The sequence below is a fragment of the Cavia porcellus genome, unplaced genomic scaffold, assembly GCF_034190915.1.
Source record: "Cavia porcellus strain 051 isolate PalLab524CR breed Dunkin Hartley unplaced genomic scaffold, mCavPor4.1 scaffold_17, whole genome shotgun sequence".
Classification (NCBI taxonomy): Eukaryota; Metazoa; Chordata; class Mammalia; order Rodentia; family Caviidae; genus Cavia; species Cavia porcellus.
Genome location: NW_026947500.1, coordinates 26,402,332 through 26,942,430, shown reverse-complemented (window position 1 = coordinate 26,942,430; position 540,099 = coordinate 26,402,332). Strand labels below are relative to the sequence as shown.

Genomic DNA, 540,099 nt, shown 5'->3' with positions numbered 1-540,099 from the left:
GTGAGAAAGAGGCGGTCAGCGGTATTGATCTGTGTCACCAGCTCGTGTGGGCCTGCCCGGGCCGTCCTGCCTCAGTGGTCCCTCCTGTTTTGGGCCCCCCATGCCCCCTTCGCCTGACCTTGCCATCTGCACATGTGTATTGGTGTGTCCATGGTTCCTCCTCTGCTCCCTGCACAGCTGGGCTGACAGCGGCGAGGGCGCACATACCCATTTGTTTGGGGTTTCGTTTTATGGTGCTAAGGATGAAACTGAGGGCCCCATGAATGCCTGGCATTCTCTTGACCGCTCAGCTGCCTGCCAGCTGTTTTACTTGCTAATGTCTACCCAGCAGCAACTCCTCACCAGGCATGTGCAGCTCTCTGAGTGAATGAACTTCCCCTCAAGATCCCCAAGTCCAGGCAGCTGGGAGCCAGTGAGGCTAGACGTGGTGAGGGCAGATTGGCTCCTTCAGTGAAGTGCAGCTGTCAGTGCAATCCGGGGCACTCACAGGTGGGGTACTCCCTTGTGAGCTAGTAGTGGCCCAGGAGTCTTGCAGAAGACAAAGTCCTATGTGCCTAGGGCCAGACCTGGCTCTGGAAGCACCCAGTGTGTAATTTGCACCATGAGGCAGCAGGGCTTGGTGATCAGCAAAAGGGCCACCCTCCCCATTGGCATGTGGCTCCAGGGGACCCAGCGGTCAGCACAGCAGCTGCTCCACAGCATTTGCTTTTGGCATCTGCGTGCCCCAGGCCTCTGGCTCCTGAGCCACCTACCTGCAGTGGCCCATAGCTAAGTGAGCACACTTGGAAGGCTGGGTGCCCTTTGACCCAGCCCCTGGCCACATGCCTTGTCCCATGACAGCCCAGTAGGGCCGACGCCCCGTTCCCAGCACAGAAACGGGTTGGTGCAGAAGCCTAGGCTGCCTAGTGTTCCAAGAAGACACGCCTGGGTTCCCTCTCTTCCCTCTCTCCTCTTACCCTGGCTGCAGGAGGACATGGAGGCCCTGGACCCTGGCCAGTGCTGAGAACCCAGATGTGATGTATAGAGGAAGGTGTGAGAGGCCTGCCCTGCACCAGGCAGCTTATAATCATCAGGCTGGCAGCGCCATATCAGATTGCCTGTGGAAATGATCTCTGAGGTGCAAAGATCATTTCCTCAGGGGTTTAAGGTGGAATGACAGCTTGGGATGCCTGGCATACCAAGGCAGAAGCAGTGGGGGGCCTGGGCCCAGGGGCTTAGCGCCTGAGCAGGGAGGCTGTGCACTGTGGGGCTTTCTCCATCCCCCCAGGTTCCCAGTAAAGCTTGCCAAGTGTGTCCTGGGCTCGGGACCTGGACCGGGACAGCAAACTCCCACAAATGCTATCTGTTCTGTTCTAGATACGGAAAGATTGTACCATGGAGAGGTGCCAGCCCAGCTCAGTGGCACTGTGGCTGCACTTTGGAACCCTCTGACATGCCTGTCAGGGTCAGGCACACCAGCTACCACAGCAAACAAATCCAACTCCCTAGGCGCAGGTTAGGGAATTGTTTGTCCCTGGCTCCTGGCACAGAACTCCTGAAACCCATGGGATTTCCTAAGGAGTGTGTTTCGTTTTCCATCATGAGTCCCTTTTGACCACACCTGGGTTTATGCTGATGGGACAGCCTTGCCCCCAGACACCCTGAGCAATGGGCCCTGACACCAGAAAGATCAGGTGATCAGAAGCCTGGGACTTTTGGTCCCACTCACTGACCTCGGGGAAGGACAGGGCTGGAGACAGAGCTCTAGGGAACACTAGAGAAACTCTTGTACAGCCGGATATGAGGAGCCCCAGGAGGTCAAGGCCACAGAGGTCCTGGATCTGGCAGCCCAAGATGCTCTGGGCATGACTTGGCTGTTCCCAAGTTGTCTGCTTTGCAATAAATGGAAACATAAGTGAAATCCTGCCCTGAGTTCTGTGAGCCTCTGGAGCAAATGATCTAACCTCAAGAGAGCCGTGCACGCTTTAGTGTGTAGTGATGGGTCAGGAATACTGAGGACCAAACTGCCCACTAGCACCTGCAGTGGGGCGGTCCCATGGGCCTGTGTGAGGCCAGGGGCCTGGTGTGCCTAGCTAAACCACGGTGCACCTGCTGGGGTTGGGGACTGCTAGGCCTGGAACCCCAGACACCCAGGGTCCGCATATGTAAAGGAACACAGTGATTGCTCAGCCTTGAGATTTGCTTGCATGGCCTGGCTCATGGACTTGTGAGGTTTGGGAAGAAAAAGATAAAAGAGTAGGGAACTTTGACTCCTGGGTGGCACGTAGTCACCCTGTGTGCACAACAACTACGCTGATGCCACTGCTGAAGGTGAGAGTCATCGGTGGGAGCGAGGACAGCGCAGGCTCCTGGGCAGGGCACATGAGAAGTGCAAAGTGGTAGTCAGGTGTGGCGACACAGCACTGCAGTCCCACCTATTAGGAAGATGGAGGCAGGAGCTTGCAGATCGCAAGTTCGAAGCCAGCCTGGGAAACTTAGCAAGGCCCTGTCTCAAACCTAAAAAACCAAAAAGTTATGGCTCAGTGACTCAGCTCTTGCCTCTCATGCATGTGACCCTGGGTTCCATATTCAGCACAAGAAGGAGAAGAAGAGAAAGAAGGGAGGGAGGGAAGAGGAAGAGGAAGGAAAAAAGGAATCAAAAGCATCTTGTCCTTTGGTTACCATTGCCTGGAATAACTGAAATAAAAGTAAAGGACACCACTGGGCCCAGCCTTGGTACTAGACCAAGCTCTAATGTCCAGTCACCAGGCAGGTGGCCTTGCAGGGAAAACTGAGGAAACAGAGGCACGGGGCAGGGGGAGTCATTTCATTCTGGACACTGCTAGCATCCTGAGACTCCTTTATTAAGACCAGCCGTAGCTGGGGCGTAGCTCAGTGCTACAGTGTGTGCTAGCAGGCAGTCCCCACAAAATGGCACTGCTGGGTGGCAGCGGGAGATGAGGGAGGTGCAGGACCCGCAGCTTACTCTGGACAATCCTGGTTGTCCCCAGGGAAGTGTCCTGCCCCATGAGCTGGACAGACGCCATGCAGCATGCATTATCCCCTTACAAGGCACTGTCCCTTGCCACCTCAACACCAAGACAAGTACTGGTTTCCCACACTAGCCGTGCAGGCCGGGTTGCATGGTGCCACAGGGCATCCCCAGGGCTGAACAGCCTGTTACCTAGGCCACGGTGGGCCTTGTGGTTGTGGACTCCTTTGCAGGGGCTCCCATGTGAATTCACTACTGCAGAGTCAAACAACAGTCAAAAAGCCTCATCATAATGACAAAGCACAAGGGGAAAAAAAAAAAAGCCTCATCAAACTGGGGATTTTGCTCAGCGGCATAAACACCTGTCTTGGAAGTGCACAGTCATGAATTGGATCCCTGGTACTGATAAAACAAAACAAAAAGAAAGCCTCATCAAATTCACTCTGTGCTTTCCCTCATGAGTGACACCAAAACAATACAAACAGCCAGGTGTGGTGGTGCACACCTGTAATTCTGGGAGGCCGAGGCAGGAGGATCAAAAGCATAAGCCCAACCTTGGACAACTTAGAGACTTGATGAGACCTCATCTAAGAAATAAAAAAATAGGCGGACAGGGATGTATCACAAGTGCCTGCCTGGCAAGTGTGAGGTCGTGAGTTTGAACACGACCAATAAATAAATAAATAAATGAACAAAATGGGACAGGGAGATAGTTCAGTGCAAAGGTCATGGGTCCAAACCCCAATACCACAAAAATTAATGAATGAATCACTGAATGAATAAAAAAGTCACTGACAAGGGAATGGGCAAAGCTAGAGGGGAGAGTCCAAGGACATTTGGAAATAAAGTGAATAAAGAAAGTATTGTTGGGGGTGGTTCTGGGGACACGACAGGGGAATCCTGGGACTCCCCCAAGTAGGGCAACTGTCTTTCATTGTTGGTGGAGTTCACGTCCAGTATAGTCTATCCAGGCTACTTGCCCTTAGGCCGGTAGCACCCACACCCAGGGAGGGCCTTCCACTGTCCACTCCCAGAACTATGTCAGACAAATCAATGGACTAATTTAGTAATCACACACCCTTGACGACAGCATATCACACTTAATCCCAGCATCACATGCGCTAGAGCATGTGAAGAGCAGTCAGCTCTTAAAGAAAAAACACCTATGACTGCATAAGGCTTTGGGGGACTTCTAGACACAAGCCATAACACATCTCTAATCCTACACTCTGGAAGGCTGAGGCAGGAGGATCTAAAGTTCAAACCTAGCCTGGGCAAAAAATTTTAAAGGCTGGGGATATAATTCAGTGTAAAGGCCCTCAGTTTAATTTCCAGTATCATGGGAGAAAAGAAAAAAGAAAAGAAAACTCTTTGACTACATATGAAACCAAAATTCCTGAGCAGGATCCCAGCTCCATCTCTCACGAAGCAGACAGCCTACCGCTGGGACATCCCCTCTAGAGACTGCACCAACAGCCAGAGGTGCTCGTGCTGGGGATACATACCAAACCCAGGGACACTCCAGCACAGAGCTGCCCTTTCACCCCTTTTCACTTTGAAACAGTCACACCAAGCTGCCAGGATGGCCTCAGGCTGTGATCCTCCTGCCTCAGCCTCCCGAGGAACTGAGATAGGGATTACAGGTACTGAAGCAGGAGACTGCACGGAGTCTCCGACAGAACCAACAAGACCTAGAGCCAGCATTCCTCGGTGACCAGTGTCCATCTGAGAGCCCAGAACAAAGCCCTGTTCCCACTTTTCTATTGTCTCTATCCTAGGGAGACATTTTTCACTGAAAGTCAGCATGAAGCAAATTGACAGAAGCAAAAGCAATGGTTAAAAGGACATGGCCAGTGAGGTGGTGCACGCCTGTAATCCCAGCACTTGGGAGGCTGAGGCAGGAGAATCATTGCAGCCTGGGTTACAAAGTGAGTTTAAAGCCAGCATGAACTGCATAACGAAATCCTATCTCAAAAGAGACCAAAAACAATAATAATAATAATAACAACAACAACAACAACAAATAAGGACAGGAACAGTGGTTCCAGAGGCAAGAACTTCAGATGGGCTTTCCAAGCCTGCTGTGCCCCACTGATGTTGGCCGGGGTCAAAAGCATCATCTCCTCAGGGAGCCCCAGGGAGCTCAGTGCCCAAAGCAGCTCCCCTGTGCAGCTGACCCACAGCTTCACCCCAGGAAGGGGGTTCCTTCTCTCAGGACCACAACCAGTACCAAAACAAAACCAACCAAACAAACAAATCAGTTTTTGTGGAAAGAATCAGAGGAAGCGACTGTCATAGCCAGCAAGCCTTGTGATGAGGCTTTGACAAATTATTGCAAAAATCGGGGAGAACATGGCGGACAGATAGCAGCAGCCTTGGAGGCTCTCTGAAAGACCCAGCTTAGAATTCAGGAATGGTGCAGAGTAAGGAAACATAAGCAAGTGGAGATATGCCCTGCTGACCCAAGAACGAACTGAGCTGAGAGAAACCAACTGGGAACACAGTCCTGGTGCTATAACAGGAACAGAAAAGCCTCAGTGTGAAAGCTGGAGCCTGCGCCATTGGAAGCCGCGATTTGGGTTTCCCGCCGCTGCTGCTGCATCTACATGTGCTCGGCAGGGAGAGAGACGAGTGAAAGCTCTGAGAATGGGAATCAGTGAACGGAGTTGGAAGCAGGACGAGCGGGGAGCTGTGCATTGACCTGCGGTGAGTGAGAGAAACTGAGACTCTTCCACGGTTGAGACTCCAACAGAAGACATTCTGGGACTGGGCAGACTTGCGGGAACAGGGCGCTGCAGTGACTTCAGTCACATATCCCCCTCTCAAGCGGGATTGATGAGCAGTGCCTAGCCTACGTGACCCTGCTGGCTGAGATCCAGTAAGCTAGCACAACCCAGGTCCCAGCGCATGAAGGTAGATTGACCTGGAAAGGTAGGCCCACATAGGCTGCCTGGTCTGCAACTTCCTGGTGCGCTGCGGTGGGCAGGAACACCTAGCCGGCACAATTCAATCAGACTGTGGCTGACAGGGAAGGAAGCTGGGCCACCTATATATGCTTGCATATATAAGGAACAAGGAATATGGGAAGAGGCAGCAACAAGTAAGGGTCCTCGGCCCCCAATCCTGAGAAAGAGGCAATAGCAGACACAGCACCAGTAGATATAAAGCGCTATCTCCAGAGCCTCATAGACAAGTTCAGGAATGAAGTTATTAATGTCCTGAAGCTAGATATAAGCAGAATAGTTAGAGAAATGCTAAGCACCACCCAAGAAAAAACAGATGGTGGAATGGAAGAACAGAAAAAAAGGGGAGAATTGTTTGATGGAGAAAATAGGGAAAGCATGGAATACGTGAAGCAGGTTCAAAGAGATTACCAGGAAACTAAAAACTCTATCGAAAACTGGCATAACAGCTTGAAAGAAACTAAGGACAGATTATCTGAACTGGAGGGCAGATTTGTAATATGGGAGCATGAAATGAAAAACTTCTTAAAAATAACAAAGAAACAAACAGCAATAATACAAAGACTAAAAAATGATAAGAGGATCTATAACTTAAGAATTAAGAACATAAAAGAAGTAGGGACACAAACAAATGAACTACAAAAGCTACTCACGAAATAATCCAGGAGAATTTTCCTAATTTAGCAAAAGGGAAAGATACTCAGTTGTATGAAGCATACAGGACCCCAGCCACCTACAACCCAAACAGAGCTACACCCAGGCATATAATAATTAAAATTCCAGAAATCCAATACAAGAACAGAATATTAAAAGCCGTCAGAGACAAGAAACAGATCACTTACAAGGGAACACCCATCAGAATTACAGCAGACTTCTCAGCACAAACCATCAAATCATGAAGAGCGTGGGGGAAAATAATTCAAGCTTTGAAAGATAATAATCTCCAGCCAAGATTGATATATCCTGCACAACTATCCCTGGAAATTGATGGAAAAACAAGGTGCTTCCAGGATAAAGAGGAACTAGGGGAATATGCAACCACCAATTCAACTCTACAGAGAATACTGCAGGATATTCTAAAAAAGAAAAATACGAAGAATCCAGAAATAGTGGCAGAAAGGCCACAATGAATGGAGCAGAAAACAAAATGAAGAAGACAAACTGACAACTAATGACAGAAAAAGAGCTCAACAGAAATGAGGCAGAGAAGGTTGGATGATAGGAACAGCTATTTTGGAGAAAATGACGTCTTAATAGGCAATACTGATTTAGTATCATCTTTTTTTTAAGTCTCATCAAGCTTTTGTTCTTCTGTCTCGATTGGTCTAAACAGGTTGTTATCTTATTGGATTTTATTATGTATGATAGTATAAGCAAAAACTTTTATAGATAAGGAGATTATACAGAAACCATTGTTCATTTTCTGTTAGTTGATTCTAAATACCCTGTAATACTGTCATTCTCTTAAATGGTTTTACATTGTTCTGATATATTTGATGCTACAGTATACGAAGTTATACTCAAAGATTTCAAGGAAAGAGACAATATGGTAACTACTTTTATGTCAGGATTATCTTGTGGTGAAACACTATTCTGCTTAACTGGTTATGTTTTGATCTGCGCTGTTTTGCTGTTATGCCCTCTTTTATCTCAATCTCCATTTTATTATTTACTTTTTTATTTTTATCCTTTTAATCAAGGGAAAAATAAATAAAAAATAGCAGGATATATTATAGTAACCCACTTTGACTTTCCATTATCTTGATTTAAAGCCCTGTATTGCTCTCACCATCTTGTTTTTGACTGATGTTCCTCTGTTCTGTTTTGCTTGATAGTATCAGGTTCGAAAGTTTAGGCAACAGCTGTGAAGATAGTGAAATTCATTATGACACCCATTCTGGTTGACTATTATCTACTTTTGAAGACCTATAATGTCTCCAATGTTTTGGTTTTGCCTGTTTTGTTCTTTACTGCTTTGTTCAATTTTATTATAACTGGTGATATAGGCAATTCTATTAGAGATAGCAAGAGGCATTATGGTAACCATTGTTGATCACCTTGTATTATGCTTTTACGTAATCTATTATGTCCACCCTTTTGATTTGATTGACTCTGTTCTGTTATGTCACATTTGGTTTTACTCCCTTCCAAAAAAGTAATAAGAACTGTGGGAGCAACAAAACCCAAAATGGGTAATTGTCATTGTACAAAAGAGAGGAAAAGAAAGTGCTCTAAACGATATAACTGCATGTATATTTAAGTGTATAAGATAGATAATGATATTACTGAGTTTTGTTGGATCATTGAACAGAACTGTTTGCAGTCTCACTGTTGGAATGTCCACTTTATAAGCTTTAATTTTGTAACCTGAACAATTATTTCTAAGATGACAATATGTAATCCATTAACTAGTGATTTCCTCCTGTTTATTTTTTTCTGTAAATCTGTATAACTTGTAACTTTTCTCTGCTTTTTTTCTTTTTCTCCTTAAATAAAATTAAAAAAACATATCAATTAAAAATCTAAACATTCCTAAACTTTGGTCCAGGAATATCAGTTCTTGGACTTTCTCTAAAGGAAATAAAGAGATAGATGGAGAAATATTGATGTGTGAATATCCCCATCCTAACTGGATCAAGAAATGGCAAAAGCCAGGCATGATGGCACCTGCCTATAACCCCAGCACTCAGGAGGCTGAGGCAGGAGGGTAAGTTCAAAACCAGCTAGGGTTGCACAATGAGACCTTTTCTCCACACGCACGTGCATGTGCATAAGTGCACAAGCACACATGTGCAAACACAGGACAGCAAACACCAGCACAAGCAGAGGCCCAGGGGAGGAAAAGGAGAGGGCAGGAGAGCTTGTGCTCTGGGTGAATTTGGGGTGACAACGTGTAATGTATGTGCCATGGTTGCCCCTGACTGATATGCTTTGAAATCTTATTATAGTTTTTTTCTCCTTCTGTTTTTCTTTCTTTCTATGTCTGAAAATAATGGATTTGGAAAAACAAAAGTAAAGGGCATGAGAACGCCTGGGCTTGGTGGAGACGCTCACTGTGCTGACTGTGGTGAGGGACCCACAGGTGTGCACAGAGGTCGAAACTTACCAGTAAATACGTTTACTTCATTGTATGTTAACTATACTCCCTAAAGGTTTTTTTTAAAACCAAGTAGCAGGCTGGGGTACAGCTCGGTGGTAGAGCATCTGCTTCAAATATGCGAGACCTCTAATAGAATTGCCTATATCATCAGTTATAATAAAATTGAACAAAACAGTAAAGAACAAAACAGTAAAGAACAAAACAGGCAAAACCAAATATGCAAGATTTATAGCTCAGAGGCATCAGCACCTGCCTTGCAAGCAGGCAGTCGTGAGTTCGATCCCTGGTACCGATAAAAAAGGAAAAAGACAAACAAAAACAAATATGCGCGACCCCAGGTTCTATCTCTAGCACCACAAGGCAATCAAACAAAAATGCACAGCAAACAAAAATGCACACGTCAAAAATATTTAATAAAGCAGCAGGTGGTATTATTTCAATCCCATAAAATGAAAGCAGAGAGGAATATTATTACACAGCCTTCTAGGGGACCCATTTAGCAATTCTCAGAAGTATTGGAGGCGGCCTTCCCCTCAGGCCTGCAGGTCTCCTGTCTGCATTCTCTCACATCGGGGCACCAGCTGCCCTGCAGGCCACAAAACCCAGAACAATCCAGAGTCCACAGTTATCTCCAAGGCCTCTCATGACCTGGTTACGTTTCGGAACCATCCCAGTCCTCTGTGCCTCCAGCTGCTGTAGCCATGCCGGTCACTATGGTTTGGGGATGGTTTGAGAGGGTCCCTAAAGGTCCTGTGTTGGACGCTTGGTTCCCGCTGCTGTGATGTAAGAGGCAGTGGAACCTTTAACGGGTGAGGTCTAAAGGGAGGTGGCGAAGTCTCTGGGGCCATTGCCCTTAGGAGATGTCCTACCTGGGGGGAGGGTTATAAAGCACGGCCATCCCACAAGCTTGCTCCTTCCTCTTATTTTCAGGTACTGAGGACCAAACCCTGGCCTTGTGCATGCCAGATAAACCTGCACCACTAAGAAACACCCAGCTGCACCCCTTTCTTACACAGTTGTTCCCCTGCCTGCTTCTGCACCATGTTGGAATACAGCCCAGGGGGTGTCTCTAGAGGGTTAACAGATGAGGCAGCCTGATCTTGGGGTTTCAGCTCCAAAACTGTGAGCTGAATTAACCGCTTCTCTTTATAAAACACCCCGCCTCAAGTATTTTGTTACAGCAATTGAAAATGGACTGATAAGTGGTGTTCTTGCTGTTCTAGGAACCAGCCACGCCTCTTGGCCTCTGGATTTGGGCACCTGCAGTTCTCCTTGTCTACGGTCTGTAACAGTCTTGTGTGCTCTGTTCCTTCATTTGTTCCAGTCTCTGTGCAAACGTCACCTCCTCACACTGGGTTTCCTGAGGCTCTGATCAAAATCAATCCCTCCTCCTACCCTGAGTACCAGACATATGTGATACAGGTTTTGGAAAAGAGAAGTTGATACATAATCCATATCATATGCTAGAGTGAAACTCAAGTGTATCCAACTTTTAAATATAAGATCGGAAGGCACAGAAGTTCTAGAAGAAAAAAGCAGGGCTGGGAAAGTAGCTCAGTGGTCAGCACTTGCCTAGCACGGGTAAGGCCTTGCTGGGTTCTGTCTCCACAGACAGAGACAGAGAGACAGAGGATGTCACAGAGACAGAGAGACACAGAGACTGAGAGACAGGAGTAAGCTAGGAGGATCACTTGAGCCCAGGAGTTCAAAACAGCCTGACCACCATGGTGAGGCTCCATATCTTAAAAAAATAAAGTCAAGGGAAAACTGGTTAGTCACCAGGAAATATTTGTTCACGAAAAGCTTGTGCTTAAATGTGTAGAGCCACATTGTTTGCTTTAAGGACATACTGGTAATTTTTTTGAGCTTAATCCATAAAAAAAAAAATTAACAGCCTAACAGAAAAAGTAGGCCCAGTAAATGAGCAGTTTGCTAAAAAGGAAATTCAAGTGGGCCTCAACCTTACAAGAAGATGCTCAGCCTTACTTATAATGGAAAGACACTCAAATTAAAACTGTCCTGAAATGCCTAATTTTCCACTTCTCAGACTCGGCAAAAGCCAACATTTTGGCACACACTGTTTTTGTTGGTTTGTTTGTTTCCAGGGCTGGGCGTGGGACCCAGGGCTTTGCAGACTGCAGGAGCACCCTACCTCCGAGGTGAGCCCTGCCCTGGTACCCCCTCTAGATCCCCTTTGCGGGTGTAAGGGTTAATGTCAGCAGCAGCTGACCAGGCTGCCTGGTGCACAGATACTTGGGCCAACACTATTCAGAGTGTGTCTGTAGGGTATTTCTGCTGAGATTAACATGTAAATCAATAAAACAAGTAAAGCCCATGCTCATCTCTTACATCTTTGGGATTCACACAATCAGCTGAAGGTCTCAATAGAACACGCTGGCCGCTCCCCAGGCTTTGGATGGAGCTGAAGCATCTGACCGCACCGCCTCTCCCTCTGCCAACCTTCAGACCCTGCAGTATCAGACTGCTGCAGACCGCAGACCTTGGGACTTGGCAGCCTCCACAAATTCCTTAAGACATTTCTCTCTCTCTCTCTCTCTCTCTCTCTCTGTCTCTGTCTCTCTCTCTCTCTCGGTCTCTCTCTCTGTGTTTCTGTCTCTCTCTCTGTCTCTGTCTCAGTCTCTCTCTCTCTCTCTCTCTCTCTCTCTCTCTCTGTTTCTCTTTCTCTGTCTCTCAGTCTCTCTGTCTTTCTCTGTCTCTGTCTCTCTCTCTGTCTCAGTCTCTCTCTCTGTGTGTCTCTCTGTCTCAGTTTCTGTCTCTCTGTATGTCTCTTTCTCTCTGTCTCTCTCTCTCTCTCTCTGTGTGTCTCAGTCTGTCTCTGTCTCTGTCTCTGTCTCTGTCTCTCTCCTCCTGGTCCATTTCTCCAGGGCTCCTAATCAATACAGATGTCAGCTCAGTAATAAACTGCACATGGCACCGACCCGAGCCAGCAGTCACAACCCCCAGAATCCACCCTATAGAGGGGCAGGGTGGAGCAGCTGACCTTTGTACAGTTATTCACCAGTGTTTACTGGAACAAAACACTGGAAACATCCACCTGTCCTTGGGGATAAATTCATTACAACAAAATAAAGCCATAAGTCAGAACACACTCCTTTAAGCTACATATAAAGTCAAATGACCAGGAAGCTGTCTAGTGACTAACAGGGAAATAGCTCCAAGATAAATAGATAAATCTGAGAAGTCAAGGACAAAGCAGGGAGCTCAGACATACTTCCTTCTATATGAGAAAGGAGAAAAAAGATACACATTTTCAAAAAGCAAATTCTGTAATGGTGCTTGCCTGTAAACCCAGGACTCAGCGGGAGGCTAAGGCAGGAGGATTGCCATGAGATAAAGGCCTAGACTGCATAGCAAGTTCAGGGCCAGCCTGGACTACATAGGAAGAAGGAGGGGGGAAAGTAGATTTTGAAAGGATGTACAAGAGCCTCTGTCAGACGGGAGAAAGGTACAAGTAAGACTTTGCTCTGATAATTTTGGAGGGAGAGGCAGATGGTATTGGAGATTGAACCCAAGGCCTCATGCATGCTAGACAAGCGCTCTTCCACTGAGCTACAACCACAGCCCTTTTTATTTATTAATGTATTTATTTTAGACACGATCTTCCTGAATTCCTAAGTTGCCAGGCTGGACTTGAACTTGTGGTCCTCCTCCTGCCTCAGCCTCCCAGGTGTGATTACAGGTGTGCACCACTACGCTCGGCATCTGGACCCTTTTTTGAAAGATTTGATGTTTGAACCTATTAATGATCCAAACCTATTAATGACCCAAACACTCAAAAAAGTAAAACGCCCCTCTTCAATCACCTTCAATGTACTCAACGCTAATGCCACGAAATTACATGTGTCATTTCAGCTATCCTTATTTTGTGTGTTCAGGGAGTTTTTGTCCATTTCTTCATTCAAGTTTTTTGACTTTTTGAGGCAGTCTTGCTATGTAATTGAGGCTGGTTTTTTACTCACTGCAAGCCCAGGCTGGCCTCAAACTCGCTCTGATCCTCCTGCCTCAGCCTCCTGAGTTCTAGGGTTACAGGTGGATGCCTCAGTTGGCTTGAATTATCCTTTCAATGATTTTGTGAGTTTTTGTTTTTTGTGAGAAAGAAAGGAATACCAGAGTTGGGTCCCAAGCAACTAATGGTGAATTTTGTCACCCTAAGAGATTAGAGCACTCACGTCCCCTACCCCCACTCACTCCTGCTGTGTGTGCTCAATTTATCATCCCTGAGATCAGGGTCTGGAACCTCAAAAGTCAGGAATAACCTCAATTCGTTAAATTGGTTGCGTGGGGAGAAATGGAGCAGTAGAGGCCTTGAGAAAGTGGGCGACACCAGGCTCTCTAAAGGGCAGCGGTGACTGACACTGGCTGACCTGCACCTTGGGGATGTTGGCTCAGCACTGGCAGGCGATGGGGGCCTGGAGGCTGTAAACACCTTGGGGTCTAGGCTGGAGCTCAACTGTAGGAGCTTTTCGCTGCATGCTCTAGGCTGGGCTTCCATCTCCAGCGCTGGGAAAAAAATGCTAAAAGTTGAAAAAGAATCTTCTTGCTTATTTATATCTCACGTGCTTTCTGTTTTGTAAATACATACAAAAGGAGAGTTAGAAGTGTGGCGCACATCTGTAATCCCAGCATTCAGAAGGCTGAGGCAGGAGGACCTTTGTGAGTTTGAGAGCAGCCTGGGCTACAAATCGAGCCCCAGGCCAGCCTGAACTGCATAGTGAAACTGTTTCCAAAAAAAGGCTATTTTAAGAAGCACGGGCCAAAAAAAAGGAAATACAGTAGAATGTTAATCAGATAAGGAGAGTTCAGGCAATTTTAAAAACCTTTTTCTGCTTTATGGTCTCGTGTTTCTTGTTTTTCCATGAGAAGAACATGCTCACTTTGTAATAAAGGGCAGCCAGCCAGCCGGCCCTGGAGCCCGGCGAGTCTGCAGGGCCGGGCCGTCCGGTGCGGTGCCGGGCCGCAGTGCAGACCGCGAGCCGCGCACGATGCAAGGCGCGCAGGGCGCTCGGGACCCGGCTGTCCCGCGCTCCGGAGGCGATCCACGCCGCCCCGCGCCGCCGGTCCTTCCCGGGTACTGCGCCGCCGCGCGCGGCCTCGCCTGACCCCGCGGCCCGGGGCGCGCCCGGCCGCCTGTCCCCGGCTGACCCCGCGCTGGGCGGCTGGGACGCCCGCCGCGCGCCTGCAGGGGCCGCCCTCCGCCCCCACCCCGCCTCCCGGTCGCGCCACGTGCTACACCGCAGCGGAAGCGGGGCGGGGAAGTGGGGGTGCCGCCCGCCACCCCCTCCTCGGGAGGGATCTGCGGCTGCGCGGAGCCACCGGCCCCCAGAGAGGGCGCCGAGCTGCAATTTTGTCCACGCACACGTTCCGGGGACTTCGTTTTGTTGTTTTGTTTTTTAGACGGGGGTCTTATTATGTATCCAGGCGGGCTTTGAACTCATTATGTAGCCCAGACTGGCCTCGAACTCACAGCGATCCTCCTGCCTCAACTTGCCCAAGTGCTGGGTTTGTAGGCGTGCGCTCCCAGGCCGGGTGAAGGACCGATTTGTTTTGTTTTTGTTTTGAACCTCACCCTGTGTGGGGACTGGCCGCTCCTGCCCACCTCCTTCATGCCGGGGGCCCACTCCTCTACTCCTGACCCCCGAAACCCTCGACTCCTCCCTCCTCACGGCAAAGGTCGCTGTCCTCAGGTGCACAATTAGCTTATCTAGGGGCTGATTATCCCCCAATCATTGCCCTCTTCCCATTCCACAGATCCTGGCCGGCGGAAGCGCCCAGGAACTAAGGAATGACTCAGAAGAGGGTGAGGAAGAGAGTAGAGGCCTAGGGAAGGCAGTGTCCTGCAGACACAGGGACGAGAGGGATTATTGTTAATGTAGCTGAGATAATCTGGGGAGGCTCCCTGGAGCAGGTGGATTCTTGAGCTGGACCTTGGGTGCCGTGAGATGATTTCCTAGGTCTGGAAGGGGACAGCCACTGGTCATGGTCAAGATGGGAAGTGGGTGTGCACACACACAACACAAGTAAGTTGGGAGCCGAGGGCGGATGCCCATCAACTGAAGAATGGAAAAACAAGATGTGCTACATCCATACACGTGGACTATTATTTAGCCATGAAAAATATTACAGCCATCTATATCTAACTGTTGCCCCAAAACCTCTTGCGCTCATAGATGGGGCCTTGGGAAGTGATTAGAACATGGGGGTGTTTGACACTCATCAGTAGTAATCTAGTCCACTGAGGAGTTTATAGCTAAATGTGATATGGAAGGGGTGGAATCTGGTGGAGGACGGTCACTGGAACCGTGGCCTGGCAGGGTCAGTCTCCTTCCTTCCACTGATCTTACTGTGCTTCCTGTGATGTGTGTTTTTCTGCCATGCTATCTGCCTTGGAGCCGGTCAACTACAGACCTATGAGCTGTGAGCTGAAATAACCCTTTCCTCCTCAGGACTGTGGGTGTCAGCGAGCAAAGTTACTAAGACAGAAAAAGAATGAAGCACTGATACTTCAGTGAGGACCCTTGAAACTGTCTCCTCTACGGGCATGGTGGTACTCACCAGTAATCCTAGTATTTTGGGAGGCTGAGGCAGGAGAATCGCAAGTTCAAGTCCAGCCTGGGCAACTGAGAGATTCAATGAGAACTTGTTTCAAAGTTTATAAAAGGCTGGGGCTGGGAGGTAGCTCAAGGTGAAGGCCCTGGGTTCAACCCCAAGTACCACAAAAGAAAGAAAAGAACGGGGCCTACTCAGCGAGAGAAGCCGATGACATGTAGGGTCCTATTTATTTGAAAATGTGCAGAACAGACAAACCAAGGCTTTGGATTTGGTGAAACAGGAGAGGGGCTGCACGGAAAGAAGGACTGCTGCTGAGTCTTTCTGGGGAGAAGGTTGAGGACAGCGTTCTGGGACCCCATCATGGCGATGCTCACACAGCCGTGGACATACTGGAAAAGCTCCTGATTGGTGCGCTTTTTTTTTTGAAAGTGTCTCCCTCTGAGGTACAAGCTGACCTTGAACTCACTGTATAGTCCAGGCTGGCCTCAAACCTACAACAGTCTCCTGCCTCAGCTTCTAGGATGCTGGGATTATGACCTGTTGAATATCCACTTAAAATAATGACTTTTATAATGTGAGTCATATCACAGTACTTTGTTTTGTTTTGTTTTGTTTTTAAAGCTGAGCAGTACTGGGGTGCGCTGGCCACGGCTGGTCTTACTGTGGCTCCATGCTGTATCAGAGCAGACCCATCCCCTGAGGCCTTACTGGGTGCCGGGTCAGAATCCGTGAGCTATCTGAGTACATCCTCTCTGCCCAGCCAGGACGGGGTCTGGTTCGCACCCACCTCCGCTCCTGACATCTGGCCCAAGGTGATGCACACAGACAGGAAGAGACAAATCGGAAGACACTTAGGGTGGGGGAGCAGAAACAAGAGATGCCCCGAGGCTGGAAGTTGACTCAAGTGGCGGCAGTGCAGAGCTCAAGGCTGGTAAGCACCAGCCGGAGCCAGGAGTGGTGGTTCCCACCTGGGATCAGGCACTCTGGGAGGCCGAGGCAGGAGGATACAAAGCTCAAACCCAGATGGGGCAAATTGCTAGACCGTGTCTCAAAATAAAAATAAAAGGGCTGGGGATGCAGCTCAGCATGAAGGCTCTGGGTTCAGTCCCCAGTACTGAGGGAAAGGGATTTCTGGAGAAGAGCTTAGAGGTGCTTTGTGCTTGCAGGAGTCAGGGTAAGAGCCTGGGACAGAAACACCAGACAGCAGGCAGCAAAGCCATCCATGCACCCACCTATCCATCCACCTATCCCCCACCCACCTGCCCATCCATTGGCCAGTCACTCAGTTAACATTTCTGAGGCTTTACAGGATACCAGGTCCTGCTTTGGGGCGCTCCTGTTGTTAGGAGCTTCTGGTATCGTGAATATAGAAACTGTCCTTTGTAGCCCCCGTGCCCACCCACGCTCTGTCCCTTTCCCTGATTTGTATTTCTCCTTTGACCTTTTCACAGGAGTCCATTTATGCTGTGCCTGGATTTCTACTGCATCGTGGGCTTCTGAGGATGGCTCTGGTCAGTTTGTTGTTTGTTGAGACAGGTCTCGCTATGTAGTACAGGCTGGCCTTGAAGTCACTATGTAGCCCAGGCTGGCCTCAAACTCTTTGTGATTCTCCTGTCTCAGCCTTCCAAGTGCTAGGATGACAGATGTGACCCACTATATCTGGCTCACAATGGCTCTGGTCTGATGTTCTGTTTCCTGTAAGTTCCAGTTTCTAGGACAGTATGGGCATAACCAGAGATGCTTAAGACATATTTGCTGAATGACTGAGTGAGAGTAAAACCAAGGCTGGATTCAGATCTTCCTAGACTCACATGTTATAAGGGCTACAGCAGCTTCTCCATTGTAATAGGAAAGATGCGAACTAAACAGCAAAAGGAGTACAGGAGATACCATCAGTGCCTGTAATCCCAAATACTCAGGAGGCTGAGGCAGTCCTAGGCCTGGGGCTGGAGATACATCTCAGTGGCATAAACAACTGCCTGGTAAGTGCAGAGTTGTGAGTTCAATTCCCATTAACCTCAAAAAAAAAAAAAAAAAAAAAAAAAAGATGTCCTAGGCCAGCTTGAGCAATTTAGTGAGACCTTGATTTGAAATTACATAAATAAGGGCTGGGGTTATAGCTCAGTGGAAAAGTGTCTCTGGGATTAATCACCAGTATCAGGCAAAAGAAGAAAAAAATAGCTGGATGTGGTGGTGCATGCCTGCAATTTCAGCACTTTGGGAGGCCAAGGCAGGAGGATCACAAATTCGAGCCCAGCCTGGGCTAAGTGACTTAGAGAGGTCTTGTTTAAAAAAAAATTTTTTTTTAAGGGCTGGGGATGGCAGTTCAGTGCAAAGGTCCTGGGTTCAATTCCAAGTACTGAGAGTGTTTGTGTGTGTGTGTGTGTGTGTGTGTGAGAGAGAGAGAGAGAGAGACTACCAAAGTTCTGATTTTCCCTAACCGTCACTTGCTGTTTTTAAACACACACACACACACACACACACACACACACACACACACACACACGCACGCACACGCACACATACACGCAGATCCACTTCTTTGCAGTTCTGCTTGCTGGGAGAAGCAATGGGATGGCGACACTTCCCCGGGCGCTGGGCTATCCTCGCCAAGCTGAGGAAGATGGGTTTGGAGCCATCAGCGGGGCAGGCAGAGGCAGCACAAGGCCGGCACTCAGGCCTCTAGGGTCTGGTCAGGCAGGGGCAGATGAGGGGCACTGGGAAGCGTCCTGGGAGCAGGTCCAGGACAGACGAAAAGGACAGCAGTGACTCCCAGGGCACAGCCGTGACTAAGTGCGGCAGGGAGTTCCAACAGGACGGCCCTCGGGAAGGCCAGAGGTGCCAGGAGTCAGCCTGGGGACTCAGGGTCGGAGTGAAGTTGGAGGACAGTGATGGAGACGGCAGAGCCCGGCCAGAACATAGCGGGCATCCTACGAAGACTTAAGCTAAGAGGAGAGGTCAGGGTGCAGCCTTTCAAGTGTTTGCAACGTACAACAGACAGGATTGGGGCTGGTTCTTGAACCCAGGGCCTTGCCCATGCTAGGCAAGCACTCTACTTCTGAGCTGTGGTCCTATCTCTTTTTGTTAATTTTTTCCCAAATAATATTTTATTGTAGAAAAAACATCCCTCATCTTGGCATGGTGGCGCACGCCTATGATCCCAGCATTTGGAAGCTGAGACAAGAAAATTAACGCAAGTTAGGCAAGTTAGAGGTTAGTCTGGGCTACACAGTGAGTTCGGGGCCAGTCTGAACTACACACCAGACCCTGCATCGAAATAAACAAATGAATAAAAGATACAACACAGACGTAGAATTGCTCAGGTTGGCCTCCAGCTTGCCATTGGCTGGCCTGGGCCTCCGGGGTAGCTGAGATTCTAGGTGGGTGCCACCAACAGCGGGCAGGAAGGGAGTCAGGTGTTGGCACTCTGGTAGGCTGAGGGAGGAGGATTGCAAGTTCTTCTCAGCCTGGTCGACTGATTATGTTTCAAAATAAAAATAAAAGAGCTGAGAGGTTGCTCAGTGCAAAGGCCCTGGGTTCAATCTCTACAAAGTTAAAAAAAAATAATAATAAAGTTTGGGGAAGGAATTTTGGCTGATGTAGAACTTCTTAGCAAAACAAGAGGAAAATTGCGACTTAAAACGTCTACCCTTGGGAGAAAGCACCCTCCCCATGCATTCATTGATTTGACCCTGCACAGCTCTCCCTTTATAAACAAGGAGGGCCCACCACGGCCAGCAGGGAGGGTGAGAGAAGCAGAACTCCGAGCCCTCGACTCCCAGCTGGCAGCAGTGGGCACCTGGGAACGTGGAAAGCAGTATTCACGCTGGATCTCGAGGCCAGGACCCAGGTGCTTCCTGCTTGGGGTTAGGATGAAAGAGAATTGTGGTCATTCTGGGTCTTTCTCAGCCCTTGATATTTCTAGGTGCCACATATTTGTTTGAAGGAAAAGGTAAATACTCAAATGCATGTCAAATCTAAGGACCACAGCTTTTGCAAACGGAAAGGCATTGTGCAAACTATGTATCTCATGAAACACCGGCCCCTGGTCCCCAGAATGACCTGTGGTATCCTGGGAGCTTGTGGAACCCCCCCCCCCCATACTTTGCTTTCACAGCTCCTCCTTGCCAGGTGTGCTGCAGAAATGCCAGGCTGCCCCGGACCCAGAGACCAGTTCAGTCCTCCTGAGTCCCCTGTGACCTGGGAAACAAGCTGACTTTTAAGATAAAGCCCGGGATTTCCAAGTCACTTCCAAGATCCTTCCTCTCTTAATCTCAGGCCTCTATACTTGCAGATGTTCCATTATTTTAGACAGCTAAATTAGGTAGAAATAAGACACCTCTGAGGAAGATTAACGTCTCATACTTCCCTAAGGAATGAGTGGAGATTTGGGATTATTCCTATCACCCTCTTCAGATTATCTCATTAGGGGTGGGCCATCCTGTCCCACCCACTAAGACTAAAACCACCCAGACTAAGACTAAAGACAAAACTAACTCTATAAACAATCAACCAAAGTTAATGATGTCACCCATGTGCCCTTGCTATTGATCAATATTACCTTAGCAACCATTATACTTGTAATCTTACTGTTTGATCGTAATGTTGACCCATGTTGTACCCGACTCATGATTTTCCTTTGAAGGTGGGCTCATTGACAACCCACTCAGGACCCCTCCTGTCTCAGGAGCTCTTCCTACTCCTGATTCCCCATCCCTAGTCCGCATTCCTGTTCCCCAAAACGTTTTCCTGCTTTTAACCTCCTACTCATTGCTCTGACCTTTCTCATTCTTAGACCTTGGGGAATATGAACTCGGAGTACCTGAAACCTAGCATTTCCCCTATATCACTACCACGCTCAGCTCTAGAAAGGATTACGAAGAGGTGTGGTGCTGTACACTGATAATCCCAGCTATTTGGGAAGTGGAGGCAGGAATTACAAATTCAAGGCTGGCCTGAAATCTCCCAATGCCTTGTCTCACAGCTCCTCCTTCCCAGGTCTGCTGCAGACATGCTGGGAACAGAGCTCTCTGGGTGCCGTCTTCAGCCCTGCACACCTCTGTCCGCACTCACCGACACCCACACACAAGGGTTACCTCCTCTCATGCACGGCAATGCCCCAAACCTGATTTTTTTTTTTTCTATTTTGTGGTACTGAAAATTAAACTGAGGACCACACACATCCAAGCAGGCAACCTACCACAAGGCACATCCCTACACCCTTTTAAAATGTTATTTTAAGACAGGGGCTTGCTACATACCCAGGCTGGCCTTTAGTTTGCCATCCTCTTGCCTCAGCCCTCCGAGTCACTAGGATCACAGGCGTGGGCCACCACTTGGCTCCCTAATATGGTTTTCAGCAAGGTAAAAATATTCATTACTTAAACCGTGCGGGCGTGGTGTGCACATCAGTAATCCCAGCACTCAGGAGGCTGAGGCAGGAGAATTGTTGTGAGTAGACCAGCCTGGGCTACAAAGCAAGCCCGAGACCAGCCTGAACTGCATGGGGAGACCCTGTCTCTAAAAGACAAAAAAAAAAAAAATGTTCCTCAACATGAATGCATATCAAAGGTTTTACTTTGATGGGGCACAACAGGAGGCAACGCAGGTCAAAGTAAGTGTCTAGAAGCTTCGAAGGAGGGGAAGCTGGGAGAAATCGGCTTGGGAGCTGCCTTCGCCCAAAGGGCAGTGAAACCATGACCCTGGGGATGAGCACCAAACCCTTGATGTTTCTGTTGGGCTAGAGTCTGCCAGTTCCCATGTCACCTCTGGGTTCTGCCCAAAGACACACTTGCCTAGAAAAGAGCGAATCCTTGGATGGGCCTGTGAGCCAGTGTGACTCTGAAAGGACATTCAGACAGCCTTTTGCCTTGTTTCCAAATTCTAGACAATTTTTCTTAACCTGTGTGGGGCAAGAGTCTACAAACGGATTTGGGAGGCCTGGGCCTGAACTCGACACCCTTGGTGTGTGTGTGTGCCTGTTCAGGGGGAGGGGACTCAGAGCTGTCACAAGGCTGTCAGGGCTCAGTGACCCCTCCCTGTATAACTCAAGGTGTCACCTTCTTTCCCATCTCCTGCAGCGGGACAGGCTGGCTTCCTGACACCACAAACTGACTGATATAAATCCTCCTCCCCTCCCAGTCCTGACGTCCCTATGACCAGGCACTGGCAGTACAGACAGAAATAAGGCTGGCCTGACCTGGCTTTGAGCAAGGCAGGATGCCAACTTCTCTTTCTGTTTTTTTGAGACAAGGCTTTTCTGTGTAGCTCAGGCTGGCCTTGAACTCACCATGTAGCTCAGACTTGCCTCGAAGTTACTGGAATTCTCCCGCCTCAGCCTCCCAAGTGCTGGATTACAGATGCTCAGCAAGATGGCTTTCTAATAGGATCCACTAAGTCATTTCCTGCTGTGCTCTGCCCACCGTAAGAGGAAAGTAGGGAGCTCAAGGCCTAACCTGAACAAGCACTCCCCAGTGGGCTGTGCCAGCGGAGGGCCTCAACGTGGTTTGGGGTTCGAAGTGACCTTTGAGTTATTGAGACCAATTTAAAAAACCCTCATATGCTGGGAGGCTGAGGCGGAAGAATTGCAAGTTAGAGTCCACCTGAGTAACTTGATTTACAGAGACCCTGTCTCAAAAAAGGGGGGGTGGGGTTGGTATATACTCAGCGTGAAGGCTCTGGGTTTGGTCCCCAGAAGTCAATCAATCCATCAGTCAATCAGTCAAGCAAATGCATAAAATTTAAAAGCATCAAAGAGATCTCATACATATCCGAAATTGACTGGTACAAATCAAAATGTCCAATGTTTTTGCCCTTGGCTGGTGAGACATCACGTGGTAGCAGTCACCATACTTGTCACCATTTTGAACCTCCTGATGATAACAATTGTGCCATGTTGCTGATTAATAAGCAATGAAATGAGTTAGTTGCCACTAATTGAACTGGTTACAGTTAGAAGTGTTTTGGTTTTGTGTGTGTGTATTACTGGAGATCGAACGCAGAGCCTTTTGCACCAAGATGTGTCCACACTTCTTTTATTTTTTGAGACAAGATCTCAGTAGGTTGCTAAGTTGCCCATGCTGGGCTCGAACCTACAACCCTCCTGCCTCAGTCTCTCAGAGTACTTGAAGATAGACAGAAATCTTTAAAATGTGGACTCATAGAGGAAATACAATTGCAGCTGGTGCCTGTATGGCACCTGCACTGTACCTGAGGGATGCCTGGCTCTCCTCCTAGCACTTTCCATGTACCGTTCTCCAGGATTACTTCTGCTTTCTCATTTTACAGATGAGGAAGCCGGGCATGCAGAGGTCTCCCATTTGCTCTGATAGGAGGTGGCAGAGTCAGAACTGAACTCAGGCCGAGTGGCTCTGGAGTTCCGCCTCCCAAGACTGCTTCTCCAAATACACAGATGAAGTAAAAGAAAAAGGAAATGACGAAGAAAAGGCTGCTTGCTTGTCCTTGCAGTGTTCCCTGATTTATTGTTTTCTTTTTTCCTTCCTTCTTCCTTTCAATCCTCCTGCCTGAGTCACTCAGTGTACTACGATTACAGGTGTGCACCACCATGCCCAGCATCCAGGCAGCCACTCCAGGCTTCTGCACCATGGCGGCCCCTGGAAGGCATCCTCCAGTGACCTCCTTGTAGTCCGGGCCCTGGGAGAGCAGAGGGAACAGCTCAGTCCTCGCCTGGACAGACTGAGGAAAGGCTGGCCAGGGACATGTGCTCTGATGCCCCTTGGGTGTAAACCCAGCGTTCACAGGTTACCGGGTCACAGGGCAAGCCGGCTGGATTACGCACACAGCTTGTTCTGAGAGCCTTTCCCCCGTTTGCTATCCTTGCATTAGTTACCTCTTTGTCCTAGTCCTCACCCTCGATGATGCTGGCTGGGCAAACATCACCTCTGCTATTTACTCAGAATTCTTCAGGGGACTCCAGGCTGTGGGCAGGTGGGAGGAAGCGCAGGGCTCTGAGATTACGACACTGTTTTCTACAGGAGTGGGAGCTGAATTCCAATAGATCTTACATGCTTTGGATCAGAGCCTTCTGGGCGCAGCTGGACAGAGGCAGCTGGGGGGACGGCAGGGCTCAGCTGTCATCCTCCCGGCAGGCCACTGGCTTTCCAGACTCTGTGCTGTCTATTCAGGTAGAACAATGGCGTTTTGGCTTTTTTTCCTTTCCTTTTCTTAAAATTAAAAAAAAATTTTTTGGGGGGTCTTAGTTCTTAGTTTCTCCTCTTGCTCTTCCTGCTTTATTTTTTTCTTGCAGTTTATGTTGCCTTATTTTTTTTTTTAAAGAATACTTGCAGCTGAGGATATGCTCTACCTCACGGGTAGAGCATTTCCCTAGCATGTACAGGGCCAGGGTTCCATCCGCATCACTGTCAAACAAACAAACAAAAAACCAAAAAAACACCTGCAAAAAGAAAGCAAATACCTTCCCTCAAAAACCAAAACAACTAACCTCCACTACACACCAATAGATGTACATGCACACAAAATTTATCTTTTAGCTGGGCATGGTGGCTCATGCCTGTAATCGCAGCACTCGGGAGGCTGAGGTGGGAGGATCATTGTGAGTTCGAGACCAGCCTGGGCTACAAAGTGAGCTCAAAGCCAGCCTAAACTGCATAGTGAGACCCATCTCAAAAAGACGAGAAAAAAAAAAAAACTTATCTTTTAGAGCTCTGTACTCAAGAATTGGTAGATCTAAGCGAGGCACATGGAACCCACCTCTAAACCTAGCTACTCAGAAATCTGAGGCTGGGGGAGTCAGAAGTTTAAGGCCAGGCAGGGCAATTTAGCCAGATCCTGTTTCAAAATTTAAAGGGTCAGGGAGGAGCTTGGTGATAGAGTGGTTGCCTAGCATTGGCAAGGCCCTGGGCCCATTCCCCAAGGCAAATGAAAGAATTGTGAGACAAAGCAGACAAAGACAGGACTCTGGAATTTACTTTACAGTAGTTCCCACGAGGCTAGGCATGATGTGGTTCAGGTGCTGTGCACCTGAGGTCTTGGGTACTTGCAAAGCTGAGGTAGGAGATTCTCCTCAGTCTAGGAGTTCAAGGCCCACCTAGGAAACATGGTGAGTTCTTGTGTCAAATAATAAATAAATACACACAATCAAAATAAAACAATCTGGGCTCAGTGATACACATCTGTCATTCCAGCTACTTGGGAGGCTGAGGCAGGAAGTCTACAAATTTGAGTATCTTAGTAATACAGCAAGACTCTATTCCCTTCCCTCAAAAAAAGTGGTGGTGGGTGCTTGGGATATAGTTCAGTGTGAAGGCCTTGGGTCCAATCCCCAGTACTACCCCAAAAAATTAAATAAAAATTTAGAAATATAAAAAGTGCTGGGGATATAGCTCAGTTGAGGTCCTTGGTTGACTCTCAGGGCCACAGAATATAAATAAAATAATCAGTTGCAGTGGAGGAAGAGTGGTCCTGGCCCTGCCTTTATAATTGCTGAGTTCGAGTTTAGGTTGTAGGTATTGTCATGTTTTCCTAATCTCATTAACTGGGGTTGAGGATTTAGCTCAGCGGCATAAGCGCCTGACTTGCAAACAGGCAGTCCTGAGTTCGATCCCCTGTCCTGATAAAAAGAAAAAGCCTAATCTCATTAACTTTTTAAAGGTTTAAATTTCTCACTAAAAGGTGTTTTTAGAATTAAAAAAAAAATCTTGTCGGAGATGGTGGCACACACCTATAATCCTAGGAGTCTGGAGGCTGAGACAGGAAGATCACTGTGAGTTCAAGGCTAGCCTAGATTATGTAGTGAGTTCAAGGCCAGCCTGAACTATACAGCAGAGACCCTGTCTCAAAAAAAGAAAAAGTAATACCCCTCCAAATCTGTGATAAAAACATGACATGCATTTTTCAAAGTTTTCTTATTCTTGAAAAGGTCTCTGCAGTAAGCAGCTGCCTCATATTTTATTAAAACTGGGAAAGGAAAAAAATCTGGGAAAGAATTTGAAGAATAAAAATCAAACAGCTTGAGAAAGAGTATCCTAGTTTCTGAGTTGGATTCTGGGCTATTTTTGGCCCCAGGGAATTTTAAATCGGGCTCGGAGTTCCCCAGGGGCCTGGCTCTCGCCTTTTATTAATAGTCACTCCTGGGAGCTACAGTTCTTGATGCAGAAGCGCGGTGTAGACCCGACGCGAGACGCTGGCGGGCGGGCGTGGGCGCCTCAGCGCCTGGCACCTGGGAGGCGCAGAGGAGCGAGCGAGGCGCTGACGCTCTTGGGTTCCCGCCCCGCCCCGCCTGCAGGTGGCACGCAGGTGGCGCGCAGGGAGCGGCGCGCGGTCAAGGCCACCCAGCTTGGCAACAGACAAGACGCAGGGCCAATCCGAGCTGGGCGCACAACAGGGCACTGATTAAACAAGGAAGTGACCTTGGGGCGGGGACCTGCCAGCTCTGGGGGTTCCAGGGAGAGCTGGGAAGGGCTTCTGAGGTGAGCGTGACAGTCCAGCCTCCGCGACGCAAGCCGGGAAGGCTCACGAGTAGGGGCAGGCGGGAAGACGGTGCGCGAGTGGCCAGGGCAGGTGCAGGCAGCCCTGGTGTCTTGGTCCACGCCACCTACCTCCCAGGGCACGAATGGGCGGGGCCAGGCAACAGCTAGTGTAGGGTGAGACCTCCAATTCAAGGGCTGTGAAACCGAGGAGAGGTTCTTCCTGTCCCTCCCCGCTTTCAGGATTGACAAAGATTTAAAGAATCGACCCGAGGCGAAGCCCACGCGTGGGGAGGGGGAGGATCTTCGCGGCATTTCCGTATGGCAGCTTGGCAGATGGCACCAAAAAGCCACGTGCCTGACTGCTTGACTTCTAGGATCAGTTTTGCAGAGGTAGGCTCTCGGGGAAGGTGTCCACGGCCACCGCCCTCTTTATTATACCTGCCCTGGTGCAAAGCGAGCCCCTAATGTCCTGTGAGGAGGGTTGAAATCGCAGCAGATCGTCTAAGATGCTGGGGTTCCTGTGTCCCCCCCCCCCCCCGGAGAACAACGCTCACGCCATAAGCAAGAGTGACAAACAGGTGTCGCCCTTCTTCACTTGAGACCATGGGGTAACCCAGCAACGTTTGACTGCCCTGGTGGCCCAGGGTGAGAGAGATCGACGGAGAACTTTCATTTTCTCTTCTAAAGTCTTCTTCTGGAATAATCAAATAAATGGGAAAAGATGGAGGCAAGCAGGAGTGCTGGACCGCTAAGGGTGCCTGGTCTTGTCCACCGAATTAGTGCAACCTCTGTGCGCTGCCAGGAGCTTGGGAGTAAAAAAAGCTGGCGGGTAAAGGCAGAGGAGGCGGCTTCCCCCGGGGTTGACCTATGCGCGCTCTCTCTATCCTTGTACTCCTCTCGCACTGGGCTACAGTCCCCATTCTTAGCACCTTTTATATTCTTGATGCCGCTGGAATCTTTTTTTTTTTTTTTTTCAGTTTTAGGGATCGAACCCAGAGCCTCTTGCACGCCAAATGTGCGTTCTACCACGGAGCTACAGTCCAGCCCCTTACTATTTTACCAGATCCCCCCAAAGCTCCTCAAAGAAGGCATTCCAGTTAGATGAGAAGAGCCCCCTTAGCATATTAGCCCCGCCAGCCACTCCGATTACAACAGCTGTCACTCGGGGGGACAAGATCCGAGTTGGGGCGTAGGCTCACTTACCCTTCTTAGCTGTGCGATATTAGCAAGTTAGTCATGCTTTCCCCCACGGGGTTCCTCGTTTTGTAAAGGGAGAGTGGAGCATAAGTAGCATCAGCCTGGTCTATAAACGCAGCATAAATCAGGTACAGTGCCAATACGTTGGCACATTTTACAGATGGAGAAATAGAAGTTCCCAAGAAGACAGGAATCCCGCCCTAGATCCCATGTCCCCCAAGATGCATTGCTAAGCTCGCTGGCGAGCCTCAGTTTCCTCACCTAACCCCGCCCCATACAGGCCCCGCCCCGCCCAGGCCCCGCCCCATCCAGCGCTCACTCAGAGTCGCCTGCCAGCTCGCTCCGCAGACCGGCGAGACTCAGCCAATCGGCTGCGACCGGCGTCGGTGCGCTCCAGCCTCGCCCGCGGTCCTCCCGCCCCTGGCGCTCTCCCGCAGCTCGCTCACTCCGCCGCCGCCGAACTGCAGTCCGCCGACTCGGTAAGGCCCGTCCACGGCCGCGCGTGGGGAAGACGATCTGCGGGCCGGGCGGGGACCGCGAGGCTTCTGAAACCCAGGAAGGGGTTCCGAGTTTGTGACCACCCAGTCGGGCTTAGAGGACCCAAGCGCTACCTTCGCGCGGCGGAACTCGCAGGGAGCCCTAGCTCCGCAGGGATGGGACCTGGGATCCGCGGAAGGATGCTTGGTGTTTTTACTTGGCCGGACGCCTCCCTTCCCCGCTTCACACGGGGGAAACCAGTAGGGCGCGGGCTCCGATCTCCGGTCGGGGTCCCTCCAGCCCGCCGTGAGTGGGCTGGGCTTGGGGGTCCTTCTGGGGCTGTCTGTCGGTGGGGAGGGGCAAGGCTTGAGCCGCAGCTGGAGGGATGCTCTGTCTTCGGGCCCTGGCAGGACTTCTCTGCTCCGAGCCTGTAGGAACGATTCCTTGCTCCACCCAGTGAACCCCAACCCACCTCCCGTCAGCGAGTGCATTGGGTCTGGGGCCACCCGAGTGTCATCGGCACACGGACAGGTACTGTACAGTCGCGGGAAAGATGCTGTGCTTCTTAGACGTGGTCGGTCGCCGTCCCTGAAGCCCCCTCCTCAGTCTGCCCCCGCAGTGCAGCTGCGGGTCACGCCCTTGGCGCAGAGCAGCGGTAGGGGGTTCGGTGGAGGTGGGTTTCGGGCCCCTGCGTGTAAACGCCCCCCCCCTCCGCTGCGTGACGCGGGGTCAAGGACAGTGGAGGGTGCGGAGAGGCTGTCCAAGGTCGCACCTGGCAGGCTCTGCAGGGGGGGGGGCGCTCACGTGAGCAAGCCTCGGCGAACTTGGCCCGCGAGCCCGAAGGTGCGGTCGAACCTGGGTACAGCCCGGATTCCGCGCCGCCACCAGCAACCGCTTCCCTTGGCTTTGTTCAGGAAGGCAGTAGATCAGCGTCTTTCTAAAGGAAATCGGCGTCTGCCTTTCGTCAAAACTGGAGGAAGGGAGGCTGATCCCACTTATTTTTTTTTTTAACTTCAAGAATTAAAAGTTAGGATTACCAGGTTATATACAAAACAAATCCAATATTTCCACTTCTAGGGCAGACTTTCGGTTTCTCTTTGCTTCATACAGTAAACTATTCTGGAGCAGATTTTAGTACGAAACTGGTAATTTTTAAGTTACTGAATGAAGCAAATCAGTTTAATCTTTGGAAACAAGTATTTTGTTACACCATTTTCTTGAACAGGCATCTGGTTTCTCGTCATTCCAGATATTCAAGCATGCTGTTTATTTCTGCCAAAACCACAAACCAAAGGATTAAAAGAGGGTCGAAGCACTGGCCTTTTATTCTAGCTAGCAAGCACCTCCTCCCCCCTCCGAAGTATTTAAGGTGACACTGAGTTAACATGCTGAGGAAGCCACAGACACGTGGGCATTAGTGCACGGGAAGATGCTGTAGTCCAGGCGAGTAGCTAGTTTGAAATTGACTGAATTGGTTCTTTGGGCGGGTTTTGCCTCGGTACCCCGAGGCAGTGGCTCTTATGTAAATTACTAGTTTACTTTGCGTGAAGCACTGGTGGACTTGACCTTGCACTTGAAATCCTTCTCACAGTGGCTGGTCCCAGACGAGGTCAGGTGTAGGAGTGCTCATAACTTCTGTGCCACAATCTGGGATCACGCACAGGCCAACCCGTACTACTAGAAACAAGCTGGAGATGGAATTAAACTGTCGTCACTGCCTCCGACACTGCCCGGGAACAGTGAATGACCTCACAGTCCTCGGGTCCAGGTCTCGGGGGAGTCTTGGGGCACCGGCCTGTACTTGCCCAATTTTAGGCCCGCATGCCCATTCATAAAAACACTTAATCTTTACTTGGTCTTCGCAATGAACTGCTTTCAGTCCCGCCCTGGGCTCGCGTGGACGCAGTCCCAGGCTGCCGGTTACATGCAGCGTCTGTCATTGGGCAAACTGAGCTTGTAACTGTCCCCAAGATTGAGCACCGCAGGGCTTGTCTTTCCTTCCTACGGAGAGGCGCACTGCATTTCTTCCGCAGTTGCAGGAGTGGCAGCGGCGCTGCGCGCCAGCTCGCTCCGGAAAGTCTCTGTGGACGCCGCCAGTGGAACAGGATCTGAGCTCCGGGGACCAGCCAGCCAGGAGGCGGGGCTCCCTGTAACCTTTCCCCTACTTTTCTCAGCCGTCACGTGATGCCCGCCCGCGGCTGGGGGAAGGGGCGGGGCGCGGAAGCTGCAGTTGTGGTTCCAGGACGCGCTCCAAGCGCGCGGTTGAAAGGGCTGCCCTGGGTCGTAAGGGCGACGAGAGGGTGGCGACCGGCGTTGAGAAGTGGAAAAAGTGGAAACGGCTCAGCCCAAGGCTGCTTCTGCACTTTGTCGTTTGCATTTTTGGAGGAGGAAGAACTGTTTGCACTTTTAGAGGGAGGGTAGAACTGTTTAGTCACAGCTGTTATTATTAGCAGGCCGGAGTGCTGCGGCTGGTGGAAGACCAAAGTTGAATTCCTGAATTGGTGCTTTAAGAATAAGGTAGTGGTTCACGATGGGAATATTCAAAGTCTGTTTAAGAGCTTTTTAGCTGCCTGTTGTCCCAGTCACTTGAGAGGCTCTGGCGGGAGGTTCGCAAGAACCTCGGGGTTCAGGGCCAGCCTGCAGGGTACTGCACTGCAAGACCCCGCCAACCCGCCTACTCCTGAAAACGGGAGGGGCTGGGTGTAGTTAAGTAGTCGAGTGCGTGCTTAGCATGCTCAAGACTAAAAAAATAGGTTATCTCACCCTTAAATGGAAGCCTCGGTTGTCTTAGGATCATGTGTGCCAGTCTTGAGCTTTACTTGGAAGGACTTCTTTGTGTTGAAAATTAGCAGTGCAGGCACACAGTGCAAAGTTCAAAAGGTGTAAATGGAAACAGTGTCCCAGCCTCCCTCCACCACCCTTCTGTGGAGGCCACCGCTGTTAACAGTTTCTTGGACTTTTAAGTCGCTGAAACTGCAGGGATTTTTTTAAACAAATTTCTGGGTGCTGAGGACATTGATTTTTTTTCTTCTTCTTCTTTTTTTTTTTCCGGTACTGGGAATTGAACTCACGACCATGTGCTTGCAAGGCAGGCGCTTTTGCCGCTGAGCTAAGTCCCCAGCCCTTGGACATTGATTTTTTAAAAAATCCATTAACCCACGTGATGAATACTTTCTGTGTGTTGATTTCAACTGGTGTTTTCAACTGTTCGTTGTTTTTTGTGACGTTCAACTTTTTTTTTTTACCTTCAACTTTCACCGCATGCAAATATTGAGTGGACATTGGGTCCCCACAGGGCCTGGCTGAGGCCGTGTTGCCCTGATTGGGTAACAGGTGGCAGCATCAGTTCTGAGAAATGTCCACCTTTGTCTTTCTTTTTGTGTGGGTTCTGAAGTCCATGAATGTTTTCGAAAGTTAATAATGAAAGAAATTATGTTGCTGGGTGAGGCTGCCCGCCCAGGGTAATCTTTACCTTAGAAAGTTGAAAGAGGAGCGCTAATTCTCTGTTCCCTGAAGATCACCAGCTCATCAGGGGCCAAAGAGCTTTATAGGTGGAAAGGAAAGGAAGGTGGTTTGTAGCACTTGTCTCAGGGACCTGAGGGTCTTCTGGATTTTTCCTGTCCCCTAACGTCACCATGCATAGTAGGGTTGGGGCTAAGTCTTGTTCTTTCTACTTCCCGAGCTGCTTGGTAACCTGGAGGTCCTCACTGTCTCCATAACCCCAGCAGGCATGCGGATTGTTTGTTAGAGGAAGGACAGTGTATTAAGACTCCCTGTCTCCCTTGGGTTGCTGCAGCCTCCTGACATGGTGAGGCCCTTTGAGGGGCATGGTTTGAGGAAGTCCACAGAGGGAAGCAGGGAGCAGAGGAGCCCAGTGGCTCCCTCCTCTCAGGGCATGGCCTTCATGCCATACGGCAGTCAGGACTCTGGGCCCCACACTGTGCCTTCCCCCACACCACAGTCCTTGGCTTCCTGCAGTGAGCTCCTCTTTGCCCACTGGTGTGGTACTGTCTTCCTCTGAGGTTTGTGGCTCTTGGCCATGTCATACTCCTGTGCTGGGGAGTAAATGGCAAAGACCAGGGACATTGGTAATTCTTTCTCTTTGGACTCTGTCTCTTCCCCCCAGATTAAGCGGGTAATGCATTTTATATTAACATGAAGTTGCCTTTCTTTTAAGAAGTTATCATATGCTGTAACCCAAAGTTGGCTTTTAATAAGATGATTCTTCAACCCTAATTCTGCAAGGGTCAGCATCTTTTAGCGCCCTGAAAGTATTTTACTAACCAGAGGTTGGGGTCTTTGTGTCGTGTCAGAGTTTTGCCGGCAAGAAATGAACAGATTGTTGAAAGTTAAGTGTCAAAGTTAGAAGAGGGGCCAAAGTACTAAATGCTGGCATTTCGATCTTGCATGGGAGGCTAAGCAGAGCAGGGACATAACACCTATGCTCCTGGAGAACTCATGCTGGCAGGACGTGGCTCCAGCTGGAGAAGGACAGTGTGTGTTCATGCATTAAAGACCTAAGGTACTGCAGCGGGGTTGTCCTTCAGCTCCTCTCACTGTATGAAAACAAGTGACCTTTGTACTAGGTCTGATGTATGAGTAAGTGACAGAGCTGGAGTCTGAACACAGATCTGAGCTATCTCTGATTTCTAGGCTGCTTGGATTTCTGGACAGCTAGAGAGCCTGTGTTTTGTGGTACACACACACACATCACTTTCACTCTGACTCAAAAGGGATGCACTGCTGAATGGGATGTGAGCATTTCTGGGTTTTCATTTCCTCATCTATAGGATGGTGGCTCTGATACCTGCCGTTTTATGCCCCATAAAAAGTTAGCTGTGAAAAAAGTTTTGAGCTGCAAGATATAGATGGTCCCGGGCTTACCACTACCCTGCTTTAAGATGCAGTGAACCCACCCAAACACATTTAGGAGGGAGTGCTCTTCAGATGTTGAGTTTGGCTCTTTCCCCTGACTAGTGTTAAGTGGTGCGATCCTCTTGATGCTGGGCTGTAGCCACAGCTTCCAGCGAGCCACGGTTCGGGGGAAGAGCCGATGCTCTACAGCAAGCTGCGGGGTTTGGTGGGGCAGGAGAATGCAGTCTGTTTTCAGCCTTGTCCTTCGGATATGATCTCTCTTCTCCCCACCAGAAATTGAAGCATCTGAAAATATAGATTCTGGCAGTCAAGGTCGGGGTGACAGGCGGATTTCATTGATATCACCTGTTCTTCAATCCCCAAATTGCATCTTGTGGTGGGACAAGCTCAGTTAAGCTCTGGGAGCAAAGATGAACAGCAAAGGAGATCCCCAAGCTTGCTTCCTCCATGGATTGTGGATAGGCTGGGGGCAGGTCAGGCCCTAGGCAGTGAAGGTCAGCTCTTTAACTCGGGGCGAGCCTCAGAGTAGGATAGATAATCCTATCCTATTCTGTCCTATTCTGACAGATAATTGGGCCTGTCAACGCATTAGATACTTTCTCTATGGAAGATCCAGCCAGACGTGGTACATGCCTGCCATCCCAGCTATTCAGGTGGCCGAGGCAGGAGGATCACAGGTTCAAGGCCAGCCTGGGAAATTTGGCAAGAGCCTGTGTCAGAATAAAAGCGTGGTGTTCTGGCAGTGTGGCACTCAGTGTAGAGTGCTTGCTTACCCCATGACAGGTCCAGTAGTACCACACACACAGGGATCCTCAGTGGCTTTCCCTGCTTCTTTACTGTTAAGATTGCATCTCTGCATTTATCTGATTGACTATTTCCTATTGATGTTGTGCAATATCACCCCTAGTCCTTCTTTATGTCTTATTCTAGGCAAGGTCTCACGAAGTTGCTAAATAGCCTAGGCTTGCAACTTGGGATCTTCCTGCCTCAGTATCCAAAGTGCTAGGATTTCAACTGTGAGCCATCCTGCTCGGCAAATTTGAATTTGCTGTAATTTCATAGTGCCAAGATAGGTAGAATCTATTGTTTTTGAGAGCTGTAAAGAAAAGATGTGTAGCAGTTCAACATTTCTTTTCTAACCTGACCTAACCCATCATATTGACCCCTGCGGGAAGTCTACTGTGTGGCCAGTTTAAATAGGGCAGCTGTTGACTGCTCTTTCGTGAATTCAGGCTTCACCTTTCGTGCTGAAAGTTCCTTGGTATGGTTTGGATGCGGTTTGTCCCTGCCAAAACTCAGTGAAATTTGGTCATCAGTGTGATAGCATTGGGAGATGGAGCCTTCTGAGCAGGGTGATGTCACCTCACTGTCTTGCACATCGGGGCCAGGGCCACTCTTGCACACACACACTTAGACCCTGTGATGCCATGATATAGCCTGAGGCCCTTGCCAGAGAGGCCACCTCATCTTGGACCGGCTGCCTTTAGAACCATGGGCCAAATCTCTTTATAAATTAATCGCATTGCAAGAGTTCTGTTACAGCAACAGCGAACAGGCTGAAATAGATTTGCACCTTTTTTTTGTACCTGAGATCCACTCAAAAACGTAAGTGGAGTTTGAGATCTCATATTGCTTGCTGCAATTACCCGTTGCCTCTGTCTTCCTCTCCCCTCTGCTCCCCTCCCCTCCCCACCCCTCTCCCCCTCCCACCTTCTTCCCTCCATACCTTCTCAGGGGCTCATGTGTGCTGGGCAAATGCTCCATTAGTGATCTGTCCCAGAGTCCTTTTTAAATTTTGAGACAGGGTGTCACTAAGTTGCCCAAGCTGGCCTGTAACTTTTTTTTTCTTTTTCATTTTTATCGGCACCAGGGATCGAACTCACAACCGCTTGCTTGCAAGGCAGGTGCTTATGTCGCTGAGCTAAATCCCCAGCCCCTGGCCTGTAACTTTTGATCCCCTGCCTCAGCCTCCCAAGGAGCTGGGATCACAGGTGTGTACCACCTGGCCTGTGCCATTCTTGTTTCTAAGGTGCTCCCAGCAGCTTCTAGAAATCATACATATATTTATATATGTACTTGTTTACTGAAAAGGCACACTGTTAGAGGGAAAGCTGGGGGTGAATGCTGACATGCTTAAGAATGCAGTATCTGGGTGCCTGCACACGTCAGTTGCAACGGGACTACTGTTTATTTTTTTTTTCCTTATTGCCAGTTTTTACCTGCATCTGCCTTTAGAAGACTCGTGGCCTTTGCTGCACGTGTGTGCCAATTCTAGGGAAACCTCTGGACTGGTGCTGCCCCTCTGGAACCTTCCTGGGACTTTGCATGAAGGGTTTTGAGTGGCATTGAAGAGGCCAGCCTGAGTCACCAAGCATGGAAGTCATGTGATTTTCCTGAGCTGGGGCTGTGCTGGGGGCCAGAGCCAGCCTTGTCTAGCAGATCAGACCCCGCCCCCCCAGCAGAAGAATGTGCCATGGCTGACTGCTTGCCTTTCAGCAGAGACCCCACCTGCTGTGTCTCCTAGAAGCCTTGGAGCAGGGCCCAGGTGTCTTTCAGCCTCCCGAGAGAGGGACACTGGCTGTGTTCCTGGAGCCCCTGCCTGGTTTCACACTGAGCTAGGCTGTCACTTCCTGCAGGTAACCTTTCCCCAGAGGCTTTATAACACACTTGTTTACTGCTAGTGGAGATGAGTGACAGAATTTTAATAGAAGGCAGAAGTTGCTCCCATGAATTATGCAATTGCAGCGGGGGAGACTGGAGCCTGTGAGTAGAGTTGGCATTGATGGTGTGTATAGTTACTGTAACTTATTGCTGGCTGGGATCATGTCATTTTGGTTACAGCAATGATCTTAATCTGCATGTGTCATCACTTCAGGAATCTTAAGTGGGTCATTCTGTGTAGTATTCCAGGTAGTAAGGGTGAGCCCTTGGATTTGGACCTGGGGTGGAGTCCCCATTCCATGGTTCGCTGGCTGTCACCTTGAGCAGGCTTCGCACATCGGTGTCTTGGGTTTTTGCATGTTAGTGGGGACAGCATGGTATTCATTTCCTAGAGGTCAGATACATTAACAAGGGCATACTTGTAATACTAGCACTTGGAAGGCTGGGGCAGAAGGATCATTGAGTTTGAGATCAGCCTGAGCTACAAAGTGAACTCAAGGCCAGCCTCAACCACATAGTGAGACTCTGTTTCAAAAAGACCAAAATAAAAACAAACAACAAAACAAACAAACAAAAAAACATATATATGGCATTGTCCACTAAGGCAAGTAGCTGGGTAAAAGGAATATTCTGTATTTCATTGTAAAAAGCACAAAATATTGAATCTGTGTGCCATATATAAGTACACACACACACACACACACACACACACACGTACGTGTCCATCTCTGTCTCTTTATCTGGTTGAGACACATTCTGTCATCACCACATTTATTTATGTACGTAACTCTAGCTTTCGTACAGACCCATTTTCTCAGAAGCCCATCGTCACACAGCACATTTTACTGTTTAATTTATGTGACGGAGCCGGCTTCCACATCTCTGTTTCCTGGGGCATGTTTTGAATTCTGGCAGTATACTCTGTCTCATGCCGACCTTTGTCCTGATTTCCTAATCAGCTGTCTGGCTCAACCCGGGGACCTTCAAGGAAGGCAGGAGGCTGCTCCGAGAGCACCAGGACTTTTGGAGGGATGCCCGTGCCGGGGCTGTGTGACAACTTGTCTAGTGATAGGATTTGTGGGCCGCTGATCTCCAAGGTGAAAAAATTTGGGTGTGAAGCAATTGATTATAGAGAAAGGGAACCAAGTGGACTCTTTCCAGTGACAAAGTACAGAGCAATTTATTGGCCAAGAATTTGGTGGAGCCTTGAGCAAAATTACTAAAGCAAAGCAATTTTAGCTGGGTTCAGTGAAACACACCTGTAATTCCAGCACTTGGAAGCCGAGACAGGAGGATTGATAAAAGTTCCAGGCCAGTCTGGGCTACAAGGTCAGTTTAAGGCCAGCCTGAACCATATAGTGAAGAAAAGAAAAAAAAAAGCAAAATCTAATTTTGCTCAAAAAGATCAAAATAAAAACAAAACAAGATTATATATATATGACATTGTCCACATAAGGCAAGTAGTTGGGTAAAAGGATTTTACTAAAATTTAATAAGATACAGTCTGCAGAGTTCTCATTACTTAGTTTTCAGAATTAAGCAAGGATCCATGTTCTTGAGATGCTTCTATGGTATAATTTTGAGACAGGGTCTTACTATGTAGTTGAGGCTGGCCTGAAACTCACTGTGTAGCCCAGGCTGGCCTAGAATATGTAGTAGTCCTTATGCCTCAGCCTCCTGAGGGCCAAAGTTACAGGTGTGCACCACCACACCTGGTGCTTATAATATATTTTGGGAGATTACATAATTTAGAAGTGAATCTTGGCCAGGAAGACCAAGTAAGATCACTAAGTATGCGCTGAAGATTCCTGTGCTTTGAAAATGTGTATTTTAGGGTTCAGGAGTCAACCAGAGAAGGTGCCAGAGAGAGGGGGACTCCTAGCTAAGTGTGAGGCAACAGGAGATGGACAGGAGCAGGTGGCCCAGTGGTGGCATGTGGCCCGCAGGCCTGGCCAAAGTGGGGAGCTGGAGGAGCTGATTGGGAACGTGTAGGGAGCACTGTGGAAAGTGAACTGTAGACTGATGGTGGGAATTTTTAAAACTGCGATAAATAGGGCGCATTTCTCAGCTTGGGCGCCTTAGTCTGTACGCGGTGGTGTTCTCAGAGCGGATTAGCATAAGGTGCTTAAGCACCATGAGTGCCTCTCCCATAGCAGCGTTGCTGTAACTCATAAAGAGTCCCTTGCATGATGTCTCCATTTCTCTGCTCAGCCCGGGGCTGAGCAGGTACCTGGAGTAGGTTCCAGGCAGGGGTTTCCCCACAGGCTCCTGCCAGGTTGCACTCTAGGTAGGTGATCGTCACACACATAACCACTCAGGATTGGCATCTGTCCCGGGCAGAGGTGAGGGCCAGGCCCAGACTTCAGAAATGAATACTACCCATGAAAATAAATGTGTCTGCAATCCCACGATGATGGTGGACCATACGGACAGAGGGTTTTCCATCTCCACAGTGCTGGGTATGTTTCTGGACATCTCTCAAAACAGCTGGTGGGTCAAAGCTCCTTCTGGATTTGTCCTCCGCCAGCCCGAGGGCCCAGGGGAAGTGGCCTCGCGTCAGGAAGACTCCTTGAGTGGTCACCCCTGTGCCACCTGGCTAGACCTGCTTTCTGGGAGGAGCAGCCAGCCTGTTTGCCTAGAGGGTGTGATCACCATTACTCTGCTCCTCTGGTGTGGGGTTGTAGTTCAAAGGCTCGAGTAATGCTTGCCTGGTTGCCCAGTGAGTGTGAGGGAGGGAGGGAATGGCAGAGGGAAGGTTAAGCTGCTTCTCACCATCTATTTCTCAGCATCTCCGCCCTTTTCTCTTTCCTGCTTTCTCCCACAGCCACCTATGAACAGGTGCACACTCTGCCATACTTTTGGATCCTTGTGGTCATGATGTGTAGAGCTTGTCCCCAGGGACACTACTGCTCTCCACCCGCCGCTGTGTTGTGTCAGAACCAAAAGGGCCACAAATAGGCCACCCCCCGGGTGACCCAGACTAGCAGAGCTTAGCAGGGCTCTTGGGTGGGGAGTCTGGAGGGGTGGTGGAGGCCCAGAGGTGCCCAGGTGGGGTGAGCGGGGGCGGGGGGGTGAGCAACCCCCGCACGCGGTGCCTTTGCCTAAATTGCGCACAGATTAGGGGAGACGAGTCGGGGCAGGTCGAGTCCTCTCATGCCCCAGCAAGGTAGGCAGCGGCCTTGGGCCAAGTAGGAGAAAAGGTGGGGGGGAGGACATGGTCATGTTTGGGAAGGTGGGAGAGTAATTTTCATTGCGAGGAGTTTGGGAGCAGTGAAGACAAGGGTCACACACATGGGTGGAAGTTAGGACCCCACCAGTGCAGAAGCCAGGTGCCAGGGTAAGGGGCCACAGACAAATTGGAAGGCCATATTTGCGCAGCTGGTGACCTTTGGAAGAAGCAGGAATAGGCAGTGGAGCTGGTCCACGGAAACCAGCGGTTTAGTGATTACTATTGGGGGTTATGGCAGGGGCTTCTGTTGGTGGCTCTTTGCTGTAGCTTGGAGAAGTGTAGTGGTATAAGGAAGAGGTGCCTGGTATAGGTAGCCTGCATCTGGACACCAGGCTTGACGGGGACCCAGATGTATACTGGCCAGTCCCAGCATGGGGGTCTGGGAGGGACAGGGCCCTGTGGACAGACACAGGGGCATCTCCAGGGCAGAAGCAAGCTGTGGGAAGGCTCAAGAGTGTGGCATTTGTAGGTCTCACATGTGCGTGTGTGCACACATTCATATACACAGGGTGGCACAGTTCAGAGATACCTGAACGTGGATGGAAAAGGCAAATCTCACATTTTGAGGAAAGTGTGCAGTGTCAGGTCTAATGTTTCTTTTATTTCTTTAAAAAGCATTGATGGTAGCGTACACCTGCAATCCCAGTTCTCAGGAGGCTGAGGCAGGGAGGATCACCATGAGTTTGAGGCCAGCCTGGGCTACAAAGTGAGTTCACAGGCCAGCCTGAACTGCATAGTAAAAACTCTCCCCTGCACTCCAGAAAAAAAGACAAATAAACAAATGGAGTTGATGCACCCCTCCCCCACGAGTATCGGAGAATATTCACTCCATTTCCGGAAGAAGGGTTAACATAGGTGCAGCTCTGAGCTCCCGTATGTTTGCAGCGTCTCTTGTTGAAGAACCCAGTCAAGTTCCCAGAGGGACCTGGGCAGCTCTTCTGCTGTCCTTGGATTTATTAATGACTTGCTGCCTTCCACTGGACGCCCTCACCCCGCCCTTCGCCCCACACATTGAGTTCTGTATCGTGGCTGGTCTGCCCCATCCCCTCGATACCTCCCTGGTGAGGTATGTGTGCATACCAGGATGGCTCTCCCGCCTGAAGCCTGGGCTCATAAGCCAGTGGCCTGGTTTGGAGGATCTGATTTGCTTTGGGGCTGCTGGTTCATTTGTGTTAAGAAGATTACAGAGCGCCACTCCAGGGCACAGGTTGGCTTTCTTTTGGCAGAGATGCACCAGACAGGGAACAGGGTGACTGTCATTCTTACGGTTGGCTTTCAGATGCTGGTCTGGGAACGCTCTGCCCTTCTTGGCTTGGGAAGTGAGGGCGATGGCTGGTTTTATGTTAGCTTTCCTGCATTTGTGTAATTCCCTTAGCTTTAGTGACTCTGGCGAACCCCTGGCTCAGGGTCAGGAATGAAGGCCTTGCCCTCCTGCCCCACCCTGGGGTCACTTTGACTCCGCAGAGCCCTGATGGCTGTGTCATCAGTCACTGTGACTGCTGTTCTGAGTGACCCGAGGTGGCAGAGGCTTTTGAGCTGCACCCACACCTATTGAGGTGAAAGGTAGGAACTTAAGGTGCAGGTGGAAGTCCCTGCCGGGGAAGGGATGTAGCTTTCGGGCCAGGACCTTTTTTGTTGTTTTGATAGTAGACGAGAGTGGGGCCAGTAGCTGGTGACTGGCCACTGGTTGTGAATGGTCAGGTGATTCCATGCTGTGGGCTGTGTGGACTCCATGCGGTGGGTGGGCGGGGGGCTTGGGTGTAGACAAATGCCCCTCCTCCACTCATCCTGGTCTCCTTGATTTGAGTTTTCTTGTTTCTGGCTGTGTCGTTGGGCTCCCTTGGGGCTGCCCCTATGGAGCGGTGGTTAGGTGGATGCCTGTGCCTGCCTTAGGGACACAGGCAGCATCTAGGACCACTTAGAACCATCCTGGGGCAAAGCTCTGAAAAGCATTCTCTGTGGCCATTCCACTGTGAGTGTGCCCCCAAAAGCCTTCTCTGCACTTCAGGGATCTGGCACCTCCGGTGGCAGACAGGTGCTGAAGCACCGTTAGACAGACTGGATCGCCATGTGGCCATTGGTCATCCAGTGTCTTAGTTCTTTTTTTTTTTTTTTTTTGGCTTTTTTTTTCGTTTTTATCAGTACCAGGGATCAAACTCACGACTGCCTGCTTTCAAGGCAGGTGCTTATGCCGCTGAGCTAAATCCCCAGCCCCTAGTGTCTTAGTTCTTACAGAAATCTCTGCCTCACCCACCTCACATCAAATCCCAGGCACAATAAAACTGCATTGCAAATATCTTCCCAAGTATTACTGACAAGTAAGAGATCTTTTTTTTTTTTTTTTATCAGTACCGGGGATCAAACTCACGACTCATAAGCAAGGCAGGTGCTTATGAGGCTGAGCTAAATCCTCAGCCCCAAGTAAGACGTCTTCTAGAAAAAATCACATCATAGTATACCTAAACAAATATTGGCTTACTTCTTTATTGATATGAAGTAACAATTGTTTTGAATGAATCCTTCACGTGAAGAGAGCGCTGTGTTCAGATTAGGGAGAAAAGAGCAGCAGCTCACTGTCCTGCCCCGAATCTTTTAGTGAAAGGGCTGTTCATTGCTGGGCCAGCTCAAATACTTTATAATTATCCTAAAACTGTCAAATAAGGAGACCCGCTGGCCGTGGAGGTGCATACCTGTAATCCAAGCACTGTCAGAGGTTGGGGCAGGAAGGTTGTAAAATTCAAGGCCAGCCTGGGAAATTTAGCCAAGATCCTGACTTAAAATAAAAAGGTCTGAGGTTGTACGTAGCGGTGGAAGTCTTTTTTTTTTTTTTTTTTTTTTTGTCTTTTTCATTTTTATTGGTACCAGGGATTGAACTCACGACTGTCTGCTTGCAAGGCGAGGTGCTTATGCCCCTGAGCTAAATCTCCAACTCCGCAGTGGAAGTCTTGTCTAGTGTATGTAAGGCCTGGCTGGGTTCAGTTCCCAGCACCTTAAAAAACAAAACCCACAACTCTTCCTTAAATTGAAGTACTTTTGCCAAAGACATTTTACCCCGGAAAGGACACTAAATATTCTCTACCTAGAACTCCTGGTGACATTTCACCTTACATGTGGGAGTCCAGACTTAAACTTCAGCTCCTGGTCCCAGCTTGACCCCCAGGCCACACCCAGACTCTTTCCCCATCAGGAAACGGCCCTGCCAAACAGATGGCTCCAAACAGGAAATGGCACCAAGCAGATGGTTCCAGCCAGGGACCCGAAGGTCCATTTCCTTGGCTTACTCAGCACAGGTGCCTGTGAAACACCTGTGGCAGGGCAGGGAGGGACTGAAGCCATCAGATGTTACCTGGTAGGAGGCGCACTGGCTCCCCAGTGGGATTTGCTAGCTGTCTCTGGTGCAATGCAAGAGTCGAGGGAGGTTTCCCAGATCAGCCCGCAGCATAGCAGCAGAGGCACTGAGAGCCTGCAGGAAGATGCAGACGCTCAGGGTTTCTTCTGTGTGGCCCTCTGATGTCTGGCGGTGAGAAAGAGAATCCCCACTTCAGTGGTGGTCCCTCAGCAGACGCCAGCTCCCTGTACCTGCTGGGTGGGCTTGGGGTACTGGCTGGGGGTGTGGCTTGGGGGAATTGGTCACGGCACAAGGGCCTGGGGACACTGGGCTTCCATGGAATTGGCTTCTGCAACCACCCCAGCCCTTTAAAGAGGGGTCATGACTGTCTGTGTGTGCAGGACAGGAGTATGAATGAGAGGACAAACTTCGATATGTGCGTGAACACAGAAAATGTGTTCAGCAAGGAGGAACTGCATCTATACAGGAGAATCTGCAGTGCGAGGAAGGATTTTCCTGGGAGACTGACCCACTGCCTTCTGGTTCCCCATCTCCTAGGTAACCGCGTGAGATGGCAGAAGCTCACCAAGCTGTGGCCTTTCAGTTCACCGTCACTCCAGACGGGATCGATCTCCAGCTGAGCCATGAAGCCCTGAAACAGATCTGTCTCTCTGGCCTGCACTCCTGGAAAAAGAAGTTCATCCGATTCAAGGTTCTCCCAAATTTGTCTTAATCTCTGCAGCGTTCACTTGGCCATCTAAGAAGGGCTTTCTTGATGCCACTGAGGAGTTAGTGTTTATTAGAAGCAGCATAGAATTTATGTTTCCATGGTACTGGAGGCTCATGGGCACCTTCAGACATACCCTGGCTATTGAGTTCTGGAAGGTTCCAAAAGGCAGGTAGAGCACATTGACTCATTGTAAAACAGCGTGGAAGCCATGGCTCCAGGGCAGGTGACCTAGTTAGCAAGAGGTGTCATCAAAAGCAGAACACATGTCCATTCTGCACTTTGTTGAAAAAGATTGTCTCCGAATTTGAGCGAGGATGTCTAATAACTGCCTCACTGGGACAGAGGGTGTAGCCCAGTGGTAGACTGAAGCCTGAGCCTGAGGCGTGATGAGCTATATCCTCTGGCCCAATTTTAGTTTCTTCAAAAAAATAAAGACCCCCGCAGGATTCAAGGGGTGCTTGAAAACATTCAGACTGTTTTATTGATTCAGGAGGCACCTGCCCCAGCCCACTGCATGCCAGTGTCACTGTGGAGAATGGCGGTGGCCCAGGAAGGCAGTTGGAAAGGCCCCTGGGCTAAAGAAGGTGGTGGTGGTTGAGTCCTCAGAGCGAGCTTCCTGCTCAGGTGTCCTGGGGCTCACCTGGTGGCTTCCTAAGCCCAGGTTACCAGCTGCTGTTATGTTCATCATTGTGGGGAGTAAAAGGAGGGCGCCCCCTATAGGGTAGAAACTGTTCAACCCACTAGAATCTTGCCCAGAGCTGGAGGCAAGGCTCTTAGAATAAACAGTGTGGCCATGCCTCATTAGGGGACAGTGCCATGGCCTGTAGGAGGAGAGGCCTCCAGGCTGCCAGAGCTGCTGCAGGGCACAGGCTTTGGTGTGGATTTGAGGCCAGGGAAGACTTGGCAATTACAGGTGTGTTTTATTTTTTAAAATTTAATTACACTAAACTGATTTATTGTTAAAAAGTTTATTTCAGAGCATAGGGGGCAGACTTGTAGAGGTGAGAATACCTGCTAAGAGAAATCTGGCAAAGCTTTGATGGCTTTGTTGTCTGTTCTTTGGTAAACCAGTCCTGGGGTGACAGGTGTGTGCCATTGCGCCCTTCACACTAGTGTCTTACTGTTTTCCCTCCTGATTTTAACAGTGACCCACATTTTGCCAGTTTTGCTTTTTATAGGGCTCCTTCTTTTTTCTCCTCCTGGAGTATTTCCCAGCAAATTCTCACATGGACCATGGAACCTGTAAATACAGAGGACCTCCAAAGCATCTTGATTTGGGGGACCCTACAGGACCAGTACTGCAGTGTCAGGTCTTAGGTGTCCTGGGCAGTAGCAAGTTTGGGGTAGGACTTCTGGTGGCCCAGGGATACCCTTCATCAGCAGCCGTTAGGAGTCTGTACAGTGAACTGGTACCTGGGTAATCTTCATGTGCCAGGGTTGCACTTGAAGGATGCCAATCTCATGGTAGGGTTTGTTGGGAAGGGAGCAGGTTGTACATAATGGAGACCCAGCTGGTGGGGGTGGTATGGTCACCTGCCCATACCTTCGCTCCACTGCCTCACATATGCCAGGGTCCACGCGGTACAGCCTCAGGCAGCACATGGTTCACAGTCCACATGTCTTTGTCTAGAATGGGATCATCACTGGCGTGTTCCCGGCCAGTCCTTCCAGCTGGTTCATCGTGGTGGTGGGTGTGATGTCATCCATGTACACCAAGGTGGACCCTTCCTTGGGGATGATCGCGAGGATCAGCCGGGCCCTTGACAACACGTGAGTAGTCCTGTCCTGACGTCTCCTGCTGTCCAGGCATTTGCTGATATTCTAACTGCCAGTGTTGTGTCTCTTCAAGTACTGTGACTGTCACTGTTCTAGGTTTTCTTTGAGGCTATTTCTGTCCCCGTGCGGGCTTTCCTCCCATCCCCAGGCTGGTGTCAAGGTCCCATGGGAGTTTGTAAGCCAGATGAGAAGAAGGTTAGGGACCTGGGGCGCCCACCAGAAGGTGTCCCTGTGCCTCTGACCCAGCAGTGGCAGTGCATGGAGCTCACAGTGGTCTGCCGGGCATTTCTCCTGGAAGGCTGGTTACCAGTGTGACTGCTTCTTTACCCTGGAGTTGGTGCACCCCAGAACTCTGAGCCCCTTGAACTGACTTGCTAGGGATCCGAGGTCTGGGGTTGTGTCCACCTTGAGTTCTCTTCAGAGTGGTTTGGACCCTCTGGGGATCTCCTAGCACTCCTGTGCCTGCACTTCTAGATTTTTCCACATCCAGTACTGCAAATAAATAAATGGAGGGAGAGAGAAAGAAAGAGGCAAATGTGTAGTACAGAGTCTACTCATAGCTAATAGCTATATTTGGCTCTGATGGCTCAAGTAATGAAGTAGATTTAACTGAATGAATGGATATTCGAGTAGGAGGGGTGGCCCTGACTCCTGGACTTTTTCAGGGATGGGGTGGTATCCTCCACACCCTGGCCCCTAAACAGGATGTTTAAGTGTGAAGGAGAGGCCAGGCCAACCCAACAGTAGTGGCCCTGGCTTTTATAAGCACCTCCTGCCAGTGTTCTTGTCTTCCTGCGAGTGGGGACAGTGTGGCAAACACTGCTGTCATTTCTGTCAGTGCAGCTGGCAGGCCTGGCCACTTGGCCTAGGCTGCCTCTTTTCTACCTAAGGTCTTGAGAGCCTCAAGCTGTTCCTGGGGACAGTATTTCCCTGTACTTTTTATTTTATTTTATTTATTGAGACAGGGTCTCACTGTGCACTTCAGACTGGTCTGGAGCTCACTTTGTAGTCCAGGCTGGTCTCTAATTTGCAGTGTTCTTCCTGCCTCAGCTTCCCGAGTACTGGGATTACAGGCATGTACCACCACACCCGGCTTTCCCTGTACATTATTCCTTTTTTTTTTCTCTTGTGATGATGGAGTTAGAACCCAGGCACCTTGCTTTAAACTGTATCCTCTATTCTTTTTCAGAAAATTTTATTTTCACACAGAGTGTTGCTAAATTTCCCAGGCTGGGCCTGAGTTTTTTTAATCCTTCTGCCTCAGCCTTCTGGAAGGTGTGCACTGCCACACCAGCCACATTTTCCATGTTGAGTTGGGTTTGTGTCCTTTTGGGGGCAGCTTAAACTCCATAAATTTTGTTTCAAGGCAGAATCTTGCTAAGTTCTCTCAGCAAGCCTCAAATTCCTGCTTCAGCCTCTTGAATTTAAATGCAGACTTGTGATTCACTCTCTAACCCTCGGCTGTCACTGAAAACTGGATTCTCTTCAGACAGGTTGGCTATTTAAAGCCTTTTGTAATCTGGGTGTTTATAAGATTTGTTTCCTTGTCACTCTGAACCTATTTTGGTAAACGGGGCCATCTGGGGCCCATATTTAGAAAGGTCAGGTTAAGGCTCAGTGTCTTCCAGGCTCAGGGCCTCTGGTACCTTCTCCTGGGGAGGAAGGTGCTCCAATTTCCTGGGCTCCTGGACTGTAGAGGGTTTAGTTTAGTTTTGTTTTAGTACTTGGAATAGAGCCCAGGGCCTCAGGAATATGAGACTAGTGCTGTCACACTGAGCTTCCCGCTAACCCTAGGCATAGGTTGCTGCTGTCAGGGTGGCCCTTCGTGGGTCCCTTTCTGCTTCTGACCATCCCTGCAGCTTCGGAAGGAGCATGTTCTTGTTTTGTTCTGTTTTGAGACAGGGTCTCACTCTGTAGCCCAGGCTGGCCTTGAACCACTACTGTCTGCCTGCCTCAGCGTCCTGAGTGCTGAGATTACAGGCATGGGCCCCCACATCCAGAAGGAGGACGTTCTTTTTAAAAGAGACCTCCTAGCCATCTAGGTGCTTTTGTATATGTTATAAAAGCCTTATAGCTGGGCACGGTGGTGCACACCTGTAATCCCAGCACTCAGGAGACTGAAGCAGATGGGTTGTAGTGAGTTAGAGGCCAGCCTGGGCTACATAGTGAACTCAAATCCAGCCTGAACTACACAGGGAGACCCTGTTTCAAAAAATAAATGAATGAATAAAGCCCCAAGTGTGTCATTTATTTGTCTGATTTTTTTTTTTTTTTTTGGCTACTGGATGATCAAATTCATGGCCCTATGCTTGCCAGGTAGGTGCTTATGCCACTGAGCTAAATCTCTGGCCGTATTTGTCTGATTTTGTGAGTTACATTGTACTGTAGTGTTAGAGTACTTAGAAATCTAAAATGTAGATTATCCTAATAATAACTTCTTCAGACCCTAAATCCAAGTTTGCTTGCAGGTTAGATTTTTTTTTTTTTTTTGAGACATGATCTCGCTGTGCAGTTCAGGCTGGCCTTGAGTTCACTGTAGCCTAGGCTGGCCTTAGACTCAAAACAATCCTCCTGCCTCAGCCTCCTGAGTGCTGGGATTACAGGTGTGCACCACCATTTCCAGCTCATTGCTTTCAGGTTAGATTGTCAGGAGAGATCACTAACCCTAATCCTAGAGGCAACGTTTCAGCACTAGAGTTAACATGTTATAAAAAATACTAGTTTTGGGGGATAGGGATTTAGCTCAGTGGCATAAGTGCCTACCTTGCAAGCACGTGATTGTGAGTTCAATCCTGGGTACAAAAAAAAAAAGTTTTGAAGCTAAACTAGTTTTCTTTAATTTGTTTCCATGTTAGTTAAGTATCATGAGATGGTAAATGGATGGTTTCTAAAACTGTTTGTTGTGTTAACCATTTGAAGGACACTAAAATAGTTTTTAATTTTAAAATACTTTGCAGTTTCCAAAAGAGCTGAAACCCCAAACCAGAAAAATGACTGCATTTTGCCTCATTTTATACTTTCTTAATGTGTCATAATCTATGATTTTGTCTTTGTCTTAAACCTTATGGTCACATAATTTACAGGGTTATATAGATTTATGTAGGTGACTAAGGTCCTTGAGCTTAATCCTATAATGAGCCAGTGAGGTCTTATTTTTACATATTCATATTTTGTCATAAAATATCCTACTTCCAAGTCACAAGGCCTTTCTAATAAAGTAGATCAGGCTGGCCTTGAACCTGTGATCCTTCTGCTTGGCCTCCTGAGTGCTTCAGTGATTATTTTATGTGAGCAGACTGTTCATTCATAGTAAGTATTCTTGTCTAGATCACAAACTCTTTTAATATAAAGTAGTTCAGGTAATAAATGTGACATCCAGAAGTAGATTTGAGATGGACGAATTCAGCAAGAGCAGAAGGGAATGACCCCGAATCCCAGTGAGCACCAGGCAGGGTGGTCCCCACCACCAGGGCCTGGGCATCTCTGCAAGCAGGTCTCCACCTAATGATAGCCTCTCACCAAGCTTCATTGGACCCTGGAGATCGTTGTGTATTTTTCCCACGAAAGCATATTGGCTGGTTCATTCTGTTTTTCTTTTTTTTTTTTGAGACAGGGTCTCACTATGTAGCTCAGGCTGGCCTCTCCCTTCCAAGTGCTAGGATTACAGATGGGCACCATGATGCCTGGCTCCATTTCTTTATTGATTTTTAAAGATAGTCTCGCTGTGTTGCTCAGGCTGGACCCCAGAGATCCTCCTGCCCCAGCATCCTAAGGGACTGCAGGCATTCCTGAGTGTCTGCTGTGGCCAGTTCTGCTTTGGGACGGGAGGGCCTTCTCTCCTTTGGGTTCCTCAAAGGCGATTTGTCCTGTATGTAGCATGCCGGGTTGGGTGTTACCCACAGCCTTCTTCCCATGCCTGTGCATTTGTAACTCGTCTTGATTTGTCCCACAGCGGCTACATGTCCACCCAGACGAAGGATGTGGTCAGCTGCTTCCTGTTCGGCACGGGCCTGTGGGTGGCGCTCATCTTCACTATGCGCTACTCCTTGAGGGTGCTTCTGTCCTACCACGGCTGGCTGTTTGAGGAACACGGCAAGATGAGCCGCAGCACCAAGATCTGGATGGTAACCAAGCGCCACTCGCAGTGGGGGATGGTCTTTGGTGTTCAAGGACAGGTCCTCCTAGACCATTTCTCCTTGGACATATGGCAGGCAGCTCGGTCTCACCCTCTGGTTGTTACAAAGACCGGATTTGCCTTGACCCATGGATATGGACCAGAGGGCATTTTCTTTGAGGATGTTGGTGACCTTTGTGACATTCAGTCTTGCGCCTGCTCAGACCATTGATCAGACAAATGTGCCACCACCCCACCCCCAGGTCTTTGTAGCTTTTATGGGAACCTTGCACACGGCCATTCAGTGGCCATGCTGGCTGATCCAGCGGCTAGATGGCATGACCAGTGCCTTCCCACACACTCTGTCTGCTTGCTGTGGCCCTGAGCCCAAGATTCCTATGTGAAACGGAGGGTCTGATGTCCGACTCACAGTAAATCTTTGCTTTAATGAGCTCCTGTTTCCTGAAACACCAGCCTGTCCAAAGTGAGGATCTTCCCGGCTCTTGAGGCCTCTGCCATCAGGGCTGGGCCCTGTGAGCACTACTGGCCTCTGGCCTCAGTGTCCCGTTTACCCCTGCCCACCTGTCCTTGCTGCCTTCCACTCTTGTTGGCTCTTTTTTTTTTTTTTTTTTTTTTTTTTTTTTATTTAAGAGGAAAAAGAGAAAAACACAAAACAAGACAAAGCAGTGTAAGGTTACACATAATACAGAACTACAAAAAAAAAATAAACATAACAGTAAGAAAGATCTTGTTGGCTCTTTGGAGCTGGATGTTTAAGAAATAACAGCTTTGTTAACTTGTATTTTATGGAGTGGCCTAGTGATCTTTATGAACCTGGTCCTGGGGAGATTTTCCTTAAAATCCTTTTCCCCACCAACCTGGGCTCACTTGGTTTTATTAGTGTTCGTGAAGCAATGTGGTAGCTTTGGTGCCCTTGTCTGAACCTGAGGTTGAGCCCCTGTGCTCAGTGACCACATGGGTACCTCAGCTGTGGGCTGGCCTGCTGCCCCAGGCCTCCTGAGAGTCTCCTAGGTGCTACCACACATCTCAGGGCTCTGCTGTCTCCCAGACCATCCACTGCTGTAGTCACATTGGTGTTTTCATTTCTACAGAAGCAGTTTGACACCTAGATGACTAGGAGAAGGTTCCCATGGAAAACACCTCTGTGACATAGCCTAGGGTGTCTCTGTCCCAGGGCCCATAGAGTGCATTTGTCCAGGCAGCAAGGATGATTAGTTACTGAAGCAGGTCTAGGTCAGCCAGCCTGCACCCAGGGCCCGAGGGGATGACTGTGCCTTCCACAGGCCCGACCTGACCCAGGGACATTGTGCTCCAGGACCAGGCACCTGGGCTGACTTTGCTTCATCCCCAGAGCCTTGAACCAGTTCCAAAACCAAGGGCCTCATACAAAACCCCCCAGGTGAAGGCTGTGTCAGGCAGCAACGTCACAGGCCCCAGAACTTAAGGCCAGGAATGAATCAGGGTAGCAGCATCTCAGAGCATCTGTGAGATGCAGCTTTTATGCAGCCTGGTTTTCTTCCCCCCCGCCCCGGTACCGGGCATCGAACTCACAACTGCATTCTTGCAAGACTGGCACTTATGCAACTGAGCTAAATCCCCGGCAGACTGGTTTTCTTTGGTGTGCCTGTGTGTGTGTGTGCATGCGTGTGCATGTACACATGCATGCAAGTATGCTAAGTCCCATAAGTATGGGGGCAGAGAATGAGTCCTCAGGAAAATAACTTGGCAGAGGTGATCTAGTAAGTAGCTGTCAAGTGGGCCCAGTGGAGAACTGGCTTTGGGTCTTGAACTTAGCCTCATCTTTGAAACTGTGACCTTTTTTTCCAGGCCATGGTCAGGATCTTTTCAGGTCGGAAACCCATGCTGTACAGCTTCCAGACCTCCCTGCCCCGCCTGCCTGTGCCAGCGGTCAAAGACACCGTGAACAGGGTAAGTGTGTGTGCTCCCTGTATTTGGGGATGCCAGGAGGCTTTCAGATTAAGGTTGGTGCCCAGTTATGACTGTAAGTTAATTTTCTGTCTGTCCGTCACTCTCTTTATTCTTTCTTTCTTTTTTTTTTTTTGAGTTCAGGCTGACCTCAAACTCACAGCATTTCTGCCTAGGTCCCCCAAGTGCTGGAAATATAGGCCTGTGCCACTGGCTGTCATTTGCTTTTATTGGCTCAGCAGTGTACCTTGTAGGGTTTTTGTGATTTTTTTTCTAATGTTATCATTGCATTTTAGGGTGTTTGTGTGATGATGTTTTTTTTTTTTTAAGATAATCTTGCTCTGTTCAGGCTGGCCTTCAACTCACTTATGTAGCCGGGGCTGGCCTTGAACATGTGATCCTCCTGTCTGCCTTCCAGGTACTGGGATCATAGGTGTGCACCACCAAACCCTGGTTTGAGCATAATGATTTTAAGGCTCACTTCCCCGAACCTGCATGTACTTCTGCCTTTTTTCTGACTGGAAAGACCCCTGTGCATTTATCCATCCTCTGATGGCCATTGAGCTGTTACCAACTTTCGGTCATTTTGAGTCATGCTGCTGTGAATATTCATGCACAGGTTTTTTTTTGTTTGTTTGTTTGATTTTTGGTACCAGGGATCAAACTCACCATCTCTCACTTGCTAGGCAGATGCTGTGCTGCTGAGTTACATCTTCATCCCATGCACAGGTTTTTGTTCAAACAACTGTTGGCCCTCATTTGGGGCATGTGTCTAGGAGTGGGTTGTTGCACCATGAGAGATAATAATGCTTTTCACTTGCTGAAGAACCAGCAGACTCTGAAACAACTGCACTGTTCTGCATTTTAACCAGCGATGTATGTGGGTTCCAGTCTTTTGCCCATTTTTGGAAACTCTAAGCAGAACACTTCTAGGTTTCAGGACTTGAATCTAGTCTCAGTGGTTTAGTCCCTATTCCCTTGGCAAGTTCCTCCTCATCTCCAAGAGGGTGGCACAAGGGTGACCCTGAGGCCAGCGTTCACTGAGCACCACCCACCTGTGTAACTTGTGACAGTGAGTGCAGCGCGTGGGGGTTTTTCTATTTCAGGGGTGCACATTTTACCGTGAATAAGCCCCAGAAAGCACTGCAGCTGGCGCTGGCCAGGGAGCAGGGTCCTACCCTTCACGTTGCAGGGCTGACCACAGAGATTACTGCTGCCCCAAAGCTGTTTTTCCAGCAAATAACTTGTGGGAATAAAATGTTTCATGATGAATCCAGAGGTGGCAGCAGTTGTATTTGTCGTAAACTCTCTCTTAGGAGTAGGGCAAAAGCTCTCACATGTCCCACGTGTGAACTGCTCTCTGCAGGTTTTGACTGCCCAAGCCCGGTTGTCTAGCGTGGGTTGCTGTCCTGTGTTCTTTTGTCACTGACGTGTCCCCCCCTCCTCCACTACTGCTCCCCAACACCCATAGCTTAAAGGAGGAGAGGTTTATTTTGGCTCAGTTTTGGAAGTCTCAGTCGTTGCATGGTTGGTGACCTGGTGGAAAGACCTCAGGGGAAGAGCCTGAGGAAGATGCCACCTTCCTAGCCCACGGATCTGCCTCTTGTGACCAGCGCCCCACTCACCCCTATTATCACTTTTATCCATAGCATCCCATAATCTCATCACCTTTCAAGAGCCCCACCTTTGAGTGCATGAGGCTTTGGGGGGACGTCCAGATATAAACCCCAACAAGGTCATAATGTTTAATTATCAATCTGCAGTGTCTTTTAGCATTGGTGTGAACTAACCTGGCTACAGACTGGCAAGACCAGCTTGGGCAGGTTTCATCTTCTCAGTGTGGAATGACCACTCTGAGGCCCAGGGCAGGGAGCCTCGGCTGCAGCCCATGTGTTTATGGCACTTGATGTGTTTTCACTCACCCCAGTATCTGGAATCAGTGAAGCCGCTCATGAAGGAGGAGGAATTTAAGCGGATGACAGTGCTTGCCCAGGATTTTGCTGTTACTCTTGGACCAAGACTTCAGTGGTATTTGAAGTTAAAGTCCTGGTGGGCCACAAATTATGTAAGTATTGATAGATATAATCTTTTTTTGTGGTATTGAGGGTTAAACCCAGCTCCTCCCCCCCCCTTTGGTACTGGGGATCGAACTCATGACTGCGCACTTGCAAGGCAGGCGCTTATGCCGCTGAGCTAAATCCCCAGGTCCCCCCACTTTTTTTTTGTACTGGGGGTTGAACTTGTAACCTTGCTCTTGTAGGGCAGGCACTTACACCACTGAGCTAAACTCCTGGCCCTCCAGCTCTTTTAATTTTTTGAGTCTCACTAAGTTGCCCAGGCAGGATTCGAACTTGCAACCCTCCTGCCTTGGCCTCCCTTAGTGCTGGGATGACAAGTGTGCACCACAATGCCTGGCTGCATAACTTTCCTTGATGCAGTTTTACTGTATGAAATTAAACAGAGGACAGGCATAACAGAGCTGGAACTGGAGTTGAGATCAAACACCATCACCTGTGAGTCCCCATGTGCAGACTGGTGATCAGTGATGGGTTTCCCCAGGCAGGAAGGAGCGTTTGCACCCTGCCCTGGCTGAAGCTGCTCTTCTGTGTGAATCTTGTCTTCAGGCTGGAAGGTAGTTGTGCTCTTACTCCTGCCAGCAGTCATGAGTGTGCCATCTTTGCCTCCTGTTCTGTCCACTAGTTTGGATCGTTTGGGCTCCAAGAGCATTGTTTTGAGTCCTCTGGTCAGAGAGGCACCTGCAGCCCAGGGCTGATCACCTCCAGGGCTGCTCTGGCCCAGGGTCACCTCAGCATCAGCTCCAGTGCATGTTGGGTTGGGACCAGAGACAGCACTCGGGGCCGCACAGTGTGGGGAGAGTCTTGACTTTCGGGGCACAGCTCATGTGGAAGAAGAGGTTAAGGACGACTGGCAGAGGCAGTGCTTGGTGCTTGATTGAGATGGTGCTGCCTCTGTGGTGTTAGGGATGCTGCTGTGGAGTGTGACTTGGCACACGCTGGCCCCTGTGTTAGTGCCACAGCTCTAACATGGAATGGGGCTGAGACTGGCTTTTTCAGGACCTGGGAAATAGAAAAAGGAGACAGTCTGTGAGGTACTTCTGGATCAATTTTTTGTTGCAGAGAATTTGAGTCCAAGGCCTCCAACAGTACCCTGGCACTGAGCTACCAACCAGCCCTGGGTGTTGGTTATTGAAACATGTTAACAACCATTCGTCATTTTTATTTTATTTTTTTCAGTGCTGTGGATCTCAGCCAGCGCCTTTGCCCTGAGCTACATCCCTAGCCTTTAAAAATATTTTTCCGTTTTGAGACATGACTTTGCCGAGTTGCTGAGTTGCCCAGGCTGGGCTCAAACTTGCAATGCTTCTGCCTCAGCCTCCCTAGAGTGCTAGGGTTATAGATGTGCACCATCACGCCTGGCCACTTAAGGTTTTGTTTTGTTTTGTTTTGTTTTACCACCTATGTGATGAACATACCTTCCAGCTATGTCTCACCGTAAAACACTTTATATTTACCGCTTTCTCAATTGTGTGTGCTCAGGGCCACCAGTTCTAGAGAGGCCCCATCCTTCGCTGGTGTCTGCCCAGAGCACATGCGCAGTCTCCCTGCCCGCCCCCGGCAGAGTGACCTGCACATGCTCACAGTCTGCTTGGCTCCTGGTGAGTCTAACCCTCTGGCTTGTCTCCTGTTTCCTTCCACTAGGTGAGCGACTGGTGGGAGGAGTACATCTACCTCCGGGGCCGCGGGCCACTGATGGTAAACAGCAACTACTATGCTATGGTGAGTCCCTGGGCTGGGCCGGCTGTCTGGGGCGGAGGCCCTGTTCTGCGCTGGTGACATCTTCAGGACTGCAGACAGCGCAGGGGCTTGATCACCGGACCTGTGCTCCTGTTTCCTCTTATCCAAGGCTTTGGGTCAGGAGGGCGCTGGCCCAGGCCTGCATTCCTCACCAGAGGCCCAAATGCGTGTCCTTTTATGTTTGTATAGGGGCACAGGGGCACCATACCAGAATGTGAATTGGGAAACCACCCTGTGGCACACTCAGCCTGAGGTCTGGAAACCTCCATTGCTGTCGCCCTTGTTCTGTGCTGTGTTCCCACCAGCTGTGTCCTAAGGGCTCCTGTGCCCTCCCAGCCTGGAGAGGGGCTGCATGTGGCGCCACTTCCCTGCCCATCATTGGCCTTTCTTTGTCTTTTGAAACATTGACATTGATCAGAAGTCCCCAGTTTTGTTGTCAGCAACTGACAACAGCAGACTAGTTAGGCTTCTCCTGTCCCTTCCTTCTTCTCTGCCTTGATTTCCTCCTCTTTATCATTTGCTTTTTTCTCTTTTTCTTGTTTCAAAAAAAGGTTTTTTTTCTACTCTTGGCTGAAACTGTCTCAGCCTGAGAAAAAAAGTTGTCAGTGTAGTACGTGGAGCTGCTTTTGCTGCATGATGCGACAGTGGCCACCTCTGTCCTTTCCCCTGGAGCACCCACGTGCATCTCCTACAGACAGAAGGGCTTTTCTTGTGCAGCCAGAATGTGCTCTGTACTTTGAACTTTCCAGGATGCTCAGATCTGTGTTGTTGCTGGTCTTTTTCCAGCCGTGGAACAGGAGGCTTTTACAAGTGTATATGACAACTTCGTTGCAGGCAGAAGTCTATATGAATGGTTGTTTTAGGTTGTTTTGGGTTACTTCTCATTTAGAAAATTTTCTTTACCTAATTTCCTGTGCATTCTAGGAGGCTATCTGGAAAGGAATATGGTTATCTTTTAGTAGTGCAGGAATACCTGGGGACTTGTGTTCTGCATTAACAGTGAAAGTGACCAAAATAAAAAAAAAAATTATAGTTTGTTTTGTAACACGTCAGAGTCCACCCCCTCAGGCAGGGATATAGCTCAGTGGCATAAACACCTGCCTGACAAGTAGAAGATTCTGAGTCGGAGTCCCAGTACAATGTATAAATATATATTTGAACACACTCAGCTCATCATTGTTATTTTTTATAGCTCTTCATTCTTGTAACTTTCTGACGTGGCTTTAGAAGCCTTTTCTGAGTGTCTTTGGTTGCACCATTGTGCCTGCCTTGGTGTCCTGAATTGCTGCAGAATGTGGTCATCTTGACTTCAGGACAGAAGTCACATGGTGCCAGACGTGAACGAGTGGTGGAGGGCACGGTGCTGCTTCTGGGAGCTGCCCTGCCCTGGTGGCACACAGTAGCGGCGTTCACCTTATTTCTCATCACGCGTTTTGTAAAGATACCCACAAAAAAGAATTTCCGGAACTGTTTCAGAAAGTGGCAGGAATGATGGGATAAGTGCCTTCAAAACAAAGGGGAGGATTTTGAGGGGGATTGATGGCAGTGTGCCTTTTACTATAATTTTTTAACTTAAAATATTTGCCGTGTATTTCAGCCAGACCTTGGACATTCGAATGCATAAGTAGACAGAGCTTTACAGTGGGGTCAGGCTTTACAATGTGTTCGAGTCAGTGCCCTCTCCCATGCACACTCTCTCTGATGTCAAACCCTCTCTTTCCAGGAGCTGCTGTATGTCACCCCGACTCCCATCCAGGCCGCAAGAGCAGGCAACACCATCCACTCCATCATGCTGTACAGACGCAAGCTGGACCGGGAGGAAATTCAGCCGGTACGCAAACACCAAGCTTTCACCAGATTCCTGCACAATAGCTTTACGGAGGGAAATTGACACTGCACATGCTAAAAGTGCAAGATCTGATGTGGTTCACCACCATGATCAGGGTACTGCATCTGTCACCCTAAAAGTCCTTCTGCTTCTTCACAATCTCTCCCTCTAAGATAACCCCTGATCTACTGTCATCCTGCTTAGTTTGTCATGAGAAAACCTCTGTGTAAGTGGTATGTATCTACCCAGTATTATTTTGAGACTTTATATTCTAAAGGGATATATGTTTGGTTAATTGCATTGAATTCTAGAATTTTCTCTTGGAAAAAAATATATTTTTGTTTTTGTTTTGTTTGGTGATTCTGGGAATCAAACCCAGGGGCACTTTACCCCTGAGCCCTCCCCACTGACCCTTTTATTTTTTATGGTGAGAGAGTGTCACTAACTTTCCCAGCCCAGCCTTGAACTTACAGTCTTCCTGCCTCAGCCTGGCTGAGTAGCTGGGATTACAGCACATGTCACTCTGGCTGGCTCATTTCTCTCTTAAATTCTCCCTTTGGTTTACGTGTCAGATTGTAAAAAATGGATTCAAGTGCTTTATTCTGGAGGTAACTGCCGGACGGCGAATGCTGCCATGGTTCAGCCAGGTCCCCCGTGAACCATCCCAGGGTGCAGCTAGAGAACCCGGAGTCCAGCACAGGGAACAGGCTGTGATGTGTCGTCTTCATTTCCTCCTTTTTATTGTCCTGTGGAGCTGCAAAAGCAGATTGTCCATCTGAAACACATTTTTATTACAGACCCGTCTTGCTTCTACGATTCCCCTCTGCTCGGCGCAGTGGGAGCGGCTGTTTAACACCTGCCGGATCCCGGGGGAGGAGACAGGTGAGTGGCCTCCTCCAGGCCCCTTGGGCAACCAGCGCTTTCCATCTTCCAGCTCTTAGTGAGTGGGGTCAGCCAAGGGGACCACGCTGATTTTGGGGTCTTTCCTGAGAGTGTGGGGTCATGAGCACGCCTGTTGGATTTCCTTTGTCTTTATTAGGCCTGGACAGCGGGCCTATTTCCACATTTCAATTTCTCTTCAGTGTTTTTCCCATGTCTGCTGAAACATTTCTGTTACTTCCTCTGGGTTCCCAGGGCATTTCTCTCTGGCCCTTAAGTAAGGTTGATTGTAAAATGCAAAATGGATTGTACTGGAGAAGCCCGATCGTGGGCCAGCTGTTGGCTTGTAGCTGCCAGGTGACCACATAGTCTGTCTGTTTAAGACATCCTAGAGAATGGCAGGGAGGGACAGCCTCTGTCTGCTGGGATGGCACAGGGCCCCAGAGATGTCTGTGCAGGTAGAAACACGGAGACGCTTGATTGGCCAGCAGAGTCTGTCTGAGACCGCGTCCTAGGCTCTTGGAGCCCATGGCTGCTTTGCAGTGCCCAGGGAAGGTGCCCTGCCCGTCCAGCCTCTAGTGCTTAGCCGCAGCTGAGCTTTCCTGCAGAGGTTTCATGGTCCCTCTGTCCCTGCCCCGAAGCTGTCACACTTGCATGGGTTTTCCCCTGGGCTGTGTAAATATCTGGAGATGATTTAGCATGCAACGGAGCACATGCAGAGGGAATTGTAAATTGGCAAGGTTTTTAATTAGGCAATTTGAAAATCTGGGATTTTGGGGCCAGTCCTTCAATAACAAGGCCAAACTGTCTAAACTTAGTGCTTTTTCCTTTTCTTTTTCTTTTTTAATACTAAGGATTTAATCTAGAACTTTTACACTGAGCTACATCACCAGCTTTTCTTTCTTTTTTTCTTTTCCTTTAATTTTGAGATGGGCTCTTGCTATAATGCTTAGGCTAAGATTCAAACTTGCAGTCCTCCTGCCTCAGCCTCCCAGAGTGCTGGGATTATAATCACTCCCAGCGGTCACTGTCTCATGGTAACCTTTTTCCATTCAGTGACTTTGATTTGATCAGGCATGGTGGCACACACCTGTAATCTCAGCACTGGGGAGGCTGAAGCAGCAGGATCACAGCGAGTTCAAGATCATCTCGGGCTACAAAGTGAGCGCTAGACCAACCTGAATTGTATCGAGAGACCTTGTCTCAAACAAACAAGCAAAAAAAAAAAACCCAATAAATTTTATTTAGTGGAATTACTACTGAAATTGAGAAGATTTAGACAGAAGATAAAATACTAATGTATTTTAGTACTCTAGTATAGTCATTGTCTGCATTTTTGGTGTACTTTGATATATAGTATCATCACAATTCCAGTGTGCCATTTCTGGCTCGTCTCTTTACCTTTATAAGGGGTGCCACAGTGACCATCTTGGACCTCTCCTATGTCGTAGATTAGCCAGTTTATGTGGTTAACTTGCTGGGCCTTACCGTGGACATTTTCAACTTGATTGACACTGACAAATTGCTCTCAGCAATTTTAGCAGCGTGACCCCACCGGTCTGTAAGTGTCATAGTTCCCCTTCTCATGGCTGAGACAAAGTACCCAACAGCCACAGTAAAGAAGGAAAGGTTTACTTTGCCCACAGTTTGTAGAGATTTCAATTCATAGTTCGCTGGCTCCAAGGTAGGGTGGCCTGGCAGTGAAGCATCACAAAGAAGAAACAGCTCTCGGCGGGCAGAAGACAGCAAGCCAGTAAGGAAGCCAAGCAGCAAGCAGTGACCCTCTTCCTGTCCCTTACAGTCCATTCCAGTCCACTGGGTAGCACTCGCATCAGGATGATGCCAAGCCAGTCAGCGGACCGATTTAGTAATTAGTAATTACACACCCTCGATCCCAGCCTCACACACTCCAGATCTAGCTACCTCTGAAAAGCCCCACCTGTGACTGCATGAGGCTTTGGGGGGACATCTAGACATAAACCACAACAGTAAGGGACCTTTAGTCCTTCCATTGCTAACACTGGGCTCGCCAAGGAAAGCAAATTCTTCAGTGTTAGTTGGACATTTTGGGTTTCTTACACCGAGAACTTCCCTTCTTGTATCTCGGGCCCTTTTGAAAAGAGGGTGATGCTGCTTTCTCTTAGCACTTTGTGGCGAATCTCTGTGCATCCTGGATGCTCAGCCTTTAGCAGCTCCTCGGGTTTGTGGACCCAGTGCACCAGATGTCTGAGTTCTTCCTGTTGCTCTTCTGTCTCAGTCTTTAATGGTAATGGGCATCAATAGTAAAACTTGGGGGTAACATCCAATTTATCCATTGCTTTGTATGCTTTTTTTTTTTTTTTTTTTTGTCTTTTTGAGACAGGTTCTCTCTGTGCAGTTCAGGCTGGCCTTGAGCTCGCTTTGTAGCCTAGGCTGGTCTCAAACTCACAACAATCCTCCTGTCTCAGCCTCCTGAGTGCTGGGATTACAGGTGTGAGCCACAATGCCCGGCTTCTTGTGCATGTTTACATCTTGTTTGAGAAATTCTTTTCTCTTTAACAGCATCTAATTACTTCTTTGTTTATGGATCTTCGGTCTGCCTGGAGTTGGTTTTTACATTTAGTGTTACAGATTGGCCTCGTACTTTGCGCATGGATGGCCCCTGTCTGGCCCCAGGAAAACAGCAGCAGTTTGCCCTGCTCCGCTGATGCACACAGGTTCCAGGCCCTGTGGGGCTGCCTTCAGGCTCTTTTCTATCCCAGGGGCTTTCTTTTTTCCCTTCCCTTAGTTGAGTGGTCAAGTTATAAACTATAAGTTCTGGGAGAACTCGCGGTGTTTGCTAAGGGAGGCCTCTCTTGTAAGACCTGTTATGGCTCTGCACTTCCTCGTGTGCTTTGGGATCTGCATCGGGTCCATCAGATTCCTGCTGGAAATGCAGAGACCAGGAGAACCCGGACTGTTCTCTCAGGGTTGAGCCCAGCAAATAGCCCAGCCTAAGAAATCAACGGCAGGGATTTTCTTAGCATCCTGGAGGCTGCAAGTCGAGATTCAGGTGTCACAGGTGGTCCCTGCTCCCGCCTCTGTCTTTGGCCTGCAGAGAGCATCTTCTCCCTGGCCTCTGTGTCCTTACCTGGTTGTCAGTGCATGAGTCGTGTCCTCACTGTAGGGACACCAATGATACAGGCGGATAGCCCACCGTAGTGACCTTGTTTAATCTTAATGACCTCTTTATAAACCTGTCTCTGAATCAGGCCACCTTCTTAGATATTGAAGGTTATGACTTCAGCCACTAGTGGGGTACGCGGTGTGCACAATTCTACCGCACACTGGGTAAACAATTATTTATCATTGAGTTTACACTTATGTGTACTCGTGCTTATTTACGGAAGCTTTTTTTCAAGTTGTTGTTGTTGGTTTTTGTTTTTCTTTTGCCAAGATTTGAACTCAGGACCTTGTGTTTTGCCAGACAGGCACTGGTGCTGCTGAGCTATATCCCTAGCGTGCTTGCTAATTTAAACTATAGATTTTCTTGGCTGTGCCATGACTAATCCTAGCTGCACAAGCCAGCTCCTATATTCCCCATGCATCTCCTTTATCTTTGGTTTCTTTCTTTGTTTTAGTACCAGGAATTGAACTCACAATCTTGTACTTGCCAGGCAAGGGGTGTGCCACTGAGCTATATCCCTGGCCCTAGTTTAGCTTTTTTTGTTTTTTGGGTTTTTTATGCCCCAGCCAGGGCTTCGGGATAAGTGACCACACCCATGTTCTTTTGTTATCTCTGGCTTTCAAGTGAAAGTGTCAAATGTGTGTTCCTGATAGCAGCCTTCAGCAGGTGAAGAAGGCTCTCCTCCATCCTGGGGTGCTGGAAGTAGCTTTTAAATGATATCTAGTGTGGATGGGGTAAAGCTGGGCTTTATCCGACTAGGTCCTTAAATGTCACATCCCTTATGGTGGTGGCAGGGTCGTCTCATCCCCAAGTCAGGCTGGACCACTGTCACCTGCTTTTTATCCCCTTGTAGCACTTGCCTTTCCCATTTGGCTATCTGTCTGTCTGTCTACCGATTTATCTGTAGTGCTAGAGTTTGAAGCCTGGGAGTGCCGAACTACAGCCTCAACCTCTTGTACATTTTTGTTTTTTAAATCATGAGAGAGTTTTGCTAAGTTGCCTAGGCTGGGCTTAAACTTGAAATACTCCTGCCTCAGCCTTCCAGAGTGCTGGGATTACAGGTGTGCACCACCTTCCTCAGCCCTGGCTTCATTTTACCTTTGAGAAAATTGAGGCTTGGAGAGGGTAGTGCCCTGCCCTAATTACTGACTCATCGAGTGGCCAAGGTGTGCTTGGAAACCAGTCCCGTCTCATTCCAGGGCTCTTGAATCTCTTCTGTTTCTTTCAGAATCGTGGGCTCATTAAACTGAACAGACTGGCACAGGGTTAGGAACTGTGTCATTTGGAGGGGGGTGCGGTCCTCTCACTCTCTAACCTTGTCCCTCTGGATTTTGTGTCCCCACTGCACGTCCACCTCAGACACCATCCAGCACCTCAAGGACAGCCGGCACATCGTGGTGTACCACAGGGGCCGCTTCTTCAAGGTTTGGCTCTATCACAATGGGCGGCTCCTGAAGCCCCGCGAGCTGGAGCAGCAGATACAGTGGATCCTGGATCACCCGTCGGAGCCTCAGCCCGGGGAGGCCAAGCTGGCCGCCCTCACCGCCGGAGACAGGTGCGTGGCCCCTGGGCAGCACTGTCACAGCACCTTCCAGCCCTGCAGTCGTCCCTGTGGGACCCCAAGTGGGTCCCAGCCACTGTTGCTCTGTGTTCTATGAAAGCAAGGCCATTGCATAAATAGTTGGCTTTGGTGCAGTCCCATGGTCACCTCTGCACATGACAGGCAAATGGAGACACAGCATGTAGAGCATGTGACTGAGAGGACAGGACAGGGAGCAGGCTTACTCACAGGGCTACGGGCTTGTTTATTAATGTGGAAACAGAATTAACTTAAACCAAGGCCCTGGTGTAAGTTTTCAGGATACAGGAAAAGAACAAGTTCAGTTGGACCTTCTGCTGACAGCACAGGTATTTTCTGTGGTCCCCAAAGGTGTGGAGGTGGTGATTCTCCACACCAGCAAATGAACAGCCCTGCAGTGGACCCCAGCGAGGCCACCTCTTGGTCACTTCTGGAGGTAGTGTCAGTTCCCAATGGGTTGTGAACTGAGTCCCCAAGACTATCTCTCTTCACACCCAGGGGCAAAGCTGAGCCTCTAGAACTTCTGACTGATCGGTCACACATTCCCGCAATGTTCTCTGTAGGCTCCATTGATTTGTTAGGGAGCTGGACATGATGGTACTCTCGTGTATTCCAGACACTCTGGGAAGCTGAGGCAGGCAGGAGGGTCGAGAGTTTGAGCCCAGCTAGGGCACCTCAGAAACTTAGTAAGAGCCTATCTCAAAAAACAAAAAAAGGACTGGGAACATGGCTCAGTGCAGAGGCCCTGGGTTTACCTGCAAAGATAGTAAGCAGTGAGGGGAAGTGATGCACAGAACAAGGTGTGCAAGAGTCCCAAATACAGGATCTGAACTTCATTTCTCTCAGGCACACGTGCTCGTGTCTCCTCCACACACGTGTGGTCACGTGGAGGGATGGCAAAGGTACCTCCCAGAATTCAGTGGAGTCAGGGTGTGCTACCTGTTGTCTTTGGGGTTTTTATTTATTTTAAAAACTTTTTTTGGAGACAGGATCTCACTGTGTAATGCAGGCTGTCCTCAAACTCATGGCAATCCTCTGGCCTCAGCGTCCGGAGTGCTGAGATGACAGGTACACCACCATGCCCAACTCCTTTTGGGGTTTTAGGTAGAGTCCCTTGCATGGGGATGTCCGAAGCATGGACAAGTGTGTCGAAATTGTACTGGACGAAAAGGGTGTGCTCTGATGCTAGCAGGCCTCTCTGTTCACGCTCTTCTTGTCCTGTCTGGGCAGCGGCTATGGGGCCATTGTCATTGGTTGTGTCTAGCACACCAAGTAGCTCAGAGAACTTCCAGCTCCAAGACAAACATGCGGAGAATTAGAGTATCTGACGCCTCTTGGGTAGAAAAGTTGCAGACAGATAAAGATCCATAAACAAAGCAAACGTGAAGTACTTTTAAAGAAAAATTTTGTTTCTGTCCAGCTCAGGGAAGTAGGAGAAGTTAGAGAGCCTGCGTTCCAAGGCTGAAAAGAAGGACTGCTTTCCCCGCCATTGCCCTTGAGCTATCCCGTCTGCTACAGCAGCTAAAGACAAGTGGGCCAAAATACTGTAAGACATGCTTGGTGCCCTAGGCGTGAGGAAATAACATGAACGGGGAGTCAGAAGCCAGGAACCATGGAACAAGGGCATTGTCCAAGGGCAGAACCACTCTGAGGCCCGCAGGGCACCTAGCCTTGGCTCTGTGTATACCAGCCCTGGCTGGGTGTCCGTGAGCTGTGCAGTGTGGGCTGGTGAGCAGCACCCCTGCCCCGTCCCTGCTGGATGCCAGTGGCCCCCTTGTTGTGACAACCATGGTGATCTCGAGATGTCCCCGTGCTGCTGGGAGAGCTTCAGAGTCAGGCTGGAGTGGGAGCCAGGCCACTGTCTGCAGACACTCGAGGGCTTAGCACTGGGCGTCCGGGCCGGCAGCTGGCTGAGTCTTACAGACGGTGGCAGTGGGCTAGGAGGACCATGAGTGTCCAGAGTGGGCCAGGGCAGGCAGATTGCGCCACCAGGCTGAAGAGCTGTGACAGTGACAGCTGCTTTTGGCTTTGCTGCTGCCAGCTGTCATTACATGGACCAGTTCCGGCATGGGTGACACAAGTAGATAGCTTTTCTGTGGTTGAGGAGGGAGGGGGCCTTTAGAGATGGGGTCCAGGGAAGCAGGGGGAACAGTTCAGCGGTCAGAGCAGTTAGGACCAGAGAGAGGACCGTGTGGGAAGGGTTGAAGGGCTGAGTTAGAAGAAGCCGGGGTTGCTCGGCATCTGCGATGGTGGAGGACAGGGCAGTGTTAGGAAGGATTTGTTCCTTTGCTTTTTTTCTTTTTTTTTTTTGAGACAGTGTCGCTATGCAGTTCAGGCTGGCCTTGAATTTGCAGGGATCCTCCTGCCTCAGCCTCCTGAGTGCTGGGGTTACAGGTGTGCGTCACCATACCTGGCTCATTTTGGATGTGCTCATCTGAAGGACTGGAAACTCCTGACAGCAGGCCTGGGAGATGGCACAGCTAGGGGACCAGGATCTCCTTCTCCCAAGCCCCATGATTGATAGGTGCCCTAAGATGCACCAGCTCCTCTCGGAATGGGCCAGAGCCAGTGTTCCCCGAGCCTTACAACTGAGGGCTGCATTCGTGTCAGCCCTTTTGTTGTGGCCTTTGTCCTCTGGGCGGGGGCCTGTGTTGGGGACCATGGAGGGTATAGACTTGTGGGCACCATGAGTGAGCACTGAGCCAGAGAAGAGGTGGGTGACAAGAGGCCTGGCAGGCCTGATCAGGAAGGGTGCGTGGGGGCAGTCCGGGTTACAGCAGGAGGTGGCAGGGTGGGAACTGCATTCCTCTGAGTGTGGAGAGTACAGAGGACCTGGTCCCAGAGGTGTTCTGCCATTCCTGTACCCTGGACATGAGAGCCAGGTGGCTGAGGGTTGAATCCGTCCCTGCCTCAGTAGAGCTGCAACCTCCTGTCCCTGTGCCTCAGTATCCTCACTTGAAAGATGCGTGTGGGGCGGGGAGATGATCAGAGAGTCGCACGAGGAGAAGGCCATGAGCAGATCCTGGCTTGAGGGCAGAGGTCTCTGTGCTGGCTGTGACTTCTGCTATCAGAAGTGGTCTAGGCTGCCTCCCGGGAGGACAGGGAGGGCAAGGAAGGGGTGTGCACCTTCTCTGTGTCGTTGCTGCTCCCCGGCAGCTGTGCCCATGGGGCCAGCCTGCATTGGCTGTGGTTCAGTGAAAATAAGGTGCTATGCCATGTGCCCTGCTTGAGGAACAGCAGGGTGAGTGGATGAGAGGCCCATTTGGGCAAATGATGCAAAACGGCAGGTGGACAGATAAACATAACATGTTTCCCTTCAGAAATCTGCCAGAGGAGGATGGGTGCGAGTTCAAGGCTAACCTTAGCTACGCAGTGAGACCCTGTCTGCAAAACACAGAACAAAACAAAAAATATAATTACAGCATGTTAGGGTTACGGATTCCCACTTCCTTGTCTTGCAGATTTCAAATTTTAACCCGTTAAGTGAATTTATGGACAAAATTTTAAAGAACCTTTTTGAGTAGCTGGTTCTTACATTAGGTGTTTGAACAAACTCAGAAAATGCTTGATTGCTGGCAGTGTTTTAATGTTTATCAAACAACAGCATTTCCTATAGAAGGATAAAACTTAGTGTATTGCAGCTCGTGCAAAGTTGTGTGATAGATTTGCTTCCAAGTTTTGGGTTGGAGTGACAGGAGGGGATTCAGAGCCTGACAGAATTAGGAGCTTTGCTGTGACATAATCAGAGGGTGCGGGGCAAGGGTCACTTCTACATTTGTGTCCCTTTTGCTCTGTTGTGTAGTGTTCACGATTAAACCGATCAACACAATTTGTAGAAGTGGAACTTTGAAATGCATGTGCTAGATTTACGCTGAAATGATTCAGTTCTCACGTTAGTAACAATTCAGGTGTTTTTGTTTCTTAATTTAAATATAGGGTTAGGGTAATATTACAAAGGCAATCTAGTGGTTAGATTTTCCATTTGTATTTTATTTTGTGAAGTATGTTTTTCACAGTTTAAGATTTGACAATCATTGCACTTTGGTAATAATAATAATAAATGTATTTTATTTTTTTTGTTGTTTTTTTTTTTTTTTTTTTTTTTTTTGTCTTTTTCATTTTTACCGGTACCGGGGATCGAACTCATGACCGCCTGCTTGCAAGGCAGGTGCTTATGCCGCTGAGCTAAACCTCCAGCCCCAATAAATGTATTTTATAATGCTAAAAAAAAATGCCTGCCAGCCGCAGTAGTGCTAAATAGTCAGAAGGCTAAGGCAGGAGGGTGGCAAGTTTGAGGCCAGCCTGAGCAACTTAGAGAGACCTTGTTTCAAAATCAGAACAGCTGGGGATGGAGCTCAGTGGTAGAGCACTTACCTGGCATGCCTCAGGCCCTGGGTTCAGTTCCTAGTATCAAAAACAATTTTTATCTCCTGAAAATTCGTAAAGGGATATATTGTGTCATTTCAGACAGGTGCCGTGAGCCCTCACAAAGCTGGTATGGGTGCCACTGTGTTTAACTGTCTGTGCTCCTTACCACAGAATACCCTGGGCCAAATGTCGCAAGACCTACTTTGCACGTGGAAAAAATAAGCAGTCTCTAGATGCCGTGGAAAAAGCAGCATTCTTCGTGACACTAGACGAAACCGAGCAGGGATACAGAACGGAAGACCCAGAAGCGTCCTTGGACAGCTATGCCAAGTCCCTCCTGCACGGCCAGTGTTACGACAGGTACTGCCCTCTCCTTTCCAAAGGAAGGAGTTTCCTGCCTGAGGCTGATGCCTACCCCCAGGTATTTTTGCAGTTGAGGAACAAACTTAGTGTGAAAATAACTTCTCGCTTTCTTCCCTCCATCCAAACTGTCACACATACAACTGGAGCCAGGCATCTCTGAGATTCGTCCCTTTGCTGTGCCCAATCACCTCTGCTTGGAGATGCTCAGATGCAGTGGTCTCTGGGTACCTGGTCCCAGATGGAAGGGGGAGACAGGGCTGAGCATGGGTTAGGCCCAGGAGTCAGCTTTGGCCTTGCTCATGCCCACAGGGATGGTGCTTGGTGGGATCTCCCTTTGGTCACTGTAAGGTGAGGGCTCCCCTGCAGGCCGGGGACCATGGCTGCGTGGGGCTGCAAGGGTGGTTGTGCCCATGGGGACAGCTTCTGTTCTCCCCGGCCGCCTTGCGCTCCAGTGACCTGTCCTGCTCTAGTTCCCAGGACACACGTGCTCATCTTCACTTCTGGCACAGGAAGGAATGAATGACTCTGTGACCAGTTTCTGGCCAGTTGTGAGGGGTGGGCAGCAGAGCGTCAGGCCCTTCCAGAAGGAGGCAGATGGCTTCAGGCCATGTATGTTAGTTGGACAGCAAAGCTCCATGATCACATGTGTTTCTCTCAGGTGGTTTGACAAGTCCCTCACGTATATCGTCTTCAAGAACGGCAAGATAGGGATGAATGCAGAGCACTCCTGGGCAGACGCCCCCATCGTGGCCCACCTGTGGGAGGTAAGTGTCCTGCTATTGTTCAGGGTGGACACTGTTTTCAAAGGCTGACACCCCGGACTGCCTTTGACTTGGTGTTGGTCCTAGAATGTGACTTTTTTTTTTGTCTTTTTGAGACAGGGTTTTGCTAAGCAGTTCAGGCTGGCCTTGAGCTCACTTTGTAGCCCAGGCTGGTCTTGAACTTGCTGCAGTCCTCCTGCCTCAGCCTCCCAAGTGCTGGGATTATAACATGCACCACCACACACAATTAGAATATGACTTTTTAACACATGCGCTGTTATGTATAAAGTTATATCACTAAGGAAGGGCACCCACGGGTTCCTTTCCTGTCTCTTAGGACCCTGAAGGAGCGGGCACATACACTGCCACCTCCTTTCGGAGGCTGCCATCACCAAGTGGCTGTCAGCTCTTACGTAGCAGCTTTAGGGCAAAAGTGAACACAGCTTACTCTGAAAGAATTGCCTGATTGCTGGATTTCATAAGTTTTTTTCTTTTCTGCCTACCTGGTCTTAGACAAAATATAATCAAGCTTGTTAAAATCCTGGTTCATAAAAAGCCAGTATATCTTTTACTGAAAACATTAATTCTTAAAATTAACAAGTTATTTAAAAAGCCTGAAACCTCTGTTACTTTTTTTTTTTTTTTTTGCCTTTGCAGTAAATGAGACTGAACGCAGGATCTCACACACACTAGGCAATCACTCTGCCCCTGAGCTATCCCTTCAGCCCAATTTTTAATCTTATTTTGAGACAGTCTCCCTAAATTGCCCAGGCCAACCTTACCTTTTGATGCTCCTGCCCCAGCAGAGGGTACCACCAACACCTATCCCCTTTTCCCAACCCAGCATTTAAATACACAAGGTGGGCCGTGGCACAGCTCAGTAGTAGAGACCCCGCCGAGACTGAGTCCCCAGCACTGGAAAGAAAGGAGAAAAAACCTACAACGCTGCAGAGCTACTGCTGCCACCATGTTTTATTTGCCTACTCTCTTGAACTGTTTGACTTGATTCATGTTGGGCATGAAAGGCATGAAAAGCTGAATGAAGGTTTTGCTTTCTTAACTTACCTGTTAGGTTCTTGTTGTCGCCAAAACTCAGAGCTCATAGCAGTGGACCCGGCACAGAAAGTTCTGTCTTCACTCACTTAGATGAGACTTGGTAGTTATTTTGAAAGCACCAAACCCCTTGAGATTCGTGTTGAATACAAAACTACATTTTTGCCGTTTTTATTTCCCTGCTGCTCTAAGAAAGGAAGCAGAGTAAAATGACCTTAAAGTCTGAGCCTGGGAGGGAGTCAGAGTCAGGGCGCTGCGGGGAGGATCCCCTCACCTCCACATAGCCCCAGTGTGCAGAGCCCAGTGTGTATCTGGAATTCCCACAGTAAACTTTTTTTTTTATTTTATTTAAGGAGAAAAAAAAAAAGCAGAGAAAGGGTACAAGTTATACAGATTTACAGAAAAAAATAAACAGTAGGAAATCACTAGTTAATGGATTACATATTGTCATCTTAGAAATAATTGTTCAGGTCACAGAATTAAAGCTTGTAAAGTGGACATTCCAACAGTGAGACTGCAAACAGTTCTGTTCAATGAACCAATAAAACTCAGTGATATCATTTTCTAATCTTATACACTTAAATATACATGCAGTTATATTGTTTAGAGAACTTTCTTTTCCTCTCTTTTGTACAATGACAGTTACCCATTTTGGGTTTTGTTGCTCCCACAGTTCTTATTACTTTTTTGGAAGGGAGTAAAACCAAATGTGACCTAACAGAACAGAGTCAATCAAATCAAAAGGGTGGACATAATAGATAATGTAAAAGCATAGTATAAGGTGATCAATAATGGTTACCATTCCCACAGTAAACTTGTGAGGAGTCTGAGGACACAGTAGGATGAATGTCCTTTCTCTAATATGTTCGAGATCAGACTTAAATTTGGGAACGTTTGTATATACTTTACTGGTTGAACACAATATCTGAACTCTGAAAAGCTCAGAAATCTGACGCTCTTTACCAACATGATGCTCTAAAAATTTCAGATTTTAGAGCATTATGAATTTTAGATTTTCAGATTAGGGATACTCTTATCTTACTGTTTTTTCTGCAGACACCTGTGAAGGCTTTGAATTTGGGGATTCTTTTTTTCTTAAAGACATGGCCTTGCTGTGCAGCTCAGGCTGACCTTGGACTCACTGCAGCCTAGACAAGCCTTGAATTCATGCCATCCTCCTGCCTCAGCCTTCTGAATGGTGGGATTATAGGCATGGACCACCACACCCAGCTCAGTACTTTTTTTTATAATATTGTATCAATCTATTTTATTCTGTAGAGCAGGGCCCTGTCTGTCAGGATCCCACACAAGTCATCCTCTGCCTGGAGGGGAGGGGAGTTCTATGGATCCCAGCGGAACCATCTGCTCTGGTCTGACCCTCTCCCAAGTGAGGGGAGGAGCTCCTGTCTCGACTCCTCCACATCTCATTTCTGGTGGGGGCTTGGCGAAGCCCCAGTAGCTGCTGTTTTTGGTAGAGGAAGAAAACACGAAGCTCTCTAGGTTTTAAGAACTCGATGTGGCCCTGAGCAGTGAGGGCCACATGGATTCCTTTACTGATGTAGGCAGTCTTTAGCAAGCGAGCATTTCAGCTCCGCACCCAGCAGAGGTCAAGCTCGGGTGTGTCTGGACAGCAGCAGGTATAGGCACAAGCTAGGCACATACTGTTCTGAGGACATTCTGGGTAACACATGCCCAAGGGCTTTCCGGTAAAAGACTCTGAATCCCACGCTGGGTATATTTATCAGAGAGAAATCTAGGGCTATGTGCAGGGTCAGGCTGATTTTTTAAAAAGTAATTTGGATAAGGATAAGGGGATTTTTTTCTTAAATGAAGGTGACTGATGAGAAGCTGTGTTAGGTGTTAACCGTCTGGCTGACTGGCGCCCTGGCACTCCAGAGACATAGAGTGGAGCCCAGGACCTGTGCGTGTTGGTGGGGACTGATCTGATGTCCCCTCCTGGGGCCTCGTATGCACTGAATGGCACGGGGTGGGATGCCAGCCAGAAGCAGGTCTGATTGAGGCGCCAGCCTGAGAGTCCTCAATGTGTTGTTTCTGTTTTTTGAGACAGTCTCACCATGCAGCTCAGACTGGTCTCAGACTCACAGCTGTGCTCTCCAGTGCTGGGGTTACAGGTGTGCACCACCGCACCTGGCTCCCAGAAGTGTTAGCCATGCTGAGATCTGGAGGTCCCAGTGTGTTCCCCATGTTTGGGGGGTGTTGGGACCGCGCATACCTTTGCTTCATCCTTCAGTTGTGTTGGTCCACGAGCCCAGTGCCTTTTCCTTTTAGGCATGTTGGGCCTGGGAGCCCTGTTGTGTTCCCCATGTTCAGGCATGTTGGGGTGCGGAAGTCCCCTTGTATTTTCCATGTTCAGGTGTTCTGGATCCAAGCATCCTGACTCCATGCAGCCATGACTGAGCAAGCTGGCCCTGCTCCCTGGGGACTGCAGGCCAAGCCTGAATGACTTTTCCCTCCCTCTGCCTGAAGGTGTCAGCCTGAGCTGGGGCTGGGCCAGAGACCCTGAGGAGGAGTCTCCCTGTCATTGTGTTTCAGAGCTGATACACTGCACTAGTGTGACGCCCACCCTGTTAAGGTTACCACAGGTCTATGGTTCCTGGTATATTCACCAGGTGTTTGTGCTGTGATCTCCACCGTACAGTTCTAGACATTTTTATCACCTCTCCCTGCCCCTGAGAACTGCTGACCTACCTTCTGCCTCAGTGGATGTTCTAGATGTTTCAGAGATGAAATCAGGCAGTCTGAGGCCTCTCGCGTCTGACTTTCCCACAGCATAATGATTTTGAGGTCCAGGCAGGTCGGAGCATGTTCCAGGGCTTCGCCTTTTCATAGCCATGGAACCTTCTGTTGTGTGGCCGGAGCACTTTCTGTCTGTGTGTTCATCAGTTTGGGTCTTGGGTTGCTGGTACTTTCTGGCTGTCAGGAATAATGCTGCAGTGGACTTTCGAGTGCCAGCTTGTGTGTGGGTACACTTCGCCTCGTGGAGTGCACATGTCCTGTGGCCGTTCCATTCCTTGAGGAAGGGCGGACACCCCTGTCCCTGTGTGTGTTGACAGAAAGCAACATTCACATTGCACAGTCCTAGCCTGCTGTGCCCATGCTGCTGTGTTGGCCATAGCGGGCTCATGGTGCATCCCAGGAGGACGTGGACTTGGGTGAAGGCCTCGCCTCACTTGGGTGCAGTCTTCCCCTTTGCACACATGGGTTGGTGGTTGGTACCTCCAGGCTGGACACAAGCAGTCCAGTGACGGCGGCATCTAGAGCCCAGGCCTAGAAGTAGGCCCCGTGCACCTTGCAGCGGGCATCAGAGCAAAGCCTGGCTCTGCTCCTGACCCGTTGTGTGACCTTGAGAGAGCTTCTGACCTCGACTGCCTCCTTTCCCACCTCTGGGATGGAAAATGGCACACTGACCAGGTCTGTGAGAACACCAGGTACCAAACATAGTATAAGCAACTCAGCAAGTAGGTGGCAGTGGTCTGATCTTGACATAGCTCTGAAAAGAACATGGCTTTGTCCACCTTGGAGGCCACACATTTTGTGTGACACTACTGGATGCATTCTCTGCCTCATATGTTTGATTTTTGTCCTTGTTCCCTGGCACACAACTTCTAAAAACCCTCAGAATCCTCTAGATGATAATGTCTTTTTGGGGGCGCTGGAGCCCCCCAGGTGGCTTTAGATCGGGGCTGGTGACAATAAGGCAGGACTAGAGGGTTCTGACTGACAGTCCCAATCCCAGCCTCCAGGGAGGGCTGAGGTTGGGTTGGTCATCAGTGGCCAGTGACATGATCAGTAGCGCTTCCACCATGATGTTGCCATAGGAAACAAAAGGACAGGGTCTGGGGGAGCTCCCAGACCCCTGAATTGAGAGAGGCATCTGGAGGGTGGGATACTTGGGGACCATACTTCTCACCCTGTACCTCTCTATCCCTTGGGATAAACTGTGTAATAAAAGAAAAATGTAAGCTGGTGCTTACATTTAGAGTTCTTTTATGAGATGCTTTAGGAAATATAATCAGGCCCTAGGAGAGAGTTAAGGAAACCCCAATTTTTGGCAGTTGGTCAGTAGCATGGGTCACACCTGCTACTGAAGGTGCTTGTGCCTGACACCAGAAGTGAGGGGTGGCATTGTGGAAGGGGTCAGCTGTGGTATGTGCAGTGTGTCCTTGCCTGGTGTGTGGAGACCCCCTTGTTCAGCCCAGTGGCATTCTGTGCAGAGAGGACAGTAAGAAGCCAAATTTGGGTTTTCCATTCAATCCACATCCTCCTGTTTTCCACAGTATATCATGGCCACGGACTGGTTTCAGCTGGGCTACGAGGAGGACGGCCACTGTAAAGGGAGCACCAACCCCAGCCTCCCCTGCCCCACCAGGCTGCAGTGGGACATCCCAGAAGCAGTAAGTCCCAGTGACCCAGTGATTGTCACTGTCTCATTTTCTGATTACTGAGATCAATACTGGACACCCAAAACTTGACTTAGCGGAGGGTTTATTTGGAGTAAGAGTTTCTAGAGAATTTTCTTACTGATTGACTGGCTCCAAGGCAGGAAGTGTCGTGGTGACCAGAAATCAGAGAAGAGGGAGGAGCAGGGGAGGGACATACACTCTAGCAGGTCACCCCCAGCAGTGCACTTCTGACCAGGCGCCTTCATCTAGCAGCGCATTCAGCTCTGAGCCTGTGATTCCACCAACTTACCAAAGTCTTATCTCTGAAGTTTTAGAGGTATTCCAGATGTAAACCCAGATATTGACTTAGCCCTGTGGGAGGCAAGTTTGAACTCTCAGCACCCAGATCCTCCAGTGGTACTTCTGAGTGTCCCCAGGCTCTGCTGCTGTCCATAGAGTCTGCAGCCTGTTTGCCCAGGGCTGCTGCTGTGCCCCCCTAGTCACTCCTCCTGCACTTGAAGCTTTTGGCCAAGGCGACAGTGTTCCAGCTCAGAAATAACTGGGTAGCTGTAAACTTCACAGTGGAGAAGAAAAACCCAAATCTCAAAGGGTCCAAATACTCCAGGTGGCTACTTTATAATCTCTGCAACATAATGTATCTTTGTTCCTTTAAAGATTCTCAGGCACTACCCACTCAGCAGAAGCCTTTTGGGGAAGGAAACATCAGGCCCAGCTCATTGGATGAGGCTGGAGCCCCTGGGCTTCAGAAGTCATTTTCATGGCGTGCTGCAGGTCCAGGGCCGGCTCGGAGTTTGCAGACAGGCTGAGCTCTGGCAGTGTGCCCTCAGGGGCACAGGGTCCTAGGATTCCACCAGGGTACTCAACATTTTTCCAAAGAGACTTTACTTTTTGTCTTAATAATCACTGCAATAAATTACTATTTATTTATTTGTGGTACTGGGGATGGAACCTAGGACCTCGTGCATGCTAGGCAAGCACTGTACCTCTGAGCTACATCCCCAGCCCCGAGACTTTACTTTTTGGAGCGGTCAGTTTCACAGCAGAATTGAGGAAGGTGCAGGGATTTCCCTGATGCCTTTTCCGTTCACCGTCACTCCAGCGATGTACCCCACTACCTGTGATCTCTACCAGAGTGGCACATTGTGACACCTTTGAGACATCTCCAAGATGGCGCCTTATGTATTACACTGGTGGGGTATACGTCCCACTGTCAGCATCACCTGGAGTAGCTTCCCCAGAAGCTGTACAGTGGGGGATCGTGGGAACCTTTTCTGACAGCTTCTTTCAAATCAGCAGTGTGCCTGTTAGCTCCTCCATGTCTTCATGGCTTGATCGTGGGTTTTTTTAGTGTTAAATAGTATTCCATGGGTTGACTATCTTTTACTTTCTAAAGCTTATTCCTCACAGCCACTGTGTATCAAGAGTGGGCGTCATAGCACAAACCCTGGACTGTTTGGAATGCCCTTAGGGACCTCACTGGGAACCAGGACCCCTCCTGTGCTCCTGCTGCTTGGGTCCCATACTCCTCTGGGGTGCTCAAGAGCCACCATGGCGCTGACTTTCTGGGCCTCCTAGGGGATGTTTTCTTCTGGAGAGTCCACCCTTTCTCGTGCTGAGGAGCATCTTTCTCTCCTCTCCAGTGCCAGGAGGTGATACAGGCCTCCCTGAACACTGCGACCCTTCTGGCAGACAATGTGGACATGAACTCTTTCCCCTTCCACACCTTCGGGAAAGGACTCATCAAGAAGTGCCGCACCAGCCCAGATGCGTTCATCCAGCTCGCCCTGCAACTGGCCCACTACAAGGTAGGGCCCGAGAACCAGGGTCCTGTTGGGGTACTTGGGAGGTGCCACACATGTGCCAAGACTGTGTGGGGTTGAGGAGGCCCAAAGCCTGGCACAGGAGAGGAGCTGTCAGCAAGGGAAGCTCAGCCTTCTAAAGATGGAGGGTTCAGCTTGTAAAGTTCCTGCCAGGTACCAAGTGCAGGTTCAGTGGTGTCCCAGAGGGACAGCATATGTGTTCCTGTGTGGGAGAGAGAGTTTGAGGGGTGGGGCGAGTGAGATCTTATTACTCTGCTAAGGGGAGAGGTACACCCTATCACAAGCCCAGATCCTGGAATGCGGGAGAGAAGATGCAGTCATGGCAGATTGCTTCACGCCTCTGATCTTCCTCCAAAGGGCAGGATTCCTGGGTACATGCAGGATGCCTGACATTTCCACTTCCTTCCCCCCAGCACCTGCCCGTGTGTCAGCTTGCACACAGCAGCCCCCGTCACAAAAGTGGCCTGTGGAAGGATGGGACAGGGGCTCCTTGTCCTGTGGCAGAGGTATCCACCCCAAGGTTGCCTTGACAGCAGGATATTATAAATCATGGCTTCAGCCCAAGCTGTACTTTTCTTCCCGCCCCCATGGTGTTGAGGATTGAACCCCCGGCCTTTGCACTGCCCTGCATCCTCACCCCATTTTTTATTTTGTGAGAACACGGTCTTGCTGAGTTGCCCGGGCTGGGCTCAAACCTGCTGTCCTCCTGCACGAGCCTCCTAGAATGCTGGGATTACAGGTGTGTGTCACCACACCCAGCTGTGTGCCCTGTTTGTTTTCATTTTATGTTTTTGGGTTTTTGAGACAGGGTCTCAGGCTGGTTTTGGAGTTATTGTGTAGCCCAGGCTGGCCTTGGACTCATGGCAATCCTGCCTCAGCCTCCCAAGTGCTGGGATTATAGGCACATTCCACCATGGCTGACAGTGCCCTGATTTTTCTTTTTCTTTAGGGGCTTCTTTGAGGGGAGGGTGGTTTTTTTTCTTTTCTTTTTTGGTCCCAGGAATCAAACTCAAGGCCTCATGCTTGCCAGGCAGGCACTGCACCACTGAGCTACATTCCCGCCCAACAGTGCCCTGTGTTTAACTGGCATCTTCCACTGTAAAGTGTGAGGGCTGTGTCCATGTTGGGAGGGGGACAGTGATGCCACTGCATCTGGCTGGGGTCTGAGCTTCACACCCTTCATGCTTTGTGGGCTCCCAGCAGGGGGCACTTCTGTTCTTCAGCTTCACAGGTGAGGGACCTGAGGTGAGAGGGGTCAGATGACTTGGTAAGGCGACACTGCACAGCAGGGAAGAAGCTAAGTGGCAGATCTGGACTTTGAGCTTGGTTGCTTGACTTCTTGCAGTAGTAAAGAAAATGAGCAAATGCAGGAAAATAAAAGAAACCTCAGACACCAGAGGGTCAGAACTGATGACCACTGAGCACATCATGGCAGTCATGAAGGGACCGTCTGTGGGCACCCACCTGCCTACTGGCTGTACTTCCTGCCCTCCCGCTGAGGGACCCCCCCACCATTCTGTCCCTTGCCCTTTCTCACTTCCTGTGCACTTCCTTATGCCCCTGGGTCCCTTCTGGCTGTCATAGGCAAATCTTTTGCATGGTGTCCCTCCCCTAAATTGAAACTGGAAGGTCAGCACAGAGAGAGCTCAGTCAAGGTTATGTGTGACACTTTGTCAGCTGCTTGGTGGGGGGTATTAGGTTCGAACTCATAATCTTGTATATGCCAGGCAGGCGCCATGCCACTGCTGCATCTCAAAATGCACCAGAAACCTGGGTTGCCCAGACACTGATCCCATTTCCCCCCAGCCCTTCCTGAAGCCAGTAACAACCCTGCTGTCGCCAGCTGCCCACACGGAGGGCCCCTGTCTCCCTGTAGACCCACTGTGCCAGTTGCTTGTGGTCCCCTCGCTGTACCCTCTGCACTTCTAAGATGCATTCTCTTCCCCAGGATATGGGCAAGTTCTGCCTCACATACGAGGCCTCCATGACGCGACTCTTCCGAGAGGGGAGGACCGAGACTGTGCGCTCCTGCACCTCAGAGTCCTGCAAGTTCGTCCTGGCCATGGTGGACCCCACTCAGACGGTAGGTGCCCTCCGCCAAGGACACAGTTGAGCGTGTTCTCCTCAGGGAACTCCTGTGTGTCGTGTGAGTCCTGCCTGCCCCAGCTACTGCTCCCTCCCTCTTGTTAGGGAACAAAAAGTATTGAAAGAGCCAAGGGTGGTGACAGTGTGGACACTGTTTATACACTGGAAATCAGATTATGCATCCTTTTTTTTTTTTTTTGTCTTTTTCTTTTTTTATCAGTACCAGGGATTGACCTCACGACCACACACTTGCAAGGCAGGTGCTTATGCCACTGAGCTAAATCCCCAGCCCCTAAAGAGTCAGGGTGAGAACGTGGTGGCTGTCACATGGAAGCCTTGCCTATCTGGCTGTTAGCCTTGTTGGAGCCCCGTGTGCCATGATCCAATCACCTTCATAGATAAAGGAGCAGACTCCGATGGATTCTGCCACCTGCTGGGTTCCTGACTGGCAGGCGGCTGGGGTCAGGTCTGTGCCTGGGATTCTGACCCCACAAGTATTTTCCTGCAGCAGGCTGGGAAGCCTGGATCAGGGCTTTCTGGCTATCCAGCCAACTTCATTGTGGAAAGATACTCACTTCTGAGGAAAGAAGCCAGAGGACAGACAGGTGGCTCTGCTTGTCCCTTTTGGAAGCCTTCAGGAGGAGCCTGGAAGGCTGAGGCTTCTTGGGCAGGCCACAACCTTCCTGGACCTCCATGTAAAGGGCACGGGGTGGTCCCGCGGCAGAACTCAGAAAAACCTCTTGGGGTCCCATCTACAGGCCTGAGCTCAGGCCTGTTTAGCATAATTACTAGCCGGATCCAAGGTGACCTGAGGAATAGGTCTCTGTTCTGACATGGAGAGAGCACATATGTTGCCTGTTTAGCAATTATCTCAGTTTCACAGAGAAGGTGACATGGGACCTTGAAAATGCTTTGCCAACAGACACACCCTGCCACCAGTGTTGTGCAGGCAGGAATCTGGGGACAGACAGGGTGATTAGTTGGGGATGCCTTGTCTGCTGCCCACCCTGGCACATCTCATGGGGACCTTGTCGGCCAGTGTTCTGTCAGGGTGCTGGAGGGAAAGTGGCTGTCACCCTTCATTGGAAACATGGATCCATACTGTGCGACCCAAAATGTCTAACGCGTGTCCTTCCTGACCTTTGTCCTTTAGGCGGAGCAGAAGCTCAGGTTGTTTAAGGCAGCGTGTGAGAAGCATCAGCACATGTACCGCCTGGCCATGACCGGCGCTGGCATCGACCGCCACCTCTTCTGCCTCTATGTGGTCTCCAAGTACCTTGCCGTGGAGTCCCCTTTCCTGAAAGAGGTCAGCTGTCTTCTGGGGCAGAGCCCAGTGGCTTAGCGCGTGGACTTGCATATCAGAAGAGGCCCAGAGAAAGTGGGCCTGTGGGCGGAGCTGTCTCAAAAATGAAAGATTTGAGTGGCAGCTGTCTTGGTGCAGTTTTTCAATGACTGGCGATGCTTTGCTGTCATAATCACTCCCTGGGCTTAGTAGATGTGAACAAGCCCACAAGCTTAGATGACAGTAAGTTAGAGAGGGTTTGAGTATCTATCACCTTTTGTTTTTGTCTTAGTTAATTTTCCCTCATTGCTGAGACAAAATACTTTACATCTATAGTTAAAAAGGGAAAGGTTTACTTAGCTTATGATTTGTAGAAATTTCAGTCCATTGTCAGATGGCTCCAAGGCAGAGTGCCTTTGCAGAGGAGAAACAGTTCTTGTCAAGCAGAAATTAGCAAAACAAAAAGGACAGCCACAGTTCTCTCTGCCCCTTATCTCTTAGGGCATGTGGAGTGGGCAGCACTCACACCCTTAATCCTAGTGCCCTAGAGCCCTGCAGTGCAGCAGGAGTCAATTCTAGCATCACACAATCTAGATTCAGCCACCTCTAGAAAAGCCTCTGACTATGTGAAGCTTTGGGGGACATCTAGACACAAGCCAAAACAGTTTTTGTTTTGCTACTGTACGTTTGAGACAGGGTCTTGCTAATAGTCCAGGCTGACCTTGAACTCACAATTCTACCTCCTGAGTAATGGTGTTAGAGGCACTGAAAATTTAGCAGGAGCTGGTACAAGTCTGATGCCAGCGTCCCCAATCCAAATCATATCAAGACACATCTGCCACTTTCTCTGTCTGAGATACTGTGTGTTGTGTTAGCCCCATCCCACGGGCCTTCCCTGGTTCTGCAGTCACCAAGATGCTCAGACTGCATTCAAACTTGGTGATCCTCCTGCCTCAGCCTCCCGAGTGCAAGCATCGTAGGTATGTACTGCCGTCCCCAACTTCATTTTCTGTTTAATTCACCAGGTTTTATCAGAGCCTTGGCGATTGTCTACAAGCCAGACCCCACAGCAGCAGGTAGAGCTCTTTGACTTCTCCAAGTACCCAAACTACGTGTCTGGCGGAGGGGGCTTTGGACCGGTAAGTGCAGCTGGGGCTGTGATCCATGTTCATGGGGAGACCTGCTGGGTGGTGCCCTCCGGTGACTCATGTAAACTTCCTGGCTCTGCAGGTTGCTGATGATGGCTATGGTGTGTCTTACATCCTTATCGGAGAGCACTTCATCCACTTCCACATTTCTTCCAAATTCTCCAGCCCCGAAACAGTGAGTATGCAAAAATTTCTTTTTTATTTTTTGCCCCTTTTTTGGAAACAGTTCAGGCTGGCCTTGAGCTCACTTTGTAGCCCAGGCCGGTCTTGAACGTGAAACAATCCTCCTGCCTCTGCCTCCCAAGTGCTGAGATTACAGGCCTGCCACCATGCCTCGCTGTGTTTTTACTTTTTTTTTTTTTTTTTTTCATTTTTCTTTTTTTTAATCGGTACTGGGGATTGAACTCACGACCTCGAGCTTGCAAGGCAGGTGCTTATGCTGCTGAGCTAAATCTCCAGGCCCTATTGGTTTTACTTTTGAAGGAAGCACACAGTTAGTTTATCAGAAATTTTCAATTTCATTATCTGCATGTATTGGTTTGAACATTTTCAGAAATTCTCCTAATCTGATTTTAGAGAAATATATTTTATTTGGCATCACTTGCTTACCTGTGCTAGGAGAGGTAACTTGAAATCTTAACCTTCGTGTGCTTCTGGAGCTTTCCAACTCTATACCTTTCGGAAGGTGGGCAAAGAATAATGTGCACAAGCCACGAAATACACGTGATGGAGCAGGGGCTGCACGGTGTCCTTCATGGATGGGACAAGGGACCTCTTTCGTATGGCACACTTTGCCCTTATTTTTATTCTCCGTCCCACCTTGTACTTAGCCTTGAGCAGTGCCAAGTTTGTTTTTTTTTTAACTAAAATAAGAGGAAATCCTTAAAGATAGTTTATCAAGAAGGATATAGGTAATGGGAACAGGGGGCAGGGAAATGGTCACCACTGGGACGCTGGGATTCACTTGTCTGCTGTGTTCTATGGAATGCAGTGATGCCAGGGTCTCTCACCAACCCATCACCTGTTACCCCCGTGCCCTCTGTTTGCTTCAGCCAGGGTGTAGAGTACTGGGAGAAAGGCATTTGGATTAAATTCCGAGTCATTAGAAATGTGAAGGTTTGAGACACAGTCTTTCCAACACGCTAATGTGCTTTGCCTTTTGTTTTTGAACTGAAGGATTCTCACCGCTTTGGGAAGCACCTGAGAGAAGCCATGGGCGACATCATTGCCTTGTTTGGGCTCACAGAGAATTCCAGAAAGTAATTGACCTGGCGCCACAGTGAAGGGAAATGGACTCTTCTGAAACAAACCAAATGAAGAATAGGTATCAATCCTGGGTGTCGTTCAGGATGAAAGTTGCCCTTAGAAAAGTCGCAAGTTTTCCTTCCAGCAAGATCTCGTTGTTTCTGTCTCCCTGGAGCTGTTGGTACACTGTGAAAGGCGACCCTGCTACTTCTGGGTTGGCCCTGGACTTAGCACCCCCTATTGTACTTCTTAAGGGATTAGAGTATTACTGGGTTAACAAAGGAATTAGCAGGGTTGTGGCTTCACATGTATTGGAAATGTAAATGACATGCTTCCTCCAAGATGACCAGGTACCTGGTACTTGCCGGTCACAGCGATGTAAGCTTGGCTTCATGAAAAAGAAGCGCTGTTTCCATTGGCAGTGTAACAGTTACAGCTGACACAGTGCACTAGCTGAAAATGCTGTGCCTGGGGTTTGTCACCGGGTGTGACAGTCCTCGGTTTGGTAGCCTGTGACTGCGTCTCCATGCTTGAAGCGGGTCGTAGACCTCAGCCTTAGAGTTCCTTAGCCTGCGTGTCTTCAAACCCAGTGCCTTAAACGTGAAGGCGGGTGGGGGAGAGGCATAGGAAATGTTTATTTTGTGTCATCTTTGTGAAGGCGGGTGGGGGAGAGGCATAGGAAATGTTTATTTTGTGTCATCTTTGTGTGGCACTGGAGTCGGGGGGTCGTTGCCCCCTTCTCAGTTCGATGAGTGTAGCTAACCCGAAATAACTGTTTGCTATGGCTCCCCTTCCCTACAAGACCATTCCCCCTGCCAGGGGTAGTGCTGCTGGGTTCCGCTCCTTGGCTTTCTGTCACTGTTAGGCAGCAAACTAGACCAGTTGTGTCAGAAAGGGGAACAAAGGACACAATGGCCAGCTGCTACCTATTTGGAGATGTGGCTGAAGAATACAATGCTGTGCATGCCTCAGGATGAACGTGTCCCCTTGCTTACAAGTGAGGAGAGCCAGGCTCTGGCCACCGGGACAGCAGCGGAGTTTGAGGGAGGGCAGGTCCACCTCGCCATGGCCTGGAGATGGAGGTCTTCCTGGACACCAGCAGATTTCCTTCTGATCCCACCTGGTCAGAGAGGACTTGGTTCTCTTTCTAAAGGAGCTGGAGGTGGCTGGAAGTGGCAGGCTGGATCCTCTGGGTGACACAGCCAAGTGTCACAGCTGATGGGTACTAGGTGCACACAGCCTGTCCTTAGATAGGAGTGCCTTTACCGAAAGCGCCTGATTGACCACAAAGCAGTTAATCATCGTCTGTATTTACTGTAGATGTAAAGATCATGGAATAACATTCCCACTGCCCCTGTCTGGCCTGTTGTGACAAACTTACATGTCCAGTTTTTAAGCTGTGTATTTATTTCTCTGACCACTTTGTCCTCACCGGCTTTGCCCCACTTCTGTGCTCTGGTGGAACAAAAGTGCAGGTGTGGTACAGGAGTACACACAAGGCCCTCACTAATGAACAGATGCATACTTATTTGTGTATATTTTGCAGTGTAAAATTCCCACTTAAATGGGCCAAAGATTTTTTCCTCTTAAAATTAAGGAATTAAAAACAAAAGGAAAAAAACAACAGTAACATTCCCCCCAGATCTTCTGTGGTGTACACAGTGAGGCAGGTTTGGGGAGAAATCACTGCCTCTGCCCAGGCAAAGTGTAACTTCTGGCCAAGAGGCAGTGGCCAGCAGCAGTTTCTATCTGGGCCACCTGGATCGTGAAGTAATGACCACTGACCAGTCTATCACCATGCGTTCACACATGAATTAGTGCTCAAAGTGTTTGGGCTTCCTTCTCAGGTTTTAAATGTTTCAAATGTAATTGTTGCTAATCAGTGCAGTTATCAATGCAGTTTTATATTCTTTAAAGGAAAGAAGAGTGGGTTTTTATTATACATGTCAAAAGGGGGAGGTAAGAGTATTATGTATTTAATTTAATTTGGAACAAATGATAGTCTTAACTCAGCCACTGTTTGAATTTGTTACTGTAATCTGTCCTTGGCGTGTAAATACCATATGCTCTGTGGATGTAAGTCTTAGAAATGCATGATGTGCATGTAGGTTATCATTAATAAAACATTAATTCCTGTCCACTACAGTATGTGTTTCTGTCTCCTTTGTTACACTGATAAGGGGGGTGGATTATATATCACGTAGGACCCCAGAGGAGCAGAGTGGACAGCTGGGAGGAAAAACGTTCAGGCAGAGCCTGCTGATTTGCATTTGCATTCCTCTGTTCCTTTGCCCAGTGCCTGGCACATAGCAGGTGCTCAGCGAATACGTGTCCAGTGATGAATTTCGGTATCTTCAGATTTCATGAACATCTGTGCAAGGCACTGGGAACCCCCCAGCAGCCCTGCCAGGTTGCAGCTGTGGGCTCCAGCTCTGGGGAAGAGCTAGAAGATAGAGCCAGCCAGTGGCAAGGACCTTAGGTACCGTGTGTGGGACACACAAGAAGACCCTGGGGGGGCCGGGTGGAAGAGCGAGGAACACACCTGACGGAGAGTGGGTTGGAGAGATGCAGAGCCATCAGAACATCTAGGAACAGGTACGAGTGGCTGTGCAACACCGCATGATACTGTTCAGTCCACGCCCAGCTGGAGAGTGCATGTCAACTCTCGTCAGTTGGGATCTTGCTCGGGCTTTCCTTGGGCTCTGACTGCGTGCAGCTTCCTTTACATCCCCAAGGTTTGGGAAACCCCAGCTGGCTTCTCACGTTTGCACACTGGGATTATTCCAGCTGTAAAATGGGAGGAAGGCCATCCCACATGTGCAGATCCGGGAAATGAGGGCTGAAAGGCAATGAGATAGGTAACAGGTTCTGGAGAATGGCGGCATTATCTGTCATGTTGAAATTCTTCAGTAGGGCAGTGATGCCATTTATAAGGAGAGGCTGCCCCAATTTTCATCTGAGAAAAGCATTAGAACTTCCTGTGGTACGCTGCCCCACCCATGGAAACAGTGCAAGTGCCGGGGAAGTCTTACCAAATTCTGCCCCACATGGCAGCTACACCACCAAGCAAATGGCTTCGAGTCCAGTACATCTGTAATTAATTAACTAGTCTGGACTATATTGTAGGTGATTCATGAGGTAGGAACACCAAAACAGTGAGAAATTTGTTTGTACTGGGGGTTGAACCCAGAACCTTCTCATTGAGCTACATCCACGATGTTTTTAGTGCTTTTTTAGAGAAAAAAAGAAAAACAAAAAAAGGGCAGAAACAACGAAGAGTTTCAAAAAAAAGGAAGAAATCACTAGTTGATAAATGACATACTGTTATCTTAGAAGTAGTTGTTGAAGTTACAAAATCAAGGTATAAAAAATGGAGAATCAAACAATGACAGTACAGACTATTCTGTTTGAACTAACAAAAACAGTAGTATGATTATCTATCTTGCATACTTAACCATACAGTTACAGTCTTGAGAACACTTTCTCTTTCAATATTACAATATCTATTGTGCATTTTGGACCTTATTACTTTGTTTTTTATTACTTTTTATACTAGAGACACAATATTATATTTGCAAATATGAGTGATTTATTTCCAAAAGTGGGCATCTGAGATGAACACACAGTTCACAGATGAAGATACACAAATGACAAATACATGAAATGTTCACCATCACTGGTCATTTGAGAAATGCAAATTAAAACAGCGCTGAGGGGGCTGGGGATTTAGCTCAGCAGCATAAGCGCCTGCCTTGCAAGCAGGCAGTTGTGAGTTTGATCCCTGGTACCGATTAAAAAAAAAAAAAAACAGCACTGAGACTTCATCTCACTCAGAAAAGAATGGCTGCCATCAAGAAATCAGCCAGTAACAAATGGTGAAGCTGTGGGGAAAAACAAACACCTCCACTGTTAGTAGAAGTGTAGACTGGTACAGCCACTATAGAAATCAGTATGAAGATTCCTCAAAAAACTAGGATTGGAAGTTCCATTCAATCCAGCTATTCCCCTCCTGGGTATTTTCCCAGAAAAACTGAAAAAGTCATGTCACAGCAATATATGTGCACCCATGTTTAGAGCAGCACAATTGATAATAGCTAAACCTTGGAAACAACCCAAATGTCCATCAACCACAGAATGGATGAAAAACATGTGGTATTTTAATACAATGGAATACTACTCAGCTATGAAAAAGGATGATCTTAAGGCTTTTATAGGTAAATGGAGGCAACTTGAGACTGTCTTCATAAGTGAAATAAATCAGACTCACACTTAGTGTTTATTTTGAGACTGTCAGGCTGGGCTTGAACTGGTGAACTTCCTAATCCAGCCTCCTGGGCTACTGGATTTACAAGAGTGCAACCCCACTCCAAACACCAGTGTTGTGTTGCTCCCATTCCATGCTGCAGCATCGAGGATCGGAAGAGCATGGAGGTTACAAAGGTTGTACCAGCAAACCTGTTCTTCTGTCCACTGGCGATGCTTTGTCTTGAGAGCTCAAAGCGTAGAAAGGATTATCTTGATTGAGGTCAGTTATCAAGATAGCGTCTTAGGTAGAGCTGCTTCAGACTTACTGGGTGGCCTCAGTTTCCCAATTTGAGCCCGAAGCCGCTGATCCCGGTAGTGCTCCTCCATTCTCCTAAGTGAAGAAGCGACTGGGGCCCCGCCCCTCCCCTCCAGGCCGTGCCCACCCAGTAGTCTCCGACCGCGCCCCCATTCGGACTCAGGCTCCGCCCCCTCTCCGGAGACCCCGCCCCTTCAACTGCCAACGGCACCCGCGCTGGAGGCCATCAGCAGGAGGTTCACTGACTTCGGCCGTCGTCGGGCCTCCCGCTTCCCCTTGACAGGCCAAGTCCCCGGGGCTGCAGGCGGGGAGGAGGCGACGGGACCCTTGCCCAGCGGGCGTGGACCGGCGCCCCTCACGCAGCCGCTCGGAGCAGGTGCGCGGGGCGATGCCCGGCGCCGCGTCCCGGTGCCACCCCCATGGAAGAAGCCCCTCTGCTGGGCGCCCTGACGGGCCCCGACGATGAGACGGCCGCCGACCTGTTCGGCCCCGAGCGCGCGTCGGAGGCGGAGTGCCGCGCCCGGAGCCCCGCCACGGCGGTGCCGCCGGAGCCGGACGAGCTGCCGGTGCTGAGGGACGCCTACCTGGGAGTCGCCGCCACCGCCCCCGGCGAGGAGCCACCCGCCGCGGAGGACGCCGCGCCGCCGCCCGCCTACAGCCTGCGCGTCCTGTCGTCGCTGCTGCCTGCGCCGCTGGGCGCCGGGGTGCGGGTGATCCCAGTAAGCGCGGCTTCCGCGGGCGTCGCGCCCGCCGGGGTCGGTGACAGGCGCCGCCTCGCGGGCGGGCGGGCGGGCGGGAGTCCCGGGTCGCGTAGCCGGCGGGTCCGCGGTGGGGACAGGGGGCCCTGCCCTGCTCCCTGCCGAGGCGACCTTGCCCCGACTTCGGAGCTGGCAGCTCGGAAGCAAGTGTGTTGGCTCGGGCCCTGTTGTCACCGCGGCCCTGGGGAGGAAGCCCCTCAGTGGTAGCATAGTGAAGGGTCAGGTGTTCGCATCTTAGCTTCTAGTTTTTTGGTTTTGCTGCTAGGGTTGGAGACCAGAGCCTCGCTCATCCCAGGAAAGGGCGCTCTCTACCACTAAGCTACCTCTCCAGCCCATCTCACTCTTTTTTTTTTTCTTTAAATATATCAGGCTTGTTATTCACACCAAGGACTCCGTGCTTGTGTTTGTTGAAATTACGGTGTTGTTAGATGGGCCCTCAGGCAGTAAGAGCTAGTTCTTCAAGTTCTTGCAATAAAAATCAGAGCCTGAATAAATTTTGCTGTTTTAGCTGATTGCCTTCTTTGGCTACAGAGAGTCACTGCTAATTCTTTGCTTTCTTCTTGTTGAAACTAAAAGAATCAGGTCCCCCCCACCTCTTTCTTTTTATGAAATGAATCAGATTCCCAAGGAAGCAAAATGTGACCTCCTCCACCACCACCAAAGGTCCAGCTTAGAACGCTAGATTTTACATCCATTCAAGAATTTTAGGGTCTAATAAGCCTTTGTGTAATATTTTTAGATTGGAGCTTTACTCTGTATGGCATACGCCATGGCTGCACAAGCTCAGATTTCTGCTTTTCTGGTTCTCTTTTGCCCTAATCTATGCTCTAGTGCACAGGAAAAGGTGGGGTAGAGCATGGGGCCTCTGCCAGTCTCCCCTTGACCTTAGAGGAACCTCAGAGTTGCAGCCTTTTCCAGGGAAAAGACCTCCCTAAGAACCTTTCCAGCTGACTCCAGACCTGAGAAACCCGTCTTGCCACCAGGCGGAGCTGGGGTCCCAGCATGTCCTGCCTGTCTGGTCCCAGCTCTTGTCCCTCAGAGGGTTGGAACAGGGCAAGGAACTAGCTGATGTTAAAGACAGCACAGTTCTTCCTGATGTCATCCAGGTTTGACAGATTGCTGGTCTGACAAAAGAGAGACTTTGCCTTTTGAATTTTTATGGACTGTTTGCTAAATATACAACTTGGGCATGTTAGCATTTACACAGTGCCATTATTTTAAAGTAAATATCCAGATGAATTGCTATTGTCTTTTAACCCCTCCTGGACATTTATGTGCACTATTGCCCTTCATTTAGATTTAAAGCAGAATTTTATTGTAGTGTAAATGGTTGAGACAATATTTGCATGGACTCCAGGACATTGATACAGCATTTGTTGGTTATAGGGAGACAAGTGAAATCTGAACTTTGATGGAATGTGACTAGAAGGAGCAAGCAGGAGGAAAGTTCAAGATTTCTGCATTTTATCAGATTTGGAATGTTTAAAGCTATAGCTTGAGAGCTAGGTAAATTTTTCTGTCTCCTCTAGATTTATTCCCAGGTGCTAATCTGCCAGGGTAAGGATTTGCCAGTCCGTGGTAGTTGCTACTCTCTGGGCCTCTGTGTTTGAGTTACCCCCGTGTTTGGTAAGGTAGTCCCTATTCTGTGATTTCCTGTGAGGCTTTGGGATGTTACCTTGGGGTCAGCACCCACTCTGAAGGACCCTGACCGGCCTCCTGGCCTTCTAGGAGGCTCACCTATGTTCCGACAGGCAGCCCAGGTCGGTAGGGCTGAGCTGGTGGGGACCTTCCTTACACTCTTAGCAGACGCTCGAAGGAAGCATCCTGATTTTCAGACTCTCAATTCTGATGATGATTTTTCTTAACCACTGGGGACCTTTCAGTATTTACGGTTCCACTGATTTTTCAGTAATGTCATTTTGTTTCTTCCTGCTTTTTGTTGTTTTGCTAGAGTGTCTTTGAGTTGAGAGTTGTCACAGAAGAGTGCTTACAGATGAAGCTGGTGATTATCCCGTCACTCGCTGTTTCATGTTAATTACTGTCCTATTTTGTCAGGAAAGGACTACTACCAATGGTATAAATATTACTTTAAATACATCTGCAATGATAAATTATAAATACCACTAAGATATCACTGAAGATCAGGGAACTCCATTTTGTGTGCTTTAATTTTGTAACTTGAACAACTATTTCTAAGATAACAATCTGTAATCTATTAACTAGCGATTCCCTACTGTTTATTCTTTCTGAAATTCTGTATAACTTGTACCCTTTTTGTGTTTTTTTTCTTTTTCTCCTTAAATAAAATTTTAAAAAAATCTAATAAAAAAAAGACAAGAAAAAAAAAAAAGATCAGGGCACTCCTAAGGTAAAAGCAGAATAATTGATGACTGTTTGAACACAACCCACTGAGCAAATTTAAAGGGTGTATGGTAAAGGGGATGCTCTAGAGGTGTCACCAGGTTCCCCACTCCGGTGGAGCAGGGGCTGTTACCCAGTACAAGAGATATGTCACCAACTGTGGAATGTCACAAGCACCACATACAAATTTCTTTTCCTTATCTCACAGTTTTGGTCCTGAAGTGTTCTCCGTCCCCTGGGGCTGCAGAAATGACTTGTCACCTTTTCTAGGGAGGTGATTTAGGGAGGATAAAGGCTTCAGACACACTTGGGGAGAGGGGGAGGGAGGACGGCACAGTACTGTACTTTAACTCAAACTTACATATGGATCTCACGTTTGCTCTGTATTGTACAATGTGTCCACAAGTGTTCTCTGAAATAAAGATTGCTTTTCCTAGGTCGAAATAAAGGAAGCAGGTAGCACTGTGACAAGTAATCTGGAGGAAGCAGCTTTCCCAAACCCTCTTGTGCAGGAATCCTGTTGTAAGTTTCTATCATCCCAGGAAGCGGAGGACGTGGCCAGCTCCTCTCCTAAGAAAGACTCCAGCCCGATGGTAACTACCGTGGGTGTTCCCTGTGTCAACCCGATGTCACCAAGCAGACAGATACCCATCTGTTACTTCTCAACTTATTTACTTGTTGGGTCAGCACTTCAGTAGGGGGTCCATCTGCAAAGGGGGGACTGTCATGATAGCCTTGGACATTTTACCTTTTACCTCTGAGATTCTCCTTTGTACTTGATCTTAGCCAATCAAACAAGAATGGGATGTTGCTGTGTCCTTAAGGAGAGTAACCACAAGTGATTTCCATCCACCATGAGCTGGGCATTGGGCACTGGGTGGGAACAGTTGAGCCCCATGTTTTGGCATGCTGGTGGGGATGCTATAGCTTCAAGGCAGAGGGCCCCCCTTTGGTTCCTTCCTTTCTTCCTTCCTTTTTTCCTTCCTTCCTTCTTTCCTTTCTTCCTTCCTTCCTCCCTTCCTTCCTCCAAATATCTTTGTTTTTTTCTTTTTAAATTTATTTATATGTATTTTTTTGAGACAAGGTCTTGATATACAGTGTATAGTTCAGGCTGGCCTTGAACCCACTATGTAGCCAGGCTGGCCCCAAACTCATGGCAGTCTTCCTGCCTCAGCATCCCAAGTACTGGGACTACAAGCGTGTGCCACCAGAGCCAGCCTCCTTTCAGAATTCTGATGACAACAGTTAGCACTTGTGTAGGAATCCAATCTGTCACTCCTGGAGTTTACACCTCTGCTGTTTCATTTCATCCTCCTAAAACTCTAGGGCGAACATGACTTTTATCCTTGTTTCATGGACAATAGAGACATTACTGACACTGTCTCCATTAATCTTCACCATTGTCGTCATAAGTGATGTGCCTAGAAGTTCTGATCTTACGCAGTGAAGACCAGGCCTGGGGTCCCCAGGGGATGTCCTTTAGCAAAGTGCTCAGTGACTGTCATCCCTCCAGCAGCTTTCTAGAATGAGACCCCAGGCTGGGGATTTAGCTCAGCGGCATAAGTGCCTGCCTTGCAAGCACGAAGTCGTGAGTTTGATCCACAGTACCAAAAAAACAAAACAAAACAAAACAAAACGGATGAGACTCCAGCTCCAGTGTACACCCGTGATTCTGGGAAGGAGCATCTCTGTGTGGTCCCCACACACTTAGGCCACAGGTATAGACAGTGTCCAGGAAATACTTGCAAATGAGCTCCCCGTGAAATTTGGCTTAGCTATTGCACACACTTGCACCCCCCTCTGACTGTGATTCTGCTCAGGTCCTGGGTCTGACAGTGGAGATTTTCTGGGGCCTGAAGACCTGCAGGATGACTGAGTTGATGTGGCTTCTTAAAACTGCCCCCTGACTTCCCCAGGCTGCAAGTGGATGTTGGTAGAGGCTCTGAAGGGTCCACCCAGGAGTGCACAATACAGAGCGGCCTGTCCTCAGGTTTCCCTAGTTTATTACACATGTGTGTGCATTGCTACAACTGTGTCCATCAAATACAAAGAAAATACCACTAGATATGAGCATTGGCCTTTCATGGATTGTCAGGGGCAGGGACCTACCCTTCCTACCCTCTCGGCTCTCTATTATTTTGATGACATTGACCTTTATGCTCATCTGAATTTTCCTGTCCAACACCAGTGGTGTTGTCATTGGAATTGGGAACTCTGTGGGGAAAGAGATCGTGGCTCATTTGGCCATTGTGTCCATGTTTTATGTCACACCGAAAGCTCCATCAGTGCTTTTGCTTGACTGATAGGAGGGACTGACAGACTCGCTGAGAATTTGTTAGTAGTCAAAAGCCAAATAGGGAATCTGATGGTGAGTGGCAGGGCCAGCAGGGTTGATGTGGCTTCTTAAAACTGTCTAGTTCTTGGATTAACTTTTCTAAACTGTCAGAAATAAACAGATGTATAAAATGTATTAAATAATAATGTGTGTGGCAGGAGAGAACAACACAGTAAAACTGAAATTTAGTCTTCATATGTGCCCAGTCAGGTACATAGTAAATGAATGGAAAGAATATCTTGTGTCCTGTGTGAGCTGGGAAGGGAACCCAGCTAGGTCTGAAAGGTGCCAGGGCCCACAAGCAGCCCACTCCTACCAGTGCAGGCTGCAGAATAGAGCGCAAGGTGCAGGAAGCTCTGCATGTGGTCACCCGGTCCTCACACAGCCTCAGTGGCCGGACCCCTGTGCGGGAAGACAGGAGAAGGACCAGTGTCCACAGAGCACAGTGCAGGAAACGTCTCTGGGAGGTGTAGGGAATGGGTACCCTAGAGGAAGAAATGGAGGATGGATCCATAGTTTGCCAACTTCCCCTAAATTCTGGCTGAAAGTGCTTTTTTTCAGATTTGAGTTTGCTTCGGTTCAGATGACTGCAGGGATGAGACCTGACTGCTGTTTCTCATTTTAGGTGATCTGTCAGTTGAAAGGGGGCACACAGGTGCTGTGTATAGACAATGCTGGCACAAGAGAACTAAAAGCCCTTCATCTGGTTCCTCAGTATCAAGACCAAAACCACTGTCTACAGTCAGGTACAGAGTAAATGAATGGAAAGACTGTCTTGTGTCCTGTGTGAGCTGGGAAGGGAATATGGTTGGCTTTAAGTACAGAGTACAAATGGAAGAGACATAATAGTAAGCAGATGGTTTGGCACACCTCCTGGGCCACAGTAGTGAGTGACATACTCTTAGGACGGTGTCTGACAGTATCCACCCCCGATTCTGGGAAGGAGCATCTCCGTGTGGTCCCCACACACTCAGGCCACAGTAGATGTTGAACTGCCTCGCATGTCCCATCACCAGGCTTCTTGGCATTCCAGCAATCTAAAACCAGGGTCAAACCCGGATAGTTTATGTTGGCCTGTGAAGTCTAGAGCAAGAATAGAAAATGTGACTGCTAATCTCCACATTCCCTCCTCTGGGGACAGGCAAATGTCTCCATGACATTCACTTTCCTGTGGTGGGTGAGCTGGGGCTGGGCCTTCCCCGAAAAGGCCCCTGGCTACGCAGGAATCTCAAGCCTCGGTTCTCTGATCCCGGGAATCTCAAGCCTCGGTTCTCTGATCCTTGTAGGTCACACACAGCAGCATCTATAATATTCTCTGCATGCAGAAAGATATTTTTTCCTATGGCAAAATCCTAACTCCTTCAATTGACAGAAAGAGAAGGTTCATATAATATTTTCCAGTTCAGCCTCTTTGGAAGGTGGTACCGGTCCCTCCCTAGGCTCCTTGCATATATGAAATATGCTACTTGTATATTAAACATCACCATAAAATAGTGCATCCTTGAACCTCAGATCGTGCTCACTCAATGGATAGAAGCCCAGAGAAGGAAGTTTGCTCAGTTAGCAGGGGTGGGCACTCCAGAGCACCAGTCTGCAGCCTCCTGTGTTTCAGGGGGTGTCCCATAGGTGTCACTGATCTTTCATCGAAAATGTAAACCTACCCTGTGCCGCCTTGGTGAATTTGCTGCAGCCCTTGTAAAGCCTGTCACAGCTGGGGAACCCGTGCAGTAATAATGTTCTCTTACCATAGTGAACTATCTCTTGGGGACTGAGATCAAGTAACTTTATGACAAAGAAACAACAACTGAAGGTTATAAGTGAAAAAAAATCCTGCTTTAAAAGGTTTTATCAAATAAAAATACGAGTAGATTAAGTAACTTTGTATATGATAAATTCAGAATGTATTTTGGTACTTTCATCCATGTACAAGTGTAAGGAGAATAATGTATGCTACCAATTAATTTTAATTGTATTCCTTACAGATGGCCCCAAACCACTGACTACTTTAGTAGGAAGATTCTTGCCAGTACCAGCAAAATTAAATCTCATTACACAAGTGAGTCATTTTTTTTAAAGCAGAATATATTTATTGAAAGAAAGGAAGCTTCTGTCCAAGAAAGACAGAAGGGGTCCCAAGTGGGTTGCCGAAGATCCTACCTTTTCAGGGGTGTTTATAGAGTGAAATCATGAGGTGAGGTGGGTCCATGGTCAACCAATCAGATTCTGAGTGTAGTTACTCAAGGTGAAATTGATTAAATCAGGATCCGATAGGAAGTCGAGTCACATAGCAAGAGGGCATGAATATAGGATAGGATATTTGCTGGTAAAGGCTGGGTTAATGGCTCCTTCTGGCTTCCTCAAGGTGATTGATACCTATTTAGAAGTTTAGTTCTTGACATTTATACTTAGGATGTGGTTGCGTTTGTTTTGCCTTTTGTCTTGAGATCTGGCTGGCAGCAGAGGTATCTTATCTCTTCCAACGTTGTAAAATATCTGATCTTTTGCACTGGCTCCTTCAAGAGCCTAGTCCTGTCTGGCTGCCTATAATATTTCTACCTAACTCAATATCCTATAACATTCCCCTTTCTGAGGAAATACCCCTAACTGCCCTGAGGGAGAAATGGGCGATCACCCACGTGGCTTCTTCCGGGGGTCGTAATTGTTGGCAGTCAGAGACACTCTGCGATAGACAGCAGGCACTTTCATCTTGGGTACGCATGCAGATTTAAGTCTGGAGGAGACAAAGCCAGAGAAACAGTTAAGTATGCATGGGCCAAATAATAGAATCAACAGGATAATTACAAGTACAGTTAATAAAGATTTTCACCAAGAGGAGCTAGTAATGGCTTCCCATAAGGAGGATAGGATAAGGTCCAGGGAATTTCAGAGTCTGAAGTGTCATTGAGATATTAGCAGAAGGATGAGGAACGTACACACAGCATTCGGTTTTTACAGTTGCATAAGTACCCCGCTGTGCTGCTGCTAGAACATCAATGCCATCTGATTTTTGGAGGACAGCCTGTCTCATTAATTTTACTTCTTTATTTAGGAGAGACCAGCTGTGGTGTCATTTAGGCCTGTTGAGTATAGTTAAGGACTTGATAGGTATCATATAACTGTTTGGGCAAGATCTGATAGATTCTAGTAAAAAGAATTTAAAAGGTATCTAGTATATTATTGGTTTTATCTGTATCATTACTTGGGGTTTGACACCCTTTAGGCTAGAAAAAGTTGTAAGTAAAGCATGTATAATCACACTATGTATCCAAAGTCGTGTGTAATCAAAGTGTAAGCATTAGAGCTGACAAGTTTTTTTGTTTTTTTTTTTTGTCTTTTTTATCGGTACCGGGGATCAAACTCACAACTGCCTGCTTCCAAGGCAGGTGCTTATGCCGCTGAGCTAAATCCCCAGCCCCTAGAGCTGACAAGTTTTAAAAACTGCTTTTAAGGGGACCATTGGCTATTAGGTCCCTTTACTGATGAGTCTGAAATTTTTTAATAATCCCTCTAAATTTTTGATAATATATGAGAACCAGATTAATACATTATTTTGACCAATGAAAAACTCTCTTAAAGTTTGTATATGAACAATATGTACTGTATTTGAAAGACTAATCTCAGCCTTGCTGATTAATTGGCAAGCTGGATATATATATTATAGTATTTAGACAGGATAAAATTTCTCCAGGGGTGGGGGCTGAGCTTTTAGGCATAGCTAAAAGGAATGTGTGAAGAGAAAGTTATCCTAGTTACAGTACAGCTTAAGTAAGATATTTTTTTGGAGACTGTTTCATTGAGGTATGATGCCTGGAAGGAAGGCCAGAGTTGAGAAGGACAGAGGCATGTGCCAATGGCCAGCAATCGGCTAGTTTTTACCATTCATGACAGAGTCATTGTTTTAATTCAAAAATACGATTGGGCATTATTGTGTCTTGAAATTTCAGTTGTTGCAGTTGAACTCAGGAATAGAATTTATCCTCCAGTTAAAAATCAGGAGTGAAACAGTTATCAAGTATTGGATCCCTTTAGTCCCAGGGCAGGCATGGGTGATACAGGGGAACAAAACTCCTGACCTACTATATGTTTGTGTTCTCTAAAGTTGAAGATGGAATTTTAGGAATAACGGAGGTTAAGAGCAGAAAGATTGAGAAAGAAAGCTTCTGTCAGAGAGAGACAGAAGGGGTCCTGAGTGGGTTGCCAAAGATTCTGTATTTTCTAGGGACTTTTATACAGTAAAACCATGAGGTGAGGCGGGTGTAAAGTGGGGAAACTAGGAACTTGTGAGGTAGATGGGCGTGAGGTGGGACCGAGCTATGGTCAACCAGTGGTCAACCAAGAAGTTTAACTGTTTAGGTAAAACTGACCAAATCAGGGACAAATTGGGAAGCGAGTCACAAAGCAAGAGAGCATTCTTAGGGATCAGTGTCTCTTCCTGTAGGGGGTTGGGATGGTGACTCCTGGCTTCTCAAGGTGATCCACACCTAATCCCTAAAATTTATACTTACGAGTGTGGTTGCATTTATTTTGCTTTCTGTCCTGAGATCTGGCCCACAGCAAGAGGTTGTGTGTCTCCTCCAAGGTCACCAGACATCTGGTCCTCTGTGCCAGCTTCTTGGAGGGCCTAGCCTTGTCTGACTGCCTATAATATTTCCAACCAGCTCAGCTGCCTGTAACATGGGCAGGATGGAGTGAGGAGACACGATTCCTTGCCAGTCCAGGGGGACCCGAGTTGCCCTTCTCTGCAGCCTGCTGACCCTCACCATGTCCCCTTGCTAACCTTGTGTTTTGCAGTCCCACCATGCCTCAGAGCTGTGGAGCTCCTTATTTCAATTGTGATGGCACCATACTACCCACATATTGCATATAATTAGGAGACCCATGCTTTTGTCTCTTAAGATCTGCCAAAGGGTGTTCCTCCCCACAAGAGCCTTCTCGAATTCCCCTGGCACAGCCAGCCAGTCACTGGAACAGCTGGTTTCTTGCTCTGTACAGTACTGTGACTGTCTTCTGTTGTCTGCATAGGCTCAGAGTCCACGTGTGTCATTCATTTCTGTAAACTGAGACCTGGCAGAAGGCCCGTCGGGTGTGGGAACTTTGCTCACTTGCATCAGAACAGGTGCTGGCCTGAGACATTACGCACTCACAAATGAAACAAAGCAAAGCATATAACTACTCTCCTGCAGCTTACAGTTTAGTGCAGGAGGCAGGCAACAAACAAACTTAATAAGTAAATGACAGTGTGTCAGGAGAGCAGAGGAGGAGGATTAGGGGTCTGGGGGCTCAGTGAGAGAGGTGGCTTTTAGGTTTAAACAGGGTGGTCACCTTTAAACCAGCTCTATGTCTCCAGGTGACGTCTGAGGAAGTCTTGGAAGTGGTGAGTGAGCATGTGGTTATCACAGGAAGAGCATTCCAGGGAGAGGGAACAGCACAGGTCTCAAGGAGACTGCAAGTGACAGCAAGGCGACATGGCTGGGGGGGGCAGTAGGGAGGGAATGCAGGTGGAGGGCAAGACTGTGGCTTTCACTCTGCTTAGAAAGGAGCTGCTGCTTGGACTGGGGATTTAGCTCAGCAGCATAAGCACCTGCCTGGCAGGCACTAGGTCGTGAGTTGGGTACCAAATGGGGGGGGGGGGCGCTGCTGGAGGAGGATCAAAGTGGAGGCAGATGGACCTGCGGCCATTGTAACCTCCATGCAAGATGATGGTGGCTCAGACCAAGTAGTAGCAACAGGAGTGGCAGGAGGTGGCTTCTCAGGACTTTGTAGTTGAGCCAACAGGATTTGTGGCTATTAGACTGGATGAAGGATATAGAGATGGAGGAGTCAAGGGTGGAGTAAGTTGGAGGCACAGCTTCTCAGCAGCTCTGTGAAGCCACACAACCTGCAGACCTTGATGGCACCCCTTTTGCTGATTTTCAGCCTGAACAAATGAAAAGGTGGAGTCCGCATCCGAGAGATGCACTAGTGTCACTGTTTCAGGGGAGTGCAGGAGTTCCAGTTCTGCCTGAGCTAGCAGGCGGAGGGGTCTCTGGCGCCCCCTGCAGGAGTGAGGAGGTGAGAGGGGAAGGTCTGAGCAAGAGTGAAGCTGAGCTCACCGGCACAGAGAGGGTAATGAAAGCAGTGTGAGCAGAGGAGTCTGGGAGACAGACGGCAGGTGTGAACAGTCTAGGAGACAGCAGGTGTGCATAGATGGGATCTATTATTTCTCAAGTTAGACGTCAGCCAGGAGGAAAACTATGCTAAGGGGTGCAAGAGACAGATGGTCTAGGCCACAATTGGTGAGCAACCACTCTGGAGCCTGCTCGTGCTGCGTAGATACCTCGTTCTGTGGCTTTGTCCACACACACCTCTCTGTGTGAGCCACCGTCCAGGAAGGCGTCCTCACACTTGCGCTGCCACCTCTAAGATGCAGCATGAGGAAAGCCAGTGAGCACAGCCTCCTGCCGTCGCCGCCTCTCCTTTCACAGCACGGACAGTTCTTTTAACACTGCAGTTGTCACATCCCAAGGATGCCTTGCTTCCCTGTCAGACCCCAAGTTCTGTGTTTCTTAGAACCACTCCATTCAAAGCATGGTGCCCAATGACAAAGACTGGCATTCCCTTGGAGCCTGTTAGAAATGCAGAGTCTCAGGGCTCACCCTGGCCTTAGACAGACATTATGAATGAGAACGTGCATGTTAACACCCCCAAGGTGGTTTGTGCACACAGGAACAAGGATCAGCTAGAAGCAACACCTTAGGGTTCACTCCTGGGAGCCAGACATCGCTGAGGGAACCCACAGGTTCTGGCATAAAGTTGTCCTAGATTAATAACCTATGCAGTACCTAAGAGGCATCTGTGTTTCCTGCCTTACTGTGAGGCTAAATAAGCAAAATGGGAGGAGAAGTCACTTTACCTAGTTTATCCAAAAAGGAACTGTGAACTGAGAACTGTGAAATTCCCTCTCCCGAAAGGATGCAAAACCCTCAGGCTGCTGTTTGGATATGGCAAGGAATGCCCACAGCTCAAGCCAGAAAAGAGTGGGGACCTTGGGAGGAAGCCTCGCGGGCCTCAGGATTCTGATGGGTCCTCAGACAGGCACCCCCTGGGCAGTTTCCCAGGGCCTTCCAGCCTCACAGGTGGTGATGACACCAGACCGCAGGAGGGACAGGAGACAGGAAGTGAAGAGAACGGATAACGGGTGCTTTTCCCACACTTCTGGGATAAAGCTCACTTTAATTTCCATTTTTGGGGGGTAGAAGGACAAGGATAGCATGTTTAGCTATGATATCTGCAAAGCATTTCAAATCTAATTTTATCCCATACTCAGAAGAAAGTTAGGCCAGTGTTACTTGGCTCCCCACCCCTTTTCCTGCACCTCGGCGATAGAAGGGAAATTAAGCCTGAGAAAGCAGAGGACCTAGGTGGTGCACAGCTGGAGGGGCTGCTTTGGAATGTGTTAAAATTCCAATTTTTTTAATAGATGAAAAATAGTGACTACCAAAAAACATCAAATGTCAAAATCTCTAAGAGCATAACAAGAATGCTTTTAGTTTATGGAAAGTTGTAATTGCCTTTATTTCACAATTGCTAATTCATAAAAAGGAGCTAGAGTTCTATTGCAGTACCCCCACCCCAGCAGCCAGCCTCCCACTGTGGCCCTGCAGCCCCACTTCTGTCTCTCTGTGTTCTGGAGTCCTGTGGCTATGTTAAATGGTTGCCACTGGATTACTTGCATTGATGATAACCAAAAAAAAGAAGTAAACTCGCATATCTTGCAACTATGTGAAACTGAGGCCAAGCTAGAAATGGCAACAAGCCCCAAAGCTTGGGCACAGCACAGGGGACAGTGGAGTGGAAACCCCGGGCTCCCCCAGAGCAGGCTTCCCTGGAGATAGCCTTGACCTGGTGTGCTCAGGTGGTAGTGGATTCTTTGTGGTAATAAGGCCTGGACATGGTTCAAAACAGACTGTGATATGGACCCAGAGTGGTGAGGGTAGGGATTTCAATGATACCCACAGCCCGCTGAGGGAGAAGGATGTTTATCTATGCACAGAGGCCAGCTGGCTGGAGCGCTAATGCGAAACATTTTCCCTTTGCCTTTGGACAGCTTGACAATGGTGCCCTCCCGTCGACAGCCAGTAGCGGGCCTGCTTTCCCTTCGGAACCAACTCTTCCAGGGCCACCGAAAATAACCTTGGCTGGGTAAGGATTAAAAGCAATGCATTATCACTTCCTTTAATGTAAGAGTCACAGAGGTTTTCACATACTGTTGGGGTTTGCTGTTATACCACAGAGTTAGCTTCAGAAAGTTTAGCTCCGACCTGACCAGAGCCCCTGACAACCTGGCCGTGCACATGTGGTTGGTTGGTGTTGCTGTAAAGCCTGGTCTAGAGCAGCCCTTGATTCCCGCTCCACTGTCCCCTGTTCTGCGCCCAGGCTTCGGGGCTCGTTGCCATTTCTAGCTTGGTCTCAGTTTCACATAGTTGCAAGATGTGCTGTTCTATTTCTTTTTTGTTGCCATCCATGCAAGTAATCCAGTGGCAGCCACATCACACAGGTGGTGACTGCAGACTGCAGAGCTGCCTCTGTCCGCCGCCTCCCATGCTAAGCCAGTGCCACCTCTGTGGTAGGGTCCTGGAGAGCCTATCCATGCCTCTGATGGATGTGGGCTGCTCTGAGCTGGGACCTTGTCTTGCCATTTTAAAGTAGTGTTTTTGACCATAACTAATTCAACTAACCAAGCTGGTTGAAATGCTTCGTCAGGTTCACATTTGTGTGCTGACCTTGGTCTGGGTCGCCCTTTCTCCTGAGTCCTGAAGTGAATCGGTGAGATCAGTCTGTCCTTGCCCCTGAGGGCATTGTGGCTGAGTCTGTGTTGTCATGAGTCTGAGGCCTGGAGGACACCAACACCTTGGGAAAGGCAAACTGGCATCTGGGAATGGCCAGCTCCTGCAGGGTCCATCCATGGGCACAACATAGCCTTGGTAAGTGCTAAGAGAGCTGTTGTAGGAAGCCAGGACTGAAAGACTGTTGAATGAAGTCCCTTGGGGTCCCTAAAGACAGACAGAGTCCGGTCTGCCCTTAGAGCTCTGCTTTGGCGCTGGGAGGTGGCAGTATGTGGGACTTGCTGACTCGGTTTAAGCAGGTTTTCCTTCAGCCGAGGGCTGCCAGTGACTGTGATGGACAGGAACTATGTGGTGGCACTGTCCTTGCTTCACTGTCTGCTGTGATGGGTCATCAGGACACAGTTGGTATTGTCATTGGTCATGTTGTCATTAACATTTCTGGGAGAAGCAAAAACTTCTTAAGAACCTTCTAGCTTCTGCTGATAGCACTGCATCTTCAGTTGCATGATGTAACCTGAGATTCCACGAGCCTTGAGGTGCTCATGGGAGCTTTGTGTGCTCTGGGTCCATCTGGTCAATGATACTGTGCCATCGTGTGCTCCTGAGTGTCTGGAACTGCGTGGGCAGTCTATATTAGATTTTCTCAGCCATGTGTCTTTCTTTATTTTGAAGTACTTATGCAAGATACAAAAGCTGTTCTCATTATAAGTGATGTAACAGGAGCAATATGAGCTTTTTTTTTTCTTTGCTGTAATAATTACTCAAATCACCATCAGTGTTCTGAACCATCTCTGATGATTTTCGTCTCAACACCCGCAGCAGTAATGCTGTTCAGGACTCTGCCAGTTTCTCATTAGTAAGAAGGGAGCGCTCAGAGAGCTGTTGCTGGTAGTTTTGTTCTGTATGTCCCCAGCTACCGATTGACTACATTCTTCGCCCCTGCATACGCCTTGAGGGCCTTCTTGTGACTTCCACAAGATACCAGGGTCAGCCTAGGTCTTCAGATATCAGAAAAGAAGCTCTGTCAGCCTGATACGGTTCCAACCTATCTAGCTGAGCTGGCGATGCAGATGCAGAACTGACCCAATGTCGTTCTCAGAGCTGGTTACTGACCTGGCTAGCTCATTAATCTTTGGTTATCATAGTACTAAAAACTCTCTTAATTAAAGCCGTAATTAAAGTCCTGCAGGTCTCATGAAGGTGAATTTTCTGCTTTTGTTGGCCCTTTTTACTCTAATAGCAATGACGTTGATGATTTTTATAGACTGGCAAAAAAATGATGTTCCACTATTATTATATCGCATTAATAATGTGATCCTCAGACAGGTTATAAATGTGAATCCTGACCCATAGCTGATGCTTTCATTTCTGGTGATGCCGAACTTCATGATGAAGACTATTCAGAGCCTGAGTCTCTGGAAGTTTGTCCTAACGATGAGGCGACCTCTCCTGGTGGGCTGGGTCATTATAATGCTGCTCTGAGGCGGTATAGAGTTCTGACTTTTAGGCTGGCCCAAGAGATGGCAAGTGGAAGTCTTTCACACCTCATTGCCGTTACGGTGGGCGCGTCCCTTCCTGTCCCCTGCATACCGTTTACTCGCGGCTAACATGGTGTCCACTTGTGGTGCTTTTTCACATGAGGCATCTTTTGACCCATAATAAAGAAACTGCAACCTTAAACATAATCGGTTCTACTTCCTTCAGTAGTAGTTTAATTTTTTCATATGTATTAAATTACCCTGGGCCTGAATTACAGCATTTACAATTATCATAAAACAACATTGTCATTAACAGTGAATTATGTACTATGTTATGCTCTCTGCACTTTGAGTTTTCTATCTAATGTCTCAATTATATCTGGTTGATTCTTCCATGAGAGATGCTATAAATTGAAAAGATACTTATTTCTCATATCCTTTGAAGCCCTCACCTCTGTCCTGACCATGTGACACAGGCCCTTAATCCAAGCATGCTGGCTGTAGAAACTCACTGAACCCTTACTGCCTCGGTGTCTTAGAACTGGCCGCAGAGAGACTGCTAACCAGGGGGCTCAGACCCAGGGACAGAAGAAATGCTTGGCTCCCTTGGGCATAAGAGCCTGAATTATAACCATAAAGCAAACCACACAGCATTCATCCTGCACCAAGTGCTGTTCTAGATCCTTAAAAATTTTAGGCTGGGGCATAGTGGTGCACACCTGTAATCCCAGCACTTGAGAGGCTGAGGCAGGCAGAGTGCCATGAGTTTGAGGCCACATAGTGTATTCAAGATCAGCCTGAACTACATAGTGAGATCCTGTCTTAAAAAAGAAAGAGATTTAGGACTCAGTGTGCTCTTGGCCAGAAGCAGCAGTGCCCTGCAGAGACAAAGCCAAATGCCCGATCTCCAGGAGACTTTGCCCAGTGCAGTAGCTGCTCATCTGCCAGGCCCTGCTCGTACTCTTGAGTTTCCCCATGTCCCTCCTTTCACGGCCACTAGTCCCACTTCTGTCGTGAGGTCTCACACTGAGTATCACGTCTGAACAATGCCCACATTTAACACCTGAGCCGCGGCATTCTTCCTTCTCCTCTGCAGATGGCAGCCCAGCAAATCACAGAGGCAGCTGTAATAATCCCTTCCAAACTGAAGGAGAGCCCCCAAAATCACATGATACACTCGAAACACACCCCAGTAGTGTGGGTAACGTTGCAGTGTGGGCAGCCTTAACATTGGTATACTGTTTGGACAATGGTTTATCCTCAATGCCTACTTCCCATTAGTATTCAGGGGGTACTTGGTGGGCGAGAGCACAGACAGTAGAAAAAGAATAGATGTTTAAAGCGGGCAGAGAGAAACTCCAGGAAGCTTTCTGGAAGTGTATACTGCAATAGGCACCCCCTTCCCCACCCTGTGGGTGGCCAGCCATGCGCTGGGGGTCAGGCAAGGCCAGTCACATCACGTGTGACTGTGCTGCCACCCCCAGGACATGCCCCAGCACCTAGAAATAATTCCTGTAAATGGTGTTTGATTCTTAGTATTTGCTCAAGACACCAGCTACTTAGCTAACTCACTTTTTCCAGGTAACCATCTGAATACATTTTCTTTTTTAATCTTTATAGAGTAACTCTTAGTTCATGGGACACAAAGTCTAAAAAGCCATGTAACTGTACCAAATCCCAGTGTCTGAAATTGTAAGTAACCACAAATCCTTCGTTATTAAATATGCAATAAGGTTGTTTAGCAGTCAGTAAGCGGAGCACAGTGTAGGCAAACGAGACCAGTTTAGCAGGGTGCAGGCCGTAGTTAATTCTCAAGGCTGCACCTTGACATTCCTTGTAAACCAGAAAGAGCAAAAGCCAAGCTTTCGGCAGGAACCTGGTTTAGATCTGATGGTGTTATCTTGACCTATTGATTTTAAAAAGTGGCACTTCCCACACCTCAAGGGATACAATTTTCTTGATTTTGGTTTACATTCTCTAATCTAGTCCCTCTGGCAGTGCTAAACGTGTCATCATTGTTGAGGATTAACTGTAGCATTTTCACACCCTGTTTTATAAAAGTCTGATGCATTGGTTTGCAATTAGCTTTTGCTCTCCTGGGACACAATACCTGACATCCACAGCTTAAAGGAGGAGAAGGGATTCAGTACATGGTTGGCTGGCTCCAGAGCAGAAGCATTGTGACAGACGGTGTGGTGAAGTGAAGCTGACTAGCTGAGAAGCAGGGCAGGGAAACAGTGCCGAAGAGGAAGGGACCCGGCACTGAATGTAGAACCCAAGGTCCTGCCTTTGTGACCCACCCAAACGTACACGGAGGGAGTGAGTAGATCCCAAGCCCAATGAAATTGATATTCCACCCTGACCACCTCATCCCGCCCCTTGTCAGTTTCCTGTCCAAACATGTTTTCTTAGACAATGCTTAACCTCTAAATAAAGGCGATGTGAGTACATAGTTCCACCTACCATATAAGACAGCTATCCTGCGCACAACCAGAAAGGCAGCAGCTCCTTCCCCAGGGTCTCTGCAGCTTCAGCCTTTCTCAAAGGTCCAAGCCCAGTCTCTTCTGAAACTCAGAGGAAACTCAGAGCTGTGAACCTCTGAAAAAAAAAATAAAATAAAACTAGTTATATAATCTCATGCTGCAATGGCATGGGGTAAATAATCCCATTCCAAAAGGACAGGATGGGGGATAGAAAAAATCAGGCCAAAGCAAGACTTAAACCCATCTGGGCAAACATTAAGCTCTATATCTTTGTATCTGGACTCTGGGACACACAATGGTAAAATATGGGTTCCAAAGGGCTTGAGCAGACCCATCCCTGTGACTTTGCCCATTGAAGTCCACATGGTTTCCTCTTGAGTTGGCTTTGCTCTTAGACTGCAACTTTTTTCTGCAGGTATTCCGTGTTTCTGGTGTCTCCAGCTTTCTGAGATCTCCACTGTACCTAGGTTCATTCCCACAAATTCATGTACCGCCCTCTCAGGGACCCTTGCCTTACCTCCCAGGCCTTTCTTTAGAACCTGGGTAGAACCTTTCTTGCCTCATATATCTTGTATTATGCACACCAGAAAAGCAGTACTATATGGACGACCCAAGGTCTGTGTCAGCAGGAGCAATAGCTAGGCCCCCTTGGACTATGGCTGCAGTGGCCACTGAGTGCCTGGAGCACAGTGAAATGAATCTAATTCCTTTCTTGAGTAGGGGTCCCAAGGACTCTCTTCTTGAACAAAATATTTATAGTTTTATACCCTTCGAGCTGCAATGAATAAACTCTTTCTGGTTTTTGAGATGCCTTCAAGGCATGTTTCTTCTTATCCCTGTACAACATACTTGATTTCTTTTTAATAGCATAAATATTTTCACCAACGATACTTCCTTTTGCCCCAACTTTTACATTGTTCCATCTGGGCAAAAACTGTTTTTTTCCCAAATTTTTCTGCTCTACCTTTTGCCTGCAATTCACGCTATAAACCTGGCTAAAAACCACCAGCATTGCCCATGCCACAGCCTGAATGTCAAGTTGCCTTTGAATTTTCTCCACCAGATTAATTCATTGCTATTATCAATCTCCTGCAGTGTCTGAGAACATGGGCAAGTTGTAGACAAATTTTCTGTCAGAGTGTAACACAGATGGCTTCTAGTACATTTTCCAATGAAGTCTTTGTTCCCAAGTGAAACTTCCTCAGTCTGGCTGTTACTGTCTACATTCCTAGCAGCATTGTGGTCTTCTGAGCTGTAATAAAAATCACCTATCAAGTCTATTATAGCTTCTCTAGCCTGCATCTCCAAACCTTTCCAAACTCTTTCTGCAGATCAGTTCCAAAGGCTTCCAAACTATAGTCAGGTACAATAGTACAATAATAATCACATTTTTTTGCCACAGATTTTCTGTATTAGCTTTATTGTTACTGGACATAATACCCAAAACTTTAAAGCTGGAGAATTTTAATTTGGGTCATGTTTTTTTGTTGTTGTTGTTCTTTTTCCTTTTTATCGGTACCGGGGATCGAACTCACGACTGCCTGCTTGCAAGGCAGGCACTTATGCCGCTGAGTTAAATCCCCAGTCCTTGGGTCATGTTTTAGGAAGCTTCAGTTCATGGCTGACTCCAAGGTAAAAATATCATGGGGGAAAGATGTGATGATGCAAAGCTGTTTAGTTCATGGTGGCCAGGAAGTAGAGTAGGGGACCAATGCCAGACAGGAACAGGAAGGAGACCAGACATAGCACCCAAGTCCATGCCTCTGTAACCTACCAGACACACCTAGATGTAGGCTCCACCAACCCCACAGTCAGACTCCAAAGCAAATCAAGTTGACACTTCACCCTCACCACCACGACTGTAGTGAAATTCTCTTATATAATTTCTGCCCACCAGGATATCAAACTTCCGTGAAGCTCGGTGGAAGAGGTGGTAGGGCTGCTGATCCAGTAGAAAGCTACAGGCTGGAAGTAGATAGTAATGGCTACTACAAGAGGTGGCCTTGATAGCTGTGTTAATAGCACTTGACCCGTCCATCCTGTCAGACCACAATCTGTCACTCAGCTCTTGCCAGAGGCTGCTGCTTCCTGAGCTTTTTACTGCTTAGCCTTAGTTCCAAGTGGGAAGGGGAGAGCCTTCCATGATTCCCGTGTCTGGCAACCCTAACCGCAATCTCCACATGACTTTCCATTGCAGAAATCCTGCTGAAGTTGCTGAGAGCCCCCCACTGAAGGGACAGAGATGTGGGGCCCACATGGGTAAAACCTGGAAGTCTGAAACTTAGCTCACAAGACAAACCTGCAAAAAAATTGGATTTTTATTAGTAATGCAAAAATCAGGTTGACTGAAAATACTTGCACTGCTCCGGGTTTAGTCTGTAAATGCAGGGCGTGTCCTCTCTGAACACTGGAAGCAACGTGAGACCAGTGATCAGGAAGCTAACAGTGCAGCTGTGACGAGGAGGAGCAGCATGATGGCCCTGTCTCTGGTGGATGGAGCCTGCGGGGTGGTGGGCTTCTGTGAACAGGGATAGGGCTGCTCAGCCACTGGCTGGGTTGGGGTCTGGGTGGATCAAATGCTCATGAAGCCTGCAGCAAGGTATAAACTGGAACTGAGGCCTGGCTTGCTTTACAATTAGCTTATTAAAACATTAATTGTAAACCCAATTTTATAATAGTATTTTTTTAAGTAGGTAGCAATGAAAATGGTCAATTTTAAGTTTTTGAATATTTGAAAGAGCTCTTTCTACTAGTTGGAGAATGGGCTGTTCTTTCTTGAGTACTCTGAAAGTAGCAGTTGATTCTGTATTATAGGAATAGATTTATTTTTTTCAGGACAGTTTTGATTAGCCCTTTCATATACTGACTTCAAACAAATCCAAATTCATTTTTAAGCAACCTTCATTCCTGTTCCATTTTTGCTGAGCTGTTGAATGGAACTGGGTGGGAGCCATTAGAAGGTCTGCATTTTTCTTAACTCTGAGATTTCAGTAACTGCCTGGGCAATTTCCACTAGTGCTTCGTTGCATGACCTTTGTCTCTGATTAACCAAATTAATTATTGCCACCAGCATTCTGTGGAATACAAGGTCAAGTCTGGATGATCGTTTTTACAGTCTCTGTTGCTTACTCACACTTAGTGTCTTAGTTTTATTAAATATTTTAAAATATTTAATAAGTTATATTCTATAGCTGTTAAAGTTAATTTTTAAATTCCTGCGTATCTGATGCTGCTGTTTGTTCCTTCTCTTGAGTTTTCACTCATTGTGGCATACTACCTCGTGTTTTTTTTTTTTTGTGACTTTTAAAATTGTAAATCATGATAATGAGAACTTCCCACTTGGGAATTCTTTACACTTTGACTTGTGGATGCATAACCTTTAAAGAGAGTCTTGCCTGAGTCTTCCCGAAATTTGGTGGCACTTCCCATTTGGACAGTTTAAAAGGTTTTCCATTGTTTCCTTCATCGTCAGTACAGCATGAATTCAGATTTTAAACTGCAACAAGCACCCCACCCCCATTGCACACTTGCAGACGTATTTCCCAGGACATTTTTTAAGGTCACCCTTGCTCTGTGTGGAGCCCCAGGACTCTTTTTTGCTGTATGTATAGATCTTAGAGCTGACTCCCCACCCTGAGTGTACCCCAGCTTTGGGATAATATATATATTGTAAAGCACGTCCTTATATGTGTTTGCCATTATGATGGTGGTCTTTCCCTTCCTTCCTCCAAGTAGTTAAAACCAAAGCCTGCAGTTGTTGAGAGGAGCAGATACCCTAAGATGGGGTGGGTTTTAGCTTTTTAGCTTGGTTCTCTGGATTTTTGCTTCTGGATTTTTTTTACTTTGTTTTGTTTTTTGACCTCTGAGGGGTTTACTTCATTTAAAATGTAAATTAAAATTTTTTCTTTAATTTTTATCAACTCAAATGTGCATCTAAAATGTTTTTAATATTTAACCCAGCTTTTTGAAGTGTTTTATAGCAGGCAATTTGTCAGAATGGTTAATGAGTTTAGAATAAATGTCACTGTGTGTCTTTTTGACCATCAAGACACTGCATTTCCAGGATATGATGTACCATGGAGGTGAACTTGGCACCAGGATCTCCAGCATTTCCTTGGACTGTACTGTCACCTCTTGACAAGCAACAGGGCAGGATTACTCAGAGGGTGCTGCATGTTGCCAGCACTGAAACAATCTGGACCTCAAGGACGTTATTTATAATGGAACAACACCTATTTGGTGCTTCACAACCCAAAGTGGAGTCACCAAACTTCAAATAATGGCTCTAGGTGGGATTTTCTGGGCAACAGCAAGAATAGACTGACGAAGGGGGCAATGCAAACACTTTGTACAAAAATACCCGGACTCACTGGTGCCAATAACGTAGGAGACAGCTTGCTCTGAAACACCGTGTGCAGGCACTCGTCTACCACAGGCAGAAGAAGAGGTGGAACTCTTCCGTCGTGCTGACTGCCACTGGAAGCGCCTAAGCCTAGAGATGATGGCTGCCTCTCCAGCTGTCTTCTTGATGACACCACTGTTGCTGTGACCGACTTGAGTAGAACAGGTTGGGGCTTTTAGCAGAGGGAGCAGTGCCGCCTACGAAGGGAAGTCTACATCAGCGGTGAGGAGAGAGTGGAGGTTTGATAAGAGACCCAGGTCTGTATCCAGCTGAAAATTTAACCCCGAAAAATAGGCACCTGTGCAAGACTCTTAAGTCTCACGAAGATAAGAACTATGACTTGCTCATTACCGCATCTGCAGTGTCTAGTGAAGCACTTGAGACACACGGCTCCGGAGTTTTTAATTTAATGCAGTCCCAATGCAGACTTGCCTTTATTGTTCTTTTTTGTGTCTTGTTCAAGAAATTTGGCCATATCTCATTCCTAAAGGTCTTTAAAGTTTGCTTTTGCTGTTGAAACTTAATGCATACTTGTAGTTGTTTTTTTGTTTGTTTGTCTCTGAATGGTGTTAGGCAAGGACTCAATTTTGTTTTATTTTTTTCCATATGGGCAATTCATTGTCAAGTACCATGTATTGTAAAACTGTGAATGTAGTCCTAGTTGATCTGTATAACTCTTGTCAGCTTTCAAATTGGATGTACTCGTGGGTCTGGTCCCTGCCCCATGCATGGGTCTCATTTGGTAATTGTCATGATTCATCTGTGAGTTTTTCTCACTGCTGTATTTAAACAATGATCATGTCTGCAAATAAGGGCAATGATATGTCTTCCATCTTTGTATTCTTTCCTTTGCCCTGTTTTGGGTGGGACCTCCCTCACATCCCAGTGATAGTGTAAATACCGGTATTAACCGTAGTTGGCTCACTCCTGGTTGTAATAGAAATACTTCTGTAATTGCTAGTCCTTCCCTAAATAAGATATGCTGTAGGCTGTTGATAGATCGTCTGTATTTGGGAGCATACACGCTCAGCAAATGCAGCAGTGACTTTAAACCACGGATTTTTGAGCACTAATACATGTAGCAGCTACTTAGTGTGAGTGTCTCAGAGCACTTTGTCAGTCACTGTGACATCCTCAGTAGGTTTATGTGACCTGAGAAGGCTGTCCTGGCTCCACCCTCACACTCACTTTCCAGCAGTTGGAGCAGACAAAGGAGAAGCTGAAGACATACTCGGAAGTTACCATAATCATGTTCATTCACACCCATTGTCCTGAGCCTGGTCCTGTGGTCAGGCTGAATGTAGGAAGCTGGGAAATGGAAGCATGGATTAGACCTACCACAGTGCTTAGCTGAGATTGCTGCAGTGCAGAATAAGAGGGAGGCAGACATTGCAGGAACCACCGGCTTCTCTGCTACCTAAAGATGTTTCCTTCCAGTTCTTGTTTCTTAAGGAATTTGCTTTGTTATTGTACTGTAATCATTAAAAAGATGAATTTTATCAAATGCCTTTTAAATGCATTGTTGAAACAGACTGTTTTGCCTTTTTAATCTTATCATCCAATGCTATGAACTTTCCAATGTTAATCTACCCTTGTATGCCAAGAATTGGACTAACTTGATCCTGTCATGCTGAAATTTTGTTCTCTAGGACTTTTATGTTTTTGTTCATGAGACATGTAATTTTTCTTTCTTATATTGTCTTTATGTTTATTTCATTGATGTTGTATCCCCTGATATATGCAGTAGTAGACCTCATCCCCATCAATTTCTTTTTTTCCTCTGTTATCCGAAATAGCTTGAGTAAGAAAGGATTTGTTTGTCAAAATTTTTATAAGACTTGCTTATAAGCTGAGCATAGTGGTACATGTCTATAATCCCAGTGCTCTTGGAGGCTGAAGCAAGAGGATCACAAGTTGGACCCCAACACAGGCACTTTAGCAACATGGCCAGACTTGTCCTCAAAATAGATTAAGAAAAGAGCTGAGGAAGTCTCTGAGTTCAATCCCCAGTACCTCAAAAATAAACAAAACAAAGAAAAAACTTGCCTATACAACTGTCAGGGCCCAGTGCCTTTTGGGGTTGGAGTAGAAAACGATGGACTACCTCTTCACTTTCTTGACTAGCTGTTGTTTCTTTAAAGCTTTATATTTCTTCTTGACCCTATGTTTTTAAGAGTAGGAAAATTTACTTGGGAAAAGGAATGGGGAATGAGAGATAGGAGAGGTCCTAAATGGGTTGCTCCTTGAACCTATTTTTATATTTAAAAAATTATTCGTCTTTAATTTTGCAAATTTATATTATTTAAAAACTAGTTCTGTTCTAAAGTTGTAGCCTTCTAAATTGTCTCATTTTAATTTCCACTATTTTCTGTATGTGTTTTTCTCTTGCTTGATCCCCTCACCTGTGTTTTGTCTATTTTATAGACAAAATACCACCAGCTTTTTAAAATTGATTTCTTTTTCCTGTTTCATGAATTACATTAATTTTTGCTCTTTACTATTTTTTCTATCTTTTTAGCATGTGTGTGTGTGTGTGTGTGTGTGTGTGTGTGTGTGTGAAGGGATACTGAGAACTGAACCCAGGGCTTTCCCACTGAGACACATGCTTAACCTTCTTTTGATTTTTTAATTTTAAAATAGGGTCTCACTAACTTCCCCAGGCTGGATTTGAATTTGTAGCCCTCCTGCCTCAGCCTCCTGCCTCAGCCTCCCAGAGTGCTGGGATTATAAGCATGTACCATCATGTCGGACTCTATTATTTCATTCTGTTATTTTGCTAGCATTTTCATTAACTGCTTATTTATTTTAAATCTTTTTTTTAAATGCACTTCAAGTTATGTACCGCTCTACCGCATACTATGAGTTAGTAAAAGGAATTTCCATTGTCATTCACGGGAAATATTTTGTAATTTCCATTATAATGTTCTCTACTAATGAGTTATTCAGGTGTATGCTTCAAAGTATTCAAACTTGTATGTATGCATATATGTGTATTAACTATATATACTTTAGAAAACTACATTCTTGTTAATTTTTATACTTAATTACACTGTGATCAGATTATGTGATCTGTAAATCAAATCATTGAAATTAATGAAGATTTTCTTTCTGATCTAATGCTTGATGCACTTGGACAATATTTACTATTTAACTTGAAAGTTTATATATTCTTTATTTGTTGGGTACAGTTATCTATCCACTATCAAGTTTGTTAATTTTGTGTTTAAATCTGATAAATGCTTATTAAAATTTATTTTTGATAGAATTGTGTTAAAATTTCTGTTAAATTGCAAATTTGTTGATTTTTTCCATAAAATTCCATTTTGGTTTGTATGATTTGAACCTGTAGAACAAAGAGCATATAAATTCATGACTCTTAAGTCTTTTTTTGGTGAATTCTCCCTTCGGCTGTTAATCACCAGGCCTCCATATCTTCATGCTTTTGGCTTCAATTCTTTCTTACCCGGGTGTCGATGGTGTGACACTGTTTTCTCTGGGAAGTATTAGCAGGGTGTGCTTTGAGCATTGTTTACTTCTCTTTTGGAACGTGCTAGTTTTGTTTCAGGTGTGCTCCTGCTCTAAGTGGGTTTTTAAAAATCAAGTCTAATAAGCCACGTCTGTTAATAGGTATCTTTAATCCACTTGGTTCTTTTTCTGATTATTGATACATGAAAGATTTATCTGTGCAATTTTTAAAGTTTTAAATCTTGTATAATTATTTTCCACTCGAATGGTAGCATTCCATATGTCCTGTTCTGTACCTTGTTTTTGAAAATGTAGTACAATGTATGCTAACAGAATTTACCATTTTACCCCTTTTACGTGTATGATTCAGTGTTACTATGTACATTGACAAGTGGTGTGACCATCACCACTCCAGAACTTTTTCATCATCCCAAGAAGAAACTGTCTACCCGTTAAATCCTCCCCTTCTCCCTTCCAGCCTTTGGCACTTCTGTGCTACATTCTGTTTCTGAATTTGTCTACTTCAGCAGCCTCGTGGAAGGGAGCTCATAAGCATCTGTCCCTCTGTGACTGGCTTATTTCACTTAGCATGTTTTTAAGGTGTTTATTGTAACATGTTGGTTCTTTGTTCGTTTTTTTCAGGCTGAATAATATTCTTTTGTATGTGTATTCCACTTGTTAATGTGTTTATCTGTCCATGGACCCTTGGGTGGCTTTCACTTTTGACTGCTGTGTGATACTGGTAAAAGCTGTCTTGAGTCTCTCTTAGTTCTCTGGGGATGTGTGCAGAAGTGGGATTGATGGGTTCTGTGCTAACTCCGCGAGTAACATCCGGAGAAGCCACAGCTGTTGTACAGTGGTATCTCAGTTCATGAACTTAATTCCATGATTCTGGTAGCAAATCAAATTGGATGAGAACTGAATCAAAATTTTTTTCAAATCCATTTTATTCAAATATAAAAAGAAAGAAAAAGAAAAAAACACAATAAAATTTCAAAGCATGTCAATCAGGGCGCAACAATGGTACACACATTGCACATTGTCATCTCCAAATCATTCACCCAGAGCACAAGACACCTACAGTTGTCTGAACAAACTAGTACAAACCCTTCTGTTTAGCAAGTTCAGAGAAATCAGAAGCATAGCTATCTTAACTTTTTATATACATATACATACACATATACATATGTTGTTTCAGCTTTCACATTAATGAAACAATATGAAGTTTACACGTGTGTCCTATTTATTTCATTAATGAGTATGGTCTCAAGGTGCATCCATTTACCTGTAAAAGTGTCCAGTTTATTATTATTTATAGCTGAATAGCACTCCATTGTATAAAAATACATTTTTTATCAGTTCCTCAGTTGATTGGCATTTAGGTTGTTTCCAAGATCTGGCTATTATAGACTGTGCTGCTATAAACATGGTATAATGTTTTTAATTCCTTTAGGAAGATAGCCAGAAGGGGAATAGCTGGGTTGAATGGGACCACTAGTCCCAGTTTTTTTTGAGGAATCTCCACACTGATTTCCACAGTGGTTGCACCAGTCTGCATCCCCACCAAGAGTGGAAAGGGGTTCCTTTTCCCTACAGCCCCTACAGCATTTGTTATTGGTTGATTTCTTGATAGTAGCCATTTTTTCTGGGGTGGAGTGGAATCTCAGTGCTGGTTTAATTTGCATCTCTTGAATGACCAGTGATGTTAAACATTTTTTATGTATTTATTTGCTGTTTGAATGTCTTCACCTGAGAAGTGTGTATTCATCTCAGATGCCCATTTTGGATTGGGTTCTTAAATCTGGGAGGATTGCTTTTTTGAGTTCTTTATATGTTCTTGACAGTAATCCTTTGCCTGAGAAACAGCTGGCAAACATTTTCCCTCATGTTGTGAGTTGTCTCTTCACTCTGTTGGTGGTTTCTTGCTGTGAAAAAGCTTTTCCGCAAGGTGAGATCCTAGCTGTTGATTCTTTGAGATAGCTCCCGTGAAATCTGGATTTTGTTCATAAAGTCTTTACTTACACCGATGTCTCCAAGAGTTTTACCTACTCTATCTTCCAGCAGTTTAATGTTTCTGTTTTAATATTAAGATCTTTGATACATTCTGACTTTAGCTTAGTACATGATGAAAGATACAGGTCCAGTTTTGATCTGCATGTGCAGAGCCAGTTTTTCCAGCACCATTTATTAAAGAGGCTATCTCTCTTCCACTGAATGTGTTTGGCACTTTTGTCAAAATAAAGTGGCTTAATGTGTCTGGAGTTGTTTATGCATTTTGTTATCTATTCCATTGATATTTGCATCTTTTTTTTTTTTTTTTTTTTTTTTTGCCATTACCACATTGTTTTTACCACTGCAGCTTTATAGTATAATTTCAAGTCAGGGATTGTGATGCTCCCTGTCATGTTTTTGTTGTCTAGGATTGCCTTTGCTGTTCTAGGTCTTTTCTAGTTCCAGATGCACTTTAGGATTGTCTCCTCTAATGCTGTGAGATATGCTATTGAAATTTTGATTGGTATTGTATTGAATCTGTATAACAGTTTTGGAAGAGTAGCCATTTTCACTATATTGGTTCTTCCCGCACAAGAGCACAGTATATCTCTCCATTTTCTAATATCCTCTTGAATCTCCTTTTTCAGAGTACTGTGGTCTTCAAAGTAGAAGTTTTTTATGTCCTTTGTTAGATTGATTCCTAGGTATTTCATTTTTTGGATGCTATTATAAAATGTATTGTTTCCCTGATTTTTCTCTCAGTGAGTCTGTTATTTGTGCACAAGAAAGCTGTTGATTTTTGAGTGTTGACTTTGTAACCAGCTTCATTACTGAATTTACTTATTAAATCTAGACATCTTTTGGTGGAGGTTTTGGGATCTTCTAAGTAGAGTATCATGTCATCTACAAATAATGATAGTTTAATTTTTCCCTTTCCTATCTTTATTCCTTTTCTTTCTCTTGTCTAATTGCTCTAGCTAAAGTTTCCAGAACTCTGTTGAATAAGAGTGGTGACAGTGGACATCCTTGTGTTGTTTCTTATTTTAGAGGGAAAGCATTCAGTTTTTGTCCATTTAATATGATGCTGACTGTTGATTTGCCATAGATGGCCTTTATCAGATTGAGATAAAAACCATCTATTCCAATCTTCTGTAGGATTTTTATCATGAACTGATGCTGGACTTTGTTAAAAGCTTTTGCTGCATCTATTGAGATGATCATATGATTTTTGTCCATGGCCCTGTTAATATGGTGGGTTACATTTATGGATTTATATATGTTGAACCATCCCTGCATCCTTGGGATGAGTCCCACGTGGTCATGGTGTATAATCTTGATGATTTGCTGCATTCTGTTCGCCCAGTATCTTTTTGAGGATTTTTGAATCTACATATATTAGGGAGATTGGCCTCTAATTCTCTTTTTTATTTGAGTCCTTCTCTGGTTTTGGAATCAGAGTAATGTTTGATTCTAGGAATGAATTTGGGAATATTGTTTCCCTTTCAACTTCATTAAAGAGTTTGAAAAGTAGTGGTGTTAGGTCTTTACTAAATTTCTTGAAGAATTCAAGAACGGATTCAGTGAATCTATCAGGGCCTGGGCTTTGTTGATAGGCTTTTAATTACATCTTCAATTTCATTTATTGATATTGGGCTATTTAAGATTTTTACATTTGCTTGATTCAGCTTTGGTAATTCATATGTGTCTAAAAAATCTGTCCATTTCTTCTCTATTTTCCATTGTATTAGAATATAAGTTTTCAAAGAAAGTATAGATGATTTTCTGAATTTCTGCAGGGACTGTTGTGATTTTGCCCTTTTCATTACTAATTGTGTGGTTTTGAGTCTTTCCTTTTTTTGATAAGGTTGGATAATGGTTTACCAATTGTATTTAATCTTTCAAAGAACCAACTCTTCGATTCATTGATTTTTGTATTTTTTTTTTTTTAGTCTCCAGTGTGTTAATTTCTGCTCTTTATAATTTCCTTCCTTGTACAAGCTTTTGGTTTAGCCTGATTTTCTTTTTCTAGAAGTTTGAGGTTCAGCATTAAATTGTTTATATGCACTTGCTTGTTTTCCTCATATGAGTACTTACTGCTATAAATTTCCCTCCTAAGACTGCTTTCATTGTGTCCCACAAGTTCCAGTATGTTGTATGGTCATTATCATTCAGTTGTAAAAAACTGTCTAATTTCTTCCTTAATCTCATCTGTGACCCATTGGTTGTTCAGTAGGGTGCTATTTAATTTCCATGTGTTTATGAAGTTCTTGTGGTTTCCCCTGGCATCGATTTCCAATTTCATTGCACTGTGGTCTGATAGTATGCATGGGATAATTTCAGTTCCTTTACATTTACTTGTTCTTTGGGCCAGTATGTGATCTATTTTGGAGAATGTCCCATGTGCTGCTGAGAACACTGTATAATCTGATGTTGTGGGGTGGAACACTCTGTAGACATCTACTAAGTCCATTTGCTTAAAAGTCTGACTTAGTTCTAATATTTCATTATTGAGTTTTTGTCTAGTTGATCTATCTGTCTTTTTGTGATGGTGGGGTTTTGAGGTCTCCCAATACAATTGTATTAGAGCTTATTTGATTTTCATGTCCATTAGTAATTGTTTTATATAGCTGGGTGCACTGACATTTGGTACATATATATTTATGATTGTTATCTCTTCCTGTTGGACTTTTCCCTTTATGAGGATATAGTGACCTTCTTTATCTTTCTTAATCAGTTTTGGCTTGAAATTCACTTTGTTTACAAATAGAATAGATACCCTTGCATTTTTTTGGATTCCTATTGCATGGAGTATTGTTTTCCATCCTTTGACTTTCGGTCCGTGAATTTCTTTTTGAATTAAATGTGTTTTTTGCATGCAGCAAATTGTTGGATCTTGCTTCTTAGTCCATTCTGCTAGTCTGTGTCTTTTGATTGGTGAATTGAGACCCTTAACATTGATGGATATAACTGATATGTATTGACTTATTCTTGTCATGTTATTTTCCTGTTGTTGGCTCTCCCTTTTTTCCTTCTCTATAATTGTTTGCCTTCCCTGGTATATTCCTTCTTTTGGGGTTTATGGAGCTGTAGTCTTTATTATCTCTTTCTAGAATGTCCTTCAGAAGATTCTGGAATGTTGGTTTGGTGGTCATTGATTTTCTCAGGGGGCTGGGGATTTAGCTCAGCGGCATAAGCGCCTGCCTCACAAGCGCGCAGTCCTGAGCTCGATCCCTCATACCGATAATAAATAAATAAATTTCCTCAGATGTTCTTTGTCATGGCAGTATCTTATATCTCCATCAGTTTTGAAAGATAGTTTTGCGGGATACATCAATCTGGGTTGAAAGTTGTTTTCCTTTAGAATCTGGAGAACTGCACTCCAAGCTCTCCTTGACTTGAGAGAGTGTGCTGAGAAGTCAGCTGTGACTCTGATGGGCTTTCCTTTATAGGTGATTTGTTTTTTTCCCTAACAGCTTTTAAGATTTTATTCTTATGTTGAGTTTCTGGAATCTTCACTATGATATGCCTGAATGTAGTGGGATTTTTTATCATTGCTAATTGTAGTTCTCTATGCCTCAGTTATTTGTATGTCAAATTCTTTTTCTCTACCAGGAAAAGTTTCCATCATGGTGTCTGTGAACATGTTTTTAATATCATGTGTGGGATCTCCTGCTTGTTCATTGGCTCTAATTAACCTCAAATTATTATTCTTTGTCTCATCCAACAGCTGCTGATTGATATTTCATGATTTCTTGCTAGTTTTGAGAAATCTTTCTTTTCCTGGTAACTAACTGCAAGTCTGTCTTCAGTATCTGAGATCCTGTCCTCACACTGGCCTAAGCTGCTTTGAATATTTCTAATGGAGTTTTTATTCTCCTGAGTATCTGCTTGAATCTGCTTTATGGATTCCATTTGTTTCCTATGCTGTGCTTCCATAATTTGCTTAAGCTCATCTATTTTTTTGTCTGTGTTTGCTCTAACATCATTAAGCATGGTGTGCATTTTGGTAAACTCTGCAGTTATCTGGGAGATTATTTCTGATTTCATTTTTTCCAGAGCCTCATTCAGTTGTTTTGTTGTTACCACTTCAGAGACACCTGGTGTGGGGCTTTCGGATTGTCCCACCTCACTGCCCCTCCTGGGTTTGTCTTTGGTGAACTGGATATCTGAGGTTGCATCTTGCCTAAGTGTCCTCTCACTTCTTTTCTTTTGTTAGTTTAATTTCTGGGTGATGCTAATAAGTTGCCTGTGGTGAGTTGCTTTATTGGTGGTATTTAGGGCACTTCAGTGATGATTACTCTGAGGGATCTTCCAGGTGCAGCTGGTTTTGAGGTTTTGAATCTGTTGGAAGATCTTACCTTTTCAGTTTGTTGGGGATGAGCAGTTGTTGTTTGTCTGGCCCAGTCCCTGGTTCTTTGGCACTGTGCCACAGTATTTTTTGTGACCCTCTGTTAATCTCAGTCATGGATCATCAGCGCCAACACTGTTTAGAACAGTTATGTCAACTGTGGCTGTGGTGTTACCAGTACCATCAAACACGGCCTAAAAACCAACAAACTGAACTAATCCTTAATTTGCAACTTTGAACCATATGAACTAGATTTGTGATTATATAACAAAGTGTAAAATGAACCAGATAATTACATGCAAATATATAATCTGTAATGTGTCAATTTTGCCCTCAGGGCTAAATTTAAAATGGATTAAGGAGAAAATAGAGAAGTGGAAAAAGAGAAAGAGATTACCAGTAAAGTTGGAGGACAAAGATGGGTCCCACCAACTTTGGGAAACTGGTGCAGAAGACTGAAGGAAAAGAGAGGTGGAGAGATAAAAGAAGAACAGAACAGAAACACACCCACGCAGAGGTTAGGAACCACTCTCACACTCAGAAAAAAACAGCCAAAGAGAAAGAGAAATAAAAAACAAACTGTATAACACAACACAAAACAAACAAACAAGAAAAAAAAAAAAAAACAAATAGTCCACTTCCAGGATTCTCTCTGGTTTCACCAGCAGGCAGCCTGTGGAGAGTCCTGAACCATGCCACTCCATCCCAGCAAGCCAGCAGTTGCTTTATGGCGGAGTAGGGGATAAGCTCAGCAGGCCTGCCCCGAGATCGGACTCTGGGCTCGCTGCAGTCCAAGCAGTTTCCATGGGTCTGTGCCCAGCTGGGCGCTGCTGAAGGTTCTTGAGTGCCTGGGAAAGGAAAAGTACAAAGGGCAGATGTGGGTACCTACCCTGGTGTGGTGCTGGGGAAGCTCTCTGTGATGGGGTTTTACAGTCTACTGGAAAGGGCAGTTTAGGGGAAACAGGATTAAAAATCTTCAACATAAAGTTAAAAGCAGAGTGGTGACAGCTAACAAAACCACACACAGACACGTAGAGCAAGACGCGTGCCTTGCCTGGATCTTGGTGAGTAAAATTCTAGATTGCCAGGTGTTCTCAGTGCTTGGAAGATATTTTACTGTCTTTGATTATTTCTAACAAGTCGGTGTCCGTCTTTGTATTGTATCTTTTCTTTCAGTTGCTCTTAACATTTTCTTTTTGCCTTTGGATTTTCTTTCTTGGGGTTTATTAGGTGTGTTAAATATAGGATGCGTAGCTTAGGGAAAATTTATTTCTCTCGTCCCTCCCTTTAAAGATGCCTCCCTCTCCTCTTCTCTGAAACATTCGCAGCATAGATTAACCCTCCAAGCAGAGACCATTTCTCCTCCCCTCACTTTTTTCTCCTCCATATCACCCCCAACCAGAACAGGGGATCAAACTTGGGCTCTTGGACATGCTAGGCTTCACGGATTATCAGCACCAACACTGTTTAGAACAGTTATGTCAATCCATGTAGCTATCCCTTAGCTACATCCCCCCAAATTTATGCATTTTTATGTATTTTTAGACAGGTTCTTGCTAAATTGCTCACGTTGACCTTGAACTTACAATCTTCTTGCCTCTGCCTCCCAAATAGCTTGAGCTACAGACATGAGCCATTATACCGATTCACTTCCTCTTAATGTGTGTGTATGTGTGTATGTGTGTAAGTGTCTCTGTGTGTGACGTTACTACCAGGACTTTTGCGCTAAGCTACATCCCCACCCTGTAAATTTTTTAAATTTCAAGATAGGATCTTGCTAAGTCACTTAAATGGCTATGCTGGGCTTGAATTTGCAGTCCTTCTGCCTTGGTCTTTCAGAGTACTGGGATTAAATATTTTTAATCTCTTTACTTTTTTGTACTGCATCTCAATCTAATTTTTTATTTTATTCTTCCTCTCTTAATTTTTATCCAAATTCTATATAGATTTAAAGAACCAAATTATTATAGAAGACTATGATAAAAGTATCACAGTTTCCTCTGATGATTGTTCCTTATTTCCTGTCTTCAAGAACTTTCAGCTGTCTTAACTGATCTTTTAGTGTTTGCCTGCGTAAATGTAAGGAGCAGCACTGAATTGCTACATCTCCACTTTTCAGTTTCCGTGCCATCATTGTGCGCCACGGGAGATGTGATTTGGCTGGGTTTCCCTCCTCTCTCAGGCACAAACGTCTCCCAGCTTTGCTCAAATCCAGGACCGCAGATGTACGTGGTTCAGTCACCACTGAGCATGCGTGTTGTATGACTGTGAAAACTCCCGACCTTTGCTGAGGCTTGATTTTCCTTCTCTGTCTTCTTCACCCTTGCCTTCTGGTTGTCGCTTAGCGCTCAGTTTTCTGTGCACTCAGCTCTGTTTACCCCTGTGGTCACGCTGCCCCCACTGCGAGGATGCAGCAGGTGAGGCTGGAGGAAGGCTTTGCGGATGTATCTGTCGGTCCAGCGGAGCTGGGCCCCCATCTTGGACCCTCTACTGAAACGCTGGGGGCCTGAGTGCTTCTCTGTCATGTTTGGTTTCCTGGCTTCTGTGTTCTTCATGTGATTCATGTCGTCGTTCCAGTGTTTAGCGTCTGTTACGCTTTTCATCTCTGTGATTACTTTTTCATAAGCTAGAACAGCTTCATTATGCTCCATTTTCTTCAGCATCGTTTTCTTCTTTGATGCATCCAGTAACTTTGCTCACTCTCCTTAAGGCCGCGGGTCCACTCCCACTGGTTTTCCCTCCCCCGCAGTGTTGGCTTCTGCAGCCTATCTGCTCCTCACAGTCTGCTGAGTCTCGGGGTGTGGTAAGGAGCCATGAGCTGACTGAGTGATCCTTTGTGCCCTAACAGGGCTGTCTCTGCGTCTTTACCTAGCGCAATGTGACCACGCCCCACTTTTTGTGAGGACTCTGTGTCACTTTGCCCAGTTCTTTCCTTTTCTACAAGGCAGAATGTACCAAAAGGCTTTTTCCATCCCCTGCTAGAATTCTAGAAGCTGAGTAGGAAAAGAAACTGACACCCCAGTTCTCACAGTAGTTTTATCCTGAGAGGGATTCCAGTATTTTGTCACAGTGATGGGGAAATAGGACCTGGGAAATAGGAAGGGGCCCCAGCACTCAGGGCCTGCTGGACAGAATTGCAACCCCTGCTCCTCTCGCCCTCTCCCATCCTCCACCTGGAAGGGTCTGGGCCAGCACCTCCCAGGTCTCCAGAAGCCACGTCTCAGCTCTTCCTGTGGGTGTGGGATCCTTGGTCCCACTCCCTGCTGGCTTCTTGGGAACCCTCTGCCACTGTGTCCCTCCCTGGCCTCCATCCTGTGGCCAAGAGGGCTCAGGAGAGGCCCGCCTGTTTCTCCTGTTCCCCAAAGGGAGATGTCAGTACTCTTCCCTCAAGGAGCTGGTCTGTTTGCCCACTGGGGTGTTGTCTTGCAGGGATCCTTATTTAGGTGGGGGGTCCCCAGACTAACTGACACCTTCTGTCATCTTGACTTTGTCACCCGTCTTTTGCATGAGCAGCCTGTGGGAGCCCAAACTCCGGGTCCCCAGGGACAGCAGGTACCTCAGGACAATCTTTAGTTGCTATAGATGCACCTCTCTGGCTTCACAATTCTTGTCATTTTGGCCTCTGATGATCTCCTGTACTCTTGGTGGTTTCACATGCATTGGAAAATTTAATTTTTAAATTTTAAGGAGAAAAAAAAGGGTACAAGTTATACAGAATTTCACAAAAAATAAACAGTAGGAAATCACTAGTTAATAGATTACATATTGTCATCTTAGAAATCATTGTTCAAGTTACAAAATTAAAGCATATAAAGTGGACATTCAAACAGTGAGACTGCAAACAGTTCTGTTCAATGATCCAACAAAACTCAGTAATATGGTTATCTTATACACTGAAATATACATGCAGTTATATCCTTTAGAGCACTTTCTTTTCCTCTCTTTTTTACAATGACAATTACACATTTTGGGTTTTATTACTCCTACAGTTCTTATTACTTTTTTTGAAGAGAATAAAACCAAATGTGACATAACAAAACAGTCAGTCAAATCAAAAGGATGGACATAATACATAATGTACAAACAAAATACAAGGTGATCAACAATGATTACCATAATGCCTCTTGCTATCTTAAAAAGAATTGCCTATATCACCAGTTATAATAAAATTGAACAAAACAGTGAAGAACCAATAAAACCAAAACATTGGAGACATTACAGGACTTCAAAAGCAGATGATAGTCAAATCAGAATGGGCATCATAATGAATCTTAGGAGTCATAATGAGTCTTTACAGTTGTTGCCTATACCCTCAAACTTGGTACTATCAAGCAAAACAGAATAGAGGAAAATCAGTCAAAACAAGATGGTGAGAGCAATACAGGGTTTCAAATCAAGTTAATAGGAAATCAAAGTGGGTTACTGTAATATATCCTGCTATTTTTTATTTATTTTTCCCCTTAATTAAAAACATAAAAATAAAAAAATAAATAATAAAAAAGGAGATTGAGATAAAAGAGGATATAACAACAAAACAGCACAGGTCAAAACATAACCATTTAAGCAAAATAGTGTTTCACCACAAGATATTCCGACATAAAAGTAGTTACCATAGTGTCTCTTTCCTTGAAATCTTTGAGTATAACTTCCTATACTGTAGCATAAAACATATCAAGACAATGTAAAATCATTCAAGAGAATGACAGTATTACAGGGTATTTATAACCAACTAACAGAAAATGAACAATGGCTTCTGTATAATCTCCTTGTCTATGAAAGTTTTTGTTTTATATTATCACATATAATAAAATCCAATAAGATTCAACACGTTAAAACCGATGAAGGCTGAAGAACAAAAGCTTGACGGGACTTCAAAACAAGAGGATATTAAATCAGCACTACCTATTATGATGTCTTGTTTTCTCCAAAATGGCTGTTCCTGCCATCCAACCTTCTCTGCCTCATTTCTGTTGAGCTCTTTTTCTGTCACTAGTTGTTAATTTGTCCTCTTCATTTCGCTTTCTGCTCCATTCATTGTGGCCGCTCTGCCACTATTTCTGGAATCTTGGTATTTTTCATTTTTAGAATATCCTGCAGTAATCTCTGTAGAATTGAATTGGTGGTTGCAAATTCCCCTAGTTCCTCTTTATCCTGGAAGCACCTTGTTTCTCCATTAATTTCTAGGGACAGTTGTGCAGGATATATCAATCATGGCTGGAGGTTATTATCTTACAAAGCTTGAATTATTTCCCCCCACACTCTTTGTGATTTGATGGTTTGTGCCGAGAAGTCTGCTGTAATTCTGATGGGTGTTCCCTTGTAAGTGATCTGTTTCTTGTCTCTGATGGCTTTTAATATTCTGTTCTTATATTGGATTTCTGGAATTTTGATTATTATATGCCTGGGTATAGTTCTGTTTGGGTTGTAGGTGGCTGGGGTCCTGTATGCCTCATACATCTAAGTATCTTTACCTTTTGCTAAATTAGGGAAATTCTCCTGGATTATTTCTGTGAATAGCTTTTGTAGTTCATTTGTTTGAGTCCCTACTTCTTCCTTTACGTTCTTAATTCTTAAGTTATAGATCCTCTTACCATCTTCTAGCCTTTGTATTATTGCCGTTTGTTTCCTTATTATTTTTAAGAAGTTTTTCATTTCATGCTCTCACATTACAAATCTGTCTTCCAGTTCTGATAATCTATCCTTAGTTTCTTTCAAGCTGTTATGCCAGCTTTCAATAGAGTTTTTGGTTTCCTGGTAATCTCTTTGAACCTGCTTCACGTAGTCTATGTTTTCTCTATTTTCTCCATCAAACAATTCTCCCCTTTTTTTCTGTTCTTCCATTCCACCATCTGTTTTTTCCTGGGCGGTGCTTAGTATTTCTCTAACTTATATCTCTCTACTTATATCTTGCTTTACTTTGTTAAATACTTCACTTTTGAACTCGTCTAGGAGGCTCCGGAGATAGCACTTTGAGTTTATTGGTGCCATGTCTGATATTGCATGTTTTCTGTCTTCATTCTCTTTTGCATTTACCTTTCCTGGATCAGTGTCTCAGGATTCAGGGCTGAGGACCCTTTCTTGTTGCTGCTTCTTCCAATATTTTTTGTTCCTTCCATACAAGCGTATATAGGAGGTCCAGTTTCTTTGTCAGTTACAGTTTGTTTTAATCCACCGACTAGGTATTCCCACCCATTGCAGTGTACTAGGGAGACACAGACCTGGGCAGCCTCTGCTGTGCCCACCCCTCCAGGTCAACTTACTGAAAGCTTCACTGGTAGGGTACACTGCCAGGCACTGGGACCTGGTTTGGGCTAGCCTACTAGGTCTTAGTCCACAGCGTCACCCAGGCCAAGTGCTCCTCACCAATCCCACTTGAGAGGGGAATATGCAACTAAAGTCACTGCAGTGTCCTGTTCCAGCTAGTCTGCCCGGTGCCAGAATGTTCTCTGTTGGAGCCTCCTAGTCTACGAAAGGGTCCCCATTCCTCTCACTCACCACAGGTTGATGCAGTGCTCCCCGCCAGTCCTGCTCTTAACTCCATTCGCCGATTCCTGCTCTCAGAGCTTTTGTGTCTCTGTCCCTGCTGTGCCAATTCAGATGCAGCAGCAGTAGCGGCAGGAAATTCAAATCGTGGTTTCCAGATTTGAAAGCGGTTTCCAGATTTGAACCTGAATGGAAGCGCAGGTTCCAGCTTTGGCGCTGAGATTTTATCTGTTCTGGTCATAGCACCAGGGTTGCATTTCCAGTTGGTTTTTCTCAGCTTAGTTCTTTCCTGGGTTGGCAGGGTATAGCTCCCCTTGCTTAGGACTCCTCACACCGCACCATTCCTGGATTCTTAGCTGGCTATTCAGAGAGCCTCCATAGCTGCTGTTATCTATCTGCCATGTTCTCCCGGAAGTCAGTTTGTTTTGTTTTGTCTTTTTCATTTTTATCAGTACCAGGGATTGAACTCATGACTGCCTGCTTGCAAGGCAGGCACTTATGCCGCTGAGCTAAATCCCCAGCCACGAGTTTTTATGAATTTGAAGCCAGCCTGTACTACAAAGTGAGATCCATTGCACAGCTTGAGGATCTCCTGGGGCCTTTCTTATACAGACTGTAGCTTGTAAAGTTCACACTTAGCAGCCTGTCCAGATAGAGTACTCTCTGCAATGTGCTAGAGCCAAGTCGGAAAATATTACTTAGCAATACAAAAGTAATAAATATGAAAAGAATTGTGCTCAGGCTTCTAATGCCAGGGCCTGCTGCAGATACCTGGTCCCACACTGCTCTTGCAGCCTTGAGACAGCATCCAGTGTGCGTGGCCACTGAGGCTGGCAGGCTAAGTGCCATGATTTCCATTCCTCAACTTGCAATTCTGACAGACACAACCTATGGTAGAGAAGGTGAGAGTTGGTGGTAGAACTGACACAAAAAACCAAGGTGTCACAAACAGAAGCTGCAGAGTGGCCACCAGGTTGCCAGCACCTCTTGGGGTGGGGGGATATAGGATCTCAGTCTGGCTTGGATGTCACTTGTCCACATGGAGAGAATGGAAGCGTAGGCCTGCGGATGCCACTGCGCACAGCACAGCTGGACATCTGAAGCAGCCCATGGCTGTGAATAGAAGGAAGCTCACAGCCGTGCCCAAGGATCACAGGGTGCCCCAGACATTCTCTCTTGTGCAGGACTCAAATGCAGGATGTGCCAAGGACCCTCTCATACAAGAAAGCGTCATAGCGGGTGTTTATGCATTTATGTTTTCTAGCATTCCCTTGTTTCCTCTGCTCATGGATTTGAGAGTAAGATGAAGCCAAGGCTAGGTCCCTCTCTCTGTGTCAGTCATGGTCAAGTTCTGGTCAACAGGGGAGCAACCCTTTGGCAACTGGATGGATCGGGAAGATTGGTGGCAAAATGGCGGAGGGCATTTGGGGGCTGGAGACAATTGGCAGCAATGAATGACTTCCAAGAAACTGTTTTACTTTGTAAGATCGCATGTCACCAAACGCAAGCTTTAATAACTAGCTTCCCTTTGTAGAACGCCATCCAGGTGATGTGGTCAGAATCCCTAAATCAGAGTCATCCTAGCTGAGGCCCTGTGGCCACCCTTTTCCTGCACACCTGCCTTTCCTGTCACCGCCTGGCTGTGCCACCTGCACTCAGGCTCACACTGTGCGTCTCTTCCCAGGTACTGCGACTGCTTCGCCAGTGGGGACTTTTGCAACAACTGTAACTGTAACAACTGCTGCAACAATTTACACCATGAAATGGAACGGTTTAACGCCATTAAGGTAATCAATTTTAAAGGCATTTAAAAGTGTTTGAGAGGTTCACAGAACGATCTCCAGAGATTCCTAACGTCAATAGTGGCAAAACCCAAGGGAAGAAGGATACGTGTGCTGACTGTGACTATTTCTGCAGCAGAGGTGCTGCTGACGACCATGGCAGGCAGACGACCTCTGTCTGCCCCATGAGGGATGGTTCCGGGGTGTAGAAAAACCAGACAGCTGCTGCAAGGATGTGCCCAGGTCCACTTGGTTTGGGTTTGGGGGTTGGAAATTTGGGGAATGCTGTGTAACAAGTGAGCTTGAGTTCGCAGAGTATAGTGTGAAAAGAGCTGGCAGAGTACAGTCTGTGAAGAGGCTGGGGAGGGTGCTCAGCCCTCATGGAATTTGAAGTTTTTCATCCCTGCTTCCAGGAGGAAGGAGGAATCCTGGGGGGAGGAGGAGGCACCACCTCTGATGGCCTAAGGCCTCTCTGCTGTGGGCTAAATGCAGGAGTGTGTGCTTTTGCCCTCTCCAGCACAGAGGCCATCAGGGAGGGGAGGACAATTAGGCTGGGCTGTCAGCCCGCTGCAGGGAGGCGCTTCCTGGCCTCTACTTTACAAAGGAAAGAGAGGCCATCAGCCCGATGCAAGTGGAACCAAGCGATCCTGTGCTGTGCTTGGTCTGTTCATTTTATTTTTATTAGATAAACTAATTCCCTTTTGAATTATGGATAAATCACTTAGAAATAGCTTATTAATTTTGATATGACCAGATCCATGGACAGGAGAAAATTAAACTGTTCAGCTACATTTTATTTAGAGCAAAGGGTATTATCTACAACTAAAAGTACAAAATTATAAACATTGGAATTCTTGTGTATCGCTAATGGAAATATAAATCGGTACAGACATTTGGGAAATTGTTTGATGATGGCTACTACAGCTAAGCCTTGCATGTGCTCTGCCCCAGCAATGTCTTTTCTAAAAACACAGCCAATGAAAGTGAATGTAAATGTCCACAGAAGATTTGTATAAGAATGTTCACAGCAGCTTTATTTGAAATAGCCAAACACCACAAGCCCACCAATCCAAGGGACACATCATTGGTACAATGGCAGGTGTGTGGTCTGATGGGACATTCCGTGTCACAGAGCAGAAGGAAGCACAGCTTAGCACAGCAGTGTGAATGACTGTCACAGACCCTGCTGAGGAAAGAAGCAGAGCCCCACCCAGGTGAAGTCCCAGCAGGGCAGAGGTAGAGCGTCAGAGTCTGAGTCTGAACAGTGGCTCTCTTGGGGGTTTCACGATGGGGAGGAGCCACAAAGGAGTCCCTCGATAGCCCTGGGGAGTGGTGCCCAGGCACAAGACTGTCACCCTGCACTTGCAGATGCAAGCGGTTCCATGGTAGGACCTGTAGGTCAAGCCACCCACTGGAGACCAGTGCCATGCAGCGGGACAGTGGTCTGTTGTGGCCACATGCAAGTGCCTCGGTGCTGGATGCACAGATCTGAATCCTGGCTCCTAAGTAACTGCAGGAGGGCGGGAGACAGGACCTCCAATGTGATTCTGTGATGCTTTAATTGCTAGGATGAGTACAAATCACTTTTTATCTGAAAATAGATATGCAATTGCATGTGTAGATAGATACAGGACAGGTAGATTAAAAAGTAAGAGCAAATGAGGATCAAAGGTCATGAGCATCGTGTGGGAAAGGCGAGACCTGGCCTCTGGAGTCAGCCTGAGGATCTGGACTTGAGAGTCTGCTGCCTGCTATCTCATTTTGCCTCTTGGGCCTCAGTTTCTTTATCTATAAGGAACAGCTTGTAGGAGAGGATCACGGGAGGAAAAAGTGTGCACATCACCTAGAAAGACACTTGAGATGGGGTTCATTCAATCGTGTTCCCATACTGCGAGCATAGCACCGTGGTCTCACTGTCTCGGCAGGCTGGGGATCCCTCTCGGGAGCAGCTGCCTAGCATGGGTGAGACCCTGGGTGCACCCCCTACTCCCCCAAAATCAGTTAGCTTAAGAAAAGGGGCAGGAAATGCTGGAAGGGAGTCTAGGGTCTCTCCACATGGAAGCAATGATTTTCTTTTCATCTTTATTGTCCACTAATTTTCTATACAAAGTTATGTGTGAGTTTGAAATGCAGAGAAAGAGCCCAACCTAAGAGAACATGATTGCAGCATCCTCCTTTGTGGAGGCCCACTGGTGACCAGGAGCCAGACGGAACTCAGCCACCGGGCCCAATCACGGTGGATTCACCAATGGCCTCCCCTGAGACACCTGAGTCACGAAGCATAGTCTTTGTTTTGGGGACTTTTGTTTGTTCCTGCAGTATGGGGATTGGACCCAGGGCTACATCTCAAGCTCTTTTTAAATGTTTTTACTTTGAGACGGGGTCTCGCTAAGTCACTAAGTTGCCCCGGCTTGGCTCAAACTTGCCTTCCTCCTGCCTCAGTCTCCCCGAGTGTGGGAACAGAGGCCTGCACCACCGTGCTCAGCACAAAGCACATGCTTCATGGAGCTTCCGTTTCCTACCGTAGGTATGTCTCGACAGAAATCCAGAAGCTTTCCAACCAAAAATTGGCAAAGGCAGGTCGGGAGACGTTAAACCGCGTCACAACAAAGGCTGCAACTGTAAGCGGTCCGGCTGCCTGAAGAATTACTGTGAGTGCTATGAGGTCAGTGGCCGGTCCTAGCACTGGCACATGAAAAACAGAAACCAGTCACGCTTGTGGTTTAAAAAGAGAAATACAGTCTCCTTTCCCAGGGTCTCTAAAGGAGCTCGCCTGTCAGCCTGAGTTAATTTCTCAGCTGCCGCTGACTTTATGAATCAAGTCATGGAAGCGAGGACTCCCATGGACCAGGTGCCATCCCGTACTTCACCCTGGGTGTCCACCAGGGATGCCCACCGCCGTGGCTGGGCCCTCTCCAGCTGGTGGTCCACACAGTGGGCTGACCGTGTGGCCACCAATTTAGTGGCTCCCAGAGGGTGACCATGCCTCCTCCCCGCTGAGTAGAGCCAGGATGCTCCTGACTGGGGCCTTAGGGGCCCCAGCTGTCCACTGCTGGGGAGCCTTGCCCAGAGGTGGCTCTTCCTGGGCTTGCAGTCGCCTCAGAGACCAGAGATACAGTGGGCCCACAGCAAGGTGCAGACCTTTTCCTAGATGGCACCTTTCCTTTTTCTCCAGGATTTCATGGAATGGATGAACTCGCCATCCGCTTTAGGTTTGGCCTCTTTTCCTGCTTTTTCCTATCCCGTGTTGAGAGAAGGAAGAGAACAGGAGGGAACTGCCGTCCCTAAGGGAGGCAGTGAGAAAAACATCCTCACAAGCCTCTCTGCTTGTCTGAGGTCTGCGGGACTTGTGAATTTCATTTTAAATGGTTGTACCTGAAGGTCAGCTTTAGGCTAAACTTTCTGGTCCCAGAAATATACGCTGAGATCAGGGCACATAGACCTTCCAGCGCCCAGCTAGAATAGGAGCATAGCCAAACTATCGCAGAGATGGAGAATCCCGACAGTGGGTGGCCTCACCCAGGGGAACCACTCCCAACACGGGCGTCCTCTCTGGCAACCCCCCATCAGTGACCCAGCCCCCTTCCATGGGCTAAGCCTGTGCCAGGCAGTGACTGCCAGAGTGTGAGGCAAAGAGAAGAGGACAGCACTGTCCTTTAGTGTCTGTCACTGGTGCAGACTAGACATCCCGAGCAACGTCTGAGTTAGAACACCTGGCAGTGCCGGGTTCCCTTGGGCCCTTGCAGATGACCTTGGGGCTGCAGCCTTGTCCTTATGCAGGGCAATCCTGGGGCAGAAGCAAAGGTCAAATGGAAAACCCATGTGGTCGGCAGTGCCGGCTTTAAGCTGCCCCAAGGCTGGTGCGCTGAGGCCCCTACAATACTAGACTCCAGGTGCATCCCAGGAGAGGAAGGGTCTCCTGAAAACTCCCAGCCACAGGTGTCCTGCGGCCCCTACAATACTAGACTCCAGGTGCATCCCAGGAGAGGAAGGGTCTCCTGAAAACTCCCAGCCACAGGTGTCCTGCGTGTGTCCCCACTGCACTGGTGTGGCGTGGCCAGGTGGGGCTTACTTTAAACTGAGAGGCTGATCCAGCAGTTGGCTGATTCCCCACCTTCACCACTTGAGGCTCATCTCACCCCCGGCCTTGGCTGTTGGCAAGGGGTATGAATGCACCCCCTCTCCATGCTGCCACCGTTCACTTCTCTTGGCATCTGCTTCTGTCTGTCTTCCTGTAAGAAAATCACGTGCCGGGTATGGTGGTGCAGGCCTCTAATCCCAGCACTCAGGAAGCTGAGGCAGGAGGATCACTGTGACTGTGAGGCCAGCTTGGGCTAAATAAGTGAGTTCAAGGCCAGTCTGAACTATACAGTGAGACCCCGTCTCAAAAAAAAAAAAAAAAAAAAAAAATCGCAGGTTGCACAAGTAATAACTTGAAATCTCAGTGGAAGCTGTCATTTTCTTTTTTTTTTTTTTTTTTTTTTTTTGTCTTTTTCCTTTTTATCGGTACCGGGGATCGAACTCACGACTGCCTGCTTTCAAGGCAGGCGCTTATGCCGCTGAGCTAAACCCCCAGCCCCTGAAGCTGTCATTTCCAATGGCTTATAGAGCAACCTAATTTTATTGAAATATTTTATGTTACCAGGCCAAAATTATGTGCTCTTCTATATGCAAATGCATTGGTTGCAAAAACTATGAAGAAAGCCCAGAACGAAAAACACTGATGAATCTGCCGAAATCTATGGAAACTGGAGAATTTGAAGGCAGCCATCATTTGTCACCAGTTAAAATTTCAGAACTACCACAATTCAGAAAAGATAGGTAGGTGCTCAAAACTGCCGGGGTTATGGGAGGAGAGCTGAAAACCATTTCCAAGTGGCAGGGGACAGGAGGAAGGGAAGCTGCTCTTCCCTGCTTATGAGACGCTGGGATCATTAGGGACACTGCTGTGGAACAGCTGTGCCCTGCTCATCCTGGCCTGGCCTTTTCATCTGCTTTGTCTAAGATACCAAAGTGCTACCAGCTGGCCGGGGCCACGCTCCCACGCTCCTGCGCTGCCTGGGAGTGGGAGCCCACTGCCTCACATAGCTAGGCCGGGCATATGGGCGAAGAACTGACCCGTGCTCCTCACACACACACTGCTCTCTCATGTGCCGATTATGGGTTCCAGACTCTTGGCTATTTCCCATTTAATGATTTCTTTTCTTTTTGGTGGTACCGGGGATTGAACTCAGGGCCTTGTGCATGCTAAGCAAGCACTCTACCACTGAGTTACATCCGCAGCCCCCATTTCCTGAGTTTGGAGCCATACTATAATCTAGCAGGTCTTGACAGCTGAGTAATAATTTTACTATATATTAGACTTGATTCATTCACTTAAAAATTTGAGTTCCATGTAATAGGTCATATCCTGATAAAATACCCAGTATCATGGGGGTGTGTGGGGTGCTCTCACAGCCCTAATGATGGACAATGGTAGAAGGGCCAGCAGGCAACCGAGATCCCCCACACTGGATCCTGGACTTGCTTCTGCCTGGCCCAAGGAGTGACACCGTTTCCTAGGAGTCCCCGGGTTGGTGGGTGGGTACAATTGTAAGGTCAGACCTTTCTTGGAGGCGAGTGTCCAGCAGCTGAGAGACTGGCCTGTCCTCTGTGTTATTCTTCCCATCACAACCCTTTATGTTGACGGAAGACGTCATGCCCATGACTGCGTTCTTCATGGCATGGAAAAGCAATGTTCTGCAGAGTAGAAAGTGTTCTTAGAAGATGGTATGGTGGCACAGGACTGTTAACCCTAGCACTCTGGGGGGCTGAGGCAGCAAGATTGCAAGTTTGAGCCCATGCTGCGAAATTTAAAAGCAAGACCCTGTCTCAAAAAAAATTTTTTTTTTAAATTTTATTTAAAGAAAGATTAAACAAAACAGAAAATAGGTAGAAATAATACATACATTCAGAGAAAAAAATAAACAGAAAGAAATCGCTAGTTGATGATTATATACTGTCATTTTACAAATAGTTGTTCAGGATACAAGAATGGAACATGTAAAGTGGGAATTCAAAAGCAAGACTGCAAACAGTTCTGTTCAGCTGTCCAACAAAAACTTAGTAACATGGTTGTCAATCCTATGCACTTAAACACACATGCAGTTATCCATATCTTCAATTATGTTGAGATTAAACAAACCAAAGCAGGCTAATATCACTCTGAACAAAGAATAACACTATTGCTGGGTTTCCCATTATGACACTCCAGAATCAGCACTGGGCGTTTTAGTGTCTCCTTTTCTTCAGAGTATCTGTTCATTTCATCAACTGTCATAAGATCAGTTCTCATAAACTGTTTATAGATTCTACACATGCATGAGTCTTAACATGTATTTCTATCCTTTCTATATTAGAGGGAGAAGCAAAACAAAGCAATACAAAACAAAACATATTCCTATAAACACATGAAACGAAAAAGTCATATAAAACCACTGTACAAGGTGTTCTACCATGGTTACTGTGTTGTCTCTTGTTATCTGGTATAGAATTGTCTATATCATCAGACATAGTATAATTGAATATAGCAGTACATAACAATATTAATAAAACACAACTTTGTAGATAGTGTAAAACTTCAAAAGCAGGTAGTAATCAAACCAGAATGGGTATCCTAGTAAATGTTGTCATCTTCAGTGTAGTTGCCTATACTCTCAGTCATGATACTGTCAATCATAACACTTTAGAATGAAATCTGTCCATACCAAACAGCAATCAAGCAAACCAGATTTAAGTAAGATCAGTCATGGTAAAACAGTATAACTTACACAGGGCCCCAGATTAAGTTAGGTTAAAACATAGCCATTTAAGCAAAATAGTGTTTCACCACAAGATAATCTCAACATAATAGTAGTTACCATAGTGTCTCTTCCCTTAAAATCTTTGGGTATAACTTCGTATACTGTAGCATCAAACATATCAAGACAATGTAAAACCATTCAAGAGAATGACAGTATTACAGGGTATTTAGAATCAACTAACAGAAAATGAACAATGCCTTCTGTATAATCTCCTTGTCTATAAAAGTTTTTGTTTATATTATCACATATAATAAAATCCAATAAGATTCAACACGTTAAAACCAATGGAGACAGAAGAACAAAAGCTTGACGGGACTTCAAAACAAGAGGATATTATATCAGCACTACCTATTATGATGTCTTGTTTTCTCCATCCTACCATCCAACCTTCTCTGCCTCGTTTCTGTTGAGCTCTTTTTCTGTCATTAGTTGTCAGTTTGTCCTCTTCATTTCGCTTTCTGTTCCATTCATTGTGGCCGCTCTGCCACTATTTCTGGAATCTTGGTATTTTTCATTTTTAGAATATCCTGCAGTAATCTCTGTAGAATTGAATTGGTGGTTGCAAATTCCCCTAGTTCCTCTTTATCCTGGAAGCACCTTGTTTCTCCATTAATTTCTAGGGACAGTTGTGCAGGATATATCAATCTTGGCTGGAGGTTATTATCTTTCAAAGCTTGAATTATTTCCCCCCACACTCTTTGTGATTTGATGGTTTGTGCCGAGAAGTCTGCTGTAATTCTGATGGGTGTTCCCTTGTAAGTTAACTGTTTTTTTGTCCCTGATGGCTTTTAATATTCTGTTCTTATATTGGATTTCTGGAATTTTGATTATTATATGCCTGGGTGTAGCTCTGTTTGGGTTGTAGGTGGCTGGGGTCCTGTATGCCTCATACATCTGGGTATCTTTACCTTTTGCTAAATTAGGGAAATTCTCCTGGATTATTTCTGTGAATAGCTTTTGTAGTTCATTTGTTTGAGTCCCTACTTCTTCCTTTATGTTCTTAATTCTTAAGTTATAGATCCTCTTATCATCTTCTAGCCTTTGTATTGTTGCTGTTTGTTTTCTTGTTATTTTTAAGAAGTTTTTCATTTCATGCTCCCACCTTACAAATCTGTCCTCCAGTTCTGATAATCTATCCTTAGTTTCTTTCAAGCTGTTATGCCAGCTTTCAATAGAGTTTTTAGTTTCCTGGTAATCTCTTTGAACTCTCTGTTTCACGTATTCTATGTTTTCTCTATTTTCTCCCTCAAACAATTCTCCCCTTTTTTTCTGTTCTTCCATGCCACCATCTGTTTTTTCTTGGGCGGTACTTAGCATTTCTCTAACTATTCTACTTATTTCTTGCTTTATTTCATTAAATACTTCATTTTTGAACTCATTTATGAGGCTCCCGAGATACTGCTTTATGTCTATAGGTGCCGTGTTTGATATTGCATGTTTTCTGTCTTCATTCTCTTTTGCATTTATCTTTCCTGCATCAGTGTTCTCAGGATTGGGGACTGAGGACCCTTTCTTGTTGCTCCCTTTTCCCTTTCATGCTCCTTTCATACAGCGTATGTAGGAGGCCCTGTTTTTTTCTCTTTGTCTGTTACAGTTTGTTTGAATCTGCCGGCTAGGTGTTCCTGCTCACTGCAGTGTACTAGGGAGACACAGACCTGGGCAGCCTCTGATGGGCCCGCCCCTCCAGGTCAACCTACTGAATTCTTCACTGCTAGGGTGCACCGCCAGGCGCAGGGACCTGAATTGGGCTAGCCTACTGGATCTTAGTCTGCGGCGTCACCAGGCCAAGCCTTCCCCACCACTCCCTCTTGAGAGGAGAATATGCAACTAAAGTCACTGCAGGGCCTTGTTCTGGCTAGTCTGCCCAGTCCCAGAATGTCCTCTGTTGGAGCCTCCTAGTCTATGAAAGGGTCCCCATTTGTCTCACTCACTGCAGGTCGATGCAGGGCTCCCTGCCAGTCCCACTCTCAATGCCGTTTGGTTCGCCGATTTCAGCTCTCAGAGCTTTCACATGCCTCTCTCTCTGCCATGCGGATTGGGACGTAGCATCAACAGCAGGAAATTCAAATCGCGGCTTCCAATGGTGCAGGATCCAGCTCCGGCACTGAAATTTTATCTGTTGCTGTTATAGCATCAGGATTGCATTTCCAGTTGGTTTCTCTCAGCTTAGTTTGTTCCTGGGTCGGCAGGGTACATCTCCCCTCACGTAGGACTCCTCACATGGCACCACTCCTGGATTCTAAACTGGTAATCTCAGAGAGCCTCTGTGGCTGCTGTTATTTGTCCGCCATGTTCTCCCGGAAGTCTCTAATAGCTTTTAATATTCTGTTTTTATATTGGATTTCTGAGATCTTGATTATTATATGCCTGGGTGTAATTCTGTTTTGGTTGTAGGTAGCTGGAGTTCTGTGTGCTACATACATCTGCATATCATTTCCTTTTCCTATATTTGGGAAGTTTTCCTTAATTATTTCTGTGAATAGCCTTTGTAGTTTCTTTGTTTGCACCCCTGCTTCTTCATTCACATTCTTTATTCTTAAGTTATAGATTCTCTTGTCATGTTCTAGCCTTTGTATTGTTACTGTCTGTTTCCTTGCTTTTGTGTGTGTGTGGTTTTTTTTTTTTTTTTTTTTTGTCTTTTTCATTTTTATCAGTACCGGGGGTGGAACTCACGACTGCCTGCTTGCAAGGCAGGCGCTTATGCCGCTGAGCTAAATCCCCAGCCCCAAGAGATTTTTCCTTTCATGATCCCACATTGCAAACCTGTCCTCCAGTTTGGATAATCTATCCTTAGTTTCTTTCAAGCAGTTTTGCCAGCTTTCAATGGAGCTTTTTATTTCCTGGTAATGTTTTTGAACCTGCTTCATGTTTTCTTTTTATTATTCATTGAACATTTCTCTCTTTTTTGTGTGTTCCTCCATTCTTCCATCTGTGTCTTCTTGAGAAGTGCTTAGCATTTTTAAATTAATCTACTTATATCTATCTTTACTTGATTAAATATTTCACTTTTGAGCTTGTTTATGAGGTCCTGAAGATACCTTTTTATGTCCACTGATGCCCTGTCTGATATTGCATGTTTGCTGCCCTCAGTCTTTTTTGTATTTACCTCTCCTGGATCAATGTTCTCAGGGTTGGGAACTGGGGACTTTTTCTTGTTTCTTCCTCTTGTCATGTTTTTGGTTTCTTTCATACAGGCATATAGAGGAGGTCCCAGTCCCTTTCCTTGTTAGTTATGGTTCTTCTGAAGTGCGTTGGCTAGGGCTCTCTGCCCACTCCAGTGTGCTATTGGGGTACAAACAGGGGCAGCGTGTGCTGGCCCCTCCCCTCTGGGCCAGTCAACCTGCTGAGGCCTTCACTGTGGTAGTGTGCACCACATAGGAAATTGGTGTGGGACAACTTATTTGGTCTCAGCCAGGGGTGTGACCCAGGCCAAGTATACCCCTCCAATCTGGTCTGGGAAGGGAACAACTGACTGAAGTCTCTGCTGTTCCTTGTTTCTGCCCTTCCTGCCCGATTCCAAAACGTTGTCTTGTTGGTGCCCCTTTCCCGTGGAAGGGTCTTATTCTCAGCACTCACCGCAGGTCAGTCCAGGTCCCTTGCCAGCTCCGTTCTCCCTCAGACCAGTGTGACTACACTTCATTGCAACACTGCGGTTCCAGGGAGTCAAAGCAGCGGGAATTCGGGCGGCTTGATGAATCGTGGCCTTGTGAGTTCGAGCACTGCAGCAGGAGCACCGAATCTTAGTTGCTCCAATAGTAGCCCGGGACCGCATGTTTGATGGGATTTTTTCCCTTTTGTTTAGCTCCCTTCCTAAGTCAAGAGGATCCATCTTCCTCTCTCTGAACCTCCCCATGATGTTCAATTTTGGCATCTGAGTTGTCTGTCTCAGGGAGCCTCTGTATTCTGCTCTTATCTATCTGCCCTCTTTGCCAGAAATCAAGGCCTTGGATTTTTCATCTTGGCACTAATATCACCCAACTAAAATAGGACAGGGCTGGGGGTAGACCAAAGGTGGTAATTTTACTCTGTGACTTTACAGTTTATTCTCAAGCTACAGAATAAGACTGTTGACCAGGAAGGAGAGCTCATTGCTTTCTTGGTTGGTCCCCCAAATTCCAGCTTGGCTGATTCTCCGGAGATGCTGACTTGGAGACCAGGCAAAAGGAGAAAGAGCCTTCATGACGCTGGCTTCTGGTATTTATAGGGTCCTCAAAATTTAAAAAGGACTGGGGATGCAGTTCAGTGTAGTGGTCCTGGGTTTAGTTCCCAATGCCACCAGAGGGAAAGAAGAGAAAGGGGATGGAAGGGCGGGGGCGGGGGGGGGGGACAAGTAGAAGGAGAAAAAGTACTCAGAGAAAGCAGGTTCCCGGCGCAGTCCTAACCAGTCTTCTGGTCTCTTCCCCAGGCGGCCTTTCTCCTGCATCTCCTGGGAGGTGGTGGAGGCTGCGTGCGCCTGCCTGCTGGCCCAGGGCGAGGAGGCCGAGAAGGACCATTGCTCACAGTGCCTGGCCGAGCAAATGATCCTGGAGGAGTTCGGGCGATGCTTATCACAGATTCTTCACACTGAGTTCAAGTGCAAGGGGCTGAAAATCGAGCCGAATACGCTGTAGTCAAGCGTGACCTAGCGCTGTCATTAGAGTAGCACGAGGCGCCTGGACAGTTGTCTGGCTGGGACCCAGCTCTCGCATGGGAGGCTGTGGGTTCACGCAGGCGCTCGGAGGGAGGGCGGCCTTGTGTGAGGAGGTGTGCTATGCGCCCTGCATCTGCACAGCGGCGAGCTTGGCTTCCTGCCATCGGTCCAGAGCATGGTCCTCCGGGCCTGCCCATGTCAGGAAGTGGGGTGGTTCTTGGTTGTGTTTGTTTGTTTTTTTCAAATTATTTAAAATATATTCTCCAGAGGGGCTGCTTTGATACAATTTAAGTCTGTACATCGGTCCACTAAATACCCTAGGATTTCTGCAGTGGAGATAGTCCCCAGAATCACAGGGCACAGTGAAGGCCAGGATGACATCAAGAGTCTTCGGTCATGGAGTTCAAATTGTGTTCAGTTTCTTATGTGTTTCTACTTAAATTGTGGGAAAGCTTGTTATTCGCTTCATTTATCCATAATGATCGTTACGATCCTATTCCTTGTAAGAAATGTCAGAGTGAGTAGCCCGCACAAACCAGCAGGGAAGGCTGCTTGTGGTATCTTTAGGTTCTATTGAAAAAGTGAAAGAGAATACAAATTTCCAAGGCCTTTAGTTGTTAAAATTAACATGATAACTGAAAATGTGTTTGTCTTGTTAATACCCACCCTGAAATAGATTAAAAGTGTTCTTTCATGTGTCTGGGTTTGTTAATGTCTCAGCCACTAACAGATGACAGAGCACTAGGGCCTCACCCAGGGGCAGCCAGCGCTGGCCACGCCGGGAGGCCGAGACAGCGTGACGCATCTTAGCGCTGAGTCTAGAACAGCCTTGCAGCCAGAGAGGGGAAAGAGAGGCTCCAGTCTTGGCCTTTGCAATCCCCTCTTGACTTTGGGGATGCAGCTTCTGTGGCCGAAAGTCAGAGGTAAAAGCCATCCAGTGTCCCCCAGTGCCAGCGAGAGGTGGCTCCAGGGTCCCTCCCCCGCCCCTCAGCACTGAATTCCTCATGCTCAGGTCCCACAGGGAAGACAGCGTGGGGTCTGCCCATAACGTACACACATCCTCCTGTGTGCCGTCAGCCATCTGTGATTGCTTTAACACCAAATACATTTCCCTTTTCAGTGGTCCATGCTTCCAACACATAATGAGTGCCCTGGTTTGGGGCGTTTGTGTGTATCCCTGCCCGCGCTCTCATCTTCCCCATCCCACAAGCCCGTTCCCATCTCTACACAATCTTAGCACTCAGCTCCCTATTATTTTTTATTTTTCTCTCTAAATTATAATTTTTTATGTTTTTTCCTTTGGTTCTAGGAATTGAATTCAAGATGCTCTTGCCAGGCAGGCGCTGATGCCGCTAAGCACCAATAATTCTGATTTCTAACGTAAGAGAAACCGTGCAGTATTTAACTGTCTGTCTCGCATTTAGTTCACGTAGCACTATGGTCTCAAGGTGCATCCTGTGTCCTACAGGTGCCTCAGATCTGCCCTTCCCTAGAGCAGAGCCATCTCCATTGTGTACACCCGCTGCTGACAGGAATTGTGCTCTACGTACCTGGGTAAACCACTGTGATAGGGTGCCTTTAACTCTTTTGCACAGATTCCTAGAAGGGGAGCAGCTGGGTCAGTGGAATTTCTATTCTGCACTTTTTTAAGGAATCTCCATATTGATTTCCATAGTTAATGCCTAATACAATGTGCTATGTAATTTTTTTTACTTTTTGGTACGGGGGTTCGAAGTCACAACCTTGTGTTTGCCAGGCAGATACTCATGCTGCTGAGCTAAATCTCCGGCCCTTGTAGGTACTTGTATTTGTAGGGTTTTTAAAAATTATTTTTTGTGGTGCTGGGCCTCACATCGCTAGCCACTACACCACATCTACTCTCTTCTAAAAGATTTTTATCTTCAGATAGAATCTTGCTAAGTTTCCGGCTGGCCTTGAACTTGTAGGCCTCCTACTTCGGCTTCCCGAGTAGCTGAGATTACAGGCGTGTGCCACGAAGCCTGGCTGTAGTTTTCTATTTTTTGATTATTTCTGATTTGCCATTGTGAGTCAAGAAGACACAGAAACTGTGAATACCAGTGACCAGCTGTACTGTCCCTATGCGGAATGGCCACTGTACAGATGGTCACTGTGCGTGACATCATGCAGAACAGTTACTTTACAGCACGATCGTGTGTGAAATGGTCCAGTAGAGCTGTCACCAGCTCTAGTGTATTCTCTCTGGGAAGCAGTCACCTTCTGAGGCTTTTTCTGAGAACTGTCACCTCACCAATCTCTTGGCTGGGCAGCAAATGGCACCACAGCTGTCCCCCAGCTGTTTCTTTCTTCCCCTGGCTGCCACCTGCCACTGCCTCCCGTCCTGTTTATTCCCGAAAGGAAGGAAAGGCCTGGAAAAGGAGTAGCTGCTGGAGCCAGGGAGGCCCTGCACATCTGTCTGGAGGCTGGAAGGCCAGGGCAGTGCCCCCAACACCCCCAGGCCTGGGGGCACAGGCCCTGCAGGAACCAGGGCTTGGAGCAATTGGCACAGGCTGCTGGGTCCTCAGGGCGTCAGCATGGTGTGAGAGACTCTGCTGACCGGAAGGCTGCAGGCCACAGGGCTGGGGAGAGGAGCCCAGGCCTTGTCTCCAACCAGCAGCAGCAGCAGCAGCAGCAGCAGCTGCGAGGGACTCAGTGTGGCCCGTGCAGCCTCCTGGCTCTGACAGGCCTCAGGGACCCGGATGTCTGGTGGCTGCCAGAGTGGCTAAGGTTTGTGAGTGGAAGCAGGGGCAGGCAGGGGAGAGCAGCGGGGCTGGTGAAAGGTCAGCGGAGCTGTCCAGAGTCTCACTGAGCAGGGACAGGGAAACAAGGGCTATGTGTCCCTTGGTGCAGGATTCACCCTTGGGTGTGACTGCCCTGGCCATCACCCAGGGAAGCTGTCCCCAGACTGACTGCAGAGGTCAGTGGGCCTCCTGGGGCTCAGGTTCCTGAGTCCTACTGTTGGGGACACCCAAGAGAAGGGTGTGCTTGGTAAGCAGGGGCCAGCTTGCATGTCACCTGTCCACTTACCAGAATGATCTCTGGCTCCTTTTTTTGGGCCTGTTTTCTGAATTTTCCTTCTTCTGAGATGGGGTCTTACTATGTTCTTCAAACTGGCCTAGACCTCTTGTGTTCAAATGATTCTCCTGCCTCGGCCTCCCAAATAGCTGGAACAATAGATCTCACGTGTGTCCTTTCTGCCCCTGTCTCTGCCTTCTACCCGCCCGCTCTCCTCTGCAGCCTCCTCGTGCACACATCTGTACAAGTTACCCCCTGGACCCGGGGTACTCGGTCCCCTAAAGAGCAGCTGCTCTGGGGCAGGGGCAGGGGCAGGGAGGTCGGTCAGCTTGTGTGTTTGTTCAGCTCAGTGACACACTTACCCTCCGAGCACATGTAACTCAGCCTCATAGTGACAGAACTCTATGTTCCTTAAACACAAAGCAAGCGGTGACTCAGCCCTCGGTATGGGATTTATCCATGACTCTCATCTAGATTCACCTTTTAAGATGCACTGGGGATGACAGCCTTAAGATTAAAGGGTGGAAGAATCAGAAAATCCCAAGTGGTTGCTATTTTTTATTTTGTCACTCAAAATAATTACAAAAGAAGAGGCTTCGATGGTGACGACACAGAGTCAAAGCAGAGAACAGAAATGAATCACGGAAGTTGGCATAAGTTTATCCTCATCTTAAGGTGACTTTAAACACAGCACAGACGACCACACTGGGAAAGGTGTCAGCTCAGGACTGCTCCATATCTTCGGGGGACCCTGCCAAGGGGATGCCCGGCAGGTTGCCTAGGAGCCCGGCCTCTGCAGAGGAAAGAACCACAGGTAGCAAGGCCTACAGAAAAGCGCTCCACACGGTGTCACCTGGGAGGGACATGGGCTTGCCCTCCAGGATTCAGGACAACACCCTGACTTAGGCTCAGCACCTTGCATTTCTGTCCTTTTGATGACTTAACTCACGCACTGAGTGTTGGACGCTGTCAGGCTTTTGCATTAATGCTTTCAAGAACTGCTGCTTAGAAAAACTCGTGTTTCCTAATCAGAGAATTTCCACGTCTCAAAATTTAAGACTAAAATACATAGATGCCCAGCAGCACCAATCAGCTCCTCACAGGAAAAGGCTCCCGGAGGCCCCCACAGAGGGATGGGACCCCTCAGTTTAGGGTTGTAGAGCAAACACCGTGGTTTCCAAGTCCCCCTCCCACACTTCCTGCCTGGGATGGGTCTAAGGACTGAGCTATAGCCCCTAAACCCTCCAGCCCCTCCCCAAATCCTCCGGGTCCTGCAACCAGGGCACTTATAACAAACAAAATCAATAGGAGAATCCAAGTGTTAGCCTGGACCTTGCCAAACTTAATGACAATGGGACAATGGGACACCCAAATGAGTCTGGAAAGTCAGTCCCCTCCTTGCTGGCCACGTGGGCCTCTCTGCAGTTCTGACCCAGGGACCAACCGAGAAGGCTGTGGATTCAAAGGCAGCCTGGCTTGCAAGAAAGCTGCATGAGGAACCCTGCAGGCCCCTTAGTTCCCATGCCCACGGAACATGGCTCAGATGGCCTCTTAAAGACCCCAGGCTTGTGGCCGAGCATTGTCCTCACGGGCACAGCAACTGTCACAATGCCAATAAATATGGGCGCCCGAAGCCCCACTCTTTTTGTGGAAGCAGCGCTGGTTTGCTGACTCTTGTGGTGATGGTGCTGCAGCTGTGGTGAAATCCTGGCCCCAGCACACCGGTCACGTGCCTGTGATCCTAGCAACGGCTGTGCAGGACACTTCCCGTGATGATCAGTGGAACTCATTGCTTCCCAGGGGCATTCTACAGACCCTTTCTCTTTTTTTGCGTTCTTCTTTTCAGTAGTGGAAACTGAACCAGGACATTTTCTTATGCTAAGACATAAATTGTCGAGGCTGGGCTCAGATTAGCAATCCTGACTCAGCCTCCCCAAAGTGCTAGGATTATAGGCCTGCCCCATCAGGTCTGGCTGGCTTGCTTGTTTGTTTTGAATTGAGATTTCTGCTATGTTGACCAGCCTGATAATGAAATCTCAGGCTAAGGGATCCCACATCCAACTTACAGATCCTTTCTTGATGGACTCTGTGTGGCCAAGGTTCTAAAAGATGACATGTTCTTTCTTTCTGTGCGTGTGCGTGTGTGCTGGGGATAGAACAAATAAATGCTCTTCCGTAAGCTACAACTCCCCCAAATGCCCCAAGTGGCATTTTAAATCAGTGGTGCCTCACATACCTTTGAGATGTAAGAAAGTCAGAAACTCAATTACAGTGCGCACGATGCTGCTCTCAGGCAACAGCCTGTCGGAGCTCCCTAGAAGGCAGGAAAGACCAACACTCAGCACCGGCACCGTGGGGACCTCTACCCCTGTCCCCCTCTCTCGTCAGCCATCCTAGGGAGGAGCTGGGGTCTTCAAGGCCAGGGAGCCAGCCAGGGGCCCTCTGCATTTCCAGGGCTGGTTCCTGCCAGCTCCACGGGGGACACAAGCCAGGCCAGCCCCTGCCTGGCCTAGTGCCCTGGCCGGCCACCTCCTTTGCTGTCCCTGCAGCTGCACCGCATCCTTACTCTTGGCCTCACTGCTTTGATCTCTGGCAAATGACAGATGTGATGAGGTCACGTGGTCCTAGTCAAGTCACAGCCAGGCCGGGCTGAGGCCATGGCAGTGCCCACGGCATAACCTAGGAGGTGAGGGGCTGAAGGGGACCCAGACACTCACCTGTCTGAACATCGCCATCTGGCTGGAGCTCCCGCTTGCCGGCAAGGCCATGCTTGTCGCTAAACGATCTGTGGTTGTCGATGGCATCTGCTCATGGATCAGAGGGGGAGGCACCGATTGCCATGACTGTGACACATAGCCTCCCCACCCTCCAGGGACACACAGCTGCTCACAACTGAAACACATGAACAGCTGGACTATGAAAATAAGCCAAGGTCTGAAACTGCAGGAGAGGGCAGGTCATCTCCTCGGCACCCTATGTAAGGAGGTGGGCCCTGGGGAAATGTGACCATCTGCACGGTTCTCAGACAGGTGCTGGGTCCCAGCAGGAAGAAGGGCTGGGGAAGGGAAGGAGGGAGACAAGGCAAGTGCGTGTGTGTGTGTGTGTGTGTGTGTGGTGTGTGAAAATGGAGGCGGGGGGGGGGGTGTTGTGACTGCAGCAGAGAGCTCTGATCTAGGTCAGAATGACAAGGACACTAAGCCCCCCAGTGGCACTGGGAGGAGTGGCTGAGATAGATGGGGTGCATTTCAGAGATAAAATAGAAAAGGAGAATGAGGTCGAGGCTCAGAGTTCCTGGCTACTTGGCCTGGGTGGGCTGCACCATCCACAAGACCAGGAGAAGGGATATTTATCCACTTTCCCAGAGACAGAGTGCTCAGTGCTAAACGGACAGAGGAATGAGGCAGCCTGATTTCAGAGTCAGCTCAGAGCTATGGGACCTCACAGACACAGAGCGCACCCCACAGCTGCTCATCCCCCACACTCGCACATCTGCAGACCCAGCCCGGCAGCCACACGACCTTAACAGTGACCACGAGTTTGTTTTCTAGTCATGATTCAAAATGCCATCTGAGAAATACATCTTCCACACCCCACAGGAGGGCTGAGTACTCTCCTGAGGGTTCTTCCTTTCTCTTGGGCCTAGCAAGGAGTGGAACTCAGGGTGGCACAGGCTTGAGGACAGGAGATGCCCTGAACCACTCCTCTGGGTGTCAGGGAAGGGGTCCCAGGACATGGTACAGGTGACTACGTGTGGTCCTGACCCAGGCATTTTCTGTCAGCTCTACGCTTGCCTTCCTCGAAAACAAACGCCTGCAGGAGGAGAAGCCACCCACTCCTAACACTGGGATGCAGGGCCCTCCTCTCCTGAGGGTTTTAAAACCACACCACACGTCCCTCTCCCTCTGGTGGGCCTGGAATTTGCGGAATGCACTGTTCATCTCCTGCTCTGAGGTTAGGGGCAGGAAATAGGGATATTTTTAAAGGTAGACAGTTGGCCCAAATCTGATCATGCCTACGAACTGAACACCACCCTAGGTAAGAGATGAGCAGGGAATTGAGTGGGAGGAGGTGCCACGGTCTCCCCTCATCACCTCCCTTGGAATAACCCAAGTGCAAAGGCAGCACGGCAAAGACCAAGGGCATGCAAGGGGCAGAGACCAGGGGCGGGTGGCGAGGGGAGGGCAGGGTGCACTTAGGGCCTGGCTCCCCGGTGCATGCCTCTCTCTGGCCTCCATCAAAGTAGGGGATCTCCAAAGTCCCCAACAGCTCCTTGACAAGGAGAGTCTTCAGCAGGGGTTCCCTAACAGCACCTCATGCTGCTCCACACAATGACAGACAGGAGGACAGACACCATGTTAGTCCACCCGAGGGTGGCAGAAGCTGGATACTGATGGATGTGGCTCAAAACAACACTTCAGAGATGTCTACACCATCACCACCACTGCTGCCACCACCGTGGCAAGGCCTGACTGACACTCGCTGTAACTGACCAAAGCCCTCTTGATTCTACATCACCCCAAACTCAGCTTTCAAAGCAGAGTGAGTGCTGGTGGCAGCGGCTGTGGGGGCTCTCGGTATTGTGAGTCCCGCTTACACCTGTCAAAGCCGCGAGGGTGTGTGAGACACAGACTCTGACTGCAGAATAGCAGCCAGGAGAGGGACAGTAGGGCAAGGCCCTGGAGGCAGGGCGGCTGGGGACAGAGGGGAGAAGGGACCAGCTTGAGCAGGGTGGAAGCACTCTGAATTTAATTCTGAGAGGAGGTGTTGGGGCCTCGGGCAAGATTAGTGGCAGTTTCCACGATGAGCTTACAGACCTGAGATGGAGCTGGCACCTGAGGCCAGCTGGTTTTGGGGTACTCTGAAAACCACAGAGTGGGTGAGGGTATCCAGGGAGGCTCCCCCAAACAGAGCTCCGAGGAGCCCTCAGGAGCACAGGAAAGCCCCAGAAAGCTGGGGCAAAGCCTGGGGTAGGGGTCACTCTGGGGGTGGGAGGGTGCAGTGTGGGAGCCAGAGAAAGAAGCTTCTGCTCGGGTGGATGTGCAGGACCCCAAGGGATGCCGAGATTTCCAGGTGGCCTGAGGAGGTGCTGGAGCGGGGAGGCTCCCTCGGGAGATGAAGGAAAGAAGGGAGCCAGGCAGAGGAAGGCCTCAGGACTGCGGGTGAGATGCAACGCAAAAGGGCACCCTCAGGCTCCCCGAGAATGAGGAACCTCAAAGCTGGGGTGTGTAGCTTCCGGAGAATCCCAGTGAGGGGAACGGGTAGGAGAGGAGGAGGAAGGATCTGCTGTGGATAGGACAGGCAGGTGACGCTCCGAGCTGGCTCAGTCTCAGGGAAACGCCCCTTCCTCGCCCCGACTGGAACTAAACTGAGGAGCGGGGGCAGCCACCTTGCACTCTGCGTCACTTACACGGGCCCAGGAGGTAGCCGGCGCTGTTCAGGGTCCAGCCTCTCTTCTCCTTTGCCTTCGGTGGAGAAAAGGGGGTCAGAGAGTCAGAGAGGGGGTGCCCAGAGTGGGGGGCGCCCAGGGCGTTCAGGCACAGCAAGGCGTGAAGCCTGAGAAAGTCCTCGTTCACCTTCTCCAAGTGACAGGCGCTGTTGCACCCGGGCTTTTGCAGGACCCACAGATGCGGGAGAAAGCACCGGCTGGCGTTAACTCCCCCCAGGGGCTGCCTGGGGTGCGGCCGTCCCCGGGGTGCTGCGGTGGCCGGGCGCCCGGCGGGAGAAAGCGTCCCGTGGGCCCCAGCGCCTCGGCCACGGGTCCCCCGACCCCTTCCCCCCCCCCCCAGGCGGCGGAGCTCGGCCTGCGCCTCAGCCTGCACCCCGGCGGGTGCGCTTTCTCCCCTTCGCGGAGGCGCCGTCCCGCACTCACCGGGAACCCGAGCGTCGAGGAGGCCGACAGCGCGACGACGAGCAGGAGCGAGAGGAGCAGGAGGGCGCCGGGCCTGGCCATCTGGGGCAGCCGGCGGCGGGCCGGGAAATGCGGGAGGCCCGGAGCCCGCGGGTGGCCGGGGCGAGAGCGCGGACGGCACCGCGCGGGGACCCGGAGCGGCTGCGCCGGGATGCGGGCGGCGGTGTCGGGGGCCGGGCCGGGCCGGGCCGGGTCGGGTCGGGTCGGGTCGGGTCGGGTCGGGTCGGGTCGGGTCGGCGGCGCTCACTGCATGGCGCGGCTGCAGAGGGAAGCGGCGGCCGGGCTCCTTCGACGAGTCCGCGGCCCGAGACGTCGCTGCCACCGCTATTTATGCGTCACCGGGCTCAGCGCCGCCTCCTGCCCGCGGCCACCGGAACCCCGCTCCCCCGGGGTGCGCGTCGCAGCGGGGAGCCCCGCACCCTCCGCAGCCCGTCACCTCGGGTCTGGAGAGTGAACCCCTCCCCACCCAACCCGGCCCCGGGTCCAGGCGGCCCTCCTCCATCCCCACTGCGGAGCACCCTCTTCCCGGGGCTGGAGTGGGGGTCAGACCCCGGAACGTCCTTGGCGGGGGGTCGGGGGATGGGGGGGCTCCGCTGTCTTGCTTTGCTAAAAGGGCTAATGCGGCTAATGCGGGACAGCTGTGGGCCCTTCCTTCCCGACACAGCGGCACTGGCCTGTCCCCCACTTGGCAACCCTGCTGGATACCTGCTCTGACTCTCAGAGGCCACGAAGACCGCAGCAGGAGGAGACCCTCGACTTATCCCCAGATACCTCCTGAGCTCGGGTTCTACCACATGCATGGTGGCACCCCACCTGGGACATCAGAGGAATGCAGTGGCATCTCCAGGCTTCTGTGGAGGGAGGGGACCGTCAGCTGACCAGGTACCTGACTGAGCCTTTTTACCTGGCCGGGTGCAACCCAAGTCCCCCACAGTCTTCAACTCACTGTGCTGAATTTTAGATGGGCTATCTGGGACCCCAGTATCCCCAGGATACAGGACAAATGGCAATGTCTCCCATATTTCAGTCACAGGTTCTTTGTGCAGATGGGTGGGCACCTCCGAGACCCATCTGCCTCTGCATTGGTGAGGGGGCACAGGGCCCTGGCCCGTGTGCTGAGTGCCCACTCTGGGCCTTGGGAGAGAAAGCAGATGGTGAGGGGCCTCAGGAGCAGAGTCCTGGCCACAGTGGGCTGAGGGGCAGAGAGTTCTCAGGGACTCGGTTTGACTTAGGGTCACTTCTGTTTCCTGCAGCCTGGGTAGGAGGGGGCAAGGGGTAGACCCCGAGTGGTGAAGCCCAAAGTGAATGCCTGCTTGGGAGGGAAGAGGGGTGAGGGGCTATCCCCATGGCAACCTGGACAGTGGAGGGAGGAGAGACCAGTTGAGATGTGGAAGAGAAAGAATCCTCCCCCGGGACTCAGCCAGAAGTGACAGGGACATCTTTCATGCCCATGTCCTTGTATGTAAATGCCACTGAGGAGCTGCCAGGGGCTGGGACCACTGTGCCCGGGTGACCTGGGGAAGCCACTGCTTTGGCAACTGCTGGTTCCTGGTGAGTCCTGCTGTCCTTGGGAACTCCTGCTTTTCTTCTGAGAACAAGTCCATTCAGGCACATGGGACATCCCGGTCAGTCTCAGCCCTCTCCTTTCTGCTACAAGGCCCTCTTCCAGAGCCAGGGCACACATTGTTTTCAATCACCCTTGTCAAGCAGGTCCTGGTCTGTTTGAAAAAGCATAAATTCTGAACCTAAATCTTCACAATAAATTAAAAACTAGACAACAGCCTGTCCCTTGGTCCTGAGCTGGAAAACGAGGTGTGTTCTAATAAGCTTTCACTTGGGTCAGTGGACGGTCTTGTTTTCTTGTTCTGCTTTAAAGGAAACTTCATGGAGTTTACCTGTAAGAACCTCCTTTACAGGCCCTTACACCCTGGCTCATGATCTGTGGCCTAGTTTATGATGTCAGCTATTCAGGAGGCTGAGGCAGGAAGATCCTGTTTGAGGCCAGCGTAAGCAACTTAGCAAAACTCTGTTTAAAAATTTTTAAAAGGGATGGGGCTCTAGCTCAGTAGTAAGCACTTGCCTAGCATGTGTGTGGCCCTGGGTTCCACCTGCAGTACTTACAGGGCCTCTCTCTAAGTCTCTCGCTTTCTTGCAAATGTTGGAAACCAACACTGCTGGTCACCTCTGTTGCTCTCTCATGTTCCCAAGGTCCTCAGGAGAATTCAGCCACGGAGCCAGGACTGGGGTCTCCCAGTGGGGACAAGGTGGCCCCTGCAGGCACACTGCACAGCCTCCTGCTGTCCCCAAGTGGGACTATCTCTCCATAGCCCCCCAGCTTTCCTGAGGAACAGAGCCCTCGTCTACAGGCTTGGAGCAGCCAGCGGGGTCGCAGGAGGCATCAGCACCACAAACCAACGAAAGGAAACAAGTATTTATTTATTTATTAACAGACAGCGATTGAACCAAGAACCTTTGCACTGAGCTACGTCCTTAGCAACACCCTCTTTTTTGAGACAGGGTTTTGCTAAGTAGCTAAATCACCCAGGCTGAGATCAAACTTGGAGATCGTCTGGCCTCGGCCACCCAGAGGCTGTGCCCCACCATGCCCAGCTAAGAACATTTAATTTTAAAAGAGTCAAAAATCAGGTCTCAGCTATTCAGAAGGCTAAGGCAGGAGGCTCACTTAAGCCCAAGAGTCGAAACCCAGCCTGGTCAATATAGAGGACTCTTGTTCAACACATAAACAGACAGACACACAAACAAAAATGAAACAGAACCTGAAACCACCCTTTGGCCATATTTTTCACATCGTCTCATGAAAAAACCATAAGCAACAATGACACAGGAATACAGTTCAGTAGTACAGTGTCTGCCTGGCAAGTGCAAGGTCCTGAGTTCATTTCCCAGTACCAAAAAAAAAGGTTCCAGTGGATAGCTAGGTTCCTCTACGCTGTAAACACACTGCTGCCTGGCTCCTCCAGGGTCCAGGGTCCTCCTCCATGGGGCGCAGCACTTGCTGCTCCACCTTGTCTAGGTGAGGGGAACTGTATCAACACTGAGCATGGCGGGGACCCCAGCCCTGAAATACTTGGTGCCTCACACTGTCCCCCGCACCCTCCCTCCACCCCGCACAGGCGGGAACGGGAAGCCTGGGCTTCCCACAGTCAGCAGGGCCATCAGGTAGATGAGCGCAGCGTGACTGGGCTGACAGCCCTGCTTCCCAGTACAAGCTGTGCTGGAACCACGGCCAGTGTTCTAATGGGCTCCACTCTCAGCGATGACCCATTGAGAGTCATTGTCAACTTGTCATCTTCAAGATGGCCCAGTGTGTGGCAGACAAAATGGGTCACCATTAGAATAATGGAAATCAAGCTGAAAGCCGCATTTCACCCCACTCACCCTGCTGAGCTGGCTCATCTTTCCTTAGAAGTTCTGCTCAGCACCACCCAGAAAAACAACCCAAATCTGACAACCCCCAAAAGCAAGGGGCCTGAGGCCATCTGCACTGCAACCCACTGGGAACCTGTGCTCCCACCGACCTGGCACTGGGGCTGCAGCAGGGACGTGAACTGCAGAAGTCCCCAAGCTCATGGGGTGGGGGGTGACATTCTAGGGGAGACTCAAACATGCACGGATCACGAGAAAGAGGCCCGTGAGTTCAGGGAGCCGGAGCCGATGGGTGGTGGGGTAGCAGGGACCCCTGAGCATTCCAAGAGGGGGGACACATGGGCGGCTCTTTCCTGTCCTCCTTTCTTCCCACTGCCTAGAAGGTGGATGCGAGAGCTGGAGGTGGGGACTATTTTGGACCATAGCATGATGGCTTCAGATGAAAGAAAGTGAGACCCAAGGGCCCTAGGTGCCAGGTCACCCTCGGTCTGGGTCCCTGAGCTCCTGCTTTGGGCTTCTTTCCCAATTGCTTGTCTTTCTTCTTTAAGCCGGTATTGTTAGAGGGTTTTCTATGAGCTGTAGTTGGGATTATTATAATCAGAGTCTCATGCAGACGCCCAGCAAATCTTCGGTGAGTAAATTAGGCAACAAACAGATGCAAGTCCGAATCACTGCAGATGCAGGCAAGGAGTTGGTGTCGGTAAGATGCGCTCTTAAAGGGCATGGCTGGGGACAGTGGCCAATGCACACAGCCTGCGGGTCCCCACCGTGGCCTCATGACTACTGGGAGAGTGAGGAAATGTTTTTATGTCACAGGTACCTGGAGTTGCTGCTGGCCATCCGAGGCACCTCGCTGCCTACTGCCTACTCCTGTGGCGCTGAGACGGAGGACATGAATGCGCCCTGCAGAACAGTGGGTACAGAGCCCAGGTTTCACACTGCAACACCCCTCCCCCCCGTCCCCAGGGAAGTGGCTTGAGGCCAGCCTGGGGCCACTAGAGCCACGCTGAGATCTGCATCTTCTAAAGTGCTTAGTCAGGGCTGGGGATTTAGCTCAGCAGCATAAGCACCTGCCTGGCAAGTACAAGGTGGTGAGTTCGATCCCCAGCACCAAAAAAAAAAGGTCCTTAGCTCCTCACTAGCGGACACCCTCCACCAGTGTCATGGTGGTCAGTAAGGCCTCTCCTCCACCATCCAACCTGGACACAGCTCCCAAGCAAGCTCAGGTCTCCCCTAATATCCTACAGTGAGTGGAATGGGGCTGTTGTTCTGATGGTCTTGCCTTGGTCATTGTACAAGCCCTGGGCTCTTTGGCTTGCGCTGTCCTTGCCTGGAAGCACTGTACTCTTCTCCCAAACCCACCCTTAGCCGAGCTCCCCCAGCCTCTCCTCCACTGCCATGGACTCAAGGCCTAGAAAATCTTCATTCCCTGTCCACTGCGGCCCTGCCTACTGTGGCCCCGCCTACCTCAGATCTCCCTTTCGGGTGTCCACCCTGCAGTCCCACCCGTGCAGTGAGCTCTCTCAGAGGCACAAGTCCTCTCTAGGAGTTGGGGGGCTGCGTCTGTGCCCTGGGATGATGCATGCAGTTTATGGGCAGTGCTGTCTGGAGGGACGGGAGTTGGTGATGGCCTGGCCTTCAATTGCCTGAGGTGGGGGCAGGTGCAGCAGGTGACTCAGAGCTGCCTTGTAAAGCCACACCTGTTTCCTGGTCCTGACTCAGGCCCCGTCGCAGCTCCCCAAGCCATCTGGGAGCCCATCTGGCTAATGAGATTCAGGATTTGGTGCCTCAGGAGAGCGAAAAAGAGCAGAAAGGTGGGGGGGGGGGCAGTGTTAGAATTACGGGGTCCTGTCCACCTGGGCCCTGACCTGGGCAGGGAAGCCATCCACAGTCTTGCTCCTATCTGCTCCTCAGGGATTTCGGAAGCCGGGGACACTTACAAAGCCTTCTGTCAAATTGCAATCTAACTACACAAAGGTCGTGAGTAAGGGCCAAGCGGGCTCCAGGTTCACAGCCACACTGTGTCCCCAGCTCCCCTTCTAGGGTGGTGCACTGATTCCCCAGGAACCCCAGGCCCCTTCTGTCACTGTCCACCACCATCAGCCTGTAAGATTCTTTTCACCTGTCCTCACACTTTGGTAGCTGGCCCAGGCCGTCCCTGCATGGCGTGCTCCCCTCCCCTCCCTGCTCTCTGGCAGCTCTGTCACGTCACGCTGCTTTGTGTCACTGCAGGTCCAGGACCAGGAGGGACAGTGTTGCCCAGGCTCATCCCCAGCTGGAGCTTTGTGGGCAGAGCCACCTCATCTCTGCCAGCAGCGAATGGCCGGGAGCGCACAGCCCCGGGAGGAGAGCCGAACCGGGGAGGAAGCGCACACACCACAGCAGCTTTGTGCTGAGTGCTTCCTGGATCTGGAATGTGCTCCTTGCTTGTGGGGAGGGACCAGTCATCCCAGGTTCCGAGGACCGGTGGGTTCCAGCACATGGAATTTCTTGTGAGAAAACCAAGACATTCCAGGTAACCTGGGACGCTTGGTCACCCCATTCCCACACGCCGGGGCCGGCTGCTTCCCACTCGGAGAACTTGGTTTTGCTGACTGCCCAAGCCTGGCTCTGTGGAGCAACACCCCATCTTATTCTGCGGTCTTCCCTAAGAGCAACCCCCCAATCCTCCACCAGTCCCCCCTGTTACACAGCAAGTCTCACCCCAGATGCCTCAGGTATGCTAAGACAGATACCAACACAAGCTGTGCCGTTACATTGAATTTCAGATAAACAGAGTAAGTTTTGAGCACAGAATGTCCTGTGCCATATATGGGATGGATTATATTACAAAGTTCTTTGTTCTTTATCTGCAGCTCAAATTAAACCAAAGCTGTGTGTGTACGCTGTGGCAGGTGGACGGTGGGGAGGTCCGTCCTCTAGAATATTTTTTTTAAAGACATAGATCTGGCTTTAAAAAAATGAGCATAAACACTAATGAATGGGAAACACATTTGATGCATTCTTAGTGACAAGAGCTTTCCACTCCCCAGTGATGCAAAGACACCAGGAAACACTGTGACCCTGAGAGGAAAAATTAAAGTGACTCTAGGGGGCAAAAATTTAATTCTCAAACTCTGTTATTATATTTGGAGAGTCAGGCTGACTTCCAAAAGGAAGGACATTACCAATTACCATTGTTAGGGCCAGCTTTTCCGGGGAGCACAGCTGTCCTGCAAGCTGTCCAGACGGCAGCCCCTGCCCTACAGCTGGTCCCTTATGTTGGGCCATGTCACCAAGGAAACTGCAAACCGTTGGTCATGGGAGTAATAGTGGGAAGGAGGCTGCTGTGGATTCCACAGGAAATGGCATGGAGACTGTGTCAAGTATGTTCAGGATCTCCCCAGTCCTGGATCCTGCTCAGCCCTGTCAAGGGCTTGTCCCCCATCAATAAGTCCAGGAAATGATCTCAGCCTTCCAAGCCCAGTGTCTCAGGTATCTGTTGTACCTATTGCCCTGTAACAAATTAGCCCAAAGCTTCATGGTTTAAAGCATTTATTTGCTCAGTTTTGCAACACTGGCAGGGATAGCAGTGTCAAGGGAGTGGTTGGGCTTGGGTTGGTGGGTCCACCTTGGAGGAAATCCTGTGGCTGGTGAGTCAGTGCTGTCTGGAGACCTGGAGTGCCGGGGACAGTGGCCAGGTCCTTCATTATCCTGCCTGTGGCTGCTTGGGCTTCCTCACAGTATGGTGACTGAGTTGTAAGCAGGAGAAGTAAAAGCAGCCTCCGAAAGGCACGTCACCTCTGTCATGTTCTATTGGTCAAAGCAGCTGTGGGCTCAGGCCGGCTGAAAGGCAGGCAGTCAATGCTTTGAGTTTTCTGAACACAGAGCTGCATAACTGCCTTACGGGGAAGCCCTCTGCAAAGAGCCTTCTGCAAGGACCCAGCTCGTATGTCCCATCACAGCATTCCAGGCTTCCCAAGGCTGCCCCTTACCTGCCTCTCCACCTTCCGGCTGCCCCGGCCTGCTCACTCCCCCACAGATACATTTCCCCTCGTTCTGGAAACAAGCTTTCACGCACGCGTTGCACTTGAGATCCAGGGTTCACTCCGATGTAGGTCCCAAGGGAAGGGAAGATGGTAACTGGCCCCGCAGGGCAGGCCCCCAAGGGGTGCACGGAGGGTGGGGTCAGTCCCAAAAGGGCCACACAGGGCGATGGTTTCTAGAAGGCACAAACACAGCAGTCGACCCCTCGAGGGTCCAGGTGGTCACTTTAGCCCAAAGATGGCTCAGAACGGGAGTGGAAGCCAGCAGAGAGATCAGGTCAGTGGGATGCAAGGCCTTCCATGCCCCCCATTCCCAAATCCACTAGGTCAGAGGTGGATGGATCGAGGACCCCCTGCATTCACACAGGGCCCGGGTGGAAGAGGTCCCGGTAAGCTGGGTCCCTGAGGGGTTCGGCTCTGCCTTAAGCACCGCTGGCTGACACAAGGAGGTGCTTGCTGCCCTCGCGGGCTCACAGCACCAGGACTCAAGGCATATCTTCTGGGGCCACGGCCAGAGGCAGGCAGGGCGCTCAGCACCACTCAGAGCCCTAATGAGCGGATTCTCCGAAGATGAAAGGACGCAAGGCCGCCCGGCCCTGGCTGCCTGGACGCTCGCGGCTTTCATGTTCCAGGCGAGCAGTGCAGTGCCTGAAGCATCTCCCAGATAAAGGCCCCTGGACCACCGCTTCTTTCATCCAGGCAGTCAGGAATCAGCCAGGAGGATGCGGGGGGGGGGGGGGGGGCAATGTCTCTGTCTGACCCTGCCACAGAGCCTGGGTGCCTCTGGTTGTCCTTTGTGGTCTCAGCCTCTGCTGAAGCTCCTTCCTGGAGAAGCCGAGGGGTTTCTTACCCGCCCTTGGATGCCTTTACCACGTTTCCCCCACCTTTACCACGTGTCCCTTATGCCCCAAACCTTCAAGTAGCAATTGGACCTCTGCAGTTCTCAGAGCCTGGGCTGAGAAGATCATTTGTCGACCCCTAGCCTGAGGCACCCCTCTTCTCCCCACTACAAGAAGAAAGTTTGAATTCTCATCTAAAACATATCACAGAGGCCACTAGCTGGGTAAAGGTCCTCTCCTCGGTTTCAGGTAAAGAAATGGGCCTGTGGAGGTACCAATGTCCTGAGGCCACTGGTCAGGCAAGGTGAAGGGACTTGGCACCACTGAGGAAAGAGGCTCAGCTGGGGATCCAGGGTGCAGAAAAATGTCAGCGGGGTAAGAGCAGAAGTAGCCCCAGCTCCTGGCTGGCCCCAGTTGGCCATCCTCAGCCCCTAGTGACTTCAGCATGGATCAGAATAAGTCACGGAATCAGGATGTTAGCTCTGCTGTGAGCACGTGGGGCAGAAGAGTGAGGGCCAGTGTGCCCTCGAGGTGGAGAGCCAGCTTCTCAAGGCAGGTGGGGACAGTATGAGGGAAATAACAAGCAAGACACAGCACCATGGGTATCCCTGGAGTGGCAGTTCAAGGCTCTGGGAAGCCCCCCAAGGCTGCAGGCAACCCGCCCAGCACAAGCAGAATCTGGGCCCTCGCATGATGGGAAGCTGCGGTTTCCTGTTGCACAGCCCCTGGGGAGGGGGACCTGTCACCCAGATCACACTGCGTCACCACTGTCCGGATCCACATCCACTCTGAGTCTGTGGTCATAGGAACGGTCTGTTTTATGTTTTGGGGCTCATCTTCATTGAACCAGGGACAGATTAAAGAAATTTGGGGTATTTATGCTCATTGAACCCTGTCAGTTTGGATTTTTTTTTTTTTTTTTTTTTTTTTTGAGACACAGTCTCACCATGTAGCTCAGGCTGGCCTTGAGCTTGTGGCAATCCTGTCTCATCCTCCCCAGTGCTGGGATTACAATTGTGCACCACCACAGCTGGCCTTCAGTTTGGACCTCAGACTGTTCCTAAGAACAGCAATCAGTTTTATAACTAAGACCAATCCAAGGCAATCTGCAGATGATTTAGTTGGGCTTAAAATCTTAACTGTGACCAGGGAGAGAATAAAAGAAAGCTTTAATTTCCCCTTTGGGCAAACAGTTCTGATGTGAAGATGGCTCTTATGCATTTTTTGTCCTATTAAGAGATTTCAAAATTACCTTAAAATGTTTCGTTTCCCAAGAAACAGTATTTAGTGATAAATACTTTTTTTCACCAAGAGTGAAATGTTGAGAAAGAAAGTCCTTAAAAATAGAATGGAAGAAGGGGCTGGGGATTTAGCTCGGCGGCATAAGCGCCTGCCTTGCAAGCAGGCAGTCGTGAGTTCGATCCCTGGTACCAATAAAAAGGAAAAAGATTAAAAAAAAAAAATAGAATGGAAGGGCTGGGGATTTAGCTCAGCAGCAAAAGTGCCTGCCTGGCAAGTGCAAGTTCAAGAGTTTGATCCCTGGTACCAAAAACAAAAACAAACAAACAAAAACAGAATGGGAGCTGTGTGTGGCGTACCACACCTGTAATTCCAACACTCGGGAGGCTGAGGCAGAAGGATCACAGGGAGTTCAAAGCCTGCCTGAACTGCATAGTGAGGCCCTGTCTCAAAACAAACAACAAACATTTTTTAAAAAATGGAAGTAGGGGGTCCAGAGCACAACTGGGTCACAAATCAGGTGTCGGTCACTGGGTCCTGGGATAGGCTGGCCCAGCTGCCACCAGCCTGGACCGGGGACACTGCAGAACTATCCCCGGCTGCTTCCCGAAGGTGCACGTGAACAAGTGCTAGGAGAACAGTGTCAGGGACAGGGTAGATGGTGGCGGGAGCTAAAGCCAGCCCCACAAGGGCAGGGGGGCTCCTGCCTGCAGCAAGGAGAGGCCACAGCTCTAAAGCTTTTCGAAGCTCGCCTCTACCCGAAGGGCAGCAGTGACGGAATGGCGGGCAGCATGGCCTTACAGGTCCTCACCCCTGTTAAAGTCTGTGCCATTGAAGAGGCCATCTGCATAGTGGACCAGTGAAACAGGTTTACTGGTCAGCTTTCCCATGGGTGGATAAAATGCCTGACACCCACAACTTGAAGGAGGAGAGGTTTCATTCTTCCTTGGTTTCAGGGGGTTCAGTCCACAGCAAGCTGGCTCTGGGTGGGAGCATCATGGCAGAAAGGCTCCAGGGAGGAAGCTGCTCACCTCACAGTGCCCGGAAGCAGAGGACGGGGAAAGTGCCAGCAGAGACACACTCTCAGGTCTCCGCCAGGTCCCCAGGTCCCCGCCTCCTCCAAGAGGGCCCGCCTGCCCTCGCCCCCATGGGAGCACTCAGGGAATTTATAAGATCTCCGAGGCTCTCCAATCATGCAGTTCTGCGTCCTCACCAGGGGGTGGAGGGACTCCGCCATGAGGTGCTGGGATGAAGGGCAGAGCAACCAGGCATCACCGCGGCCCTCGTGCTAGGCGAGTGCTCCAGCCTGAGCTCCTTGAGCATTTATTTTATTGTTTGAATCAGTAACTTGCAACCCTCCTGCTTCACCCTTCCAAGTAGCTGAGATTACAGGCAAGTGGCACCATGCCTGAGTAGTTTATGTGATTTATTAATAATATGAAAAAGCCAGGCACAATAGCCCACACCTGTAATCTCAGCACTCAGGAAGCTGAGGCAGGAGGATCGCCAAGAGTGTAAAGCCAGTGAATCCAAGCTCAGCCCGAAACCCACAGTGAGACCTTGTCTCGAAATCTCAAAAAACCAAAAAGAAAAGAAAATACTGAGAGAACTGATCAGAATTTGGAGCCAGTGTACTAACATTGGTTGACAGGCAATGATCCTTATAGAAAGACATGGCTTTGACAGCTGTTGGCACTGCACAATTGAACTATGTTTCCTTTCTTTTAAGCAAAACGTGTTTCTGGGGCTCCGGGCAGGTGAACACCACCATCTCCAGCTCCACTTCCGATGCTTCCAGGGCGTTGCTGTGAATCTAACCATGCTGCTCCCTTCGAAAGCCAACATCCGGGGCTTCAACCTCTGTGGCCACCTCCAGTCCAGAGCAGGGAGTTGTGCCCTGAACAAAAGAATCTATAAAATAGCAGAGCCTGTTTGGCCTGAGCGTTCCACTTTCTTTCCAAGAGCACAGTTTTGTTTTGTGTAATGCCGGGGGCAGAACCCAGGGCCTCGCTCGTGCTAGGCAAGCATCTGCCGCTGAGCCACCCCCCACCTGCTTGTCCCCAATGTAAGGATCCCTTGGAGGGGGCTATGCCAAGTCAGAACGGACACAGAAACTCCGGGCAGCCTCTAATGAAATGCTCTTTCCTTTGAGCATTAGTGGCTGCCCCAGACATTCTGAAGTACACAGCAAGTATTTAATATACCTTTTCAAATGCGCTCTAAATGGCCTCAGTGTTTTTCAGGGTAATCAGCGTCTCAAAGGCTTGGCTCAGATCTGAAGAAATACATGTTCTATGTGTTTAGCTCAGTGTTTTTAAAAAAGAAAATGTCACACAGGAAAAAAGTGGCCAGGGCCTATCAAATGTTATTAGTGGTAAATGAGCTGCCAGAGCGAGCACAAAACATTGTTATTATGAGCAGCTCAAAACTACCTGAATGCCTGTGTGACCAGCGGGGACTGGAGGCCTGGAGGCCCAGCAGGGGACCAGGCCCTTCCTGGGGCTTCACTGCAGAATTCCAAACCCAGGGCGCTGTGCAGTGGCCAGTAAGTGGCCATTGCAAAAACAACGGCCAGGCCCTGTGCCAATGGTCCTGTGAAGCCCCCTGGGATCCCAGGAGGACTGACCTCCAGCAACAGGTTTGAAATAACAATCCTCTGGGCACTGTTTGGTTTGATTTTCCTTTCCCTACCTCTCTACAGATGTGACCAGTTCATTACAAGGACCCTCATGTGTCCCCTCCTTTCTCAATCCAGACCTCCCAAAGCCCAGCTGGTGCCAGGCAGAGGCTGTGTGTGGACTTCAAGCCAGTCTGGGCCTTGGGGGTACAGGGAGGAGGCAGGTGTGTGACGGTATAGGTGAGGCTTGCTTTCCAGTCTCCTGGGAAGTGTGCATGTCAATTCAGACCCCAAACATGGGGGTGTGTTTATCCCACTGCAAAGACCTATGGCCAATGTGAAGTTTGTTGGATAAATTTTTTTTCAAGTGACAAAGCAGGTCCTGGCGGTGAGGGCCGGGGCTGGGGTCTTCAGGCTCTTAGCAGGTCCCTGGCGTGGCCATCTTCAGCGAATGCCTTCCTCTGAGGAATCACTACATAGCCAGATATGTTCTGGTTTATAAACTGCATCATAGCAGGTGCGCCGGGTAGCAAACTTGATCGACTTTCCCAGACAGCTGTGGAGAGAAAAGGCTTTTATTTCACCTATTTAATGTCCTCTCACCAGCCAGGTGCAAGGCCACGTCCCTGGGCAGACTTAGTCCCTGAAGGCCCGTCGCTGCACGTGCTGAGACAAGCTGAACACAGGTAGATCGAAGGGGCAAAAGGCACCTGTGCTCGCCACCGAGCCAGACACCAAGCAAGGCTCCGGGAGGGGGCGGAGGGGAGGCTCTGAGCGATCCCTCCTTACCGGGGGCACTTCAGGGGCTAGCAAATAAGGGATACTGACGGGGCCAAAAGCAGCATTAGTTGTAAACTGTGCCCTTGGAGATCTGAGAGAGGCAGGGACAGATGTTATCTTCTGGCAAGTTCAGCTGTGGGCACAGTTCTGGGTCTCTATTCCTGAAATGGTCACTAAGATCCCAGAGGGACAGATGGTGGCCAATTCCTTGCTGCTGGGGTGGCCTCAAGGCCCAGGAGGGAATGTCAGGGTGCAGCCTCTGTAGCCTCTGCTGGTCTCCAGGGACTGTGATCAGCACCCAAGCCATCTTTTGGGTAACCATCTGGGGACTCCTTTATCTCCGGTCTAAGCAGAGCTGTGAACACCTTGAAAATTCCTGAAATATGCAAGTAAACTCGTTAATCAGCCAGTGTACCCGGAGGAAGCTGGCTTCCCCTCCCAGCCCTGCAGGGCCGGGCTTCAGCCACCGCAGGAAATCACATCCCTGGACTCCCAGCTTCCAATTCTAGCCCTGGACATTGTCCAGAATGACTGGAGGTGGAGCCCCACATTAACAGCATTGGTCATAACACCCCAAAGGGTGGGGACAACCTGAGTGTGCCTGCACGTGGGCATGCGGACAGTGGGTGATTTTTCAACCTTAGAGAGGAAAGATGTTCTACCAGCTGCAGGAGCACAGCCACTTGGGAGGCTGAGGCCAGAGGATTGCAAGTTTAAGGCCAATCTGGACAATTTATGAAGACCTTCTCAAAATAAAACTTCTTTTAAAAGGGCTGGAAATATAGTTCAGTGGTAGAGTGCGTGTGGTATGCTTGCTCAAGCCCCTGAGCTCAACTAGTGCTTAGATGATAGATAGATAGATAGATAGATAGATAGATAGATAGATAGATAGAAGAGGAAAAGGAAGAAAGAAGAGAGGGTGCGTGAGAGAGAGAGAGGAAAGAAGGAACGCACGCAGGCATCCTGAAATAGGCTACAAGCTGGAGGAATCTTGATGACGTCATATTAAGGGGCATAAGGACACCTCTGTCTGTCATCTCCTCTGATCACACTTACAGGAGGCAGCTGAATAGCTGGATTCATAGAAACAGGAACTGTAACGGGGTCTGGCCAGACCTGGGAAAGGAAGAATGCGGAGTCAGTGTTCAGTGGAGACAGAAGATGGAAAAGGCCTAGAATCAGACAGTGGTGGTGTTTATGCAACAGTGTGGATGTATTTAGTGCCAGGGAATCTTGAACTTAAAAGTGTATGAAACAGCCCAGCACAGTGGTGACTTGCACCTGTAATCCCCGCACCTTGGAAGCTGAGGCAGGAAGATCTGTAAATTCAACGCTAACCTGAGCTACTCAGCAAGATATGTCTCAAAAAATGAGAAAAATATATATACATGTGTATGTAACAATGCATTTTATGTTATATATGTTTCACTGTTTTTATAAAGCGAAGAATGGCTGGAAGGAATAATTCTCAAAGTCCAAGTGTTGGGATTTTACAAACGCCACAAAAATGTCATTCGGAAAAGAAAAAAAAACTTCTTATGAAATTCAGAGCCCAGCTCCCACAATTCCTTCTGTTCCAGTGCATTACGCAGAAGCATCAGACGTGAGTAACACTGGCGTCATCCCAGGGGCCTGGCCAGGGCTGCAGGGCCACTTAGCACCGAAAATGCTTCTGGATTATTATATAAATTCGCGCCTGTCGGGAGACTCATCAGGGCATCGCGACCCTTTGGTGGCATTATCCCAACTCCTTGGTTGCATTTCTAGGTCATGGTGATAGACAGCTTCTTAAATGGATGTCGGAGTTCAGCTCTGAAAATCCCGGCCCACTCTCTGCTTGGCTTCACTCCAGGAGCCGATCTGAAGATGGAGCTTAACCCCAGGTTCACACAGACCCACGTCCTGCTGTTTGGGTCTTTATTTTGGGGGTGGCTCGTCACCAGGTTGGCCAGGAGTAGAAGTCCTGAGGATTCCGCCGCAGCCCCCGACTGGTTTAGGGGCTCTGGGCTCAGCACAGTGCCCACACTGCAGCGGTCTTGGGCTGCCTGGCGGTCATCCCTCCCCTTGCGGCCCCTTATGAATGAGGACCTCACAGGGGCCCCAGAGATCTGCAGGGACCAGGCCAAGGCTTCCCTGGCTTTCTCTTCAGCCTGCAGCTGCCTGAATGCTCTGCAACTCTCTCACTAGGACTCACCTGCAATAATCCACCTACACAAGAATCTCTGTCCCTACCTCTGCTGGTGGGAATCCAATCTAGGACATGGTTCAAAGCCAAGGGTCAGGAACTAGTCAGACCTGGACACAAGTCCCAGCTTCTGTAAGCTCACTAATTCCCACAACTACTTCTCTTCATTTGCACAGGCAGGTACCTGGCAGCCCTATTGTGCCATGAAGTCCCCTATATTCCCACACAGTTGTCACCAGATGGTACTAGAAGGACTCAAAAATGGGTCAATTAGAACCCATGGAGATTTGGGATTGGGACTAAGAAAGAGTTCCCATGGTGGGAGTGAAGAGTGAAAGCCCACTGTAGCTGGGCGGTCACCTCCTGCCTTCCAGACAGGTAGAAGAGAGGGTAATGGAGTTGCAAGCCAGAAACTGAGAGACGGGGACAGAGAACGTGCAGGGGGCTTTTGTTCTGTGTTCCAGGGACACCCTCAGACCCATCTGCCTCCTGTCCCCCAGAGGCTGGATGGATTCTCCTTTTCAGCTTAAGTTATTTCAACTCAATCCTCTTCCATAATTCGAGTTTCTAGCTAACCCAAGCTGGCAGCCTGTCCCACCCTCAGTGATGGGGAAACAGAGGCTCAGAGCAGCTAAGCAATGGGCTCCAGGTGACCCAGCCAGAAAGGACTAGAATTAGACTTGAGCCCAGGTCTGGGAAGCGCTGGAGATGTGTCCTCACACTAGGGGGCGCTGGTCTGCAGGCCGCCCCAGGCCGCCCTGCCCTGAGGTGCTTAGTCTTGCCCTGGCCGTGGCTCTGTCTGGGAATCTGTGCCCCTTCCAGCCACGGGTCCCTGAGTCCAGAAAGTCACACCCCCCCCCCATCTTGCTGATAGGGCCGGGCTGAGAGGCCCTTGGGAGCTGCTTGTGCGATGTGTTACAGGCGGGGAAACTGAGGCCCAGCTTGCACACTGCCCTGGGACACAGAGTTTGAATTCAGTTTCTCTCCTGGCCAGTGGCCTCTCAGGAAGACACCAGGTGGGAGGCAGCTGCTCCGAGCTCAAGTGAGATGCCCACTGGGAGCCTGGGGGGCGACCCCAGCCACTTCTGCCCCCATTTCCAAATAAAGAAAGACACAGCTGCTACCCATCCCATCTCCTGTCCTGCAGGTGACTCCAAGAGTTGTTCTCTGCCTGCTCCCACTGGGGAGTCTCTCATTATTCCCCAGGGCCAGCACATCCAAGCAGCCAGGGCTCGGGTGAGCAGAGGGTCCCTGTCCTAGGCTGTGCCCCAAGAGTCGTCCCTGCATGCTTAGTGGGGGTGACTGGCCTCCTGTTAACGAAGACAGACTCTGGTCTCCATCCCCGGGACAGGAGGTTGCTTGCTGTGTGCTGACTCTGGGCAGGAGTGGCTTGCTTCTCCCCAGGACTGGGCACTTGGGCTGCACTGCCTGGGGTGGGACCTGGCAGGACCCGTACCCACATGAGACCTGACCCCACCACCTTTCCTGTCCCAGCCCTGTCACCTGCCCTTTCACGCTTCTCCCATCTCAGCCACATCGCAGTGTGGTCACCCTGAGAACCTACAGACGCCAGTTTGCCAAATCAAATTTGACTTATTAGGTTATTGTTGCCCTTTAAAAAAAGCGCCACCATGCCTGGCAGTATTCCTAATTGAATAATCGATCACAAATGAACTTTTCTTAAAACAAAACAACCACCACCACCCCCGCCCGTGCCCTGAAAACATGCGTGGGTTGACACTTCTGTCCTCTTGTCACTTCTGGCCAGGCGCTTCTCAGTAGCTACAGTCACCAAGTGCTCCTCAGAGCCCTGACCGGGTTGCTCCCCTGGGCACAGGTGAGCCGAGGTCCTGGCAGAAGCTCCCCACACCCAGGAAGGGACAGGCCAAGGCTCTCCCTCTGGAGTCTGGAGTGCCTTCCCAGACACCCAGTTCCTCTCCCAGATAAATGGAACCCAAATGGGTACGTGGCAGGATTGGGAATCCCAGGGAGAGGCTTGTGTCCCTCCCAGTGGGCCAAAATTTGTTCTCTTAACAGAGCGGGGGCTATGGCTGGACTGGGGTGTCAGGCACAGAGAGGCCAGGTGGCTCTCACTCAGGGGGGCCCTGCTTGGGTGTCCTGGGACTCCGAGGGTGGCCTCAGGTGCATTGCTGTCAGGTGCAGCGCAGCCAGTGGAGCCTCCTCCCTCCCCTGGGGCTGAGAAAATGATCCAATTTAGGGCGAGTTGCAAGGAACAGGAGCAGCACTGGAATCACTGCTGCCAGCCTCCCTCGGCACCTGGACAGGACAGCCTTAGGACACGGTGTCTGGCAACGCGACCAGGTCGCAGGCACAGCTAAAACACTTCACCCTCCCATCTCCTGAAGCCACACTGCACCCAGGTTGGGAGGCCGATGCCATCTGGAGGGTGAGTTTGTACCCACGCGCTTTGCCCCCGGACAAGTATAACAGGCCAGCCATCCCAGCGCCTCCGTGCCCAGCAGAGCAGGGGCTTTGCTGCCTGAAACCCAAGTGCTTTGCTGGGGAACAGTGTCCCCAGGTGCGCAGGGGTTCAACCAGAACTCTGCTGTGGGGCCTGAGGCCACATCTGGAGACGCTGGTTGTCACACTGGTAGAGCCCAGGGGGCGGCTGAGCTTCCTGCAGTGCCTGGCACCAGCCGGAACATCCGTGGTATGGCTGATGGCCTGGGGTCCCGGGGTTGCACAGTCCTGCCTCAGCCTGTGGAGAGACAGCATTCTAGCGAGGGCGCCATGCACATGAGACTTGCTCTGTGAGTATCCTGAAGTTCACCCCAGTCCCTGCGGTTTCTTCTAAAAACCAACTTTCCAAGGCTCTCATTACCCACAGAGTAAATGAAACCAGAGCCCTTGTAGGTCACCCGAAATCTCACGAGCACTCCTGCTAACTTAGCTTGCCTCTGCCTGCCGTGTGCTTTGCTCATTCTGTTCCCTTCATGTGATGCCCTTCCAACTGTTGGTCGCTGGCCTAGAGACCCTCTGTGCACAAAATACCACAGACCTCATGTCTTGAGCAGCGCTCTTGCATCTGAAGGCCGGAAGTCCAAGATTTCGTTGCTCAGAGTTGGTTTTATTCAGAGACTTCTTTTGGCTGAGGTGGCTGTCATCTTATTCTGTGCTTGTTCACATGGCTTTTTAAATTAATTAATTAACTAATATTTGGTACCAGGAATCAAACCCAGGAGTTTGCACTTGCTAGGCAGGTGCTGCGCTGCTGGGCTATATCCCCAGCCCTATGCATTTATTTGTCTAACAGTGCTGAGGATTGATCCCGGGGTCTTTACCCCGAGCTACATCTATAGTCCTTTGTATTCTTTGTTTTGAGACAGGGTCTCAGTAAATTGCCCAGGCTGGACTCAAATTGTAATCCTTCTACCTCAGGTTCCCAGAGTGCTGGGATTATAGAGGCATGTGTCACCATATAGAGATTTACACAATCTCTTTATGAATTTGGGGAGAAATTTTGGGGAGAGAAAGAGAGAGAAGTAGCATCATTTCTTGCAAGGGCACTGATCCTATCAGACTAGGGCCCCACCCACATGACCTCATCTAACCCTAATGGCCCCAAAGTCTCAACCTCTTCCTGCTGGTACACAGTGGTTAAGGGCTCCACGTCAGAATCTGGGGAGCAAACCTCCAGTCCCTGACACTCAGCTACAAGATTCCCCTACTCCTGTCCTTGCATTCTGTCCCCTCTGGTCACACAGGTCCCCACACTGTGTTGGTTCACCCTGCCTCCCGGAGCCCCTGCACCTGCCTCGAGCACAGTGAGTCTTGTCAGTGGGATTCACCTGGGCCCGATGGGCTCAGGCCAGAACTCAGAAGACAGCAGGCCCAGTGACAGTAGCCTCTCCACAAAGCAGGGTGAGGGCACAGGTCAGGCATATGTCCCACCGCCCTGCTCTTGGTCTGGAGAGACAATGAGACTCAGCTCTCGCTCTCATCAGCCTGGGAAAAGCTCCCTTGCGGCAGTGGTAATGGTCTAATTTGTGTCGAAATTATCAGTAATTTGGACCATTGAAACACACGGGCCGGTAGCTGTGTGCTTTTCAGAACAGAAAATGAAAACCTCCTCCCCTGGTGGTGCTGTGCTTGGGTTTTGGCGCTTGGGTTTCTCCTTCCCGGCATCTGGAGCTGAGCCATCGCTTCTGTCTCTGGCCGTGAGCCCGACCTTCCAGCGAGGAGCTACAGACTCAGTGCCCACCACAGGCTCCTGGGCCGAGGACGATGAGCCCGTGCCCCAGCCCCTGCAGGGAGGGACCTCGGCACACTGCCTAGCAATGCGTCTGCCCATTTCATTTGCGTTTTTATTTCTTTACTCGCCTCTCTGTTGATAACTTTAATATTTGAAAATGTTCAAGGCGAGTGGAGATTTACATCAGAATTTGCTTTGGCTTCACCTAACAAGATTTGAATTTCATCTGAAGCTATTAAAAAGATATTTGAAAGTGATTTGTCCAGATTAAGAACTCGAGCAGAGAGCATTCTAGACCTTCTGAGGAAAGGCTTCTGAGGGCCAGCCAGCCTGTGGTGGGTGGCAGGAGGAGTCATGGTTTTATTTTAAACACAGAAAGGGCTCGGGGTGCAGAGATATCCTAGGTCACCAGGGTCAGTCTGAAGGTGACCATCAGGTGACACTCCCACCCTTCACCTCTACCTAGTGAAGGACCCAATCTTCCATCCCCAGCAAGGCCTGAGGGGCAAGCAGTCCATGAGGCGATGACCACAGGCTGTAAAAGCAAAAGTTAAGTGTTTTCCTGCAAAGGGCCAGAGCATGAACACTTCCGCCCACGGCCCGCTCAAGCCACAGGTAGCCCGAGCCTCGAAGCCACATGCAGGCCTCACACACCTGCCGCAGCTCAGAGGCTGCTCAGGCCCAGTCACTGGTGCCCTGCCCTTGTTCTGAAGTCCTCAGGCCATGCTGAGGGTGTCCTGGGCCCACTTCAGAGAGGGTTCCATTCTCCTGGGAACCCCTGGCCTCTGTAGTTGTGGGGGCTTCTCACAGCCAGATTCCCTGCCCCTGGCTTAGCCGGGCTGGACCTGGCTTTTGGAGTCAAGCAGGGGCTGTGTCTGTACCAGGAGCCACTCGTGTTCCGCTGTGACCACCACACAGCAGCCCAACCTGGTCCTGTAACTCATTGGCCCTGCCACCCTACGGGTCCTGGCCCTGCGTCACTGGGAACCCAGAGGAAAGAACTGGCCTCCAGCTGGGGAGACTGAGAGCGACCCCTTCAGCCAACTCAGAGAGAGACAGGAAGTGGCAGGGCCGCAGTGCCCTGAAGAAAGCTTGGGGAGGCCCTAAGCCAAGTCCTAAAACCACAGTCCACAGCAGCGTGTCCTCTAGCAGCTGCCTGGCAGTGTGTTCATCCGGTCACAATCAGAAGATTTCTTGAAGATTGCAGCTCTGCCCTCTGCGGTCCCCCGTGGTGGCACTGGGGGTGGGGACACATGGGGTCAGCTAGGGGAGATTGAGCCCAGGGCACCTTCAGTGTGATTAGGCACCTGAGTTAGTTTCTTGGGACTCATGTGACAAATGGCTGCAAACACAGTAGCCAACACAAAGTCCTTGATTCTCCCGCAGCATGGAGACCGTAGTCCAAGGCCGAGGTGTCAGCAGGGCTGTGCCTCTCCAGAGCCTCATGGGGGCCCCTCCTGCCTCTGCCACCCGCTGCGGGTCACTGACCACCCCCCCAGCACCTCTTGGCTTGTGACTGCCTTCTCCAGCCTCTGCCCCTGTCTTCCCTCCTCCTGTGTCTCTGTCCTTGCACCAGAATGCCCCTGCTCATGAAAGGACAGCAGGTGTCACATTCGGGGCCCACACTAACCCAGTGTGACCTAATCAACTCCATCCGCAGGAACCCTGTCTCCAAATAAAGTTCCATCCTCAGGTCTTAGGGCTGGGATTTGAACCCTCTCAACTGTCCTTCCCTGGAGAGACCAATTGCCCTCAGGCAGAGTTTGGGGACCATGTCACTTGTCCCTGCTTTGGGGCAGACTCACCTTTCAGGCCTGAAGTACACAGCCGGATAGAGGCAGAGGCCCTTTGAAGACCTAGGCTCCAGCTGGGGTCCTGGGCTGCTGCCCCCCAGGGGTCCCAGCTGGTAGAGCGTTTCCTTGCAGGGCACATGGTGCTCACCTACAGGGACACTGCTGCCCAGGAAGCCCCCCTGGGGTTCTGAGCAGTCTGTTCTCAGAGGAGACTCGCCCAAAGATGTTCTACGAGGCGAGAACTGGCAGGGAACAAAGCAATTTGTTCTGGGGCTTGGTGTCCCCAGCAGGAACAGCAGCAGGTAACAACGGCAAGGGTCCCATTAAGTGCTCTGCTGCTTGCTGGATAAAGTACGTCTGGGCCTCAAATGTCCCATGCAGGACGACTGTGGTCAGGAGGAGTCTGTCAGCCGGGAGCACAGGGCCTGGCACTCGCTGGCCCCGTGTGTCCTCCAGGGATCTCGAATGTGGAGTTGGGGCCCGTGGGGGCTTCATAGCCTCACGGGCACCAGGAGCCAGTGTCCTCCCCTACCTGGCCAGGCAAGGGCCAGGACAGGGACAGGTCCTACTCAGAAGAGTTCCCTTCCGTTCTGGCAGCGTCCCAATAAATAAACAAATAAACAAGAAAGTCAGCTTTGGATGAAAATACAGGGTTCTTGTTGTTTCTGCAACTCAAATATTCACCTCCACCAGAACGGACAAGTCAGCTGCTGTCCTCTGATCAACGAAAGACCAGAAATGTGTACCCCGGCCTCCATGGTCACCAGGCAGCATGGCCTCTTGAGCTTCCTGGGCGGGGGAGCGGGCACTGCTGCCTGAAGCCTACTTGTCTTCCTTTGGGAGGTTGTCACCGGAAAGGGACAGGGCGCAGGGCTCCAAGGACCCTTGATGTTCTGAGTGTGACTGGAGAGAAACGCACCCTTTAAAAATGCGACTCCTCTGACTTCTTGTACTGGAGCCTGTAACTCTGGCTGATGACAAAGCCCACAGTGTTTTTACTTTACCTCTTCAGTATTCAGGGCCTGTCACCGTCTCCCAAGCATCACTCCCGAAGGGTCGTGGTCCCTGTATCCCTGGAGGCAAGGGGCACCTGCAGCATGAAGGGATGTGAGGTGAAAGTGTGACCCTCACCCTGCCCCTGAGCGTGTGAGGCCGCCTCAGAGAGGAGAGGTGGCAGCAATCTGACACGGATGGTGGCATGTCCCTGGGGAGCTGTGATAAGCACTGGTAGGGATGCAGAAAAGGGACACAGTTGAGCCCCCAAAAGCTGCTGGACTGAAATTGAGCATTAATTAAACTGGGCTGGGCAGGGAGAATGGAGTCTGGGGTACAGGGTGCTACTGTCCTGGCCAGCTGCGTGCTCTGGGCACATGCAAACCCAACCGGAGGACATGCTTGCCCCCAGGCAGGGCACCAGCGAGTGGTGTCCACCTCAGCTTTCCAGCTGCGGAGCAAAGGCTGCAGCAGGGGTGACAGGAGGTCTGGAGGGGTGAGGCAACCAGAGTGGGAGGGGCTGGCTGGGTGGTAGCTCACTTGGGGGGCCCCTCCGCTGCACCCCAGAGTGAGCTGAACAAAAGCTCCTTTGCATTGCCTCTCTTAATGGGCCTAATGTCTAGGCTGAACTCTAATGCGGGTAATTTTGCCTCCCACGCACAGATTTCAGGAAAAAAAAAGGTACAATGGCCCTAGTCCACTTTAGCAGAGAAAATAAAATAGTAGAAAAATGATAGTAGAAATTACTGTGCAACTTTCCTCACCTTTATTTTTTTATCTGCTCACTTACGGTCTTTTCCTCCCTGGCTTTCCCGCCATCCCTAACAATTTAGGGGTCATGCTTAAATTCCGGGGAGCGTAACCTTTTGGAAACGCATCCCCTCCACACAGAAGCAAGCTGCTTATGTTAATTAACGTAATATCATCCTGTGCTCAAATTGCCTGGCTAATGAGGCTAATTGACAACAGTGAGCATTAGCTGTGATTAGTCAGATGCATCTAATGGCCTTGGTGGTGCCTATGATTTTTCTGGCATGGGGGGGGGGGTCATAGTCACATCCGTCTGCAGCCCAGGGCTGCTCCCAGGATTTGGACTGTTGGTTATGCACCTCTCAAAACAGGGCCCACGGTTTTCTGAGGTTGGGTAATCAGTCACGTTCTCTCCTAAACGGTAAAGAACACAGAATATCTCGTGTGGGGTTGTTTTTAGGATAGAGAGGACGATGGGTGCTAATGTAGGGCTCAGCATTTATTAAGAGGGACGCGCTGCCGTGTCGGGGGTGGGGTGGGGGGTGGGTGAGGCTCGAGAAGGATTCATTCAGAAACATCACAATCAACTGACGAAAGAGGCCATTAACAGGCAACCTGGTTTTGAAAAATAAGCAAAACAAACTGGGCACGGTGACATCTGACCATAATCCCAGCACTCTGGGAGGCTGAAGCAGAATTGAGCTCAGTTTGGGCGATTTAACAATTTAGGAGATCCTGTCTCAAAATCAAAAATTAAAAACGGGCTGGGAATGTAGCTCGGTGTGAAGGCTCTGAGTTCGATACCCAGTGCCCAAACAAAACAAAACAACCAAACATTTATATTTTTTATATCCTAAGAAATTCTATGAACATAACATCTTCATACTAGAGGGTTCAGTGTGTCCTTGGGACAAGTATGGCTGGGCCTTGGGAAACCAAAGCTGAACAGGACCTTTCCTTTCTGAAACAGGTCCTCGGGACTTCAGAAGTGAGCAGGGCAGATCCCGGGATAAGTTCTGTAGAGAGATTACTGTAGACCTGAGGTCTAGAGGCTCTGGGGAGGTCAGAAAGGGCTGGGGATTTAACTCAGCAGCATAAGCACCTGCCTTGCAAGCAGATGGTCGTGAGTTCGATCCCCGGTACCAATAAAAAAAAAAAATTTACACTACTGAGAAAGCCCCTGAGCCTCTTCCCTCCTAGCTGAAAGACTTGGAGTCAGGAGACGGAAGTGGAAGGCGCATTTCTCCCGGGGGTGGGTGGTGCCTCTGCACCTCTGGGACCCCTGTTTGAGCGGCCACAGCTGATGGAAGCCACCTCAGATGACAGACTGTGCCAGGCACTGCAGGTTGCAGCCTTCTGAACCTTTGCCAGCTGCTGCATTCCTCAGATGCTCCAGGATGGTCTCCTGGCCAGCCAGAGTGATGGGCCCAGGAGCCGCCCCTGAAAGGCACGAAGAGGCTCAGAAAGGGCAGTTTGCTAGCATGCCTTCTGCTTAGATTTTTTTTTCTTAATTTTTTTGTGACTATGATATACTATTTACAATGAATAAAATATGAAAATATAACAGTAGACAACATGTGTCCAGATATATGGACAAAATTTTGGTCTCTGTTCAGTGGAATAAGCTCAGCCAGGAAAATACTAAGGCACGTTCCACGGGTGAACGTGGAAAATACGTGCAGTGAACAAAACCACACATGAGTACGCAACCACCTATTGTCTGATTCCATCTATAGAAACATCTGAAACAGCTAACTTCTTAGAGGCAGGACCAGTGGTAGCCAGGGGCTGGGGGAGGGCAGAATGGCAGTGCCTGAAACATCCCACAAGTAGAGGGTGGCTGTGCACCACTACAAAAGATATATGATTTTTAAAACAAAAAAATGATCTCAAGGTGTATAACTTCTACAAATATACAATGCATGACCATCGCATGACAGGGTGGGGGAAAGCAGGGCCACACAGTTGCAAGATGCATAAAATGCGTGAAGGAACTCAACATTCATGTGAAGAGGATTTTGGTAAATTAAAGATTTGTGGTATACTCAGTATTCTCTAGGGAAACAGCTAAGTACTGCTGAACAGTGTAAGGGGTCAGGTCAAAGGCCAAAGGTCAAATACTCCCTGCTTAATGGGACCACACTTCATACCCTCTCTGGAAAATGACTCTTCGTCTCAGCGACATCCCCAAGGTAAGCCCTCCATTGAGGTGTTGACTTAGTACTTCACTGGCTCTTTTTCACTTCCAGGATTTCCGTTTGTTTGTTTTTATTGTTATTTTTTGCCTGCCCCCCTCCCCAGTTTATTTACAATTCTATGTTTCTTCTGGGGACTCTTTATTTCTCTCCTTTAGACTTACTTGACTGTTGATCAGAATTGGGTTCTAACGATTGAGTTGACTCTTTGTTACCTGGGGAATTTTGCAGAGGCTTTGGAATTGCTGTTTGCTGGCTCTTCAGAGTGGCATGATTTCCTTTTTCTGTCTTTTTCTGTGTCCACAGCTCACAGCTCTGTGGCTCTCGGACTGACCCATCTCCTGGGATGCCACTCCGTGGTCGCCTGTGGAGACCCTGAGAATATTCTGGAAGTATTCACTATACTACTTGGGGAACTAGTGGGGAAGGCTGGCCAGGCTCTGAGCGCCACATTCAGGTCACTGTCTCATTGGTTGCTCTGTAAAGGTGGCAGCTGGCATCTTTTTTCTGCTTGGTTCATGAGCAGTGAGGCCACAGGGCCCAGGCTCCCGCTGTCCTCCCAGGTCCTGTGCTGGCCTCTGCCGAGCTGCCTCCCTCGAGGCCAGGATCTCAGCTCTTCCTCTCATTCTAGGCTGCTATGGCTCCGATCCCTGGAGAAACCTTCCTTCCTGTTCAGTGCGGCGACATCTTTGCAGCTCTCTTTCTCCACGCCATGTATCATTCCTCCAGACTGTGTCTAATGTGCTGAGTTTATCTTGTCTGTCCAGGTGACAAGTGCACATGTGAATGCCCAGTGTCACTAGACATTCAAATCATTCTCTTTTAAAGCTACATAAAACTCCATGGCATCAGCGCTCCTCAGGGGGTGGGCACTTTTGTCTCACGGATTTTTCCATAAATCGTAACACCACAATGCTCACCCCCGACAAACAGCCTTTGGTATCAGATCCTTTACTTTCATGCAATTTTTAAAGTCATTTGATTATCTTTTATTTTTCTGGTATTTTTCAGCTTTTTATTTTTATTGTCTCTTCTGAGTTTCATTTGATATATTTTGCTGTTGTTTTTCTAATTTGCTAAAATGCCTGACTGGGTTAAAAATGTCCCTGGAGAAGGCAGATGGCAAGGCCACCATGTCCTCTGGGGACTGGTCCTGCTATACACTGTGTCCTTGTTAAGAACTGTTTCTTCTTAATGCTTGTGGTTTATGGTAAGGGCTATTCAGAGAAGTTTTTACATCCCCAAGATAATTTGGGTCACTTAAACCACAAAACTTTTTTGCAGTGTGATTTGAATACAATAAAACTAACCCAAATGGCATTTTTAGGGGAACTTGTAGGTAAAACAATTCCCCCACCCAAGGTATCCCTTCCTTTTTTTAAAAATTTATTTTAAAAATAAAAAAACTCAAACCAAACAAAACAGAATAAAGCCAGTCAAAACAAAACAGTGAAAGTGGTACAGAACTTTGAAGGAAATAGGAAATCAGCAATGGATACTAGAGTATATCTTGTTATCTTTGCAATAGCTATCCATTCCATCAGACATAGTAAAATCAAATAAATCAAAACAGAATAAAACCAATCAAAACAGAACATTGAGGAAAGCAAAAAACAATAAATCAGAAAAAAACAAAACTGTGAAACAGTACTGAATTTCAAAAACAAGACAGAAGAAAATCCCCCGTATTTGCTATATTGCCTACTGTTATCTGCCTATATATGTTCAGACTACTGGTCCCAGGCCTGCAATATTAATCAAACAATACAAGTATTCAGTTGATTTTGTACCTCAGTTGCTATCAACTCAGCCTGTCCTCCAAACCAGTCAATTACAGGGTTGGGGGAGGTCCCTTAATGCCCTCAGCTCATGGGAGGGGCAATCTGGCTTCTCTTTCCTGGGCCCTGCATGGCTTGCGCCATCCCGTCTTGTTTGATCTGTCAGATTTTGCTGGGTCCAAACAGCCTGATAGAAGGAAAGCTCCTTGCCTCGTGGTAGCTGAGAAGCAGAGAGCAAAGAGCTGGGGACAACTTGTACCCTTCCAGGTTATGTCCCCAGTGACCTACTTTTTTCAACTGGGCCTTGCCTTCTATCAGTCATGTCAGCTATGAACTCTGCAATGGATCAATGGACCCTCCTCATCCAATTACCTCTTGAGGTTCTGTCTCTGAATTTTGCTGCACTGGAGACCAAACCTTCAACACTGCACTTTTGGGGGAACATGTCACAGGTGTCTACAGAAAATGTCCCCTTCCCTTGCCAGTACACTTCAGTTTCTTTCTTTTTTTTCATCTACTCTTTTTTAAAAAATTTTATTTAGGAGAAAAAAAAAACAGAAAAAAGGTACAAGTAATACAAAATTTAAAAAATAAACAGTAAGAAATCACTAGTTAATAGATTACATATTCTCATCTTAGAAATAGTTGTTCAAGTTACAAAATTAAAGCATATAAAGTGGACTTTCAAACAGTGAGACTGCAAACAGTTTTGTTCAATGATCCAACAAAACTCAGTAATATGGTTATCTATCTTATACACTTAAATATATATGCGGTTATATTCTTTAGAGTACTTTCTTTTCTTTTCTTTTGTACAATGACAATTACACATTTTGGGTTTTATTACTCCCACAGTTCTTATTACTTTTTTTGAAGAGAGTAAAACCAAATGTGACATATCAGAACAGAGTCAAATCAAAAGGATGGACATAATAGATAATGTAAAAACAAAATACAAGGTGATCAACAATGGTTACCATACTGCCTCTTGCTATCTTAGGAAGAATTGCCTATATGATCAGTTATAATAAAATTGAACAAAACAGTGAAGAATAAAACCAAAAAATTGGAGACGTTACAGGACTTTAAAAGAAGATACTAGTCAACCAGAATGGGTGTCATAATGAATCTTACTGTCTTCACAGTTGTTGCCTATACTTTCGAACTTGGTACTATCAAGCTAAGCAGAATAGGGGAAAATCAGTCAAAACAAGATGGTGAGAGCAATACAGGGCTTTAAATCAAGTTAATAGGAAATCAAAGTAGGTTACTATAATGTATCCTGCTATTTTAAATTTATTTTTCCCTTAATTAAAAAGATAAAAATTAAAAAGTAAATAATTAAAAAAAGGAGACTGAGATAAAAGAGGGCATAACAACAAAACAGCGCAGGTCAAAACATAACCATTTAAGCAAAATAGTGTCACCACAAGATATCCTGACATAAAAGTAGTTACCATAGTGTCTCTTTCCTTAAAATCTTTGAGTATAACTTTGTATACTGTAGCACCAAACATATCCAGACAATGTAAAACCATTCAAGAGAATAACATTATTACAGGGTATTTAGAACCAACTAACAGAAAATGAACAATGGTTTCTGTATAATCTTCTTGTCTATAAAAGTTTTTGCTTATATTATCTCACATAATAAAATCCAATAAGATACAACCTGTTAAGACCAATGGAGACAGAAGAATAAAAGCTTCATGGGACTTCAAAACAAGATGATACTAAATCAGCACTAGCTATTATGATGTCTTGTTTTCTCCAAAATAGCTGTTCCTACCATCCAATCTTCTCTGCCTCATTTCTGTTGAGCTATTTTTCTGTCATTTGTTGTCAGTTTGTCTTCTTCATTTCGTTTTCTGCTCCATTCATTGTGCCCTGTCTGCCACTATTTCTGGAATCTTGGTATTTTCCTTTTTTAGACTATCCTGCAATATTCTATTTAGAGTTGAATTAGTGGTTGCAAATTCCCCTAGTTCCTCTTTATCCTGGAAGCACTTTGTATTTCCATCAATTTCCAGGGACAGTTGTGCAGGATATATCAATCTTGGCTGGAGGTTATTATCTTTCAAAGCTTGAATTATTTCCCCCCACGCTCTTCGTGATTTGATGGTTTGTGCTGAGAAGTCTGCTGTAATTCTGATGGGTGTTCCCTTGTAAGTGGTCTGTTTCTTGTCTCTGATGGCTTTTAATATTCTGTTCTTATATTGGATTTCTGGAATTTTGAATATTATATGCCTGGGTGTAGCTCTGTTTGGGTTGTAGGTGGCTGGGGTCCTGTGTGCCTCATATATCTGAGTATCTTTACCTTTTGCTAAATTAGGGAAATTCTCCTGGATTATTTATTTTTCTTTTTTTTTGTCTTTTTCATTTTTTTTTATTGGTACTGGGGATCGAGCTCACGACCGCCTGCTTGCAAGGCAGGTGCTTATGCCGCTGAGCTAAATCCCCAGCTCTCCTGGATTATTTCTGTGAATAGCTTTTGTAGTCCATTTGTTTGTGTCCCTACTTCTTCTTTTATATTCTTAATTCTTAAGTTATAGATCCTCTTATCATCTTCTAGCCTTTGTATTGTTGCTGTTTGTTTTTTTGTTATTTTTAAGAAGTTTTTCATTTCATGCTCCCGTATTACAAATCTGTCCTCCAGTTCAGATAATCTATCCTTAGTTCTTTCAAGCTGTTATGCCAGTTTTCAATAGAGTTTTTAGTTTCCTGGTAATCTCTTTGAACCTGCTTCACGTATTCTGTTTTCTCTATTTTCTCCATCAAACAATTCTCCCCTTTTTTTCTGTTCTTCCATTCCACCATCTGTTTTTTCTTGGGCGTTGCTTAGCATTTCTCTAATTATTCTACTTATATCTTGCTTTAGGTTGTTAATAACTTCATTTTTGAACTGGCCTATGAGGATCTGGAGATATCGCTTTACGTCTATTGGTGCCATGTCTGATATGGCATGTTTCTCAGGATTGGGGGCCAAGGACTCTTTCTTGTTGCTCCCTCTTCCCATATTTTTTGTTCCTTCCATACAAGTGTATATAGGAGGCCCAGTTTCTTTCTTTGTTGTTTACAGTTTGTTTGAATTGTGCTGGCTAGGTGTTCCTGCCCACTGCAGTGTACTAGGGAGACACAGACCTGGGCAGCCTCTGCTGGGCCCGCCCCTCCAGGTCAACCTACCGAAGGCTTCACTGCTAGGGTGCATCTCCAGGTGCTGGGACCTGGTTTGAGCTAGCCTACTGGGTCTTAAGTCAGCAGCAACACCCAGGCCAGGGACTCCCCACCAATCCCGCTTGAGAGGGGAATATCTGACTAAGGACACTGCAGCATCCTGTTCTGGCTAATCTGCCCAGTCCCAGTATGTCATTTGCTGAAGCCTCCTGCTCTATGGAAGAGTCCCTGATCTGCTCACTCACTGCAGGTCAATGCAGGGCTCCGGGTCAATCCCACTCTCAACTCTATTCACTGCTTCCCACTCTTAGAGCTTTCATGCCTCTCTCTTTGCCATGCTGATTGGGACACAGCAGTGGCTGCAGGAAATTCAAATCACGGCTTCCAGTGGTGCGGGCTCCAGCTTCCGTGCTGAGACCTTATCTGTTCCTGTTATAGCACCAGGATTGCATTTCCAGTTGGTTTCTCTCAGTTTAGTTCATTCCTGGGTTGGCAGGGTACATCTCCCCTTGCTTAGGACTTCTAGCCCCACACCATTCCTGGATTTTAAGTGGGGTATCTCAGAGAGCCTCCGTAGCTGCTGCTATCTATCTGCCATGTTCTCCCAGAAGTCCCACTTCAGTTTCTTAGTAGCCCAAGTAATGGTTCCTGTTGCAGTTCTGGTTGCTTCTGTTTCCTAGAAACAGCTGATCACTGTGATGCATGTTATAAGAACCAACACCCCAATTGGCAAGCCATTCTGCCTCTGTACTTCCTGCTTGCTTATTCTGTATAAGCCCTAGACCACCAGAGATCAGGTCCTGATATTTGGGGATGATCTCAATCAGTACCCATTGGTGTATATAAATCTGCCGCCAAATCCTGGGTGCCATTTTGGAATATCTGCTTGCCATAGCAGAATTTTACATCTTCCTTATGGACTGATCTCTTTTATAAAAAAATGAAATGTCTGTATTCTCTTTAGCAGTCCTTCTTCCCCCTGAAGCAGCTTTGTGTGATAGGAATAGAGCTACACTTTTTTTTTCTTTTTTTTTTTTTTTGTCTTTTTGAGACAGGGTCTTGCTATGCAGTTCAGGCTGGCCTTGAGCTCACTTTGTAGCCCAGGCTGGTCTTGTACTTGCAATGATCCTCCTGCTTTAGACTCCTAAATGCTGGGATTACAGGTGTGAGCCACCATGGCTGGCTCTTTTGTGTTGGCACAGAATTTTATTTTCAGCTCTCTTTAAATCTTATATTTAAGGGCCTTATATTTGTTTATCTCTTGCAAACAGTCTGTGATTGAGCTCAATGGTTTTTTGTTTTTGTTTTTTTGAGGAGTTTTTTTTGTTACTGGGGATCAAACTCATGACAGCATGCTTGCGAAGCAAGTGCTTATGCCACTGAGCTTGAATCATACAATATTTGTTTTCATTGGAGTATTTAGCCCATTTATATTTAGTGAAATGCTTTTGGGTTTGAATCTACCGTCTGCTGTGTATCTCCTTGGTTTGCCTTTTTTTCCCTTCCCCAGTTTGCTGAGCACCAGGTGCCAAGATGCCAGGAGGAGTGCAAAGGGTCCTTGGGGAGGGAGACTGAAAAGCAAGATGAAACAGGATGGGGCAGGGAAAGGGTGGAGCTTGATCCTGATCTAAGCTCCAGCTCAGCCAGGAGCCCAGCACACAGCAAGCCAAGAGTGCGTCCCACACCAGCGGGGCAGACTGGGCCACACTCTGGCTTGTCCTGGGGCAGGCACGTGGCCCGACAGTGTGACCTTGACTCCCACTGCTTCATCTCACCCTTGATTTCACTGCGAAGCAGAGTCAGACTTCAAAGGAGCCCACAGCCGGAGGCTGTCACCTGGCCACGTTCCTTGCAGCTGCTGGTCAGATGGCCCATCCTCATTGCTGTGGGGTCTGACTCTATTAGGGTTACACTTTTCCATACGCCCGTGGGAAGCAGCTCCCCCAGGGCGCCCTCTGTGTGGGAAACTGGGAAGGGGGAAACACAAAGGAGAAAGTGTAGCCCCATCAGGGCAGTCACGCAGGAATTCAAAGGTCCTTTTCATCTCCTTCTGCACAACCCACCCAAATGCCCCCTGCCCTCAGGATGGAGGGCTTTGGTGAAGCCACTAGGTGATGAGCCACACAGACTGCCTTGGCTATTTAGAATCCCTTGAGATTCCACACACAGTTTTTGTTTTTGTTTTTGTTTTTTTTTAATTTAGAGTAAGATCTTCTTACTCTCATTGGGATTTTGATAAGCTTTGCATTAAATGTATGTGATAGTTTGGCAATATTAAGTTTTCAATCCATGAGCATGGGATGTGTTTTCATTTGTTCAAGTCTTTATTTACAAAGCTTTTTTTTTTCCTTTTTGGTACTGGGAACTGAACTGACGACCTTGCAATTGCCAGGCAGGTGCTTACGCCACTGAGCCAAATCCCTGGGCCCTAAGTAGCTTTTTTTTTTTTTTCTTCTGTATGTTTGTAATATATGTTACATTCATTTTGGGGAATTGGTACATATGTATTTTCTTATTTTTATGGTGTTCTGTTTTTGAGATAGGGTCTCGCTGTGTAGCTCAGGCTAGCTTTCAGAGGTAGCCCAGGCAGCTGGCCTTGAACTCATGGCAATCCTCCTGCCAAATTACTGGGATTACAAGCTTTCTTGATTACTTTTTATATCCCCTTCCTGTTTTGCAGTTATCACACTGCACAATGGCAACCGAAAGAGCGTGGTGGGAGCAGGTGACGGTGCTATAGGCCCAAAGGGTCTCTTTGAGCTCACTGAGCAGCTAAGCTCTGGAACAGACAGTGATTTAGAGAAGTCCCACATTTGGCAGAGATGGTTATCACCCTACCATCACCATCTTGCTCATTCACTGGCTGCAGACCAGTGGAGAGTGACCGAGGCTCCAAAGCAGACCTCAAAGGAGCTGGTGACTGTGAACTTACTCATTCCTTGAAGGCAGACATCAAGTCCTTTTCTCAAAGGAGACCCGAGAAATGCTTTTCTGCTACAGTGAAGTTTAATCTCGCTCTATCAGCTTGCTAGGTACACTTTCTTTTAGTGGACATCTATGGAGTGCAACTTGTGTCTTTCTTACAAGATTATTCCTACTTTCAACACTGACTGGATGATGCCCGGGCCCTAAAAGGTACTGTTTACTTCTGACCTTTGTCCTGTTATTAGTTCTGTTAGTTCAAGCATATTTTTAATCCCATAAGATATTACCTTATACATCCCATGTTAATTTACTTTACCTACGTAATTTTCTACCCAGGGGTCTCAGTTCTTGCTTCATTGGTGCAAGTCTGCTAGTGTTGAAATCTATTTTTTTCGTCTTTTTGAGATAGGGTCTTGCTATGCAGTTCAGGCTGGCCTTCAGCCCACTGTGTAGCCCAGGCTGGTCTCAAACTCACTGTGATCCTCCTGCCTCAGCCTCCAGAGTGTTGGCTTACAGGCGTAAGCCACCACGCCTGGCTGAAATCTATTTTTAATTTTCAGAGCACATTCTTTTTGGTTACTTGTCGATGTCGCTCCCGGCCGGCAGGAAGGACACACGACAAAGCCTGGCAGTGGACAACCTTTTCTTTTATTTTCCTTCTCCGTACAGCCTGCCCTGGGATCGCTCCCAGCCGAAGCCTCCTTTGGTCCGCTCCCCGCGGCTCCTTCTGGGCTTCTACTTCCGGGCTTCTTTTTTCCCCCCAGGGGTGGCACCAGTATATATACGGATACAGTGTCCAATCATGTTAAAGTAAAGCAAGGCAAGCTGATTGGCTAACATCATCAGTTGCCAGGCAGACTATATTGTTGAGCGGGTTGCTTACGCGGTAAGCAGGAAACTAACGTGCTCGATGGGAGGGGTAATCTACCTCAGGCTTTACTCTTTACTACAGGCCTCACGTCCGCCAAGTGAGGCGACCGGGCTCGGGGCTGTGGCTCCCAACATCTCCCCCTTTTTGTTTTTGTAAAATTTTTTTTGAGGCTTTTATGAGCCCTCTCAATGATTTCTTGACCTTGGGGATTGTATGGGATACCATGTTTTAATTGAACCTCCATCATTTTGTAGAACTCATTGAAGGCTTTGCCTATATAGGCTGGTCCATTATCAGTTTTTAATATTTTTGGTTTGCCCCATGCGGCCCAAGCCGCCAGGCAATGATTGATCACATTAGACACTTTTTTACCTGTTTCTGCTGTTGCGAATATGACGTGAGAACAGGTGTCTGTGGAAACATGAACATATTTAAGAGTCTCAAACTCCTGTATATGTGTGATGTCCATCTGCCAAACATCACCAGGGATCAAACCTCGAGGGTTTACTCCCATCGGTATGGCAGGTTTGTATGTGGCACAGGAGCCACATAGTCGCACGATATCTCGTGCATCTGCTCTGGAAACATGGAAATGGTTTGCTAGTGTCCTGGCATTGACATGAAACTTATCATGGAAGGCACGGGCTCGCTCGATTGGTGTTAGTAAGGTAAAAATCCATAACGGGCGAGTGGCAGTATCAGCAGCTGCATTCCCCTGTGCCATGGGCCCCGGCAGGGATGTATGTGCTCTTATGTGGGTGGTGAAGACCTTATGGTGTCTGTTCTGAAGCAATGTCTGGATAGACAGGAACAGCCCAGCCACTGTGGAAGTGGATCTAATTAAACCGGCAGTCTCAAGCACTTGCATAGCATTGACCACATACCTAGAATCGGAGACAATATTAATGGCTTCTGAGAACCGTTCAAGAATCATTTTAACGATCTGCAGTTCCACCACCTGAGGCTGATCAGGTTCAAATTGTATGGTAACCGGGGGCTTGCCTAGGATCACATAGGCACCTATCCCCGTCTTGGAGCCATCTGTGTATATTGTAGTTGCTGGGACTAATGGCTCAGAGGCAGTAACCTTTGGAAAAATTATAGGGTGCTGAGTGACAAATGACAAGATAGGGTCTTTAGGGTATTGATTGTTTATATCCCCATGGAAAACACATCTCAGAATGGCCCATGTATCTATGCAGGCAGCCAGGGTCTTGATCTGGCTGGCGGTATAGGGTACTCGGATGGCTTGTGGTCCTGAGCCAAAATGTTGGACAGCTCTATCATGCGCCTCAAGGGCCAATGAAGCGACTGCCTCCGGGTAATGCTCTATGACTTTTGCAGGTGAGACCTTAGGGTGTATCCACAGTAATGGTCCTTTCTGCCAAATCACCGCTGTGGGCTGTAGACTAGTCTGTAGCAAACAGACATCAAAGGGTCGCCCTGGTTCAATTCTGTGTAAGGTAGCCCCACCTAAGGCTTTTTCCACTCTCTGTAAGGCAGCTCTTGCCTCAGGAGTGAGCCTCCTGTGGGAGGCTATATCTGGGTCTCCCTTCAGAAGGTCGAACAGGGGTTTGAGATCTGAATTTGGTATATGTAAATATGGCCTAATCCAATTAATGTCTCCCAATAGCTTTTGCATGTCATTTAGGGTCCTAACGCCATCCGTCCTAATGGTGACCTTCTGCGGAGAGACTAGCATAGGGGAGATTCTCGCGCCTAAGTAGGTCACCATTTCTCCTCCCTGAATCTTGTCGGGGGCAACATGCAGATTAGCTTGTCTCAGGGCCTCGACCAACTGGCCGAGCATATTATTTAGCATGTCTGGGTCCCTGCCGCTGAGCAAAAGGTCGTCCATGTAATGCACACATCTTATCTTGGGAAAGGATTTCCGTAGGGGGGCCAGTAGGGAATCAAGGTAAATCTGACACATAGTGGGACTGTTGGCCATACCTTGGGGCAGCGTTATCCACTCGTATCTGAGATCAGGGCTTTCTTGGTTAATGGTGGGTAAAGTAAAGGCGAACCTATGAGTGTCCTCTGGATGCAGGGGGATTGAGAAGAAACAGTCTCTAAGATCTATAACATAAACTGGCCAGGACTGAGGGATGGCTGAGAGAGCTGGCAGCCCCCTCTGGACCGCCCCCAGGGACTGCATCTGCGCGTTGACCGCCCTTAGATCATGGAGCAGCCTCCATTTGCCAGACTTTTTCTTAATTATAAAAATGGGGGTGTTCCATGGGGAGGTTGACGGCTTAATGTGTCCTAATCTAAGTTGTGTACTGACTATTTCTGACAAGGCTAATAGCTTCTCCTTAGGCAGGGGCCACTGAGGTACCCAAACTGGATCATTTGACCTCCAGGTGATTTTGATCGAAGTGGGTAGGAGAGCTTCTTCAGCGGCCCCTAAGAAAAACCCAGCCCTTGCCTACCTTTTTTGTTCTCTACTGGTATTGGGGATGTCCGACCCTGTAGGGCATTGCCCAAGCCTTTGCCGGGGGTATATCCCTGGTTCCTGAGTATATTCTTAGCCTGGGGGGAGCAGTTTGACGTAAGCGTGACATCCATCTGAGTGAGGATGTCCCTTCCCCATAGAGACACTGGCAACTGCAACACAAATGGTTGGAAATGGCCCTGATGACCCTCCTCATCGCACCAGAACAGGGTTGAAGCACTAACCTGAGGAGCTGACACTATCCCCAGGCCCTGCAGCGTGTTATCTGCAGTGTTGGTGGGCCAGTTGGAGGGCCAATCCTTTCTAGAGATAATGGAACGGTCAGCTCCTGTGTCTAGGAGCCCTGTTATATTCTTGCCATTGACCTTAAGTGAGAGCATGGGCCTTTTATCAAGTGTCATATGGAGTCCCTCGAAGACTTCCCCTGAGGAACCGAAACCTTGACTTTCTCTAATTTTCTGCTTTGAGGGGAATCTCTTGTGGAGACTGGGGAGCAGCAAGAGCTGCGCTATCTTGTCTCCTTTATTGATTACCATAGTACCCACAAGAGATTGAACCATAATTTTAATGTGTCCTGTGTAGTCTGAGTCTATGACCCCCGGGACTACTATGAGACCCCGAAGGGCCGTGGAGGATCTCCCGATCACCAGACCCACGGAATTTTCGGGTAACGGTCCCTTAAAGGTGGTTTCAACCACTTGAACACCCATATCAGGCACTAATATAAGTCTGGAGGCGACACTGAGGTCCACACCTGCTGACCCAGGGGTGGCCCTTGTTGAAGGCTGCCATCCTGAGCTGTCCTGTCTCTGGGGCGGGGGCCCGCCTGTGAAGGGGGCCCCCTCTGGCCGTTTTTTGGCCCTCTAGCATCTTGTCCACAAATACGGTTGCCCTGAGCATCAAAGACCGACCTACACTCCTCAGCTTTGTGTGATCCCCTCTTGCATCGCCCACAAACATATGGTTCTTCATTCCTAGGGCGAGGCCTAGCATCTGTATTGTTTGGGCAATGACGTTTAATGTGTCCTGGCTCCCCGCAGGCAAAACACCCTTTAACCTTACATTCCCCTTCTAACCCGCGAGGTCCCCTCTGCTGTACAGCCGCGGCCAGGAGAGCAGCCACTCCCGAGTTGGAGAGCGGCCCCCCTATCTCGCTACATATCCTAATCCAGGCGTTGAGGTCCTTGTTCTTATGAGGAGCTATCGCTGCCTTGCACTCCTTTGTACATTGCTCAAAAATCAGCTGCCTTACCAGCGGTCGAGCCACTCCCGGATCAGAAAATATCTTATCGGCAGCATCTTGCATTCGGGCCACAAAGTCAACAAATGGCTCTGTGGTACCCTGAATTATTTTTGAAAGACACAAGGAGGCTGTTCCGGCACCACTTACCTGCTTCCAGGCGCGGAGCCCTATGGCATTGATTTGTTCATAGACAGCGCCGGGGAACTGAGTCTGATCATCAGCGTGCCGACCTTCTCCCATAAGCATTTCCTTGTTCCACCCCCGGTTTCCCCGACTGGCGTTTCTCTCAGCCTGCTCTGCAGAGAACTCTGCGTACCAGGCTCGCCAATCCAGGTAACTACCCGAGGGCAGACACGCCTTTGCCAGCTGAATCCAGTCCTCGGGGGTGAGGGGCCCAGAAGACAGGTTCTCCAGCATGGCAATGGTGTAAGGCGCAGTCGGCCCAAAGGTTGTAACTGCATTTTTAAGTTCTCTAATCTGCTTTATCTCAAAAGGCTCCCATGCATTACGTCCCTGGCCCATAGCTACTTGTACAGGAAATATCCCGTAGGGGCCACTATCTATCCCAGGTGGTGGATGTACCTCATGAGACAAACGTCCCCCCTGCCAAAGCCGCCTGTAAAAATACCGACCCGCCGGCGGCGGAGCATAAGATGGCGGCCGTGATTGGGCGGAAAATGGGGGCCCGTGCATCACTTCCTGTTCTGGCGAAGAGGAAGGGAGCTCCCGGGCGGCCGCCTCGTGGCGAGGGATCGCTTCCAGGAACAGCCCCCAAGGTGGGGCGGAAGGCTTCGCCTCCCTCTCGCGCCGGGGAGCGCTCAGGAGCTCTCTACTCCTCCGCAGACCAAGTTGAGCGGAGCGCAATTCACGGCGCAACGCTGGGAAAGAACCCTGCGAATCCTTATCGAGCGACTTAGGCTCCTGACAGCTGGTCTCTTTGGCCTCCTTGCCATTCAACTTTCCCTCGTCCTCGGAGTCAGACGACTCCGAGGCTAGAGCCCCGTCCTTCTCCTTAGCATCTTTGTTCCCCTTGACGGGCCCCTCTCGGGAGCTCCCCGACTGGGCCTGCTCAAATACACTGCGTACTTTTGTAAGCTCTTGAGAGCTTTCTCCACAACCACCCTCGCTCTTAGTGTTGCTACCTAGCATGTTTCCCATCTTTTAATATGTTACTCACCGCGTGAGGCCCAAGGAATCCGCCACTTACGCGTGAGCCTGAGGGGAGTCTAAAAGCCCTGTAGGTGCGCGCCACCCAGAGCCCAGCCTTATCCCCAACTCACCTGTCTCGCAGCTTTGTACTGGAGCGTTGTCCGCTGTCACGTCTCGGGGGTGATCAGTCCCCGTGCGGGCCACCAAATGTCGATGTCGCTCCCGGCCGGCAGGAAGGACACACGACAAAGCCTGGCAGTGGACAACCTTTTCTTTTATTTTCCTTCTCCATACAGCCTGCCCTGGGATCGCTCCCAGCCGAAGCCTCCTTTGGTCCGCTCCCCGCGGCTCCTTCTGGGCTTCTACTTCCGGGCTTCTTTTTTCCCCCCAGGGGTGGCACCAGTATATATACGGATACAGTGTCCAATCATGTTAAAGTAAGCAAGGCAAGCTGATTGGCTAACATCATCAGTTGCCAGGCAGACTATATTGTTGAGCGGGTTGCTTACGCGGTAAGCAGGAAACTAACGTGCTCGATGGGAGGGGTAATCTACCTCAGGCTTTACTCTTTACTACAGGCCTCACGTCCGCCAAGTGAGGCGACCGGGCTCGGGGCTGCGGCTCCCAACAGTTACTTTAGTAAGATAACTTGCAGATATATAATTCTAGGTTAGCACTTTTCCCCCCAACATATCAAATGACATTCCACTGCCTTTTATCATTTCTACTGAAAAGTAACAAGTCTGCGGAAGCTGTACCTTTTCCTCAGCAGCTTCCAGGTTTACTCCCTGGAGTCTGGCAGCTTTACTATGATGCTGGTGGGTATGGTCCTCTTTGTATTTCTCCTCCTTGGCATTCATGGTTTTTACTCTGTAGCTTTATGTCTCTTGATTACTTTTGGAAGTCTCTTGTCAATGTCTCTCGTCCATCCTGGCTCTGGTTTTCTGGGGCTCCGAATCCATGTAGGTTACACGTTTGTGCTATGTATAATTGCTCTCCCGTCGCTTCCTGCATTCTCTTTCTTTTTTCCATCCATACTTCAGCCTGAATGTCTTCTAGTAACTCGTTTTAAGTTTATAAATCTTTTCTTCTGCCCTATCCATGCTGCTTTTTAGACTCATCTATTGGGTTCCTAATGCTATTATGTTTCAGATCTAGAATTTCCAATTGTGTTTGTGTACATAACAAAACAAAGCAACAACAAAATCCCCAAACCTCCGATTGGATATCTATTGTCTTGAATGTATTAATCATATTTTAAGTCTGAAATATCCAGTATGTGGGTCAGTTGGGCATATTTTCCTCTTTGGGTGTCAATCACTTGGTACTGTCTCTCGGCATGTGTAAGTAACTTTTATTCAGTGCCAACACTGTGAATGAAAAACGAGAGGTTCTGAATGGCATCATTTTCCTCGAGAGACATTTCTTCCTGTGGCACGGCTGTGCTCTCTGGTGTGCTCTTGCTCCCCCAGAGGTTTTTGCTTCACTGTGGCTTGATTACCACAGTTCTCCCTCCTCAGTGGTCCTTAAACTCCCACTTCTGCCTTTACAAAATGATCTTCAAGTCCTTTTCGCCACTCGGCTGCTGATCTCTGCTTGGCTTTTAGCTTCCCTCCCTGCATAGCTTAGGAATCTTCAAATGCTTACCAGGAAAAGTAGCGGCTGCTAGGGCCCCTTCTCACTGGATTTCTCCAGGATTATGACTCCTTAGTCTTCACCTCCTTCTTAGCACTTGATCCCAACACTCACCTTCCCAGCAGGCTGTGTGGCCTCATGCCAGTTAGCAAGAATGGCAAGGGGAAGGAAGTCACACTGAGCAGCACATTCCCTTCAGAGCAGGGCCCTTCTCCCTGCCTGAATGCTGGCAGCCTTGTTTGCATTCTACGCCTCCATTTAGTTATTAAAGTTTTTAAGCTAATTTTTTCAGTCTGTTTTACTGTCAGAATACTTCTAGCTTGATGTAAACTATGTGTGCATAACACTTTTAGCTTTAAATTTGGCCTTGCCTAATATTAATACTTATGTTTTTAGGCTTGAACCTCATTTTTCTGCCCATTGCAGTCTTATTTCCATGACAAATCATGTGGCCAGTTCCTGGCAGCACTGGGCCAGTGCTCCCCTCTCCCTGTGGAGAACTGGTCTCCTGGGTAGAAGATGGCAGTCCAGGATGTGATTCTTCAGGCAGGCAAATCCAGGCTGACTGCCCAAGGACGAACGAACCTGCTCCCATACCCACTAAATCAAGTGACCTCCGGCACGCATGCCATGGTTTCCATCACAGAGAGCTCTAACAGCTTCGACAGACTGCCCTCCCCGTAGGAAGAAGGCGGTTCCTTGATTGCTACATGTATTGTGGGTAATGAGTTCTAATAGTTTGTTGTCAGGTGCTTTTGTCCTTATCTGTCTTCTAAAACATTAAGGTACAAATGACATGGGACAAAGGTTTTCAGTGTTGACTTCACGCACACAATCACAGGGAAGTCAGCCCTAACCCACATTCCTTGTCTTCTCCCAAACTCCAGTTGGAATTTAGTCCAATTACAAGATTTAAGCAGGTAAAGAAGTAATATGACTACGGTTACTCAGAGATGGTGCTTTGGGGAGGTGACTAGAGTAAGGGTCATCAGGCTGGAGCCTCCACAATGGAATATTTGCAGCTTTAAAAGAGGCAATTAGGCCAGGAGTGGTGGCGCACTCTTGTAATCCCAGCTCTTGGGAGGCTGAAGCAGGCAGATTGTTGCAAGTTCAAGACCAGCCTAGGATACGAAGTGAGCCCAAGGTCAGCCTAAACCAAATAGTGAGACTCTGTCTCAAAAAGAGACAATTAGAACACACATGGATTCTCATCTAACACCACGGGCCTCCTCAGGACTGTGAACCAATGTCACCCTGCTTTAAAACTTATCCAGCCTGTGGTATTACAACAGAAAACTGAACACAGGGCGAACACACTGTGTTGACCTCTAGTACTATAGTTTAATGCAGATTCTAAAACCCTGAGTGCAGGTGGCTGTGTATGTGCTTCTGTTGTCTTTCACCTAACACATTCTTAGTCTGTATCTTGTCTTGTCACAGTTCATTCCCGATTACTGCAGGACAAACTGTAGTATAATCCCAAAATTGCAATCTGCCTATTCATTCTTTAAAAAATTATGAATAAAATGACAATAAACATCGTCGGACTAATCTTTTGTGGACACACATTTCCATTATATTGAACATCTAGCAGAATTAAGTCACAAGGCAGGAGTTTGCCTAATTTTGACTGGAAAAACAAAACACTTGACCAACAATTTTCAAAACTGGATCTCATTTCAGGTGCAATATGTGAGTTCCAGTGAGTCCATAGTCTCGTATCTGAACCTTGTCTTTTCAATGTTAGCAAGTGAGGCGGGGATGGTGTAGGTTTTCAGTTGTAACTTATCTTGACACTAAGGTGAAGGACTTCTCTTGTTCTTATTGACCACTCATGGATCTTTCTTGTGGACCTTTTAAGTCCCTTGTTAAATTGGGCTTTTCACCTTTGAGTTGCATTTTTTCCTGTATGCCAATGAGTCCCATCAGGACACACTTTATTTTTTCCCCTGGAAGTCCATCACTTGTCTATTTTGAAAAGCAGAGAAATCGTCACTTTGGTGGACACTCCATTTCTCTCTTCCATGGTTTGTGCTGTTCTGAACAATCCTTACCCTGCTGAAGATTAGATGTTTTTCTTGTAGAATCTTCACTAAGTGCTTGTGAACATCTACAATCATGTTGGGTTAATCTTTTACCAGGATGCACATATTAAGAATCAAGGTTCCTTTCTTTCCACACATCCATCCAGTTTTGCTTGCACACAGATGTAGGGGGATAGATGTGGTACACTGCCTGACTCCTGAAGCAGGATCTTACACCTCACTGAAGATACTTGATTTTTCTGGAGGTGAACTCTGAATAGAACTGCGGGGTGAGTTAGTAGTCGGGAAGGTTACCAGGTGAAATTTTAAGGTTAAGAAGTGAGCAGATAGAGGACTTCCAGGAGAACATGGCGGACAGATAACAGCAGCTACGGAGGCTCTCTAAAAGACTCAGCTTAGAATTCAGGAATGGTGCGGAGTAAGGAATCATAAGCAGGAGGAGATATGCCCTGCTGACACAAGAACGAACTGGGCTGAGAGAAACCAACTTGGAATGCAATCCTGGTGCTAGAACAGGAACAGAAAAGCCTCAGTGTGGAAGCTGGAGCCCGCACCATTGGAAGCCACGATTTGGGTTTCCCACCACGCGGCAGCTGCCTATTCGTCGGCTCGGCAGGGAGAGAGACGCGCAGAAGCTCTGAGAACAGGAATCGGTGAACGGAGTTGAAAACAGGACGGGCGGGGAGCTGTGCATTGACTTGTGATGAGGTGAGTGAGAGAAACTGACACTCTTCCACAGTTTAGGAGACTCCAGCGGAAGTCATTCTGGGACTGGGCAGACTTGCGGGAGTGGGGCGCTGCAGAGACTTCAGCCACGTATCCCCCTCTCAAGTGGGATTGGTGAGAAGTGCCTAGCCTACGTGACGCTGCTGGCTGAGACCCAGTAGGCTAGCACAACCCAGATCCCAGAGCCTGAGGGTGGCCTGGAGGGGCGGGCCCCGAGTAGGCTACCTGGTCTGCTGCGGTGGGCAGGAACACCTAGCCGGCGCAATTCGATCAGGCTGTGGCTGACAGGGAGGGAAGCTGGGCCTCCTATATACACTTGCATATATAAGGAACAAAGAATATGGGAAGAGGGAGCAACAAGAAAGGCCCTTTGGCCCCCAATCCTGAGAATCAGGCAATAGTGGACACTGCACCAATAGACATAAAGCGCCATCTAGAGAGCCTCATAGATGAGTTCAGGAATGAAGTTATTAATGACCTGAAGCTAGAAATAAGCAGAATAGTTAGAGAAATGCTAAGCACCACCCAAGAAAAAACAGATGGTGGAATGGAAGAACAGAAAAAGAGGGGAGAAGTGTTTGATGGAGAAAATAGAGAAAGCATAGAATACGTGAAGTAGGTTCAAAGAGACTACCAGGAAACTAAAAACTCTATCAAAAACTGGCATAACAGCTTGAAAGAAACTAAGGACAGACTATCTGAACTGGAGGGCAGATTTGTAATATAGGAGAATGAAATGAAAAACTTCTTAAAAGTAACAAAGAAACAAACAGCAATAATACAAAGACTAGAAGATGATAAGAGGATCCATAACTTAAGAATTAAGAACATAAAAGAAGAAGTAGGGACACAAACAAATGAACTACAAAAGCTACTCACAGAAGTAATCCAGGAGAATTTTCCTAATTTAGCAAAAGGTAAAGATACTCAGTTGTATGAAGCATACAGGACCCCAGCCACCTACAACCCAAACAGAGCAACACCCAGGCATATAATAATCAAAATTCCAGAAATTCAATACAAGAACAGAATACTAAAAGCTGTCAGAGACAAGAAACAGACCACTTACAAGGGAACACCCATCAGAATTACAGCAGATTTCTCTGCACAAACCATCAAATCACGAAGAGCGTGGGGGGAAATAATTCAAGCTTTGAAAGATAATAATCTCCAGCCAAGATTGATATATCCTGCACAACTATCCCTGGAAATTGATGGGAAAACAAGGTGGTTCCAGGATAAAGAGGAACTAGGGGAATATGCAACCCAACTCTACAGAGAATACTGCAGGATATTTTAAAAAAGAAAAATACAAAGAACCCAGAAATAGTGGCAGAGAGGGCACAATGAATGGAGCAGAAAACAAAATGAAGAAGACAAACTGACAACTAATCACAGAAAAAGAGCTCAACAGAAATGAGGCAGAGAAGACTGGATGATAGGAACAGCTATTTTGGAGAAAATGACGTTTTAATAGGTAATACTGATTTAGTATCATCGTGTTTTGAAGTCTCATCAAGCTTTTGTTCTGTCTCCATTGGTCTAAACAGGTTGTTATCTTATTGGATTTTATTATGTATGATAGTATAAGCAAAAACTTTTAAAGACAAGGAGATTATACAGAAACCATTGTTCATTTTCTGTTAGTTGATTCTAAATACCCTGTAATGCTGTCATTCTCTTAAATGGTTTTACATTGTTTTGATATATTTGATGCTACAGTATACGAAGTTATACTCAAAGATTTCAAGGAAAGAGACAATATGGTAACTACTTTTATGTCAGGATTATCTTGTGGTGAAACACTATTCTGCTTAAATGGTTATGTTTTGATCTGCGCTGTTTTGCTGTTATGCCCTCTTTTATCTCAATCTCCACTTCATTTTTTACTTTATTTTTATCCTTTTAATTAAGGGAAAAATAAAAAATAGCAGGATATATTATAGTAACCCACCTTGACTTTCCATTATCTTGATTTAAAGCCCTGTATTACTCTCACCATTTTGTTTTTGACTGATGTCCCCCTATTCTGTTTTGCTTGATAGTACCAGGTTCGAAAGTTTAGGCAACAGCTGTGAAGATAGTGAGATTCATTATGACGCCCATTCTCGTTGATTATTATCTACTTTTGAAGACCTATAATGTCTCCAATGTTTTGGTTTTGTCAGTTTTGTTCTTTACTGTTTTATTCAATTTTATTATAACTGATGATATAGGCAATTCTATTAGAGATAGCGGGAGGCACTATGATAACCATTGTTGAGCACCTTGTATTATGCTTTTACATTATCTATTATGTCCACCCTTTTGATTTGATTGACTGTTCTGTCACATTTGGTTCTACTCCCTTTCAAAAAAGTAATAAGAACTGTGGGAGTAACAAAACCCAAAATGTGTAATTGTCATTGTACAAAAGAGAGGAAAAGAAAGTGCTCTAAATGATATAACTACATGTATATTTAAGTGTATAAGATAGATAATGATATCACTGAGTTTTGTTGGATCATTGAACAGAACTGTTTGCAGTCTCACTGTTGGAATGTCCACTTTACAAGCTTTAATTTTGTGACTTGAACAATTATTTCTAAGATGACAATATGTAATCCATTAACTAGTGAATTCCTACTGTTAATTTTTTTCTGTAGATCCGTGTAACTTGTACCCTTTCTCTGCTTTTTTTTTCTCCTTAAATAAAACTAAAAAAAAAAAAAAAGAAGTGAGCAGATAGGACCATCTAGTTTAGTCTATGAACGCAACACTGAGATCTTTTTCATCTGATAGAAGAAACAGCTGAACCTGGCTAAGTCACACCATTGTGCATGCTGCGAAAACAGCCTAGCAACAGTCAGGATTGAACACCTGAGAAATTTTATCAACCTAGTGGCATCGATTGGGGTGAGAGCCAAGAACTGGGGTAGGGGAGTGTGACACATGGAGAAGGTAATATGACAGAGCAGCAGAGAAGAGTCTTGGGCTGGGAAACAAGAGCAGTTTCCTTCTTAATGAGAATGCATGGTACAACTGAGTTTCTGGTGTGGGCCAAGCAGTGGGTAGATGAGTCTCAATCCCACAGGTATCACACTTCAGCATAGCTCAGCCTCTTTCCATGGCAGCTGGCACAGAATGTAGAGATGGCACAGGTTTCCTTGCTGCAGCCCCACATCTTACCTGGTTATTAAAGGCCACACAAGATACAAGAGAAAATGTCTAGAAACAGAATCAGGCTTTATTTTTAGTTTAGATACAGGTATTGTATTATAGACATCTGTTAGTCTTGCATTCATATGGCCAATACACAGAATTGAAAGTAGGAACTTGAGGAGAGTGAAATCGCTACTGTCCGCAGGCTGGTGCCCCCTAACCCCAACTGGCCAGTTCTTTTTGTTCCCCACCACATATGAGCAGCAAACCACAACCCTACCCCAAAGGAACACCCTAAGCGCTCTTTCCCTAGCAGGAGGCGGGATGAAGTAAAACACCAGTTACCTTGGTTGGGATGAAAAAGACAATCAAATCTAAACCTTACAGGCAACAAGACTATAGCGTCAAACTCTGGCCACAGCTCCAAAGCTCACCAGCAAGTGAGACAACAGCGCACCGTCCGTCAGCAGCCCTGCAACCCCCGGCGCCAGGGATCCCTGAGACAAGCAGAGGAGCCCTGCTGTCTGGTGGCGCCAGGTTCCAGAGAACACGTGAGGGCGGTGTCTTCTGAGAGGAGCTCCCAAGAGAAGAGGGTCCTGAGGCAGCATGAAGGCCACACCAGCCCCTCACCACCAGTCCAGGCTTCCTGCTACCCCTTGTCCTCGAGGTGCTAGGTACACCTTAGGAGCTGCAGGAAGTTTCTACACTATCTAAAATGAAAGGGAAATAAGGAATAAGGCATTAGACATTTGATTCTTTTATTTCCATATGCAATGTAATGTTTAGGCACGCTGCTTGGGATGCTGTTTCTAAAAAACTCGTTGGCCATTTTTCAGAATATCCTTTTGGTTTTAAATACTGGTCAGGAAAAACAAATGATGTAAAAATACATGAATAATCTTCTATTACAGAAATGAAAAACTGATTTGCATCTAAAAGTGCAAGAGGTGAAGTGATTTAACCCTTTCACCAGACGATATGGCAATATACAATATATTGCTTCAGCTGTTGGAGAAGGCTGTGATGTATTTTTTATATTGACATAGAAAATTATAAATTACATTGAATTAGTATCCATAATCACTATATATATACACAAACCAGTTCTAAAAAAGATATACTGGTTTAGAATTTACGAGTGAAAATCTCACAAGGTACAGTAAAACAAGTAACATGCTTAGGTGCCAGATTTTGATTTCTACTTTTAAAATACTAGCCTGTAAAATGAACGTACTCTAATTCCATTAGCAGCACGAGCATTTTTCAATTGACTTGCCTAATATGACTTAAGTATGTTAAATATGCAGACTGCTTTGAAATGGTCATTGGTGATGCTTGTTAACAAGGTAAATTTTGGTGAATGGGTTAAAAGGCAGATGAACTATCAAAACAAAACAAAAAACAAAAACAGAACCCCCCAAAAAACCCCAAACCACAGTCATGTACACTCCAAATATTCTAGTGTTTCACCTGTAGGAAGATCATTTCAAGCAAACAAGACTTTAACAGAACATATGGCTTTACATTAACATCAATTTATCAACTAAGTTGTAGCAATAAATACTTAATCTCTACCAATAGACTTACATTTTGATTCGTTTTAAACAATACAGAAAACAATTACCAATCAAAAACTGGTTATAAAAAGAACACCAAATATTTCTTATTCAAAATCACTTTTGTAAGTTAGAACAACCAAAATAACACTTAGAGGGCATTTCAATTCTACAACTCCTTGCCAACCTGGAAGAAAAATGAATTCAGAATTTTGTACAAGGTGAAAAATGTATGAAAACTGCCTAATACTTTGGTCACACTAATAATTGTCAAATAGTTATGTTTCAAATACAATAGATCTGTGTATTCACTTTTATAAAACTATTCTTACAGCCATTTTACCTATAGTATTACTACTATCATCACATGGGTGGCAAGATCTTATTTCACAGGCTACCCATTATTTAGAACAATACAATATAAACATACGCAAAAATTCTTGGTATTTGTCAATGTGCAATATTTTTACACTTCTGAATTTCTCTGTACAATGTCTTAGAATCTAGAATATAAAGGTTGCTGGTCCTGATCCCTTGCAGAGTGAGTGCAGCAGTGATAGCTTGGTGGCTCCAGATGGCCCTCTGGAGCCCTGGGTGGTGGTGGTCTGCAGTCTTCAGTCAGCAGCAGCAGACATCACTCATCATACAGGGCCATTAACTGACGTGTCGCCTGGCACACTTGGCTGGTCAGTCCTAGGGGTAACAGACAGGGACTTGAAGCACTGGAGGTAGAAACTGGAGGAAGAGAGCGAACTTCGCTCGGCCCCACGAGCAGGGAGTACTTGTTAGCAAGGGCTGCAGAGTGGCGACGCCCAGCAGAAGTTACCCTCCCAGAAGCACCAAGACCATCTGAGAGGTCAGTGGCTTTTGCACTGTTGTTCCCAAGCCTGTAGGAGCTACGTGCTCATCCCTCCTTCAAGAAGTTGTTCTGTCACACAGAATTTTTCTCAAAAAGTAGGGGTTATTGGGAAAGGAAAATAAAAGGAAACTTTTTTTGTAAATATGACAAACTGTTGCAAAGTCTATGTGAACAATATGCTCCTACAAAGTAAATGCCAGGCAAAAAACTGGAAGGAAAAGAAAGGTGGAACAGTATACCAGCAACTAAGTGCTGTGTTTCTGCCAAAATTATCATCTGTGTTGATACTCATAGAGCTTTCAAGCAAAGTTTTATAAAGCAGAAAAGCAAGCTCAGAGCTATAGGTCGGAAGAACAAAATTACTTTTTACTTTTGTCAATACTGGGGACTGAACCCAGAGCCTTTGCTCTGAGTTATACTCTCAGCTATTCTTTATTTTTTAGTTAGGGACAGGGTCTCACTAAGTCACAAAGTTGCCCAGAAGAGGCTGAAACTTGCCATTTTCCTGCCTCAACCTTCGAGAGTATCCAGATGTTACACCACCAGACCCAGCACAAGTACTTTTTACTTAGCATTCTAAACTTTGTAACAAGGACATTTCCAGTTCCTGAGACCTTCAAGTTATAGCAGAGAACCAGAAGTCGGCTTCACATACTACACTCTACTTACATGTGATGATGTCTCAGTGCACCAGAGACATGGGAATGGTGTTCCGGAGCCCAGCATACACATCCTGCCTTTACCTATTCCAGCTCTGTGCTCTTATGTAAATTTCTTAACCATTCTCAGTCTGCTTTTCACCCCTGTAAAAGGGGGACACTAATGACCCACCCCACAGGCTGGATATACAGGACACATCTAAAATGCTGGCTGACACAGAGCAGGTTTCATCAACAGCAGTGAAGCAAGATCTGGGGTAACGTGCACCTGCAAGCTCAGAGAAGGGAGCATTCCTGGCTTCTAAAGGACAATAGCAGTATCAGGCTGTGGCCAGAAAGCACTTGGTGAAGCTAGGATCTTCAGTCTTCACACTGCCACAGTACCGCTCAACTGTGAGGTGTTGGGTCTCTTCCTTACTTGTGCACAGTTCCAGCTTGATGCCAACTGGAGACCTCCCCACTCTACCTGACACGGACTCGTGTATCCCATTCCTGTTCTAGCTTTACAGCTTCCTCCCAACGTGTGCCCCTAGGTTATGAGTGGTCCATCTGCTGCTGCTTTGGTACCAGTCACCAATGATGGCCATTCTAGTGTATGCTGGATAAAGGAAGGCTGGGTGGCGGAATGCAGAGAGGCAAATGGTACCCTTCTTCTTCCATGTCTCACCCCAACGCTACCTCCACCACCTCAGTCCATGAAGGGTGGAGTTCTTCATATCACACACACGTTTGTCTAAGGTCTCCAGTCTCCTGTAACATTTACGGGTAACTAGAAAAAAACTCCAGAAGCCACTACTGCAAACTGGGAAAGACTTGGATTATTCTTCCTTGTAGGCAGCCCTCAATATAAAGAAACTGGACAGGCAGAAATTGGGGAGACGACATAACTGGGAACTACATCTACAGAGAATCACCTTTTAAGACAGTGTCTCCCTATGTGCTACAAGCTGGCCTCAAACTCATGGTGATCCTCATGCCTCTGCCTCTCAAGTGCTAAGATTAACAGTGTGTGCCACCAGCTCAAAGGATCATCTTAAAAGCATGCCTTGAAAAACCCGGATGAGAGAGTTCCTCAGCTCTTTGAAGCACCTGGGCCTGATTCCTCCATGTCAGAGGAACACCTTGCCTTCTCTTCACATACTCATACAGTAATTATTAATATAATGTTTTTAAAAATCACAAAACCTTTTTATTCTGGCTAGAATTTCTATGAAAGGAACAAAAAACTGGGCTTGCTAAGCCATGAATACAGGTCTTCAGTAAGCTAATGGAGAGGGCCCCCTGCTGGTTCCCGTGTTCTCTACCAGAAGACTAGGGGCAGTCTGACCAGGGGGAAAGCACAACTTCTCCAGAACTGCGGTAAGGTCACTTCATTCCCTACACAAGGAATGTACAATCTCAGGTATCAAAAATGTTAACTTGAGGAGGTGTCAAACAAAGTTCCTCATTTAGCTTTTGGTGGGAGCTTTGGCTCTACCTGCAAGGCCATGTGCATTGGCCAGGGCACCAGTGCTCCGTGGTTGGGGCTTTGGGTTGGCCTGTCCCTTCAGACTACTGGCTCTGTCTAACCAAAAGGCGCCTAGAAAGAAAAGACCACATTCCAATCACATGGCTGTATCAGTGGGATTTTCATACTTAAAGTAAGATCAAGCACACAAGATCTCATTTAAGGCCTATTTGGCCTAATATATGAAAGTGATTCAGCCAAATTCCCTGCATCTCTTGTGGGCATGATTATGGGGATAAAGGCATCAAGATCTGCTTGTGTCTGGTATCTGAGAGACTTTACAGGGGCCATGAAGGATTCCACTCCTGGAGAGGCTCAAAGTTTCTAAACTTAGGGCCTCACAAGAAAGGGCAGGTGGGTTTGAGTAAGACTCACTCCCCCTCCTCACAAGCTCTTAAAAGAGCCAAGAATTATATCCGATCTTGGGACCCAGCCAGTCCCTTCCCGGCTTCCAGGATAAGGAGACAGTGATATTGTGAAGATCTGAGCTGAGACTTCTGATTATTTGAAGGACTCAGAAAATGGCACTGTGTCAAATGCATAGCTAAAGGCTTGGGCATAGCTGTAAGCAAACTCTAGGCCCCCACTCCCAGGTGGCACCCCCACCCCCAACCCCACTACCATCAAGTCCCAGGAAACCACAGGCAAAGCCAGAGCAGGGCCCAGGAAGGATGTAAGGGCAGGGCAGTTACCTCTGCTCTGGACTACTGCTAGGGGTCCGGGGGGTCATGGACTTTGCCTCTGCTGGCTCAGGGCTCTCTTCTACTTCTTTACAAGCAGCATCTTGAGAGGTAGACAGTTTTCCTTCCTCACTGCAAGAGAGAAGATGACAGGCATGTCACATACCCCAGGTATCACATCTGGGTGTCAGAGGATGAGGTCACATGCAAATGGCTCTGAAGTCATGGCTACCATGGACGCAAGCCCTGGGGCTGAGCATGCTCAGGGCAGAAGGATCACAGGGACATAGACAGTGACTGGGGAACCACGAAAGGAAAAAGCCACACAGATGGGAACTGAAAGAGGGATGAGGTAATGTAGCTGGTGTCTGATAAAGAATGGTCTTGCATTACCGTACATACCGGTAGGATTTCAACACTCTGAGGCCAAGTGTGCAAAACAGAAAAAGAAATGTACAAGAGTTTCAGAATACTCCTAGAAATGAGGAATTGGGGGGGAAACATGTCCATGACTGCACATAAGCAAAACTGCAGAGTCGGTGAAGGTGTCAAGTGAACCTGTTTAAAGGAACAAGTCTTTAGTGGAAGCCTCGCTCTTGGGCCACGCCCACCATTAACAATGCTGCAGAGGTTGTATTCCCTTCCAACTGATGGATGGAAACTGGGTCAGCAGAAGATGGGAACCCGTCGTTTGAGCCAGACTTAAAACACTTCTCAGGCTGCTCTACCACAGTGGGTGCAAAGCATGAACACCATGAAGGAAAGAGAGAACTGATTTCACGGGTATGGGGTCTGCAGAGAATGGGACACAAGGGACAGTTTGCCCTTCAAGTGGCTCTTGAGGCAAAGAGAGCAGCAGACTCTGCTTACTCGGGACTAAAATTTTAGACTTGTCATCAACTTTGGCAGCAGATGAAGGCTCCCTTAGAGAAGGTCCCACATTCTCTTTTTTTTTTTTTGTCTTTTTCCTTTTTATCCGTACCGGGGATTGAACTCACGATTGCCTGCATGCCAGGCAGGCACTTATGCCGCTGAGCTACATTCTCAGCCCCTAGGTTCCACATTCTTAAAGCCAAGTCCTTTCCTGGATTTGCTTATAAACAACCACCTAATTTTACGACAATTTCTCAAGTGGTTTCTAGACAGTTCCAATTTCTAACTAGAAGAATTAAAATTAAATTTAATAATTTAGTGATTACCTAAAATAACTCTTTTTTTGAGGTCCCAGGGTCTCAGGTAAGCACATGCTCCAGTACCAAGCCACATTCCTACTCCCGGGACTGATTTTTAAACTCATTCCTCCACTCCTTTTCTACTCCTTGCCCTTCAAATCAACTGCTCTACTACGTTCATCGGTAAGTCTGGTAAAATGTACACTCATTACCTAGTACATTCCAAGTCACATAACTAGGAGAGTCACAAGCCTGTGTTCTTGGCTCTTGAGCCTGCATATCTGGAGTATTTACCTTCTCCTCCTGAGTGTGGCACTGTGTCCATGTTACTTGCCGGTACACCTGCCAGGTGTCCCACAGCACTGAATATCCAAACTGTTCTCTGTCTCCAGGCCTCCTTCCCATGTTGCAATGACTATCATTGTCCACGGCTAACAAGCTGGTCTTGGCATTTCTCAAGGGGTCTGTACTCAATAGAGGAAAATTCTGGGCCATCCTTCTACTGACAAAGAACCCCCCTAATTATCTGGAATGGCTGTCTGGGCTGCCTTTCCACCAGTGGGCAGCAGGTTCCAAGAGCCCACGTGAAATGTGCCACCTTTCTAACTTGGTAGTCTAATAAGAAGAGTCAGGGGGTATGTTATCATTACTCACAGTCCTCTGATGATGAATGAGCTGAGTATGTCTTCATTTTTTAAAATGACTTTTTTGGTTTATTTGTAAACTGTTCTTCTTTGCTTATTTTCTAATTTAGCTTTAATTTTTATTATTATTGGAATTCCTTATTCAATGTCAGTGTCATACATTTCTTCTCTCAATTTGCCATCTGCCTCTTAGATTTATCTGCAGTACAATGGTGCCTGTGTTCACTAATGCTTTTGTTTGTTAACAACAATTTGTTAACAGAAGCACTTGGCAAAATTTTGTTTTTGTCTGGAAACTGTCCGTCGAGTGACAAAGACGATGGTAGCCGTCTTTCCCACACAAACACAAATGTGGCTATCTCTTCCAAGATCACGGAACAAATAACTGAGGTACCACTGTACCACACCAGCAACAAATTCTCAACTTCCCTACACAGTAAGTTCCTGACTTAAAAGGAGTGCCATTCCAGAACCATCAAAAGTCAGATTTCTTTGTAAGTCCAATGAAGTGAGTCTTACACACTTTTGATAGAGACATATAACGTATATTGCTGTGTGCTTCCTCACAGTCCCCTCTGCTGCTTTTCCTCTTGCTCCCAAACATCCTGGGCTGTGCAATATTATACTGTACAGTACGCACACACAGCATGACTATAACAGCATCCGGAAGGCAAGGCCCATTCATGTCTGTGAAGTTTACAACTCCAATGTTCATTTTAATGGAATTCAGCCATTTGCATTATAATTTAATTTTCTTTTATTAATACCATGAGACTTTGGCCACATCATTTAACTCTGGTGTCCCAGTTTCAAACCTGGAAAGTGGGGATGACACTCAGTTTCATCTCATACAGTTCCCAAGAGAAATGAGTTACTATACACGAGAGGTTTGGAGAATAGGGCCTCGCATGAAGGAATCATGTACGTCTGCTCTGTCTTCTTAGTTCCCCTGGATTTGCTTTAGGAGTCAGATGAGAAAGGATGTGGCTTGACTTTTTTAGCCGAGCCTCCTTCCCTTTTTTATTTTTTTGGTACCAGGGATTGAACTCACCACTTCATGCTCACCAGGCAAGCATTTATGCCGCTGAGCAAAATTGCCAGCCCCTTTTAATGTTTCTTTTACAACACATGAGCCTGCTCTGTGTGCACATCAATACCACACTGTTTTAATGATTATGACTTCCAATTCTTACTTTAATTGTCCCTTCTGGTTATCAAATCAATTTGGGAACCTCTTTTTCCCACATAGTTTCATAGTATGTTTATCAGGTTTTCTCTAAAAATTCTACTGAAGCTTTATTAGGATTCCATTAAACATCGAGGCTAAGCTGACGGCAGCAAATGTTTGCAGCAGTCAAATTCCAGCATGGACTGTCCATCTGTCCAGGTCACCTATGCCTTTCCTCTCCTAAACTTACAAGCTAATGTATTTTGAGAATGGTACTATGCTTTGTATTTTATGTTCTAATTGCCTATTAGAGAAAAGTTACTGATTTTTAAAAGTAATCAACAGTACTGGCTGAAGTCTTATTAATTACAAAGTTTGTTACTGACTTTGTTGCAACTGATCATTACTATCTGCAAATAATGAGTCTCTTTGTTTCTCTTCTAATCATTACCCGCACTCCTACTTCTTTTTCTTTCCAGAACTTCTTATAGAAGTTTAGAAATAATGGACAGCCTTTCTCTAACTAGAAATGAATGCCCCTAGAATTTCTTCAATAAGAATCATTCCTGCTGTACCATGTCGGTGTTTAGCTTTTACCTAGTTAAACAAATTCACTTCTCTTAATGATTTGCTCAGTTTTAATTATTCAGAATTACGGAAACTTATCAAAAAATAATTTTCTTCCAGTCAAATATTTGGAGATTATACTGACACTGAATAATTTTTGCATTCCAAGATAAAAGTGCAACTATAATGCAATCATAAATTATTTTGGATTTAGTCAGTAAATATCTTATATGGACCTCTGCAGGTACTCTGCTTGTTAGTGACATAAATCTGATCTTTTTTTTGAGACAGTGTTGCGCTATGCAGTTCAAGCTGGGTTTGAACTCACTAAGTAGTTCAAGCTGGGCTTGAACACAGTATGTAGCCCAGGCTGGCCTTAAACTCAGAGCGATTTTCCTGTCTCAGCCACCTGAGTTCTGGGATTATACAATACACCACCATGCCTAGCTAGTTGATTGTTTACTGCGATTATTCTTACCTAGTTTTGGAATGAAAACTTCATTGTACTAAAAAAAAAAAAAAAACCTAGAGCCAGCCTGGGAAACTTGGTGACTTGGGAACCTATCTCAAAACAAAAAATAAAAAATGGGCTAGAGGTATAGCTCAGTGTGAAGGCCTGAGCTCAATCCTCAGTACTGGGATAAAACCAACCCACCCACCCACCCACTCATCCACTCATCCACCCCAAGACAAAAACAATTTGGGCAGGTTTTGTACTTTTTCTGTTTTTTGCAACAACTTATGACAGGAATTAATGGACTAATGTACATAACATAACACTACAATTACTGACAGGTCCTGTTTACTTACAAGGCTGTTACTCTAATTTGACTTGCTCTGTGTTTGCATCCTTAGTCCACCTTTAAAAAACTATCTCTTTCTTATTGATAGTAGGTTTTTCTTATGTCCTGGCTATTGATTCTTTGTTGGTTATGGCTTGCTTTTCCTTTTGTAATATCAGGAACTTATTTCCCACTGACTTGGCTTTTTAATGGCTTAAAAAATACCTCCTCTGCCAAGTAATAAAGATTTCCTCTTACGTTGTTTTCTAAGAGTTGTGTGACTAGATCTATTATATTTATTTTCAAATAAGAGATCTAATGTTATTTTTCTCCCACATGGATAATCATTCAGTAGTCCCTGTTTACTCACTGAATTGTGCCTCATTTTACCATGTGCTAAGGTCACGCAGTGGAAGGGATGTGACATAACTCTTAGCTGGACCAAATCAGCTTCACGGTAATAGCTTACTAGTCAGTCTTGACAGCTAAGTATAGGGAAGCCCTTACTTTTTCTTCAAAATGATCATAAATATTATGATCAGCTTTAACAGGAACTTTATTAACCTTATAGAGTAATATACAGTAACTTTATAGAGATATGCCAAAGCAATCTGTCCATTAATAAACATGGCAAATCACATTTACATTTAGGTCTTCACTATGTTGTTCAATAAGGTTTTAAATTCTAGAGAAGTTTTAACATTTTTATTAAAAAAAACAAGCAGGGACATTTAGAATACCTTGCAGAGATTTTTAAGACAAAGTGATTTTTCTATGCATTCAATAAACTTGCTAAATTTCCCTGTTAATTCTAATACTGGCTTATGGATTTAACTGGAATTTTCTACGTAAAAAAATCAGTCTATACACAATGATGATTTCCCATCTCTGCATCTTTTTGCAGTGTTCGCTAAGACAACAGCACAGTACTGAAGAAAAACAGTAATAGGTCTCACTGTCTGATGAGTCTATGAAGGGACCACTTCTAATGTTACACTATTAAGAATAATTACTAAGTGTCACATCAGTGTATCCAGTCATGGTCCTAACTTCCAATTACACTGCTGGGGTTGGTTTGCTAGATCTTAAATGAAAACTTCTGTTTATTTATATAAACCCAGAGATGATCTTAGCCCATAAATTTGTGGGGACCTTATCATAGCATGGGAAGTATTCCATCTGTGATCTCTGAAAGGCTCTGTAACAGAAGAAGACTAAATCTCTAAGCACTGGTTTACTTTAGTCTATACGTTTTGTTAGAAATTTTTTCACTGCTTCCTCAATTTTAACTTTCAGATTCCTCTTATGATCCCTTTTTGATCCATGCGGTTGCTAATTTCCAAATACACATTTGGTTTTCTTCTTAAAGCTATCATTTTGCTACTGAATTACAATAACAACTGTCTGGCAATAATGATGCATGTGTGTGATAGTAGGCCTTTGATTTTGATGGTTCTTTTCTTTTTTTGGTCTTTTTCCTTTTTATCGGTACCGGGGATCAAACTCATGACTGCCTGCTTGCAAGGCAGGCGCTTATGCCGCTGAGCTAAACCTCCAGCCCCGATTTTGATGGTTCTTGATACAAGTCCATTTTTACTATGAGTAAAGGTGTGTCTATTTTCATCATTCTGTCAACTGGCTAGACTGAAAATAAAGTCTTTTGAACACATATAAGCATATGAGAAAAACACACTTTTGGGACCTAAACTCTCCACCTCTTAATAAGATTTACTGCATTCATGACAATGTGAGATGTTGAGTGAGTGTCTCAATACCCATTTCAATCAAGCTACAATTTTTCATATTTGAAGTGTCTCCCCACCATGATCCCGACTGCCTGAGGATGCAGGAAGAGCTATCCCTGGTTACCTTTTGAAGACGGCAGTCTCTGTCTTGGCATCTACAGTGAGGCTGAGTGTTTCCTTCACGCCGCCATTCATCACTGTCTCAGTTACCTTGTCTGTACTTTCCGCATCCTCCTCTCCATCGGAGCTGGCTTCCATGGCCACACTGCCTGGCGCTGAAAGAGCACGCAGCCGATGGTTACACACACCAAATTCAAGGAGGAACTGGCATCTACTGCTGTGCAGCCCACTCCACCCACATCACATTTATTACTTAAAAGAAGGCAAGAGCAAGACAGTCTGTTGATTTTACTTATTCGTGAACTCTGCACTGGGTAACAAGTATCATTACAGCCATCTTTCTGAACCAACATGAACCTGGCCATCTTTCCAGAATCATGGGATGAATGGAGTTTGTGAACTGAGGCATCACTACCCCTTGTGATACCCATTTCCCAGCACACACCCCAGCTACCCAAAGCTCTATCCACCAGGGCCAATGCAAGGAACATACGTGACTATTCTGAGTAGTAAGACAACTCACTGAGATTTTAGACAATCATGAGAATTTCATCTCATAAAGGTGAGAAGAAAACAATCTGATAGTCTGAAACAGGCCCATAAATATCCATGTACTTCAGCAGAGGACAGGATAACTGGGCAGGTCTGGAATATACAGGTCTAGTTCTGGTTTTATCCACCTGAGTACTGTGGGTAAAGGCATTCCTCCTTTCTGGGCCTCAGTTTCCTGATGCACATATTAACAGGAATGATACGTTGGGACTTTTTACTTCTTTCAGAATCAGTATACTGTCTCTGAAAGGATCTTCTCCTCCCCTCCCCTCCCCTCCCCTCCCCTCCCACCAGGTGCCCTCTGGACATCAGAGCCAACATCTCAGTTCCCTGGCTCCTTTCAGCACCTGTGCCTGAGAGAGGTCTGATTTCCTAAGCCTGCTCCCTGCCAGCCCATACTGGCTCACCCTCTGGCTGTGCTGCCAAAGCAGCAACACTGGGAGTCAGTGGGTCCACCGCTTCAGTGCTGGTTTCCATTTCCACTGGAGAATTACTCCTTAAAGAATCTTTTGTGCTTCAGAAAAGAGAAAATTTAGATGTCAGCAGTAGGAAATAGACTACAATGCCCCATTATTCATAAAAACCCTTTGAAAATAAATCCAGTTTTTGCTGGGAGACATTAGTTGTCTGTATAAGAGCAGCTTGGTCACACATTCCATGGACACAGGGGTCTATGTGCAACCTGGAAGTAGACATGAGGGTGGATGGCAAAGCTCTTCTAAATCTGGGCCAATAGGTTGGGTACCTCAGGGCATTCGGGCCAAGTTCAAATGCCCCACCTGTCTTCTCTGCAATTATCCGGCATCTGGCAAGCAGAGATCTACATCACAGAGTAGTAACTGTGTCTACTGGACTAGTCCTACCCAAATCCTGACTTACCTGAGCCAACTGCCTGAAGGCACTGGCCCTGAGTGCTGCCCACTACTGAGATTGTGAGACGAAACACCATGTGACTAAGAGAGGTGATCCATTTCCTCTTTTATCCCCACTCCCATGGCTAACACCCCCAGTGCACCCAGAAACGTGCGTGTGCAGCTCAAGAGAACCAACTGGCCTCAATAACATTTCTCAAGTAACCTCCTATCTTCTAATCACAAAAAGAAAAAGGCAAGAGGTGGAAACCTGACAGTCTTGTACTGAAGCAGAGCTGATGAAATATTTGATAATGTTTTGAAGACATTTTTAAAAACTCTAATTTGTACCTCTGAAGAGCTCAGTGCTGTTACAAGTTATTATCAAGTAACATGCGTTTCAGGTCAGTCTGTCTAACATGGTGACTGTCAGCTTCCAAGTTTTGTATTCCTGTCTTCTGTACTCCTAGTGACTTTTAAAAATTACTACACGTTATGACAGGGAAAGCAATAAAGCCTTCTAACTAGGGTGGTACAGATTAACTTGTTTTGGTAGACAAAATAAAATATTTAGTATATCAAAGTTCTGTAGGTCTACTGAGACATGAAATCCAATACTGAAGTGCTGATACTCTTCAGAAAAATTGTAACAGCTCTGTTGCAGAGAATAATACAAGTAACAAGACTGACAGTTATATGTGTCACAACTCTTAGAATACTAGTTATCAGTGAAAGAAAAGTTTCTATTAATTAGTGAATTCACATATACTGTGTGTTTCTCTGCAACCTGCCACAGAGAGGTGTCTTTCAGGAGCTCATGCCTGTTCTCAAGCCTGTGCTGATGGCTGAGCTCACCTGGTACTGTGTCTTGCTAACATCTTGGGATCAATCCTCCCAGGCTACTCTGTTTACGAACTGTCCTTTTCCCCAACTGTCTTGGAGCAAAGGAAAATGGTGCCTATTCTGCTATATTATGCACAGCTGTGTCAGTATCTCGCCATTTTGATTTTTCATCTGATTTAAGGCACCACATTCAACCCACAGCTAAGGTACACAACCAGTATTGGTAGTTAACACCTACCATTCCCAGTTACCTTTGGAAAGTGTGGACCGCACACACTCACTCACCTCAGAGATGATGTAAACTCTGAAAAAGAAGCCCAACCCGTCTCTTTAGTCGGCATTGGCTCCTCTGTGCTCCATACATCAGACCCCACTGAGTCTAGCGGAGTGCCATGGGTGGTCTCCATTGGAACGTCAAAGTTGGCTGACCAAGTGGGTGCTAAAAAAAGGGGAGGAATTTCATAAGGAACATTTCAGTGATTTAGTGTGTAACACAAGGTAGTTTTTATGTTGAGCATGGTGGCATGTGCCTATACTCTGGGACGCTAAGGCAGGAAGATTGCTTGACGTAGGAGTTGAGTTCAGGGCCAGCATGGTCACAGTGCATCTCACAAACAAACAAAAAAAGAAAATCAAGAAAGTTATTTTTTAAAAAAGAGATTAGTAATGACCTAAAAAAAAAAGAATGGAATTGTGGAGAAAAGGTTTTTCTAATGGACTACTGGTAGCAACAGGAAGCAGACAATCACCTGGAGGACAATTAACAATATGACATTAAAAACTGAATTTTCTTTCATCAGCAATTCCAATTCTAAGAATTTTTTCCAATAAAAATACTATACAAGAATACAGAACTACAATAAAAAAGATGTGTTACACTGGACAAGATGGTGCATGCCTATAGTTCTCAGGATTCACTCTGCAAGCTCAGGTAAAAGAACTGCCAAGAGTTCAAGGCCCATTTAGACTACACAGTGTTCAGGGTCAGCCTGAACTACAAAGTGAGACTTTGACTTAAAAATAAAATGAAACAAAACAAAACAATGTGTTAATGCTAATTTCTAATTTCTGACAAATGTTCCAAGGTTATAGCAGCATTGGGGGAAGTCAATTGAAGGGTATATACATATGCTAACTTTTTCTTTTTTTTGCAGTACTAGGGATTGAAGCACGGCTTTTACACTGAGCTATATTCCAGTCTTTTTTTATTTTGAGACAAAGTCTCTCAAAGTCATTACACTGCTCAGGTGGGGCTTGAATTTGCCATTCTTTTTTAGCCTCCCACAGTGCTGGGATTACAGGTATTTGCCATTATATTCAGCTATAAACTTCTTATAGTACCTCTGAAACTTTTCTGAGAGTCTAAATTATTCCAAAATAAAAGCTTATATAAAAAGAATATATGGCAACAACTATAAACACTCTGGATGGTTCCCAATCAAGAGCTGGCTACACTGCTTCTCCCCACTGCTCCCTGGTGTCAACTGCAGCTGCTCAGGCTGTCTTGTCTTGTGCTTGGGGATGTGAGAGGCAAGACTGCTGGGCTGAACTCCTTGTGCCTCTGCTCCTTATGGGCGAAGTATGGGTATAAGACTTGACAGCTCTCTGGAAAATGTCCCCTCCTCCAAATGTGCCCCTTCAGTGCAATCAGGTTTCTGCTCTGCTCGCATACAATGTTTTCCTTGACATTATGCAAATCCTCAAAGCTGGTGGGAGCCAGTGCTTTCTGCCAGGTATTTTCTACGTCCATCAGGAATCTCTGGCCATAAAAAAGGGAGACTAGGGAACTGCTAACTACTAGGAGGTTTACCCTAGGCATAAAAGTACCTGTGCCCAGCAGAAAGATTCTAATTTCAGACACTAACCTTACCGTAACTTTGAGCTTCCTCAAACTCCTCCATCTGTTCAATTCAGATCCTGACTGTCTACCTAGCTAAGGCCTCTCACTGAGGATTTGCTCTGTGCATCTTCTGCTTTAATGTGTTGTGACGCAGAGCTCCACTGACAGCAAAAAAGGTTGAACATTTCCACCTGAAATCTGTCAAAAGTCAACCTGGCAGGCACCTGTGTCTGCTCACCACATGCAAAGTTCTGGAATCAGAGTTACACCTAACAATTCACTCAGATGACACAAACAGGACTTCGCCACTGCTATTACCCTGTGTACAACTCTTCCTAGATGGTGCCCTAGTCAGTGTAACATGAGAAACTGCTGTAATCAGTCCTCAGAAACATGAAAGACGCCAGGTGATGAGGATGTAGCAGCTTTTCTCCCAGTCACCCCATCCCTATGCCTTAGAGATCTGAGAATGAAAATAAGCTTTTCTCAAGCAGCAGAAAAGCAGGATAACAGTAACTGTCACTCAGGGCCTTCCTTTCCTCTCTCCCTAATGGCACTTCCAGAGTCCCAGCAGCAGTGCTATGCAATGTCCTAATGAACTTCTTGGGGTGTCCCCTCCAAACACATTTATCATACACTCAGCCCCCTCAAAGTACCAGAGTTTTGAAATATTCTTCATTCCTAAAAAAGGAAGAAATCCAATACATGCTACAACATGAATGAACCTGAACGATACTGTACTAAGTGAAATACGCCAGTCACAAATGTGTACAATTCCACTTACATGAGGTACTTAGTCAACTTCATAGCTTTGGTAGGATGGTGAACACCAGGGGCCATGGTGAACACCAAGGCAGGGGGCAATAGGGAGTTAGCTGTTCAGTGGGTACTGAGTTTCAGTTTGGCTAGATGAGAAATCCATCTAGCTATCTGTTGCACAGTGTGAAAACACATAATCTGTTGAATTGAACCTAAAGGAAAAAACAGCCCCACAGATTCTAGAGCCAAAAACGAAGGCCCAGTTGCCGTGTTCTGCTCCTGTCTCCCTGCTGCCAGAAACTATCCTTTTGGCCCTTGTATTTCTTTGTTAACAGTCAAGTTTTCCTGTCTTCAGCAGGGATACCGTAGTCCAGTTCTCACTGTTGCCAAGAGCCTGTCAAACGGCCCTCAGAGCCTCCCTATAACCTTCAGAATCCAAGTCTAGACCTGTCACCTGGCTTTATTCCCCTCCCAACATCATCCCGGCCAATTCCTGAGACACCGTACACAGGCTGTGGTTCTCCGTGCCTATTCATCATTTGTTTTCTCTGTCAAACTGACTAGTCTTCAGCTGTCTTTGAGCACTACACCATCAGAGAATGCTACATGGTCAGGCAGCACTACACTCCAGCTCCTCCAGTGCTCTCTCTCAGAACCTGGCACTGCCAACCTCCATATTTCCCCAGCAGGCCTTGAGACCTGCAGGTGTAGCCTGTGACTGTTTCCAGTCACATGCCTGACACGCGGCATACAGAAAGAACTAGACAAAGGTACACTGACTTGAACTGCACTGCGGAGGGAAAGATAGTGGTTCTTTTTTCTTCTTAGGCCCAGATTTCTTACCTACCATGAGAGTAGGGTGGTGGTGTTGGTTGTACAGATGACTGCTGAGGTCCTCTCTAGAGATTAAGGACATAAAGAGCTTCCTAGGGTCAGGAGGTCAGGCTTGGAAAAAGTCCCCTAACAACCGATAATGGCTTTCCCAAGACTTCAGACTCCGCAGCATTTTTTAAAGAATCAGTGAAGATAAGTGTTTTTTGCAAGCAACAAGCTCTTACCTGAACAAATTTTAGGGTTATAAATTCCTTAAGTAAATTAAGAAGAATACATTTAAAAACTGCTTATGTTTTAAGTTACTTCCTCTGGTTTGTTCCATTCATGAGTCCATAAAACATAAATAATTTCTCATTTTTGCATCTGGTCTGTCTCTTTCTGCTACAGCACTGTTATCTGGAGCCAGAATGGGTAACCCTAGTGGGCCATGTTCTCTAGCCAAACTGACACCAATGATGTTCTTATTTAACATGAAAGCCTAACTTACTCCTTCCCTGAGCCTAATCCAAAAACTCAAATCTGCCAAGGACTTGCACTACAATGTGTGTTTAATTTCAACTATTCCTTCAGGAGCCACCTTAGATGTTAGTGTTCTGCTTATTTTTCAGAATGCTCAACTTTTAACATCTTACAATTAATTTGCAACTTACGTTCATTAAGGTCTACCTCCATCTTATCTTCCGTGTTGGCACTACTAGATTCAAACAAGTCTTGTTTTGTTCCATCTTCTTCTTCAGAATCTGTACTTTCTTCGCTGTCTGTACTTCCCGAGCTATGAAAAAAAGAGACTGAGATATTTGATGCTGTTTACTACCTACAGCTAAATTCAGAAAAGCTTAAAATTCACCCCAAACATAAATCATAATGTGCTTCCACTGGATCACACCGTTACGATGTAGTGCGGTCAGGACTCAGGAAGACTTTGGTACGTGCTGTCAAACCTGTGAAACCAGCAATGATGCCCTTGCCTGGGCTCTGCCCGAAGCCACCATCTAGAAAGCTACATTTCCCTAACAGCCAAAGATGCCAGTGATCTTTTTGTGCACTTATTTTGTTATCTTGTATCTTAATTACCTTCTCACATTCTAATATTTTAGAAATGGGGCTTTAAAAAAAAACAGGTAGAAATTTCATTTATGAACACGTTTTTATCAGATTTTCACCACGTGTTGAAATAGACTATTCTTTCTCCATTTAATCAACTTTAAATCTCTACTAAAAATCAGTTCACAGCAGTCAGCCTATTCTTCGGTTCTCTATTCTGTCCCACTGATCCACTGTTTATGTTGTCTCAATTTACTGTATATCTTTATTCAAGCAACATTAGTCCTCCAAGTCCATTGTTCTTTATGAAAAATCACTTTGATTGTTCTAGGTCCTTTATATTTTCATGTGAACTTAGTTACAAAGTGTTAATAGCTACCCAAAAAGCCTCTTTTAAAATTGTATTGGGGGCTACGCCAACTCTAGAGATCGGTCTAGGAGAACTGGCATTTTATTGATATCGTCTTCCAACCCAGAAACATTTGTCACATTTGTAGTTTCTCTAGAAAATCAATACTGCAAGCTACAACTTCTATTTTATGGACTTCAGTGTACCGGTCTTGTACCTTTTTTGTAAAATTTACCCTGATATCCTTAGCATTTTCGATGCTTTTGTTAAGTGTTCAGTAATTTCCATCCCAATTGTTAGTTTCAGTAGGCAGAAAGACAATCGTGGATTTTATACTGTACAACATTGCTAAATGTATCTCTAACTAGTCTCTTTGCATATTTTAGCAAATTTCCTATACCAATGGTTGTGTCAGAGACTAGTTCTACTTATAATCTAGTTGTCTTTTCTTTACTTATTGCATTAGTTAAAAATCCAGTACCATACTTAAAAGAGACTATATGAAAAGACATCCTTGCCTTGTTTCTGATCTTAAGAATTTTTACTATTAAGTATGATAGTAACTGTAATTTTTATACATACCTTAATTGGGTTGAAGAAATTTCCTTCCATTTCTAGTTTGCTAAATTTCTATTACAAATGGACACTGGATTTGGTCACATACTCATTGACAGATCCTTTTTTTTTTGTTTTTGGGCGGTACTGGGGATTGACCTTGCACTTGTCAGGCAGGCACTTATGCTGCTTAGCTAAATCCGCAGCCCTTCATTGACAGATCTTAAGTTAAAGCAATTCTGTCCTCTTAAGTCTTGGTCATGACATATTACTGTATTTGACCTGCTTAAACATCAAGAGAGTCTGCCAGTTTTCTTCTAATATCAAGTTTTGGTAGCCAGCTACCCTGTGTTTCATACAATTAGATGCATGGGTAACATTTGTTTCATCAATTTTCTCAAAGCCTTTATAATAAAACTGGTGTCATTTCTTCACAAATGCCTGAGAGAATTCATCAGTAATGCTATGGCCTGAAATTTTTACTTTTATTTTTTTTGAGACAGGGTTGTGCTATGTAGCCTGGGCTGACCTCAAACTTGCAGTGATCCTCCTGCCTCAGCTTCCCAAGTGCTGGGATTATAGGCATGTGTCACATCTGGCTTGAGATTTTTAGTGTATGTCTATGTTTGTATGTGATAGGAAGTTCTAAACTAGAAACTCAACTTTTTCACTAGATTTAAGACTATTCAGGTTATCTTTCTCTTGTGTGCATTTTTGTAGTTTTGTCTTTTGAAGATCATTTATGTTGTCAGGTTAATTGGCATAGAGTTGTTCATAAGTTCGTCTAGCCTGTTAAATCTGATGTCCAGAATCTATAATGGTATCATCTCTCAATCTTGAAGACAATCATCTGTATCTACTTTTTCCTGATCATTTTTAGCTAGAAATTTAACATTCTTACTGATCTTCTCAAAGAACAATGTCTGGATTTAATTTCCTCTTCTGCTTTTCTATTTTGTATTTCACTGAATTCTACTAGACTCTTTGAATTACTTATTTCTGCTTAAGTTTAATCTGCTCTTTAATTCTGCTTGTTATTCAAGCTGGCCTTGAACATATTATGTAGCCCATTATGCTGCCTTCGAACTCCTGGCAATCTTCTGACCTCAGCCTCAGAAATGCTGGGATTATAGGTGTGTGCCACAACACCTAGGTTTTTTTAGTTTTTTTGAAGTACACACTAAGGCTACTGGTTTTCTGCCTTTTTAATATATTCAGTTAGTGCTAAAAAGAATTCTGTAAGTATTATTTCCCAAATTTTTAGATATAATGTTTTCATTTTCTTTCAATTTGAAATATGTATTGTGAATTTGTGCTTCTTTGATCTCTTTTTCTGACTCATGTGTTTACTCAAACTGAGAAACATTTGGAGATTTCCCAAAGATCTTGCTGCTACTAATTCTAGCCCTACACTCTCCTTCCCCACCCCGTACCAAGGCTCGTACTCATGACCTCACGTTTGCCAGGCAGGCACTTATGCCACTAAGCTAAACCCCTGACCCTGCTACAGATTCTAATTTCATTCCATCTTCATTAGAAAATGGCTTGAACCCTATAGAATTTATTGAGATTCACTTTATGAGCTTTATAAACTTAAAGTGTCTTCTGCTGTTGTTGGGTGCAGTGTTTTATAAATGTAGGAGAAACCCAGTGGATAGTGCTGCTCAAGTATTCTATAGCATTATGATGCTTGCCTATTTCACCAGTTACTGACAGAGACAACTATTTGCCCATAACTGTGGACTCTCCACATCTCTCGCAAGTGTACTAGTTTCTGCTCCATTGAAGCTGTCATTAGGTGTAGGTATTTAAGATAGCTATGTCTGGCCAGGGATTTAGCTCAGTGGCATAAGAGCCTGCCTGGCAAGTGCAAGGTCATGAGTTTAATCCCTGATACCCAAAAAAAAAAAAAAAAAAAGCTATGTCCTCTGAATGAATTAACCTTTTATTGTATGACTGTTCTTTTTGTTCTTAAGTTTTTAAACTTTTAAACTTAAATTCTAGTTTTTAAAAATCAGTGTTTTCTGCACTTTTAACATTTTCGTTCATTCTTTTAAATGTTTCATACATTTATGTATATGTATGAAGTTGTATGTGTTTTTCCAATAGGGCAATCTCTGCCATTCTGCATTCCTCCCTTCTGTCTGTTCATTCATCCATCTACCCACCCACCCATCTGCTCACACTTGAGTGTATGTTGAACCCAGGAGCTTCCCCAAGTGTTCTTACCCCTGAGCTACGGCCCAGTCAGCCCATCTGCCTTTGAAAGAGGGTAGTGGACTGTTTATTTTATAGTTATTTAGGATTAGTACTATTATCTTGCTGTTAGTACACTTTTCCCCAGTTGCCCTTTGTTGTGTTTTTCTGTCTTCTTCTGGCATTTTTATGATTTGATTTTACTTCCTTTTTGGTTTGTTAACATTAGCTCCCAGCGTTGTTGTTTTAGTGACTGCTTTAGGTTTTGTCATAGCCTATCTTCTAGTGATTCACAGCCAAACCTAGAAACAATCCAAATGTCCAGTAACAGGAAAATAAATACACAATACTTATTACTCAGCAATTAAAAGGAATGAGCTAGTAATACATCTGGTTCTCAAAGTAATTATATGGAATAAACATTAAAAGTACATAACAAACATAATTTCATTTTTGTAACTCTAGAAACCACGAACTTATATAAATGAAGAAAATGTAGGAGAGGACAGGAAAGGGTTAAGGCTTTACAAACGGACATGGGACAACTTTTGGGGCTGAAGAGTTAGTCTGTGGTCTTTATTAGGATGAGTTTCATGGACTACATGTTGAAACTTACCACCCTGTATAACTTTTTAAATAGTTTATTATATGTCTATTATACCTCAGGAGAATTGTTACAGAAACAAAAAAATTTCATCATCTTGTGTTCTTTTTGATATTGAGTGCCATCACCCCTAGGAACCCCTTCCACACTTGATCCTCTGTGTTCTCTACACATGCTGCTCCTGAAGAATGTACTGTATCGCTGTTAGAACACTGAGGCCAGTTTGCCTCCAGAGGAGAAACAGCAATACACAATGGCTCTTTAGTGAATCCACACACTATGAGAACAAAATCTTATAGTAAATGGTGACAAACAGATCTGACTGATCTTTGTCTTTAACAAGTAACCATGAAGATTAAGATATCTGGCTCTGGCTGTCTGGCCTCAGGAGCTGCAGCAGCTATCTTGCCATCCACATGCGGGGCTAACTTGTCATGTAGATGAAAGAGTAGGAATAAACTATTAAACTGTCATAAAAAAAAATACACCGTTTTTTGTTGAAGCCACTGCCAAGTTTTTAGTAACCTGTGGCAAGAGCATTCTTAAGAGAACAACTTAACTATCATCACACTGAGAGAACAGGCAACCCTGATAGGCCACCCAGCAAGAGGAACAGGATGCTTCACAGATAGGAAGGATTTTACCTTTCATTTACACCCTTCTTGTTCTCTTTGGATTTTATGCCATGTAAAAACTTCATTTAAAATAAAAATGAAAATTCAACTAGTCATCATTCTCTCTGAACTATGAAGATTCCAATATTGAATATTCATATAACAAGAACTCTTGAAGCGAAAGAGGGTTGTGAATGACTTAAAAATGAATAAGTAGGGGCAAGGATTTAGCTCAGTGGCATAAGCACTGTTTCATCCCTGGTACTAAAATAAATACATAAGTAAATAAATAAAATAACTTTCTATTTAAAAAAATGAAAAAGTAAAAAGAATTAAGACGCATAATGTATATATTCTCCACAATTTGAATCTAATTACTATGTACTGTAAACATGTACTAGTATATATTTAAAAAAGAAATTTTAAAAAGTGATTTAAGAAAAGGTTCAGGGTTGACCCAGATGATGTGAACTGACAAGATCCCCATCATTTAAAATTAGATTAAGCTGGGCACAGTGGCTCACGCCTATAACCCTAGCACTCAGGAAGCTAAGGCAGGAGGATCATCATGAGTTTTGAGACCAGCTGGGCTACAGAGTGAGTTCAAGGCCAGACTAAACTGCATAGAGAGACCCTGCCTCAAAAAGACGAAAGAAAGAAAGAGAGAGAGAGAGAGAAAGCAAGCAAGAGAGAGAAAGAAAGAGAGCAAGAACAAAAGAGAGAAAGAGGAAACTGCAGGCAGGTAGGCAGACAGAAAAAAAGAACCTCACTCTCATTCCAGGAACCAGAAGTGAATTCTCTGGGCCAGAGATTTAGCTCAGCAACAAAAGCACTTGCCTGGCAAGCACAAGGTCATGAGTTCAATCCCTGGTACCAAAATAAAATAAAATAAGATAAACTTTAGAAAGAATTTGAGGCAATTCATAAGTGGGCTACTGTTACCACACTTAAGGGAACATTAATCCAGTTAAGGACATGGCACAAGAGCATCTTTTCCCCCATGCAGTTTCTGGGCCACAACAATGGATACACATCTGCAGCACGTTTAAACAGCTTGCCGTGGCTGGGGCACTGCAGACCAGAGAACTGGCCCACCATTTATTTCAGCACGACATTTCCTCTGACCTTGATAAAAACACTTATCTCTAGGTTAAACCTATGTTTGGTGAGGATATATTATGTGTCTCATCATAACATCTGCTATGTACAATTTTGAGAGTAATGAACTGTCTTTCACCTGGATCTTCTTTGGGATTCTGGTGTAAATGCAATGTGCTTTTCCTCCCAGATATCCTCCTCATCGGAACCACCATCATCAAACTGTTGTATTCTTTCCTTACAACATGCTTCAAACAAGGCGATATTTCCCTAAATTAAAACAAGAATGAGGGAAACAAAACAAATTTAAGCTATTTTCTCCCCAAAGTTACCAAAACAAATTAATTTTTCTATTGCTTGAAAAAAACCCAGTAGCTATCATACCAAAATAAAATGTATGCATCTAACATTAGCTTCTGTGTATGTAATGAGAAGGTCCTCTAAAAGACTAGGTTCAAAACCAGCACACAGGAGGCCTACACAACCCTCCCCTCACTAGCTTACATCACCTAGTAAGAACCACGGTATGAGACCAAGAACTTGCTCTGTCCTGGAGATGCAATCCCAGATCTGGTCAACAAAGAAAAGAAAGCTGTGTTCTCTCTGATTTCACCTGTTTAGCTGAACAGCAATGAGCTGCGCGGCCCCATTCAGTTGTTTCTATAACATCCAATCAGCAAATAAACCAGTGGTCTCTCGTGCTTAACAAAACTAAATTCAAGACTGTACCTATTCAAATACTGTGACGGTCTCAGTGTTTCAGAGCAGCATGATAGTGAGAGGCTGGCTCTGACCCCGGAAACAGACGAGAGACAACCTGCAGTCTTCCCCTTAGAGCTGAAGGTCTATGCTGCCATCGCCAGTGACCTTGGTGTTATCAGCCCAGTCACATTTAAGTCAGGGTTGCAAACTCATGCCCATAGCTGCAAGGTAGGCATTAGGGATGGGTAACACGTGAAATGTCAGCTAAGATGTGGGCGCCCAGAGACCAAGGCAACTAAACCTGGACCTTCATAGACGCCAACTCCACCTATATGCCATGTTATTCATGACAGAAAATATTTATACTTACGCTTTCATTTGTGTTGAGAGTGAAGTTGATGTCTGATACCCGATCAAAAGAAACACTGCAAACAAACGTAAGTTTAAGACTTGTTAATTACCTAGAGGCTCCTAGAACAGTATTCACAAAATTTTCTTTAAAATATTTACATTATAAAAATCTCTATACACAGAAAGCAAAAACAGTTCTCTTGCATTAAATGATGTCACTTCCCATGGTATTAAGAAATGCATTCAGGAGGGAAGGGATCAGATGAAGTCTTTTGAGACATAAGCCTCTGAAACACGCTGAAAGCCTTCCTATAAAGGATTTATAGCACCACCAAAACTACTAAGGTTCCACTGACCATACTAATATGCCCAAGAAAGAAATTACTTGCAAAAAAGAATCAAGTCAAACTACAAAAATGTACAAAAGTATCAGCAGGCACTGAGCTTTCTCCTGTGATAGCTGAATTTATACACAGGAATGCTCCAAATCTTGTAACAAGGTGTAGTCCAGGAAAACCATGGGGAATAAAATAATTTATAACCTATGAAACTAGTATTTTTAGCAGGTAAGACTATCTCAAACTTAAGATCTGTTCTAATAGTCACTATTCTAAGAACCATGTTTTATTGAGAAGACAGATTCCTGACTATAACATTCCATCAATTCCAGACAGGTCCATGCTGAGACATCAAGTGGGGGCTGCGGAGATCTTGCTCCCAGGGTAATGGGTAACCTCATGGAATAGTCCTGCTCCTTCTGGACTGAGACAAACTAATCTTAAGGCAGCTGACAGACTTCACCTCCTGATATTTACAGTGGAGTCTCTATTACACCAGTACAGCATGTTAATATCACTGTGTGCTTTAAAAAATATTTTAATTTCTCACATACTATAAACTGCAATTTGTAGTAAACAAAATTCCCGACTGGCTGTCGTTCAACAAAATTATTGAGAACTGATTGCTGCTAAGGCACCACAGGGGATACCAGGAATCCATGGGCCTCCTAACTGTGATCTTCTGTGAGAGATGACATCCAGTATAGTATTTGAATGTCCAGCTGCCAATTTTTCTTCAACTCTGTTCTCTATGAGTTATAATGCTCATTTCAAAAACACTATATTTATATGTATCTCTCTTCCAAGGTCAGGTGTTAGATCACTGGTGTTCATTTCTATGAATCACTTATACAATTTCTATTCACTGATACTATGCATCTGTGATTCCTGCTCTGTGCCTCTGTTACTTGATTGCAGAATGAATAATTTCACTATATGACTCCCCTCAAAGCCCAAATTTCCCTTACAATAAGACTCCTACAAGACTAAATACATACACAGCAGAGCCACTCCTGTCAACCTGGTCATCTGCTGGAATATAAAATCCTACTGCACATTCTATAAGTGAATACACCTCAAACTAAGTAACGAACAGCACAGGAGCTAAGTACTTCAGATAATGCTATTTAACACCACCTAGATGAGCAAATGATGACTTGGGTAAGGTTAATCTAACAAAAACAAACTTCTAAGAAAGACATCAAATTCTATGGTGACTGCATTTTTCCTTGAGATACTTTAAGTCCTAACTGTTCTTAACTAGTCAGCCTCAAGGCTGGACTTACAGGGCCACAAAAAGGGAATATTCTTTCCAACTCAAGAATGCCACTAGAGAGGCCCAAGAACCCAGCAGAATTAAAAAAAAAAAAAAAAAAAAAAAAGTCTCACAAAAAGCAGCACTATGTCGCTTCTCGGCCTTTTGGCTAAGATCAAGTGAAAAAGCAGCACTATGTGAGCGCAATCACAGAAATAGGAAAACATACTTACTTGCCAATGTCATCTTGATCTGCAAACTTCTCATCGTTGAAGCCAAACTGGTCAATAAAATTGGACGTCATTTGTTGCATCTGATAATCAGAAAAGGCCTGGCAACCCCAGGACCAGTGACAGTGATATCATGATTCTAATGACATTCTACACACTATTTGCCCATTTGTGTTCCAGAAATCATCTTATTTATGTAGCCTTATGGCTTTAAAAGTTGGTGTGTTTTTCTAAAAAAAAAATCAAATAATTTCAGACACATTTTGCCAAAAAAGGGGGTAATGCTTGAAATTTGGTCCAAAAATTGTTCTAAGACACATATCACTGAAAAAAATATTAAGTGGCCATTGTCCTCTATTGTTTAGAGACAGATTTAAATTAAGCCTTGTCTGAAGACATGACTGAGTGACATGTAGCAGTCTGAAATTATGAGGTGTCAGTCACCTTACAGACACAACCAACTTTATCCTAAGGTCCAACATGTACCAACTCCCCCTCCCTCCTTGCCATCTTCCACCCGATTCACCACAGCAAAACAATGTAAGAGGAAAAATGACTAACAAACACAATCATGATCCTAAAAATAAAACATTTAGGAACAGCTCATCTTCTTCAATAAAAAACAAAAAACAAAACAAAAAAACTCAGAAAAAGACTTAAGTCTTACAGGCTGGAAAGAATGTAAGACAGAAGTAACTTCTACACTACCTACCTTAAGTAGAAAACCAAAGGTTTTAACCCTTTGAAATCATTCAAGAAAGCCTAGAACACTAGCAGGCCCATGGAAAAGCCAGTTGTTTCTTTTCATCATTATCTAGTGAGTGCAAGATTCACCTGGGTTTTCTCATTTAAAAAATGGGGGAATGTTGTAGACTCCACAAAAATGTTGATATTCTTAAGTCTGAACAAATGGGCTCAAGGAACAAGTAAAATTAGGGAATATGCTGATTAATTAGAAGTAGTAAAGAATACATAAAGACAAGCACTTGCCACCTCGTCATACTAACCCAACACTAAACATAAGACCACACAGCAGTGTGTGTGCTGCCCTTGGTCAGCACTGCTGTTTCCCGAAAGCAGCCCCATGAGAGCAGCAGGAGAAACTGTCAGCTGAACTGTGGCACTTCTGTAGCCCCTTGCTGGGAAGCAGGCAACTCCCACACTTGATCCCCAAGTCAAAGTGACTTCTCCTTAGGTCCACACTGAGGAGAGCCCACAGATTTCATCCTGAAGATGCACAACGCAGAAATACCTTTACCATTAATTCCTAATGACTCATTCTGGTGGCAGGGAATTATGGCATGGATAATCCATACTCTAGTAATTAAAAAATAAACCTTATATATTTGGCTTTGGAAGGTATCTTTTGCTTAGATCTGAAATAAGCTGTATCTAGTTTGGATACATGAAAAGAATCCCAATCTCACTTTCCTCTAATGCAAGACAGTGCACACCCACCACCCTGAGTTCATTCACACCTCCATGCTGTGCTGTTCCTCTTCTGGCTCACAGAGACGGTATTATATGAGTACATGGAGACCAGCAGGCAGCTTTCTGCCAGATGGTCATTTACGATATATCTGCAAAGGCAACTTTGCAGGACACTGGGTAAGGCACAGAGTACAAAATAAGCTGAGTCATGAGATTTGATTGAAAATAGAAGAGCAGGAGAAATTCTGTTATGAGCTGAGTTTGGAAAATATGAATAAAAAACATGACAGGCAGCATTCACACTCATTAAATAAAAAAGAAAGAAACCAATTTCTCTGAATGGCAGTCCTATGTTTGATAAGGATGTGTGGTACTTTCAAGATGTGCTAAAGAATTATGCAGTCATTAGTTGAACAAGCAGCAGAAGCCAAGCTCCGAGCTTATACACTAGAAATCTGCTATGAGGGGAAGGGTCATTCTTAGTTGTGGGGTTTTTCCCCTACTTTTCTTCAATGTTTTTGTATTTTAATGATCGATCACATTATGACTGTTTTGAGTCACTGCAAAGAAGTGTTCCCTAAAGTGTTTCTATAATCTTCATAAATAGGAAGTATATCACATGTATATACAGATATACATGTACAGATGACATCTACATGCACACACACATTTCTGCATTCATTCTTCCCACCTAGGAATCTGTATACAGCAACTGTCAGACACTAGTAACTTCATGAAGTAATTAAAAAGGAAAAAAAACGATAAAAGCTTTAATTTCTAGGTCTGTTTTAACTTTCAGGGATACACAAACCAGTAAACAACTTCATGTTTCAAACTGAACTTTTATTAATAAAGCTAGCAAAGCTTACAGACCCACACAAATGAATACTCTTAACTATTCTTTTATTTAAAAGTTATATCAAAAGTGCTTTGAATGTCCAAGATATCCAAATCTGGAAAGCACCATAGGCCATGCAATTATAAACCACACTTTCCAGTACTATCACTCTGGTCAACACCAGAGACTATTCAAGGCTGTGATGAGAAGTGAGCTAACCACTTTACTAAGCAAGTCTCTTTGGCAGTCCTACTACGCCAGGGCACAGAAACAACTAGCGAATTAAATTGATCTGACTGTCTATTTCAAGCCTACTCATGAGGTAGGGTGGTAGAGGCGTTAGACAACCAGCACCCATCTGAGAGGCTGGCCTCAATTCTTGACACTGCAGGTAAAAGAGCTCTCTTGTTTCCAAGCTTCTGGGAGCAGAATTAGAATGCGGCGTCAGCACCAGGTGTTAGGAAACCACAAAGGACCAGGAGTCCAGAACAAAATGTACAGGGGTATAGATGTGGTAGGACACTACCCGCACCGCACATGGCCCCACTAGTAACATGGTTACCTGGTTAAATGAGCTGCCCTGAGCGCTATTATTAGGGGACTGCTCAACAGGAAGCCCAATTTCAAATGTGAATGAAAAATTGGTATCTGCGATTAATATTCTGATTATACCAGATTACGATGAAACTGTTAAACTTTCTTTTAAAAAAACCTTTGCATCATGTTTGTTTTTAAAACAATCCCTGGTAAGCTTAAATATGCCAAGAAAAGTTTACTGGAAGCCTGTTGATTAAAAAAGAGTATTTTTCCTTCTATACTTCTTCAGCAAGTGGATAAAATTCACAATACTAAAAGCTTGGTGAGGGCTCTATTACTAAATCAGTTTATGACTTGGAATTGTTTTATACCCATTACCAGCAGTCAGTCAAACTTAAAAAAAAAAAAAAAAAAAAAAGTAAGAAAAGTCCCTTGAACGTTATACCATGAGAAATAAGGGGATCCACTTTCTAGATGCCCTAAAATTGACTGATTTATTATTGGAATTTTGGGCCTGACAAGATAACCCATTGGTAGGGTACAAGTATAACCTATGTGGAGCTGGGGATTTAGCTCAGCGGCATAAGCACCTTGCAAGCAGGCAGTCCTGAGTTCGATCCCCGGTACCGATTAAAAAAAAAAAAAAGTGTAACCATGCATTGCTTTGGGTCAATGTCTAACACCATCAAAAGTAAAAGAAAAAGGAAAAAGCAGAAAACTTCAAGTTTACTACCATATTTACAAGCAGATGTTTAGAATATTTTGTCTCTCAATGCTAGATTTCAATAGGTATTGAATCATCTTGATAATTTATATCTGTTACTACCAAGCTCAGGGGCAAAGCAACGTGTAGGATTTGAGTTTATTCTTAAGGGAGTTGACTGTTTCACTATCCACAGGTGCTTCAGTGGAGAAGCTACTGTCATTGTGCTTCCTAGGACAATACCAGAGAGTTCTAGGAACAAAAAAGGGTAACTTGTAGACACAAGGGCTCACAATATGCCAGGTGGGCCACCTGGGTGGCCAGTACTACCACAAACCAAGAAAGTGTCTAATCTTCAAGAAGGCACTGATTCTCTGACAGCACTCCCTATGAGTTGGCTACTCCCTAACTGTACAGTACTTGGGAGCCAGATGTCAAGTGGCAGCAGTGTCAGGAATCAAGAGGAGGCCAGCCAAGATGAAATGCCAGTTGGGACCTATCTGGAAAAGGTAGATGCTAATCTGTCTACCAAAACCAAGCAACTGCTTAGCCCCAAGTTGACAGATAAATAACCTGGAAGCCAAAGACCAGTCAGCATTAAGTATCTGGAGCTTTGTCCAAGTCCCAGTAAAAGATGAGGCTTAAAGACTGAGTAAAAAGAAGCCACGCAATGTTCAGTGTTGGGTGGGAAGGCATGGTCTAATTCTACTATCACACTGAAGCAATATATATGCCAACACCTTCTGGTCCTGGTTAAGGACAACTTCCATATAAACTGCAGATCATTTGCTACAGGCCTTCTCTTTAGCTCCCAAATTTGACACTTAGAAGAATAGTAAAATTCAACGGATGATAAATCAATACACTTACTAGTTCTATCATTCCCTCAACAAAAACAGCTGATAAAGGAGATAAATTTGGGGCAGAGAAGTACAGGTGGCAATGCATTATTTCAACTAAAACTAAATATATATGTCACTGTAATAGAACTTTCAAGATACTAGAAACATACCATTAATAGGGAAAGGGTTACTGTAATAAGCCATTGGGTTCAGGATGTTGGTAAAAGTTTACTGTTATGTTTTAAAAATCTTATTTCTATTATTCTTACATGTTTTTACTATACCAATCTATTTAAACAACTCAATTGTGGTAAAGATCTACATAACAGACATGTGTCAGGTGACTTGCCAACCACTTCAACTCCCCTGAAAACTTACTTGACAAAATATCCCCTGGAAATGTATCAGTATAAACCTACCTCTGCAGTACCCAACGATCACTGTTTTAAGTCTTTGGCCCTACAGTAAGTAACCCCAAATCACATTCTAATACATAATCTGACTCCAAAGCTGATTGACAAATGGCAACTAAACTAAGCATTTAAAATGAAAACAAAGAGCAAAGCTTTAGGCATGACTCACTTGCTGCAAAGAGGAATCCTGTGAGAAACCCGTTTCTTTAAAGTCAATTTCATCATCACTGGATGAATGAATATGGCAGGTTGTAACCTATATGCATAAAAATGTAAAGAACTATTTAACATAGAAAAAGTTTTGGACATTTGTATCAGCATTTTTATGGAAAAAAATCACATTCAGTTTTTCTCTCAATGTGTAACAGAAAAAAAAAGTAACAGTTAAATTGTCAAACCCACCCAAGCATCAAGGGTACACTCCCCTCAGTCTGGCTACTGGCCCTTCTGCTGTCCTTTTCTGGTTATTTCACTCCTCAGTACTACCACCACTAGAAACCAGATTTTTTTAAAAAAAAGAGATGAGTTATTCCACTGAAATTATTATTTTTGTAATTATCACCAATTAAACATTTACAAGGGGGCACAGGTTGAAGGAGTAGTGTGTCTGAAACAATAACAGCTGGTATATGCCAGACTTATAGGGACAAAACTGCAACTCCCCCAGGGATTACCAACAGGCACAAGAAAGGTCACGTTGAAATATAACCATTTCACCTACAATTCTTGAGTTTTCTTCCCACATTGGCCATGAGCAGTAAATATGATTTGATCCAATAGTCTCCTGCTCCCAAAACACCCCAACTCTGCCCAGGAAGATGTACCCTTCCACACCCATGATGTATAGCCAACTCTCAATAATTAAAAAAATACAGACATGAAGTACTCATACATTTCACATCATACTGGGGAAAGGGAAATGCATTAGTAATTAGGAACCAATATACACAAAAGATAAAGTACTACTAATAGTAACTAGTATATAGCAAGTGATAAATATAAGCAGCTTGTAAAATTTTAGAAGCAAGCAGTATACTTGAGGGTAACTTGTACTGTATTCTCTGAGGTTTTATGCTTTACTTTTTGTAGAAGTGTTTTGGGCAGAGAATATGGTCCATAAGGGAAGACACAAGCATCTGCCACCTATTGACTGTTATGAATACCTAACAGCAAGGCCTTCTGGGACTGGCCTGGCCTGCTTTGGAAGCTGTTGTGACATTGGTTCAAGCAGCCCAGAGTACAACCCGAATAGGGCTGTCTGAAGTATGCTTTGTGAAGTTCTCAATAAATCACTGTGTAAGTAAGATTAATATCTTTTCCTTCCAAGCAATCTTTGGGGATGGCCCAGGAAAGCTCTACCAGGGTGTGGTTATGCGTGGTGGCCAAGGCTGACATCTTCCGGAACAACTACATCCAAATGAATTTTGAAGAGTCTTGGGGTATTTGCCTAAGAAGCAGCAGTATACGTTACACTGAGCCAGTGTGCAATGTAAGGGTGCAACATCACGGTAGGGTATAGGGAGAGGGGAAAATTCAAAGTGCAAGCTAGAACAGAACAAAAGAGAATAAAATAGGGTTGGCTGCTCCTAGCACAGCCTTATATAATGGGGTACAGTATGTCCTCAGATTTTTACTTTTTCCTATAAGTGTTTATCACTTCATTAGTTAAGGTGAGGAGGAAGCCTGCTAAGCAACTACTATGTGCCAGATGTTGTGACTTCTTCAGGGAGTTCTACTTAACTGTTTCCTCAAAAGCAATCCAGGAGGTATTTACAATGCTTTTTCTTTAAAAATAAACTACTTTTAGCAAATTACTATTAAAAATAACAATGCATGTACACTTACTTTCACAGCTGTGTTGACAGAGAATGATTCTGATTCTACCTTTGTGGCTCCAGGTTGAAAACATTAATAAAATGAGCTAACAAGAGTAATTTACCCATGAGAGAAACTCACTAAACAGAATTCCAACCTGTTTATCACTCCAATGTATACAAAGTCAAATTCCTGATACATATTTTCAAACACGCTCCTTCTGAGCCATCTCCAGCTCAGGAAATGCCACTTTCTCTCTTCTTCAGCTAAATCTCTTAGGTGCTACATCTCTTTTATCCACTCCACCTTCAAAATGTAACTTAAACTACCATTAGTCTTCACCACGTCTACTACTAGAGCTCACTAGTGCAAGCAAGCCTTGATTAATACTCACGAAGCAGCCTGCAAGGCTCTTGCTTAAGCCAGAGAGATCTTTCAAAAATGGACATCAAATTATGTCACTGTTTTAGTTTAAAACCTAATCTCACTAAGATAAAAAACCAAGATGCTCCCCCATGGACTACACAGGAGTATAAATTCCGGCTGTTCAGTGCCTCTGTGGCCTCATGTTTTCCTGCCTCCTCCCTTGCCTGATTACAGCCAGACTGGACACACTAAGAACAACCCAATTTTGGGGCTCCTGTACTTTGGTCCTTATCTCCTTTCAAGTCTCCACATGTTATCTCCTCAGTGAGGTTCTCCTGGACCACCTAGTTTTATCCTGCACTTTGCTCAAATCGTTCTGTAACTCCCTTCAGAGTGTTACTCATCTGTTTAGCCTTTCCTTGAAAGTACGGATTTTTGCCAGTTTTTTTTTTTTTTTTGGTGCTGGGGATTTTTTGCCAGTATTGTTTAGTACTATTACCTTTTGTGTCTAGCTCAGAGAAAGCACTCAAACACTAAATTAATGAATACTAATAAGTCATTCAATGGGAACAGACATAACAAAAAATGTGTATATTAAGAACATTTTTGCCAAACTCAATGTATTCTAAGTGAAATATACAGTACTCTTGATGTTATTATTGTGGGAAAAAAAGCTTCTGAGACTTTACCTACTTTAGTTTTTGGTTACTAACTACTACTGTTAGAGGAAAAAGCAAATAGGTGATTTCTTCACGTAGCATGCCAAAGAAAACCCTGAGCACGATGTGACTATGAAACCCACTGAGAAGGAGAAGCGGACTCTTAGTCCTACTGCTTAGTTGGTCTCACTGCTTCTTCCGGTGTTGTTCCATGCTGACCCCCGGTCCCTGCCTACCCTAGGGCTGACAACACTTAACTTTCACTTCCACCCCCAGGCATTTGCTATGAGCAATGTTCTTGCCATTGTATATCCCCTTCATATACTCTCTGCCAATGGCGGCGGCAGGGGGGGGGGGGGGCGGCAAACAACACTTTTAAAATGCATTTCCCTGACCAGAGACAGAAATTCAAGGATGAAACTCAATTAAAATCTCTAGGTGGCCTGGGATTAATGTATAAGCATCCTTAAAAACCCGAGTGATCTGCAGCCCTTAAATACTACAATACAGAGCTGCACATGGTAGGACAAGCCTGTTATTCTAGTACTTGGGAAGCTAAGGCAAAAGGATTATCTCAAGTTTGAGGTTAGCCTTGGCTACATAATGAGTTCAAGGCCAGACTTGAACTACATAACAAATTCTTGTCACAAAAAACAACAAATCAAAACAAAACGAAATAACCAAAAACAAAAAACCAAAAAAGCTACAATGCAAAATTCCCCACTGGAAGGACTTCCAACTAAATGGAGACAGTATTTAACAAAAGTTCGGGGAATAGAAAATTAAGTCTTCAGATCAACCTGAAAACCTCAGTAGGAAGCAAAATTAAGGAGTGGTGCTAATTCAATGGGAAGTCAGCAGTGTAAATAGGTTTCTATAAATCTTTTGCTATATACACCTTCTCCTCATTATGTCTATAGTCCACGTATGGTACTACAAAGGAATTGAGCTCCACACTGGGCGACAGATGGAGCTCATGAGGACTTTCATTTTAACACAAGTATGAATGTCTTCAAGCATCTGGCTCAAAGGGGACTGGACACGCATTCTTCACTGTATGCCACACCTCTCCACAAGGTATATAAAGATATTTACACAGTCAGGTGACAAGTTTACTGGGAGTATATTAAAAGGAACTAAGTGTTGTCTGAATTGCAGTGAGATCCTTTACTGCATAGCTGTTCATAAGGTCTGCTTGAGTTACCTAAGATTTTTAAAAGCCTGGTAAGTTTTGTTTTTTATATTTCAAAAATGTTTTAATTAAAAATATTCATTTAGCTTGTTATCATAGAATATAAACAAGTAAAATATACCATATTTAAAAGACCAAATATGAACACAAGAATTCAATGCATGCTGCTAGATGTGGTGGCACATGCCTGTAGTCCCAGCACTCAGGACAGCTGGATAAATTTTTGACATCTACTTTGGAAATCAAAGGGTAATTTTAATATAAATTTCCCAAACAAAAGCAGAATATTCTTAAATATTCCTTTATATATAAGAAACAATGAAAAAAATTCCCTTTTATGAGACTATATGGTCTGCTTTCTTAACAAGGAATTAATACAGAACCTCTAAAATTAAATGGTTAAATCTCACAGTATGGGAGAAGACAAGTTCAATGTATAAAGACAAAACAAAACAACAACAACAAAAAACCAATCCAAGATATTTTGGGTAATATTTAACCCTGCTTAATATTTTAACTAATTTTGTTAATATAAAAACAAACCCCTAAAAACTACTTACAATGGGTAGTATGTTGAAAAAATGATTTAGGCTTTCCTGATGACCCACAGTGGTTAGTAAGAATGTTAGTTTCTCTATTGGGCTGTAACAAAGAAGTACGTGGGACACATAGACCCATTTTAATTAAATGTCCCCATAAAGTTTCCCTTTCAATAGTTACCTCTGTTTCATAATTCTCCCAACTCTTCATGCTTTCTAAGTCAGTTTAAAAAGGCATCACATGCCACTACTCTGTCCTGACTGGAAAAAGAACCAAATCTGTTAGTCTATCAGGTAGGAGGCCCTCAACAGAGTGTGATATAGATGTCCTAGGGTAATAGGTAAATCTTTTAGAGTGTTCAAGGATACAAACAGCCCACTGCACCACATATGCCACAGGTTCACCACCACTGTTTCAGGGACACTCTATCTTCCAAAACCTGCTTCACTCTTTTTTTAAAGTTATGTACTAAACAGATAAGGCTGCCAGGTAAATGATATAGTATACTGTTACTATACTCTAGAAATTCAACAGTACAGCTGCTAGATTTCAAATAACAAATTAAATGTGGATAGCACTATTTCTAAACCAAGGCTCTCACTTTATCAGCTGGCATATCCTTATAAAAGAAAATGATTCCCTATCTTTAAAAGCAAAACCAAACAATACTTACCTCAACCTTAATGTGTTAAAAAACAAAAATACATTCCAAAGTCCAATATAATTTTTAAAAAATTATCAATGCCATTATTCCCTGGCTGAAAGTACCAATTCTGTTAAAGATTTTTAAACTAGAATTTCAAAGTCATCTACAAAATTTTCCCTCACTGAAAATGATCTAAAACAACAGGAACTCAACCCAATAATACTGGACAATATAGGATTATTTGGGATTTTTTTTAAGCACGTGGGGTTATCTGAGGCATGAGGCAATAAACCCCACACAGTAAGAGGAAGGCTGTTGTTGAGGTACTTAGGGAGCAGAGCATCAGGGGAACAGAAACTAGTATGGCATAAACTAGAAATCTGTGGCTTTTCAGTACCTTTTGACATCCATGGCAGGTAATCAGGAGTTGACCAGACAACTTACCAAGAGTATTATGAATATTGACCTCTCTTCCTGAGAAACAGATGTGGAGTGATCCTTGGCCCATTTACTGGGCCAAACAGAAGACCTTTTTACATTTTTCTGAATAAATGGGTAAAGTCTCAGAGCATTGAAAACAACAGAAATGTAACCTCGTAAAACCTACTAGATCTACCGTGTTCCTCTTGTTCGTTTCTCCTAAGGAGCTTGTGCAGAACGTCTCCCATCGCTCCCTGACTTCGTCGGGAAGATCTTCAGAGTAAGAAAAGGAGAAAAGCGTTATCACTATAGTGGCCATGAACAGACTGGAGTGGATGGTCATGCAGAGCAGCCTGCCTCTTTCACTGATGCTATGAGCAAACCTGTCAGCTGAGGAGCTAGCAACAGCCAGCCCTTTGCTCTGACAGAAAGAAGTCAGGAAACCTCACACAGGTGGGGAGTCAACTTTTCCCATAGGCAAGAAGGTTTAGGAAATGTTACAAATGACAGCTCTTACACTTTTGCAAGACATTGTGATGGTTCCTGGCCAGTAACGTTTCATGGAACCTCATTTGTCTTCTCAAACTTCTCTAAGATAATATCTCTTAAATTCCTGCCTCATGAACCAACATACAGGAGATATATATAATGAAAGTCTATCTTCTAGAAAACTTTTAAAGCAAAGGACACATAACTAGGTTTTCTGAGAAAATGAAACAATGGCTATAATGTTAGAGGCCTATGTGAGAAATTGACAATTATGGCTTAAATATCCAGGCATAGGTGCATTCTCACACAAGCACACATACTGCCAGACAAACAACTTCCATAAAAGAAAGGTGATCTACAAAATTTTTTTTCTTTCTTTTTTTTTTTTTTTGTCTTTTTCCTTTTTATTGGTACCGGGGATCGAACTCACGACTGCCTGCTTGCAAGGCAGGCGCTTATGCCGCTGAGCTAAATCCCCAGCCCCCAAAATTTAAATCACATTATACAGCCATTTCTCCTTGGTAAGTACATGAAATCTGGTGAGAAAGAATTTACAAAAGAGACAACTCTCAAGAAGCAAAACTCAGGGTGGGCAACCGTAAGTTTTTACCCACTGGGTGACTGACAACTAGGTTTGTAACATACCGATATTACTTGTTTAAAGACAGTTTCATTCCCTGCGACTAGGTTGTTAACATGACTTGGTCACTAAATGAGGAGTTGTATATAGTATGTACACTACAATATTCATAACAACGAAGTGGTCAAAGGAAACTCCACCTTGATGACTGCTTTTATTTGCATAACTCTTTATGTGGTACTATAATACATAACAGAACACTAAACTACAGTACTGAACTGATTAGTACAATCACTGAAAATTGCAATAGCATACTGTGTAAGAAGCTACCCTACAGCCACACTGCTGCTCATGTTCCTGTGTTGTAATTCTGAACAATAGGTTCTAGTTCCAAAAGCGTGCCTTGGCAGTAAGTCCAAACAGTTTAATCAGGAAGGTCGTTAAACAGGTAGGTTGTTAAATGAGCAATGTCTGTACATTCAACATGTAGCAGCCTCTTGACCAAACATTCTTAGGAGAAAAATAGATATGTCAGGAAACAATTTTCAGCAAGCTAACTCTGAAGGAACTCTGCTTCAGGGATGTTACAGATTCCTCACACTCAGAGAACTCTTATGTCTAGTAGTAATCCCCACTGGGCAGAAACTCAAACTGATGCTCTCATTCCAGAAGAGATGGACTTGTGGCCTGGGCCTCTGTGTAAAAGACATTCAGTTTTTTCCAGGTAACCTTGGGCAAATTAAAAGTGAAATGCTAGTTAAAAAAAAAGAGAGAGAGAGAGACTCTCTTTGGGAAGCCAAGACCCCTCTCCCTTTTAGTGATAGAGATACTAAAGGAAATGGTCACAAATACCTTAGAAGCCCAATTTAAAGGCAATGAATGCACAAGTGAGACAGAGGGCTTCAGAAGAAAAGTAAAATAAATCAAGAGTAACTATAGCTCAAGTGGCTTTACTGCCAGCAGAGAAATGTTCAAAGCTCAAAATCCTTAACAAATTAGCAAGCAATGCCTTTTAACAATCGTGTGCACCCCAAGATGCTAACGTTGGCCAGCAACTATTAAAAGGATAGCAGAAATACAGTCGAGAGCCACATTCAGATCTCCAGACAATCTGCAAACAGAAAGAAACTCGACAAGCAAGTTATTAAAAATGTTATAATTTTATTTTACTATTAAACAAGCTATTAAAAATGCTACAATCCAAAAGAAATATAGTTAAACCAACTTACCTTTGATAAGCTGCTGCACCAGTGCACTATTAGGCCCCTTGTCTGTGCTGTGTACAATACAGTTCGCTATCCTTGTGAGGTGTCCCATGTAACCATGCCGTCTGCCTCCTTCAGCTCTGGTAAGGAAGAAGGACAAATCCTCAGATCCCCAGTGGGGGACACTTGGTAAATACTGTGGATATTTAAACTGATTCTGAAAACTGAGGGCACTAAAGATTACAATGGACAGAAAACAAAGGAGAAACAATAAAGAGAGGGAACCAGCACACCATCAGGCAGCCAGCAGGACTAGACTGAAACTGCTCACTGAAAGATTACACGGCAGTTTCATTTAGGAGGATAGTTTACCAAAATGCTAAAAAAAAAAAAATTATGAATTGATTTTAACACAGCAACTTAACCATTCATTGATGCCTATTACTATAATCTTCTTTGGATCTTTTTGTAAAACTATTTTTCAGACTTTAATTAGACTGCAGGGAACTAAGGGCAGAATCCTGCTCATTTGTTTTCTAAAAGATATCATAGTTACATTAATTGATGGAGATAATTACCTACCAACAGCATTTTTCTTGTTGGTTTTTTGAGACAGGGTCCCACTATGTAGTTCAGGCTGTTCTAGAACTCCCTAGATAGCCCAGCCTGGCCTCAAACTTCTGCAATCCTGCCTCAGCCTTCCGAGTGTCAGTAGCATAGGCATGAGCCACCACTCTTGGCCTTCAACAGCATTATTCAAATTGTTGATCTGAGGAGTTGGCAAAGACAGTAAACTTGCACCAGCCAACAAACCATTTTAAACAAGGGCAAATAAACGTAAGTCTCACTCCTTTCCATTATGGAGAATCTAGACTTCCATAAGCACGCTTTCATTTAGACAAACTTTTTATGTCAATGTTGACTTCTCACTTTACAAAGTGGGGAGACTTTAACTTCATGACACAAAGATTTTTAACTATAAACAGCAGAATACTAGTAAAACAGATTTTTACTTAAGGAGAGAAAAAAATCCTTCCAGGAACCATTAACTTAGTCAATCCATCACTCACACTATGCTTCGACGCTCGGCTGGAAAATATCTGCTGGATAATCTCAGAGGGTCTGAGGTCACATGGGAGTGATTTCAACTACATCACCAAGAGTCTTTCTCACTTTCATAGTAAGGTTAGAAGACCCAGGTGTTCCTGTGGGCAACTTCTGACTTCTGGCGTTCCCAAGCCCACAAACGAAAACAAAGGCTCATGTGTGCAAGCTTTCAGCCCAGGGTTTCCAACCTGCTTTAGCTTTCAGTGTAAGAACACATTAAGAAATTCCTTTTCTGAACCCTCTAGCTTAAGAGAATGCCACTCATCTGCATATGGCAGGCCATTTAAATGCTGGCCCAATGAGGTAGGGAGAGAAAGGGGCTAAGATGGGATCTGACAGACATGTCAAATGGGCCAGAGACAGTGTCCCCGAAGAAGCTACACTTAGAAAAGCATGTTTGAGGTGTACAGCCACACAAACTAAAAGCCAATTTCCCAGAAAGAATTAAATGAAAACCCTACAGTTTTTTTTAAAACCTCATAAAATAAAGCTGACATCTGTCATGAGCCACCCAGTCCTTTAGGGGACTACAAATGAATCTAAACAGAGATACATTTTATTGTAGCACTGCTTGCAACAGTCAAGATATGGATCAACATATAAGTCCATTAACAGATGAATGGAAACGAAAATGTTACTCAGCCATAAAAAAGATGAAATCCTGTCATTTTGCTAACATGACAGAAATAGAGAACAGTAATTGAAACAAGAGCAAAGTACAGAAAGACAAATAGTGCAATGTTCTTATGTGGGAGCTAAAAAAGTTGGTCTCAAGAAGTAAAGAGTAGAATAATAGTTACTAGATAGGAGGGTAGAGGAAGAAAGAACAGAAGTTAGAAGGAATGAGTCCTAGTGGTTAGTGCACAGCAGGACACTTACAGAGTATAGTAACTTACATATCTTAAAATAACTAGAAGAATTTGAATGTTCCCAACAAACACAAGCTAACTACCCCAATATGCTCTTCATGTATTATATATCTAAATCAAATTATTACACATATTCCATGAATACATACACACGTTTGCCAATTTAAAAACAGAAACCTCATACTCATGCAAGAAATGTACTTTGAAAGTGTTTCCCCAAATCTACCCTATGCCACTTGTTGCAGAATTTATGAGGTGGGCATGCATTTTCCCTGGGCATTAAAGAATGCCTGCAATAGACAATCACAAATGAAGGAGGCCTACATAACAAAGCTACTTACATGTACTGTATCAACTAATGTTTCATGTAAGTTTATCAGCTAACAAATTGTCTACACAAAATATTAAGTAAAATTTCCCTTTCGTTCCATGCATGTAGCAACTCTTCTCTACATTGAAAGCATGTCCCCGATATATTCCATTCTAAGTAGACTGATCATGACAAATAAGCCAAGTGAAACCATCATCAAGGAGGACTTAACTTTATGATTGTTTTTCATTCCATTCCAGATCATTCTCAGAAAAACAGCCTTTCATAAACACCAGGGAGTTCCAAAGGCAAGACAGAAATTTCCACCCAAGGGAAGGAGAAAAGAGAAATTAAATTCTATATGCCCAAGAATTGTTACATTGTTCACTCTAGTATCTAAATATCCCAATATATATAGAAAAATGTCTATCGTAACTTATTTTAATTTTTTCAAACTAAGGCCTGTGAGTATGGGGAATACAAATTCTAAATCAAATTCTAAATCAAAGTGAATTCTTTTCATGAAAGTTTACTTACTGTTTCTTCTCATTCATTTCCCAGGCTTCAAGTATTCTTTCTATTAATTGACACTTTTGAAAAAGCTGAATCAGAAAGAATACTCCAGTTAACATTTATATAAACATCAAAGTGTCAAAACTTTGAAGTGAAATACAGCTCTAGTTAAACAGAACAGTGGTATGCATAACACAGCAAGCTACATGTGGTTCTGAGATACTGGCCAACCGAAATGCAATGCAGTGGGGTAAGGTTACTTCAGACCCTATGAACACTACAGCGATTCAGAAAAAGACTCATGCCTCCCAGCATCCACCGGGAAGACAAGTACTGCTCTGCTACAAGTGAGCAGCTGACCTGAGGCAAAGCCAGAATTTATCAGCTGGTAAATTTGGTCAGACGTACAGAGCCTGACCAACATGAAAATGAAATAAAATTATGCCTCGGCAAAACAACTCAGAATTCAAAGAAATAGCTACAATTTTTAAATGTCAGAAACACTTCTCTGTGCCCTACTATTATGTCAATATTAAAAACAGGTATGCCTTGCCAAAATCCTGCCAATCAGTGACAACTGCTGGGGACTGTAATCTTGGAATACGTAACGCCAGTTTATTTCAGATGTCTTTAATTTTCTCTAACTACTTGGGCTATTCCATCCTAGTCTTTTGTACCTTCTATGTTTTAGAATAAATCAAATGTAAGCTAGAAATTGCCTAAAATTAAAAACCTTCAGAAGAAAATGTGAAGGCTTAGTAAAATCACTCTGTATTTTACCAAAAAAAGATGCTAAAAATAGCCTCATTAACATCAATAGAACGCACATCTCCAAACTTTCAGTCATCTATTTAGCGCTAGAAATTAAATTCTAGTGTCCCCAAGAACTGTTCCAATGTTCTCTGTACCATTTAAATATAAAAAGTGTAAAATATATATTTTTCGATACATTGATGTACCAAAGTGGTTACTTACATTTTTTAATCATCATCATTATTATCATCATCATTACTGAAGACTGAACCCAAAGAATGCTAAACTACACTCTCAGCTCTCTTTTAGTTTTTGAGAAAAGAGATTTGCTAAATTGCCCCTGCTGGCCTTGACCTTGTAATTCTCCTGGCTTAGCCTCTTGAGTAGCTGGGATTATAGGCATGTGCCATGATACTCAGTTTTTTAAAAAGTCAGTTCACACAATGATTATCTAGTTAGGATTTGATTTACAACAATAGGTTAAAAATGCAATAAACATATGACAGTTAAATTTTAGTACTCTGCAATGTAACTTAATCTGCCCTTTACAGCATTCCATACTAAAGCGCAAAGCTACTAACACTAGGAAACAGTAGAAACAAAATAAAACTGATTAAGCTTACATGTTTCAATAACATATTGTCACCAGCAGAGTCTTGATCAGTAATTGTGCCATTTTCTGTGTTTTCAAAAGGACTGGCAAGAATCAGTGCAATACAAATTTCCACTTGTGTATGCAAAAAATTATTCCATGTATATTTAAAGAACATGTCCTACAAAAGAAAAATGTTTTCTTCAGTTACCTCAATGTTCAAGCCACTACTTCACTACATTTACAGGGCGATTTAATAAACTAAGAACGATGTGTTCGTAGACCAAGAGGGCTAATTAAAAGAACGTGGTTTGAAGTACCACTTCACGGAGCTGGGGATTTAGCTCAGTGGCCTAAGCACCTGCTGCAAGCTTGTGGTCCTGAGTTCCATCTCCGGTACTGATTTTAAACAGAAAGAAAGAAAGTATAATACCACTTCACACATTAAACAACCTATCCCCCCATTCAACATGCCAGAATTTGCACAGAATCTAATAGAAACCAATAAAAAATTACAAAGAAGAGATAGGGAAATATCTTTGTTTTCAAAGCAACTAATGCAAATATTAAGTTCAGTTAATTTTCAAAGAAACTTAAGAATTTCTTTTTCTTTTTCTTTTTTTGCAGGGTCATGGGTGGGGGTGGAGTGGTGCCAGAAAACAAACTCACAACCTCATGCTTGCCTGGCAGGCACTGAGCCATCGAGCCATGTCCCTGGCCCAAGAATTCCACTTTGATTTAACAATATTTACTAATGGTTTTTGTTCAGAGCAATGTGCTAGGTGCAATGTGGGAAGCAGAGTTAGACAAAAATGTGGTTTCCCATCTGGAAGTGCTTGTAATTTAACAAAGAATAATTACTATAGCATTTGAAAATTTCTAGAACAGCAGCAAAAACAAATGAGATGTAAAAGATGGTGACATGCACATCTTCTAGAAGGACAAAGGTTTTTCAAGTTACACTTGACATAATTTGTTCCAAATCATTCCATTCTGTAGATGGGTATGCCACCTAAACAGAAGCTGAAATGTAACTCAAAACATCTCAGTGATGTTAGTAAGAATAGCAGCATAGATGATCGTATATATAGGTTTGAAATTAGGCGAGTTCAAATCTTGACTTTCTTGTTCGGTATCCAGACAATGCATTACCTCTCCAGAAATGACTTAAAAAACAGATTACTATCATACATAGCACTTTTACACTATCCCAAGAAAAGTGTATCTAAAATACATGTTTTAATGCCCATCTTATACTAAGCAAAGATGTCCTCTGAAACATCCCAAAATCTTTCCAAATGTATGATGTGACGAGATGTCTTGTAAAAACTGTGGAGTGTTAATCCTCATGATTCCCTGTGCTGGGGATGGCAGGACAGACAGAGCAAGCATGAGATCCAGAGCTGAGTCAGTACATTTCAAGCACAAACCATGATCAAGGAAAAATGCAGGGCAGATTATTCCTGGGCTTTTCTTTTTCCTTTCCACTGACAAGCAGACCACTGCTGTCTGAAAGAAGAATGGAGGCTCAAATCTTAACATCAGGCAGCCTTAAATTCATCAGATGTACTCCTATGAAAAGGAGATCAAGGCATATCTTCCTGCCAATTCTGAATAGAAACCCAACACTGCAGCTGGCAAGTACTGCTGACATGGATCTGGGCTTCTTGAGGGAAAATCTGATTAATCTTCATCGAAATGCTTTATATACAGCAACAATAAGAAACTCCTGAACGATTATCAGCATCCAAAATTTATAATAAATGTATTCAAATGTCTGCAAGGGATCATCTCACCAATATAACTCCAATGCTGTTCAGCTCCATAAGGTCCCCATTTATACTGCTGGTATTGGTTTGAAGCAGGCTGGATATCAACCTAATCACGTTCAACCGAGTGTTCCCCACGGGAGGATCTAACACACCCCATGTAGTCTTCATCACACTTTTCTGAGGAAGAAAAACTTCCAATTAAATTCAGTTAAAGAAACAAACAAGCAAAAGCTTATGTTTTGAGATACACCACTAGGCAAACTAACCCCACAAAAATTCTGGCCTGAATGTTATGCCTAAAAGCAAATCTAAAGCGCTTGCTGTAATGTTTAAGAGATGATGAAAAATACAGGGGGGAGGGGGCAAAAAGATCAAATAACTACCCTAGATAAGAAATCAAGTGTACCCCTGCCCTAACACTCGAAGTTGTCAAGCAGAGAAGGAAGAAGTTGTATAACTCCATGGGGGAGAGGAGCTAGAATATTTCAAATTCAAATCAGAAGTTTAACAAACTAAAAGGAGTTACAGTGATTTTGGAAAACAGTCCTCAGTCTCTGCCAAATCCATGATACAAATACAATCTCAGATGCTGCCCTGGGGTTACAACCCTGAAGCGTCATCAACTCAAACCTACTGCTATCTATAAAGAAGGTTTCTATAGTTTGAAATCACAACAGACAGAAGTACAACATTGCAAAGTTTCAACGTCTGGCAGAAAAAAAGTAGTAAATTACAGTACAGCAGTGACACTTCCCCTTTAGAAAGTCCACTCACATCACCCTTTCCATACCCTCTGGCCCCCTCCCTCCTGAGGCCCAAAGGGATTGTAAATTTACAGCCTTACTGCTGTATGTGAGACAGCTGTGACTTTCTAAAAAGCTTCATAATAGCTGGGGACATAGTTCAGTGGTAAGTGCTTGCCTAGCATGCATAAGGCTTTGAGCTCCACTGTCATATAGAAAGAAAGGGGGGCTGGGAGAAAGAAAAAAGAAACAGAAAAAGAAAGAAAGGAAAAGCACCATTCGGGGGAGGGGGATAAGAAAGCAAGAGAAAGAAAAGGTAAAATTAAAAAAAAAAAAAAAAATCTTGGGGCTGGAGGTTTAGCTCAGCGGCATAAGTGCCTGCCTTGGAAGTAGACAGTCGTGAGTTCGATCCCCGGTACCAATAAAAAGGAACACGACAAAAAAAAAAAAAAATCTTCATGGATCTACGCACACACCTCATTACATAGTAAAACTAAGAACAAAGGCTCATTCTTGGACTAAAGAAGAAGTTCCAAGGAGATACTGCCTGGGAAAAGAACTGACTGCTGCCTTGTTTCTTGCTACCAGGGAGAAGTGAGGTAGACCACCTTACAACACAGGTGGGCATCTTCATCATGTACCTCCTCTCTTAGATCTTTCTCCCACCTCAATCTTCCATTTGTGACAGTCTTTCCTTTTGTCCTATATATTTTTCCTTGTTTACCTCCCATTCTTGTTTCTAGAACTGGCATAAAAGATACCACTGATAAACCATTAAACACCAACAGGAGCACTTTCCCTGAGGTAAGCATCAACACATGGAGAGGAGATCCTTGCCTGTGGCTCACTGACAGTGCTCAGCACCTGCAAAGACAACCTGGAAGCTGAACTAGACTCTCTGGAGTACAAATGCAAATTATTCTGTGCTATCCATCTTCCAAGTGGTTAAACAGAAAACATCTCATGTAGAAGAAACCAGTATATTAAATTTTCAGTAACCCATAAAGTAGATAGTCATGGAGATACATACTACAAGGAAAGTGGATCTAATTATACAAGGCAAAATCAAAGAGCAACATGGGAAAACTGGTACAGGAGCAGAACTCTCACAGAGCTGCACAGAATTTCATCCTGACTTACATCTCTGTCTCAAGCCAAGTGGCATGGAGCATAGGAAAACCCACTCACAGGCAGGTGACAGACACCCTTTCCACTAGAGCTTTACCAAGTGTAAGGAAGATTCCCACTTACAGACTGCTGACATCCTCTTTCCTAGTCTTTGTAATGTCCACATGCATTCCACAATTTGCAGGCAGATGCTCCCCACTGAAAATCTAGTGCCCCAAGCCATGGCTTTTCTGCACTGTACACTAAAACCCCAACCTTATATCTCTTAAGTAGCTCATGTGTCTACCAGACTACTTCTACTCTCAATAAGAAAATACAATTTCAAAGATCAAAATCAAAAAATTAACTTTATTGGCTGGGGATATAGCTCAGCAGCATAAGCAACTGCCTAGCCAGCATACAATCTTGAGTTTGATTTCTGGTACCAACCCCCGCACCCTCAAAAGACAAGAACAAAACCACCCTTTAAAGAAGTGCAAAGAATGTACTATAAGAAGAAAACTGCTTGTTTTACTAGTATACCTATGTACCTATGAATTTGAAGAAGAAAAGAACAAGATGCTGTTTTCTAAGCAGATATTTTGTGTAATTCTATCTCATCAGTTTAAACAACATTTATATAGACAAAAGCTCATTTAAAATTATCTTAAAAGCAGTAAGAACATTGGCAGTGTGTCTTTTTAGTATATTCTGCACACACTAACTATAGCTAACTCTGTTATAAAACTCATATACTTTCCAGCAACTGCTCACACCAAATCCCTGGCTGGTCAGCCATGCCTTGGTACAGCCCACCTACCTTGGGTGGCTCAAGCAGGAGTTCATGAAAAGATCGAAGTCTTCCTCTGATGGCTTCTAGAACACTCTTGTTGACTGAACATACCGAATGACTCATGCCAGGTGGGCATATCTCTATATGGCCTTCAAATCTTGAAACAAAGGTAACTTTAGTTATTATAATTTCAGAATAAATCAGTATGCTCCCTACTAACCATGCAGGCAAATCCTCAACGATTATATAACAATAGCATCAATAAGGAACACAGAGTGTATAATAAAAGAGGGAGCTGGGCAAGGTGACACACTGGGAGGACTGAGGCAGGAGGACTGTGAGTTCAAGGCCAATCAGTACAATTCAGCAACTTAGCAAAATCTGGTGTGTGGGGGCTGGGGATTTAGCTCAGCGGCATAAGCGCCTGCCTGGCAAGTAGGCAGCTGTGGGTTCGATTCCCCAGTACCGATAAAAAGGAAAAAGACAAAGGAAAAAAAAAAAAATCTGGTGTGTGTGTGGGGGCGAGGGTCGCCTGTGATATAGCTTAGTACAAAGTCCCTGGATTGAATCCCCTGTATCCACCCCTTTCTCTCAACACATACATCCACAAAGATGGTATAATAAAATCTTCATGGGGACCAGCCAACATGATCTGAAATCCAGAAGGGCTACAGTATCTGGTAAGAAATTACATGATTTCTCTTTTTTGGAAAGGGGTGTGGGGGTGCCAGGGATCGAACCCATGACCTCACACTTGCTAGGCAGGCACTTACGCCACTGAGCTAAATCCTGGCCCCATATGATTTCTTTTAAACCTCTTAACTCCTTATAACTTGCTATTATACTAATAGCAAGTCTCTAACAAGAAAACTTGGAAAACAAAAATGGAGACACAATTCCTAAATTACAGGATACATCGTACAGTCTATCAGTTTGGGATGCTAGTAACAAATGCGTCCATGCATAACAGTTCCATAAAATCGCTCCTGGGTAATAAATGTTGTACATGAAGCCCAGTTATTATGATCCATGACTTGGAAGGAAACTATTCCAGTGGAATGAGATCCACTACTAGGTGTCAGCCAGTACTAGAGACTACAAGGGTACTGTGGTTCTCAAGGTGGGGGCAGGAAAGAGACCAGAAGGGGAAGAACACATCAAGGTTAAGCTCTAAAAATGAGAGATGACGTTTAAATCAAAAGATATACCTCAAAATGCTGTGTTGACTCCAAAGTAGTGCAAACTAGAGGTTAATAGTATTGCTGCTGAAGCAAGACTGCCTGAGCCCAAATCCAGCCTTTTAACTTACTATTTATTAACTGTAATATAAAAAATGGGGCCACCCCAGACCACCGCTCCTTGACTGCTGTCAGAACCAGGCTAATGCAGACAAAAGGCTGCTCACAGTGAGTTCCTGAAGAGTGCTGACCAGTGACTGTGGCTGTAAAACATCTCCAAGCATGAATGATTTCCAACCCCAAGAACTACTGGGAAAGGAGAACAGAAAAAGCCTCTGGCTTTAAATAGAGTACTTTTAAAAATGTGTAGGGCTTCTAATAATTCATGTAGCCAAACTCTCTTCATGTAAGTTTCTATCAAGGCAGCCATGCTTAAAAGTTCTTTAAGGGCCAGGGATTCTGCTCAGCAGCAAAAGCGCTTGCCTGGAAAACTCATGAGTTTGATCCCTGATACCAAAAAAAAAAAAAAAAAAAAAGTTCTTTATAACTCCATAATGCTAGAGTATTTGCATGGTTTTTTTCCTAGTAGTTTTCAATTTATCTCACCTGAATTTACTTTTTTGTAAAATAGACAGTGTAGCCTATTTGTGCCACTTAACCATTGTCCTAGAACTGGCCCTTTACTATATGTACAAAAAAATAAACTACACACTAAAACCTCTTAATCATTTATGTTTTACTCACTGGTTTTTAATACATGCTTTTAGTTGCTCTCATTTTATGTACCTACCCTGACCTAAGTACTATAGTCAATACTCATGGTGTTTTTATAATACACTGGCACAGAAGTGCTATATTTACTATAAAAGCAATGCACTTCAATATGCAGTAGGCAAATTTCTGACCAATGTGTCTGTTTTTAAGAAACTGGCAAGCATTTTTTACAAAGTGGCTGGAGCCTTTGTATTTCCAACAGTAATGTGTGAGGTTCTAATTGCTCCAAATTATTACAGTGAGTGCTGTCCATTTTGTCCTTGCGGTTTAGCCACATAGTAGTCCAAATGGTGGCTCCCCAAAGGAATGCCTACATTTTAATCCTCAGACTGTAAATACCAATTTATTTGGGAAAAGTTCTTTGAAGATGTAATTAATTTAGGATATTGAGATGAAACAGTATCTTGCATTATGCAGGTGGCCCTACATGTCATCACAAGTGTCCTTAGGAGGTAAGACAGAGACACAGGCAAGATGCTACCACAAAGTGTGTGGCCATGAGAGAAGTATGCACAGGTCACTAGAAACTGGAAAAGACAAAAACAATTTTCTCTTAGCAGCTCGGGGAGGAAGCAGCACTGCCGACATCTTGATCTTAGACTTCTAGGATCAGAATACTGAGAAAATCACTACCATTTTAAGCAATGAAGTTTAGGGGTAATTTATTTATAGCCACAAATACAGTTTCTTTGAAAGGTTATAGTGGTATCACAATGTGACTTTAATTTCAAATGAAACTGGTTAATTTTTCATGTATTTATTTGAAATAAATATATATGTATCTTTCCATCTTAAAACTGAATCTTCTTATTCCTTACGTATACAATTTCTTTCTCACACATGATTTGGAAATGTTTTCTGACAACTTGTGGTCAGTCTTTTCTTCAGATAGTATAAACCTGTCACTTTTTTTTTAAAGACTTGGTCTCCCTATGTAGTTCTAACTGGTCTTGAACACAGAGATCCTCCTGCCTCAGCCTCCCAAGTGCTGGCATTACAGACCTGTGTCACCGTGCCTTTTATCTTTTTAATAGTCTTTCAATGAACATAATTTCATATTTTTAATGTAGTCTGAGTTGTCAACTTTTCTTCTGTAGTCTTTGGGACTGAATCCAGGTCCTCACACATGCCTCTCAAGGTCTTAACCCAGGTCACACTATAAAAATTTTCTTTCGTGATCAAGTTTTGACAGTGTATATAAGAAAAATCTGCCAAGCTTTGTGTCAAAGATTGTCTCCTGCTTTCTGGAACTTTCAGCTTTATAAGTTTAGTTATCTGATCCTGAAGTTAATTTTTATATAATCTGTATAATACATTAGGAATTCCAATGGGGGAGGCATCGGCCCATAAAATAGATCCATGACCATTTGTTGAAAATGCTTTCCTTTCTCTACTGAACTGCCTGCACATTTTTGTTCAAAAACCCATTCTATTCTGTTCCAGTTCATGCTTTCACCACACTACCCATTTGTAAGAAGTCCTGCAAACATACAGCATGAGCTTCTACTTTTCTTTTTTTCTTACAAAACTGTTGGCTATTGTATTTGCTCTTTATTTTCATATAACTTTTAGAATTAACTCCCTTTCTATTAAAACTTATATTTAGATTTTGATTGGAATTGCTATGAATCTACAAATCAGTTTGGGTAGAAATGACAACAGTATTTACTCTTTTAATCTATGAACACAGTATCTGCATTTAGGTCATCATTGATTTCAACACTGATTCATCATTGATTTTAAGAATTTCCGCATTAAACTTTTCACATAATGTGGAGTATATCTCAAATTTTCTTTTCTCTGTGGTAGACAAAAGGGTACATTATAAATTTCAAATATTCACTGCTAGTAGAGAAATGCAATTAATCTTTAAATACTGAATTTGTCTCCTACAATCTTGCTAAACTTGTTTGTTATCTATGAGATTTATTCAAAAATACTAGTTAGGGATTTTCTACAAAAACAATACTGACATCTGTGAACAGACAGTTTTATGTTGTCCTTTCTCTGGACACCTTTTTCCTTTCCAGCCCACTGTATTGCCAGGATCTCCTCAAAAAAGGGTGAGTTGACATTGTAATGGTGAATATCTGTGCAACATCCCCTAATTTTGGAAGAAATTATTTTAGTCTTTCTCATTTTTGAAGTTCCTTTTTCCTTTATTAATTTGACAACATTTTAGCATGAAAGAATTTAAAATAAGGTTTTCTTCATTTGTCTGCTGATACACTGATTTGTGAAGGATCAAGAGACATTACCTTGCATTTCCAAGATAAACTGTATTTGACCCACAGCAGGGCTGGGGATATAGCTCAGTGGTAAAGTTGTTACTAGTATGTGCATGCAGACATGCACATACTTTACCCCACAAAAAAGAGGACTGAAAAGTGGTAGACTTGTGATCAGTGGCCAAATTCAGCCCTGAAGATCTGGAATCTAGACACTAAAAATTATCAACTTGATGAAGAGGGGAAAAAAAGGAGACTAGCAGGAAACAGGAAGGAACTGACAGGAAAATTAGAAGCTACAAAGAAGTTGGAGCAATGGACTACAATGGAGAGAAAAGAGTAAAGCAGTTGGAAGTCCCCCCAGCTTCTGTGAAGGAGAGAAAGCTGCTTCTGCAGACTCAGGGTAAGCCCCCAATGCTGGGAGCTCAATGATAGACTGGGCCGGGGACAAGGGCTCAGAAGAGGTGGAGGCCACAGCTACTGTGAACTGCAACAGTAGTGCAGGGTTTCCCCCCAAGTTCCTTCTGCATGGTGGCAAATAGCTAGAGAAAGATTCAATTACGTACTGCCACCGTACTGCCAGAGAGCTTAGTCAGGCACTGTTTCAGGAAGCACTGGATTATTTAAGTGTGAGACTCAGATGAACAGAAAGCTTCACTTCAGGCAGGGTCTTGGCGTAACCACCCCACCACACACACACAGTGACTGAGTGAGAGGTCAGCCATGGGAGACAGTGGTTGACAGGGAAGCAAGTAAAGCGAACCCTTGAGAAACTTAAACTTAGGCCCTGAAAGACATGAACTCCACCCTCCAAGGTGAAAAGCCAAGCCAGACTTGTGCTCTGCACAGAAAAGCCTCACAGTGCTGGCTTTAAGTACTTGAACAACTTCCCCGCTGCCTACATCCACAACAGATTTGAGATCTGACAGCATCCATCGTCTACAAAAATAAGCAAGAACATGCCTTGGTTTAGAAGGCTGCTGCAGTCTAGGGTAAATAGAGGCATCTGAAAGGGGAGGAAGCATCTCATAAATGCAAAGATCATAAAGTGAGGCAAAAAAAAAGCACGCCATCCTGGATTCCAAACCTGCAGATCCTGAAAAAAAGTCATGCATTCAAAATTACAGGAAAAAGCTTTTGTCATGTTTTTGGAGATAATTACTTTCTTTTTCTTCCTTCGCTGGTTTATAGGGATTTGATGAATTTTACCTTCTCCTTTTCTAATTTTTTTTTTTTTTTACACTGCTGGCCTCGAACTCACTTTGTAGCCCAGGCTGGCCTCAAACTCACAGTGATCCTCTTGGTGTGCTTTTTTTCTTATTTTATCTTCTTTTTCCTTGTTAACTATTATCTAACTCTATAAATACCCCTCTACTTGTTAGTAGTACTTCGTTTCACTGTTAAATTCTACTCACTCATCTCCCACTGCCTAATTTTCAAATTTCCTTTCTTTCTCCTGTTTTCAATCCCCCATTTTAATGGTGGCAAGCCTGTAAGCATGCATGCCACAGTGGGTTGTCTGTTTTACTGAAAGTTCTAAAAGGTATACTATCACTGTCCTATATCAATACTAGCAAAACCATTAAATTTTATCAATGTTTAAATAGTTAACTGTATGTTACTAATGTTGAATTCTTTTCTATTGCTAGAAGACATACAGTTGTTAAACTTAGTAGATATTTACTATATGTAAATATTTTGTCTTAGTGTTTATATTATTATAGATATCATGTCTATGGTTTAGGGTGGAATATTATTAGGTGTTTTTGTTTTGTTTTGTTTTGTTGGTACCAGGAATCAAACTCAGAATCTTGTACTTGCCAGGCAGGTGCTGTGCTACTGACTCATATCCCTGAGTCCACATTACTGGTCCTTAAGGAATGTCAATATTCAGTTTGTCTTGAACAATATTATCATAGATGATTTACTTGGTATTGCCAGGATTGCATAGTAATTTCAATTAATAGGTTTCCTCTGTATGCCACTATCTAGATTACATTTTGTGCCTTTAACAATACTGTGGTCCATTCATGGAAAATGGGTAGGGATCAATTACACTTTACCCTCCATCAACAAATTAATAGAGGTGGGGGACTCATGAACATAGGCAAAGGATTATTGTTAGCCATACCCAGATTGTATCAATAGAAAGCAGATATTAAATAAAGACACTTCCACACTAGAAATAAAATCTTTCCACTATAAGCATAAGGTAGAGCAATGAAATGCTTCCCAAATTCCAGCTTTCCCAAGGCTATATCGAGGGGGAAGAAAGAAAAGCCACACAGGCAGATCATTAAAAAAGGATAAGACATGAGATTAAAATCATATATATAAGGTACTCAGTGGACTCACACAAGATACTAAACAGACAGTAGATATAATAAAATGATCAGGTAGCTTACAGAAGACACTAGTAAAAAGGTAGTTGAGCTAGACAAAATGATACAAAACATAGTTTATTTAGTAAAGAATTGGAGTCCATAAAAAGACTTCAAACAAATCTAGGAGATTAAGAATTAAGGGCTGAGGATTTAGCTCAGTGGCTCAAGTGCTTGCCGGGTAAATGCAAGGTCATAAATTCAATCCTTGATACAAAAGAAAAAAAAAAATACAAACTAGCGTGTATGTGTGTGTGGGCAACACAAATGACCAACACGAAGACACAGCATCAGACTTAAAAAGACACTGCTGCTGTCAGGAACCATATTATTCAGAAAAACCTTAAAAACGAAAATATGAAGAATGGATCCAACAGTAGCTAGATCATGCAAAGAAAACAACTCAAGATGAAGTAGAATAAGTGAAAAATCAAGAGCACAAAAACCTGTTTATGACATCACAGAAGAAAATGTTTCAAATACAAGGAATAAAACATACACAACCTCAATAGCCATGATCAAAAGAGAAACCCACCATGATATATTATATAGTAAAAAATCCCTAAAGTTCAATTAAAATGTATTAAAGAAAATGAACAAATCCCTTAAAATGTCAAGCCATCAGAACTGCAGGAGACTTCTCAACATAAAACCTTCAAAGTTAGGAAAACTTGCAGTGAAATGTTTTTTTTAAGATCTACGAAGTGACCCCAAGGCCAGCCTGAAGTGCATAATGAGACCCTGTCTCAAAAAGACCAAAAAAAAAAAAAAAAAAAAGCCACTATATACTGGTTACAAGAACAATTCAATGGAAAAAGATAATGTTTATGAACATAAGGAGTTAGATGCCATGAATATATACAGCTAATCCACCCTTCCCATGAGCCAGCAGTGGCCAGGAGGGGCCAGGAAAAAAAACAAGAAGCCAATCTGCCCTTCCCATGAGCAAGCAGTGGGGAGCCAGGAAGAGAAACAAGAAGCCAAACTACCCCTCCCATGAGCCAGCAGTGGCCATGAGGGGCCATGAAGAGAAACAAGAAGCTAGTTTGTCCCTTTTGTGAGCCAGCCAACAAGTGGGCTGGGAGACAAAAGAGCCCAACCCACCTCCACAAGCAACTGATTCAGAGGGCCACAGGCTGAGTTGATAGCAACTGAGGTACAAAAACAACTTAATGCTTGTATTTGTTTGATTGACTTTGCAGGCCTAAAGCTGGTAATCTGAGCATCTATTTAGAGGATAGCAATATGCAATACAGTAACTGTGGACATTGTTCTCATTGTTTTGCTTTGCTGTTTTATTTTCTTCAAAGTTTTGTTTTGATTCGTTTTATTCTGTTCTGTTTTGTTTGATTTTCTTATAACTGATGACATGGGAAGCAACTGTGAAGATAAGAAGAGGCATTATGGTAACCATTGATGATTTCCTATTATCCTGCTTTAAAGTCCTGTATCACTTTCACTGTTTTGATTGGCTTTGTTCTGTTTTATTTTATTTGGTTTTATTCTCTTTAAAATAAAATATAAAAAAATTATAAACATGAATGCACCAAACAGTGTGCTCAACTTCATAAAACAAACATTAAAAACTGGATATTAAAAATTCACAAAACACCAACACAATTAAAATAGAAGATCTCAATACCCAACTGTTACAAATGGACAGATAACTAGATAAAGAGGTAAACAAAGAAAAATAAAACCTTCAAACACATGGATTTAATAGATTTTTACAGAGTGTTTCCATCAATGACAACACAATACATATTCTCAGCAGACATGGAACTTTCTCCAAAATAGACCACATGCTAGCACATACAGCATGTTTAAGAAATGCAGAAGAATTAAAATTAATTCATGAATATTATTAAGTCATAGTGCAATGAAACTATAAATCAATGGCAAAAGAAATCACAGACATTATGCAAACAAAGGAATATTAAACAAAACAACTTTGAATAACTGACAGGTCACAAAAGTAATCAATGACTACAGGAAATTAAACAATACATTCTTGAATAATTGATGAGTCATAGATGAAATCAAAGAACATCGTTCTTAGAGTCAAACAATAATGCTAGTGAAATATACCAGCATCTATGGGACACACCTAAAGCAGTCCTAAAAGGCGAAGTTTATAGTTATGAATGCCCATATCAGAAAAACAGAGCAAGTGCAAATAAATAACCTAATGTTGTACCTCAGGGTCCTGGAAAAAAAAGAACAACATAAATCTGTTCTTTACTGGATGCAGGCTGCCAAGGCATAGGTTCAAGTGGGCTATTGGACTTAATGTCAACAGGCAGGGGGTCCGCTTGCTCCCCTTCTCCCCATGTGTTATATCTGTCGAGGACCTGGCTGGCTGGTTACTTTCTGTCTCTGCTGCAGCGAGCTGTGTTCCTCTGGAGGCTAGGCACTGCTCCTGGGTCTCAAGTCTGGTCTCTCCCATGATGTTGAGGGGGCTGCTGCTCTTTCATGTGTGTTGGGGGTAGGGGGAATCCACTCTCTCGTGTTGGCTAGGGGGAACAGTGGTGCACTTTCCTTAAAATTCTTATGTTGATATGCTAACCTTCAACATGAAGGTACTAGAAGTAGAGCTTTCGGGAGGTAGTAAAGTAGGTCATATACTGAGACCTCATGAATGGGATTAGTGCCCTTACAAAAAGAGAGCAGTGTTTGCTGCTTCTCTGCAATGTGAAGACACCGTATAAAGGTAGCCACCTGACACCACACCAAACACTGGATCTGCCAGTTCATTGATATTACACTTCTTAGTCTACAGATTGAGAATTAAGTATGTGTTATTTAAGCCCTCCAGTCTATGATAATCTGTTACAGCAGCACAAACCAGGATATGTGTAAAAATTCCATGTGTACTTCAAAAGAATATTTTGCTGTTCCTCTGGGGAATTTTTGCAAGTGTCAATCGGGTTGAGTTGACTGACAGTATTGTTCAAGATGTTTGTATTCTTAAGATTTTCTGCTTAAATGTTCTGCCAAGTTCTATTTCTACACAGAAAAAAGACAAAGATAGTACATAGTCCACATTAACCCATACCATTTCCTCTACTAATACCTTATATTAATATTGTACTTGTCATCATAAACAAATACTGACACATAAAATTCATAATTTATTCAGATTTTCATTTATTTTTACCTAAAGCATTTTCTGTTCCAGAATCCCATCAAAGAACCTACATCATATTTAGCTGTCACGTCTTCTTAGCCACTTTTTAACTGACAGACTGTTTTTTTTATTACCTTACAGCTGAGTACTGGTCTGGTCAGGTATTTTGCAGGATATCCTTCTACTGGGGCATGCTGGCGTTTTCTTAATGATTTGAACTCTTTGGGAAAAAGACCATAGGGCTAAAGCTCTATCACTAATATATCATATCAAAGGCATGCATTAATGGCATGCCTTATCACTGCTGCTAATTACCTGACTGACAATGTGTAAGGTTTCTCCATTGAGAAGTTACTCTTCTTATTCTCTTTTCTCATACTGTACTGTGTGGAAGGACATCACTAAAGGCAAACCATGTCTAAAAAGTAGGGAGATATAGTTTAACTCCTTGAGGGTAGAGTATCTACACAATCCATTTACAATTCTACATGACAGGTATTTTATCTATTCTTTCAATCATTTAGTTACATTGCTATGGACTTAAAGATGTGTATTTTATAATACTGGTTATAATACTAATTTATTTTGTTATGCAAATTATCTCAGCTTTGGCCACAGGAAGCTCTGCCTTGTGGCTCCAGTGTCCTTTTTGGACAGATGCTATCATTTGTATTTGTGTGTGTGTGTGTGTGTGTGTGTGTGTGTGTGTGTGTGTGTGTGCGCGTGTGTGTATAATTTGAGTATTTCCTTCACATCTGGCACTGTTAAGACTATTTATTGTCCTACCAGTTTCTCAAAGGACCCATTTTTATCTAGATACTTTTAAGATGGATACCTGGGACTCTGAAATCTTATAGGATAAGGCTAAAATCTAAATTGTAAACATTTAATCTTGCTTGTTTTTCTATAAACCTTTCTGGTTTGAGAGGAAAAATTCTGGCCAGAAATTTCCCTGTATTATTCTTTTTTTCAAATTGTCTTTTCTGACTAGATTACATAATTATGGGAATTTTTTTCCCATAGGTAAAACTTTGTTTTTTCTTAGATTTATTTCTTTATTAAATCACAGTAAACCCCACTTTGTATGTTCCACTTTTGTAACTTGAATAACTATTTGTAAGAGGAAAATATGTAAATATCAACTACTGATTTCTTACTATTTATTCTTTCTTTGAAAGTATGTATTATTTCTACCCATTTTGTGTTTTGTTTATTCTTTAAATAAATTTTTTTTTTAAAAAAGAGAGGAAAAAATAAATAAATAAATCACAGTAGTCCAGCGCTGTAGATACAGCGCCACAAGCACCTGTCTGGTAAGAGTGAGATTGTGACTTCAATCCCCAGTACCAAAAAAATTAAAAATTAAAATTAAAATATAAAATATAATACAATAAAATAAATCACAGTACTCCCCATAAGCCTACAGCCTACCGGACTACCTAACCTGCTTTCAAATTTTGCAACTAATCATAGTAATCTCAATGGTTTTGAAGCAAAACCATCAAGATATATACCACCACCTGTATAATAAATTGCTTAACTTACTTAAAATATGATTTTCCAAGGAAGACATACAAAACTGCAGATAAAATCTCCAAATTACAACATACTTGAAGCAGTGCCAACAAATGGCCCTTCCATTATTATTGATCCAAGATTAAATGAACCAGCAACACAACAGAAATCTGGGCAGGTGGGGCTAAGTAAAGCTGTTTCAACTCTTAGCATTAAAACAAAATCTAAAAGAAAAACAACATGGATTGTTTGACAAAATTAAAGGAAAGCTTACGTTGGTCGTCGTGTCTCAAGTAAAGTCAGCAAAATCTGGATTGCACTGACTATGGCTGATTCATTTTTCTCCTTGTGGAAAATATTTGATAGAAGCTGCTCTATAATTTCTTGCCTAGGGAAATAAATAGTCAAGCACTAATTGCAAGATCATTTAACACTAACAATATATATGAGTTCATCTACTCATGGGCACATTTACTTTGCTTAAGAATTTATTTTAGTATACTTATGAAAGTAAGTAATTTCTGATTATTTTAAATGCAACTCAGACAATACACACCATACATACACGCATGTACACACAGAACCTGCTTCCTCTCAGTCAAATAATCTGGACCCTGAATGCATTTGCCAATCTTGCTGATTGATAGCCAACAAATTTAAAGGCTTGAAATTACCTCTTCCTGAGACCAAGGTGGTGGTAGTGATTATGGCTAAGGGTTGGTAGGACTTAAAATCTTTCATCCCCACAGAAGGAGATAAAATTGTCGATAAGGCCAATTAGAAACCATAAATGTTGCCTTACAAATGTATGAATTATAATTAACAAAGATTTAAAGCAGACAAAAAGGCAAACATCAATGGTTACCTTTTAGTCTGCAATTAAAATTTGATAAGTCAAAATAATATGGTACAGTGAAATAGATCTGACTAATCTACTGCCAAAAAGCATTCTCTACAGACTCTTCCATTACACTTCTCTCACATGCATACAAGATCACAAATAACAAAGTACAGTACTTAAATTTATATGGACATTCTCTAGGGAAACCTCAGTTTCTCTGGATCTCAGTGACTTTCCAAATGCATGTAAATTAAAAAGAATCTTAGTCAGTACGGTAGCACACATCTGTAACCTCAGTATTCTGGCAGGCTGAGGAAAGAAGACCTCAACTCTGAGCCCAGCTTGAGCAATTTAGGAAAAACCTGTCTCAAAATAAAAAAATTTAAATAGGGGTAGTAGCTCAGTGCAAAGCCAGCTAGGTTGCTCCTGGTTGCTCACCTGGCAAAGATGCCAATCAACCCCAAGGTACAACCATACTGTTTTGCACATCATCTCCCTTAACCCAAGAGCAACAAGGAACAGAGAACTGTTCTATTGGAAGAAAAGTAAAAAATCAGGTATTTAACCTAACTTTAAAAGATCTTGTAGTTTCCAAGTACTCCAAGAACAGCACTAAAACTATCTATGAGACCACCAGTCCAAAGAGTGCTGTATTAGGCACAGTATACATTTATCTACAGGATAAATATTAAATCTGGAACTGAGCTCTGGAAAACAGACTTTTACTAAGTATGCTTGTTTTGGTTTTGGTGGTACTAGGAATCAAACTCAGGACCTTGCACTTGGTCCAGGCAGGCACTTATGCCACTAAGCTATATCCCTGATCCCAACTATGGATATTCTTGAGGTGGTGGCTAGCCTTAATGTAAGGGGGCTGACACAACAGGCAACTAACTGTACGTACCATACAACTGTAATAATATCCTCATTCAACTGTAATATTCTTACTATCAGAGCGTAAAATCACAGTATTATAACTAATGATGCCTGAAGGCAATGCCTAACTGGCCCAAGTTATTTCATGGCTACAAACTGAAACTTCTGCCATACTCATGAATGAAATTCTACTAATGAAGAACAAAATAACCAGCAAAAACTTAGAAGATTCAACAACACATTCTCAGTCCTACCTAGACATACAACTTCCATCAAACACAGAGGAAATTATAAAATGAAGCAGTGAGCTTATCAAATAAGATCAAAGGAATGGTTTCAAATTCTTTAGATAAAAAAGCACTTATTTACATGATAGAGAAAACACACAGTCTGCCAGAAAAATGTACACATATTCCAGGAAAAGAAAATTATATATTTTGTCAACAGATGGTATTATGCTCATATGGAGGACCCTAGAGGATGTCATATATCACAGAAAACCCACTACATTGCCAGCCCTTAGAGAAGAAATTGAAAATGCATGTGCAGCAATCTCAATGACCAAGGTTATCCAAACAGCAGTTCATTGCAGAAATAAAAGTCTAAAAGCTAATGGGTACCACTTTGGGCACTCTTATAATTATAGAGGCCAAAGGTAACTTGTATTACTCTCATGATGTCTTAATAAATTTAGTATTAAAATATTTACATTTTTTTTAATCCTGAAGTGTATGTATATATTTTTGGCAGACTCTGTATTTACTTTCCTATTATTAAAAACAAAGAGTACTAGACAGGTATTAGTAAAATTTATGATAGATTGTTTATGCATGAAGTATGCAAGTTCTTTATCCATATCTTTGGGATGATGGCTCACACAACTAACTAGCTCAAATCTAACTTGTAAACTCAGTATCCAGAATGAAGAGGCACACAATCCAATTCTTATATAACAATTTCATGTACTTTCAAATTTTAAATTCTTCCAGAGTAAATACACGGAATATATCCAATTTAGGTCCAGATTGCATCCTAAGGTAAATATTCATTATCAAATACTTCAGAACATTTAATGAAAATTTCCTGATACCACTGATATTCTACCATGCTCTTTAATCTTACCTATTTGAAACACCCTTACATGCTAGCCTACACCTATCTGTAAAAGTGATGTTTACATACATATACAGCGATGCACATTTGTGGGTTGACACAGGTAATTTAACGGTGCACTATGTGTTGCCAGAAAGTTCTTACTATATTGTACAACAATTACATTATTTATTAAAGATGTCATTAGAATGTAATGTATTTGTTCAATACATACAGATGCTATCATGATTAGTAAAAGTTTTCCAAATTCATAGAAGCCCCGTCACTGTTTTCTCAATCAACAGACACTAAAAAAAAACTGCCACAACATAGGAGTGTGTCAGGTATTAGGTTTGGTTTTCTCACTTTTTAAAATTTTTTTTTTGGGGGGTCGGGGGGGCTGGAGACCAAACTCCTGACCTTGCACTTGGCAGGTGCATTTATGCCACTAAGATAAATCCCTGTTGGTTTTCGCTTTAAAAGATGGGGGGGGGGGGGGATGAGGAAGCATTGTTACAAAGTCTCCCCACTACGAAGTGCAGGGAAGGTTTTATATTCAGTGATATTGCAGGGCTAGTGATTCATGAGGTTCATGTATTTGAAGAAATTCACTCTAATACTTTATGACATACGTTACACACATATACTTGTCTTTGTTTCCAAAATTACAGTTGTCTGACTCAGGACTACAGATATTGTTTTGAAATATTAACTCAAGCACATACACAGTCTTAATGGCTCTGTGGCTCCCACATTTGGTTCAAATAAGGGTGTGTGGATGGTGGTGGTGGCCCAAATGAACTCAAGAGATTACTACTGAATAATGTAAAGCATACTGACCACTTTACACATGCAGCTACCAATCAACAGTCAAAATATAACTTATCTGATTTGACCTGTTCGAAGTATAAATACAGACCGGATTTCAAGACATTGTACCCCCCCCCCAAATTAAACTACATGTAACTCTTATCTGTGTTGGATAGCATTGTGCTAAACCATATGAAATTGCTAATATTTTGTTTTTTTACGTTACTCAAATGGAAATTTTATAAGGTTCAACCTAATATAATTAGCATGTGAATGCAGAAGATCTTGTATGATTAAAAGGAGTATATATGCCATTTTACTTAGCAGCTTGTAATCTGTTGCAGTTTTGCTACTTCAGGAAATGGATCAAATCTATGCTTTTCTGCAATGCATGCTGGCAATAGTAACTTTACTGTTCACGGTTTAAAATAAGCTACATCATCTCTAACTTGTTCCTTACTTATCTCAGTCTTAGCAAAGCAATAAGACAGACTAGTGTTTTACTTTGACAAAAAAGTAATCTCCAGCACCAAAAAAAAAAAGCCTCACTAGATAGGAAGACTAAAAAGGAAAACCAACTGAAGTAAAATGCAGCAAGACTACCATTCATACTTCATGCTGACCTAATATGTACTCTCCAATTATACATTCAAAGTGGGGTAATGTCTCAATTTTGTCTATTAGCACATTCACAACAGGGCCATAATTTGTATCTTTCACTGCCGGGCAGCTTAAATAATCAGTGATACACTCATGACTGTACCACTTCCAGCTCTAGTTGCACAAGCCACCTGGAACATGTTAAGCAATTTTTAGCTGTTTAGATGCTAGTCAAATGCATGCTCATGTTGACAGTAAACATTCTTTCTGACAATATGTGGATCTAGGAAAAAATAGCATCCCATTTCTCAAGTGTCTTCCTTTCAATATGATCTGTTTAGGTTGCCCCTTGTAGACGCAAAAATAAACAAACCCTAGGAAGATCTTCCAAAAAACAATGCCAACCAAAATAGGTCAATTTCATACGTGCACAAGACTAGTCTCCATCAAGAGTTCCTTGCAGGTGTTTGACATAGCTGTGATGGGCCAATCACACCTTAGGATCATTCCACACAATTCCACTCTATGGGTGAGTGAGAGATTCTGTCTAAGCATCAGTGTTACTCATCTTCTTTCCACCGGTCTCCCCTGAATATCACAAATGCTGTGAGACGGGAAACAGGTTTCCCACATCCACACCACCCACAGGTGTTTGCAGGACATTCATACTGGGAATATCACTTAGCAATCATTCATTAAAGTAACACAGCAAACGGTATTAATGAGAAAAACAAGAACTGAACTTAAAACATACTTTTCGAGAGTGGCTAGCAGAGGATCTGGTTCTGTACTGTTCTGAACTTGTAACATCTGGTCTCTGCTCAGGCGAACAATTTCACAAAGTGACTGTGAGGCATTTGAATGTCGCTAAAGAAAAAAAACAATTTCAGCTATAAAGTTTGTTAAAAGTTACCTTTATAAAAAGAAAGGAAGGGGGAAAGTGCTAAAAACCTAATACAAATTAATAGTGGCTATAAATACCAGTGAGCAGTTATACCCAAAACAAGGAAGAAGCATTTTATTTTACCAGTTTAATAATGAACTTTACTTCATAACAGTGTACAGTATATCTTACTATGTGTAGGGAAATGTGATCAAAATTCTGATAAGGAAAAATTTCTACAATACTTGAACATAGCCCCAAAACATACTCTTCTTAGCACAGACAGACAAACTGACTTTAAATAAACAAACCGCTACCCTACCTCCTCAGCACATACAGCTTTAGTAAAAGATAGCAAAGCTAAGAAACTGTGTCCTCTGGTTGTATTTGTAAGCTATCACAGGACAGCTTAGAAACCTCACCATCCATGTTCATTATATTTTGTGCCATGTCAAACAGCTGCATTCAAAGCTGAGCAAAAGCATACTCCAGCAGAGGCAGCAACACAAACCAGAGTATCCACATCCACAGACGAGAATCAGGAGCCTAACATTTCCTTAATAAATGTCACTGGTCAGTACAGTTTTACCACATAATTTATCATTTAATACAAAGTAGTAGTATCAATAGGACTTCATTCCAAAAGGCTAAGTTAAGTTTCTTGTAAGTCACATAGAGAAAGGTTGATTCATAATGCTTTACTTCCTCAAAAATCCTGCTTCAAAATTAGGCTTCTCCTTTACTGATTCTTCTAGACCTTGCAGAGAGGCCTAATATTTTGTTATGCAATCAAGCTGTGCTATAGAACATGAACCTAATGAGGAGCAAGCCTTGTCTGCAGACATTTATCACTCACACATGGGGTAAGCCTTGCTCACATTGTTGGTCACCATACTCTGCACTGGCCAAACATGTAGCATATGGGTACTGTGCTACTAGAATGACAGCGTTCTCCACTGAGGGAGGACTTAACATCTCAACTAGCCTGAGAGCTCTTTCTAGACAAGTGCACCCAGTACAGACATACCATGGGATGCAAGAAGCTCTGGCAACTGTAGTAACTGTTGCAAGGAAGTATGTACTGCATTGTTCCAAAAGGAACAAGGAAAAAGTGATACCCTTTAAAGCTCCCTTTAAAAGCCCAATTTAAATACATGCCAGGTACCAAAAGCTTTTGAATGGGCCTGAGGGAAAGAGACTAGATCAACCTCCACAGAAAATTCATACTTGGAAAGTGAGTATCTTCTGGCTACACACTTCTTTTGCTCTGCTCCTCTACCATGCTTAACTCTTCATTCTAACCTGTAACCAAGAGGCGTGGAAAGAGAACCTCAGGCTGCAAAACACATCCTTTTCACTATTAAATCACCTTCTTTGTAGACATGAGATTGAGCACAGAACTGCCATGTCTGTAGATAAAAAGATTTACCAAGGCTTGGCCTGGCACTTGAAGTGATAACATTATAGACCTCAGAAACACATACTCATTTGTCCTGATAGCTAACCCCTTAGCACAAGGCTCAGGCTATAACCTCTAACTTCAGCTTCAATACCATTGTACTATTCAAAATACCCATGACAAAGGCCAAGCCTGCTGGAACTTAAAGAGTAGGATCTGGAAGTATACAACCAAGAAACTACAGGGGCTCTGCGGTGACCAAGATCCTGCTGTGCAAACTGCAAAGGTTTCACCAAAGCAGGAAAAAAAAAATGTAGACATGGCCACATCATAAGTGTGTGCAAAAATCTGTAGAGAAGGCAGGCAAGGTCAGCATGAAACCCTAGCTCTGGGAGGAGACAGTGTAGAACTCAGGCACCTCCTGCCTTGCATTTCTGGAAACTTCCTGGATATGTAATACTGTTTAGAAGACTGCCAACTCAAGAACACAGATTATCACTGTTCTACATATCTTCTCTGACCACCTGCACATTTACACAAGTATGTCAGTGCTTGAATAAACATAGTTCTTTCTTAAAATAAAACTTATAGTTACACAGGACAACTTACATCTTCTTCTTGCGATGGATGAACTATTTCCACAAGCCTCTGGATAATTTTCTCCTCATTTAACCACTGTAAAACACATTGTAGAAGCAATCATAGCAATGAGTGGCTCTTGTTCAAGCCCCAATGAAGATTAACATACTTGGAAATATCCATCACATTTTAAGTAGAATGTTACACGTTTCTCTGGACTTTGAACACTACAGAAAATTAAAAGTCCCCCAAGGAAAATTCCAGTGAATATATTAACAGTAACCAAGGAACCAACAACTCCCCCAAATTACAGTACACACATACTAAATTTCTATACAACAGTTACTCAGCCACAGACTAACTCCCAGATATTCAGCACTCTAAGATCTGACTTAGGATGGGGAAGAGGCATTCAGAAGGAAAGAATGTATATATTTTGGGTAACAGTATGTAGTTCTCTGAGCTTCAATAGAACTGAGAAGAGCAATATGTAACATAATCCCTGGATTAAAAAAAAAGAAAAAAGAAAATCCAGCAGGCACAAGACAAACAAAAAGGAATTTGTAGACTCCAAAAACAATCCCCCCTGCAGGAAATTATGTTAGAAACAGAACACACCTGCTCAGCCATACTGGCAAAAAGTTATTATCATAAATACAGCAATCTCTTTTAGATCTTTGTGAAATGCAGTGAATAAAACTATCAAGGGAACTGGCATAAGAAAAATTAAGGAAAAATCAGTTGGCTTAGTATTAGTTCTAAAGGGACTGAAGCACCATAATAAACAAGATAAGTTGCTATACAAAAAGGACATTAAAAAAAAAATCTCAAAGGTAAGAGAAGATAAGAAACTGGATGGCAAGTGGGAAGATCAAACACAATTTGCTACAGGCACAGAGAAAACCTGATGCTGTCTCTGGCTCCTTAAGTGAAATATATCAACTATGATTTAAAAATTTTTTAAATGTGGTGGCTGGGGATTTAGCTCAGTAGCATAAGCACCTGCCTGGCAAGTGCAATCCCTGATACCAAAAAAAAAAAAAAAAAAAAAAAAAACCACTTAAAACAAAAAAGTTTTAAATGTGAGCATCAATCACTTAGAATTTTTGTTAAGGTATAAATTCTGATTCATAGGCAACGGGTGAGATCTGAAATTATAACAAACCCACAAGTAAGGTTTGAGATCACACTTTGAGTAACAGTATCCTAAAAGAGAAAATAATATAGATATCTGTGTATAGGAGTGGGTACTCCTGACCAACATGGGAGAAGTCAGAAAACTGTGTGAGTAATGAACTGACAGGTCTCTGGAGCTTTACCCCATCTACAGCTACTGACAAGGACCCACATTCCAAGCCTACTTTTGAGCTAATTCCTCATTGTGGACCCCCCAAATGAAAGTAAGACATGAGAATTTCTAATTAACTTCTTCTAACCTATCCCTTTCTTAGTCACCATTTTCTTTCCAGAAGCACATCTACTTCCTTGGAAATGGGCTCTAAAACTCAACCCAGAGGCAACCAAAGGAATAAAATTGTTACACTAAAACATACTGAATAAGCCTTCCCATAATAATCCAAAATAAAGGGGACCCACCACCTATTTGTCCTCAACAAGTCTCCCAGAATTCTGAACCTTTTGAGAAAAGACTCAACTCTACAGAAACACCTAAACAGAATCGGGTGTCCCAATTTAAGGGACTCTAGTCAAAGACCAGTAGGTATATTCAGCTGGATTCTTCAAAATGGGTCACACAAACACAGGCCTGCCCAGCTCAGCTTAGTCTGGATACCACCTGACAGGCCTCCTGTCTCTCCTGCTATCTTAGGTCGTCACAGGTAGCATTTTTAACAAAACTCATTTGCAAAGAGATGAGTAGATTTCAAGGTTCCTGAGTTACAGACAGAAAAGATATGGACTGGTTCCATAAGGAGGAAGTAGGATAAGGAGGAAGATAAGGAGGAAGTAGGATAAGAAGGGACACAACAAAAAGAAAAGGTACAGATGAGAAATCCTATTTTCAGGATAGTCACCTGCTCCTGCCTTCCAGGACCAATTTTACCTAATGTATATACTTTGGGTAACAAGTGTGCTGTTCTCTGAGCTTCAACAAAACTGCGAAGAGCAATACATAGCATAACCCTCTACTCTAAAGGCACACATCATACATCCTAAAATCACAATCTCCCTGAACTTTAAAATGTCTCTTTCTATGTACTTTTTTTACTCCTAAGTACCATTCTCTATTCTGAATTTCAGAGGCAGTCTTTTCCTCTGAGGAAAGCTTTAGAGCATATTCAGATGACATTTAAAAGTGCCAGCCTTTTTACTTTTGCAGTAACTTACTAGCAGACCTACTGCTTTATGACAAATCCTCAATCCATTCTACCTCCATCTCCAAAAAACAGTAACCAGCAAAGAGGAAGGAACTGTTTACACTATCCTACAGATCTAGGAATGTACACATCCTGAATCCTAGTTCTGGAAAACTGACACTGTTCTAAATTTGAACAACTCTCCCCTTACTCCTAAATCCCCTAGACAACCCTTTGATATGAACCAAAATCCCATGAGATCTCAACCTCTCTACCTACTCCCCCACCCGACCCCCAACACACAGTAGCCCAGTAGCCCACACCCCAGCAGCCCCACCTCTCAACAACAAGTCAAAGCTCTACTCACATTCAGCACATCTTGCCTGGGCTGTGGAGGCTCAATACATGTCAGAAGCCTGAGCAACAAATCCATAATAGCAGAAGTTCCTATATGCTTTATTATAAGGTCTACAAAATCATGTTTCTTCTTTAAGAAATCCACAATCTAGAGGAGAAAAAATTAAAAACTGAAAGATATGCAACTTGTAAACTAAAAATTTTAGAATGTTTCAAATCCTGATCACTACCCCCTCAAAATTTCATCACTACTTCAAGCTGAGGAAAGGCAAGTGCTGAATTAGTAATTAGATGTTAAACTGAAAAGTCTGGCTAATAGTTACAATATGCATAAAATCTCCCCAAAGAGCACACATCCCTAAGAAATACAACATGACAATATTTTTTCTTTTTCATAGTTAATTCCCAAGAAATGGGAGTCAAAAATTTAGCAAACCTATAAAGAATAAGAGACTACACTATTTTATAGTTCATGGACATAAAACAATTCCATTAGATAATAGAATATTCAAAATCCTAATAATGCTCTAGCAACTAAGAAAAAAATTCAAAACATAAAGAGTTCTACTTCAAAGTAACTAACTCACCTGCTAGCCACAGGTGAGTTGGATTTCATTTCAGCAATTCACCTGAGTAACACAAGAAGGGTACTGGTGCAAGAAGAGGCTGAGAGCCACGCTGAGGGAGGGTGAAATAGCAATGGAAATGAGAACTCTGTCCTGGATCTCCTCTGCACTGGAAGAAGAGGGTGATTGCTCTGCTGCACAGTTTTGTGTGCCTTCTGATTTGTCTGTGTGTACTCATCAACTATCAAAACCCCACTTGTCCCAAAAAGCAGCACGGCCAGTGTGGCAGCTGCTGTCACAGAATCTCACCATGCCCCGAAAGATGGGGACTGAATAAACCAATGTTACAGATGAGAAACTAAGGCTCACATAGTTACATATCTTCTAGAGTTAAAAGGGTTGCCTTGGAATTTAAACTCAGATCTACTCAGATGTTTCAAAAGCCATGGGCTTTCCTTTATCCCATACAAAAAGTTCAACAATCAAAAATGACAACTTAGAACTGCTTCACATAATTGGGTATAAATATAGGACTAACCATCATATACTGCTTCTCTAGACAATGAGGCTAAATATTATGACATAGCCATTAAGAACTGACATAATTGGAGCTGGAGATTTAGCTCAGCAGCATAAGCGCCTGCCTTGCAAGCAGGCAGTCGTGAGTTTGATCCCTGGTACTGATAAAAACGAAAAAGACCAAAAAAAAAAAAAAAAAAAAAAGAACTGACATAATTATTCCACTCACAATTGAAAGGACAAAAAAGAGGAAAAAGCCACATGTGATCAAAATATTTCACAATTCAATAGCAGAAACACTGAATCCAGAGCCTAAAGGTACAAACATCAGCCAGTGCTGTGTACAGTACAATAAGGACAAGCCCTGTACTACAGATGATACTGCTGAGGGACTAAACCATGTAACACTGAAGAAGCCTTACAGCTAAACTCCCTACTCTTTTGGGATAAAAGATATCTTCACTGGCTAAGCCACTTAAAACTGAATTTCTGTCATTAGTTGGTCGTTGCCTCTCTAGCATACAATAGGAAATATTATTATTTATACTTACAACTCAAAGAATATAGGGGTGCCAAGTCTGGCCTTTCTCTGTAGCTAAAAGAGAAAGGGGTATATCCTCCTATTACCATCAGAATAGAGAAGTATAATGAGCAACAGGCTCACAGGGCTCTTGTCTTGAATGTTCAAATGACACGTGTCACCACTGTGACACACTCTGACTTTTAGGTCCAAGACAAATACTCAGAGCTTCAGAAGTCTTAAGTGGGTTCCAATAGCACAGATGTGAAGCATAATTATACATGTCTCAAATGATGGCCACAACCATCTCAGATCTAACTGGTACTGGGACGATGGGATGACTTACATGCTCCTAAAATAGCTACTAATACGTTTATTTCTCAGCAAAAGGAAAAAAACAGAAGACAATCTTTTTTTTTTTTTTGAGACAGGGCCTCACAATGTAGTACAGGCTGTCCTTGAACTTGCAGCTACACTCCTGTCTCAGTCTTCCGAGTGCTGGAAATTATAGGCATGGACCAACACACCTGGCAGGCAATTATTTTTAAAAACCAAGAATTGGGTATTATTACCTAAGAGAGAAGAATCTTATTTGTAAAACAGGGAAATTACCTACTTGATTACAAGCATAAAAGAACGGCATCATCCTTCTAAAATAAAGTATGCATCCACTTCGCCTTGGCATAAGACAGAACATACTGACCCCAAACAGTTCTAGTCTGCTGTACTGACAGCAAGGGCAGGTCACAGAAGCCTATTTTCCACCACAAAGTATGCCAGGCCCTAGGGTTTGAACTCTGCCACCCTCAGTCAACACACCTCTGCTTACCATATCTCTGACAAGTCTGTTATAGACTGTACTTCACTATCTGAGGCTCAAGTTGTTCCTTAGGTACCTATTTCTATAAACAGACCAAAATCTTCTAGTAAGTAGATCTTTCTTTACACCAGTATCCACTGCAACAGTGGTTTTTGAATTTTGGTATGCATCACAGTGAATTAGATTTGTGAACCTCATCCTCAGAATTTCTGATTTGCTACGTCTGGGGGAGACTCAAGAATGTGCACAATTTGCAGGTGTACTGAGGCAGCAACAAACATGCATATAAATCATATCTGGGAAATTGCCCTCCTGAGTACACCTGAATTAAGAACAAAACAAAGCAGAGAGACAGAGACAAGACAGACGGGGGAAGAGAGAGAGAGATGGGCCAGGGATTTAGTTCAGCAACGTAAGCGCCTGCTTTGCAAGCACAAGGTCGTTGAGTTCGATCCTCAGTACCAAAAAAAAGAGACAGAGACAGACAGACAAGAGTAGGAAGAGAAACAAGAAGAAAGAGGAAGCTGCAACCAGAACAGTGAAGTATGGATTTCTGACAGGTACTCCTGGAGAGGACTGCAGAGCTACACATAGATATGATCCTCTATATCTAGATATCTCAAGCTAACACTTAAGTTTCAGAGTAGATTCAAAATAGAATCATTTTGTACAAACCAAAGCATTTGTTTGATACCCAGGGTCATTTAGACTCTGCTCACACACTCAACTGCTCCCAGAGCTATCTTTACCAATGGGTAACCAAAATGCTCATGCTTCAAATTACATGTCAAACAAGGAAACTGAAGTGTGCTAACAAATTTGAGATTTGAGGCACTTAAAATATGCCATATGAAAAATATTCATTAATGCACAAATCTGGTAAATATGTGAGTACTTCAAATGTTTAAGGATTGAAATACATTACATTACAGAACCTGAACTTCAAGTAAACTCTGAACACAACAACATTCTTGGGGACCACCTTGAGGATGATCAGCCCTGATACTTACCTTCTGGTAAACAATATTTACCTGTTCTGGTTTTCTGCTGATAAGAATACTTAGCACCTTGCTGAAGAAACTGGCAAGTAGTGGGTTCAAAGGGGAATCATTTAGGAGGAAGCTATATAATTTCATTAGCAAGGATTCATCTTCCCCCAATCTATCATTCATCTGGGAGACATCAGAAGTGAGCAACTCACAAGATATATTTGGATACCTAGAAGAACAAGACAGTATCATCATCTATAGTGACAGTTTAATTACACAATGTAAAATACAAGTCAGAAAGGATTCCTAAACTTTTGTTAAACCAACAAAATAATCTACTAGGGATTAGATAGATAATCATTAAAATCCATGCTGTGGACTAATGAATTGTCTATTTTACCTAAAAATTTTTTTAATAATATTTTCCAAGTGAAACTAGAATACACCAAGGAGCCCAAGGAGCTCCTGCCACAGAGATGGGCCTTCGCAATTACCAAGGAGGGCAGAGGCTGGAGGAAAAGGTTATTAGCCACCTACTTTGGCACGGCAGTGACACAGTATACAAGGCAACTGAGAAGGGACACTGGTTTCCAGGAAACTGCACTGTACACTGCCATATTGCAGGCACCTAGACTGGCTACTATTTTTAGGCTGCTTTCAAACAGTACTACAAAGTTGTTTTGATATGCTATCAAATGTCCAGTCTACATTGTACCTTAGCAGAATAAATATCCTAGTATAATTAAAGGACTGAAAAAGGTCATGAGTCTTAGTTATCCTGGGGGAAAGCTATATACAAAACACCATGCTCTCTACACTGTTCATCTTTTGGGACTGGTAGGGACATCAGTCCACTGTCCTTATTCACTAACATTTCACTCTGTAGGAGATAGGCCCACAGAAAGCAGCAGGGTATCTGCTCTGGATGCGTACGCTGGCTCTTCTAGAGACCCCTCAGTTTTAGAAATACCTATATCCATCCAAACTCATGTTCCTCTGACAACGAGACTATCCACTCTAAAAAACAGACAGCAGCTCCATTTTCCCAGTGACTCATTTTATCGCCAACTATTTCTCATTATTTCAACAGTCACAGTAGAGATCTACGTCAACCCAGATGATACTCAATCTCACCATAATTCACTTTACTGAGCCAACTCCTTATCAGGCAGCCATAAGCCACATTCCCAGTCACCAGGAGTGGCAAGCTGAAATGCTAACCAGGACAGGGTAGTAATAAAACAGCCCAATGACAAGAGAAGACTGTAAGCAAAAATGCGTACAACACACCTGGAGACAGCCAAGGCAAGCAGGTGGCTGCCTGGTATGAAACCTCTAGCTCACACAGGGGCAATTAACAACATACAGAATATCACAGCACTTGAGAGGGTCTGGGATGAGACCACAGTATGAGAATGTCCCAAAATGAACCTATAGAAGCAGGACTACAAAGAAAGAAAACAGATCTGGCAAATCTGTAGGCATGAAGATCACATTACCAAATACCTATCTTCTGGAGGCTTCTGGCTTAATTAAAGCCTTTCTCACTTTATGCAACTTACCTGCTCAAAAATGCCATAATATAAACTGCAAAACAGCCATTATCCCAGAGATGGGAGTATACAGGTTTAGATGTACAGGGAATCACATTATCTAGATTAAATCCTCCTCTACCATTTTCAAGATGTACATTTTGGGCAAGTCATTTAACCTCTCTGTACTTTGGTTTCCAGTTTCATAAAAAGGACAACAGTCCCTGCTTTCTGGAAAAGGGACTGGGAAAAACACTAGGAAGAGGGCTTGGCAAAAAGTGTTTTAATGAATGATAGCTATTTGCATTCCTTTTTATATTTTCTACTATCAAAATGCAGAACTGTCGCTGTAAAGGACCAAGGTGACACAATGCCCTAATCGTATCAGTGTGAAAATTGTCAGCAAATAAAGGATTAGTAAATGGCAGACAACTCGATCCCAGTGCACAAGTGTGTTCTGATTTGTTAGTAAAAGCTCCACAGCAAGACAGAACATTTTTTAAAACTGTTTACAATTCATGGATGAGTTGTAGATATGATCTACTAAAGAAGCAGATATTGTGGGATCTAGCTAGACACTATATAGAAGGCTGACTTAGGTTCCAGACAGGTTAGAGCTAGTGTCTCTCCCTCCCTCTATAGAAATCAGTAAATCTCAAGCACCCAAAGGTGCCCTCCACCCTAACCTTCACCAAGACCTCTCTCCTCATCATGCACTCCTTATACTGAGGAGACAAAAGCAACGAGAGAGGCTGGCCCGATGGCAATGCGTTATCAGAACTTATTAACGTTAGTGTCACTAAAGTTGGTATACATATAACTGCTAAATTTGACTGGCTTAAAAAAAAAAAAAAGCAACAAGAGAACCCAGCCCTACCCTACTCTGACTTGCTCCTGGGACCCTCATTTCCTTGCTCCCAAACCACACTCTACTTGTCTTCTCAGTTGTATTCACTTTCACTTGCTCCAATGCACAGTACCACAGTACCATAGCCACAACCTCGGTGGGTACCACTTGACCAGCATATACACAGACCATCATCTCTTCTGTTTAGCAAAACAAAATGAATTCCACAGATTCCACATCTGCTTTGATTGAACACTTGTTCTGTGGTCCTTTACAGAAAATACATAAAGGTGTAATTTCTCCTCGTTTTATATTCCTCCTTGTACAGCCAGGCCTTTCCCTTGAGCACTCCAAAGGACCTGCAATGACCATACCCATAATTCTATACAGTAAACCCAGGGGTTTCCTGGGAGCAGAGCCTAAGCACTGTCCCATTCTCATCCCTGAAGCCTGTCTTCTGTGACTTTCAAGGTGGCAACACCTCCTGGCTGTGCTTTTAACTCTGGCCAGTCCTCAATCCCTGTATGGAACACTGTCCAGTCACAGCTCTCCAGCCTCTGAGACCTTTGCTTCCAGATGTCACCTGACTAAACTCTCTGGAAGTGATCTCACCCCGCCTAAAGGCATCACGTGCCCCTATCTACCTTCTGCTATTTCTCATCTCCATTTGACACCAATCAGAAATCTCAAAATGGACAGAGCCAAAGCCAAACACCTGATCTTTCTCTGGCATCTATCCTTAGTGCTATAAAGCCACTGTACCCCTCAACTGCTCAGGCCAAACCCTGGCACTCATTCTTGACCAATTCCTCTCTTAGGCCATACCCTTTCTAACTTCATCTAACACATCTGTCATCTGTCAGGCCACTCAACTCTTCTTTTTCACTAACACTCACTGCAGACATTTCTCCTCCCACCCTTCATGTTGAGAGCCCTAGAACAGATCAAATGACCTTGAAAAACAAAGCCAGGCAAAGTTACCCACTGCTCAAAACCCTCTGATGGGGGTGTGGATACAGGTCAGTGGCATAGTTCCTGCCTGGCAAGCCTGAGGCCCTCAGTTCAACTGCTGGTATCCTCCCCCCACAAAATCCTCTGACGACTTACTACTTCATCCTGAGAAGGTCCTAACTGAGCCAACCAGGCCCTGTGTGACCTGTTCTGAGCCACTCTGACCTCATCCCTGGTCCTGTCTCCTGTTTTCCTCCATTCATGAGGCTGACTTTTCTCTGGCTGTTCTGTTGTTCCAAGGCAAAAACTGAAGGCTTCTACACTTGCTCTTTCCTCTGGCTTGAAGTACCCACCAAGTACCCACATGGTGCCCCCTCATTTCCTGCATGGCTCTGACAAATGGGGCCTTCTAATAAGACCTTTTCCTAAATTCCCTCTTCCCATCCCACCACCTTCAGCAGTACCTCTCATTTCCTATTTTCTCCAGAGGACTTAACTGATAAACTATGGGTTTATTTTTCACCCTGATTCACCCCAATATAGCCACTACGCCATCATCTCAAAACTATAAAATCTTTAATGTTTTTGAATGACTATGGTCAATCTTAATCCTGAAAAGGCTTCAAATTCCATCTGAAAAATGTCTCTGTGCTAATTAGGTATTCAGGTCATCCAAGGTAGTTTACATTCTGCTGGTGACTCTACCTGGGCTAGATGCAGAATACTTCTCAGTCCAACTCAAATCATGACCCTTCCAAAAGTTGCCGTCCAGAAGTCTCAGATGCTATGCACTCAGGGCAGCACAAAAACACTAATAAACAACATAACTGCCAAACATGCAGAATGCATCATGTGTCATAATAGGGGGAGGGGGCTATGGGGGGGGTCATTTCTTCTTGATAAAACAAGCACTTCACATTAAGTATACCTATCTACTCTTTCCCAGTTACAGAACTCTTGGCTTCATTCAGCACATGAGGAAAAGTAAGTCGTTTGCCCAAGTTCTCAGATTCCGCACAACAGGATGTATATACCCGTTCCAGATGGCTAGACTCATGCACTCATACATATGCTACTTCACTGTGGATGGAATTCCAAAGCAGCGGGGTATCTTATCTTTGGAGAATAGAAACATGTTAGTATATTTATGGTCAAATTTCTTTCTTCCTTCTTTCCTAAGGCATCGATATTAAGGGCTAGCAGAGACTATGGCACCCTTGAACATGCAAGCTAACGGTAATCTGAAGGTATTAACAAATATTAATTCCTTGACAGCATAATTCTTCCCAAGAGAAAAAAAAAGAAATCTAAAAAGAGACAGGGGAGGAAGGAGAAAGGAAAAACAATTAAAAGGCCATGATTCTTCTATTCCATTAAGTATACTTAATGCATCAACAAACTTTTGTTCAGAAGTTGTTCTATTTTCTTGATGAGGGGGCAGGTATATCAGCTATTTCAACAGTTAGATATGGAGAACTAACCAAACAACTGACACTTAACATACCAATAGAGCAATCACAACAAAGGGCTTCTAGGAGTACATACAAAAAAAGTGTTATAAGTGATGGTGATAAAAGATTCTCATTGTACTGTGTCATTCTGTTTGTAAGCATATTAAATTAGTAATGAATAGATATATCTGCAATAATTATGCATGGTGTCACCTGTTTAAATATAGCTTCACTAAAGTTTTCCAAGACACATGCTTTAATGTTTTTCAAGTAACAGAAGTTAGTTACTGTATCAAAAATGCTCTTCATAGGCCAGGATTTAGCTCAGCAAGGTAAGAGCCTGCCTGGAAAGTGCAAGATCGTGAGTTCAATCCCTAGTACAAAAAAACAAAACAACAACAACAAAAAAAAAACTCTTCACAACCCAAGCTCCAAGTCAGGTATGCAGTGCTATCTTGGGCAATCACATAACATCTTCCTATCGGTAAAGTGGTGAAGATATCTAAAGGGTGTTACTATTTTAAAGAAACTGGTTATCACTATTTAAAATATGCAGGCTTCCCACAAAACATTCCGACTGAAATGCAGAAGTCACTTTTAGACTCCTGTGATTTGTTGGACTTAATTCTCAAACAGACTACATGCCCCACTGAGACTGTCACTCTTGAACATCTTAACATTCTGTCAGCAGTTACAGGGACCCTAGGGCAGTCTAAGTCTTAGCAAGGACTAGCATCGTCTATTCCCACTTCACTTTGTCCCACCCTACAGAGAAGATTGAATTTTCTTACTTGTATCTGATCTTTTCATCCATGTCTTGAGGTGGTTCTTCTATAATGAATGAGACTAAATCTTCCAGACATTCTGCTTTTAACAGAAACTCTATAAGTTTGCGGTTCTGAGCTTTACATTCCTGTAAAACATCTTCCTCATCCATTAACTCCTTCAGTGTTACATCTTCTCTTTCTAGAAGTGTGTCTATGTGGGATGATGAATGAAGATCGAATTTCCAAAACATGCTGGTCTAAACAAAATGCAGAGAGTATTTTATAAAGTTTCAGTTGCACACATTAATTTTCCATAATTTGAATTTCAGTACAATCACTAGGGAAACCAGTACAGAGATTCCTCAAAAAGTTAAAACTAGAAATTCCATGAGGCTCAGCTATTCCACATCTAGGTTTCTCCCCCAAACAGTTAAGAACATCATATTATAGTGATTCATACATCCCCATGTTTACAGTAGCACAATTCGTAACAGCTAAATCTTGAAAGTGACTTCTATGTCAGATGAGCAGATAAAAATGTGGTGCACACAGTGGAGTACCACTCTGCCATAAAAAAGACAAGCTTGAGTTATTTGTAAGCAAATGGAAGCACCTTGAGACCATAATGCTAACTAACTGAAATAAATCACGATACCCAAGCTTAAATGTTGTATGGTTTAATCTCATATGAGAAACCCAAATTATAAATGAACAAAATCCACAAAAGAGATCTCTACACTGACAAAGTTTTTACACTATAAGCTTTCATAAACCCTAGAATAAGACAAAATAAAAGTAACATAAAAACAGTAGAAATAAGAGCAGACAAGGCAACAGAATCATTTTATGACTTCCTAACGCCCCACTACCCCTAAAGCCCATTCAGTAGGAATCAAGGGAGATAATACCACAAGACACGATCGACTGAGTTACAAAAAAGGCTAACAGAGGTTAGAAAATAGATCAAAGAGGTACTAAGTGAGATCACAGGAGATTTAACTATATAATGGAAGTAATAACAAAAGGACCCACAAGTTTTAAGATAGCGCTGATAAAAAACTAGATGAGCTAAATAACAATACAAAACATAAATGATCAGTTTAGCAAAGAAGTAGACTTCATGAAAAAGTTTCAATCAGAAATCCAAGAGATTAAAAATCGAAGGTATGGGCAGCAGAAGCAACCAATGTGAGGACAAAATTCAGAATTAAGATACCAAAAGCCTTCAAAGACATCTTAACAACAAGAAAACATAAAAATGGATCCAACAGCTGTAAGATGACACAAGACTAATGAAAGAGTAACTGGAATAAGTGAAAAAAATCAGAAGACAACACAAATGACATGAAACCTGTTCACAGAAGTAAGGGCGGAAAACTTCCCAAATGTACAGAAAGAAATAAATGTACAGACAAGTTAAGAGACATACAAAACCTCAAATAGACATGATGAAAAGAGAACCCACTGTGCCACATTATACTCAAAGTACCACAGTCTATCACAGAGACAAAATCTTCAAGGCCATTAAAAGGGAACATAAGCTGGGTGCAGTCATGTATGCCCGTAATCCCAGCATTAGGGAGGTTGAGGCAGGAGGATCAACTACAAGTTCAAGGCCAGCCTGGGCTCCACAGTTGAAGTTGAAGGCCAGCCTGAATTACACAGCAAAAAAGGAAAAACAAAAACAAAACAACTAACACATCACATCTATATGCAAATCTATTAGACTTACAGCAGACTTCTCAATGCAAACCCTAAATAAAAGCCAGAAGAGCTTGCAGCGAAGTGTTTCATGCCCTAAGATAACAACTTTCAACCCTGACTTAAGATATCCTGCAAAACTTTCCTTCAAAATTGACAGAGAAATAAGGTATTTCCACGACAGAAGCACCAAGAAATTCATGACCACCATGAATTTTACAAAAATTCTCAATGATACCTTAGAAATAATGAAGCCAACAATGCCAATAAGTCGAAAAGAATAATATACTTGGCAGCATGAATCGTTAACAAAATGAAAAATAAAGAAATGAGCAACAGGAAAATAACACAGTGATCGGAACAACTCAATACCTATTAGTAACAACTCTCAATGTGAATGGTCTCAATTCTTTGATCAAAAGACACAGACAGATTAGCAGAATGGATCAAGAAACAAAAATCAATGATACAATATACAAGAAACACATTTAATGCAAAAAATTACAAATTAAATATCAAAAGATGGAAAACAATATTCTACGCAACAGGAACCAAGAAAAAGCAGAAGTAACTGTCCTAATTTCAAACAAAATAGACTCCAAGCCAAAAAAGAAACAAGAAAGGCTACTTACATATTAGACATCCACAGTGTTCCACCCATTCTTCTCAACAGCACATGGGACTTTCTCCAAACAGATCACATACTAGCCCATAAAGCATGCTTAAGTAAATGCAAAAGAAATGAAACTACCCCATCCATGCATATTACCAAATCATAATGCAATGAAACTAGAAATCAATGGCAAAAGAAACTACAAAAACACATGGAAATTAAATACCTTCTTGAAAATCAATGTGTCACTAAAGAAATTATAGATACTTCCTAGAATTGAACAATAATGCAAGTACTATATACCAGAACAAATGGGACACAATGAAAGCAGTCCTAAGTGGAAAATTTATAGCAGTCAATTCTCACATCAGAAAAACAGAGCAAGCTCAGATAAATTAACTTAATGATACACTTCAAGGTCCTGGGGGGAAAAAAAGAACAATTAAAATCCAAAGCTTGTATGAAGAAGCAAATTATAAAGACCAGAGCATAAATAAATGAAACTGAAATGAAAACAACAATAAAAATCAGAAAGTAATGAATTGAAGAGGTAGTTCTTTGGGAGAATAAACAAAATATACAAACTTTCAGTAAGTATTACTAAAATAAGAAAAGCCGCAAATCCATGCAATTAGAAACGAAAAAGGTGAAATCACAATAGATTCTGCTGAAATCCAAAAGATCACTGATAACATCTTTACAAACTGACTCTAATACAATGGAAAAGTCAAAAGAGACGGATAGATTCTTAGATACATGTGAACTATCAAAACTGGGGGGCTGGGGATTTAGCTCAGTGGCATAAGCACCTGCCTTGCAAGCAGGCGGTCGTGAGTTCGATCCCCGGTACCGATAAAAAGGAAAAAGACCAAAAAAAAAAAAACTATCAAAACTGAACCAAGAAAATACAAAAATCCTGAACAATCCAAGATCAGTCAATGATATTAAAAAATAATCTAGAGGGGCTGGGGATTTAGCTCAGCAGCATAAGCACCTGCCTTGCAAGTGTGTGGTTGTGAGTTCGATCTCCGGGACCAATTTAAAAAAAAAAAAAACCTAGGTTCCAATGGATTCACTGGTGAATTCTGCAAGAACTTTAGTGATGATCTAACTCCAATACTCCTCAAACTCCTTAATGAAACCAAAAAGAAAGCAGTACTCCCAAAGTCATTCCTGGACACAAACACTACCAATTCCAAAACCACAAAAGGACCCAACCAAAAAGAAAACTATAGGCCAGTCTATTTAGGGACATAGATGAAAAGATCTTCAATAAGATACTGGCAAACAGAATGCAGCAAATCATCACAAAGATCATATGATGTGACCAAACAAGATTCATTCCAGGGCTGAAAGAATGGTTCAACATACATAAATCAGTAATCCTTATACATCACATAAATAGAAGGACAAAAAACACATGGTCATTTGAATAGAATCAGAAAAGGCACTTTGTCAAGTGTCTTTTGACACTTTACCATCTATTCATGATAAAAACCTTGAAGAAAATAGGTATAAAAGATCTTTATCTCAATCTGATAAAAGACAACATCATACTAAATGGACAGAAGCCGAAAGCTGTCCCTCTAAAATCAGGAGCAAGATAAGGATGGCTGATATCACCATACCTATTCAATATAGTTCTAGAAAAATTAGCCAGAGCAATTAAACAAGAGAAAGAAAATGGACATGAATAGGAAAGGAAGAAGTTAAAATTATCATTATTTTCAGAAGGCTCCAAAATTTCCACCAGAAAGACTCCTCACCAAGTCTTACTTTTGATAACCAAATTCAGTAACATAACAGGATACGATATCAATACTCAAAAAGCAAGTGTTCCTGTATCCCACCAATAAACTCACAGAGAGAGAGAGATTGGGGAACCAGTATCTTTCACAATAGCATGAAAAAGATTGAAATTCTTAGGAATTTGATTAACTGGTTAACCAATCAAGTGAAAGACTTCCACAATGAGATCTACTACAGTGCTCTTAAAAAAGGAAATCAAAGATGACATGAAAAATATGGACAAACACATTGTTTCTTGTTAGACACAACAGGATAAACATGAGTCACTTGTAAGAAAATGGGTGCACCTTGAGAACATAATGTTAAGTAACAAATCAAACACACACTTAAATATCACATGGTTTCTCTTATATGAGAAAACTCAATGAATGAATAAAGTGCAAAATAAGGGGGAGGGTGGAGACAGAGACTCAGCATGGCAAATGTATTTAAAAGTGCACACAGATTTACTGTAACTGTCTTATGTGTGTGTGTGTGTGTGTGTGGTTTTTTTTTTGGCATGTTACCAGCTAGCCAAACTGCAAACTGCCTTGCCTCTATCTGTGCCCTTGAAAGTAGAAGTAAGTACAATTGCCTGCACAAAGGTAAAATGGTATCCTTTTAAAAATGTAACTATTTCCCCTGTCCCTAGTTCCCCTTCCCATTTGAACATTTTCATCCTATTTACAATACCTTTTATATATTTTGGTATTTACACTTATTTACACTTTCAGTTTCTCACACCAGAGAAACAATGGTATTTTTTTTTTTTTTGTCTTTTTCATTTTTATCAGTACGCCTGCTTGCAAGGCAGGTGCTTATGCCACTGAGCCAAATCCCCAGCACCCGAAACAATGGTGTTTACACATAAATCCTATTTATTTTATTTAACAGTATGGTCTCAAGGTGCATCCATTTACCTAGAAATGTCTCAAGTTTATCCTTCTTTATGGTAGAGTAGCATTCCATTGTATTAAAAAACATCACAGGAAAGAAGACAAAAGTTTAAAAAAAAAAAAAAGGAAAAATGGAAACAAAGCTTTTGTAAATGGGAAGGGGAAGAAGGGTTGGTGGGAAGTTGGGGAATGGGAAAAAATAAGTTATATCATGTAAGGTGCAAATTACAATGAATGTGATCATTATATTTATCTAAAATGCACTAATAAAATCTTATTGAAAAAACAAAGTGTGACCTTCACATTTAAAAATAAATAAATAAAAATGTAAATACTCTTAAGACTCAAAGAAAAACTAAAAGGACTAAGTACTTCAACAACTAGTTTTTAGTAAACATAAATGTATTTTATTCACACCCTAGACTGTAGTTAAACAGGATTTAAAGAAGAAGAAAATTTCTTATAGTAAATCTATCAGTGAGACAAACAGTGGTAAAACCAAACAAACCTCCATCTTTCTTCAAAATCAGTCTTCTCCCAAAAGGCCTGAGATTAAAAGAGAGCTAAATAGGGAGTTCAACTATTATCTTTCCTATAACTTAGGACAAGTGAATACTGTCATAAACACAAAATAAATTGTGACTAAATTTATTCATCTCAGATCAAGTGTTTTAATTAAAGATCCTCTGAAATCATTAAAATACCATCAAAGTACCAAAGCCTTCCCATCAGGGCCATGATCTTCTACAAAGCATTCAAACAGTGATAATGCCTTTGGGAGAAAGAGGACACCCCTACCACTGACTGGACTGAAATGTGGGTAAACCATTTGGCAAGAGATTTGACAAGAATACTAGCCCATCCATAGGAACTGTCAAGTAACCCCTAATGGAATTCTACTACTACATTCAACAGGAGTTGTCCAACTATGGTTCACGGGAACCAAGTACAAACCACTTGTTTTCATCAAATAACCATGTCTTCCAAAATCTTTTCAGGACTATTCAACACGTAAGCAGATTTGGATTTTACTGTCACCTCCACTGGGGCTAGCCCTGAGGCTCTGAGAAAGCTAACATCACTCCTGTAAGCCTCGGTATCCTCACAAAATAAACTGGTTGCATGTTTGCTGGCTAAGCAACAAGAACCTACAGGCAACCAGAAAACAGCAGTTGCTACACAGCAAACACTCAACATCACAACCAGGGAGCTTAAAGGAGTGTTTCTCAACTTTCATGGGCATCGGAGCCATCTCGGGGTCTTGTTAAAACACGTCTCAGATCCTGACTCAGTAAAGCAGAGCTGTAGCCTAAGATTTTGATGCTGTTGATGTTGCAAGTTTAAATCATATTTGTGAATTTACATCTTCACAAATTGTAATACATAATATTCAAATAAGTGTATAACCAGGTAAAACTTATTACTACAAACATGTAACTATGTCACTTCAACAACTCTCTCTGGACAAAATATTAACAGTTTTCTTCCCAACAAGACAGAGAGGTACAGCATAGTATAATAATAGGAACCCAGAGGAAAAAAGAGATCACAAACACTTTTAGTACTATCTGCTAAAGATACACTATTAGAAACAGTGAACTGTAGGAACGACAATTAAGAACTTTAACTAATTTGAAGTTCAAATTCTCAATCACATGTACTGACTCAGCCTAACTTAGCAATTTTCTATCTGAGTAGGAAAAAACAGTATTCTGCTAAGCCCTCTGTCTATACTCCACCAAATGTAGAAAAAGCAGAATCCAGGATTGGCTGGACCCAGTGCAAAAATGTTCAAAGATTTGAAGAAAAAAAAAGTAATAATTTTAAAATAGCAACAGCAAAGCATTAAAGCAAGTGCTTCCGAACATAGGGCCCTATGAGATTGCACAGGTCACATACCTGTGAAGTCAAATCTACCTAAATCATTTCATAACCAGTCCCACTGGAAACATAAGAATGCAAATCCAGAGTATGTATCTGGTATCATATTCTAGACTTGTAATAAATGTCCATAAGGTATTTGTAGTTTAAATAGTTGCAATTATCTAAATGTATGAAATATAAATAGTACAAAAATAGAAGCAGCTGCTTCTGCCCCACTAGCACACTGTAAAGATTCAACTCTATATATTTGTGCTATACTAATCAACAGGTACTTTAGTACCTTAAAAGCATTAATTTGTACTGCAGATGAAAGTACCAAAGTAATAAGATAAATGGTCTCTATTACCTTAACAAACATAATAAAAATAGACAACAGGAAAGCACAGAAAAAGGAAGTACAGACTCTAAACCTGGTCCAGAACAAGAAATTTCCATGGAGAACCTAGCCAGGAAAGACCTTATCATACATGAACCTTAAGCGAAACCTCAAAAGATGACAGGGTTTAAGAAGAAGCAGAAAAGTATCCCAGAATCTGCATAAAAGTAGAGAGGAGGAAAACCCAGGAGCTTCAGGAAATTCATGGTGGAAAGCACACACCTGTAATCCCAGTACTTGGGAGCCTGAGACAGGAGGATCACTGTGAGTCTCAAGCCATCCTGGGCTACAGAGGGAATTCAAGGCCATCCTGGGCTGCATAGCAAGAAATGGTCTCAAAGGGGGAGAAAAAAAGAAGATAGAGAGGCTGACACAACACTCAAAAAGCAAATGTCTACAGTACCACAGTACGAATATACTGTAAGATGTTAAAAGTAAGGCAGAAGGTACAATCTTACTATCCACTTCACTTTTTACTAAAAAGTCAAAGCTAGGCATGTTAGTGCACATGCATAGTCTCAGTAATCAGGAGGCTGAGAAAAGAGGCTCTCTTGAGTACAGAAGTTCAGTGCCAGGCTAGGCAACAGACTCCATCTCTCTAACAAAAGAAACAAAAAGTCAACTGTCAACCAAGAAAAACTCAGACTTACCTCTGTCAACTAGTTCATATTTAGCCAAGTTCAGTATATGTCCCTCTACAAATGCTTATTACAAAAAGCATGAATTTATGATTGCACACCCCTCCCATGGGGATGCGTCTGAAGCATTTTATGAGGTAATTTTGCTGTGTGACCATCAGAGCATATGCCTATATAAGACAGTATCCCTAGGCAGTATGATCTTCTGGAACCACTGTTGTATACACAATTTGTCACTGATGGAAACTGTTATATAGCACATGACTGCGCATAAATCTGTCCCTACTTTCCACAATTTCAAAGACTTCAGTCAAAGTATATGCAAAGCATGAAAATTATACTACAAATAAGAAGTTTTTTTGATGTATGTTTGTTTGTTTTGAAGTGAAAACTGAGGAGTTGAAAGGAAAAGGCAAGTAATAGGGATGACATAATGGTAATCAAGTTTTTGCTGAAAGCTTTGTTAAATATGAGAGGAACAAAAGCAAGGAAATCTAGCTGAATCTAGTTGTCTATTATGTGTGTGGTGTGTGTGCACAGCGAAGAGTATGTGAATATAGGTAAGAGAGGATGCCAAAGTCAAATCAGTAAATTCCTATAGAATATATAAACGGGCATTTTCCATTCTAAAGAATCCTAGAGTTTCCAAATCTCTGAAAACAGGCAGGACCCTGAGAATCAGTATCAATCAAACATTACAAAGAAAATGACACACAACTGAAGTACAAGAAGAAACAATTATAATTAGCACAGCTCTTATTTGCAACAACACAAAAAAAGTTCACAAGTCTCTGCAACTGTACAGAAAATGTTCCTGAGCAAATGAGAAATGATATGAAACTACCCAGCTAGAAAGAGAATGCTATATACTACCTTGAGATGGAAGAAAGACTTAGAAATTCCAACTCACCAAGTTTCACAATGTAAAGCCAAATGACACGCAGTTTGTGAATCACCCAACTTTTAAGCATGTAACAGCAGTCACCTTATTATTCATGTCAGTTATAGACAAGATGGCCAAAGAAAAAAGCCTTTCTTAATCAAGAATAATTCTAGTGCATACCGCAATGCTTTCAAAAAATGGTTAATAAGCTAGTATCAGGTTATGAATGACCTATTGAAAGTACAGGGGTTTAGCTCAGTGGTAGAATAAGGTCCTGGGTTTGAGTACCATCCAATAAAAGAAGAACAAAAATGAATGAGCTAATTCTCAAATGTATTTTGGAATCATCACCAGTCTGGTAAGAGAAGACAATATTAGGAAAAGAAAAAGATCTTGCTCTGTAATTCAGGCTGGTCTTTAAACTCACTGTGAAGCCCAAGCTGGTCTCAAACTAACGGAGATCCTCCTACCTCAGCCTCCCAATTACAGGCATGTGCTACCATGCTCAATTGAGTCAAAAATCTTTTAAAAATCTTCTTCTCCTTTTCTTACCTTGACTGGTTATTGTCAATCTTCCTTGCCTAACAAACTGTGATGAGCTAATATAGAAGCATTAATTACTTGGGCTATCTCAAAGTCCCTAGGCTAAAATAGTAAAGAAATGTTGACCTACAGAAAGTAACGTGACAGCTGAACAGGATGCAACCTAATCCATAAGCAAATTTAAGACAAATCGTGAGCTGGTGAAGTTGCTTGAGAATAAAAGTTGAGTGCAGAACATGACAGCTCAATAGTTCCTATGGTCTCTAAAGCTCATTATGAAAAATAATCTTCAGTCTCCTTTAGTTATCCCACAGTAACATTAAGTCTTGACATTGCCACTTTCTATTAAAAGCGAAAACATGATTAACAGTGGCTACAAATTATCACGTACATAGTATCAGACTCTGGGCTTCCAGTTTATTTTCTTTTAGACAGGATCTCACTACCTAGTTCAGGTTGGCCTTGAACTCATTATGTAACCCAGACTAGCCTCAAACTCATGCAGTCCTCCTGTCTCAGCTTCCCAAATGTTGGGATTACAGATATGTGCTACCAAGTCTGGCTAGGCTTCCAATTTTTAGACCAGGACTCAAATTCAGGTCTAAAGAGCTCCAAAGTGTGCAGTCTTTGAATCACACCAACCTGACTCCAACCAGCCACAACTAAGAGTACAACTCAGCCAGAGTTTGGCCTGCACATACACTCAAGTCTACAGAAAGCAACCATAGGGACAAGCCTATAATCTAAAGGCTTTGGAAACAAAGTCCTGAAGGGAACTGCATAATTATAAACACAGGATGAGGAATCATTCCACAAACAAGGTGGCTGGGCAGCTCAACCTGAAGAGCTTGGATGGTAGTTCCGGAGGAATTCTGTTCTTATGACCAGTCATTCTACTGGTATTGAACCACAGGATGCTGCAGGCTTATCAAAATGCACAGCAAACACACAGTCCGTCAGGACAGCTAATATTAGAAGACAGATTTAATATTCAAATCATCTCTCACATCATGAGACCAGGAAAAATTTCCTGAATATAGATAAATATAAAGTTCATTTTAGATAAAAACTTGCAACGTGGCATTAAGTGAACCATATCTAAAACAAAGGTATTAATCCCATTGTAGCCCATCCTAGGTAATTCACATACTGGATAATAACATATCAGGCAATACCATTTCCTGTTCCAAGAGAAACTTAAGAAAACTGGCAAATGGTATGGTATCTATCACAAAGAGACAACCAGGGTGACTCTAGAAGACTCATCTCTTGCAAGACAAAGTAATTAGCTTTGAACATGTTAAAGTTCTTTTATACTATTATGTATAAGAGAAAATGTATCATATATAGCACACAAGGATAAAATGAGAACCAGTGGGTGAAAGTAAAGACTATTTATGAGTAACATAGCAAGAACTTGCTAAAAATGAAAACCGCAGCCACAAACAAGCCCTTTCAGCGAGAGATGCCCTGACCAAACTTGAGAGCAGAAACTTTTGTTGAGAAGGTAAAATAAATTATTTCTATGCTACTTCTCCAAGTCCATAGGATATAAAAGGTACAATACACAGCTACATCTGGGATGATGTGGAGCCTCAATAGTGAAATGGAAAGGATTACAGAATCTTCCAGAGGCTTAGGTGAGTTGAGCACTACATAATATTCTACTAAGTATATGGAAAAAATAAAACAACAATACTATAAGGGATAAAGAAAACGGAATGATCTTCCAAGAAAACCACCAAAAAATTTGTGAAGAAAGAAAAACCCTAATAGAAACCATTTGGGAAGTCAAATGTTTAATTAAAAGTTTTATAAGACTATATTCTAATGACAACCTCCCCGCCAAAAAAGTAAAAAGAAAATTTTCCAGAATTTAACAAATGTGGCTCTCCTTAGCATCGGTCATCACCATCACAAAGACAAGTTTTCTTGAGCACCACGTGAAATTCCATGCCAGCAGAAAGATAGTATCTAAACTTTTCTAATGAGGGAAGAAAATCCCACATAAACAAGAACACTCACAGGACAGAAAATCAGAATGACACCAAATTCCTCCAAAAACAATCCTAGAAAAAAACACTTTCAGACAAGGAAGGTCCGCAAGATTTATTCAAATTTTCTCAGGACTCTATTGAGTACATGATTTACCAAAATAAGGCAAAAATACAAGAAACCAGGGATCTGACATGGAGAAGCAAAGACAACTCCCGGAACAATAGTGAGAGGAAACCTTACCAGCTATAGAGAAGGTCAAAAACAAAATAGCCCAGAGCATGGCAAAAGGATAGGGATTCAGAAAAGGATGCATCCAAGATGATGATGGAGCTGATGGAATACTGAATGCAACTGACGAGAACTTTACAAATAAATCAGAGATTTAGGAAATAATTAAACAGAGCATACATACTTTAGTACTTATTTTATTGGGGGGGGGGTTGTGCTACATGTTAGAAGATGCAGGAAAAAAGAACTTTCCACAGGTAAGAGCGAAACTTTTTCTTTGTAGTTAGAAGTAGAACAGATTAGAAATAGCTGCATATGAGCTGGAAATGTAGGAATAAATAAAAGACAGAGGTAGCAGTCCCACGTAAGAGCCAGAGACGCAAAAGATGAAACAGGACTGTTATTTTTGTTGTAAAGGCATGACATAACTTGAGCCTATTCCTCACAAAACAACTATAGTTGAACACTTTCAAAGAAACTGAGATAAGACAACCTAAAGCTAAATTTAGTATGATATGCTACAACTGACTAGCAGAATTATGTATAGAACCAAAAAAGGATGAGTTGGGCAGATTTTTTACAAAACTGGTAAAAATGTAAGATGTTTAAAGCTTATAGCTATTCTATTATTTATCAGCAGGTACTTGGGAAGACTTTTTAATCCACCACACTGTATTGAACCAATGGTGTCAACACTGAACATTCACTTTTGTGGACTTTACCATTAGCTTTTGATTTGCTCTACCATCACACAGGAGCTTGATGGCTTCTACAGTGCCTTGACTGCAATTTTTTAGCACAATTACTGAACACTGGAGAGGTATGAAAATTCACCTTCACATGGTATTCGTATTTTTTACTGCATTCAATCTTAAAGTACAAAAAAATACAACACTGCTGAAATTCATACCCTACACTACAGTAATATCATTTCAAAAACTAACTTGTTCAGATTGTAAAAAGAGTTAAACTGTGCCACATACTTTGAATGCTATCAGAAGTTAAAGAAGTGAGATTTCCCACTCTTATATAAATTTGCAGTATAGTAAGTTGCTGACTTACGAACATTTAAGTTTCAAATTTTCACAAGTGTACTGTGTAAGATAATGAAATCTGACTTTTAAACATTCTCCCAAAACAGAACTTAAGGTGGGGACTTACTGTAGATGTATTTTCTCAGCTCAATGTACAGTTACTTAGCATTTTCCAGCCACTAATATAATGCCCAAAGAAAATTTCCCTGTTTCAAACTTCATCTAGTTGTTCAACAGGAGTTTTTATCTAACCTTCAACTGGAAGTGATTAATTCACAGTGTATTAAACATGCTACATAGCAAATATAAAAAGTTTAGGTTGAGCGTGGTGGCACACACATGTAATAACAGCACTTGGGAGGCTGAGGCAGGATTGTTGAGTTTGAGGCCAGTCAGAGCTACACAGTGAGTTCAAGGCCAGCTTAAAGTGCATGATAAAACCCTAAACAAAACAAAATGCAGAACTCTATACAAGCTCCCAAAGGAATGAACATACTCACCTGAAGTTATCTATGCTTAGGGACCTATAACAAAATGTGGATGTCTTATCTGCGTAAAAGACTTGCAATAAATTTTAAAGACAGAGCAGAGTAACTATAACTTTAAATATTGATTAGGTGAAATTTTATCCCTCTTGGAAAAGAACTGCATCTCTTTGTTTACAGATCTGTATTGTAGAACACTCCAACCAATTGTTGAATTTTGAATCTCATCAATAATAGCCTGTGAAAATTTGTTCCCCTTATCTTCATATCACCCCTTTTATCTACAAAATCTAAAATATTGGGCTGAGGGTTTAGTTCAGTGGCATAAGCACCTGCCTTGCAAGCGCACGATCGTGAGTTCAGTCCCCCATACCAAAAAAAAAAAAAAAAAAAATCAAACTACCAAGATATTTCCTATCTGGCCCTTTGCAACACAGGTTTAATCTATACCTCTAGTGATGCTCCATTCTAGGAATTCTTCCTACCCATCTGGCACTGATTCTGGGACTCCTGGAAACATCTGAGTAACTTTTCTTTTTTGCTTCGTTTTTTTTGTTTTTTCTTGCTTTTTTTTTGTTTGTTTGTTTGTTTTTGGTACCAGGGATTAAACTCACGACCTCGCACTTGCCAGGCAGACACTTGCGTTACCGAGCTAAATCCACAGCCCTGAGTAACTTCTTTTAAGAAGAGCTTCCTCATTGTAATATGGCAAGGCATGCTGATGAGCAGAGACAAGTAAAAGAACAAAAAAGAAGAGCTAAGGGTTAAGAATTGTTCTCTAAGGTGCCAAAGCTCTCTGTTAACAAAGAAAAAAATGGGAGACAGAGAGAGGGAGTTGGAAGGGGAGAAAGAGAGACAGAAAGTCTCAAAATATCCTGGGAAGGGAGCCTGAAATTTTAGAACTTACTACCAACCCATTAGTGATTCCTATTATGTGAAAAGTAATTAAGGTATAAAGTAAAATTCAAAATTTCTTGTTTACCAAATACTTAAAATTTAAAGCAAAAAAGCAAATCCTAAAATAACTTAATGAAATATTCTGAGTTAACAAGGAAATGATAGCAAAGGACATAAAATAATCCAGAAATATCTGACAAAAAAAGGGTAAGAGGAAAGTTGAATACTAGAAGATGTGGAATTAAATACTACACAGAATAAGAAAACTGAATGAGACAAATGGGAAAAGGGAGATTGAAAACATGGAGAGAACTTCCCACTTAAGATCCTTGCAGGAGAATAAAATGGTAACAGCTAGAAAAAACTGGCAGATTCATACTAGAACCCAAATATCAGGGCAACACTTAGAGCACCACTGTCTAAGTGCAAAGGGGGCCTCCTAAGGTTGAAAAGGACCATTCTTGGGTGCCTAAGAGGTCATATACAAAGCAGTATTCTAGATGCTCAGGATTAGGAGAGACCCTCATAACGAAACTACTATAGGCTCTGCTAAGGTAAGAAAGCGTGGTCTAGCCACACAGCAGTGGAAATGAAAAGAAAAAGAGCTGCAAAGATTACTAATGAGGGTAGAGGCAAAAACTGATCAAGAAGAAAAGGAAGCAAGAAGTAACTAAAACATCAAGTCCTAGGGTAAGCACCAGTTGACAAAGGTAGATGATCAAATGGTTTTATGCCTATCCTCTCCTCAAAATACATCTAGATTAAGCGTTTTTGTGACTCCCCTAAAAGACACCACTACGTGACTTCCTATTAAATGCCAACCAAGCAAAAAGTCAAATATGCCAGCACAATCTCTGATCTTTGGGGCTGGGGGTTTAGCTCAGCAGCTTAAGTGCCTGCTTGGCAAACGCAAGGTCATGAGTTCAATCCCCAGTATCAAGGAAAAAAAAAAAAAGCCCAGGCTTCTGAAACAATCTCTGATCTTTAATAAAAAGTTCCAGCAAAGTGTTTCAGAGTATAGCAATAAGAACTGAAGAGAAGACAGGTAACTAGGTAGAAGCCAAATGTTCTTTGGTTGATGTAAAACAACAACCACCACAACAACACACACACACACACAACATCAAATAACCTAACTGTGGAAGTGGTGGCTGGGTCACAGGTCTCTATTCACATTCTTTCTCTATGCAGCTACTTCAGCTTGCTAGGTCCTGCTGGTCCTTAGTGCTCAGCTCAATTCCTCCTGAAAACTAAGAATTTTTTGGGTTCCTTTCAGTTCTGTAGACTAGATAAACCAAAAGCAGACCACAAAGGCTGCTGTCTAATTTCCTACAACCAGCACAGTAAAACACTGTTCCTATCTTGAAATTGCTCTAAACCTGTTTTACCTGGGCTCCAAGATCTCACGAGAGACTGCAGCTTCTCCTGGTGTAATTCATAGAAAAGAACTCCTGATAATTTAATGGTCTTACCTTTCAAACCAAGGTTAAAAATTAAAAGAAATATTTTCTTCTCTGTGGCTCCTTGCCCATTACAGGTTATCCTGGTGACCGTTATCTTCCAATTTACCACATTGGCAGATTAGCAGGAATAAAGTGGGATGTGATTTAAAATAAGTTCGCCTATTAAAAGGAAAAAAAAAAAGCAGATAATTAGGTATGTTCTTTTTTGTTCTGATGAAAGCTACAGTAAAAAGATACCTTTTTATCAGGATCCTGAGACCCAGGGAACTACAAAAAGTTTTAGTTAACTGAGACTTTTTTAAAAATGTGAACACAGAAAAAAAAGGAACTGTCATCATTCTACCCAAGCTTTTATCTGGCACTAAACAATAACCCCCTAAACTAAATACAGACAAAATAGCACTAGTAGTTGAATGGAGAAAAAGATTCATTCTTTATAAAAAGAAAACATCAATAATATTCTTATCCATACTTTTTCATGTCCCCTAGGTAAGAGCTTTAACAACTGTAACTTTTACCAGGAACTCTGAGTAAAATATTTAAGTTCACTGAAGTACTAGTGACAGCCAAATTCAGTCTCTAACATCTATTTAATCGTATGTTGCACATGAAGGGAATATAAATTACCTTCCAAGGCACTTCGCATATTAATATTACAGAAAATACTACAGAAAACAGTAGATACAATACTCATTTGAAAACCTCTTAAGAATGCAGTCTACAAGGCACCTACAAAAAATACTGTTTATGTAATGCCTTTCTTCCATAAACTATATTGTTACCAACTCAATACCTCCTCTCAAATAAGAGAATCAAACAAAATGAACAAAAATAGTAACAAACCTAGATGAAAATAAAAAGAATATTTAATTCTAAAAATAAAATCATATTGCCATTGAAGTGCTTTTCTGAACATATACAATGATTTTTCACAATACCCACAATCACCCGCTTGCAGGATGGTCTAATCACAGGCTCCCAGAAGCATGTTACAACAGAGTGAAGCCAGCCCCATTCCTGCACTCCATCCATGACACCAAAAGAAAACATGACTATCAAATGTGCTCAGAACATTGGGAATCCAAGGCTCACCTAAACTCTAGCAAGTACATGAAAACATAATCTACTCTGTCTAGAAAGGGGTCTGTTTAATTGCATACAGTTTTGGTTTGATCTGGTTTTTTTCACCTAAACCAATAAAGAGCAACAATGGGATTATACTGTTATGCTAAGAACCCGTGTTATTCTAAGGTCTAAGAATATGAAAAACAAGACGAAAGAATGGAGAGGAGTGCAAGCACAGGACTGGGACTTCTGGGTAAAGAATGAATAATAAACATATACTGAAATGAGGTCTAAAACTGGAGTAAAAGGGCAAGTTGAAGTCACAGTCCACAATGACCTAGAAAAGAATAAAGTTAAAAGGTTGCTAAAAAGGAACAGAAATAGCAATACTGTTAAAATCATTCAATGAACATTTAGATCCTTAAATCGCATTTCCTGCCGTTCCTACAACCAGCAAATAACCACATGCTAAAAAGATGCTGTTCTGCTAGGTTTGGTCTGTAATTCAAGCACTTGGGAAGCCAAGGTAAGAGGATCACCATGAGTTCGAGGTCAGCCTGGGCTACATAAGTGAGTTCAAGGCCAATTTGAACTACACAGAGAGATGTCTCAAAACAAAAAACAAAAAACAAATAAAAGGATCATTCTCTGAACTGGGAGACCCTAGGACAGCACAGATACAGTCGGGCTTGCCACACTATGCACACGAGGACTGTGAAAACTGAAGAATGAATACTCAAACACAAATACATCACACTGTGCACCACAGCAGGCACATTTCCCTTATGGGCTCTCCTTCTGGCCAGTAAGCAAGACCTTTGCTATACAAACTGAAGACTGAAACTGCCTTATGAGTGTAACAAATAACACTAGGCAACCTGCTATACTGTGCACGCCAATGAGCTCTAACCAAGACTAAAGCTTGCTATCAGCAACTTTTGCTTCAACCTTAAAAATTCTTTAAACTGGCAGAATAATTTCAAGATCAGTACAAAAAAAAAACTCCCTCAAAGTCTTTACCAAGACTCAGCAGCTGTTATCACTGTGTCATTTTCACCTTCCCACCTCCACCCCATGTATCTCCATGCACCCACTCAAATATCTGTACTAGCACAGGCCTTTACCTTTATTTGTGGTGTTAGAGGCTGGAGATAGGGCCTCATGAACTCTAAGCATACTATCTACCCTGGAGTCATATTCTCGATCTGTTTATACTCAAGTTCTTCAGTGCCTTTCCTAAGAACAAGGTATTCTCTTCCACAACCATAGAACACATGACAAAATTAAAAATTTGACATATAAATTGTTGAATGGGGATTATATAGTTTATACTCCAATTCTGCCAACTGCTCTATAACATTCTTTATAGCAATACCCCTTCCCTTCAATTCCGGATCTCATATCACAACAGATGTGATGTCTCCTAATTTTCTTTTCTCCTGAAACAGCAGTGTTGCAGCCATTTCTCCAAGAAATCTTGTTTTTTGTTGTTGTTGTTGTTGTTTTTTAAAACAAAGGATATTATTTAGAAGTGAGTTAAAAAAAAAAAAATCACTGGAACATAACTGACACCCACAATTTGAAGGGAGGTTTAATTTGGCTCATGGTAGGGGAATTCAGTCCATGACTGGCTGGCTCCAAGGCAGAAACATCATGGTGGAAGGACATGACAAAGTAAAGATGTTTTGCTTATGGTGGATGGGAAGCATATCAGTGGAATAGTACCAGACAGACAAGGAAGAAGGACCACACACAGACTTCAAGGCCACACCTCCATTAACAATTCAGACACACCCAGAAGTGTGTTCCCCCAGTTCCCTGAACATAGTCCAAAGTCCCTCAAGGTGACACTTTACCCTAACCACCATAAAAGATAGAATATACTTATGTTCATAGACAATGAGGCATCCTCACTGCCTCTTTTTTATTGTGGATAAAACTGGGAAAGAATGTCAATATCACATGATTCAATTTTGTGTTATGTATCTCTCACTTTTTTCCTGACTTTTAAGTATGAATTAAAAAATCAAGAATACCAAACACCTCAAGAAAGCATCATGAAAAGCAGCAAAACAAAATACAAGAATAAAAATGAAATGAAAACTGTACAAAACTAGAGAGCATGAAAAATAATAATAACCTGAGAGAAGATAATCTATCCATTACAGATGACACTATTTCAAAATGTCCAGAAGAAAAATAGCTCATGAAAAATTTAAAACTTCACAGCAGAAATTAGAACTACATAGAAAGTTGGAAGGTGTCTTAGTTACTTTTTCGTTGCTGAGACAAAATACCCGACACCTGGTTTCAATACATACTTGGTACACGCCAAAGCAGAGTGCCACATGGTAGAAGGGCCACTGTTCATGGCAGCAGCAAACAGCAAAAACAACAAACAAGGAAAGCAGCAGGCCTCTTCTGCTCTCTTACATAGTATGTAGGCTACCTGCCTGTTGTAGCTCTCACACCCCCAATCCCAGCACTAGACAATGAACCAATCACAAACTCTAGATTCAGCTGCCTCTAACAAGCCTGTGCCCAAGACCACATTTGGTTTTGGGTGCACAGCCAGACACAAACCATAACAGAAGGTTAAAAAGGAGAACAAGAACAGAGGGGAGAATCTCAGAGAAACAACTTCTTAAAGAATTCCTGAAATAGACCCACACCAAGAAACATCACCAGAAATATCACAACCCTCAACACACAGAACTTCTATAAAGGATCAAAAATTTAAATAGTGCCAGATTTTTCAAAAACAAAAGGAAAATGAAGGGCTGAAAACTGAGTTTAGTGATAAAGCACCTGTCTCATATATACAAAGCCTTAGGTTCTATTCCCAGAATTAAGTAACAATAATGATAATGATACATCAACCTCATGTGCATTAGGATAGCTACTATTAAAAACAAAACAAAGGGGCTGAGGGTTTGGCTCAGCGGCATAAGCGCCTGCCTTGAAAGCAGGCAGTCGTGAGTTTGATCCCTGGTACCGATAAAAAGGAAAAAGACAAAAAAAAAAAAAAAAAAAAAAAAAAAAAACAGAAAATAAGTATCTGCAAGAATGTAGAAAAAGTAGAACCCTGTGCTGTGTTGGCAAGAGTGTAAAATGGCACAGTTCTGACCTTGTAATTATACTTCTGGTTCTATACTTTAAAACAAACAAACAACAACAACAACAAAAACAACTGAAGCAGAGTCTCAGCAAGGTATTTATACACTCATGTTCACCCATTACATACCAGAGCTAAAACACAGAACAACCCAATTATCAACAGCATAACAGATAAACAAAACATGGTACATACATACAATGAACTGTTATTCAGCCTAAAGAAGGAAGGAAATTTTGGCATATGCTACTACATGGATAAACCCTAAGGGCATGCTAAATGAAATAAGCTCATCACAAAACAACAAAAATGTCTTTTGACAGAGACTATAATTTTGTTCAGTATAAAGTCCAGTGGTTCCCTCTTAATCTCAGTTTTGTTTTCTCTAGTTTCTGTTGTTTATGATCAAGAAGAATGGCAACTTCAGTACAAGTCCAGTGGTCTCCTTTTAATTTCAGTGTGTCTCCTCTGTTTTCTGGTGCTTATGGTCAAGAAAAAGAGGTGAATACACACAAAAAAAGACAGTTTTTATAAGAGACATATGACAGGGGCTGGGGATTTAGCTCAGCAACATAAGCACCTGCTTGCAAGCAGGCAGTCGTGAGTTCGATCCCCGGTACCAAATCAAAAAAAAAAAAAGAGAGAGACATATGACATACAACTTTTATTACAGTATAACTATTTTATTATTGCTGTTAATCTCTTACTGTGTCTAATTTATAAGTTACAGCTTATCCTGAGTATGTATGCATAGGAAAAAACATGGTATAAATAGGAATCAGTACTATCTGAGGTTTCTGGAATTCCATAAAGGGTCTTGGAACATATCCCAAAACAGACAAAATGGGACTAGTACTTAAAATAGTCAAAATCAGAAAGAATGATGGTTGCCAAAAGCCCAAGGGAGAGAAAAAGAGGTGGAACGGAGAGTTATGGTTTAATGGGTATACAGCACTTCAGTTCTACAAGATGATAAGTTATACAGATGGAAGGTGGTAATGGCTGCACAACATTATGAATGTATTTAATATCACAGAACTGTACAATTAAAAATAGATTAAGACACAAAATTTCACGATATATAGCATAAGTTTTCCACAATAAAAAAAGATAATGGAACAATACCTAAACAATTCTAAAGGCAGGGTTATGGACTGAAGGTTACCTTCTCAAAATTTGTATGTTGGTCTAGTCCCAGTGTGCCTTGTATTTGTAGTAAAGAAGTATTTAAGGTTAATTAAGGCATAGAATGAGGCTTGATTTGACAGGATTAGTGTTTTTGTAAGAGACATCAGAGAGCTTGCTCTTTCTGTACATATATTCTGAGGAAAGGACAGCAGAGGATATAGCAAGAGATGGTGTATGTAAACCAATAGAGGGCCTTCACTAGAAACCAAATTGACCAGACTTAAATCTAGACTTTCACCTTTCAAGACTGTTAACACAGAAACTTTGGGTGCTTAATCTACCCATTTTCTTTAGTCTATTGCATTTTCTAATAGCTGCCCATGCCAGCTAGGCCAAAAGGAGGATGATTTCCAATCCTAACGTATGAGCCCAATTAATCGAGGTTACACAAAGAGACACAGAAAGTCTCAAAAGGTTTACCTGCTAAACACTTTTTCGTAGAAAACTACTGGAGACTATAGTAAAAGAAGATCTACAAAAAAGACAAACAGAAAACAGGTGATCCCTAGGAAAAAGGTGAAAAGACTCTCCACATTCAGGGTAAAGGAAGAGCAGGGAAGACAATTGTGCACCAAGCAGAAAGCATGAGACAGTCAAACTAAAGCATGGAAAGTTCAAAAAGACAGGACTCTTCTAACCGAATCTGTAACAGGCCTAAAAGTGTCAACTGGAATGAGTGTTAAATAGATTTTTTTTTTTTTTAAAGAGAAAGTAACACATTTTCAGAGAATATCAAAAGTGGTTTAGGAAAGTATTTGTGCTTTACCAGCTAATAGCTATAAATAGCTTAAGTGGGCATGATGATAAAACTAAATACTGTAATAACTTTAATAAATAAAACTATAATAAATCTGTGTAAGAAGATCAAAGATTTAAAATGAGGTAAAAAGGGTACGATTAAGAAACCAAAAAAAAGGGGCTGGAGATTTGCTCAGCGGCATAAGCACCTGCCTTGCAAGTGTGTGCGGTCATGAGTTCGATCCCCGGTACCTACGAAAACGAAAAAGAAAGAAAGGAAAAAAAAAAAAAAAAAAACCCGAATATATATCTTCTATATATTTCCATAGCAGGAAATCAAGTTTATATCTAAAAAACAAATCAACAAGTATGCACGTAAGTACAAACTCTTCAAATATGCTACTTAAATTGGCTAAAAGAGTCTCAAGTATTACAGTTGTCTTGAGTGAATGGTTAAGAGCTGCTACTAAGTGTAGAAATATTAAAATTTTGACATAAAATTTTTAAAAATTGCATTCTTAAAGCTAGACTGGCAAGGGGTACTATATGTTGAGGCCAGAGAGATGTCAATGACACAGCAAAGGCCCCAACACCCCTACAAGAGGTACTTTTAATTTTTTCCTTTCTTTTTTTCTGTAGCTACCCTAAATGCCTTGCAGTCAACTGCGACTACAACAGGAACCCATGGGGTCTCCAGGAGGTATTTACTTTTACTTTATCTGTAGCAGAATTCAGTCAGAGGACCATACTACATGAAATTCCCTACCCCAACAGCCTCCCTGGACAGACTACCTTTTCCTGTAGCCATCCTCAATGAGGTCTCCAAGAAACCCCTCCCATTCCCTTGACTCAACAGAAGACTTTTCTATTTCTTCTATGTAAGCAACTTCTCCAAAGTCCTTAGCAGGTCAGTGCATGTACCATTCTCCCTTATGCTGCAACACAAGTCTAAACAAATATTCCACTTTCAGATGGTATATTTTTGTCTATTCATGATTTCTATCTTGAGAACAGCATGCTGAGCTAGTTCAGGAAAAGCTGATGTCTTAGTCACTTTCCTCACCACTGGGAAATAATATCCACCAGATGCAACTTACAAGGAGGAGAGATTTATTTTGCCTCATGTTTCTGGTCCATAGTTGGCTTGCTCCAAGGTATGGAGGAATGATAAAGGGGTCTGGTGGAAGCAAGTTGCTTACTTCATGGCAACCAGAAAGCAGAGAATGAAAGAAGGACCCAGGGAAGGAAGATACACTCTTCCAGACCACACCTCCAATGACCTACCTCTTCAGGCCAGGCCCCACCAGCCACTTAGCTATAACATCATTAAAGGACTAATCCACCAATAAGTATAGTGCTCACATGATACAATCACTTCCCTAAAGTCCCAATAATATGATCCCAGAAGGCTTTAGGGGAACATCTAAATATAAACCTTACCAATCAACGATGACCAAAGTGGCCAGAAGCAGGGAGTGGTAACATTGAGGGTAACCTCGAGTGAGAAAACAACACAGAATTGGTAAGTCATTTTCTCCTGAAATAGTTCCTGAGGCTTGCCAGTAGCTGGTGGCTCCAAAGAAGGAGGGGTGCTAACACCAACAGCTGATAGCCACTGCCATTCAAAGCTCAGAACTGTTAACACTAAAGGAGTTACACTTTGTCTACGTGCAATTTCTATATAAATGAAGCAGAAGAGACCTTAACCAATTGGTAACATATTAATGGCTCTCCCAAGTGGGCCCTAGGGAAGAAGTAGGACACTGGTAATGACTACTGCAGACCTGCCTTATAGATGTTGGCCAGCACAGCTGAACTAATCCATGTGTGATTTCTATCTTACATGCAGATGATGATCTATGCTAGCAGGTTTGACAATATCAGCTATTTTCTGGTGAGAGACTGAAGACAATTTAACCTAAGCATCCATATCTTCAAATATAAAAGCCGACGCTTTAAATGGTGGTACATGCCCATAATCCCAACACTTGGGAGACTATGAGGCAAGCAGGACGGCTGTGAGCTTACGGCCAGTGTGGGCTATACAGCAAGACCCTGTCTTTAAAAAAAGGGGGAGGGGGGCCGCTGGGGATTTAGCTCAGCGGCATAAGCGCCTGCCTTGCAAGCAGGCAGTCGTGAGTTCGATCCCTGGTACCGATAAAAAACGAAAAAGATCAAAAAAAAAAAATTACTTCAGCAATTTATAAATCTAATATAAAAACAAAGTAATTAAAGCTCTAAATATGATAGATTGGCTTGTGGCTACAAACCCTGAACAAATTCAATCATAGAAAAATTTAAGCAGGTCATGGTAGAAGAATAGAAAAAAGGTACAATGAAAAGGAAATCTGGCTTAAGTCTATGAAGACTGAGAGGGTGCTGATGGTAACAGAATTCAGACAGGTTCATTTAGGAAATGAAGCCAAAGTTTTCTCATTCCTGGCCTGTAAAGAATTTAGCTGAAGGTATCCAAACTATGATACTAGACCACTGGAAAAAAAGCTAAGACAAAAAGACATGTTTGTTTTAAATGGTCAAATGGTGGAAAATTCATGAGGATAATGAAAAGAGTCTCCCCAAACAACATTTGAAAAAAGAAAAAGGGAATTCTCACCAAGTAATTTCTAAGAAACCACTATTTCTATATCATAACCAAAGGACAAAAGTGAGAAAGTATATGAGGATTTTTGCATCAGCAAGCTCACTGAGATTCACAATAAATTACAGAAAGATGACAGCTCAAAGTCTGCATATAAAAGTAAGGAACCCCACTTCTTACTAGCATTAGAAAGTCCTAAGGCAGACCATCTCAATCTATGTCATTCTAATATGCATCTCAAGGATCATATTGCTCCACGTATCCGCAAACAAGCTCTTTTTAACAATTAAGTCTAAAGAGTATAAAAATAATGACATGGGATGATAATCCACATCTACAATGGCTTGTTCATCATTTTACTTCAATGCCTAGCACACTGTAAATAAAAACTCACCAACAGAATCTTAAATATAACCGCACAAACACCCATAATTGGTAGAAACAACCTATATAAATTATGTCTATGTCTTCAGAGACATTTCCAAAAGCAAGCAAGCAAACAAACAAAAACACATATATTGGAAATTCTATCAACTAATTTCAGTTAACATCAATAATTTTAACACAAGCCAAGGTTAGCATGCCTGAGTTTCTAAATCATTAATCAAAAAATCATACCACAAATGTAAAGCACATGTAAAACTATCAGGTGTGAAGCATAAAACAGGGCAAGAGAAATCCATAATACCACCTTCTAAAGGCACTCTTTATATATGTAAAGTATTTTTTGTTTAAAAGACCTTGACACCTGATTGACACCACTGTCTAACTATGTACACTCATGGACATTCAAATCACTATAGTCATACATGAAGCTAACCCGATCTAAATCGACATTAATATGAAGCCATGTCACAAACTGGTATAAGCGTCCACAATAAAGCCCAGAGAACAATCCATGCCTGCTGTAATAGTGAGCAAGGATGCCCAACTCCAGTTACCAATTTAAAGTTAAGTTGACCCTGCTGAAATACACCAAGCTTTATTTGATGCCAAAGCAAAAAGTAAAGAATGAGGGACATCTAAACAGACCAAATCAATCTTCCCAAAAGAGTGCACAATTTTTAATTCTTTGTCATAGTTCACAGTATAGTGGCAAGAAAGACACCAATCATTTTATATGATAACCAAATGGTTAATATTTAAGATAAAAAGAGAGACTATGGGAAGTAGAGAGAATGGGGGAGGTAATAATAAGGAACAAAGCCTCAACAGAGAAATAATGTTTTTCTCTGAGATATTATACAGTATGATGGATACAGTGAAAGTATATCTCAAAATTGCTAAGAGTAAATTTCAAATATTCACACGAAAATATTTAAGCTAATGAGGAATACATGAGTCTAGTATTTACTCCAAACTGTTTCCATAAATGATATCATTTTGTCCCCACAAATATATACAATTATAATTTGTCAATATATAGTTTGAAAAAAATTTTAAACTTCACATAGGTTCTTATTACTGTCCTTTAAATATATATATAAAATGTGAATGAAGACAGACTCAAGCCACAAATAACTGCTTAAAATTGTGGCAGGTATCCTAACCTGACGATCCAAAGGTATCCTTTTATCCCTCTGCATCACCCACATATTCAGTTCAGTCAGTATCTGACCAAGTCACCTCATCTCTCAGAGCTTGTTTTCCTATCTGCAAAATGGATGATTTGAGCTAAATGATTATTTAGCACACTCAGATTCTAAAATCTTTCATTTCAATGGATTTAAGAAATGTACAGCTGGGGATATAGCTCAGAGGCATTAGGTATTTGCCTGATAAACAGGAGGTCCTGAGTTCAAATTCCTAGTTCCCACCACCACCAAAAAAAAGAAATGTAAATGAAACAAGGACACTCAAAGAAAACACAAATCAGTGAATACCAAACTCAAATTCTTAACAAGTTTTTTTTTTTTTTTTTTTTTTTTTTGAGATAGGGTTCATGGATCTAGAGATACTACAATACCAATTCAGTATGTGGAGTAGACAAAGCATGGCCCCCTCTCCATCTCCTCAGTCAAAACATCCATTAAGTGAAAATTACACTTCAATAAAGTATCAAATATTGGATTGTTGAGAACAAAATTATGTATTTGACCTTGGTCAGAGGATCCAGAAATGATAATTATGTAAATATAAATAATAACAAAAAAGTAGAAAGTCTCAATAACAAAGAATTCAAAATTGTGTAAGATCAATGTACTTTGCTGGGATATTTGGCCTGCTTGGATCTGCCTAGCTCTGCTTTAGTTTAAAAAACACACTATCTTCAAAGAAAAAAAAAGTGCAATAACTTTACCAAAGTCAGGTTCACATGGGTAGCATGAGAACTTAAAGCTCATAAGTTGACCAGTGAAGTCTTCCTTTTACATCAGCTAACTACAGTAAAACCCCATGGATATATTTAGGGTTCTCACATCACATTAGATGGTTGCTTAATTTGGGGAAATATCAGATCAAGTAAAAATCTGATGCTCTCTTGATAGAAGCTATGATTATTTTAGGTGCAGTACGGCAAAATGGAGCATGAATTCATCCATAAAGTTTGTAAAACCTGTCATATCAGTCTTTCCTGTGTTGTATCATCCAGTATGTACATTAAACAGGAAAGAGTTCCACAAAAAGACTCCTAATCCAGAGTCCCATGAAAAAGACAGTAATGAACTAAAGTCTCCTGTAAGAAACATAAAAAGGCAGATCAAACAGAAATGACATGCTTAATAGAGTTCTTTCCAAAGGCGTATTTCTTCAAACCTTCTATGGCCTACACCAAACCCACTGGAATGTTTCTCAATCTCTAAAATGAGAGAGAAGCCCACACCTCTAGCAACGGGAGGAGTGGCAGCAGCCCAGCAGTGGCCCAGCAGCACAGCTCCATGACGCTCCCATGCACCGCAGCCTGCAGCTTCTGCACACACCCCAGTGCTGCCAACCTGTCCAATAGGAAGGTCAGTTCTACAGAAGGGGCAACGAAGGTGGAGCCAAGAGACTGGCTCTTGCAAAAGCAAAAACAAAGCCAATAAAAAAAGTACAAGCAAAACGGTAAACGGGAGCAAAAGGAAAACAGGCCAAAGTGGCTAATCAAGAAACAAGGACTTGAGGGCTGGGGTTTTAGCTCAGTGGCAGTAGCACCTGCCTTGTAAGCGTGTAGCCGTGAGTTTGATCCCCGGTACCAAAAAACAAAACAAAAAATCCCTAGATGACAAACAAGGACCTAAAGTATTTCACTCCATGCTCTTTTTGACTTGCTGATTGTGCTGAGAAGTCTGCTATGATTCTGATAAATGATCTGTTTGGGTTTTTTTTGTTTTTTTTTTCTCTAACAGCTTTTAATGCTTCTGTTCTTATGCTGAATTTCTGGGATCTTGATCATTGTATGTCTAGGTGTACATTTATTTTGGTTATGGGTAGTTAAGAGTTCTATATGCCTCACTTTTCAGTATGTCATGTTCTTTTCACGCGTGTTACAGTTTGTGTTTGGGTGTTCTGCTAAAGCCACATGTAGTCACAGACAGGGCAAAATCTAGAATTTGTGATTGGTTTGTTGTCTAACACTGGGATTGGCAGTGTGAGTGCTGTACCTGCCCAGAGGCAAATGCTAACATACAATATAAAGAAGGCACGCTTTTCCCTTTTGCTCTTGTTGCTTTTGGTATGTGTTGCAGCCACCATGTTGCCCCTTAGCTATGCCACTCTTATCTTGGAGCCAGCTGAGCATGGACTAAACACCCTGGTTTTGTATTTCCCCCCACTCTGATACTAGTAATTAAACTCACCACCTCACATTTTGCCAGACATTTGCTGTACCAATGAGCTACACTTCCAGCCCCACAGCTGAGTATGGACTGAAACCTCTAAAAACTGTAAGCTAAATAAATCTTTCCTTTCTTCTTTTTGGGTGTCAGGGTATTTTGCCCCAGCAATGAGAGAAAAGTAACCAAGACATGACGCTTGAGAAATTTTCTATTACTTCTGCAAACAGTCTTTATGTCACCAACTGACATAAAGACAGGTCTCATTGACACCTATCAGTCTCACATGTGTAAATATCATATTGTGTAAGAAACTGAAAGAGTAAGTAAGATCCTAAAGGTATAATAGATATTCTGAAAGGGAAAGAAACTGCTCAAAAGGAAAGAACAACTGGGATGGGAGAAAAGAGAAAATAAAGGAGGGGGGAAAATAGATATATGTATATATATAAACAAGATAGCTAAGATAACTGTTATTATTAATTCTGTTAGTTTATGGAGAGAAACTGTGAGTGCTTATATTGTTTGATCTGTTTTGCATGCCTTTACCTTATAATCTGAGCAACTAGCTCAAAGATAAACAATATGCAATATAGTGATCACTATTAATTTTCTATCAAATTATTTTGAAATCCTATATTGTTTTTTATTGTTTTGTTTTCTTTTAATCTCTTTTTAAAAAGAAACCAAGGAAGCCTTACCTGTGAGAACAGAGAAACTAAAAATGAGGAGAGTGCAATCTCTGATGAAGCAGAAGAGAAAGAAGCCAAATCTGATTAATCACACATCATGTCATATCAGTAGTCCCTGTCTCCCTTCTTGAACAATTCAGAGGAATATTTTATCAACTATTTTTTAAACACAGTGTTTTAGTTGTTCTAGAAGCATTTTTAATAGGAGGGAATCCCACCACATGCAATTTTTTAGAGGTGAAAATTAAATGATTTTTTTAGAAGTGGACTCATTTGCTGGTTTATTTTTTGGTACAACCAGAAAGCAGGATATTGTCAGTTTAACATTCCATCAGTGGGGATTAGTTTTATATGATGCAATACAAATAATACTAAATGGCAATTTGGAATCACAGCCACACCTTCAATATGTCTTAGATGTTTTAAATGAATTTTATTACCATGCTGTTTTCAGTAGAATTATTTCCTAAAGAAAACTATTTTCTGATCACTGCCCTGTCAAAATTGTGTGCACTCTGTAACATCTTTAGTCACAATAATCCAGTATGCCTAATTTTGTTAATGAGCTATGAACGATTGAAAATTTGAGTATGTACATTAATATGAAACTGTGAATCAGTTCAACTTAAGTAACACTTTATCAGCACTGGAAGATACTGGTACGGTACTTAATCTTCTTACAGAAAATTTGCCTCCAAATTTGAAGCTGGAAAGTCACTGGAATAACTGAAAAAGAAACAATACATGGCTTTATCTAGTACCTGTGTTAAGAATTGTGCGCAAGTGAACTGTCTGTACTGATTCTCAACCAGTAGAATCAAACATGGAAAAAATAAAAATGAGAGAACAAAAACTCTCAAAGAACTTCATTTCTATCATAATCGAGAAGGCCTCAAAAAATGTTTCTTGCAAAATGTTTTATCAGGTATAGATACTCTCTCTCTTTTGTTTTACTGCTGATTTTAGGCCACCAATGATGACCACTTAGTTTTCAATCTTTACTATTACACAAAAGTGACAGTCCCCAGAGGAGGAATTGCTGGATCAAAGAAAATGTACTTTTAATAAGGTACATATGGCTAAATAGCTCTCCACAGAGACCACATCTACCACATTTCCCAATAGCAATGTATGAATGTCTGTTTCCCCACACTCTTGTCAACAACATGTTTGCCTTTCTCTCATAAGTGAGGCTGGGCATTGTACATGAGAGCCATTTATACTTCACTTTTCTGTCAAGTGTCTGTTTATATCCTTTGTCCATTTTTCTATTGGGCTGGTCTTCTCCATAATTTGTAGTGGTTATTTAAAAATCAGAAAATGAGCCCTTTGTGTGATAGCATACCCTCTTCAGCTCATTCTTATCTGTACCACTCAACTCAAAACTGCTCTCCAAATGGAGATAAATCCAAATGAAATTCTTTGGTCATTTTAACCTTGTTCTCAGCAGTATGCAACAGCAGACTGGCCTTATCAGAGGTTCTCTTCCTTCTTTGATAGTATACACTTTTAGGTTCTCCCTGGCTACTTCTAATCTCCTTACCTGGGGAGAAGAGGATTTCCATCTTTCCTTTCTCCTGAGGACATAATTTCCTGAAGAGCTCAGGCTATGGACATTTTCTATTACATTCTCCTGGTTAGCCACATTTACTGAAAGTATATTCATGTTTATTTTATTCACAATGTTTCCCAGCAAATGAAACAAAGGCTGGGGAGATTCAAAACAAGTTTATTCAAATAAACCAAGTTATTTTCATGAATTTTAAAAATAACATAATAAACAGCTATGGTCCAAATTTATAAACTCAATGAAGCCATCTTGGCACTTCAAACCCAATTACCCAACTACTAGCAGACATCTCCCCTTGAATGTGTTATATGCACACTGTAGTAACACCAAAACAGAGATTTAAGCCTGCCATCATAAGTTGGCCATCCTACCAAACCTTTCCTTCCCCTCAAGTTTTCCCTGTTTCAATAAAAGGAACACTCCAGATATGAAAAACGGAAACTGGAGACTAGCTCAGCTCTCCTTTGCCCTTCAAACCAATTCATCAACATCTTATCATTTCTACCTTATCTCCCCTTTCCTTCTATCTTCTGACACTGCCCAGGAGATTGACAAAGTTTCCCAATTCATTTCGCCTTATCTCTGTCTTGCTCCAAGCTATTTTCTACTTGGGTTCTTGGTCAGAGTTCCTGCTACTCAGGTAAGCAATAATGATGCAACTAGCATGGTGGCATATGCCTGTAATCCTAGCACTTGAGAGGTTGAAACAGGAGGATCGCCATGAGTTTGAGGCCAGCCTTAGCAACATTGTGAGTTCAAGGCTAGCCTGAACTACACAACGGGCACTCACATCTCCCTGCAAAAACGATGATAATAGTAGTAATTCTGATCTACTCCATCCTCCCAATATGGCAGCCGCAGGAGGTTTTTGAACACTTGAATGTGACTAGTTTCATCTAAGATGTGCTAGGAATATAAAAATCCACTGCATAGCATATTTCAAAGACCAAGGGTTAAAAAGAGAGAGAAAGAACATTACTGTTCATATCAATTACATGTTGAAAATTGTTACATAGTGGGTTAAATAAAATATGTAATTACAATTAATTTTACCCCTTTTTAACTTTTTCACGTGGGTTACACAAGTAGCTTGCATTATATTCCTATCAAGACACTATTGGAGCATTTCACTCCAGGCACCAGCACCATGTTTATCCTCTTAAAACATTTTATGATCAAAGTATAAAAAGCTCTAACTCTGGCACAGGGGCAGACACTCAAATACTTACTGTTGGAATTACTGGCCAAACACTGGTGCCATTTACATGTAACCACTTAAAAACAAACCACAAAAAAAAAAACTTGCTATTTAAATTGAAAAATAGTTGTAAGAAATGTTTTTCATGTTCATGCTAATCACCTCACCTAACTAATTTCACATAAACATTTCTGCTCAGACAGACTGTGAAAGATTTACAAATTCAAAGTGGCCAAAAGAAAACTTCAGAATTTTGAGTCATCAGCTCTTAAAATACTTGTCAGTCACCACAACTCAAAGAACAGCCACAAGGGAAAGAAAACTAGTAGACAGTACAAGGAGAATACAAATAATACTGAAATCTAGTTATTAAGAGTTGGATCCATGGTGACTGTGTCTTACAGCACTCTAAATTACCAGAAAAGATGTGGTCCATTCAAAATGACAGAGCTCAGTCAGTAATTGTACTATCATCCTGCAGAGAACAGAAAATGTGCTGTCATACAGCCTTGAAAACACAGACAGAAAATGGCGTAAAAGTGCATTCCCAAGTGACATGATAACATTTTAACACAGAAGAACCCAAATCTGGATAAATTTCAATTAAAAAAATTTTTTCAGCTGGCTCTATAATCTATCTCTAAAATAGATCATAACCAAAGAATCCAAAACAGTTTTTAAAAGACCCAACTATCAATGTATAACAAAAAGAGGTTATAAGACACTATGGGGAACACCACAGAACAATTCAAGTCTCCCACTAGTAACAGTAGGGTGGAGTGAGGGGCAAGATCGGGGAAACCTATAAATTAAAAAAATTTGGATCCTGACTTGCCAAAATAAGAGTCATAGAAAATTCCACAATATGAGACTACTATAAATAAAAAAGTTGTGATAGTCTTTTAACTGCTATACTAAGACTTCTTGTTTAAAAATATAAACTGATATATTTATAAAAGAAAAAATAATTATTTGGAGATTCTCTTCAAAACAATATAGACAAGTATGACAGAAGTTGCTGTCCTCAAAAGACATGGTAACAACCCACAGGAACAGGCAAAGATATTATCTGTATCTATATCTCTGTCATAAGTTATGTATTTAAAAATAAAAGACTCCTACCAAGAGCTGCATTTTAAAATATGCCCACAAATTCTCTGATGACACTCCCTTCAAACAACAGAGCCCATTCCCCTCTCCTTGCCTTCAAACTACAGGGCCCATTCCCCTCTCCCTGAATGTCAAGCATGCCTTGAGTACTCTCTTCTACAGACAAAACTGAATGCTATGTGACTTCCAAAGCAAAGTCATAAAAATGGAAGCTATCTTCCATGATGCTCCTTCTCTTGAATCACTGCTTCATGAGAAGTCATGTACTGACATCAGGATACTTAGGTATCTCTGCCAAAGGCTCAGGTGAAAAAAGGACTTGAGGCCTACCACTCACAGAATTAACTTGCCAGGCAGGTGAATAAGTCACCTTAGAAACGAGCCTCCAGCGATCCTTCCAGCCTTCAGAAGAATGATCATACCAAAATCAAAACTGTCTTGTCACACCACTCCAAGTTCCACAGAAAACTCTGAGATGATTAATGTTTACTGCTGTTCAAGTCACTACATTTGGAAATTATGCAACAATAAATAAAGCACAAATACAGTAAAACAGACAAAGCAACAGAGAAAGAGTCAAGTACACTTTTCGTAAAAAAATGGGTATCCACTTGACTAACAAAAGTATGAAAAGGTGGGAAGCATACAGCATATGCCTGTAATCCCAGCACTTGGGAGGCTGACACAGGAGGATCACCACAAGTTTGAGATCAGCCTGGGCTACACGGACTCAAAGCCAGCCTAGATTACACGGCTAGACCCTGTCTGAAAAAACAAAAAAAGTATGAAAAGGCACTTAAATCCAATTCTACAGATTTAAGTTACCATAAAATATCACTATATGGCTATCAATAAGAATAAAGCGTTAAGAGTATAAAATATTGGAAAGGAACTTTTCATAAAGTGTTGGTCAAAGTGTACCTAGGTACAACTACTTTTGTAGATTTTGCCATTTTTCCAACACTGACTATAAACATCCCCCTATAACCTAGCAATTTCACTCTTAGGTATATTCCCAAGCGAAATGCATACATACGATTGCCAAACTACACAAACTTTGATTATTCTGAGTCATACTATTTGTAATAACTTAAAACTCCTATCAAGTCATAGTTCACCATCAAGACAATAACTTCATACAGTGAAACTACATATAGCAATAAGAACAATCAACAACTACAGGTAATGATACACAAAATCTCACAAATAATGCCAAGAGAAAAAAATCAGACCCAATAAGACTCTATTTAAGGAACAAAATTGGGCAAAACTAATCATATAACAGAATACCAGTTGCGCTTGAGGGATAAGCATAATTGGAAATGAATACAAAGGGATAACTACTCAGGTGGTTTTCAGGTTATGAAAACTTATTTGTATGTGTATATGTGTACATTTTTCTGTATTTCCATAGTATTTCCACAGAATTCTTAAAAAGTAATAACACAGAAGAATGGGGAGTAAATAGGCACAAGATTGACCTCGGGAATAGTTGTTCAAGCAGGGTAACTAAGGGTTATATTGCTCCCTGTTTATGTATGTTCAAATTTTTCCTTTAAATTAAAAAAGAAGTTTCAAAATTTAACATTAAACTTGCCAGAAATGCAGGTCAAAGTAAAATTATAAATCAGATAACTTTTCTGGTTATGGATATCAAAAGGTGTTCACAGCTACAGATTTTCTGACACCGTTATCTTACTTTCTCTGAATTTATCCTAAGGTATTTATGCTGAGCATACAGTTCATAATAGAAAAACAGAAAAAGGTCTTAACACAGAGGACACAGGACACTGTGGGGAACACCACAGAAAAAACAATCCAGCTTGTCCACAAACACATGATATCTTCATATCCAACAATGATTATCTTATAATGCTGTATCTTTTACCTAACTAATGAAATGGTCATTAAAAATGTCAAACTCTTAGAAGAAACCAGTATCCCAAGAAATTCATAACAACAATCAAGACAACCCAATTTAAAAATAATCCAATAATCTGAACAATAATCATTCTCCAAATATAGACAAATGGCCAATAATCATACGAAAAGAATTCAGCCATTAGCCATAAGGGAAATGCAAATCAAACCACTTCAAACCCAGCATAATAAAAAAAGACACAAAATACTGTTATAAGTGTTGGTACAGATATGGAGAGAAAAGAATCCTCACATACTGCTGATAACTGTTGTAAGCTTTGCACTGGGCCAGGGGTTTAGCTCAGAGGCGTAAGAGCCTGCTTGGCAAATGCAAAGTCATGAGTTTGATCCCCGGTACACCCCCCCCCCCCAAAAAAAAGCTTTACACGTTAAAGAACAGTTTGACAGATTCTCAAAAGGTTAAACACAGAATTACCATATTTTCCCAACAATTCAACTCATATGTATAGAAATAAAAAATTATGACTTGTATACAAGCATTCACATCAACAATATTCATAAACATTAAAAATTTAAAACACAAATATCCACAAACTGATAAGTGAATACACAGAAGGCAGTATCTCTATACAAAGGGTATTACTTGGCAAAAGAAAATACCAATACATGTTAAATGCAGGTGAATATTGGAAACATGGCTAAAATTAATAAGCTGGTCACAAATAGCCAAAACAGACAAATCTATAAAAACAAAGTACATTAGTGGTTGCTTAGAACTGAGAAGATGGGAGAGAAGTGGAGAACACTAAAGAGCATTACCTTTTTCAAGTAATGAAAATATTCTAAGTGACACATGACAGTTAAATTCTGTTAACCTACTAAAAAACATTAAATTGCTTTAAGTACATGAACTCTATGATGTATGTTATAGTTCAATAGAGTTGCTAAAGAGGTGGCAAAATATTCTTAAAAAAAAATTTTTTAAAGGTGTCATATGCTGTAATCCCTGTGCCCTCAAGAGTTTCAGGCAATAGGATTAAGGCAAGTTCAAAGCCAGCCTGAACTACATATCAAGACCCTGTCTCAGAAAAAGGAAAAGAAAAAAACAAAAGAGGATATCTATATTTGCAAAGGAAGATGTTAAGAAAAGATTATTTTTAAAGGATTTAACACCTGCACTTTATCAAAAGTATTCACATATTTTAATTTAAACCTCATCACAATCCTACACGGCAAATTATATTATTTTTACAAATAACAATAACTGACCCAGATATCATGATTAGAAACTAGCTAGTCTAGAATTCAGAAATGCCACCCATTTCTCCCCCCATGCTGCGACTAAACCATCAGAAGTACACCGTATGGAATACTCTGTAGAGGACCTAATGTGTGTGTTTCAGGATTTTTTTTTTTTTTTTTTTTTTTGGTACCGGGCTCAAACTCGTGACCTTACACTTGCCAGGCAGGTGCTTACACTACTGAGCTAAATCCCCGGCCCTCAGGCAAGTCTTATTATCATGCCTGGCAATTCCTAGGCACTCAACTATCTGCCTAATACATCTCATTTACTGCTTGTAACTCCATATATAGTTCAAGAACTAATAAATTAACCAATCTAATTATTATAATAAATTTATATCAAATTTGTTGTGGAAGCCTTGTTTTAAGCATGGTTCTCAAAGACAAGAGTGTGAGAAGGCTTAACACATACAATAAAAGAGCAGTAATTAAGTATAGGAATAAAAACAAAAGATGAAGTCCTTTTTTTTCAGTATTTTTTACTACATGTTTGCAGTACATATTTACATCCTTGGGTAGAGTTAATACATGTACACGTAACACATCTTAGTTCTTTTTTTCATCCCCTTTCAACCCCTCTCCCTTCCCATCATCTCCTGATCCCCTTACCATTTGTAAAAAATATCTCCCTACTTCCTATGATTTTTATTTTGCTCCTTTTTACTGAGTTTCTCATATAAGAGAAACCATGCAATAATTACGCTTGTGTATTTGATTTTTTTCACTCAACATTATGCTCTCAAGGTCAATCCATTTCCCTACAAACGACACAACTTTGTTATTAAGGCAAAGAGGTACTCCACTGTGTGTAAACACCAAGTTTTCTTTATGCATTCATCTGCTGATGGACTTGTAGGCCACTTCCAAGGAGCAGTTATTATGAATTGTATTGCTATAAACATGGGTATGCGTGTTATCACTGCAATATGATGTGTTTAATTTTTGGGCAGATACCTAAAAAGGAAACCGCTATGTCAAACAGAGTTCCTAGTTTTAGGTTTTGAAGAGTCTTCATACTCATTTTCATAGTGGTTATACTAGTTTAAATTCCCAGTGTAGAGGGCCCCCACCCTTAACATGTTATTATCTGATTTACTCATGATGGTCATTTTAAGATTGAATTTCAGTGTTTCTTTATTTGCATTTCTCTAATGGTCAGCAATGTTCAGCATTACTTCATGAATTTACCAGCCATTCTTCTGTGAAGTGTCTATTCATTCACTTGGTCATGTTTTGACCAAGTCTTTTATGGGGGGGGGGGGTTTCTAATTTTTTTAATTCTTTATACACTCTAGCTATTAGCCCTCTGTTGAGGAAGGCTGCCAAAAATTGTTTCCCATTCTGTAGGCATTCTTGTCACTCTGTTCATTCTTTTTGCCATGTAGAAATACTGTAATTTCATAGGATTCCATTTGCTGGTTTCTGGTACTATTTTGTATGCAGCTGGAGTTCTGTTCAAAAAGTCATTGTCTACGCCCTTGTTTTCAAGAGTTTTAGGTATTTCATCTTCCAGAAGATTCTGTTTTAACATTTAGACCTTGATTCCATTTTATCTAAGTACATGATGAGAGATATGGGTCTACAGTCAATCTCTAAGGGGATAACCAGTTTTCACAACATCATCTATTAAAGAGCCTATCTTTCTTCCAGTGTGTGTCTCTGGATCCTTTATCGAAGACCAGGTAGCTGAATGGGTGTTCTACATCTTCTGTATCACTGATCCACATCTGTGCTCTTACCACCCTGTTCTTATCACTAAAGTTTTGTGTAATTCATACATTCAGGATTGTGTGTGATGCTTCCTACTTTGCTCCTTTTATTTAGGACTGATTTGCTATTCTGGGTCTCCTCTGGTTCCATAAGAATTTTAGGATTTTTTTTTTTCTGTACTGCTAAGAACAGTATTATCACATAGGGCACAGTGGCATACAGCCGGCATCCTGGGAAGTTGAGACAGGAGGATCAACATGAGTTCCATGCCAGCCTGGCTACAAAGGGAGTTCAAGGTCATTTTGAACTGCACAGTGAGACCCTGTTTCCAAAAAAAAAAAAAAAAAAGTATTGCTATTTTGATTGAGATTCTTAAATCTGTGTATAAATTTTGGATGTATATAATCTATTTTGGATGTATATGACCATTTTGACTATACTGGTTCTATCTTGAAACAAGGGAATATCCATATCCATTTCTAGATGTCACTTTAATTTCCTTTTTCAATGTACTACAGTTTCAACATAATATAGAGAGGTCTTTTACTTCCTTAATTTGTAAGTATTTAATTTTTCTTGTAATTGTGAATGGTAATTTTTTTTGATGAGTTCATTATTACTGCACAGGCACACTATTGTTTTTGTGTGTTGATTTTGTATTGTGCTACATTTCTGAATTTGGTTCTAAAAGTCTTTTTGTGGATTTTTTGAGTCTTCTACGTAAAGGACCATGTCAGCTGCAAATAACAGTAATTTGACTTCTACTCTGCCTATGACTATCTCCTATTTCTTTTTCCTGCCTCATAGCTTTTGAGTACTGTGTTGAAGAGGAGTAGTGATAGTGGACAACCCTGTCTTACTCCTGATTTTAGAGGGAAAGTTCTTAGGATGTCCCTATTTATTATGATAATGGCAGTAGGTTTGTCATAAATGGCTTTTACTGAACTTACATAAGGTCCTTCTGTATCTACTTTCTTCAGTACTTTTTCACGAAAGGATTCTGGGCTTTGGCAAAGGAAGTCCTTTTAAAAGAACACTGGGCAGAACTCAGAACACCAGAGGATCATTTTACACCTGTACAATGTCCAGTGGCAGCCAAAGAAATATAAAGTTAATGGTCCAACAACCTAAACAGATCACTCATTCAAAAAGAAACCAAACTGGAGAGGCTGAGCGGCAGGAGGATTACTACGAGTTGAAGGCCAGCCTAAACTGCATAGTGAAACTCTTTCTCGAAGACGAAGACAACGACAAAGAAGAAACCAAACTGCAAGTCAACATCTGAGAAATGTTTAGCATTTTATTAACTTTTCATAAATTTTCTTAATGAATAATCTATAAGTATCACTGTACATCCAGAGAATCAGCAAACAAATCACAAATAACTAAAACTAATTAACATTGAGAGGAGAACATCAGTTAACAGGTACATTCATCTATTATTGATATACCACACATGGGTACTAGGTTTTTTAAAGAGTATCACAATATTTTAAATGATTTTAAAATGACAGTACCTCAGACAAGAAGAAATTTACCGTATCAGGGGAGAAGCCAGACGTTGTGGGAGCATGTCTGTAATCTGAGATTCTCAGGAGGCTGAAATTGGAAGATCCAAGTTCAAGGCTAGCTAAGCCCTTTCTCAAAAAATAAAGAGAAACAGGGAAATAACTCAGTGGTAGAGCACTTGCCTAGCATGTGTGACAACACCCTAGGTTCATTTCTTAGCACCATGGGGTGGTGGTGGGCAGGTGCTTCAAAAGATAACAGTAATTGGGGCTCTACTGCATCTTTTTGTGGGTTGTTGTTTATTTTGTAAGACAGGGTCTTGTTATGCAGTTCAAGCTGGCCTTGGACTCACTGTGTAGCCCAGGCTGGCCTCTAACACACAGCAATTCTCCTTACAAGCATGTGCCATCACACTAGACTGGCTTTATCACATCTATAATTCATGTATGATGCAATACAAACATTGCATGAACTGTTTTCATTCCCATAATACAATAAGGAAAATGAAACTCAGAGATCAAACAACTAGTATTTAGGAATAGTAGGATTCAAGCTTGGGAGCACTTACTCAGTTCAAAACTGATTTGGGGGCAGAAAAAGTATATGTGGATATATCTAATAAACACTCTTAAGAGACCAGCAGGGCTAGAAAAATATGTGAGCACCATAACCACACATAAGAACCTGAAAGTAGAGATTACCCAAGGAGCAGTCTGGAAATAAGAAAGACTAAAGAACAAAATGAGAAAGTGGCCTTGAATAATTTTTAAAAGCAAAGAATTAAAAAAAGAAAAAAAGCACAGAATGGGGGTGGGGAATAAAGCATCAGAAAATTTTAATTTCTATAAGGAAGCTTTCCTATCATTTGCTGCCAGAAACATTTAGGCAACAAACAGTGCTATGAGTACCTTTGCACAGCTCGTGTGTATGTGCTCAAGATGTGCAAATGTACATAAATTGGCACCCCAGTGCACTGTGGGTGGTAAGGGAAAATAGTGCAGTCATTATTATGTAAAACAGTATGTGATGCAGTCATTATAGAAAATAGTATGTCACTTCTTTTAAAAAGTAAGAACAGAAATCCAGCCATTCCACTTCTGAGTATATACCTAAAAGAACGGAAAGCAGGGATACATGTACCTCCATGTTCATAGTACAATTATTGTAACAGCCAAAAAGACAAAGACTATGTAGTATCCACTGATGGATGAATGAATGGCTAGGTGAAATGTGGCATGTATAAATACAATGGAATATAATACAGACTTAAAGGGAACAACCAGATATGCTGGTTCATGGTTATATCTCCAATACCCTGAGAGGCTAAGAGAAGAGGAGGTTGGTTTACCATCTGAAAACCAATTAATGTAATCCATCACATAAACAGACCAGAGAAGAAAAGTCACATATTGCATCAATAGATGCATAAAAATCATATGACAAAATCAAATCATTATTTACAATAAAAACTTTAAGGAAACTAAGGATAGAGCCAAGGATTTAGCTCAGTACCTCAAGCACTTGCCTGGAAAGTGTGAGTCATGAGTTCGATCCCTAGTACCTAAAAAGAAAGAAAGACAGACAGACAGACAAACTAAGGACAGAGGAGCTGGGAATGCAGCTCAGTGGGGTTAGATTCCCCGCAATGGGCAGGTGAGGCACAGACAGCGGGGCAGAGAGACAGACACAGAGGCAAAACACCTGAGTAAGATACAGAGATGGAAGTAAGCATATAAAAACATGCCCAACATCATTAGGAAACTGCAAATTAAAACAATAAGATGTGACTTCACTTTCATTAAAATGATCAAAATCCAAAGGACACCACCAAATAATTACTTTGGAGACCTGAAGAGGTATTTACAGCATCTCTATTCTCAACAGTCAAAACCTGTGAGTAACCAAGATGTCCTTCAGTAGGAAAATGAATAAATTTTGGTACATCCAGACAATAGTGTATTAGTGCTAAAATGGAGCCATTAAAAGCCATGAAGGGAGCTCACGGTCTGGGCTGGCCCAAGGTAGCTCCTCTCCGGCCATCAGCTCTGCATCGAAGGTGCCTGGGATTTCCCAAGTCCAAATGGAGCAGAAAATATTTATTGTGGAAAGAAAGCTGGGCCAGAGTGGGTTGCCCTAGACTGTTGTTTTTCAATGAACAAATGAAAATGTGTGGTGACTGTTGGGAAGATTGTCCTAGAGGCAAAACTGACAGATAACTTCAGAATTGCCTTTGCTCGACTTTCGGGAGAACATGGCGGATAGATAACAGCAGCTATGGAGGCTGAGATAGCCAGCTTAGAATCCAGGAATGGTGCGGTGTGATGAGTCCTAAGCAAAAGGAGATATACCCTGCCAACCCAGGAACAAACAAAGCTGAGAGAAACCAACTGGAAATGCAATCCCGATGTTATGACCAGAACAGATAAAATCTCAGCGCCAAAGCTGGAACCCGTGCCTCTGGAAACTGTGATTTGAATTTCCTGCCGACGCTGCTGCTGTGTCTGAATTGGCACAGCAGGGATAGAGACGCGAAAGCTCTGAAAGCGAAATCGGCAGAGTTGAGAGCAGGACTGGCAGGGAGCCCTGCATTGACCTGCAGTGAGTGAGAGGAACGGGGACCCCTCCATAGATAAGGAGGCTCCAACAGAGGACATTCTGGGACTGGGCAGACAAGCCGGAACAGGAGGCTGCAGTGACTTTAGTCGCATGTTCCCCTCTCAAGCAGGATTGGTGGGGAGCGCCTGACCTCGGTGAAGCCACGGACTAAAACCCAGTAGGCTGGCCCAAACCAAGTCCCAGCTCCTGGCGGTGCACCCTAGCAGTGAAGCCTTCAGTAGGCTGACCTGGAGGGGCAGGCACAGCAGAGGCTGCCCTGGTCTGTGTCTCCCTAGTATACTGCAGTGGGCAGGAACACCTAGCCAGCAGATTCAACAAACTCTAACCCACAAAGAAAGAAACTGGGCCTCCTATATACTCCTGTATGGAAGAAACAAAACATATGAGAAGAGGAGGCAACAAGAAAGGGTCCTCAGTCCCCAATCCTGAGAACACTGATCCAGGAAAGGTAAATGCAAAGGAGAATGAGAACAGAAAACATGCAATATCAGACCCGGCACCAACAGACATAAAGCAATATCTCCGGAGCCTCATAGACAAGTTCAACAGTGAAGTATTTAATGAAGTAAAGCAAGATATAAGCAGAATAGTTAGAGAAATGCTAAACACCACCCAAGAAAAAACAGATGGTGGAATAGAAGAACAGAAAAAAAGGGGAGAATTGTTTGATGGAGAAAATAGAGAAAACACAGAATACGTGAAGTAGGTTCAAAGAGATTACCAGGAAACTAAAAACTCTTTTATCAAAAGCTGGCATAACAGCTTGAAAGAAACTAAGGATAGATTATCAGAACTGGAGGACAGATTTGTAAGGTGGGAGCATGAAATGAAAAACTTCTTAAAAATAACAAGGAAACAAACAGCAATAATACAAAGGCTAGAAGATGATAAGAGACTCTATAACTTAAGAATTAAGAATGTAAAGGAAGAAGTAGGGACACAAACAGAGGAACTACAAAGGCTATTCACAGAAATAATCCAGGAGAATTTCCCTAATTTAGCAAAAGGTAAAGATACTCAGATGTATGAGGCATACAGGACCCCAGCCACCTACAACCCAAACAGAACTACACCCAGGCATATAATAATCAAAATTCCAGAAATCCAATATAAGAACAGAATATTAAAAGCAATCAGAGATAAGAAACAGATCACTTGGCTGGGGATTTAGCTCAGCGACATAAGCGCCTGCCTTGCAAGCAGGCAGTTGTGAGTTCTATCCCTTATCATCTTGTTTTGAAGTCCCATCAAGCTTTTATTCTTGTGTCTCCATCAGTCTTAACAAGTTGTATCTTATTGGATTTTATTATATGTGATAATATAAACAAAAACTTTTATAGACAAGGAGATTATACAGAAACCATTGTTCATTTTCTGATAGTTGGTTCTAAATACCCTGTAATACTGTCATTCTCTTGAATGGTTTTGTCCATTCTTGAATGGAATGTCTTGATATTTTGATGCTACAGTATATGAAGTTATACTCAAATATTTCAAGGAAAGAGACACTATGGTAACTACTTTTATGTCGGGATATCTTGTGGTGAAACACTATTTTGCTTAAATGGTTATGTTCTGACCTGTGCTGTTTTGTTGTTATGTCCTCTTTTATCTCAATCTCCTTTTTTTATTATTTACTTTTTTATTTTTATCTTTTTAAGGGAAAAAATAAATAAAAAATAGCAGGATATATTATAGTAACCCACTTTGATTTCCTATTAACTTGATTTGAAACCCTGTATTGCTCTCACCATCTTGTTTTGACTGGTTTTCCTCTATTGTTTTGCTTGATAGTACCAAGTTTGAGAGTATAGGCAGCAACTGTGAAGACAATAAGATTCATTATGACGCCCACTCTGGTTTGACTATTATCTTCTTTTGAAGTCCTGTAATGTCGCCAATGTTTTGGTTTTATTGGTTTTGTTCTTTACTGTTTTGTTCAATTTTATTATAACTGAAGATATAGGCAATTCTTTTTAAGATAGCAAGAGGCATTATGGTAACCATTGTTGATCACCTTGTATTCTGTTTTTACATTATGTATTATGTACAGTCTTTTGATTTGACTGACTCTGTTTTGTTCTGTCACATTTGGTTTTACTCTCTTCAAAAAAAGTAATAATTGTGGGAGTAATAAAACCCAAAATGTGTAATTGTCATTGTAAAAAATAGAGGAAAAGAAAGTGCTCTAAAGGATAACTGCAGGTATATTTAAGTGTATAAGGTAGATAACCATATTACTGAGTTTTGTTGGATCACTGAACAGAACTGTTTGCAGTCTCACTGTTTGAATGTCTACTTTATATGCTTTAATTTTGTAACTTGAACAACTATTTCTAACTGGGACAAAATCTTAAGTGAACTGTCCCTCAGGCAAAGGACTTCTGTCTAAAACATAAAGAATTTTAAAAAATCAGACCCCCGAAATTCAAGGACCCAATCCAAAAATGGTCATCTGAGATGAATACACAATTCTCAGATGAAGAAATACAAATGACAAATAAATACATGAAAAAATGTTCAGCATCATTACTCATTAGAGAAATGGAAATTAAAACCACACTGAGATTCCATCTCACTTCAGAAAGAATGGTCAGGATCAAGAAAACTACCAACAACAAATGCTGGAGAGGCTGTAGGGAAAAGGAACTCTCCTGCACTGTTGGTGGGAGTGCAGACAGGTGCAACTACTGTGGAGGTCAGTCTGGAGATTCCTCAAAAACCTGGGATTGGCAGTTCCATTTGGCCCAGCTATTCTACTTCTTGGCATATTCCCAGAAGAACTGAAAACATGATACCACAGTGATATATGTGCACCCATGTTTATAGCAGCACAATTTGTAAAAGCCAGATCTTGGAAACAACCTAAGTGTCCATCAACTGAGGAATGGATAAAAAAGTTGTGATATTTTTATACCATAGAGTACTACTCAGCTATAAAGAATGAGCACATTGACATATTTATAAATAAATGGATGCAATTTGAGACCATACTCGTAAGCGAAATAAATCAAACTCACATGTATAAATACCATATAGTCTCCCTAGTGTAAGAAATGGTAAAGAGAATATAAGAGTTTATTGTAATCATGATTCTCCATTACATTGCTTTGAAGCGTAATAATGATTACATTCATTAGTTGGAATGGGTTTATCCTGGTTTGTTGCATTTTTATTATCTGTGATGGTATGAACAGCTATTTTGAAGAAAACAAGTCATTACAATAGCCAGTGCTGATTTAATATCATCTTACTCTGAAGTCCTACCATGCTTTTGCTCTTCTGTTTCCATTGATTCTCTCATGTTGTATCTTATTGGATTGTGTTATGTGTAATAGTATAAACAAATTTTCTATGGAAAATGAGATAATATAGTAGCCATTGTTCATTTTCTGTTATTTGGTTCTGAATACCCTGTAATACTTTCATTCTCTTTAATGGTTTTATACTATTTTGTTATGTTTGATACTATTGTATATGAAGTGATGCTCAACTACTTCAAAGAAAGAGACATTATGGTAGTTACTGTTAATTACGGGTTGTCTTCTGGTGAAATACCATGTTGCGTACATTGTTCTTTTTTTCTTTTTTCTGGTACTGGGGATCGAACTCATGACCGCCTGCTTGCAAGGCAGGTGCTTATGCCGCTGAGCTAAATCCCCAGCCCCTGCTTACATTGTTCTGATCTGCTTTGTTATTTCCTGTTTTGTCTTAATCTCTTTAAAATAAAAATAAATATGTAAATCTTCAGGTCTTCAATTCAGTTTTAAAGAATGCTTCTTTTTTTTGCTTGTTTGTTTTTTTGTGGTACCAGGGCTCAAAATCACAACCTCATGCTTGCCATGCAGGCGCTTGTGCTGCTGAGCTAAATCTCCAGCCCAGAACCTTTCCTCATAACCACTATATTAGGCTGTTTCCCTCCCTCAGGCTGCCACTTCACTGTTCTGTTTTTGCTGTGTTTTGCTTTTTTTGTTTTGTTTTGTTTTTAGTGTTTTGCTTTTTAAGACAGGGCCTCACCTCATATTTCAAGTGGACCTTAAACTCACTATGTAGCCCAGGGTGGCCTTGAACTAAATGATTCTCCTATCTCAACCATCTCTGGAGGGCTGGAATTAGAGGCACATGCCATCACACCTGGCTACTGCTAGTTCATCTTTTAAAATGAAAATACAAAAAGAAAGAAAGAAAATACAAAGTTTAAAATTTTTTTTAAAAAGAATAAAACAAACAAAAAAGATCAAGACTCCACACTCATCTTGGTGGAATAAAAAGTTAAAATTAACACACACAGAGAATCAATCACAAATAACAATTTAGTAGCATGAACAATTAAAACAGAGAAGAGATGTTTACCCCTGGCCAAAACCGTAAGTACTTGATCATGAAAAACTTACTGAAGGTTCACAATAACCAGGAGGCACTTAAGTAGTAACTGATACCAACAATGGAAAAGTAGTCCTGATATATAACAGCAGGAATGGACACTCAACTTTTTCTGGGAACAAGTATAAATGTGTCCAGTACTGTTTCAAGTCTCACAGCACTTCTGCTAAACCAGATCTCTCTAATCCATGCTCCCTACAATCCTTTCTCATTTTCTCATCACCCTGGAAGATTAGCAAGCTTTACTTTTTGATGATTATGAAAACAAGAGTTATGTTTCTTATGCATTTCAATTTCTTAGGCTTCACTGGAAATATCTAAGACAGGATCCAATGCAGTTAATTAACTGTGCTTCTGGAATCACAACACTGTTCCTGCTGGCAACAACCCCGAATCCTACCTTTCTAAAAGAGGCTGAAGCCAGGCAGCAGCTGAATACACAGGCTCTGCTATAACAGTGTCACAAAATGAACTCCAACACTATCCTCAGTCTACATGTCTTTAGGTCCCTCAATGTACTCTTACTTCTGATTCCCTCTTTTGAATTTGCTAGTCAAACTTAAAAAAAAAAAAAAAAAAAAAAAAAAAAGAAGGGGGTCCCAGGCCCTTTGTACTGAGCTACATCTCAGTCCCACGCCTCTATGGGTTTGTTTGTTTGTTTGTTTGAGACAGTCCTGTAAACTGTCCAAGCTGGGCTCAAACTGATGGTCCTTTTGCCTCAGGATCACTGAATCTGCACCACCATGCTTAGAATTTTTCTTCCTTGTTTTTTACAGTCTTGGGGATCAAACTTAGGGATTCACATATGTTAGGTAAGCACTCTACCACACCCCAATTAAGGTAAGACTTTTGAAGGTAAAAAAATAATTGCACAATAGGCTCCTTTCTCCCTTAGGAAATGCTGAACTATACTCTTTCTTTTGAAGACAGAGTTGGCTCATAACCTATTTTCATCTTCTTTTTCTAGATTGTTTTTGGTGTTCTTTACTTGACTAGAGTCACACACATGAAGATCATAATGACATTTTCCAGCAATCAAAAGATCCCATTTCAAAACAGTAGTTATCCTTGAGATCTTTTCCATGAACAGAAAATCTAAGGCTGAGCATGGTGGCACATGCCTGTAATCCCAGTCCTGGGAAGGCCGAGGTAGAAGGAGGACTGCCACAAAATCAAGACCAGCCTAGGATACCTTGTGAGTTCAAAGCCAACCCGAAACACACAGTGAGATCTTGTCTCCAAAACAGGAAAAAAAAAAAAAGAGAGAGAGAGAGAGAGAAATCTAAAAAATTCCTCACTGACATTAAACAATCCATATTAAGAGAGGGAATCACACATGCTAGCTCTTAATAAAATGAAAATTCTCTATTATAATTTTTAAAGTTGTTTAAATACTGATACTTATTCAAAATGTGTTATCTGGTACTTGGTATCTCATCAGCAAGATGCCAAAGGAGTAACCTAAACTGGCATACATCACCAGTAACCTAAAAATAAAAGATTAAACACATCCACTACCCTGGCCAAGGAGCAATTTAGCACAAAACACCTTAACATCCTGGATTAGAACGCTGGCTACTTACGACACTGAGGCAGGAGAATTACAAGTTTGAGCCCAGTTTGGAGCATTTTGAGACTAAACAGGAGTGTGCCTCAAAATAGAAAATAAAATTTAAAAAAGGATGAGATAGCTCAGTACGAAAGCCCTGGATTCAATGCCAACCACACCGTTCTCTACACGCACATAAAAAAAAAAAAAACTATTAAAAAGAATACAAAATATGAAGTAAAAGTCCAAGAAAGTTTTAATAGTAGAAGAAAGTAGTAACAGAAAAAAAGCAAGCATGACATCAAAACAATAACGGCTAAAAACATTTTTTAACACAAAAAAATATACAATTCCTCAAATAGAGAAAGCGTAACAAATAAATCCTTACAAAAGTAATTCTTAGTAAAACTGAAGAGTAGGGGAGCTTTAAAAAAGAGAACAGAAGTGAGGGATTATCTACAGAAGAGTAACTGACAACTAACTTCTAACTGACCTCAAAAGCAACAACAGAAAAAAAGATGTAAAATATTTTCAAATGCTTAGGAAAACAATCATCAACCTAAAATTAGGTATTAGACCAGACTATCTTTCAAGAATGATGATGTAAATTGCCTAATAATGTGGGATTTTAAGACCAGCAAAAGGAAAATCAGATATATCAGAATACAAATTGGGAAGGTAAGAGTATTGTAAGATTCTTATAAAGGTAAAGATACTAATTACCTTTATGCTCTACATTAAATATGAAATATCTAAGATTACCAACAAAAAAAAGTGTAATTTCTTTGTGGGAAAAAAATACCACAAAGGTCTAGGGATTTTACTCAGCAGTTCAAGTGCTTGCTTACTTATTAGTAAGTGCAAGGTCATGAGTTTGATCCCTGATACCAAAAAAAAAAGAAAGAAAAGAAAAGAAAAATAGGGCCAAGTTAAATGGTACAAGATAAGAAAGTAGAAACAAACCAAGTCTTTTGTCATAGTGCAAATAGACTCATCAATTTATAAACCATGGTCTACTATTTATATGCTTTCAAAAGGCTCATGTGAAATATTAAGGTCACAAAAAGCCTGAAAGTAAATGGTCAGAAAATGATACATCAGGTAAACACTATAAAAAGTCACTGGCATACTGATGCAGTATCTGACAAAATATACTTTAACAGAAAAAAATTCCTAGAGATAAAAATGTATGGAATGATAATCTGTGGGAGGCACTGGCAACTTAAAAATTTAAACTTACAAATGTAAACCAAAACCTGAGAACTACTGGAAATTAACAAATCTTCCATCATATAAAGTATTTTAACAAACCCCAAAACTGATAGAAAAGCAGACAAAACTATTAAGAATAAATGTGAATTCAATTAATGAATATGTTTCTGCTAAGAGACATGGAAAACTGCCACCAAAAATTAAAAACAAGTTCTTTTTAAACACACATGAAATATTACAGAAATTTGTCATAAACCAGCCACTGAAGAAAAATCTTCAAAAGCCAAGTAGGGTTGCGCATGCCTGTAATCCCAGTACTCAGGCGGCTGAGATATGAGACTTGTGAGCTCAAGGGCAGCCTGGGCTACAAAGTACATTCAAGACCAGCCTGAATTAAAGAGTAAAACCCTGATCTTCATCCATCCCCCCAAAAAAGGACAACAATAATTCATTTTATTAAACTAGAATAATGACAGTAAAACTCATCAAGGCGAAAGTAACCAGTAAATACTGGTAACATAAATCCTTATACATTAACAAGTCAAAAACTAAAAAACAAAGTATTTATTAAACAAAAATAAGTCATTATCAAGTGGGTAAATCACTGGAAGCAAGTGATAAGTTAACTTTTATCATTCTTATTTTTGTTGTTATTGGTGGGTGTTTTGTTTTGTTGTCTTTTTGAGGCAGTGTCTGGCTATGCAGTTCAGGCTAGCTTTCAGCTCACTTTGTAACCCAGACTGGTGTGGAACTTGCAACAATTCTCCTACCTCAGTCTCTCAAGTCCTGGGATTACAGGTATGTGTCACCACACCCAGCTCTTATCATTGGTTTTCTGAGAAAGGGTCTTGCTAAGTACTGGTCTCAAAATTGCAGTGATCTGCCTGCCTCAGCCTCCTAGAATTATAGGCATGCACTACAGTAGGCTTCTTCCTTACTCATTAAAAAAAAAAAAAATGTACCCATACATTTAACGGTGAAAGACAAAAGCATTTCCTTGAAAACTGCTGAAAATGACACCCACCATCATCATATGTGCATGTGTGGCATATGTGCCACTGTAAAGGTTGTCCTCAGCCAGGGTGGCAAACCTATGGCACACATGTCACAGTGGGCTGTTTGTATCACTAAAAGCTATAAAAGGTTTACCATCATTGTCTTAACAGTACAGTAAGACTAGAATAAGATCAATTATGATAAAAATATTGCAAAAAAAATTGTCATCACAGATATTCTTCTTCCAAGGTGCACTACTCAGGCTTACCACAGAACTTACAATCCATCTCTTTTTTTATACAGTTCTGTTTATAGAGCCTCAATGTCTTTTTTTGTATGGTGTACCTTATTTATACAGAACTGCAATTTTTGCTGATTGTACTGTATATGTAAATAAAAGCAAAGTTATGAAGCTGGAGTTTCCTTTGACCATTTCTTTGTTCTGACTACTGTAATGTACATACTATATACAATTCCTCATTTAGTAACCGACTCATTTAAAAGCCTAGTCTCAGGACTATGACTCAGTGGTTAAACAAGAAGTATTAGTATTCAAAGATGAGATTACCTACACTAAATCCTAAGGAGAGCACACAGGCCATTTTTATTAAGTTACAACAGGTAAGGGCTATATATAAAAGCCATCTGCATTTCCGTTAGCAGCAAACAGAATATTTTATTTTAAAAAACATCACTTACAAAAATAACAGAAACTATGATGTACCTAAGGAATAAATCTAATGAAAGATATACAAGATCTGTAAGGACAAAAAGCATAAAACTGGCTGGGCATGGTGGCACACAGGAAGCTGAGCAGGAGGCTCTCCAGGAGTTGAAGGACCATCCTGAACTACACGGTGAGACCTTGTGTCAAAAAAAAACGGGGCTGGGGATTTAGCTCAGTGGCATAAGCGTCTGCTTGCAAGCAGGCAGTAGTGAGTTCGATCCCCGGTACCGATAAAAAGGAAAAAGACAAAAAAAAAAAAAAAAAAAAAAAAACTAATTTGGTAGGAAAAAAAAATCTGAAGTCCTGGCATGGTAGTGCAGGCCTATAATCCCAGCACTTAGGAGGAGGCTGAGGCAAGACGATGGCTATTCAAGGCCAGTCTGCACTACACAGCAAGATCTATCTCAAAAAACAAAAACAAAACCTGTTTCTTTAACATCTAAATGGGTTGTACAAGGTCTAAAACACTGAAAGAAACTACAGTTCCTTTTTTGTCCTTATTATATTCTACACTTTCAGTAAACATCTACTTGTTTAGATCTCATACACAGGAGAAATTCAAGCCACAAACTGGAAAAAGATTCATCACAGTATTAATCAGAACATAGGGCCAGAGATTTAGCTCAGCAGCATAAGCACCTGCCTGATTAGAGCAAGGTCATGAGTTCAAGTTCCGCTACCAAAAAAAGAGCATTAATCAGAACATATAACAATTCATACAAATAAGAAAAAAAATTTTAAAGCCTGATAAAAGAGAAAAAAAAAACAGGTAAACTAACATTTCAAAAACCAAATCCAAATGGTCAAGAACTCAAAGACATTCAACTTTACTAATAATCAGAACAGAACATAGTCCCAAGTAATAAAAATGGAGAAAGGATTTGAGTAACTCTTCTCCAAAGATTACTATATATAGTTGACAAGCTATAAAAAGGATAATTACATTCTGATATGCAAATAGCCAACAACTTATATTTAAAAGATGCTCAACACTAACCATTAAGCAAACATTAAATCAAAATTATAACAAAATATTTGATAACACTAGAATGGCTATACACAGCAAACAAGAACAGAAAATAAGTGTGGATGAAGACATGGAGAACTTGGAACACTAATGTAGTACTATCAGAAATATTATATGCTTAGGTTGGAGATTTAGGTCAGTGGCTCAACTGGTTGCCTGGTAAGCACAAGGTTGTTAGTTCGATCCGTGGTACCAAAACACAAAAACAAAGTAAAAAACATAAAGTTATAGAACTGTAATTAATGCCGGCACTCCTGAGGCTGAGGCAGGAGGATTGTTGCAAGTTCAAGACCAGCCTGGGCTACAAAGTAAGCTCAAGGCCAGCCTGAACTGCCTAGCAACTGTCTCAAAAAGACCAAAGAAAGAAAGAAACAAACAAACAAAAAAATAGTGGAACATGGTGGTGCACTCTTGTAATTCCAGCACAGGCTACAAAGTGAACCCAGTCAGCCTAAACTACGTAGTGAGACACTCTCTCAAAAAGACAAAATACACACACACACACACACACAGAGTCACTCTGGAAAATACTTCAGCAGTTCTTCAAAATGTTAACCAGAGTTTACTGCATTACCCCCAAGTATATACCAAGAAAAATAAAACATGTCTACCCAAAGTCTTATACACGTAGGTTCACAGAATGACACTTGACAGCCAAAAGGCAAAAACAGCACAAATGTCCATCAAATAATGAATGAATAAATGTTGCATATCTATACTCCAGAATGTCACTGGCAATTACAAAGAAAGAAGCACTGACACTAAAACATAAAACATATAAACATAAAAAATATTATGAGAGTAAAAGAAGACAGTCACAAAAGACCATTCTATGGTTCTATTTACGAAATGTCTAGAATATGCAAATGGGGACAAAGTTTCTTTAGAAAATGAAAACATCTTAAAATTAGATTGTGGTGATGATTATGTAATGCTACAAATATATTAAAACCCTTTAAATAGGTAAACTGTAGGGCATGTGAACTATAGTTCGAAGTTATTATTTAAAAAATCCTGGGGCTGGGGAGTTAGCTCAGCGGCATAAGCACCTGCCTTGCAAGCAGATGGTCGTGAGTTCAATCCCTGGTACCGATAAAAATGAAAAAAAAAAAAAAATCCTGAGCCAGGCATGGTGGTACATACCCACAGTCCCAATTACTTGGGAAGCTGAGGCAGGAGTATCCCAAATTCAAGATAACTGTGGGCAACACAGTAAGACCCTGTCTCAAAATAAAAAAGTTTACACGGGGCTTAGAATGTAGTTCAGCAACAGAGTGCTTGCCTGCGGCATGCGAGGCCCTAGGTGCAACGTCCAGTACTAACTATAAAAACAAAAGTCTCACAACCCCAATAGCTGCCAAGGCTGTAGAACAGCAACCCTGGTAGCAGGGTAAACTACTTTGGAAACAATTGGCAGCCCCTCCTAAATTTAGAGTTGTACATGTCTCACTATCCTGTAATTCTCTCCACAGTCTACATTCTGGAGAGATGTTTTCTGCAATTGTTGAAAGCAATTTTCTTTCTCCCTGGAAACAGTTCTACTCTCCAATGACAGGACTATGAATAAAATGAGACTTAGTTCAAAATATAACACGGCAGATAAAAGGAATAAACTACAGCTACGTGTTTCAACGTGGACAAACCTCTCTATATATCTACATCTTCCCTTCCCATCCCAGCTTTAATGCCATTTCCCACCACTATAATCACTTCCTGGCCCTCTGTTGCTTTGCCATTCTTTCTTAGAAAATCACAGCTCTGCTTAAAGGAAGCACTGCCCACCAGGCTTCAGCAAGTAACAGTTACTGTTTCCATTTCAACTCAGGACACTCTCCACCAGTAGGCCATACCATGCTGCTAAACCACTCACATTCTTACTTCCCCCAAGAATATTTCATCCCTTCTTCTCTCTCCTCATAACCCCTTAACTCCTCCTGGTTCTCACTGGGTCTGAGAACTTTCCTCTCACTAAGAAAAAAAAGATGGAGGGGCTTTCCTAAAGCCAAAGAAAATGTCCACATGCTTCCATAGCCCATTTCTCCTCATCTGCTCTCCCTCCTATCATGAGGAGGAGCCTACAGACTCCAACTCTCCACATGGGTGCAAGCCAACTCCCTGATGGAGGCTCTAGCAATGAAGCCTCTCTTATTCCATCAAGCTGCGTCTTCTTTATAGAATCATTTCCCATCAACATTACAAAAACACTATGGCTTCTCCCATCTCAACAGAAGCTCAGAATTCCAAATCTTTCCTCATCTCTAGCAAATGCACACAACAAAGCATTCTATTTGGGTTCCCCTTCGTGCAGTCCTTCCAGACTTCCTCAAACTGCTCATCAAGGTCAACCATGACTTCCCTGCTACCCAGCCCTCATCACACTCGTCCTCATCGCAGCAGCATGTTGCACAGGTTCCCAAGTCCCCCTCCACAGCAACATGTTCCCTTGGCTTCATAGCCAGCACCCTCACCGGGCTACTGCCACCTGAGAGACTGCTCCTCTGGCCCTCCCTCCTTCAGTGTGCTTGCTCAGCCTTATGATTCTGCAGTGCCATCTAAACAGCACATTGCAATTGGCAGCCCAGACCTCTCCCTTGCACTTCACATGCCTTCGTCCTATCTAATCTCTGGTCTGGTCTCTAAAAACTTCACAAACTGCACACATTCAAACCCAACTCCTGATATGACTCACACACCTGCTCCTTCCAGTCTTCCCTTTCTTCATAAATGGCTACTCCTGCTGCAAGCAAAAAAATCTCTGCTACCTTCTTTCACTTCTCTCACACCCACATCCAATCTGCCAGCAGAGCCTATATGCTCCCCCTTTAAGGATAATCCAGAATCCAACCACTTCTCACTACCACGCCTGTTCTCCATCAGTCTAAACTGCAATGACTGCTCTTCTGGATCACTGTCCTGGCCACAGGGAAGGAAGGATATTCTTAACATAGCTTCAGGGGGACCTTTTAGAAACCAGATCATGTCACATCTGTGCCCAAAACACTATCTGACTGCTCCCATCTCACTGAAAGGAAAAAAATCTTAAAAAGATTGCCTCCACTCTACCTCAGCTCTTGCCTCCAGCCATATCGGCCTACTGTCTGCAAATCACAGCAGCTACATCCCCTATGCAGCATCTTGTTCATCATGCTGGACCCGTCCATACCCATGGCCTCAGGCTGGACCCCCTACTCTTCTGCAAAAGGCCCCTTTTCAGCAAGGCCTACCCTGAAGCCTGTATTTCAAACCTGCAACTTACCTATGTCTCTTGCTTTACATTTCTCCTGGTATCATAAGGTTTTATGCAACTGTTAACCTCCTCCCACTAAAATATATGCTCTATGAGGCCAAGAACTTAGCTGCTTTGTTCACTGCTAACACACCCAGTACTAGAACAATGCCTAAAAAACCCTGAGACATAATTAACCACTCACATTTTGGCTCTGGAAAATAATGTTGGAAAAGAAGAGTCCCAGAACAAAATGTTTAAATGTATATAGTTTAATGACATGCAAAAATTAAGTTACATTATATAAGGATACATTCACAGATGGCAATACCATAAAAGCAATAAAATGCTATGAGAAGCTCAGAAGGGTGGGGGGGGGGGACACAGGGAACCAAAGGTAGTAAGGACATTCTATTTCTTAAGCTAGTTAGTGAATACACAACTGTTAGTTTTAATTTTTAATATCTTTATATACCACACTACACTCTTTGAATATATGAAGTCATTAGAAATTAAAATAAAAATAAGATAAGCAGTAGCAAACAATGGTCCATGGGCAAAAAAACACAGCCCACCATGTGTTTGTTTAGTGAAAGTTCTATAGGAAAACAAGGGCTGGTGATTTAGCTCAGCTGAGTAAGTGCCTACCTGGCAAGCACAAGGTCATGAGTTCAATCCTCAGTACTAAAAAAAGTTAAAAATCTATAGGAAAATAGACACTTTCACCTTCTTTGTTTAGGTATTGGCTATGGCTGCTTGCACATACAAAGATGAGTAGTTGCTGGACCACTCAGCCTATATAAAGCCTAAAATATTTACTAAGTAGCCTTTTACAGAAGAATTTTATAGACATCTAATAGAAGTATCTGACTATGATATGTAATTTGTAAAGAAATTAAATGAAAAATTAGAAATAACCATCTGTTAGCATATATTAATATTTCAAGACATGTCATTGTCCACAAAACACTGAAAAAAATACAGTTCTATGCAACATAGGAGTTACCTTTATAACATCAAGTGTCAGAGACCTTAAAAAATATTTTAGAAAGCAAACTGCAAAATGTCAAATTTATGCTTTCTACTCTAGCTAAAGAAAGGATTATGTTACATCCACATGTTTATATGTGAAATAAAACAAGTCTGTTACGCAATTCCAACTTGAAGAAAAAAAAATTGCATTTAAATGCTCACTTCAAAACTTCCCCTAACCAAAATTACCATCACCCTGTGTCTTAGTTACTTTTCTGCTGCTGAGACAAAATACTTGACACTCAAAGTTAAAGGAGGAAAGGTTCATTCAGCTTACAGTTTGCAGATGTTTCAGTCTACAACAGGCTGGCCTCAAGCCATTGTGGCATGGCAGCGGGGCATCAGAGCAGAGAAACAGTTCATGGCAGGCAGAAGACAGCAAGCACCAAGCTACAAGCAACAAGCAGCTTCTTTTTGCCCCTTTATATTCTACCTAAGCTACTCACTCTTGCAGTATTCTCACCCAGAACTATGCCAGACCAATCAGTGGACTAATTCAGTAATCACACACTATTAATTCCAGCATCGCATACTCTACGTCCCAGCCACCTCTGCAAAAGCCCCACTTATGTCCATATGAGGCTCTGGGGAGACATCTAGACATAAGCACAACCTTCTGTATTTCCCCAGACCTGCCAGTTAGACCTCAATGCTTCTCTCAGACCCATAATAGTCCATTTCTCTCCTTTAGACCATTCGCTGCACCTTAGAGTTGTTTCTGTATTTCTCCTATTATTAAAAGAAGAGCAGTATTAATAATTCTACTGGGCACTGTGCTAAACAGTTAACACTTAATATTCATTTCACAGGTAAGACAATTAAGGAAGAAATGTTAAATAATGCCAGGATCAGACAGCCAGAAAATTTTATGAGCCAGAACTCAAACCCAAGTATTTAAGGGCCTGTGTACTTCTAATAATCACAATATATTCTGAATTGAAAGTAGAACCCAGGTAGTATTTTAACAGCAAAATCCTAAGTCTATGATGTGTACCAAATGCATAGTTGTTGAATCCATCTAAATTGTAATGATGAGAAACCCATGGTATAAAGGGGTGTCATTTAAAGAGTGTTGTCTAATCAGAAGAAGCAGGGGTCTCGCTCTCAGACAACAGAGGCAGATGAGAACTGCTCTCTGTGCAAAGATAGTAGAGACTCTATTATCAACAAGTCTCTGTGCCCTCATCTATTACATGACAAGAAAACCAACATGTACTAGCATCAAAAGGAAAAATTCAAAAGTTGGCATTTATTAACTCTCAGTGAAACCTAGCTATAAATTCATTCTTGAAACAAATGGCACCTAAAATGGTGATGCAGTGGGACTGCCACAACCCCATGGAATCACCAAGGAATAGAGATTTCTCCACTGCCTTTGGATTCATTCTTCAGTTGGTCTAAATTTTTCTGTAAGTTTCAATTTTTAAATTCTGTTCCAGTACAAAATCATGATTCTCATGAAAGGCAACTCCCAACAGCCAATCAAATGTCAATAATCTTCCCATAATTCCCCCTATCTGGGGACTGAAAGCCTAGGCAACTTCAAGGGCCCAGCTCCACCTAACTAGGTAACAAAGAGCGCACCACCTCAGTGGAAACCATGACTTCCCCAGTTCTGAGGCAAATTCTCTTCTCAAAGGGTGTCTATGCCACCAGTATTCTTGCTCAGATTTACATCCAGCCACAGAAAACTCAGAACTCCAACTAACAATCTACAACTTTCTCAAAGTCTGACTCAGCATCTTATTTCTGCAACCTTTATAGTTCTGCTTTCTAATGGTCCAAAAACTAATCTTTCATAACAATAGACTTGAGTGTATAAATTATTTCTAGTCAATAAATATTTCTAGTCAGTAATCTTGGAGCTAATAATATCCTAGTTTTTCAGAGTTACTGAGTACATCAGCAGGTTCCTTATATCTATTACATATTCAGAACCTATCAAACTTTCTTTTGGGCCGGGGATATAGCTCAGTGGCACAGTACCTGCCTGGCAAGCCCAAGGTCCTGACTTCAATTTCTGGTACTAAAAAACAAAACAAAACTTTCTTTTGCATAAATTCAGTCAAATGTGTTGTTTGTATTAACTTTACAATAGATCAGCATCAGCTGGCTATAAGTGACAAGTAGCCAAGAACCCCTACTCAGGGTAAAGCCAGCTATTTGTCAACTCAGTGACATGAAGCATTTTAGTACAAATATCCTTTTAACTGTTTCTTCACCATCTAGCCAATCTAACCAGTCTCCAAGTATCAATCTGTGATCTTTCAGACAAGATGAGATGCGTTCAGGGTGGTCTGTGATCTTTCAAAATCTGAATTAAAGTTACTTTTCGTAGAGACAGTAACTACTTCTCTCCCAGTAAAGAAAAATAAAGGGAAGCAGGAGGAAGAAATAGGACTTCATAACAACTATAAATCAAAAAACAAATCTCTAATTAGCCCAGAGTCACACTACAACAGAAAAGCAAAACCAAATACAAACACCTCATCCACACTCCCAGCACCATCTACCTCAAGAATATTTAGCAAGAAACTACAAGAAATCTATGATGATTCTGGAATGACAAGTCAGTGTTTCAAGTTAGATTACAGGTCAACCAACATGTATGGAACAATAAACATCAATTCTATTTGTCATTACTAAGCAGCTTCTTCAGCACAGAAGGACTGGCACTGCTTTTTAAGAAAGCCAAATCAAGCAGATCCATCACAGTAACCATTAATATAAATGAAAAAGACATACCCATCTTTCTTGTGCAACCTCAACCACACAAAGTTTAAACGAATAACCCAACCAACCAGTAGAGGTTTTTCCTCTGGGCTCTCCAGTGCCTCTCACTGTCAGCCTACTTAGACCATATGCAGTTGTTCCTCAGCATCTTTCGAGATTGGTTCCAGTACCCTCCCACCTTCAGTGTGAACACCAAATATAAAGACGCTGGAGTTCCTTACATAAAATGTTATTATAGTGTTCGCATGTGACCTACAGATATCGTCCTGCATAATTTAAATTATGTCTATGTTATTTATATCTAACACAGTAGAAATGCTATGTAAATAGTTTTTATATTGTTTAAGAAATTACCAGAAAAAAGTCAGTGTAAGTTCAGTATAACAAAACCAGCAACCATCCAAGACCTTGTACTCAAGACGGAAAAACAATGCTCAAACAAGTGTTGTAGAGACTGAGGCCTATGAAACGGTTGGTGGCTACAGCAAAGTATGTCTATGTATCATTTCATTCATGTGGCTTCCATTTAATGCACAATCCCTGTGGTCAATTCAAGTTTTATCTTTTAGAACTTTTGGGAAATTTTTCTTAACATTTTCATTCCACAGCTGGATTAACCTACGGACGAGGGGACGAGGGGACGAGGAACTTGAGAAATACAGAACTCTGTGATATACATAGCCAGCTATGCTAATTCTACCAACTTTTGTTAATTAGTCTCCTTTGTAATTACTTGCCTCTCCCTCTAGAAAACGACTCCATGAGCCCTTGAATTCCTAATACATTGCTGGCAGGGTAAGAACTTAAAGTATTTGCTGATCAAAAGTAGATGTAGTCACTTATAGTTCTCAACACAGGTCAAATTTCAGCTTGAAGGGCCAGGGATTTAGCTCAGCAGCATAAGCACCTGCCTAGCAAGTGCAAGGTTGTAAGTTCGATCCTTGGTACAAAAAAAAAAAAAAAAAAATTCAGCCTGAAGAATGACAAAGTGCCCCATGACCTTAACATTTAGTTAATAAAACTCTTATCATTTTCAACCTAACATTCTTTCAACCAATCAACTGCATAATCTAAATGTTAAGTATGGACAAGAAAAGTATCTCTTGCCAGGCAAGATGGCACACACCTGCAATCCCAGCATTCAGGAGGCTGAGGCAGGATTCCCGTGAATTCAAGGTCAGCCTGGGTTACAAAATCAGTTCAAGGACAGTCTGGATTATAGAGTGAAATTCTGTTTAAAAAAAAAAAAAAATCTACCTTTAATACTGCACCTCCTCTCCAAGGGGGGAAAAAACTACTCCTCCTCCATTTGGGTCAGAATTCAAAGCACAAGGAATAGGCATTCCCTACACTGTCTCTTTTGCAGAATTGTTGCAAGTTCAAGAACAGCCTGGGCTAACTACAAAGTGAGCTCAAGGCCAGCCTGAACTACATAGTGAGATCCTGTCTCAAAAAGACAAAAAAAAAAAAAAAGTACAGTATAACTTTATTCAATGTAGGTGCAAATCCTAATCTAAGAGTTCTGTTAAGTTTCAGTACAATATGATAATGTATTTTCATGATGTAAAGGGGGAAAAAAAGTTGCCAAATCATCTTAGAAAAATCATTCAGCTGGGCATAATAGTACTCCCTTGTAATCCCAATTCACTGAGAAGCTGAAGCAAGAGAATCTCAAATTTGAGGCCAGCCTCAAGTTTGAGATTGTATTTATAGGCCAAAAAAAAAAAAAAAATCTGCAAAGGCTGGGGATGTAGCTCAACTGTATTTACCTAGCATGTACATACAGTTTGTTTTTGTTTATATGTACATATGTTTGCATGCAAATATCTATATGTATGTATGGATGGATGGATGGATGTAAGCATTTCAGAGGTACTGGGGATCAAATCAAGGGCCTTAGCAGTGAGCTGCATCTATGGCTCTTTTTTATTTTGAAATAGGATCTCATGAAATCACTGAAATGCACAGGCTGGGCTCAAATTCAGGATTTCCCTACCTCATCCTCCCAGAGTGCTAAAATTACAGCCATGCATCAGAACGACCAAATGACAATTCATTTGGTATTTATCTTAAAGTTCTGTCTTCAGCCACCTGAAAAATGATGTATAAATCTCATCTTTCCCCAATACATAGTAACTTCTAAGATGGGATCTATGTTCTGCAAAGTCAGAGCTCACAGACCACTCAAAGAAGCTTGTACTCACAGATCTCAAATCTGTGGTCCCTAACAGTGGTTCCAAAACCCAGCATCACTTCCGTATTGTCAAGAAAACTTTTTAAAATTAGATTCTCAATCTCATCATAAGTTTCCAAAAGGTGAAGTCCAATATCCATGGTGTTAAAATGTCCCAAATGACTAATGTAGGCCAGTCTAGCATCTTCTAGAGCAAGACTTCTCAACCTCTGCACCACTACAATTTGAGGCTGGACGAATCTGTTGGGGGCGGGGGGACTTGTCAAGCTGAAGTGTTTAGCAATAGCCTTAGCCTCCACCCTCTAGAAGCACACCACAAATGTGACAAAGCAAAAGTGTTTCAGAAATTCTCAAATGTTTTCTAGGGAGCAGAATCACTCCAAATTAAGAAGCCCTGATGTAAACTAAATTTTTAAAAAGCAATCATTTTACTGAATTTTCCTTTTCTTCTCAATACTAGAATGAAACCCAGAGCCTCATGAAAGCAAGGCAAGTGCTCTATCATTCAGTGCTCTACACTGGGCTACCCAGCCCCAAACCCAATCATTTTAGAACAGACACCTGAAGGTGGCCAGATGTAAAGAAAACATAAGGAGATGGAAATGTAACTGCCCCATATGATCAGCACATTGCATACATTGAAATATTATGCTGCACCCCATAATAATAGTGAATATGTACTATTATTATTCCATAATTAAAAAGAAAAGCCAGATGTGGTCATACACTCCTAGAATTCCACCACTCTTGGAAGCTGAGGCAGGAGGATCACAATTGAAGCTCAACCTGGGCAACTTAGTGAGTTAGCAAGACGCTGCCTCAAAGAATTAAAAAGAGGTGGGGCAGTAGCTCAATGAGAAAGCTTCAGTACTGCCATCCAAAAAAAAAAAAAAACCTGAGATTTTCTTAAGGACAGAAATATGAAAGCTGCTTAAAGCCAATAAGAAGGACTATTTTTTTCAGTGCCTCCTAGCTAACACTATTCAACCTACACTGGGGCTCAGGTCTTATATAAGAATTAGACTACACTTGTACTTTGTATAAAATAAAACTCTGCTGGTTTTAGTTTGGCAGATGATTAGAAGAGTTTCATCATCACAATCACGTACTTACTCTTCTGAAGAATAGTAAAATATAAAATTTTAGACCTATATATAATCATAAAGTTTTAGACTTCTCAGATGCCTAAAATATGCAATCACAAGATACAAGCTTCTCATAGAAACAAACTGATGATCAATTCTGCCAGAGCCATCTTAAGGAAGAGATGTTTACTTATATGAAGTGCATTATCTTTTGGATTAAACTGACACAAAAACTTTATTTTAAAGAAGCATCAGCAAATCTTACCCTGTCAAGTCTTAATTTTATTACTAATTTCTGTCCAGTTATATCTGATTCTCAAATTCTCAATTAATTAAATGAAACTAATAAGCTGCTTTGTGTGTGTGTGTTGTTTGGTTTGGTGTGCTATACTTTATACAAAAGCAAATGTCTTAGAAACCCAAAACAATGTTCTTCCTGTCATTTAGTAAGTTACACCAGCAAGATGTTCATCTCTACCCTAAGTCCAAGTCTATCAAAATACACTTCCCCAGTGCAACATAACAAACCACAACAAGGGAGGAGGGAACATTTTAAAGTACCATGGTGAAGAGCACAGATGGGGTATTAAATGACTGAGTTTAGGTATTACTGTAAACTTGGGGATGACAGTTTACTAAATATTCTACATTCTTCGAAAAGACAAGATGAGGTGCAAATAAGCTTCCAAAGCACAGATCTAGGGTAACAGCTATTTCTCAAACTTCAGGGTGAATAGTCTTTTATCCAAAATGCTTGGGACCAGAAGAGTTTGAGATCTTAAAATTTTGAATTTAAGAGTATATGACAGGGCTGGAGGTTTAGCTCAGCGGCATAAGCGCCTGCCTTGCAAGCAGGCAGTCGTGAGTTCAATCTCTGGTACCAATAAAAAGGAAAAAGACAAAAAAAAGAGTATATGACAAACTTTACCAGTATAGGATTCCTAATCCAAAAATTCAAAATGCTTTAAAATCTGTAACTTTGCTAGGTATGGTGGCACATGGCACACGATTATAATCTCCAGCAATCTAAAAGGCTGAGGCAAGAAGGACTGGAAGCTTAATTCCAGACCACCAATTTAGCAACCTAGTGAGAGCCTGTCACGAAAGAAAAAATTTTAGGGGCCAGTGATATGCTCAGTGGCACAAGCACCTGCCTGGCAAGCGTGAGGTTGAGTATGGTTCCCAGAAAAAAAAAAACTACAAAAAATGTTTTAAATAGGGCATGGTGGTACACATCTGTAATCCCAGTACTCAGAAGGCTGAGGTAAGAGGATTGCTGTGAGTCAAGGCCAGCCTGGACTATACAAAAGACGACCCTGTCTCAAACTTAAAAAAAAAAAAAAAAAAATTAGCAAGCTGAGGATGGAGCTTAGGGCAAAAGCCCTGAAAGTTCAATCCCAAGTACTACAAATGATGATGATGGGGCCAGCTCAGGATATAGTCATGGTGAAGACCCTGTTTAAAACCACAAAAATAAATACATATATACATAAAATCTAAGCTTTTCAGCTCTAAAAATCTAACCACCCAAAAACCTAAAATCAAAAATGGTCTAAAATCCAAATCTTTTGAGCATCAAATAAGGCACTCAAAGTTTCAACTTTCAGAGCACCCAGGAGCAGTATCCAGAAGTACATGAACAACAGTCCTGTTTAAACTCTTGATGATTTTTCTGTATTTAACCATCTCTCAAACAAAATACTCTGCAGACCATTAATTCCAGAAAATGTATGTAATTTAAATTTCATCGACTCCTGTCCTGAAAAAATAAATCAGTCCAACTGACCCTTAAAAAACAGAGTGAAGTGCCTGCCTGGCAAGTGCGAGGTCGTGAGTTCAATTCCCAGTACCAAAAAAGCAAAATCCACAGAGCTCTCTACAGACACTAACAGTCAGATCTTAAACAGTTATTTCACTTCGGAATTATATCTAAACATTTAAAATCAAATTTAAATTAAAACTAATAACCACTGATTACTGAGCTGATTGATTCTGTTTGTGAAGCACGTTTCTAGGCGCTTAGAGTGTATTAACTCATTTACACATACACTTGGTCACATGTATATCACATACACTTGTTGGAACAAACTTATCAGAGATACTATTATTATTCCCAAATTACGGAGAAAAGAGAGGTTAAGTAACTTGCCCAAGGTCACAGAGTTAGAAAGTAGTTAAGCCTAGGCCGTTTTCAAATCCAGGGAGAACGAAGCTCAAACACCATCACTAAACCGGTATCTTAACGTTTGCCACTTAAGTCATACTCGAGTGGCTGGAAACCAGGAGTCCCTTTTCACCTGCTGCCTATCCGCAACGTGACCTTGAGAGTAAAATCTAAGTAAACCCCACTGAACAAAGTGAGACAGTATCAACATAAACAGTGCTACAAGGACTAAAGGAAACTACCACGTGCCCCCTCCCACAAAAGCCAAACATAAACACAGTTCGACGTGAAAGTGCCAGACAAATGACAGTAAGTCAGGAGGTGGAGACGTCACAGCACAAAGACACACACCCCCGAGAACTCATTCGCTCCACCTACAACTACAAGGCCAATTTCGGATCAAAGCGGGCAGGACCCGAAGAGGCGACATCTCCAAGTTAACAGGGAGTGGGCTTCTTTAAGAGGGAGGTCCCCGGAGCCACAAGAAGGACCACCCCCTGGCTCGGAGACGCCGGGGAGGCGATTGTGCCCAGGTCCGCACCAGAGTCACAACATCAGAGCCGGAAAACCACTCGAAAGGCTACTGGGAGACTCCGAGCGGGGTTTTGTGTGTTTCGATGACTCTGCGGCGAATTAACAGAAACCCACAAAACTTGTTTCACGGAGAGCAGAGTCCAACAAAGGCCTTTAGCGAATCTTTTCTGTGAGTTGCTGCCTCAACTTGACACGCTCCCGAAGGCCCCCAGAAGTTTACAAGGAGCCCGCGGCCAGGAGGCCCCGCAGGTGCGGGAGCGGGGTCGGGCAGCGTGCGACACCGCGAGCCAGGGAATCGGGCCAGAACCGGACCTGAGCTGGACCCGGTTCCGGCGCGCCTCGCCTGCCCGCCGTGCAAGGCCATGAACATCAAGGAGGCGCAAAGTTCGCTGTCCGGGCGTCCCGCCCCCGGCGCCCAGCCCGCGGGGCCCGGCTGACAGGAGCGGGCGGGAGCGGTCGGAAAGGACTCGGTGCCGCGCCTCCCGGGCCCGCGGAGCAGCGAATTCCGGGGGGGAGGGGAAGAGGGGCCGGGACGCTCCCTCCCCGCGCCGCCCAGGTCCAGGCCAGGGGCCCTGCCGCCCGCCCACCCGCGCGGCTAGCGCACCCGCGCCGCAGCCCGCTCCGCTGCCCCCCTCCCCCATTACCTGAAGGTGCCCAAGACCCGCCGCTAGTTGCGCTCAGGCGGGAAACGCGCTCACCGACACCATCAGCGAAGCGCCCAAAATGGCGGACGTATCAAGCAGGCCTTGAGTTCCCCCGCCCTCCCTCCGGCCTCCTGGCAGCCAATCGTAATCCTGACACCGCCCCTCATCTGTGCTCATTGGCCTTCCTCTCACGCCCCCCGCAGCCTATTGGATAGCCTGGCGATTCCCTTACCTCTACTCCGATTGGCTGATAGGTTTTGTCACTCAAGCTCGAGAGGAGCATTCTTTTCCCAAGGACTAGACGGATCCGGAATCTTTAGGACCCTGGAGTCTGAGAAACAAATCAGAAATCTGGGGAACCCTGGCTGGGTCTCCCTACGCCGTAGCAACAGCAGGTCCTCCGCTTGATGGACACTTTGCACCGCCAATCCGAGGGGTGAATGTCTTTTAAAACTAAATTGAGCCAAACCAGTCTTGGTCGTGGAACGCGGCGTGCAAGGGAACCAATAGGGTGACGAGGTGACTGCAGTCAGATGGGTTTGTAGCGGGGAGGGGGAGACCCGTGATGACGTGTACCACAATATGTATCGGGGCGGAAGTATTCCCAATCTGGGGAATTAGCTCAAGTGGTAGAGCGCTCGCTTAGCATGTGAGAGGTAGCGGGATCGATGCCCGCATTCTCCATCTTTAGATTTTTATGAACGAGGTACTATTTTCTCATAACTGTTTGACCCTTAATAAAATGACAACCCGGGAAATGGGGTCAAGATGACAGGGTGTTGCTAAGAGTCTCCAGCTGTGACCCATCACTAAGTTAGAGATCCTCTATAAAAGAAGGTGTAATTGTCATGTTTGTCTGCAGGAAGGATTGACACCTGAACTTTTCCCAAAATGCTAGGCCGGACCCTTCCACTGCCATCTCTCCTCTTGGATAGGCAAGATCTTAGAACCTCGAGACTCACGCTTCACACCACCCAGGGCACCCAGGATTGCCCACTTTATGCCCCTAGGAACAATCTACTCCAACGCAGGGCGGAAACGAGGCTGCCAGGACCGTGAAGTTAGGTGTGCTGGAGCTGCCTGGGGGGACCAGTACAGTCCCCACTGGTGAGAATCCTGCGGCTCTTAGGGCCTGATGGGGTTGGTCCCATCTGAAAACAGCAGGTGACCTTAAGGTGAGCAGACTGCGGTGCAGACCCTCCCTGGGGAAGCGGCATTTCACCCCACAGGACATGGAGGACTAATCCCGTCTTGGGTGTAGGTGGCAGGAAGAACAACCTCTCCAACACCCCATCGGGGGGTTTTGTAGTACTGGGGAGGCAGGCTTGCCCCAGCAGGGTGGGAGATGAGAGACAGAGATGGCTCATGAAGGATTCTGAGGGACAGTCAGCAAATCCATCAGCTGCCCAGTGATGCTGGCTTGATCAAGAATGGGCAGTCTGGCTCAAAGAGGACACAGTGAGTGAAGTTACTGTGTGGCTTTTTTAAGTCGCTTTTGAGAATTCTGGCCTGTGGGGATAACAGCAGAGCTTGGCCACTACTGATCTGAACACTGGCTGCCTTTCCTAAGTGCAGCATCTCTCTGTACCCACCCTTGTTCTTTGCATGGCCTCCAGCTGCCTCAATGACTCAGATTCTTGAGTTCCAATATCTCTCACTCAGCATGTGCAATTTATGCGTCTTGGGTTGGAGTAACCACCGGGGAGCTGGGTCTCTGGCCATGCAAACATATCCCAGAGCCTTCAGTCCACCCTTCCAGAAAAACCTAGACTCAAGGCAGACTTTCTGAAAAGAAGTTATTGGTGATAGCTCCACCAATAACAGTATTATCATCCCCATTTACTGATTAGTTCACAAGTCCAGAAAGCATTCAGATGCCCTGCACAGCCATATTGGCAGAGCAATCGTGGCTAATCACTCCAGTTCTTCCCTGTGCACTGCAAGTAATAATACCTACCAATTTGGGTCCATACCCTGAGTGGTGCTGGGCAGCCAGGGAGACAGCAAACCAGGGCAGATGCTACATTGACCCTGCTATTCAGAGGCACACAGCTAGCAAGAGGCACACAGCTAACAATCAGGCCAGTTGATTCAGAGTTAGAGAGAGAGACAAATAGGCAAATAGGGTGGGCATGCCAGGGAAAGGAACCAAAGAAGAGGTGCCAGTTCATTTGGTGGCAAACAGATTGGGGTGGTCACAGATCTACAGGGAAACAGGAGATAGAGCACAGGGGCTGAAGTTTCACAACACAGGAAAGGAACTTGGAGTTTAGACCCAGACAGTGGGAGCCAGGGCAAGCTTTGAGCAGGAGAAGGACTGCCCATACTTTAGAAGAACACAGTGAAACATGACCAGCAAATGTTAAGAGTATCACAGCTCCCAAGGTAGCATGAGAGAGACTTCCAGGAACCCCCAGGCAAAGGTTGGTGCTTGAGTGACCCAAGGACAGAAGGGACAGCCATAGGATGCTACCTGCCATCTGTGTGCTATCTGGGAAGGGCTGCATGCGTTCTTTTATTCAATTCATCATCAAAGGATTTGCCAGTTTCTGCTTCAGGCTCCTTCATCCCAAACCCAAGTAAGTCACAGGAACATGTGTGCTATAATTAAATGAGATGATCCAATCTTATCCAAGGTAAGCAGGCTCCATAGGTCACTGGTTTGTGCACCACTAACCTAGGTAAAGGGGCTGGAATCAGGGAGAGAGAGCTTTCTGGGGTAGCAAGTGTCAGAGCTGCCCCTATCTCCTGTGGGTTGGGGGAGCAAGGGACAGGGAGGGAGCAGGGGATGACGTGCAATGACATGGATCAGCCTCTGCATCCTAAAATGTCTAGATTTCATGGATCACCAACCTCACCCTTTCCCCCTAGTCGTTTTGTAGTTTAGTCTTTAATGTTTAACTTGGTTCAGTCTGTCTAGACTTAAGAACACACACACATATACTTAATACTTCCAAACATGCCCAGAGTAGAGAAGAATATAATGATGCCCTTGTACCCACCACCCAGCTATTACTTCATAAACTCTTCTAACAGACACAGAGCTGCCTAACGTTAAGTAACTCTCTCGAGTAACGTTTATAGAAAAAACTCCATGATCTCATTTTAATTCACATGTGCACTCAGAGAAGAAAAGACAAACTCTGAAGAAAGTCTTTAAATTCAACTTGAAGAAAAAGACTCTATATTGTCTTTCATTTCCTTCTGTCTCCAGGGTACAGATTCCCCCCCCCCCCCGCCCCACCATTCCCCTGGACTGGCCCAGAGTCAAGGGGCTGGAGCAGAACCATCTTGAAGCAGACATACTCCAGAAGAGCTGAGACTGGTGTCCAATGGCCTGGTGTCTAGCTTGTGCTGGGTCAGGCCGAGAGGTGCTGAACCTGCAAGGAAAGAACCAGATGGGCTCTGGTGGGAGATGCGATCAGATTCCCCTGGGAGTCAGACACCCCTACTTCTCTGGTATCAGTACAGGGAGTTCAGCCCGGCTGGGGAGGAAATGCTTCCTTTTCTACAGAGTACTCTTGATAGCCAGAGCAGGGAGGAAGGGAACTACTGGGCTTGTTAATCGCCTAGATGCCAGCAAGCTTCTGGAGTGAGAAGGAAGACATTTGAGTGGGGAGAAAGAAGTAGAGGTGTGGGACTCTGGCAGAGGCCACAAGGGAGGAGCCAGCAGGGGACTTCCAGAGGGGACACTAGCCCCTGGTCTGAGGTCTGATTGCTCCAGTGTCTTCCCAGGAGTTGTACCAAATCTCACCCAAGTTTCTGGTCCCCCTGAGCAGGTGGTTTGCCTGCCTGCAAGCAGAAATGGCCACAACCTGGCCACATGGAGATGACAGGGTTTGGAGGAAGAGTAGAAGTCTCTCTGGCCACATTGAGAAGCTGGTTAGTCATATTTGGCAGACATAGGAATAATTAAACAAATAGATGAAAACAGCCCTGGCTTTGCTGCTTCTTACCCAAGCCTGTTTAAAAGTATGAATTGGAAGCATCATCCATGTGGCTGAGCTGCCCAAGTTCACCTTACCCCTGGGGAAGCACTGCCAGCCCCCCCCATTCGAACACAGTGACCCTGGGACATCTCTGCACTGTGCTCTACTGACAGCTTTGCAAACTGCTCTGGATCATTGGATTTGGGGAGCCAGTGGGTGACATGTGCAGGGCTCTACGTACGGTAGGTGCCTACTGAAGGGTGACAGATTGACTTGCCACATAACAGGTGGCAGTGGGCTGACATATGGCTCCCCCAGCTGACTGCACAGGCTGGAAAGGGTGTGGAGAGCCCTCTAGTATCTGGTACCAAATGGTACTGCTAGTCTTGCAATGGCTCTGTGGAGGTAACACCCAGGATGCTGAGATGAAAAGGGCTGTGAATAGTGAACCCCTCTCCCCAGCAGCACAGGGTACCAGGCCACTCCCTCCTACTGCTTGCCTGACCTCCGATTGGTAACCCCACGGGAAAGTTACTGTGGTTCTAATAAGTAAATTCTACTCTACCACTTCCAATGCAACCCAAGATGAGAGTAAAGAGACAAACACATAATCTGCAGTTGTAGGGAGTCAAGGGGGTCCTAAGTCCAGTCAGAATAACGGCTGACCGGAACAAAGGCCACAACCCAGAGCCAAACGTGGAGTTTTATTAATTCGTGATGAGAGGAGAGGCTCGGGGTTGAGTGACTGTGAGAATGGTGGGAAGTACATGAGTCCTGTGAGCTGGGCCAGGTAGGAGACACAATGGCACCTCTGCAATATGCAGAGAACATATGCAGAAAGTACTGGATTCGGGTAGCCTCTAAGTTCGGAGGAATCTGCATGACACACTTTGAGGAAGTATCTTGTGCTTTTAGTTGGTTACCCCAGCTCTGATGTCTGGTTTCCCCTCCCTGGAACTTCACAGCCGTTTTCCATCTTTCTTGAGGCTCAATCCCAGCCGGCTCGGAGTGTCTGGAGCTAGCTTGGGCTTAGCAGTCAGAGACATCACCGATATGTGCACTGCCTCAAAGTCTACACATCGCATGGGCTTGACCCATTTGCATCGCTGAAAACCCGTTGAGAGGGTGGAGTGTTAACCTAGTCAGCTCAGCCTAGTACATATCAACACAGGAAGCTGGGCGAGGTTTAGCCAAAATGGAGACAAATGGTCTTTCAAGGAGAGCCATCCTGGCGGTCCTCCACAGGGACCCCCCAGACTAAATACATGGATGGATAGGTAGGAGAATGAACCTGAAAGAAATCCATGAGACACCCAGTGTCTCTAAGGCAGCAGAGGCCTTGCCAAATGCTTGGGTGACTCACACTGACGATCACCTCAGGGCACATGGCCTGACCAGAAAGGCGCAGCCAGCCCCTGAGGAAGATCCCACATGCTGCTTATACAGCGCTTGGATGCTGAGTCCTGCTCTATGTCCCAGCTCTGACTTGATGGCAGCATCCACAAGCTGGCCTGCCCCCTGACTATGATGCTGCCCATCACCTCCAGGAATGCCTGGGCAGTCAGGATCAGGGAGCCAGCCCCCAGAGGTTCAGGTGCTGCAGGCTTTGGGTACCAACTGTGTTCCAGTGTCCTCAGTGGGAATGCTGTCCAGCAGCTGGTCCTGCAGGAGTCTGCCTTCCTTAGCTGTTCTTACCTTTGTCTATAACTGAAGCCCACTTGGCAGAAGTCAAGGGTTCACTCTGAGGTTCTCTTGGGAGGCCAGGAGATTTGCTCGGGCACTTAGTGTCTTTGTGTTTTGGTTCTTTTGGTGGTGTTTTGTTGAGACAGGGTCTCCCTATGTAGTTTAGGCTGGCCTTGAACTCACCACAATCCTCCCATCTCAGTCTCCCCAGTGCTGGAATTACAGACATGCACCACCATACCGGACTATTTCAGTTCTTAAGCGGAGCTACACTAGCGCCAAGTGTGCCCTTGCTCTGATCTCCTTTTCCCAGCACCCTGGTTGGGATCAGGCCCTTCCTGGAGCCGTGGTAGGCATTCCTGTTGAAGATGCACACCATCACTAGATTACTTCTCTGTCTCTTCCCGATATCTGGGACACGCACACACACCTGCTCCCACAGGCACCACGCATTCTTTCTCTCCTTCAGCAGCACCCAAGTGCACACGCTAGGACCTCAGGCTTTGTTTTGCCAATTGTCTCTGGGGACAAGAGGATCCTTCCCTGCCACAAGACAAATGCAGGTCAGCAGAGTGAGCTGGGCAGCCCCGTCCGAGCAAACGGAGGGGCCAAGGGGAGAACTCTGGTTCCCTCGTCATCACTAGGCAGCATCCCTCAGCCAGCACAAGAGGACAGATGGAAGCTAATGCAGACCGAGGGACGGCCCAAAGCCCAGGTGTAACACCTACAGGACCCGGTGTAGAGAGAACACGCAGGGCACTGGTCGCAACACTTGAGAATTTGAAAATAAACTACAATCAAGCTCAAAGCCCTCCATGACTGAGCAAGTCACGTTTGGGGACAGGGATGCCACCCAGGGAAGACTCCACCTGAGGTCTCAGCCCTTCCCCATGGGACACAGGCACACTGGAAGACAAGCACACAACAGCCATCTAGGGGGTTGGCCTTCACTCCACGGGGGTCACTCAACTCAAATGCACACAGGACATTAAAGAACGGTAGTTACATTTTTAAAAAAAATTAAATTTATAAATATTTTCTCCACTGTACAAAGTTTTCCCAGCCCTGCCCACCCCCATCACTGTTCATATTTCTTGTGTTTTTAAAATCCCAATTATATTTATTTTTTAAAATCATAAAATATATTTTTTTCTTTGTTCATATTTAAAAATATTTACAGGGGCGCAGAGAGGTCGGGGTGGGCCGGCCGAGGTCAGGAGGAGTCCGTGCAGGGGGACGGCGGGGGTGGGAAGAGGTGGCAGTAGCTCCGCTCAGTGACAGGTGAGGGTGGGCAGCTGTCCTCTGCCGACAGGTACTGGCTGTGTGGTGTGGGTGGAGGAGGGTAGGGGTCTGAGTCTGAGTTCAAATCCAGATAGTACTTGCTGGCCTTCCAACGGCTGGCACTGTAGTCACTGTCACACACATCTGTGCTGCAGGGCGTTGTCGGAGGTGCCATGCCTCGAATGATATAGGGCCTGAGGAGAACAGATAAAGACAAGGAAGTCCCTTGTGCACATCTGCCCCAGCATGCACTGGGGCTCCAGGCTTGCCTGTCCATCAGCAGGCTCTGGGGGAGGCAGGCCTGACTCAGCATTCAGTCCAGCTGGGTGGCCCTCTCTGAGCCTCAGCAGCCCCACACCGAGAGGCAGGCCTGCACCTACATCATCGCAGGGCTGTTGAGCCCGGGTCCCTGGCAAAACCTGGAACCCTAGGCTGCATGAGGCCTGCAGAACCTGCCGGGCTGGCCTTGGGCAGTAACTAATTTCTTAAGCTCTCCTGAGTTTCAGTTTCTCACAGATACACAAGAGAGGATGAAACAGCCCTATGAGGGGCTTGGCTTGTGAGGGTTAAATGAGATGCTGCAAAGAAGGTGCTGGAAGCAGTACGTGGCCACAGCATCATTTCTGTAACTGTTGGAGATGCATGGGCCTCAAATGGTTCTACTTCAGACTGCAGTAGCTGGACCCTGGTGGTATCTTCCAGCCTCCCTGCATCCAGTGATAGCCCAGAAAGTCAGTAACACACTGCAAGACCCAAGTCCAGAGAAGGGATTGTGGTATTTCAGAGCCCTTGTCCCACGGTGGCAGGAACTCACAGTAGGCAGGAAGGCAGAACACACACCCAGGCAGGTAGCAGGAAGACGTCTTAGAGCTGGGGCCCAGAGCAGGATGGCATGAGCAAAGGCACAAGGTGGGACAGGAGACTGGGAGGACTGGCTTGCCTGCCACAAATATGATAACTCTGGGGACAGTGCATGCAGGGCTATCATTGTGGGAGACAGTTTGAGATGAGCCGTGGAGACCGGATATGATGACACAGCACTAGGAAGCCACTGCATGTCCTTGAGCAGGGAGGTGACCTAATACAGAGGGGGCTGGAAGTGGAGGTGGGTCTTTGCCTAAGGCCGCAGTTCCCAGCTCCAGTGCTGGGCCCGGGAGATTGTTTTCTAGTCCAGGAGTTCCCAAAACTGGCCACTAGATGGCAGGCAGCACCACCTCAGAAGACCCTGCTGTTTCAGGGTCACAGGCACCAAAGACTCAAGGTTAGGTAAGCCAGAGGACTGGCCTGGCCTGGCCTGGCTCCACTGACCCCATCAGGTGCTCCCTGGTGGTGAGACCTGGGATTGCTCGGGGGCTGGCCCTCTTGGCTGGATCCACAGGGTTAAAGGTCAAGGGGCCCACCCTGCCCACAGATCACCGTGCCTAGACCTGCTTCTCCTTGGTATTCTCATGAGAGCCCTCCTCATGTGGGACACAGGTCTGTGACCCTGACACAGGAAACTTGGGAGTTGGGATCAGGCTGAGCAGGCCTGTGGGGTTTCTGGGCTCAGACAGGCCAAGGCCACAACAAGTAAGAAAGTACATGTACTGGGTCGGTCTCTGGCCTGGGCCAACAACACACCTGCCCCCAAACACATATTTGACCCTCTGGAGGGCTGTGGCCCCAAGAGGTGGCAGCATGATCAGGCCCACAGCTAGTTCTGACTAGGTCTGACAGGCCCACAGCTAGGTCTGACAAGCACAGTCAGACCCTAGCGCTTAAGCCCTGTGCCACATGTCCGTTGAAGGGACAGTGGGAGGAGTAGGAACACCCCTGATGACATCCTTCAAGGCCTGCAGCTCTAGAGCATTGTCCTGGCTAACAGAGTTCCCCAGGGCTACCCAGGGAAGAATGTGGGGTTTAGCTGGTTTCTACACTCACACAACACTGGCCCCATGGGGCTCACACAGGAGATGGCCTAGGGTGTCCAGGAAAGCCAAAGGAAGGACTAGGCCTGACCCTATAAAATGAGGACAAGGCCCCTTCCTCAGCGCAGGAAGACTGGGAAGACTCCTACCTGTATGGTCTGGTGGTGGCTGGAATGTTTGAAGAGTAGAACATGTCCATGTTATACAGGGAGGGGTCCGTGGCCGGGGACGGCGGCGGGTTCAGGATCTGCAGAGAGCCCGGCATGATCATTCCAGCCTCCCAGGGCCAAGCAGCGCCACCCACCCACCTGCCTCAAGTATGGCCGGCAGGGAGGAGGCTCTGGCCATGCCTCCCCTCCACCTTTTGGGTTCTGGCCAGAGTTGATGAGATTCTTTTGAGACAGGGCCTTGTTAAATCACTAAGCGGCTTAGGCTGAGTTCAGTTTGTAATCAGCCTCTTAGAATCCTGAGATTACAGGTTTGCATCACCACATCCACTAAGACATTCATTTTTCTGTTCAGAGGAGAGAAGGCCTTTCTGAGTATGACTCCCAAAAGTAGATACCATAGAACAAAAGATCAATCATTTCATTGTACATATGGCAAAAATACTAGAACCCAAACCAAAAGACAAAAAACTAAGAACAAATATTTTCAACACATATCCCAGGCCATGGACTAATGTCCTTCAAATACCTGATGACCTTAGAAATCATTATGAGCAATACGGTATCAAAGGATACAAACAGGGCAGGGGATACTACACAAGCACCTGCCTGGCAAGTATAAGGTCCTGAGTTTGATTCCCGGTACCAAAAAAAACCTCGATATGAACACATTGTACTAAGAAAATAAACCTAGAGAGGCTTTTTTGTTTTTTTTTTTTTTTTGGTCTTTTTTGAAGCAGGGATTCACTATACAGTTCAGGCTGGCTTCAAACTTGTAGCAATCCTCTTGCCTCAGACTCCTGAGTTCTGGGATTACAGGCACACAATACCAATACATTTGGCTCTAGAAAGGTTCTTAAACACAAGATGTTTGGGGTTATTTGTGATGAAAGAAATATAAATTAAGATTTTCCCTTAGGTTACATGAGCAGAAAGTTTGACTTGCTGGGCTTGCTGGGGTGGCCCTCTGCAGGCAGGAAGAGGAAGTGTTCCCTCCACACCCTTGGGGGGACTTGCCGGGTAGAGGCACACAGAACGGTACCATCCTGCCTGTGACACAGGAAAACAGGGGTGGCAGAATCAGGAGGCAGAGCCGGGAGTACTGGGACAGCCTGGCTCTCCCACCAAAGGAGGCGTGCCACAGGCTGAGGGTTCCGCGGAGCCCCTGGCCTCCTGGGGGAGATGAGGGCAAGGGTGATGCCTCTCCCAGGACCCAGGACGGCTGAGCGCGCACTGCAGCAGTGGCCTCGGAAGTGCTCCGAAGATGCTGCTACTAGCGGCAGGCTGAGCTCAGGGCACAGTGTAGGTGCTGTCTTCTGGGTTCATAGGAGTATCTGTGCAGTAATCCCAGTACTCCGGGAGGCTGAGGGAGGAGAATCCCAAATTTGAGCCCAGTGTGGATAACTTAGCAACTTAGGGAGACTCTGCCTGAAAATGACAACAATGACAAACAACGTGAAATGTGAACTGGGCCAAAGGATCATATCCATATCCTGACTATATGGGGTATCTCGTGGTATTGGGGGTCAGTTACGAACGATGTTACTGCTGAGGAAATAGGCACACGGTGGAGGGGACCCCTTTCATTTCCTGCAACTGCACATGTCTATAATTATCTCAAGATAAAAAGTTAAAAGAAAAAAAACACCCTTTTTGCTGGGGAAATAAAGTCCATACCCTGCATACATAGAGATAGAAGGGTGTGTCCAAGGAACCTGCCACAAGATATGCCTCTGAGGGTGTCCTTGGAGGAAGTGGGGGGCTCTCTAGTCTATACATTCTTTTGTACCCTTTTAAATTCTGTACCATAAACTCCTATTACTCATGCAAAATAAACTAACTAATGTAAAAGAACTGGCTCCATACAGAGTTTCTCTGGTGAGGGACAGAAGTGTTCTAAAAATCAACTGTGAAGCTGGGTATGGGGACACATGCCGTAATCCCAGCACTCAGGAGGCTGAAGCAGGAGGATCAATGCAAATTCGAAGCCAGCTTTGGTGACATAATGAGTTCAAGGCCAGCCCTGAACTGCATATCTCAAAACACAAGCAAACAAAAAATCAGCTGCAGTATGGTTGTACACATCCGTGAATATGCTAAACCCATTTTGAGTGAGTGAACCATACAGTTAAACAATGAAGTATTTAATAAAGTGTTTAAATGAAACAGCTTGCCAGTCAGCTGAGTCTGGGGAGACAGAATGTGACTTCCGGAGCTGTCTATCCATCCACTGAGGGTGACAGGAGTACCCCTGACCTCTGCAACTCCAGGCTTCTGGCTCTGTGCTTCCTTTGCCCCTAAAAATAGGCCCTGGAGCTTCCAGAAGCCTCAGTTCCTGCCTGCAGCCCGGAGATAACATGATCCTCCATCCCCTCCCCCAGGGCCTGCCCTGGAGATCAGGAGGTGCCAACAGGAAGATGAAGGATCCTTAGAGGCAGGAAGGGCAGCCCTGGCAAGGTGGGCTCCCCGGGGGGCATCCCAGAGGAACTCAGGGGAGCTGTTCTCACCTTAGAACATTTGGCTGCAAGCATTGGGGTTGGGGAAGCTAAAGGGCTTACAGGGCATGCAAAGTCTGACCCCAGTGTTCAAACACAAGAGGCCCCCAACACTGTGGTTTTGCTTCCTGTGGTTTCAGCTACCTGCGGTTAACCACAGTCTGAAAATATTAGTATTTGTCTTGACTCTCTTAAGAGACAGAGACCACATTCACATAACTTATTATAGCACATTGCTGTAATTGTTCTGGTTTATTATTAGTCACTGCTAATTTCTTATTGCACTTAACGTATAAACTCCCTTTATCATATAGGTTCGTGTGTACAGGAAAAACAGTGTATGTGTGTCTGGTACTACCCATGGCTTCAGGCACACACCGGGGGGTGGTGGGAGACTACAGTACACACATTTCCTCAGGCGCAGCAAGCTTATTTGGGGACCCTCAAGCTGTGCTCTCAGAAATGGGCTTCTCTCAGTCGGCCTCAGGAAGGGGCCCTTTGCAGGAACCAGGAAATTGTTAATGCTTTACTCTATAATTAGTCCCTCACTGACCTGGGTGGCCAACACTTCCAGGGAGTGTTTTAGCCATAAAAATCACCGTGGGTCTACCAATGAGGAAGCAATCCAGCCCATCTCGGGGAAGTAGCAAGGTGAGGGAGGGAATCCAGGGTTATCCTGGCGGGGAGGCTGACAGGAAGCTCAGAGGTTACATAGACCCAGGAAGGCAGCCGAGAGGGCTTGGACCCTACAGAAGGGAGACCAAGGCACAAAGCAAGACCACCACCCCAGACACCAAGATGACACTCACAGGAGCCCTCTGAGGCAAAAGCAGAGACAAGCTTTCAGCTCTGCGTATTGCTAGGGGTTTCCAGACTGTCCACAACAAGGACTTTTTCCTTTTTTTTTTTCTCCCTCATTCTTAAAGACTGGGTCTTGCTGTGTAATTCTGGTTGGCCTTGAACTCACTATGTAGTCAAAGCTAGCCTCGAATTTGCCGAGATACTTCTACTTCAGCTTCCTGAGTGCTGGGAATACAGGCATGCATGCACCACCATGCCTGGCTCAAACAAGGATTGATTGATTGATTGATTGATTGATTGATTGATTTCTTTTTTTTTCACAACCTTGTGCTTGTCAGGCAGGCACTTGTTTGGCTGAGCTAAATCCCCAGCCCTACAAGGATTATCTAAACAAAGCAGTATCATTAAAGAAAAAGCCAAGAGGGCAGGCATAGGGAAACCAAACACCCCACCATTCCTTTCTGTGGGTGACTAGGTATATAAATTGTGAAGTCCCAGGACGCTCCCCAGCCTGCACCAATGCAAAGGCCAGAGCCTCCACAACCCTCCTAATCCCCCTCCCCAACTCACCGGTGGGTACAGTGTGGCTTTGGTGCTGGATGAGCTGCTGGATGAAGCCCCAGTGACATGGTTCCGGTCATAGAGGGGCACCCCACTTCGGCCCCCCATCAGGCTCACGGAGCTCATCATGGACTTGCTGCAGGAGATGCCTGCCAGGAGAGGGGACAAGGTGGGTCAGATATAACCCCCAGCTCTGTTCTTGCTCCTCAAGAGATCCAGATTGGGTGGTAAATTCTATCTGACACATGTTCCTGCTTGCCGCAGGCCACTTGGGCCACACCAGTTTGGGCTGAATCTCCTATGTAAGATGGGGAGATGCACAGTACCTTGCCAGAGGAGCATATGGGCCTTCAGGAGGGACCCTAGTAGGGGCTTGGCACAGAGCATGCCAGGCACAGACAGGGGCATGTTCTCTTCTCTGGGGACTGCTGGCTGTCACCAACACAAGCTTCCAGGAGCTCTTGCTACGCCCCTGCCACGCCATACGCACTACCCCAAGAAGACCTGGATCATACCTACACCCAGACGCCAGAGTCCTGGTGTTGGGGGGTGGTAAAATAGAACAAGATGAGGGAACCCAGGGATGCACAGGTCCAGAGCAATGCCCATGGTGGCCCTGGAGCTGCAGGCAGACTTTCCCTCATAGGGGCGCCATGGAGCACAGCACCAACTGACCCAACCTGCTTGGACACCATGGCCGCCAACAGGAACCGACAGGCCCCGGCCTTGTGGTGTGGCCCTCTGGGCACCTGTGCACATAGCCTGTATTCCCGATGAGGAGACGGCTCACAAGTGTAACTGCCCCGCCACCATCCACACTGCACACCAGGCAAAACTGCCTGGCATGCAGAGCAGCTCCTTGGCTCTAGAGAGGGCCCAGCTGCAGCCTGTCTTCATTTCTAGGGGACATGTGCTGCTGAGGACAACTCAGGGAACATCCCACAAGAATGTTGAAGGCCAAGTCCAAGGAGTTTGCTCTACGCTTCTGATGCCAAAGGACAGGCTGCAGCACGCAGGCTTTGCACCGAGAAGGACCTGCTGCTAAGCAGGGGCTTGCAGAAAGCTTGAGTGCAGTGACTGAGCGGTGGCAATGTCTGTCACATACCCAAGGGGGAGCGCGAGAGCTACGCCCCTCTCCTGCATCCTGCCCAGACAAGTCACCCACCTCTGCCCAGGCCTGTGCAAACCAGGGGCTCCTTACCTGGGAAAGGACCATGCTGTGAGCCACCCGGGGCTATGAAGTTGAGGGGCACGTGGGGGGTCCCGCTGACATACTCGTGTGGGAAGGGTCCATTGGCCCCTGCATAGCGCTGGCACACCACACGCTGGCACACGAAATAAACCCCACCCATGACGAAGAGTGACAGGATGATGCCGATGACGGGCCCGATGGCACTGCTGTGGGCGGGGGTCTCATCAGAGGGCGGCTTGGTAATTTCTGCCAGAGGAGGAGGGGAAGAGATGACCTGTCTCAACTCCCAAAGGATGGGCCCTTTTGCAGGGCACCCTGCCTAGCACCCACGGGAAAGGGTGGGAGAAAGGAGGCAGGGGTAGGCCTGGGGACAACAGTCACCCAGGACTTTTGCTCCTCAGCCTGCTAGAATGCCCACCCCCTTCCCGCCTGGCTGCCCCACCCTCCTTCCTGATGGTCGTGAACACACGCACACACTGTTAGGACTTCTGTTCAGAGGTCCTCCCCAATCCTCATGTGGTCACAGGGCTTTTTTAGAGGTGCCTGAGTTGAGAGTATGTGATGCTGGGGTTAAGTGTGTGGGATTATTAAATCAGTCCACTGATCAGCTTGGGACCGCTCTAATCCCAGTAGTCTGGATAAGATAACAGGGGCAGAAAGATGCTGTTAAGATCTCTTGGTTTTGCTATCTTCTCCTGCCGTGAATCTTGCCCCTCTGCCATGTGTCACCCTGCCTTAGTGCCTCCAGATTACGGACTGAAACCTCAACTATGAGCTAAATAAACCTCTCCCCCTTTAACTGTGGGTGTCAGGTATTTTGTCTCAACAGTGAAGGAAAAGTAACTAAGACACACATCTTTGTCAGGGGCCCTCGGTGGTAGCCAGAAATAACTTGCCCAGGTAGTCTAGGTGTCAAGGATGTGACAGTGGTCAGCCAGGAGGCCCCTGGAGCAGAGCGGCCACTGGGCTGCAGGTGCGCGGCAGGGGTCTGCTGGATGAGCTCGTGGCCAGTCCACCACTGAGGTCTCCAGAGCATGGAAGGCATGTGCAGAGTCCAGGATCAACTGGCAAATTTGTATTCACCTTCCCATCGGGTGGCCCAGAGACCCTGAGGACATCAGCTATGTCCCTCTCTGCAGACCTAGTGAGAGGAGGGCTGCTGGCTCTGGGGACATGAATCAGCTGGCACAGTGGAGCTCACAGTCACACCAGAGCCCACTCATCAGACCTGAGCACAGATTCCCCCCCAGTCCCCAGACTGGAAAGCTTCCAAGTGGGGACACCAGTCACCCTGGCTCTGCCACCTGGCCCAGGCCATGGCTCTAGACATGGAGGCCCAAGGTGTCTGCCCTAGGCTGGTTTGAAAGGGCCCTCAGTGCTCAGTGAACTCCACCAGGAAACCTGCATCCCAACCCCACGCTTCCCTCCCTCCTGCTTCAGAGCTCTCCTCCCAGGTCCCCTGGAGCAGACGGAGTAGCCATGTGCCCAGACGTGGCCACAGACTCCTAGTTCCTGTCTACAACTCCACCTCTCATCCTCTCCAAATCAGACTGTCAAGAGAGAGAACTCCAGGAAGCCTTCCCTGACTGCCCTGGCCACCTGTCTTCTGCCCCCTCTACTCTCCACTACACAGGACATGCCATTCAAGGGGTATATGTGACACAAATGGATGTTACACGTGTCCTGTGGGGTGTGCGTGCGTGTGTGTGTGTGTGTGTGTGTGTGTGTGTGTGTGTGCAGGCATGCATACATTGCTCCTTCTCAAACTGTGGGGCACAACCTCCCTCAGGACAGATTCTACGAAGTGAGTTCCCCACGGCAGAATCGTGGCTGGTGGGCCGCCCTCTGCATGGGAGGTCCCCACCTAGGTGGACTCCCCGGCGGGCCCAGCCACTGTGCCTCTGTCCCTATAGGCCCTCTGTGCCCACAGCTGTCTCCCCTCTGGTTACTGCCTCTTCAAGGCCAAGAACACCCAATGGCCCAGGCCTGCCCAGAACACACGTCCGCTCTCCAGATGCCACACTGTTGGGGGGACTCCCTTGTGCGGGGCAACCCCACCCCTGCCAGAAGTTGGCTCACCACACATGAGCTCATCGGAGCCATCCACGCAGTCAGGGAAGGAGTCGCACTGCTGCTTGATGAGGACACACTGGCCACTGGCGCACCGGAACTGGTTGGGCAGGCAGACAGCTGTAAGGAGGCAAAGCAAGGTCAGGAAGGCCGCAGGGTCGGTTGCACCCCCCGCCCTGCACCCCCAAGGCCTAGCCACAAACAGCCAACAGACAGACCCCTTTCAAGGACAGGACCAAACTGGTCATGGCAAACCCAATCTTACCACCCCATGTTGCAATACCAAGTTCTGTGCAGTGCCAGTGTGGGGACCGATAGGGAGACCTCAAAGGCCTACCTGGCCCCAGGATGCACTTGTTAGGCACTACCCTGGGTCAGGCCTGCACAGAGCAAAGATGACAGCCCTTGCCCCTAGGTCTTCCCAGGCGCCTGGGGAGGTGGTGCCAGGGGTTCCTGATATGTCTCCTGACAGGGCTCTGCCTTCCTAGTACAGATAGGGTGGGACACACAGCAGAGTTCTGAAAAGGCAGAAGCGGCCCAAGCAGGGAGCTGTGCAGCCCCAGCCCTGCTCCTGGGAGAAGGAAAGTGAGCAGGACGGGCACCAACAGCAGCCTCCTTCATGGTACCCAGATGCTGGCCAGCAGTACCTATTGGCACTGCCAGGAAGGCAGCTGCTAGGGCTCGAGCAACATCCAGCACAGTGACTCCCCACCTGTCCTGCTCCAGGTGTCCACCCTGGGAATGGGAGACAGCGGTGCTGTCCCCTTGTGAAAGGGGTGATTTGCTGATGAATGAAAGGGGAGGAGCGTTGAGCCTGAGCTTGCAGGAGGCCTGTCATTTTTGCCACATCCCACACCAGGAAGAGTATAGGAAGGTGACAAGAAAGACATGGCTTCTAAAAGGAGCTCCTATGATCCCGACACCCTGACCAAAAACTGCTGCTGGGCCAGGGCTCCTGGGCATACCCTCCCATATAGGACCTGTAGTGGATTCCTGGGCTCTGTCGACAATTACTCAGCCCTCCTGATTTAGCATGAGAGCAGCCGCTATGTAAATGAGTGAGTGGGCCTGGCTGATGCCAGTGAAGCTTTATTTACAGAAGTAAGCAGCAGGCTAGATTTGGCCTGTGGTCTACAGCCTCTACTAAATTGTCAGATGGTCAGGGAGCTGCAGAAACTTAATTGTGGCTTTACAGATTACTCCTAGGCTCTCATCTATGAAACATTTGCTTATCACAGAGGAGAGCATCTGAGTTAGCTAAGGACAGGACCTGGTGGTCTTTGGAGAGGCAGGAAAAGTGACCAGAGTTCCCTGGCAGTTCTGGGACCATGGTGCTAAGAGGCGGGTTCCCTAGCAAAGGGAAATTCAGAGCAAGTACAGAAGAGCACAGTTTTCAAGAGCTAAAAGAAGACCCTGCCGGTGAAAGTAGGTCCAGGTAATAAGCATTATTCCACAGACTGCTCGGTGGGACGTGGCACTGCCGTTTAGGATGGAGCTTGCCAGAGTGTGAATCATAAAAAGCAGCAGCCAACTACGGGACTGAGCTTGGGCTTCTGCAGAATTCTTGACTGAATGCAGGGAGGTGAGACATGTTCGATCTGCCTTCGAGTCAAATGCCACTGAACAGATGGGCCCTTGGTGAACCTAAGCCTAATATTGCCTTCCTGGAGATCTCCCTCCAGGTGGAGGCTTTGCAGAGCTCCTATTCAGGGGAGACAGGATGGAGCCCCAAGCTCCCTGTCCAGGAGGGCAGGGCAAGTGGCCTTGGCACGGCCTGGGTGTGGCAGCCATTCACGCAGATGGCAGGCAGCCAAGGTGGGGCCTCACCGTCACAGTCAGCCTCGTCAGAGCGGTCCTGGCAGTCCACCTCGCCGTCACAGCGCAGACGCAGGTCCACACACTGACCCCGTGCGCAGGGGAACTGGGAGGCCGAGCACACAGGGCAGCCCTCCTCATCACTCTGGTCGTCGCACTCAGGGAAGCCGTCACAGCGCCAGGCCCCTGGGATGCAGTCGATCTCGCCAGTGGCACATGCGAACTGGTCGGGGGAGCAGGTGGGAGGCTCTGGGGGTGGGACACAGAAAAGGTCACCCAGCGCTGTCTGTTAAACCTAGGGAGGGTGTGAGTGGGCTGCAGCGCTGGGGAGCATCTCAGGCTCCCCGGTCCCTGAGCTGCCAGGTTGAGTACCCACACCACTGCCAGCACTGTGTCAGCACAGTCACAGGGGATGAGAGGTGGGGGAATGGCCTGGGAACACCCTGCCAGAGATCACTGAGGGTGGTGCTGGGGGGGGGGGACAAAGGGCCACTTCCTCCTGGTAACAACCATGGAAGTTGCTCTAACCTAACCTTCAGGACTCACCAATAGAGTGAAGTCATCATTGTATGTTGCCATGGTGTCTGTCTGAATAGGACCTGAACTTTGTCACACCAGGAGTGGACCTTGATTTGGCTCCAAGTGGGCCCTGGCTCCATTTGTCACTGTCAGCAACTCGGATGTCTGTCCTATAGAATTCTGCCCCCCCCCCGCCCCCACTAATGACCACCTCCCTCCGGGACAGTTACATGCAGCCTGTTTGGCTGGCCCCACTGACCCCATATCCTGCATGACTGCGCGGATAGGCGACTGTGACGGTCTCTCCCTCTGTGTGACCTTCTGGTCCCCATGCCTCCTTGCTTTAAACCCACCAATTAGACTCCCCAAGGGAAAACTGTTTAGATAATGCCCTGAATCCAAGAAAGCTACTGGCCTGTGGGTCCCCTTTCTCTTTTTTTGTCTCTCTCTTCTCCTGCGCTCCTGACCTTTGTGTGGTAGAAGGGATACTCCCTCAGGATGTGTAAGTACTTAAACCCTCCTTCATCTCCCCGCCCTCCATTCCTTTCTTTGTATGGTGCTGGGATGGAACCCACAGCCTTCCGCATAGCACACTGGACAGGCACTCCACCACTGAGCTGCGCCCCAGCCCTTTCTTCTTTCCTAAGTGTTGGGGGATGCACTCCAGTTTACTACCTTGAATTAAAACAACATGCTCAGATCAGGCTAAGAGCAAGTTAGGGACACAGTGAATAGCACTGTGCACAGACAAGGCACAGTGGCACAGCACCAGCAGAGAGCATGCCCCCAGTTCCCAGGATCCCGCTCCTCTACACAGAAAATTAGCTGAGAGTGGCCTGGGGCAAGGGAAGGCAGAGAGAGTCTGAGTGTTACTTTAATGTTGAACAACATGTCTGAAATCTGAGCAAAGAAAGAACAGAACTTCAAGCAGCCATGATGCATACAAGTTATACATCCAGACCCCACGTGCTGCCCCAGAAGCACTGGGTTCATCCAGGGATGAGAGATGGGGGCGATGAGGGGACCTGAACAAGGACAAGAGATCCCAAAAGTCAAAATTCTGGCTGTCCTCACCAGACTCAGCCAAGGTAGAACCTGCCAGGATCAGCAGAAGCCTGGGGATGCTGCTGCTTCCACAGATGCTGGCCAGAAAAAGCCCGGGGACCCACAGTCCAGGTGGCAATGACTGAAGGGTAAAGGCAGGACAGGACAGGACAGGACACTCCTGATCTTCCAGAACCTCCCTTTCCTCATCTCTCAAACCCAAATGGCCACTGTATGTTGCAGGCACCACATGAGGAGAAACTGGGGGCGGGGAGGCAAAGTCACCTGGCTGGGGAAGGGCTCACCCAGCAAGAACACTGGTGCTAACAGGGCACTGATGTGACACGGGCCACACCCTGCTGAGCGGGCTCCGGCCACTTTGCAAGGTTCACATCCGAGAATCATGGCAGGCCCTTCTCTTCCTGTGATCTTCTTAGAGAGGTGGCCACAGAACACTGAGAAGTGCCTAGTAAATGTACAGACCTCGAATCGGTGCAGGAGGGCAGAGGGCTGCATCCCCCCACACGGGGTCAGCATGGCTCTCTCCACCGCTGCTGCAGGGACTCAGGGATTTGTGGGAGCTGCACATTATGATGCACTTAGGCCACTAATGAATGTAAATGAACCCTAGGCTGGACCTTGGGGAAGAGCTGCCCAAGCTCAGAGGGTGCTCAGCCACAGTGTCCCCTCTGCACTGCACCAAGTTCTTTGTAGGTTCCAGGTGTACAGTAGGGTGCAAGAAATCTCCAGAAGGCCAGGCCCTGTGTATGGTCTCATCCCCAAACACATGGGCAATGGCAGTCTCCTCAGGAGAAGAATGAGCTGCTAAAAGAGTAGGTGTCCCCATAATGAGGCAGAGTGCCCTGAGTTTGGGGTAAGGCTGAGCTGCAATTGAAGCCTCACTCCCAGGAGCTCAGAGAGGACAAAAGAAACAAGTCAGCACAGAAACGGCACAACCAGGGCCACGTGGGAGTCAGCTTCATCCTGGTGGAGCTGAAGACTGACACTTTTATTACTAGTGCCACCTCCATGTCGTAACATCTGGCATTCCCACATGCCACATGTCAGGGGCCACACAGACTGCTCTGTTACTTAAAACTGACAACAACGTGCCAGGTAAGCTCTCAGTTTCAGAGGAGAAAGTGAAGACTCAGAGGGGGCAAGTGACCAAACCGGGTGTGCTCAGCTGGGAAGCCCCAGAACTGGGATTTGACCCCAAGTCCATGCACCCTAAAGTGTGCTTGATTATCCACCACCAACACTACAATGTGCCCCAGGGACAGAAGGGTACAGAAGGTAGGAGGAAGGAAAAAGAGCTAGGAAGAGACAGACAAAGCCACTCTCAAGAGTTAGAGACTTCAACCCCCCTGCCAGCAACTGGGAACTCAGCAGGAAGGATCCGGATGACTGCTCAGCACTCTCGTTCACCTGGATCTAATGGGGCTTTCAGAACACCCCACCCAACAACGCAGGAGCCACAGACTCTCAAGTGCTCCCTGGAACATTCGCAAAGACAGGCCATGAACTTCAAAGAATGTAAGTCATACAGAGTAAGCTCTCCCCAAGGAGAAAGTCAATAGAAATCGGTAAAAAAAAGAATGGCTAGAACATTCCCAACCTGTTTGGAGATTAAGCAACACACTTCTGAATCATACATGGAATGGAAAAATTGTCTCAGCAGGAATTTTAAAAATATTGGAATGATATGAAAATAAGAAAGTAACATTAAAACGTGTAGGATGCAGAAAGAACCATGCTTAGAGGCCAATTCAGAGCACTAAGTACATATCCATGTGTGTATGCATACATATGCATGAGTGAGCTTTACAGATGGATACAAAAATGAGGAGATGATACACGGTAGGCCCTGGATTCCACAGGAACAATTTTAAAAGGATGCAGGGCAGCAACCTGGCAGACAGTATCAGGTCCCGATCCCAAGTCCCAGTGGAAGGCACCAGTGCCACACCTACCGCCACAGGTGAGCAGGTTCTGCAGGAGCACAAGGTGGACTGGGCATGAGCACCGTGGTGTCCCGTCGCCCTTGGCAATGCAGATGTGGGAGCAGCCGCCGTTGTCCCGGGCACACGGATGGGCAGCTGCAGAAATGAAACGAAGGGTGGGTGGGTGAGGACCACGGTGTGAAGGGTGGAAGGGACGGGGCATTCTCCAGGAGGTTCTCTCACTTGATCCAGCCAGCAGCCAACACAGTTATTTCTACTGATGCAGAAACTGACGTAAAAATGGAGTTGGGACGTAGTTACAGATTGTGACCAATGCCACCAGGCGGCTCATCTACACCAGTCCCTAAGTCACTCTCCACTGCCCATTGGTCACACCCTCAGGCTTGGCGGGTTAAATGGTGCTCCACAAAAGATATGCCCATGAGCTAACCCCTAGAACCTGGGAGTATGCTCTCATTTGGAAAGCAGTCTTTGCAGGTGTAACTGAGGAAAAGGCTCTCCAGACAATGTCCTTCTGGATTATCTGGACGAGTCCTAAATCCAATGACAAGGGTTCCTGTGAGAGGTGACTGGGTGTTGTGGCACTCAGAAGGTAGAGGCATGAAAATTGCAAGTTTGAACCCAGTATGAGCAACTCTGCAACTTAGTGAGACTGTCTCAAACTTAAAACTTAGAAGTCAAATCAAATAAAGAGGGCTACGGATGTAGCTCGGCTTGAAGGCCCTGGGTTTAGTTCCTAGTACTAGGGAGAAAAGAAGAGGTGACAGAAGAGACGAAGGGAGAGAACAGAGCCACAGGAAGACAGTGGAGAAGGTCAAAGACTAGAGAACACCTGCAGTTCCTGGCACTGCAGGGGGAGGCACAGATTTTCCCCAAGAATCTCCTGAGGGAATAAGGTCCTGCCAGGACCTCGATCTTTGAATTCTGGCCTGCAGAACTCAAATAAATGTTGACTGGGTATTTAGGTCACTCAATTTGTGGGATTTTTTTACAGCAGCCAGAAGGTGCTACTGCACACTAAAATGACTTGGGGTCAAATCCCAGGGCCCCAAGGAACTCACAAATCTATGCAATGAAGTAGTTGTGTTCAACACTTGAACCACAAAGAGAAGCAGCAGCTGGAGGTTAGGTGACCACAGGAAGGAGAGAAGGAATGACAGGGAGCCTGCTTCTCCCTTCCTAAATCTCCCCAAAACATACCACAATGTCCATCCTTTTATGGTTTATACCTACATATTCCTACAATCTCATGCACTCATAGGTAGGACTTTCGGAAACTCAAGGCATTATGGGATGTATAGCTGACTTGTTAGGCAGTGAAGTCTGATTGGAAGAGAGGATGTGACTGGGGGCATGACCGGAAAGATATAACTCCCTTCGGGCTCCTTCCTCCGTTCACTTAGCTTCCTGTCTTCCATGGGGTAGGCAACCTCCCCTCTGCCATGCTGTGTATTCCCAGCAGCTTGTTGACCACAGACTGAAACATGGGCCAAAAAATAAATCTCTCCTCCTTTTAGGTGTGGGTATCAGATATAGTATTTTGTCTCAGCAACAAGAAAAGTGACATAAACACACCTTTACCTTGAGGATTAGGTGTTAAAAACAACAGGGTTTCAGGTTCAAAGCAGAGATCAGCAAACTTCTTCTGAAAAGAGCTGCAAAGCTGTAAAGACATTTTCACTTCCCAGGCCAACCTGTCTCAGCCACAGATGGCATGCATGGATGGACAGGGCTGGGTGCCAATTCATTTACAAAACCAGACCACAGAACTGGATTTGGCCTGTGGGCTGCAGTCAGCTCAGTCATGGCTTACAGCTCAGCTGTGGGAGCTCATGAAGAAGTAGGCTGAGAACCTGCACCCCAAGACAGCACAGAAGAGTCATCTAAGTATTTCCTGCTCTTGTCCCCAACAAGGAGACTCTCCTGTCACCTGGACATCGCACGTGAGTCACGCAGGGCATCCCAGTGCTCAATCTGATCACTGCTCGCTCAAGGTCTACTGGGTTTCATGTCCCCTCCTCTCCAAAGAGCTGCTGGTCAGTGGGCCGGGCCCTCATTTAAAACCAGCAGGCAATGAGCTTAGATATTTGTGAGCTCGACATTCACTGCTCTGAGCTCATCTATTAGTTCTGAAGGCCCATGATGCACAGGAATCTGTGACTCTGCTGAATAGGGTATAAGAGGCCAGTACAATGCCAATAAGACTCCCATAGCCACAGACATCCATGGACACCTTAAGTTGCCTGAGGCACAGGAGTAAAAAATCACATTACTGGAGAAGTGGAGCAAGGGTAAGAGCTCAGACTAAGAGGTAAAGCCTTAGCAATAGGTACTCAGGGGAGGAGAGGGAAAGAAAATGAGAAGGACTCTAGGGAACACAGCACAGCACCGAGGGGCTGGAATTAGCAGTAATAGGACAGCTTTGATCCTGGGGCATGCAGTACCTCTGAGGCTAGAGGGGTAAAACGGCAGTAACTGCACCCCTAGAACAGGAAGGCATCTTAGACAAGACCATTCACCATTTGCATGGACATTAGGACTAAGTGGACAACAGAGGGAGTGGCGAGGCAGGAGGTAGACTGTAGTGACGGCAGACAGCGTTGGAACCAGGTGGAGAACAGTGAATGGATCTCTGCTGGACTCAGGAGCCAGAAGCCATCAGATTGGAGAAGGGTAAGAATACAGTGAGAATAAGGCAGATGCAAAGGATGGCACTCTCACTGGTGACAGGTCATGTCCACCACATGGCCAGACCACGGACACTGCTGTATCCTTAGTGCCAAGCAGCCAAGTGGGAGACCATATGCATGGTGAAAAGGTATGACAGAGAAACAGGTAGCCACCTAGAGCCCTAGATGCACACCTACAGACACACAGAGCTATGTAACTAGAGGAGAGACTCAAGACGCCCCAGCTGGGGTCTTCTTTTCTCCCAAGCCTGTGGTCAAAGTGAGGCAGTGGGAGGCAAGATCTTGAGATGTCTCCAAATTTCTCACCCCGACCCCATGGTTTCATGGCAAAAAGGATTCTGTAGATGTGATTAAGGTTACTAATCAGTTGACTCTGTTCTTTGAAGGGGAGACTAATCTAAAGTTGGGCAAATCTGATCATAGAGCCCTCTGCAAGCAAAGCAGCTTCCCAATGTGTAGAAGAGAGAATGAGAGATTCAGTGCATGACAGGGACCGACAGGTCCCTTGCTGATGGTGGGGAGAGGGCAGAGTTGCTCTGGTTTGCTAAGGGCTCATGTGTCCATGGTGCAACTAGAGAGTGGTAGAAGCTTTTAAGAGGTGGGGCCTAGTGGGAGGTCTTGAGGTTACTGGGGTGCACCCATGAAGGGGATAGTGAAACCCCCAGCCTCTTCATATCTCTTTGGGATTCCTTGCTGTTTTCCTCTGCTCTGCCTCTGCTCCCTCTAGGATGTGGGTGGGGTTCACCAGACCCCCAAGTGATGGGGCCAAACCTCTCAAACTACAAACTGAAATGAAGCTTCTCTCTTTATACTTTATCCCAGGTATCTGTTAAAGTGACAGACAGCTGACTAACAGAAGCCAAATGGGAAGGTGGCATCCAGGAGTGGAGTGTAGACCCAGTAAACAGGCAGAAAGAAAACAGGGCCAGTCCTTTGAGTGTCGACAACCTGGGTGTGTGGTAATAGATTAAGATTATATCCCAAGATGCCAGGCAGTGACCCCAAGGAGCTATGCTGTGCCCAGACTTTTGATCAATGGAACTGAGATACTGAGAGAGTCTGAAATACTAAGCATGGGGTCACTGTTTTGTAGCAAATGAACATGATTGCAGAGGCTGGGACATGTGATAGATGCTGGCCTTCATTGCTGAGCCCCAAGGACAATATTCAGTGTCCAGCTGAGCCCACGCCTCCTCAGGGTCATGCAGGCTCTGTCACCAAAGGGTCCCTCTGAAGTCATTGTGCTCTGAGCAGATGCCGCCCTCCCTATGGGGACCTGTCCATCCCGCTGCCCATCCTGACATACAGAACTCCTCCAGGTTGACTTCCTCTACGGCATGGATGCCTGTGAGGTGGGCAACACGGCCTTGGATGCGAGTCCGCTTGTCCCCTGTGGTCTTCTCCACACGCTCGATCATCTGCTGTTGGCGGTCTATCCAGTAGAGATGCCGGCCGAGCACTGTCAGGCCCACAGGCTGCACGATGCTTGCATCCTCCAGGGTCAGGCGGTTGGCCCCTGCAAGCAGGACATGGGTCTCTGAGTGGCAGCTGCCTTAGGAGCTGAGCCCACCAGGGAGAGAGCCACAGGGAGCCTGAGGCAGGATGGGGTGATGGTCTGAAAAAGCTGGGGTAGATCTCCTGGAAGCAGGCTGCTCCTTCAGGGCTGGCCTTGGGGTCAGGGCCATAGGACCCCCAAACTGGGTCCTGGTCATTGGCCTCTGCAAGCATGGTATCCTCCTACCTCAGCCCCCCTACTTTTTAGAAGAAACATTGTTTGGACCTCAGCCCCCCTCCAAGCATTGACTTGCCCTGCTCTGGGGCTCATTTGGGACCCACAATTGAGAACTCATGGGGTTAGGATTGTATGTGATATGTAAGGACTATGGCACAATGTCAGGCTCCAGCAGGTCCAGGACAAGGCAGTATCTGCTGTCCCTGAGTAATAAAGCAGCCTGGCCATTCACAGGATGGTCACCTTGTGGGTTGCTGAGGCATCCAATGACCAGGAAGGCCCCTGAGCACACACCTGACAGGTCGCAGCTCTCAATGCGCTTCAGGTCTGCGTCCACCCAGAAAAGCTTGCCCAGAGAGTTGTCCACCACGAGAGCCACAGGGCGGATGAGACCTGTGGTGAAGAGGACCTCGCGCTCTGTGCCATCCAAGGATGCGCGCTCGATCTTAGGTGCACGGTCCTGCATGTTGGTGAAGTATAGATACCTAGGGGAGACAACAGGCAGAGGTGACAGGCAGGTGACAGGCAGGACTGGGAGCTCCTGCCACCACCCTTCCTCATGTCCTCAGCCAGTACCTAAGTGTATGAAGGTGCCAAAACAGTCCCTGGCCCTGCAGGCATCTGGGCAAATAGGCTTGGCTTCTCAGGGTTGGCCCCAGAGGATGAGAAGTCAGTCCTATTCTAGGGAGGGTGACCAGTGTTCTCCCAAAATTCATGTCGGTTCTAGAGCCTCAGAATGTGAGTTAAATTGTAAATAGCATCTTTGAAAATGTAATTAAGGATCAAGATAAGACCATGCTTATTTAGGGCGGGCCCTAACTCTAATGCATGTCCTGCAAAAGACAGGGAAGGCCACGCAGAAATGCAGAAGACAATGTGCAGCCAAAGGCAGAGACTAAAGTGAAGTGGCACAAATCAAAGAATGCCTGGTGCCACCGAAGCTGGGAGGAAGACTGTCTCCTGATGCTTCAGAGAGAGTGGAGCCCCGCTTCTAGCTTTTGGAACTATGAAAGAATAAATGCCTGTTGTCCTAACCCCCATGCCCCGGATATTTCTGCTTTCTTATGGCAGCCAGGGAACACTAATCCATGCCTGGCGCAATCCTGCTAAGGAGTCCCTGCCTCCCCGGGGCCAGATCACTTTGCTCCAGCTGCAATGGGCTTTCACTTAGCACCCTCCGTGTGCCACTGGGCCTGGCACTACTTCCATCCATGCTATTAAAGACAAAGAAACCCAGGCACTGAGGGGCTGTGTTATCCACCTAAGTCACAAGGTAGTAAGTGCCAGAGTCTGGACCTGAACTCAGGTGTCCCTGCCCCAGGACCGGTGCTTACTCCACTGATGATGGGCACGAGCTCCATCATGCAGGGCCTCAGTAAGTCTAAGCCTAATGGTCCTGAACATCAGCCAACAGAGTTAGAAGCTCCTGTCCCAACTCTTTCTCGTTGAGTTTTGTTTCTGAGCTGCATAGCATGTGACTATTAGGTTAGTCCCATTAGGAACCTTCAAACCTGGGCTGAGGGTGTAGTAGAGTATATGTCTATCACATACTTAGGCATCCTAGGCTGGATCCCAGCTTAAGAAACCTTTAAGCCTCTTATGATGTCCTGAATTCCTTTCCATCTAGCAAAGGTTCTGGGGACCAACAGAGCCTTCCAGGAAGGAAGCAGCTGCCATGAGCTCCTATGGTGGGACATGCGTAAACGACCAGTCTCTAGCATGCAGAGATTTCTACAAAACCCACAAATCAGATCTCACACCTTTCTGACAGTCTTCTTAGTTTTCCTTTTCCCTGTATCTCTTAGCAAAACTACCCACCTTCCACTGTACGCCTACTTTCCGCTAAGCCTGCCCCAGCTGTTCCTACTACTGGCTGCAGCTGTGCTGAATGCATGCTTCTGTCCCTACTCAGACTGCTGAGATGCTGATGGAACACTAGAGCAGAAAACGCTCTGGAAAGCCAGTGTTCCTGGAAGGGCCGCATGCCCCCCACAGGGCCCACACAGTCACTGTGGCAGCCTCCTACCCTCGCTCGGCGTTCACCGTGATGGCTCTTGGTCTGTCTCGGTCCCCCCGGAGCACCACGCCCATGGCGTCCCCATCTAGCCGGTGGACATTGATGGTGTTGGTGGCCTCACATGTCCAGAACAAGGTCCGGCTATAGATGTCGATGCTGAGGTCGTGTGGCTGCCTGTCTGGACTTTGGCCCAGAGAGGTGAGAACAAAGGCCTGTGAGACAGGAAAAGACCAAAATTCAGATCTGTGAAACTCTGCAAACTGGCCAGAGACAGCTCTAGAGAAGACATGGTCCTGAGTTTAGTCTGAAAGTCAAAACTCCAGCTCTGGTTTGGGTCGTTTTCTCTCAGTTCCTCTCTTAACTGGGTGCATACCAGAGAGTGCAGAGCCTGACCCAGAAGCAGTCTCCAGAGGTCATGGCATGACCCTGGACTCAATCCCCCATGAGTGAGTGGGCAGAGGGCTCCGGCTGTGTACCCCCAGACCATCACCAGATCACAGCTGTCTGTCAGCAGAAAAGGCACTGGACCTCTCTCAAGGTGCTTTGCTCTTCTTTTCCATTTTCTAGGACTTGTGGCTTTGGTTTAAAACCTTCAAATTTTATACTTCTTCTAAGAAAGCTGGGACAGTAGGTATGGAGACCAGAGGTCCAACTCCCATTTCCCCAGGGGTGCATGGCCAGGTGAGCATGCAGGGCGGGTTAAGGCATAGGGCAAGAGAGGTGTGTGAAGCAGGGACAAGTGTGAGACACGTGTGGGGTGACCCACAGCGCCTCCTGCAAGGAGGCAACTCCTGATGCCTCTCTCCCTCGCCACACTTCCCAGTTCCACTCTGGTGGGCACATCCCTTCCCCAAAGCCACAGAGCTTTCCAGCCGGGGCCCTCATCCTCCTACAGCTGATGGCCAGAAGGGAAGCACAATCCCAGCTAGTCTTGGCCAGAGTCAGGGCCCAGGGTACAACTAGACTTGAGGACCCGGGTCATCAAAACAACCATCTGCAAAATGTGCAGGGATGAGTGACACCCTGCCCTCACCCTCCCCAGGCAGACAAAACAGAAGCAGCAAACATCACACAGCTAACTGGTTCTCTACTCAGCTTCACTTTTAGTGTAAGAAGCAAGAATGGTGCCTGCCTCGAAGGCACAGTGCCTGCCTGGCAAGTGCCAGGTCCTGAGTTCGATTCCTAGTACCAAACCCAAAAAAAGAAAGAAAGAATACCGAGGCTATTGTACAATTTCTTACCAGAATCCTAGTCAATACTGCAGTTACTTTTCCTTTTCCTCAGTGGTATGAAAAAGCCAAGAAGAAATATGCACAGCAGCAGGGCTGATAAGAAACAAGAGGCGGAAGCAGCCCAGAGAGCACAGGTGGATGAATGGATTGCAAATATGATCCTTCCATGCCTGGGTGCTACTTGGCCTTAGGAGAAGAAGCTCTGGCCTTGCTCCATGGCTCATGGAGCTTGGGGACCGTATGCTAAGTGAAATAAGCCAGTTACAGGGACACGACTCTGCAAGTCCTTAGAGTTACCAGGTCCACAGAGACAGGAAGCAGGATGGCAGTGTCAGGGGCTGGGGAGGGGGATGGCAGCCAGTGTCTAATGGAGACGGAACTACAGTTTAGAAGAAATGGAAGTTTCGGAGGTGGACGCTGGTGACGGTTGCACAGCAGCATGAATGTGCTTCACCCTGAAATGTGCACTTACACTCAGTTTAAATGATACAACCTATGAGGGGTTTTTTTTGTTTTGTTTTTTTTCCTTGAGACAGGGTCTTGCCATGTAGCGCCTTTAACTCATGGCAATCCCCCTGCCTCAGTTTCCTGAGTGCTGGGATTACAGACCTGCACCACCAAACCTAGCAAAATGATAATTTATGCTATGCATATTTACCACAATAAAAAGTAAAAATTAAGGGAAAGCAAGACAAAACTTAAGTGGATAACAATTTAACATCATCCTTAGGGGTACCCCAACTAAAAAAGTCTAAGTCAGGGCCCCAGTGGGGCTGGCAGTACCAGCAAAGGCCCAGGAAAGGACAGGCAATGCCAAATGAAGCAGGCCCAGAAATCATTCCCCTTACACTTCCTCTTCAAAGCTTGTCACCTGCCTGTCACTCACCTACTGCTGCATGGACACTACAAAGAACTTCTCTTTATGGAGACTTTTAATACAATTTGTGCCTAGCTTTCTCAGTAAGGAAGCCACAGTCCTGCAATTGGCACTCAAGTGACCTGCGCCCAGCCACATGAAGGACCATTTCCACCATTTCCGCAGAGCTGATCATCACAGCTGCTCACGAGGAAAGGGCTGGCCGGGTGTGGGATTCAACTCACTGTCTTTACCCACAACAGGACACAGGCCTCCTCCTCAGAGCCGGAGCCAGAAATTTGCCAGGTGAGGTGTTTTGTCAAAAGGGAGACCCAGCCTATGTGGGTGGGGCTGGCTTCCAGCTCAGGGTGCAAGAGGAGAAACTGATGACACAGAATCATCAGAAAATCCTGTGCCCAAGCAATACTATATGCACTGCTGCTGTAAGGCCACCAAGATTTCACCATCATGACATAAGCCTCTATACTGACTGCTGCATCAAGAAAAGAACCATTTGGTTCTGCAGATTTTGTAGGAGTCACTGGAAATGAGCACTAGGAGCCAGGGATGTCTGCAGATGTGAGGCAGCCCTTCCTGGGACAGGTCACTTGCCACGGTAGAGCAGACAGTTCAGCTAGCAGCTTGTTTTGAGCATGCAAATTTGTCTCAAGGCAGTATGACATCAAGGGATGATCTGAGCACCACCCGGAGTTCGGAGTTCCCATTCGCTGATGCAGGGTTCCATTCATGAGAAACACAAATAAGCACAGAAACCCTCACCTGGCAGGAAGCCGGTAACACCCACACCTGCAGTCATGGGCTGCGAGCCACACCCATCCACACCTGGGGCAGGAACCTTCCAGTCCATTCCACACGATCCTCCTCCCACCATTTCACAAGCAGCTCACAAGCTGCAGCCTCCAACACCCGCCTGTGGAAGCCAGTTTCAGGTCTCTGCTCGACGGGCTTACTGCAGTCCCCATGTGTGCTTTACCGTGGGTACCAAACTCCCGTATCTGGCACCTTCCCGGTCTGTTTTTCCTGCGTCACGGCTGGTGTCTGTGAAGGTCATGCCCAACTCCCTCTTTCCTCTCTGAACCCTGCTGTTTCTGCTGCGTGATTTTAGCAATGTGGTGACAAGGAACACATGGACTGCATTACAGCAGAACTGATTATACATTTCCGATGAAACAAAGGGGACATCTGCAGAAACCACTGTTGGCTCCCCCTGCATGGTACAAAACCACCGTGAAAAAGAAAACAATTCTGGAGCACTTGACCTACCCCTCCCCACCGCCATGACTACCTCAACCATGGGGAAATCCAGTTTCTGCACTTAACCGATCACAGTCCACCTGCCCGAACTCACACCCTGCAATTACATAAGCAGAACCCTGAACCCCGAACCTTGCTCAGGCGCCCCACCCCTGCCAAAGGAGGTAGCAGCCTCCAGTCACCAGCCAAGTGCCACCCATCTTGTGCGTGAACCTGCCTGGGATCCATCATCCTTGGCTCGCTTGATGTTCTGACGCCCATCCACCCAGTAGATGAACTTGTCCAGTGGGTCGTAGTCGATGGCCTTGACATTCCTCAGCCCGTGCAAGGGCAAGATGAGGTCTGGGCTGTGCTGATCATCAGGGATCATCCGGCTGATTGCACATTTCTGGCTGAATAGCAAGAAGGTGGAGGGCGCTGGAGTGGGGCAAACAGACCAGAGGGCTGTGTGTCAGCATCAAGAAGCCATAGGGGAGGTAACTGGAGGGGATGGCATCCCATCTCCTCAAGAAAGTGGCCCAGCATGTACATCCATCACACATCCATGGAGAAGGCGGACAGACACACTGTTGCCTCTCAGAGTGGAGGATGGAATTTTGCTCTCTGCCTTTTGTGTTCTCTGATAAGTGCATGCGTTAGTTTTAAAATATACACTTATTTTTAAGTTATTAAGCTGGGGGAATGGCTCAGTGGTAGACTGACCATTTGCCTAGTACACATGAGATCCTGGTATCCATCCTCAGCGCCACACACACACAGACACACAGACACACAAATTTTATCAAGACTGAAGATGCAAGGAAGATAATTACAGTAAACAGCAAACTCACACCCACAAGAGTACCTAAGGCTGGGATGATCCTGTAATTTGCTACCTGCCTGTATGTGCCCAGTGGAAGAGCCAGAAGCCATGTAAAGAGAATGGTAACACCAGGAGGGACACTGGACAGGGGACTATGCGGAAGCTGCAGGCAACATGGTACAGAGAGCCAAGAACCAGGCTAGGCCTGCGGCCTGGGTTCTATGGTTTCCAAAGAAGGCAGGCTGGGAGGGCCTACAATGTTCCTGGGATTTCTATGAGCTCACTGGTGCGACGGCCCGAGGAAATCGTTTTCAGAGGGACCATAAAATAGGGTCGAAGAAACCAGAGGTGGGAGGGACCCAAGGCCAGTGGTGGGATTCAGAGCCCAGATATGTGGAGCCACCAGCTACAGCCACAGATGGGGGTCAAAGAGGGTGATCTGAATCCAAGTCACCACCCTAAGTCTGCCACCAACAGGAATGGGACAGCAAGGAACACAGCCCTCCCTGCACCTCGTCAATAATCATGGCCCAAGGGAGCACAGGTTTGACAAGGGATGGGGGACAGGCTCACTGCACATCAGCCTCCTCCACTCCCAAAGCCTCAGGACTGGGGAGATCAGCCCTGCCTCTGTCCAGGTCTGCCCAAAGCTCAGACAGAGTCTGGGCACTGTGAAGCTTTGTATACTGCCAAGTGCTGCGCAGGGGCTGGATTAAACTTGGCTCACTGCTACTGTCACAGAAGACCTGCCAACAGGCACCTGTGCCCACCTACGGACTGTGGGAAGATAAGTTATTACCGGCATGAGGAGAGAGGCCCTGCCTGGTTCAGAGGCCAGGAGTCACAGAAGCTGCTGTGAGGTCATGCAAGGGGCAAAAAGCAGGGGCTCTAGAGTTGGCCTTCCTGGAATCAGCTCTAATCTCCCAGCTGTGTGGCCTTGGACAGGTGAACCCTCAGCCCTGCGGACTGGGACATATCCTACCCCATAGGCTTGGGGATCAAGAGTGATGTGTAAAGCACTTAGACCTGTGCTCCCTAGATAAGCAAGACTCTCATCCAGTTACTGGTTTTCACATCCCAAGATCCTCTCATGGAATCTTCCAGCAGAGGCCCTGTGTCTGTTGATTTGCGTGTTGATAAAGCCATGGGTCCTTTACCCAGTCTGGGCCACTGGGTGGCATTATGAAGCTTACGCAGTACACAACCTCCCCAACCTCCACATAGGCCAAGATGCTCTAGCCATGAATCTCCCTTCCTTCAATCCACTGGGTCACCAGCTCTAACACAGGGCTAAGGTACAGAGGGGAAGTTGAGGCACTCACGGCTGCAATTACGACTGCTGGGGTCCAGGGTGTAGTGCGAGGCACAGCCACAGCGGTGGCCACCAGGGATGGCAAGGCAGAGCTGCCCGCACTGGCCATTGTTGTGCACGCAGTCATTGAGGCCGTCCTGGCGGGAGGAATGGAACACGAGGATGTCCATCACAAAGTCTAGGTGGCCCTGGACAAGGGTGCGGTTCTGGCCACTCGTCTTGTCGGCTCGCTCAATGCTGTGCAGGTTCCAGTCAGTCCAGTAGATGTAATCGCTGTACTGCGTCAGGCCGAAAGGATGTGGCAGGTCATCAGCAATCACCACCCGCTCCTGGCCTGCACGGGGACACACCGAGGTGGTGGCTCAGAACAGGCATAGTGAGCAAGGCAGGCAGCTCATGGCCTGCCGTTTGTCCAAGCCTTAGAGCTACCCTGGTGCTGGACATCAAGACCAACTGACCACAGCTAAATGCCCACCCAGCCAGTGACCCCACTCCAGGGCAGCTGTGCAAGAAAAACTCATGTGATCTCCACCAGGACAAAGGCACAAGATGGCTCGAGGCAGTAGGGACTTAGGACAGCCACAGCTGAAGACAGCTGGAGTCTGCACCCAGAGGCCTTGCCACAGGATGGAAAGGCCAGGACGATGGAGAGTAACTGCCCTGCACAGCCATCAGGTTGAGGAAAAACAGACCACACAAGGTTCTAGAACAGCAGAAATAATACACGAGGAAGTCAGGGCTGTACACCATCCCCAGAAGGTTTGTGGGAGGGACTGGAAGGAGCCAGTGGGACACTCTTAGTGGGTCAGAGAAGTCCCTGCCTCACTCCGGGTGGGAGCTGCATGGATTATGCTTGTGAGCCTGTATCAGTATCCACACTTAAGCATTCACCAACTTGTCCATTTTAGGTTTTCCTGCTTTACCACAGGCAGTGGACTGGGATCAGTCCATGGCCTATTAGGAACCGGGCCGCCCAGCAGGAGGTGGCAGGCGAGCCACCACCTGTTTACAGCCAATCCCCATCTTGGTGCTGCCGCCTGAGTTCTGCCTCCTGTGAGATGCAGTGGCACTTAGCCTTTCTGTGGACTGCACCCGCCAGGGGCGACACTATGCCCACATTATGAGACTCTGACACTCAAATCATTTCCCCCATCCACAGAAAAACTGTCTTCCACAAACCTGGTTCCTGGTGCCAAAGAGGCCAGGGACTGCTGCTTTATCCATATGTGTTATCCTTTATTAAAATTTTTATTTTATTTTTTTGAGCCAGGGGTGTAGTTTAAGCTGGATTTAAACTCACAACATAGCCCAGGCTGGCCTTGAATTTACAGAGATCCTCTTGCCTCAGCCTCCCAAGTGCTGGGATTACAGGCAAGTGCCACCATGCTGGGCCCTTTATTTTATTTATTCATTTATTTATTTTTGGTACGGGGATTGAAACTCACAACCTTATGCTTCCCAGACAGGCACTTATGCCACTGACCTAAATTCCCAGCTGCCGGGTCCTTTATTAAAAATTTTAAAACCCACTTTTTTTCTTCCTTTGGAGACAGAGTTTTACTATGCGCTGGCCTCAAACTCACATCGGCACCCCTGCCTCAGCCTTTCGAGTGCTGGGATTATGGGCGTGCATCACCACACGCAGCAAAATCCATCGTTTTTTTTATTAAAAAAAACAATCTCTGCAGTGACTTAGCCTGAGACCCCTATTCCTCTGCTGATGAGCATGTGATCTGAGAAAGCCAAGTCAACTCCTTGGCCCTCAGTCTCCAGACCTGGACACTTTTTCTCCAGCTTTTTTTTTTTTTTTTTTTTTAGTGCTGAGGATAAAAACCCAGAGCCTCACATGCTTAGCAAGCACTCTGAGCCACAGCCTTAACTCCAAAACAGGTGGTCTGAAGAGCCCCTTCTGGTGTACCCATGATACTGACCTATAATAAACCGTGACATGCAGTCAAAGAGACTCATGTCACTGTGGCACAGATTCAGGGTGATGCAGGTGAAGTGTCCACATGGCTGACAGACTCACAAATGATGCGATGTGATCAAACACATGGTGAATGTTTAACTTTTTAAAAAGCTGACTATCGTAAAAAGATACACTGCTATTCACTTTCCTCAAAGAACTGGCCCTCACTTCAAGCACATTCCCCACCGCTCTTGCCACTTTCTGAAGCAGATGAGGGTGCTCTGTGATGGTTTTACGCGCCTGTCTCCCACCCGACGGCCCTCAGCTGGTTCTGATCGCATCATGTAAAGGCCCGAAAGAGGACTTCCAGAAATGCTTCAGAAAATAGCAGGGATGATGTATGTATGTCTGAAGCAAGAGGGAGTACTGGGGGTGAGGTGGGGTGGGGACTGATGGCAGTGTGTCTTTTACTGTAATCATTTCTTTATTTGAACAGTCACTGGATATTTCTACAACACTTTGACAGAGCCATAGCCCTCTACACCACCAAGTCCACATCCTCACTTCCAGAGGTTACAAATAAATCACCTTATCCCAAAGGAACTTTGCAGATGTGACTAGAAAGTGTGCGACAGAGAGATTATGCTGGGTTATCCAGCAGGGATGCAAGTAAATATAACAGTCCTAATTAAGGGAAGAGCCAAACCTGACAGATGGGAAGTAGGACCTTGGGTACTGGAGGAAAGTCATATGATCCCCCATGTCTCACTTTCCCCTGCCAAATATGAGGGATCAAATTAGGGTTTGGAGGGACCTGATGTCCGGAAACAGCTGTCACTAGTGCCTCTCCCACACGGAGAGAGCACCAGTAGCTATGCCAGGAACAAGCCCCCAGAGATAGGGAAGCCAGCAAGCACTCATGGCTGCGTCCATACCGCCTGCAAACCAGTGAAGTGGGCTGGAGGAAACCAACTCCCTGCCACCCCCAGCGCTCACCCAACATGTTGGAAGACTCGATCATGTTGGTGTCCAGGTCGGTCCAGTAGAGACGCTGGTCGGCATAGTCAATGGTGAGGTCATTGGCCCGGCCCACCTTGTTCACCAGTGTCATGCAGTTGGTCCCATCCATGAAGGCCCGCACGATCCTTGGCTTGCCGCCCCACTCCGTCCAGTAGATGTAGCTGGAAAGCACCAGGGAGAAGGGAAAAGCAGGCTGTGACTCCAGGCTCAACATAGGGCAGGGGACAGTAGGGAGGACATGACCACCACTACTTCCTCGACTAGTCCTCTCTTTCTGGGAGGAAGCAAGGTCAGTGACGTCCTTCCGGGAAGCAGGACAGAGTGAGACTCTGCCCGAGCTCCTGACATAAGTGTTCCCTCCCTGAATTCCCCCACAGCTCACCTGCCAGGCTGGTGAACACCCAGCTGCAGCCATAAAACAGGTGCATAGACAATCAATCAATAAGATACCCAACCAGGGGTCATTTTGTTCTTTTGGGGGTGGGGTAGGGGTACTGGAGATTGAACCTGGGACTTGTGAATGAATGAATGACCAACCTAGGGATGCAGCTTCCATGCCTTCCCTCCACTCTGGCATCAGTTTCTCCTCTGAGAATGAACTAAGATGGTCTCCACGGGCTACCATCAAGACTAGCAGTGCAACTCCAACCACAGAGGACCAGGCGGACAGCTGCCACTTGGGCCCCATGGGCACCACTGCACTGGCTGGTTCAGAGAGGAGGTGCGCGGGGACATAAATGCACATGGTAGGCAAAACAGCCCTCACCCTTTGGTGGGATCCAGGGCCAGGGACCTCGGGTTGTCCAAGTCCTTCCACACCAAGACCTGCCGGAACTGCCCATCCAGCCGGGCCACCTCGATCCTGTTGGTCCCAGTGTCAGCCCAGTAGAGGTTTTTGCCCATCCAGTCCACAGCCATGCCTTCGGGGTAGTCCAGGCCAAACTCGATCACATGCTCCACAGAGCTCCCGTTCATGAAGGCTCGACTGATGGTCTGTGGCAAGGGAGGACAAAAAGGGACACATCTTAGGAACCAGCATCATCCACAGACATCTGAGCAAGAGAAGCCTGGCCACATCTGGGATCAGACTGCCAGCATTCCAGAGTTTTAAAACCCAAATTTGAAACGCAGCAAAATACAACCTTTTACAAAAACCACTCCGAAGAACATATATGTAAAATATATATAGATGTACTTTTACATTTGTACAATCTAGGTATATATTTATTTGCACTCCTAAAGACACTTATATATTTTCACCCAGTATCTTCTGCTTGAAACTTTATCCCAAGGGGCTAACAATGCAAAAGACAGAGAGCTATTCAAACTTCCGAAAAGGTTTTACTGTGGGATTGTTTAGAATTAGGACAAAGCAAGCAAAATGTTTACTGAAGACAATGCCCACCTTAAGTGTAATAAGGACTGCTGAGGGAAGAGAGTGTTTCATGTACTGAAACAACAATATTAAAGAGGCTGAAATAGCTTAACACCTGCTATGTTAACTGGGAAAAAAAAATCAGAATAGGGACTCTGGGCAGCACGTGATTGTGACGATGAGAGAGAAGCAGAGAGACAGACTGATCAGAAGGAAATCCAGAGAGGGATCCATGCCGCGTGACTGTGGCTGGTGAGCTCATAGGTGACTTTTACTCTCTTTACCCTTTTGGGGGGCAGTATTTCCTCTTCTACCAAAAAAAAAAATCCTTGTGACTTTAAATCAGACTAAAAGCAAACAGGGAGACAGAACTTTTACAAAAGGGAAGGGGCCCAAGAGATGGAGAAAAGTGGGATGGTGAGAAGGGGATTAAAAAAGAAGAAGATGTGCTATATATAGGTGTGAAACTCTCCACAATGAATATAACTGCTATATACTACATGGATGTACCAATAAAAAATAAAATAGAAAAGGAAAACCAAGATATGTCATACAAATAGTGGGATAAGAGAAAGATGATTAAAGTGGGTTTGTTGTCCAGTACTTCAGAACAGGCATGAGGAAACTTTTTCTAGAAAGTAGCAGACAGTACCCTAGGCTTCCCAGGCGCTAGGATTTGGCATAACCCCTGGACTTGGCAGGACTCTTCCATTTGGTAGCCCAAAAGCAGTGGCCAACAACTGTAAACATGTCATGTTCCAATAAAACTTTATTTACAAAGTCAGGACAGCCTAGGGCCAGTTTGTCAAACTTTAGAAGATGAAGAGCTCACTTTCTCTGGATGTATCTGCACTGTTTCCATATTCACTGTGAATGCAGAAAGAGTCTGCTATGCAAATAGGAACCGGCGTGAAAGCAGGTGGGGCAAGTCTGAAGTTCATGCCAATGCGTTACACAGTATTCTGCAAAAGCCCCTGGGTGTGTCCCCTGGCTCTGTTCCTTATGATCACCCACGCCTGCTTATTAAAATGAGTGCCCTTGTCTTTTATTAGCTAGGATCATGTGACACTGAATATGATAATTTTTTTCTTTGTGGTGGTCCTGGGGCTTGAGCCCAGGGCTTCAGGCACGCTAGGCAAGAGCTCTACCGCCAAGTTATACTCCCAAGCTTTTTTGTTTTTATTTTGAGACAGACTGGCCTCAAACTTTTGATCCTTTGGCCTCAGTCTATTGAGCGGTGGGATTATAGGTATGCACCCGGAAATAAGATAGTTCTTTTTAAAAAAAGGTGGAGGGGCCACATCAAAGGCAAGGCATCCGCATAAAAGCTGCAGCCTCGCAGTGTAGTGCACAGTACCTTCAGGCTGACATCTGTCCAGTAGATGTGGTTGTTGGACACGTCAAAGTCAAGCGCGGAGGCCTCCTTGACGCCAGTGAGAGGGATGGCCACGTCATTGTTGTTGGTCTCCAGGGAGATCCTGTGGATGGCGGCCCGGCTGGTGAACACCAGGAAGGCCTCGGGGACTATGCAGGTCTTCATGTCACTCAGCAGCTCCAGGCCGATGGGGCAGCCACACTTGGTGGCATGGGGTGTGAAGAAGCACAGGTGGCTGCACCCCCCATTCCCATCAGCACAAGGGTTGGTTCCTGGGGGCAAATAAAGAGCTCTAGAGAGCTACAGCCACAAAGACAGGGACACACACTCCACAGCTATGCCTGTCACATGTCAGATGGGGACATGGCCGGGCGAGGGGATACAGGGAAAAGGGAGGGTAGAGGTGCGTGGAAGAAAGCTCTGGTCAACCAGAGCTCTCCTCCTCATGGCTGAGTGCCAGTGACAAGCACAGGGCCTTGCAATGCACCAGATCCTGAACCCAGGGTGGACCCTGTTGTAACTCACTCCATTGCCCTAGGAGAAGGAGCTACTCCCACATGTCTATTTTGTTTTGTTTTGAAGGACTGGGCATTGAACCCCGGGTTTCCCACTAACTACATCCCAGCTTTCTTTCTTTTAGTTTTCCTTTTGAGACAGGTCTCAATGAGAAACTAAGTTGCCCAGTTGGCCGTGAACTTATGATCTTCCTGCCGCAGCCTCCCAGAGTGCTGGGATTACTGGTATGCATCCCTGCACACCCAATTTCATCTCAGTTTTCCAGTAAAGAAAACTGAAGCACAGACAGGCTCTGAAGTAACGTAGTCAGGAAGTCGGGGAGCAGTTCGGTGAGAACCCAGGGGGTCCAGCCTCCTGACCTGAGCTCTGAACAGTCCAGCAAGGGTGCAGGGATGCCTCGGGCCAGTGACTGGCCAAACCGCCCCACCCAGGGTCTGGACTCCTGGCCTGCTAACAGCCTGGCCCCTGGGATTCTCCCAGACACTGCATCTCAGAGACCCCCAGATCTCAGGTTTATAGCTATGGAAATAGGATAGTTCTTTTTAACAAAAAGGTGGAGAGGCCACATCAAAGGCAAGGCATCCGCATAAAAACTCAAAGGGGTTTCTCTTCTTCTGTTTTAAAAAGCAAATGGTAAGCAGCGTGCTCACTTACTTTAGGGCTGCCTGTTTTCTCACTCTGCCATTGACATGTTGTTAAAATTAGTTTTAATTTAATGTTTACATTTTAAAAAAAGAATCCTTTTTGTCACATCTCTTAAAAAATCATGAGATTTAGAGAAAGGGGGAGGCGGCTTCTCAACTTTAAATCACAGTCCCCCAGAGACTTTCTTCTTGTCTCTCACATTCTATTTCAGGCTCTCAGAACACTCACCCACAGGCAGGCTCACCTTCCACAGTGGTAATGAGCGTGTTTTAGAAGGTGGCTGTTAAAACTAAACCTGTCCCATCCACAGCCTTGGATTCAGGAGCACAGATTGGATAAAGACCTGGCCACAGTGACAAGAAGCACAGCTGACCCTGAGGTCATCCACATCACCTCCCTTCGGTGTTCGCTTAGCTGTCCTTCCTACCTGGCCCACCCATGTGCACCCTTGTTTCCAGTTCAGGTCACTGTCTCCTATCTTAGAGCCAGGCACCTTTCTAACACACAGCTGCAGCCACCAGCCCGGTGACAGAGCCAATCAGGGGTGCCCCATTGCTAGGCTGTAACAGCTCAACTACAAGCTGGATCTTCTCTTTCATTCTCCCCTCCGACAAAGCTTTCCTGAGTGTTTGGGGAGAACTCAGCCCCATCTCTCCTATACCTGGATATAGCTCTCTCCAACTTAACCTGCGGGCCTGCACTTGGAATCCTTCTCAGAGACAAACGGTCATGTCAAGCAATGGGCTCCTAAGATGGCTTTTAGTGATCCTGGTTTTCAGACAAAAGGTATATTTCGAGGGTCCCAACCTGGTCAGAGTGGACAACAGTCACAGTCACCCTGGTGACAAGAACACGGCAGATCCAGATGAGCCCTGAGCCTGGTCACTCGCCAGGTGCATGGCCTTGCCTCCTTCTCCCTGGTGTCAATAGGAAAGACCACACAGGCTAATGGGCACTCTGACCCTTAGCCTGGGCCTGGTACACTTGGTGCTCAGCAGTGTTAATCACAATTATTACAACACTCTCAGTCCATAATCACTACCCAGTCCATGTCCAAAATGCTGCCCCTGTTCCTATCTGTCCTGGACCATGAATGTATAATCACCTTATCCTGTCCTGTCCACCTTGAGTGTGAACCTCACTGGACACTCACGCCAAGGTCTATATCTGTTATATCTTCCTTGGTTTCTCCCCAGACTCACCAATGACCTTGGCTACATTCACGGCTTTGAGCCCCATCAGGTCGGGCAGCTGATCGATGATGACATCTCGGCTGGCCTTGACCTTGTGCACCCGCTCAATGCTGCGCCGCTGCCAGTCAGTCCAGTAGATGAAGTCCCCCAGCAGTGTGAACCCAAAAATGTGTGGGAGCTTGTCTTCCAGGAGGGTCCGCCTCTTTGTCCCATCCATGTTGATCACCTGTGAGATAGGGACAAAGTCTGGGGGTTGGGGGACGGAGCTGGGCCACTGAGAGCCAGCCCTGACCTTGCCTTGGGTCTGAGCTGTCCCAAAAGAGACAGTGTTGACTCCCAGGAGCCTCTGCTTTGCCTGTACCTCGCCAGGTATGGGAAACTGCTGAGAGCTACAACCCACAGGGAAACAAGTGACATTTGCATCACAGCACGTCCTCAGCTCATGCAGCAGGACCGGGCCCACCTCAGGGGTCTTTTCACAGCCTCTCTACCTGGGTGTGGCTGCCTGGGGTACCAAGGGGTGAGCCTCAACCAGGAGGACCCTCAAGACTCATCAGTGCTTTCCAGGTACAGTGGGGGAGGCCCAGAGTCCACAACTCCAGCACAGAGCTCCAAAAGTCTGTGCAGCCACGAGACCTGGGCAAGTTCCTCCTGCTTCTCGGTGCACTAATGAACTCAGGCACAGATGAACTCCGAAGGTGCTGCCTGTTCAAAGTCCAGGCCTGCAGACCTAAGGCCTTGTCCTCTTTGTTAACTCTGAGATAGCAAAGCTAAATTGTTTACCCGAAAGGTGAATGCTGATGAAAAGCAATCAGTGCAAAAGCAGCAGAGGGACACCATCAAACATAAACTGCCTTAACAAGCTGCTGGCTACAGTCTGGATAGGCAGGGATCTGAGGGTCCTGCAGAAGCAACACGAGGCGCTCAGGCTCTCTGGACGTGATGAAACATGAGGTAATGAGAGGCACGTCTCCACAGGCCTCGGCACCAGGGTCCACTTCTGGCTCATTAGAAAAGCTACAAATGCTATTTTACAGGCAGCACAAATGCAAGGCTGGACAAACATGTGCTGAACAAAAAAGACTGGTTCTGTGTGGCTGGACAGCAGGGGCACCACTGTTTGGTCAACTGGGGAGAACTGGCAGCTCTGATGCCTCAGTTTGGGGCTCCATGGTATTCAGCATACTTGGGCTGGTCCTTGCACCCCAAGCACAGCCTCTGTTTCTCCACCTGTAACTGAGAGGAACAGACTGGCCAGTAGTAGCTAAGTTACCCAAGGAATGTAACAAAACAAAGGACAAAGGCTGGGCCACAGCCTAACTCACAACCAGAGGCTTATTAATGCTGCTCCCAAGCAGGCCAGGTGCCAACTGCAGTCGCACCTGGAGGTGGGAGCTCAGGCTGCACCAGCAGGTGGTGATGGATGGCTCAGTCCAGACTGTCTAAGGTTTTTGCCTGCATTTTGCCCCGCAACTCCTGTTTTGTTTTTTTGTTTTGTTTTGTTTTTTTTGTTTTTTTTTTTTTGGTACCAGAGATTGAACTCACAACCTCGCACTTGCCAGACAGGCGCTTAGGCTGCTAAATCCCCGGCCTCACCCCCACAACAAGGCACATAAAGATCATGCAGACATAGTACCCCAACAAAGAGAAGGCTGGGGAGGGGTCTTGCCCAGGTTAAAGCCAGGCAGTGCAAGTAGAAGACAGACAGCCAGTTAGAGGTAGGTTCTGACCAGCCTGGGGACCTGGCTCCCCTGGACTCAAGATACCAGGGCCAAGGAAGGGACCAGGGATGCACTGCATGCACATTGGGAAGAAAACAACTCCCACCAAGAAAAACAAAGGCCTCAAAGTTTAAATCTACCTGGAGATCAGTATTTGGTCTATAAGATACTTTTCTATTTCCACACTTTTTAAATTTTTAACATAAATTCCCAAATCTGTTAAACTGAACTGAGGTGAAGAGTATATTTGTCCTGGCCTCATTCAAAACAATGAAAAGAACCCTGCAGAGAACCCAGGAAGACCGAAGGTGATGGCACTGGTTGGCAGCCACTTCCTCTCTTCACCTTTGCTCCCCTGCCTTCCTTCTTGTGCCAAAACAAAGTGGGAAGAGGCTGGGCTCTCCTGCTGGGTGGGGTTGAGTCACAGTCACAGGAAGCTCAGGATGCAGCTCCGACTGGCGCAGGGCAGCCTGGGTAGGGAGAGCTTCCTGTGACTCTACAGTGACTGGGAAGTCACATCCCACCCCACTCCTTTGCACACAGATCACACAATCTCTTGACAGCCTGGAACAGTGATGGCAAAACTTTTTAGAGCTTTTCAGTGATAACAAGCAGCCCACTGTAGCAAGTGTGCCACAGGTTTGCCACCACTGGCCTAGAAGAACAGAAGGCCTGCAGGTGAGTCGTTCCTAGCTGCTTTATCCTAGAGGAACAGAGAGGATCCCATGGTAGACTTTTTGCTGTTCTGAGGATGGAACCTGGAGCCCGTGCATGCCAAGCACAAGCTCTACGACTGAGCTACACCCCTTTTTATTTTTAGTTTGAGATAGGGCCCTGCTAAATTTTTCCAGGCTGTCCTCCTGCCTCAGCCTAACTAATGTGCACCATTGCTCCTGGCTCCGGAGTAGCCTCTTAATGACAATTTTCAGCACCCCTTAGCCAGTTGCAATGCATCTGTAAAATCAGCTCTGCCACATCAGGGCTTTCCCATATCTGGAACATGAAGGGTTGGGGTGGTCCTTCATGCTGCCTCTGCACTCAAGTTAGCAGCCTCCACCTACTCTGGGGCGGGACTCTTTCAGGATCCCTGAGCCAGGCTGTGCTCCCAGCAAGTATGAGATGAGACACAGAATGTACTGTCTCCCCTTCTGGGAGGTGACAAGTCAAAGTGGAACTCAGAATAGCAGGGTCCAATCTCGGACACCGATGAGCACAGGAGCCAGGAGGGAACACGGAGTCAGAGGTTCTACAACAGGGGAGCAAACATTTTCTGCACAGGACAGAAATACTTCCAGTTTTGAGGCCGTGACAGTGGCAGGGCCACGGCAGCTGTGGACAGCACACAGAATAACGGCTGAGTTCCAGTGAAACTTTGTGGATGATATTTGGAGACTGAACTTTGAATTTCATATAACTTTTTTTTTTTTTGTACCAGGGATCAAACTCACTACCACACGTTTGCCAGGCGGGCACTGTGCTGTGCCGCAGACCTATATCCCCGGCCCTTCCATAACTTTCTATAGGTCACAAAATCCATTAAAAATGACAACCACTCTCAGCTTGAATGTGGTTTTAAAACAGGCAGCAGGCTGGGTGTGTCTATGGGTTGGGCTTGCTGGCCCCTGCCCCAGGAGCTCCAATGCTCTGGTTTTTCAGAAAAGGAAATTAAACCCCAGAGGCTACATCTGGAGACAGCTAGATGCCCCGGTGCCAGGGCCAGCCTGCCTCCCACAGCCTTCTGCTCTGCCTCTCCCCAAGTGGACCTCTGCCTTCCCAACCAGTATATCCAGAGCTGGCAGACCAGCAGCCAGGAGATGGGAAGGAAGGGTGGGCAAACCCCAGAGAAGCCAGCTCTTGACTGCCTACAAGTTGGACTATCCAACACTGGGCACCAGGCAGTCACCAGATGTGCCAGTTCCTGACAGTGATCCTCAATTTCCTGTGAAGAGGCTGTGCAGAACTCCAAGCCCAAGTCCAGTTCTCTGGCAGCACATGTTTAAAGGGAAGAGAGTCCTGCTCCTGAGGAAACGGTGATCATGGTCAGACACAAACCCTGAATGAAATCCAGCACAGTGGCTGGGCAGGGCAGTACATGGCACTGTGGGAGGCTAAGGTGGGAAGATCATAGCCTAAGCCTGGTCTGAGCAACTTAGCAACCTCTGTCAAAAATAAACAAAAAAGGAAATGATTGGGGCTGGAGCTCAGTACAAAGGCCCTGGGTTCAAGCTGCAGAAGGAGAGGAGAGGAGAGGAGATGGGAGGAGTATGGTGACTGTGTCATATAAAGAGAAAGATTCTGCATACCCAGCTCTGCAGCCTGAATCACTAATTAGTGAACAGCCAGCTCACTGATTTCTCCTTCAGCCCTCTCTGGTCACTAGGCACCCCGATGAGTGTTTATTATGGCTATGCCCTATGTCACCTCCTCAAAAAAATATCAGGGCAGGGACAAATCCCTAGTAAGAAGCAGATAGGGCCACCAAGGGAGCATGAGTGGGAATAACATCACTCCTGACACAGAACTGTCCTATGTGCCCTTCAGGGGACAGCACAAAGCCAACTCAAGGTGGGTCTCAGACCTTTGCTTTGAGACAAGGTCTATCCACAGATAGGTGGAACGGCAATACCTCTACTGGGCAAAGTGAACACACAAGCCTGGATAGATAGAGGCTATGGAAAGGAAGACCCTCACCAAGTGGCCATGCATGGTCTCCATACAGAAGCTCACAGTGCATGGCTGGAGATGAACCAAGCTTCCTGGGGAAGGGCCAGGGAGCAGCTGAGAATCAGCAAGGTGTTCTGGACAAGAGGAATGGATTGGAGAGACCCCAGAGGGGCTGTCAGGGGTCTGATATCCACTGAAAAGCACATTTAGAGAGAGAAGAACAGGATCCATGTGTCATCAACCAGGGACTCCTGAAGGGGACAAAAGACCATGGTTACTTTTACAAAGGAAGCTGCATCAGGTAGCACATGACTAAGCCCATAGCAGGTCATAACAGAAGCCTCCAGCTGGCTCTGGAAGCCCCGCGGGCAGGGAGACAGGAGTGTGGGAGGCAGAGTCCAAGTCACACACTGGAGGGTCCCTGAATGGGCTAAAATGGCTAAGGGCATCATGTGGCAGGAAATTCCAATCCCAAAGGCTCCAGACTTGGGAAGAAGGTTGAGGAGGCAACGCACTGGCAAAGCCAGTGTCAGGCTGGAATTCCTAGCCCAAGAGGCCAGAAGCAGCCACTCCAGGGAACCAGAGCAAACATGCGGAGCCCCCATGCGGCCCTAGCCCATGCCCATCCAGACAAGGCAGGTCCTGAACATAACTACAACCTGCACAAAGGACCTGGATGGCCCCAGCAGCAGACCCGATGGCTCCCACAAGGAGGCAGTGAGGCCTCAGTGGCCTCAGCCCTTACCCTGTGAATCTCAGCCATCGCCAATGATGACAGCTAGCTGATCACCAGGTAGGGCGGCCACTACCATGTGCGTAAACTGTGCTGATCCCTCAAATCTGATTTTCAGGATAGCAGTCACATAAAAGGCCGGCAGGAGGCTGCCTGGATCTACTCACACCCTCTACTCAGTCAACCTGATCAGCACACTAATGCCATCCAGATGGAACCCAATTCATCAGCTTGACACTTTGCGACCTATGTCCTTCTTCCAGTTCATTGAAAGATCAGCCATGCTGTCTGTAAAGCATGGCTTTCCATCCTTGGGGACGAAAGTTGGGACACCTGGTACCCTGGTGCCTCTTTAGAGGCACAGCCAGTTTATCCCTGTGAACAGTGCCTTTCATTCAGCACCTGCACTCTGCCTTCGATGCCAGGACAGTCACACAGCTGTGCTGAAAGGAACCCTTCCTCTCTCTCAAAGTCCAGGGACAACATATGCCTCAGGCTGGTGCTGGGTTTACTAAAATGTGGCTTGGCCATGTCATTCTTTTCTGACATAACCTCTCAGAAATGTCACCATGGTTCAAAGCCTGCCCCGTCTCTTTCCTGACCTCACACCCTTCCCGATCATCTCTCCCATCTGGAGAGTCTAATGACATTCCCAGAAGGGTAAGCATGTGTCCTGGCCCCTCAGGCGCCCTGAACAGTTCTGAGACCCCCCAGCCAGCAGCAGCCACTGTGCCTTGGGAGCAGCATACTGCAACAGTCTATGTAAGAGGCAGCCAAAGGGCACCTGGCAGGAGCATCTATCAGGAGTGTTTATGAAGGCCTGGAACACACCTGCCGCACATTAAATGTTCAGGAGCTGTTTACTGCCTGACTAGTGGCAAGTCCACAGCTCCTGCCTGAAAGGTGGGTGTCCACGGCACAAATCTGTGGGCGAATTCCCAAAGCGTGGACAGTAGTGTGGACCTTGGGTGTCTCTCCACTTAGAGACACCATAAAGTTTGTTCCAGGATCTGGGCTGGACCCTAGAAAGAGCCACAACCCTAGGGCACCTGCCAACATACCCAGGTTTGGCTCCTGCTCTCAGGAAAGGAAGGCAGTTGTATTGAGTTCCAGCAGAAAACAAGGAACATATGGTCTCCACATTCATGTCACATGGACAGCTTCCCTGGGGCCAGTGAGTGTCCAGCAAGAGCTCTCAGTTCAGTCAATGGCTCCGAGCCCCTAGCCTGGGTCAGCATTCCCAAAGTACAACCCAGCGTCATGGCAGGGAAAGACAAGGACCTTCAGGTGTGCACTGGGAATGTTTCTGTGGCTGACGCTCCTCTCTGAACCACGCTGAGCCACAGTGCAGGCTCCGAAGGGGAGGCCCACGGGGAGTGCGCTCCGGCCCCTACCCCAACCCTCATGCCTCCCTGCTCCTTTTGTGTGCCTGGCAGTAAGTTAGGTCAAGCGCTTCCAGCACAACGTCCCGAGTGAGCTGCGCCAGCACTGCCCATGGCCACTCTGCAGGGAGACCTGGGTCCACCACTCACTCCTTGTTCCCCACCCTTCCATGACCCAAAGTCAGCATTTTCAGCTCCTCTGGTGGCTAATGAAACTCTACTGTCCCCTGACTTTTCCTGCCTCCCCTGTTCAGGGAATCTCTCACCTGTCTACTTGCTCATGGGAGGGTGTCATCCCTGCCTCTTCTTCTCTCCCCCAACTTCTGTCCATTACCACCACAGTGGCCCAAATCACCATCTACAGGGCATTGTTGATATATGGACTCCTCCTTCTAAGACCGGGAAATCAAAAGATCACGCTCATGACACTGTGACAGTAAAGACACCAGTCAAGTAATGACTTTCAGGGATGCCCCTTTTCCATGACATCTTTGATTCTTCCAGGATGCATTTCTCTTCATATTTTCTGACTTCACCAACCCTTCTGACATCTCTAACTCCCCAACCACAGCATCAAGAACCTGGGCTTCAGGACTAGGGGCACAGTTCAGTGGCACAGTGCTTGCCTAACATGTGCAAGAGCCCAAGTTCCATCCCCAGCATGCAAGAGGAGGAACAGAAGCGGGAGAGGGAGGAAGAGGAAACAACAAGAAAAAATTCCGGACTTCTTTCTTGAAGATAGTGTCCACTGCCCTAGGCCTTCTGTCCCGCTCCACTCAGGACTTCCAGATGTGGGCTGATTTTAAGATCAACCCACATGTCTATGTATCTATCCAATATGAGCTAAATGTTCCTGTTTTGAGCTGTAATCTGTCATCTGAAATGTGGGACATGATTGAGGCCCTGCCCCTGACCTTGGGAAGCTATGTGGGAAGGGTTTTAGGAGAAGGCTGGGCTTAATGGATTCTAACCTAGAGTCCCTGCATAGATCACTTTCCCCGCACCTCAGTTTTTCCTCTGCAAATCCAAACTATAAAGCATTTCTCAAAATTCTGCTATGGGACAAACTCATGACAAGACCGCTGATATCATTAGCCATAGGGAAACACAAATCCAACCATGTGGGCACCACTACGATGATTAGTATAAAAATAAAACTTAAAAAAAAAAAAAAAACAGAAAAGAACAAGGGTTGGCACTGAGGTAGAACTCAGAACAAATCCTCGTACCCTGCCGAGGGGATGTTAATGGTACAGCTGCTGAGGAAAATGCTTTCATGGGTCCTCAGTCAGTCTAGCGTGAAATGACCATAGGATCCCGCAATTCCGCATTTAAACAGGCACTTATACGCAAACATTCATAGCAGCATCACTCCTAGAAAAAGGCAGAAACAAAACAAAGGTCTGTCACCTGATGAACAGATGAAGAAAGCACGGAATAGTATCCAGCCACAGAAAGAAAGGAGGTATGGATGTGTGTGTGAGGCACCGTGAGCCTTGGGAATGTTATGCAACCAAAGAAGCCAGACACAAAAAGCCATAGACGCAGGATTCCAATCACAGGAAACGTCCAGAAAAGACGAATCCAGAGACAGGAAGTGGATTCATGGCTGCCAGAGGCCAAGGGGCTGGGGGAGGACAGGAGTGACTGAGAACAGGCACAGTGCTTCCTTCCGGGGTGAGGAGAGGGCTCAGAAAAGAGAGCGCAGAGAAAGCTGCGCAGCCCTGTGGAAGCACGCCATGCCACCTCGCTGTGGGAGCAGGTGAGCACCCGTGATGGGTCCTGCAGGGTCTCTGGCCGCACCCATCCCTCACAGGCTCCTGGGCAGCAGGCACATGAAGCCAAAGCATCCTCGGCTGCCTCCGAAGTCACGTCCACCTTGTGGCTCACAGGCCCAGGAGACCAGGGGACAGCTGTCTCCGAAATCCTGTTAGCAACAAAATCTTTTGTCTTTTTTTTGAGGCAGGGTCTCACTAAATTGCCCAGGCTGGCCTTGAACTTGAGACCCTTCTGCCTCAGCTTTCCTAGCAGCTGTAGTAGATTATAGCTCCCTAATAGACTATAGATATGTGCTACCAAGTCCTGCACAAAATCCCTCTTTGTTAAACAGCAGGAAAGATCATTTATAAGGAGTGCCACCAGGAAATGGCTACAGTCACAGCCCCTTGGGTTTTCATGTCTTTGGGGACAAGAACCCCGAAGTCCAACATTCTTGTCTGTAAGGGCGTCAAAGCTCCTCCCACCGAGAAGCAGGGTCTGAAACCCTGCAACAGACACATTGCCCACACCTTCCCCTGCAAGCTGCCTGGCTCAGAAGTCTCCTTCAGAAGCCAGAAGAGGGGGACCCAGTGACAGCCCCCATGATGACATCACCAGGGGCTGATATGAACACACTCGTGCTCTGGGATTATCTGGAAGTTACTAGAAACAGAGGGAGGGATCCACCCAGAGGAAGGGAACCAACAGCAGGCACACACCTGGGACAAAAGCAAGTAGAACTGCCGTGTCACTGTCACTGGTTGCACCTCAAAAAACCCACAACGCCTGCAGAAGAGGCTCCATGGTGAGCAAAAAGCAAGTTGCCAAAGAACCCATATAGGATGACGCCAATGAAACCATACAAACCACACGGAACAAGATTACATGCTGCTCAGGCGGGGGGAACACCCATGTCATCTATAAAACCCCAGCCTGCCTTTTACCACTTGGGAGGGAATCACTGAATTCAGCACAGTGGTGGCCTCTGGCTCTAACAACCAGTTTTATGTCTTACGCAGCAGGCTGGCTATGTGAGGATCTGTCACTAGCTTTGTTCTGATAATTCTGTGTGTGTATAGTAAATGTGTTTTGGTTTTTTTCTCTTGTGCCGGGACTGAACTCATGACCTTGCCTGCGACCTTGCACTTAGCAGGCAGGTACTTGTGCCACTGAGCAAAATCCCAGGCCGGGTAACTCTGTTTTGAAACGGGTTAAGCAGCAAAGGTACGAGGGGGGCGGGGCTCCACCCCCTTCCCATGATGACATCAGGGCAGTAGTGCAAGGCCATCAACTGACACAGACCTTCTCAAGGCCTCTCCGTGCATCAGAAAGTAGGCTGGGGCTCGGCCCAGTGGCTGCATGAAGCACCCCAACTTCACGGTTTCCCCCTCCATCCTTGCAGCTTCCCAGTAGCAGGACTCACCTCAATTTTGTCCGTCTTGGCATCTCCCCAGTACAGCTTGCCCTCCTGCAGGTCCAGGGCCAAGCCGTTGGGCCACCCGAGAGAGGTATTCACCAGGACATGCCGCTCCCGCCCGTCTAGGTTGGCACACTCGATTTTGGGGTTCTCCCCCCAGTCTGTCCAGTACATTAGGCTGCAGAAGAAGTAAGTGCCCGTGACAGCATCTGTCTCACCTCTGTCACCTCCCTGGTTCCAAGCATGACCCCTCCCCCAGCCCACTCATCACACGTGAGGGCTCAGGAATGGCTGGTAGGCTAAGCCAGAAGAGCCATGGCTGGTGTGTGTGCCCTGCACTCCACGGAAATCGTGGTGGCTCCAGGTGACACCACAGGTACTCTTGGACTTGCAGGGGCCTTGGGCTCATCTCCTGGCCCACAGGCTGACAGGAGACCACCTGCCAAGGGTCTGGGGCAGCTTTTACTGCACCAGGGAGCTAGCTACCAGATGGGGGCCAAATGGAATCTTCTTCAACACAGAAGGGGCTCCTGTGTGCCAAAGACCATGGATCACCTGTGGCCTGGGGAGGGCAGCTATGTCCTGAGTGGCAGCAGGGGATGGTGGTTTCAGTACAGGGATAATCGGTCCAAGCTGAGCCTTGGCTGCTGCTGCATTTGATTGGTCCCTTGGCACCCTTCCTTCTCGGCCACTTTCCCAGATCCCACGATCTTCCACACCTGACTGCCAAACCTACATAGCTAGGGATCCTAAGACTCCAAGCGAAGGCTGGGAAGGACCCAGTCCATTTCTCAGATGAGGACACTGACATCCATGGGACTGTGGCTTGACCAAGTATATAGGTGGCAAAGCCTCCTGACCTCAGGGCCACATCCTCTCCACCTGAGCTGACTACCAGGCTCTCTTCCCTCTCAGTCCCAAAGCCCTAAGGGGCCCTAGGCCTTATCCTATTCATCCTCCTTGGGTGACAATTCTATCTTTAGCCACCAACATGGAGCTGCTGTGCTCACCTACTGCTGTGCCTCAAAGTCACAGGAGGCTGCTGAAGCACCAACCCTTTTTTGCCCAGCCCTCCATTCTGACTGCTACAGCCTGCATCCAGGGTATAACCTGTCTGACCTGCTCGGCCTCTACACTTGAGCCCTATGGTAGGAAAAACTCCATAGCCAGACAAGCTTGAACTGGCAGCCATCACCCATAGGCACCAGAAGGAAAGTCATTTTGGCTTTAGAACCTCGGCCCCAGGCCATGAAAAAAGAACACCACTCTCAGTGCCAAGAGGTGTTCCATAGATGGCAGCCACCACTACTATCCTTCAGCCACCTCAGTGCATGTCAGGACACAGACCACATCCCGCACCAAAGACAGGCAGCGTCCCCGGCACCCCAGCCCAAGCCCACCTCCTCTTTCAGGGTCTACCCGTTAAGTGTTTCAATTAGGAGCTCTCAGACAGGCACTTAGCCCCTATTCTCTGAGCTTCTGGGGTCTCTGTAGGCCCCCTCACTCATGGGCAAGCTCTCTGTTCACATACTCTTAAGATGGAAAGTTGGAACCTGAATGCTGGGTCCAGTCCTCAGTCTGCTGCCTCAGCTGTGTGACCTAGGGAAAGTCCCTTACCTCTCTGAGCTTCAGTATACAACTGTGCCTATCCCACTAAGAAGATAAAAAGTCACTATGTATTTGGAAGAGGCTGGGCTATGGTAGGCACCACAAAACCACCAGGCCCACTGTCACTGTGTCACAGAAGTCACCCAGGTAGACTGATGCAATATAGGATGAGCAAATGAACACTGAGGGAGGCGGTGACTCATTTCAGTCTCTGGGGTTTTCTATGTACTGCCCACAGCTTGTGTTGGTTTCTCAGTCTGCCCGAGGACCAGCAGCAGCAGCAGCACTGGCTTAACAAATGCAAGTTCTCAACTGGCTGAACTCAGGGCTGCACACCTCTGCCATTAATGAGCCTCCCCTGGGATCTGGATGCCAGGGAAACTCCAAGGCAGCATATTTGAGTGACCCTGGAACCCAGGTGGCCCTGTCCAGCCTTACCCCATCACAGGGTGCAGCACAATAGCCCGGGGCTCGTCCAGGTCCTCGGACACCAGGATCTTGCGGGAGGTTCCATTGAGCCGCGTCACCTCGATGCGGTCAGTTCCTGTGTCGGTCCAGTAGAGGTTGCGGGCCACCCAGTCCACGGCGATGCCATCGGGGTCATTGATCTCAGTGTTCACCAGCGTCTGTGCCCCCGACCCATCCAGCCGTGCCCTGCGGATGGCCCGCACCTCATCGTCTGTCCAGTAGACATGGCCCTCTAGTGGATCATAGTCAATAGCTATGGCGTGCCGGATGTCATCCACCTGGAGCACGATGTCCGTGAAGTCTGGCGTGTCCAGAGAGATCCGCCGCAGGTCCGTGCGTCGGGCCAGCAGCAGCACCTCCTCAGCTCCTGGGGAGACACACGAGACTGGGACTGAGGACAACGCAGCAGAGGAGGCTCCCAGCCAGGTGCCTGGGTCTCTTGGTACAACAGGTGACACGCACCAAACTCTTCCTGTGGTCTCTTGTTCATTTTCCTGAGAGCTCAGTGAGGCTGGCACCATTTACTTATTATTGGTGGCTTCAATCAACTTTGAGAGCTGCCTCATTCAGCTCCCTTATCCCCTGCAAATTCTCTGCCGGTCACAAGTCAGCCTCAGCCCAAAGCACAAGTCCTGCTGGGATGTAGGGGGCCAGACCCTATGTGTCAGCCCCACTCCTCAAAGTCCCCATAGGTTCCCACCTTATAGCTGCTCTGCAGCCTGGCTCCCAAGTAGGACAAGCACAGCCCATCCAGCAAATTAAACTCTTTATCCTCCCAAGGCATGAATGGTGCACTGATCGGGAGAGAACCCTGGCTCTGAGAGACCAGTGGGGCACTTTCAGCTGTATCAAACACTTACACAGAGTTTAGGGCCCACTCAACACACAAGGCGGCCAAGGCAGAGACAACTAATATCCCTGGTATCAGATGTGTTTCGATCTGAGCCAGGACTCGACCCAAGGACTCTGAGGCAATGGTCATGATTCAGCAGGTACTCTGTGGACTCTGCACAGTGGGGCCTTGATAACCCTGGGGACTTGGATCTGGGGACTAAATAGGACCCTGCAGGTAGGGAATCCAGGAGGGACAGTCAAGGCTCCGTCCACACACTACCAATAAAATTTTAGAACCACACCATGACATCCCCACCCCACCCCACCCCAGGCCACCTGGATTTTCACTCTACTTTAGAGCCAAGCCCAAGGAGCCAGGCAACTTTGATACTGAGATTCTTGTAATGTAAGTGGATGGGGCTCAGGGGAACACTTAGGCAGGTGAGCAAGGGGAGAGCCCAGGCCACCCAGCATGGGGCACTAGCTGGGCACAGGAGGAGGCTGGGAGGAGTCTGGTCTCAAGCAAAAGCCCGCTCCTCTACCTGAGCGCAGGATCTGCCAGCCCTAAGATCTGTGTGCTGCATCCTTGAAGTCATTTCTGCTGTAGGTGCCTGTGCCTGGCCTAATGCACCAGAGCAGCTTAAGAACACACACCAGCAAGGAGAGCAAAATCCAGAGACATCAGCTGTGTTATGATTCATATCTAGATGTGCCCCCACTGCCTCACGGGGTCATAGGTGGGACTTTGGGGAGTGTCCCAAAAGTAAAGTACGGAATGCTGGGATTGAGGATGGGATGCTGGGACTGATTCAGAGTGCAATGCTAGCATTAGGGATGTGAGTGCTACCTGCCCCACTGTCATGCCACCCTGCCTTAGAGACAGCCGATTATGAAGTGAAGCCTCTACAGTCTCAGCTCAATTTTGATTTTATTTTGTTTTATGTATTTTTGAGACAGGGTCTTGCTATGCATTTCAGGTTGGCCTTGGGCTCACTTTGCAACCCAAGCTGGTCTTAAATTTACAACAATTCGCCTCAGTATGATTTCAGTTTATGAATTGAAGCCTCACAAACTATGAGCCAAAATAAACCTTTCCTCCTTTAACTTTGGGCGTCAGGTAGTTTGTCTCAGCAATGAGAAAAGTAATCAAGACAAGCTGGACCCATCATCCTGCATCTCTGGTCCAGTGATTAGCAAATCTCCAGACCCTCTCAGGAGCCTCCCACTCACTCCAGCTGCAGGGGCTGCTCAGATCGCTGCAGCTGGACCTGAGTGGTACAAGAGCCTCTTCTGAGCCCTGTGCGTTCCCCACAAACTCCCAATCCTTAGGGCTTAAGGTAAAAACACCATAAAAGCCAAGGCTGAGACTCACCTTGTCTACAGCAGCTCCCACACAGCACGTGAACACTGCTAACCCTGTCCCAGGCCCCCTCCACAGAGATTTATCAAAACCCCCAGCAGCAGACGCACATTGAGCCTCATGGAGCCTTGTGCATTCTTGAGGACTCCAGTATGGTCCCCTCCACCCCCAGGATCAGGACTTGGTCCTGTCCTATACAACTGAATCACCGTCCACTTGCTTATTCCTGCCCAGTCTGGTCTTAAAGAACCCACAGAACCAAGATCAGGGCCAGAGACGACAGTCAGCAATCTGGGGTCATTTGCCTCCAGTCACAAAGCAGAAGCAGAAGGTCCACCCTCACACCTTGGTCCCAGACCCACTTCCCAGACTCCCTGGTGCCTGGCCAAGCTGAAGCCTTCCACAGGAGCTAGAACCTGAGTGAAGGTTCTTCCAAGGATCTAGTAATACCCTGCTCTTAGAGCAAGTGCAGGGCGGCTCCTGATGCCTACTGCAAACCCAAATTCCCAATCTGATTCTTCCACTAGAGGGCGCATATGTAACAGCTTCTTGAACTCAGGACTGGGGAAACCAAGGCAGTCAGGCAGGGCCAGTGAGACACACACACCACTCCGAAGATACCCCCAGTGCCCAACTACAATGGAGCCTACCGAGATGCAAATTTGATTTAGTGAGAGGTGAACCTGTAAGTTCTGACTTGGTATCTGCTGGTCAGGGAAGCGACTTCTGAATTTCAACAAAATCTATTCCCTGGGCTTCATTCCCAAAATGCTGTGTCGACATCTGACTTGTCCTTCAAGGCCAGGTCACAGGCCATTTCCTACTCTTCTGGGAAGTTAGTCCTGTCACCTCTACCCCAGTGGACAGGCTGATCCCGCCCCTTCTAGCTGGCCCCCTGCCAGTGTGCCACCCCTACAGACTCCTGGGATCCTGGCATGTGCCCCAGAGTGGGCGCCAAGCTTGCCTGCTCAGAGGCATCTCTACATCCCAGAATAAGCAGGCAGAAGGAGGACGGAAACCTGGCCTGTTGCCACCGCGTGACCTTGGGCAGGGTCCTGGTCCTCTCTGAGCTTATTTCCTCATCTACAGTGAAGACTCACCTAGACGCAATACAGCTGAGTCCCTGTCTAGCTCTGACATCAAGGGCACCATACACCAAACGTCACATCAGGTTCCAGCTTAATCAGTCAATGTGACAGGAAGAGAAGTACTCAAGGGTACCCAGGGCCCAGCTAGGAAGGTCCCTGACCAAAAGGGTGCCTGCAAGATTTCCCAAGAGGCTGTCAGGCTCTGAGCCAAGGACAGGGTTTCAGTGTCAGTAGAAGGTCTCATCATGACTCCACAGGAGACTGCTCCCTGATGGAGACTCATCACCTAAAATGACAGCACAAGTGGGAAAATAAGGTCCCTTGAACACTGCTCCATCCGGGCAGGATGCATGTTTCTTACTTGCTGCCTGGCTGGCTCAATCACCAATACTTCTGCAGGTGGCTATCTTAGGCCAAGCCACAGACCGATGGCTCTTTGATGACAAAGTCTGAGCAGCAGCCCTGATTGTGGGCCTGCAGGGATGGGGTGGGAATGGTGGAGGCAGGAGACAGTGCTTGCAATGGAGAGGAGAGGCTGGCCCTCTCCATGGGACTGGCTTCAAAGCCTAGATAGGAGTTTGTTTAAACACCATGGAATTAAACTGTTTAGAATCTCACAGTTTGGCCAAATGGTTTTCTTTGGGGTTGTTTCAACAAATAGCCTGTCCCATGGCCTCACAGCGTTGCCAAAGAAAGTAAGGTTTCCCTGCTGGCCCCAGCAGTCCCTGCAGTCTCCTGGGGTAGCTCCTGGATCTCTCCTCCCTCCTGCATGCACAGGGGACCAACAGCAGCACCCTGCTGCAATGCCAGGAACAGAGCACAGAGTACAGGCTAGGCTGAGGCACAGCCTCCCCAAGGAGCATCTTTCCAACACATAAGGACTGTCCTGAGAGAGGGATGGTCCAACGTCACAGACACATCCGGCTCCACACTGTCCCTCCATGCCACCCTCTGTCCCAGCCATGCTGTTTTCAACTCCGATCATGCAGATACGGTGGAACATCGGGGAGGCTCCCGAGGGGTGTTAGCCAAAGCTGGGTGGCTTTTAACTACAGGAATTCACTCCCTCACAGTTCTGCAGCCCAGAAGTGAAGGGTCAAGTATGGCAGGGGTGAGCTCTCTCTAAAGGGACTGGGGAGGATCCTTTCCGCCTTTTCCGCTCCTGGTGTTGCTGGAAATACTTGGCATCTCTCAGCTTGTGGTTGCATTACTCCACCTCTGCTCTGGCTTCACAAAGCCCCTCCCTTGTGTGTCTCCCATAAACAGCCCACACCGCAGTGCTGCAGTACACCTCAGGTCTACCTTTTCACATCTGCAAACCTCAATTCCTGATTGGGAATTCAGCAGATGTTTTTGAGGAGCACAATTCCACCAGCAACCGGCTGGCAGGGTGAGGACGTAAGGAAAGCGTGGATAGAACGACCAGGGACAATTTACCAGGCTGGTGCAGGGCAGGAACTCCAAGCATAGAGACCAGTGATGCTCAGAGTCAGTCTGCAGCTAGGCAGGCAGGAATGGGGCCCTAATGAGGTGCCAGTCTGATCTGGGCCTGGAGGCTAGGGTACAGTTCCATGAGCTACTACTCTTGGCTGAGGACAGACCATGTGCAGGATGCCAGAGCAGTTCTATTTTTTTTTTTTTTTTTCTTTTTATCGGTACCGGGGATCGAACTCATGACCGCCTGCTTGCAAGGCAGGTGCTTATGCCGCTGAGCTAAATCCCCAGCCCCCTGCCAGAGCATTCTGTCCCCAAGCTCCACGCAATGAACATGCCACATACACAGCAAGACTCCACCACTAAATAAAAGCCCAATAGAGGATGTTCTCCAAGCCCATATGAGCGATCCTGCCTTCTAGTCCTTGAACTGGACCAGCAAACATTTCCTATAAAGGGCCAGAGTGTAAATACTTTTGGTGCAGGAGGCCATGACAGTCTCTGTGGAGACCGCCACATAGCAATCAAGAAGCTGGTCGCAGACAACACATAAACAAGTGCACAAGGCTAGGTACAAACAAAACTTGATGTACAGACACTGCCATGTGAGCTTCGTATCATTTTCATGTAGCACAAAACATTCTTCTTCTGGTTTTCTTCTGTACTGTGTGAAAAGGTAAACACCATCCTGAGTTCTTGGGCTATACAAAACCAGGCGGTGCACCCGGGGCCCATGGGCTGCAGAGCGTGAACCACTGTACAAGAAGGACAGACTCTTATGTACTACAAAGTAAATTATAGCAATAAGGGGATGGCAGGAAAGAGCAGCGCAGGGAACTTGCAGTACTTGCCACTCGGTTTTTCCTGGAAATCTAAAAAGGTTTACTGTCTTATTAGTTTTCAAAAAAATTGAAGATACACTATGAAAAAAAAACTCCACTACATTCCAGTAATAAATAGGCAAAGATCATAAACAAATTAACAGAAGCAAAAATGCAGACAATAAACATGAAAAACAGGTAATATGCAGGTAGAGTGAGCAGCCCCATGGTCACTACACAGGTGGGCAGCTTCGAGTCACAAGGCAGGGACAGCTCTGCTTCCCCAAGCACTGTAACTTAGCGCCAGCTGCATGGACACGGGGACCTTCTGGCTATGTCACTTCACCTCTGAGGGCACAGGCTGAGGAAGAGCTGAAAGCCACACAGGTCCACACACAGTCACCACGGGTCAGGACAAAAGCATAAACCATGGCCAAAGAAAAGAACTTGTGAACAGTGTAGCTGCCCCACAAAACACAGAAAGCAAGCAGGCAGGCAGGCAGGGAAGGAAGGAAGGAAGGAGAGAGAGAAGCGAAGGAGGAAAGAAAAGAGAAAAGGAGAAAAAAGGGAGAGAGCGAGAAAGGAAAAGGGGGAAAAGGAGAAGAGGAAAAAGCGGGGAAGGGAAGGAAGCGAAGAGAAAAGGAAAAGTTCATTTAAATAAACAAGGGCACTCAGGCTCCCTGTCACTACACAGGCACAGCACACCAAGCTCCAGAGAAGAGTTCACGTCACAGAAAATGCTTGCAACGGTAAGTGGGGAAGCACCCGACACCAAACAGCACACAGGTTCACATCATGGGAGCGAACCACACACAAGCAGATTTGAACATACAGATTAGAAATGAGAACAAACAATGTGTCAAGAGCAGCCACCTGGTGGCGGACCTATGGGTCATTTCATTTTCCTCCTTACTTTTGCCTTTCTACAGTAAACATAATTTTACTTTGCAATACAAAAACAACAAGGCTTTCAAACTCGGGTGACAGAACTCTCTAGGCAGGCATGCGGGTCAGCGTTTGCCTCCTGGGAAAGGACCTGCCCACTCTGCTCGTGGCACTGGGCTGGAGTTGGGGCTGGGCAGGCTATGTGGCTTCCAGGCTCTGAGCGTGAGGGACGGAAGATCACGAGGAAGAGAAGGACAAGCCAACAACCCACTTGTAGTCCCAGAACCAAGCTTGGCAGCTTCTGCAGCCGCTGCTCAAGTCCAGGAGGAGATTCTCCGACATGCCATTGGACGCACAGGAAGGGTAAGGCCACCATGGGTAAACTCTCTCCATGCCCCAATGTGGTAAAAGGGTTTTTTCACAACAAGCAAAACAACATATCCAAGGGTGTATCCTGACTAGGAACCAGGGCCTCCAACCCCCTAACGCTGCACAGCAGGGGCCTGGTCATCTGAGCAGCCACAGTCAACATCATGACCCTCCCACATGGAACCAACTGCAGCCCCATGGCCACAGACTGTCCCAAGAAGGCCTGGGTCCCCACCGGGGCTCCCACCACAGCAGGCATCGCCCCAGCCTGGCTGTTCCCTGACTTCTTTCCCTGCTGGCGATGGCAGGCTGAGATCTGGTGGAAAGCTGAGAGCCAGCCCTCGCCGCCTCCCTGACGCCTGCTCCACTCTGCTCCTGGCTCCGGGGTCTCCTGCTCAGCTGCCCCCACAGGACGTACAGCCAACTGCTGCCACCTCCCAAGCCTGGGGCTGCGTGGGCAGAGCCAGGTCACAGTGCAGGCCGCCATCCACCCTGCAGTTGCTAAGGCCGTAAACAGCCTGGCCGGGCGGCTTCCCATCTGGATGGAAGCCAGATTATTTTTGTTTTTTAAGCAATTGATTAAGTTTCTCCATTGCCCCCCTGGGGTGAGTGGTTGGACAAATGCTGAGACCACAGCCCAGCACCTTGGCCCAGGAAACCGCGGCAAGTGACCACAGGGTCACAAGGCACAGAGGAAGTGGCCAGGCCCACCACTGGCTCTGCTTGCAATCCGAGGCCTAAGCAGCTGTTCAGCCAAGCTGCCCAGCAAGCATGAGCAGGAAGGCTCACAGGAGGGACCCACAGACACCTGACTGAAAGTCTAGGTCCTGTCTGCTTAGCTCTAAAATAATGAGGTCATTCCTCGGGCCAGAGGCCTGAGGCAGCCAGTGAGTGGCAACATGGAGGTCATCCTTGGGGCCCTCCTGCAGGCTGGCCCCTCCTCTCTGCACCCACACAGTCTTCGCTGCTTGCCATTGCCCTTCCCATACCCCTACCACCACTCTCAGGCCACTGGCTGATGCTTACCCAAGGCCCATCCAACGGCCAGCACAGCAGCTCCCAGAGCAGACACCCTAACTTCAGTTCCTAGCCCCTCTCCCTCCCTGAATTATCCTGAGCAAGCAACTTGACCTGTTTTCACATGTAGGGCTAAGGTAGACAAGACCCTCCGGTAGGGATGATGACCCCATGATAAATCCTGTGATGTCAGCCTCCGTGCAGGGCTCCCTGGCTATGACACAAACGCATACCTCCGGGACCCTACCAGGAGGTGATAACAGAAGCATGCAGGAAATTACAGACGGGCAGCCCAAGTTTCTAAAACTTAGGGATTAGGGTATGGGGGAGGCCACAAAACAGCTGCAGTGCAGCAGGAAGCTTTGTCCGAACCAATGGAATACATGTTCGATTCCTTAAAAAGCCAGCACAGGGTTCCCTTCTGCTGAGGCATACAGTAGGTGCTGAACAGATCACACTGAGCATTCTTGTTCTGCAGCACCCAAAGCTGTTCTACAATACCCAGGTCCCTCTGCGCTGAGGCCCTTGGAATCTCTCTTCAGGAGGGAACCCCAGTAGTGGGAACAGGGGTTAAGATAGACAGCATCCAAGCCGGGCATGGTGGCTCACGCCTGTAATCCCAGCTGAGGCAGGAGGATCACTGGGAATTCGAGACCAGCCTGGGCTACAAAGTGAGTTCAAGTCCAGCCTGAACTACATAGAGATCCTGTCTGAAAAAAGATAGACAGCACCAAGGCCCAGACACCTAGCCCCAAATTTCAGCTGTACCCCCGCATCTGTGGCTGTGATGTGCTTTCCACACTGCAAGCTGCAAGTCCCCCATTAGGGAAACAAGGCCACCCTAGATGAACTCCATACAGCCTCTGCAAGGCATGAGCCAGGACAGGACTCAGGGCTGTGCCCACCACAGAAGCCAACAGATACTTTCACACCATCACCTGCCCTGTCTCTGGCTGCCCGCAGCCCAAGTAATGGATTAGGCAGAGCCACATGAAAACACCATTTTCAGGTCAATGATGACTGACAATCAATGGCTCACCTGGCTCAACCTCAAGTACAGACCACTCTGTGGTTTATAAGGCACCTTCACCGTTTCTAAGGCCCTTATGAGAAGGACCCCACTCAATACTCCCATGTGAACAAGACACAAAAAACCTCTACTCACAGCCACAGGGTGAAGAGTAAGGCCAGAACTTAGGTTCTGCAATAGCCACCAGGTCTTGGGGACACAGAGGGACAAAGGAGGTCTCTCTTAACAGTATCCAGCCCTTCTGGGTCCGACCCTGGCCCAGTGGCAGAGGAGACCGGAATCCCGCCCTCCTCTGCAATGCCACCCTTCTTGGAGGGGCCAGGGCAGGAGCCAGAGTCCCAGTGCATGAGTTGACACATGCAGAGGGGTCTGGGGTACACAGGAGAGGAGGCCTAGGAGGTGCTGCAAGCAGTGGGCACAGCACCACGGAGGAAAGAGCTTGGTGGTGGACCAGAGAAGAGCACGTGGCCCAGTCCATGGAATGACTAGGAAAGGTAAGCAGAGGAGAGGCAGGGCGGAAGGCTGGAACCTTCTAGTTGCTCTCTGAAAGACAAGCTGGTGGCCCAAGACATCAGCTGAGCACATCCGGAGTCCAGCAAGAGGACCTGTGATTGCTACCCCAATGCACTTGGTCCTGGGAGGGAGGACAGAGGGGCTTGTGGCCTATGGGGGGCTCCCTCCAGTCTAGATCCTGTGATCCTTGAACTGGACTCTGAAGAAAAGCGGAACCATCTGAGTTCCAGAAAGGTCTGGGGCTGGAGCTGGGCTTGGGTTGCAGGAGTAAGGGGAACACTAGCCAGACGAGGACAAGGCTGGTGGCTGGGGGTGACCATGCAGAACTCTACAGAGCTCACTGCACCCAGGAGGCTGGGGTTTTTCTCTCTAAGAACATAAGTGCTTCCTCTCCTCTTCTGGCTTTTGAAGTGTTCAGAAAGAGTACATGCTGTGTGGTTCTGTTTCTGTGTCCTTCCAGAACAGGCAAAACTAATCTCCCGTGACAGAAGTCAGGACGGGGCTGCCTCTGTGGGGAAGGGGCGGGTGCCAAGGGACACCAGAGAATTTTCCAGGAGGTGGAAATGTTCTATATCTGGTTTAGGGCAGTGGTTATGCAGATGTATACAACTGTCAAAACCAATCAAAATATATACTTAAAATGTGTGTTATTATTGTCTACAAGTTGTACCTTGGTCACAAAGAAAAATGTCGGCACTCAGGCTGGCCCCAGTTTCCTGCACCGGGCGATCCTATTTTCTTGCTATTAAAAATTCACGGTCCGTGGCTGAGAACAGCAGCTGCCTTCTGTTTGCAAAGTCACTGCCAATCAGCGCCAGCACGCAGACTTCCCCAAAGGGCCTCCTTTCTTTTCCCTTTGACCTACTTCCCCGATAAGTGACGAGCTGCCCAGACTCTGGGAACAAACAGGCCCATTATTCTAGGCCTGGAGCTTCAGGCCCCACTACCTCAACTAATCCACCCAGACAGACGGATGGACGTGAGGGGCTGGGAGACGGCGGCTGGCCTGCTCGCCTGCCTGTCAGACCCAACAGTGAGGTCCTCTGTTACTCTCACTGTCCTGCCCAACCCTCTCCTTGTTTCCGGTCCCTGACGGACAAACATCTGTTAAACCATCTTGGCGAAGTACAGCAGAGACTGTAAATCCTAAGTCTGCACCCACTGCCTGCCCTGTTGCTCAGCCTTGACCTTGTCTACAGAGGGACAGCCTGGATGGAAGGCACTGGGCCTGGCAACTAGCTCTGCCTTGTCACACTCTGGACATGACCTGGGGCCTTGAGAATCCCACAAGTCACCTGGCCTAGTCATCTGTGGCCTCAAACAGCAGCAGACATGCAGGACCAGACCACAAAGAAGCTGTGGATGGGTGACAGGTCAAAACAGCAGAGCTCGGTCCACGAGGAGCAGGCTGCTGAGGTGCTGGCAGCAAGAGAGCAGCAGCTCCGGAGGATGGCGGCAACTCCCAAATAAGGCCCCGCTACTGCTGTTTTTAGCCCAATCCACATAATTGGAAAAACATGGGGAAAACCAAAGCCAGCTGCTTGTGGAGCCTGGAGGCTGCCTCGGAGGGGGCAGGGAGGGAGCTGGTCCAGCACTGATGGCCAGTCTGTAAAGGGTGCTCGGTCTCCTTGCTTCCCAGGACACAGAGACCCACAATGCAGCCACCCCAGGGCTCAACTGAGACTGGGCAGAGCTGGGCACAAAAGGGAGTGACATCCTTTCCTACTCTCACTGGGACTACTTCAAGAAGGGCTGGGGAACAGGAGACATAAATCCTCAGCACCCAAGCCACTCTTGAGCCCACGAATACGGACATGGAGGAAGCCCCTCGCGGGCAGAGTCACATACAGCATCCACTCTGCACTCAGCCATCAGGCACTGTGAGCTGTCACCACAAGGCCTCTCCTGACTCCAATCATGCTAAGAGGAGGGGTCATTCTGCCTTCTCGTGTCATAAGAGAAAGTCACAGCTCAGGTAATGTGAGGAGCACGGTTCCTCTGTGCACGCAGCATGAGGAGCCATGCCTTACACTTCGCAGAGTCTAAGTGGGTGCTTGTGCACCCCAGAACAGCTCTGCCCAGTTCAGTAGGCTCCTGACAGGGCCATCATGTCAGCTCTTTCCTTGAGGAGGGCACCTAACTTCCTAACACCAGGCTGGCTTTCATTTGTTCAAAATTAGGAAAAAGCAGAATTTACAACAGTGCACAAATTTCTTCATCTCCAACTCCATGAAGCATAAAAGGTCAGATGCCTGGAGCAAGAGCCCAGGAATTCAAGTAATGCCTGGGGTTCCGGCTTTAGAGGCTGATGTTTCCAGCTGTGCCAAGGACCCTTACCTGCTGTACCACTCTAACCATTCTCTGGGAAATGCCCATCAGTGGGTCTGGGGTAGACCAGCAAACCCGGATGTGACATCACAAGCCATGGGATTTAGGCAGGCCAGGCCCCTGCCCCACCCCAGGACAAGTTGGCCTTCTATCTAGTGCAAAAGACCGCCACACATGCCCCAGAGTCCCAGGACAGACACCGTCCTTGGCCAAGTCAGTTGCCACCTACTCCTGAGCAGGACTCCTTGTCCCCTTCACCCTAGCCCAACTCATCACACCACCCGGCCTTGCCATCTACTTGATTCCAAATGTTCAGGGAAGAATTTCTCTCTTGGCATCACATCAGATTGCCTGCTGGGTTCCAAGCTGGAGTTCAAGTCCAAGTGCAGCTCATATTTGCTGAGCAGCCAGGCCTTCTTTAAAGTAGCCCCACAGAGTGAGCACTGTTACTGTCCCTTTTCTATAAACGAGAACGCTACACACAGAGAGGCTAAACTGTTTTCACTGACCACACAGCCAGGACACGGATTAAAACATCATAAAATAACACAATGGCCTGGAAGCTGAAATCTGTTATACACCTGAAAATGAGGGGCTGGGGATTTAGCTCAGTGGCATAAGTATCTGCCTGGCAAGTGTGATGTCACGAGTTTGAGCCCCAGTACCAAAAGCAAAAAAAGAAAAGAAAAGAAGGTACCCTGAATTCTGGGTGTGCCTGACAGAGTTTCCTCACTACCAGTCTCTGGCAGGCTCCCAACAACAGAGCAAGTCATGACAGAGCAAGTCCCTCCTAGTCCTGGCCTAAATGTCCATCCTTTCCAAGACTCCTTTAGGGAGTACTAGCAAGCCCATGAGCACAGCAGCCTTCTCCATCACCTCCATTTTTATCTCCCTGTGGTCTCTGTTCCCATCTATGGCCACTTCCAGGGCCCTTACACACGGCCTCTGTTCTTTTTTTTTTTTTTTTTTAATTGGTACCAGGGATCGAACTCACAACCGCCTGCTTACAAGGCAGGTGCTTATGCCGCTGAGCTAAATTCCCAGCCCCACAGTCTCTGTTCTTCACACCCAGGATGCTGGATCTCATGGATCCTATGGCCAAGAGGACATTCCCAAGTGACCTCTTGCCTCCTCTGCCCGCCCTAGATGCCATCTTCCAACTGGATTCCTCAGAAGCCTCCCCAAGCACTGGCAGCCTGCCACTGGCACCACTCCCTTCCGGCAATCTCCTGACATCTCCCCTGGCAGGGCGCCTACACGGGGTCTCTGCTCCCCAGGACTTCAAGCCACCCCGCCGTCCATGACAGACGAGAGGATTTAGTGGTTTCTTCCGTGTGCCCCAGCGTAACCAGCTCCTGTCTCCAGACAGCTTTCATAACTGATGCACAGCGTGGAGTCAGCACTCAAGTCCTGAACAGAGGTTTCTGTCCCCAGGGGCACAAAACCACATATACCCTGGGGACACGCAGCCAGGGGAGGAAAGGAAACCACCCAGCACAGGGCTCAGGTGATGGAATTACCGTCTTTCAGTAAAAAAAATCTTCCTTTAACACGCTATTTTGTGGCAAGAAATAAAAGTGGTGGAGAAAGAAATCTTTACCCTCAACCCCCACTTTGCCAGCATGGTCTTGTCTTCTTTGTAACATCTGAAACCCCCAATCTCTAAGTTCTTGCTCACAACTTGGTCTCGGGGACTCATCTGCCTTCTAAGTGGATCCAAAGATCCCCAGGACAGACCTTTTCTTAATCACCCTAGATTTCTGGATTAGAAAAAAAACAAAAAGATATTTCAGAGGCATATTTTACAGAAAGGCATTTGGTAGCAAACCGTTTATTTCAGGTTTCTTCTCAGCTCTGAAACTTTCAGGAAACTCTGTTTATCCTGTCCCATCCCTGCTGCTGGGCAACACTTCAAACTTCAAGTGTATCCCAGGCAGGGAGGCAGAGAGGCCTGGTCAGCACCCAGCCCAAACAGCCAATCAAGGGGAAGCCCACAGCGAAGGCAGCTTGGGATCAGCTGGTAGCAAACAGTCCCATTCTCATGCAGAAAGAGACTCCAGCCCACCCCTTTTGTCTCATCTACCCACTTTTCCTTCTTTTGGCATAACACCCTAGGCTGGGCGTCTGCAGCCAAAGCAGAGAAACCCAGGCTCTGGGGACAAAAGTCTCCACACTGCAGACGCCTGGCTGGGCACGCACTCCCACCCAAGCAAGCAGGGCCTCTGAATGACAACAAAAACTCTTTTTTCCCTTATATGCTTGGCATTTTCCAACAGGGTCTTTGTAAAAGTGCCTTGCACAGCTAGGGGCAAGAACAGTGTTTAGGAAAGCAGGGAAGGGTGCCATCCTGAGGGATTCTGGTCCATAGCTGGCTGTCCTTGCTCATGGAGGCCGGAAGCCATGCTATCAGCTCAGGTTAGCTCTGGCCGGGAGAAGCTCCCAGCAGGAAGGGCAGGGCATGCTGCTAATCCACTGCTTCCACCCCACAGGTGTTCGTGGTGTCAGTGCCACACTGCAGAGCCACCAGGGCTGTGCCAGAGACTCCAGGTCACTGCCAGCCTCCATGCTACCTCCTCTGGGGAGCCCTCCTACCCCAACTCTGGCTGCCACAGCAGGACTTCCTTTCCTCTGCTCATCATACAGGCTAGTCCCTGGACCATCCCTTAAAGGCCAGTGAGTTCCCAGGACTTCCTAGGACTGCTCTAGGCCTGGACCTAGGGTCAAGGAGTTGAAATTTGGTGGCCAGAAAGAACACCATGTCATCAAAGAGCACAGCTACAGGTGGCCAGTCCCCAGGGTTTCAGCTGTGGGAACCCCATCAATCAAAGAGTGGGCAGGGCACTATATTAGCCACAAAGCCGTGCTTCTTTGGATGAGAAAAGAAAAGAAATCAGTACCTCTGCAGGGTTCCCCAGTGACAGTCCCTCTGCCAGGACTCCTCGAAGAGGCAAAGCCAGGCCTCCAGCAATGCCACTCCAGCTCTCACAAGCCCAGTGCCAGCCACAGTACCAGGTCATGGTGACAATGGGGAATGGATGGTAGATGTAGTGCTACATATCATGCACCAACTGTGTGCCACAAACCTGCCCTGAGGACCCTATTTCTAATATACTGGGTCCTTCATGGTCCCCCAGGCAGAGTGGGGTCTGTGACTCCAGCCTCACAGACAAGGGAACAGATACAGCAAGTCCCAGACTCTGTCTACCCCTGAAGGACCAGCAGCAACTCAAGACAGCCTCAGCAAGCTTCTAGGAAAATTCCAGGATCCTCTAGCTTACAACTTTACTGAGCTGTGCCTCTGGAATTTATCAGGGCTTGCACTCTTTCTGCTCATCCTTAGGGCCCACATGAGTGCCTGTCAGGGAACAACAGTATGATCTGCCTCTGGGGGATCCCTGAACATGCTGACTCCTTCCACAAACGTCCACGTGCAGCCTGGCTTGAGATACCTTAAGCAGCAGAGATGGCAACTACGTCTAATCCAGCCAGGTCCATCTCTGTTCCAGAGCAGACATCACCAACCAATCCAATACAGGGTTCAACCAGGCATCACCAAACAATAAGACCATCTCTTCCCCACTGAGATCTTGACTAACAGGCTAGAGAACACAGGGTCCAGCTCTGCCCCTGAAGCCCACTCCTCTCACAATGAAGGACAGGAAGGTGGCAGAAAGGAGAGAAGTCAAATTCTAAGAAGGTCAAGCCAACCATCCTCCCCTGAGGAGTGTGGTGGGAGGCCTGGGCCTTGCTCTAGCAGGGCACAAGGCATTGGCAGCCAGATCATCTCTCTATATATACCAGAGGCAGCAGCCACCAATGTCCTGGGAGAGCTAGGAGAGTCCACCCTCCTGAACCTACTCTGCCATCTGCTGAGTGACCGCAGGCTAGAGACTTGCCTTTAGTTTTCTCATATGTAGAAATAAGAGGGTTCATCTAATCTGATCAAGCCAGTGCCTCAACCCTTCCTTAACCTGCTCAGTCTAAATTCCTGGTGTGCCTGAGTCACTCATGAGGTAAGCTGGCTTAGACCCCCGGGAGGCAGCTTCTCCCTCAGCCCTGCCTGCCCAGTAAGGTGAGGGGTAAACTGTAGATGGCCCGAGGTGACCGAGGAGCCAGACCTCCAACATGTTCTAAATCACTCAGTGGTGCAGGCTGTCCACCTCTCCCCACCTACCCCTGCCCTAGCCTATGAGCTCTAAATGCAGGAACAGTGCCCGTACTGCTCTTCATAGGGACCCTAGTGCCTGGAATAGTGCAGGACACAGCAGGTACTCAGTAAACCACTGGATAGCTGGATGACTGATTGAGCAGATGAGCAAATGTGGCTCAGTCTAAGTGGCTTCTTGAGCAAGCCCCTCACTCTGTGCTGCTAAGGTCCTACTTTGAAAAAACCACAAAGACAGGGTCAACTGTGCCCCAAATGATAGTGCTTTTCCCTCTCCCTATGGGGAAAGTACAGCCTGCCGTGAGGGACAGACTTCCCAACTGTTTCCCGAGCAGCCAATGCAGCTGACAGCTCCTTTGGCAAAATAGCCAACTCCCCTTTCACTAAAGACTCTGTTCTGGGAAAGAGAAACAGCGAATCCAGAGCTGGAGAGTCCTCCCCCAAAGCAGAAGCTCTGTCACAGAGCAGAAAAGAGATCCCATTACCACCATGACCCGCACAGTCTCCAGACGCTGCACACAAATACAGACCGTGACCTGCTGAGAGCAGAAAGACCAGGAAACCACCCCGGAGTCAGGACCCTGGATGCTTGGGCAGCAGCTGGGGCCAAGGGAGAAAATCCCTCCACCCACATGGATGCTTCGACAGTGCTTCTGGCAGTCTGCTCACTAGAATCCCGGCCTCTGGCCCGTCCCATGTTGGAAGCCTGAGAAGCCAGCCCTGGCTTCCTCCTTCTTCCTCCAAGTGGGATGATGATACAGGAACCACATTTTACTAGTGAGGCCCTGTTGCCCCCATAAAATGGAGGACGGTCCCAGGACTGGCTGCTTTCCTGGCACCTCCTACTGAGCTCTCACTGGCCCAGCCCCGCAGCCAGACCAGCCTCCCTGGGCTCTGGGGCACCCCAGACTATAGGTTGTCCCTGGTCATGCGTGTGCATAAGAGCCCACCCTCAGCCTGACACCCCAAAATCAAAGTTCTCAGCTGGCACCGCAGAGGAAGAAAAGATGCCTCACTGCAGAGTAATAGGGATAGGAGCCCAGACAGCAAGTGCCCAAGGACCAGCGCAGGCAGCTACGAGGTGTCGAACATCTGAAGCAAGGAAAATCACTGCTTATGGAGAGGGAGACCAACTCAGCTCCGGGCATCCAAAAGGAAACTCCCTTGAAAGATGCGCTTGGGGCCTAAATTTCCACAGAGGAGTTATTCTGGCCTGAAGACTCTGAAGACTCCACGGAAATGAGATACAAGGATAAAAATGAATTATAAATCCCCATCCAACGGGGAAAAATGCATACCAAAAGGCAGGAAAGCAAAAGACAAACCACCCTGCAGGGCTCTCAAAGCAACATAGATGGTGAACATGCAGAAAAACAGGCAAGCTGAGGAGAAAATACAGACAAGGAGGGAGCACAGGCGGGATTCCAGGGTCACTCCCTGCCCACAGGGTCCTCTGATGCCACCTTGTTTTTATAATCAACGTAAGTTTCAGTTAAAAGCAGGTGACAGTGAGCCTTCAGGGTTTGATTGCTATGTGCTCAGGGTGTGTTTATTGAAACTTTGGTGGCATAACTTGGTCATTACAAGGCTCCAACTAAGCTAGGACTGGGCCTCAGACTGTTCACCTGCCAGGCAACAGAGCCCAGATCTGACTGTAAAACCCAGCTACTCTCTGCTAGATAACTGGTAACAGGCCGGCTAACACCCGAAGCCTCCCTGGCTGTAGTGAGCACAAGATTGTGAACAGGCCACTGAGCAGCAGCTAGGGCCCCACTCCATCTTAGCACCCTCTGCCTCACCTGCCTTACACGTCCTGCCATTGTCCTGGAGCTGCACGCCGGTGGGGCAGGCACAGGTATAGAAAGGCTCCCTCGGGGACAGCAGGCATAGGTGTGAGCAGCCACCGTTGTCCTCCTCGCATTGTGTATGGACTACAGAAAACAGGACAGCATTAGAAAAAGTTCTGAAACAGGGTCCATGATGCCACCATCACCCAACAACCCCATCACTTCCCTGCCCTTTGTTTCTAAATGGGCCAGCCTCCTGTCGCATCTGTCCTCCAAGAGAACCCCTAGTATGTCCCTGTGCCCAAATGCCACCCTCTGGTGGGCCCAGGACCTTGCTCCACAGGCTCTCCTCAGTCTCACCTCCCCACTGACCACCCACCATCTTGGGCCTTTCCAGCTGGTCTGCAATTTCTCTAAAACCAACCATGACCTTGCCAGCCCTGATGAGCCCTGTCCTAAGCAGATGCCCTTCCATACTGTGTTCCTCCAACAAGAAAACCTCCACCTTCTTCAGGAACACATCCACCCTCACATACTCATGGCGGAATCTCAGGATCTGGCTGTATGGCAGTGACAGGGACCCAAGACAGCAGGCTCCGGTGCACACAGCATGTCACCCAGACTGTCTTTCTCTTCAGTGTGCTGGGGTCCTACAGGCTCTGCACCAGGTGACCATGAATGGGCCTTGGTGGGGCCTCAAGGTGGGCTGGGTACCTCCCGAACCCACCTTTCTATAATCAATAAGCCACTACAGGTGCCAACTGCCCCCTTCTGCCCAGGCAAACACGGGGCTCAGCACCTCCCCAGTCAGAACACAGTTGGCTGAAGGACAGCTTCAATGCAGTGAACCTCTGCCCTCGTAATGCTGGCTGAGGAGCATGTGTGGTCCCAAGGGAAGGCAGGGGCAAGGACCATGATACTTCTGCCTAAAAACTACTCCAGAGAGCTCACTCTCCCCTCTGTCTTGCCCTCGGCCCCCACCTTGAAGTTCCAAGTTCAAACCTCCTACAATGGCTTAGCCAGAAGTCTCTAACTCCAGGGCCCACAAAACCCTGACCCACTGGTTATTTGTCACAGAAGCCTGCGCATCACCATCAGAGACTCGGGCCAGGACCTTGTGAGAACCACTACTCAGAATGATTTTTCATTCATAAAAACTCTCCTGGGCCACAGAGATGGGGCAGCTTTCCCTGGGGCCCCAGGGTCACCTGCCTCTGGGCCCAGAAGTGGAACTATACGAGACCCTCGAGGGGCTCTGTGCCTGCCACCCCCAGCCTGGCTGGCTGCACACACATCCCTCAAGGCCAACCAGCACCACTGCCTCCCCCCACCCAAGGGGTTCTGCAGGCAAGGGCTCTGTCTGGTCTGAAGGCTCAGATGGCAGGTCTCTAGTGGAGAGGTGGACACCTGCTGGGCACTCACAGGAAGGCTGACGCTCCTGGCTGAGCACCTGGATGTCCATGGGCGAGTAGAGGGCACTGAGGATCTCCTTCCTCTTCTCCCCAGTCCTCTTGTTACAGGCGTGAATGGAGCGGGTTTGCCAGTCTGTCCAGTATAACGTGTCTCCAGACAGCGTCAGAGCGAAGGGGTGCGTCAGGCTGCCTTCCACCACCTTCTGCCTGCAGCAGGAGACCAAGGATGAAGTCATCAGGAGGGCTTGGGGGCGCTCAGAGGGCTTGAGGACCATCAGTGTTCATGCTGCTCGGCCCTCTCCGGCCATCCTTTCCTGGCACATAATGGACACTTCTCAAACCCAGCCAGCTCCTACTGCCTATGTTTCCAGGCAAAGAGGCAGACACTACACCCCTCACAGTGAGAAAACAGGAGGAAGCAAAGGCCAAGGAAGAGCCACATCTAGGTACAAAGAGCTGCTGAGTAGCGCCGGCTCTCCCTCTGGATACTCTAACGACTTAATGGAAATCTGACCACATACACATGCTGCTTCCTATAGAGCCCACAGTTTATATTTCAGAGTGAATTAAACTTGGCACCAACAAGAGAAAAAAGCCTGCACTGACTGATGGATTGTGGTACTGGAGATGGGATACAGGGTCTCAAACATGCCAGGCGAGTGCACTAACACTGAACTGTATTCCCAGCCAGACAAAGCTTGCCTTTTAGATGTGCTTACAAAGTCCAGCAGGGGAGAAGCCATACTTTAGTGAGATTACAGACACTGGCAGTAGGATTCTAATCTGGCGTGGCTGACAACATGCGACAATTTAACAATCCAGCTCACCAAGAGGATCTGACTAGCTGTGTTCCTTTGGACAAGCTGACACACCCCTCTGTGCACGTTCATAATAGGGGATGATAATTCACACTTCACAGGGTTGTTGGGAGCACTGCGTGAAGTGCCAAATGTCTCTGCAAATGGTCAGTGATGGCAACCATCTCTGTCACTGTTTAGCTGCCTTCATGTTGTCATGATCCTCTGAGCTCCCAACAGCCTTTCCAGCCCCTAACTCCTCCTTCACAACTGCTAGGTCCACTCGCTCCCAAGAACCACAGTCTCTGAGGTGGCTGTTTCCAAATTTCAGAGCAGGCCCTGACCTGGGGAGTCTGTTCTTAGGGACAGTGGGACAGTGTGTTCCCGAGCAGCCCCAAATGCTAGGAGAGAGCTCAGGGTCAGACCATTCTGCCTCAGTCTCCAGGGAACTAAAGCCCTACAGAGCTTGATCATAACCTTAGGACACACCATGAGCCAGAGTTGCTGGCGAAGCCTATCTACTGTCACAGCAAAGCTTGGGGGTATTTAATAAGGCAGCAATAAATACTTAATATATCACCCCGGGTGACAGGGAACAAACCTGCCAGTGTCAAATGGGCACCTGTCCTTGCAGATATTCACCATGGGATTCTGCTGGGTGATGTCACCCAAGCCTGTGGCATCTGTTCCCACCACACCCCTTATCCTAGGCCAGGAACTCCACCAGCAAAACAATGGGGTTTGCCCTCTGAGGAAGACCCTCAAACCCAGCACGATTTCAGGTATGGCACACACACTCTATGTCACCTGCAGGTACTGAGGAGTCCAGTTCTCAGATCTCTAAGCTTTCAGATTAGAGTCCGAGGGCCTGAGTTAAGGTTGGCCTTCAGGGCCAAGAATATAGCTCAGTTGCACAGTGCCTGTTTGGCAAATGCAGTGTCCTGAGTTCAAATCCCAGTACAAAAAAAGAAAAAAAAGAGAAGGGTGACTTTAAAATGTCATGTGGACAACTGCGTGCAGAAGGAGAGGGTGCCCTGGGGTCGCTGGGCACTTACCTGAATGAGCCGTCTAGGTTGGCGCGATGGATGAAGCTGAGCTTTGCGTCAGCCCAGTAGAGTTTCTGCTCCTCCAGGTCGATGGTCAGCCCGTTGGGCCAGTAAATTTCTGAGTCCACAATGATCTTCCGGGTGCTGCCGTCCATGCCAGCTCGCTCAATCCGGGGCGTCTCTCCCCAGTCTGTCCAGTACATGTACCTAACAAGCGGGGTAAGGGTGAAAACACAGAGAGCCAACAGATCTGGGTTTCCACTGGTTTCCACTTCTGCCATGCACCCTAAATGAAAGTGTACCCATCAGAGTATTCAGGGTTTCAGGAACAGAGTCACATGAGGCTTACGACAGGAATTTTGTACGTTTGTTTATTTGTTTGCTTTGGTGGACGGAATCTAGGAGCATTCCACAAATGAACTACATCCCCAGCTCTTTTCTAGCGGGAGGAGGGATGGATAGAATCTAAGCTGTCCAAGCTGGGCTTGAACTTGTCATGTTCCTGCTTCAGCCTCCCTAGTGCTGGGATTATAGGAGTCACCACCATGCCCAGCTAGAAACATATTGCTAAGAACATAACAAGCACTCCTCAAAATGAGGAGAAAAACATCATTCAGTTAGACCAGTATCAGAGTAGACTTCCACAGACTAAGATGGCTACAATGTCACTAGGCAACAGTCTACAGATGGGCCCTCACTGACCTGAACCCCATTATGTGGCCCATGACTACATTTCCCAATTGCCCTCGGTTAGCAATATGCTCTGAGTATCTTCCTCTTTCAGAAAGGGAAAACTTCTCGTCCTTTTAACAGTGGTACAGCATGCTGTCCCAGGAGTTACCTAAACAGCTCGGTGTTCAATGTTTAGGTTATTTTCGATTTTTTGCTATTATGAAAATGTTGCAAACACACCTCTAAAAGGCAATTAAAGGCATGCAGAATGGGCTATATTTGGTGCTAAGACACAGTGAGCTATCAGGCCACGAAAAGACACACAAGAACCATAAATGCTTATTACACAGCAAAGTAAGCCAGTCTGGGAAGGCTGTGCATTACATGATTCTGACTGTGTGACATCTGGAGAAGGCAAAATACAGAGATGGCACAGAGATCAGCAGTTGCCAGGGGTGAGGAAGTGGGAGAGGCAGGTAGGTGGATCACTCTGCAGAGGTCAGGGCAGTGACACTCTCCTGTACAATGCTGTGACACGGATACAGCACATTATACATCTGTCCAAACCTACAAAATGCGCTCACCAGTAATGAACTGCAATAGAATCCACAGATTCTCAGAGACAGTGACACACTGGTGGGGGTCCACTGACTTTAACAAACATAGTGCTCCAGAGGGGGAGGCTGAGATGGGGGTTTAGGGCCATATGGATAATCTTTCTACCTTCTGCTCCATTTTTCTGTGTATCTGAAAACTAAAATCTGTTTTAAAAAGAACAACACATGTGGGTGGGACGCACACAAAAATAACAGCAGCTACTCCTGAGCGCTGGCGGGCGAGCTGGCTTTGCCCATCCACATCCCCAAGATTCCAGCAAGGGTCAGAGGCCACGCATCCTCAAGAATTCACCACATCCACAAAGCTTTTCTCTAGCCCATTTTCTCCAGGGTCTGGGAAGTTGTCCTCATCGTTGGTCCCCATTTCTTCAGAGGTGAAACTTCATTCATTTCACCAACCTCTGAGCTGATGCTAAGGACCAAGCTGTGGCCCTGGGGATCTCCATCAGAGGACGGAAATGGACAGACACACGGCTTCAGTCACTCCAAGGAGGCACCCCTACTGTGGGTCACCAACCTCAGCTTCCCAGGGGAGTCATTTCCAAGCCAGGAAAACCACTGCCTTCCAGAGAGGTTGTGATGATACCAATGACCATGAGGGTATAAAACATTCATATAAAATGTTGTCTCTGCACCAGGGCCAGGGGCTGATTGTACCTGATTGTTATCACCCAGCCCTATTCTCCAGCCCCAGGGGGACAGAAGAGGGCACATTCACACAACATCTCTTCAAATAGCGCCTTCATGCTGACCTTCTTGCAACTAGAAAAGGCCCAACCAACACAAAGAAAGCCGAAAATGCTGTTTCCAATAGATGGATGCGGACGGTGAGGCCTTGGAAGGCTGACCTGGGTGGGTCACAGCACTGAGTGGCAGCGCTGGGAGCACCACGTGGCTGTCTGCTGAGGGCCTGCACCAGGCCAAGTGTGACTCAGCTCTTCAGCAGCACGGCCAGGGCATTGGGTGGGGGTACTTTTCCTGGCAGTCTGAGGCTTGAAGGTGCTGATGGCCAGTTTGGCAGAGGCTGGTGTAGGAGTGCAATCCCCTACTTCCCTGGCTCCCCCACTTCCCTCTGTACCCAGCCCCCTGCCTTCCTGCTCAAAGGTATCAGGAGAAGGATCTCAGTGTGATTCACGCAGTATTCCTCAAATACTGCACTGTGACCCAGTGACAAACCCAGAAAAGCCCCAGCTCTGCATGGCGCCTACTTCATATCCCCCAAGTCACATGGCCAAGGCCTCTGCTTTCCTTAGATGGGGAATCTGCAAGTGGCTGTCTCCAGAGCTATGTGATGTGGCTGTCTGTGGACGAGCCTGCACAAGGTCCACATGCCCATACTTCCATGAGGCACAGAGGAGGAACCACTAGGGTGGCTGTGCTGTCCTGAGGCAGGGCTGCCTGCCATGAACTGTTTTAAAGAGGCAGTGTGGTTCTCCCTGGCTTAACCAGAGACCGCGCCATCACTGCAACCCCATCAGACTTGCCCAGACCGTGAGAATTAAAAAAGAGAGAATAGATGCAGAGCATGTATTTCATGCAGTGGAGGAAGGCATTTTTATAGTAACTGCTGCATTTATTGAGCCCATGAACTGTGAAGTATTTTCCCTATGACACACAACTCAGTCACAGCTCTGTACAAATTAGAATGCCAAGGCCCAGAGCAGCAACACACCATCCTTGCCTGTCCCTCCCTTTAACTCACAGGAAGAAGGCTAGCAAATCCAGTGTTTCTTCTCTCAGAACAGTTTCTTAGTTATTTTTCTCATTGTTGAGACAAAATACCAACACCCACAAGTTAAGAGAAGACAGGTTTATTTAGCTCACAGTTTGTAGAGGTTTCTGTCCATCATCAGCTGGCACTAAGCAGGGTGGCATGGCGGACAGGCATTGCAGAGGAGAAACAGTTCATGGCAGGCAGAAGATAGCAGAGCAAGCAAGAGACAAGCACAGCTCTTTCTACCCTCACATCTTATCCGGGTACTTATTGCACTCAAGTCCTTAATGCTCGTGCCTCTAATCCTAGCATTGCACCATGAATCAATTCCACTATCACACAAGCTAGATTCAGCCACTTGTGACTGCATGAGGCTTGGAGGGACATCTACATATACAAGCCACAGCAGATCCCAAAGCTGGTCACTTTTTATCACTGGTCCACTTCCTCCCTGGTCCAAGCCACTGCCCTCGAATGCCAGGATCACAGTAACTGCTGTCGTGATTCCAGCCCCATGCCTACCGCAAAGCCCACTATTACTCCACTGGCTCAGGGGAACCCCTTCAGTTTGGGTCAGACCAGGTGACTCAACTCAAGGCTTGCCCTACCCCTCCCCACAGGTCATAACTCCTTTGAGCAGGAACAAACCATTCAAACTCTGCTATAGCCTTCCATGAGCTTTGGCTTCCAGCTACCCCAAAGCCTGCTCATTGTCTGTTCCCCTTACCTAGAATGCTCTTCCAAAGGACCAGGTGGTTCTTGCCCTCTTCTGCTTTGGGTCTGCTCAAAAGTCACCCAGCCATCTACCATCTTCTCCTAGGTGTACCATGCGGGCCCCAAAGGCAGGGAGTGGTTGCACCTGCAGCATGGGACTGGACCTGGGCATTGTGAACGCTTGCTAAAACTCCAGCTGGGAGAAGACAGAGCTGCCACATTCAGTGTGTGTGTGGCAGGGAAGTGGCTAGGGAGGAGGAGAGCAGGGTCACTGAAGACAAGATGACCATGGCATCCAGTGTTGGGCAGACCATGTGCCAGCCCGGGGCTAGGGCTCTCCAGATGACCGCTCACTCAGCCTTGCTCATTACAGACAGATGCCCCTCTGAACCAAGGGGGCTGCCACCTCAGCCATCAGCCCCCAGGAAGGGAGTCAGCGATTCCAAGGCTTCTGGAGCCACACTGTCACCCTGGAGAGGTCTACAGAGACTGTTCTGGCTGCACAGAGACCACCCTGGTAGGTTCGCCTCAGCCCTAGGCAGTGATGGGTGGCCAGCTCATTTGGAGGGGGCAAGGGGCCCACAGGGACAGGTGGCCACCCAACATGGCATCCCAGAGACGAGGGCTAGGGGTGTCGTTGGGGCAGGGAGTTAGTTGCTCTGGCCTGGTCTCAGGCAGTCAAAATACTTAGGTAGAAAACTGCACCCTCCCCTCCCCTTGGGGGTATGAACATGAATATGGACACACACGCCCTTTCTACCTGTGTATGTCTCAGCCACACATACACACGTGCCTATTTACAACACAATACTGCATACTCACAATTTCATGCAATACCAACACACACTCACTGGTAAACACGCCCATGAATATGAATATATATGCTTGTCATGCATTCTTGTTCTCATGCACATAAACATATGCTCATGCAAGGCACGTGCAAACTGGTACACATACATCACATGTGTGTACATTCATGTGAATAAGTGCTGGTACAGATACATCACACGTGTGTACATTCACGTGAGTAAATGCTAACATATTCATACGCACACAGCTCCCATACCCCTGCTGTCATTCACACATACATATGTTCTCATATGCACCCAGAGACAGACAGACAGGCAGACACACACACACACACACACACACACACACACACACACACACACACACAGGGTTTTCATAAAGCAGCCAATTCCAAAGGCCCCAGCTCTTCCCATTCACTCAGAAACCTGTCCAGGAGTCTCAGAGGTAACAGATTAACTCAGCCATCACGTACCCCTCACCTGACCTATTCCTAAAACCCCCAGATGTGAGACCTGGAGGGGACAAGCCCCACCTCTCAGCCCTCATCCAACCGCAGGGCAGAGGGGCAAGGGTGCCAGACCCAGACTTAGGGGAGGAAGGTGGAGTGGAGCAGAGGCAATCGGCTCCCACACTAGCACACTGCTCAGCCCATCTCCAGGATTTCTAACTCAGGGGAGCCGGGTGAGTGACGCAGAACCTCCACACTGTGCTCCTCACCTGCAGTCCCCAGGACAGAATGTCTCAGAAGCTTTGGTGACATTAAATGAGCTAATCACACAGAAGAAAGTGCTTGAGTGTACTGCTCAAAACAACTGGCCGTTCTGAATGGGACAGACATGGCCCAGCGGGGCCAGGCTCTGGCAGCCTAAGTACGAGTGTGTGTACCATGCTCCAGTGTTACTCCCAAAAGAGGAGAGACAAGAGAGGGTGAAGGGGCAACTGTGGAAACTATTCCTGTTTGGCAATCTGGAACAAGCAGGCCACCTTCCTGCCACTCTGCATCCCAGCCTGGAGCCCCATGGATGCCCTCAGCTTTGCCACCACTCATACTCTGCCCTGCCATGGCAGCTGCCCTGAGGCGCCAAGGGCCAAACTGAGCTCAGCCAGATGTGCAAGCAGATGGTGCTGCTTCCACAGTACACAGAGAAACCATCCCAGCAGGCTTTGCTCCAGACAACAGGAGCTAGCTGGGGCAGCCAGTGCAGTCACAAAACAGGAAGGAGATGCACCTTCCACCCGTGAGGTCCACACTTCCTGGGCCTCCCCACAACAAGGACATTTAACCTTCCGCTCTCTGGCCTACGGCATGGGTTGACACAGCAAGTTTAAAAAGACACATAAGATTTGGGATGGTGGTATAGGTCCAAACCAGCCACTTAAGAAGCTGAGACAGGACTGCGAGTTCAAGACCAACCTGGGCAACTTAGTGAGACCCTAGCTGAAAAAAGTAAAAAATAAAGAAGGAGGGCTAGGGATTTAGCTCAGCCATGTAAGCACCTGCCTAGCAAGTGTGAGGTTGCAAGTTCAGACCCTGGTACCAAAAAACAACAAAAGAAAGGAATGAGGGTGTTACATGCTCTTAGGTACAGCACCTTTGAGTTAACACTTTTGGGTACAACCCCTAGCAATGGAAAACAAAACCAAAAACCTGCGTATGTATGGGATAGAGGGGCCATAATTTCCAGCAATGGCAAATCCCAAAAGGTGAGTTCATTTTCAGATTGCCACATGTTCTGTGAAGAAGGAGCCAGGGTTTAGGATTAAGGAAATTGGAGAGGGAAACCCTGTCCTCCCTCCTCCCAAGGAACCAGGAGGGAAGTGGCATGCTTACCCATGAGCAGGGTCCAGGGCGATGGCCCTCGGCTGGTCCAGGTCCTGCCAGAACAGCACCTTCCGTGACGTGCCATTGAGGTTGGCCACCTCGATGCGGTTGGTCTCCGAGTCAGTCCAGTACAGCTTTTTGCCCACCCAGTCACAGGCCAGGCCGTCAGGTGAGACCAGGCCGGAGACAATGACATTCTGCGTAGCCACCCCCGTCTGGTTCAGGTAGGTCTGCTTGATGGCCTCCTCACTCACGTCTGTCCAGTACACGGTACCCTTGGAGAACTGGAAGTCCACGGCAGCTGCATCCTCCAGGCCGCTGACCACGATGGTGGACTCCAGCTTGACTCCGCCGGCGTCCACCAGCCGCACATCCCGGCGGTTGGCAAACAGCAGGAGCGGCGAGGCTGAGGGGTGGAAGCAAACCATGAGGATCAAGCAGGTGGGGCACAGGGCTCTAGGATGAGGGGAGGGTGTGCACGACCTGCCACCTATCCCACCTGTACCCTCCCTTCCTTCCGTCCCCCGCCTGCTGCCCAGACAGCTCCAGAACCACAAATGATCTTATTTCTAGACTCAGTAACGGCTACCAATTGCTGTCTTCATCCTTCTGGGTATGGGCAACACCCCTTGCACACACACATGCTAAATAGAGGAGGCCATGGAGTCCTCTAGATGCTGCAGGGGCCTTGCTCTGCTCTACGAATAAGCCACATCCCTTTGTCAGCCCAAGGCCAGGGCAGAGACTGGAAGGCTCAGCCCTGGACACAATGTCCAGCAGAAGACCAAGCTTTGAGAGGTGGCTCACAGGGAGCCTGGGCTGGACAGCGCCTCAAGACTTCCTTCCCAGCCTGCGCCACTGCCCAAGCTCAGGCCCCTTCTAGTCACTATGGCCTGGCCTTTCCATTCACTTCTAGGTTCCGCCACCCTGGTCCTAGATGCCCCTACAAAGAACGATCTTAAAGGGGCACACTGGAGCCCACCCCTCAGCCCAAAACCTTCCATGGCACCCTGTGGCAGTGCCCCAGCCCCCAGCCTCCCTTGTTCTCTTCTCCTCCCCATCCCCATCCCCAGGGATCCTGATCTGCCCACAGCTGGGCTGTTTCCCTCACCTCTTATTGCCTACGGCCCTCAGCCTCGTCTGACTTTTCAACAGCCCTCCCTGAAACGGGAGGGTCGGTAGAGTATCACCCACGAGACACCTCAGAGGCCAGCCCAGGAGTCCAGGAGAAAAATCACAGAAGGTTCTGCGTGTGAAGAGGCAGAGGCCTCCAGACAGTTCTGTAGCTCAACAGTCAGCAGAGACAGGCTGCACTGGCCATAAGCACCCCAAAATACCATCTTGGGACCTGGCTAGAAATAGGGGCCTTTCTCACAGGGGCTCTCATGAGGCTCTCCTGCACGGTGAGGGGGTGGGGGGACCCAGTCAGCCACATTCCTGCTCCACCAGGTGGGGTCTGCTGGCATCCATAAAACCAGACTCAGGCGCTGGAAACCACCTAAGTGGTGATCAGTTAGTTCAGCGGCTTCTGTTTCAGCAGACGGAGGGTTTGCTCCTCTGAGATCACCCAGGCCCAGGACACTGGACGAGCGCCAGCCAGGCAGCAGGGTTCAGAGCTCAGGCTCCATGACCAGGATTTCACCCTTGGCGTGACCACCTACAGCAGGGGCTCCCCCAACCCCACTACGACCATCTTCACTACATTTGGTCTATGGCTCACTAAGGCAGGAGGGGACACAGTGAAGACCAAACCACGGGAAGGCACAGGCAAGCAAAAACTAAATAAATAAATATAAATGAAAACGAATCAGACTACAAAAATTTTTAAACTTGTGCCTCTAAAGACCCTATCTACAGTCAGACACAGTGCTGCACGCCTAGAATCTCAGCTACTCAGGGGGCTGAGGTAGAGGATTCCCAGTTCAAGCCCAGCCTGGGCAATTTAACAAAGACCCTGTCTTAAAACAAAATAAAAGGGGCTAGGGAACCTAACTTGGCACCTCAGAGTTCAATCTCAAGAACAGGGGCAGGGTGCAAGACACCATCTACAGCATAAAAAGGAGCATAAAAAGCTTACAGAATAGGAGAAAATACTTGCAAATCAATCTCTGATACAGAATTAATGTCCAGAATTTATAGAGAATGCCTAAAAATCAACAACATAAAGTCCTCAACTTAACCCCAAAAAAAAAGCAAGGGATTTGAAGAGACATTCATCTGAAGATGACCTACAAAATGACCAAAAAGCACATGAACAACACTGGACCACACTAATTAATTAGGGAAACACAAATCATAATCACACTGAAACGTCAGCTCATATGCATTAGATGGCTGCTATCAAGAACAAGAAAGCTTTACCCCTGATGCAAAGAAACGGAAGCCCTGAATTCTACTGGTGGAAATGCACTATTGGTGGAGAGGCACTGGAAAACAGCATGGGGTGGTTCCCCAAATCGTAAAAGAAAATCACCATCTCACTCAGCAACTACATTTCTATAACTACATCCGAAGTTACTGAACACAGGATCTCAAAGAGATTCACACACACCTATGTTCATAGCAGCATTACTCCCAATGGCTAACAAGTGGAAGCAACCCAAGTGTCCGCTGATGGGGTCAATGAATAAACAAAATGAGAATGGACTATAATGGAATGGAATATAATTCAGCCATGAAAAAGGGAACTCTGATTCTTGCTGCAATATAGCTGAATCCTGAGTGTACCACATTAAGAAAAATAAGTTGCGGGGCTGGGGATTTAGCTTAGTGGCATAAGTGCCTGCCTTGCAAGCAGGCAGTTGTGAGTTCGATCCCTGGTACCGATAAAAACGGAAAAAAAAAAAAAGACAAAAAAAGAAAAATAAGTTGCTCACGAAAGAATAAATACTGTAGGATTTCACACACACCAGGTCTCTAGATCATCAAAATCATAGCTACAGAGAGGAGAAAGGTGGTTGCCAGGGGCTGGAGAGAGGGGTAGGGAGTCAGCACGTCTGTCTGGGATGTGAAAAGTGTTTCAGAAGTGGCTGGGGGTGATGGCTGTGAATAGTGAATGTGGGCTTCATGCCACTGAGCTATGCACTGAAACACGGCTACAGTGGTGAATTTTGTGTTCTGTATATTTTACTGTTATAAAGTTAAAAAAATCAGATGATGCAGTGTGACAACTACAGCTGAATCTGGCGTTCTGACCTCTCACATCCCAGGCGGAAGAAAGAAACCTTCCGGCAGAGTCAGCAGCTCTCTGCAGTCACACTGGGATGCCACCTGGTCCTACACATGCCAGGCCGGGGGTGATGGGGACCCTCTGGACACAGGAGAGGATGAGGCTCAGAGAGGAGCCTCAACAGTGAAGGGCAAGTGCCTGCCTGGTAAACACAAAGTTATGAGTTCAATTCCCGGTACCAAAAAACCCCACAAAAGACAGTGAAGGTCAGAGGCCTGGGCGCAGGAAATGTGCCATGTTATGTCCAATTTGCAGGAGGACAGTGTTTTTCCACTTATACACACCTTATACGTACCGAATGTTTCAGACAGAACCTTCCTGTTCTGTGCTTGAAGACCACCCTCCGGCTGCTCATGACAATGCTCCTCAATGTGCCAAGGACCCCAGGGGACTGTACCCTCCTGGGGAGCCCTTCTCCTGTCTCAGCACCGCTGCCCAGGACTGTACATTGCAGCTGTTGTCTGAAAGCCACTTGCCCCACCCTGCAGATACCCAACTTCAGGACACTGAATTACCCCCACCTGTGAAATAAAAGTGCAGAGCGTGGGGCATGGGCATAGCTCAGCAGCATAAGCGCCTGCCTGGCAAGTGCAAGATCCTGAGTTCGATTCCCGGTACCCCCCCAAAAAAAATGTGCAGGGAAGCTGTGATAGAAGGGTCCCTCAGGCCCAGCCCTGCCCCAGGCCCTGGGTGCATTAGGTGGCTGTGCAGACAAGGATCACCCGAGGGAGGGGTGAGATGCTAACCCTGTGGAGCACACGGGATGAGGGACTCATACCCAGGATCAGGAAGGGTCTGGAATCTTCAGAGAAGCAGCCAAGAAAACTAGAGACTGGGGTGGGGGCTTCTTCCCAGGGCAGAGGGCTGGTGGGGGAAGCCACCAGCAACAAAGACACCTGTGCTCCCCGGGCAACTGGGTGCTCCATTCATCACCCAGCCTCAGTGCAGGGAATACCAATACTCCCATTTCATGTGTCAGGGTGCCCGTCCCATGGCTCTCACGTCCGGTCCCCACGCAGCCAGTGAGGATGTGATCTGCCCAGGCTGGCTGAAATTTCACCCCCTGCTTCCTGACACCCTGGGCGTCACAAAAGCCTCTGAGAAGTTGATCCTCCCCCAACACATAACATACCCGGTCCTACTGCCGAGTCCTGTGGAAACGTGCCCTTCCCAAAGTGGGCCCTGCACCAGCCTGGGAACCCCCTGCTAACACAAGCAGGGAAAAAAACGACTGGACGTGGCACTTTCTGCGTGAAGCCAGCTCCTCTGGGCGACCACAAAAGGAGCTGTGTCATGGAAGAGGAAGGAACAGCAGGTGAAGGCTCCTGGAGTGTGAGCAGCATCGAGGACATGGCCAAGTGACGTTGAGACTTGGAGGGGCCAGGGGCCAGGGGAGACCCCCACAGGTGGCCAGCTGTGCTTCCGCTGGGCAGGAGGCAGCTTCTGAGTGATACCCTGAGGGGCAAGTGGACAGCTGGCCAGGGACAAATTACCCCTCCCCAAAGCAGGGAAAGGGGTCCTGGGGACTGGGATGGCAGGGAAGGCTGCAGAAGCCCCCGGAAGCTGCCCCAGGCACACAGAACCCCAGTGTGGTCCTGTTCTCCTCTCTCTTCCCAAACCAGAAAGACCACATTTCACATTTCACCACGGTTTACAGCTCAGGTGTGCTCTTCAAAGGCAGAGTGGGGTGTGTTTTAATTTCTCGTGACTTTTCCCAACCTACGACTGACTGCGGAGCCGGACAGAGGCAGGGTGGAACGGCAGCAGGCATGTGCTCCCCGGGAGCCGCTCCCAGCCATGAGCTGATACCTAAGTTTTAAGAGGAGTCCACATCCCATTCACGTCACCTGGGGAACTAACTGCCTTTCCCTGGGGACAACATGGAGTCGGGTGTCTGCGTGGGTGGCCCCCCGCCCAGCTGGCACCACAGCCCCTCTGCCCGCCTGGGGGAGCCCAGCTTACACAGGCACCTTGCCATCCAGGGACCTGGTGGGGCCCTGCCCTGGGCAACACAACCCCGTCCTCTCCGAGGTGGAAGCAGCACAGACAAAGAGAAGCTGGATGAGAGGAGAGAGCAGAGAGCAGAGCAGAAATGGAAGACTCGAAGCAGAGAACCCGGCACTGGGGGAGAAGAAGCACAGGGCTAAGAACAAACCATGGTTCCATCTGACATCTATCTGAACTAGAGCCTGGCTTCGAGGTGCTGTGTTCCAGTGGGAGGATGAGACAAGCACAAGCCACAATACATGTAGCTACATTCTATGAACATGGTCAGAGGAGACCTCACTGGGAAGCAGGGGAGCCAGTGGGCAGGTGCAAAGATCCTGGGGTGGAAGGTTGTAAGGATAGAGTATGTGAGGAGAACATGGCAGATGCTGTGCTCTGGGCTCCTCCCCTGACAGATGACTTGCCCTGTGACTCACAGGTCACAGCTATGCAAGCCAGAGTTGAGACACAGCCCTCAGCCCTCCACCTGCTCGGGGCCACATACCTAGTAATGACATGTTGGCTTCTGGTCTGAGCTTCAGGCAGAGACAAGAAGGAATCTTAGGAATATTTGGGAAAGAAGAAGAGGGAGGGTGCCAGGAGGGGTACATGGCCCCTGAGGCTGCTTTTGAGAGTATCCAGCCTGGGGGAAGCAACAGGTAGGGGCTGGACCCCTGGGCCTGGCTGCACTATGCCCCAGGACCTCCTTGAAGTCACTGGGAGAGACACAGACTGTCACTGGATAGCTGGGGACAGACACTCAAACCACCCACCATCCACTCACTGTTTCAACCTCCCCAGGGGCCTTGCTGCTGGGCTTAACCGATGGAGCACTCAAGAGAAGGAGCAGTCTTCGATGCAGTATCTGCCTTGGACTTTATATGGAACAGCAAAAACTAAAGATGATTGCTGGAGTACCTGGACCATGGCCCTGGTGGCGAAGTCACCAGTGCAGTGATGATGTCAGGAAACCCCTGGCGGGCAGAGACAGAAACAGCACCCGCTCGCTGCAGCCACGGCAGCAGGTACCAGAGCTGCGGTCCTAAGACAGCGCTGGCTGGGGACAAAGGTTGATAGAGGGCAGTGACCTTTCTGCAGATAACAAGTCTTAGGTACAACCAGCAAGCACATTCCTGTAAACAGTCTATGCTCCAAATTCCATTTATGTTGCTATGAAGCTATTTGTGCAAATATTTTTTTCAGCACAGTTGATGCCAAGGACAAAAGGACAGCTCAGCCCTCTGGAGCGGAGGCCCTGCGGCCACTCAGGATGACCGCTCTGAGCAGGACTCCAGGGGCCACAGCCTGGCCACACCTGGCCTTGACATCCTCCCAGCGCAACAGGGTTCGTGACCACATGGCCACATCAGAGACTGTGAGGCCCAACCGGACAAGCCACACAGAGGCTCAAGTCTAGGGCCGGTGCATTTTAAGGGCTCGATAAATAACCGCCAGGTGATGGTAGCAGTTTGTGTCAATTAAATGTTTCATTTACCCAGTCCGGAGCCAGTTCCCGTAACACACAGCAGCTCAAACTGGAGAGCCTGGGTTCGAATCCTGACCAGGCCTCCAGCTCTGAGAGTTTGGGCAAGATGTTTCACTCCCCTCTGAGCTTCAGTTTACTCATCCTGAAAGCAGGAAATGACAGTGACGAAAGTCACCTCTGGAGGCTGTGGGAAAGCGGCAGGTCTTCAAAAAGCTAGCGCATAAAAATTTTATGAATCAGCCATTCCATACTTAAGGATATACTCAAACAAGGTAAAACTGCTAGTGCGAACTCCATTTATGTTACATGTTCACACATGCTCAGTGTGGTACTACATGGTCAAAACAGAACAGCCCAAGCGCCCATCTGCTGATGAGCAGATTGACAAAATGTGGTCTAGCGGTGTAGTAGAATATTACTCAGCCACAAAAAGGGAGGAAGCGCTGACAGGGGCTACGGTGTAGATGAACCCTGAAGCTATCAAGCTCAGTGAAAGGAGCCAGACATGAAGACCACGATGGATAGCTCCCTTTATATGAAACGTGGACCCAGAAAGTAGATCAGTGGTGGCTGGGGCTGGGGTTGGGGGATGTGGAATAATTGCTTAACGAGAACAAGGTTTCCTTTTGGGCAATAGAAATACTCTAGAACTAGAACATAAATGATATCTTTAAGCATCACAGCTCACAAAAAAAAAAGGCCGAATTCACACTTCCTTTGTCCAACCTGATGTCCTGGGTGATTTGACCTAATACAGCTCTTCCCGGCAGTAACTCAGGACTCCCATTTTCCCCTGGGATTCTCAGCATCTCCTGATCAAGAAGAAAGACCAGACAGCTCAGGCTTATCTCTGCTTTGTTTCATTTTGCAGTGCTGAGGAGCAAACCCAGGGCCTTGTCCCTGCAAGGCAAGTGTCCTGCTACGGAGTCCCAGCCCCTGCCCCAGCCCTATCTCTGGAAGGACATGCACCTGCTGCTCCCAGGACCCCAGAAAATTGGAGTTGGAGAAAGGCCCACTCTGGCGCCCACCAGCTGTAGAGAGTCAGCCCCACGGTCAGTTTACAGTCCCCGTCACAGCAGAATCAGGAGTTTGAAGACCCAAGCGCCAACAATCCCATTTTAAACCATGTAAGCATATCCAATATTTATATATAGAATTCATAACAGATGTCGGGGCTTCCATGCCGATAGCCTATATTTTACACTGTTTACATGGTTACACCAAACAAGGCCCAATTCGAGGTAATCCAATCCCCTGCTACTACACCAAAATAAGCAACATTCTTAGTACACGCCTTATTTATATTCACCAAGCGTTATATTGGGTCTCCAATGGCTTGCTGGAGCCTGGACACACACTGTGGACTTATCAGGCAGGAATGATCTTTTGTCTACTGTCAGCCAACAAGAGAGGCCAAGGAATGGGAGAAATCAAGGTTGTGGGACACACGGGCTTGCATGCACGTGTGCACGTGCCCACACACATATACACACAGAGCTAAACCACCACCTATAGCAGAAAAGGCGGGTGACATGGACAGTGGACACCTGGAGTCCTGGGGAGGAAGCGCTGGCCGTGGCAGGCTTCCTAGAGGAGGGCAGACTGGAGCCCTGAAAGCAGAACATGATTTAGCACACTCGGAGGGTGCCCAGGCTGGACACCAAGCTACGTGCGTATGTTTATCGGTTCCATTCACAGCGTGCACACCCAGCTTCCCCAACACCCACCATGGCTCCAGCTACCTCCTAGCATGCATTTCTCAAACTGGGCATCCACACTACCACCTGTGCACCTCCCTAGACCCCTCCCAGGTTTCAATCCTGCTCTGCACTCCATCTGTCCGCCCCTCACCCACACTTCCGTATAGGCTAAGTGACCTCGGCTCTGATGCAGCCCCCGGGTACCTCCCTAACTGCCTGGACCCCTTATGCCCTCCCACGCAGCCTCGCATGTGCTACACGGGTCACCGTCAGGACTTCCACGGCATTTTAGTCAAAGGTTTTACAGAAAGAAAAAGCAAACTGTCACAGTCACTGGAAAAGACTGCATTCTAGTTTGGGGCAGTGAAGATCTGGTTTTAATAGTTTATTAAATTAACAGATCATTAAATTGTGGTGGCAGGTTGATGGCAGTGTGGCTGTAAAGCAATGCAAATGCTCTTAATGCCACCCAACTGTACCCTTAAAGAGGGCGCTGGCAGAGCACTTGGGTGGCAGATATAAAGCCCCGGGTCCCACCCTCCGCACCTCCAAAAACAAATGAACAAAACATTACAATGGAAGTTTTTAAAATAATAATGCAAATAAATACAAACTTATGACGTCATATTGTGGGATTTTATGAGCTACTCAAATGACTCAGAACCCTGGCTGCACCCCTCGCATGGGGGTGTATGGTGGGGGGCTGATCACACAGGAAGATCTGCTTACTCCTCTAGGCAGTATAAACACCACTACTCCTATTTTGTTAAACAGGTTAGAATACAGCATTTTCTCACTTGTTTTGATATTCAAATTTTCAAGATTTGTCCAAATCTCTCCGGATCTAGACATCGAGGTCCCCATAAGCTGCCACCGCAAGCTGTGGTGGCCCCACCATGCCTGGAGGACATCTTCAGTTTCTGGTGCAAGGAAGTCCCTGCTCACTTTGTAGGTTTCCCTGCCTCAGCCTCAGAGCGCTGGCTCCTTCTGGAAGGACTGTGGTTCAGTTCAGTACCACACCTAGACACCGGGGCTCTTGCTGCTGCAGCGGGACCATGCGCCGACAGAGTCCGGAGGTAAAGGCAGCGCCAGACTCAGGACTCGAAGGCTTCACTGTGGAGAGCCTGCTTCTCTGTGACACTTACCTAAAACTCGTGGCCCTTTCAACACCACTTCCAGACATGAGCAGGGAAGTGGAAAACCAGTCACCGATACATGTTACCAGGTGAGGCCGAAGGAGGCAGCCTGCTTGTTTCAACTCCTGGACTGTCTCTGTGTTATCCCCAAAGGCCTTTCCTCAGTCTGGTTATTACTGTGTTTTTTACTTTAGCTATTTAAAACATCCCCCATTCCTGGTGTTGAAGTACTATCTGTGCTCCCAAGTGCAAGAGCCCATGCTGTGCCTCTGGGAGAAATACAGATACTGGTTTTGTTTTAGTTTAGTTTGTCTGTTTGTTTTTGTCTTTTTGAGACAGGATTTCCTATGCAGTTCAGGTTGGCATTGAGCTCACTTTGTAGCCCAGGCTGGTCTTGAGCTTGCAATGATTCTCCTGCCTCAGCCTCCAGAGTGCTGGGATTACAGGCATGCACCACCACACTCAGCCGAAATACAGATATGGGATGAGCTTCCTTTCAGTGCAGAACACAGCGTCCCAGTCTCATTAGAATCAGTGCTAATCAGTAGTTAGGTATTTCTAAATGGAAATACATGCGACAGGGTCACGTACCGGCAGATTAAACTGTTGTGAGCAGATGCTGGGTGTGGTGGTGCATACTTGTAATCTAAGATCCTGGAAGGCCGAGGCAGGGAGACTGCAAGTTTGACCTCTGCCTGGGCAACTTAACACCTTAGCAAAAACCCTGTCTCAAAAAATTAATTAATTAATTAATTAATTAAAAGAAAAGGCTTGGGACGTGGTTCAGTTCAAGGGTCTCAGGTTCAATTTCTTGTATTCCCCCCCACAAAAAAACCTGAGACTACAGGCTTACAGAAACCACACTGGGTATGCAATATGTATGTCCACAGCAGTGTTTACAATTTTGTATGTATGTTTGCCTGTAAGTATTGGCTTTTTGAAACAGGGTCTCACTATGTAGTTCAGACCAGCCCTGATCTCACTATGTAGCCCAGGCTGGCTTCAAACTCACAGCAGTCCTGCCGCAGTGTCCCAGCTGCTGGGATCACAGGCGTGTGCCAGCACACCTGCCTGTAGTGTTTGGAACTTTAAACACGCCTGGTCTTCCTCATCTTTTTGGTCATTTCTGTTTGTATTTGCTGACATGGCCACCACCTCCATCCTGCTGGTGGCCTCTGCTGCTGCCACCTCTGTGCTCCATCTTACCCTGCTCCCAGACGCAGGGTGTACTAGCCCACGGCCCCCAGGAGCTCCACGCAGCACCCCCTCACTGTTCCATTTCTTCAAACCAAACACCAGCATTTCCACGTGGGAAGCGCAGACTGTGAAGATGTGAAAGGGACCCCGTGATGCTGCCTCCCCTCCCCAACACGCATTCAGTCCTCTGTCAGGTCCTTCTGTGGAGTTTCATTTATTTTTTGAACATAGATCTTGCACATTATTTCTCAGATACAATCCTGCATACTTTACTAAATATATTACCTATTTAAAATTCAAACCATAGCTTTCAAAAGTAAAAAGAGAGTGATTATGACAGAGTCTGCAAAAGCCCCATGAAATCTGTGATAAAACATGAAACTTCAGCGACACTTGGATTGTGGTGGGGTGGGGCAATGTTCCACCTCACTTTCCCTCTAAAAGGAAATATGGGACAAGGACTAATCAGGCTACGTGACAAGGACCAAGGAAATGTCAATAAAGTCCCTTAAAGCACGAGTGACACATAAAGCCGAGTCCCTCCTCTCCAAATCCAAGTCCAAGTCATTTTCCAAAAGCAGAGATCAGGCATCCTTAAGCAGCTAAAAATTTTCATCGCTGTGCCATTAACAACATTCTCAGCAAAAATTGGCTTCTCATGGGTCTTTTCTTCTTTTGTGACACAGTGCTGAGGATGGAACCCAGGGCCTCATACCTGCCAGGCAAGTACTCTACCGTGGGGCTCCATCCTGGCCCGGAACTTCCTGAATGGAGGGAGAAGCAAACTCACTCTTACAGACTGTTCCGTGAAGACTAGGGCCTTCCTGTCCCCACGTCCCCATGCCCTGCAAGTGGCACGCAGCAGGCTGAGTGACTGTGCTTCTCTCACCCTGCGGTGACAGTGCCACTTAAACCCACCAGCAGCCACTCTGACCACAATGCCAGGTACAGAACATCACATCTTCTCGGGCCAACTCAGTGAAGACACGCTCGCCCGGATGACACGACTCTGCCGCTGTCTATTCTAAATGAAGGACAGACATTACAACAATAATGAAATTTTAGGCTTCCTTTAATGGAACAGATGTTCCACCTTCTATGGGAAGCTTAGTAAATTCAGCTGGAGTGGGATCCCAGAGAGCATCTCTAAGCACCCTGGGAATGGCTCTCCTCACACTCCCTCATCTATCCATCTGTCTGTCCATCCGTCCGCCCATCCATCCACCCACTCATCCACCCGGCGGCCTCTTTCCTGGGGACCCAGGAAGCTTGAACACACCCTGAAATTCCTCTCCCCAAGCCCGACCTCACCTCCAGTCCCATGCCTATCAAGCAGACCAAGGCACTGACAGACTCTATGCTGGCCACCTCCAAGCTCTTAGCCATTCTCACCCTGGACAGCCCTCTCTGGCTTCTACAGCTGCGTGACTAATGAGTACCTGGCTGAAAAAAGAGAAGCCCCTGGGGCCCAAGGGAAGCCTGTGTCCCCTACGGTCCTGCACAGCCCCTCCTGCCGGCATCCTCTGCATGAGGATCCGGCACTTTCACTGAGCAGACCCCAGAAGGCAGGCTCAGGGCAGGTGTGGCTGATGCAGGCCCAGCTGCAAAAAGGCCAGATGAGCACTTTGAGCCCTGACCCCATCTGTCCTTCCCATGCCAGTTTCTGCCACAATCAAGACCCAGCAGTTGATGGGCTGAGGGATGGATCCGGAGAGCTGCTGACATTTGCATCACAACAGTGAATAAATACCATCAGTTGCTGCAAGTCTGCAGCAGACAAAGCCAAGGCGGGCAGTATCTGACTGCAACCCATTCTGAAGGGCAGTTTTTCTCTTGCTGAATCCAGACTGCAGGAATTACTTTGAAAAAAAAAAAAAAAGGCATTTCTTACAACAGCCACAAAGGTCGGAGCTCAGGAGCGTGTGAAACCAAGCCTGGCTGCAGAAGTCAGAAAAGCAGAGCCTTCTGGGGTGCTGGAGGAAGGTGAGGGCGGGAAGGCAGCAAGGAAGCTGCCAGAGCACCCCAAGCTCTCCCCCGACCTAGCTAACATGTGACATAGGCTCATTCATGGAGCTGCACTCCAGGGTGTGGTGCTTATGAAGGGCTGCAGAACAACGCCACCTCTTCATGCTGGGTCCCCACCTTTTCTCTCCTACCCTGCTCCCCATACTCACATCTCACACCCACACTTTAAGCTTCGAGCTCACCCTGTGCCTCTCACCTAGACACCCCGATTTCTGCTGCAGCCAGCACTGCCTGCCAGGGCCTGCACTTCAGTCTCTCCAGTCCTAACACACTCCTGTAACTCACATCACACTCCAACTCACACACCCAAAAATGCATGCACATACACATGACCCCAGAGGAAGGCCGTAATTAACTCTGAGGTCCAGGGAAGTTTCCCGAGCAGGGACCACATCTCAAAGGTCAGGGAAGCAGGCGCACAGGAAACATACAGGGGCAGGTCTGCCGGTGGAGCAGGAAATAAGAAATCACTTGCAAAAGATAAAACGAAAACGAGGTGACGTGTTTCACGCCCCTTAGAGCACAGGGAAGCAAGACAGGGACTCCAGATCTTCGCTGGCCACAGACAGGCTGCAGGACCCCACTACGCAGAGCTGAGGCTGTGCCCTGAACCAAGGCGTTAGGGTAGGTAGGATATGCAGCCTTGGGCCAAGGACAATAGGCAGCTGTCCCCAGACATCTGTTCTGGGGATAGCCTGGGCTCAGGTCCCAGGCTCTGGTCAACCACTCTAGGAAGTCCTGGGAGGCAAGCAAAGGTCTTGAGCCAGAAACAGGTCTACTGTGCGCCTGCCAGGGCGACGGTTGGGCCCCCACTGCAAGCTGAGTTTCCCATCACAGGCTGCACTATGAGGGTGCCAACTCTAGGAGCCACCTCCCAGGTCACCTGGCCTCTTCCATGAGTGTGTGTGTCCCAATTCCTACCCAGCAGAGGGTCACTCTCAGCCAGGCCACTCCGAGGAGTGACCATCAGATTGCTATGGAGACACCTGCCCTTCAAAGTCCCAGCTATCTGTTCTCAGTGGACACACATTCCTCTACATGTGGCCCTTGGCCCAACACCCACAGGGACAGCAAACCTAGAGACACAAAGGGGCAGAGGAGTACAGCAGCTCGTGGTGCGTGGGTCTACCGCTCGCTTGGCATTGTCTTAGTCAAGTTGAGCCTCACAGCTACCCAGGAGGGTGAATCCAGATCCTCCAATTCTCTCCACAGATGAGGATCCAAGGCGCATATGCTGAGCACCACAAGGAAGCCCAGCTTGAGCCCTGCTCTCCAACCCTAGGCTGCTTCCTTCTTTCTCCATGACCTCCCACCAGGCCCCCGGACACACACCATCCATTCAAGAGAGAAAGTGTCTCAGAGAATGGGAAAGAAAGTACATGAATCTCTCAACACAAGTGACCAGGAGCTTACTCTGACATCAGACTCAGACACAGGTCACTGCACACAGCCCAGGCATGACAACCCTGACAAAGCCACAGTAAAACGAAGGTGATGTTAAGGAACAGCACTGGTGGTATCAGGGGTTGGTCTGGCATCTGCCCCCTCCTCCCAACCTGTCTAGGGATCAGGAGAGACAGCCTGGAGACTAGTGACCATTTTAAAGGCTCTGAGAAGTCCCACAGTGGGGAAATCCAGTCCATTTCCTTTGCCCCCAGGATTTCCTGGAGCTTTTTTTTTTTTTAGTCTTGACCCAGAGGAAACATTGTGAAAAACACTAGTCCAGAAGCAGAGGGGAGATGGAAAAGACCAAAGTCAAACTGGATGGGAGGCCCCGGTGAGGTGGCAGCAGCATGTACGGTGGCAATGCCCAGCATGGCTTGCTTCACACCTCCTCTTCCTTTCACAGACCAGGAGACCGATGTCCACTCACCCACACCCCACCGCATGGCTCCTGCAAAGGGCAATAACTTTCTTGATCTGATCACTGTCAAGACTGTGCAACTAAGTGTCCCCAGCACAAATGACAAGATACGGATACAAGTGATCCCTGCCAGCCCCACTAACCCAGCACTGGACAGGCAACCCCAGCTGACCGGCACCTCACCTCCTGCCCCAGCCCCAGAACCCCACATCCCACCAGAGCCGGTTCATATACATTGTCTGCATCCAGCCAGAACACTGGTGAGGAAAAAGGAAATGTCCACTGCCGGACCAGAAACAAATTACCTTTCCCAAAATTGAGTCTGTTCATGGAGCCCACTGCAGAGAGGGTCAGCTGGGGGACACTGCACAGCAGAGATGTTCCTTTAAGAATGCTTTTCCCTGAAAGCTATTTCCCCTGAAAATTACGTTTTAATTGGGTGGGTGTCTCAGTGTTGAGTCCATGCTCATGTGGATGGACTCCCAGTGTCCTCTATGTCTCTCCCTCTCTCTCATTCTCTCTCACTCTCGTGCACACATACTCTATAAGCCCTAATTTAGCAACCATGGAATGTTACCAATTCAGTGATGTCCAGGACAAGTCATGAGAGAATATGACATTTGATTTATGTCTGCGAATGTGCGTTTTCACTAATTAGAAGGTTTAGGGCAAAGAAGAGAAAAATATGTATTTCAGAGTCCCAGTTTGACTTGCCAGAAACCAGCCCATTACTAACATTCTTATTTTCGACAAAATATAGCATTCTGATTACATACCATCTTAGTTCCATGGCTCCCAGCCTGCCAGGCTCCCGGAAGTGGCCCACAACCACGGCAGAGAGCAAGAGAAAGGATCCTGGGACAGACACGCACTCCAGGCTGTGGGGGGCCACCTCCATCTGCACCCTTGTTCTCAGATCCTGAAGTTGGATTTATGGTCTTGGACCCTGGCCATTGTGGTAGGAGGTGAATCCTGATCACTCTCCGCCTGGGATGATCACAGCTTTCAGCCAAGGTCAGGAGGCCCCATCCACACAGGCATTCATTTCATGAATGGGAGGACCAGCTCCACCAACACCAGGAGACAGTTCTAACACTGCTGCATCTCCCTTGCCTCAGTTTCCCCATGTATTAAAATGAGATCAAAGAAGCCAACCACTTGGCTGGCAAGGGCGGCTCAGCACTGGGCTGATTGCAAAAAAATACATAATGCAAACAGCCTTATGCACAGAGCCACCACCTTCTGGTCTCTAGTCACCTCCATGGATCCTGCAAATTACTCCACTGATCTCAGCATGAGTTTCTATGCCACAACGGTGGTGATGCCCCACCCACAGGGCAGTGGAGGCAGTAAAGGAACCCACCCAGTGTCTCTCAGAAGCTGCCTGGTATACTAAGAATGTGCAATCAACGTCAGCTGCTTTTATCTAATTTTTTAATCTTGGGTGTTCTAAAGCAGGATGCACTTATTTAAAAATACAGATTTTCATTAAATACACACCCCAAATAAAGCAACCCCCCACAGACTGCTCTTACTTCAGGCTAATATCACAACCACCCAAAGTACAAGCATTATGCAAGACTGTTAGCAGTCCTTTGAAATGAAACAAGGATACACCCCTAATGTGCCGTGTGCTCGTGTATGTGTGCTCGTATATGTGAGCACATGTATGTGTGCACCTGTGTAAGACTCATGCCTCCCCCAGGGAGCCCCCCCTCCCACCCAAAAACCACTCATCTTAAGTAAAGAAGTGACAAGCAGGGGACGGGATGTAGCTCAGTGACAAAGCACTTGTCTAGCATGAACGAATCCTGGGGTTCAGTCCCCAGCACAAGAAGTGACTAGTGGCCAAGTCTGCAGCTTGAGTTGCTGCACTCCGGTGACTCCCATCAGGTTCTCCCTGGCCTCCCGCCAGCTCTGCATCTGTGCAGAATCCTGGAGACTGGAGAGCCCTCTGGGCAGGAACCAGCACAGACACAAGAAAAACACAGCCAAGGAAAAGGCTCAGTTTGACTCCAGGTAACAAAGACAGGACCAAGTCCCAGTGCCTGAAAATGGAAAGATGTAAGAACTGTTGAGAGGCCTCTCTTCAGACTCAACGATCTGAGAACGGAGGTGCAGACGGAGGTGGCCTTAAGCCTCAACCTTGCAAATTACCACCATGGGAAAGGAGACCGCCACGGAGCCAGACCCTCGCCCGCCTGTGCTGGCACAGACTGCTTTCCACAGAGGTGAGAGAAGGTGGGATGGCTTGAGCCCCTCCCCCACGGCCACTGGGGAGGGAAGCGGTTCCCGTGTGGTCACAAAGATCTCATTGTTCTGCCCTGCAGAGAGGAAACTGGAGAACTGAGCTCAGAACGCATTTTGGAATTGGCAGAAAGGAACATCTGGGGAAGGAAACACATTTCAGAAACAAACATACCTTTGTACCAGCTCTTATTTTCTTTAAGTGTCGAAAAAAATAGTAATAATAAAGACTTGCCAAATGTATCATCACTCTACAAAATCTGTTTATTGAGCAAAATTTGGAGGCTGAGCTTTCAAATAATCTACTGTTCCTGGAAAATAGTGGCGAAATGGGTGCCAAGGCCCCCCAGGGCTGCCGCCTGGAACCCAATGAGACACCACCACTGACTCCAATGACACTTGTGTCCTGTGTGCAACTGAGTGGACAGATGAAAACAATCAAAGGAAAAACTTTGGAGATGGCATGGTTTCTGTTTAACCCCTTGCTCTCTGGTTTTGGTCAAAGCTTCTGTAAGCATTAACATCCTTCAGGGAATATTTACTTTAAGTTCTTAACGGGCTTGGGTGTGAACTACAGAGGTCAGCCCAGAGTTCCAGCTCAGACTCTCAGGGCTTTGGCAGGCACCAGGGAGCCACAAAAGGCTTCAGAACAGAAGGTAGTACGCTCTTCCTTCTACTACAGAGAGTCATCCAGGCACATGGGCAAGCATCCCTCACTGATCACAGAGAACCCACCAGGCTCGGGGTCGGCCAGCAGTCCAGAGAAACGGCACCGGCCATCCCAGGCATGGGAAGTGATAAGCAGGGACCTTGGACTGAGGGTGAAGACCCTGCGGAAGCTGGCAGTGTGGAGAGGGGAAAGCAGGCAGGCTAACAGAGGGAAGAAAACCTCTGGGCTTCAGTCAGTGGGGGAAGCCCACCAGAGAGGAAGCCAGCCAGGCCACCAGCACCTTGCATCAGGGGTCACAAGAAAGACAGCAGAAGGGGAGAGCACAGGATCTCCCAGACAGCTGCCACGGGAGAACGGGCAGGGACTATATGGCAACACCTGCCAGGGCCTGGCCAGCCTCCAAAACGCCACACACTGGCCACAGGACAGGGACATCTTGGACACCTGCACGGGCTCCCCTGGGACCCTGCGCCCAACCCAACAGGATTCTCACTACTAAATAAATGTGGCTCCACCTCTGCAGAGCCCAAGATGAGTAGTGAACAGGTTCACTGATTCTTGCAAGTGGCACCCCTGTGCCCCTTGATGAAACTGATGGGCTGAACTGTGGAGCAGAGTGCTGTGATCCTGAGCCCACAATCCTGAAAGTCCTCCCCCGCAACAGGAACAATTACAATGGCAATAAGAATCCTAATAGCCAACAATTATCAAGCCCTACAATAAATCCCTGTAATAAATGTTTCTCCATACCGCCTCTCTGCATCTTCTTGGAGATGCAAGAGTGGGGATAATGATGATCCCTCATTATAGGAGAGGAAACTGAGGCCCAGAGTTAAGGGGAAGGGCCAAGACCAGAGAGCTGTGCATGGAGCAGGAATGTGAATTGGGCAGAACAGTTGGAGGAGGCCAGTAGTGTCCCAGATTCCAGGGAGGGCAGCCCCAGGACCCCTGTGGCTTGCTGCTGCCTCCTCAGCTGTTCACAGCAAATCTAGGGGGAGAGAGCAGCACTTCCTCGGGGCAGGGGTGCCCCAGACAGTGAGCACCAGGCTGCTGGATGGACAGGCACACCAAGCCACCTGTGCCCCAGTGGGGTGGCCTGCTGGAGTGCCCCCTTAAGTACTACTGAGAGCAAGAAAGGAACTCTGCACATTTACAAAGAGCAAGAGGGGCCACTAACTGTACACCTCCTCTTGCTGGAGCGCCCTGTGGGGCAGGGTTGGGAACATGCTCCTAACTGAGCCTTCCTCCTACTTCCACACCCTGCTCCACTGTGCAAACCAGAGAGGCTTGGAAAACCTTGAACCGTTCGTTTCCTATCTAACCCACACTGTCCCCTAAGAGTTCTACCCCCATGAGGCCTTAAAATCTCATTTTGCTAAGACCAGATCATTGATCAAAGGCCAGGAGATGCTTGTAAGGTTTCCTAAGCAGTTCCCTTAGCTACCTTGCAACTGTCCTAGGAGTGAGACCAGCAGGCATGGTGGGGACCCAATCTCAGCCACGTCTCACCCCAGTGGGAAAAGCACTGGGAAGGACTTGAGTTCAGAGAAAATTGCTAAGGTCTGTGGTCTCCAAGGAAGGGCAGGAGCCCAGTCCACCAGAGGGAGCCTGGAGCAGTGCTGCGTGGATCCTCAGAGATGGGTGGGGAGACCACTCAGAGGCTGGTGTCTATCTTGTAGTCACCGATTCCTGTGTCTTAAAGCAGATCCACATCCCCTCCACATCAGTTACTCCCAGTCAAGAGCCATGAAGCAGTCCTGGCAGCTGAGGGCTCTCCATGCTCTGAAAAACAAATGTCCATGAGCTCCTGCCCCTGGCTGGACTGACCCTGGTCAGTCATCAGCCATGCTGGACCCAGGCAGGAAAAGTTGCTACTTAGCAACTACTTAGCAAGCACAGCATTCCTGAGAGGAGAGAATCTTTAAAAACAGAACATTTTTCAATAGCTACAATGCCCTGATTACGGTAGCACATACCTCTCACCCTAGGATTTTAGGAGGTTAAAGCAGGAGTGCAAGCCCTACCTGGGCAACTTAGTGATTTAGCAAAAACGTGTTTCAAACTAAAAATTCAAAAAAAGCTAGAGATGTACCTTAGTGCAAAGGCCTCTTAGTGCTCAACCCCCATTACCACCAATAAATAAATAAATAAATAAAATGGACAGAAGCTGTCAGTTCTGCTCTCATTTTGAGCAAACCTTCTCGAAGGTCCACTGTTTAAGAGCCATCTGCCAGAAGGTGGAAGACCTGCTGAGAATGTGCAGATCTTCAGCCAGCTATTCCACCAGCTCTGCATGACATCATCTGGGGGACACAGGCTGGGGGGGCCCCAGGACCATGTAGTACAGACAACATCCTGATCAGCAGACCCGGCCACATGGGGCCCTGCCCATCTCTGACACAGCTCCCTGTGTTCCTGTCCATCAGAACAACATGCTGTTCACAGACCATTACCAGAGGCAATGGCCCGCTGCTCCTATCCCACCCAAAGACCACCTGTCTACAGGGAGATAACAGTGATGCATGCACATGTATTTAAATGGTCCCTAACCAGGGGCTGCTCCAAAGCAGCATGAGCGGCACGGAACCTCAGCCCTAAGGAGGTCAACACCAGTATCACTACCAAACCCAACTACAGACCCTGGTGGGCCCAACAGCAAGCCACCAGCTCAGGCTACTTATGCAGGTTGCCACAGCAGAGACGAAGGCAGAAACCTGGCACTGCAGTGGCCACAGCAGCATAAGCAGCCTCCTGAAGCAGCAGAATGGCTGTGGCAGGCGAGGCTTTTCTCCCAGGATATCAGTGTGTCGGGGCCTCAGGGAGTCAGCCTGGCAGTGACAATGAGACCAGAACAAGCACACAGACTCTCAAGGGCACGACTTGGGAAGGACAACACTCTCATCCCTCACTTGGCCACTTACCCTGCAGCTTTAACACAAAAGCACTAAAACTTTTCAGCACAAAAACTCTCAGTTTCATTATTTCACTCTTCCACAATTAAAAACGTGTACATAAAAATTTTGAAACAGTGACGTGCACAGTCAAGGATGCAGGCGACAAGCCCCACCACAACATCTCAGAGCCCAGGTGGTGCAAGGTCAGTCAGTGTCACATAAACATAGGACTTCATGGTCAAGTCTGTCTGGGACACACCAGGTTCTCCAGAGTAAAACAGTACTGTTTGTGGCAGGTGCCCTGAATCACACCTTGGAAATACAGGCTACTACTGAGGGGAGGGAGTCCCTACGTGTGGCCCCAGAAGCCTCAGACATGTGACAGGACAGGTGTCCCACAGACCTTGTGAGTGTGGAGGAAGTCCATGACGCAGTTTGGGGACGGAGGGGCAGGATGGGTAAGATCCAGGCCTTGGACAGTCAAGGCATCAGGAATCTCGAAGCAGATGCTGAGGGTGTATCTGATGCCAGAGGTAGAAGGACAGGACTGCCTTCAAGACCCTCCCTGGTGGGAGGCGGGCCTCAGAAGGTTCCAGACCCTGAGGGGATGCATCTGGCTGCAGAAGTGCTACAGCAGGGGCCTGACGGTGTGCCTGGGAGTCTTAGCTTTAGATGCTGAAGAACTACTATGATTTACTGAAAAGGGGAAGGATGGGACAACAGTTTAGGGAAAAATTATTCAGGCCTGAGGGTAAGTTGGTATGGAGAAGGTTCTAGAAAGCAACAGTACCAATATGTCTTGCTGAGACCACCTAGCCATAGGAAGCACATCACAAGCCGTTTCAGCTCCTATCAGCAAGATTGGGAACCCCTTCCCAGGCAGATCCAAGTGGTAGCAGCGGCCCGAGAGTAGACAAAGACTGGAGGGCACCCAGATTGGCAAGTGCTGGCCAGGGCCACGTGCTCAGGCAGTTATTAATGCCCCATTGAGCAATTTCCTGAGAGTTCTGCCAGGCAGGTACCACCTCCCCATCTGGGCTAATAGAGGGGTACAGCCTGGGGAAGAAATTAAAGTGCTCACATTTTATTCTGGAATGAACTAGGGAAGGGGAGCAATAATTGACTCAGTAATTACATTTGCCTTGGGCTAATGCTGAAATTAGTTTGCACTGGCACTCGCTTCCTGGGCACACACTGGTGTGAGTGTGGCAGCAGGCTACTCAGTACGATCAGCGCCCTGAAGGCACTCTACAGAGTCACAAAAACCGCAAATGTCAAGACTGGCTCCTTGGCAGGCAGCAGATGAATTGATTTCCACAGTCAGGGACCAGCTAGCTTGTCGGAAACCACTCAAAATCCAGCCCACTGACACCTGTTGCATGTCACCATTTATTGTTCCTGGACTAAAAGATCAAAGACAGATCATGATAGGCTGGCTCTGAAGTTTATCACAAAAGAGTAAATGCTGCTAGAAGAATCAACAGTTCATTAAAAGAACAACCAGGAGAGAATTTGCACAATTGATCTCCAGAGATGTTCTGATGATACAGAGATTAAAGAAGCCGCATAGTGGTAGAGACACCCACAGGCCACATGACAAATGTATCCAGAATTAAGAACCAGGCATCTGTTGGTACCATGCACACATGAAGGAGTGGTTTTTAAGTGAACAGGGCCAGGCTGGGTCAATTGCATCAAGGTTTTGGCACAACTCTCTATCCACTCTATCCCTACCTCAGATTATATGGTTTTTTTTGTTGTTGTTGTTGGGGTTTTTTTTGTCTTTTTCGTTTTTATCGGTACCAGGGATCGAACTCACGACTGCCTGCTTGCAAGGCAGGCACTTATGCCGCTGAGCTAAATCCCCAGCCCCTCAGATCATATGTTTAAAAATCAGGTATACTAACATCTGAAAGTAAAACACAAAACAGTAACAGTCTGAAAAGAAAACAAAGAATGTAGTTATAATCTAGGACAGAAAAATAAGACATACAACCCAACAGCCAGGAGGGAAAAGACTGAGAATTTTTACTTCATGAAACTTTTTAATGTCATTATGATAATACAATGCTGGGAAAAAAGGGTAAGGACAAGCTACAAACCAGAAGGAAAGTCTGGGACAAATGTACCAAATTAGTGCCAGCACCAATAAGAAGTTCCTACAAATCATTAAGAGAAAGATAAATAAGAGAAAAACAGACCGAGGATAACAGTGGGTGATGTGCAGAAAAATAAATATAAATGGCCTCCATGGCGAGGGAAGTGCAAACATTGATACTAACTTTAAAACACTTACAGCCTATTAAATGCTAACATTGGAGAAGATAAGGCAAAGCATGTGTTCTTATAGATGCTTTGTATAGCATAAATTGGTGCAGTGTTTTTTTTAAAGAATGCATCAATTTTTTTTTAAAAAAACAGTGGACGGGGCTAGGGATTTAGCTCAGCGGCATAAGCACCTGCATTGAAAGCAGGCAGTCGTGAGTTCGATCCCTGGTACCGATAAAAACGAAAAAAAAGACAAAAAAAAAACCAGTGGCCATACTCTGATTCTGAATATACCCATCAGAAACGTTTATACCCAGTGGGTAGACAGGTAAGCAAGGTGCTCCGTGTATATGCCCTGAACAGAATCAAAGCCTAGAAAAGTTCAAATGCTCCTCGACTGCATGGATCTCACAAAGTATGGTAGACAAAATACCATCTGGCTTTTAAGAAGAATAAAGATCCAGCCAGGCATTGTGGCACATGCCTGAAATCCCAGCGCGGAGAGGCTGAGGCAGGAGAATCCCCACAAGTTCAAGTTCAGCCTGGTTGACCTTGCCTCAAACCACCCCTCCCAAATAAAGGAAAGAAAAATGAAGATCCAAGAATAAAGGTATAACAATATATAAAATAGCTAGGTGGCCTATAATCACAGCACTGAGGAAGGCTGAGGCAGGGGAATCACAAGTTTGGTTCCACCTGGGCAACTTATCGAGACCTTGTCTAAAAATGGAGCTCAAGGGTGGGGCAGTCCTGGATTTAATCTCCAGAGAAGCCAACAAGGAAGAAAACTGTGTAAGATACATCAACAAGTAGAAAAGACAGGCAATAGACAGAGGAAAGTCTGGGTCAAGTGACTGGTAGCGCATAATTAGATTTACACAAAAAATAACTACATGCTTAAAAAAATTAATGTTAAATTATGTGTGAAAGGTCTGGTGATCTCTGGGGGGGGGAGCAGGCAATAATGAAAGATGTCCATATGCACAAAAAGAACACCATGGCAAGTGTTCATTTATATATATTCATGTATTTCTCACATTTAAAAATGCAGGTATTTGTAAAAAAAACAAAAATGGCCAAACAGTACAAGATATTCAACATACTCACTAAGAAAATGCAGATCCAAACCACAATACAATAATATTTCACACCTACTAGGATACTAGAATACTTTAAAAACAATAAAAGGAAAGGGAAGGAAAACTAAATGTTGGTCACCATGGGGAGAAGCTGAACTCTTTTTAGGGGGGGACTGGGACTCGAACTCAGAACCTTGCAGTGTGCCACTGAGCCATATCCCCGGCCCAGGAAAGCTGAACTCTGAAACACTGCTGGGGGATACAAAAGGCACAGCTGCCCTGGGAGACAGTCTGATAGTTCTCTGGAATTTAAAAACAGAATTACCATGGGATTCAGTCATGCCACTTCTGGGTACGCACCCCAAAGAAGTGAAAGCGGCAGCTCAGACAGACACTTGGACCTCGAGGCTCACTGCAGCCTGGTTCCCAACTGTCAACGGCAGAAACCATGCAAGGGTCAGGGGAAGTAAACTGTGGTCCAGCCCTGCGAGGGAGTATTACTCAGCCTTTAAAAGGAAATTCCAACACATGGTACAAGTCAGATGAACCTGTAAAACATCATGCTAAGTGTTTATGCTAAACATTATATAAATAAGCCAGACAAGTATTATGTGAGTCCACAAATACAAGGTACCCGGCCCAGACAAACTAAAGCAGAACAGAGGCTACCAGCACTTGGGGAGAAAGAGGACGGAAAGTGAGTGTTTTAATGGTCCAATGTTTACGTTGGGGGTGATAAAAATTTTTTGGAATAGATTATGGTGATGATTGTATAACGCTGAGAATGGGTTCGTGCCGTTGAGCTGTACAGTTAAAACTGGTGAAAAAAAAAATCTGGTCAAAGTGACAAAATTTTATGCAGTATATATTTTACAACAATAAACAAAAAGTGGTTCCAAATGGAAACTAATCCATCACAGGATGCAGCTCAATGGTAGATCGACCACATGCTTAGCATGTGTGAGAACCTGGGCTCCGTCCCCACCACAGGGTTATGGGACAGTACCAGGCCTTAGCACTAGAGATGGTGATGGCACCACGCAGATCCTCTGTGGCCAGGCCAGCCTGCCACAGGCCTGGAGCAGCCCCCGCGGGCACATCTTTACTACCCAGCTGTGCCAAAGGGAATGTACAAACATTCGGCCACCAGCTTGGAATGGCCCCTTAATCCTCATCCAGCTACAGATGGAGAGTACCACAGCAGCTGGATGGTCCTGCTACGGTCACATGGGCAGCTGGTGGCAGGGCCCACGTCAGGCAGCCTGGTCGCACAGCCGCTCAACCCAAGTAGACCACCTCTGAGAAGACATGTTGAGACCCAGCAAAGGCCTGGGGCACAGATGTCGCACTGGCTGAGCCTCCAGCAGCACAGTGCAGCACTTGGGAGTGGAGGGACACAGCGGAGTCCTGACTGAGTCCCATGCCGGGGGGAGGGGGAACTCCGCAGGAGGCTGGGAGGGCAGATGGCTCAGGTCCAGGCCAGCCAACCATGCCGGTCACTAGCCTGCCTGTGCCATCACCTCCCACGCTGACGGCACCCTGGAGGCTGCATGGCCTAATGTCCCCAAGGAAAAGGACAGACTCTGTGACAGAGATGAGATGCAGGGTGGGAGTGGGAGGTCCCAGGTGCTGGAACTATGGTGACCAGCCAGATCTGAGGGCTGAGGTAGGGTCAGACAGCATCCTGGGGACCCACCCAGTCCAACTGAAGCATGAGGGGCAGGGCCGGGGAGCGGCAGAGGAGGCACCCTCTTCAGGGCATACCTTAGGATCTAGTGGTTCAGATGCCTCAAATTCCCAAAGAAAGAAAAAATAAAGCCTCAGGCTGAAGAGGACAGAGATTGTGGCCAGCTGGTTTCATTACACACAGCAGGGGCAGTGGTTCCAGGGTCCCTCGAGGGCCCAGACCCCTGCAGTGATGTGTACTGAGTGTGTTCAAGGCCCTTTCTGGCACCCTCCTGGGGCAGCAGCTGTCAGTGGATTCTCCGGAGGACACCTGAGGCCCCCCAAAAGCTAAAACCTCTCCTCCCCTGGAAAACCTGCCTTTGCATAACCACAGGAAAAACTGCACCTGGGAAAAATGAAAGCAAATGCTCCGAAAAACAAGAACCTACACTGAATTAAACAGCCAAGACAGGAGGTAAGAGAGTATTCAGAAAGGACAGTCCCCAAAACAGGCTCAGCGGGAACTTCACAAGAAGTCCATGACAGAGACCCCGAACACCGGAGTCAGAGAGCAGGAGACACGTGACACGTCTGCTACTCTGCATGCTCCATCCAAGCGTGACACTTACACCACAGGGCTGCTGCCACCCCGCAGGCCACAGGCTCGGCACACCTGGGGCCCACGCAAGGCCAGCAAAGTGTGTACTGTCCCTAGGTGGTGGCAGGCAAAGCCAGACAAACCAGAAACCAAAGGGCAGGCCTGGAACTACAGGACAAACTATGCAAGGTCCAAGAATGGGCAAGGACCACTGTGGCCCGGCCATGTGGACAAAGTAGGCCCGTCCATGCCCACCTCTACACCTTTTAGGGGCACGGGGACCCCTTGCTCCGGCCCTGGGAAGCAGCCCCCACTCAGGCCAGCAGCTGGCTCCAGCCACTCCTCGGAGGCCACCCCTCATCCAGCATAGAACCCAGACACCTTTTACCCACCTCCTGGCCCCCAAATGGACAAGGATACTAGGAACTCTGGCTCTCCATCATGTCCTCCAGGCCCCTTTCAAAAGAAACCTGGATGCCCAAAACTGGTCTAACTGGCATTTTCCCACAATAGTCTTCAAGGAAGGGGCTCCACATCCCTCCCCTGATTCCCACCAGCACTGCTGGCAAGGCGGACACCACAGTCCCAACTCTATGGATGCAGGAACTGAGGCTGAGAGCCGGGAACTGGCTTCCCGAGCTGAAGAGCAAACAGAGACCAACTTGCCGGGGTGCCCTGGGGCCACACCCCCCTCCCCAGTGTGCCCCACAGCTGCCTCTACCCATCACATTTGGACCCATGCTGTCCTCCTTCCCAGAACGGCCCTCAGGGCAGCTGGCTTGGAGCCCACATGCCGCCGTCTTCTGAACAAATGTGTGAACACAGCCATGAAGCCAAGGCGGGGACACAGTCCCCGGGTCCCCAGGGCCTACCCGCCAGACTCCCCATTTTGAGACTGTGTTAAGCGATCTTCCATGACGCCTCCTGTGCCACAATATCCAGCACCCTTGGGATTTCTGGGCATCTGAATCTCAGAGCATTCATTCCTCTCCAGGCCCTGGCCCCTGGCTCTCTAGCTTGTTCCCACTGCCTGTCATGTCTCTGAACCTCAGCAGGATTTAAGACCAAACCCTGCCTCTGTCCTATTCTACTAGGATATTCGGGTCCTCATGTCCTGTTGGTAAAGGAAAGAACCAACGGTGATGGGTTCAACTGGAGGATTAATGGATAAGCAAAGTGGGGTACATTCACACAATGGAATATTATTCAGTCACAAAAAGGGTGGGAATACTGATACAGGCCAAACAGTATGCCCAATAAAGAAGTCAGACACACTGCCAGACAGAGTGGTGCATGCCTAAAATCCCAACACTGTGGGAGGTGGAGGCAGGAGGATTGAAAGTTTGAGGTCAACCTGGCCAACTCCAGGATTTAGCAAGACCCCATCTCAAATACATACATACAGAAATAAAATAAAAATAGCTGGTGATGTAATTCATTGTGAATTCTCTGGGTTCAATCCCCTGAACAACAAACAAACAAAGTATTGCATGATCCATGTATAGGAAAAGCAGCCAAGAACTATAGTACATGCCTTTTAGCTCAGCTATTTGGGAGGCTGAGGCAGGAAAATCACGTGTGCCCAAGAGTTTGAAATCAGCCTGGGCAACATGACAGGGAGGGGTCATCTCAAAATCAACCAACCAGTCAATCAATCCATGCACCCATTCATCCACCCAATTTATAAGACACGCTCAGAACAGATTCACAGAGACAGAAGACAGAGTCTAGAGGAGGAAGGGAAATCACTGCTTAATGGTTCCACAGTTTTCTTTTGAGGCAATGGAGACCTTGTAAATATACTAACTGCCTATGGACTGCCTTCTTTCAAATGGCTGATCTGTATTACGCAGGGTTCTCAACTTCAAAAACCAAGAATTCTATTCATACTTTTCACCTAGGACAGTCATCTAGCTTACCTCCAATTATCCTTGCCTGAAGAGTTCTAGAAGCTTCCATCACTTTCTGGGTCACAGCCAGACTGCTACATGAGCTGGTCTCTTTCAGCAGAGACCACCCTGCACTTGAGGACAGACCTCTCGGACCTCTGGCAGGACACGCTGTGGATGAGGGCACTTTAGCCTGTTTCCCAGCTCATACTGCCCCTACCCCATTCTGCCTCCAGCACTTACCATGGTACCAGAGAAGGAAAAGAATCAGCCACAATAACAAGGGCTGAAGACAAGGCCGGCTCAGCTTTGTGCTCACTCACTCACTCACTCCCTCCCAGAGACAGTGGGGAGACACACTGGAAGGTGGACTGCATACCCATGGTGGCGCCCAGAAGAAAAGCCCAGCCTGCTGCAACAGCCTGTGGACCTTCAGGACCAAAACCACCAAGTCTCTGCAGTTCTACTACCACCACCACCTGGGCCAGGCTCCAGGACAGCAGCATTTCCTGCTCCCCACCACCTGGAGAGGAGGGGGATACCAAAGAGAAGCTAACAAGTAGCCCAAAGTCAAACAGCAACTGTCTGTAACTCAGCAACTGTGTTCTAGCTGCCTCCAAAGCCCCTTGCTGCAAGGCAGAGAGAAGTGGCCAGCCCTTACCCAAACGCACTCCCCTATATGAATTCTGCTAATAACTGAGCAGTGACTCTGTGTAGCCAGAAATTTAACAGTTCAACTACTACGGGAACAAGGAGGCAGATCTCCCCCAAGAAACCCTCAGCCAATGCTGGACCATACTAATTGATTAGGTAACTTCATGAACTGGGAGGATCAAGGCTCGTGAGCCATGCTTTGGAGGGGACCATGCAGCACTGAGTTAACCTAACACATGCCCACTGGGCCCTCCCAGAGGGCAAACAGTATGACATTTGTAGTAACCCCCCTCCCCCAGGGGACAGGCTGGCCCCAGAACAAGGAGGGAGGCCTGGGCTTGAGAGCTGGGGAATGCCACTCTCTACACCGGGACCACTAGAACAAAGGCATTTCCGTGGGCTCACAGCTTCAAATTGCAACAGGAAGCAATCAGGAAAAATAATTAGCTGCCGACTTACTGCCTTCACTCCAAACTTGACGAAGCATGGATCTAACACAGAAAATCGAGACACTGACAACAGTCAAAATAGTGCCGAAAAGATTCCTCCCTTTCCTTCCATTTTAGGACTCGATTACCACATTAGCCTGGTGTTCCCAGGCCTGGCTTCCTAATGTTAAAATAATCAACTCTATTTTTGCCTCATATACAACTGAACTCCACACACGTAACTCTCCTTAGGATCTCTAATCCCACGACAACAGGCATTGGATTCCAGCCACGCCGTCCCAAAATGCACAGGAAATCTAAAACTACAACAAGGTGAGACACAACGCAGCTGCTTTAGAAACCCCACCTTTAAAACAAACAGCTTCCCAAAAAACCCCTTTTGCAGTCCTGAACCAAGAATTTCCGGAAAGAAAAGGAGCTGCATTGGCTGCAACTATCCAGAGATTGTCATTGTTTTGTCTTCACCTTGTTTTTGCTAGCACCAGACTGGGCCCAAATATGTAAATATACTCCCTAGAGAGACACTTTGGGGGTGAAACTCCCACAGAACTCTAGGCTTCGGCTCAGCAGCAGGACTCCAAGAAGCCAGCATCGAGCTGTCTCGGCTCCACACCATCCTCTAACCCTCCATGGAGGGGCTGCAAAACAGCGATTCTGAGCACAGAGCCAGGCCCGGCCACCTCCCTGCATTGTCCACACTGGAGATATTCAGGGAGACAGCTGTTTGCCTTAATGAAACCCAGACAAAGGGACCTGAGCCCCCCCCCAAAAAAAACTGCCACCAACAGAACAGCTAGGGGTGCACAGGCACTTGCTAGCTATGCCCATTTGCACAGCCACGCTCCAGAAAAACAAAAACACGTACATGCGAGTAGAATGATTTAGGTAGCAAGAAGCCTGCTTCAAAAACCACATGGTAATCTCCAAATTAAAAGAACATGTGTAGCATTTCCAACCGCTTAGATTTCTCGAGTCCTCCTGACCTCAACTCCACCCCTTGGGACATACTAAAGGTTGGAGTCAGTTCCTCAGCCCCCACCTCCCCACCGATGGGTACAACTGAGGCAGAAGCACACCTTCCCACACTCTGGGGTCACTTCATCTGACCCAGGGGTTGGACGCTGTTCGGAGGCAACTGGGAGGCACCATTTAGGGCCCCCCCCCTCCGGCAGCCGATGGGTCACTTGGGTCGCCGGGGCACCTGGCAGGTGTCAGTCCGTTTTGAAACCGACAGTCGCGCAGATCAAAGGGGCAGCCACACAGACCAGGCCGCCCCGCGCCGGGACTCATAACTTTCTTGTCTCAACTTCACTCTCAACTTTCCTGAGCTCATAGGCCGGCCGCGCGGCCGTTGGAAGCAAGCTCGCGAAAGTTTCCCAATTAGTTCCCGGCAGGCAAGGCCTGCCTTGGCCGAATGTCCCCACGCTGCGCCAGCCCCAGGCCACACGCTCCGCGCACCGCCCGCCAGGGCTGCCCGGCAGCCCGAAAGCCCGCAGCGCGTTTCCGAGCGCGCCCCGGGCGGCGGGCAGGTGAGGACCCGCCCGCGGCGCACCTGGCGCGGATGGCGCCGCCCGCGCGCCCCGCTCACCGGCCCGGGACGCGGCGTCCCCGGGGAGGGCCCCGGCCGGCGAGACAAAGGGCCCGCGCGCGGCCCCGGGGCGGCAGGGACGGCGGGGGTCCGGGGTGCGCGCCCCAACTCTCCCTCAACTTGCAAAGTGGCTCCTGAAGAGGCGGCGCGCGCCCGCGCACTTGGCCGCGGGGCACCCGGGCCATTGTCCCCGCCGCCCGCGCGCCCGTCCCCGCCCGCCGCCCCACGCGCGGCCCGCGCCCACCTACCCGCGGCGGGGGCCAGGCTGCAGCACAGCACCAGGAGCAGCAGCGGCGGCCGGGGCGGCGCCGCGCCCATGTTGTCCGGCGGCCGGACGAGCCCGCGCGCGCTCACTCGGGCTCCATGGCGCGGCGGCCGCAGCTCCTCGCGCGGCTCCCGGCGCCTCCCGCCTCCCCCTCGGGCGCCGCCGACCAGGACGACGGGGGAGGAGGGAGCAGGGCGCGCGGGAGCGGAAGCCGCGCCGGTCTCCGCCCCCCGCCGCCACGGCCTCCCGCGCCCCCCGCGCCGGCCGCGCCCTCCCGCGGGCGCCCCCCGGAGCCAGCTGGCGGCGAAGCGGACACTGCGGCCTGGGCCCGCCGCCCTCCGGCGCCCCCCGCCCACCCCGCCTGGGGGCGCCCGCCGGGGAAAGTGGACGCGGGGCCGGCGCTGGATTTCCACCCTTGAGGCCCGGCTGCCTGGGAGCCCCTGAAGCAGGTGTGTCACCTGTAGAGCCACCTGCGAGGACTTGGCCCTTTCCTGGGGGGAAACTGAGGCAGGGAGCGGGGTTGTTCAAGGACACAGTGGGAGTCAGTTTCAGGCTGGAAGTCAGGGACACAGTCCAGGTTTCTGCACTTTCCTGAGTATGGCAAGGTCCCATGAAATGTCCCTGGCCTTCTGGCCTCAGTTGGGAAGCGTTGAGAGGACTGTAGCTTCTGAGCCTGGCTGGGAGCAGGGGTGAGATGACAGTTTACTCTAACCTAAATGTCTGCCCTCTCCATGCCTGTGACCCACGAAAACAGATCAGCAGATTCACTGCCCTAACAGTGCTTTTCCACCGCTGGCTGGGGGAGCAAGCACCCCTGAGCTGCAGGCCCCACCAAGAGATTTCCAAAATTCTGATACTCAGCAAGCAGATACTGAACTCCAGCTTCAGCTTCGTGCCTGGGGCAAGGAGCTCTGGAAAGGAAAAATCACCCACCAGAACTGGGAAGGGACTGTGGAACCTGTGGGCCAAAGTTCAAAGCCCAGCTCTGCTGCTTCTAGAACCACTGAGCTCTGGGTTGTCTGGATGAATGCTCCTCAACATTCTTAATTCCCCTGTGTAATGACAGTGGCTTTGCCGACCTGGCAAGTGTAGTGGGGACTCGTGCATATTCACACCCAGTCTACCCATGCACACATTCTATACTGGGTACACTGATGTGTGCCTTCCTCACACACTTGCAGCAGCTTTGCAAAGCTCGTGGTCAGGCCGAGCATCCCACCCTTGCAATGTTTATATGCCAGGAAGGAACACAAACACAAGAAGACAAAACAGAAAGCAAAAGTCCCACTAACACACGGTGAGGGATGTTGGGCTGCACCAACAACAGGAGATTCTGACTTAGGACGTTTGAGGACAGAGGAGTGGCTGTGCTTGAGAACAGTAGCCAAGCAGAGAAAAGCTAGGGTAAAGGCCCCAGGGCAGGAGCCTGGCTGCAGGATCTGTAGGAGACCAAGAAAAGCAAGGTTGAAGAAGCTGAAGGTGGGGTGGAAGGTTTCTAGCCATGGGAGAGGAGAAACCACCTGGAGCCAGCACATGTCAGCAGGAAAAGGATCCCAAGAGCAATGGAAAGTCTGGGGAGCCATTGCAGGGACTGAAGCACCTCACCTGCTCCAGCCTCAGTGGCCTCCACACTGGCCTTCCACCATACTAGACCTGATCTTGCCTCAGGGCCTTTGCATTTACTGTTCTGTGATGGGACTCTTTTACCCCACTTACCCACTTGACTTACTTCCTTGCCCCTTAGAGTTAGTTATGTTTATGATTAAAAGGAAAATTTACTGAGAATGCAAAAAAAAAAATTTTTTTTAAATGCCATAATGAAGGAGCCACCAGAGATCCCTGGGGGAGAAGGATTAGGCCCAGGTCCTGAAAGACATCAATGTAAGAACCCAGGTCGCTATCAGACTCCCATCAGAACTTTCTAGAAAAGCCATTCTTTGCAAAGAACATACAAGGACAATCATTTTTAGGCCCTTCAGTAATGTCATAAACAACCAGAGAAAGTGCTAAGCCTCCACTTCCCCGAAGGTCGCCTGTTCCAGTGATGTGAGGAACTTTTCTTAGGCTCTCACCCAGTTCCTCAGATGCAAGTTCCAGCCGAGGGAAGTAACCAGGGCCCAGCACCTGTCCCATCTAATCGCTTCCGGGGACAGGGGCGCAACTGGGGTCCAAGTAGGGCCCATGACACTTAGTGGAAAGCGCAGCTTGGGTTCCTTCCCAAGCTGGAACACGCTGACTCGGGAGAGTTATTCTGGGCGCTAGAGTCCCGCCCACCTGGCAGGCCTGCCTGGGCGGCCAGAGGTGTGCCCTGTGCTGAGCCCCCGGCGGCGGAGCCCCAGCAGCTCCGGAGGCTCCGCCGCCGGGAACGCACGCGGCCCACCCCCAGCCAGGCACCGCCTCCCAGCGACCTGCGCCAGAGGCCCGCACTGGTGGTGCACGGAGACCTCTGGAGGCTGGAGGGCCGGATCTGCAGCAAGGCGAGGCTCCCGAGAGACGCTGAACCCAGACTTCACACTGAGCTACGTCCCAGGAGCCTCTTCCCCCTGCACCTCTCCTCTCCCCCTCCCGCTTTTTTTTTTGAGACAGAATCTCACTGTGTAGCCCAGGCTGGCCTCAAATTAGCAGTGATCCTCCTGTCTCAACCTCCTGAATGCTGGGATTACAGGCATGCACCTCCCTGCCCACCAACTCTTTATCTCTTATTCTGAGACAAGGTCTTGCTAAATTACTAAACTGCTTGGACCAAACTGGGTTTGAACTTTTGATCTTCCCTGCTTCAGCCTCCCAGAGTCCTGGGATTACAAGCAGACATGGCATTGGTCTCTGTCTCTTAGTGCAGATGCTAACCTCAGAGGAGACTTGCAGAAATGCCCATCTGCTTTAGAGTGCTCCACTCACTTAAATGGGGACCCAAGAGAGGATGGGAGAATGGGGTGTACCAGGCACCCCTCAGCAGACACCCCCTACCTCTCCTTGCAGAAATGGTCGTCTGTCCTTTGTGAGTCTGTAGCCAGTTGTGGTGGCCCTAGGGGTATGAGTAGACAGGCCACAGCAGTGTCTGCTCCACTCAGGGTTTTATTTTTCGTTTCAGGGAGTGGACATTCACTTATCATTGTGTTTTTTAAATGTCTTCAAAACTCCTGTAGTGGGTTGAATGATAGCTCCAAAACAGATAGATTCACATCCTAATCCCTGAGACTTGTAAATGTTTATGATTTGGAAAAAGAATCTTTGGAAGTAGAATTAAGGTAAAGACTTAGAGATGAAGAGGTAATCCTGGATTATACACTTGGGCCCCAAATCCAAAGGCAAATGCCCTAATAAATGAAAGGCAAAGCAGGCATGGCAGCATACTCCTGTAATCCTAGTATTTGGGAGGCTGAGGCAGGAGGAGCTCCATGAGTTTATGGTCAGTCTGGCTACTGAGTGAATTTGAGGCCAGCCTGGACTATATGGCAAGACCTGTCTCAAAAAAAAAAAAAAAAAAAAATCAACAACAGCAACAAAAAAAAAAAAACCCAAACCAGATGTGGTGTACACACCCTTAGTTCCGGGCTCGAGAGGCTGAGGCAGGAAGATCACATGAGTCTAGGAGTCCAGAGCCAGCCTGGGTAAGAGTGAGCCTGGCATCTCAAAACACCAAAAAACAACAATAAAAAAGGCAGAGGGAGATTTGAGACAGAAGAGGCAGGTTGAAAAGGGGAAAAGGTCACTGAAGAGGAGGTGGAGATCAGAACGATGAAATCGTAACCCAAGGACACCTGGGGCCACCACACGCCGCCACCAAAAGCAGGAAGGACCCAGTGCCACCTGAGTCTTTAGAGACATCCTGGCCTGGACACGCCTTGAGGTTGGATCCTGGGTCTCCGGCACTGTGAGAGAAATATCTATTGTCCTAAGCCATCACAGTAGTGGGGATTTGGCCTGTGGTCCTATTTAGAGTGAAAGAAACTGAAATCGGAAAGATAGGGACTTGCCCATGGCACCGTCTCTGTTTCACACTGGCAGAGCAATGTTGAGTAGCTGCAAGATACTGTACGGCCTGTGAAGCCTAAAATATTTACTTTTTAGCTCTTTACAGAAACATCTGCTCACTCCCTGCTCCAGCGGGGTAGAAGACAATATCCATTTTGGAAAAACAGAAAGCGGGGTGAGAGGTTCAAGGGATGAAGAGGCCTCACCAGTTAGGCAGTGTTTCTTCCAGGGCCTGACGCAAGGGGAGAGAGCAAGTCTTTCAGCCAGAAGGGAGGGCCAGTGCAAAGACCCAGAGGCACAGAGAAGGGCTGGCACAGTTGAAGCAGAGAAAGCCAAGGTCAAGAGAAGCAGAGCCAGTGCTCCATGGGACAGCCAGGTACAGCGTGAGAATGTGACTTGATCTTTATTTTCTAGACTCTGCTCCTTTGTGGGCAATAGAAAGGACAGGAGAGGAACCAGGAAGGCCCGTGAGGAGCCTAGCAATGGCCAAGTGCTCCATGAAGAGACAGAATTGCACTCTGGGAGGCTAAGACATGAGGAATGCCCAACTGGGCAATTTGGTGACTTAAGCCCTGTCTCAAAAAATTTAAAAGGTGATGGAGGGAGATGTAGCTCATGTAAAAGCCCAGGGCTCAATCTCCAGTACTATTTAAAAATAAAATAAAGATCGTGGTCAGATGGCAGCCACAGAGATGGCAGGAAGTGATTGCAGTCAGGTTCTCTGTGAGGGTGGAGAGGACAGGAGAGCAGGATCAAGGCTGAGAGGAGGAGGACCTCACACAGTGCAGCCAGAGCTCTGAGGTGACAGGTGCCCTGAAGGGAAGGGGAGAGGAGTTGGAGAATGAGCTTGGCTTCTGTGGGGTGGGAGGTGGGGTCTCAACCTGAGCTTTAGTTGAGATCCCATTAGACTTGCACTGGAGGGGTCCCGTGGGCAGGGCTGGGTGTGGCATGTGAGATTCCTCAGTATTTAAGGTCATGATCCCAGAGAAGCAGCTATGAAGGTATTCACGGGCTGAACCTTGGGGCTCACCAAACTCAGAGGTCAGCAGGGAGACCAGGAGTGAGAGGTGGCCAGCGGAGAAAGGAGGTGTGAGGAGGACGACCCATGGTAGGTGTGTGGGCTGCTGCTGTCCTGGCCAGAGAGATAGTGTGAGACTTGCCCATGAAACCTAGACCTTGAGAACAACTGTTTGGAAATTGGGGCACTAGGGCTGTGATGGGGGCATAGCAGGCTGCACGGGACCCCCACAGAGGCAAGACACAAGGCACCCACCTTTCCCTGTCTCTAGATGGCAACTTGGGAAGTTGCCAGGGCTCTTAGTTACTCTCAAGTGCCACCGTGTCCTTGAGTCACTCAGCTCAAGAGCTGCAGTTCCAGTTCCAACAAGCAAACTTTCAAGTGTGCTAAAAACTTCGGCCCAGCAGGCCTGGGATCTAGGCAGGAAAGCTGCAGTGACCAGATGCTGCTGGGCCCCTCCTGTTTTTCCACACCCTTCTCCCCCAGCTCTCTAGGCTGGAACTGACCCAGGGAGGGACGGAGGGGACAGGAAAGGGCTGCTGAGACTGGTGCCCCAGGATGCTGCAGGATTGTGGATGTGAAGTGTCTACTCCCTCTGAACAGTGGGGTTTGCCTGATTATCATGCAGATCATTGCGGCGAGCCCAGCAAGGCCATTTGTCCAGCTCTGCAGACAGCCAGGCTGCTACGGCCATAGACTTGGCCTCCAGGTGTGTGTGCCGTCCACCTACCTTCAGCATAGCCCTAAGGGACACGCAGCCCCTGAAAGCCATTCCCGTCAGACTTGAGATCATGAGGTAGACCGTGGACTAACTGGGGTTTGCCTGAAACTGAGAGGTTCTCAGGACATTGGATGTTAGGAGCTAAAACTGGGATGTCTCCATCAAAAAGAAGTAATTAGTCATCGTGGGGCCTGAGCACATGAGGGACCCCAGTCCCGGGCCTACTACTTAAAAGTTATCAATCATAGCCACGTAGAATGATACAGGCCTGTGATCTCAGCACTCTGGGATTCTGAGGCAAAACTCTTTCTCAAAAATAAGAAATAAAAAAGGTCAGGAGATACAGTTCAGTGAGAAGGTCCTGGGTTTCATTTCCAGTACCAAGGAGGGAAAAAACTACACCTACACAACTTATAAATCACAACTCAATGCCATTTTTAAAAATATAAATCAACTTTTTTATATACATACATATATACATGTTTTTTCTTTCAACTCTCACATTAATGAAACAATATGAAGTTTACACATGTGTGTCTTACGTATTTCACTTATGAATATGGTCTCAAGTTGCATCCATTTACCTATAAAAGTCTCCAGTTTATTCTTCTTTATGGCTGAGTAGTACTCCATTGTATAAAAACACATCTTTTTTATCCATTCCTCAGTGGATGGGCATTTAGGTTGTTTCCAAGATCTGGCCTTTACAAATTGTGCTGCTATAAATGTGGGTGCACATATATCACTGTGGTATGATGTTTTTAATTCTTTTGGGAAGATACCCAGAAGGGGAATAGCTGAGTTTTTGAATAGCACCTCTGGTCCTATTTTTTTGAAGAATCTCCACACTGATTTCCACAGTGGTTGCACCAGTCTGATCAATGCCATTTTAAATGACATTTTTTCTAGACAAAAAGAGACAAAGGAGATAGTCTAACCAACCATATCCTGCTTAGAAAATAACTGTGATGATACTAAGAATTATTAATGTCTTTGTAGATATGGCAAAATAATTACATAAAATGTCTTTAGGAGGGGCTGGGGATTTAGCTCAGTGGCATAAGCACCTGCCTTGCAAGCAGGCGGTCATGAGTTCGATCCCTGGTACCAATAAAAAGAAAAAAAAATTAGTAAAATGTCTTTAGGAGAGCTCTTCTACACTATGGCATGGAGAAACATCCGAGGTTTACAATACTTTCCGTATTTATATTTTGCTAGTATGGCAAAAACATTAACTTATTTCAAACCTAGATAATAAAAGTATGGATGATCACAGCCAAAAAAAAAAAAAAAAAAGATGTATATAAGCCAATGAGCCATAGATAAGGAGCCGCAGGCCCATCCTCCTGGCTAGATAAGTATAGCTCGTAAGACCGGAAGGTGACTTCAGGTAGAGCTCTTGGGACTCCTTGGAGCTCTGTGCTGGCGCATGGTGACAAGAAGAGACAGAGCCCGGACTGCCCCGCCCTCCGGGGGTAGAATTGGAGGAGACACCCACATGGCTGCGTGTCCTTTGGACAGAACATGATTCAGGTCCAAGCCTGAGGCGCTGTGGGGATGGGCAGGCTGCAGAGATGCTAAAGCCTCAGCCCGGCAGGAGGGCATCTGTGTTTCCATTGAGGCTTTCAATGCTTTAGGCAGAATTAAGGGAGAAAATCCCATCCTAACACCTCTGATTAGTCCAAATCATTTGAAAAGTGACAAATGGCTCAGGGAGGGGGTGTCACCTGCCCGGGGTCAGAGGCTAGACATTGGCCAGGCCGGGATTCAGGCCCAGATTAAGCCCCTTCACGGTCCCCAGCTCCTCACACCGTAAGGAGCCCTCCAGCACTCTCTCTGCTACCCGACTCCTCAGCTGTGTGCAGAAAGAGTCTCCCTTCTGCAAAAACCAAAAATAAAACCCAAATCCTGCCCACCCCCTTCCATTCTTCCCTCAGTCAGTGTCACATCACTGTCTACACTTGCAACCTCCTATCGCCACCTCCTGCCCCCGCCACATGGTGCTTGTAGAATCTGCAGCTTCCAGCACCCCTTACCTCCCCTGCCCCCCTGAGCCACTGCCAATCTCTTCCAGGTCCCACCCTGCTCTGGGTCCTCCGGCCACACATGGTCCCCTGCTGTGTCCAGCCTGATGGTCCTAAATGCTCATGCTCAGTTGGTGGCCAGCAAGTGGGGGTGCTTCAGGGGTGGGGGGAAGTGGATGTACACAGACTGGTGACTCCCAGGTCTGGGGCCAGTTAGCTGGTCAGGTATGGACAGAGAAGGGGACAGGGGACTCCAGTTCGGTGGAGTGTTATGTACTCTCCCCTTGGACACGCAGCAGCAGCGATGGGAAGAGAGGTCAAGGAGGAGATCCCACTTGGAAGTTTGTGTGTGGGAGAGATGTAGGCCTCAGGCTGTGGCTCAGGCTACACCAGACAGGGTCTCTGCTGGCCTCATGACGTTCCCTCTTTCTATCTGCTCCTGCCTTGGAAGCAGCAGCAGCCCCACTCAGGTGGGAGGGAGGAGTGACTTTTCTGGCGTCTGGGCCCTGCAGAATAGCTTGAGCTGAGTGAGCCTGAAGACACCCTTGTTGGGGGATTTGAACAGTGGGGCCCTGCAGTCTTCACCAAAGCAGGCCAGGAGGACCCTGAGCTAGCTAGCAACTCTCAGAGCTTGAGGCTCAGCAGGAAAGCCAAGAGCCCACTGCTCAGGGGTGCCAGGCAATGGGGACCTGCCTCCTGCCAGGGCCCCCTTCCCACTACTGGTTAGGATCTCATGCCTTTCCCTGCTGGCGGGTAAAGCAAGAATTACCAAGGTCACAGTGATCAAAGGGCACAGCGCTGGCCAAGGTTTTGGGAACAGTGGGCAGGGCACTGGTACCTTTGATGTGGGGCACCCGCCTCTCAGTCAACAAATGGCAGAGGACTTTGCACCATGATTGTTCCCCACACAAGGGAGGGACACGTCACAGTTCTCTTCCCCAGGAAAGACTGAGCCAGAGGCTATGAGACGCATCACGGAACCTCGGTTTGCTCATTCAATTCTCCTGTTGGCCCATCGGGAAGGTCGCAACTGATGCTTGTTCTACAGAGTAGTGGGGAGCTGAGGCTCCTCAGCGCACAGAATGAGCAGCAGTGAAGGTCCCCTTGCTTCTGATCCCCACCACAGCAGTGTTCTGGGGGATAAGGCCAAGGTGTCACTTGCTTGCCAGGTTCTTGAGTGGCCATATGGCCACGAGGGGGCAGCAGCATCCTGCCCTGCTGGCTCTCAGCACGAAGAGCCAATCTCGGCAGTGGACAAAGAACATCTCTGTTGTCTAAATAGGAACAGGAGGAGGCACAGTGAAGTTAGAGACCTGTCTGGAGACACAGTAACTGAATGCATGGAAAGGAAGTAGCATGATCTCAGCGATCACCAGACAGGTTTGGAACCTTACTGTCTATCGTGGTGACCTTGGGCAAGTTATTGAACCCAGGGGGACCTTGAGTTTGTTGTTGGTCTTTTTTTTCTGTACTGGGAATCAAGCTCAGGACCTTGCACTTGCCAGGCAGGCGCTGTGCTACTGAGCTATATCCCAGCCTGTTGGTTTTGTTTTAATTGGTGCTAGTGGGCGGGGGTAGGCCCTTCACTTGGGTGTGAAGGAGGTCAGTGAGACAACCGGATAGCAAACACACTGGCTCAGCATGGTGAGGGGAAGTCCCTCCGCAGGCCTGGCCCTGCTGCACAGGAATAAATACTCCACTCATGGCAATGGACTGTCTGCAAAGCTAAGTCCTAGCTCTCTGGCACAGACTTTGCGGCCTCTATGAGCTGGGCAGGCACTGAGGGGTCCAGGAAGCAGGCAGATTGCACGAGCCCAGTCTGTGACTGACTATCAGAGGTGCCTACAAACTGGTGGGCTACCCTTTGCCAGTTTTTCTATTGAGCATCCCAAATATTTGAACAGTCTCTCTGGAACTTAAAGGAATAAGGCCTCTGTTCATCCCATACACTACAAAACATCTCCTAATATAGATAGGAGGAACATCCTTAGTCAGCAAGTTCAGTCTGAGATGTCCCAAAAGCTGCTACTTTTTCAGGGTCAATGCAACCAAGTGGAAAATTCCACCTTTGATCTCACCTGACTGTCACGGTCAAAATGCAAGTGCCCTAAAATTATGTAATAAATCACTGTCAGAGTATATGTATAAAAACACATACAAAACATAAATAAATTTTATGTTCACACTTGGGTCCTTCATCATCTGTATGCAAATATTCCAAAATTTTAAAACAATCAAAATTGAAAACCTACCTGGTCCCAAGCATTGTGGATAAGTGATACTTATTTTGCATTTAACCGTGTAATGCTTTTCATTTTTACACAGATAAATATTTTGCCTTCTTTGTCTTTTGAGTTTCTTTCCATGCTTAGAAGGGCTTTCCATATCCCAAGTGTAGCAAAATAGTTACACAGGGACCACTCACAGAATTTTCAATGTTTCCATTTTCACACTTACATCTTCAGCCTGCTGTGTTTTGGAGTAAGGAGTAGGCATCTAATTTTATTTTATTTTTTCCAGTTGACCATTTAGTTAGGGTCACTATATACTGAATGATCTGTTTTTTCCTCTACTGACTTGAAAAGTCACTTTTTATCACTAAATATCTCTAAAATTCCACAGACAGTTTGACCTGTCTCGAGTCCATTGATCTGTTTGCACTGACATTATTGTAGTTTTTAGTATTGTGGTTGTATGTGATGACACATTTTTTTTTTTCATTTTTACTGGTACCGGGGATTGAACTCATGACTGCCTGCTTCCAAGGCAGGCACTTATGCCACTGAGCTAAATCCCCAGCCCCTGTGATGACACATTTTAACATCAAAATTATCCTGCTTCTAACCTGTCTCCTATGTGTATTCTTTTGAATGAATTTCAGAATCATTTTCTTTTTAAAATTTTTTTATTTTAAAGAGGACAGAACAAAGCAGATCAGAACAGAACAATGCAAACATCACAGTACTCCACCACAAGACAACCCAATATTAACAGTAGCTACCATAATGTATCCTTCTTTGAAATAGCTGAGCATACCTTCATATACAATAGTATCAAACATAACAAAATAGTATTTATTCAAGAGAATGAAAGTATTACAGGGCATTCAGAACCAAATAACCAAAAATGAATAATGGCTACTGTATTATGTCATTTTCCATAAAAATTTGTTTATACTATCACACATAATAAAATCCAATAAGATACAACATGATAGAACCAATGGAAACAGAGAAACAAAAGCATGGTGGGGCTTCAAAGCACGATGATATTAAATCAGCAATGGCTATCATAATGTCTTGTTTTCTTCAAAATAGCTGTTCATACCATCACACATAATAAAATCAAACAAAACAGAATAACACCATTCCAATTAATGAATGAAAATATTATAAGGCTTCATTCAAAGCAATGTACTGGGAAATCATGATTACCATAAAATCTTAGGTACTCTTAACATTTTTTGCACTAGGGAGACTATATGGTATTTATATATATGAGTTTGAGTTATTTCGCTCATGAGTATGGACTCAAGTTGCATGCATTTATTTATAAATATCTCAACGTGATCATTCTTTATAGCTGAGTAGTGCTCCATCATACAAAAATACCACAACTTTTTTATCCATTCCTCAGTTGATGGACACTTAGGTTGTTTCCAAGATCTGACTATTACAAATTATGCTGCTATAAACATGGGTGCGCATATATCACTGTGGTATGATGTTTTCAGTTCTTCTGGGAATATGCCTAGAAGTGGAATAGCTAGAACAAATAGGACTTCCAATCCCCTCTTTTTGAGAAATCTCCAGACTGACCTCCGCAGTGGTTGCACCAGTCTGCACTCCCACCAACAGTGTAGGAGAGTTCTTTTTTCCCCACAGCCTCTCCAGCATTTGTTGTTGGTAGTTTTCTTGATCCTGGCCATTCTTTCTGGAGTGAGATGGAATCTCAGTGTGATTTTAATTTGCATTTCTCTAATGACTAATGATGCTGAACATTTTTTCATGTATTTATTTTCCATTTGTATTTCTTCATCTGATAACTGTGTATTTATCTCAGATGCCCATTTTTGGATTGGGTCTTTGAATTTCAGGGGTTTGATTTTTTAAAAATTCTTTATATGTTTTAGATAGAAGTTCTTTGTCTGAGGGACAGTTCGCTAAGATCAGAATCATTTTCTTAAGTTTCCTTCCCAAAAAGCCCTATTGGATTTTGATCAAATAATACTGAAGTGTTAGGTGCATTTAGGAAGGATCAAGACTTACACAGTGAGGCCTTTCTGTTTAAGAACACAAAACCACTTTTCATTTACTCAAATATTTTTCAAAATATCAACAGCATTTTATAGTTTTCTTCATAGCTGACCTGTAAAATAGTTTCCTGTAAAATTTATGCCTGGTTATTCTACATGCTTTCTAGATAGTTGTTCATACATATTTTTCATTTTTTTTTTTTTTTCTGAGACTGGGTCTTGCTGTGTTGCCCAGGCTGACCCCAAACTCGTGAGCTCAAGCCTCAGCCTCCCAAGCAGCAGGGACTGCAGTGCAGGCCACCAGCCCTGGCTCGTTCCCCATCTCCCTACTAGGCTGATATGTGTATATTTAGGACATCTATTGGGCTTGTTACTACTTTAAAAACTGCCATTCGGTTGCATATTCTTTCACTTTCTATTTTAAACAAAATTTTTAAAATTTCTTTTTGATACAGGACCTCACTATGCAGTTCACGCTGGCCTTGAGCTCCTTTTGTGACCGTGCAATGGTCCTCCTGCCTCAGCCTCCTGAGTGCTGGGATTACAGGCATGTGCCTCCATCCCCGGCTCTGAGCTAATTTTGATTTACAGAAGACTTGTAAAAATAGTACAGAGAGTTTCTATTTCCTCTGTGTTAACACAGTTTCCCCCTTATGTTAACATTTTATATAATTGTCGAAAAGAGTATCAAACTCCAGGCTTTAGCAGTCCTTAGTTTTCCCAGGGACTCTCGAGCTCATTCAGACCCCAGTCCTGAGCCGCACGCTGCATCCACAGGCACTGCTCTTTGGGCTCCTTCAGTCTGTGATGTTACAGGATCTTTCCTCACCCTTTCATTTTTGATACTTTTAAAGAACACTAGTACATTGTTTCATAAAACACTCTCAGTTTGGGTTTGAAGCTTTTTTGTAATTAGGTCAAGGTTACTGTCATTGGGAAGGGTATCACAGACACAATGTGTCTTCCTAACAAGCTGCACTGGGGTCCTTGGGGTGGGTTAATATTGCACAGGACACTCACCTGGACCTTGAGCATTTGGTTAAGATGGTGTCTGCCAGGGGTCTCCACTCTTAAGAGACTATTTGTCCCTTTTTAATTACCAGATGTCTTAGAGAAGGTTCCTGGAGGCTGCAAATATCCTGTTTCTGCTTCAGCTTTTGCTCACCAATGTTAATTAATATCACCCACGGAGCTTGTCTGTAACAGAGACTGATGTGATATCCCGATGGCAATTCCTGTCCCCTCATTCCTTCCACCTTTGTTAATCGAGATGCTTCTCTAAGGAAGAGTGGTAACTTCTCTCCCATTTAAATGCATGCCTGGATATTAGTTTTATTCACTGGTTTTAATTGAATATGATTGTGATTTGGTTATGCAGGTTGTTCCAATTTGGTGCCCTGGGCCCTTGTAGTTTGGCTCTGTGACCTTTTAACATCTCTCCTCTCTTCTTTTCCACCTTACTTTTCTGGCACTGTAAGATATTCCAGGATCATCTTATATTTTCCCTGGGATTTTAGGAGCAATCAGTTCTCTGAGGATCCCTGCTTCCTTTTATAGGAGATTGGTTGGGCCAGGTGGTACACACCTGTAATCCCAGCCTACACTCTGGGAGACTGAGGCAGGTATAGCACAAGCATAAACCCAGTTGGGGCAATTCAGTACTTTAGCAGGGCCCTATCTCAAAAAATTTTTTAAACAGTAGGGATTTACAGGTGGATCAGCGGTAGAACATTTAACTAGCACACACGAAGGCCCAGTGTGAAGTCTCTAGTACCACAAAAGAAGAGGAAGGAGGAGAAGGAGGAAGAAAGAAACAGAGAAAGCAGGAAAGAAGACATGCTCGATATGCCAAGTGTCTCTTCTCTTTTTAAAAAAATTTATAACTCTTGCCGGATGTGGTGGTGCATGCCTGTAATCCCAGCTCTCGGGCGGGAGGCTGAGGCAGGAGGATCATTGCGAGTTTGAGACCAGCCTGGGCTACAAAGGCCAGCCTAGACTGCATAGTGAGACCTTGTCTCAAAAAGACAAAAAAAAAATTTATAACTCTTATCTTGGGTTTTTTTTTAGCAACTTAATCATATTAACTACCAAAACAAGAAGGTTCTGCTACCTCCAGTATTTCTACACATTTTTTGTCTTTCATCAACCTGCACCATTAAATAAACTTTTATCTTTAGAATAGTTTCACATTTACAGAAAAAGCTGAAAAAGTAGCTTTGAATACTTTACATCGTTTCCCCTATAATTAATATCTTACATTGATCTGATACATGATTACTGAACTAAAAACATTATTACTAGATACAGGTTGTAGTTTATATTCAGATTTCCTTCGTTTTGACCTGATGTCCTTCTCCTGCTCCAGGATCGCACCCAGAATACTGCACCTCATTTTTCCTCATGTCCTCCCTTGTAGGCTCCTGATAAATGGGCCAGTTCTCAGACTTTCCTTGTTTTTGCTGACCTCAGTAGTTTTAAAGCTTGGTGACTTGGTCCATGGTGTGTAGCTATCACAGAATAGCTGAGACTGGATGATTTATAAAGAATAGAACTGTTTTCCACATCATTTTGGAAACCAGGAAGCCCAAGGTCAAGGCACTAACAGATTTGATCATTGCTTTCAAGATGGTGCCTGGATGCTGCATCCCGGAAAGAGAAGGAACACCATGTCTTCATGTGACACAAGGTGGAAAGACCAAAAGGGAGGAACTTGTCAAACCCTTTGTAACAGCAGTAACCCATGTATGAGCGTGGCGTTCCTGTGAGGTCACCTAAACATGCCCATAGGCCACCTCTCTCAATACTGCCACATTGGGGATTAAATTTTCAACAGAAAGCCAGTCGGGTGGCTCATGCCTAGACTGCCAGCATGGATCCCTGCAAGTTCAAGGCCAGCCTGAACTGCACAGTGAGACCCTGACTCAGGGACACATTCTGTCCACTCTAACTGGTCAGCTATTTAGTAGAATAACTAAACTATCTGGGAATGAACTAGTTTAGTAGAATATTTAGTAGAGAAGCTGTGTGGTGGGTTTGAGGACGTGGATCCAGAGGTAAAGTGCACGCTTGGTCACACGTTGTGTAAGACAAGCACATGAGTGACAGACTGGCTGCTGTTGGTGGTGACCGAGATCACCTGGCTGAGGCAGGCTTATCCGGCTTGTCTGCTGGGAGGTTACTCTTTCCCCTCCTCTCTACAATACGCTGTAGTCTTTGGAAGGAAGTCACTAAGAACTATCTAGACATATGGGAGAGAGTTATGTCCCTTCCTTGAGGTATATATGGATTAATCTTTTTTTTTTGGTACTGGGGATTGAACTCACAACCTTGTGCTTGCCAAACAGGCATCTGTGAGGCTGAGCTAAATCTCCAGCCCCTAATACAGCCAAATGTTTGAGAATTCTTCTGCACAGGGGTTAGTCTAGTCTCTTTTCATTTACTTATTAAACCACTTGCTTACATCAGCATGGACTCATGGATATTTACTTATTTATTTAGTGGTGCTTTGATTGAGCCCAGGACCTTCACACTGACTTACTCCTCTAGTCCTTTATTTGTTCATTTGCTTGTTTAGAGGCAGGATCTGGCCAAGTCACTCAATTGCCCAAGGGGGCTTGAACTTGTGATCCTTCTGCCTGGACCTCCCCGAGGGCTGGGATTATAGGCATCCGCTCTTGCACCTAGTCTGGATACTTATTTTATCCTTTGGATCCATTTCAATACTTGTGCTTACTTCATTCCCAGACTGTCCCAGCTATGGCCATTAGGAGCTTTTTCAGCTGGCTTCTGTGTCACCTGTGTCAAGGGTACCTCTGTGGGTACCTTTTTGTTTCTTAGCCCTTCCTTAATTTCCAGGTCCTCAAGGTGCTCCTTGTCAAACTTTTTTGTAAAAGACTCTTTTGTACTCTCTGTCCCAGTCCTAGGAACAAGGCAGTTATGTTGCTCTTTAGGGAGCTCTGCTTTCTTTTACTAAAGTATGGCATTTAAAACCAAAATCTGGATGGCAGGTATATCTTGAAAAATAAGTATAAATAAATTGACTATGTTGGGCTTTCTAGATATCACAATGGTTAATTTTTTAAAGTGATGATTTTTGTCAGGCATGGTGGCACACCCTGTAATTCCAGCACTCTGGAGGATGAGGCGGGAAGATTCCCATGGGTTTGAAGCCATCCTGGATTACATAATAGTGAATTCAAGTCCAGCTGGAACTACACAGTGAGAGCTTGTCTCAGAAAATAAGACAAACAAACAAGACGATGATTTAATCACTTTCTGTACAATATTTATACATATTTATTATTTTTTCTACATTTTACATTTTATATATGTTTTGTTTTGTTTTGAGTCAGGGTCTCATTATGTAATCCAATCTGTCCCTGAATTTACTATGTAGCCCAGGCCTCAAAGTTACAGCAATCCTTCTGCCTCAGCTTCCTGAGCGCTAAGATTATAGGGATGCACCACCACACCTGTTTTCTATATTTTTAATCAGGCAGCATAGCCACACAAAATTCAGGCGCTACAAAAGAATACTGGCGTTGGGGATGGAACCCAGGGTTTTGCATATACCAGGTAAGTGCTCTGCCACTGAGCTGCATCCCTAGATCTAAATGTAATTTTTGTTTGTTTGTTTTTGTTTCTTTCTTTCCTGATACTAGGAACCAAACTCAGGACCTTGCACTTGCCAGGTACACACTTGCACCACTGAGCTACATCCCTGGCTTTATGTTGTTTTTTATTACCTAATATTATATCTTCAGCATCTTCCCAAATGCTTAGGGTTCTTCAAAAATATCACTTTTGGGTCAGGGATATGGCTTCATATAGAACACAAGCTTAACATACAAAAAGCCCCGAGTTGAAAGAAAGAAAGAAATCTGAGCATGTTTTTCATAGCTGTCTAATAATTTCTCTTAGATTATACCATAATTTATTTAATTATTTTAAATAATGTGAACTAATTTTAAAACAACTATTTAAAGCAACAGAGCATTTACCAGTGTTTCACCAAACCCTGGGCCACACTGTATTCAGACTCCAGATACAGAGCCATAGCACAGGACCAGGAGTGGAGAAAGATTCACAGGTCAGGGCTCAAATTAGAGCCGAGGCACGAGGCGACATCGCACTTCCCAATTCCTGTGCGGGTAGAACTGGGATGCTGTCACCTCCTCCTCCTCTTCCTCCTCCTGCTTCTCCCTTCCTCCTTCCCTTTCCTCCCACCTCCAAATCCTCCCCATCTCCTCCTCCTCCTTCCCTCTTGTTTTTCCCTTTTTCCTCTTTTCCTTCTTCTATTTCTCTCCTCCCCTCCCCCTTTCCCTTCTCCCTCCTCTTTTTTCCCCTCCTCTTCCTCCTGCTCCTCATTATTGCATTCTGGGTGTGAAGGGGAGCCTGCTAGGCAAGCACACTACCACTTAAAGATGAAACACTCAAGCACTTAAAGAAGCCCTTGTTTCTTCTTTAACATCAGCCTGGTATTTATTCACTGTCTCAGTCCACTTTCTGTTGCTGTAACAAAGTATCTGTAGCTGGAAAATAGATAAGGAAAAGAGGCTTATTTAGCTCACAGCTCTGGTGTCTAAGATTACACTGCCAGGCATCAGCAAGGCTCCTGATAAGGGTGTCATGGTGCAGGGGTCACATGCTGAAAGGGGCAAAAAAAAAAAAAAAAAAAAAAAACCTCAAGGAAACTGAACTCGTTTATAACTATTTGTTCCTGTGTCCTTGCAGGACACAATCCCTTGAAATGGGCAGATCTTTTGTGATCTGAGTGCCTTACGGAGACCCCTCCTAACACTATCACACTGAGAAACCAAACCTCATCATGACTTTCTAGAAGGGCAAACCAAGCCAGAACTGCAGCATTCTTTAGTCATCAATTCATTCCACAAACATCCACTGAGCATCTACTATGTGCCAGGCACTGTTCCTCCAGCTGTGAAAACCAAATAAAGATCTCTACCCTGTGGAACTTTTACTTTAGAGTGGGGAGACAGACAATAAGTAAGAAATGTAGTAAATAATTGCACAATACGTTAGAAGTCTTATTTGATAAAGAAAGGAAAATGCAGGGCAGGGTAGTGGGAATCAGGGGAGCACAGGATGGTTAGAAAGTTCTGGTGGAGACAGTAAGATGCAAGTGAAGTTCAGAAGGGAGGGAGCCCCTGACCAGGAGGATGTCTGGGGGAAGGACGCTCCAGACAGAAGGGAGAGCCAGGGCAAAGTTCCTGGCTGGAGAATCAGTTTGCTTTTGGTTTTTGCAAGCACAAAAACATTTTCGTATCATTCTGTGTTAGTCAGTGCCTGGGAAAATCCCCTTAAAAGGGGAAAGCCTTATTTTGGCTCACGGTTTAAGAGGTTTTAGTACACAGTCATTGGTCTTGTCGTTTCTGTCCCAAACATCATGGTGGGGAGCAGGGACTAGAGCAAAGCTGCTCACATCATGGTAGCCAGCAAGTGAAGAAATGGGGAGGGGATTGGGGACAAAACACCCCTTCCCAGGTGACACCCAGTGACCCACTTCTTCCAATGGAGCCCGGTTTCTAAAGTTTCCGCTCCCTCCCAGTGTCCACTGGGGCTATGAATGTGTCAGTGGACTGCTCCACTGGTAAGGTGGGAGTCCCCACAACCTGATTCCCTCCCAGCGCCCCATCTCTGAAAACCACTGCGTCAAAGACCAAGCCTTCCACACAAGAGCTTTCAGGAACGTTTCAGATCCAAACCTTAATGCATTTAATGTTGCAAAATGGTTTTCTTTGTTTTTTCCTGTCCGCACACTGGCATTTGCATCCAGGGAGTCACGCATGCTAAGCAAAAGCTCTACTACTTAGTTACTTAGCCCCATTTTTTCTCTTTCATTCCGAGACAGGGTCTTGCTAAGTTGCCTAAGCGTGCCTCCAATTTGTGAGCCCTTTGCCTCAGCTTCCCCAGGAGCTAGGATTGCAGTGTGTGCCACTACGCCCAGCTGCAGAACTGGTTCCTGAACTCCATGAAGAACAAGGAAGTCAGATGCATTTTCTATGCCAAAATAATGAAAGAAGAGCTGTCACTTCCTCACGCTGCTCTCTGTGTGCCTCAGGGCCACAAGACAGCGCCTGGGAAGGGTGTCTCTGTACACTAAGCTAATTCCAGCAGATGCAGCAGGATGCCAACAAGACAAAAGTTTATTCTTAGCTTTGGAGTTGCTAAACAGAACTTTATGGCTCAGAGAAGAGGCACTAAGTGCAGGGAAGTGATTGGCACATGTGGTCTTGACCATGGACTTAGGATGATACCAGGGATCAAACTCAGGACCATGCGCTTGCAAGGCAGGTGCTCATGCCACTGAGCTAAGTCCCCAGCCAATTTTTCTAAGTCTTAAAAAGAAAAAGGAAAAAAAAACAAATAAATCAAGAAGCAAACAAACCTAAAAAACAACAAGAGCAAAATGACAACAACGGAAGAAAACAACAATAGCGATATAGGTTTCCAAAACAAGATGTTAGGAATTTAACAATGGTTGTGACACTATACATTGTCATCTTCAAAATAGTTGCTCAGGTTACCAGATACAGGAATAAGACAAAACAGTAAAATGGAACAAAACATTGGATTTCAAAAACAAGACAAGAGGAAATTCCCCCCAGTTGCCACAATGCACACAGCCATCCTCCAGGTAGATGCCCAGGCCCCCAGCCCAAGGCCTGCAGAGTCAATCAGACAATATAGGCATCAAGCTATTCCTCTCCCCTCAGCTGCTACCATCTCACCCCGAGTCCTCCGAATCGGCCAGCTGCTTTCCACAGGGGAGAGGGCTTCTCTCCTGGTTTCCCAGCCTGTACACTGGCTGGCTCACAGGAAAGCGTGGTTCTTCTTGGAACACCAATTGTTTAAAGCACCTGTTCCTAAACTTTTTGGTTCCAAGAACCCTTTCATTCTGTTTTTTTTTTTTTAATATATACCAAGAATTGAATTCACAACCTCCCACTTGCCCGGCAGGCACAGTGCCACTGAGCTATCTCCCCGGCCCCCTTAAAATTTTTCATAATCTCAAAGAGCTCTATATTTCTCATATTAGAAATCGAAGCAAAATTGTAAAGATTATCTATTGATTGAAAAATAATGAAATCTATTAGATGCTAATATAAATAATATATTTTATGAAAAACAACTATATTCATCTAAACAAAAATCAGTGAGAAAAGCGGCTTACTATTAAATGCTCTTTAATGTCTGGCTTCTACATTCAGCTTACTGTAAAATGTTTTGTTGAAGTCCATAAGAAAATGTGACTTCACACAAGTGTGGATTTAGGAGTCATTTGGTTACCTCTTCAAATCATTGCAAATGATTTGGTTACTAGACCAGAACTCAACAATTTGTAGATTTTTAGTAGTAGATTTCTATTTGTAGCTTTCCTTACAGTATTGGAACTGAAAGTATGGGTACTCTTTGAACTTTGTAACATTAAAGTTCAGTTTGTTAGCTGGATGTATGGGCCATGCCTGTTACCCCAGCACTCTGGGAGGCTGAGGCAGGAATATTGCAAATTGAAACCCAGCCTGCATAACCCAGCCCATCCACTCAGCAACTTAGTGGATCCTGTCTTCAAATAAAAAATAAAAGAGGTTGGGGATATAGCTCAGTTGAAAGGCTCTGGGTTAAATCCTCAGCACTGGAAAAAGAATCAAAGACAAATGTGTGGTGCTGCTGTTAAACATGAAAAAGAAAAAAACTAAACTATCTGACACTGTCTCAGCCACCAGGAAGGGTAGAAACCAATGTCAGAGCCATGTAATGCAGGGGCAGACATTTGATTCACCTGTCCCTGGGTGACGCAATACTGGGCGGATAGGTCTGGGGGAAGACACTCTAAATAGAACTTAATAGTGGAAGTTGGCTCTTAGCAGTTACAATTAGCCAAGCGTTAGAAGAGAGATATTCTCAGGGGAAAAGAAAAGAAAAACAAAACAAAAAAACCAGGCCAGTTTCCAAGCAAAAGTGAAAGAGATTAAGAGAGCTCCAAAATTCATCTGGACTTGGTATCAAATGCCTGTAATCCCAGCACTCTGGGGAGCTGAGGCAGAAGGATGGCAAGTTTGAGCCTAACCTGGGCAGTTTAGTGACTTGGGGACACCCTGTCTTAAAATTAAAAGGAAAAAGTTTTTTAAGGGCTGGGAATGTAGTTTGGTGCACAGGCCCTGAATTCCATCCCCAGTGCCCCCTCCAATCCTAGATACATGACCTTGCACATTAAGAAAATCCAATGGTCCCTGCACACCGCATGGCTGGGAGTGGCAAAGGCCCGTGAAGTCTCAAGTCAGTCACAGCAATCAGATGGCTGACCCACAGAGGGTGAGGGGAACACGTTGAGGAGGCAGGGAAAGAAAACCCTGCCTGAGAACTTCATTTAGAAGTCCAATGCGCTAACCATTACACAACAGAGCCGAGAACTTCATTTAGGAAGGAATTTCGGGTGGTTACCTGTACCAACAGACCGGGAGCAAACAGACCAGAAAGAAACCTGGTACTTCTTTGAGGGAACTGAGTTGCCAAAGAAGTTGTGGGACCAGACTATAAAACTCTGTATTGCTCAGACATGAAAACAAAAGTTGGGCTGGGAAATGTAGCTCAGCGGTAGAGCACTTCCTGGCATGTGCAGGGCTCTGGGTTCCATTCTCAGCCCTACAGTAAACAACACCCCAAACCCTGACCTTCAGGCCCCTAACTTCCATGGGCAGGGATGGGTTGGCAGGGCTGTACACCCTCTGGGTGGTCTAACGTTCATTTCAGTCGTGGCCTCAGACAGCAGCGGACACGGGAGGACCCCAGGAACGGGGACTGAGCTTTGGTGCTCCTCTGTTATTTCAGCTCCTCCGTTCTCTCTCCTGGGAGTCTCAGTGTTTACACCGTGGATCTTCTGGCTCCCAGACGCTTATGTCTTTTATCTTGGTTTCTATTTCCAACATAATTTTACCCTATGTTGTCAGATTCTTTCTGTCTAATCTTTCAAAGGGATCTCAACAGTGACTTTTTTTTTTTTTTAACTTCCTCTTTTCAGTTTTGGAAAGTGTGTCTTTTTAGTTTCCAAAAACTGGTTATGGCCTATTTGCATCCTGTGTGGGATTTCAATTTTTTTTTTTTTCTCTTCAAAGTCTCTTCTGTTAATTATGACTTAGTAAGAGCAACCTGTTGAGCTCCATCTCTTTCCCTCAAGGTACTGATTCTCTGCAAAGGGGTTGTCATGGTTTTTTCTTTCCTGCAAACCCAAACATGCAGATTCCTTGGCTTTTGGGTATGACAGACTCAGGAGTGCCATGGTGCCTGGCTGCTCTGCATCTGACCCAGGACCAAAGCAATCATCCGCCGGCTGGTGGCAATGCGGGCTCCTCTCCTGGACGTGTCCTTGGATGACAAAAGCTGCCTCTGCCAAGGTCAGGGCTCTGCCCAGAGCAGCCCACATCTGATAGTGTTTGATTTGGGGTACAGAGGCCCAACCCCTCTGTCCTGGCTTGGGATCACCGTAGGATATGTGAAGTTTGGCTGTGACACATCTCAGTTCAAGTTCTTCACTTTCCCACAGGCATCAATCCCAGTAAACCACCTGCACATAGGTCTCAGCACAGAGGCTGAGCTCCAGGAAACCCACCTGCCAAATGTCTCTCGGTCAATAGTTCTCAGGGAGTAGAAGACATGGTGTTTTGGTCGTAGGGGCTGGTGGGAAGACACTCAGCAGTTGAGACCCCCTATAAAGCTGGGAAAGTCAGGTGGGGTGTGGTCCTTTCTCAAGTGCAAGCTGTAATGTCATGGGGACAAGTACTCTGTATTTCCCAAGGAGGGTCATTTCCACTGCAATCTAAGAAGTGACCGGAAATTGTGAAATCAGAACTTGCTATCACCGGAAGTCAACACCCACACTCACTCATATTTTGATAGAGAGGACTGGGAAAGTTTTATATTGGACAGAAAACTAGGCTCCAGGTAGGCCGTATTGGCATAGGGAGCTATAGGCAGGCTCGCTAGAAATGGAGTATCTTGTGTGGCTAGGTAGGAGTTCCTATTTGGCACTCTTTTCGGGAAGCCATCAGTTTCTAATCAGGGCCTGGTATATTGGGCTGGTTGTTATAGAAGTTATCGTTTAGCTTCTTGGATTTTTACTGGCAAGAACTGTGTGGTTTCCTGCAAGTCTGATACACAGCAAGCTGGCTTCCTGGGCTCTTTACTGTAGATAATAGGGTGGCTTACAGGAGCTGTGGGGTGCGGGTCTGTGTTCATAGATGGTCTGCGCATTGTCTCTCTATTCAGTCTCTCAGAAGAAATCCGGGACAGAAGACAGCAGACAAGAGGCTGCCAAAGAGCAGCACCAGAGTCTCCTTCAGGGCAAAGGAACCTCATGGAGCCTGCTGGCAGGACTTCATCATCACAGTGATCGCTGGCTCCCGAGCTGGTGGTCATTCTTCCCCCAGCCCCCTGGTAGCTTTCATTATTTCCTCTTCTGAATGGAATTTTTTGCTGCCACCTTTCCATGACTGCAAATTGGGTCAAGAAGGCAGCCCAGGGGGCAGCGAGCAGAAAAGAAAAAGAAATGCTCGCTGAGATACAGCACAGTCACAGCAGACAAGGAAAACTTTCCTGAAAGCTGCAGGGAAGAAGATTTACGGCCTCAGGGAAGCCACAGTCGACTGTAACCAGGGTCTCAGCAGCTCCAACGCAAGGCAGTCCGAGGGAGGAGACGAGGAGACGGAGATGAGGGTATTTCCAGTGCGCTAAGAGACACTGCCGATCTCGAATTTTATACCTAAGGAAAATGTGTTTCAAGAATAAGGAAGAAGTATAGACATTTTTAGACAAAAAACGTGAATTAATTTAATAAAGCAGGGAAAAGTCACGGAGATCCTCACTATGAAGAAGCAAACTGACCACAGATGGGAGGCCTGGGAAGCAAGAAGGAAGGGAAATTAAACAGAGGGCAGATGTAAAGGCACATCACCCCTCAATTCCAAAAACAACACGCAGAAAAAGATCATGATGGGGGGCTGCAGGGCAGCTCAGTGGTAGGCTGTGTGCATAACACTGAGGGCCCCTGGGTTCATTCCCCAGCAGCTCAAAAGGGGAAAAAAAGCAACAATAAAATAAAATAATAACACATAAACTCAGAGGATTAATAAAGTTAAACATTCTGATTCCTATGTCATTTGGCAGCAGAGTAAATGTAATGATTAAGTTTAGATGTTGATGAGACTTCCTGTAGAAAGTTGTGGGATTTATTTGTTTGTTTTTGGCTGGGGTTGAATTTCATGCCTTATCCACTCAAAGCAAATGTTCTACCATGAGCTCCACCCCCAGCGCCTGAATATGTTTTCATTTTGAGACTAGGTAACCACTGAAAAAGTAGATATGAAACAAGGTAATTTCTAAATTAGTAAAAAAAAGGAAACGGAATAATTCTGAAAAAAATCACTTCAAAAGAAAGCGAGAAAGGAGAGAAAAAGTAACACATAAGTGGGACACATAGAAAGCACATAGAAAAATAAGGTGGTAGATTTAAAACTGACTAAATCCATAATTACATTTAATGTAATCCATTTAATCCGTTATTATATTACATTAAGTTATACAAAATTGGGGCTGGCATGTAGACAAATGTTGCGGTTACATTTTTGAAAACTCTAATTGCATGTTATTAAAAAGAGCCGTATCTGAGTGAAGCACTGAGCATAAATGGGGAGCCAGGTATGGTGATACGGTGGTACATGCCTGTAATCCCGCCAGTACAGGGGGCAGAGGCAGGAGGACTGCAAATTCAAGACCAACCTGGGCAACTTAGCAAGACCTTATGTCAATATAACTTTTTTTAAAAAGTGTCTGGGGATGTAGCTCAGTGGTGGAGCACTTGCCTCGCTTGTGTGAAATGCTGGGTTTAATCTCCAATGTGTGTGCACGCACACACATAGATTGGTTTTATTGAGTCATGGGTGCCTGGACATTTAATCAAATATTATTCTAGGTGTGGTGTCTGTACAGGTGTTTCTGATGAGATTGAATGGATGGTTTGCAAATGTTAATTATTCTTGCGCATTCATACCTTAAGTCCTTTTTGCTCTACTTTATTTTCCTAACCCTGGAGAAAACCGAATGGGAAGTGAGGTGTTGGTGAGTGTGGGGGGAGGGGGGAAGCAGGGGTAGCTGGAGGGGAAGGGGTGGGGTGGTTAATCAGCAGGACAAAGTTCTTAAGGTAACAGCAGGGAATGACCCCAGGATTCCAGGTGGGGAGACCTTTACCAGAGAGGCATCTCTTCCAATCCGGCAGGAAGGGAGGAGAAAAGCAGAGGTGTGGATGGAGGTCTGGAGCAGGGGGGAGTTCAGGGGCTCCCCTGGCACAGCCACTGTCTCTCTGAAGAAAGAGGCAAGCTGGGCTGCTGAGAGGAGGTGGAGCTCGAGGAGAGAAAGAGGAGGGGTGTGTGCACTGGGTTAGTTAATAATGATATACCAGAGGCAGTTAACTTTATGAGCAAAAGAGGTTATTTAGCTCCCAGCTTTGGAGGTTGAAAGGCCAAGATCAGCTGGCCCCATGGATTCTGCCACTAGTGTGGCTGGACGGTGTCACAGCCAGGCATTCTGATAGGAGCATGCGCAGTGAGCTGTCCTAGCTCAAACTGGGAGACCCAGAGACCTGAACGGAGTTTGGGTTTTTATAACATCTTACTGTCAGAAGAATCACTTCAAGCCTTTCAGAGGAGAAGGTCCTCCATGACCTCGGGGTCTCCTGTCAGCCTCACTGTCACCTAGGGGACCACACCTCCAACACAGGGACCTTTGGGAGACACTGTGACTTCAACCAGAGCATAGCAGGAGCCTACCAAGAAGGCGGGCAGGAAGCCATGGGTGCTCTGGTGCAGGCACCAACAAGGGGACAGCAGAGTCCTCTGAGGTGTGGCACCGTCAAGTTGCATCAGGAGGACACTATGTCAGCGAGAGAGTGAGCTTCATGTTGGATCGCAGCATCCAAGTAGAAGAAAACACAGAGAGGCCAGGGGATCCGGGTAGACTGAGGCCCAGGAACGGGTACAGGAGGGTGACAGTGTGGGACAGCTGCCCAGAGGGTGGCTGCGCAGGGGGCCCCAGAGCAGAGGCCTCCAAGGGAAGGAACCTCTTCTCAGGAATGATGACAGAATCCCAAGTGTGGCCAGAGGACACTGGGCTGAGGAAAAGCCAGGAAGGTCGCTGGGCATGAGGTGAAGAAAGCCAGAGGCACACACAGATGGCGGCATCCTTCATGGCCTCAAGGCTTCAGACCAGGATGCCATGCAATGCCATCGGAGCTGGATGGGGAGCCTGGCAGGAGGCTGTGCCAGGGAATACAGAGGGTGGCGTAGTCCTGCTCAAGCTGGATGAGAAACACCTCTGAATGTATTTTCTTGCAAAACATGAAATATTTTCCCTGGCACTTCATGCAGACTGCCTTCCCGGAAACAGCAAGCAGGAAGTTCTCCAAAATGTGTGCAGTCCTCGGGAGACGGCATCGCGGAGTGGGAGGAGCAGGGAAGGTTACAGGGAAACCTAAGTGAGATCAGCAACTTAGATGAAGGAAGCAGGGGGCAGTTTCCCAGGGCTCCTGGTCGCGGTCCACTGTGAGGGGATACCCGTAGGACTTGGGCCAGGCGTCATGCACCATCGGAGGTTTAGCATTTAGAGTCCATCAAATATACCTGGGCATCCCAACTCGACTGGCTGGAAATAAAAGACTTCATCAATGCAATTGATGAGATAGGGTTTTTATGTACAAGAACAATGCAGGGGGTAAGAAGGAAATTATGAAAACAACAGCATTCAAGAAAAATGACCCATCTAAGAGTTAACCTAATGAAGGCAGTGAAAGACCTCTGCAAAGAAAGCTATAGTGCTCTGAAGGAGATTGGAGAGGACGACAGAGAATGGAAAGATGTCCCCTATGCCCAGATAGGCAGAACCAAGATTGTCAAAATGGCTATACTTCCAAAACTCTAAGGCAGATTCAGGGCAGTCCCCATCAAAATATCAACAGCATACTTCAGAGATATAGAGAAAACAATCCTGAATTTCACATAGCAACAGAAGAAACTCAGAATAGAAAAAGTAATTTTGGCCAATGAGAGCAAAGCAGGTAACATAGCCATACCTAACTTCAAACTATATCACAAAGCAGTAGTGATAAAAACAGCATGGTACTAGAACAAAAATAGGAACATGGCTCAGTGGAACAGAACTGAGGATATAGAAACCTCCCCAGACATATTCAACTATTTAATCTTTTAAAAACATTTTTATTTTAAAGAGCAAAAAGAAAAAACAGATAAATCAAGAAGCAAACAAACTTAAAGCATTACAACAAAAGCAAAATGACAACAATCACAAAACAATAGCTATCTAGGCTTTTGGAACAAGATGATGCAAATTTAACAATGGTTGTTATATTGCACATTGTCATCTTCAGGATAGTTGCTCAGGTTTCCAGGTATAGGACTAAAACAAACCTGTAAAATGGAACAAAACATTGGATTTCAAAAACAATACAAGAGGAAATTCCCCCCAGTTGCCACAATGCACACAGCCATCCTCCAGGTAGATGCCCAGGCCCCCAGTCCCAGGTCTGCAGAGTCAATCAGACAATATAGGCATCAAGCTATTCCTCTCCCCTCAGCTGCTACCATCTCACCCCGAGTCCTTCAAATCAGCCAGCTGCTTACCAGAAGGCAGGGGGAACATGTTTGGGTTTCCCAGCCTGCACACCAGCTGCCTCATGGGAAGGCGTGGTTTTCTCAACTATTTAATATTTTAAAAAGAGGCCAAGAGCATACAATGGAGGCAAGATAGCCTATTCAACAAATAGTGTTGGTAAAACTGATCACCTGTTTGCAGAAGAATTAAACTGGACTCTTACCTCTCACCACATACTAAATTAAAATTAAAGTGGATCAAAGATCTAAACATTAAACCTTCTGGAAGAGAAAATTAGTAAAACTCTTGAAGACATAGGTGTAGGAAAGGATTTTCTAAACAGAACCTCCATCACACAAGGAACAGCAGCAAGAATCAACAAATGGGATTATATCAGACTAAAAAGCTCTGTACAGCCAAAGCATCAATCACCAGGGGCTGGGGATTTAGCTCAGCGGCATAAGCGCCTGCCTGGCAAGTACAAGGTCCTGAGTTCGATCCCCAGTACCAAAAAATAGAATCAATCAGTAGAGTGAAGAAACAACCTACAATATGGGAAGGATTTTGGGAGCTACTCCTCAGACAGAGGAGTAATACCTAGAATATACAACTCCAAAGAAGTGAATGGCCAAGAGAAGTGAACGGACACTTCACAGAGGAAGAAATACAAAGAGGCAACAAATATGTGGAAAAATGTTCAGCAGTGTTCAAAATGTTAAAAAAATGTTTGTGGACCAAAGGGCCCTTAGAGAAATGCAAATTCAAACAATACTAAGATTCCATGTTACTCCCCAAAGAATGGCAGTCACTGGGAAATCAAACAATAAGAAATGCTGGTGTGGCTGTGGTGAAAATGGAAGCCCCTTCATTGCTGGTGAGAATTCAAATTAGTACAACCCCTGCGGGAATCAGTATGGAGATTTCGCAAAGAGCTGAAGTTAGGAATTCCATAGGATCCTGCTAGGTATCTTGTTCCATAGGGTTTAAGTCATCATACCCAGCAATATATGCATATCAATGTGTATAGCAGCACAGTTCATAGTAACTAAATCCTGGATTAGATAAACACAATGTGCTAGCTATATGCAATGGAATACTACTCAGCTAAAAAGAATGACATGTAGCTGGGCGTGGTGCTCACACCTGTAATCCCAGCACTTGGGAGGCTGAGGCAGGAGGATCATTGCAAGTTCGAGACCAGCCTGAACTGCATAGAGAGATCCTCCCTCAAAAAGACAAAAAAAAAAAAAAAAAAAAAAAGAATGACAGGTGTGAAAGATCTATTGGGAAATGGACGCCCCTGAAAAATACAATGTTGCATGGAATAAATCAGACACACAGGCTTAAATACTATATGGTATCCCTCATTTGAATGTGGCAAAGAAGAACAAAGAAAATGACAAAAGGCGAGTGGAAAGGTACAAGGGGATCTTTTGCAGCAGGGAGGGGTCCAAGGGAACAAGGGCGAGGGGTAAAGAGGAGGGAAAGAAGAAATAACAGGGACAAGATGTACCCTGAACAGGAACCTAATAGCCCCAGTTATTGTAAACACTGTAAGACGGCACCTGAGCTAAGACAAATAATATCAGTAAGCATGAAAAGGGGGCAGCGGAGGGAGGAGGTGGGGGGAGAAAGGAGATTAAAGAAAAACAAGCTGCACTGTGTACAGCTAAACATGCCTCAAGGTGACTGTAAACTGCATAAATTGCAGACGTGTACTAATAAAATTTAACAGTTATATCTAAAAAAAGATAAGGCTGTGTTGCTGTAAAGATCTCAAAGAGCAGGAAACAAACCATTTCTTTACTTCTTAAACATCCGATCCTTCAAACTGGGAGCTCTTTCTCTTTGGTCTGATGTGCAATCACACAATCGTCTCTGTTTATTTCCTGATGCTGGGGATGGGACCCAGGGCCTTGCACACGCTAGGCAAGTGCTCTAGCATGGAGCTGTGCCCCCAGCCCCGATTGATACCTCGCCTGGAATAAGGAGATATACTGGGCTGTTTATTTGTTTTGTGTCTAAGCAAACTGATACCAAATTTATTCTTTTCAAAAAACTAGCATTCCACTCCTTTGTCACTTTGGGTGGAGAGACTCAAATTTGTAACAGTAATTTACAAAGGTGAGCTGGGACGTTAGCTGCCTTGGTCATTGCGGGCTCTGCTACCTGCATGTGCGATTTGGGGTTAAACTGTCTTTTATTAATAATGAGCGTTTCTCATAAAAAGTAGGGGTTTTATAATAAAAAACATTTTTCTATTACAAAAGTAATACATAAGCCAGGGATTTAGCTCAGCGGCATAAGTGCCTGCCTTGGAAGAAGGCAGTCGTGAGTTCGATCCCCGGTACCGATAAAAAGGAAAAAGACAAACAAAAAAGCCAAAAAAAAAAAAAAAAAAAAAAGAGTTTGATCCCCGGTACACACACACACACACACACACACACACACTCACAGTAATACATATTATAAATACTTTGAGAGATACAGAAAAGTATCATAGTTTCTTTGCCATTTTTGACTAGTATTATAGACAAATTATTATTAGAATTTAGAATTTAGAAATTATTAGAAATTAGAATTATTTTCTCAAATTCTGAAGGTATACAAATGAGTTCTGTATTAAAATTTCATTAGCTGGGTGTGGTGGTGCATGATTGTAATCCAAGCACTCTGGGAGACTGGGGCAGGAGGATTACTATGAGTTCAAGGCAACCTGGGCTACACAATAAGATCAAATTCCACCTGAACTACACAGCAAAACCTTGTCTCAAAAAAAAAAAAAAAGTAAAAATTTAAAAAATGTAAGTTTTAGGGAATGTGAGAAGGTTCTGGGTTCAATCTCAGTATCATAGATAGACATAGATAGACAGGTAGATTAGATAGATAGATAGATAGATAGATAGATAGATAGATAGATGAACTTTTTTGTTGGAAGAATTTTTATTACTGCTTAAATTTCATTGCATGCTATTGGATTGTTCAAGTTTTCTCAGTTTTAGTCATTCATGTGTATCTATGAATCTATTCATTTCTTCTGAATTCTCCAATTTTTTGACAGTGCAAGTTTGAGAAGTAGTTGTTAATAATCTTTTGAATTTTGTGATTTCTAATTGCATTTTTCATTTTTAATTGCATTGATTTGGGTCTTTCCTACATTACATTGGCTAAGGATTTGTCTATTTTATTTATTCCATCAAGAACTGGCTCTTTAGGGGCTGGGGATTTAGCTCAGCGGCATAAGCGCCAGCCTTGTAAGCAGGCAGTCGTGAGTTTGATCCCTGGTACCGATAAAAAGGAAAAAGACAAAAAAACAAAACAAACAAACAAACAAAAAAAACCAAAAAAAAAGCAATTGGCTCTTCAAATCATTGATTCTTTATACTGGCGTTGTTTCTTGTTTTTTTGTTTGTTGTTTTTTTGGTCTCAATTTCATTGATTTCTGCTCTGATCTTTATGGTTTTTTCCCTTGTACAGCTTTGAATTTAGATTCTTCTAGTTTTTCTAGGACTTTGAGCAGAATCATTATGTTATTTATTCATGCATGCTCTGTTCTTGTTAAATGGACATTTACAGCTGCAAATTTCCCAGTTAGGACCGCTTTCATTGTGTCCTATTAATTCTGGTATGTTGTACTGACGTTGTTTAATTTTAGAAACTGTTTTCTTTCTCCTTGATTGCTTCTGTAACTCATTGTTTAAGAGTTATTGATTAATGTCTGTGAATTTCCATGATTTCTGTGTTTTATTTTGCTGTTGATTTCTAATATCATTGTGCTATGATTTGATAATGTGCATGGCTTAATTTCAATTCTTTTATGTTTACTTAAGTGTGTTTTATTGGGTAGTATTGATTTTTTTGGTTTGGTTTTTGTTTTTTAAGACAGAGTCTCACTATATAGTCCAGGCTGACCTTGAACTCATTATGTAGCCCAGACTGGCTTTGAACTCAGAGTGATCCTCCTGTCTCAGCTTCCTGAGTGCTGGAATTAAAAGCATGAATCACCATGCCTAGGAGTGCTGATTTAGTGATCATGCATTTCTTTCACTGTTCTTTATCATGGAAATATCTTTTTCTCGATCAGATTAAAAGATGGTTTTGTAGGATGAACTGCTTTGATTGGAAATCATTTTCTTTTACGGCTTGAAACGCTTCACTTCCAGGTCTTATGATCTTTAAAGTCTGTGTTCCTGCAGTAATGCAGTCTTTTTTAAAAAAAAAATTGTTTTTTTGAGACAGGGTCTCACTATGCGTTTCAGGATGGCCTTGAGCATTCTTCGTACCCTAGGCTGGTTTTGAATTCACAACCATTCTCCTGCCTCAGCTTCCTGAGTGCTAGGATTATAAGCATGTACTACCATGCCCAGCTGCCTGCTGTAATTCTAATGGGTTTACTTTGATAAGTAATTTTTTACATTTCTTTAATGCCTTTAAAGTTCTGTTCTTGTGTTGAACTTTCAGGATTTGAACTATGATGTGCCATAGAGAAGTTTTTTTCCTTTTCTTTCTTTTTTGTTTGTTTGGTTTTTGGTACCAGGAATCAGACTCAGGACTTCATGCCTGCCAGGCAGGCATTGCACCACCGAGCTAAATCCCTGGCCTGAGAGGTTCCTTTCTGATGGTGCATATTTGAGCTTCTCTAAGTGTCACTTATCTATATATTTAATTATTTCCCTTTATTTGGAAAGGTTTTGCTACTATTTCATGAGCAGGTTTTTGTTATGGCATTTCTGCTGTCTTCTAATTTTTCATCAATCCTAGATTGATCCAATTAATCTTAGAATAGTCTTCTTCGTATCATCTAGGAGTTGTTGGATCCGTTTTTTCACGTTCTCTTGTTTTTAAGGAACTTCTCACTCACTTGTTGTCAGTTGGTCATTGACAACAACCCTGTCCTCTAAAATTCTGTGCTCACATTGGTCACTTCTGTCTCCTCTACTTTTGATAGAATTTTCAATCTCTAGAATTTCTTTCTTTTTTTAGGGGTGGGGTATCTGGACTTGAACTCAGGACCTTGTGCTTGCTGGGCAGGCACTTATCTCACTGAGCTGTAACCCCGCCCAGTCTCTAGGATTCCTGTTTGGGGCCTTTTTACAGACTTTAACCTTTTCTCTATTGGTCAATCACGTTTTGCATCATTTTGTTTAGCTCTGGCAGCTTTTTATTCATGTTTTCTGCAAACTCACAGATCATTTCACTTGGCCAGTATTGGTTCACTTACATTTTTTGTCAAGTGCCTTTTGATCTGTTTTGTTACTTCCTCTGACACTATTTTGAATGATCTGAGTATGTGGCGTTTGGTGTCCTCTCTTTGATGCCCCGTGGACCTACTTGGGGGCAAGTTTTGCGGGCGTTTTGCTGCCTTCTATTCTTAAGTTTCTACTGTTTGTGTGTTTGTTTGTTTGCTGTGTTGATATTTGCATGCTGATCTAGTAGAAAGCTTTGTTTATACTATGGAGACCTCTTTAATGTTTACTTTTCAGTGGTATCGTCTGCTGTGGGTGAGTATAGGCCTTTGCCTCTGTCCCAAAACCCAATCACCTTCTTTTTTTATGTTTTTGTTTTTTGAGACAGGGTATTGCTATGTGGCTCAATCTGACCTCAAATTCACTATGCAGTCCAGGCTGGCCTCAAACTTGAAAGGATCCTCCTGCCTCAGCCTCCTCAGTGTTGGAATTACAGGTGTGTGTCACCATGTCCAGCTAAGCAGTCACCTTCATTTATTTTACATGGGAGGTTGCAGCATATTTTATTTAGTATCCAGTTCTCCAGGAATGGCCACAGTATTATTTATTAATGACCTCAAAGCAGCCCAGATATTGGCATCCTAGGAAAATCAAATAATAGTAACAGCTATGTAAACTTGACTATAATAGTAAAGTCAGCATCCATTATAATGTCAAATACAAATTAATATTGATAAACCCCAAGGGTCAATAATGTATCCCCTTTAACTACAGAAAAGAGATCTATAATTATAGTATGAACACTTTAACTCAACACAAATATTGACCTACTGTTGATATATAGTCAATATCTACTAAATGGAACAACTTTACTAAAAATAGAACAGTATGCAACCTCAGTAGCACAAAGTCAGCGAGCTACCTGGAGATTCACAAAGCTTCCTGGTTATACTTGTAAAGGTGGAAGGAGTAGGGACCTGGGGAATAAGAAAAGCAAAATTTGAAAAATTAACCAATGAAATATGAGGCAAAAAGTGCAATTGGGGGTCCTGTTGAGCAGTAAAAGGAAATTAACATCTTTACAGAAACAAAAAAAACAAACAAGAAAAAGATTTTAAACAGAAAGCAAAATGCAGGAAATGAAAGATAATCAACTAGAGAAAAAAAAGGAATAAGAAAAGGGATAAAACACTGGGTGGGGAGAAACTGTCCTAAGCCCCCAAAGGACCTGATGAAGGAAAATGAAAAATAATTTTTTTTTTGAGACAGGGTTCTCTCTATGCAGTTCAGGCTGGCCGTGAGCTCACTTTGTAGCCCAGGCTGGTCTCGAACTTGCAACGATCCTCCTGCCTCAGCCTCCCGAGTGTTAGGATTACAGGTATGAGCCACACGCATGGCTCTAAGAAAAATAATTTTAAAAAATAGAAAAGTTTAAAAAAACCGAATCAAAAGGGAAAAAAATCCAGTGTTTTTGAGTGAGTAATTTGTTTCCAAGATCCACAAGCTTGGGACCCAGCCAGTCCTGATTTCCTCTGCCTAGCTTCAGGGCCTATGAGTTCCTGAGCTGCCCTCCCTGCACCTGAGGCCTGTCTGTCTGTTCACCTGACAGATTGCCATCCAACCCAAGGTGTGTCCTTCCCCCATTGACAGATGGGCCATGCTATCAGCCCTCTGGCCCCTGCTGGATGTAGGCCACTGGGCAGAGGTCCAATGGACTGCTGGACTCAGTGCTGACGGCCGTGGGATCTGCTTGTTCCCTTTTCTCCCCCGATCTGTCTTCATCCAGGATCAGGTTGGTCGGTCAGTCAGTCCTCACCTCTCCTGCCCACGCCAAGGTGAAGGAAAATACAGAGCCAGCTGGGGGTTGGTGGGCAGTTGTTAAGTCAGGAGGACACAGTGCATCTGCTGTGGACCTGCTTCCTCACCTTGAGAAGGGGCAGCCAGTGTCTCTAATTTAAAACATTTAAACCTTCTCCATATATGTTGATCATACCTGATGTACAAAGCCTGCACAGGATACGACGTCTTCAAAATTTTGTTAACTGAGTTATGCAAGATACTGTGTTCACAGAAATAAGCGATATACATCTTCAAACCATTTTGAAACAACCATTTCTGCCATCCTCAACTTGGCACCTCTTGGATTCTAAACTGGGCCTCTTGATTCTTAGTTCGAGCAGCCTCATGTTTTGCGGATACTGCAAACAAACCCTGAGCCCCCAGCAGCCATCAAGCCACGGGTGCCTGTCTCTGCCTAGGGACCTCCGAGGTTCAGCCTCTGCTTGTTCTACCAGAGTAACCTGGATAAGTTCAACTCAAGGGCTACCCAAGGCCTGATGGTGAGCCAGGGTACCTTGGGTGTAGCTTTGTCTAACTTAGTGTTATCTGTAATGTTGACACTCCCTTCGGTCAGTTGTTAGGTGGAATGGTCTATACATGTTCCTTGGCCAGGACTGGTTACAGGTGTCACTGAAGAGTCTGTAAGCTCACTGGTTTTTATTTCTGACTGGTTGTTCTTACATTTCTAAAGGAAACATTAAAATTCCCCCTTATGTTCGGGGATTTTTCTATTTCCCTTTGTACTTCTGCCAATTTTACTTTTCCTATTTTGGGATCTTATTGGTGCATTCCAATTTAGAATATGTAGGGTGATTACATCTTCCTGGTGTTGGATTTTGTGTCATTATCTGGTGAGCCTCTTTATCTGTAGTATTACTTTTTTTTTAAGTGAAGTTTATTGGGTGAATTTTACTTACAATAAAATGCACTCCTTTTAAAAGGTCAGTTCCACGTACATTTATAGTAGTAACTGCCTTCATAATCTCTTTTGGAATTTTAATTTCTTTATGGCTGAATGCTTATCGAATTTATTGAAGAAAAATTTACATGAGTTTGGCGCTGAAGTCCTTGCCTCGCATGTGCAAGGCCCTGGGGTCAATTGCTGGTATTCAAAGAAAAAAATTATGTGTAGTGAAATTCACACTTCCATGAGATAGATGTGGTAAATATAACACAGTTGCAGAGCCATCCTAACAATCCACATATAGAACATTCCCAACTTTCCAAAGTTTCCTTGTGCTCCTTTATAATGATTCGAGGGGTGCAAGTTTAGCTGGGTGGCCTACATTTTATCTGGCAACCCTAAGTCAGCCCTTCCCTGCCCTTCCTTATCCCCTGGCAATGATGGGTTTTGTTTGTCTTGAGTTCTTCAAATACTACATAGAAACACACTTATATCGTCTCTGATGGCAGACTTCTTTCTTTTAGCATAATGGGGTTTTTTGTTTTGTTTTTTTGGTGTTTTTTAGACAAGGTCTTACTGTGTAGTTGAGAATGGTCTCAAACTCATTATGTAAGCCGGGAATGGCGGTACATGCCTGTAATCTCAGCACCCAGAAGGCTAAGGCAGGACGATTGGAGACCAGCCTGGGCTAAAAAATGGGCTCAGGGCCAGCCTGAACTGCATATCGAGATCCTGCCTCAAAAAGACCAAACAAACAAACAAACGAACAACACCAACAAAAGACATCATTATGTAGCACAGACTGGCCTCAAACACACAATGATCCCTTCTGCCTCAGCCTCCCAAGTGCTGGGATTACAGGTGTGTGCCACCTCACCTGGCTATTGGTACAATTCAGATATACATAATGATCACTTCATCAGAGGGGATGTTTTTGAGAATGAAAGGGAAATTTTGAGCGTAGGAATAGGATGCCATATAATTTTGGATTGATCTACTTGGCTTGTCATTTACAATGAGCAGAAATATCAACTTGGCTTTCAGGTATTCAGACACACAGCTGAAGAACAGCTCTAAGGGTTATGAAAATAGTTTACTATGGATGAATAGTGAGGTTTTTTATTTAATGTTCTGGAGGAGACATTTGAGAGTGTGTCTCGCTATGTAGTTTAGGCTGGTCCTGAACTCACTTTGCAGCCTAAGAAGGCTTCAAACTGACAGTGCCAGCCTATGTCACCACACCCTGTTTTTAATTTTAATTTTTTGAAAGCACGTTTTTAATTTCAATAAGTTCTTACCTTAGTGGAGTGCTTACCTTTTAAAATGTCTTTTAAAAAAAATAGAGAAGAAAAAATCACATATCGATTGATCAATAAAATTGTAATCAGAGGCTCACAGGAACCTAACCTTGTATTTTCTCTACGAGTAATAGCTCAGCTTTTGCTAAGTCAGTATTTTACATGTAACTATCACAATTAAGAAGAACTGACTGATGAAACTGAACACAAGTCTCAGCCTCCTGAAACCAGTCAAGTAAAAAGGGAAGGAATCAGGGGCTGGGGATTTAGCTCAGCAGCATAAGCGCCTGCCTTGCAAGTGTGTGGTCGTGAGTTCAATCCCTGGTACCAATTTTTAAAAAAAAGGGAAGGAATCAGAATTCAATGCCAGCAGGGTCACTCCAGAGCCTTGACTTTCAAATGTGACAGCTAGCTGGTATGTCAAGAAACTATTCCTGGCCATGGTGGCACCCGCTCCCAGTTATTACAGAGGCTGTGGTAGGAGAATCACAGATTTGAGCCCAGTCTCAGCAACTTAGGGAGATCCTGCTTATAAACAGACAAACAAACAAACAAATGTGTGGGTTTCAATTCCCACTGCTGCAAAATAAAAGAGAAAGAAAACAGGAAAAAAGAAAGGAGGGCAGAAGGGAGATGTTTAACAACTTAGATAATCAAGCCTTAAATTTGGGTATTTTTGCTCAGAAGGCACTTGAACCAATGACACAAGGAAAATAAAACAGAACAAAACAAAAACTGCCCTTCTCTGTTCCATGTGCTGCAGCGGGAAGAACAGGGAAGAACGTGTCTGTCTCGCCTTCCTTTTTACCCTCAGCAGCAGGTATCCAATTCTCCCAGCTCTGCCCTCAGAGGATGCCACGTTTCAAGTGACTCTGATCCACTGTAAAGTGTGATAACATAAAAATTACCGTAATCTAAAAGAAAAGCCAGGCATGATGGTGCACACCTATAATCTTAGCATTTGGGGAAGTCGAGGCAGGAGGACTGCAACAAGTTTGAGGCCACGTAGTGAGTTAAAGAGCAGCCTGAACTACATCACGAGACCCTGTCTCAAAAAAAAAGAGTGAAGTAAAATAAAAAAGAGCAGAAAGAGATGTTCTAAGCCTTAGAGATTTTTGTGACAGGGTAAGTTGTGACACAGATATTACATCCAGAACAGAACCCACCAAGGCAGTAATTTTCTAGGCTACCAATACTTTAGAAGCTCTGAGAAATACTAGATTGATCCATTTGCCTATGTCCAATGGACTTACAAAATTCATGACCATGCCGGTTTATGTCAGCTCATCTATTTCCGAACACCAAATTTACCTCAGTGCTATTTATTTTCTCCAAAGAATCATTTTGTTAAAAAGCTTTTGTTCTGCTTATATTCAAGGATCACTTGTTCTGCTTCTAAAACAACCTAATGTTTTCCCAGTTAACAAACCTATTGCACACTCAATAAAACTGTCTTTTATTTTAGCCTCATTTATGACTTCTTGGTTGGTAGCTGTGAAATTCCTGTTTGAGAAAATGACTCCTTGTATGCTGGGCCATTTTTAGTAGGTATTTCTGCTGTTGTCTGAAATCTCCATTTTAGTGACACTCTGAGCTAGGAATCAGAGAATACAGTGATACCTTGGTTGTTGAACTGCTCCAAATTCTACTACTTGAACACAGAGTTTAAAAACAACTCTGGTTGGTGTTTGTAACTTTGCTCAATAGTCAAACCGAACATCTGACTCAAATCTCTACAGGATGACAGTAAATCACAGTTGTATCTCACCAGGGACACAAAGGGTGTGACATGTCAGTCTGAGCTCCACCCTCACCCAGACGACACACAGAGTTTGTGTAGTTTTTGGATCACAGAACCAATTATTTGGTTTTCCATTATTTCTTATGGAAAAAATACTTTCAGTTCTCTAACGTTTTCTGTGCTCAGACATGAGTCTGGAACGAATTGAGTTCGACAACCAGGATTTCACTGTCTTCCCTGTAAAAAGCCAAGGAGTAAATAGTTTAGGTTTTGTGAGCCTTACAGTCCACTGTAACTTCTCAGCTCAGCCCATTTACTGATGGAGCAGCCACAGACAATGCCTAATGAACAAGCACAACTGTGCTCCAATAAAGTTTTATTTACAAAAGCGGGGATGGAGGGCCAAGAAAGTCCGCGTCTTACCTTTTGTAATTTCAGCACTAGAACTAAAAACCATCCTCATTTTTCCAATAAATACATAAAACAGTCATAGACCTTTTTTTTTTTTTACTTTTTTTTAATTACAAAAGTATTTCTGAGCCGGGTGGTGGCGCACTCCTGTAATCCAGCACTTGGGAGGCTGAGGCAGGCAGATTGTGGCAAGTTTGAGACCAGCCTGGGCTACAAAGTGAGCCCAAGGCTAGCCTGAATTGTATAGCAAGACCCTGTCTCAAAAAGACAAAAAAAAAAATATTTCTGTGTGTACTTTTATTCCTAAATTGTGGAAGAAATCACAACTTTTAAAAGTGGTACCGGTATATAAATAAACAGAAGTATAAATTGACTAGAATGAATTAGCACTTATTTAAAGAAAATAATAATTTCTAGGCAAGCATTCTACCACCGAGCTACATCCCAAGCCCATAATAAAAATAATTTCTAAAACATATTAAGTCCTAATATCCTACCTGTTTTTAGGTCAGATGGCAATTACTGGTATATATATTTATAATACAAGTACTGATATAACAGAGACATAAAAGACACCATCTTGAATGCAGTCCCTTAGAAATTGTAAAAATAAAAACCATCCTGCATCTGAATGCTAAATAACAGAGCTGAAGGGTTAAATAGACAGAGGTGTCCATTAAATTTTAGAAATTCAAGTTTATCCAAAACTTTGCCATGTATAATCTCCTACCAACTATCTCATGTTCACTAACTTCAGAATGGCGGCAGGAGCATTACCTGCCTCCTCTGCATTTTTCTGGGAAGTCTCATGAACTAATTTCCTTTCAAATTTCTCAGGAGACATAAACATTGCACCCGTGCAATGCACACCCTAATAAACTATAAAAGCCCCAATAAAAGCAAGACACTTTCTCTTCACTTATAAATCATTTGGACTGTAATGATAGCTCAAGGCACTTCCCTCTTATTCTCAGACAAAATACGTTCTCTCATAATGGGGTTGTCTAGTGCATACAGCCCTTTCATAATCATCAAGAAAAGAAAGGCTTCAGTTTTAAAATACCAACAAAATTATCTGAAAAGCGACTGTCATTCTTGCTGTCACTGAAATATAGTACTGGAAGACAGGAACAATAAGCAAAGGCATTGGGAGGAGTCGAGGTAAATGTGGGGATTAGGAGTTCCTTTGGTCCTGTTCAGTGTGACTTGCTTTGTTTTTGCACTTTCCAAGCCGGCAGGGACCAGACACTTCTGGGACGATACAAGCTACTGTGCACTCCTAGAGCTTTCCAGACTGCAAAGTTGAGCACACCAACAATACAGGAGGCATAAAGTGAGACCACCCCAGAGCTCACATGGCAAAGGAAGACCCACTCTGCCAGAAGGCAGCTCTGGCCTACGGACCTTCTTGAACCATTCATGGTTTTTTACTTTAGCCATTGATAACTGTATGACGTACCAGCTAGCATCCCAGCTGAAACAACAATACCAAGGAAAATTCCACCTTTAACTAGGGAAAGCTTGTCGCTCAGACTCAGGAACCTCAAGTCTAGAGGAGGGCTCTCAGGTCCAGGGGGCTCTGTCTTATTTCAGCGTCTGGCACTCCAGACACTGATTTTTAAAGAGTGCAGGTACAGAACTACAATTAGCTGGTCAGGTGTATTTTCACAGGTGAATGGAGCTAGAGTTCTGGACTTGTTAGAACTAAGCTAGTTAGGAAATTAAAGCAAACAAAGCAGAAGGATCTTGTCTTCACATGCTCTCCCACAGCTGGCCTGGGTCATGGCAAACTTGTGTCTTGTCCAAGTAAATTCTCCAGGTAAATTCCACACAAGCTGTGAGGTTACTGGAGATGAGATGTGACATCACGTTCCAGGGCTCCCAGAACCTGAAACTGGATAGTTGATACTGTGGTTATACAACCTCAGCTTTTAAATTTCCTAGCCCAGAAGCTCAAAATAGGTTCTAAAACTGTAAGCACTTTCCACTTTGTTCCTATGAGGTCATCCTTCAGGCTTTGGTTTGAATGGGGTGGGGTGGGGGGGCTCTAACAGGGTTTCACATACAGTGAAATTCAGTGACAGAACCAATGATTTGAAAAGCCTATTTCTAATTAAAGTCAAATCCTATGGATTCTCAGTTTCGTCTCATTTGGATTCCACATCTTACAATTGCAAAGCTCTTTGAGAGTCTCAATTTCTGCACCAGTAAAATGGGGGTAAAGCTCCCCACCGTACTGTTGCAAAATTCAATTAGTGGCTCTGAAGGTAATTAGCACAGGCCCGGCAGGTTGCAGGCGCTCAAAAATCGTTAGCTGCCCAAGTCCCCACTATTACTTTTGGGAAACACCAGCGCTGCCCCCAGGGGCCGTAATAACGTGAGCTGGCGAGCTCAGGAACCAAGCTGGAGTGAGCAGACGTCAGGTCCTCACAAGTCGCTTCAAAACCACCGTGAGGGCCAGCCTGACCACTCCGGGCTCTCCGGAACAGCCACGCGCACAACCGGACTGCAGAGCTTCAGGAACGCCCAGTTCCGCCAGGGACAGCCCAAAAATAGCTTCTTCCGGGCAGGCGCCGCACCAGACCCCGCCCACCGCGCCCGTTAACTAGCCGGAGTGTAGCCCCGCCCCTCGTTTCCGGCTCTCCTCTGGGAGCGCCAGGCCCCGCCCCAGGCCCGCCTTTCGTGACGTCACTTCCGGAGCTGCCCGGGCGGGGCCCGAGCTAGGGCTGCTGCTGGGATCAGGCTTGGCTCTGCTGGTCGCCACGTCCCGCGCCTGACCACCGGTGCTTTCCCGCTGTCTGAGGGCCGCCGGCCGGCGCGGGCCTGCCGCGCCCGGGTAAGGCGCTCGCGCTGCTGTCTAGGGAACTGTTGTTAGGGCCCCCCGAACCGGCTTGGGACTGAGAAAAGGGGATTGGGGGCAGGAGGAGGATGAATGAGGGCACAAGGGGCAGGAGAAAGGGGACAAGAAGAGTGAATGGGTATACAGCGTGCAAGATGATGAAGAAGAGGAATTGGAGGAGAGAGAAAGGAAGGATGGGTCGGAACTCCGGAGGAGCGTGGATGGGGCCAAGGAGGAAGGAGGACCGAAGGGGGTCGCAGACTGCAGAGGAGAGGCCGGGTGGTTCCAGTTTGGGAACGCAGTTGAGACACCCCCGAGGGTAGAGGTCGGAAGTCTTGGGTCAAGTCCCTAACCATACTGGGCTCCAAAAGTGTTGGTCTCAGAAAAACAGTTGACCTTTTGGGTGACCCAGGCCTCTCTCTCCCGGAGACCCTCTACCTGGGAGGGGGTTGTGGGTTTCCATCAAGTTTTCCACACGTCCATCTATTTACCGGCCTCCCTCATGGGGCTGCTTGGCCTCTGCGCCTATATGTTGTGCAAAGAGGAATCCACAGCCACATGGTTTACTACAAGAAAGAAACGTAAAAACCTAACTTTAACAACTTCCCTCCCCCAAGAAGCATCTCAAATTCCAATAAAATGCAGGGAAATACTTAAAATACAAAATCTTCACTTATATGTTGGACCTGCCTAATAGGCAAAAGAATGTCAAGTCTACTCACATAGCTATGTTGCATTTAGCTATGATACAGGCACTTCTAGTGATCTGGCAGCAAGTAGTGTAATTTAGATAATATCAAACTGTAATTTAGGTAATATCCAATGTCCCAAGTTCTCATCTGCCACATGGGCATATCCTTTGGACCACAGGACAGTGTCAATATACATGAAACTTCACGTGTCTCTTGGGCTTCTGTTACCAAAGTTCAGCCAGGTGACGTGTCAGAATTGGGTGTCTGTGGTTTGCCCTCTATTTGCTTTAAAATCCCTACAGCTTGGTTTGCGTGTATAGATTTCCCAGCTGAGAATAGGGACCTGGGCCATGTTCCTGCTGATAAATAAGTATTAATAGCATGTTAGAGTGTGAGGATAATACTAGTAGTCCTTTAACAAACCTGAGGATTACTTGTGCTGCATCTGTCTGTTCCACAAAACAAAAATAACCAGTTTGGAGACCAATTTCACGTAACTTGCATGTAGTGACTTATGTATCACAGCTTCATAAAAGAGTTAAAAATCAAGCCAAGGATGACAGCACAAGAGATCAGAGACAAGAGGATTTACGAAGCATCACAAGGTTGAGGCAGAAGGATGGCCATGAATTAGAAGGCCAAGCTGAGCTACATAGTGAATTCAAGGCCAGTGATGTAGCAAGATCCTGGCCTAAAAAAAAGTCATGGACCAGCAGAGGATGGAAAAGTTGACATTCGGGGGCACAGTATGGAAGTCTCTTCCTTGTGGGCTGTCATCTGGCTCAAAGGGGTCCCTGCTGTCCTTTTCTTACATATCCTATGGGGAGCTGCGCCCCGCAGATGGGGGATTCCCAGCACCACCAGCTTTACATCTGCCCCAGTCTCCTACTGAATGCTTACGTAACTCTTCCTCTAGATAACAGTGAAAATAATAATAGGTCCTGATGGCTAGATTCTCATTTAAGTATTATTTTAAATATTAATGGTTGATCCATTGTGAGCCAACTTGTAAAGCTCAGTACGAGTCTCCACATGTGATCTCGACACTGAGAATATTCTGTTGGAAAGTGGAGGCAGGACCATACCGGAGAGATGAAGTCATGGTACAGTGAAGGCCTGTTCTTCACTCTGCACGGTGACCAGTTTTTGTTTCTGTGGGATTGGCCCATCAGCTTGGCTGGGTGGAAGTGAATAAGCAAGGGGAGAATCCAGCAAAATTTTCTGGGAAGCTTGTGGAATTTGTGAAGATAGCCTCGTGGAGATGTTTTGTGGATGCACATTAACCTTTGTGTGTGCGACTTAGGACAGGAGTGTGTGACTGCCTCTGTGGCTGCTTGCACATGTGTAGCAATGTTTGTGTATGTGCAGTGGCGTACAAATAGGAAATTGTGCAGCTGTGAGTTGCATGCATCAGTATGGGTGTGTGGCTGTGTCTGCATGCATGGGCATTTGTTTTGGGGAGCAGGTGCATGGTTGTCCTTAGGCATGACCACCTACTGATCTCTGTCCATTGTGGAAGATGATGCACTGTTTCTATAATTTCCCAGATTACATTCAATGTTTATCAATGAGAGAGTCCTTTATGCTACTTAATATTTTTACATTACAGCTGTACTCCTAGAGTCCACTGAAGTTTTTGGTTGCTCCTAGAAAAATGTACTTCTTCATATGTAAATCACAGTTCACTAAATTATTAAAATCTCCATGTGAAATTGTATCAAGTGGATTACTCTGTTTTGCTGCTTGTTAGCTCAGAGTACTTGAAGCAAAATTGTTTTCTATCTCTGGAGCCTTTCAGAAATGTTTTCCAAAATTTGTACATGCATGTAGAAAAACAAATAAAAGAACCAAGATATCAAGGAAAAAATGAAGTTGGTGATGCAGGTTAGTATAGAATACTTGCCTAGCATGCATGAGCCCTGGGTTCAATTCCCAGAAGCTAAAAATCTTTTAAAAATTTAAAAATCACATGTAAATCTAGTATGTAGGGATAATTTTAATTACACTCCAGTGTAAATCTTTTCAGACCCTTTAATATATGTCTGTTTAAGCAAAAATTTGATCATTGTATACATCCTATTACATAGCCTGCTTTTTCACTTCATTTTGTATACTGTGTATCATCTCTGCCAAGAAATAGAAATTTGTGCATTTTTAAAGCTGCCATCATAGTCATAGTTTATGTGAATGGGACAATACTTATAATGTTTTTGCAGATTTTTGCTATTGAAAATAATGCTCTGGTGAATATCTTGGTAGATTTCTATCTTTGGACAGTCAGTTCAGTTGCTTCCTTAGAAGACATTCCTGCCTTAGAAAATGCCACATCAGAAGTTTTGACTTTGAAAACTGTGACACATATTGTTACTTTGTCGCACATGGTCTGTTGAGTGTTGTTCTTTCCTGCTAGCCTGCTTACTGTCTCTTTTCCCTCCATGCTTTTCCTAAGCATGCTTGACTCTCTTTTAAACTCTAGATGCGTCTTTTACCACAGTGGAGCACCTGCCTCAGTCCCACTTGTGCCACAAAACATGCCATGGCCTGGGAGTGCCCTGCCAAGCTGCCCTCACCTGCCAAGCCAGACCTTACCTGGCGAGCCCACAGTGCCAAGCCCACAGCTCCCCACGGAGGAAGCTGGCCCAGCCTGCGAGCCGGCCCTGAGCAGCTGCCTCTGGTGAGTGTACCACACCCTGCACAGTGGGCTTGCCCATTTGGGGACAGAGTAGTAAGGCTGGAGAGGATCCTGAGGAGGCTTTTCAGGGTAAGCAGAGGGCCACAGGGAAAGGAAGGAGCACCCAGTCACAACTGGGGCCCCAGTAGGCGGTCCTTCACATTTGGAGAGCCTGCCTTCGAAGTAGACTGGGATGTGGTCCATGGGCAGGAAGGGATCTAGGGGACAGAGACCATGCAGTCCCCTGTGGGCTGCCCTTGTGACACAGATGCAAAGTTACTGCACGGCTTAGCGTTACAATACCACAACACCTCTGGGGCCCTCAATGCATGGGGGATTCTGTTTTCACCAGTGCTGGAGCATAGGGGAGGCGCCAAAAGCCCAAGTAGAGACCCTAGCAGTGGATGTTTGTGTCTGTTCCAAAGTGAGAAGCCAGCCAGACAGGAGGAAATCCTTCGGTAAACCGAGTCAGTTCCTCTGTGCCTTACGTAGCTGGAGCTGCAGCCCTGAAGTAAAGTGCTAGAGCAGTGGTTGGCAAACTACAGCCTGTGGGCTAGTTCTACAGACTGTCTGTGTCAATAAAGTTTTATTGGGATGCAGCCGTGCCCATCCACTCTCATATCACCCATGGCTGTCTTTGCTCTGCAATGGCAGATGAGTAGCTGAGACACAAACTTTATGATCCATAAAGCTTTAAAATATTTGCTTTATAGAAAAAATTTATCTTCCAAAGGACAGAAAAGTGCCTAAGACCTGGAGTGCATTCAGGGAGCCAAGACTTTCCTTGTGGCCCGAGAGCTGCAGAAATACACTGTTTACAGAGTGCTCAGCTGCATCGCCTCAGTTCACAGCTGATTGTGAGCTCTTTGTGCTGAAACCTTCCGGTTTCAATCCTTCCCCTGTCAGCATGTTGCTCTGCCTCTTCTCCACCAACCTACCCTGACTTTTTTTTTCTGTCAGCACAAAGAACACTTTCTGCACACTAGAAAACAAATGCAAATCTGTGGTTTGTAAGGGTGGGTAGTTTTCCTATGCCTGTAAAACACCAGGAGCCTTTATGACCATTTTGAAGGAAAGTGCCATTTACAGCTAGAAAAGCTACTGACTAGGGTATAGGTCCCAGCCTTCTGGAAGAGGCTTTCCAACAGAACCCACTGATGCAGGTAGAGAAAGACACCCCACCCCCAGACATCCCTTTGTATTGCATAGGGATTGCTTGCCTGTGGCTCTCTGCACAGTTGGACATGCTTCTTGGGTGGCCTGAGGGCTGAGTTAGGTGTCATGCTGAGTTGCTGCTTGTATGACCCTGGATCACTCTCATACAGCCGAGCGAAGCTTAAGAGAAGTTACGTGACATGTCTGGGTCACTTGGCCAGCTCAGGAGCTGAGATTCGCCCCTCTCCTCAGCAATTCATTCAGGAACATCTGTGTGTCAGATGTGTGGTCCCCAGAGTGCTAGGGGTGAAACGGACAGCCCTGTCTTCATTACGATGAGACAGATGGGAAGAAAAGTAACATTGGAAATGAGAGGAGGGCACATCTGGGCAGAGGGTGGCTCAGGTAGGAGGTGGTTCTCCAAGGATGTCATGTGGGTGGGATCTTTATCAGATAAGCCGCTGAGCCCATGGCTCATTGCTGCCGGGGCATAAGGCCTGTGGGTATTTCACATGACCACTGTGTGCAGGTGGGCAGGGGTCCCATCCCTCTGCTGTGATATCCAAACTGCCCCATGGCTATGAGGTCAGCAGCTTCTCTCTGGACTCATCTGCATCTCCTTGTTCTTTCCTGACTACTGACCCTGCTGTTGTCATCAGCGCTCCCTCTGCTCACCTTCCCTCCCAGATGGATCCCCATCTGACTTTCACAGTGTTACCTGAGTGTCACTTTCCCAGGAAACCTTCCTTGACACACCTGTAGCCACCACAGGCTGAATCAGCACCTCCCACTCCCTCTGGTGCCCCATCCTCTGCCAGCCTAGCCCAGCCACACTCAGGACCTCTCCCCAGAGGACCATCCCACTTCACACTTGAAGTCCTAACCAGCTGTTATGCCTGGCACAGGTCCCATTTAGTGCTGTGACAGCTTGCAGTGACCTCTTTCCTGTGACTCACTGGGTTGCAGGCCGCTGGGTGGAAAGTTATGTTTTTTCACTGGCACATGAATAGACACTCCGTAAATAAATACTGGATGGATGGATGGATGGATGGATGGATGGATGGATGGATGGATGGATGGTTGGACAGGTAATGAATGAGTGGATGGTTGGATAGAAGACAGTGAGGGATGTAAGTGTCATAGCTGTCATAAGGTGCACACAGTATCCTTCATACTATGGGAAAAGAAGATGATATGGCCAGTCACGGCCACGAGAAGGTTTTAGTCCTGTCCACGTGTTCAGGTCTCAGCTATTCCTCCTGCTCTCTCCAACTCTGGCCTCTGGGATGAGAGAGTAAGACTTGCAGAAGATGAGAGCTGTCAGGAAATCAGGTCAAGTGCTTTAGTGAGAGTGCCATTACCACCTTAACCACAACACTTTTTCTTCCTAAGACTCAATTTGCACCTTGGATCCTGCTTAGCCCTGTCCCTCAGATAAAGATATATGTCTCTGACCAGGTGGCTTCTGACCAGTGTGCTTTCTTGTCCCCAGATCCCTCAGGTAGGCAGAAAGGAAACATTAACTGCCTGAGGAGCCGGCCAGCTGGCGGTCACAGGGACCACACCACCCTGCTCCCAGCTTACCCGCAAGATGTGGACAGCCCTCATGCTGGTTTGGATTTTCTCCTTGTCCTTATCTGCAAGCCAGGTGGCATCTGACAAGCCACGTAAGTGATAAGAGAGCTGTGTGATTGTTGGACAAGTCCACAGTGGTCCCAAAGCACCCTCAGGCGCATGAGAGAGGTGCCCTGGTGCATTTGTGGGGCCCAGAGTGGGTGAGGAAACCCCGACAACTGGGCAGCAGAGCCCTGACGGTTCCCTCATTTGGCCCTTCGAACTCCTTGTCTTTGAGGAGTTCATTCATTCTGCATCTGGTATTTAACTGCACTCCCACTGATGTCAGGGATTCCTGCAGCACAGAGCACTCTGGGATGTGAATGTCCATGCCTTCTACCATCTGCCGTGTACATCTGGGTGTGTGTGTAGTGGTCCTGGTTTCTTTTTTATGGTGCATCACGCCATAGTGTGAAACTTTCACTCTGATATTTCGGGAATCAGATCAAATAGTGAAGCTCTTAAGCCTCCAGTGGGCTGAGGAGTCACAGGGCAAAGGACTTTTAAAAGCAGAGCATCAGTGGTCTCTCTGGTGGGCTGCACACTGGACATGGGCAGGGAGAAGAGAAAGAGCCGTGGTCATGGGTCGCCTCCCTCAAGTCACTGGGCTGGGCAGAGCCGGCACCACAAAGCGACCCCTAGGACTGAGAGTTAAAACCATTGCTGAATGTTCTGCCTGCTTTGACTGAAAGTGATTGCCTTTTTTTTCTTCTTCTTTTTTTCTCACTTTAAGGATACTTAATCCCAAATGAGGTGTTGGTTAGAGTAGTCAAGAAAAATAATGCTTTGGAAACAAAGGTTCCTAGTAAGAGACTTGAGAAAACAACCACAGTGACTCCTTCTCTGGTCAAATTCACCGAAGGAACTTTGACAGCCACCCTCAGCCCTACCAAAGTCACAGCAGAGACAACGCACAGGACAAATGTGAGTACCCTAGCAGCTGTAGAAGGTGTGCCTGAGACTGTAAGCTCTGGAGCTGCCACTCCATTCATATCACCCATCCCCACATCTGTGTGGCAGACCCCAGCCGCCACCGTCCCTGGGCTTCCGTCTCTCAGCACCCCCCGTGCACAAGTGCCAAGTACCAGCACGTCTCAAAGTACAGCAGCGACGGTAAGGACACTGACCACGAGTAACCAGACCGCTGCTGCCAATGCAAACAGCTCCTCTAGCACGCTCAGTTCCTCAGAGCCCACACCCACTAGCTCCACAGCGAGCCCCACATCCACCGTGGGTACCCAAGCACAAGGCCCCACCAGCCCGGTGTCACAGGCCCAGCCGGTGCTCAGCACAGCAGGCAGGTCTACATCTGCCCCCTCTAACATCACCCCAGAGGTCACCACACCCCCTTCCATGGCTCCCGTGTCCTCCACGGCAGTGACCACCACCCAAGCTCAAGCTGAGGAGTCAACTACCAGCACAGTGCCAGCGCCTCCCTCCAGTCCGACCCCCCAGGTGGAAGCCACATCCCCCACAACACCACCACCTGTGTCATCCACCCATGGGGCTGGAGGACCAGCCACCCCCCAGACATCAGAACAGATGGAAACCAAAGCCACACCTGGAACTGCCTCTGCCACTCCTGGGGTGACACCCAGGAGCTCAGGGGAACCCAAGGTGCCAGGTACAGATTTGTGCCAGCCCAGCACTGAAGGCCAGTACCTAGTGGTCACCACTGAGCCCTTGTCTCCATCCTCAGTGGACAAAACGCCCCTTCTGGTGGTGCTTATACTTGGGGTGACCCTTTTTGCCACGGTCTTGGTTTTGTTTGCCCTGCAAGCCTACGAGAGCTACAAGAAGAAGGACTACACACAGGTGGACTATCTCATCAATGGCATGTACGCAGACTCGGAGATGTGACCAGAGGCTGGGGCCAGCCTGGGACCACCACGGCTCGGGGCAAGGCCAGCCTCTTCCTCCACCTTCCATTTCGCCTCAGAGACCAAACCAAGTGCTTCCAAATCTTTTTGGTGCAATTTTGGAGATACGCCAGATGCTTAGACACATTTAACCACGTCAGATTAATTCCATGATCATGAAAGAGTTGCTGCTTTTTCATATTTATTTTTGTAACAGATCATGAGCCAGGAGCAGATGGTGACCAGAGGTGCACCATCTGCCGCAGGGTGGGCCAGAGTGGGCAGAAGCCCTGGACCTCTTGGCCCCTGGTGTATCAGATCTTAACCAGAATTAAAACAGTGACTGTCTCCACTCAGACCCTCTTGCTGCATTTGTGTATGTCCTGCTCATGGTTGGTCCCACTGGAGTCTATGAGACTGTGTGTGTGTGTGTGTGTGTGTTTCACTGTGAGACTGAACCAGTGCTCCATGCACTTTAGGCAGGTGCTAACCACAGAGTTAGGCAGGTGCTAACCACTGAGCCCCAGAGCCACCAGAGCTTTTTTGGTATTCCTGGTGGAGTTGGTTTGCTTTTGTTGTAAATGTTTAATGCAACATGAGGCCCTGGAGGTCTGCATTGTCTAAGCCACTTCCTTGAACTTTCTTAATGTCCAAACCTGCCTGGGCACTTGGCAGGCGTCTCCCCACTGGTATCCTGTGGCCCTCCCTAGGTGCTGAGTCTCTTGAAATCTTACTTGGCCATGGAAGGGCTGAATCCCGCCCTCAGTCTATGTGGCTTACCTGGCCCTGCCTGGATCCATTCGGCCCAGAATCCTGGTTCTACACAACTAATGACAGTTACTACTAGTACTAGAGAGGCTGAGGCCCATGCTGCAGGTCATCCTGGCCACTGAGCCTCTGCCTCCGCAGGACCAGCCTGAAACCCAGGCCCTGTCCTGAACAGCAACCAAAACCTGTTTGTCACTGTCATTATCCTGAGCTCCTGGGCTGCTCACAGCATCATGCTGGAGACAGTTCCCGGCTGCCCTATCCTTTTCTCATGGATGGCACTCTTGGAGGGTCACAGGTGACCCAGACCCATGACATCCAAGGCTGCAAGTGTTGAGCCCCAAGGGTCCACCTCGTACCTAATACATCCCTGCTTACCTGAGCTAGAGTCCTGTGTGTACCCCTTCAATCTGACCCTTCATCCTGAATATCCTGTAATCTGGCAGACTGCAGCCTCCAGCACTGCCTGCCCCCTCTGCTCCCCGGCCCCACCACTGTCCACCTCCACCCTCAAAATAAGCCACCTTTCCTGGGGAAAGACTAGGCCCTTTTATGCTCTAGGGCATCCTGCCCAGCAAAGCACCAGAGGAAGAGCCAGTCTCATGAAGGCCCACGGCAGAGTGGATGAAGACCTCTGCTTTGCAGGACTGTGCAGGTTCAGGGCTGCGCTGAATGCTTCAGAAGACAGCAGAATGTGGTGAGCCGGGCCTCAGGCTCCTTAGGTGCTACTGAGCAGCCAATCACTGTCAGCCAACAGCGAGGAGCCTTCAGCATGGCGAGCCCAGCCCCACCACGCCTCACGGGGGAAGAACAGAGGAGGTGCCTCCCTGCCTAGCCCCTCTGGGGCCACACACAGATGCTGTCCCTGTTTGATGAGTGCATGCAAAGCATCAGGCTGGGGCTGGGGATTTAGCTCAGCGGCATAAGCGCCTGCCTTGTAAGCAAGCAGTTGTGAGTTCGATCCCTGGTACCGATAAAAACGAAAAAGACAAAAAAAAAAAAAAAAAAAAAAAAAGCATCAGGCCAAGGTGAAAGCTAGAGATTGATTTGGGTTTGGCCCTTAAAGAGACTCAGTGGGGAAACTGAGGCACAGAATGGTCAAGCCCCGCCAGGCAATTAGCAGGACAAGTCTGTCTGAAGGTGGTCACGAGGAGCGAAGCCCGTGTCTCCAGTACTGGGGTGGGGCACAGAGCTGCCCATTTCTTTGAGGAGGAGTTTAGTGTCCCCTAGCAGAGGAGGTGCAAGGGGGCCCCCTGGTGGTTAAACTTTGTCACAGCTTTCCACCTACACGCTGCTGCCCTTTCCTGTTCAGCCCACCCCAGGTCCAGTTGGCCTGCTCTGGCTGGCTCTTCCAGCGCCATCCCCCAAGAGCCCTCACCCCCAAGAATCCCCCAAGACCAAGGGGTTTTGTCTCCCAGAGGGTTCTAGGTGTTCTAGGTGTAATTATGCCTGCAACTGTCTCCTCACAGATGGGGGTCTGCGTTCCCAGAGACAGTAGTAAACTCGCTGCCCTCAACCTCTGTCCTGGAACCAGACAACTGGGTCATTTGGGGCAAACCATGTCCACATTCGGTCATGATTCTTTTCTTTCCTTCAGTACTTTTTTGAACCCAGGGAGCAGTAGAATACATCACTATTTTTAGTTTTTAAATTTGAAATGAAGTCTTGATAAGTTGCCCAGGGTAGCCTCAAATTTGACATCCTCCTGCCTCAGCCTTCCAAGTAGTTGGGATAACAGGAATGTGCCACCACATCTGGCTTCAACCACAATTTTTTTTTTTTTTTTTTTTTTTTTTTTTTTTTGGTACTAGGGATCAAACTCAAGACCTCACACTTAACCAGGCCGGCACTTGAACCACTGAGCTAAATCCCCAGTCCTTAACCACAGTTCTTATATCTACATTTAACAAAAAAATTTAAAAAAAATAAGAGGGGAACTAGCTGGGCATGTAACCCACACCTATGATCCTAGCACTGTGGGAAGCTGAGGCAAGGGGATTACAAATTTGAGCCTAGCTTGGGCAATTTAACAAGATTTAAATTTAAAAAGGGCTGGGGGTGTGGCTTGGTGCAAGGGCCTGGGTTTCAATCTGCACCGCTACAAAGAGTAAAAATAAAGAGGGGATGTTAGTACAGCGATGTTAATAACCCCTAGTTTGTGAGCACTGAATGTATGCTAGGCTCTTCTGCTGCCATCTCCCTTAATTATCCCAGATCATGGCCCTCCCGTTCCCACACCCCACCCCCAACTCATCCTCCACTCAACAGCCGGGAGGATATTTTTAAAACAACTCAGATTGCAACTCCCCAGCTCAGCTCCCTCTAGTGGCCTCCTGCTGCGATTAGCAAAGAAATGCAAACATTGGAACTAAAAATGTACCTGGGGATAAGGGGTGTTCTTGAAAACCCAGGGAAATGGGGGTGCTTCAGGCAGAGCCCGCATAGGCAGAGCCCCCAGGATGGTCGCGAAGCTGGTGAGGGTGGGAAGGACAGGGCCGAGTGGAAGGGACGGCCCAAGCTAGGGGACACGGTCAGGGTGAGGGGGCTCAGGGAGGTTTTCAACAGAGAAATCATGTAGTGGATTTAGGGTTTAAACAATTTTCTTGTTGCACATAAGTGTTTACAAATGAAGCGACACAAAGCCTTCAGCACAGGGGAGAGCGGTGAGTGGCACAGCCAGAAAGCCTGTGGCTGTGGGCCACCAAGACGGGGTGGGGTCCTGGGGAGGGGCCGTTTCCCATCCTCTCTGGGTTTGCCTGTGTGGAAATTTCCATGATGACCGGTTGAAAGAAAAAGGGAAAGGAAGGGAGGGAAGGGAAGGGAAGGGTGGAGTCCTGACTTCAGTTTCTTAAGTCAGTGATCACTCGGGTTGCCATGGGAGGGGCACGGTCCTGATTTGGACCAGGGTGTGTTCACACAGATGGAGAGCAGCTACGAACCTGGTGCGTTTCACAGTAGGACTTCCGGTCCTCTGTGTGTGTGTGTGTGTGTGTGTGTGTGTGTGTGTGTGTGTGTGTGTGTGTCTGTCCCCTCCCCAGATGGAACCTTGGGCCTTGCAATGCTGGGCATTCCGCACTACTCTTCCCATGACCTCTGCTCCCCTTTTTACACACACCTCGCATACAGCATACAGCTGGGCCAGCACCAGCACGACACTTGTGCTTTTGGCTTGAAGGATTGGGATGGTGGGGGCTTTTTCCAGGAAGGTAAGAATGACTCCTTGTTCTCAGTTCTTCACACATTACACCATTTCACCCTTACCTCAGCCCTACGTGGATATCATCATCATCATCACGGCCACTCAGTGCCCAAGGGGGAAACTGAGGCCTGGAGAATTCATGAATCTACCTAGCATCACACACACCACACAGCCAGTGGATTCACCGCTGGGGATCCAGCCCCAGCCCCTGCATTCTTGCCAGCAGGCTACATTGCCTTTTGACTGGGGGGTAGTTGGAAAGGCTTGGGGGGGGGGCAGGTGGGTGAAATCCGGGGCTCTGCAGTGGGTGTGTTAGACAGAGATGCCCATTAGATGTGAGTTGGAAGTTCAGAAAATGCCTCCACCGCTGAGCAGCAAGCTTCACAGATTCCCCATGTGGCGGGAACTTACTACGTCCAATTCTAGATGTACAAACAGCTAACAGGGAGGTCAGTTGCACAAGGGACATGGCCAAGCTATGAGTCCGGTCTCCCTGCTTCTAAATCACCGCTTCCTGTTGCCCTTTGGGCAGGGTATGTGTGTGGAGTCAAATTTAAACATGGCTTGCTCAGGTGGGCTGCCACGGCCGTGTGGCCCATCTGGGGTTCTCAACACACAAGCTCAGCATCCTGGATAAGTCAGGACACCATATGAAGGAAGCTGTCACGGCCACAGATGTCCGGGTGACAAAAGTGGCCCCAGTGTGTGAGTCCCAGAGTCCCAGTATATGGAGACATGTGAAAGAGGAAAACCTTGGCCCTGCTGGCCTGGCTCCTGTTACTCGTCTGCTCTTTTCTAATTCTTTTTTTTTTTTTTTTGTCTTTTTCCTTTTTATCGGTACTCATGACTGTCTGCTTGCAAGGCAGGCGCTTATGCCGCTGAGCTAAATCCCCAACCCCTCTTTTCTAATTCTTTAACATTTACAGTTAACTTGTCGATTTGAGATCTTTTTCTTTTTCTTTCTTTCTTTTTATTCTTGGAGGGCGTGGTGAGCTAGGGATGGAGCCCAGGGCTTGACACATGCCAGGCAAATGTTCCACCACTGAGCTAGAGCCCAGCCCGTTCTTCCTTTTTAATATTGGTTTTTACAGCTCTACATGTTTCTCTAGTACTGCTGTCTTGATTTCTCTTAGGCTTTGTTTTTTCTATTTTAGTTTTCTTTCCTCTAAACATATTTTCTAATTTCCCCCGTGATTTGTTTTTTCATTCCATTGTTTGTATTGTTTGATTTCCATATATCCATAAGTTTTCTAGTTCTTTTGTTACTGATTTTTAATTTTATTCTACCACAATTGGCAAAAGATATTCTGTATTATTTATGTATTTTAAATTTTAATAAGATTCGTTTTGTGGCCTAACGTATGACCTATCTTGGGGAATGTTCCATGTCTCTTCAAGAAGAATGTGTATTCTGACCATGTTGAATGGAGTATTCTGTATACGTCTGGTAGGTCTAATTAGTTTGTAATATCTAAAAGCCTGTTTCATAATTGAGTTTTGTTTTGTTGTCTATCCATTGTTTTCTTTCTTTCTTTTTTTTTTTTGGTCTTTTTCTTTTTTATCGGTACCGGGGATCGAATTCATGACCACACACTTGCAAGGCAAGGCGCCTATGCCGCTGAGCTAAACCCCCGGCCCCATTCTATCCATTCTTGAAAATGATGTGTTGAAATTTCCTCTACTGCAGAAATGCCTATCCCTTCCTTCAATTCTGTCGATTTGTACTTCATATATTTTGGGGCTCTTGTGTTAGGTGTGTATATTTGTAACTGTTATATCTTGATGGATTGAATCATTTATCAGTATATGATGTCCTTCTCATTCCTTATAATCTTTTTTATTTACAGTCCATTTTGTCCAACAATAATGCCTATCCTTGTTTCATTTTTGTTTACCATTTTCATGGAATAGTCTTTTTCATCCTCCTACTTTTAACTTCTTTGTGTTTTTATATCTGAAATGATTCCTTTAAAGACAGTCTACAGCATTGTTTTTATTTTTGAGACAGGGTCTCATTACATATTACAGATTAGCCTTGAACTCACTATGTAGCCCAGACTGGCCTTGAACTCACGGCAATCCTCTTGCTTCAGTCTCCCAAGTGCTGGGATTAGAGGTGTACAGCACCATGACAGGCACAATTGTATACAGTTGAATCATAGCTTTTTTTTTTTTTTTTTTGGCGGTACCAGGGAGCAAACTCATGGCCGCGCATGCGCAAAGCAGGCGCTTATGCCGCTGAGCTAAATACCCAGCCAAATCATAGCTTTTCAATGCAGTCTGCCAATCCGATCTCTGCCTTTTAATTGGAGAATCTAACAAATTTTCATTTAAGGTTATTACTGATAAGGAAGATGTTACTTCTTTTCACTGTTTATTTTTCTGCATGTCGTATGGTTTTTCTTTTTTTCACCGCTGCTCAGGGCTCATGCTTGCCAGACAGGCCCTGTGCCACTGAGCTATATCCCCGGCCTGGTTTTTATTTTTTGGTTCCTCCATTACTACTTGTTTTTAAATTTAGTTGATTTTTACAGGAAACTTTTTTTTTTTTTTTTTTTGCTTTTTCCTTTTCTGTATGATTTTTATTTTCTTAGTGGTTAGTTTATGGATTACAATTAAGGTTTTAAGCTTACAACAAGACAGTGTGAATACCAACTTTTAAAAAATAATATACAAAATTCTACTCTCATACCTCCCTATACCTTCTCCTTTATATTGTTATTTTCACATATTACATCTTGCAATAATTTGTAATTTTTGTTTTATATACTTGTCTTTTAAATTAAAAAGAAAAAAAAAAGAGAGAAAATCAGTTGTGGTGGCACTTACCTGTAATCCCAGCTACTCAGGAGGCTGAGACAGGAGGATAGGTCAAGGCAAACTGGGACAGCTATCAAAATACTGACAAAGAGCTGGAGATATAATTCAGCGCTTCCTGGGCTTGATTTACAGTAGTGAAAATAAAATAAAAGAAAGAAAGAACAAAAGAGGACTTATAAATCAAAAGTATAGTGAATCTGGTTTCTGCATTTACCAATGTTTTGTTTTATTTTGTTACTGGGGATTGAACTCAGGGCCTTCTTTTTTTATTTTGTCTTTCTGAGACAGGGTCTCGCTATACAGTTCAGGCCTTGAGCTCACTTTGTAGCCCAGGCTGGTCTCGAACTCGCAATGATCCTCCTGCCTCAGCCTCCCAAGTGCTGGCATTACAAGCATGAACCACCACACCTGGCTGAACTCGCGGCCTTCTTGATGAACTATATTCCCAGTGCTTTAACTTTGGTTTGAAATTTCTGAGACAGAGTCCTGCTAAATTGCCCATGCTGAGCTCCAACTTCAGGCCTTCCTTCCTCAGCTTCCCAGAGGCCTCGGATTACAGGAAAGCACCAACATGGCCAACTCACAGCTCTTCATTTATTCTTATGGCTTTGAGTATGTTTAAGTCCTTTTTTTTTTTTTATGGTAATGGGAATTGAGCTCAGGACCTTGTGCTTGCCAGGCAGGTGCTGTGTCACTGAGCTATGTCCCTGGCCCTTAATGTCTTTTCCTTTCAAACTTAATGACTGCGGTTCCTTAGCATTTCTTGTAGGGAAAGTCTACTGATGATAAATTCCCTTTGCTTTTGTTTATTTGGAAATATCATAATTTATTCTTCATCAAGGATAGTTTTGTTGGATGTAAGATTTAATTGACAGATTTGTTTTTCTTTCATAACTTTAAATATATACCCTACTACCTTCTGACCTCTATGGTTTCTAAGAAGTCTGCTCTTGATATTATGGAGGTTCCAATGTGTTACAAGTCACTTCTCATTTGCTGCTTTTAAAATTCTCTTTGTCTTTAGGTTGAACTATTTGACTTCAATGTACCTTAGTATGGATCTCTTAGCTTATCCTGATTGAGATTGGTTGAGCTTTTGGGGTATGTAAATGTCTTAGTTTGGGACACACAAATTAAAGCAGCAAAGGTTTATTTAGCTCACAGTTTGTAGAGGTTTCAGTCCATAGTTGGCTGGGTGCAAGGCAGGATGGCATGGCAGAGGAGAACCAGGAAGCAGGAAGCCGCAAGTTTTTCTTTGGCTTTTTTATTCCATTCAATCTACAAGCCTTTTGGTTGGTTGTCACCCACACCCAGGGTGGGCCTTCCCCTTATTCACACCCAGAACTATGCTAAACTGATCCGGGGACTAATTTAGTCATTACACATCTTAATCTGGTATAACATACTGATGATCCAGCCACTCCCCCAAAAGCCCCACCTACAAGGGCATGAGGCTTTGGGGAACATCTAGATATAAAGCCACAGCAGTAAATTCACGTTTTCATCAAACCTGGGGAGTTTTTAGTCATTATTTTTTCAAATACTTTTCCTGCTCCCTCCGCTTTCTCTTCTTCTGACAACCCCACAAAGCATATGCTGGTATGCTCAGCTGTAGCCAACAGGTCCCTTAGCTTCTGTTTCTTTTTCTTCATTCTTTTTTTTCTTTTTTTCTTGCTCCTTAGGACAGTTTTAACTGTAGTGTCTTCAATTTTGCCTATCTTTTCTTCTGCCTGCTAAAATCTACTGTTAAACTTTTTTAGTGAATTTTTCATTTGTTATTGTAATTTTCAGTTCCCGAATTTGTCCAGTTATTTTTATGATTTCTATCTCTGTGGATATTTTTATTTTCTTCAGATGTTGCTTTCCTGATTTCCTTTAGCTCATTGTCTGTAGTTCTCCCATTAGCTCACTGAGCATATTTAAAACAATCTGTTTAACACTCTTGGCTCATAATTCCAATATCTGGACTTTTTCAGATATGCTTTCCATCAGGATCTCTCTCTCTTTTTTTTAATCTTATGAATGGGCTATTCTTTCCTGTTTACTTGGATGTTTCCTTATTTTCATTGAGAACTGGACATTCTGGATATTATAATGTAGTAACTCTGTAAATCTGGTTCTCCCACTATTGAGCGATTGTGGGTTTTTCTTCTTAAAGAGTTGAAATAGTCCTTCTGTCACTTTTCCAAACCATGCTTGCAAAATATGCCTTGTTGTTCATGGCTGCTGAAATTTCTTTCCTACTATCTTGGTGGTCAACCAGTAACCTGATGAAGGTTTCCTTAAATGTCTGGCTCCAAAATATATAACCGGGTAAAGTTCTGTCTCTTTAAATATCCTAGTAAATCCTGCCAGAGGGAAGCTGCCGATTACAGCCCAGCGGGCTGATACCAGGGCAGCCCGCGGGGTGCTGACCATCAACCAAAAAGCACAGCCCCCTCTACCGCCTCCTGTGTCTGGGTAACAGCGTCTCTGGAGCCCGAGCCACTGTCCTGACAGCTGTGGCACAGGGACAGATAGCTGGCTCTGTCTCACTAAACAGCAGCAGCCTCGCCTTCATTAAATCCCTCCCCGAGGGTTTTAAATGTCCGCTCAGGCTCTAGCGGTTTAAAATGGCTCCATGGTTGTCTGGGGAGGAACTCCTAGAGCTTCTGGCTGACACTTCAATGGTCACATAATATAATCACATACATGCTATCATGGACATTTTGTCACTTTTGCTGCATTCCTTTGGTTAGAAACAAATTAAAAGGGCTGGGTATGATGCTACATGCCTGGATTCCCAGCACTCAGGAGGCTGAGACAGGAGGATCACAAATTCAAGGTCAGCCGGGGCTACATAGGGAAGCCCTGTCTGAGAAAAATTAATATTAATAATAATAAAAAGGAAGGGAAAGGAGGAAAGAGAAGCAAGTCATAAGTCAGGCCTACGCTCAAGGAGAATTACTCAGTTTCATAAATATCAGAAAGCAGGGATCATGGTAGCCACATTAAACTTGCATAAAGCCTGTATCATACATTCCTTTCTTCTTCTTCTTCTTCTTCTTCTTCTTCTTCTTCTTCTTCTTCTTCTTCTTCTTCTTCTTCTTCTTCTTCTTCTTCTTCTTCTTCTTCTTCTTCTTCTTCTTCTTCTTCTTCTTCTTCTTCTTCTTCTTCTTCTTCTTCTTCTTCTTCTTCTTCTTCTTCTTCTTCTTCTTTTCCTCCTCCTCCTCCTTCTTCTCTGCCTCCTCCTCCTCCTCCTTCTTTTCTTTTTTGGGGAGTACTGAGGCTCAAATCCAGGACTTGCACTGAGCTACATCCCCAGCCCTTTTTATTTTGAAACATGGTCTGACTATGGGCTCCCATTTGCAGTCCTCCTGCCTTAGACTGGGATCAAAGGCATTAAATATTTTTTATTTCTAAAAAACAAACATGTCTATGGAAGGATGGGGTAAGTTCCGGAAGCAGGTGCATGAAGCTCTTAACAGTGAGAGAGAGACAGGAATTGTTCACAGGGAATGGAAAGAGGGAATGGAAGTAAAGTTTTAATTTTCTAAAAAAAAAAAAAAAATGCAAGCACTAAAAAATAGCCAGAGAATTGTACCTCCTTCAGAAAAGAAATAAACATTAATATATGAGCTGAGTCTGCAGTTCTTTTGAAAGAAGAAAACATCTGTTAGCTGAAGAATTCGTAGTGAGTCCCTTTGGCCTGTGGCAGCCTCTCTCCCCAGCATTGCAGAGCCCAGAGCAAGAGCAGAAATGGAGGCAGAGAGACCACGTAGCTAACTACTTGGTCAGGAACCCCTTCTACTTTCCTACTTATGCCTTTCCTGTTCTGAAAAACTTTGTTCTCAAACCAGTAGCTGGGCAGAAAATATAGGTGTTCAGTGTTTGTGTAGGCAGAGAAGGCACTGTGGTGCCCTAGAGCTGGGGGAGGGGACAGAGCCAGAATTAGGGGGCAGAGAGTGAGACAACGCGGGCAGAATTTACTAGGATATACCGGGTGGGCATGGTGGCACATGCTTATAATCCCAGCATTCAGGAGGCTGAGGCAGGAGGATCACCATGAGCTCGAGGGTAGCCTGGGCTACATAAGCGAGTTCAAGACCCTGTCTCAAAAAAAAAAATTACTAGGACACCCCAAAACTCAGTAACTAAATAAGCTGAGTACAGTGGCATATACCTATAAACCAAGCACTCTGGGAGGCTGAGCCAGAGGCTCACAAGTCTGAGTCCCACTTGGGCAATTTATTGAGACCCTGTCTGAAGATAAGACATGGAAAAGGCTCGGATGTAGCTCAGAGTACAGTACCCTTAGGTTCAACTTCCAGTACCGAAAAAAAGTCATGGAACACATTTAAAAATCAAAATGAGGGGGCTGGGGATTTAGCTCAGTGGCATAAGCTCCTGCCTTGGAAGCAGACAGTCGTGAGTTCAATCCTTGGTACCGATAAAAAGGAAAAAAGACAAAAAAAAAAAAATCAAAATGAATGCAAATAACCCCCAATGAGCAAAATATTAAAGTATAGTTTAGTGTTTTATATATAAAATATATATTTATAGTTTTTCATCAGAGTTTAGTATAACTCAGGACAACCATCAGCACTGTTACTGATCCTTCAAGAAAGCATTTGAGGGGCATCCTGGGGTGTCAGGGCCCGCGGAGTCAGGAGCTGTATAGCACTGGGCACTGGGAGCTGCTGCGCGCCTGTCTCTTAGCTGGTTTTCCCTTTGAGACAGAGTCTCGAGTTTGGTGAGCTGATGGGAGAACCCGGACTCCTCCTGCCCTAGCCCCTCCAGTGCCAGGGTCATGGGTGGGCACACCACACCTGCTTTTATTTTCTCCTGCTCTTTGCTGCTTGGCTTCAAATATGGTCACCGATTTGGCCATTTGCGATCTCCAGTCTTTGGGGTTTGTTTGTTTTGAGACAGGGTCTCCTGTGTGGTTCAGACTGGCCTTGAACTCACTGTACAGCCCGTATTGACACTGAACTCGGGGTGATCCTATCTCAGCCTCCCAAGTGCTGGGATTACAGGTGGGCACTACCATGCCCGGCAAAATTCTTTGAATTTTCATGTGGATTTTAGGATCAGCTTGTCCATTTCTTACAGAACAGTCTAGTATGATTTTGGTTGAGATTATGTTGAATCTACAAGTAAATTTGGAAAGCAGTCAACATCTTACCAGTATTGAAACTTCCAACTGCAAAATAAGATGTGCCTCTCCACTGTATTTGTTTTTCCATTCTCTTAACGTTTTACAGTTTTTGATATAGAAAGTCTTTTCACATCTATTCTCATTTCATCTTCTCCTCCTTCCTTCCTTTTTTCCTTTATTTCTTTTTCTTCTTTAACATTTCACTGAAAACATTTTATTGGCCTTCTGGACAGACATCAGAATTTACCTGCCGGAAGCATTGAGACCAACAAGAAATTCATCTGTTGATTTGGGCGTGGTGGTGCACGCTTGTAATCCCAGCACCTGGGAGGCCGAGGCAGGAGGATCCCTATGAGTTCAAGAGCATCACTATATGCTGACTCAAAAAAAAAAAAAAAAATGGATACTGTTAATGCTTTTAATGCCTCTTAGAGATAGAAACATAAATTTTGTTTTATGGTTCATTCATATGGTAAATTATGTTAATTTTCTAATATTAAACTAATGCTGTGTTAGAATAACAGGGCCAGGTCAGGATTTGTTAACCTTTTAATATATCCTTCAGTTTGGCTTGCTAAAACTACGTTAAGAATGGTAAAATATGTGAGGAAATGTAGACTATTGGTCTGCAGTTGTATTTTTCTCTCTGTAATAGTTCTGTCCGATTTTGTTATCAGGGCAATCAAGGCCTCAAAGAATGAGTTGGGAAATCTCCTTGTCATTTGTATGGAAGAATTTTTGTGGAATTGTTGTTTTTCTTCTTTTTTCTTGTGAGAACTCAGTAGCGAAACCACCTGGGCCTAGTTTCTTTGTAGGAAAGTGAACTACTACAATTCCAATTTATTTAATGGACATATGGCTATTTAAGTTGTGTTTCTTTTTTGAGTATGCTGTCATAGCTTGTATTTTTTTAAGGAATGTGTCCAATTTATCTATGTCATTGAATCTATGGCAAGTTATTCCTGGTTTTCTGTATCAGCTTTTCAGTGTCTATCATTACCTCTTTTGTGTCTGAAATTCATTATTTGTAACTTCTCTATTTCTAACCAGTATGGCTAGAAATTTAGAAATCTTATTGATTTCAAAGAATTACTTTTTGATTAATTGATTTTACTTTATTGTTTTTGATTAACCGATTTTTCTTTATTGTTTCTTTGCTGTTTTGTACTTTGTTGATTTCCAATTTTGTCTTCATTAATTCCTTTTTTCTTTCAGTTTAACCTTACAGATTTTTGATGAAAATTGAGTTCTTTGAGCCTCACTTTTTCTCATTTTTAGGTGGATAGATGTGAATTTCTCCTCAACGAAGACAATGTAGCTTTATCGCATACTTTTTTATTCTTCAGTACTGCAGACTGAACCCAGGGACTTTGTACTGAGCTATATTTCCAGCCATTTTTTTTTTTTTAAAATCAGTACCGGGGATCGAACTCACCGCCTGCTTGCAAGGCAGTTGCTTATGCCGCTGAGCTAAATCCCCAGCCCCCTAGCCCTTTTTCTTATATTTTATTTGGTGACAGGGTCATGCTAAATTTCCCAATCTGGGTTCCAGTTTGTGATCCTCCTGCCTCACCCTTCCAGAGCACTGGGATTACAGGCACATGCCACCTCTCCTAGGTGGTATTCACTTTCACTCAATTCAAAATATTCTCTAATTTACATCCTGATGTTTTTGACACATTGATTATTTAGAAGTACATTACTTAGCTTCCAAATATTTGGCAAATTTCCTGATTTATTTTTGTTTCTCATTTCTAATTTAATTCCATTGTAACTGGAGAATGAATTATTTTAAATTTGCTGATATTTGTCTGATAATTCAGACTATGGTCTAGTTTAAATGTACCACGTGACTCTTAAAAAAAGAATGTACTTTGCTATAATCAAATGATATTTTCTAAAAGTTGAGCTATTTGATAGAATTGAGTTTTGGTAGTACTGTTCAAGTTTTCAGTCTCCTTACTGATTTTCAGTCTCTTTGTCCTATCATTTATTAAGAGCCACGTGGAGTCTCTGGCAAAAGTTGTAGGTTATTCATTCTTCTAGTTCTTTTATTTCTTGCTTCATGTATTTCAAAGCTCTGTTATCAGATGCATAAACATTTAGGACTGTTCTGTTCCCTCAATGAACTGACTTATTTTTCACTATGATATAATCTTTTTGGTACCTTATACTATTCTTTTCCCTAAAACCTACTTGGTTTGATACTAGCTTAGCCATCCTAGATTTTTTCTGACTAGTGTTAGCATAGTATCATTTTTTCTATCTTTTGCTTTTAATTACCTGTCTTTTTTTAAAAATTTATTTCTTAGAGAGTATATAGATGGATTGCTTTCAAAAACAGTTTAGTCAGGGATTTAGCTCAGTGGCATAAGCACCTGCCTGGAAAGCGTGAGGTCACAAATTTGATCCCCAGTACCAAAATAAACCAACAAAACATAGTTTAACAATATTTGTCTTCCAGTTAAAATCTTTAGACCATTGAAGTTCATTGTGGCTATCAATATGGTTAGGTTGAAATTTTAACATTACTATCTACTCTTTGACTTTTTCTGCCATCTGTGTACTAACTGGGTCCGTTTTATAGTTTATTTCAGTACTGGGTTTGCACAGGGCCTCCATACCGATCTACTTCTCCAGTAATTCAACCTTTTTTTTTTTTTTTTTTTTTTTTTGAGACCAAGTCTCACAATGTAGCTCAGACTGTTGAGCTAAGGCAATCTTCCTGCCTCAGCCTCCCAAGTGCTGGGGTTCCAGGCACATGCCACCATGCCCAGCTTGATTATTTTTAAGGGTTCCATTTTATTTCCTCACTGGCTGATCTGCTTGAATTTATTTTCTGTTGTTCCTTTATAGTGTCCATCATTAACTTAGCATAGTCTACCTTCAAGTGCTACCATAAACTTATAATACATTTCCTTTTTTTTTTTTTTGTACTGAGAATCAAACTCAGCACCTTGTGCTTGCCAGGCAGGCACTGTGCTGCTGAGCTATATCCCTGGCCTCTACAGTTACTTGTACATCTACTTCATAAAATATTTTTAACCAGGCAAAGAACTTTACTAACCTTACTTTGAATCTTATTCCCAGGCTTTTCAGCTCAATTAACTACAAAGAAAGAATTCTATATAAGCAAAAGCTGAACAGAAACAGTGTCTAAAACGTGTGGGCTAGAAAACATCAGAGATCTAGATTTTATCAGACCTCACACAACAATTTTTAAAAGCAGTCACTGCATAAAATAACAGCTCTCTGAAACTTCTTTGAGTGTTATGGCGGCCGTTCAGATTGCTTCATCTTAGGAGCTGAGTCAGTGCTTCCCAGGGGGTCTGAGGCTTCACCTTCGTCATCCTTGAAGTTCGATGGGAACTTTTCCACGCACATGCTTTGCGGGCTCCTTAAAGGAGTCCAGCTGTCCGTTCACAGTTGGGCCAAGACGCTGGGCAGCTGGCAGTTCTATCACCTGCTTCGTCTCTGATTGGTCTGTGACAGTGGCCACCTGCCTCTGCTCCTGGGATGCCCGAGCTTTGGGGACGTCCTAATGAGTCACTTGATCACATTCACCTCTTCACTATAGAGACAGGGTTTCCCCTTAACAACAACTTCTTTGACAATTCCTTCTCCTCACTCCACTTTTTCTGTCTTCTTTATCTTTTCCACTTCTGGGGCTTGGACCCCTGGCCCTTTGCACTGTGCTACATCCAGTCATTTTAAAATTTTGAGACAAGGTCTCAATAGCTCCTAACTGCCAGGGTCGAGCTTGAATTTGCAATCCTCTTGTCTCAGAGACTACATGCATGGGCCACCATGCCTGGCACCCTAATTCCTTTAGCAGGAACCAAGTGGGTTTGTTTGTTCAACCATCAGCCCCAGCTCTTCTCCAAATCGCCTCCCTTCTGTGAGCAGCCCCTTCCCTGCCGACTTGTGTGCATGCCTGCAGTTCAGCCAGTCCTTTCTGGTCCCTGACAGTTTTCCTGTCTTGTTGCAATGGGGCTGTGCTGGGAATGGGGTGGGCACTCAGAGGTCTTGTACAGAGCAGACCAAGTCAAGTTCCCAGTCTGATGCAAGAACACAGCCCTGTGAGGCCAAGAGGGACACTCACAAACTCTTGCTGCTTTTGTTTAAGTAGCTAATGACCTTATAAAGAGATTTAAATAGCAAGAGAGATGTTAAACCAGGCAGGCGCCTGTAATCCCAGCACTCCAGGAGGCTGAGGCAGGAGAATCACTGCCAGTTCAAAGCCAGCCTGAATTGCAGCCCTAGATCCTGTCTCAAAAAGGTTTTAAGGGGCTGGGGATTTAGCTCAGCGGCATAAGCGCCTGCCTTGTAAGCGTGTGGTCGTGAGTTCGATCTCTGGTACCAATAAAAAAAAAAAAGATTTTAAAAAGAAAGAAAAGAAAGAGACGATGTTATGGTGCTATGCATCTGTCCACACCATTATTTTCAGTACTTTTCCTTCCTTCAGGTAAGCCATAGATCTCTGGTACACATTTTCCTTCTGCCTGAAAGACTCAGTTGACATATTATTTGCTAAATCTTTTCTCCCACATGTCTAATCGGTGGGTAATCCTATCCAGTACATTTCACTTCACACATTGTATTTGTAGTACTAGGGATTGAACCCAAGACTTTGCACTTTTGCTCCCTTCCCAGCCCTCTTTACTCATTTACTTATTTATTTATTTACTCATTTAAGCTTCTTTTTAATTTTGAAACAGGGTCTCCCAAAGTTAATAAATTGTCCAGGCTGAGACTGAATTTGCAATTCTCCTGCTTCAGCCTCCCAGAGCACTGAGATTACATACATGACCACATCTGACTCATACCTTGTAGTTTTAATAAATGGGGTGGGGTATTTAAAAATATTCTTCATGTATCTCTTTTCTTTTCTTTTTTTTTTTTTTCAGCACTGTAGATCAAACCCAGGAGCCCACGTAGTCTAGGCAAGTGCTCTGCCACTGAGCTGCACCTCAATCTTTTTAATTATTATTTTTTAAAATTTTAGGACAGGGGACTGGGGATTAGCTCAGTGGCATAAGCGCCTTCCTTGCAAGTGTGTGGTCATGAGTTTGATCCCCGGTACTGATAAAAAAAAAAGAAAAGAAAAGAAAATTAAAATTTTAGGACAGGATCTGTTTCGTTTGCCTGGGCTAGGCTTCAATTTATGATCCTCCTACCTCAGCCTTCTGAGCAGCTGGAATTATAGGTGTGCCCCACCGTGCCTGTCCTCTATTTACCGTTCCTAATCTTCCCCTTTCTTTCCTCAGTGGACAGAGTACAGTACAGTTCTTATAAATCATTTAAGGTCCTTGTCTATTCCTTCTATCATTGGTGTCATTTTGGGTCTGGTTTCTGTTGTTTTCAATTTTTCTTCATTATGGCTCCTAGTTTTTGCAATTTTTGCATGTCTGGAAACCACATTGTAGCTGTCATACATCATTTTTTGCTAGTTTTTAAAATAAGTTTACTTCATTGTGTGTTATTATACTCATCTATATATTATTGAACTTTGTTTTGGGACACAGTTAAATTCCTTGAAACTAGTTGAGCCTTCCTGGCCTCACTTTTTGGGCAGGACCAGGAAAGTATTTATCCTTGGCTCATTTTCCCAGTTACTGAGGCAGAACCCTCCTGAGCTCTTGACCCAACCAATGTGCTGCGAGATTTCTGCTCTGCTGATGAGGAAGGAAATAGATTCCCAGCCCCATAGGTCTTATCGCGATGCTTCCCTCTGATCCTTCCAAGTGGTTCTTTCCCCGGCCTCAGCGTTTTCTCCCGGTGTAGGTAGGCACTGATTGTTACCCAGATTAATTATGATGCAAGCCATGCAGATTTTCAGAATGCAGTCTCAGTCTCTCTGCCCTTTCTGATTTCTGCTCCTCTGCCCTCTAAACTCCAGGCGGGGCTCCTCCTCCACTGAGGACAGCTGTGCCACTGTACCTCAGTCCTTCCTCGTTTACTGCAGCCTGGAAACTCGCCAGATACCGCCTTAATCAGAGCTCAGCTTGTTTGCTTCCGCTCCCTCAGGGATCACTAGAACCAAAACCAACCACCAGTGCTGTGCATCATAGCTCTTACAAGTTTTAAATAGTTCAGTTTATGTCTAACTACATATGTATAGGACTATTGGTAGCAAACTGTGAAATACTAATGAAATAAACAAAACCTAAATAATAGACAGATGTACTGTGCTCCTGGTTTGGAAGACTTTCCACACACATTTAGTGTGTTTTGATGTGTGTGTCAGTGGTGCATGTGTGATTGAGATGATGATTCTCTCTGAATTGAGCTACAGATTTCATTCATTTCTAATCAAAATCCCAGCAGGATTTTTTAAAAGCTTATTTAAAATTTTATATGAAAAGACAAAAGTTGTAGTATAGTCAAAACAAATTTAAAAGAGAAAAACTTGGAGAGCTCACAGACACTAGTTAGGTGTTTTTTTTTTTTTTTTTAATTTAAAATAAATTCAGTGTTCTCGTTTCTGTAAAGAATAAACCCAGATTTGGGCAGCCCTGCCAGCCTCTAGTGTGAGTCCCCCCCCCCCCCAGTCCTCTAAGGAACCCCAAAAGGCAGCAGCCTATGGAAGAGCGAGTTCATGCCTGGGCCATGCACCTGGGCTCAGGAAGCTTTCGAGAAAGCAGAGGGAGAGACAAGTTTACCGCAAACCCTTCTTTCAAAAAAGATTCATAGGCTTCCCAGTGTGCCTGTCAGATATGAGAAGAACAAGAGCTTGGAGATATCCCGGGTAGGCTGTGGCGGGCAGCATGGTCCCCCAGCCTTGCTGGTCCTTCGGTGTAGGGTGGGGCAGGTCCTGGCTCTGAAGCCCGGGCAGGAGGCCCTGGCCCAGCTCCCTACTTCATGTTTGACCCTTCCTTCTAACGTCTGTGCCGAGCCTCTGCATGCACGGAATACAGATGCTCGATTTGTATGCAAAAAAGGTACAAAATCAACTAGGATCTAAAAGTTTGGGTAAAATAAGGCCATCTGTTCAAGTCCGGCTTGGACAGAAATTTAAATACTACAGTACAAAGGCATCTTAATATACTTTTAAAGAAAATCTGAAGCAATCTGCTACGATTAAGTGTGTAAAACAGAAACACCCATTTCCCTTTGAGGGCACTTTGCAGAGTGGCAATCAGTGCTTCAGGCCTCGATGGATGCCTTGCTCTGCGATGTCGCGGGAAGTGACAGATGAAGGTGCGGGCCGTCCAGGGCCCAGCGGTTCCTGGTTCATCTCCCTTGCCGCGTCCGCGCAGTAGGTTTTGCTGAGATGCTGAAAGCAGCACATGCAGCAGCCCGTGGCGGGGTCCTGTGCGCACAGAGCCCCTCGTTTCTTGGCACCGGTGACCTCGATGGGGTCCCTGTGGTCCTCCACCACGAGGGGGCCCCGGAGGGCTGCTTGGTGGCGATCGCGCCCCTACCTTTGCCGTCCATGAGGTCAGTCTTCACGCCTTCCTCCTTCCGGCTCCGAGCAATCATCGACTCCTTTCCTTCCTTCCCACTGCAACTCGGCCTTGCTCTTTCTTCCCGAAGCTTCTCTGGGCCAGGTCCGTGGTTTGCGATTCCGTTCTGTTTTCCCTTGAGCCCCCACCCCCACTTTGTCCTTGAGAGACCTTTCAGGGACTTCCTGGCGATGGCCGCACTGGCGCAATCACAAGAGGCTGGAGTTTTTGGAGGTTCTGCTGTGTCAGATTTTTGGTTTGGAAAGGGACCAGTTACCTTTCCTGGCATCTTTGCGCTTCGTTCCTCGGATTTCACAGCGCTTCTTATCGCGTTCCCAGAGTTTCTTTTTCTCTTTTCCTTTCCTGTGGATCCTGGCTAATGGTTGATTCAGTGATGTGCAACTGAATTCTCCTCCTGAAGCGGGGAAGGCATTCCAGAGCATCTGTTTGGGCTCCTGTAGGAATGGGTCTTGGACTGCCCGGCCAACATGCTCCCCTCTCACCCAGGCTGGGCTCTGTCACCACCTGGGATCCTAGTTAGGTTTTTAAAACAAAGATAAGAGACCAGATGGATGAAGAATAAATAGTCTTTCAGTAAGTGGTACTGGAACAATTGAACATCCACATGCAAAAACAGAAAACAATGAATAAAATGTTCTCCATCTCTCCATTATACCCTATATAAAATTTCAACAAACATTAAGCATGAAATGACTTATATAACAAAGCTATACAATTCTTGGAAAAAAACAAGAGAACATGACCTCAGGCTAGGCAAAGAATTCATACATATGACAACAGTTCACAATCTTTAAGAAGACTTTTTTTAACGTTTGGGACTTCACCAAAATTAAAAACTTTTGCTGTGCAAAAGACACTGTTAAGACAATGGGAAGATAAAGCATTACACTTGGAAAATGGTTATAAATCACCTACCCATAGCTGGGTGTGGTAGCACATATGCCTATTATCCCAGCATGTGGGAAGCTGAGACAGGAGGGTTGCTGCTATAGCCTGGACTCCAGAATTAGTTCAACACCAGCCTGAACTGCATAACAAAATTGTGTCTCAAAAATAGGGCCGGAGATTTAGCTCAGTGGTGCAAGCACCTGCCTGGCAAGTGCAAGGTCATAAATTCAATCCCTGATACAAAAAAAAAGATTTAGAGTAAATGGCAGTGTAGGAAACAGTAGGAATCTTCCTGTCCACTGACAGCAATCACCCAGCAGAGCATGTCTGATGTAACTATTTTCAAGACTGTGGCTCTATTGGAGGTTTGCAAAGTCCAAGGGAAGGCTTGAACCAATGAAGTGAAGTTAATTTTGGTCAATTTTAGTCTCGGCATATGACAGCAGCTATCCATCCCTTTTCCCAATCCTATATAATAAATGACCCCTAAAACAAACTATCTAGGGGCTTGAGTCCTGAGATTTAAAGAACGAGATGGTTACAGCAATCTTACTGGTCCACAGAAGGTTGGCGGGTATGTGATAGAACCAAAGAGAGATGTTTCTGGAAGACACGATGTAAAGATGTGTCCTGATAACAATGGAAAAACTTTTTGTTGATGGTATTAAGGAAGATACAGAATATAATTTAAAAGACTACTTTGAAGAGTAAAGTAAGATTGGGGGGGTTGACTGAGCGAGGCAAAATTCAGCTTTTATTATTAGAATTTGACAGGCTTCAAACACTTGTGATAGACTCATTATCCTCCAAAAGGCCATCTGGTAAAGTTTTGGTAATTTCATCAGTTTGATGCTGGTGTCAGCCCAGTTCCTAGGGCAGCTTGAGAGCCAGGTTCAATGCCAGTGTGTCCACTATCTTCGGTTAAGCATATAGTCAGCCCCGGCATTTTTGAATGGGTCATAATTCAGTGTTTCTTCATCAGGGGCTTTGACCAGCACTTTGGGCTGCCACAGTTCTCCCACTGTTTGAGCACTTTAGGGGTTTTCCTTTGAATTTGCTTTTAGGCAAACCAGAATTTCCCCTCTTCAAGTCATTTCAAGCCCTAGGAATCATGTATTCCTCATGCTCTCCTAAGGTGCTTGCTTCCAATCCAGTCTGTCTCACCTGTTGAGTTTTAGGGGGCTGTGTCAGATGGATACAGAGCCCTGCCCCAGGAGCATGCCACGGGCAACTCCAGCAGCCAAGAGGACTGCACCAACACAAGCCAAGTATTCCACAATCGAGGATTTGGAGGGCCTCTGGAGCAGCTGTCAGCCTCAGTCTCCCCTTCCCCTTCCTTCTTCATCTCTGGACAGCAGACACATCTCCAAAAAGTATGGCACAATTGAAGACACAGAAGTCATGGAAGGCAGGCAGTGGGGAAAAAAGAGATTTGCTTTTGTTACTTTTGATGGTTATGATAAAGTTGTTCAGAAACGATGCACTGTTAGCAGGCAGAACTGAGCAGTGAAAACAAGAGATGTGTTCTACAGGGTCCCAAGAGGCTGTGCAGTGACTCTGACGACTTTATGAGCTGTGCAGGACTCTTGGGAGGTGGTGGAGGTAATTATGGCCATGATGGAAACTGCTGGAAGAGGAAGCAGTGATGGTGGAGGGGATGGCAGCAGAGATAGTTATGGAGAAGGTAGCGGTGGACATAATGGATTTGGGGGTGACAGTGGCACTATGACAATGGTCCTGGTTGTAGTAGCAGAGTAGGCTGAGGTGGTGGTGGAACAAGATTGGGACACCAAATGACAGACACAGTGATGGTGGTGGGGGATATGAAGGTTACACATGAAAGAGGAAATTTTGATGGTGGTGCCATGAAATAACATAATCTTGGAAATTATAGTGGATAACAGCAGCCAAATTTTGAACTCATGGAGGGGGGCACTGTTGGTGGGGAAGCTCGGACAGTCCCCAGAGGTGGCTATGATCTGTGGTAGAAGGGGTGGGTGTGACAGTGGATGATTTAAATGTGGCAGAAGAGGGCTGGTTTTTTTTTTTGTTTTTTTTTATACCGGGAATCAAACTCACAACCTCGCGTTTACCAGGCAGGTGCTTATACCACCAAGCTAAATCCTCAGCCCTAGGGTTATGGTTCTTAGCAGGAGATAGAGCAAGGAATTTTCAGGCAAGCTGCAGGCTACTTTGAGACATCATCCAAGATGTATTAGAGGAATTGTAAAACTCTGCCACAAAAGGAACAACGATCCATAGTCAGGAAAGTCATTGCGACCTAAACAGAATACCATTCTTGTTCAGCGTTTTTATAACCACGGTTCACAAAAAGCATATGAATTGATTAATTCAGTGTAATGTCATTGGTTGTACATCCCTGAGGTCATCTGTCTATAGAAACTAGCTTGTTTATTTTTCCTTTTTTTGGCGGGGGGGAATAGAATACAGGGCCTTCGCATGAGTTACATTGCCAACCTTTTTAAAAAAAATTTTGAGACAAGGTCCCCCTAAATTGCCAAATTGCCTTGGCTGCCCTAGAACAATCTTCCTGCCTCAGATTCCCACCATCTGGGATTGCAGGTGTGAGCCACCAGGCCTGGTTTGCTGGCTTGCTTGCTTGCTTGCTTGTTTTCATTACATTAGGTATATTGTTCTGTAAATTGTGATAATGGAACCAGGAGTTTTTTTAAAAACCTAAGAATTTAGGGCTGGGGGTATAACTCATAGCATTTGTTTAGCATAGTGAGACACTAGGGTCCATCCTAGTACAAAAAAAAAAAAAAAGAAAAAGAAAAAGACTTTAAAACAGTTTTCTTCAAGATGCCCCAAAACTAAAAGAACATGTGGGGAAAAGCCAAAAAATGATGTATGAACAAAATGGAGCTATCGATAAAGATACTGAAAATGTGACAAGAAACCAAAAAGAAATTCTGGTGCTGAAAAGTACAATAATTAAAATGAAAATTTTCTGGAGAATCTGAAAGGCACATTTGAGCAGGGAGAAGAAAGAACCCATAAACTTAAAAACAGGACAATGAAAATTATCCAGGTTTAGAAAAATTGACAGAGTCTGAGAGAGTATAGACGCCGTCAAGCAGGTGGACCAGCAGATGCGTTATTGGAGTTCCTGAAGGAGGAAGGAGAAAGGAACAGACAGAATATTTGAAGAAGTACTGGCCAAACACTTCTCAAATTGGATAGACATAAGAAGTTCAATGGACACCAAGGAAAGATGAACACACACAGACCCACCCCAAGACATATTACAATCAAACTTTTTTTTGAGATAGGGTCTTTCGTAATCCAGGCTGGCCTCAGATTTTTTTTTTTTTTTTGTCTTTTTCGTTTTTATCGGTACCGGGGATCGAACTCACGACTGCCTGCTTGCAAGGCAGGCGCTTATGCTGCTGAGCTAAATCCCTAGCCCTGGCCTCAGATTTTTATCAATCCTTCTGCCTCAGCCTCCCAAGTACTGAAATGACAGGTGGGCATCATAACACTCAGTTTAAAATTAAACTTTTAAAAGACAAAGACAAAGAAAGAATCCTGAAAGCAGCCATAAAGAAGCAACTTGTCACATACAAGGGATTCTCAGTAACATTACTAGCATATTTCTCATCAGAAACTTTAGAGGCTAGAAGGTAATGAGATGATATATTTAAAATATGAAAGGAAAAAAAAAACTGTCAGCCAACACTTTCCTTCAAAAGAGAAGGAAAACATTAAGACATTACCAGATAAAAGCAGAAAGTGTTCAATACCTATAGATTAGCCCGGCCAGGTGGGCTTCTGAGAGTCCTGCAAGGTAAGATAAGAGGGCAGCAGATAATAACTGGAGGCTGAGAGAAGAAATAAAGACCTCTACAAAGGTAAATAGGTGAAAAGTCAGTTTTGTAATGAGTGTAATTCCATTTTTTATTTTCCACATGATATAAGCGATTAATATACTTTTTTTTTTTTTTTTTGTCTTTTTCCTTTTTATCGGTACCGGGGATCGAACTCTCGACCGCCTGCTTCAAGGCAGGCGCTTATGCCGCTGAGCTAAATCCCCAGCCCCTGATTAATATACTTTCAAAAGAATCAGTATAAAAGCCAGTGTTATTATAACTTTGGTTTGTAATTCCACACTTTGTTTTCTACATAACTTAAAACACTAATGCATTTTGGATTAAACTCTGCAATCAAAAGACAGATATTGGCAGAACAGATAAGAACACATGATCCAACTATGTGCTATCCACAAGAGACTTGTTTTAGATCCAAAGACACAGACTGAAAGTGAAAGGAAGGGAAAAATATCTGTGCAAACACTAACCATGAGTAATTTTGAGACATTCCCACTGGTACAGCGGTGGCCATTCCAATATTGGTGCTAAACCAGGACCTTGCATATGCTAGGCAATTTTTCTATCACTGAGTTAAAGCCTCAGCTCCAAACCAGACATTCAGTTAAAAAAGATCACACACTGGGGCTGGGAATTTAGCTCAGCGGCATAAATGCCTGCCTTGCAAGTGCATAGTCATGAGTTTGATCCCGGTATTGATTAAAAAAAAATCACACACTGCAAAGAGAACAATTAATAACTATACAGCAAAAAAAAAAAAAAAAGCTATACAGTAAGAAGATACAATTATAAATTAACATAAAATAAGAAGTTGTATTAGTCAGCTTTCTGTAGCTGTGACAAAATAACCTGAAAATAACACCTAAAAGGCAGAAATATTTACATCACAGTTTCAAGAGTTTCAGGTCCTGGTTAGAAATTCAAAATGGCATTGACACTTTGGAAAGTAATACTTATAAAATCAAACATATACCATTTGGTCTAGTAATTTCTCTCCTTATTAGTTACTCAAGGGAAACAAGGACTTAAATTCACACCCATATCTATATGTGAATGTTTATAAAAGCATTGTACATGGCAGGGCCAAACTGTAAACAGTTGGAATGTCCTTCAACAGGAGAATGGGTATAAATGGAGATACAGCAGTATAAAGCCATGGGCTGTGGGTGTAGACAGTAGCAGGAAGACTTCCAAAACATCATGTTTTTTTATCCAGTTTTTTTTTTTTAAATCGGTACCAGGGATCAAACTCAGGACCGCCTGCTTGTAAGGCAGGCACTTATGCCGCTGAGCTAAATCCTCAACCCCTCAAAACATCATGTTAAGAGAAGCAGCCAGTCTCAAAAGCTATGCACTGAATAATTCCAATCATAGGACATTCTAAGAATGGGTGGAGAATAGAGTTTATGGTTAAGAATAGCTTGAATTTTGTAGACATGTGAAAAAATATTCTATATCACTGGGCATTCAAGAGATGCAAATTAAAACATTAAGATTCCATCTCACCCCAGAAAGAATGGCTAGTATCAAGAAATCAACCAATAACAAATGCTAATAAGGCCGTGGGGGAAAAGGAAACCTTCTTCACTGTTGGGGGTACCATATAGACTGGTGCCCTCACTATGAAAATCAGTGTGGAAATTCCTCAGAGAACTAGGCCTAGAAGTCCTATTTGACCAGGTATTTTCCTTTGGGGTGTCTTCTCCCCTAAATTAAAAGCATCAGACCACAGTGATATAACAGCACAGTTTGGAGCCAAGTCTTGGAATCAGCCCAAATGCTCATCAACTGAGGAATGGATAAAGAGGTGGATTTCTTTCATACAAAGAGTACTACTCTGCTATTAAAAACAATAATCCTGAGACAGTCCCAAGTAAATGGATGTACCTTGAAACCACACTCTTAAGTGAGATAAATCAGAAGAAAAGAGAATGGCTTGAATACAAAGAGGCTGCGTGAAGGGTGATTTTTATGGAGCAAAAATGATGGGACAGTCCTATATCCTCACCTGGGTGGTGGTCATGGAAATCTATGCAGAAAGAGGAGAGGAAGGAAGGGAAGGAGAGAGGGAGGGAGGAAGGAAGAAAAGAGGGAGGAAGAAAAGAAGGAAGCAAGGAAGGTAGGGAGACAGGAAGGAAGGCTTGATGCTGCATTTAATTTTTAAAACTTAGTTATTTATTCATGCGTTCATTAGTTTTTTTCCTCTTCCCCTGTGGCACTTGGGATGAAGCCCAGGGCCTTGCACACGCTAGGCAAGGGCTCACCACTAAGCCAGTGCCTTCTGCATCTAATCTTTAAAATCTGTCACACGTTAGAAGTGGTTTGCATTACATTTTACGCAACATTTCCAGGTGTGCGCAGCAGAGACCCTTTTAGGTTCTGTCCCACTGCTTCATGGCAGAGCCGCTCAGCTTCCTGAGACTTTGAACTTTGCATCTCCAGGGACCTCTTCCCCCTCCAGTTCTGCCTCCCACACCCAGGTCCACACCCTGGGCCCTTCAGCTGCCAGGAAGTATGTGACCTCCAAAATATATCAGAACTCAGGCAAACGGTTCTCTAAGCCAGCAATGGTCCTTCAGCCATGGTGATGCTTCCCTGCACCCCACTCTGGGCCCAGGCAATGCCTAGAATCTTTTTTTTTTTTTTTTTTTGTCTTAGGTGGAGGCCAGATGGGGAGAGGATATGGGTCACGGTTTAACTATGAAGCATCCTCCAAAGACTCACAGTGAGGGCTTGATCCCGGCACACCAGAGCTCAGAGGTAAAGCAATCACAGCTAATACAGCTCACATGCAATGTATATTTCCAGATTCTCCCTAACCTTCAGTCAGCCTGTGAAGACAGTACTACGGACATCACGTGGCACCCACAGGTGAGAAGGGCTGCTGAGCTAGCTGCTCTGGACTTTGAAACTAGAAAGAAATAGTACAAAAAGAACCAGTTGTCCTCCTGAGCTGTCTCCAGAGCCCCTTTTCCTCAGAGCTGCTGTCCCCTCTCTGCAGCCCAGATTGGTATGTTTCCCCTGGGACCTAGCATTATGCTGAGGGCTGCCTGACTTGCATAACTCTGACTCAGGTGACCAGCGGGATGCAATGTTGTTTCTGAGCTGCAAATTCAAATCCTTATTGTTTTTGTTTGTTTGGAGTTTTTTTTATATAGAGTATTTTTAGAACACTTTGGCTCCTGAAGTAGCAGTGGGGGAATCCAACTCACCCTACCGGTGGGGTAAGTTGTAGATTCACTGCTGCCCATCACAGAAAAAGAAGATAGAAAGAGGCATAAAGGGATTAGGCAGAATTTTAAAAGTATGCACTCAAAAAAGACATTCAGAGACATGAGACGAATCATAGTAAGGGCTGGGGATATTTATGAGGGGTTGGGGTGTGGAAATCTGCAGAGAATTTGTGACTCTATGGAGAGAGGGAATTTGATTACAGATGAATGGTGGCAGTACTTTCTATGGGGGGACAGGTGGTGGCCCACTCAGGAAAAGCCCGACTTTACAGGAGAAACGAGGTGGTCTCTTCACAGATAAAAGAGGCCCAGTGCTGGTACAGGGAATGGCTAAAAATTGTTGGAAGCAGGGACTGGGGATTTAGCTCAGCGGCATAAGCACCTGTCTTACAAGCAGGCAGTTGTGAGTTTGATCCCTGGTACTGATTAAAAGAAGAAAAAAAAAAAAAAAAAAGAAAAGAAAAAAAATTGTTGGAAGTGAAAGGAAATTTCCCAGTCTTTGCTTGCAAGGCAGGTGCTTATGCAGCTGAGCTAAATCCCCAGCCCCCTTCCCAGTCTTTTTGAGTCTTTGGAAAAGAAAAAATTTTTTCTACTGGACTTGTGTCCAGAAACTGCAGTTTTTAATTTTAAAAGTATAATTTTCCTTGTCTCTTTTCCCAAGTGCACTCTCCCTCAGTTTCCCCTGCTGCTGCCTCTGATTACCTGAAGTACATGGTTTACCCTGAGGATCACTCTCAGGTCTCTGAACCCACTGATGCAGTGTTACACAGCCCACACTGCCCTAAAAGCTCTCCACAGTCCCCCTGCGTATCCCCTGCTCCCCTCAAGTCCCCAGCAACCACTGACCTCCCTGCCTCCATAGACCACCTTTTCTAGAGTGTCAATTATTGGGGCCATGTGGTAGGTGGCCTCTTCGGACTCACTTCTTTCGCTCAGCAGTACACATCTAAGTGTCCACACCACATCTATTTGTGACTCGGTAGCTCATTTCCTTTGATTGGTGAAGTGTATTCCACCACAGCTTCTTTATCTTTTCACCTATTGAAAGACACGTGGGTCACTTCCATTTTTGGTGATTATAAATAATGTTGCTATAAGCTTTCATTTCCAGGGTTTTATTTTTTGTGCACCTACGTTTCAATTCAATTTGGGTAAATATGAAGGAATGTGATAGCCTGAGTTATAGTAAGACTATGGTTAGCATTGGAAGAAACTGTTTACCAAAGTGGCCGTACCATTTTGCATTCCCATTAGCAATGACTGAGAGCTGCTATCGCTGCCCTCGCACATCAGCATTTTATACTGTCAGGGTTTGGGGGTTTAGCTTTTCCAGCAAACATGTAGTGGTTTCTATTCTTTTTTATTTTTTAATTTCCAATTCCTCTAAGGACACAGAATGTCAAATTGTTTTTCGTGTGCTTCTTTGCCATGTGTATGTTTTCTCTGATGAAGTCTCTGTTCAGATCTTTTGCTCATTTAAAAAACATTAAATTGTTTGGACAGGGACTCGCTACCAGTTACACCGGTAACCCCAGTTACTCACGAGGCTGAGCCAGGAAGATCACAACTTTGAGGCTCAGTGTGTGACACAGGAGGACTGACACGGGGTGTGGCTCAGTGACTGACGCAGGAGGACTCTGCCTCAAAATCAGAAGTAAACAAAGGACTGGGATATAGTCCAGTTGTAGAGTGGCTATTAGTTTGATTCCAAATAAATAGTTTGTTTTCTTCTGAGCCATAAATATGCTATGTCTCTCCATTTACTGTACTTATTCTTTGACTTTTGTCAGGATTTTTGTACTTTTCAGTAGACAGCCTTACTTAGCTTTGTTAATTTAGTCCTAAATATTTCACGTCACTTAGTGTTATAATGTTAGGGCTTGCAGATGTCCTCCCCCAAAGCCTTCTGTGGACAAGAGTGGGTAGCCCAGACAGGGTGTAAGGGACAGAAAGAGGGTCCTTGCTTGTCGTTCATTGCTTGCTGGGGCTTCACCACTTAGCCGCTTTGCTGCCTTCTGCCCACCATGAACTGTTTCTCCTCTTGATGCCCCTCAGCCATGTTGCCCTGCCTTGGAGCCAGCCAGGTATGAACTGAAACCTCTACAATGTATGAGCGACAATAAACCTTTCTTCCCTTAATTTTGGTGGGTGAGTATTTTGTCTCAGCAAAAAGAAAAGTAACTAAGACACATAAGTGAAAAAATTTTAAATTTATTTTCACGATAGTTTCTAGAGAAATATACGTGATTTTTTTGTTTATTTGTTTTTTGTGAAGGGTGTTACTATATAGGCCAGGGTGGGGTATGAGCTTATAGGGTAGCCCAGGCTGCCCTCAAACTTGTGATTCTCCTGCCTTAGCCTCCTGTGTGTTGAGATTACAAGAATAAGACAGCATGCCCAGCACTGATTTTTTATAGTAACCTTGTATCCTGTGAGTTGTTAAATTCATTATTCCCCTGTGTGTGTACATGATAGTCTATGTAAAGATCAGGTTGTCCACTCATGGGGACCATTCTACGCCCTATGTTCTAATTTCCATGCTTATGTTTTTTTCTTTCCTTGCCACCCTGGTTAGGCTGCCCTGCAGAGTGATGAGCAGGACCAGTGAGATCAAACACTCTTATCTTGCTAGGACAAAACTACCCAGTGTGGGGCCGGGGTGTGGCTCAGTGATAAGAGTATGGAGCAATTGGCCTAATAGATGGCTGTGGACTTCATCCCCAGTACCGAACAGCAGAAGCAAACCAGACAAGAGAAGCCATCACTTGCACTCACAAGTTCCTGTCTCAAAAAAAAAAAGCAAACGTCTAGTCTTTCATTGCCATGAGTTCAAGGCCAGCCTGAGCTACATGAGTGCGTTCAAGGGCAGCCTGCACACATAATGAGACACTGTTCCAAAGAAAAGAAAAAAAGAATATTACCTGTGAGTTTTAAAGATGAGCTTTTGAAGACTGAATATATTTCATATTTCTTTCTGTTGAATTCTGTCAAGTGCCATATTAAATATATTTATTATGATGGCATAGTTTTTCCTCCTCATTACATAAGTGTGGTGAATTATACTTATTTTGTGTATGTATGTGTGTGTGTGTGTGTATGTGTACAGGTTTGTTACAGGAGATTGAACCTAGGATCTTTGCACCAAGCTATATCCCTAGACCTTTATATTTTTTTTGAGATAGTCTTTATATATATATATATATATTATTTTTTTTTGAGACAATGTCTTGCTATATAGCTCAGTGTGGCCTTGAATTCATTATGTATCCCAGGTTCAGCTCAAATTCTTGGCAATCCTCTTACCTCAGCCTTCTGAGTGCTAGGATTATAGGTGGGTACCACTGTACCTGGCTTCAGATTTTTATCTCATTTTTTGTTCAGAGATATTTTTGTATTGCCAAAGATACATCCTTTTATCTAACATGTCAAACCTTTATATGTGTGTGATCCTTATTATTCTTGGATTCTGTTTTGTTTTGTTTTTTCCTAATGCTGGAGCTTTTGCACTGAGCTATATTCCCAGCCCTTTTCACTTTTTTATTTGTGTACAAGGTCTCACTAAGTCTCACTAACTTTTCACGCTGGGCTCAAACTTGGGATCTTCCTGCCTCTCAGCCTCCCTGAGAGCTGAGATTACAGGTGTACAGCAATATACTCAGCTTGGATTCTGTGTTTAAAGGTTCATCCCTAGCTAAAATTTATTCATAACTTGAAAAATCAATACCAGGGGCACTTCTGCAGACCTTGAAAACCATGTGCATGTGCAGGGTGGCAAAAAGTTTGGTCATCTTTGCTGGAGCTGAGACTGCTGCTGCCCACCCCCCGCTGCAACAGGTGACACTCTGCCTTTGTGTCTCAACTCTCCTGCTGCAAACCAGTGTCCTTCTCATGGTCCATTTACTGCCACATTCTTTTCAGTTTTGTGCTTTTTTGTTGACGTCGTCATTTAAAATGGCTCCCACATGCAGTGCTGAAGTGCTGCCTGGTGTCCCCTGGTGCCAGAAGGTGGCACGGTGCCTTATAGGGACATGCATAGATGAGCTTCACTAAGGCAGGAAGTACGATGTGTTGGCTGTAGACTCAATGTTAATGAATCAACGACACAGATCAAATAGGACGTCTTTCAGCAGAAACATACGGAATGCAAGGTTATGGGTTGATCCCCTTTCCTCTAAGAGAAGTGATTTACTACTTGCTATAACTCTGTAACTACCACGAATGAGGAGGATGTAAATAATCGGTAAAATGGAATAATGGGTATATGGGAATTTCTTGAACAAGTTTTGCAGTTTTTTTCTGTAAGCTTGGAATTATATGGAAATAAGATGTTTTCCCTAAGCTTGAAGAAGTGGGCCTGGTGCAAGGTAATTAGGCCACGGGATTGCTGTCCTTGGTAAGGATGAGTGCTGGCCTTGCAAAATGAGTTAAGTTTTTGAGACAGTGAGGTGTTATAAAGAAAGGACACCCTACATTCTTGCCCCCTTCTCTATGTCTCTAGCTCCCTTTCTACTGGAATGATAAGTCAAATAAACCTCTTTACTTTATACCTACTGAGCCTCAGTTATTTTGTTTTAGTAATGCAAAACAGACTGATACACTTTTTGAAGATGGGATGCTACACTCCAGAATAGTCTGCACTTTATTTATTTATTTTGGTACCAGGGATCAAACTCATGACTACGCGCTTGCAAGGCACGCACTTGTGCCACTGAGCTAAATCCTCAGCCCCAGTCTGTACTTCAAATCAGTGACTTTGATATGGCAGTAGGAAGAAGATATGAAGTGGAAGTAGGAGTGGTCTTCTGGACACCACTCTGAGAAAGAGAGAGACGTTACTCTTACCCAGAATGACCAATGCTTCTAAACTTCCCAAGCATAGGAAAAAGAAATGATATTCATTGATCCACTTGGGGAATCCTGTCTTCTAACCTCTACCTCTCTGAGCTCTGCAGAGGTACTGGTTCCAGTTCGCAAAGGGGAAAAGCTTCTATCAGGTGACAGCAAGAGGTTCACTGACCTAATAACAGGGGTCACCTGGGCATTTGGGGCTCCTAATGTCCCGGGACCAGCAGATCAGGAGAGGCATCGCCACCTCTGCAGGAGCAATTTTCCCTGAACATTAGGAGTCTGAGCCATGGCTGCATGCAGGGCAGGGAAGGATGTGTTCCATGTCCATGCCATTCAGCTGGGCATCTCTTGGTACTCTCTTGTCCCTTCTCATTTTCTGGTAAATAGCTGCATGCAGATCCCCAGCCTCAGGACATAGTGGCCACGAACAAAGGACTTGGCCACACCATTATGTAAACCACCGAGAACAGCAGACCAGAACTTCTGGCTGAGAGGGAGGGAACTAGAATAGCTAGAAAAGGAGAGAAGCAGAGTATCAGCGGGGTCCTGAGACCAGGTGCAGTCGCTTCACCATTGCTGATTTCCTCCGCCTCCTCTTTGCTTTTGGGTTTCTTCTGGGAAGAGGGGTCCACCTAGATCCTGGAGAAGCCGCTCCCATACACGGATGGGGGAGGAGCCCATGTGGTAGGAAGGCTGCTCTGTTGTGTGCACTGCTGCATCCCTTAGATCCCCTCCAGAGGCAGAAGCTCTTTACTCAGCTACAGGCCCCACACTCTGCCTGCCCCGGTGCACAGCTACTTCCTGGGGTGGCCTCCATCCAGTGACAGTCTTGGATGGTGGGATAAAGGCTCCTAGCTCTCTCCCAGTTTCTTTCTTTCTTTCTTTTTTTAAATTTTTTTATTTTTTGTCTTTTTTTGGTACCAGGGATCGAACTCACGACTGCCTGCTTGCAAGGCAGGCGCTTACGCCGCTGAGCTAAATCCCCAGCTCCGTCTCTCCCAGTTTCACAGTTCCCAAAAGGACCTGCATCTCAGGTCTCCTCCCACCCATTCTCCTTCTTCCACTTCAGCCCTTTTCCACGAGCCTCTGTCCGGAGAGCACTCTCTGACTAGCCTCTTGCACGTCTGGTCGGCCTCAGAGCCTTTCCCAAAACCTCAGCCTGCAGCAGGTGCTCTTGAGTGGTGCTTCCACCCTCAATTTCCACCCTCGGAGAGAATGTTGTGTGGGAAATGCGGAAGTGAATGACACAGAAGAGGACTCTGAAGGTGAAGTGCAGGGTCACTTTTTCCACCTAATAACAGACATCAGTAATCCCACCTCCTTCTCTTGTCCCCCTAGTCCATGTCCACTGGCCTTCCCTACAGCAGCAGCCAGCCTCTGACCCAGGGTTTCTCCTGTCTCTGCAGCCTGTAGCCCTGCGGGGCGGGGGGGGGGGGTGTAACTAGGACATGTTCCACGCAGTGTCCAGAGGTCCAGCAGGACTGAGCCACAGTTACCTATAGTAGTAATCAGACCATTATGCACCCAGCTCTCTGGCTTCCTGCCTCTCTGCAACCTCGGTGTTCCCTGCGATTCCTTCTCAAGTCTTCCTGGGATCTAGCTCTGGGCCCCAGCCTGAGAGAGGTGATGCCAGGCATGGTCCTAGAAAGCAGCCCCTAGTGCAGGGATCATTTGCTGCCCTCTGCTGAGGATGAGCAGGGTGGTAGGTCCTGCAGTAGCCCCACAGTGGCTGACCTGCTCCCATGCTGAGGGTGTTAGGGACACAGGTTGAAGAGGGGCCCTGGTCTGGGCAGGCTCCAGCCTGAGCAGAACACAGGCAGCAGAAGCTCCTAGAACTGTGGCGGTAACAGGCGATAGTGCACTGATGGTCACAGCCATTGGACGAGGGCCAGAGGTCCAGCCACCAGCTGTCAGGACTGGGAGCCAGAAAGGCCAGGAGTGCATTATTTAAAAATCCATCTAGGACTGGGGATGTAGCTCAATGGTAGAGCACCTGGCTGGTAACCATGAGGACCCGGATGTGACCCCAGCCCTGAATGAGAAACCCATCTTCTAGCCATAGCATAGGACAAAAATCAGATGGTACCAACGGCAAGGGTGTCACTGCTGCAAAAGAGGTTGGAGTCACAGCCCTGGCATCACGTGCAGTGCCCCATTTGTTTAGCCATTTATCTGTGGGTGGACAATCAGATTGCGTTTGCTTTTTGCTTATTATAAATAATGTCTTGGGGCTGGGGATTTAGCTCAGTGGCATAAGCGCCTGCCTTGCAAGTGTGCGATCGTGAGTTCGATCCCTGGTACCGATAAAAACGAAAAAGACAAAAATAATAATAATAATAATAATAATAATAATAATAAAAAATAATGTCTTATGGACATGGGTATGTGGTGTTATATTTTTAAGTAGTTGTTTGAAGAATGCAGATTGGAGCCCAGTCCTGGTACAGTTGTTTCCCCTTATTGATGGGGGATACATTCCAGGACCCCCATCCTCAGACAGTATAAAACCCTATACATACTGTGTTTTTCCTATTTGTACAAACTCATGATGAACTTTAATTTGTAAATTAGGCACATTAAGAGAGTAACAACAAAAACTACAAATAAAATAGAATGATTATAATAATACACTGTGTACAATTTTTATTTAACATTTTCAGATTGCACCGGACCATGGGTCACTGAAATCTGACAGTGAAATGGATAAGGGTGATGGTGGGCTTCTGCCGAACAGCTTGGCCCTTACCCTCTGTTCCTTCCCTGGAAACTCTGTTCCCAGAGGGAGGGAATGAAGAGGAAGCACGGGGTGTCAGAATACGTGCCAGAGCCTCGCCTGACCACAGCAGCCCCCGGTCCACCTGGAAAGACCCTGGTTTCCGGGCAGCTCCAGGTGGAATGCAGACAGGAGTGCTTTACCTGCCTGGACCTAGACAGACTATCTTTTTGCTGTTGTTGTTTTTGCTGCAATTAAAATTTTCTCACCTCCAGGAAGGGTTTAAATATTAAACTCTGCTCTTCCTCTCTCTTTTCCTTTCAGACATAGACTGACTCCCCTTCCCATTTGGATTTAAGTTCAAATGCTCTGTCTGGGACTCTCGAAGACTAGATGGTGGCTTTTTGCATGCACTGTTCTTTGCCCACGGACTCAATGGCCAGTCTCTTCCAGAGACACCTCCACTCACGTACCAGGTCATAAAGTTTATGTAACTCTCTGGGCATCCTGTGGCTCATTCACATCGACACCTAAAACTGAACATTACATGCACAGAGCCTAAGCCTGTCTTTTCTGCTTTTTTTGGTAAGTTTCTCGGATCCCTAGTGGCCCCTCCCTGAGGCCATATCCACTGTGAATGCAGAACCAAGGTCGCTGGTCACTCTCTCTGCCTGGTCCCCCAGCATACTGCAGAAGAAGTCATCTCAATTTGTGAGTAAGAAGTGCCACCCCTTGGAATTTAGCAAAGGATGAGCCAACAACCCAAAGTGTATGAATGAGGTCTGATTTAAGGGAAGAATGGCTATGAGATTCACCAGAAGGCTGATTCCACACAAAGCAAATACATCCTGGCCAGAGAAGACCCAGGTGTGGTGCAGACCAATGGTAGCTGGGTGGCAGCCCAGGAGTCTGTATCTGAGGCTCACATGCTACTAGAAGCTTTTAGCTGTAACAGATGTGGGGCCAGTTTGTTTCTCCTCCCCTTAAATATCACTCAGTGATGACTGGCACCATTAGTGCCCAGCTAAAGGAACAAGAATCTCCAGGCTTCTTATCTTGAACCTGGAACTTGTACTGTGAACCCAGATCATTTCCAGAGCAGTTTGGGAAACACTGAAGGAAAAAAACATGTTACAAAATTCCCTTGGTCAACTTTTTATACACATTTAATGCAATTCTGATCAAAATTCTAACAGTTTATGTCACAGAATTAGAGTAAACAATTCTAAAACTCATTTGGAACCAGAAGAGACCTAAAAGAGCAAAGGCAATTCTGGTAATTGCCAGAAAGGTAAGGCCAGTGGCATTATAATTCTTGACTTGAAATTATACTACAAAGTTACTGTGATAAAAACAGCATGGTACTGGCAAACCCAAACCAAACCAAACAGAAAAAAACAAAACAAAAACCAGACCTAAGGATCAATCAAACAGATTGAAAGATGCAGAAACATACTTAGCCACCTTATCTTGGACAAAGATGCCAAATACATTCACTGGAAGAAAGAGAACCTCTTTAATAAATGGTACTGGAAAAATTGGCTTTCCACATGCCAAAGGTTAAAATTGGACGCATATCTTTCACCATGCACTAAACTAAAGTTGAAATGGATCAAAGATGTAAATATTAAAACAGAAACATTAAACCTGCTGTGAGATAGAGTAGTTAGAACTCTTTGACACTGGTGTAAGGAGACTTTTGACCAAAATCCTGATCACACAGGAACTATCACAAAGAATCAACAATGGGGCTTCTCATTTTATTAAACAGTTTCTGCACAGCAAGAGAAACCAACGGAGTGAAGAGATAACCCACAACATGGGAAAAAATGTTTACCAGACAAAGGACTACTATTGAGAACATATAAAGAACTAAAAAAAAAAAAAAAAATCCAAACCTCTGAATTTAAAAACTCAATCCAAAAGCTGAGATGAATGCACACATCTTAGAGGAAAATGTAACAACAGCAAAATATATGAAAAAATGTTCACTGTCACTGGTCATGCAAGAGATGCAAATTAAAACAACACTGAGATACCATTTCACTCTAGAAAGAACAACTATTATCAAGAAATCAACCAGTAACAAGGGCTGGCAGGGCTGTGGAGAAAAATCAATCCTTTTACACTGTTGGTAGGAGTGCAGACTGGTGTACCCACTGTGTAAATCAGTGTGGAGATTCTCCAAAAAGCTAGGACTAAACCAGGTGCAGTGGCACATGTCTGTAATCCCAGCACTTGAGAGGCTGAGGCAGGAGGACTCCTGGGAGTTCCAGGCCAAAGTTCTAGGCTACAAAGTGAGCTCAAGGTCAGTCGGAACTGCACTGTGAGACCCTATATCAAAATGTCAAGAAAAAAATAGGACTATCGGTCCCATTTGACCCAGCTATTCCACTTCTGAGTATCTTCCCCCCAAAATTAAAAGCATCATACCACAGCAATATATGCATACCTATGTTTATAGCAGCATGATTTGTAATAGCTAACCCTTGGAAACAACACAAATGCCCATCAACTGGTGAATACCAACTGCTGAATGGATAAAGAAGATGTGGGTTTTTTATGTAATGGAGTACTACTCTGCCATAAAGAGATAATCTTGAGACAGACCTAGGTAAATGGATGCACCTTTAGACTATTCTCCCTCTCTCTCTTTCTCTCTCTCTCTCTCTCTCTCTCTCTCTCTCTCTCTCTCTGTACCATCGATCAAACTCATGACCTCATGCTTGCCAGGCAGGTGCTTATGCCACTGAGCTTAATCCCAGCCCAAGACTTGACTCTGCTCTCTTAAGTGAAATATATTGGACACACACGAAAATACCACAGTGTTTCTCTGAGAAATCAAAAGTGTAAATAAGGACCAAAATGTATACTAGGTATTGTGAAACAGGAAGGAATTGTTCACATGGGGAGAGGAACAAGAGAGGAGGGAGAGGGAAAGGAAAAAAGAGAAAATATTTTTAAAATGAGAAAAGGAAAAAATGGGAGCAAAGGTTCTGTAAATGGGGAGGGAATGAAATGAGGGGAAGAGAGTGGGAAGAAACAATCAAATTATATCATGTACAGGCACAAATTCTCTATGGTGAATGTGATCATTATTTATACTGAAAACATATCGTAAGATCCAATTGAAAACAAAAACAAAAACAGAACTCCCTTGGTCAAAGACAAGTCATGGAAAAATTGAACTTTTCTCTGAATAGTAGCCAAGGCCACTTTGTGTGGGTTTTTTTGTTTGTTTGGTTGTTTTTTTTTAGATTTCTCTCCTTTTTCACAGCATAATTCACGGTCAATAATTTGCACAGAATTTAGACTTAAAGTTGATGAGTTCTCACAACATGCATATCTGGGGAAACAGATCCCAGAGACAATTCTATGTCATCAGGAAATGTCTTATGTTACTATTTGGGCAATCCAGGAGCAAATGATTTCTCAGGTTTCTATCCCTATAGAGTAGGTGTTTTTGGTTATAGGACGTCATATAGTTGAAATCAATTTTTGCCCTGAGTGGTTTTTGTTGTTGTTTTGTTTTTATTTTTGGTACTGGGGATTGAATTCATGACCTTGTGCTTGCCAGGCAGGTGCTTGTGCCACTGAGCTAGCTATATCCCTGGCAATCAAACAATTTTTAGTTCATGGTTTGCAGCTTCTTTTTCCTCAACATAATGTTTTTTAAAATTCTTCCACATCATTGTTTGTTATAGTAGCTCATACCTTTGTATTTCTGAGCAAGGTTAGGGTTAGGGTAGTTAGGATATAATTTGTTCATCCATTATTTAAATTTTTTTCTTTTGTTTTTTTTTTAATCGGTACCGGGGAGAGAACTCATGACCACATGCTTTCAAGGCAGGTACTTATGCCACTGAGCTAAATCCCCAGCCCTGTTCATCCATTCTTATATTTATATATATATTTTTTGAAACAGGGTCTTGCTATGCAATTCAGTCTGAACTCGAGCTCACTTTGTGGCCCAGGATGGTCTTGAACTTGCAATGATTCTCCTGCCTCAGCCTCCCAAATGCTGGGATTACAGGTGTGTGCCCTAATGCCAAGCTATCCATTCTTTAGTTGACTGGTATTAGGACTGTCTTCAGTTTGAAGTTACTATAAATATAGTTACTAAAAATATTGAGAAAGAAAAAAAAAAGAAAAAAGGCGGGAAGGAAGGATGAAACAAAGCAAAAGGGAAAGGAGAAAGAAAAACAAAAATGTTGTCAGGGTGTAGTCCCAGCACTCAGGAGGCTGAGGCAGAAGGATCACCACGAGTTTGAGGCCAACTTGGGGCACACAGCGAATACAAGGGGTAGGCTGCACTACATAGCAAGACCCTGTCTCAAAAAAAAAAAAAAAAAGACGAAGAAGAAGAAGAAAAAAGAAAGAAAAAGGAAGGAAGAAAGGAAAGAAAAGAGGAAGAAAGAAAAAGAAGAGAGGGATGAAGAAAGGAACAGAAATTTGTTGAGCAAAACAGAAACCTATAAATCCATACTGATATCTTTTTTTTAATTTAACTTTCCATTACTGTAACAAAAATACCTGAACTAGTCAATGGCAGTGCAGAGCTGTTCATCCTATAGCAGGGATGTGAAATGGGCGGAGGAAGAGGCTGAGGCCCCATGTGGGTTCCCTGTAAGTACACAGGTCCAACGACTTCCCGCCTCCCTCGGCCTCACCTTTTAAAGCTTTTACCTCCCAATAGCTTCTATGGGCTGGGGATCAGTCTTTATTTTTGTGTCTTTTTGAGACCAGGTTTTTTTTTTTTGTCTTTTTCTTTTTTATCCGTACTGGGGATTGAACTCACAACCACACACTTGCAAGGCAGGCGCTTATGCCACTGAACTAAATCCCCATCCCCTGAGACCAGGTTTTACTATGCAGTTCAGGCTGGCCTTGGGCTCACTTTGTTGCCCAGACTGATCTCAAGTTTGCAAATGACTCTCCTGCCTCAGCCTCCCAAGTGGTAGGATTATAGGAGTACGCCACCAAACCCAGTGAGGGTACCAGTCTTTTAACACATGGAGCCCTGTGGAGAATATTCCAGATCTTACTTGTAGGTCATATTAATAAGTTGATAGGGTGGTGAGGAATGGAATAGCTATACACTTTCAAAGCAGCTCCCCACTGGAACTAAGGGAAAACCAATGATTTTCTGATGGAAGAGTTTGGCCAACAGCCCGAATGAAAGTGATTCAAGAGATGCACTCTGTAGTGAATCAAACTGGAACCTTCCTCCAGGAACCAGCATGCATAAGAACACAGCATCACTTATGTGACATTCCAGCCAAGACCCACGACCTTGATAGAATCAGGAGGAAACACCAGAAAATCCAAACTGAAGGATGTCCCACAAAGTAACTGACCTGTCACTTCCAAAGTGCCAAGGTCACACAAGTCAAGAAAAGAATGAGGAGCTGACCCAGGAAGGGAGCATAACTCAAGGCAGGGCAGGATTCCCGGCAAGCTGCGTTGCGTTAAAGGATGTGATTAAGATCATTGGAAAAACTTGAAGTCGGAAGATTAAATGGCAGAAACCAATCAATATTTAGGGTTAGGGTCAGGGTCAGGGTCAGATCTTCCTGAGGAAACTGGTTCAGCTGCCCATGTTAGAAGGCAGGGCGTGGCACAGCTGGCTGGAGAAATAGCAGAACCTGTCAATCACAAGACCCCAGGCTGGAGAAGTGGGCGGGTGGCAGAATCACTCTCAGGGACTTCTCCCAGTTCCCACAGGATCTGGACAGTAGAGGGCCTTGCTGTGCGACCTCCCACAATGGCCCTGGGTCTGCCATACCAAGATCTACCTTTGTTGCTTTCTATCTCTCTGCTTGTCCTGGGTTTGCTCCGCAGAACTAAGTCTTCCTTTTCCCCTTCACCTCACATTTTAAAATAGATTTTGGCAACATGCTTAGTTTGTCTTGTGCAATTCCTTGTTTGAGATGAGAGAGACCCAGAACACTGCTGTTTGGTGAGCTGTTTTTAAAGTAACTACCTGGTAACACTGCTACCAGTCCTTGCTATGATTTGAATGTGTCCCCACAGTTCATATATGGAAAACTGAACCCCCAAAGTCATGTGCTGATTGTGCGGGAAGGGAATGAGGGTTAGATGTGGTCATGGGGGTGGGCACCCATGATGCTATGAGAGCCTTTATAGGAAGGGATGACCCAGTCAGAAGGCAGTCACCAAATCCCCGTGCCACAGTCTTAGACTTCTCAGATTCCAGAACTTCAGAATTGTGAGCCAATAAACTCCTATTCTTCATGAATTTCCCAGCCCTTGGGTATTCTGTTATGACAACAGAAAATGGATTAAGACTGCCCTTCCTCTTTGTTTACATGCTCATGTGTTTACAGGGCTGGTTAGAACTGGGTTTAATGGGCATGCAACAGGAACCCCTAAGAGTGCACTATCAGTGCCACAGGACTTAACCTAGTGCCCACCTGAATGCCCCTGGTAGGCACTTCACACCCAAATACCAGGGCTCCTATGAGCTTGAAAGTCACACATTTTGCTGGGTGAGTGGTAGAGAAGTGCATTGACTGAATAAGCTTCAGTCCCCAGAGCTGGGAGAGGGCATAGTGGGCCCCTTGCACCTCCTCTTATCCTTGTAGCAATCCAGGAAGGTTAATGGGGTCCCTCCTGTCCACTACCCTCTCTCTCCTCCCTCTCTCCCTCCCTTTCCTATTTCCCTGAATACAAATCAAGCCTCTGCCCTGGTGCCTCCGGGGCTGTTTTAGAAGCTAGAGAGACAAGATAGACAAAGACCCCTCTCTTGAGAAGCTCTTGGGCTAGAAAAGAAAGAGAGGCAGCTGGCAGGCTTGCAAATAAGTCAAAGACACAGGGCGCAGGCAATGATATGGGCTGAGAAGAAAAAGCCTGACTGCCGTGAAGGGAGAAAGGGGCTGAGGTATTGGAGCTGGGAGACAGGAAGAACATCTGGCTAAGAAGCAGCAGTTTGCAGGAGGAGGGGCTTAGCTTTTGTGTGTGCCTGTGTTCAATTTTAGCCACGCTGCAGTTGACATGCCTATTATACATCCACACAGTAGTGTCTGAAGTTCAGAGAAGTCCAGGCTACAGACACCTTTGGACATCTTTAGTGTATGAATGATCTCTCTCTCTCTCTCTCTCTCTCTCTCTCTCTCTTTCTCTTTCTCTTTCTGTGTGTGTGATGCTGGTTCACAGTCTTGCACATGGTAGGCAAGCACACTGCTGCTGAGCTACAGAGCCAGCCCTACAAATGATCTTGAAACTCTCAATGAGATAATTTAGGCGGGTCCCACAACTGGTGGCTTTCCGCAGTAGAGGGAATGACAAATAAACAACCAATATCATTTGCCTCAAAATATGCAGCTAGTAAATTGCACACCAGGGATTCAAACCTGGGTCAGACTTGTGCCAGGCCCTACTGGAAGCTGCTGTAGATTTTTGCTGCTGTTGACTGGGAGCCTTAGGCATGTGCTACACATTTCAGAGACGGTTTCTTCATCTGTCAAAAGAAGGTAGTGGCTGAGGAGCAGACGGAGGGCAAAGATGCTACAGAGAGTTAGTGATGTTCGAGTATATGGCCAGGAAGTCAGCTGACCATCCAGAGGGTCAGGAGAATGTCCTACCACTGTTAGACACTTGATTATGGGAGAGCAGTGCTTCCCTTGGGGCAAGGGGCTGAGAAAGATGTATACAGAGTCCAGAAGCTAAATACCACTTTCCAACAAGAAGCAACCTGCCCCCTGCCCAGAACCAGCATCTGTGTGAACAGTAGTCATGCCCAGCAAGTGAAACCCTGAGAGTTGGTCACTAGGTGAACCTGACATTTGGAAAGAGGAGTTAAGAGAGCAAAGCAGGTTGGTGGCACCAGGCTAGGTGGCTGGAGGAGCTCTGAGCACTCCAGAGCTGGCCTGGCTAGGGAGACTGGAATTGACACTGGGGCCTCTGTCAGTGCCCTGGCAAGGACACTGCTCCTGGGCCAACTCTGGACTGGGTTATGTCTAATGACCTCAGGGTCTTTCTGGAAATCTTGTTGAACCCCTTCCTCCAACGGGGTCTTTCTTCAGTGTTGTTAATCTTCTTCAGTTTGGCCAGGCTGACTGGGCCTCTGGGGCTCAGCCTCCGCTTTGTGGGGCACCTAGAGGCTCCACAGTGTAAGTGCCAGTGGCTCCTGTCACATGGGGACTGGACAGGTGCCTGGCTACCTATTTCCTGTCCCCCCTCCTCCGCCCTCACCAGCTGGCAGGAGACTCCTCCAGCTGGCCTCTCTCACTGTAGAGAAGTGCAATTTCCGGTCCATCCCTGAAGCGTGGCTCCTAGCTGTGCTCTCTGCTCAGCTCAGCCATGGCCTCCCTGGATCAGGATCCTCAAAGCCCCCAAGCAATAGCTGTGTGCTCAGGGCTGCTCCAGCATGGAGGGGGTTGGTGGAAGGGTGGTCCAGAACTGCAGAGCCTGATGGGAACTGCAGGGTTGGGCTGAGTTCACTCATCTGTTCAACCTGCCAGACTGGAGGCCCACCCTGCCCCTTGCAATGCAATGTTCAGAACACTAGGACTGATGTTGGTCAGGGAACAAATGGAGGTGCCAGCATTTGGGAGTTTGGAGGCTTGGGTCAGTCAGAAGGATCGATGGAATCCACTGCTGTGGTGGGGTGGGGCTCTGGAAAGATTGGAGTGGGGAGGACACTGACATTTGGAGCTAGGAAGGGCTGCCAAGGTATGGCTTCACTTGGAGCCTGGGCACTAAGACAGTGGAAGTGTGTCATAAGGTAGTAAGTGCCCAAAGGTATGCCCACCTCCCATGGCATTCAGCAATGAGAGTGGATGCAGAGGCAGTGTCTCTGGAATGCAAGTATCTGAAGTCAAGCATTACAAAAATCTTGGAAAGAAGAGTTTAGTGATAACCCAGGAATGAACAAGACTGGAACAATCACTAGTTACTTGGGACTGACAAGGTGGATTCTGAAACCACAGATGACCTGCTGTCTCAGAGTGGAAGTTGGAAGCATACAAAAGATGCCAGGATCTGTGATCCACTGCTACCCCAAGGTAGCCTGTGGAGGAAGGAGGCCCATCTGGAGCTGACGGGGGAGGGCTGTTGAGGGAATTCTGGTTTTGAAGATGGAGACCTATTTTCCCTGCTGCTATGTGCCCTCTGCAAGTCACTGTTTCCCATTGGTGGAATAAGAAACATCGTGTCTGTTACCAAGGTCAAGGAAGAGGGAAGAGGAGGTAAGCTGGTGTGAGTTGGACTTTAAGATACCTGCATGGAGACCATCCACCGGCAACCTTAACTTCTTGGAAATCCACAATTTTTTTTTTTTTTTTTTTGAGGTTAAAAGCTTCAATCTGAGAGAGACACAGAAGGGGTTCCGAGTGGGTTGCCACCACAACATGCTTTATTACAATATTTATTTGCTGTCTGCATTTTTCACCAGACTA

The 540,099-nt window shown here is 45.7% G+C and overlaps 6 protein-coding genes, 3 long non-coding RNA genes, 1 other non-coding gene and 1 pseudogene across 30 annotated transcripts; 5 read left to right on the top strand and 6 right to left on the bottom strand.

Annotated features, from left to right (window-relative positions):
• Nucleotides 1-24,528: 24,528 nt before the first annotated feature.
• LOC134470905 (uncharacterized) lies at nucleotides 24,529-27,515 on the bottom strand. Its single transcript, XR_010040116.1, has 2 exons — nucleotides 27,256-27,515; nucleotides 24,529-24,671 (listed from the first exon to the last, which is right to left on the bottom strand). It is a non-coding gene; the product is annotated as an uncharacterized LOC134470905 (long non-coding RNA).
• A 75-nt stretch (nucleotides 27,516-27,590) lies between these two features.
• Nucleotides 27,591-82,326, top strand: Cpt1a (carnitine palmitoyltransferase 1A). Of its 4 annotated transcripts, none has more exons than XM_003468316.5 (19): nucleotides 27,591-27,728; nucleotides 42,378-42,531; nucleotides 44,180-44,319; nucleotides 48,278-48,449; nucleotides 50,288-50,389; nucleotides 52,314-52,451; nucleotides 54,106-54,183; nucleotides 55,925-56,032; nucleotides 56,827-56,911; nucleotides 61,413-61,608; nucleotides 66,172-66,360; nucleotides 67,022-67,127; nucleotides 72,476-72,592; nucleotides 74,242-74,406; nucleotides 76,370-76,504; nucleotides 77,660-77,812; nucleotides 78,814-78,927; nucleotides 79,019-79,111; nucleotides 80,113-82,326. In XM_003468316.5, the coding sequence occupies exons 2-19, from the start codon at nucleotides 42,391-42,393 to the stop codon at nucleotides 80,197-80,199; spliced, it is 2,319 nt and encodes a 772-aa protein (XP_003468364.1). In that variant the 5' UTR covers nucleotides 27,591-27,728; nucleotides 42,378-42,390; the 3' UTR covers nucleotides 80,200-82,326. The 4 variants fall into 4 exon arrangements, with proteins under 4 accessions (XP_003468364.1, XP_063083731.1, XP_023420194.1 ...); XM_063227661.1 differs by lacking the exon at nucleotides 27,591-27,728 and adding an exon at nucleotides 28,136-28,257; XM_023564426.2 differs by lacking the exon at nucleotides 27,591-27,728 and adding an exon at nucleotides 29,938-30,243.
• Nucleotides 82,327-82,329: 3 nt separating this feature from the next.
• On the bottom strand, nucleotides 82,330-84,586 carry LOC134470906 (uncharacterized). Its single transcript, XR_010040117.1, has 2 exons — nucleotides 84,449-84,586; nucleotides 82,330-83,020 (listed from the first exon to the last, which is right to left on the bottom strand). It is a non-coding gene; the product is annotated as an uncharacterized LOC134470906 (long non-coding RNA).
• On the top strand, nucleotides 84,492-137,623 carry Tesmin (testis expressed metallothionein like protein). 2 transcript variants are annotated; one of them, XM_063227663.1, is made up of 10 exons: nucleotides 84,493-85,461; nucleotides 88,299-88,454; nucleotides 90,822-90,942; nucleotides 92,179-92,252; nucleotides 98,283-98,377; nucleotides 125,357-125,459; nucleotides 127,981-128,118; nucleotides 130,099-130,274; nucleotides 136,415-136,489; nucleotides 136,701-137,623. In XM_063227663.1, the coding sequence occupies exons 1-10, from the start codon at nucleotides 85,162-85,164 to the stop codon at nucleotides 136,903-136,905; spliced, it is 1,443 nt and encodes a 480-aa protein (XP_063083733.1). In that variant the 5' UTR covers nucleotides 84,493-85,161; the 3' UTR covers nucleotides 136,906-137,623. The 2 variants fall into 2 exon arrangements, with proteins under 2 accessions (XP_063083734.1, XP_063083733.1); XM_063227664.1 differs by lacking the exon at nucleotides 136,415-136,489 and having other exon boundaries at nucleotides 84,492-85,461.
• A 2,880-nt stretch (nucleotides 137,624-140,503) lies between these two features.
• On the bottom strand, nucleotides 140,504-146,152 carry Gal (galanin and GMAP prepropeptide). The gene is made up of 5 exons (XM_005003032.4): nucleotides 145,828-146,152; nucleotides 145,366-145,420; nucleotides 142,676-142,762; nucleotides 142,195-142,272; nucleotides 140,504-140,751 (listed from the first exon to the last, which is right to left on the bottom strand). Exons 1-5 carry the CDS (start codon nucleotides 145,906-145,908, stop codon nucleotides 140,681-140,683), a joined length of 372 nt encoding a protein of 123 aa, XP_005003089.1. The 5' UTR covers nucleotides 145,909-146,152; the 3' UTR covers nucleotides 140,504-140,680.
• A 45,937-nt stretch (nucleotides 146,153-192,089) lies between these two features.
• Nucleotides 192,090-334,784, bottom strand: Ppp6r3 (protein phosphatase 6 regulatory subunit 3). 15 transcript variants are annotated; one of them, XM_023564425.2, is made up of 25 exons: nucleotides 334,629-334,784; nucleotides 285,087-285,236; nucleotides 269,675-269,907; nucleotides 264,145-264,331; nucleotides 260,699-260,836; nucleotides 258,047-258,112; nucleotides 255,910-256,022; nucleotides 251,211-251,324; nucleotides 239,761-239,890; nucleotides 237,115-237,267; nucleotides 235,350-235,499; nucleotides 233,998-234,062; nucleotides 231,199-231,314; nucleotides 229,088-229,173; nucleotides 223,432-223,518; nucleotides 218,502-218,599; nucleotides 216,695-216,749; nucleotides 215,762-215,892; nucleotides 209,813-209,934; nucleotides 206,015-206,168; nucleotides 204,443-204,549; nucleotides 203,488-203,638; nucleotides 197,688-197,705; nucleotides 197,298-197,417; nucleotides 192,090-194,273 (listed from the first exon to the last, which is right to left on the bottom strand). In XM_023564425.2, exons 3-25 carry the CDS (start codon nucleotides 269,899-269,901, stop codon nucleotides 194,222-194,224), a joined length of 2,640 nt encoding a protein of 879 aa, XP_023420193.2. In that variant the 5' UTR covers nucleotides 269,902-269,907; nucleotides 285,087-285,236; nucleotides 334,629-334,784; the 3' UTR covers nucleotides 192,090-194,221. The 15 variants fall into 15 exon arrangements, with proteins under 15 accessions (XP_023420193.2, XP_063083717.1, XP_063083719.1 ...); XM_063227647.1 differs by having other exon boundaries at nucleotides 218,502-218,581; XM_063227649.1 differs by having other exon boundaries at nucleotides 218,502-218,548.
• A 455-nt stretch (nucleotides 334,785-335,239) lies between these two features.
• Trnaa-agc (transfer RNA alanine (anticodon AGC)) lies at nucleotides 335,240-335,312 on the top strand. The gene has a single exon. It is a non-coding gene; the product is annotated as a tRNA-Ala (tRNA).
• A 5,930-nt stretch (nucleotides 335,313-341,242) lies between these two features.
• On the bottom strand, nucleotides 341,243-446,048 carry Lrp5 (LDL receptor related protein 5). 2 transcript variants are annotated; one of them, XM_063227644.1, is made up of 23 exons: nucleotides 445,864-446,048; nucleotides 415,001-415,397; nucleotides 408,652-408,849; nucleotides 406,810-407,006; nucleotides 405,400-405,531; nucleotides 387,727-388,123; nucleotides 385,687-385,858; nucleotides 376,015-376,231; nucleotides 373,634-373,923; nucleotides 371,668-371,894; nucleotides 370,878-371,062; nucleotides 367,983-368,306; nucleotides 366,076-366,275; nucleotides 362,505-362,707; nucleotides 360,773-360,963; nucleotides 360,053-360,262; nucleotides 356,066-356,191; nucleotides 352,542-352,778; nucleotides 350,724-350,834; nucleotides 348,654-348,890; nucleotides 347,462-347,601; nucleotides 343,578-343,675; nucleotides 341,243-341,715 (listed from the first exon to the last, which is right to left on the bottom strand). In XM_063227644.1, exons 1-23 carry the CDS (start codon nucleotides 445,931-445,933, stop codon nucleotides 341,454-341,456), a joined length of 4,821 nt encoding a protein of 1,606 aa, XP_063083714.1. In that variant the 5' UTR covers nucleotides 445,934-446,048; the 3' UTR covers nucleotides 341,243-341,453. The 2 variants fall into 2 exon arrangements, with proteins under 2 accessions (XP_063083714.1, XP_063083715.1); XM_063227645.1 differs by lacking the exon at nucleotides 352,542-352,778.
• A 41,572-nt stretch (nucleotides 446,049-487,620) lies between these two features.
• On the top strand, nucleotides 487,621-496,118 carry CUNH11orf24 (chromosome unknown C11orf24 homolog). 2 transcript variants are annotated; one of them, XM_003468117.5, is made up of 4 exons: nucleotides 487,621-487,766; nucleotides 490,938-491,135; nucleotides 493,780-493,954; nucleotides 494,635-496,118. In XM_003468117.5, the coding sequence occupies exons 3-4, from the start codon at nucleotides 493,879-493,881 to the stop codon at nucleotides 495,759-495,761; spliced, it is 1,203 nt and encodes a 400-aa protein (XP_003468165.1). In that variant the 5' UTR covers nucleotides 487,621-487,766; nucleotides 490,938-491,135; nucleotides 493,780-493,878; the 3' UTR covers nucleotides 495,762-496,118. The 2 variants fall into 2 exon arrangements, with proteins under 2 accessions (XP_003468165.1, XP_063083713.1); XM_063227643.1 differs by lacking the exon at nucleotides 490,938-491,135 and having other exon boundaries at nucleotides 487,631-487,766.
• An 18,591-nt stretch (nucleotides 496,119-514,709) lies between these two features.
• Nucleotides 514,710-515,619, bottom strand: LOC100713639 (N-lysine methyltransferase KMT5A-like; annotated as a pseudogene).
• A 7,174-nt stretch (nucleotides 515,620-522,793) lies between these two features.
• On the top strand, nucleotides 522,794-526,131 carry LOC134471191 (uncharacterized). The gene is made up of 3 exons (XR_010040500.1): nucleotides 522,794-522,896; nucleotides 525,175-525,267; nucleotides 525,695-526,131. It is a non-coding gene; the product is annotated as an uncharacterized LOC134471191 (long non-coding RNA).
• Nucleotides 526,132-540,099: the final 13,968 nt, after the last annotated feature.

Bases quoted from the DNA above. Each gene is read 5' to 3' on its own strand.
- Tesmin (XM_063227663.1), top strand. From the start codon at position 85,162: ATGGAAGAAGCCCCTCTGCTGGGCGCCCTGACGGGCCCCGACGATGAG. The intron at 98,378-125,356 runs GTAAGGATTAAA...GTCTCTTCCCAG, and splicing joins CCGAAAATAACCTTGGCTGG to GTACTGCGACTGCTTCGCCA. The intron at 136,490-136,700 runs GTATTTATAGGG...TCTCTTCCCCAG, and splicing joins CTTCATGACGCTGGCTTCTG to GCGGCCTTTCTCCTGCATCT.
- Gal (XM_005003032.4), bottom strand. From the start codon at position 145,908: ATGGCCAGGCCCGGCGCCCTCCTGCTCCTCTCGCTCCTGCTCGTCGTC. The intron at 145,421-145,827 runs GTGAGTGCGGGA...TCTCCACCGAAG, and splicing joins CCTCGACGCTCGGGTTCCCG to GCAAAGGAGAAGAGAGGCTG. The intron at 142,273-142,675 runs GTGAGTGTCTGG...CCTGCCTTCTAG, and splicing joins AGATGGCGATGTTCAGACAG to GGAGCTCCGACAGGCTGTTG.
- CUNH11orf24 (XM_003468117.5), top strand. From the start codon at position 493,879: ATGTGGACAGCCCTCATGCTGGTTTGGATTTTCTCCTTGTCCTTATCT. The intron at 493,955-494,634 runs GTAAGTGATAAG...TCTCACTTTAAG, and splicing joins GGTGGCATCTGACAAGCCAC to GATACTTAATCCCAAATGAG.
- Lrp5 (XM_063227644.1), bottom strand. From the start codon at position 445,933: ATGGGCGCGGCGCCGCCCCGGCCGCCGCTGCTGCTCCTGGTGCTGTGC. The intron at 415,398-445,863 runs GTAGGTGGGCGC...TCCACCCCTCAG, and splicing joins CAGCCTGGCCCCCGCCGCGG to CCTCGCCGCTCCTGCTGTTT. The intron at 360,263-360,772 runs GTGTGTGCTCAG...TCCTGCTTGCAG, and splicing joins TGAGAGCTGCGACCTGTCAG to GGGCCAACCGCCTGACCCTG.
- Ppp6r3 (XM_023564425.2), bottom strand. From the start codon at position 269,901: ATGTTTTGGAAATTCGATCTTCATTCATCATCCCACATAGACACACTT. The intron at 256,023-258,046 runs GTAAGTTGTCCT...TTTTTTCTTTAG, and splicing joins ATCCATCGCAAGAAGAAGAT to CGACATTCAAATGCCTCACA. The intron at 235,500-237,114 runs GTGAGATGATCC...TTTCTTTTGTAG, and splicing joins ACAGCATTGGAGTTATATTG to GACATGTTCTTTAAATATAC.
- Cpt1a (XM_003468316.5), top strand. From the start codon at position 42,391: ATGGCAGAAGCTCACCAAGCTGTGGCCTTTCAGTTCACCGTCACTCCA. The intron at 42,532-44,179 runs GTTCTCCCAAAT...GTCTTTGTCTAG, and splicing joins AGAAGTTCATCCGATTCAAG to AATGGGATCATCACTGGCGT. The intron at 54,184-55,924 runs GTGAGTCCCTGG...CTCTCTTTCCAG, and splicing joins ACAGCAACTACTATGCTATG to GAGCTGCTGTATGTCACCCC.